The sequence below is a fragment of the Dipodomys spectabilis genome, unplaced genomic scaffold (assembly GCF_019054845.1).
Source record: "Dipodomys spectabilis isolate Male_0828 unplaced genomic scaffold, ASM1905484v1 ptg000092l, whole genome shotgun sequence".
NCBI classification, from domain to species: domain Eukaryota; kingdom Metazoa; phylum Chordata; class Mammalia; order Rodentia; family Heteromyidae; genus Dipodomys; species Dipodomys spectabilis.
In genome coordinates this window covers 5705391-6282106 of record NW_024870769.1, presented here as the reverse complement: position 1 = coordinate 6282106, position 576716 = coordinate 5705391, and the positions used below count along the sequence as shown (strand labels likewise).

At 40.1% G+C, this 576716-nt stretch overlaps 2 protein-coding genes, 2 non-coding genes and 1 pseudogene across 8 annotated transcripts; 3 read left to right on the top strand and 2 right to left on the bottom strand.

Annotated features, from left to right (window-relative positions):
* The first annotated feature begins 53929 nt into the window (after positions 1 to 53929).
* On the top strand, positions 53930 to 54032 carry LOC122112248. Its single transcript, XR_006148143.1, has one exon. It is a non-coding gene; the product is annotated as a U6 spliceosomal RNA (small nuclear RNA).
* A 50864-nt stretch (positions 54033 to 104896) lies between these two features.
* Positions 104897 to 429118, top strand: Jazf1 (JAZF zinc finger 1). 3 transcript variants are annotated; one of them, XM_042685064.1, is made up of 5 exons: positions 104897 to 105082; positions 287161 to 287233; positions 375067 to 375263; positions 416412 to 416581; positions 426535 to 429118. In XM_042685064.1, the coding sequence occupies exons 1-5, from the start codon at positions 104968 to 104970 to the stop codon at positions 426709 to 426711; spliced, it is 732 nt and encodes a 243-aa protein (XP_042540998.1). In that variant the 5' UTR covers positions 104897 to 104967; the 3' UTR covers positions 426712 to 429118. The 3 variants fall into 3 exon arrangements, with proteins under 3 accessions (XP_042540998.1, XP_042541001.1, XP_042541000.1); XM_042685067.1 differs by lacking the exon at positions 104897 to 105082 and adding an exon at positions 212985 to 213055; XM_042685066.1 differs by lacking the exon at positions 104897 to 105082 and adding an exon at positions 246953 to 247021.
* LOC122112249 lies at positions 163366 to 163470 on the top strand. Its single transcript, XR_006148144.1, has one exon. It is a non-coding gene; the product is annotated as a U6 spliceosomal RNA (small nuclear RNA).
* On the bottom strand, positions 347616 to 370843 carry LOC122112226 (annotated as a pseudogene).
* A 709-nt stretch (positions 429119 to 429827) lies between the features above and the next one.
* On the bottom strand, positions 429828 to 501279 carry Tax1bp1 (Tax1 binding protein 1). Of its 3 annotated transcripts, XM_042684929.1 has the most exons (18): positions 501143 to 501279; positions 487898 to 488066; positions 485157 to 485259; positions 473491 to 473678; positions 468953 to 469111; positions 465409 to 465557; positions 465239 to 465329; positions 463002 to 463187; positions 459626 to 459850; positions 458771 to 458917; positions 455456 to 455585; positions 453635 to 453738; positions 450356 to 450481; positions 447694 to 447765; positions 441253 to 441427; positions 440518 to 440660; positions 432410 to 432486; positions 429828 to 430908 (listed from the first exon to the last, which is right to left on the bottom strand). In XM_042684929.1, the coding sequence occupies exons 2-18, from the start codon at positions 488057 to 488059 to the stop codon at positions 430707 to 430709; spliced, it is 2439 nt and encodes an 812-aa protein (XP_042540863.1). In that variant the 5' UTR covers positions 488060 to 488066; positions 501143 to 501279; the 3' UTR covers positions 429828 to 430706. The 3 variants fall into 3 exon arrangements, with proteins under 3 accessions (XP_042540863.1, XP_042540862.1, XP_042540864.1); XM_042684928.1 differs by lacking the exon at positions 501143 to 501279 and having other exon boundaries at positions 453635 to 453735; XM_042684930.1 differs by lacking the exons at positions 453635 to 453738; positions 455456 to 455585; positions 501143 to 501279.
* Between the last annotated feature and the right edge of the window lie 75437 nt (positions 501280 to 576716).

Sequence of the window (576716 nt, the reverse complement as noted above, 5' to 3'; positions counted from 1 at the left end):
TTACATTACAAGAAATCTTATATGAAGGTGTTGGATGAGTTTTTGCCTTTGATTAAGAGTTTTTAAAAATAAAACATTTAGAGATCCAGAAACATTTGGTAACATCATTTTCTAAGGATTTAAAAACACTTCAACATAAAATTAAATGCAGATGTATAATTTGAGAGTTGATGAATCATCAGTTTATGTACATTTATAATTATACTAAGCATAAGTATTCCAAAAGCCACATTAGTCTCTGGCTATTGTAGTTAATCCTCTGGTAAGGAATTTGAATGATATTCTAGTTCCATCATCTCTGTATCCATAGGGGATTGATATATGCTCAAGTCTCTTAGATTAAATGGTGGAGTATTTGCATATAACCTATGAACATCCTTCTGAATACTTTAAATTATTTCTAGATTACTTACAATACCTAAGACAATGCCAATGCTATGCAAATAGTTGTTACACTGCATTACTCAGGGAATAATGGCAAGGGGAAAAAATAGAGGGATCTCAATAGAGATACAGGGTTGTTGGTTTTTTTCCCAAATATTTTCCATCTGTGGTTGACAGATCTGCAGACAGGGAACCCAGAGAGATGGAAGACCAATTGTGTCTCATTTACTTAAAATACACTGTTACACAGCAAGGTGTCTGACTTGCAGATTTTATTTTCCAATTTAGAATTTCCACTCATGGACCAGGGTGGGAGGGGGGGGTTTATCAATGTGAAATACAGGTAAGTTCCTTACAAATGTGGACAAGTGAAACAGCAAACAACTGTAACAACTGAAAATAATCTACAGCATTGGTTATCATTTTATTTATTTATTTTTTGGTCCGGTTATGGGGCCTGAACTCTGGGCCTGGGCGCTGTCCCTCAGCTCTTCAGCTCAAGGCTAGCACTCTACCACTTGAGCCACAGTGCCACTTCTGGCTTTTTTCTTATGTGGTGCTGAGGAATTGAACCCAGGGCCTTGAGCATGCAAGGCAAGTGCTCTACCACTGAGCCACCTTCCCAGCCCTGGTTATCATTTTAACATTAGCAGATGGCACACCTCTGGTCACCATGACTTAAGAAGGCCACCTTGAACTCAGTTTGGCAGAGAATCTTCCTGAAGCTCAAGATCTTAAAGAATGTAACTCCCGGGGACAATTTAAAATGACAGAGGCTGCAAATCTCCTCTGAAACAAATGTAGAGAACACAGGCAGGAAAATAAGGAAATAGCATGACTTTGACATTGGCCCAGTTGGCATGGGTTGACATTTTTGTTGCAGCTCTAGCAGAAAGACAAAATCTGAAGAAACAGAGGAAATCTTTAAAGGAGACTTAGGGAGCCATGGTTTTGTGCACTCAGATCTGTATTAGCTACATAACAAAGATTCCCTCAGGATTTCCAAGTCCTCTTCACAAGAGCTCTGCTTCAGGTTCTTCAGTGTTCATTCCAGAGGCTGTTCTCAGGAAGCTCTGGGAATGAGGCAAGGTGTTTCTTGACACACCTACTGTGTGTCCTTGGTGGACACACCTACTCACTGCCCTACAGACTTGGGCAGATCACAAAGGCTGGTCAGGACTGAAAGAAAATTAAAGCCTTCCCACAGAACTCCTCAGATCCTTTAAATCACCAAGATCAGTAGAAGAAGGAGATTTTGGTCTGATATGACTCATGCCAATTCTGAGTTTAGGTGACATAGTGAGAATCCCATGAGCCAAACATGACCATTATGGTTCTGCCTCTCTAGATTTATTTCATGGGTATGAATCAAACCAAGCTTGAATTAACAATCTTTGAAAAAAAATTACATCTATATTGAAAATATACAGATCTTTTTCTTTTCCATGATTCCCTAAATGCATGATTTACATAGCATTTGTGTTGTGCTAGGTAGTATAAGTAACCTAGAGATGATTTAAAGTATACAAGAAAATGTAGTCAAGTTAGATGCCATTTTTTTATGATAGATTTGGGCATAAAGGAGTTAGGCATTTTCAGTAATCAATCCTCTGCAGATCCCAAGGGCTAACTAAATTGTAAGAGACAAAAGCAAGGAAGAGGAGCTTCCCCAGTACTCGGTTCTGTAGACCTTGCACACTTGTCTTTCCTGGCACTCATCTTAAAGCCTACGAGTTTGTTTATGCATTCCTCTGTTTTCATCAAACAAAAACCTTATCTCAAGTGTGTTTTTATTCTTCACACTTAAGGCAGTCCCAAGAAAGTAATCAATAAATTCTTCTGAGCTGAACTCTGGTGATTCACCCCTGTAATCCTAGCTATACAGGAAGCAGAGATATGAGGATTGCAGTTAAAGTCAGCCCAGGAGAAAAGTCTGTAAGACTCATGCTTCCAATTAAGCACCAAAAAGCTGAAAGTAGAAAATGGCTCAAGTGGTAGAGTACTACCCTTGAGCAAAAAACTCAGGACAGCACACAGGCCCTGAGTTCAAGCCTCAGGAATGGCATAAATAAATAAATAAATAAATAAATAAATAAATAAATGTATGTTTCAGCAATGCATTAAATATGAAATAAAACCCTGTCATCTGTATTTTTAAATAGTAGCAACCATTAAAAAGCTTTTCTTAGGTTATGTTTTTCTTTCAAAAGATATTGAGAGTAATTTATTAAAAGTATAAAACCATCAGAATTTTGTGTCTACATAGAAATATAGCTGTAATAATCTAAAGATGCTGAGGTATTTGAATCAGAGAAAATAATTCAACTATAAACGAGAATCACGAAAACAAAATTCACTATCTAGCACAAAAGAAAGGAAGATGGAAGAGAGAGAAGGAAGACAAGGAGAAAGAAAAATCGCATTTATACACTTCATTTTTCTTAAAATCTTGAATATAATATTAGTGAACACTTTAAAAGAATTAAGCCAGATCTCATAGGGGTTATTTGAGAATTACACAGCTGATTTGATGTTAGATGATCTATTAACTCAATTTACCACATTTTAATTTATCACATTTAAACTCAAATGATCCTTTCTGTAGAAGCACAAAATTTGATAAAACTCAATGTCCATTTCTTTTTATTGTGATAAAATATCATCACTGAGCCTTATGTCACTCAACCACACCCATCCCCTTAAACTATTTCATGTGTGTGTGTGTGTGTGTGTGTGTGTGTGTGTGTGTGTGTGTGTGTTTCTCTGCTAGGGCTTAAGCTCAGGGCATGGGCACTGTCCCTTAGCTTTTGCACTCAAGGCTGGTCCTCTACCATTTGAATCACAGCTCCATTTCCAGCTTTTTTAGTGGCTAATTAGAGATTAAAAAAAGACCCATGGACTTTCCTTCCCAACTGCTTTTCAATCATGATCCTCAGATCTCAACCTCCTGAGTAGCTAGGATTACAAGTATGAACCACCACCAACCAGTACCCAGATTGAACCATTTTTAAATACAGAGTTCAGTGACATTAAATACATTTACATTGTTGTCTCTTCCATCACCATCACCCAGCTCCAGAACTTTATTTTCCAAAACTGAAGGTCTGTACCCACTAAACAGTATCTCCCTGCTCCTCTCCATCTCTAGCAGTTACCATGCTACCTTCTGTCTCGTTCAGTACTCTAATATCTCACATAAGTGAAATCATGTAATATATGTTCTTCTCACTTAGTGTAAAGTCTTCAAGACCCATCTACATTGTAGTGTACATCAGAATATCCTTCCTATTTATGAGTGAATAATATTCTATCCCATGTATATACTATGCTTGTATCTCTTCATCAAGTTGTGGACAGTTGGATTACTTCTAATTTTTAGTATAATGCTGCTATGAATATGAGTATATTAATGTCTTTCTGTTAGTGCTTTGGTGAGTATACCCAGAAGCAGAACTAACAGATCATTTAGTAATTCTACATCTAATTGTTTATCAAGAATCAAATATCCACTCTTGGTTTTATTTTTAATGGTTATAGATACAGTAGCTTTAACATAAAGAGCCATAACTTAAAAGAATACAAGTACAAAGTATAATACAAGTACAAAATACAAGTACAAAATATAAAGAAAATAAAAATGGAAACCATTTTAAACATCTTTATTCTAAAAAATATGTAAATTGAAACATTAGCCAGTCCACCTATATCCAATTGTCTTTAACATCTATCCATGCATCCACTTCTCCGTTTATCCAGTAAGCACAGTTGTATGTTCACCGTGTGCTATTTGTATAGCCTACATGAGCATCTACAGAGAATGGCTTTAGACTGGAAGATAGGAGATGTATCTTCAACTCTTGCTCTGATCATACCCACTCCCCCACATTTCCCGGAAATCAGGCTGGCAAAAGTCAAAAAGATTTATATAATTCATTCTATGTTATGGTGATTATGGCTAACAGAGATTCTCCCACATTACTGGAGAAAAAGTAAGTTTACACAGAGCTACTTGTCAGCTTTTATCAAAATTTAAGTTTTATCTAACTTTGACTCAGTGAATCCTATTTTTATAATCATCCTTGTCAGTTTAACAGCATACAAGAAAGATGACATTTATGTAGAGTTTCCCATTGTACAATGTTTGTAGAACCCAAGGAAGGAAACAAATCTAACAATGGAAAATTCATAAAATAAATAAATTATGGTACACCCAGAGGATCACTAGGGGGGGTCATTAAAAAGCAAGGAGGGTATTTCTCCTTGCACTCATGGGCAAGACTGTCCAAGATATGTGTAAAACTACTCAGAAAAATGGATCTGATGTACCATTATTTATATCAAAAAGAGAGTGCATGTCTTTGCTTTCCTATTTATATACATGTCTTTGCTTTCCTATTTCATTTAATCTCTCTGAAAACACATAAAGACAGTGGACACTTTTAGGGACAAGAGTGGGATTATAACAATTTACTTGGCTCCCCTTATGCCTTTCTGAGTTTTTTTGTTTTTTTTTTGTCAGTCGTGGGGCTTGAACTCTGGGCCTGGGCACTGTCCCTTTGTTCTTCAACTCAAGGATAGCACTCTACCACTTGAGCCACAGCACCACTTTCGGTTTTCTGAGTGATTTATTGGAGATAAGAGTCTCACAGATTTTTCCTGCCAGGGCTGGCTTTGAACCACGATCCTCATATCTTAGCCTCCTGCGTAGCTAGAATTAGAGGCGTGAGCCACAGCATTATGTGAGAGTGTGTATGTGTGTGTGTGTGTGTGTGTGTGTGTGTGTGTGTGTGTGTGTGTGTGATATGCATGCTAGGGATCAAAGCTAAGTCCTTGCACATCACAGACAAGTGTTCTACCATTGAACTACATTGCCAGCCCTATGTTTTCTAAATTTTTCCTCTTCAAAAGAGGTACTTGCCCAGATACTGCCTAAATTCCAAAGAATACTTACAACCATAGTCAATTGCTAAGGCTACACTTTTGGATTAAATACATTCTTCTGCATTTTCCAAACTGTTGTCAAGACAACCTTCCCTGTGTCCACAACACTGAGCAAACTAGGTGTCAACCTGGCATAGAGACAGACATTGCTGGTGAATTCTAAACATGAGTGGGTAAGAAAGGCCGTGAAGTTATAGTTCTTGCAGGTTCAAGTAACACCCTGTAAAGAACTTCTTCCCAGTGATCGTAATAAACACTGCTGACACATCTGTCACAGAGAAAACAGCATTAACTCCCAAGGTCTCACCAAATCAGTTAATCAGAAAATCACTTTTATTTTCCTTGTCATGGAAAAAATATTTCTGCTAAGTCAAGAAAAAAAAATGTGGGGATAATTATATTGTATCAAGTCTTCCAATGGAAAGTCAGGGGTTAAAATGGTACACATAGAACAGATGCAAATCAATTTGCTTTACAGTACAGTTAGTTAGTGTGCTGGACACACTTGACCACAGATGAAAGTCATGCTTACTATTTGAAGACTATAGGATCACTTTGCAATGCTTATTATTCAAAGTCCCACATTATATCGCTTTAAAAAAAAATCCAGTACAATTTCAGGGCCAACATTTGGGATTAAGGTCACTAGCTCCCTTGAATAATTGCAAACTTTTACCCTTCCCTCTGTACTTCATGTCTTACGGTCCTAAGACCATGATTGTACCACATATTAATCTATGACCCAACCACCAAATGGATTTTATTGAAGCTGCTGTAATTCCACCACCAGAAAAAAAATGACAAATAGCCAACATATCACTGAAGATTTATGTTTGGTTTTGAAACCCATTATCTTTTAGGAAATATTGCATAGTATGATTCACTGATGGCAGCAGGCTCATATAACCCAAGGTTTTTCTGTATTGATTTCATAGAGAGTCAGTATAACAAATCTGAATGTGTGTTTTGCTAGGCTCACATGATTAAAACCAAAATCAGCTTCAAGGATCATTAGCAAGAAATAAATGTATACTACCATACTAAGACTCTCAGGCTGAGCATCTCCATGCTGGGAGTAACACAGCCCACATTTCTCTGTTTGCAGAAGCCAATTCAAGAAGGGGAAATGTGTTGTGTGGAGTATAATGATTGAAGATCTGGTAGAAGTGCTGTTTCTCCCTGCTGGCAAATGCAGTGGAATCACTTCAATCTACACATTAGTTTCTCAGGGTCCTTAAAGGTCCCACTCCCCATCTCTCATTTGACATTAACTGAGGCTTATAAGGAGAAATGACTGCCTCTCCACTGTGTCTAACAGCTCTATTCACACCCACTGTGTTCTCAGAAGGACATAAAAGGGAGGAGGCTCAGAACGGCCCTTGTAGCTCATACCCATAATCCTAGCTACTCAAGAGGCTGAAACAGAGAACATCATTCAAAGCCAGTCTAGGCTGAACAGTCTACCAAACTCCAATTAATCAGCAAAATGACGGGCTAGAGGCATGGCTCACAGGGTGAAGCACCAGCCATGATCAAGAAAGTGAGCAAAAGTGCAAAACCCTTGAGTTTAGATGCTAGAATTTGCAAACATACACACACAAAGGAAGCCCAAGCCATTCCTGGACAAGATGTCCTAGCCTCTTGTTCATGTCTCACATTTTCTGAGTTTTGCAATCTCTACTCCCCATCTCTACTCTCATTTTATTTATTAAGACCCAACTGACTAGTTTCTCCCCTCTACTTCCTTGATCTTGATGTCTACATTTTCCTACTCTCCACTGGGCAGTTCATTCCAAGTCAGAATTCCTCTCCTCTCGCATCTGCTTCTCCACTTAATCTGTTCATAGGTATCTTATACTAACATTTCCATAACAGGACTCATTTATCTTCTGCCATCACAGTTTTTTTCTAATTAAGTTTTTTTATTGTGAAAATACTGCACAGAGGGGTTACAATTACATGGGCAAGGTAATGAGTACATTTCTTATTCAGCATTGTTGCCTCCTCCTTTGCTTTTCCCCTACCATCCCATCCCTCCCACTTCTTCAACCACACCCACCCACCCCCTACTCCCAATCACAGTTTTTAATCCCTGCCTGAACCTTCCCCAGTAAGAATACCTAAAGAAACTAAGAACTAAATGCCCAAACATGTCTCATTCCTGACCAAATGGGAGGAAGAGATGAGAAGCCCCCCAGCTCGGCAGCCCACAATGGGATGAAGGCTTTGATTCCTCAGGGAGTCCTCTTTGACCTTTCCAAGACATGGAACATTCTGCAACATCTACTATTGGCTGAGTGTGGCACATTTGTAACACAAACTCAACCCAGCCTGATGTGGATCAAGAAATTGTTCCAAACTGTGTAGCATAAGAACTCCCAACACTAAGAAATTGAGCCAAGAATCTGTTTCTTAGTCAATGGATGCTTCCTTCCAGAAAAACCAGTGGGAGAATAGAGAAAAGCCTTATTGAAGAAATGCTATCAGCAAAAAAGAATGCTCAGTGTTTTCCAGGGTTGTGGTTGTAAGTGAGCATAGGAATTTGTGCACAGCAAACATATCAAGAGTCAGCAAGCGCAGAGGAAGAAGAGACAAGGACAGAGTTGTGGTGAGCTCAGGACCATGTGTGTTCTACTTATGTTAAACCTTATTTCCTAACATGAATTACAATACTTTTCACTACCAGTGTTACCTTTTCCTTCCTTCATTCTTTCCTTTCTTCTTTCTTCATTTTCTTTCCTACTTTCCTCCCTTTTTCCTTCCTTTCTTTTTTCTTTCCTTCCTTCCATTCCTCTTTTCCTTGTTTCTGTCCTTCCTTCCTTCTTTCCTCCCTTCCTTTCTTGTATGTGGTGTCAGGAATTGAACCCAGGCTTTGTGCCTACTAAGTAAATATTACCTTTTTGTTTTATTTTGTTTGAGAGTCTCATTAACTTTTGTCCAAAATGACTTTGGATCAAGATCCTCCTGCTTCTACCTCTCAAGTAGTTGGACCATCACCATTCTTATACTTAGAAATAACCATGCCGAAAATATTGCTAGTCCAGGCTTTGTCAAACTCAGTAGTATTGCATTTTGGAGAGTCATCTCTCTTTGGAGGAGGCTGTTCTGTGCATCCTTTGATACTTAGCAGCATCCCTGGCCTCTACCCCATAGATGTCTGTGATATCCTCCCCTTGGTCCACCCTACTTGTCACACACACACACAAATGTTTCTAGATGTTACCAAATGTCCTCACACACACATACCATCACCACCAACAACCCCACTGCTTTGGGGTTCCTGAAGCTCTCAGGCGACTCTAGAGACATAGGTTGGTCCATTCCCTATGTAGGAGACTATTTGAGAGGCACCAGTACTTACAGCGTATCTGACTCCATTTTTTAAGGTGTCTAATTTAAATGGATTTTCTTGTCACAGATTAGGTGATGAGAAAAGGCTCAGGGAAGAGACTTGGTAAGTTAGCTACTCAGTGGTCTAAATTCTGCTATGACTCATCCTCTGTCCCCCACCTCTATTCTCTTAGCATGGCTGTCAGTGGCTTCTAGACCCTAATCCAGTGAGTCCATGCTCAACTTCCAGTGAGCCATGAAGACTTATCCTCGTGGAAAAGCCTTTCTCAAAATAGATTGGATTTGCTAAGTTGATTGGACCTGCTCTTTACCACTGACTTGATGTTTAGAGACGTAGTACCACTTTCATCTATTTGTTTCTATAGTACCTAAAATGAAATAAATATCCTACGAAACTAGAACAGTGTGTAGAAATGTTTACTTTTTGGCTTTGCTCTCTACTAACAGCATACATTGTGCAGTGGAAAGAAAGCATAGAGAAGTACTTTGTTTGAGGATACACCAACCAGGTAACTGAGCAAGAAATAGAAAACAGGCCAATCCATTATGAGCCTGGATGTCTCAGCATCCTCGCTGCACAATGAAGGCAAAACACCTGACTTTTGCTTGAGGTTAAAATTTACAAAGAGTTTTCTTATTATTGTTTATGGCAAAATACATGTGATTGAGAGAACAGTTAACAGAACTGTGTTAGACCAAAAGTATTTCTCTTTTTTCTTCCCCTTCTCTCTCTCAGTGTTGTTGTGTATTTAAAAAATACTTTTATTATACAACAGAGTTGCCATTCAACAAAGCAGTTAAGAATATAATGTATCTTGATCAATGTCCACCCCTTTAATCATTTTCACCCATCCCTCTCCATCACCCCTCCCCTCAATATTTTTTCATTTTGTAGGGTATGCATTGAATTTGTTCCTGTATTTTTCCTTCCCCCCCCCCATCTCTTTATTTGCCTACCACCTTGTCCGTGATCTCATCCCGCCCCTTTCAAGTACATGTTTCCCAGGGTTTATCTTGTTGAAATATGGTTTTCCCTTCCCAAGTAACTGTTTGAGTTCTCCCCTACATCTACCGTATTTCAATTAGTACATTTATGTGTACTAGCATACTACTGAACATATTTACTTATGAGTTTGTAAGCTAAATCTAGCTTCCACATATAAGAGGAAACATGCATCTTTTGTGTCCCTGGGTCTGACTAACTTCACATAATTTTTCCAGGTCCTTCCATTACTTTGCAATTAACATAATATTATTCTTTCTAATAGATGAGTAAAATTCCATTGTGTATATATGCCACATTTGTTTTATCCATTTGCCCATTGAGGAGGCATCTGGGCTGATTCCATACAGTGGCTCTGGTGTTACAATAAGCATGGTTGTGCCGGGGCATTACTGTATCCTGATTTGTAATCTTTTAGATAAATGTCCAGTGGTGGAATTGCTGTATCATAGGACAGTTCTATGTTCAGTTTTTTGAGGAACCTCCACAGTGCTTTCCAGAATAGTTGAGCATGTTTATATTCCCACTAGCAGTGTATCAGAGTTTCCTTTGGGCCACATCCCTGACAGCATCTGTTATAGTTTGTTTTCTTAATAATGGTCATTCTAACTGGGATGAAGTGAAATCTCAATGTTACTTTGATTTACATTTTCTTTATGGCTAGAGATATTGAGCATTTCAGGATCACTTATGTAGCCCAGGGTGCCCTTGAACTCCTAATCTCTTGCCTTAGCCCCCACCCCATCCTGAAGGTGGCATTATATACATGCACAGTGCCAGAAACTATTCCAATGAATAAAAAGAGAAAGGGACTGGCACAACTTTCAACCTCAACAATGTGAATGCTATTCCTACAAACAACAGAAATACAGAACAACAGAGAGAGAGAGAGAGAGCAATTAAATATTTATTGAGTGCATATTATTCCAGGTATTGTTCAAATCACCTTTAAGATGTCAGCCAATTTAACATAGTCTATAACTTGCCCTGAAATAAATTGAGATTACTGTTAGTTTCTAGACAATTTTTTAGGGTATTTTAGAAAATAAAATCTAAGATTAGAAAGAATCTTGTTAAAAAAAAAAAAAAAAAGAAAAGAAAAGAAAAAAAGAATCATGTTCCTGAGGTTTTTTTCAGGTGATAAAACTCTATCATGTGTTTGCATAAATTTGGCCCAAAGCCCATTTTTCTTTTTCCTTTTTTATAATTTTACTGTAAAGATGCTGTACAGAGGGTTACAGTTACGTGAGTAAGGTAATGAGTACATTTCTTGTCGAACATTGTTCCCCCCTCTTTTGTTTTTCTCCTACTACCCCTTCCCTCCCTTCCCTCCCCATTCCCCTCCCCCGCAAAGTTGTAAAGTTCATTTGCACCATAGCACATTGTAAGTCTCATTATTGCAATGGGTCATCCTGTGTCCTTGTTTCAGCATTTTGTTATTCCCCTTCCCTTTCCCAAATTAGATAAATGTATATACAAGATGCAAGGTACCAAAATCAAATACAGTGACAACAGGGATTTACCATAGGAGGAAGAACATACATAAGAAACAAAAAAAAAATCTCTACAGTAGGGGATGTTGTTTGTCCTTAACAAAATACTCAGTCAATGGGAGAAGTTGAAGATTCATGCTTTCCATTCTTATCCAGATCCAAAGATGGAAAATAAATAGAAAACTTCTTGTATAAAAAGAAAGAGTCCAGCTGAGTTCCGGTGGCTCACTCCTGTAATTTTAGCTATACATGAAGCTACTATCTAGAGGATTGCAGTTCCAAGCCAGCCAGAGCAGAAAAGTCATGAAACTCTTATCTCCAAATAATCAGAAAAAATCAGGCATGTGAAACATGGTTCAAGTGGTAGAGTGTTGGCCAAACAAGCAAGCCCATCAATATAAGGCCCTGAGTTCAACCAAAGAAAGAAGGAAGGAAGGAAGGAAGGAAGGGAGGGAGGAAGGAAGGAAGGAAGAAAGGAGGGAGGGAGGGAAGAAGGGAAGGAGGAAGAAAAGAAGGGAGGAAGGAGGGAAGGAAGAGAGAGGGGGGAGGGAAAAAGAGAGAGGGGGAGATAGAGAGAGGGAGGGGGAAGGGACAGGGAAGGGACAGAGAAGGGACAGGGAAGGGAGGGAGGGAGGGAGGCCTCATCCGAACTAAGCATGGCAGCACACACCTAAGACCTTGTCTCCAATGAACTGAAAAAAAGTTATCCAATAAGAGATATAGAGTAACTTTCAAGCACAGAAAACAGTGATGGCCTAGGGATTAACTACAGATAAAGCTTCTTATATGCAAGTGTCTGACAGTGTCTGAGACCTAAATATCTTCAATACTGTCCTTCTGATGGTAACAGTAACTTTCATTTTTTTTGTAGGAATGAAAGCCTGAAATTCAAACTAAACATCCAAGCTGATACTTATTTCATAAACAGTTGGATTACTTTTATTCTATTTGCACCAGAAATGTCTTATTATAGAATTTTTTAAAATACATACATGTGTCAATCTATATATTTTGTAAAAATACTAGAGCTGTTTTTAATGTACTTATAATGTACTATGTGATTACTTTTGTTTCTTTTGTATCTTCTTCCCTATTGGTTTTCACTATATTTGATTCCAGTGCCCTACATCTTGTATATACAATTTTTTTGGCTTGGGGAGGGGAAGGAAAATAACAAAACTCTGAAACAAGGCTACAGGCTGACCCATTGTAACAATGAGATGTGCAAGACATTATTTTAAAAATGAATTCTACAACTCAGGGTGCAAGGGAAGGGATGGCTGAGGAAAAACAAGGGAGGGAGTAACAGTGCTCAAGAGGAAATGTACTCATTACCTTACTCATGTAACTGTAACCCCTCTGTACAGTATCTTTACAATAATATATATAAACAAAAAATAAAGATAGTAGAGGTGTAACTCAGTGATAGAGCAGCTACCTGCCTAACATGTGCAAGGCCCTAGGTTTCATCTCCAGCACTGTAAGAAAAAAAAATTCAGAAAAATTAAAACATTTTGGTACATAGTTTTCCAGTATTCTTCCAAGCATTACAAAAAAGTATAAAAAATATATAATAAAAAGAAGTAAAACTAAAATATATAACAAGTTTCTTTTTTCTTTCTTTCTTTTTTTTGCCAGTCCTGGGATTTGAACTCAGGGTTTAGGCACTGACTCTGAGCTTTTGTGCTCAAGGCTAATGCTCTACCACTTGAGCCCAAAGTTCACTTCCAGAATTTTTGGTATTTTGTAATTAACGGAGATTAGACTCTCAAAAGTTTTCCTGCCCAGGCTGGCTTTGAATTGTGATCCTCAAACAACATATATATGATCATTATATGAGCAACATATATATGATCACTAAAAATTATAAATCAGTGATTATATTTCTACACCATTTTGAATATCTACATACTATTACTTTGATTGTACAAACCATAGTTCATTATACTGGTCTGTATTTTTTACATTCAGTTCTGTTCTCAATAATATGCTGCTGTCACTTATTTTGTTGTTATTTTAGCTACAGTGTGACTAGACAAAACATATCTATAATCATTACTTTAATATATGTCTGGAAGTAGGATTGCTGATTTAAATAGGTAGGTAGGTAGGTGGGTAGGCAGACAGACAGACAGATATGTATTTCTTGTATCTTTGGCCTATTTTTTCAAGTTAATAATTCCCATGTATTCAGTTAGCAAATCCACACTGATTAAGTTCTATGTGTTTTGGTCTCTATTTGATCTGGGTTGCAGTGAGGAACAACACATAGATACAATTCTTGCCTTTACAGAAACAGAGAAAATGTAATAGGCAAACAATGAAGGAAAGGAACTGAGTTGCACCAGAAAACACAACAAAGGGATCATGGGTCAAAGACAGCCCAGGCAGAAAAGTCTGTGAGACTCATATCTCCAATTAAGCGGTAAAGAAAAAAAAAACGGAAGTGGAGCTGTGGCTTAAGTGGTAGAGCAACAGCCTTGAGCAAAAATGCTAAGGAACAGTGCCCAGTCCTTAAGTTCAGGCCCCAGTACCAACACACACACCACACACACACACACACACACACACACACACACACACACACACACACAGAACCTGGGCTGGAGCTCAGTGACTGTGAGAGACAGAGCTTGACAGGGCCAACCAAATTGCAGTGAGAACTGTGGTCAAATAGGTGTTAGCAGACAACTCGCATGGTCTGCCATAGACTTCTTAAGATTCCCTCTGACTGCAATAAGCAGGATAAGTACAAGACCACATAAATTGATTCAGTTCTTCAAAGGGTCAATTTGGAAGGCCATTCCAGACACCTGGACAGTACCAAAAGCATTTAACATACATTCAAGGACCAAATCAACAGTGAGTGGTGGTCCAAGCACCAGAAGGGGTAAGTTATCCTGAACTCTCACACTATGAATTGCTTCTAATTTAAAATAGCAAGGTGGCCAGGCACAGGTGGCTCATGCCTATTATAATCCTTGCTACCCAGGAGACTGAGATCTGAGGATCACAATTCCAAGAGCACCCAAGAAGAAAAATCCTTGAGATTCCAGAGGCATGGCTCATTTGATACAGTGTCCACCCTGAGTTCAAGTCCTAATACTGACCTACACTCACAAAAATATCAAGTAGAATAATAACATAGTAATATACAATGTTGCTTCCACTTGTCTTGCTTTAGGAGACCTTGAATATTCCTTCCCAAGCAACTTGCACTTCCTCTTTTCTACACTACTTATTGGCCTTTTTGTCCTTTCTGCTACTAAATAATTCTTTATGCTTGTGTATCAGCCACCTAAGGGTGTTTAACAGAATAACCACAACTAGGTGGCTTAATATTACAGAAGTTCTGAGAGGAAAATTTCAAAATGGAGACATCAAATATAAGCATAGGACAGGGGGGCTGCAGCACCCCTGCCATTTCTGGCATCCCAAGGCTGTGGCTGTATCTCCACAGTCTCTGCTCCATCCACACTTGAGACTCTCCTGTGATGTCTCCACCTGCAATTCCAGCTCCTTTCATCCAAAGCTGGCGAGAGAGAGCTGGGTTTCTCATCCTGCGTGTCCCAAACCTGAGAGGCAGACATACGAACAAATATTAGCATGATGCCCACAAAGGTAAAGATTTGAACTATGTAAACATGGCAAAACATGAATTCATGTGCAGCTAGATTGGGCGATTCCACAAAGGAACTCCCTGGCTTAAATGTCACTAAGGAGCTTAAATGTCACTAATTATGTCCTTCTGCGTATTTCTGGGCTGGCTGGACATAAAGCAGGGTACTCAAAGTGTGGTCCATGGACAGCAGCATTTGTATTTTTTTCTTTTTAAAAATTGTTATTCTTATGAAGGTGATTTGCAGAGAGGGCCTACAGTTACACACGTCAGGTAATGAATACATTTCTTTTTGGACAATGTTACCTTGCTCGCTCCCAGTTTTTCCCTCCCATTACCACCTACGAGTTTTACATTTTCAACATGTCTAGTAAGTTCTTCTGCTGCATTTGTCCACCCTTCTTCCCTCCATTTTTGTGCCCCTTTACCCTCCCAAAGACAGACAAATGAACAAACAAAAGGAAAAGAAAATGAAAACAGCAAAGAACAAACAAAAGGAAAAGAAAATGAAAACAGCAACAAAGAAAATACCTCTTGTTTCCATTTTCTGGAGTTCATTTTGATAAATATTATTTTATATGATCAGATGCACATAGCCATTGTACCTTTGTGTTCCTCTCCTAAGAATATCCTCCTTTGGTCTAATTGTGTGTGAATGCCTAGACTCCTGTATAATTTACCATATCCTGGTATATATTAGAACTAGCTTCCACATATGAGAGAAAACATGAACCATTTATCTCTCTTAGCTTGGCTTACCTGACCCAACATGATTTTTCTAGGTCCATCCATTTCCCTGCAAATGACATCTTCTTTCTAATGACTGTATAAAATTCCATTGTACCACATTGTTTGGATCCACTCATCTATTGTAGGGCATCTGGACTGGGCCACGGCATTCTTATCACCTGAAAAACTTGTGAGAAATGCAGAATCCCTGGCCCTGCCAGATCTACTGAGTCATGTCTACATTTCAATAGCATCCCAGGAGCCCTGTGTACACAGAAAGCACTACTGAAGATGACTGACTATTCTACGGAAGTCCTTTTCCAGGTTTACCATCACCATCATCAGTCTGTGATTATAAGGACATCATTAGAGAGTATCCAAGCATCTTTGTGGTATATTGCAAACTTCAAAACTCTTCTCATTTATTATATGAAGATGCTGACAAGCACATCAAATAAGCAACCTTTACCAAAATATCTTCATAATCCATGAGGAACAAGATCCATTTGCAATTTCAGGGTAAGCTCAGTGCAAGTCAAAGGGACATTTGCTCCAGGGATGAACCTGGCACCACCCTGTGATTCAGACAGAAGATAAGCCTCTAAATCCAAGCTCCAATCAGCTGTTCCACAGGGATTTGTCTCTTGGTTATAATTGGTCTCCTGTGTCTATACTGAGCAGGTGTTCAGGCCAAAGGGAAGCTTTGCTTTATTTGTGTAAGCAGCTGAATGAAGGATGTATCTTCTTGGGAAAGGAGTTGGGAAGAGGTTCTGGTGTGGTAATTGGCTAGAGTAAGTTGGAGAGGGTGAAAAAAGAGAGAAAGAAGAGAAGAAAGAGATGAGGAGAGAAATAGAAGGAAGAAATGTCTGTAACAGCTGTCTCATGACTTATTTCTAAGCCAAGCTCAGCTCTGTGAACATGAAGGAACCCAATGTACAGGCAGAATGTGCATGAGGAGGGATAACTAAAGACAGAGATTGAACACCACCACCTCCAAATAGAAAATTGGTCCTAGGCAATGTTGCCACATTGGCATGAGCATGGTGGTGCCCTGCAGAACACACTCAAACAACTTGTACTTCCTTTCCATGAGTTAAATCAGCTATGGATTTCAGTAGAATGAAGACAATGTCCATCTTACTGTAAGTTGAAAGAATATAACACAGATATTGATTGCAAACATTAACATGGATCAGTATTTATAGCCTACCTCATCTACTTCCTGCCCACTGAAAATCTTTCACTGATCTTAGATGGGATTAGGGAAATGCATTTCAATTCAATACTTATTTAAACATCAAGACTTGCTGCCTGAAATTTGCTGGTCAGGGCTGCCATGAGTGGTTGAGCCTCAGGTAGCCTTTATAACTGGGCATGACTCATTGCACAGAAGCATACACCAGAGTCCTGGATATGGGGGACAAAGATGATTAAGACAATCCTGTGTTCAAGAACTTTCAATAAGTAGCTCAGAAAACACATTTTGGAAAACCCCACAAATTTCTTACAACCTTTGAAAATGGGAACTCGAAATTCATTCATCTTTATATAATGTGTACAGAAGTTATTTTGAGGTTTATAGGCCATTGTTAAATATGTTTTCAGTTGCACACTTCAGAATTTGGTTATTTTTGAGTTGCTTGTTTAGTTTTTTTGCATAAATGAAAGATTTTTAAGGCAACACACACACAGAGAATAATCAAGAATAAAAGAAATGGAATACTGTCTTGCAAATTTCTGTGGCAGTCTGAAAGTTCTAGCATCAGATCTTCTTATAAGGACAAAAGCTCACGTTTTATAGTTTCCTTTGTCTAGTTCAATCTAATGATTGTGAATTTAAATATCTAGTCTACAGGCAAACAAACTTGAAAGTAAGAGATTTTAGGAGTTTGAAAACTGTCAGTTAATTGTAATGATAAACTTATTTCTTAAAGTGTTTAAATTCATTTTTAAAAATAGCATATGCCTTTACCTAAAGACAAATAAAATAAAAAAAACTAACTCAACATGAATCATATATATATATATATTAATTTTAAACTAGAAGAAAAATAAGTATAAATCTTTATAACTTGGATTAAAATGATGGTTTCTTAGAAAAGACCCAAAAGCACAAGTAAAGAAGAAATGTTAATAAATTAACTGAACTCCACTAGAATTAAAACTTTCATATATACGTAAACAAAGTGATTGAAGGATCGTATACTTAGGGGAAAAGTCCAAAGTTGTGACTCCTCTGAACAAGTAATGTACCGTTTATCAAAGTGAAAACCGGGAAAGGTGAACATATTTTGTGGGGGAGCACAGGAATGGAGGGAGGAAGGGTAAGCAAATGCAGGCATTATATTTAACATTATGTTAAAAATGGAACTGCGTAACTGGAGGGTAGGGATGGGAGGGGAAAAAATAAGGGAAAATGACGGAAGGGCTAACATTGATCAAAATGTGCTGTACTCATAACCTGACTTACGGAATTGTAACCTCTTTGTACAACTACTTAATAAGATTTGTTTTCACTTTTATGATTCAAAGGACATCAAGAAAATGAGAAGACAGCCTACAGAATGGGATAACACACTTCAAATTGTATTTGTTATAAGGGAACTTCTTCCAATTTTGTGTGGGCACTAGGGCTTGAACTCTCAACTCACTTAACATTTTTGCTCAAGGATGGTGCTCTATCACTTGACCCATACCTCTACTTCCAGCTTTTTGCTGGTTAATGAAAGATAAGGTCTTATATTTGTCCATCTGGGCTGGCTCTGAGCCATGATTCTCAGCGGGCCACCAGCACCTGGCCCTTATATGTGGATTCTATCTAGACTATACAAAGAATTTAAACTCAACAACAGAAGGACAAGTGACCCACCATTCCCCACCAAAATGGCCAAGACACTTCTTAACAGTATCCAAACAGCCAATAATCAAAGGGAAAAGCCAATATCAATATGGAAATACAAATCCATTCTATAGTAAAACTTAACCTGCATCAGGGTGGCTATAAATAAAAGGTGGACAACACTCTTAGTGTGTATTTGGAAAGACAATAGAACTCAGCTAATGAGAGTGTAAAATATTACAGCCACATGGGAACATAGCCAAGTGGTTACTCCAAAGTGTCCCTCAGGAGATTAAACGGAGTTACCACATGCCTTTACATTGCTAGATACAGGTATGTTTGTGCATATAGATACAAGCACATACAAAAACATCTGTTCACAAACTGTTCTCAGCAACATTATTTATAATATTCATATTGTGATGTAAATAGTATTTGTAATTATCCATATTATGATTCATAACCAAGATGTGAAACAGTCCTGTAATACAGCCCCTATAGCCAGAAGAACGCAATCTGAAGTGCTGACTCATGCTTCAACTGAATGAGTCTGTAACCATTATGTGAAGTGAAAAAAAGCGAGACATGAAAAGCAACATATGATTCCAGGCCTATCTGCGAAGTGTCAAACACAGGAAAATCTATAAAACTAAAGATGGAAGGAAAAGTCGGGTGCCACTAGGAAGAGAAATGGGAAAGACTAGTAGCGTGTGTAATCATTTTGGAGGGATGAAACGTTCTGTAAGATGGTAATGGTAACAAGTAGGTAATGGGACAGTTATGCAATGTATAAATACGCTAAAAACCATCTCAAAAGAATGAGTGTTATGTGACTTGTAGCTCAATAAAGATGTTGGTTTAAATGTTTATGTCCATTTCAATAAAAGAAGACTGGAAACGCTCATCCCAAATGCCAACATTCAAAAATTTCTCTGTAAATATTTTCTGTTCAAAGGAATTTTATCAATAGCTCAAAAACAACCTAGTAACTTCACAAACAAGAAATTCTGTGTGGAAATGGTGTTGCATGTAGCAGTCTGAAGGTTCTCAGGTGAGAATCTAGTGCAGTTTAAAATGAAGACACATATACCCCTAACTCACCCAAAAGTGCATTTACACACTGAAAGTTTCAGAGTTAAGAACCATGGTTATCCATAAATTATTCTCAAATTCTTCATCAGTAATAACAAAAGATATGAGGGTAAATAGAAAGTGTTAACATGGTGGCTCACGCCTGTAATCCTAGCTACTCAGGAGGCTGAGATCTGAGGATCGCAGTTCAAAGCCAGCCAGGGCAGGAGAGACCGTGAGACTCCTATCTCCAATAAACCACCAGAAAACCGGAAGTGGCGCTGTAGCTCAAGTGGTAGAGTGCTTGCCATGAGCTGAAGAGCTGAGGGACAGCGCCAAGGCCCAGAGTTCAAGCCCCAGGACCGACAAAAAAAAAAAAAAAAAAGGAAGTGTTAACAAAATAACAGTAGTTGGTCATTATGCTATATCTGCAATTTTTCTCTAAACTACCATGGCTTTTTATTTCTTGCCACTACAAGGCTTGAGCTCAAGTAAAATAAAATTATGCAGTCTCTGTCATTTTGATTAAAAATATGTTACCAAAAATATAGAAATTAAGTAAATATAGAAAATATTGGTAATTATTGAATCTAAGTGATGAGCATATGGCAGTACTATATCTGTATATTTGTAGAAATGTGTATATATATATATTTCAATTTTTCAATATTTCTTCACATCCAGGGCCTCTCATTTGGTAGATAAGTCCTTCACTACTGACCCACATTTCTAACTCTATAAAAAAATTTAATGACTATTGGAAAAAATAACATTGTTAAGATCAGGAGAAAAAAGTTCCATCCACCAAACTATATGAACAAATCATTTAACAAAATGAATACTAGGCAGCTGAAATAGGTTCTGCGAAGAAGGGAAAAGAGAGAGGGACACAAAAATGGAGGAAGGAAGGGTGAGCAAATACAATCACATTCAAAGTATATTATATACAAATTGAATTGTGTAACTTGAGGGTAGGAATGGGAAGGGGAATGGGCGGAACAAAGGGAAGGGTGACATTGATCAATATGCCTATCCTTATAACCTGACTTATGAAACTGTAACTTCTTTGTACAACAATTTACTAAAAATAAATGTTAAAACCATATGAACAGTAATTTATTTTTTGTCATATTTTTTAGAAATATTTAAGGTTATTAGAAGCTATTTACTCTACATCAAGGATTGGAAAAGTTTTTCAGTAAATGGGAAGCAGTAACTCTTTTAGGTTTTATAACCCCACAGTTTCTGCCAGAGCTACTTAATTCTACCATTGTGTGTCTTATGTGTACACATGTACAAATGAATATATATAACTGTGTATCAATAAAATCTCACTGATAGACAATGAAATTTGAATTTCATATATAATTTTACATATTATAAGCGTTAGTCTTTTTATTTTTTCCCCTTCTATTTGAAAATGTAAAACTGTGAGCTAGATTAGGTCCACAGGTCCTACCAGGCCATTCTCTGTTCTATACTATTCAAAAATCCTTACTTCATTATGAGCATAATGCAAAAGTGTATATAATACTTCCATTTATCAAAAAATACTAAGGGAAGTTGCCAAAAATGTGGCTTTCTCGGGGTGATGGAGTTATGGGTGACTTGTATTTTCTCCATCAATTTTTATGTTTCAAATGCCTTACAATTCCCATGTAATTTTAATAGCTCATATTTTTAAAGGATCGTTTTATTCTCCTTCAGGGGAGTGAAAGGAAAGTAGAACACAGAGACGAAGGCCCAGGCCATCTGCCCTGGATGGCTTGCACCATCCAGATTGGATTAAATGAGGATTTCCTTCCTGTTCTGTGATTCTGCCTCCTCACGCAATCAAATGTCTGTAACATAATTCCCTTCAATTTGGAAAGCAATTCTCTCGCTTCACTCTGAAAGAAAATTACCAAAATAAGCTCTGCAGATTTGGTGAGGGGGCCCTTCCACGTCTAAAGCTCAGCAAATGTGATTAGCAATCCTGTCTGGTGTCAGGGAGCCGCCAGGCAACCTCAGGCTTTTAAATCAGTTTCAAAATGCTCAGGACAATATTAAAGAAAAATGAATAAACAACAAAAAGCACACCTCCAGGAGCGCCACAAGGGGGCAGAAAACCTGCAACTCAAAGAAAATGCCGTTTGGCCCCAGATAGAACATACTTTTTTGAAAATTGTCCAATTATCTAAATCCCTTTCAGACACTTAATTAAGCTTTCTATAAAGGCTTCATTTTGTTCACATAAAGTGGCAATTCACAAAATTGGCCATGCCTTTTTCTTAGAGCCTAGATCGCTTGAGTCTTTCAAAAAGATCCAAACAATATATATATTTTTTTCTTTGCATGGTCTAAGGTTCAGCAAAACTTGCCTATTCTCCTTTGAAAAGAGAAAGATATTTTATTCTAGTTTATAAGCAACTGTTGCTTTACAAAAAATAGTTTGCTTTTTCACATATAACAAACACAACCAAGTAAAATTTAAAGAGGGAAATTCAGATTATTTCAACACCTCTGTATCATATTGAGGAATCAAAAAGATTCTCCATTGTCTAACCAGCTCTGATTATGCTAATGAAGTCACTTAACACCTTTTCCTAAGCATTTCACAAATGTGACAGTAATATAAAATTTTAACTTTTGCCTTTTCAAAGTAGCAAACAATGACTAATAACAGGGGCTGGGAAGGTGGCTCAGTGGTAGAGCGCTTGCCATGCATGCATGAGGCCCTGGGTTTGATTCCTCAGCACCACATAAAGAAAAAAGCCGGAAGTGGCTCAAGTGGTAGAGCCCTCGCCTTGAGCTGAAGAGCTGAGGGACAGTGCCCAGGCCCAGAGTTCAGGCCCCACGCTGAACCCAAAAAAAAAAAAGTTAAAAAAATAACTAATAACAGTACCTAATATTTTTCAGCACTAAATATCAAAGAAAATGCTTCTCATGTAATTAAAAGTAATCATTCTTAATGCAAATATGGGTAATATTATGTTTTGACATTATTATTCCATTTTTATAGATGTAAAACCTCATCTGCTTAATGATTTGTTACCTGGATATTCCTAGCTCAGTCCTACTGAGTGTGTACCTTACTCTCTGCCACTCTTCCCACTGAAAGAGAGGACAGATGTAATCGCTCTTGTATTAATAAAAATCAAACTAAGATCCCTAGAACAGACATTCAGGGCCTCACATCTACACCCATTCTTCTCTTTTCTTCTTGGAAAAATTCCTTCAGCTGTTCCAGACTCTAACTACACTGTCTTTCCCTCATTCTTTTGTCTAAACTTTTTGAATTTTAATTTGATAAACATAGAATTTGCCACCATAATCACTTAAAGTGAATCAATCATTCTTCAGTGTCAACTAAATTTATATTCCAATGCGGCCAATCTCCGGAACTTTTTCTTCTTGCAAAAGAGAATTCTTGACTGTTGTTATGATTATTACTATCTTTAAGTAGTTGTACAAAGTGTTTCAATTCAACATGTCAGTTGCATGAGTACAGTGCTTTTTGAACAATGTCACTCCTTCCCTTCTCATATATCTCTGGCAAAAGGGAATTTTCACCCATTAAGGAAGGTCACGTTCCAACTTTTGGCAACCAAAGTTCTTTTTGCTTTGTTTTGCTTTTGTTTTTGGTTGGCTGATTTGTCTTGTGTTGACATTTTAACTCAGGGCCTCACTTTTGCTAGGCTGGCGTTTTACCATTTGAACCAGGCCTTCAGCTCTGTTTTCAAGATAGGTTATCTCAGATTTTTCTGCCTTGGCTACCCTTAAAACTTCAATCCTCCACTCTCAGCCTTCAAAGTGCTAGGATGACAGGCATGAACCACTAGCACCTGGCACTAATTTTGTTCTTATGAATTGATTAGTTACTTTATATGCATAGCATCATGTCTTTTTTGTAATTGTTTGAACTGGCTTAATTCATGTAACATAATGTCAAGTTTTATCTATGTTATAGGATACATCCAAAGTTTTTCCTTTGGCAAGCCTGAATAATATTCCATTGTAGGTTTATGCTGTATTTGCTTCCCATAGACTTGGGTTATTCCTACCTTTTAACTAATCTAATCCTGAAAATTCTCCTGGTTCTATCATATATGTGTGTGTATGTGTGTGTGTGTTATATGCATGTATGTATATATGTGTATATATAGAGAAAGATATAAATTTGGTGATTTATTACTATTCTCAATGTTACTACCATGTCCCAAACCAACTTATGTCCTGTCTTTCCAATCAGCTTCTGATTCCACATACAAGCACTTTCCTTTAGTCTGAGTGATTCTTTTAAAGCATAAGGGAAAGAGTCTGAGGCTATAGCTCAGTGGGAGAGCTCATGTTTACCAGCTCATTCAGAATAATTGCCAAAGGTCTTACTGTGAGGGTCTGTGTAGTCTGGTCTTCAATATGATTCTGACCATATTTCCTAATTTGTTCACCATATCTCACCATCATGTCCACACTCAGCCCCTCAACTCTGCCCCAACCTGGTTGTCAAGAGCTTGCCTTGGAGATTTTTCACTTATTCTTTTCTCCACCCAAAATATGCTCTGGGTGATCTGCCTATCCAGATTCCTAACTTGAGATGGTTACTCAGTTCATCTTCTAGTTCATCTTCATTTTCCTAGCAACATTCCAAGCAAAAAAAAAAAAAAAAAAAAAAAAAAACCGTAAACCAGCACTTCAAGCTTCATATCTCATTTCTTGCTTTATGTTTATAATTTGTTGATATCTCACTCAATACATATTTAACACACATTCTCTCTTTATCTCTCCCTTCTCCCTCTCTGAACTCTAGGAAGGAGATTTTATATACAATACTTACATAATTCCTAGAGATATCACTCATTTTCTATTTGTTGAATCTATTGATTCAACAAAGGAAATATGAATTCATAATAAAAAAAACTAGCACACCTAGGAAGTCTCTATGAGTGAGAGAGTCCACAGCAGCTACAGAAAACATGTTTAGAATCATTCCCCAAGAGACTCATGATATTGGAGAAACAAAATATACCTATATAGTAAGACTTTTTAAATACAAAAACAGAATACTTACATATAGCAAATGCTAACAAAATTACCAGGCCAATTCAGAAAAAATCAAATTAAAATTTTCACAAATAAAAAACATATTCTTAGCCAGGCACTCATGGCTCATGCCTCTACTCCTAGTTTCTCAGGAAGCTAGGATCAAAGCCAGGTCAGGCAGACAAACCCAAGGGATTTTTTTTTTTTTTTGGTCCAGTCGTGGGGCCTGAACTCTGGGCCTGGGTGCTGTCCCTCAGCTCTTCAGCTCAAGGCTAGCGCTCTACCACTTGAGCCACAGCGCCACTTCTGGCTTTTTTTCATTTTGCTTATGTGGTGCTGAGGAATCGAACCCAGGGCCTCATGCATGCAAGGCAAGCGCTCTACCACTGAGCTACCTTCCCAGCCCCAATCCAAGGGTTTTTTATCCCCGTTTATACAGCAAAGCTGTAGATTCAACAGAAAAAGAAAAGCTAAACAAGAGTACAAGGCCCTGAGTTCAAGTTTCCATGCTAGCACATAGAAATATCGCTTTTTAAATTAAAAACATATGGCAGAGGGGTTACAGAAATTAAACATAGCTGAAGAGATGAGGTAACTTACACCATAAACAAAAATAACTCAAATGTATCACAGACCAATATATAAACACTAAAATAAAAATTCTCAGCAGAAAATCGAGACAAATTTTCACAATATTGTATTTGTCAATAATTTCTTTGGTATGGGATCAAAAGCACAGGCAACAAAAGAAAAGATAGGTAATTTAAACTATATTAAACTTTAAAACTGTGCATCAAAGAACACAACAAAGTAAAAGGCAAGGAGAAAAAGATTTGCAGATCATATGTTTGATAAGAGGTTAATAATATCCAGACTATCTAGAGAAATCCTACAATAATAAAAAAATAGAGTTTGATCTTGAAGTAGGCAAAGAAGTTAAATAAACATTTCTCCAAAGATCTATAAATAGTCAATATGTACAGGAAGATCAAAATGACAAGGTACTACCTCCTATGAATTAGAATGGCTGATGAAAAATTCCGAAAATATGATGTACAGAAATGGAACTTTTGTGCTGGTAGAAATACAAAAATGGTACAGTCACTGTAGAAAATGGTATGGCAATTAATTCCTCAAAAAATTGAAAATGGAATTACCATACAATGCAGTAATTCTACATCTGGATATATGCCCAAATTCAAAAGAATAAAAAGTAGATACATCAAAGAAATACTTACACATTATGCTTATAGAAGCATTATTCACAGTAACCGAAAGTAAAAGAAATAATAGACAAATGGATAAACAAAATGTGGTATACACCTACAACTGAATAGCATTCAGCTCAAATTAAAGAAAGAAATTCTGACCCATCAACAGAGTAGACATTTTGCTATGTGGAATAAACTAGCCACAAAATTACAAATAAGGTTACAATTCCACTCAGATAAGATATATATATAAATATTTATTTATTTATTTATTTATTGGCATGAATCAAGTATATATGTGTATATAAGTATCAAATTTACAGATACTGAAGACCAGTGAATTTAAATAAGATTATAATATAATATCTGTGGTTTTGATTCATATAAGTAATCTAAGTAATATAAGTAATATAGGAGATGCAGGAGAGAATGACAGTTATTGTTTAATAGGTATAAGCATTTCAGTTTTGCAAGATAAAAGAGTTCTGAAGGTTGTTTACATAACAATGTGAATTGTAACACACCCGCACTACATAATTAAAAATCATTAGGATTGCAGTTTATGCTCTACACATTTCACCTCAATTTAAAAGCAAAACTAGGGTTTTTCTTTTAAGCCATCTATGTAGTTTTACAGTATCTCTAAGCATTTGAAATGCTTTGCAAAGATTATTTGTCCCCTGGGGAAGCACAATCATTGACAGAAATTTCTAGTTGGTTGAGATTGCACACAGTAAAGCAGGCAGTGATACAATCTGGAGCCAGAAATGCTGGTAAAGCCTGCATTTTGCAAATGCTCATGGCATCTTGTGTCTGATTTCCTAGTAGTTTGCTTTGGTTGTCATCGTATTGGTTTTGCCTATGTCAAACTAAACTAACTTTTGCCTGAGACTCTAGATCTGGAGTCCCTACATTACAAACTATAACCTAAGTAAATAAATAAACTCATCTCCTCTGCTCTCCCTTATTTTTTCCCCTAAAACTCTGTAGTCTCTATAGCTACCCTCTCATTGCTACTGATCTACCTCTGTTGCTTGCTTCTTTACCTACTTTTCTTTATATTATCTTCTCTTCAGGTTACCAGTTCCACCAGCTATTCTAATGATAAAGATCAGAAGTAAGTAATAAGAGACAACTTGAAAGAAGCCTTTTGCTGGTCTTAATGTTGCAAAGGAGCAGCAAAAGAAGCTGTCTCTCAGTTAACAACAACAATGAGCCAACAACCTGAATACTTAGCCAGAAAGGGGGTATGGTGAGTGTGTTTGCACCAGTTAAAGCAGACCTTCATACAAATAAAGGATTGTGTTTCCACCAATCACAGCACAGTTCCTTGTGCAAATAAAGAATACTATTTGTCCCAATCACAAGTTTTCTGCTGGGCAAATAGGGAAAAGTTCCCCCTTCTGACCTGAGTGATAACAGCTGCAGGGTTAACATGGTTGTCTAGAGTTTGCCAAAGCTTGTAATGGCCAGTGTCTGATGCAAGTTGTTTTAAATAGTCACAGGTAAGATGGACTGTCATATGAAGTCAAATCACCCCATCCCCTAACATCTTAACTTACTTTAAGGAAAATAAATGTTAAGAAAGTTACTTACAATAAAGGCTTATCATTAACTGATTTAATGGTATTCAACAGTATTCAACAATGCTCAACACTTAATTCAATTTCCTGAGAAGAGAGATTCACACAGGATGAATGTGTAAGCTAGAATGTAAGAGGAAATGCTTAGTGCTACCAGTTTGCTACCATTTTATTGAATGTTCTGTATAGTCTCATTATAAAAGAGAGGTTCACATATATAATTTTCTCTGCAAGTTTACATTTCTCTAAGTTCTCATTCTCATAGGAAGCTTCCTGCCCAAAGTAAATTTTTAAAATGTTTTACCACAATACTAATGACAACTGTATTAGGCTCTTTTGTTTTACATTAAAAGGCAGTCTGAGGAGAGTTGTTTAGAATTATAGTGTATCTACTGCAAAGATGCATTTTTGTGGACTATAATCTTATGATACTCAGTGCTGCTGGAAAGACAAATGTTTACACATTAAAAGAACCAATTTAATGATATCAGGCAAAAATGATACTGACGTTTCTCCCCAACAATCCTCACTTTTGACAAAGGTAAGTTACAGTGCATGAGAACTTCTACCAAATTATGTAATTCTCTGATATGTAGTTTGGAAAATATATGCCCCAAAGAAATAAATTAATTGTAAGAGAAAGCACTACATTCACAACACAAAAAAATATGAACATGATTCAGAGTTTCCTCACCTAGAGGTTATACATAAACAGTACTGAAAGAAGATAAGAGGAAGGCAGCAAAATTCCCCCCAATAATAGACTGGTAAACCCTTGAAAAATTATTCTAGTCCTTTCAGGTTGAAACAAGTCAGAATATTCTAGTAAGTTAATTCAGGTGTGATATTATTGGGTACTGAAGTGGAAAATAACTGCTTACTTGGTTCCTTGATCTGATAAAAATTAAAATGCACCTCACTCCCTTTCATGTATTTAAAAGAAAAAAATCATTTTTTAATTACTTTGCATTTTTTAAAAGTCACCATGACCTGTAATGAGCCATCTGACAAGTGAGAACTCTTGATCAGGGCCCGTGATAGGACCTATAATGTCACTGTCCAGGGTAAGGGCATTGGGGTAGGTCAGATAAGAGAGGCCCAAGAAGGGAGTTAGTGGGTACAGATCCCAGCAGCAGCTCTATTCCCCAATTTCTTATCTTTTGATTATATCTTCTTGCCTGTTTTCATGGGACCTGAAACAACTTCCTACTTGGCTGAAGGATGTTTTCCTTAAGAATATCTGTACATGATATGAATCAGAGCTTCTTTATGATTCTGCAAGTCTTGACATAAACACATTCCAGCAGATTGAAAGCCATTTTATTGATAATTCTTTATTTATAGATAAAAAAGGATAAGGTTTCAATATGAAGCCCCTTCAAAGGGCTCATGCATTGGAGGCTTGGTGGCCAATTAGTATTATTTGGGGGAACACATTTGCATTTTAAATCTGGGTCTCTGTTTCATGCTTTGTTTACTGAATACTAAGAGTTCACATTTGTTAGATAATTGCTCTGGGCTAGGTACTACACTAAGGAAGTTACTGGACATCATTTTATTCAACTCTCCAAACATGGAAGGGGCAATGAACACTTCTTTGAAAGCCAGCCTGGGCAGGAAAGTCTGTGAGACTCTTCTCTCTAATTAGTCAGCATAAGCCTCAAAGTGGAGCTGTGGTTCAAGTGGTAGAGTACTAGCCCTGGGCAAAAAAGCTCAGGGAAAGCACCTAGACCCTGAGTTCAAGCCCCCAAGACTAGCACAAAAGAAAAGAAAGAAGGAGGAAGGAAGGAAGGAAGGAAGGAAGGAAGGAAGGAAGGAAGGAAGGAAGGAAGGAAGGAAGGAAGGAAGGAAGGAAGGAAGGAAGGAAGGAAAGAAGGAAGGAGGGAGGGAGGGAGGGAGGGAGGAAGGAAGGAAGGAAGGAGGAAGGAGGAAGGAAGGAAGGAGAGAGAAAGAAAGAAAGAGAGAGAGAGGGGGGAGGGAGGGAGGGAGAGAGGGAAGGAGAGGGGGAGGGAAAAACCACCAGTTCTGTGGGCCAGAGATATAGGGATCAAGATGTTTGTAAAGACCACTACAGTTTTAAGGAAATCATAGGACTGTTTCTCTGAGAAAAATAAATGAGGGAAAGAGAGGCAATATCTTTCCTCCATGGAGTTCCTGTGAGCTCCCCAGATGAGTGGAGCAGTAGCTCTGAAATTGTAGTCCATGGAACACCAGAGAAGCAGCAGGGAAGAGCGCTTGCTATAAAGAAAATCCTAAGCCCTCCCCATACTGCTAACTTAGTCTCAGAATGCAGCCAGCAGCCTGCATCTTACCAAGCTCTCCAGATGACTCTCGTGGACATTTGGGTTCAAGAGCTATACTCAAGTTCAATAAATACCATGTTAGGGTTTGTTTCACCAAAAACTGATTAATATATCTTATTCCAAACAGTATTTGTACATCTAAATATTGGATCTGCTTCCACTGAACATTCATACTAACAGATTTAAGAATATTAATCCAATTCATTTCAGAGGTTTACCTACTGCTTTGATACTCCAGGTTGAAAGCAAAAATAGTATTCTTTTGATTATATGTACTAGGCTGGGTACCAGTGGCTCGTGCCTGGAATCCAACCCACTCAGGAAGCTGAGATCTGAGATTGGGATTCGAAGCCCACATGGTTAGGAAAGTCCATGAGACTCTAACCTTCAAATATCCATGAAAAAAAGCCAAAAGTAAATCTGCAGCTCATGTAATAGAGGGCCAGCCTTGAGTACAAGCCCCAGTTTTGGCACAAAAATACATTAACTAATTAATTATCAGGGCCCATTCTAAGAGTTTTACATTAATTCATCTTCATAACAACCTATGAAATATGATCTATCTTTATCTTCATTTTATAAATGATGAAACTGAGCCTGAGAGAGGTAAAGTAACTTGTCTGGTCACAGAGTAAATCAATGACAGTAGGGATTTCCAGAGTCCCTGTTCTTAACAGCTAGAAAAACTCAGGAATAGGGCTGAGAAGGTGGCTCAGTGGTAGAGCGCTTGCCTTGCATACATGAGGCCCTTGGTTTGATTCCTCAGCACCACATAAGAAAAAAGCTGGAAGTGGCATTGTGGCTCAAGTGGTAGAGCGCTAGCCTTGAGCTAAAGAGCTGAGGGACAGTGCCCAGGCCCAGAGTTCAGGCCCCTGACCGGACCAAAAAAAAACAAACTCAGGAACCCAAACTTTTATATATATATATTATATATATAGTAAAGATACTATACAGTGGGGTTACAGTTACATGAGTAAGGTAATGAGTACATTTGCTATTGAGCATTGTTACCCCTTCTTTGTTTTTCCCCTACCATCCCTTCTCTCCCCACCTCCCCAACTCCTCCCCCACCCCAAGTTGTAAAGTTCATTTTCAGCATAGTGTCTTGTACGTCTCATTGTTACAATGGGCCAACCTGTATCCTTGTTTCAGCATTTTGTTATTTCCTTTCCCCTCCCCAAATTAGAAAAATGTATATTCAAGATGCAGGGCACCAGAATCAAATACAGTGACAACAGGGGTTATACCATAGGGCAAGAACATACAAAAGAAACAAAAAGAAATCACATAGTACATTAAAAACAACAGCAACTAAGATCAAACCTCTTGTGTCCCTATCTTGTGGTTCATTTTGCTTCACATCATCTTATATGTGTACATATATGTACATAGCTTTTGAGATTTTCTGCTTGTCCTAGACATATACTAATTATTGCAAAGAAAGGAAACCATGGGACTTATGTTTCTTTGGGTCTGGCTTACTTCATATAATTTTTTCCAAGTCTTTGCATTTCCTAACAAACAGGGTGGTGTCATTCTTTCTGATGGAGGAAGGCAATCCCACTGTATAAATATACCACATTTTCTTGATCCATTCATCTACTGAGGGACATCTGGATTGGTTCCATAGCTTAGCTATGGTGAATAATGCTGTGATACACATAGTTGTGCTGGTAGCTTTAGTATGGCCTTGTTTGTGATCCTTTGGATAAATGCCCAAAAGTGGAATTCCTGGGTCATAGGAGAGCAATATGTGTAGTCTTTTGAGGAACCTCCATACTGCTTTCCAGAGTGGTTGAACAAGTTTACACTCCCACCAACAATGCAGTAGGGAGGAACCCAAACTTTAAAAAAAAATACAAAAATAAAAATTTATTTAAGATCTGGTGGCTCACAGCTGTAATCCTAGCTAATCAGGAGGCTGAGATCTAAGGATTATGATTGGAAGCTAGCCAATGACAGGAAAGTCTGTGAGATTCTTATCTCCAATTAGCCACCAGAAAATCAGAAATGGCACTATGGCTCAACGTGGTAGACCACTAGCCTTAAGTAGAAAAAAAAAAGCTCAGGGTCTGTGAAACCCTTATCTACAATGATCTTTAAGAAAAAAGAAAGAAGGAGAGAGAGAGAAAGAGAAAGAAAGAAAGAAAGAAAGAGAGAGAGAGAGAGGGAGGGAGAGAGGGAGGGAAAGAAGGAAGGAAGGGAGGAAGGAAGGAAGGAAGGAAGGAAGGAAGGAAGGAAGGAAGGAAGGAAGGAAGGAAGGAAGGAAGGAAGGAAGGAAGGAAGGAAGGAAGGAAAAAAAAGCCAGAAGTGGAGCTGAGGCTCAAGCAGGAGAGCGCTAGACTTGAGCAACAGAAGCTCAGGCCTTGCATTCAAGCCCCAGGACCATTGCCCAAAGAAAGAAAAGAAAATTATCAAAGAAATTTGAATTTTGAAGAATTTTTCATCATACTTGTCAAACCAGCAATAATCACATTCCTCCTAAATACATTTTCATAACCTGTACAGAGCTTTCAGAAACATGTTAGTTTCTTGGGAAACTTCAAGAAATGTAAAGCTTAAATGGTTATATGGGTCCACTGACTTTAGGGCTCTTCTATTTCCCAATTACACCATGAAATTCACCTGACAGCAGTGTGCTTATCTCTCAAAAACCATATAGAAGAAAACCATCCTAACCTATGAAATAGCGACTCCATTTCCTTGTCTTGTGCCGAGACAAGGAGCACAAGTTGAGAGAAAGACTTAACTGCAAGCTCCACCATTTCTATTGTTAACATTAATTATTGGTGTTGCAGACCCGTTGTGATTCTCTGGTTTATTAGCTCTATATCAATATTTGTTGTTGCTTAATGGACATAAATGTAAATTAATCAATCAAAATGGGAAATGAGCCGGGTATGGTGGCTTGCACCAGTAATCCTAGCTACTTAGGAGACTGAGATCTGAGGAACATAGTTCAAAGCCAGCCCTGGCAGGAAAGTCCAATTTATCTCCAATTAACTACCAAAAAACTGGAAATGGCACTGTGACTCAAGTGGTAGAGTGCTAGCCTTGAGCTGAAGAGCTGAGGGACAGCGCCCAGACCCAGAGTTCAAGCCCCATGACCAAAAAATTTTTTAAAAAGTGAAATGAGAGGGTTGTAAAAAGCTCTGCTACTACTCCCTGCCTCTTGCATTGAATTTTGCAGCTCTCCTAGTTTGAGAGTCAAGGCTTTACCTGATATTTTGGCCCTATAGGCACTCTAAATTAGTGGTTCTTGATATAGGTAGGTAGTTCCACACCATGAACATTTCCTGGAAACTTGTAAGAGGAAATACACACACACACACACACATACACACACACACACACATTTATTAGGAAGTTTTTATCACTGAAACCTGGAAAGTTTTCATTGCTGTGACTCTGAAAAATAGGTCAGTTTTTTATTTTATGATATTTTTGTTTTTTGTTTTTGTGACTGGGACAAGAAAAGGCTGGGAAAGAAGGTCAATGCCAAGAGGAATGCTGCCCAGGCAGTCCCAGGACAAAAGTCTAGCCACATCAAAAAAGACAAGGGTAGGCCTGTAATTATAGCAACTTGGGAGACTGAGATCTAAGGATCACAGTTCAAAGACCGTGGGGCTAGCACATCCATCAGACCCTTATCTCCAAAAATTACTCAGAAAAAGCCATAAGTGGTTCTTGGCTCAAGTGATGGAAGAGGAGGAGGGGGAAGAGGGAGAGGAAGGGGAGAAGGGGGGAGGGGGGAGGAGGAGGGGAAGGGGAGGGGGAGGGGACAAGCATGCAAAACTGAGACAGAGACAAGATTGTTGTTTGAGAATCAGAAGGAAGATGGATGTGGCTAACAGTGCTATCCATCCGCAGTAAGGGAAGGAATGTGGGCCAGAACATTTCACTCCTTTTCCACAAGAAAGCCTTGCTAAAAAAAATCAGCTGATCTGTACAATTTACTACTGAGTTATATAATTGATGCTTTTAGGTAGATATTCTTTTGAAGGGGTGGAGGCTTAAAGAATATTAAAGCAGTTTAGAATTATATAAATTTGGCATAGTTCTTGTGGTTTAGTTATCCAACATGTCTTAAATTACCAAATCGAGTGTCTTATTAAAAAGAAAGCACTGATAAAATAATATGTAAAAACTCTTTTTATGATCTATCACCACTATATTTTTATTTACTTATTTTTTTTTGCCAGTCCTGGGACTTGAACTCAGGACCTAGGTGCTGTCCCTGAGCCTCTCTGTGCTCAAGGCTAGCTCTCTACCACTAGAGGCACAGCACCACTTTTTCTGAGTAGCTTATTGAAGATAAGAGTCTCACAGACAGGCTGGGAAGGTAGCTCAGCGGTAGAGTGCATGCCTTGCAAGCATGAGGCCCTGGGTTCGATTCCTCAGCACCACATAAACAGAAAAAGCCGGAAGTGGCGCTGTGGCTCCAGTGGTAGAGCGCTAGCCTTGAGCTGAAGAGCTGAGGGACAGCACCCAGACCCAGAGTTCAGGCCCCATGACAGGCAAAAAAAAAAAAAGAGTCTCACAGACTTTCCTGCCTGAGGCTGGCTGTGTACCACAACCCTCAGATCTCGAGTAGCTAGGATTACAGGTGTGAGCCACCTGTGCCCAGTTTATATTTTATTTTAAAAGGGTTATATTTTTATTTAAATAACATTCCATTTTTTGTTTCTGTGCAAATATATCCTTAAGTAAGTTCAATCATATTGTATACATATTATAACTTTATTAGTAACAAGTTATACATATTTTATATAGCTATAAATAGAAATAGTAAATTGGTCAGTATGCCTATTAGATTTTTTAAACAATCGATTTAAACTCATATTTAGTAAGAATTTTATTTCTTTTTTTCTATTTAAAAAAATCATAGGAAATATACTCTATAGGAAATGTACTCATTGCCTTTCTTATGTCACTAACCCCTCTGTATAGTACCTTTACAATAAAAAATATTTTTAAAAAAATCTTACTGAGAAAATTTAAGTACATACTTCCTTTTCTTCATTTAAATGCTCTGAAGTTGAATTACTATATAAAAATATTCTTAAACATTTAACATTTTATCCACAAGTCTTCTTTTTGCAATGCCAGATCATCAGTGCCTGTTCAGCTTTTCCTTTAGGGTTTTTATTTCTGAATCTTAGAACTGAATTCTCAGTTCATTGACATTTATCAAGAAACTTACATTTTAATTAATTTATTTTATTATCTTTAAGTAGTTGTACATAGGGATTTCAATTCAACTTGCCACTTTCTGTACAATGCGTCTTGATAAATGTCACCGTCTCTAATATTCTCCCCATAATTCCCAACTCTACCTATCCCCTCAATTTTTCCAATTCCATTTTCACATACACTGAATATTATGATTTACACAAAGTATTTTTTTGGGGGGGTCCGGTCGTGGGGCCTGAACTCTGGACCTGGGCGCTGTCCTTCAGCTCTTCAGCTCAAGGCTAGCACTCTACCACTTGAGCCACAGCGCCACTTCCGTCTTTTTTCTTTTTTTTTTTTTTTTGCTTATGTGGTGCTGAGGAATCGAACTCAGGGCCTCATGCATGCAAGGCAAGTGCTCTACCACTGAGCCACCTTCCCAGCCCCACAAAGGATTTTATTATATGCGTATACTTTCCTACAATTCAGTTAAAACAATAACTATAATTTTCAGTTGAGACAATTTCTGAGATACGGAATTAGCAGCTGAAAATTTAAGAATAAAAAAGAGTAGATAGAATCATTTATAGTCATTGGTCCTTGTGGAGCCTTTCTGTCACTGAGCCACTTAAAGATATCCAATTCCACATGCCAGTTATCAAGGTGACCTCAGGTTAAGAACCACCTTCATACTGCACCAAGAGGACAGGCTTGTACTTACTGACCTTGAAACTGGAAAACTAGTTAATAAATGACCCAGGGGTAAATATTCCCAGGAGTAAACCATCACCAAATTTTAAAAGGAGAGGCATTTATTCAGTCCCATCTAGCTTTTGTTAAAAATAACTAGTACTGAGACTTGTACTCAAAAATCTAAGCTCAGTCCTTAATTGTTTTGCTCAATACTGGTGCTCTACCACATGAGCCATACCTCCACTTCCAACTTTTTGATGGTGAATTGGAGATGTGAGTCTTGTGAACTTTCCAGTCCAGGCTGACTTTCGATCAAAATCCTCAGATTTCAGTCTCCTGAAGGTGTAAGCCACTGGCTTTCAAAAAGGAACAATAATTATTAATAAATTATCCATATTTCAGTTATTCACAGAGCTAAGTATAAAAAGTCTGCTTTTCCTATTTAGTTTTTCAAAGACATTAAGATTCTAGCCATTCTTGCATTGGCACTGCTAACATGAATTTCAGAGTGAGACTTTTCTTTCTGTTCTTTTTTTTTTTGTTTTAATTTTATTTTATTTTATTTGAGAACATACTGTACAGAGTGGTTACAATTACATGGGCAGGATAATGCATACATTTCTTACCAAGCATTGCAGCCTCCTCCTTTGTTTACCCTTCACCGTCACTCATGGTTGTGGTAGACGCACAAAGGCAGAAGCAAGAGATATCAGTGACTCATGTATTGGTCCATGTCCTCTGTGACTTTAAGAAAAAGACATGGTTTAAGGGGAGCCCAAAGCCAACATGTGACTGTATTGGGTTGACTTTGCATCTGCTTCCAGCCCATTTTGACTTTATCAATCCAGAAAAGGGTAATTATTTGTTCTATTTAGAAGTTGACTTTTAAAGATTAAAATGTTGAGTATTTAGTCACATACTTTCCTCTGCTTTCTGTGTAACTCACCCTGTTTATTAAATGCATTGATTAAATCCAATATGCAGAAGGTGAAAAATACTACTTTTCCATCAAAATGATTACTTGTGAGCTTTCTCTAATGTTTATACCCCTCACCACCTGTAAGGGTGAGCATTTCAAAGCAGCAAACTTTTAGGGGATAAAGCTGACCTGAAAGAACTAATCTTTAGCAGTAGTAAACAGAGTTGCTATTTGTGGACAAACGCTTCAGGCCAGTGGTTAAGTGCATAGGGGCAGCTCAGAACACTCAGGGACCCTTAGAAGGCAGATTTTACCTTGCTAATCAAAGTGAGGCTCTCCATCAAGAGAAAGTAGAAGATCCTTTGTTTCCATTAGTCTCTTCAGACCTTACCATAGAACGAATTGCAGGAAGATTGTGCCAAAAAGAGAAACTGCTTTCAAAACTTGTAAGAAAAAGCGTCTTACAAAATTATCTCACTGGAGGCATTGTTTTTTTTAATTAATTTATTGTGTTTGTGTAGGTCCTGGGGCTGGAACTTAGGGATTAGGCACTGTCCCTGAGCTTTTTGCTCAAGGCTACTATTCTGCTGTACCACAAGCCACACCTCTAGTTCTGGCTTTTTTTTTTTTTTTTTTGGTAGTTTATTGGAGATGAGAAGAATCTCATGGACTTTTTTTTCTACCTGGGCTGGCTCTGAACCTTGATCCTAATATCTCAGCCTCCTGAGTAACTAGGATTACACTCATGAGCAACCAGTGCCTGGCTTGGGGGCTTAATTTTTTTTTTAATACATTCATTGACTAAGCAGGAAGTTTTAGAAAAGGAAATTAGAAAAGTAATCTTTCCATTGAAATATGTAAAACGTAGTCTTCCTTGTTAGATTTTTTTTTTCTTTTTGGTGAGGTCTGTATCGACAACTCATTAACATTAGTGTTTTTATATTTAGAATTTCCACACTTGGAAATACCCTATTCGATCATTTGCATGCCACCAAGGAAACTGGCCAATAGGTAGATTGCTTGATTTGAACTGTGGCATCCAAGTCAAAAAATGAATTTTGAAAAAAAGTCAGGAAAAATATGTCCATATTCTGTCATATAAGAAGACAAACATTATATGATCTCACTTATCTGTGGAATATAAAAAAACAGAATTCATGAAAGCAGAGTGGAATGGTGGCTACCAGAGCCTGGAGGGCTAAGAAGATGGAGCGTGATTCAAAGGGAACAGAGTTCCAAGTGGATGGAGGAGTGAGTTTTAAAGGTCTGAACTCGGGCTCTCACACTACATGGGCTTCCTTGTTCCTCTGGTGTTCTGCCACACCTCCAACCCAGCTTTTTGCTCATTATTTTAGAGATGGAGTTTTTGGCATTTCTCTGCTCAGGCTGGCTTCAACCCTGCATGGGTAGATCTCAGCTATCTGAGTAGCTAAGATTACTTGGCCTAGAGGAGTAGATTTTTAAACAATTTCATCACCAAAAATATTGAGATTAGTTGAAGGATATGAAAAGTAGATTGATTTAATCTCTCTACATATATACAGATGTTATCATTGAAAAATTAAAAAAATACTGGGTTGGATCAGCACTACAAAGATTAAAGAAAATAAATTTTTAAAAAACACAGGAACAAAAGTTTAAGTAGCTGAGATAGATCCTACATAACTATCAGTAGGAAGCTTCAAAATGGAATATTTTATTGCTAAAAAATTATTTAATTGCCAGGTGCCAGTGGCTCATGCCTATAATCCTTGGTACTGAGGAGACTAAGATCTGAGGATTGAGGTTCAAAGCCAGCCCAAGCAGGAATGTCCATGAGATTTTTAGGTCCAATTAATCACCCAAAAGGCAGAACCAGAGCTGTCACTCAAGTGCTAGAACACCAGTCTTGTTCAAAAAAGCTCAGGGAGGGGCAAGGAAGGTGGCTCAGTGGTAGAGTGCTTGCCTTGCATGCATGAGGTCCTCGGTTCGATTCCTCAGCACCACATAAGCAGAAAAAGCCGCAAGTGGGGCTGAGGCTCAAGTGGTAGAGCGCTAGTCTACAGCTCGGACTGTCAGCAAAACAAAACAAAACAAAAAAGACTACTTACTATATAGAAACGTTGTATGAATTATAGGCCAAAAATAAGTATAAATCTTTGTGAACTTGGGTCGGATTGGGCAAAGAATTCTTAGAGAAGACATACTAAACACAATCCATTTAAGAAAAGGTATTTCATCAAATGAGAAATACCTGTTCTCAAGTAATATTATCATGAAAATGAAAAGGTAACATGAACTTGAAAATGAGCTGGAAAATATGTGTGAACCACTCTCTCATAAAGTACTTTTATTAAAAATATACAAACCAGGTACTGGTGGCTCTTGCTTGTAATCCTACATACTCAGGAGTCTGAGACATAGAGAATCAGTTCAAAGTCAGCCTAGTCAGAAAAGTTTAGGAGATTACATCTCCAATTAACCAGCTAAAAGCAAGGCTGGATATGTTACTTAAGAGGTAGAGCACCAGCCATGAATGAAAAAGTCAAGTGAGAACTCAAGGGACTGAGTTCAAGTTCTAATACTGGTATGTACAGAGAGAGAGAGAGAGAGAGAGAGAGAGAGAGAGAGAGAATGTGCAAAAATCAGTCAAGTAGTAGACCATGCCTATAATCCTAGCTACTTGGGAGATAGAGATCAGGAGAATCTTAGTTCAAGGCCAGCTTAGGGAGAAAAAATTCAAGAAATTCAATCAGAAATTTAACCAGATATAAATTATGCCTCAAAAAATTAGATTCCTATTACATGGAAAAATAAAAATCAACTGAAGACATATTATACATTAAAATACAAAATGAAAAATGAAATATTTGATAATGAAACATGGTTTAAAATCTTAGAAGAGGCAAGAATTTCTTAATACTCAACATGGGAAAAGATTCTGTTATTTCTGCTCATCTCCACACCAAATGATATTACAATGAAAGCAAAAAGTCAAACCACAAATGAAAAGAAGAAATTTACAATACAAATAATTGTCAAAACATTCATGTGCAGAGCATCAAACTCCTACAAAAGAACAAAATAATCAGATATAAAAGAGGGGGGATGCTAGAGTTCGCTGTCTTTAACTATGCTTGCACACATCTGAATGCTAGGAAATAAGGGCACATTTCCTTGTCACCTGAATGTTGCTGGTTACACCAGGAAGAAACAAACCAGTGAACTGAGAATAGTAGACTTTCTACAAGGTGGTTAGCATGGTGTCTCCAAAAACTGTCACATCACAGGTGAAAATCCAAAGAGAAACTACAGACTACATACCAAACACAGCAAATAAAGTTTCATCTACTCCTGGTTCCCAAAAGTAAAATATCTATAAGGGAGTGAAGCCATTAGGGAAATTTAAATAGCAAGGGCTATTCAATCATGTTATGAAATTCTTAAAGTCTCATAGCATTAATAACAATATTAGGATGTGCAGAATTCTGTGTATGAGAATGCTGGAATTCAAACTCAAAGACTTTTCACTTCTGCTTGGCTTTTTCACTCAAAGCTAGTACTCTACTACTTGAGCTACATGCCGGCTTGTGGATTTCTGCTGGTTAATTGGAGATAAGAGTCTCATAAACTCTGCCCTGCCTGGCTTTGAATTGTGATCTTCAGATCTCAGCCTCCAGAGTAGCTCGGTTTACAGGTGTGAGCCATCACCACCTGACTTAGAGAATGTTTTAAGAAAAGCATGCTGAACTCTTTAAGAATAACATGTTATGATGTCGACAAGTTGCAAATAGCTCAGCAAAGTATGTTTTTAAACTAAGAACTTGGTAAACAGCCATACTGTGGTAAACAAGTAGTCCTTCATAATTACTGGAAGTATAAATTGATAAGGCATGTGGGGCAAACAATTTAGTAATATCAACTCTGCAAATCCACAAGTCTTCTAAATCAAAAATTCCACCACTAGAAATTTATTCTTTAGATTGCTGGGACATATAAAATATTGTTTGTGTCCATCAGTAGGGAAATGATAAACTCAGTTTGCGTTCATGCATGCAATGAAGCATTATTCAGGAAAAAAAAAATGGAAGGTTTAAAGGCAGATATGTCAGATATGGAAGCATATCTGACATTTACTACTGAGTGAAAAACAAAGCACTGAGCGGTATTATCATATGCTTCTATTTATTTGATTCAAAGAGGAGATTTGCTTCTGCATGAACTTTTTGTTTTCTTTGCCAGTCTTGGGATTTGAACTCAGGACCTGGGCATTATCCCTGAGTTTTTGGTGCACAAGGCTACCACTTTACCACTTTAATGACAGCTTTTTGTAGGTTAATTCTTCCTGACCCCTGACTGGGCTGACTTCAAACCCCAATCCTCAGATCTAATCCTCCTGAATAGCTAGATTATAGGTGTGAACTACTGGCACCAGCATAAACTCTTTTTGGCAAGATGCAGGGGAAGTTACACATATGGATGCATTGAGGTACCTGAAGTCTAGGATCAGAGGGCAGCTTTTCCCTCCTCACTTTTTGTATACCTTTTGACTTTTCAACATGTCAATAAATCATTTATTCAAAGCAACCTTAAAAGCATCCATAAAATGAAATGCTAAATAACATAAATGTTGAATGCGTAATAATATGTAAGTAAATATATAAATAAATGTGTAATATATCAAGAATGTATAGACCAATAGGAAAAGTGAAGGGACTGTGGACAAGGGAGGTGTCAGCCCTGGTTGTGATGGGTAGGGAGTGTCTTATAATCGATATCTAGAATCCTGGTGCAGAGAGTTAGTGGGTTTCATTTTCTCATTTTAAGTTGGCCATATCCAATATATTCTCACAATGGACTGCTTCCATTGTCCTCACCATAGTGTCGTACTGTCCCAAGAGAATGCTGGTGAAACATTGTAAGTAGACAATTCATACACAGAAAGCAGGTATGGGGAAGAAAAGGCCAAGTCCAAATGCATTCAATTTCATTATTCATCTTTGAAATAAAAATTAAAACAGCTGAGGCATAGCTTAGTAGTAAAACTCTTGCCTGGCATACGTAAGTCCTGGGTTTGATCCCCAGTACTGGAAAATATCCAACCAAACAAATAATCCTACATCTAGACATGGGTGGATCATAGCCATAGTCCTGGCTATGCAGGAAGCAGATACCAGGAGACTGAACTTTGAAACCAGCCTGAAATAACCAGCAGAAAGCTAGGCTAGAGGTGTAAATAGTAACTCTCCATTTTCTCCTTTCCTCATTCTCAAGAAACTGTCATTCGGCTTTCTGTTTCTATAAACTTGACTGCCAAAGGCATCTTATACAAGTGGAATTATAGGATAGTCTTCTATTTTTGTGACTAGCTTTTCTGCACATGCAATCATGTCTCTAAATTTATACCATATGTCAGAATTCCGTTCATCTTTAAGGCTGAATAATATTCCATTGTAGAGATATATCACATCTATTTGTCCACTTATCCTTCAATAAATACTTGGGTGGCTTCCACTTTTTGGCATTGGTATGAACATTACTATGAATAAGGCTGTCCAAATATTTCTTCCAGTTTTTAATTTCAATTCTTTTGGATATATACCACAAGTGGGGTTTCTGAATTGTGTAACAATTTTATTTTTAATTTTTTTGAGGAATCACCATGCTGTTTTTTATAGTAGGTGGCATCATTTTCTGTTCCTATCAAGAGTGTACAAGAGTCTTATCCTCAGGGCTGGGAAGGTGGCTCAGTGGTAGAGCTCTTGCCTTGCATGCATGAGGCCCTGGGTTCGATTCCTCAGCACCACATAAGCAGAAAAAAAAACCAGAAGTGGCGCTGTGGCTCAAGTGGTAGAGCGCTAGCCTTGAGCTGAAGAGCTGAGGGACAGCGCCCAGGCCCAGAGTTCAGGCCCACGACGGGACCCTCCCCCCAACCCAAAAAAGAGTCTTATCCTCTACAAACTCTCCAACAACTGTTACTTCATTTTTCTAAATAACAGCATCCTAATGCATGTGAAGTATCTTATTTTGGATTTTAATTACTCTAGTAATGAATAATGTTGAACAGTCTTCCATGTGTTTACTAGAAATAAACCATTTGTAACAGAAACAAATTATTACAAAGAGAGGAAAAATCAAAGTATAAATATTAAATTATTTGGTATGTTGACTGTCACTTAACATCAAGCAATTTTAAATGCAATTAATAACCTATAGCCATTTATATTTGCCCTTCAGAGGTTTTCTATATCTTTCTTTTGATGCAAAAATAGTGTTTTTGACATAAGATTTTGACTTCTGATTATTATTAACCATTAGGCTCTTCTTTTTTAATTCAAAGTATTAAAGTATCTAAGTCTATTAAGTATCTAAGCCTAAAGAGATTTTTTGTGTTGAAATATTATTCAGTAAATGTTGACTTCTCCTCTCTTCTTGTATCACCAAGGAAGGTGGATTTCTCCATGTACCTTGTTTTGGCTGATGGAACATGGCAGGCATGACCTCAGCCTTAAAAGATGTGACCTGTTTCCACTCATTGTCTGAACAGAGCAGACATGTTCCTTGTAACTACTGAACCCAAGCACCAACAAACCTAAAATTGATCTGCAGCCTTAGGCAGAACTTCCTGAGCCCATCCATGGAACTCTAAGAAAGAAATCACTGCTCACTCTTATGGACCACTGAGCTTCTTTAGGCCATTTTTAAAAATTTTATTTTCTTGTAACGATGCTGTACAGAGAGGTTACAGTTACATCAGTAAGGTAATGAGTACATTTCTTGTAAGGAATTGTTACCCCTCTCCTTTGTTTTTCTCCCAGCATCCCTTCCCTCCTCCACTTCCCCACTCCCCCCACAAAGTTAATTTCCAACATATTGTTTTGTGAGTATCATTGTTGCCAGGGTCATCCTGTGTCCTTGTTTTAGCATTTTGTTATTCCCCTTCTCCTCCCCAAATTAGATAAATGTATATACAAGATTCAAGATATCAAAATCAAATACAGTGGCAACAGGGATATACCATAGGAGGAAGAACATACAAAAGAAACAAAGAAAAAAATCACATACTACATTAAAAACAGCAAACACAAAGAATAACCTCTTGTGACCGTATCTTGGGGTTCATTTCTCTTAGCATCATCTCATATGGTCATGTGTACATAGATTTTTAGCTTTTCATCTGATAAGATTATCCTAGACATATTCTAATTATTGCAAATAAGGGAAATCAGAGGACCTATTCTTTGTGTCTGGTTTACTTCACTTAATATGATTTTTTCCAAGTCTTTCTATTTCCTTACAAATGGGGCAGTTTCATTCTGATGGAAGCATAGAATTCCTATTTATACATACATATATATATATATATATATATCACATATATATCACATTTTCTTGATCCATTCATCTACTGAGGGGCATCTGGGTTAGTTCCATATCTTAGTTATGGTGAATAATGCTGTTACAAACACAGTTGTGCTGGTAGCTTTAGTATGGCCTTTTTTGTGATTATTTGGGTAAATTCCCAAAAGTGGGATTGCTGGGTCATAGGGGAGCTCTATGTGTAGTCTTTTGAGGAACCTCTATACTGCTTTCCAAAGTGGTTGAACAAGTTTACACTCCTACCAACAATGCAGTAGGGTTCCCTTTTGGCCACATCCCCTCCAGCATCTGTTGTTATTAATTTTTCTTAATTATAGCCATTCTAACTGTGGTGAGGTGGAATCTCAATGTTGTTTTGACTTGCATTTGTTATGGATAGTGAGATTACAGATTATATTCTCACCTCTTTTGTGCTCTTTAGTACCTTCTAGATTTTCTACATAAGTATTTATTATTAAAAAGATTATAAAAATAACCTAAATGTCCTAGCAAAATATTAATAGCATGTTTCCTGTTATAAATTATATATCTTTTTTTTTTTGGTTGGTTTTGGGACCTGAACTCCGGGTCTGGGTGCTGTCCCTCAGATCTTCAGCTGAAGGCTAGCACTCTTACCACCTGAGCGTCAGTCCTACTTCAGGCTTTTTCTGCTTATGTGGTGCTGAAGAATTGAACCCAGGGCCTCAAGCATGCAAGGCAAACACTATTACTGAGCCACCTTCCCAGCCCCAAATTATATATCTTTTTAAAGTACTTTCCTTGAAATCTGCTTCCAAATGAGTATATCTTACTTTCCTAACCAAGGAAAAACAAGGGATTTCCTTCCTTCCCCTATTCCCTCCTTTCTTCCCTTCTTTACTCTCTCTTTCATTCTTCTCTCTTCCTTTGTTCCTTTCTCCTTCCCTCCTCTCTTCCTTCCTCCTTTTTTCTCTTTATCAGTCTTTTTTCTCTCTCTCTATTTCTCTCTCTCATTCCCACATCCCTCCTTCTCTCTCTCTTTCTTTTTTTCTTTCTTGGAATAGTGGCTATACAAAAATCCCAAAAGATACCAGAATAAAAAATGGAGACAACAGGGGTTATACCATGGGGGATGAACATACAAAAGAAACAAAAATACCACATAGTACATTATAAATACATTAAAAAGAACAGCAAGAAAGATAAAATCTCTTGTGTCCCTATCTTGGGGTTCATTTCGCTTAGTATCAGCTTATATGGTCATTTGTACAAAGCTTTTGACCTTTTCTGCTTGTCCTAGACATATACTAGTTTTTGCAGATAAGGGAAACCATGGGACTTTTGTTTCTTTAGGCCTGGCTTGCTTCACTTAATATAATTTTTTTCCAGGTCTTTCCATTTCCTAACAAATGGGACGGTGTCATTCTAAAAAAATCCCAAAAGAAACTTCAAAAAGTAGTTATAAAAGTAAGAAGAGACATATCTTTTTTAGAGCTAGGAGTATAGATAAAAAGTGACTACAAATGGATACTAAGTAACTTTGGAGGGTATTAAAATGTTGTGATACAGGATTATAATTATGGTTATATAGTTCTGTAATGTGCTAAAAGTCATTTACTTAAAATGGGTGGATTTTGTATTATATAAATTACACCACAACAAATATTTTAGAAAAAAAATTCCCGTACATGATAACTTAAAAACATAGACTTCAGTTTCAATAAGTAGAGCTAGAGATAACTCTGCCAAAAAGACACAATTGTAAGCAATATTTTTTAAAAGATAAGCATGCAAATGCTAATTAAGAAGGTAGAATCAGGGAGTATGGTTCCAGTGGTAAAGCCAACCAAGAAAGAAACCCTGAGTTAAAGGAGGAGTAAGAGGAGGAGGAAAAGGTGAATCAATCAAAGACAAATGTGATGAAGTAAAAATTTTAGATGTGAAAAATAAAAGGCTGCAACCCCCAATTTAACAGGAATTTAATCAGCACACTTCTTTACTTTGAGCAAATTAGTATTTGCAAATCACATTCCTCTACACAGTGGTCCCAGCAGTTTGTAAGAGACATACTTGGGGTCAGAGGGTTAGTAATAAAATGGACCAGGGCTTTGGAATCCTGCCAACAGGACAATGGGTTCGGAAGTACGTCAAGTAAAAACAGTTTGTTAACAATGGCAGTGTACAGACAACTTTCATTCTTTCCATGCCAATTATAGGTTAATTCGTCAGCTACTGGTTGAAATTGGCAGAATGTAAATGAATCAACTGAATGTTTCCCTGTAGGACCTGCGATGTAACCAAAGACTCCATGTTCTGTTCAGAAGTTAGCTTATTTATATCAAAATGATTTGCAAATTATATAACCTAATTTAGAGTACAGTAAAAACCTTGTACCCAGGTCCAAATATCCTAAACCAGGTCCTCTGTCTGGAAGTCATCTACTTGTCAAATTCTAGGCTAACCTCGAGCTCTTACAATAAGGAAGTTGCTATGACAACTGAGGAGAAAGTTTTGGGCAACATAATATAATCCAAAACTTTTTCTGAAAGAAAAACAACCATTTGAGTAGCTTCTCTAAGCCAAAAAGCCAATAATATATACCCCAAAAGAGAAATATATCCCAATTATAAAGCCTGAGACTCAAAGGTCAAGAAACAGAAAACTAGATGGCATAATCAAATCAACAGAGCCAGAAACATGGCAGGCCCACCCATTTGTCTTTGTCCTGAGCTTCTCTTCACTCATGAGATCCAAATTCTTATTTCATGTCCCAAAGATGGATGAGCTTGTGCTATTTGAGCTAAGACCCAAATATACCATATGATACAGATCTCCAGAAACCCCAGTAATGAATTGATTGAGCTTTCATTGTTATGCTTCTCTCAATCTTCCTTGAGTTCCTATTTGGCTTGACATATGTTCAAGGAAAAACTGATGCCTTTGCAAAAATTAAATCTAATGAAGACAAGATAGAAACAAAACCTTTTGAAGTAACTGATCTTCGAAGTATATTTCAGGGGAAGTAGTTTCTCCACTCATAATGAGAATTTTCTTTTTTTTCTATGTATTTTTGTTCTCTCTTTGTTCTTTATCTTTCTCTTTCCATTCTTACATGACTGCTTCAGTTTTAGCTGTGTAATTTGGGAAGCTGGTGGCATCCCAAATTTCAGAAGGAAGCTATGACTATACCTGACCAATTAGAAGCTTTATACTTCCCTGGCTGCAAAATTGGTTCAGAGGTGTAAACAAGATCCAATCAAAAATAATTGGATTAATATGGACCATTCATTGAAGGAACTGAGTCATTAGAATACCATCATGACTATCTCTGGTGTTGGAAAATACTATGACATACCGCATATACATTCCACCAATGGAGAGAAGATGTATTTTAAAATTTGGCCCTGATTCCTAAAGTTGTGTGACCTTGAACAAATTATTTAATGTCCTGGGCCTCATTCTCTTTACCTTCAAAATTCTTTGGGATCTTCTGTAAAGACTATATATAGGTTGCATATTTGAAGGTACCTCATAAATTATGTAAGGTCTTGCCTTTTGCCATTTGAAGCCTGGACAATGGGTTAGGAAGTATGTGGAACAAATACAGTTTGTTAACAACTCTAGTGTACAGACAACCCAGAAAGGAAGGTCCAAGAGAATCTTATCTCCAATTACCCACCCAAAACTGCCATGTGCTGAAGTGGTAGAGCACTAGCCTTAAACAAAAAAGCAAAGGAACAGTGCCCAGGCCCAAAGTTCAAGCCCCACTACTGGTACACACACAAAACAAAGAAAAGCTTCAGAGCCGAAAAATACTGCTGAGCCATGTGTCTGAAATGCTTAGTGGATTGCTATGGGGATTTTCTTTCTTTCCTTTTTTTAAAAATTTTCCGTTAGTGAGAATCACTCATGCCAAGCAATTATCTGCCAAATGGTGACTTCATTTATGATGCTGGCAATGTGATGTTGAACAGCGGATGACTTAGAGAAGAATCTGTCCCTTAGCTTATATAGCAAAGGAAGTGTAACAAAAATTTGGAGATGCTCATGTCATGTTCAAGAATTTTGTTCAGATTAAATTTATTGTAAAATGAATCACATCAGTTCACTATTTTTAAAGATTATAAGAATAAAAATGCCTAGCACTTACCAGACACAGAGAGCAGTTTATGTTACATTACATAGCTTAGTCCTTCCAACAACTCATAAGGAAGGTGCTTTTATAATCCACAAATCTGAAATGAGGCCCAGAGATGTTGACTAAATTTCCCAAAGCCTCAGAGTGCATTAGCAGCTGAGTTGGAATTTGAATGTGCAGAGCTTGGCTCTATCATCGAACTTGTGCAGCCACTGGGCCTTTCTGAACTTCTGATCATCTCAAGCATAGAATTCCATAGATTTTCTTTAACAAGTAACTTGTGTGCAAAATTCTAATATTTGGGATCTCTAAGTTTATCTTTCTCAAACACTGTTGTTTGAACTGTTATGACCTTCAGCAAGTTCCCAAGACTCCATACCTTGGTTTCTTCATCAGTCAAATAGTGATAATAAGGGGGCTGGGAAGGTGGCTCAGTGGTAGAGTGCTTGCCTTGCAGGGATGAGGCCCTGAATTCAATTCCTCAGCACCACATAAGCAGAAAAAACCTGAAGTGGTGCTATGGCTCAAGTGGTAGAGCACTAGCCTTGAGCTGAAGAGCTGAGGGACAGTGCCCAGGCCCAGAGTTCAGGCCCCACACTGCACCCAAAAAATAAATAAATAAATAAATGGTGATAATAATGGCATCTAATTCCTTGAGTGTTTGCTGGGGTAAAGGGAGAGAGTTCGTGTAAAGTATATAAAATCATGCCTGACACAAAGGATAGCTAAATAAATATCATTCATTGTCATGATCATTATCAACACCAATTTCACCCTGTGTATCAGACACCATTTCACATCTGCTCTTGCTCCTCTCAGTTTTTCCTATCCCTTAATGAAGACACCCTCTCCTCCTCATCTCTTACTCCCTGAAGTCCACTATTGCACATTTTCTCACACCTGTCCCCCATGAGGGCCTCACTTAGGCCAAGCTATGCATGTGCCACATCCTGAACTGGGGTATCTGATGATCCCCATGCATAAGATCTCTAAACACCCAAGGATATGCAGCTCAGAGTGCTGAGCAGTGCTGAGCAGAATCAAAACAAGCAATGCTTGGTAAGAAATGTACGCATTATCCTGCCCATGTAATTGTAACCCCTCTGTACAGTATGTTCACAAATTAAATTAAATTAAAAAAAAAAAAAGAAAGTAAAAAAAAAAAAGAATCAAAACGAGGAGTCTTAGTTGGGTGTCCGTGGCTCAAGTTTGTAATCCTAGCTGCTCAGGAGGCTGATATCAGTTCAAGACTAGCTGGTGCAGAACAATCTGTGAGAGTCCATCTCCAAAATAACCAGCAAAAAGCTGGACTGGAGTGGCTCAAGTGGTAGACCACGCTGAAGAAGCAAGCCAAGCCAACATGTGGCCTTGAATTCAAATACCGGTTACAGAAATAAAACAAAGCACTGCTTTTTCTTCTCTCATATCAAAGAGCATATTACTTTGCTTAAGTTGCTACAACAAAGTAACACAGACTGGGATCTTGGACTTAAACAGAGATTAATTTTCTCACAATTCTCATGGTTGTAAGGAGACTTTTTTGTTTCCTCCTGAGACTTCTCCTGACTTACAGATGGCTGTTTTCCTGCTGCTTTCTCCCTTAGCCTTTTATCTGTGCACATGAATCCCTGTTGTCTTCTTGTATGTACAAATGTCCTGTCTTTCTAAGGGCACTCATCATATTAGATTAAGGCCACCCCAACAGATCCTATCTCCAAATACATTCTGGGGTATAGGAGGCTAGGCCTTCAAATGTTGAAGCATTTGGAGGCTGTTAGACACATAATGTATAAAATTACATACTTTATATATTAAATTATAAATTTTACACATAGTTTATACATAAAATTATCTATTTTGTATATTATATATCCTAACGTTGTATAGCTAAGATCTATTTATATATTTTATACATAAAATATATACTACACAACATAGTACCTAATATATAACATACTCACGCCCAAAGAGACCCAGTTCAGATTATAACTGAGTGTCCCATGGATATTTCGCTAGGATTTTTCTTTAAGGTCTTATGGGATACAGCAACAGATTGACCTTCGTCATGAACTTTCTTTCCTGATTTTCATGCCCTCTCTGTTTGGAACTGTACTCACTGATAATGTCTTTGCACATCTTAGTCTCAGGCCATCTTTCTCAAGATTTGTGACTGACATGTTTAACGGAAGTTGTGAATGAGCTCCTACTTTGGGGACAACCACAGATGGGGTTTTGGCCATCCCTGGGCTGAACTAGCCCCTCAGTATGTGTCCTGGCCATACCAGATGCTTTCATGACCCAGGCTCCTCATCTTTAAGTAACGGGGCTAGGTTTCCTCCTCCCCTGAAATTACATCAGACATCCTTTCTGTGAGTGACCTTTTTAATTCTTTTGTAGCTGAATGCTTATTTCCATAAAATTATAAATAAGCAAATATTCTGGATAAATTGGGCAAGAAAAATCCCAGATTTGCCCAAAAAGGAAAACAAAATTACATGATACTTCAAAAAGTTTCTAAATTAATGCTCAAGTATTATATATAATTATATGTGAGAAAGTTAACATATATACAACTTGTCTGTCCAAGATTTTAATTTTCCTGGCCACAACATGTATGGCAGTTAAGGCAAAAGACAGAAGTAGATTAATTCACATAAACTTGATATGTATATCACGTATACATACACAATGCAAACCTCATTCTTTTGTCTTATAACTATGTGGAAGCAGCTAGGTGTGGATGCAAATACATTTTTCATGCATTTCTCTTGGCATTATCGTCATATTTAATGTAACATCCAGCAAAGCAGAAATTTTAATTACATTTATGGCTTAACCATCTGTATTTGTTTGGAATTTCTGACTCTTCAAAGCAAAATTATGAACCTGGCTTTAGGTCTGGAAATGTCTCAGACTACAGCCAAATGCATTATCAACAAACTGTGTGACTGTGGTCCAAATATAAAATAAGATGAGAAGAAGCTGAAATTCATTGTCAAAATACCAAAGTACCTGGATTTTTTATATAGTCACAGATTTATACTGATACACTTCAAGGAAGCTAACAGGGAGATTTCACATATTTTCAAGGGAAGAAAATGCCTCAGCATCAATAGACTGCCAAATCATTATATGTGTGTGCATGTATATGTGTGTGTATGAATAAAATATGTGTGTATTTTGAGGTTTTGGACTTTTTTATTATCATGGAGTATTTGCATAAACATAATGAGATGGTTTGAGATTGAGCCCAAGTCCAAACAGAATGTTCTTTTCTATTTGATATATACATATTTATGTGTGTGTGTGTATATATATATGTGTGTGTGTGTATATATCTAATGTATACAGCCTGAAGGTGATCCTATACTGTTCTTAGTGTATTTATACTTTGATTGTGACCCATCACATGAGGTCAAGTATGGAATTTTCCACTGTAGAATCATGTCGGTCCTCAAAACACTTTCCCACCAGGTGCCACCAGTGGCTCATACTTGCAATCCTAGCTACTCAGTAGGCTGATATCTGATGTCTCAAAGTCAGGGCAAGAAAGTCCTTGAGACTCTTATCTCCAATTAACCACCAGAAAACTGGAGGTGGAGCTGTGGCTCAAAGTGGAAGAACTCTAGCCCTGAGCAAAAAAAGCTCAGGGTCAGCTCCCAGGTCCTGAGTTCAAGCCCTACAATCAACAACAATAAATAAATAAATAAATAAATCTTTCTTTCAGATTTGGGGACATTTCCAATTTAGAATTCTCACACTGTGATGTTCAATTTGTCGAGGAAGACAACAGTAAGCCATTCTCAATTTGTGTCAGCTCCCAAAAGTGAAACATTCTTCTATCCTACCTGAGGCTATCTAGATATTCAGATGAGCAAGATTTAGATGACAAGGAAGGAATCCAAAAAGATGACATTGCAACTAAAAAAAGAGGAGTCCTCAGGGACTCAAGTTTGGGGCCTGAGCTCAAGAGCTCCCCAGTAGGGCCATGAGTGGGCACAAAGCCTGGCCCACACTTCCCTCAGCATGGCCTCTGCTAGGGCTCTGCTCTCCACTTTCAGTGCCAGGAAATGGGCTTGTTGAGCCACATCCTTCAACTCTAAGTTCAGAGGAAATCTTCTGCATGTTTAATGACTACTTAAAACAGTAACGAATAGTGCTGTCTTCCAGCACTTGCTATTAATAGTGACAGCCATCTTGCCCACACAAAAGCAGAATGACATAATGCAACATAATGACCCTTTCTTCTGTCATGAAATATGAATGATACTTTGCTACACCTTTAAGTTATACTGAGAGTCCTGAGTCATTGAGGCTTAACTGGGAAAGATTACACACACACTAAGTAACACATCTATCTGTCACTCAGCTTGTGCGCATGTTCTTGTGTTAACCAAACTTTAACCCAGCTTGTGTGCAATTATGAAAGAAGAAAGGGACATGAAAGAGAAAGAAAATTATGGGGAAAAACTCTCTGGAGGATAAATTTCAACTGATATTTTTCTTATACCATATATGTAGCAGATATTTTAAGCATACTTTAAGAAACCAGCTTAGGCAATTTTATGTATATCATATAATTGCAATGATGTAAAAATGAATACATAGCCCAATCTGTATTTAGCTATTTAGAAATCATAAGGTCAGGGGCTGGGAAGGTGGCTCAGTGGTAGAGCGCTTGCCTTGCATGCATGAGGCCCTGGGTTCGATTCCTCAGCACCACAGAAGCAAAAAGAAAAAAGCCGGAAGTGGCGCTGTGGCTCAAGTGGTAGAGCACTAGCCTTAAGCTGAGAGCTGAGGGACAGTGCCCAGGCCCAGAGTTCAGGCCCCATGACCGGACCCAAAAAGAAAGAAAGAAAAGAAATCATAAGGTCAGCAAAAATCAAAACTCTATCTAAAATGTAAATTAAAAGCAAAAAAAGTGGTGGATATTTAGCTTAGATGGTAAAGTGCCAGCCCAATATGGCCCTGAATACCACTTTCCCCACCTCCCTCAAAAATGAATTCCTTATAAAGAGGAAAATATATCACACTTGTATTTGTGAGACTATCAATATATTATTCCTTTCTCTTTTACTTTTATTTTCTAAGTTTTTCAATAGGCATATGTATTGCATCAGTAATGTAATACAGATGCAATAAATTTTTCTTAAATTAAAATAAGATGTTGAGAGATGTGAGCTTGCTTAAAGAGGGCAAAAAGATAGGTATGTGGATGCCAAAAAAGTAATTGCTAATTATAAACATTTCTCATTTTCATCAAAATTAATCAGGCAGTTTCTACTTATTCTTCCAGTAGAAGTCCATGTTTGTAGCTGCAAAGACCTGAATTTCTTTTGTAAGACTTTAAAGTTCAAACTGCACATATAACTTCTCTAAGGAAAAACACACACACACAAAAATAATTTCTCTGGGGTATTAATAAAAGTGCATACTGAGCAAGCCTAAATTAAAAAGGTTTTTCTTATAGGGGAAAGGTAACAGACTATCAGTTGTGATTTCAAGATGGATTAAAAACACAGGTCCTTCTAGAGTCAAATATATCCCACCAGGTGCTAAGAAGGAGTACAGACCTCCCTTCACGCACCTGCCCCCCTTCATTTCCTGGCTCAGGACTGAACTCAGGGACTCTTGCTTGTGAGGGAAATATTCTACCACTTTAGCCACACAATCTCTACTTTTTGCTTTTAGTTTGTTTTTCAGATATAGAGTTTTGCTCAGGCTAGCCTTGAGTCAAGATTCTCCTTCCTCCTCCCAAACAGCTGTGATCACAGGTGTGTACCATCATGCCCAACTTAAGTTCAGACCTTCTGTGAACGGCCCAGATTCCACTACACAATGAAGATTGGCTTTTATTTTGCCAATCAAATTTGCTGTTCATTGTCTTAGATCCTTCTACTCTGAAAGGAGTTTTGCTTTTCTTTAACATTAACAAATGGTCTATTAAAGAGGTTTTCCCAAACAGGGGTCTATGAAAATGAAAATCAAAGCATATTCCCTCTCAAAGTTTACCAACAGCTGCTGGGTCTCAGAATGACCTAGAGAGCTTTTGAAAAACACAGTCCTGAGGATCTGCCAGAGATCTGAATCAGAATTACTTAGGATTGTAGCCTCCACTTTACATCTCAAAATAAGCTTCCTGTGCCAGTTTGGCTGTATGTAGGCTAAGACTGGAATGCTTCACAGATTAGTAAGGCCTCTGAGCAAGGATGACACTCAAATTCAGGAAGTTTACCATATTTTCTGTGCTTTCCCTGAATTGTGTTGCTTTTCTTTCTTTTCCAACTTAATAAAGTCGAGAAAATTCATAAATAAATGAGTCAATAATACAAAGCACACTTCCTAGGGAAACTATGTATGGTTTAGAACATGTTTGCAGTTCATAAATGATGAATGGGTGCACATAGAAAGAGAGAGGAGTTTCTTGAATGATTCTAACATAAAGAACTCAAGATTTAAGCTGGGCTCACAAGTATAATCCTAGCTACTCAGGAAGTTGAGATCTGAGGATTGCAGTTTGAAGCCAGTCAGGGCAAGAAAGTCTATGAGACTCTTAACTAACCACCAAAAAAAGCAGCAATTGTGGCTCAGTGGTAGAATACTAGCTTTAAGGAAAAAAAAAGCTTGGGGTCAGTGTCCAGGCCCTGAGTTCAAGCTCATGAAACAAAGAATCCATGGTTTTAAAGAAAAATAGGGTATTTTAAAATTAATTACTTTGTTCTTCCCTCCTTCATTTTCCCTTCCATGTTATTCCATTCGTGTACTAAATTAGGAGAGCTCAGACTCAGCTAAATATCTTGCTTAATCTAATTTCATTGATTTGGAATGCATTCATATGCAAAATTTCCAAGGTCTTATGCCACCCTATCATTGCCAATATTGACTGACCACTTAATATAGTTCTTGTGCTTTACATCATTGTTATATTTAATTCTCATGAGGTATAAACTCTTGAGCTAGATGTCATCTTATAAAATAGATATCATCATTCCTGTTTTATAATTGAAGAAACTGAGACTTGGAAAATGTTTGAGCCAAGGTGCATTAATTTTCGTCTTAAATGTCCCCTAAAGGGCTTTCTCCTGCCCTGATTTCTCCCTCTCTTTCTCTCCCTCTCTCCCTCTCTCATTCTCCTTCTCTTTTGGTATTGTTGGAGTTTGAACTCAAGATCTCACAATTGCTAGATCAATACTGTACCACTGACCCAGACATCCAGCCTTTTTTTGAAATTGCTATTTTTGAGAAAGAGTTTTTCTTCCTGCCTGGACATACCTAGTCTACGATTTAGATGGCAGCTATAAAAAAACACAGCTTATCACTTGTATACGTCATTACTCTCAGTACCACTAGATCTCTCTCTAAAAAGCTTTTGATAAGGGAAATGTGTCCAGAGTGTGAAATGGTAGCTGCATCTCAGGACATCAGGAAGAGAGCCTCTGGGATTGGCAGTTCTACCCAGAGACACTGGGTACAACTGCCACTTCTGATGTTCATGTGACATCTTAGGATCATGATCACTGAACGTCCTGTTATACTAAGCTTTTCAAAGGAATTCTATAAAATTGAGAAACGTTCACCAACTTCAGAAAAAAACTAAAAAATACAGGATATTGGTCAGCTTTCTGACTCTAGAATAAAATACTGGAAATGATCAACTTGAGAAAGTGATAATAAAGACAAAGTTCTGTTTGGACTGTCATTTTTGGAGGTTCAAGTCCAAGATCAGCCAACTCATCTTTTGAGCCACTCATGGGTGTGTTAGGTGGCAATGGCAGGAAGTATGCTGTGTTTATCACCAGGAATTCAAAAAGAAAACGTACTCTTAGGGAACACACAAGGACTTCCTGCCAGGCTCACTCTCTAAGATTTCTGCTACGTCTACAGTATCACTGTGGGAATTGAGCCTTTAACACTTGGACCTTGAGTATGGGGGGAAAAAACATTCAACAAACAAATTGTAGCAATGGTTGACGTTAATTAAAATAAGTATGTTATTCATGCTACTTCTTTATTGTTTCCTGCTATAAAAATGAGATACATTTGGATTATGACTCAACTTGACAAATCAATTTTATGAGCTTTTCCTTAAAGTTAGGTCAATTCCAGTCCCCTCATTGTTCAGAAAGGAAATGACACAATGACGTTAACTTGTGAGAAGGCAACAGAAGACTAGAAGTCAGAAGGAACTTTGGGCATTTGCTTTTAATTTCTATCAGAGTATAATTTTTCATTTTAAGTTCTATGGGAATGGAGTCTGACTCACTAATTATCTCTGAATCCTGATACCACAACTAGAAGAGAGAAGAAGGTCAGTCAACTTCGGTGACGAATGTTGAACTTGAAGCCTTCAGAAATACTAGCAATACGTTAGGAACTCTATGGGGCTTTCTTACAGTTAGCATGTATTTTTTCTTACGGAGCAATAGAGTTGAATGTCCTCTCAATGTTTTATATTCTGAGCACAATGTTAGATTTCACACATTTTTTTGTTACTAAATATCTGCCCAGAAAAATGGGGTAAATCAAAGTAAGATAGATTGGAACAGTGTGGAAGAATCAAATAATCCTAACTTCAAAAATATCACCATACTTTTTGCTATTTTTCTCTTTCCTTTTGTTCTGGAATTATTTGTTTTGCCCCAGGAACAAATCATTTTTCATCTGCATTATACTCTCTTTCAAACAAAATAGCTATATAGGATAGATTTATTGGGCCTAAGGACATGTGAGGACAATATACTTAAGGCTAGTGATTAGTGACAGTTATAGCAATGTCTTACATTTTAAATCTAAAATCAAATTATCAATCTTTAGGGTACAAGTTTGTTCCTATGTATTGCAGATATGGGGGAATGTGTTATTTCTTTGTATAGAGTAATTAAAGAAAAATAGTGTATCCTACTCATGGTTATTGATCTAGAGTCATAATAAACTTATCTACTTATTCATTGAAGTTTTTGCCAATCCATTAAGAATTATTGATACTACTCTATTAGATGGCTAAATTACAGAATAAAAAAGGAGCTTTTTTTAATATCATAATTTCTAGTTTATATTATTATAGGCTAATCAATATGTCTATAATAAAAGTATTAAAATATGCACATTTCTGGCAGTAATTCCACTTCAAGGAATATACCAAAGATGTATAAAAAGGAGTATGTGCAAACATTTATATCATAGTCTTATTTAGAGAAGCCCAGAATTGACAATAGCCCACATGTGCTAACATTAGTGAGATTAATACATAGTAAATCCATTGCTATATGGAAAATATTCACCATTTCTTGTCAGGTAACAATGAAAGAAGTTGAGAAGGAGAAAGTAGATGGTTGGTATGATACTGCTTTCATAAGTTCAAAACTGACCGTGTGTGTGTGTGTGTGTGTGTGTGTGTGTGTGTGTGTGTGTAGGTACACATTCAAAACTAAACATTAGAATACTTGGATTTGATACCTGCTGGGCCTGTGGCTTCACACCAGCTCTTTTACTTCAATAATTGCTATGGAAACCAGATTCACAGATGTACTCTGTAACTCTGTCCTCGCTGAGAGGTTTTATTAGTCCTGTGGGTTGTCTGTAGAATTCCCTTCATCTTCTAATGTCTTTGCAGGTTCAGAAGACAAAGGTGTGAGGGGATTCCCTTCTTCATAAGTTGGCCCTTAACTATAAAGAATGGAAACAGGAAAAAAAAATATTGCAGGTGATATGTTCACAACTAGTGTCACTCTGACATAAATACGTCTGACTTGTAATATTCACTAATTACTGTCGTTGTATTGGCTTTCAAATTACTCACCTGATGTTACTGAACATCAGAAAGGTAGTCAGAAAAGGGTGCAATCGACTGTGCCAAGCTGGGCCACAGAGCTCCAACACCCAGCTGATTTCCTCCATGTCTTAAAAAAAAATCATCTGAAATAGATTCCACACATTCTGCTCTGGGGGGGGCCCAGTCATATCGTAGTCTCATTGCTCTGAGAGGTGAGCAGCTGGATAAGACTTTGGTCAAATGGCCTTTCCTCGCTTTCCTGCTGCCCTTTCTCTGTCTGTCCATTCTCACTTCCCAGAAGAAACAGCTGCAATTAAGCAACTAAGGCTTCAGCAGTTTCTTAGAAAACTCAAGGAAGACAAGTTTCATGGAGCAGAACCACTCTGGGTAATTTGGACTTTTTAAAGTTCTTCAGTTCTTGCATTATATATGTCACTTAATGTAATTAAAAGGAAATAAGCAACATTTAAAGTTGTGGTAAACTGGGAATAGGATATATGTCTATAGTCCCAGCTATTTGTGAGGTAGAGGAAAGATCACTCAAGCCCAGAAATTTAGGGCCAACCCGGGCAATACATTTTACTTTATAAAATAAAATAAAATAACATTATGAGTGAATTCCATATATTATAGTAGAGTCCCTTGAAAATTAAAAAAAAGACACTGTATGATTTAGGAAAAAGGAACTGATTCTTGGGACACACATTTGTTGTTCTACATATCTGTAGTTCTATGATTCCTTATTCCTTATTGTTTATGAGACTGGAGAAGAAGGAAGTACGGATGAAAACAGGGAAGCGAGGATTAAAGGGAAATACAAATTTGTCCTATTTTATTTTAATTGCTGTTGTTTGATCGTTTTTGCCTTTAGCCTTGCCAAGGGTTGCATAAAGATATCCAGTAGAGGATAATGAAAACAATAGCTACAGATGACAAGGCTGATTCACCAAGTTTATGAGCAAAAAGGAATTTTAGCATATCATTCATAGTCACACACTCAGTTACTATACGTAACTGAGTTTTTAAAATTTGTCAGCTAACGAAGAGATAATATTATCATCACTATCTTTAGGAAATATTTTATTCTGCAAAAGCTGCTATACAGAGAAAAAGCTTCCAACTAGAATTTAGTTAAGTACTGAACTACAAATATGTAGAAATTTAAAATGGTCCAGAAAGGGAAAGGGGTGTAACTCGCTGGCAGAGCACTTGCCTAGCAAGCGTGAGGCCCTGGGTTCCATTCCCAGGACCACAAAAATAAATAAATAAAATTAAAGAAGAAATGGTCCAGGCAAATGTAATAAAGTAAATATTTATTCACAATATTTTCAAAATAACATATAAAAAGTTAACTCCAGGGTGGGGTCATAGTTCAAGTGGTTAGAGTGCTTGCTAGGCAAACAAAAGGCCCTGGCACCATCAAAGATAAATCATTTTTTAAAAAGAGTTAACTTTAATAAGCAATGTATGGAACTCATGTGTAGAAAAATTATAAAATTTTTTTAGTATAAGAAAGATAATGAAAAGTCCCTAACCTAATTTCCTTTAAATTGAATAGATAGGGCCAAAGAAGCTCCATTCAACTCCTACAGTTATAGGATTCAAAAAATCTTTTCAGATTACCTGTTTTTCTTTTATTTCATCTGATGTGTATTTGTCTGTCTAATTTTCTCTTTCTCTGTATCCATATAGATATATAAATACAGATGTAAGTAGATATAGATATAAATACAAATATATACATATATATATATATATATATATAAAAGCACATACTTACAAACTTAAACAGTCATGAGTTACTTAATGCTTATAGTCCAAGAAATACAGCATTAGGCAATTTTATCATTGTAGTCTCATATGAAGTAAGATAACTACATCATTAGATTATATCATTATTGTTGTGTATGTGATCTATCATTGACCAACTCCTCACTCTGTAGTAAATGACAGGGCCCCAATACATATAATTTAAAATGAAATTTCTTCAAAATTTATATTTTTTCATGAGGCTTATTCCAAATATATATTTTTGGGGGGGTCGGGTGTGGGGCTTGAACTCTTGACCTGTACACTATCCCTCAGCTCTTCAGCTCAAGGCTAGTACTCTACCACCTGAGCTACAGCACCCTTTCCAGTTTTCTGAGTGTTTTATTGGAGATAGTCTCATGGACTTTCCTGTCCAGGCTGGCTTTGAACCACGATCCTCAGATCTCAGACTCCAAGTAGCTAGGATTATAGGCGTGAGTCAAGAGTGTCCAGCATACATATATTTTTATAGCATGAGAATACACTCCTGGGACCAGCTTTACTAATCCAGCCCACTTCCATGGCAGTACTTGTCACAAGGCAGCAACCATGGCGCTGAAATAAAATTGATGGGAGGGGTGGGGTTGTGAGAGAATGATGAACAGGTGATATTGGGCAAGATGCATTGTACTCTCAAACTGACATGTTGAATTTAAACCCTTGGCACACTAAATAAAGTTATACACAAAATACAATAGCAAAAACACTTTTTAACCATAAATGATGTTACTGTCATGTTTCCAAAAGTCCAAACATTTCAAGCGCAACTAAGATATAACATAGGCCATAAAAGTGAGATCTAGACCGATCCTCCACATGAAGCAAAAACACTTTTAATTATTTTGCTAAACCAAAGGGTAGACAGTATCTTTTTCTCCACACCCTAGGCAGCCCATTAAGGACTACTAGATAGAGAGCAGAGGCTAGATACTAAAGCCTCATTTACATGTGTTTGCCACGTGTTCACTACTGGGAGAACCAGTGCCTACTTGAGCTCTTTAGTGGGTCAAGTCTTCCTTCGTACTTCATAGATGAATGTAGAGGAAGTAGCAATGCAAATATGATACTTGTAGAGATTTCTGAAGAGCTAATTTTATAATTGTGCGTATGCCATGGTACATAAGCTTTCTTTTCTGCGCATAGGAAGTGGCAGAGGTAGAGTCCTTTCAAAATCTCACCATTTCTACTTTATACATACTACAGGCTCACTTGTCCAGATGATGCCTCAGATATTAGAGTTAATTCTGGTTTGAGCCTGCCATCCCTGCCTGGACCAGCCACTCTCCCACCACTCAAGATTCTGGGCATAAACACATTCCAAAAGCTGAACAGAGATATCCAGCTATAGACGATTTATAACCTTGATTTTTATAAAAGGCACAAAGCCTTGGGTGAAAGTAAGAAGAAATCAGGAACAAAGAGGGAAACAGGCCTGTGACTTTCAAACTTGCAGTTTTAACATCTCAAAGAACATCTCCAATAGTGTTTTAATTGCAAAACAAAATATGGGGGGGGGGGGCAAACTCCCAAATCTTGCCCAAGGAAATTTGACTTCCAAACAATTCTACCTTCAAGCCCACATTTGTCATCCATATATTACCCAATAATTAATGAATGCATTTAATCTTTATGGATTTTTTTTCATGTACTGATTACTTTGCTCATTCTTTTATGAACTTTCTAATTGCCTTCTCAGAGTAATGCTATGAAGTTGCTATTGTGTTCATTCTCATATTCTAGATGACAAAAACCGAGAGTCAGAGGAGACATTACTTTTTAATTCCATGTATTCCTTAATAGCAGAGCCAAGAGTCCAGGCAGAATGAGTCTTATGCCAAACCTGTGCTCTTAACCATAATATTCTCCTTTCTCTCTACTATATTCCTTCCATCTCAAAATCTGCACCAACCATTTCAAAATACTACTTAACAATTCCCCAGCTCTTTCTAGGCAATAACTCCATATTATATGTATTCTTACAGTGAAAATATCTATCATCACTGTCTTCTACATTATCAATGTCTTAAGTTATGATCTCATTGTGCCTCACCTAGACTGGAGTCTCCTGGCTGATCTTTCAGCAGACTCCTGTCTTTGCAAAAATAATGTTTTGATAAATAAATCTTAGATTCTAATGCCAGACTAACTTGAATTAAAATTTCACTTTCACCATTAAAAAAAAAATAAGGACTACTAGATAGGACTGGTGCTTTGTAGGTGACCAGACACTTGTCTCCCAGACTCAGCTCTACTCCACAAACTGCTTGGTGTCATGTGATCAGGCTGTCACCCTGCACTAACAGGGAAGGTTGTATGCTGTGGCTGACAGGAATTAGAGACACAGTTGCTGTAGGATGAGGGTTATGCTGCAGGAATCATTACTAGATCTTAAGTGAGGATGAAGGGGCAAACTACAAGGCTGGACAGAACAAGAGTGTTGGAAAGGCCAATATCACACATGAAACAAAGCACAATGCCAGTGGAATAGAGGGAAGGCAGGTCAGCCCAGAGATGGCCTCCAGGAGTATATACTGAATCAGGTAAGCCTCCACCATATGCCCCAGGGTTGTGCTCTTCAGTACGTTTTCCCTGACTTAAGGTCTAGAGGAGGCCCAAAGGGATGTTGTGACTACCTCATGGTATTCACTGCCATGCACCTGAGTAGAAATACCCTTTCTCAGTATAAGGCAATGTTATAAAACAACAAATACAGACTCAAGATCAAATAAGCAAGAGATCACAGCTTATAAAAAGTACCTTGGCTGCCAAATGCTGGTGGTTCATGCCTGTAATTCTAGCTACTCAGGAGGCTGAAATCTGAGGGTGGCAGTTCAAAGATAGCCTAGGCATGAAGTCTATGAGACTTCCAACTCCAATTAATCACCAAAAAGCTGGATGTGGATCTGTGGGCCAAAATGTTAGAATATTAGCTTTGAGCGATAAAAGCTCAGGGACAGCAATCAAGCTTTGAATTCAAGCCCCAGGACCAGCGCGCATGCGCACACACACAGACACACACACACAGACACACACACACACACACACACACACACACACACACACTTGGTTGCATTCATCATACAGGTTGCCACTGCATAAGCAACAGCCTCAGAGAAAGTGGTGTTAGGGCCTGGCCTGCAGCTTTCAGGCTTTGCTCTGAGATTGAGGTAACTGGATTGAGCCTATGGGTCTCCAGTGTGGGACTACTGTCACTGGAAGGCCCCAGAATCACTGCTTCTCTCCAGGATGATTCCATGTAAGGACCAAGCATCCTGTGTGCAGCACCCTCACCCATTCTCCCCATGCTCCAGCTACTCAGTCCTTGCCTTGAGTCATTGAAACTCCTACAGTATCCCCCAACTACTATTGACACGGCCAACTGAATAGCAGAAATGTTTGATCCAACATAAATATTCAACTATTTGGAACTGAGACAAACAGTTTCTTAAATAAATATTATGATGATGTAAAAAATGTGGAAATGAAAATATGTAGCCAGTTGCTGGTGGCTCAGGCCTGTAATCCTAACTACACAGGAGGTTGAGATCTGAGGATCCCAGTTCAAAGCTGGCCCAGGCAGGAAAGTCCATGAGACCCTTATTTTCAATTAACCACCACTAAAATAGAAGTGGAGCAGTGGCTCAAAGTAGTAAAGAGCTAGCCTTGAGCAAAAGAATTCAGGGACAGTGCCCAGGTGCGAGTTCAAGCCTCATGACCAACAAAAACAACAAAAAAAGGAAATACATAATAGCATAAAAATTAGTTAAATATCAATGCTTTGTTATATGTTAAGTGTATATAGTTACAATATACCTAGAAAGTTATTTGACTTAATAAACTTTATTAAATAATATATAACATCAGAAAAAAGTACAAAAGAATTGCAGCTAAGTTTGAAGCAGAGTATTAATTGTATCTTCTGATCAAGACTGGTGGAAAAAAATAAATGATCATTGCTAATGATCATTTTCTTGAGTGCTTAAGTTCAAACTTGGGGGTAGACAGAAACTTTCAAAGGTTATAATGCTCCCAAAATGTGTTAAACCATAAATTATTCATGAACAGATCTAATAATAATTTGAGAAAATTTCAAGATAACTTATCACCTTCTGAAAACCTTCAGACAATTTTGCTTACAGTTTTCCTAGTGTCAGTCTTATCTTGGCTTTGACATCACTAAGTTGTTTTCCATTATTTCATTTGCTTAGGTTGCTTATTCTTTAATGTAAGTCATAGTTCTATGTTTTTGGCAAAAATAATCGTTTCTATAGCAACCAACAGGGATATCTCAAAGAGAGGATTAAGATGTTAGAAAAGAAATAAATAACAGAAGCATATGAGAAATGGAAATAACCATTCTTATTCCCATAAGAATAAAATATTAGGATGCCAGGGTTTACTATGGGCCTTTCAGAATTATGTTGTTCTTCAAATAAAATACTTCACCTTTCCTGAAAAAATCATGGAGATTAGTTGAGGAAAAGGTAAGTCATTTGAAGAATTGATTTAAATTAAGCAAGAACTAGTATATAGAACACTTTTCTTACTGGAAAATATTCTGGATAAACAGAAATCCAGAAGACTACCAAAAGAATTTGCTGTGTTGTCTATATTTTAGCACAAGTATGATAATAATAAAATGGTGAATATGGTGGCACTTCAATTTTAGCAATTTTTATGTTGACCTTCTGGCTTTATGCTAGCCATCTCTGTGGTTAGTTATCTCAGACAGCTGACCATTATGAGCTTAGACAATTCCAAGGAAAGACAACTCAATGGAAGATCAGAGAATGATTTGAATATTTGAATTGAGGTATATATAACTTACATATGGAAAACACACATCTGAAAGGAGCAATTCTAGGAGCTTTGACAAAAATCAAATGTATATATTCATGCAGCCAAAAGCCAAATCAAGATCGCTGACATTTTCATTGTCCCAGATGATTCTCTCACACTTCATTCTTTCCCACTCAGCCTTCACCAAGACAACCACTGTTTAGATTGCTTTATCTTACATGAACTGTAACTGTGTGAAAGCATCATATAGGTAGAATCATAGTATATTCTTTTATGTGTGTCTGTATTCAGTTCAACAATTGTTGAGATTCATCCATGTTGTTACCTAGATCAGTAATTCCATCCTTCCTTTCTATTGTTAAATAGTATTGCATTATATGAATAGACCACTGTAGTTTCCACCTTCTGATGGTTCATTGGCAGTTAATCTATATGATATAGATTGTATCTCAAGTTATCATCCCTATTAAACTTACACAAAGCCTTTCTTATTTGATTATCAACAATTTTTTTTGCAGTGTGTGTGTGTGTGTGTGTGTGTGTGTGTGTGTGTGTGTGTGCTGATCCTGGGGCTTGAACTTAAAGCAAAGATGCTGTCTCTGAGCTTTCTTTGTGCAAGGATAGCACTCTTACCAGTTGAGCCACAACTCTACTTCTGTCTTTTTGGTGGTTAATTGGATGAGTGTAACAGCCTTTCTTGACCAGGCTGGCAGGAAAGATCTCAGCCTCCTTAGTAGCTAAGATTACATGTGTGAGCTACTAGTGCCCAGCACCATAGAGTTTTTTGTGTTGTTTTTTTTTAAGAAGAAAGTGCTGGGGCTGGGAAGGTGGCTCAGTGGTAGAGTGCTTGCCTTGTATGCATGAGGCCCTGGGTTCGATTCCTCAACACCCACATAAGCAGAAAACGCTGGAAGTGGGGTTGACGCTCAAGTGGTAGAGTGCTGAAGAGCTGAAGGACACTACTCAGGCCCAGAGTTCAGGCCCCACGACCAACAAAAAAAAAAAAAAAAGAAGAAAGTGCTTTGTAGATTTATAGCCACCTGTGCCTGGTTAATTTTTTGCATTTTTAAGCATTCAAATGAAGTAAAAACTACATACTTTAGACTGATAGAAAAGCCAAAATAAAGCCTAGCACCATGGCTAATGCCTGTAAAACCAAGTATTTGAGAGGCAGAGATAAAAGAGATCATGGTTCAAGGCTAATCTGGGAAAGAAGTAAGTTTCAGCCTCAAAGAACAAGCAAAACATGCCTGTTATGTTGAAGACAGAAGAAGGAGGATGACATAGTATAAAGCCAGCCATGGCCTGGGCCAGGTGGAGCTGGGGGGGGGCGGAGGAGGGGAAGGGCAGGGAAGTGAGAGACACTATAAATATACAAACAACATAAAAAGTCGGGTGCCAGGACTGGGAAGGTGGCTCAGTGGTAGAGCGCTTGCCTTGCATGCATGAGGCCCTGAGTTCGATTCCTCAGCACCACATAAGTAAAAAGAAAAAAGCCGGAAGTGGCGCTGTGGCTCAAGTGGTAGAGTGCTAGCCTTGAGCTGAAGAGCTGAGGGACAGCACCCAGGCCCAGAGTTCAGGCCCCACAACCGGGCCCCAAAAAAAAAAAAAAAAAAAGTCGGGTGCCAGTGGCTCATGCCTATAATAATATCTACTCAGGAGTCTGAGACTGTGGATCAAGGTAGTCATAGCTAGTACAGCCAGGAAAGTTCATGCAATTTTTATCTCCAATTGACCATCAAGAAGTCCGAAGTACAGTTGTGGCTCAAGTGGTAGAGCTGAGCAATAAAAAGCTAGCCTTGAGCAATAAAAGCTCTGAAACAGTACCAAGACCATGAATTTAAGCCCAGTACTGCCACAGAAACAAACAAATAGCAAAAAAGTTGGGGTTATGGCTCAAGCGGTAGAAAGCTTGCTTAGAAAGTACAAGACCTTGAGTTCAATTACCAGCTCCACATACACAAGAGGAAGAAGAAAATGAAGAGAAATAAACAAAATGAGATTTTTTTTTAATCAAAGCAACATGATTCATTATTTCCATTGGAATTACTAGTCAACCTTAATTAGAAGCAGTGATTTTTTTTCTTGATTGTCTTAATAAGTCTATGAGGACTTTAATTAGGAAGTCAGTTGTTTCAATTATTTCGCAGAGCAGATAAACTCTGACTTGGAAGCCCTTCTATTTCTGCCCCTTTTCTTCTCAGGGCCCTATTCAGGATAGCTACCCTAACTCCAATTTCACATTGACTATGTAAGATGGAAATGGTCTAATAAGGTAATTCTAGGGGACAAATAATGAAAGGTTTTCTTCTGTAAATTCCTAGGAGAATTTACACTTTAATTTATTCTCTTGTAGAAGATAATAAGTATCATCTCCATTCCCTTGAAGAACCAAAATTATGAACCTTCAAAAGTAAATTAATCTGAGTGCTAGTGGCTCACATCTGTAGTCTTAGTTAATCAGGAGGCTGAGATCTGAGGACTAAGGATAGAAGTCAGCCCAGACAGGAAAGACTCCTATCTCTGACTAACCACCACAAAGCCAGAAGCAGAGCTGTGGTTCAAGTGGTAGAGTTGCTAAGACTTGTGCAGAAAAAGATAAGAGACAGAGCCCAGGCCCCCTAAATTTAAGCTTCTGGCCCAGAGTTCACACGCATGTGCACACACACACAGGCACACACACACGCGCACACACACACAATTGAAATCAGATATTAAGAAGTGTATTTTCAGAACTGGAGGGACTTCTCAGCATTCACTGAAGTCTTATGAACTCCATTTACAAGGTCATGAGAAACTGCCACCATCCATCTTGCTACAGAATGAAGACAAGCAGAAGAGCAGACTAAGACATACACAGGCTAGGAATTGCCCCCAACTCCCTTCAGACGCCTTTTGGACTTTTCTGGCCCAGGCTTTGCTTCCAGCTATGTACAGTCCATCACAAATGGAAAAGAATAGAATTTTGAAATAGTAACACATGCTTCTCCCCCGCCGCCCCCCCCCACCAGTACCTAAAGCTATCTCAAACATATTACACACTGAGTAATTTATAAGTAATAATGTATTTCTTACAATTCTGGAGTTTGGGAAGTCTAAGTTCAAGATGTCAGTATTGAGTGTTTGGTGAGTACCTTCTTGCTGTGTCTTTATATGGTAGAAAGGACAGAAAGGTAGTAAGGGGTCTAAGCACCTTTTCTGCTGCCCTTTTAAGGCACTAATCCATATTATAAAGGTAGAGTCTTCAGGACTTGGATTTAATCATTTCCCCAAAAGTCTTACCTCTTAACACTACCATCAGTGGGATTAAGCTTCCACACTTGAATTTTGGGAAACATTTTTAGATCATAGCAGTGTTTCAAAATATGCTTTCCTTTACTATAACAAATAACTGGAACAATCAATTTATGAAGCGAGGTTTATTTATTTATTTTTACATGTTTTGCCTGTCCTAGGGCTTGAACTCAGGGCCTGGATGCTGTCCCTGAGCTTCTTCTGCTCAAGGCTAGTGTTCCACAGTTCTGCTTCTGGACTTTTCTGAATAATTTATTAGAAATGAGTGTCTCCCAGACATTCCTGACAGGGCTGGTTTCTAACCTCCTGAGTAGCTAGGATTACAGGCATGAACCAATGGTGCCCAGCTTGAGAAGGTTTATTTTGGCTAACAGTTCTGGAGGTTTTATTAATTGACCCAGTTGTTTTGGGGACTGTGGCAAGCCAGCACATTATGATATAGAATGAATGATGAAACTAAGCTATTCACACCATGGCCTGAAATGAAAGAGATAGAAAGAGGAAGAGACTCCCAATCACCTTCGGGGAGTGCCCTCAATGCCATACAATCTCCCATTAGGCTTCACCTCACAAACTTTCCCCAGAGTGCCACAGGCTAGGAACTGAGCCATTAATACACAAGCATAGTCCAAACCCAATCTATAACAAGACTTGTAATACTAGAGACTATATTTTGAGATGAATTGTTTGTAAGTCTTCAAAGTCTAGATTATCAGAATCAAATCCAAGGTTTTTAAGGATTAGAAGTATGAGCTAAATGCTATTATTTACAGATTCTGGAGTAGACTTGCTTCCTCAAAGAGATACCTGCCAAGGAAGAAGGAGGAAGGACACTATTAAGTCATTCACAAATGTTTAAAGGAGCTACATCTGTCCCTGGCCAAGTCTGACTAGATGGAACCACCTGATAAATTCAGGGATATGAACATAATGCAGGATAGCTTCTCTCCTTAGCTGAGGATCCCTGAAGTGTCACATTTTGCTGCATCTTTCATACCAACTGGAAGATCAGCAGAAAGAGACTTAGATGGCTTTACCCTGGCCACTTAAGAGAATATTGGAAATGGGATCTCTATCCAAGTCACAAAGGAAATGATCTTCCTGCCACAATAGCCTCTATAATTTGGCACACTGCCAGGAAAGCTATGCCATAGGTGCTGGATCAAAAGGGCTCAGAAATTAGCCAGGGGTCTGTGGCTCACACCTATAATCCTAGCTGTTTGGGAGGCTGAGATTAGGAAGGTCTCGGATCAAAGCCAGTCTGTGCAAAAAAAGTTTGTGAGGCCTCTTCTCAAGCCATAGCTGGCCACCTTTAGGAAAATGCTTTTTATCCCAAGGCACAAGGGAGGACAAATTGAGAAGATTGTATGAGGCCAGCCCTAGCAGAAAAGTATGTGAGACCCTATCTCCACAGAGGGAAGCTGAACTCAATGATATGCCTGTTATCCCTGCAAGAAAGAGAAACAGAGAAGTAGATGGATTGCTGCTCATGTATGTTCCTAAGTTGGAAGCTATACCCTATCTCAAAAATAACTAGTCACAGCAGGACTGGAGGCATGGCCTCAAGTGGAGACCATACTAGCAAGTGCTATGCCCTGAATCCAAACCTCAGCTCAAGAAAGGGCCCAGAATGACCACATATTTTCCTCTCCCTCGAAGCTAGATTGGTCATGTGATTGAGTTTTGACCAATGAGTTGAAAGTGGAAGTCCCATGCAAATTTCTGAGAACCATTCCCAAAAGGCAGAGGTTATGCTTTATTTTAGCCTTCCTTTTATCCTGCTCCCTCAAGCTAGAACATGATCTAGAGCTCTAGCAGCTACTTGGATAGTGAGAAAAAAGAAATCAAAAGCTAGAAGCTGTCCTGGCCCTGAAGAGCAAGGAATTCCATACCATTTTTTACAGGAAAGCTAAGTACACATTTAATTCTTAAGTCATTGTTTTTGGAACTTTAATTACTTAGAGATTCGTTTTTATTGATTTATGAAAATCTATACTCTTTCCATCATAGCGCAAGATTTAAGGCACAAGGGCTGGGAAGGTGGCTCAGTGGTATAGCGCTTGCCTTGCATGCCTGAGGCTCTGGGTTCAATTCCTCAGCACCACATAAGCAAAAACCAAAAGCTGGAAGTGGCACTATGGCTCAAGTGGTAGAGCGCTAGCCTTGAGCTGAAGAGCTGAGGGACAGTGCCCAGGCCCAGAGTTCAGGCCCCACAACTGGACCCCAAAAAAAAAAAAAAAAAAGATTTAAGCCACAAAAATGCCTTCTGACATTGTTGGATTATACTCTTTGTCATTACCTGTTGGGCATACTGTGGACACAGTCAATACCAAAGTTTTTCAGTTTTGTAGAGTAGCATTGATTCATTGAAAACTAATGCAATCTGGAGTGAGTCAGTCTTATAGTCCATTCTGTCTCTATCTCTTAATAAACCGTGATGATCCCCAACATCTTTCATCTAAGAGTCATCCTAACACTCTACTAGGAAGAGGAAATGTGTGTGACACTAACAGAGATATGACTGGCACATAACAAGTAAATCTTTCTTACTGCAAGTTTGAGGACTCTTTTGAGTGCACCTGTCAGAAATGAATTAATTTGTGACATACTTGGTTATTTCACAGAATCTATAGAAACCTTAAGTTATCCTGACTTAGAAGCATTTGATCCTGATTATAAATCCCATGAGGGCAGAGACTTCTTTATTACTACTGTGTTCCTTAATGTCTTGAAACAGTAAGAACTCAAGAGGATATTAGCATCATAAGTACTATCTGCCAAATGCTTCATTATCAACAGCCCCAAATGGAATCCAGACCAAGCATAGACCATTACTGGCCTGATAAGTCTCTTCCAAGGCCAGTGTCAGACTAACCTCCAAAAACATTCCCAATAGACATTTCAGGTCCTTTAACTGGAACCTTAAAATAAAAAAAAATAAAAATAAAAATGACTTTAGCTAGGCACTGATGACTTAACATCTGTAAGTGTAATCCTAGCTACTGAATAGGCTGAAATTCAGAACATCATTGTTCAAAGTCAGGCCAGGCCAAAAAATCCCCAAGACATCATCTCCAAAACAACTAGCAAATATGCAGGTCTAGAGATATGTCTTAAGTGGTAGGGAGATCATCAGCCAAGCAAGCCAAGTGAGAGTGAAGCCTTATTCAAACCCAGTACAAGGAAGAAAGGAAGGAAGGAAAAAGAAAGAAAGAAAGGAAGGAAGGAAGAAAGGAAGGAAGGAAGAAAGAAAGAAAGAAAGAAAGAAAGAAAGAAAGAAAGAAAGAAAGAAAGAAAGAAAGAAAGAAAGAAAGAAAGAAAGAAAGAAAGAAAGAAGGAAAGAAATGAGGAAGGGAGGGAGGGAGGGAAGGAGGAAGGAAGGAAGGAAGGAAGGAAGGAAGGAGAGAGAGAAAGGGAGGGAGAGAGAGAAAAGGAGAAAGAAGGAAAGAGAGAAAAAAGTAAGTGTGAGGGTAAAACTTTATGCTCAGCCATCACTAGCAAGCAGTCAATGAGATGAATGGAAAGTTGCAACATAGCAAAATAGAAACAATCTGCATAAAATCAACCTTTATCCCAGATGCCCAGGGAAGATTCAACTTCCATCTCCCTTTTGTTCTTGCTTTGTAGAAAATATGACTATTTGCTAAATTCTGTGCCCATGCACTGATTTACATGGTCTGCTAAGGAAAAGAGGTCTTCCCTCCCTGTCCCAGAGCTCTCATGAGATAATTACTGAAAATTGCTATGAGATACTTTACAAAATGTAATATCCCTCTAGTGATTCTAGTTGATGCCGTGGGAGAGAAGCAGCGTTCCCTCTCCTGAGTATTTTTGTGTTTTAAAAGGTTTAACTGAAGCAGAATTTCCCCCTGGGACTTCCCAAAGTCTGTGAAATAACAAAAGAAGGATGAGTGTCCTCCAAATGCAGATATCCATTTTGAGAACCAGATGCAGGAGCTGCTTTCTGCAATGAATACACACTCATCCACTGACGATTTCAAAAAGCTAACTGTGCAGAGGTCAGTTAAGATATGTGTAAAAATATTTGGAGTAGTGGCAGTGGCTCATGCTACACAAGAGGCTGAGATCTGAGGATTGAGTTTTCAAGCCAGCCTAGACAGAAAAGTCTGTGAGACTCTTATCTCCAATTACTTACCCAAAAGCTGGAAGTGAAGCTGTAGCTCAGGTAGTAGAGTACAAGCCTTGAGAGAAAAAGCTAGGGGACAATGTGAAAGCCTGAGTTAAAGCCCCAGTACCACCAGCACACACACAAACACACACATACACACATATTTGGAGTGCCAACTATAAGATGGTATGAAAGAAGCGAAAAGCATATGGTACCCATTTCCCACTGATCAGGTCCTCCTGTCAGGAAAATGAGGTTCAGGTTACTTTCACATCATGGCACCCAAATGCATACCTTTCTTTATCTTGCCTTCTCATCTTCCTGTTCTTCTGTTGATCTTCAAGGCTCTTTGGCTGATGGGTGAAGGATTGATAAATGCAGTAACACAGATAAAGCTTGACAACACCATGCTGAGTGAAAAACTGGATACAAAAGGTATCTTATTGAATGATCCCATTTATGCAAAATTTCTAGAACAGGAGTCTACAGAGACAGACCATGGATGGTTACTTAGGGATGAGGTGGGGGAATAAAAACAGGAGGGTTAATAATAGATAAAGGGGATAAGGTATTGTTCTGATGTGATGAAAACACTCTAGGATTGACTATGGTGATTTTTCACAACTCCAAAGATGCTAAAAACCATGGAGTTGAACACTTGAGCTTGTGGTATAAGAGTTACCTTAATGAAACTGTTACAAAACCCATTATGATTACTTTTAAATGACATTAGGCTTTATGAAAATGTTTACATAATTCTTATTGAAGCTGTATTTCCGTAGGGACACTAGGTAAAGTGGGGAAATGAATATATTTAATTAATATGTTTCCCAACAGCTATTCCAGATGATGGTTTTTATCAATTAGTAACCATTTAAAAAAAGTTTCCGCAGTCAAGGAAATTTGAAAGTTTCAGAATTAATGAAAACAACAATTTTACCATTGGAGGGCTCTTTGAGCCCTCCCTTACCAGGCAGGCATGCATTGTGAATCTATGCAGGCAGGCATGCATTGTGAATCTATGCAGGCAGGCATGCATTGTGAATCTATGAGGCTGAAAGAACATAATGCGTGGGTTACCAAACCGTGTTTATCTTAAAGCCTTTCTGTCACAAAACATCCTGCAGAATCAGCCTTTCGTGACACATGTGCTGGTAAATGCTGGTATCCATCTCTCATCACTACAGAAATCATGCAAAACTTAATATAGGTTCCTACTCAGCTGAAGTATTTTCCTATTTGCATCCATTTTCCATTAAAGTTCCCTTGATCCATGCAAGTTCCGTTGAAGTTTTATCCAAGTTTATGACAACCACTGTTATTGCTTTCTAACTTCTTTTCATTCTCTGTTTCATGTTTACAAATTGTAAAGGGTATGGTTTAGAGTGCAAACTCTCTACTAAGTAACAAGACCTTCTGTGGCATAACTCTGTCTGCTTCTGTGACATAGAATTTGTGTGATTTTCCTCCTGAAATAGGAAGATATTCTAGGAGCATATCACTACCTCAGTAATCCTTCTGTCTCTGTCTCATGGATCAATTTCTTCTCCCAGAATCCCCACTTTCTGCATATCTCAGCAAAGATGAATTGACAAATTAATCTGGAAAGGTTTCAAGTTGTTCAAACTTTTATTAATTTTACAAAATCTGCTTTGAAGTGCTGCAATTAATAATTCAGAGTAAATAGCACATTTGAAATTAGGGAGCAAATGCTTGGGGCCATTATTCTTCCTTATTCCTATATTTTCTACCAGTAGCATAACAAGAATACAGACAGCACAGCAGCCATCACTTTTACCACTGCCTTGCTGCTGGAATTCCAATGTCCATACTTACTTTGTTAAATTAATATACTGACAATTATTTATTCAAAAATATTAGTCACTCAATGGTGGCGCACACCTGTAACCTTAGCCACTCAGGAGCCTGAGATCTAAGGATCACAGTTCTAAGCAAAAAGGTCTGTGAGACTCTTGTCTGCAATTAACCTCCCAAAAGCCAAAATCAGAGTGGTGGTTCAAATAGTAGAGCACCTGCCTTGAGCAAAATAGCCAAGGAACAGATCCCAGACTCTGAGTTCAAGTCCTAGTACCAGTTAGGAAATATCACAAAGATTAGGACATTTGTTCATTTGTAATCTTTGTCAACAACTGTTATGACTTCGTTTAAAAGGATCCTGGCTTATGAGCATTTGTAATACTGGGTAAAAACAGTAAGTCAAAACATGGAAGCATTGCACAAGTAGTACAACAATCTAGAGTAAAAAAGCCAATCAAGAGTTCAAGGTGCGGGGCTGGGAAGGTGGCTCAGTGGTAGAGCGCTTGCCTTGCATGCTCGAGGCCCTGGGTTCAATTCCTCAGCACCACATAGGCAAAAAGAAAAAAGCCGGAAGTGGCGCTGTGGCTCAAGTGGTAGTGCGCTAGCCTTGAGCTGAAGAGCTGAGGGACAGCGCCCAGGCCCAGAGTTCAGGCCCCACTATCGGACCCAAAAAAAAAAAAAAAAGAGTTCAAGGTGCTAAGTTCAAGTCCCAGTATGGGCGGGCACACACATACACACACACATACACACACATACAATAGCACACACACACACATACAATAGTAAGGCAAATATTTGATACCATTGTGATTATTTGAACACATTTGTGGTCAAGACATATTGGGAACTTAGGAGAACCAGAAAAGGCTAATTCTTTCAAAGCATACTATACCTGTCTTTAGATAGGAGGAGGAGAAACAGGAGGAGGAAGAAGGGAAGAAGGAGGAAGAAAGACTAATAAATATGTAATAACCTCAAAGATACAATTTGAGGAAATTCTTTGTCTAAGCTGTGGAGAGAATTGAAGCAGAAAACCACTTGGTACTTACCTTGATTCAACATCTGTCAGTAGCTGTTTGTTAATTAATAATAAATTTTTGCATAGGGCTTTCCAGTTTACCCAGCACTGTCATATGCAGTATCTTACTTCAGCACAACCATGAGAGGTGTTTTGTGTTTCCCCATTGTACACATAGCAAAATTGGGGCCCAGAGAAATTAAGAAATGGGCCCAAGATTCTCAGGTAGAATATTGTGAAATAGCAATTGACCTGGAGACTTCTGAATTCTTCTACTTCTTTCTACTCCTATGCAACTACTGGAAAGGAAGGCTGGGGGAAAAAAAAACATGAATATTCTTAACTCAGGGAAGTTCTACTTTTCCTAAAGACAGGTATAGTATGTTTTGAATGAATTAATATTTTCTGATTCTCTTAAGAAAAGTTCTCAATATGTCTAGTCCTCAAATAAGTGCAAATAATCATGAGTGCATCACAATTTTTGACTTATTATATACTTTTTGTATGCCAGTATTGGGCCTTGAACTTAGAGACTCCCATACTTACTTCTCTTTTTTTCTTTCTTTTTCTTTTTCGGTCATGGGGCCTGAACTCTGGGCCTGGGTGCTGTCCCTCAGCTCTTCAGCTCAAGGCTAGCACGCTACCACTTGACCCAGCACCACCTCTGGCTTTTTCTATTTATATGGTGCTGAGGAATAGAACCCAGGGCCTCATGCATGCAAGGCAAGCGCTCTACCACGGAGTCACCTTCCCAGCCCCAAGTCTTGCATTCTTGCTTGGCTTTTTCACTGTAGACTGGTTTTCTACCACTTGAGCCACACCTGCATGTTTTGGCTTCTTATTTTTATCCATTCTTACAAAGGCTCTTAAGCCAGGATCCTTTTAAAGGAAGTCATAGCAGCTATTCACAAAGATTACAAACAAACAAATTTCCTGGGGCTGGGAAGTTGGCTCAGTGCTATAGCGCTTGCCGTGCATGCCTGAGGCCCTGGGTTCGATTCCTCAGCACCACATAAGAAAAAAAAAAGCCAGAAGTGGCCCTGTGGCTCAAGTGGTAGAGCGCTAGCCTTGAGCTGAAGAGCTGAGGGACAGCACCCAAGCCCAGAGTTCAGGCCCCACGACCAGACCCAAAAAAAAACAAAAAACAAATTTCCTTCCTTTTTGTACATCTTAACTTAATATTTGTATTTCTTAACTCTATTTCACCTTGCAAGCTTTACACCGACTAAAGAATGTACTATGTGATTTTTTTAGTTTCTTTTGTGTGTTCTTCCCTCCCGTGGTATAATCCTGTTGTCACTGTATTTTATTCCAGGGCCCTGCATCTTGTATATACATTTTCCTAACTTGGGGAGGGGAAGGGAAATAACAAAATGCTGAAATAAGGATACAGGTTGACCCATTGTAACAATGGGATGTAGAAGACACTGTTGAAAATGAACTTTACAACTTGGGAGGAGGGGAGGGAGGAGTTGGGGAAGTGGGGAAGGAAGAGATGGTAGGGGAAAAACAAAGGAGGGGGTAACTGCTTGATAGATAATGTACTCACTACCCTACTCATGTAACTGTAACCCCTCTGTATAGTATTTTTATAATAAAAAAATATTTTAATGCATTTCTAAGTCCAATACTTTGTATTCATTTTCTAATGTAGTCAACATACTTTAAGTATCTATTACATATTAGGTTTATACCAAGGGCCTGACTTTTAATACATGAAGGAACACTCTGTCTCTTTGTTTATAGAGCTTACAGGTCACTACAACAAAGCATCCAGGCAGATGTATTACAGTGTAATAAGGGATGAGATGGGAAAAGAACAGGGAACTGGGGCATGTCTCCAAGACAATTGATGAAACCTGAATGTGGTTTCTGAGTAATGAAGATATAGAATACTTTGAACTGTTCTTACAACTTTTTGGTCATTTTGAAACTTTCAAATACTAACAGAAAACACTATTATTGCAATTTGTATTACTTGTGTAGACTTCTACCCCTTTTAGAGACTTTAGATTTGAGTTTGCACTGTAAACTGAAAAGATTAGAATGTTTTAAAGGACTCTCAAGTCATATAATATCAGCTATTGTGTGATTTGGTTATTTGTTTTAATTTTTTGAGTCTCACTATGTAGCCTACAGTGGCCTTGAACTTGAGATCTTCCTACTTCAGTTTCCTAAGGCTGAGTTAATGGATCAGCACTAATATTTATCTGTACTAAAATTTGTCTTTTAAATAAGCTTTCACAATCACATAATGCTGCCAGGACAGTGATGGACTCCAGGGAAAAATGAATATAGCAATTAGGCAGTGTACAATAGGAGCGGTTTATCAAGAAAGTATTTTCACTTGGTCTTTAGTAATTTAAAATGGATATCCAGACCATATGCCAACAGAATATGACTCAGAAGTCATTAAATTCAAAATATAAAAGGCAAAGAGGCCCCAGGCACTGAGTTTTTTTCTCATGTTTATCACAAGTAAATTCTTTAGCCAGAATACCCAAAGAAGTATTTTCAAAATTTACAAAATATTCTGTTTCTTATCATGAACAGCCTGTAAAAGAGACAATAGAAAATGTTATCAAAGGAAAGTTAATTTTCTATCTCAAGGAAAAAAAAAAAGAAAACATGTATCAACAGCTTGCGAACTGTGTCCCAAAGTGCAGTGCTTTAGCTTGCTAGTAAACAGATGTCCTGTGACATCCCCTTCAGGGCCAGATTCCACCCTCAGCTACAGAAAGATATAGAGTGCAAAGTTCAAAACTCTGGCTGAAAAAAGTCTCCAGGCCAGTGTGAAGTGAACCTTTAGAGAAAAACAAAATGGGGCTTTCAGATCCCTCTCCTCATCTGAAGCAATCTTTAACCTAAGGATACTGAGCCATCCAAACCAAACATCTATGTGTACCCATGACTGAAGGCCATTCTGGACTCTACTTTCTATGCTGGAGGAACAGAGTATGCAGAAAAGTAGAAATTCTGCTGTCATCTAACATCAAGTCATACTGAATAACTCTAGTTATCAATGTATCCCTCATTCCATTGAAATCATACTGGCTTCAGAAATAGCAAGGTTAAAGAAGAATCACAGTTTTAAGACCAAAAATAGAAGACATAAATAGAACAGAAAAAGGCAAGTAAATCATCAACCAAGTTTTTATTCACTGTTTGCTTTATAGCCATTCTCCTATGTCTGCAGATATCTGTCTTCTCCTCCCTCAATCTTCACATGGTTTTCCTCTGTTTATTTCCATGTCATAATTCCTTCTAATATGGACCACAGTCACATTGTTAGAACTCATTCTAATAAACTCAAGTAACCTTAATTATCCTTGCTTGCTACATTCAAACACAATCATGTTTAGAAATACAGGGGTTGAGATCCATAAATTAGAGAGGAGATATATCAAACTCAGACCCTAGCACTAGATATTGCTTAAGAATTTTTCTTGCTGCCTGAATTAGAATTTTGCAATTTCTAGTGATAAGGCAAGACAGCACGCAAAACATGGCTTTAGGGATTGCCTTCCCAGTCAGGTCTAGTGGCTCATGCCTATAATCTAATCTATGTGGGAGGCAGAAATCAGGAAGATCATGATTCAAGCTACTTGTGCACCTATATGATCTTGTAGCTATGCAGAAGGCTATAGGTTAGAGGATCACAGGATCACAGACAGATCCAGGCAAAAAGTGAGAAATCCTATCTTAACAATTTCTAAAGTGAAAAAGGCTGGGCAAGCATCTTAACTGGTAGAGTCCCTGCCTAGCAAGCACAAGGTCCTAAGTTTAGAACCTAGTATCAACAAACAACAACAAACAAACATCTTGCTTTTCCCCAAATCAAACATGTTATAAAGGAAGATTATATTTAAATAATACCCTGAAAGTACCCTGGAGTGCAACTTCACTTCTCAAATTCACACACACAAATTGTAATACAGTTTGATCCTGAAAACTACTTCTGCATACTTATTGTACTGTACAGAAAAATGTAAGTAGTCCCCTATTGTATGTATAGATAAATGGATGTAGACTTAGTTCATTACAATATTTCTTTTTTTATTTTTTATTTTTGGATCCGGTCATGGGGCCTGAACTCTGGGCCTGGGTGTTGTCCCTCAGCTCTTCAGCTCAAGGCTAGCACTCTACCACTTGAGCCACAGCATCACTTCTGGCTTTTTTCTTTTTGCTTATGTGGTGCTGAGGAATCAAACCCAGGGCCTCAGGCATGCAAGGCAAGCGCTCTACCACTGAGCCACCTTCCCAGCCCCACAATATTTCTTATAATACATAAAAAAATTGAATGTCATCATAATAGAATGGTTAGATAAAACTTCCATTAGTTGCTGATGTATGCAGCTGATAAAAATAATTATATTGGTATTTTGGGAATGACAATTACCAATCCTTCCACTAAAAGAAACTGAAAATTCTACATAAAAGATGTGAGAAGGGCTGAGAAGGTGGCTCAGTGGTAGAGTGCTTGCCTTGCATGCATGAGGCCCTGGGTTCGGTTCCTCAGCACCACATAAGCAAAAAGAAAAAAAAAAAAGCCGGAAGTGGCGCTGTGGCTCAAGTGGTAGAGCGCTAGCCTTGAGCTGAAGAGCTGAGGGACTGAGGGACAGTGCCCAGGCCCAGAGTTCAGGCCCCACAACTGGACCCAAAACAAAAAAAGATGTGAGAAATACATCTATACATATATATAATATCCAAAAAAGATCTTACAAATGCACAAACCAGGAGCCCAGGGAGATAATAACAGAATTCATTCAGCAGCCATTTCCATCCTGAGATTATTTGTCAGAACCAACCACATTAAAGTTCTGTTTCTAAGTGTAAAAGGAAAGAAACCCACACTAGGTGGAGAACACAATAAAAACCCTCACAATAACTTCAAGGTACCCCAGGATAAGCAAACCGGAAAGAAAACCAACATGATACCAACCTTAGGAAAATACAAAGGAAGTTGTCTTCATGCTGATTGTTGTTTTTAAACACAAATTAATCCTCACAGAGATTTTTTTACCTCAAATTCATATCATGGGGGTGGGCACATGGAACTTTCATGCCATGAGTTTTAGCTTAAAGTGATCAGAGGATGAGCACAACTTTTAATGTATTTTTTAATTTAATGAATTTTTTTGCTTATTTAATGTCTTGATTAGTTGCATTTGCAAAGACAAAAACCTCTGTAAATGTCACTTAGCCATTGTCTGTAAGGCACCCTAAAGGTAGTTTTTCAGACAGTGAGGAAAAAGCTAGTCAAAAACATCCTGTTCTTGCTGAGAACCAACAGAATTTAGAAATGAATCCACAAATAAATGATAGTGGAATTATTAGATAGTTTTTTAACATAAAAAGATACAAAAAGTAAACATATTAAAAGCATACTTGGAAACAGACATATTTGATATCTAAAAATGATACCAATAACTCAAACTAAAACTCAATAGAAGAGTTTAACAATAGACTTAGGCAAAGAACACAATATCCACAACACAGTATGAAAAAATAAAAGGAAAAGAATTAAGAATGGGCTAAAGAATGATAAACACTGACATGAATATAATAAAACTATTTTTTCAATGTATTGGAAGAAGGAAACTGTAGAAATTCATATATTGCTTAGCGATAACTTTCACAAATTAAAGCAATAAAGACCATTATATATATGTATATATAATATTATATATATTATATAATATACATATAATATATTATATAATTACATATATAATTATATATAATATGTATTATATATATATATATAGTCACAGGACCCGTGAAAGAAAATTCTAAAGAAACAGTCAGGATATAAGTAAATATAAGAATATAAGTAAATATAAGTAAACTCAGCTAAACTGACAGAGAGAGACAAAGATAGAATGGGAGGGAGAGAAAGGAGGGAAAGGGGGAGGAGGAGGAGGAAGAGAAGGAATGGAAAGAAGGAAGAATGGAAGTAAAGGACGCTAGTATGGCAAGTGGAAGGAAATGAGAGTAATGGCATAAGAGGAGGGAAATAGGACAAGATTGAAGTTAACATTTGTATGAATGCAGCCTAAAACCTACAACATCTTCTGAACACACCATTTCCAGAGCAAGATTCGTAGGTGTCTATATTAAGTATTTGTCTTAATAACACTAAAAACCACCAGTTAGAAATGTTAGGTCCTAATTCCTAAGGCACTGGTTGTGAAAGATTTTACACAAACAGAAATTGAAGCAGAAGCAATATATTTCTTTGTTGTTTGTTGGTGGTAGTGGTGGTTGTGGTGATGGTGGTAGTCATAAGGCTTGAACTCAGAGTCTGAGCACTGTTCCTACACTCTTATGCTCAAGGCTAGTGTTCTACCACTTGAGCCACAGCACCACTTCTGCTTTTCTGGTGGTTAATTGGAGATGAGAGCCTCAGGGACTCTCCTGCGGGGACTGGCTTTGAACTTTGATCCTCAGATCTCAACTTCCTGAGTAGCTAGGATTATAGACATCAGCCACCTGGACTTAGCTAATTTATTCCCTTTTCATAAGAGGAAAGAAGCCAGATAGGAAAGATAGTATCATCCCTGAGTAAGGTTAGAGCTGGAGTTTGTAGAGGATTGCACTATAGTTTTAGCTTAGCTAACTGTTACAAGAAGCTGTTTTTTCAATTGGCATAATCATTTTCAGGAATGTTTTGACAGAACAGAATGCAGTTACTGTTCTGCTTGAGTCTGGTTGTAGTGTAAGAGAGGAAATTTTGATTATGAGTCCCTGAGAAATGCAGAATCCTCTTCATTTAAGATGGCAGTGTGGAAATGGAGGACATGATATGTATACTTTTAGTTAGTATAAATATTTTGTTTCTTTGATTGTCCTAATTGTAGGTTTCAGATGAGTTACTGGGAGAAGGTATTGGGTGGAAAGGGAAAACTTTCTATGACCTCTATAGTAGATGCTATTGTGTACCTGAAAGTCTCTTGCCAATAAACACAAAGCTCTTGCCATCTATAAACCAAATATAGTCCCAGTCAGAGAGAAGACTGTCTAATAAGTCGGATCTTATCACTGTAGAGTTCAGGATTTATACAAAGGAGTGCTTAAGAGGTAAGGGATAGGGTGCTGGTGGCGGACACCTGTAATCCTAGCTACTCAGGAGACTGAGATAGGAGAATTGAAATTAGAAGCCAGCTTGGAAAGGAAATCAATGACACTGTTATCTCCCAATAACCACCAAAACCCTGGAAGTGGAGCAATGAGTCAAAAAAAACACTAAGTAGCCTTGAGCACAAAAGCTCAGGGACAGTGCCCAAACCCTGAGCTCAAGCCCGGGTTCTAACACAATAAATAAACAAACAAAAGCAAGCAAACAAGGGGCTGGGAAGGTGGCTCAGTGGTAGAGCGCTTGCCTTGCATGCCTGAGGCCCTGGGTTTGACTCCTTAGCACCACATAAACAGGAAAAAAAAAAAAAAAAAGCCAGAAGTGGTGTTGTGGCTCTAGTGGTAGAGTGCTAGCCTTGAGCTGAAGAGCTGAGAGACAGCGCCCAGGACCAGAGTTAAGGCCCGCAACCGGGCCCAAAACAAACAAACAAGGTAAGGGATGAGGCTGGATTTAGGACTGAGCAGGTGAGAGACTGAGGGATGATTGATTGTCTATGAGAAGAATTCTGTAGTGCATGGTGTGGCTAATAGAGAGAGAGGAACCTCATTGTTTAGAGTATTTATTACCTGATGAAAGTTACTACATAGATAGATAGTCCATCATAGTTCTCTGTCTTCTGAAACCAGGAGAGCAATGGCTGCAAGAGTTCTGAGGCAGGGACTCTAGTAAGGGCTTTTGTTTTTGGTTCAGGCCCATTTTCTTCCCGTTTTTGAGGAGAGAGGCCAAAGGAGAGCCATTAGATGGGGCTGATTGAGTTCTGCCTGCAATAATGACTACAAGAAAGGAAAGAGACCAAATTTGGGGAGAACAGCTACTTTGGGCACAGAGTTCAGGGAAAGCATCCTAAAGCAACTTCTTAACTTTTGCATTTCAAATGTGTGAAGAGATTTCCAAATGAAGAAGTCTGACTGATCCCTCTGACAGATTTTACCTAAGGGATGCAGAGTCAATGTTGGGGTTTTAGGTCCTACGTTAGGGAAACTACCTCCCCAAAATATCGCAAGAAATATCTTTTCTAAAAAGCAAAAAGGAAAATAAGACTCACTGAATCTTGGGGAGGTTTGGTCTATGGAAGAATTAGCTATGTAATGAGGGAAGGATTTTTTCCTCATCCAGGCCATCACAATCGTTAGGTTTTTGTTTGTGAGGCTGGTTCACAGGGCGTGACAGCTTTTGCAGAAACAGAAAATGAAGTAGAAGTAAAATTGTATTCAGTTTTCAAGAGAGGAAAGAAACCAATTACTAAAAGGTAGTATTGGCCCTGAGTGAGGTTAGGGCTGGGATGTATAAATGCAGAAGATGGAGAAGGAATGTATGAATTGATATTTTATAGTTTTAATTTATCTAGCTGTTACAAGAATCCTCTGGGGTGGTACCATTTTTAATGTTTTTATCTAAGTGGTTGTTTGTTAGCTTTTACAATATGTCATCCAAACAGGTTGCAGGTAGAATTCTGCTTGAGTTTAGAAGAACAGCTTAGATAAAGCAAAGTAAAGTAGCTTTCTTATCAGACCAAGTGAAATCTTTACAAAATGGAATAAAGTAGTCTAATTTGAGTTGGGGTTTTATAAGAAACAGATAGGTTTGAATACATACATCTTCCCTAAGATTTACACATAGGCTTAAGCTGGTGGAGGCGCATTATAGAAGGGGTACTTGGACAATGCCAGGATTTTCTCAATGTGCACAGCATTGGATGGTGTGCTAGGGATTCTAACTACTCTTTTTTCAGGATTTGAATTTATGTTTCAATTCTAAGCTTGCCAGATAGGAGCTCCACCACTGACCCCATAAGCCTAGTGGCCCCCCACCTTTTTTTTTTTTTTTTTTTTGTCTGTTAAGGCCTGGGTACTATCCCTAAGCTTTTACACTTAAGGCTAATGCTTTACCACTTTGAGCCACAGCACCACTTCCTGTTAATTGGAGATGAGAGCCTCACAGACTTTCCAGCCCAGGCTGGCTTTGAACTTTGATCCTCAGATGTCAGCCTCCTGTAGCTCCGTAGTAGCTCTCTGGCTTCTGAAGCCAGGAGAGCAATGGCAGGGAGAGGTATGAGGCAGGACTCAGACTCACGATGGTGTGAGCCACCGGTACCCCACTAAGTCGTTTCTTATTTAAGTGTTCCTATCATGTCTGCTTCACCACAGGTCCAAAAGCAATAAGCCAACCAATGATGAACTGAAATCTCAAAACTGTGAGCTAAAGTAAACCTTTCCTCTTTATCAGCTGATTATCTTAGGTATTTGTCCCCGTGGCAGAAAGTGGACTAACACTAACCATCTCATAATGGTGAGGTAATAAGTAATGTGTAAAACTCACAAAAAGAAAAAAAAAGGGGGGGGTGGCATTGAGCCACTAGAGTGCAAAGTTCACATGGGTGGGAATTTGGGTCTTTTTGTTTGCTCTTGTATACCTAGTTCCTAGACCAGTGAATGACATTGTTTTTTTTTTCTCTTTTAAACGCGCACAACAAAGACTATGTGAAATCTAATGTAATTAACTGAGAAAAGCTCACAGGAAGTGGAGTGAAGCAGATAACAAATGGGAAATACAGTTTTAACATGAGTGAACCATAAAGACTGTGCACTGGTGCTCTGGCACTTGATGGATGGTACTTTGCAAGCAAGCTTACTTTGGGGCCTAAAGATTTTATCTGTGATTCCCTTCTCTCTTAACATTATTTTTCATCAGACTAACCCAGAATTCAAAGTGTGAAGAGTTGGAGGATCCTGGCTGTGCCACTGTCTGTGATCAGCTGGGTGAACCTCTTATCACAAAATGAAAAGTATTTTACCAGTCCTCAACAAGACAAGCTAGTTTGTAGTTTTCTATAACTTAGGCCCTCTCTGACGAACTTTCTTATAACAATCTTATTTCTCTTAAGGATTGACTTTAAGTAGCCTTTTTACTTTTTTTTCCTTAGCATATCTTCAAGTTCATTTATATAATGGTATATATCAGTAATGTATTTTTTATTGATGGATAATATTGTTAGTATATTGTGTTAATCCATTCATCAGTTGATGGTCATTTGAGTTGTTTTCTTTTTTTTCTATCATGAATAACATTGTTGTAAAATATATGACCATGTTGTCTGGATATATAACTTCAATTCTGATTCATATTTACTCTGCTCTGTAGATGAGTGAACTAGGAATTAAACAGCTGATCCATTGTAACTCTTGGTTAACATTCTGGCAACTGCTGAAATATTTTCCAGAGTCTTGGCACCATTTTACATCCCTTCTTATGTTTGGACTCCAATTTTTCCATGCCCTTGCCAACAATTATTAGTCTCCATTTTTGTTTTTGTTTTTAATAGCCATCACAGTGGGTAGAAAGTAGTATCACCTTATAGTTTTTGACAGTGAATTTTGGGCATCTTTTTGTGAGCTTGTTGGATATTTTATATCATTTCAGAGATATGTCTACTCAAATGTTTTGCATTTTTTAAAAAAATTTGGGTTGGTTGACTATTGTTGAGTTCTAAAACACTTTTATGTCTTCTGGATACAAGCCCTTTACCAGACATATAATTTACAAATATATATGTTTACTCATTTTTTTAAGATTGCCTTTTCATGTTTTTGATGAAGTGCTTTCAAATACAAAAATATTAGTTTTGATGATGTCCTATTTACCTACATTTTTAAATTTTACCTACTTATTTGTTTGTTCTTTTGAGATGAAAGCTAAGAAACTACTGCCTAAGTCAATATCATAAAAATTTACTTCTATGTAATCATTTATGATTGTTATGCATTTACTTTCTTACATTTAGGGGTTTGGTACCTTTTGTTCATTATTTTGCCTATGACAGGAGGTAGATTTCAACTTCAATATTTTGTATGTGACTAGTTATCTCAGTATCACTTGTGAAAAGATTTCTTTTATTTAATTATCTTGGTACCCCAACGAAAATGGCTTGCCCATCAATATGGACTCTCAGTTTTTATCTCCTTGATCTTTATGCTTGTCATTTATCAGTTCCACACTAGCTTGCTTACCATAACTGAAGGGGTAAGTTCTCCAACTTTATTCTTTTGCAAGATGATTTTGATTATTCTGGTTCCCTTTGATATCTGTATAAATTTTAGAATCTATCAATTTCTGTTTAAAAAACATAGCTGGAATCCTGATATTTTGGGAGGGAAAATTGCTGCAGGTCAACTTGAAAAATACTGTTACCTAACAATAGTAAGTTTTCAAATATAATTCCTTTTTCTTTACTTAAGTCTTCTTTAATTTCTTTCAACAATTTTTTTTAGGTTTGAATCCTATGCTGTTTTTCTTAATTTTATTCCTACATAATTTATTCTTTTTAATACTATTCCAAATGCACTTGCTTTCTTACTCAATTTTCAATTACCCCTTGCTGGTAGATTTTTATATTGATCTAATGTCCTGCTACCTTTCTAAACTCCTTTATTATTACTAATAGCTGTATAAATGCATTTCTTACGATTTTTCCCTGTGTAAGATTATGTCATCTGTAAATAAGCAATTAAATGTGTGTGTGTATGTGTGCGTGTGTGTATGTGTATAAGTCTTGGGCACTATCCTTGAACTTTTTTGCTTTAGCACGCTACCACTTGAGCCACTGATCCACTTTTAGCAATTTTGTGATTAATTGGAGACTAAAGTCTCACAATTTTGGCCTGATCTGGCTTCAAACTGCAATTCAGCTCAGCCTCCTGAGTAGCTAGAACTACAGGCATAAGCCACCAGCATCAGGGTAGCAATTCATGTTGAATTTGTCAGTCAAAAGTTCTCTCTGCCTTAGAAAGAGTGGTAGAAGTATTGCCTAACAGCAACATGATGCTCATTTTGAGTATTTTGTTATTTAGAAGAAAGGTTCTATTTTAGGGTATTTGCTGGAGTTTTGTATTAAATTGGGTCTTGCAAAGAGTGTGCTCGGACATTTGGCAATATCTGAAGATGCTTGTAGTTGTTATAATTTGAGGAATACAGCAAGGCAATTCTAACACTTACTATGTAGAAGCCATGGCTGCTGTTCAATATCTTACAGTATGCAGAGGATTTCTTCCCCCCTAAATAATTATCTACCCAAAATATCAATAAAGCTGTATTTGAGAAACTCTGGATTAAGAAAGTTACCCAAAAATTTCCTCCTCTTACTGGCACTGGAGCCTGTCTTCTCTAAGGATTCTGAAAAGATGTGTAAGTAAATTCAGAGGCTTATTTCTCAGCCCATAGTGGCTGTTTAATGAAGGTAGAGATGATGTCCAAGACCTTACACCAGCAGCTCCATAAACAATTGGATCAAGTAGCTTCAGCTCTTCAGTACAGCAGAGATAAACACTTGAAACAGAAAAAGCATTCCTCTACTCCTCTCTGCATTTGTTCCTGGTGCCAAGGACCCTGCCTGATAAGTACTATGGCACTCACAGAAAATAGTAGATTTGTGGAACTTCATGCTTACACTTATATCCAATGGTATGAGCTTTGTATTGGGAAGGGGATGGGGAAAGAAGCAAGGCTGGGAATGTAGCCTAGTGGTATGGGCCCTGGTTTTGATCCCCAGAACCCTAAAATTATTATTATTATTATTATTATTAATAAATAACAAGTAAAAAACAAATAACAATAATCAAGTATAGCATTACACACAAGGTCTTGGTTGGAACTTGTCATTAGCTGTAGGGTCTTCCTTGAAGAACACTTTGACTCATTTGCATTAGGAAAATATAAGCAGCAAGGTGTGGTTTACTTCTCCAGTGAAAACAATCGACAGTTCTGTAGATTGGCTTTAAAATGAAAGTGGACATTTGTACAGAGACAGACAATGTTTGGAAATATACTTTATAAAGCAACTGGCCCTTTTAGGCATGTGCTTTATAATGTATTATTTGCAAAGATTACAGGCTGAATCTAGTAGATAAGAGGCAGGCTTTGCATACACAAATAAGTCCTGTAATTCACATTGCAAAATAGAAGAATGAAAGATATATTTTTACAGCTGGACACACTATCACATATAAGTAGGCTTTGTTTCTGCTGAGTGTTTTCCAACCTTTAATCTGCTGTTGATCTGGTACCAGAGAGGTACCAGCTAGGTAGGCATCATTTGAAAGGTGAGAGAAAGAAGCAAAGTCTACCAAAAGCATCCAAAGGATGGACTCAGAGAAGTAAAAATATTGTAGAAATTCAAGGGGAAATGTGACTGAAATGGCTGCAAATGTGGCCCTCACATAAACCTGGTTTCCTAGGCTATTCTTGTGCAGAGATATCTTTTGGAATGTGAGCGGGAGAATGTCAGAATCAATAAAGGGCTTCCGTCACACTCAGAAATACACACATGGAATGTGACCAAGTTTACAAATGACTGGCCATATCTAGCTACTGGGAGAATGAAAATTTCCCTCAGCAACTGTCTAGCAGAGAGGAAACCTTGGTCCTCAGCATGCAAATTTCCAGTGCGCCGAGTACAGAGAGAGCAGTCTGTGGACATGAGGCAGGATGTTCAGGCAATGTCACATCTGTCTCAACAACTTGTCAGCCCCAAGTGAATGCTGAGAACCGTTGAACTCCATTGCCAAATTCAGAACCCACTGAGACGTTCTGGCTTTCTGGATGGCTGGAGTTACTTATAATGAGAAAATCATAGTGGCCAGCAGTGAGCACTCACTAAGTGCCAGACCCTATCCTAAGTATTTGCAGACAGATCTCATTTATTCATTACTATACCTGTGAGCTAAGTCCTTAATTCACAGATGAGAAGACTAGAGCTGTTAAGTAGTTTGCTCAAGGTTGTGAAGCCAGTAACAAGTAAAATCTGGATTTCAATCCTGTGCATTGTGGCTCTAGGCTTTATTGTAATTGCTTGTCTCTTAAGTACCTTAAGAGCCTTTCAAATGTTTTCTCGCTGTATTATTGACATGAAATACCAACGAACATCTCAAGAATTCAATAGCATTATGGACAGTGAGGAAGCCATCTTTAATGATGAAAGACTAACTTCTGTATTTTTGTCTCTGGAATACTTACACACGATCTGTACTTCTTCGGTTCCCCCAAATTACTCTGGAATTTTTGTACTTGTTATGTGGTAAGTTACACTTATTTGACCTTCCTGGATCAAGTCTGGGAAACACTCTTGTCTTATGCCATTAATTTGTGACCTACTCAGGAGAGGAAGCTTAAAAAAAAAATTATCCCTGTATCGCCTGCAAGGCATGTAACACAACGCCATAGCACAGGTAGACAATGAATAAAAGTTCACTGAATTAATGGTATCTTCATCCGCTCAGACTGCTTTAGCAGCCTGAATGGCTTACAAAAAGACAGTAGTTTATTCCTCACAGTTTTGGAGGCTAGAAGTCCAATGTCAAGTCACCAGCAGGTTTGGTGCCTAGTGAAGCCTGCTTCCTGGCACGCACACACACACACATACATACATATACCCCTTTGTACAGTTGTTCTACATTGGAAGGGACAAGGGAGCTGTTTGAGGTCTGTTTAATAAAGTAATTAATCCCTACTTAAAGGTCTCCCTTCCTGAGCTAATCGTCTCCAAAGACCCATCTCAAAATACCAACACATTGATTAGGCTTCAACAAGTAGATTTCAGGGAGGGAAAAAACATTCAGTCTATGGCTAATAAAATTGAGCTAAATACAGTTCAGGCAATCTATCGGTTCTAATTTGATAGATGATCAAATAATCATACTGTAGTAACACTGCCCACTGGCACAGTTTGCAATAAGCAGTTTTCCTATATAGTAGCCCCAGGTATATGTGGCTTCTGGTCAATAGAAATGTAGCAACTGTGACAGAGGAACTCAATGTTTATGGTTATTTAATGCTGTTCAACTGAAATTTAAATTGAAGGTCATAGCTTCCTAGTACTGGATTTTTTATCCAAATATGTTCACTAAAGTCTATGATTCTAAAACCTTAGGCCTAGAGATTTTATGTTAAAGAGCCATTTCTAACAATCATACATAAAAGGCAAAAGAGTAAAATTATGTAAAGTTTTTAACTTCTGAGTGTTTTTAAAAATAATATTGGTACACTCAAAATTCCTCAAACAAAATGGAAAATATTTAATTGCTATGGCTAAGGAATCAAACTTTAAAAAGCATATGCTCTTTGAACTTGCAATTCACTGTCTAGGAATGTCTTTTATTCTGATCCACACCATAGGACACAGTTACAAAGACAGTCATTGAAGCATTGCAGACTAAGTCTGCAGGCAGGGAGCCGATTAAATAAACTGTGAGACTATCTTAGGCAGAATAATGGCCTCTAAAGATGTCCATACTCTAAGGTGTCTGAATTTACTTTATAGGGGAAAAGGCTCTTTCCAGATGTTTTGTAGTTAAAGATTCTGAGATGGGGCAAATTATCCTGGATTATCAATGTAATCACAAAACAAGTGTATGGGTGAGAGAGAATGAGATGTGATGACAGACACAAATTCAGAGTAAAATGACTGCTGGCCAGGACATAAGCCAAGAAAGGTGGATGGTGGGAAAAGGGATATAGAAGATATATTACTATTATATTATAATTTGAATAATCATTATTATATTATAATATTATATTATAATTATAATAATATTATATTACAATTTGAGGTAACTGTGAATATTATGATATTCTGGGGGTCATAAAGAATATAGACACTGGTCTGTGTAATTCTAGAAAGCAAAACAAAAAATTGGTATAAGTTGAGCACCCTTAATCAGGAAAATAAAAAACTCAAAATGCTCCAAAAATTTTTTTACATGCTGACATAATAGGACAATTCCACTCCTGATTTTGTCTGACTAGACAATGTTAAAACACAGGAGCATTAAAAATATGACATTACCTTTAGGCCATTTGTATACATAAGACACAAAGAAACCTTGTGATTAAGGTCAGAGGCCATCCCCAAGATATCTCCCTGTGTGTATACAAATGTTCCAGAAAATCTGAACTTTGTAACAATTGTGGACCTAAGCATTTCAAATGAGGTCACCTCATCCTGTAATCAGGAGCCTCTGGGAAAAGACTCGCTATGTCAGTGTTCCTTCTCAAAATGATAATAGTTTTACAGAATTATCAGTGGATTGAAAATCATTTGTACACCAAATTCTTTGGGGGGCAAGACAAAGAAAGCATATTAATCCTGACTGGCATTTTGCAAGTGTATTGCTCTGAACTTCTGGGAAGGGTAGATAAATAACATTCCCTGGTACAAGCAATGGGCTGCCACCTATGAAAACTACCAATACATGCTCCAGAGCAGCCACCCTTGAAGGTCAGATGGAAACAAAGTGAAAAAACTCAAGGTCATTGTAAACTGGACAATGACTCCTTGTCTAGAATTAGACTGTTTAGAAAAAAGAGACCACACCATCTCCAAAGTACAGCTAGAAGACATGTCCGGAAACCATTTTAATTTTGTGAGCAAAAAGCCTAGAACAGGAAACAAGAGGGGAGTAAAGCAATATCTAGTATGTGTGAGATGCAGAAGAAAGCAAGCAGTCCTCATCTACTCCTGCAAATGGATGGAGTTATGGTTCAGGGCCAACACCTGTCGGCCCAGGCCTGTCATCAGGGACTGTGCCCTTTCTCTGCAGAGAGTAACAGATGCTTGCAGAAAGAACTTGACCTGATGTAGCCCTGAAGACAGAGGAGCCTGATTGTGGGGAAATGTGTAGAATTAGCCTTGGAAAAAGATGAAGGAATATAATCTCATTATAAATTTGAGTGATGGAGAAAGAACTTGTGATGACAGGACATGGATTTGGGAAGCATGGGTGATGTGTTCATCAGCTTTCTGTGCTGTGACAAAAGCTGAAAAAATTCTGCTAAAAGGAGAAAAATTTAGCTTGTCTTATGGGTTCCAAGGTTTCAGATTATAGTAGCTTAGCTATGTTGCTTGAGCTTGTGGAGAGACATTGCAAGGAGCAAGGGGTAGGAGAGAGATAGTTATCTGGGAAACAAAGAGAAAGAGGAAAGGAGTGGGGTCCTAATATCCCCTTCCAAGCGATGTTCCCAATGACCTAATGCCTAAAGACTCTATCACCTCCCCATAGCACCGTCATCTTGTGGTCCAGCCTTCATGGTCTGTGGGCAGCATTTAAGATCCAAACCATAACAGGAGGTAGATCCTGATCCACAGAATGTAATGTCTCTCAAAGCAAAAGGGAAAAGGGGTGGGGGAGAAACCTCTGGGTCCTCAAAAGCACAGATGCTTCATGTCTCAAGCCCTCAATCTTTTTTTTTTTTTTTTTTTTGGCTGTGGGTCTTGAACTCTGGGCCTTGCGCTCTTCAGCTCAAAGCTAGTGCTCTATCACTTGGGCCACACCGCCACTTCTGGTTTTCTGGTGGTTAATTGGAGACAAGAGTCTCACAGGCGTTCCTGCTCAGGCTGGCTTTGAACTGAGATCCTCAGATCTCAGCCTCCTGAGTAGCTAGGATTATAGGCCTGAGCCACCGGCGCCCAGCACTCTCCATCATTTTAAAACTCAGTTTACTTAGCTGTAAGGTGGAAGCAGAAGAAATGGACCTGCCTCTATGGTGAGACTCAGAGTCTGTCTCCTTGCGCCAGAGATTCACTACCTTTTCTTTTTTCTTTCAAACATCAATTATAGGACAGGGGATGAAGAGAGGGAGATATCATTGTGGCATTTCCCCACATGCTTACAGTGTATTATAATCAATCCCCCCAATTACCCTCATTCCCCTACTCCTGCACTTCCTGAAACAATTCAGCAAGTTTTCTGGTTCTATTTTGATACATGCAAACAATCTACTTCAACAATTTTCATCCTCTTTCATCCTTAACATTCACTATCATATTTGTGAACTTCTTTAAGTGTTGTGACCCTAATTCTCTAGCCACTTCCCTCTACGGTAGGCTTCTTTTTTGTGGGGGGAGGGGAAGTCCCTCAGCTCTTCAGCTCAAGGCTAGTATGCTACCATTTGAGCCATAGCACCACTTCCGGCTTTTTTTTTCTGTTTATGTGGTGCTGAGGAATTGAACCCACGGCCTCATGCATGCAAGGCAAGCGCTCTACCACTGAGCCACCTTCCCAGCCCCATACGGTAGGCTTCTTATTGTCCCCATTTTATGGATGGAGAAACTGAGGTACAGAGCACTCATGAAGCTTGCCGTGATTATCCAGGAATTTGCAAGCAGGCCAGACTTCAGGCAACAGGGCATGAAAGGTTGTGTCCTTAGACATTAGGTAAGTGGGATAGAGGTAGTTGTGGTTATGAGGATTTAATGACTGCCATGTAGAAATACCATTTCTAATTCCCATGTTACAGACAAATAAACGAGGTTTAGGAGGCTCAAATGGTTGAAATGCTAAGTAACTACTTTCATGTAAAGGATCCAGAAAAATGTCTCCTCTAAGAGCACTTGTGTGATCCAGAGAAAAGGTGCCACCTGAACATGTCCAGAGAAACAACAGATCCAGCAAGCAGCCTGGGGGTCTCTGCTTCTGTGAACTACCCCTCCCCCATGTTCCCAGAGGGGAGGTGGCCAAGTGTGTCTTATATGGCTCAAGGACAGCGTCAGAACCCAGCATAGCTGTGATGGCATGGAGACCCTGGAAGAACCCCTAGCCTTTCCAGTTAGGACTGCCTGGGATAACTACTCAGACTTCAGGGATGGAATGCTGCTGTAGTCCTCTGCCTTGTTGAGATGAGAAGGAGGGACCCCGAGTGCACACTTCATTCTTCATCCCATCGTGAGCTCACACTTAAGCTCCAGCAGGAGTGCTCATTGAAGCCTGTGACCTGACCCACTATACAAGTTCACAAGTTGCCTCCAGCTCAGCTTAAGAGACCACATAAGAGTGAAAAGCTTTTAAGTTGTGCCATAATAGGAATGATAAGAGTTTTAAGGGTATAACTCACAAAAGATTCCTTTAAAAATATGTCTATTTATTTGCTGAGTAGGTAAGTTTAACCTGCTTAGGTGTGAACTTAATTCTTTCTTCTTGCTTTTTTTTTTCTTTCTTTTTTGTGCACCACCATAATGCTGAGTTTGTCTTAGTTTTTGTGTGTCTATAAATTGCTTTGGGATAGTTGTACTTTATAAAAATATTCTAGTATGCAGTTGATTGTTTTGCTTTCCACAAATATTTCTACCGATATTTTTATTCATCTAGTGATTTGTGGGAGAATAAGAAAAAAAGAGGAGAGAGTGACGGTGGGGAAATGATGTCAGCTACTGGGAGCTCTTTTCTTGCGGCTTTCATAAAGGCAGTGGTATTTCCCACTGGTCATGGTGTTAGGCAAGTAGGGAGCTGGACCATCCTTAGTTCAAGACAGATGGAAAAAGCAAGCAGTGAGAAGTTGTCCATTAGTTGATTACAAATAACTTTTTACCTGCCAGTAGATCTTGGCATCATATTCTGGGTCTTAGTTAACTCAAAAGGTGGACCTGCACAATTGCAGTGTGAAAGGTAGAAGGAAGTCTGATATGGGTTCCAAGATATTGTGATGGATCTCTCTTTCTTGCTATAATAACAGGTGAGAGCTCTATTCTGATGATCTTTAAGCCTTAGCCTTTGATTTCACCCTGTGGACTTCACAACATGATGCTGGAGGAGAAGAATTTGTCTGGCCATCCAGCCCTAGGTTCCACAGTGGTTAATTCATCTTGTTAAAGTCTCTAAAGCTGAGTGATTCATGGCACACATCTCTACTGCATGAGCTTCTGTTCAAAGACAATTGTGAAGCATAGAACATAACAACTGGAGGCTTATACTCAATGAATAGTTCGAATACCAGAATTGCATTCAACTATAAGTAATAGAAACTTAAGCAGCAGTGGTTTAAATAAACAGGAATTTATTTTTCTCTCCTAGAATGAAAACTCCAGAGGCAGCCACTCCAGGGCTGATATGGCAATTCAAGGATATCATCCTACAGTAATCCTAATTTGCATGTTCATATATTAGCTATTGTAGTTCCAGCCATTACAGAAGCAGGAAGAATGAAGGATCAAGTGAAAATAGTACCTAGAATTTGAGTCAGTATGTTTTTAGAGATTCTTTTCAAAGAGCCACCTATAACAAGTTTTGCTTGTATTTCAGTAATCAGAATTTAATTGTATTTCTATAAGGAAGGATGGGAAAAGTTGGATTTCATTTGGACAAGTTTCCCCTGGCAAATTTCTGTTATTAAAGAGAAGACTACAAATAAGTATTGCTACATGTCTGTGAATGAGTTACTGAATGTGAACAAGTTTAACGTGGCAGGAAGGAGGCCATAGAAGTAGCCATGGAAGATACTCAGAAGATCCCAAAGGCTGGCTGATGACATTGACTGCAACAACATCACAGATTCCTGTGCAAGGTAGCACAGGAATAGATTAGGCAGGCACAAGTTGAAGAAGCATGCATTTATATATGTATAAATGAGAATATTATGTCATGTAACTTTCTTATCTGTTCTCTGGTATTTTCAAGTAAATCAAACAAGCAGGGACTACTGGTTAACTACTAAGCCCACCAGAAGGAGTTGTTTAGTGGGGGACACAAGGGTTCAAACCTAGGGCTTCATGCTCTACCACTTCAGCTCTATATTCAGCCCAGGAATTCTTTAGATAACCAAATCACTCTTTTAAACCACAATGAACAAAATTTATTTTGTAATAGTGGAAATTATACTAAACCTTACTGTTTGTTTCATGGCAACATATTAAGAAGTTTCACATAGCAGACTGCCCTTGGTTTCTACGTGTGTCACAAACAAGCTTTCTTACCATCTACCACTTTCTTAACATTTTCCATACACATACCCCACCTTTTCTTCATTCCTGTTCTAGTAGAGTTGAAATCAGGATCTGAGCACCATCCTTTAGTTAGTTCACTCAAGGCTAGTGTTCTACCACTTGAGCCACAGCTTCATTTTTGGCTTTTCTTAGTGGTTAGTTGGAGATAAAGTGTCTCACAGATTTTTCTGCCTGGGCTGGCCTCAAACCACAATCTTCAGATCTCAGCCTCCACTGGGTAGGTTAGATTATAGGTGTTAGCCATCTCAGCTATGATAAGATTATAGGTGTAAGCCACCAAACCTATTATAGGATTATAGGTATGAGTTCAGCTCCTCACCTTACTATTATCTAAAGAAGGAAAATTTTGATGGAGTACTTAGGTATCCTCGTGACACAGAGGACAGCTTAGAGCCAACAGGTACTTAGGCACTTGGGTTATAGTTGCATTTAAAAAAAGAACTAAAGACAATTTAAATGTGCTTGTTTAAATGTGCTTATTTCCGAATCAGTATTGCTTAACTTTACATTTTGCAAAGTCAGCGTAATCATCAGGGAGAAGTCCTCCTGATCTGAAGATGTCTGCCAGCATCCTCCTTGAGCAAGTGAGAAAAAGAGAATAAGCTTTGATCCAGATAGTTGTGGAGCAAAAGCTTTGAGCTGAACTCTGGTCTAAAACTTTTGGCCACATGTCCACCTTTGAACCAATCATTTGGCAAGAAGAATTCATCTGCCTGAAGTCCAAATCCTAGTCAAACAAAACCAAACCAAGCAAACAGACATCAGATACACTCCTGAGCACTTCTCCCAGAATAATGGGTTACATACATACACAAACATACTCACATACTATACAGAATATATAATATACACCACAGATATCTATCACATATCATATATTATATACAATATACACATATGTACGTATGTATATATGTGTATGTGTGTATTTCTATGCATACACACATCCATTGCAAAGCCCTGCTTCAGAACAAAAAATAAATATGTTCTTACAGTGGTCTCATATCTCATGATGTCTTAAAAACAGCAGTGAGTAGCTATTTTAAATGCATTTTCCTCCTAACACAGAGTTCTACTCCACTGCTAGTTCTCACTATGTAGCCACCTCATTCTCCAAGAAATCTAAGAAACTGGGGTAGCAGAGATGACCCCGTGCTGTGTGTAGCATGAGTAGCACTGAATTCAGAGATATGATGACAAAGCCTCATCTTTGTCCAGCAGTTTCCAGTGTATTGATTCAAAAGCAACATCTCATTTCATCCCTAGGAGCTGGGTAGGAGTTGTACTGTTATATCCACTTTGTCATAAAAGGATCTCAGAGATTGAGTGATTTTGGTACCCAGGGAGAGAAGATAGGAAAGATCCTTTCAATCTTTGCTACTGCTCCCCCTTCCATTTTTTTTTGTTTTGTTCCCCAATTTCCTTTTTCCTGTTTCTTTCTCAAATGCTCTACTCTGGTGGAACTTTCTGAAATGCAATATTGAACATTTTCTGTACATAGCCCCTTTCAATAAAAGTACCTTCAGAGAGATGGAGGGATAGTGGGCAGGGAGGGGAAGAAGAGCTCACATAGAATTGAGGCTGGGAGAGCATGAGGATGTAGAAGGAAAAGAGGAAGAAACTGTAATCATGTTAACTCTCACACCAAAGATTAACTGCAATTTATAAGTGTTATATAACTACATACATTTAAAAAAATATATATGTTGTTTTCCAGATAAAGTGCTTATATTGAAAACGTACCAGACCTTCAAAAGTTGTTTTTGCTAGATGCCAATGGCTCATACATATAATCCTAGCTACTCAGGATCTGAGGATCATGAGAGAGGATCTGAGAGAGAGAGAGAGAGAGAGAATGTTAGAGCATAACTCAACATTGTAATAAGTCGGTTGACTTGATTTCAATTTTCAGTGCTCAAGCAATTTGTTGTTGTTATTCTGGATCAATGAAAAATAGTCTACAGCCATCTTGTAGCTTGAATAGATAAGACAGTTATTTCTTTTTATGATCACAGCCCAAACTTTAGCAAAAGTTCTTTTAGGGTCACCATGTTACACTCATAAGAGTCATTTGTTTTGAATGTGCTATTTTTCTAGTCTCTGCTGAAGCAGACAAAGTCACTGGACTGGACAGAGGTAACCAGGAAAGCATTCAGCCATAACATGAGATCTGACATCAGCTTCCCTGGTATACACTGACTAGGATAGCTTTGCCTTTCACAGATACTGAAACTCACTATAATTAACAATTGCCTAATTATTATACATTAAGGACTGACTATTATGTCAGACATTAGTTCCTAGCTCCTGGCATTAGATGCCTTCACATAGAGGGGGACAAATATGGTATGTTCAAATTATGGATGAGAGAAAATAAGAACCAGGGAAATACAGGAAGTTGCTTAGATTCTTAAAGCTAGTGATTGCTAGAACTAAGATTTGAACTCTGTTCTGTCTGACTCCAGAGCCTGGCTTTTAAGTTACTACTCATACTTGATTTTGTGGATTGTAGAACACGTTCCTTCTCTTCTCTTGAATCTGTGGAGGAATTGAGTTCTTTGCATAAGCAATACCATGCCTATTTACATCACATCAAATGACAATTATCAAATGGCAATTGAAGCTACAAAGGGTCAGAATGGGATATTGACCATGGAGAGGAACTTGGATCTTGCTTGTCATTTTTCCTCTCCTGCATTGGGATGTGCTTTCACTACAGGAAGCCTGTTTCCTGGCCTTAAATATGTCTGTAATTTGAATCTTGAATGTACTCCACTGCCAAAAAAAAGAGAGGTCTGGGTGCTGAAGGCTTGGCTCTCCAATCTGTGGCACTATTGGATGATGCTAGGACAGTGAGAAGGTGGGGCCTAGAAGAAGAAAGTAGGGTCACTGGGGGTATGCCCTTGAGGATGATAGGAACCTGGCCTCTCTTTTCCTCTCTTTGCTTTACCACTAGGGAAGCAGCTATGAGTTCCCACCCTGATGTGCTGCCTAACTGACCACAGACACAAGACTAACAGCCCAAACCATGGACTGAAACTTGTAAGGCTACAAGCTTAACCTAAGCCTTTCCTCTTTATAAGCTGATTATCTCAGGTATCTCAAGGAATAGAACACTAATTAGCAAATACTTTCCTTTAAAAGTAAACTTTACAGCAAAGAAAGTTTTTTCAAAGATATCCTTATTTTGCTTTTCAGCTGGTTCTTGACCTAATCATCATTCGGTGTCTCAGTACACGTTTTAGGGTGAAGTGGAAAACACAGGCATACTTATCATAGGGAAAGATTTGACCCAGTTTGCTATTTTCCATTCTTTGTCATTACCTCCTGTCCTGCGATGATTGCAATTTATGCTACTTTTCAGCTAGTTGTTTGGCATACTCACATTTTCTGTTGCAATTTTAGTTCTCAGAGTAACAAACCCTACCATGAATGTTATCTCAAAGGGCTCTGCAATTCCACCTCTTCTTTCCAGAATTAAGCCTATGTAGGCTGCCTTTCAGAAAACAGGCCCAGCTTCCAGTAATTTCTACAAAAAGGACTTTACTTCTTGGTTTTCTTATAAATTTGCCTTTTTGTAATTTTTATCCCATCCTCTCTCCTTTTCTCCCTCCTTCCCTCCCTCCGTCCCTCCCTCCGTCCCTCCCTTCTTACTTCCCTTCCTTTCTCCCTTCCTCTCTCCCTCCCTCTCTTCCTTCCTTCCTTCCTTCCTTCCTTTCTTCCTCTCTCCCTTCTTCCTCCTCTTCTTTTTCCTTTTTTTTTGTCTTTTAAAACATTGTTTTGTTTTGTTTGCATGTCCGTGGTGGGGCTTATGCTGAAGGCCCATACACTATCTCTGAGCTTCTCTGCTCAAGACTAGTGTTCTATCACTTGAGCCAGAGCTTCACTTCTAGCTTTTTGGAGAGAAGAGGCTAATGGACTTCCTGCCCAGGCTGGCTTTAAACCTAATCATCAGATCTCAGCCTCCTGATTAGGATTACAGGTGTGAGTCAGGGGTACTTGGCTCATTGTTTTATTAATTTTTTTGAGGCAAAGTTTTTCCATAAAACCCAGGCTGGCCTGGGGCTTACTATGGCCTGAAACTTGTTACATAATCCAAGAACTTGTGATCCTTCTACCTCTACCTTCTGAGTGTTGGAATGACAGATATGAAATACCACATCACATGCAATTTTTCTTAAGACATTGAAAGGCAAACATGTATCACTTGCCACCCACATTTGTCCTGTGAGCTCACCAGCTTTTTCTATTTTTCCTTCGGTGCCACAGTGCAAAACACTCTCATTGTCACAATAGCCCAAGAGTATCTGCATCATTTCTAAGGTTCTCATCATAATGGGATTAGATACAATGTCCATCTTGGCACAAATAATTCAGAAAGGCCTTTGCCCCATAAGTATATCTCCATGGTACTCAAGGGGAGGAAATAATGGGGAAAGATGATTTTGCAAGCTCTAATTCTTTTGGTTCTCAGTAGCTTTCCATAGTTCCCAATGCAGATTAGAGATGTAAGAAAATTAATTTTCACCCATCTGAATATATAAGTGATCCAAATTTACCTAAAAGGAATATTGTATGTTATAGTGCTTAAACAGTTTTCATCCGTACTTAAAAATAGTTAATAAATTAATTGTTTAGTTGATAGGTTTGGGCTTTTCAGTCTGAGATTTCCCACTGGGTCAATAGTCCAAAGTCACATTACCTTGAAAGGCACCTGAAGAGATGGGTTTATGAAGCTTATTCTGGGAGTAAAGGTTACTGCTGAAGGACACAAGTAAGGTAGATGACACAGTAGGCTGCCCAACTTGGTTCTTTAGCCCAAGGCTTCACTGACACCTGTCTGAATCCCAGAGGGAACAAATCATAATTGTGGACGCTGTTGAAACTTTGAAATGCCAGGATAGAAATGGTACTGGAGGGCTGGGAAGGTGGCTCAGTGGTAGAGCACTTGCCTTGCATGCATGAGGCCCTGGGTTCGATTCCTCAGCACCACATAAGCAAAAAAGAAAAAAGCTGGAAGTGGCGCTGTGGCTCAAGTGGTAGAGCGCTAGCCTTGAGCTGAAGAGCTGAGGGACAGCGCCCAGGCCCAGAGTTCAGGCCCCACGACTGTACCCAAAAAAAAAAAAAAAAAAAAAAGAAATGGTACTGGAAATCTTTGAAGGGAAAGGAATTCTTATTGCTACACATTGCTGGATGAACATCAATAACACTTCCAGACATACCTTTGAACAAAGAGATTTGTCTTTGATAAGCATTGGTGTCTTGCTTTGTCCATTATAGTCAAGAACAACAGGAAACATTATTTGGGTAGGGCAAAACTGGAAAAGGGAAAATAGCAAGTACCACAGCAGCCAGGGTAACAGGACTAATCAACCTCAGCAGGCTCCTGGGAGCAGTTCAAGAGGGCCTTGAAAAGCACCTGCTCATTCATGTGAGGAAAGGATGTGCTTGTCTTACTCAAATTATAACGTTCATCCTTTTCCCAGTATATGAAGACTGCAGGGTGCACCAATCCCGGAGTCACCCTTCAAGCCCATTGGGCAATAGGAGCCTGCAATAGGTTCAATAAAGAATTAATCAGGAAAGAACAGATAAAGCTGACTTATTTTTGAGCTGGAATAAGATCAGTACAAAACACTTAAGGAATTGGTTGTATAAATATTAAACAAGTAATTCTGGGAGAGACATTATCCTCTTTAGAAGAATGGAGGGCCTAAAGAAAAAGCTCATGGAGGTTGCTAATGATAGTTCGACCTTAGTTTTCAAGAACTTGGAAGTAGCCATGTGCCAGTGGCTCCTGCTCATAATCCTTGCTACTCAGGAAGCTGAGATCTAAGGGTCACATAGTTCAGAGTCCCTCAAGCAGGCAAATTCTTGAGACTCTTAGTGTGTGTGTGTGGTGTAGGTACACATACACATACCAGTACTGGTATTTGAACTCAGAACCCCCTGCTCTAGTTTAGCTTTTTTGCTCAAGCCTGATACTACTGCTTGAGCCATATCTCTACTTCCAAATTCTTGAGACTCTTTTATTTTCAAATAATCAACCCAAAGCTAGAAGTAGAGTCATGGTTCAAATGACAGAGCACCAACCATGAGCCATAAAGTTGAGTGAGAGTATAAGGCTTTAAATTCAAGCCACAGTAAAAATAAAAACAACTGAGATCCATCACTTTGTTATATGTGACCACTGATCTGCATGAGTTGAAGAAATAAACAAAACAAAAAAAAACCCCACCTCTTTCTATAGAATTAGCAGTAAAAGAAATACCCCGTACCAGTTGGGAGCCTGTTTATAACGAGTAAACCTGAAAAGCACCTACAGAAAGGAGCTCTAAAGCTAAAGAAAGCTAGCATTGAAGGATGTATATAGACAGATTCAATATAGAATACAATGTCATTCAGATTCTCTTGTATCATGACATGCTTGGTTTTGATTATCAAAGTATCTTGAAATTAAGGGAACCCTGAATGTGGAGCCCATATACCAATATGAAGCAAGATTCTTCAGATTAATGGAATCCTGCATGTGGAGACCACACACCAACATGAAGTAGGGTTTTTTGGTGGCTTCTGTTGGTTCCACTGAACCACTAGATTTGTACCTTTCTGGCTGCTGCCCTATCCTGAGGCCACTGGCCATGCTGTGATTTGGGAAACTGCTCCTGGATCACCTGTAATACTAAATGCCATTCTACAGGACCACCACACATCCATTTTTATGTCTGCCTACACACTGGGAGGCATTGTGCTCCAGTGAGATGCTAATGGTTCCTAAGAAAAAGGGTCTTATGGTCTTATACCCAGGGATTACTTCTAGTCCCCAGCAACTAATCTACCTTTCTTACTTCTCAGTTCTCTTAGTAAACTTTACTTTGAGGGAATTCTACAGATCTATCTATCTATCTATCTATCTGGCCCCAAATGTAGAGATATGTCACTTATCATATTCTCTAGTGATTGTTTTTTTTAAATATTTTATAGACTAGAATTGATCTTATGTAAAGGGCCACCTTTGAAACAAATATGAAAGGAAACACGTAAAGCAATTTTTTTCAAAGTTTGCTTCTTGAATGCACTGTGAGTACAGATAGAAAACTGGTTGTGTGCATCTGGGAAGGACTTGATGATACCTCTGGTCTCAGTTTACCAAACCTACAAAAATCAGTGGGCCTGAGAGCAGAATATCTTCCAGAGTTAAAAAAATCTTAATCATGTATCCATTAAAAGGCCAAATTTCAACACTAATGTTGAAATTACAAAAGAAAGAAAGACAAAGAAAAGAGAGAAAGAAAAAAGAAAGAAGGAAGGAAGGAAGGAAAGAAGGAAGGAAGGCAATGTGAACAGAATGCTATATAAGCAAAGATTCAGTTTGTATATGAGAGGGAGTAGAGTGAGTTCATCATACAAACAAACTGATTCTTTACACTCTCATGACTGTCCAACATACAAACAATAATTTGTCTTAAAAATCAATTTCATTTTCTAAGTTATTTTGGCTCCTTCATTAAACACGTATATTTGTTCTGTTCGGTTTTCCAAGTGTTTCCGACCTTGTTTTAGGAGGTAGTAGAGAGTGAAGGCAGAGGAGAGCTGTGCATTAGTAAGGCCCATTCCCTTCCTTCGTCTTCCACCTGTACACTTCCCATCTCTTGAGTCTTGTTGGGGTCACCTCAGAGCCTCTCCATGTTCTTACTGAAGTTGAGAACTCTGCACAGGCAGTTATTCCCCCTAAATCAGTTACACTTCTTTAAAGCTCAAGTGTTCCCCAACCACTGCAGAATGGAGATGCCTAACACTTACCTCTAGGAAGGCTTTTCTGGCATTATGTTTTGGCTGAATTTTTTGTAATGCATTTCCATGTCACTCAGTATGGTGTGTTTCTGCCAGATATTCTGCCTGTTCTCTGCTGAAGGCTTTCCCAGGCTGGGCAGCTGAATGCACTACACAACTGCCAAATTCTAATTCAACATTTAGAATTCTAACTTTTGCTCTTTAGGCCCTTGTCTGGCCTTGGCCTCAGTCTTCAGCCAAGCAGGTCCTTGGCTCCTTATCAGCTCTATCCCTACCTCCCATTTGGGCCCAGGAAACCATTCTTGGCATCAAACTGAACCTTAATGATACACACACATTGCCCCCAACCCCACCCAGCACATCTCTCAAGTTTGTCAAGACAGAAGTGGCAGACCAGAAGATAAAGTGTCATGGGTGAGGAGACCAATTGCTGTGATGGGGAAATGCAGAAATACTGTATGTACTGGTATTTATATTTACATGAAAAGCCTTCACAATTCTATTATTAGAAACAGCACTAGAGATACATATACTATTTTCTATGTATCTGCACAAAAAGGGAAGAGAAATTTGCCCTAAGAAAAATGCTAAATTTAGCATGCATGTATTAACAAAATTGTATTCTTGGATATTAATGTATAACGTTCTTTAGGCAACTGGAAAAGTGCTACTGGAGAATATACACCTGCGATAAAAATGTGACTGTAACTAGGGGTGGGACTAGGGCCCAGAAAGGAATCTTTAGCAAAATGCCGGTTTTGAGAGGAAATTGCAACACTCAAGGACATAGCTGGTTATCATTATGGTATAAATAATCAGGGGACAGGATGCTCTTCATTGACAGAAGAAATCTTCACTTGTAAGTAAAGCAAACTAAGTCTCTTGACTCAGTTTCCACTCCTAGCCAAATCAACGTGCTATGCTTTGTGCTGTGTCAGAAACACACAGATGAGTTAATTACGCGGCTTGGGCTTTGGCAGTGGGGTACTCTAATGAAACTTGGGGTAATGAAATTATTTGAGGTTTTGTTTTCCCAAAAGGGGTAGAGAGTTGAACAATAAACATGATACATATGTAAAACACAGACAAATGCACTTGACAACCAAGCACTCTATTTTGAAATTTAAATAAAGCTAAGGTTTTCGTTGGGCCTAGAGGGAAGCTTCATTAAAATCAATTAGTTAGTACAAATCTCCAGAGACTATAGGCTTTTATTAAGGGAAGGTTTAAAGAGTAAGGTGCACACAATTACCTTTCTTGGGTCTCCTGTGGATGTCAGTGACACTTAGACAGGTGGCCAAGTGGCCAGGGACGGCCCTGGGAGGGGCTGGGTGAACTCCCAGAGGGCTCACGGCAGGGAAGTATGTGTAATTAATAGATGTCTATCTGTCTATGAAGAATGCAAGAGGGCTCCAAACAGATCGTGTGCCTGGCAAACTGCAGAGCAGGCCTAGGGAAGATAAAGTTGGTGGCAAGCTCTGCCAGGTGAGGCCTGGGTCCGAGGCGAGCCGAGGCTGGGGCCGCACAACTGTGGCGCGCGCCTGGTCCCTCCTCCCAGCTGCGGCGGCCGCCCCCGCCCCCACCCTCCCCCCCCCCCCCGCGCTCCCGCCGCCGCCGCCGCCGCCGCCGCCGCCTCCCCTCTGCCTCCCGGTGGCTCCGCGCTCTCCTGCCATCTCTCTGGCCCCCTCTCCCTCCGTCCCGTCCTCTCCGCTCCCCTCACCCCGCCTCTGCCCCCCCCTCCCCAGCCCCTCCTCTCCTCACCCCACCCCACCCGGCCTCCCTCCCTTCCCTCCGCTCGCCCGGCGCTCGCAGAGCCGACACCAGGGGGGCTCTCGATGTAGCACCATGACAGGCATCGCCGCCGCCTCCTTCTTCTCCAATACCTGCCGGTTCGGGGGCTGCGGACTCCACTTCCCCACCCTGGCCGACCTCATCGAGCACATCGAGGACAACCACATCGGTAAATGGCCCGGGGGTGGGCGGGGGTGCGGGGCGCGCGGAAACTCCTGCCGCGGCCACCAAGCCCCAGGATGGCCAGGGGTGGCCGGGAGGGAGGAGGCAGCGGCGGCGGCCGGGCGTGCAGCCCCGCGGCTAGGGCTGGGGGGCTGCGGGGGCTGCGGAGGCGCGGGGTGCAGGGGGAGGGGTGGGGAGCCGGGCAGGCTGGGGGAGGGGGCGGGCGCCCCGAGGTGCGGCGGCGGCGGCGGGCCGGGGAGCGGGGGTGGGGGGGACCCCGAGGGGCGTGCACGCGGGCTGCGAAGTGTTGGCAGTGCGGGTGCACCGCGGCGGGGCGGCGGGGATGCGGCGGTCGGCCGTGCGCCGGGGTGGCGGAGGGCGCGGAGGGCGGGCGGGCGGCGCTGGTGGAGGGGCGCGGAGTTAGTTGGTCCGGGTGGTCCGAGCGGCCCGGGGCGCCGGGGGTGGGCGGGCGCTGCAGCCCGCCCGCTGTTTCCGCCCCGGCGGGAGCTGTCAGGGCTCGGCGGCGGCTGCAGCGGCTGGGCGGTGGGGGGGCGGGGGTGGCTCCACCGCGGCAGCCATTCCGCTTCCTCCTCCCACCGCCGCCGCCACTGCGTCCTGTCAGCGCCGGTTGCTAGGTGTGGTGCGTCGGGAGGGGGCCGGGGCCGGCGGCGGCGGCGGCGGGCGGCGGAGGACGCCGCCGCCGCGGTGCCTTCTCCTCGGGAGGTTGGCACAGCCGGCCTTGGGGACTCGAGACTCGAGCCCTGGGCTCCCGCCCTTGCCCTGGCCTCGCGCGGACGCCGGGCGCTGCGGGGCTGGAGGTTCCGGGTGCGCCCGTGGGCCGCGCCCAACACGCCGAGCCGGGGAGCCCCGGAGGCCCTGGGGCTGCGTCCGATGGAGAGCAGCCTCCTCCTCCTCCCCCGGCCCTCGCCCGACGTTCCGGTGCGCCCCGGCTCCAGCAACTTTGCGATTTGCCTTTGGAATGGTGCTAGGCCCGAGGTGCGCGGGCTGCGCCCAGGGATCGCGGCGGCCTGCAACCAGCCCCGGCGCGGGGACGCGGGGGAGGGGCGTCCCGCAGGGCGGCCAGTTTCCCTTTACGCCCAGGGCCCGGGCACCTTTCAGTAAGTCCCATGGTTCACAGAAGTCCTTGCACACATTTGCACACTTTTATTCCGAGTCCCTGCGAAGGGAGGTGGTCGGTTCTTTTGACTCAGGCGACCCAACCACCTGCAGAAGGTGTGGCTGGCGTGCACAAGTTGCCCTGTGGGCAGGAAGGCCAAGGGGCCACGTGTTGCCCCAATGAGGCTGGCTAATCCAGAGAACCTAGAAATTAGCTTAGGAAGTCCAAATGCATGTCATGCATTCAGCCATGTGGATGCAGCTCACGTTTCTACAAAGTTGAGAGAATAAATCACAACTGCTGTGTATTTATGCAGGAATAAAATGAGACAGAGCCTTATGCTCCTTTGCTTCTTGTAATGCACTCTCTTTGCAGGCAGTATGTGCTTAATAAGTATTGTACGTCTCTTTTGGATGGGATTTGATTCACTATCCAGAATGGAAAATAATCATGAAAAATGCCTGCAGACTGTCCTTGAAAAGATAATGCTGATGAGTAATTGTCCTGGCTTTTAAATTTTCAGAGTTTTAGAATCTCTGTGTAGTAGCTTCTCTCATCTCTTCTGATAAAAGTATGTCAGAAGAGCTGGGCTTTCAAGTTTTGGTGGTCTTATAAAGCAGTTGAATGGAGTCACAAATTTGCTGATTCATATCATGATTGGGTACACATAAGTCAAAGTGCTCTAGTGTATGAATCAGGTTTCTCAAGAGGCTTGGTTTAAAATACAGCTAAAATCCCAGTTTGTTCATGTACCAACCCTTACTTCCAAAACTAAATGGAAAATAATATAAATAAGTAATGTCTCCAGACCCATGGAAAGCTGTCATTGCATATACCAACCATCAGCAGTTATAGCATGATAAACCATTTGAGTAAGCTGAGTAAGAATTTTATCTAAATGCTTCCCTACTTGGACTACTTACTGGTTAAAAGAAAATATAAATTATACTTAAATGTCTTGAAGACATTTAATCCCTCCAAATTAAGTCCTTCTTGGGGATTTAATTTGTCCTTAGGTGATTTAAAGTTAACTGTTGGGAGGTGAGGTCTGGAGATATGGGTAGACAATGGAGACAGGAAGGGTGGCAGAATGCAGTCATAATATTCAGTGTACATATGTGGAAATGGAACAGGGCACATTGAAGGGATAGGTGATATTGGGAGAGATGGGGGAGAATGATGAAGAGGGTGACATTGATCAAGATACATTGTACTCATAAAGTGACGTGTTGAATTGAAACCCTTTTGTACAACTACTTAATAATAAAAATTAACTGTTAGTAAATCATAAATTTTTCTTAGGTTTGAAGAAAAATATTGTACAACATATTTTAAGAGGGCGAATGGTGCATACATTTTCTAACTCAACCTTTAAGTGTTAGTATTATTCACAAAGGACCAGTGTCTTTCTTTTAGTGGTGAACATATTGAAAATTTAGTTTATAACAATAACAGTGACTTATCCAAATTATGTGGCAGGGCTAATAATTACTATACTTTCAAAATAGTCTGAACCAGTGAGCTTTATGAAAAGTAAAAGTTAATATGAACAAACTCTTAAAATCCCCAGTTTGAAGAAGTTCACTTAAGCTACTTTGTACCTCAGCTGAGAAGAGGCCCCTTCACTTTCACTTTATCTAGAAGGAAATGAGATTCATCTCATGAAAAATAAAAACATCTTGATTAGTAGGGAGTTTCAGGCACCTATACTTATGAAGAGACAAGAGAGAAAGTATCTTGGACAGTGCCATTGAGGAAAAGTTCTGTATTTGATTTTTTTTATTGTGATTCAGCTAAAAACCTTTAGAGATGATAGCTATTTTTAAAGGTTAGTGATTTCATATCTTTGTCACTCAGTGGCTACAGTAAAAAAAAAAAAAGATTTATGAAGAAACTACCTACTTATTTGGCTCTTATTCAATGTCTTCTCATTTAGCTGAAGAGATGAGGTGTGCTTAGGTAATGGTTCCATCTTTCTGAATTTCCTTCACTTCCAAAAATCTAGGGCCTTTAATATGCTAAGTAAGTGCTCTCATTGATCAATGTCCCCTTGCTTCTTTCTGGATTATCAAAATCATTATGCAGTGATGAAACCCAGGTTTATGGGGGAATTTGGTGTGTGTGTGTGTTTGCAGATTTTGTTTTCATTCTAATTGTAATATGTTCAGTTCAAATTAATTAAAGACATTAAGTCATGAGTAGTGGTCTTTGTCATCATATATGTGTACATTTAACTCTTCTGGTGGTTTTGGAAACTGGACCCGGGGCCTTGCACATGAAAAGCACACACTGTACCCCTGAGCTTCATCCCCAGTTCATAGTTCTTGATTTTAACTATCCTCCTTGTTCATAAGGAACAAGATTTGGAGCTTAAAAGAAAATGGAAGTATGCTTTTCACCATTCCATCTTTGCCAGTTTCCCTCCTCTTAGAAGAGTGCTGTACCAATGTTCCTATTTGTGTTTATGTTTCATGTCATGTTGGTTTAGCTCTGGATCACCAGTCTCCATAAACAACTTTTTTTTTGGGGGGGGGGGTGGTTCCGGTCGTGGGTCCTGAACTCTGGGCCTAGGCACTGTCCCTCAGCTCTTCAGCTCAAGGCTAGCACTCTACCACTTGAGCCACAGCACCACTTCCGGCTTTTTTCTTTTTGCTTATGTGGTACTGAGCAATCGAACCCAGGGCCTCAGGCATGCAAGGCAAGCACTCTACGACTAAGCCACCTTCCCAGCCCCTCCATGAACAACTTTGAACCCTCTCCCACCCCCGCTTAAATTGCATAGAAATCCCAGTCTTGCAACTGTGAAGTGTTTGTCTACTAGCTCTGCTGTCACTTCATTCATAGCCCTGGTGCTATTTCCTGAAGACAGGCAAGCTAGTCATATTTCTTAGCAGTCTCTCATTATGAGTAGACAGTTAAGTTTGTAGAGACACTTTTGGAATGAACATTGTAGATAGGTAATCAGGAATCCTAGAAGCACCAAGAGCACTAAATTTAGCCCTGAAGGTCATAACCCAGACTGTAAAATGAATTCCTATACCCCAGTGCTATAAAATATTTTGGCTTTACATTTTGGAAACCAACTGTGGAATCATTCCTAGTTGAGAGGTTCTTTTGGTGCCTTTGTAAAAGTACCTCTCTGTTTTTTGAATTCATCCATGTAATAATGTATACTGAATATATTAGACTGTGCCTGACACAGTCTAAGCCCTTGATATATTTATTTTTGGTCAAAGAAACAAAGACCCTGTCAGGTATTTTAAATTCTACTAGAAGTAAATAGACAAATAATTCAAGTAAATTCTCTAGTTATGTTGAAAGGTGGTTCATGATATTAAAAAAAAAGCTAGAGAAAGTTACAATGGACTAGGAGCAATAATTGTTGGAATTTTAAATAGGTTGGCTGAAGCTGGGCACCAGTGGCTCACACCTGTAATCCCAACTATGGAGGGGCTGAGATCTAAGGATCAACATTTGAAGCCAGCTCTAGCAGGAAAATTTGTGAGACACTTAGCTCCAGTTAGCCACCAAAAAGCCAGAACTGACCTGTGGCTCAAGTGGTAACCTTGAGGGAAAGCTGAGGAACAAGGCTCTGGCCTTCAGGTCAACCCCCAGTATGGCACAAACAAACAGGATGTCATGGAAAGGCCACTGAAAGCTGATATGGGAGTCGGAACCTTGAAAGAGATGAGAGGGGCATGAGTACAAGAGCAGCAAGGTCCGGATAGGGGGAACACAGTGCAAAGGTCCCAAGGCAGAACTTTGTTTCTCCAGTAGAAATGCAGGCATCTGACTTGGTTCAGTTCTTGTGAAGGCAAGTCACTTAAAACTTTGCTCATGTGGTAGGCACTTCAACTTTGCTATTGTCGGTGCAGACTTTCCAGCAGCAACTCAGTAGGGAACCATGACCCATTCACTGGGAGTAGCACTACTAGCAAGGACTGATTGGTTCTTGACCCTGAATATTACTAGGCTTTTTTTGTCTGTCTTGTAAATTTCCTCATCTTTAGAGTCCAGGTAATAAAATCCATGGGGTTTCATCTCATTGAGTGTGGTTATAAATCATCTAATTAATGAAGGTCAGAGTTTCTGGAAAGAAGCCCAAATACAGTTACTATCAGCAATGTAGAATTGAGGTCCCAAAATGGTTTAGTAAATATCTGTACTTTCAAAGAAGCACTGTATAGCAAACAGATTGTGCAATATATAGTAGGCCCTTTCTACCCCACATATACAGGAGAGCAAAGTGAGACACAGAAAGGTTCCTTTTTTGTTGTTGTTGCTTTGTTTTCAGAACTGGTAAGCCCAGATTTGAATTTCAGACAGGTATATGCTGAGTTAGGCCTGTGCCAAAGAAGTAGAGGGTTTGACAGAAACCTCCTGGAGTCCTTTTCAGATCTAGTTGGTCTGTTTCCTCCTATAGGAACTAACTCTGAACTTGAGATGTGGCTATTTGAGAAGCACATAGTAAACCTGGCCTGCTTGGGATTGAACATATTCCTCTATTGCCTGTCCCAACTCCACACAAACTATACTTAGCATGCTGCTCCTCTTCATTATATGAAAATCATTGTAGTATGTACCTCATAGTGTGGTTAATAAGGACTAATTAAATGAGATTAAATGTAAACTTCTTGTCTACACCTTAAGTTATATACATTCAGTTTTAGCCTTATGTGTATTTACTAAATAAATTATTTTAATTCTATGAACATACATATATAAAGAAGAGGACGTAGTAGGGGTTGTGTTTGCCTATTTATCGTGCTGTTTGGGGCAGTTTACAACCAGGTGCCATTCTCAGCCACCTGGAAAAGACTGAGAATGGGAAACTTATCCCTTCTCAATTTGTTTGGCATTGTAGCCTCTAGCTACTTTTCTATGTGGCCAGAGGCACTTTGGATGCTGGCAAAGGCCTTTGCCTCTGTGGAATGGGAAAGTGGTGTTAAGGCCAGCAGCTTCCAACATGGTTTTACCTTGTGGCCTAAATTTATTTGAAAACACCCAGGACTAGAAATAGGCACTCTGCCTAGGCCTGTGGCCTCAATCCCCCTAAGGACCTTTTCTGTGGAGGGAGTGACTGAATGAATGAAAGGCTTGTTGCTACCTGCCCTGTTCTCCATCTGTACCCTGTGGCTTGGCATCCTCTTTACACCCTCCCTGATTCCCAAGAAGGCCCAGGTACAGAGCCAGGAAGGTTTGAAATGTGTATGCCTGCATGCATGCACGTGCATGCTCACGTGCGTATGCGCGTGCATGCTCACGCGCACGCGCGCGCGCACACACACACACACACACACACACACACACACTAAGGGAACCCTAAGTTTAAAACTTCACTGTAGTCTCAAAACATTGTCCTCTGTATTTTCACATTTGCTTATTTCTCTTTGGTCAACAGTCAAATCACCCTTGGTTCACGAAGTATTGTACTTATAACCTGGCTTACAGAATTATAACCCCTTTGTATAACCACACAAAAAACAATTAAAGTTTTTTTTAAAACATAACCATTCCTTTTGCACATTTTGTTAAAGTTCACAAACTTCTGATTGTTTGTTTCTGACATCTAACAAGAGTATAATATAACTCCAAATTGCTTACGACTGAAGAGGGTAGACATAGGCCTCCATGTTCTTTGGAAAATGGTTTCCTCTAGAGTTCCTCCATTCTGGAGATGTCTCCTACCTTGACAGAACTAGGGAAGCATACTGACAGTTGTTTTTAGAGAACCTGCTTCTTCTGATGAATGACAGTGAGGAAGTCCCAAGGCTGGAGCAGGCTGCTAGCACTCTGTGAGAGGTTTTCCTAGCACATTGGAAACTGGAGGCTTTCTGCTTTAGGCTCAAGTCTGGGAGATAGGAGACAATGCTACTGAATCCTTTAAAAATCCTTCCTTTCTAATTTTTGCTCCATATCCTCTATTTCCTTATATTTCCCAGCCCCCCATCCTTGCTTCTGTCCGAACATTTTGAAACTGTAGCTCTGTCCTGGGTACCAAAGAAATGTTTACTAGGTTGCACATATGCATTTTATTTCATGATAATCTAATAAGTAATAGATTTGTCACCTACTAACTTGGTTAAAATGTTGAATCTCAAATGGTTATTTGGATCCTGAAAATTAGCAATGACCAATATCAGAGACTTATTCCAAATATGTTTTTCAAAATGCCTTTCATTTCATATGCTAAATCAGAATAAAACTGCATTTCCCAATACAATAAACATTGGACTGTTGCAATAGTTTTTTTATTATCATTTTTTAAGGCTAGCTGATGTAGGGACCAGACTAGTAGATATTCATTTTTAAGAATAAAATCTTTATACAATAATTCTCTCTGCACTTTAGCAAGAGTCAAAGGCACTCTTCTTGGGTCACTAACTGTAAACCTTCTGCTCAGCACCAGTGAACACTGACAGTCTCCTCATGGCCACTTTCCCCTTCATAGCTCACCAGTGTCCTCAGAAAGGCAACACTCTTCATGGTCTGCCAGGCTACGATAGTGACCTCCCGATATGGACCTTTGGATGAGAGGAATCCTGGATGCCACATAATTAGTTTGAAACATTCACTATTTCTTTGATTATATAAATGTATATATAATATACATATATGTATATAAATATAGACACATATACATGCATATATTCTGTATTATATACATATAATTTATAAGGGACAAAATATATGTAAATGTGTATGCAGATTACAATATATTATGCCTATATGTATAATATATGTGTATGTATAATGCCTATATAAATAGCATATGTAGTGGGAGATACATTCTAAAATCCCCAGTGGATGGCTCCAATCATATATAATAATCTCTCCCTTCCCTCTCCTTCCCTCTCTCCTTCCTTTCCTCTTTCTTTCTGAGACTTTCTAACACACACACACACACACACACACACACACACACACACACACACATTTTTTCCCATACATTGCCATCTGTGAGAACATGTTTTTTCTTTATGTCTGCCATGTACAAATTTAACACCTTATCTGTCTTAAGCATTCTTATTATGCACTGTAGCTATGAACTTTTGTAGTTTCATATCTTACAGTAAAACTAGTATGCATTTTTTTTTACCATTTCTTAGTTATCTCAGCATTTGATATTTTTCTTTTCTTACTGTTTTTACTTAGAAGTATCTCTGTATGTCCTCTCTTTGGCATATTTGAATTTCCAGTATCACTACTCTTGGACTTTAGGGGCAAATATTAAGGAAAATAAGTGAACTCTTCACAATTGGCCTGGCTACTAAGTGACTAGTGGGTGGGTAGTGTACACAGAATAGATTCCCTGGATAAAGGGGGGTGGTTCATATTCCCAGAGACACAGAAAAGTAAAGCACAGGATTTCATTACACTACCCAGAAGACTTTGTAATTTCAAACTTTTGAATTGCTTGTATTTACAATATTTCCATCTTACATTTTCAAACTACAGTTGGCTCAGGGTAGGAGCCAATCATGGAAAGTAAAATTCCAGATGAGGGGAACTACTGTATCTATCTATCTATCTATCTATCTATCTATCTATCTATCTATCTATCTATCAGTCTGTCTGTCTATCTATCGGTATATATTCTGCATATGTATACACACATATTATTGTGTATGCATTCATATATATTACATATGTGTATATCTTATATGCTATATCTAGTTAAGTTCTCTCACATATACACATCCATATGACTCACCCCTTTGCCTAATGTATTTACTATGTATATCTACACATATGTAGGCACATATATCCATATAGCCATACACATATACTTGTATGTATATATATATAGCCACGTTTATATTTTTCTCTCATAATTACCATGCACAGTGAGAACCACCTACAGTTTTGGGCATTTAATATATGTTAGTACTTAATTTTTTTAGGAGTAGAAATTTATTTGGAAAGAGACCAAATCTGTACAAACAAGATAGATGGTGAATAATACTGGAAGCATAGATGTGAATTAATTGTGAAGCTAATGAAGCTCAAGCCTCAGCCTAGCACTTTTCAAGACCCCCCTGGATAAGTCCTAATGTTATATGTATATTTACAGTCATAACTTGTAAAACTTGAAAAAGATTTTAACATCAGTCACTTAATATTTGCCTTCACTGTGAACTGTCACTATCACATTCTTCATGAGCTCAATGACATTGGAGTTGAGAATGCTTTTCAGGTACAACAAAGGTTTGGCGGGCTGTATTGGTGCAGTTCATATGTATATTCATGTTATCCCCAACCACCCTAGGGTAGAAAGTGCTTTCTAAGAACACTTTTCACTGTGCCAACTTGTCTGCTGTCCTTACACAAAGGCTGAGGAAGAAGATAGCATTGAAGTATGAATGTGAACCAGGACATCTGCATTGGGAATCACTTTGAAATGTGTGGAGCCAGGTACTCATCTGTGGGTATATAATATAAATTCAAAGTAGGGGGGCTAATTGTTAACTAAGTGTAGTCAGTTTGGAAGGTTTCTTCTATTAGGAATATACTCAGTGAAGCAAATGTTCAACATAAGTACATTCTTTTTTCTTTTGCCAGTCCTGTGGCTTACACTCAGAGCCCGGGCACTGTCCCTGAGCCTCTTAGTACTCAATGCTAGTGCTTGAGTGACAGCACCACTTATGGCTTTTTATGAGTAGTTTGTTGGAGATAATAGTTCACAGACTTACCTGCCTGGGCTGGCTTTGAACAGTGATCCTCATCTCTCAGCCTCCTGAGTAACTAGGGTTACAGTTGTGAGCCACTAATACCAGAAAAGTACATCATTTTTAAAAGGTATTTATTTCTGTGTTTAAATGTCTTGCTCATTTGACATAAATGTATATCTTCAAAAAAATAGTGACAATAAACTGGTTAATAAGTACAATCAATGCAAAGGATGTTTAAAGTTAGTATCTTCATAAGAAAATTTCAATTATTTTGAGTTCTTGTGTCTCATATTAAAGAAAATTGAGGTGTTTACAAATTTGACATCAATCCTAAAAATTTATATGACATTACCAAGATACATGAGGATGAGTGATATTTTCTGCATTATCAATAAAATAAAATTTATCATCCATGCTTGAGGCAAGACTGATTTGTTTGCTCACAATCTAGAAAGTAATATTAATTCAAATGATTGTCTTATGAAAATTCATCAGAGGATACAGCCCAAAGAGGTATTTACCAATTTACTTGAGTGTAAGGCAGGTAATCAACATACAAATAAGTTCCTGTTCCTGGATTTGACTTAGAGGTGTTTTGGTATTGCCATCTTATAAAATTTTGTGTTTTGTTGTGATTTATTAATCTAAATAATCACTTTTCAAAGAGTTTTATATTTGAAATGCCTTTTTCCCCCTACAATGAGCATCTAAAGCCATAGACTCCACAAAAGTTGAATCTATTTTCTGCATTCCAGATAGAGTACATCATTACTTGTACTGGAGAGTGTGCTAAACAGTTTTCATACAGTATTTAGTTTACTTTCTGCCACCAATAAAGTAGACATGGTGCTCAAACTAGAAATGCTACCTCCCAATTTGGAGTTAAGTATGGTACCTTCTAGTTAAACTCCATGTTTAGGGAAATATAAACTATATGCTCATTGTGGTAAGTTTATAAAGCACATTATTTTCCTTCAGGAAAGAACCCTTCTCCAGTCTCAAGAAATACCACCTTCTAGTAGTGCTTGCCCAAGGCCACACGAGAGAGAGGATTCATCCCATATGATGTGCTGTGCTTCTCTCAAGAACTTGGCCCATTACAGAAGGCTGGGTCTTATCTTCTTGACTCCTTTCTCAAGTAATGTTTCCTGAAATGGAATAAAAAGAAAAATTAGCAGTTCTTATTCTGTGAGAAGAATAAGTTTGGAGCTAGTTTCTGGGAGATTAAGAGAAATAATATATATTTGGATTTGTGTGCTTATACAAAAATACACAAGTATCAGTCATGTAATTAGTCTGGTGTGGTTTATATTAAGGGTATTTGTAAAGGATCTTTTTTTTCTAAATGGAGATTTACAAAGGAAATTGACTTTCTTTTTAAATTTGAAAAAAAAAATGTGTGGCTTTCCAAGTTGAGGCTATTAGGGACAGTTGAATTATTTCTTGCCTGTTATACAATTGAATTATTTCTTGCCTGACATGTGGTGGGGCCTATACAATCTGAACAGTGCTAAACAAAATTGTGCTTTCTTCCTCCTGCATCTTCCTCACCAGAATGTTTGGCATAAGGGGGGCAGGGACTGGGGGAAGAAACTTGAGTAGAAGTATACCAAGTGGATTTGAAATCCTAAGCCTACCACTGTAAAGCTTTTCAAACTTGGGCATCCCTGAGCATCTACTTTCTGTAAGATAAAATGACAGATATTATTTATTAAGGGCCTACTGGACCATTGCTTCAATGTGTACTGTGGAATAGTGGTTCTATTTGACTCAGAAGGCAACCAGGTTATAAATTAAGTAACTAGCCCCAATTACAGGCCTATTTCTGGTGAGAAAGGGGGAAGTGTACCCCTGCATATTTAATACTTGTTCTTCACAGCCTAAGTTGTGATCTTTTCAAACTGATTGCATTTATTTTTTATGTTTTATTTTTGGCCCATTCTGGGGCTTGAACTCTGGGTCTAGGCTCTGTACTAAGCTTCTTTTGCTCATGGCTAGTGCTCTACCACTTAAGCCACAGCGCCACTTCCGGCTTTTTCAGAGTAGTTTACTGTCGATAAGAGTCTTGTGGACACACTTTTCTGCACCAGCTGTCTTCGAACCATAATCCTCAGATCTCAATGTCCTGAGTAACTAGGATCACAGATGTGAGCCACCACAGCTGCCTGGCTGTTTGCATTATTTTTAAGATAACAGTCTTCCTATGCTACCTAGACTGGTTCCAAATTCTTGGGTGCAATTTATCCTTATAACAGTTTCCTAAGTAGCTGGGACTACAGGGGCATGCACCAAATTGCTTGGCTGATGTTTGCATTTTAACAGATATTTCCACACCTAAAAGTCTTTCATAGGGCAAGACTGAATTTGCAGTGGGAACAGCTTAATTGGGAAATAGTTTGATGCTACTGGCTGATTGGAATGGACAGTTTCCACAGTGTTGAACTTTTGAAGAAAACCTTAAAAAAAACCCAGGAGCATGTCATCATCACAATAACATTGAAAGTCATAATTTGTCAATTTTAAAATGATTAAAATTATTATACAAAGGTGCTAGTTTTCACTCCATTATTCGGGAATAAGGGTCTCTTGACAAACATAATACCTCATGCCAGCTATACACATCAGCGTTTCTTTTGCCTTGCATCTTCCAAATTAAAGTCATAATATTTGAAAAATTTGTTTGAAAAAATTTATTTGAAAAATTTGTTTAGACCAATGATACATACCAGCATTCAGCTGTAAACATTGTGGAGAAAAGAAAACTCCAGGTGCTTTGGCCAGTATTTTTGTTTTCTTTTGTTTTTGTTAAAACATACTTGCAAGGAAGGTAGTCTATCACTTGAGCCATACCCTCAGTCCTTTTTTGCTTTAATTATTTTTCAGACAGAGTCTTGTGGTTTTGCCTATCTGGCTATGATCCTCCTACCTATGCGCCCCTCATACCTGAGATTACAGGTGTGAGTTTTCATGCCCAGCCTCTCTTGCCATATGTTAAAACCGCCTCTCTAGCCATATGTTAAAACCCTCTCTTCTGTACACTTCCTTGGAGCCATCCACAGAGAAAACAAAACTTTGGATCTTGTCATTCTGTCACTTGACCTTACACATTTGGGCTTAAAAAAAGCACCTTAGCCATGAACCTATGGCTCATGCCTATTATCTTGGCTACTGTAATTCTGACTATTCAGGAGGCTGATATCTACCAGTCATGGTTCAAAGCCAGCCCAGGCAGGAAAAGCCATGAGACGCAAAACTCCAATCAGTCACCAAAAAAAGCCAGATGTGGAGCTGTGGCTCAAGTGGTAGAGCACTAGCCTTGAACACAAAAGCTCAGGGACAATCCCTAGGCCCTGAGTTTGAGCCCTAGGACTGGCATACAAACATATATACACATATACAACTGAAGCACCTTTGTTCCACTTAATTAGCATCTTGAATGCTAATTTAGCTACATGATTCTCCATATATGGCAGGATGATATAGGAGTAATGGTAAAAGTAGGGGAATCTGTAGAGACATGTTTATGCAGTTCAAGTAGACTGAAGACTGTGGTAGTAAGCATAAGTAAGTATAAGTAATGCCTTCGTTTTCTAAGGTACTAGACATCAAGTGAAGGAGATAATGTTCCTAAAATTTCTGTGTAAACTCAAACCAAATACAGAAAGCTTGGCCTCAGCAACCCCAGATGAGTGTGTTCTGGGCCTCTGATTTCCTTCTCCACTTAATCTCACTGTGTTTGAGAAACTGGGCTAAAACTCAACTTCAGCACACAGGTGTTTCTTAGACAACATACAACCTGTTAATGGATTCAATTTTAGGGATATGCTAACTACATCTTTAATAGGATCTTCTGACACTGGACATCTGGTGTCTGGCACCAACTCAACCAAATAGTTGACAACATGTGGTTTAAACTAATATTCTTCCCTGATTGAAAACTCTCTTTTCTTTATTGGATTCAGTTCATGACTCTCAGAGACCCAAAGGAAAATATTTACTATCAGAATATACAAATAGTACATAAGAATTTTGGTCAAAATATTAAGTTATCTATATACTTCCTTTGAAAGGTTAGAATAAAGGTATCATACTTTGTCAACCCCTAGAAGATAATGGCTTTTTTTAGTGTTAATCTGATATATTTTGTGAAGTAATGAGTGATTCTCATTGGTGGCATGTAGAAATTATAGAAATTAGGATTACTGATTCATATCTACTAAATAGGTCAGTGGAATTTACACCAATGGCTTTCAGCACAGGTAGCCATCAGAATCACTGCGGGAACCTAGGGAAATAAGAATCTCTGTCTTGGCTTGGAGTGGTCTGTGTTGAACATTTGATTTTAACACTTAAAAGTTGATGCTAATACATGTTGCCAGAGTTGGAGCTCACTGGTTTATACTAGTAAGTTAACAAACATCTTAAGGATTATGGCATTTTTCAAGAGAAATCAAACTTTTAGAGGGGTGTGACCTATGGGGTTTTAGTTCTATTGATCCTAGTTTTCTTGAAGGCAAGAATTTGATTTACAGCAACTTTGAAGTTACGATCCTATCTCAGCTATGCAGTCAACCTGGAAATGCTCAAGCTTGGGGGCCTTGAACTCAAGGTCTCTAGGACACAATAGATGTGTCACCTGGCCATGTTCAAAGTAATTGACTCTGGCAAACTGGAGAGCCCTTCCATGCCTTAAAGAGGCAGATGGTAGCTTGGCTTAGCTGAGTTTTGCCATGTTGGAGGGTGAGTGCGTTGTTTGATAGGTAGTTTTTGTTACTATTATTTGAGAGAGACAAGCTAGGATTGCTGTTTTTATGTGAACTCTGTCTTTAAATGTTGGCAACTAGTACTGGTTGCATTAAAAACACTGTGCAAAACTATGCCAGGCCACCTAATCAATGCATTGAATAAGAGATACAAATGATAGGCCATATGTTTTAAGGAAGTTCCTAAAAATGTTGTATATGACATTGGCAAAAATATTTAGTCCCCCATGCCTTAACTTCTGTCAGACTGGGATGGGAGTAGTACTTAGATCAGAATGTTGTTGTAAGGATTAAGTAAAAGCATGTGCCTGAAGGGCCCAGCATCCCATAAATGCTAATACCAATATGATTGTACCTCCATTTGCCATGATCCCAGTGATGCTCCCCGTCTCACAGTCTCTTCTATCATCTTCATGCTTCCATGACCTATGAGAAAACCAATCTTACACATTTCTACTTGGGGTAAAGCATTTTGTACTTGAAAGGCTTTGGTAGACTTCAGTTTCCCTTGTAGAGCTATAGTTTGTGTTTGTGTATGTCATTCTGGGTGGTCCTAAGGATTCATGGGCTGTTAAAATATCACACACACAAATTCGGTTGTTTCAAAATATATTATCAGTCTCAATTTACTATTACTTATGTAGATTTGTTGTAGAGTTCGAAGAACAGCATATACAACTAACAAAGCCAGGTCCTTCTCTTTGAGTGCTATGTACCTCCAATAGACTTTGAAATGTCACATACTGAGATGTTGGAAGCTTATTAGGAAAACCCCAGGATAGGCCTCAGACAGTAATATCTGAGATGTTTCTTTAAGCCGGATGCTAGAGCTCATACCTGTAATCCTAGCTACTCAGGAGGCTGAGATCTGAGGATGAGGGTTCAAAGCCAGCCCCAACAGGAAAGTCAGTGAGATACTATCTTGTTAACCACCAGAAAACTGGAAAAAAAAAAGTGGTAGAGTGCTAACCTTGAGCAAAAAAGCTAGGGACAATATCTAGTTCCTGAGTTCAAGTCCCATGATCAACAAAAGAAACAATTAAAATATTTAATTATTTAGTATCAAAGTACATTGTGTTGATAAGAAATGTACTCATTACCTCACTCATGTAAGTGTAACCCCTCTGTACAGTATTTACACAATAAAAAACTTATTAAAAAACAAAAAAACCAAAAAAGTACATTGTGCCTATATACAAAGATAATATAATGAAACTCACTAAAAGCTGTTTAAAATAGGCACAAAAAGATACGGTAAAGAAAGCTCAATAGAGGGGGTTATTCTGATCAAAGCAATATATGCATGTATGGAAATACTTTGTACTTAATATGCAGTAATAAAAATAAAATACTTTAATCCTAAATGCTACTTGACAGTCTCATTTGAAATCATTTTCATTCTCACAGGATATATGCCACTGGTGTTTTCCTTTAAATGGGATCCATAGGTAGGCTGCCGGTCCATGCTTGACTGGCTTAGTGGTAGATGAAGAAGAAAATTAATTTCCAATCTTTTGGTTCCCAAGAGCCCTTTAGTTATTTACAGTCTCACTCCCCATAGGTTCTATGCTTTGAAAGATTTTTCTCTAGCAAGTAATCAGTTAATTTGATAACTAATTAAGTGCTTTATTTTTTCTGTTTTCCATGTAGCAACATGTGTACTTCCTATTTATGTATTTTTTAAACACTGAATACCAACTATACAGATCTTGACAAGGATCTGGGGATATAGCAGTTAATTACATAACTAAGGACCCCATGCTTATGGGAGAAGCATAGAAAACACAGTTTTAAAGATAATTTTGAACAGTGATATATACTATAAGGAAAGTTGGGTGCCAGACATCTGTAGCTCATGCTTGTAATTATAGCTATCTAAGAGGCACAGATCTGAGAATTTCAGTTCAAAGCCAGCCTGGGAAAGATAGTCTGTGAGACACTTAATGTGGAAATTCAAACTCTAGTGGTAGAGCACCAGCCTTGAGTGAAAAAGCTGAGAGACAGCACCCATGCCCTGAGTTCAAGCCCCAGAACTGGCGCGCGCGCGCACACACACACACACACACACACACACACACACACACACACACACACACACACACACACACACACACGAAGAGGAGGAGGTGGAAAATTTGGAGAGACAATGATTGAGAGACTTGTTTGATGGCCACTTCAGAGGAAGACATCTCTGAGGGAGCCTGAATGGAATAGAGAAGCAAATGAGCCATTTGTAGATGGGGGGCGGGGGACTAGTTGTAAGTAATTAGAACAGAAGTAGTGAGGAGGTGTTCATATAGGAGAGCAAGAAGGTAGACAGGGCCTGCACATGTATGCACCTCTATGTCAGATAGTACCATCACATGAAGAGAAAATAATTCCAGCTCTACTCAAGGATGTGGGGCATCCAGTGACTTCATTATGGTTAGTTTCCTTTAAACTTTTTGGTAGCATTCAAATAGTTCAAAGACTCATAATTACCTTCAGAGCCCTGGCAGGATCTGGGAAAACTCTAATTGGTACTCTAGTCTTCTTAAAATCTAGTTTGCTTGTTTTTTAACTTCAGAATTACTGTTTAGTTTTTGAAATCTATGCTGAAATAAAAAATTTGACTAATACAGTTTACTTGACTAATGTAAGTCACTTAGTGTTTGCTATTTGGCTTTGAAGCAGGGATAGAAAATAAGAATTAAACTATAATCATGATGCATTTAAAACAATGCTGGGTACATTTTCCAAACTTTGGGGACCTGTACATTTCTTTAAATTTTTCTTCTGTAGCTCTGTGAAATCCTACATGGATTTTCCTGTTTATGTATATTGCACAAATATGATGGGTTGTGGAAAAATGAAGACAAGAAAACAGAATGGTCTTGAAAGCAGTAACTTAAAACACTAACAGGATACGTAAATAATAGAGGGCTTATGCAGACCCTGAGCCAGCAGGAATTTCTTTGCCATCATGGTACCTTATCACATTCTAGAAGGTAGTATTTAGAGCTAAAGGCTTCTTCATGAAAACTAATTACCATGTTTTCTCCCACCTTTGCATTTTATGGGGAAATGTAAGCATAAACAATTTACTGTCAAATGAGACATTGTTTTATTGAGGGTCTATGAACCTACTCTCTGCAATTTCACTTGTTAACACAAGTATTTGAGAACTATGTTTGGGTAAAGGATGCCCATGTGGCAGTGAAATTCTAGGGAAAGATTAAAATGTGTGAGATACTTGTATCTGTGCCTATAATTTAGTTTTCTCAATTAATATAAAATAATGATACATCAGCTAGCTATTGTCATAAGAATACAGCACCATAAGCTATCTCGAAACTCAATGATGTGTTAGATAACTCTACATTACAATGGCAAAGACATGAAATAAGTCATTAGAGCTTTTGGGGGGCCCTCAATTTCAGAGGTTTTGGTCCATGTTTACTTGACCCTCTTATCTTGAGTCTGTGGTAGCATAGTATATGGCCAGAATCGTGATGGAGGAGATCTGTTCATTCATAGAGGTGAAGCAGAGAGAGGAGGGGCTCAGGGTCTTCTTACCTCCTCCAAGGAAACACCTCCAACAATCCATCTTTCTTCCACTAAGTCCCATCTCCCAAAGGTTCTGTCATTTCCCAACAGTACCATAGACAGGCAACCAGTTCCCCAACCCATGGGGTTTTGGGAGACATTGCATTATCTAAATTATAGCAGTGGCTTTCAATAATAATTGTGTCCATTCTGTAGTGAGCTGTAGCTTGGTTGATTGAGGGATCTGGGTCAGCTGCGGGGAAGGGCTCTGCTTTGGGCTGTTGTTCCACTGATCAGCTATAGGATGGGTTCAAAGTCTTCATGAATATGTCATTTGGTGACTGGGTTGAAGCTACTACTAGGGTCAAGCTTTCCTCATTGTGCACTGCCAGACACAAGTGGCACGTCAAGACACAGAAATTTATTTAAATCCTGTAGTTAAAGTCATGCCTGTGACATTCAAGACAAACACATGGCCAAATTCAGAGTTGACAGGGCAAAGTGGTGTATTTCTTTCCAAAGGAAAGAGGGAGAGATGTGAATGAAAATCCTCCCATCTTTTACTGGTGGTTTTTTAAAATCAAAATGGAAAAAAAAAAACATCTAAAAGAATATTGCTACTTAGTACGGAGATAAAAATTTTTCCTAAAATAATCATAATTCACAACATCCCAGAGAGATTAGAAGGCATGTATTTTTACTATCCAGGGAAAAATGAATAAACATGACAGTCAGCAAACCCAGACTTAGAAGGGGGAGGGGAGCAGTTAAATAATTTCTACTCAGGTACGAAGAATAGAGGAACCTGATTCTTTGGTTAGGAGCGACACTTTAGTCTCAGAACACTTTCGTCTAAGAATCCAAAAGCTTTAATTTGTGTTGCCCAGTGTTTTGAGCTTATATTCCAAATTCCTGAGCTGCTTGGTAAGGCTCAGAAGATTGGGGACCTTTCTGATGATGTCCTCTCCCAAGAAAGAGCTCCAGAAAAACGGAGCTGCTTGACTACTGGGTCCAGAGCACCCTTTGCTTACCCCATTTTAAGTCAGTGTGAGAGAATGGTAAAGGGCAGACCAGCCAGTCCTTTCCCCATTCTCCCATTCTCATGTGACTGACTGAGAGAGCTGTCATGGGTCTAGACTACTGTGTAACCCTAGCAAATCTACTAATGTATATTCTTCTCATGTGCAAAATGAGAAATAGGATATCTACCATATAGATCTGTGGTGGGGGTTAGGAAAGTTACCACATAGGAAAGCCTAGTCGTGTCTGGCATATGTTAAACTTATAATAACTGAGCTGATAATGCTTTTATTATTAACCATTGTAATACTTATAGCAGATAGTATTCACTTTTGCTATTCTAATAATTTCTGTTTTCCTCACTAGATTGTAAACCTTCAAAAAAGGTTCATGGTTCTATGTATGTCTCATCATTGTGTCCCCACTCTGCAATAGTAGTAAGTTTGTGATGTAGGCACTTAAACTGATACCACTGAATTGTATTCACATATGTGTTTTCTACCAGGAACCCTTCAGCTCCAAGGACTGGATTACATGGCTCCATTCTTTCTCACTTCTACATTTTCTATCTGAAGTAAGGACTTAAAGGAATGTAAAAGGTCTGAGTTAGTTTTATGTCCTCCATGTGTGTATGTATGTATGTGGGTATGTATTTTTGTGGTACTGTGATTTGAACTCAGGACCGTGTGCTTGCTGATCAAGCATTCTACCACTGGAGCTATTTCACCAGACTCTTTTTACATGAGTTGTTTTCAAATTTTTCACTATATGTCTGTCAGCTTTAAGTCTGAACTGTAATCCTCCTATTTGTGCTTCCGTGTGTTACTGTAAGCCATTGTGTTTCCCATGTAGCTTGGGGATGATAGGCACATATTTCCATGCATGGCCACTGGTCAAAATGAGACTTCCTTCCCCTCTCCCACTCTAGGCTGGCTCTAAACTACAATTGCCTTATTTCTGGCTCCTTCTATATTCCTTTTAAACAGTCTCCTTGACATACTTAAGCAAGTCCTGGCTTCTCTATGTTATATTGGAAGAGTTGGAAAGACTCTAGAGGCCAATTTTTATGGTGAGGCTAAAGTAAAGCTGAAGAGTTACTTACAGGATATTTTGCTCTAATGGTTTTTTAACTTCTGTTCTGAGTTGTTTCTCAGGTTGTGGCTCTGATCTTATCATTTAAGTTGTTCAGATATGTAAATTTTCAGCTAAGTCATGGTTCCAAGAGTGGTCACTGCAGCATACATGTCAACTGTTACAACAAATAAGCCCGCCCTTACATGGATTAAATGTTTGGGAAGTTGATTTCTCTTGTATAAAGATTGGTCCAGGGTAGGAAAGGGGAGGCTCCATGTGGTCATTGGGATCTTTAGGTTCTTTCCATTTTCTTTCTCTGCTCTTCAGCCTGCATGCACTCCTCTTTATACTAGAGGATAGATTCCCAGGGGTCTTTTCCTGGAGATGTACCTTCATATTCATCTTAGGGGTAAGAAAAAGAGGATGGGCTCAGATACAAGGTATTTTGGGCCAGGCTTCCAGTGAATTTCTATTCATTTTCCTTTAGTGGTAACTGAATCACATGGTTATATAAACTATAAAGGTGCTAACACATGTAGCCCCCAGCTGGGTCTACCACAATTCTATTACTATAGGAGAAGGGAAAGCCTGATTTAGGTGGACACCTAGTGAGTCCCTGTCTTGCACCAATCAATGTCTGCTTTTATCAAATAACTATAGTAGGTGCTTATAATCATTCATAACAGTTACAATTTATTGAACTAAAACTAGATGCTAGGAACTGTTAAGCATAATTGAATGCATTGTCTCACTTGACCCTCTTAGAAAAGTTGCAAGAAAGGTACTATTATCCTCATATTTTGTGCTAAGACAGCCTTTTGGAGGGGTAGGTAATTTCCTCAAGGTCAAACAGCCAGGCCAGCTTGACTCCAAAGCCTCCACTATACCCTACCCTGGAACAGAGACAAGGACTAGGGAGTAAGAACAGATTATTACTTCTGATTCTGGCTTTTGTAACCAGTCAGCAGCAAAGGCTATGGGGACTTGCAGTAGACTTTCTGTAAAGTTATGAAGAGTCCTTGTGACTGTCAAGGATACCACACACAAGGACTTCCTGCTTTGTACTATGGATGATGACCTCTGTGATTCTCTGTGAGGGTCACAGATGCTGGATGTCAATCTTGACCCCTCATTCTTGTGACAGCAGGAGAACCCCACAGGCAGACACATACTTAACTTTCTTGATAATAGGCAGCACCTGCTCACAGGGCTCAAGAGGCCTAGAGTTCTCAGTGACCTTGAGTGGCCCCTTAAACCTGGAGCCTTCATCTTTTAGGGAATAACATTAATAAATAAATTAGGTGTAATTACTAGTTTTCCAGTAATGTTCTTGGAGCTCTATATAACTGGTAATTTTTATCCCCTGTGTATAGGATTTTAAATTCTTCTTTAAAGATCTTTTATAGATCCTTAAAAGAGAAGTGTGTAAAAACCAAATGGCTGATTATAGTGATGATGACTAGTTTGCCAGGCATCACCATTGTTCTAACAGCTTTTCATGAATTAGTTTGCCTTTATTTTTATTCTATAGTTTGCCTTTTGTGTATTATTCCCAGTTTACAGACCAGGAAACTGAGCTGTACCAGGGATTAACTTCTTTTCCTGTTTCCATTCAGTAGAAAATAGCCAAAATTCAAACTTGGACTTTAGAATTCACAGCTACCTTCTTGCAAGAATGGATGATTTCTACTTTTTTTCCCCCAGATCTAAAAAATGCTGCATTTCTATACCTGTTGCTGCACAAACCAAACCAAAACAATACTTTAACTCACTGCCTCTCTGCCAATTCACTGCCTCTCTGCCAACAATTGGCAGCTGAGTGTGAGTAGATATATATCTCCCTGAGGATTTTGGAAAGTCTGTGATTTTCCCTGTCACCTGATGCAGCTCTAAGCTTGGGTACTCTGAAATGTCTGATGGTGCTGCTTTGATAAAAACATCCAAGTCTTCCTAAAACACAGCTGGTCCTGGGGCTGGGGTCAAAAGCAGGGAACTACCTCCTGATGAGATGCTTTTGGTATGCAAGGAATGGCCTCCTGGGATGGATCTCAATCAGTACTTTGTAGCTATCAGTGTTTTAAGGGCTACTTAGAACCTCAAAGTTTTACAGCAGAAGAAACTTTTGAGGACGATCTAACTGAGTAGTCTTTTATATCACAAGCCTCAGTCTTTGCCATGTACTGTTATGACTGTTAGGAATCCAGTCATAAACAAGCTGTTATGGAGTAAACAAATGTTCTGGATGGGAGCAGAATAAGCAATAAAAGCTAGATGACATGTAAGGTAGGGTAGGTGCTAAGAAGAAAAGGAAAACAGTGAGAGAATAGAAAGAGGCATGGGTCTGGGAAGGTGGCTCAGTGGTAGAGCGCTTGCCTTGCATGCATGAGGCCCTGGGTTTGATTCCTTAGCACCACATAAGCAGAAAAAAAGCCAGAAGTGGTGCTATGGCTCAAGTGGTAGCGTGCTAGCCTTGAGCTGAAGAGCTAAGGGACAGTGCACAGGCCCAGAGTTCAGGCCCCATGACCGACCAAAAAAAAAGAAAAGAGGCATGAGGCTCTCTGTCTTGAAAGTAGTTATTAAAGAATCAGCATTGTCAGACACTTTGGTGTACTAACTACTTGAGAATCACAGTTTGTGGCCAGCCTGGGCAAAAAAATTTGTGAGATTCTATCTCAACCAATAGGTGGATATGGTGTTGATTGCCTGTTATCCCAGCTACACAAGAAGTACAATTGGGCTTCCAGCCAAATTGGAACCCAAAAGTAAAATAACTAATGCAAAAAGAAGCTAGACATGTGACTTAAGAAGTAGAGAACCTGCCCAGCAAATCTGAGGCCCTGAATTCTAGATCTAGCACCACTTAAAAAAAAAAAAAACAGTTTATGGGACTGAGGTCTCTGCACTTTGTCTGAATGGTTGGTCCTAAGAGCTCTAGTTATTACTTCCGCAAGCAAGGGCAGGAAGGCCCAAAGAGCTTTCTGAGAAGCCCTGCCATATTGTTTATAATCCATTGGCCACCTCTGAATGAGGTTCATTGGCCACCTCTGAATGAGGTTCCTTTTGAGATATTTTTGGAGTAAGGCCTAGGCAGAATTTGGAAGTGTGTGTGTGTGTGTGTGTGTGTGTGTGTGTGTGCGCGCGTGTATGTGTGCGCCTAATGTGGCCTTCTCTTTCCCTAGGCCTACGGTGCCTGCTTTCAAGGAAGCCTCCCCTTAGGAGGAAGTACATTTCTAAGGATCCATGGTCTAGGCCTCTGCCATAAAGGAGTAAGGGGACAGTACATATAGGATAAACTCAAGTAGCAGCCAAGATGGGTGTTGGTTCCTCTTATTCTTGCCAGTGAAAGGGCTATGAGGCAACTGCATGGAGTTACAGCTCATTTATATAAGGGACTTTTTTTTAAGATGACCCTTCATTTTCTTGATGCTTTTGTTCAATTTGAACAGTCCTAATAACCCAGATTGTCTGACTAAAATGTGATTTTGTATACATAGATGCATGGGTCACAGTTAGCACACTCTTTATTTATGGAACCCTTTAAGAGAATTGTTTAAGAACCTAGAAATTCTTCTTTGTCACCAGTGGAAGTAGACTATTGTTCAAGGTGAGTGGGTCTTCTACTCTGCAAAGCTTTTAAGGACAAGATCCTTTCATGTTTCTTTATTATCTAGGGTAAGGATTGGCAAAGTACATCCTGTGGACCAAATTTGGCCTGACCTCTGTTTTAGTATGGTTCATATTCTAAAACACATATACAATCACAAAGGGTAGGAATATTTTTTTTCAAAAATGTGAAAATTCTGTGAATCTTAAATTTCATATCCATAAATAAAGTTTTATTGGAACACAGTTACACATTTGTTTTCATATTGTTTATGGCCTTTTTTGTACTACAATGAGAGAGTTAAATAGTTACGATACAGATGACATGGCCTGCAAAGTCAAAGATACTTGCTGGCTGCAGCTCTTTCACCTTGTCTGCCTGTCCATCTTTGATGAGAGGGAATTGTTAGTGGGCACATACAGATGCGGAGTAGTGGGAGCAACAGAGATTGTGGCTGAGCAGCCATTTTCCTGGATTAAGACTATAGGTTTTATTGATAAAAGAAGAAGGCAAGCATGAGTGTTAATGTTTAGCAGAACACCTTAAGGGTGTGTGTTTGTGTGTGTGTACAGTTGCATGCATATACTATAACCTTCTTATATATATATATATAATATATATACATATATTTATATATATAAAACAAAACCCATTGTGGTGGACTGAAGGATATTGGAAGCTATCTTGGTTTCTACATAATATATAAAATATAACATAAAAGATGAGAAATGGGGAATTGAGTGAAGGGCACTTACTTATCTATTTATTCATTTATTCATTCAGTCAACAAATGTCTAATGACCTCTTCTGTGCTTGATGGCATGCTGGAACTTTCTTACTCCTCTTATAAGACCGGAGGTTCTCAAAGATGATTCCCAGACCAGTACATTAGCACCTCCTGAGGCTGGATTAGAAATATAGATGCTCAGCATGGTGTCCTCCTGCCCTAGATCTAGAAAATAAGACACTATGAGGATGAGTCCAAGCTTTTTGTATTTTAAGAGGCTCCCAGCCAATTCTGATGCACAGTTAAGCGCCACCACTGTAGAAGATATAACATTAATTCATTCCTATCATGAGCAAAGGGTTCCTTCCCCACACTGAATGAACATTTTGTGCTTTCAGGTAAATTAACAAACATTTACTCTTCTTACCTCAACACCTTATCAATAGTCTCTTACACTCAGAAAATGTATACGTCAAAATAGACGAATTGTATTTTGGCTCCAGATTTATTTTAGCAGACAGCAGCAGACTCTGCCAAAGCCACATAGTGACTCCCATGAATTTGGCAAGGTGACCACCACAGCCACACAGAGTTCTCAGTACTTGACTGAATCCTCTGTGTGAAAAGGGACCTCAATAACTTTGACCCAGTGACTCTCAGATCCTGAGGAAAACAGACACTTGATGCCTGTCCAAAGTAAGCAAGAGGACATTTCACAAGTTGGTTAAGGACCAATGCTTCTAGCCAAACAATTTAGGTGATTTGGTATTTAAGTATATCATTACATAGCTCTTGGCAGCCATTAAACACTAAGCAGAAAAGAAAAACCACCAATAAACTGTATTTTGAATTAAATGAATATTGTATCTTTCAAGAATATATCTGTATATACTAGGTACTGAGCTTTGGGCATAACTTGTATTCAGCTGCATAACATTCTCATCTTATCATGAAGTCAGTATCCTTAATACCATTTTATATGTCAAAACTCTGAGGCATTATATGGGGTGAATTTTTCCCAAGTCTTCTACTCAGGAAGAGGTAATGCTTGAGTTTGAATCTGAGTAGTTGTTTGTATTCCTATGCTTACACATGCATATATGCACAAACACATATTCTGGGCTGTCACAATCTACATGTGATTTTTCTCTTAGTTTTCTTTGCATGGGTCATTTGTTAGTGCAATAATTCATAATTTAGACAGAGTTTCTATCTGCTGCCAAGCCCTCTGTCTATGTTTAGCACCTTTGCTGAAGAACTGTGAAAGGGGAAGAAAGCATTACTTACCACAGGCCAGAGAGCTCTTAAACGTTCCCATAATACTCGTTTCCCTTGTAAGTTCTCTTCTTGACTCAAAAGTTAAAACATATTTTGCAGGAGAAAAATGAAGCTATATGGTAGCACACTTAGGTAAATAATGGACTTGGGTCATTCATCTCAATGCTTCTTTAGGCCTACAAAATGAGTTAAGCCCAGAGTGAGTTATTTGGTCTAACTGATATCTCTATGTAATTGAAGACAGTTTATGATGGGTCAAGTTTTAATCTTCTCTCAAAATGAGTTTTCCTCCTATTTTGCCCAATTTCCAGTCCCTTTAATGGCCTGCAATTGAGTAAAATAAAAAGGTGGTAAAGTAGTTGGAAGAAGGTGACACCTCTTTTTCATTTTATATTCCAGAAAATGTATGGTAGATTTTACTGTGGCCTCCTCTCTGTCCCTCCTCCCAATCATTTTAATTAGTGACTGATGTGATTTCGGAATGATTGGTGGGTAGTAAAGCACTTGTAACCAAACTTAGTAAACCATAGAACAATTTTGTTTTTAGTCAGCAAGGGCAGATAGCAGTTCCAAATTGATTACTATATTTTCTTCTAAGCTTTTTCTCTTTTATGCTTTTTGACTCTTGATTTCCCTAATATATTTTGTCTATTTAGAATATTATAGGTTTTCTTGTTTTGTTTTTGTTTGTCAGTTGTTGAGCTTGAACTCTGAGCCTGGGCACTGCCTCTCAGCTCTTCAGCTCAAGGCTAGCACTGCACCACTTGAACCACAGTGCCACTTCCAGTCTTCTGGTGGTTTATTGGCATTAAGAGTCTCATGGACTTTCCTACCCGGGCTGGCGATTCTCCGATCTCAGCCTCCTGAGTAGCTAGAATTACTGGCATGTGCTACCCATGCCCGGCTGAATATTATAGTTTTGAAGAGAACTACTATAGCAATATCATATCTACCATGGCAATATCAGTCTTTCATAATGTAGAATTCAATTTACTTAGAAATTAAATGTTTAGAGTCACTGATGTTATGAAATTTCAAAGCTGGGAAATTATCATAATAAATAATAGGTATAAGGATTAATAAATAATGGCTTAATAGTAATTGTCAACAACATCCTCAAGTTGTTTAGTGATAGATTAATCAGATACAGGTGGAGTAGTAGAGAAAGCAGTTGGCTAGAGAGTATGAATGGGTTCACTTTTCCCTTGCCCAGCACAGTGATAGGCTTTTTTTTTTTTTTTTTAGTAAATATCATTTGGTTCCATATTGAATGAGTGATGGGGATTGTACCCTCACTCAGTCTGTGTGCTAGAATATTGGAATAGAATATTGGAAATGAGGTCAAGTCTGCCCAGAGGATCTTGAAAGGCTGATATAATGATCATATTTTCAATACTGGAATGTTATTGGTAGACTGAAATCCACCTACCCTTCCCACTGAGACTTCTTCTGTAGGGGCCCTGATAGGTGGTTCTCCACCATGTTTAAATGTTGTGATGACTAAGGACATTAACTCTTTTTAAGTCTATTCTGGCCTGGTTATTGTTGGACAGCTTTGATTGTAGGGTTAGTTTGTAAGACTGTAGCTAAAGATCTTCCATGCTTTGCAGATTCTTCCTCATACAGGTTCTTCTCCTGGCAGTGAAGAAGGTGGGGCTGGTTCAGGGAGATAACAATCTTAAAAATCTTGGGGAGGCTGTATGAGGGTCTGTCATTCTTACACTTCCTTTATCCCATTATAAAAGGACCCAGAGAGTGAGAATTCTGAGCATTTCCAATGTTCTTCACTCACTTTCTCATACTGAAGTTTCAGCGGGGACCTCTTAGAATTGTTTAATTGTTCTAGGGTAGAGATAGGGGAAGTAGGTAGAGGGCAGGAGAGAATATGTGCAAAAAATGCTCTGGGCTTCCTCACACACTCAGTGTGGGCCTACATTGTTGCAGGCCACCAGAAGCTTCCTTTTGGTGGAATAGGGTCGCGGGTACAAGAAGTGGTGGACCCATCATGGACATTGTTGATCATATCACTACTGATTGTCACATATGATGAGAAAGGGTTCTGGAAACCTGAATGGGGAGAAAAAGTGAGACTGGCAGTGTATAGTTCTAGAAGTGTAGTATGAGAAGGCCTGTTGAAGAGAAGGGAGTATGTTTAGTTAGTGTGGCTGCAGAAAGTGAAGGCAGGGTAAAAGTGGAAATGACAGTAGCCAGCTTAGCCTCAAAATGCTCTGGTGTCTTCATTTAGAATGCCTCTTTTGTTTTGTTGTTGTTCTTTTATTCTAACTGGAGAGGAGAAAGCTACAAACTGGTTGTTAATCATGAAAATTTACCCAATTCAAAGTTGCTCATTTTTAAAATTATCACCTAAATACTTTATGAAAAGGAAGTTTATAAGACATCTTTACTACTTGTTAATGTAAAAGTGATGTTTTTCATTGTTTGCAAAAGAAGTAGATGCTTTCCATTTAATTAACTAGATACTTTCCATTTAATTAAGGCTAAGTCAAGAGGTACACATGAAAGGTAGGAACATGGATGAAAGGTAGTAGAATGCCAAAAGGGTGTAGGAACGAGAATATAGTCAGAAGATGGAGAAAGGACAGGCTAGCCTTGACTTCCAACATGGCACTGCATGAGGGTCTGGGCATGCAGACAGGAAGTGCATAGACCCACAGATAAGTACGTGAGAGAAAAGGTAGATTTCTTCTCTTTCGTTATGTGGGGTGCTAGAGACTCAAACAAAGATTTATAAATCTGAACATTCTACCTAGAAACTAAGACTATATAATTCTGGCTGTGACTGTTGTGAAAGTACAATGCAGACTGAAAAAACTTAAGTCATCATAATTAATTTTTTTTAAAAAAAGCATTCACATGTTTCTCTGTGTATTGGTATCTCTATTTATCTATGTATCCTTCTTGTCATTTTCCTCACTGTCTTTTTTTTTCTGTATCTATAACCCTTCCTTCAATGACTCCTCCCCCATCTGCTGTTCTTTGTTAACTTGATGCATTTACTCTAATTTTCCTTACATTTTTGGAGTAGAGTTTAGAATTTTTATCCTTATTTTTTTTAACAAAGGCACAGTAAATTAAGGTTTACTTATGTATGGCCTTTTACTTTCCACCTTTCTAGAAGAAGCCAATGCAATGTCTTATAGACAAGAAGCATCTACTCAGTACCAGAAGAATAGGGTGAGGCTTAGAAGAAATTATTACACTAGCCAGTGATTAGTGTAGTAGAGAAGCTGTGGTTGGGGTTTCAGTGGGTCAGAGGACAAACTTATTGATACCGGGAACTAGACTCCACAACTGATTGGTCAAATATTTGGTTCATACTTCAAGAACTTTTAGGTATTCTGAAATATTTTTGTGAAATTGTTGGAGAGATTAAATATGGAAAGATCCTATTTGCAAAAGGTTTAGCAATCCTTTCATTAGACCATCAAACCCAATAACCCACTTTTAAACATGTGTGTAGCTTTTTTCTTTCTTTAAAGTATAAAAGAACTTCTGATTTCATCAACAGATCTAGATAAATCTTACTTTTATATGATGAACCAACGAAATCAGATTTTGACTCCCACCGCCATGTCAGAAAAAAACTGAATAAAGTCATGAACTTTCTGGTTTGTGTTGGATAATCTATAAATAAAAATGATAATGTGATAAACTAAAGCAGAAAGAAAAAAATTAGTGGCATCAAGGTGAGCCATAATGCCTTTTTTAAAAGAGTACTATTGCACTATTGTACTATTGCACTTTTAGAATTTGCCACTCAAATTCTAAAAATAAAAGATTTTATCCTCTGGTTTTAAAAGTATTGCAGAAAACATGAAAATAAGTAATAAAATAATTTAGAAGACATACACATAAAGGAAGTACATTCAGCCGAAGTCTGGTGGCTCATGCCTGTAATCCTAGCTACTCAAGAGGCTAAGATCTGATGATCGCAGTTCAAAGCCAGCCTGAACAGGAAAGTCTGTGAGACTCTTATCTCCAATAAACCGTCAGAAAACTGGAAGTGGTGCTGTGGTTCAAGTGGTAGAGCACTTACCTTGAGCTGAAGATCTGAGGGACGATGCCCAGGTCCAGAATTCAGACCTCATGACTGACCAAAAAATAAAAAGTACATTCATAAGTCCCTCATCTGAGGACTAGATGATGCTGTTAATGTTTGGGCATATTTTTTATTTATATAGTTTTGTTTACATTATCTACTAGATTATTATTTGGTATTTATATTATACTTTTTCCATGAGCCTCATAATTATTTTTACTTCTAGTATAAATTCTTCACGTGTGAAAATTTTATGGCTCTCTTATATTGAACTTTACACGTTAGCTTAAAATAATTTGAGTGTACTTCACATGCAGCCTACCTTCATCTAAAGAATGGGTGGAATTTTGGATCTCAAGACCCAGTCTGCTTTGGATGACAATCCATTGTGGGAAGCCTGGAGGCCAAGTAGCCTCTGGTATCCGTGTATGTGAGCCTTGCAGCCAAACAGGCATGCTGAGCACTTCCCAATTTCTTCTCACTGTGAGCGTGGGACAAATTGTTTGGCATCTAAGAGACCTGTGCGGTACAGTTATCAGGTCCAGAAAGACAGCGCAGTGAGTCAGAATATGGCATCATTCCTCTGGTCGGCAGCAAAATGAGAAAAAAACAAACACTGTTGTAGTTTCTTGAAGTTAGACATATCATTTCCTTCCGTTAGTCTGAGAAAATACCTTTTTGGAGTATGTGTGTGATAAACCATTTTTAATGTTATGAATTTTCTGATAGCAGCCATTGGACTTCCTTGAGGGAATTTTTTGTCTTTCACCTCCAAAAGTCCAAGAACTTTTTGGCAAGCCAGCTGTGACAAATTATCGGCTGCTCCCAGTTGTCCCCAGAATAATTTTGTTTACCCTATTTTCTCTTCCTAGGATGGCTGTCCCCAGTTTTTGAGAGAATTACAGACTCTGACAAGAGTCATCCCCTAAGCATCATCCCCTAAGCTTTTATCCTTTCCACCAAGTTGGATGATCATTTTCCTTTTGGGAAAATGCTCTTTTCACTTATCTGATTCCCTGACTACCTCTTCTTATGGACCCAGAAGGTTCCTTGACAAGTGGAGTGTCTAAAGAGGACCTTTCCTCAGAGGAGACAAGGAGTACTTCTCAAGATTCCTTGGCAACAGCATGCAGAAAGACAAAGCCTCCTAGTGTTAGTTGTATCTGTGAGACCATTTGCTTTACCAACATGTGAGATTGCTACTAAAAGGGACTTTTCTGATCAATATTTTCTAATCAATGTTTTACAAAAAGTATGTTTATTTTATCAAGGCAAGAAAATGTAGAAAAGACAATGGAAAAAGAATATGAACAATGAGAAGAAAATGAGATAACAATGTTAAGAATGAATGAACTGTCCTGTGTTTCTTGGCTCTTTGCCATGTCATAAGTTTTCATAGATCCAATTATTTTGGCTCAAACATAAGTGAATAACCCCCTGCTCCATGGTTCAAATAGAAAAAAAAGTGTAGCTAGTCACCAGTGGTTCACACCTATAATCCCACCTACTCAGAAGACTGAGATCTAAGATTGTGGTTCAAAGCCAGTGTGGGCAGGAAAGTCCATAAGACTCTCATCTCCAGTAAACTACTCAGAAAAGTCTGAAAGTGGCCCTGTGGCTCAAGTGGTAGAGTGCTAGCTTTGAGCAGAACAAGCTCAGGGGCAGTACCCAGGCCCTGAGTTCAAGCCCCAGGATGAGGGGGGAGAGGGAAGTGTGCTTGCATGGGAATTTATTTGAACCCATAAATTTATGCTGTCTAGATTCTTCTTCTATTTTACACTAAGGAATTCACTAATGAAGAGGCATGTCAAGGAGGAAATAGAAGGCCTCATGTGTCTAACTGACTTGAAGTAGGGACCTGGGAATTTAACCTCGATTTTTCTGCTTGCCTGACTTTGCCTGGCTGTTTGTATTTTGATTTTCAGGAGAAACTTTAAGAAAGTTGAACTGTTGACTTTTCCTTCTCCATGGACATTTCTGTTGATATTGCTGTCATACTTCTTTAGCATTTTTGCCAGTTGGATGAACACTAAGACAAAAGAGAGGCTTTTATGTATTTGTTAACCGAGCATGGAAAGGGAGATAATTGTCTGGTTCACTTGCTTAAATGTGAGAAATTGGGCTGTGTAAGGGGAGATGGCTAGGAATAAGTTATGCAACGCAGCTGGTACATGACAGCTCTCCTGGTACCCCAAGAAAAGATATCTATCATCCTTGATTCCTCACTGAAAATGATATTATGAGACCTTAATGCTGGGAAAGAAAAACTTCCAATTTGTTCTACTTTAGGAGAAAAGATCTGGGTACCATCTCTTTGTGAATGTGAGAGCAAAATAGTAGGTAGATGAAGCCAATAAAATTGTGCAAGATAGAGCCAGGAGCCAATGGCTCCCGCCTGTAATCCTAGCTACTGATATCTGAGGATCACAGTTGAAAGCCAGCCTGGGCAGGAAAGTCCATGAGACTCTTATCTCCAATAAACCACTACAACACAGGAAGTGGCACTGTGGCTCAAGTGGTAGAGCGCTGTCCTTGAGCTGAAGAGCTTAGGGACAGTGCCCAAGCTGAGTTCAAGCCCCATGCCCGACAAAGAAGAAAAAAAAATTGTGCAAGACAAACTTTCCTTGCCTGTTAGTAAAGATGACTCCTTTGGCCACTTTCCTTGCCTGTTAGTAAAGATGACTCCTTTGGCCACATCAGACTCTGTGTGCCCCAAAGAGGTTGCTCCCTACAGACTGAGCTGCCCATCACAGAGTTCCTTGGCTTAGCAGTGACCATGGCTTAGCCATAATCAGTGAAGTAGTGATCTAAGCTGGCTAGTCTAAGTCATCACAGCTAGCTTGCCGAAGATTTCCTCTTAGACTTTTGAATTTCATAAAGTAGGCTGTGAGAGAAAAGTAATGTGCCAAAGAAGAGTGCAGAAGAAAAATGTCTGCTGTCAGAAACATCATTTCATAGGATAAACAATTGTTAGTTGGCACCAGTGGCTCATACCTGTCATCCTAGCTAATCAGGAGGCTGAGATCTGAGGATCATAGTTCAAAGCCAGCCCAGGCAAGAAAGTTCATGAGACTCTTATCTCCAATAAACAACTCAGAAAACCAGAAGTGGTGCTGTAGCTGAAGTGGTAGAGCACTAGCCTTGACCTGAAGAGCTGAGGGACAGCACCCATACCCAGAGTTCAAGCCCCACGACTGACAAAACACACACACACACACACACACACACACACACACACACAATTGTTTATCACACACATTCACTGGTCTTTGCTGTTTTCTTGGCTACTTCCATTACAGCAGCTTTTCTTTTCAGCTAGTTGTTAAGCTTATTGAAAGAAACAAAACACAAAGGCTACCTGAAGTAATTTTACTTATATGAAATATTAGAAAAGGCAAGATTATAGGAACAGAAATCAATTAGAGGTTGTCGGGATGGGAGAGTAGGTTTGGGTATAGGGGATCACTAGGGAACTTTTGGGGGTGATACAAAGTTCTTTTTTTATTGTAGTGGTTACACACCTATTTTTATTTTCCATGATTCATCAAACTGTATATGAAAAAGAAAATAAGTTTCAATTTATGTAGGTTATTTTTTAGTAAAGCTAAATCAACATGTGAACAGCTTCTAGTCACTTTTTTCTCCCTTGAATATGAATTATTTCCAAACCATTTTCAGTCTTGTTATTATTTGTTGGATGTCTATAAGAAACCACTGTGTTAAATGTTTACCTATGTATGAATGGAAATATCACAATGAAACTCCTTTGTACAATCAATATATGCTAAGAAGAAAATGTTTCTCTTGACATTTTTATTTATGATTAAATTAAGTAATTGATGATTAAGCCACACAGCATAAATTATCTGTTATCTTCTTCCTTGGATTTTCTCTCTCTCTCTCTCTCTCTCTCTCTTTTTTTGTTGGTTATGGGGCTTGAACTCTGGGCTTGGGCTCTGTCCTTGCGCTTTTCAGCTCAAGGCGAGTGCTGTACTGCTTGAGCCACAGAACCACTTCCGGTTTTCTAGTGTTTATTGGAGATAAGAGTCTCAAAGACTTTCCTGCCCAGGCTCCCTTTGAACCCTGATCCTCAGATCTCAGCCTCCTGAATAGCTAGGATCACAGGCATGAGCCACCTGTACCAGCTTTCTTTGGATTTTCTTCATCTCCATTTCGATGTGGGCTCAGGTGTGTTTTTATATTTGCCTTTAGTATTTTGGAATGCATGAACTCCTAATAGTAACTGGAAAAGCAAAGATTAAACATGTGAGTCTCATATCACAGATCTTTTGGAGCCCAGGACATTTTAGTTACATGCTAAAAATGTGGATCAGGCTTGGAGGCGAACTCACTTGAATCCTTTATTCCCTCCCCTCTTTCCCACCCCCCGCCCCCAATATAGCAATGAAATTTCACTGTGACCTCTGTCTTCCTAGAAGTATTGAATTGTGTTTTGATGTTTTAGTGGAAAATAATTTTTAGAGCAGGAGGCAGGAGAGTGATCTCATTTTCCTAAGTAAGTAAAAGGTAAATTGAAAAAGACCAACCAGAATTAATTTCTGAGTTTCATCAACATTTATGTTTTATTCTTTCTTCTTGGAGTCTGAGTAATAATGCTAGGAAACCAACTGTCATTTTCCAGCAAATTTAATTTTTATTTAAAAAGCATGAAATCAAAACATTAGGACTCTTTATATGTTCATATTCCTTCACTTCAAAAAATTTAATCTCATTTGCAATATAAATGAGCATATTTCTACTAGATTATTATAATATGGCTAAACTGTAATGTATATATATATGTGTGTCTGTTTATATTTTTTGTGTCAGCCTATTACTTATTTGATTTAATTCTAATTAAGTTTAATACCCTCTCTTCTTTCTCGTCCAACAGTTCTTTCTGTAAAGATTCTTCAGGATCTTGGCTTTCAGAAACCTTGGCCTCCTGATGACAGGCTGGTGTCATTGCTGATTGGAGCCAGACTGCAGCTCCCATTGTTTCCTGCAAATGTCTTCCTCTCAGGGCCAAAGAAATTGATGACTGAATAATACAGTGTACACACACAGAAAGCTTACCATTCCAGCTAGAACAGGCTGTTTCTCTTTTGATGCAGTCTGCTGTGAATATGTACACAGCTTTTTTTGTTTTACTTTCTCTAGTTTTTCAACCTTTTAGAAATCAGCAGTAGCTTTAATCTCTTTACTGGCAAGAAGAAAATACAAATTTGAAACTTATTTGCTGGGTGATCTTGAGTTTTTTTAATCTCCTTAGTTTAACTTTGGGAGGATGGTAGTACTGAGGGTCTGTGATTCAGAAAAAGCTGATTAATAATTATAAAGTGATTTATAGGCATACTTGCCAACTTAGAGCCTGTTCTAAGTTCCATCTCTTCTCTTAACCCCCACCCAACAACTACCCCACCCAAGCTACTTCATTTATTTCCTCACTTAATAACATTTTCTCAGAGCACCTGGTAGAATCTAGGTACTGTTTTATGTCCTTGGCATTCAGCAGTGAATCGAATTCACTCTGGCCTCCTGGAGCATAAGCTCCAGGTTGAAGGTTGAAGAGACAGATGATAAAGCAATCAGCATAACCTCCCTTATGTTTTATAAGTTCATTCTGGATGACAATATGCCATGAATTCTTTTTATAGAAAGTAGCATTTTTCTCTTACACTAAATATCTCTTCTGTAGTTCTGAAGGTTGGGCACATATGTCTCTTCTTCTTAGTACAATGTAACATAGTAACTGCTGGAACAGTCTACCTCTTATTAATTCCTTCAGTGAATTCTGAGTGTATTGTGTAACAGTACTGCATTGTCAGCAGAGCTTCTTTTATAAAGGTTTGTGGTAGCTACATGTTGTAGAGATATAGACATAGGGCCCCAAACTACCCCTCAGTAGATAAAACCTGCACTAAGAGGGTATATGTGTGTTCAAGGGGTGGTGGTTAGAATCAGGTCTTGAGGGACCCAGGGAAAGCTTCCTAGGAACTAGGAGCCTTGAACCAAAATTTGAAGGCAACAAGATGCATAGGTGTTAGGAGAAGCTTTCCAAAGAGAGACAGCACTACAAGCAAGGCCTGTGATATCACAGAGAAAGTATGAGAAGTCCTGCAAATAGTAGTGTTTCAGTTGTCTGAGGTACTGAGAAGGAGCAGAGCTGTGAGGATGGAGCTAGACACAGAGGGTGCTCCAAAACTTCATCCTGTCTCTCAGGGACCACAGACTGTTCCTTGGGTGAAAATGCTGGGAGGTGCTGTTGGGGTTGAAATCCAGCCAGCTTTCTACTCAATTTCATTCTTCTTTATCTTCAAGAAGATAAAGTCCCTCCTCTGACCTTACAAAGAGCTATATGGGGCAAGCAGGGACCTGCCAGAGGTGGGGGTGGGGTAGTGGGCATGAGTGCTGAGATGTTGCCTGGCTTGGAGGGGCAAATGCAGCAAGCAACTTCATTTGAGCACAAGGACATTCTTTCTACACCCAGCTCCACACCAAAGTGCCTTCTGTGGTGTTTGTAGCTAAAAATGGTGACATATTATGAAAAGGTACCCACAGTGGGAACACCTGGAGAATTTGGGAAGTATTTGTGGGTAGAGTAATTACCTCTACTGCCTTTAAAACTTATTCCTGACGTTAGGAGGTGTTTAGTATTGCCTGCATACTTACTTTCCACGGAGTCCCTTCAGTGAACTAAGGGAGTATGTGCCTGTTCACCTGCCTCTGAAGACTCATAGGTATCGCTGTGATGATTGCAGCTGTGGTCCAGAACCTATCACCAATGTTGTAGACATGGTTCCCAAAGTGTGGTTTTCCCACCACCTGTATTGGAATCCTATTTAATCCTTAGCACTGAGGAGGGTGGGAAGGAATGGAAGAAAGGAGACAAGGAGGAAGGGAAGGAGAGGAGGAGGGAGGGAAAAAGAATGTTTGTATAACTTTTTTTTGGTTTTATACATGTAGGTATGCTGGTTGAAATAATAAAAAAATATTTCCTACTTAAAAAGTTGTGGTCAAAAGTCTAAATGCCATAGATTAAAATAATTATAATGTATCAATATCAGACTCTCTTGTTGTCTAAGGATGAAATCATAGTAGCTGAATTTCCATTGTATGAAAAAAACTCAGGTTTTATTTTATTTTTCAGTCTGCCTTATAAAAATTCCCAGTTTTAAAAACGTACTTTATTGAAAAGGCCTAGTTTAAGCTTGTGACTATAGATAATATAGTAGCATAAAAGTTGAACTGACAGTCTTGCTGGAATTAAGTTGCCCTTACTCTAAATTCAGCCTTTTTTACTGAGGAAACTGGCTTGGTTTGAGTCTTATTGGCGTCTTACCAGCACTGTACAGGAATTTTCCAGTATTTCATTACTGTGTACCTACAGAACCTAGCTAGAGCAAGTTCTTAGGCTTTACCTCCACAGCTAAGAAAGCTGAGCCTTTGAAAATCCTTTTTGTAAACTTTCTCTTCAGGCTGCCAGGCTTTCCACGTAGGGGCTGCTTGTTCACTTTGTTTATGAACTTAAACTTTCTATAAGTCACATGTCTCTGAGTTGTGTCAAGATCAACTTTCTATTTAACATTTGGCGTGGGATTTCACTGTAACAGGATACAGGCTGTGGCTGCATCTTTTGAGCCTCTGAATTTTTACTCTACCCCAAATGAAAAGGTGGGATATTATAACATAACTGAGAGCTCCATAACTGTGGGATGCAAATGAGTTTAACATATGCCATCGGATATTCATGGCTGTCCATTTAATTCTGTGTTAAAACATTGACTATTTCTTACAACCATTCAAAAAGTGTAGGCAGTTCAAAGTGTCATCTCTATGGCTTCCTCTGTGGACTTCTTCAATTCAGTGATTTAAAGAGTTGTATTTGGAATATTTAAAAACATTGTCACTAGCTTCTGGGCTTAGACAATGTAACTTAAGCAGCAACCAGTGTTCCCCTTGAGTGTATGGCACTGTCCACATCTCCCCTTCATAAGGACACAAGGGATATTGGGCTAGGAGTCTGCCCTAGTGATCTTGTCTTAGTATCTGCAGTGATCCTGTTTCCAAATAAAGTTCATTCTATGATAATATGGCTTAGGACTTCCCTATACTCACTCTTGGGGTGGGGGAATAGTTTAACTTATGCCCTCACTATTCCCTGGCCTTCTGATGGTGAAGAGAAAAAAAAGAGCTAGCCTTGCTATCGGCTTCCTTGAGTCTTTTCCCTGAAACATTTGGTCACTTCTTGGACTGGGTAGGTCAGTGGCTTTCATGGCCTTGGAAATTGACAGGGACATACAAAATCAGTGTTCTGTGGCAGAACATAACCAGTATCAGGTGTTACTATAGCCAGTTAGGAAACTGGTCTCTAGTAGTGAAGCAAGAAGATTAAGAGAGTTGATTAGAGCTCGAATCAGGGAAGTAACTCAGTCTTTACTTCAGGGCTACCTTAACCTAATTAGTCAGGTAACTGATTCACTCGCCTTGGTGTGCTGTTACAGTTTTCAAATAGAACTAAGTTATTCAGAACTAAGTTACTGTCTCACTTGATTCTCCAACTAATCCTGAAGAGGCATCTTACACATCTAGACTTAGGACAAATTCCCACAGCTCACAGCCTGAAGTCTAGGACCTGGTCTCAGTCTCTGGAGTTTCATTGTTCAGTTCCCTTCTGGGACTGGTGTCTTTGCAAGATATATACATGGGACAGCAATGAGACCCACAAGCCTTCAGAAAAGACAGGAGGCTAGGTTTGGATCTGAGGCCTACTAGGATTTACAAAATCAAATATTTCTTGTTCTCTTTGAAAATTGTCATTAATATAATCTGAAAAGCTTGTCGTGCCTATCAGAAGAAGCTGGAGACAGGTGCACAGCAAATCAGTCTAAGAATAACAATAAAGGTGTTCTTAAAAAAATTCAGGAAGGAAGGCATAGCAACTTAATAATTACTGTTGAAACAGTCACAGCAATGCTGAAGTGTCTCCATAATTTAACTTAATATGAACTGCCTTCTCCCTTGTGGCAATACATAAATTAATTAATAGCAGGTTGGATTTGGGGCTCTGTCTTTATAGTTAGGCCATTATTAACTTGCTTCTGCCTTCCTTACTTGCCTGATTCTCTTAATCGAGTCCTAGCAATGAGGGATGTTTCTGGCTCCTTTTTCCATTAATGACTTCTGTCAGCATCAGAATTCTGAAAACATGGGTTGACCCTGTTGTTTTGTGCCTGTGGCAACACAGTCTATCATGGTGCGAGTGCATGGCAGAAGATACCTTTTCACCTCATGGGCAGCTGAAAATTAAAGAGAAAGAGGCTGAGGCCTCAGTATTTCTTCAAGGGCTCACCACCAGTGACCTCACTTCCTTCCAATAGGATTCACCTACCAAAATGCACCACCTCCCAATAGCACCATGGTCTGGGGACCAAGCTGTGAGGACATGGGCCCTTGATGGACATTCAGGATCCAAACAGTTAAAAGAGGTAATATGTGGAAAGTTCTTAGAAAAGAGTCAAATAATAAGTTACAAATAAATGTGTAAAATGGATGGTAGAATCCCCTCGGGCTCTTGGTGAGTCTTCATTCCAAGATACTGAAAAAATATTTTCTTGCTTGTGGCCAAGATACTACCACCTACCAAGTAAACTCAAGGGATCCAGGTTGGAGGAGGAGCACATGGAGGAACCAATAGAGAAACATCTCAAGGTTCTAGCTACACTTCAGACACCACTCATGCAGAGACGATTGAGAAGAGGCTTCAGTGGAAAGGGGTAGGCACTTGTTAGGAAAGCGTTGTCACCTGGGAATTAACACAAATGGGCTATGCACAGTCAAGAGCTCCCCATTAGTGGGCAAGAAAACTCAGTGTCTGTTACAACTATTTGTCAGGAGACTGGAAGTGCACTAGGGAAGGGTGTTCTGGTTCACTGCAGATTACTTTTCCCAAAAGATCTTAGCCATCTTGTTGGGAATGCCACAGGCCTGTGAAGGGTAGTGGGCAGTAGGAGAAAAGTCCGGCTTCAGAGAAGCTGGGTTGCAGCCATCAGTTAACTCCTAGCCTCCAGCCCCAGCCTTCCTCTTACTTGACATACAACTCCAAGTTCAGCATTCTAAGACAAATTGAATTGTTTCGGCTTCAACTCATTTATGTATTGCTCCTTACCACATCCATGAAGCTATAGGCTGGGACCTTGGCGTGGGATGTTCTGAGTCTCAAGCCCAGCCTCCCCCACCCCTCCCACCACTGAGCAACTTTATGTTTGTCACTACCTTTCCAAGCATCAGGAAGCCTGATTTGTGGAGTGCTGGTAAGTGTTTTTTTGTACAGTTCTGGCATGGGATAAGCACTTAACATTAGCAGTTGCTATTTTCTGGCCCCTCTGTCTTAACCCTGCAGACTTCCTGTCCTCAAGCCCTCTACTTACCTGCTCATCATCCTTGCCAGCTCCCATGTGGCTTCTCAGGGAATCTTTCCTGTATTCCTTCTGTCTTTCTCATGTTAGGATTAATCTATACACATCTCCTGAGCCCCAGCAATCACTACTTGTCAGTATTTTTATTGCTATTGTTCTTTCTCCCTAACCCAAATCAGACTTCTTGAGAATGTGGACTTTGTTATTTATTTATCTTCAGAATTCTAGCATGATTTGAAGGGTGAGCATACAGCAAGTGCTCAGTAAACATGGATGTGTTTGAGCTGTGCCATGCACCTTAATCCAGCCCCAATTCAACTAAGGTATGGTTTCTGCTAAATTCTAATTCTCTGCTGATTCTAGACTCATCCTTGCTGTGGCAGGGTCATAGGCCATGTCCCTGTTTGGAGCCAGGTGGTTTCTATCTTGTCCTCGAGGGGAGGTTGACTTCCTATTTAAGAGATCATAAGAGCAGGAAGAAGTTTGATGTGGTAGATGAGGGTTTGGGGTTAGAAAAATGGTTTGAGTTCCAAGGCTGCTAGTTATCTTTCACTGTTACTACCTCAAACAAGTAACCTAAACTCTCTGTGTTCCAATTCCTCCATCTGGAAAATAGGGAAGAAATGCATTCTTTCTGGAGTTATAAAGGTTATAGGAGATCATGTGCACAAAATGCTCAGCACAACACCTGATGCAAAGTAAGCATCCTGGAATTAGGACCTGCTATAATTAATCACCTTCAGTGCTGTTTTTGGTTTCCTTAGCTGCATTGTAGACTGCAATACTATTCATACATTTAGGAAGTATGAGATTTTCTTTTTCTGGAGGTAAAAACAGGGAGAATGGAAAAAGTATTTGTACAGTTGCCAATCTCAGCAGCTTGCAGAAACTTCATACAGAGTTGCGTAAAATGAGAACCAGTACAATAGCACAAAATGTTAATACAGGAAGAGGACTAGAGATGAGTTGGGTGATAACCTCTCCTACCTAGATACATAGATACGAATGGTTTTATGCTGGTGCCACCTACTTAGTCAGAATACCACCAACTTGTTTATCTGGGTTTTGTTCTTAGTGTTGCTGTAAATGTCACTTTACCTTACTCTGAAATGAGTTTTTAAGAGTCATTTTATAGTTCATGTTCTTTGCCATTGATCAGACTTTAAAAGTAATTGCTTCTTTTGAAGCTGTCTTTTGCCCTTGAAAACATCTCCTCCCTAGTCTTGCAAAACAATGCCTCAAAATACCATCCCCAGATGTCTATGTGTGGAGGGGGTGCTTATCAGATAAGATTTTGGCAGAAAGTTCCAAGTAAAGTTATTTTGCTATAAACCCAGGCCAGTTCTTATTAAAATAGCCGAAGAACATGTGGTTGTGAGCATGTGATGCTTGCTATTTGCTCTTATTAGCAATTAGCTGACATAAGAACAATTGTAGAACTTGTAAAACTTGTATCATGCAGCAATTCCTTCATGTTAAACAATCTTTATTTTCCTGCAGGGTGAACGCTCTTACAACTGCCTTTTAGTTCTGTTGTTACGTTTGTATCCTGTTGAAAAGAAAATACCTTAAAGTTTAAGGGATGGAATATAACTTTTGAGAGTAGACTTTTCCAAATTTGAATTTTCAGATTTGGCTTGCACTCAGACCTCTATCTCTGAGTGTATGCAGTGTAACATATGTGTGTTTATGCTTAAAGTACTCCATAATTCTCAACAGTAGTTTAAAATGTTACTATATAAGGAGAATGTTGCCTCTTCCAAGTTACAGGATAATTCATAGCTTGAGTCAGTTAAAAAAAATAGTGGGAGTATCATTTGCACATTCACTTAAAGTTTATTGAGTACTTGAATTTATAAAGCCCAGTGCAAGGCATTTAGGAAATTGGAGTAATCTCAGACATGAATCCAACCTCCCAAGTAATTTACAATCCAAGAGAGAAAATACACACACACACATATATATATATATATATATATATATATATACATATACACACACATATGTAGTATGGTATATATATCATACGTACATATATGTATTAGATATACTATTTATTATATGTAATCATAATACAAATAACAGTATAATAAAGGATTGAACAACCAGGTATTAATGGTTCATGCCTTTAATCCTTACTTGAGAGGCTGAGATTAGGAGGGTAGTGGTTTGAGGCCAGCTCAGGTAGAAAAGTTTGCATGACCCCTTCTGAACTGAGAGCTAAACCTGACAGGATAGCATGCTTTATTATCTTAGCTATGACAAGAAGCCAAACAGACAGATCACATCCAGGCATGCAAATGAACAGAAGGGAGACCTTAATTTAACTTATTAATAAAAACCAACCAAACAAAAATAACCAACAAGAACTGGGCAGATGGCTCAGTGGTAGAGTGCTTGCCTTGCATGCATGAGGCCCTGGGGTCTATTCCTCAGCATCACATAAGCAGAAAAAGCCGGAAGTGGCACTGTGGCTCAAGTGATAGAGCACTAGCCTTGAGCTGAAGATCTGAGGGACAGTGCCCAGGCCCAGAGTTCAGGCCTCATGACTTAAAAAAAAAAAAGAACTGGAGGTGTAGCTCACTGCCTAACAAGCATGGGGCCCTGAGTTCAAATGTCAGTACTGACAAAAGATTTTTTTTTAAGGATTGAACCATGTACCATAGACTTTTCAAAACATATATTCACATTTCCAACCTACCATAAAACGTGTATAGGTTTGTTTTTTAGATAACTAAAATGAGCTCATTTTGGTCATTAAAAAAAAGGGGGAGGGCTGGGAAGGTGGCTCAGTGGTAGAGCGCTTGCCTTGCAAGCATGAGGCCCTGAGTTCGATTCCTCAGCACCACATAAGCAAAAAGAAAAAAAGCCAGAAGTGGCGCTGTGGCTCAAGTGGTAGAGCGCTAGCCTTGAGCTGAAGAGCTGAGGGACAGTGTCCAGGCCCAGAGTTCAGGCTCCACGACCGGAAAAATAAATAAATAAATAAAAATAAAAAAAGGGGAAAAAGTCACTTAGATTGGATTCTCCTTGATACTCCTCAGGAACTAGGTTCCTATTTTATTTAATGAAAAATAAAAATGTTGATAAATTTAATGATAAAGACAAAAGTTGGATATTGGAACCATAAATACCTAGAGATTTTTATTGGCTGTGCTTTTGGTGCTGATTGTAATAGAGAAGTCACTAAGCTTAGAAAGAGGTAATGTTCTGCATGGTGGTTCATATTCTTTTTTTGAACAACAAAAAAGCTCTCCATGGAGAGCTCAGGACCCACCAGGGTAGACAGCAGCAATGAGGAGTCTGAACCCTGCTTCCCTGACCTTTGGGTTTTTATTGTGGAAGATATATGATGTACAAGTAACTTTAATGGATGACATTACTGTTTCTGATGGGTCTTTTAAGTGCTAAGAAAGAAGCAAAATAGGTAATGAGATCTATAGACACAGGCACTTATGTGTGAGTTTTTGGAGAAGGTAGGACAACATTGTTGAAGGTCAAAGAAGGCCTATATGAAGAAGTGAAATTTATTCTGAGAGCAGAGAGATATGAGGAATTCTAGAAGACCACTGTTCTTAGCAGAGGAAACAGCAGGCAAAATCATTCAAGTAAGGAAGAGTTAGGCTGCTGGAAGAGCATAGGCAGACCTGACTGAGTCTCGTTGAGGCTGGAGGGGGAGCTGCATCCTGCTGGGTCACAATGAGGAGTTAGTAAGCAGATAGGTTCCTACGTTTGCACAACACACAATTATGTCAAGTTGAAGCACAACTCTCAGACTGATATTAGATTGAATTCTGGATCCTAAAAGCATACAGGTACTAAGAAGACAGAGCAGGAAAAGAAATTTTGTTTTCCTTCTGGGTACTCCTGACATATACTGAAAAGTAAACACAGATTGTATCATTATATCTCTTTATACCCCCTTATTTAGGCAGCAGAAATACTTAGGATTTTTTTTTCCTCACTCCTTTGTGGTGCAGCTTCGCTGTCATATACCTGGACTAGCCTATTTTGTAAATTTTGTTTACTCCTCCCCCCCCCTTTTAATCATTCTCAATTGAAACTCTCATTCCTAAAAGGTAGCCATTAAAACTGGTGGTTGTAAAGTAAAACTAATTCACAGTGTGAATAACGGATGATCTGGTTCTCATCGAAAATGATTTGTATTTTAAGAGCACTATTTGTTGAGCCAAATGAATATTTAATGAATAAGGTGGTAAAATAATACAATAAATCATTTGAGTGGTTAGGGAAGGGAAGAGCTAACCATGCTCGCTTGGTAGCCTGCCTCTGTGGTCAAAGCAATGTCTGTGTCCTTTCTTCCAGTCACAGGTTCCCTCAAAAACCCAACTCTTCTGTTGTTACTGCCACAACTACAAGGAGTTACTTCATAGTTGGGGCATTGGTAGGGCCTGAGATGGGAGACAGTGGTGGCCTCCAAATGTATCAATTGTTCATAAAGTGGATGCCTATAAATTAAAGTTTAACTCTATTTGGGTATTTGGGAAATTTCACCTGCGGTTAGAGGATTTAAAAATGATTACAGTGCTCTTTCTTCCACGTCTATGTGTAATTCCACTGTTTATGTATATGGATGCTTGGTGGTTCTGAATAGTGGTAATGATGAAGGGTCATTGCTGCACAGATCATTCTGTGCTCCTAATTAAAATTAGAGTTGGAAATTGGTTCCTTATGTGTAGCTCCACTTGCCTTTTCACTAATTTCACTTTATAACTTGTAGTTAATCCTCTCTTTGCCACCCTTAACAAACCTTCCCTGTCCTTGAAGTTGACTCCTTTGAAATCCTTATGAACAGTCCTGTTTTCCCCTAAGCTATGGGTATTCTGATACTTTGTTCCCACAAGTCTTTAAGCTTCTAAGCAAAACTGTCTTTGTTTCCTTTCTCCAGTTGCACTTTTAATGAGTTCTGGTTCTGGAACCTGACTTGATTTCATGTTGCAGTCAATATAAATTAGCTGAGCCTTGCCTCCTCCTCCCTAATGAATTCATTGCTAACTGTCCTTTTAGCAAAGATCACCACATACTACTTACCCTAATTAGTATTCCCAAATGCTAATCAAGTAACTGATAACTCATGTTTTCCAGATCTGCACATTCCATTTCATCAGCTATAGTAGGAAAATGACATACAATATTATTCTTTGTAGGCTTCCAAGTAAGAAATGTTTTAGCCAAGAAACTTCTGATCATAGAGACTGTGTGATCAAAGAGCTGTTTTGGTAACCAATACTTCTATGTGATTAGTCTCTGTCCCATGTGTTCCAGATTTGATAGCTTAATACAATCAATTGGAAGACTTATATATTGATGTTTTTCTGTTCCATCCAATGTCAAGATCACATCTAACAGTACGTTGAAGCCTGTTCTGTTGTCTTTCCTACAGCAAAGGAAAACTTTTCAGAATACCATTGCAAAGTGATGATAGCTATTTTCCAACCCAGAGGTTGGAAGATCAGGCAACTGAACTCTATGGAAACTGTAGGATATTTCTCTGGGATAGGCCCTGAAGCATTGTGGTGGTATCAAGAAATGCTTTTTCGGTTATTTGTTGAATGAATCAAAGAATGTCATGTGTAGAACTTTGTCATATGTTCAAAGACCAGATTGTAGCATTGAATATCTGTTTTGCTGTTGCACACAGAAAAAGAAGAAGAGTTGGTACGTGTGATCATGAAGGTATTTTTTAAGGTTATAATTATCCAGTGCATACTGTGGAGAGTAGGGTGTGGTAAAATAAGTGTTTTGAGAAGGATGGTGATCTTTTGTTTCCCCAAACTTAAGATTCATTGTATATACCCAAGTTGACTCCTTTAAAGTGTTTCTGCTGAAATGATGTACAGCATTTAAATGTCTCTATGAGTACATATATACATATATATACATATATATATATATATATATATGTATTTGTATATATGTATGTATAACACTGGTATCCAGCTCAGTCATGTTGTACTGAAGGTTGGAAGTTTTTGGCATTCAGAATAATTTGAGCAAGAAACTACTACAGGTTGAGGGCCTAGCAAATATTTTATATAATTTGAAATTTAAAACTTAACCAAACTCTTCACCAGAATGTAATCAGAGTTATGGAGTGTTTGTATGTAAAAAGCTCAACAGGCAAGTGTGATGCTGAGATTAGTTTGGGACCATGCCCTGTCACTTTTGGTGAATTGTCATTCACACAGAATTCACACTTGACTATTCCTACTAGTGAAGGAACTGATAATGTGGGTCAAATTCAGTTGTAAAACAGTTCACAGGCCAGACAATAAATGGTACTTTATTCTTTGGCAAGCAGTACATAAATAATACATACATACAAATATACAACATACATTTAGTATTCGATCCATTCTTTTGCATTCACGAAATTGAGAGATATGATGGTAGGCCGATGAAAGAGTGGTAAGTGAGTTCTCTTTATAGAGTGAGATACCAGATAAACTCCTGATAACATTGTATATTGCTTTAGAGCATTCCTGGGACTTTATGTCCTACCACATTTGGCCCTTAGGAAATTATTAGTAAATGAACAGTGTTTTATTTATTTGCATCTTCATTTTCCAGATGAAGGAACTGGAACTTAGAAGAATTAAGCAACTTGCTTCTGTTCTCATAATGGCAATGTGTTGAGAGCACTGCAAGGTTTCCCATATAGTCTTGCTGGGGAGGGTGGATGTGGGTAGACACCCAAACACACATTCTTTGGGCCTCATTTGTAAATGTACAAGAATTCAGCTCTCAGTTCTCATGGGTGTATTCTATGAAATGCACTTTATTAGTATTTTTGTTTTACCACATTCTGGCTGAAAGAATTAGTTTATAAACTTTCAGGGTATGTTAAAAAAAGTTTCATTCCAATGCTCTTTTGGTTCCCTTTGGAATGAATTTAAAAAAACCTTAATCTAGTAAATTTTATTAATGTGAATACTAGTATAATGTATACATGTTTATAGAGGACTCAAGTAATGAGTATGCATTCACTAAAATGAGCCAATGAAATAGCAAAAGTTAGTAACATGGTGCCGAGGGGGGGAGAGGAGTGGGGGGGGAGGATGGGAAGGGATGTGAAGGGTAAACAAAGGAGGAGGCTGCAATGCTTGGTAAGAAATGTACTCATTATCCTGCCCATGTAATTGTAACCCCTCTGTACAGTATGTTCACAAAAAATTAAAATTAAAAAAAATTAGTAACAAACTGCATCATGCTAAATTATTTTAATATATGCAATAAGATTTTTAGCAGACTCAAACAAATGACACAAATATTTGTACTTAATATATTGACCACATTAATGAAATTTTAATTCCTGATTTTATTTGTACTTGGGTCTGTACTCAAGTCTTCACACTTGTATGGTTTGTGCTTTAGATCTTGAGCCAGGCCTCCAGTCTGGAACTTTACTAGTTACTTGGAGATAGAATCTCTCAGACTTTTCTGACCAGGTTGATTTCAAGTCATGACCCTTAAGCCATGATAAGAAGGTCTCAGCCTCCTGAGTAGTTGAATTACAGAAGTGAGCCATCTGAACCTGGCTAGGACTATGGTTTGAACTCAGAGCCTCATGCTTGCGTGGCAGGAACTCTCCACTTAGGTTACACCCCAGGCCTTCTTTGTTTTAGTTATTTTTCAGATAGGGTCTTTATTCTTGCCCATAGCTAGCCTCAGATTGTTTTCCATCCACTTATGTTTACAGTCCTGCCACCATGCCCAACTTGCACCATCTGTACCCAGCAAATATTCGTAATAATGTCTGGTTTAACTATCTTCCCTGGATGTGTTTGAAGACTATTTACAAAGTATTCCATACGAATATGACCGCCTTCCATCCATCCCTAGAGAGTTCCTGCTCTTTAGGATGGAGCCTGGCCACTGTGGAAACAAAAAGGGTCATAGAAGAAGGCCTGTTACAATACAGATCTTTCTCTAAAAACTTCTTTTAGATGACTACCTCAAACCTGAGTTTGCTAAAAAAAAAAAAAAAATCACTTAAAAAAAAAAATTTCTCCCCTAACTGGAATGATCCATTATCTTAAGAAATCAGTACCTTGTATTCTAAATGGTTCCAATCTTTTGAAATAGTCAGGGAATTCATACAATGTGAATGTTTGAGTGTACACTATAATGCAGAAGGTATAGTCCAGCTTTCCTTGATTTCTTGTTGATTGAAATAATTTGCAGCAAGATGGTCTAAGTATAAACAGTTAAGTACAGACTCAGAGACATACCATCTTGCAGAGTTGGCTGAGAATGGCAACTCTCAAATATAGCAGAAGCACCTGGAGGGCTTGTTAAAACACAGATTACTAGGTCTTTTGCCAGATTTCTAATTCACTAAGGTAGCAAGTAGGCCTTGTGAATATGTATTTCTAACAAGTCCCAGATATTACAGATGCTGCTGGTATAGGGATCCCATTTTGAAAATCACTGGCCTATAAGAATCTATTTATTTATTATTTAGTCAGCTATGGGGCTTGAACTCTGGGCCTGGGTGCTGCCCCTCAGCTCACAGCTAGTGCTCTACCACTTGAGCCACAGTGCCACTTCTGGTTTTCTGGTGGTTTCCTGGAGATATCACAGACTTTCCTGCCCCAGCTGGCTTTGAACCATGATCCTCAGATCTCAGCCTCCTTAGTAGCTAGGATTACAGACATGAACCACTGGCACCTGGCTGAGCATTTTTAACTCAAAACTTAAGAGAACCTCCTGGAAGTCTAATTAGATGCTACTCATAGAAGTTTTACCTTTTCTTAATAGAGCAGCAATCCAAGTTTTCTTTCTTTTTTTTCTTTTTGTGCCAGACCTGGGGCTTGAACTCACAGCCTGGTCACACCCTGAGCTTCTTTTGTTCAGAGTTAGTGCTCTACCACTTGAGCCACAGCTCCACTTCCAGCTTTTTTTTCCTTTTGTAGTTGGGTGGAGATAAGAGACTCACCAACTTTTCCGCTTGGTTTGGCTTCAATCCACAATCCTCACATCTCAGCCTCCCAAGTAGCTAGGATTATGGGTATGAGTCACTGTTGTCTGGCTTATGATTTCTTTCTTTTGGATATTTCCAACTTGATAAAATTAAATTCTGGTGTACATTTTGATGAAATTAAACCTTGGAGCTATTTTTTAAAACCTCAGGATAAATGAAACTGCAGGTGTTTCTTAGTGTTTTTCACTAAGAAGTTAAGGGTTTTGTGAGGCTAGTGAGATATTTGCCTGCAGAGAGTCCTGAATCACAGGGCTTAAATGACATGCTTAGGGAGAAGACGGTATCCATTTGCCAAGGTTAGTAACAAAAGTTAGCAACAAACTGCATCATGCTAAATTATTTTAATATAATTATTATAATATAAGATTTTCAGCAGACTCACATAAATGACACAAATATTTGTATCAATATACTGGCCACATTAATGAGATTTTAATACCTGATTTTTGTGGTACTTGGGCCTGCATTCAGAACTGAGAACTTATGGCCTGATATATAGCTGTGAATTCTTCATTCTATAAAAGCTTTAGAATTTTTTGGGTCTACAGGCCACTTCCTGTGATACCTTACAGTTTTAATTTAGTGTCATGAACAATCTGTTTATTAATTTTCTCAACCTTTGGAAGATCATAGGCAGAGGGTTTTGGTCAGAAAAGCTTACCTACCTCCTTCAGGAGAGATCAGTTCAAGAATACACTTTCCAACTGGCTTGGAAGCTTTTTAGGGGCTTTGACTTAGAGAGGAAAGGATCTTCAGAGTGCAAGTGTTTTGACCCCTCTTCTTTCTTCTCTCCTATGGCAACCTTTTGCTCATCCTGTAGTCCTGCAGTATACACCTAAGATGGCTGTGGATCTCCACTGTATTGTCCCTGAAATACCTCAAGCAGGGGCATTCAAGTGTGATCTTGTTGAAGTGTTCTAGAAACTAATCTCAAAGTCACTCCTTTCACTCCTCTTCTTCATCCTCTTCTTCCTCATCCTGGGCCCTTCTAGCCTCTGTGTTAGTATAGGCTTTCTTGTCTTGAGGTGTAACTTGTTCCCCCGCCAACCCCAGGAATCTATGCCAGGCTTCCTCTACATTTATGTCTATCTGGAAGGTACCCTTATCTATTATAACCACAGCCCTACCCACTCTTCTGTCTTCCTTAGCTGTTTTTTTTTCCTTCCTAACACATCACCTAAATATTACTATTTGTCTGTGTACCTTTCACTCCTGCTCAGGAAGAGGGATGAGAATAGGGACTGTTCACTTAAGTGTCCTAGCACCTAGACCATTGCCTGGCAAATAGTAAGTGTGCAATATATATTTGTTGCATGAATGAGTGGAAGTGTGGCAACAACACTGCTTTTTATTAAGGAAGATTTGGACATTATAGTGGTCATGAGTGAACTACTTCTATTACTGAGCCTAGATCCTAGCCATTCACTGTTCAAAAAGACCAATGACTTGAGGACAAATTGTTGGTATAAGAAAGAAATATTTAGAGAGCTAAAAAACTAAAGAGGAAGGGAGTTTATATCCAACAAAGAACTTTTTAGAGTGTTCAGGTATGTGAAAGGCTTTACAGGGAGGCAGGGTAGAGAAAGAATGTTTGGAAACTCCTATCTTCAGCCTTGAATAGAGTGAAGGAGATTAAGTTTAGGTTAACCTTGTATTATGGTTCTGGAAAAAATATTGCTTAAATGATTAATATGTCTTCATGCAGAGTTGAACAAAAATCTGACCCAAAGGTTAAGGCAGCAAAGATTGATTCGATACGCCAAACTTGGGCATCCTGTTTTAGTCACCCACTGAACATCTGAAAGTCCATATACAGTCAGTGCTTTCAGTAGAAATGGCCTTCAAGTCACTGAAAAGTAAGTAACCTAGGCAACTATTATCATCAGAACCCACATGTCTGAGGTGTTATCTACAGCAAAGTGAGAGAAACTAATTATCTATTGCTTCAGCTGTGTGACCTCCACAATTATTATTATTATCCTCAGATACTCCCAGCCTTTATCTTCTTCTTGGGGATTAGAATATAGCTGAAGACTATTTGCTAGACTTGAAAGGAATTAAACTGCTTGGTTCCCCCTCTGATGGAGTTACCTGGAGGTCGGGTACTACCAGCAAAATTACACTGAGAGTAACCTCCGTCTTGGTATTATTAGATTGATTGCAAAGGTGAAAGCCCCGTTCATCTGTCCTGTAGCACTAGTGAGAAGTCAGCAAGGTTCAGCTATATCATTTGGTTCACCAACTCTAATGCTTGCCCTGAAGTGAGGACAGTTAAAGAATGATGACAGACAAGACTAGGCAGCTTGATATTGAGGATATTCCTAAAGAATATCCTCAACTTTGGGGCTGTGAACACCAGAAATGATGTTAATCAGGGGATTTTTTTGTGTGTCAGCATTGTCAACATTTACATTCACTTTACACATTGGATTTGCATCTGAAAAGATCAACTATAATCAACATTTAAAGGATAACACTCAAATTTGCATCTGATTGAACAGACATATTAAGTAATTTTAGCCTGGCTGTTGCTAAGAAACCAATTAATAATGCTCCACATTTCATTAAAAACTGGGTTCTATCTTTGCTTTCATTTAACTTCACAATTCAGCTGCTTGTGCTGTACTTTTTCTCACTCAGTAAATTGTGACAGATAAATTATCGTTTTACTAAATGTATTTCTGTGATTACAATTGTTAGTCATATCTGTCAATACAACTTCAAAGTCTCTCTTTTTTCAGTGCTTTAAGATAGAAAATGGATTTTTTTTCCTTTATAGCTTATGTGGACCTAAATTACATTTTTGTGAAGGCCTTCCAAATTGTAGGTTTGCAAAAAAAGAATTTAAAGCAATCTTCCATGATCCATAATTGCCCCATCTCAGTATAGTTACTAATAATTAGAATATTAGGCACTATTCAAAAAGTGATAGACAGCTGATTAAGCATTCAGCTGCATTTTATTTCTCTTGGCCTTTGCATGGTTTGTAGACTAGACTGGGTTCTGTCCTTTATGCAATGCAATTAAAATTTTTATGACTTTATTTTACATAATCAGCTCTTGCTCTTTGCAAGAGAAAAAATAATTTTTAGACAACTGGGCAGTTGCATTTAATAAGAATAGTATAATTCAGTTTAGCATTTAATAGTATTGATCTGGCTGAAATAACCCTGAAAAGCAAAATCAGTTCCTACCTGCATCTGTTCCACAGCATTTCAATCACTTTGAGTGTTGCATACAAATGCATCTGGTTCTTCAACTAAGTGAACATGCTAATCTCACTCATGTTTAAGGACTTTAAATAGAACCTGCTTTTTGTACTTTATGGTTTATAACTTTGGTCTTTTGGTTCTGAAGATAAAAGTACAAGTAACAAAGAATTTGGAAACCAATATTTCTGGTATAAGATTCTAGCGCAGGCCCATGTGTACTCTGTACCTCAATGTCCTTATTTATCAAATAAAGAAATAACTGTACTAAGGAGCCACCCACATCTAGGGATTTTCTTTCCCCTCAAGAACAAACAGCTGGGGCTGGGAAGGTGGCTCAGTGGTAGAGCGCTTGCCTTGCATGATCGAGGCCCTGGGTTTGATTCCTCAGCACCATGTAAGCAAAAAGAAAAAAGCCAGAAGTGGTGCTGTGGCTCAAGTCATAGAGTGCTAGCCTTGAGCTGAAGAGCTGAGTGACAGTGCCCAGACCCAGAGTTCAGGCCCCACAACCGGACCCAAAAAAAAAAAAAAAAAAAAAAGAACATACAGCTTTGGGGTTGCATTAGTCTGCTAGGGCTTTCCTCACAAGTATCTCTGACTGCTTGGTTTAAACAATCAAAACTGATTGTCTTCAGATGCAGGCAATGTTAGTGTCCTCTGAGCCCTATCTCCGTGGCTTCTCACTGCATTCTCATGGGGTCTGGCCTTTGTACATGCACAAGTCTGAGGTCTTTCTGAGTCCTAGTCTTTTCTAGCTACAAATCAGGTTGAATTAGGGACCACAATAATAGTCTTATTGTCATCCAATTTCTTAAGGTCCATCTCTAAATAGATTTATATTATTTGGAGGTACTATACAGGACCGAAACAAATTGAATTCTTGGAGAGCACAATCAGACCATAACAGGCATATCACACATTGTTGAGTCCAGTTCACTCTGTTTGGTTTTTACTCAGTTGGCAAAACAACTGAAACATCACCTGGGAGAGAGATAAATGTGGTTATTCAGTTATGACTTTTCTAGTTGGGTCAGAGTTGATCATAAGCACTTGATATTATGTTCCCCAATTTTTGGTTATTATTTCGATCTTTCTAGACATGCTAAGGTCATCCTTTCCTGACCTTAGTGATGCATGAAGGCCATCAAACTTAGGATCTTTATTTTTTTAAGATCTTTATTTTAGATATTTATTTTTAGAATCAATCATTTCTAGATGTGGATATATAAGATACAGTTGGTAAGGATAAGGATAACTGTCAAATTTCTCTTTTGAGATGAACTTTCAAAATGTGTTTGCTCTGATATACCTTCAGAAGTCAGGCTTTGGAGCCAGTCTCCAAATGGACAACATGAATAGTTACATAAAACACTATAGAAAAAGTCCATCATTTGTTCCTTGAATAACTTCCGGAGTGTCTACTCTGTGCTATTGGTCTAATCACTTTATGGCCTTACCATCCAAGAGAAAAATAAACCCTATCAAACAATATGTTCTATTGTGTGGCATGTAGAAAAACTTTTTAGTGCTAAGGAAGAATAATAGTGGAGACCAGAAGAGGTTGTAGTAAGATAGGAGTGGGGCAGCACATTAAGACCTCCAAGAAAAGGTGAGCCACTAAGGTGGTGGTGCTAGGGGTGCTCATGAGTTGGAATATGGGCAGGGGGATTTCACAAGAGTTGAGTGCATGTGCCAAAATCTTGACATGCTAAAGAACTTAATATGAAAGGAGCTGAGAAAAGAACAGTCTGGTGAGGAGAGAATGAGGGCAGGTCTGGAGGGAGCTACAGCTGGAAGGTCTTCTGGGAAGACTCGAGCAGTTGGAAAGGCTTCCCAGTGAGTGACATCTTTGTTTTGTTTCGTTTTTGTTTTCTTCTGGTAGAGGATGGAGAAGGACATTTTTTGGCAGAGAGAATACTAGTAACTAGGTATGCTTAGGAAATAATGAAGAAATAATGAGAAGTTCATTGTGGCTGAAATATCACTGATGAAAGAACTCATAGTTCCAGGAGGAATTCTAGCCTACTTGTTTCCTAAGGTTTGCCATGTAGAGATACAGATGCTTACATCTACACAAGGGTTCATGACATAAAGCATGAGTGATAAACAAATGAATGTTGTTACTTCATAAGTGTTGCTTAAAGATGACCTATCCTGAGCTGCAGTGGTGTGTTAGGGTTTTATCTCCAGCCTCACCGTTCCCCCAGCTGTTTCCTCCACCTCCTTTGTGTATCTGAGAAGGAATCTCTAAATCCTGCTCCCTGACCCAGTCTCATACTAGTTGTTTGAACCAACACCAGATTGCAGCAGGAGTGTTCCTAAGGACTCTAGCCCTTGGATCACAGTAGCCAAGGTCTGGTAAGCAGGGTTCATATATTTGCATAAGTTGCATTGTGGAGCAAGTTCCTACATAGTGGGGCTGCTTGAATGAATGGAAGTTGTCCCATCCACAGGGGAAGAGAATCTGGACCTGGGTGTTGCGAGCACATTCTGGAACACTCTGGAAGCTGTGCACACCATGAAGACCTCACCTACAATTTAGTCTGGGCTCAGGCATTCTTTATTTCTTTCTTAGCAAAGCTAAAGTCAGAAAAAGTTTTAAAATCAGAGCTTGGAGTGTTTCTGCTGCCCCTCGCTTCTAACAGTTTATTTAATTAAACAGAAATCATGCCACTTGCTGAAGGCTGCTGATAGATAAGGAGTCTCTATATTTCAAAGATTTTCACAAACACAAAATTTTTCTTTATACTGATGAGTTTTCTTTCCATATGAATATTAACACCAACCTATCCTATAAATCTTAAGCTACCTTGGGAGAGAAGGTTAGACACCTTCCAAATGGAGGGGACTTCACTATGCCAAAAGACTACAACATAGAAGGGTTGTGGAGAAAACAAATTTATTGTGAAGAACAGCTTCCTAAATGGTCTCTAGGGTATACCTGAAGAGTCTCTAACGTGATAAATTTGAGCCTCATAATCTTTTCCTACTAGTGTTAGCAGTTCATTGGACTCCACAGAAAATGGACTGATGCGAGATATCCTTATCTATATTGGCCACATGTGTACAGCTATCTATCTGTTAATTTGTACTTTTGTCACCTCAAGCAAAGGATAAACCACCCTATCACTTCTAGGAGATTCAGGAAGCAATATTGATTGCCCAAGGTTTTTGGGAGGCCTTGGCAGGAAGATCATGAGTTTGATGCCAGTCCAGGCAACACAGGGAGACACTGCCTGAAAAAAAGGGAAAGAATACCAGTTACCATTTCAGTGAGCATAAGAGGGTGGAGGAATGAAGATGTGGTCACCTATTTCCCCCTTTGAGCTTCAGGTGAATGGCAAGGAGGAAGTGAATACAGAAATGTAGTTCCTGCTAAAAATTTAACATTGATCCATCATGATACAGCTCATAGCTCTGTCGATGTCATCTGGAGTCTATCTACCACCCTGTTCGAATTATACTCTCATTAAGTTTTTTTTTCTTTCTTTGTTCTTGTAGATTTTTAAAAATTGCATTTCCATTTTATCTGTTCCTGGGTACACTCACTACTTCTTTCAGGGAGTTGTGTACCTTCTTCCAGGGGCAGCTTACCAGCCAGAGCAGGGGTGAGGGATGCCCTGAATTCTATGATGTGGGGAGTAACATGAGTAGGGCAGTCTGGCATCTGGACAGTGTATGGGCTTAGCATCTAGCTTGCTGGCACCACTGAGTTCTCAGACAACTGCATGAAGTGGGGGTTGGAGAGAGGGCAGCAGGTACAGCCAGACAAATCCACCACTTGGTTTGACTTTCCAGGCTTAAGCCTCATCTAGGCAGGATCTATGAGGAATTCATGGAACAGCTTGTGATCACAAACATGAATTCCAGAGGAAAGAACTGCATATAACTGTTGACTCAGACACCTTTGCTTCAAGGGACAAAGGGAAGAATGTTTGCTAGTCTGCCGTTCATAGTCTTATTTTCTTTTTAGCACCAGCTATTCTTACGCTCCCACAACTCAAATTCCTCAGGTAGGAATGTAGATGAAATATATTGATATGTATTGATACATATATTGATATGTAGGTTTGATATATTGATGGTCAGAGGTTTCCGTTGGTTCTGTAGTTATAGAATTCTAGGGAATGCAAAGGAGAGAACAAGAACTCTCTAATTGCAGCGTTTCATTAAACCCAAAAGCATAAAAATCAAAGAGAATCCATAGGTGCTTAGATAAATGCTGTAAGACAAGGGATTGACAGTACCTACCCTGGGCTTGGTACTGGGAGAATCTTTGCAGAAGCTGGAGGGTTTGGACACCATCTTCACCATGACTGAGTTTAGAGGGGACAGGAAAGGAGAAGTTATGAGTGGGAAAGTGAGGGAAGGTCAGGGATAGGGTAGACAACAAAAAGGCTACATCTGTCTTGCTCATTACTGGATCCAAAATATCATAAGGGCTTGTTAGGCATCATTGAATATGTAAATATACCAGAATAAAGCTGCTGATGTAAAGTGTGTAAAGATAATGCTCAAAATTGTATCAGGGATTACTAGAGTATGGGACGAGAAAAGAAAATACAGTTTAAAACAAAATTTAACAGGTTTTGTCTATTCCATGGATTTATCTCCCAAAGACCTGGAAAAGTATCTAGCCCATAGTAGGAATTTAGGAGATATATTTTGAACAAATGAAATTATTAGTGATCTAATTTTAGTCTATTACATAAGCAATGGGTAACCATTGAAGATTTTTGAGGGAGTACCATTTAGGAAAAGGACATGTAGAATGGATTGTAAAAGGAGGAATGAAGAAACAGGAAAATAGGTAAGAGATGATGAGTTAGGCCCAGGAGCATGAGGAGGGCCCGAAATAGATGAGTGGTACTGGGAACAAAAGTGGGAGGACTAGATAGGAGTATTACATCAGAGAACTAAGTAAGAGGTCATCGGTTATAATAGGATGTCAAAAGAAGGATTAAGTGAGAAATTCCCAAATCTAAGATGTTAAGGAATCCAGGCAAGTTGGAAAATTACCATATTATTGTCCTGGATAGGGACAGCAAGCTAAGGCTCTGTTGGGAGGGAGGAGTATTGTGCACTAGTAGTTAGTTGTAGATACTTAACTGTGATACTTGAGTGAACTACCCCCACTAAGCACTAGCTTGTTGAAGTCATAGTTGGGCCGGAGAGCAGTTTTCTGAACAATTTCCTGCAGGTGGTCTTTAGAAGCAGCTTCCTAGGGGGTGGGAGTAGGCCAGGAACAGTGGCCGCAGTATATGTAGCATGGCTACGGTCTCTTAGTTCACAGGGCCTTTGGCCTTCTGCTCCATTTCTGTTTCTTTGAGAAACCTCACAGATGTCTTGGAAGCTATTCTTTATTTGTTTCGGGAGCATCTACCTGGAATTCTCCTGGTCTTCTCCCACATTTCCATTATTTCCTATCTGGGGTCACTGTGTTGTTACTGTTACTTAGCTGATAGTAGTATACCCTACTGTGTATCCTTCATGTATGACTACTGTAGGAACTGATCCTGGAGGTTATACTGCTCTTGACTTTGTGTGTGTGTGTGTGTGTATGTATGTATGTAAATCCCTCTTAGAAACTGATCTATTATAACTCATTTTATAACCTTAAATGACAGGGTAACATGTAGAATATGGATTGAATAAAATGAAGAAAGATAAGATAGAAGATAAGAATTAGTATTGAAATGCAAAAGCACTTACCACAAAACAATACATACTTACCTTTTTAATTGAAAATTTCCAGCTTCTGAGAAACTTTGGAATAGTATAATTAATAATACCAAATCTCTGTTTAAGAAATACCATAATAAGTACTTGGTATGCAGTATATATACTATAATTAGCCAAGACAAAAAAGATTAACATGACACTTGTGCAAGAATAACTTGTGAATTCATGAAATATTCCATCTTTTTTTTCTTGCTTAACTCCAAAGCTCCAGGCTTGCTCAGTTTGCTTGCTCACTCCTGGTGTTCTGTTACTCAGGCCACACCTTCAGCACAGTTTTTTGCTGGTTAATTGGAGATGGAATATTGCAGACTTCCCTTCTTGGGCTGGCTTTGAAATAAATCCTACAGGTCTCTGTTTCCTGAGTATAGCTAGGTTTATAGGTATAAGCTACTGATGCCCAGATTCATGTTCTCAAAAGGGCTAGGCGTCTGTAGCTCACGCCTGTAATCCTATCTACTCAGATCTGAGGATCACAGTTCAAAGCCAGCTGGAGCATGAAAGTCCATGAGACTCTTATCTCCAATAAACCACTAGCAAACCGGAAGTGGTGCTGTGGCTCAAGTGGTAGAGCGCTGGCCTTGAGCTGAAAACGCAGGAACAGGGCCCAACCCCAGAGTTCAAGCTCCACGATCAACAAAAACAACAAAAAACAAACAAAAAAAACTCAAAAGAAAATCATTTTTTACTTTGACATTGGAGATGGACCATTTTCAGATTCAAATTGCTGTTTTTTCTCTCCTTTCTTTCTTTGACATAGTTCTTTTTAATAATCAGACTGATGATCATATGAAATGAACTTGAATAAACCAGAATTCTGTCATCAATGAAAGTTTTTGTCAGACTGAAATTGTCCTTATCTCTGCAATGTCTGGACTAGAACATTAGAACCAATTTACAGAAATTCAGGTTGCTATTTATACAAATAGGTAGTGACTTTAAAAATTTTCATTTCTGCCAATACTGGTATTCAGCTCAGAGCCTGGGCACTGCCCCGTCACATTTTCTCTCAGGTTTAATGCTCTAACGCTGGAGTCACAGTTCCACTGCTGGCTATTTGGTGGTTAATTGGAGATAGAGTCTCATGTCTTTTCTGAATGGGCTGGCTTTGAACTGAGATTCTCAGATCTCAGTGTCCTAAGTTGCTAGATTATAGATCTGAGCGACCAGTACCTAGCTAAAATAGTATTTGAGAAGTTGCATTTCTATTTTTGAAGTGGGATAATGATGGATATTTTGGGTTAAGGAAGAACCTATTTGAAGAAAGGAGGGTTCCATTTCTCATGACACTTATATAACTCCAACTTGATCAATTAACTTTATGTGAATATTACAGTGGTAGTCAAAAGAGTTGTGGCAAAGTTAAAAAGAAGAAGGAATTAGGAAATTTACATAATGCATAGTGTACTTATTTTTTAAGTAAAAATGGATTATGTGTTTGTTTATATGTTACTTAGGATCAAACTAGAGCCCTACACATGCTAGGCATGCACTGTACCACTGACCTACACTTCTTGCCCAGAAAACTGATCATCTGAACAAGAATTTAAAAATGGTACTGTATTTGCATCTACTTAAACTCACAAAGGGGCTATGAGAAAACATACATACAATTTTCATAACCTTGAAGTAGGAAGAGCTTTTAAACTATGACTCAGAATCTAAAAGCCATAAAAGGAGAAAAAAATTGAATGAATTCCAATGTAACATTTTATTTGGTAAAAATACAGTAAAGAGATAAACACACAAATGATCTATCTTGAATACAAAACATGCTGTTTTTCTATGTCAACCAGTAGAGAAATAGTCAAGGACAGGAAAAGTGTATTCACAGGAAAAAAAATAAAGCTTTGTCTTTAAGCCCAAAAAAGACACCAGTGGCTCACACTTATAATCCTAGCTACTCAGGAGGCTGAGATCTCAGGATAGTAATTCAAAGCCAGACTGGACAGGAAAGTCAATGAGATTTTTATGTTCCATTAAACCAACAAAAGGCCAGAAGTGGAGCTGTGGCTCAAATGGTAGAGCACTAGTCTTGTACAAAAAATCTCAAGGACAGTGCTCAGGCCCTGAGTTAAAGCCCCAGGACCAACACACACACACACACACACACACACACTTGATTTCACACAGAATACAAGAAATGAAAATTGAAATGATGCCGAAGTAGTAATTTTCATCTGATCAGATTAGTAAAAATAATGCTAAAGTGTGACAATTATACTTTGTTAACCAAGAGTAGGAAAATTGGTACTATCCTGCTTATGAGAGAACAAAGGAGAGGCCTTGTGAAGGCCAGGTTGACTGTCACTAGCTGTCAAGATTAAAATATAATTACTGTTTGACTTAGCAATTTGACACTGGCATGTTTTCCTGCAGATATATCTGAAAACATAGAAAACTATGCACATAGGAGCTTTTCCATTAGACCATTGTTTATAATAGAAAAGATAGGAAACAATTTCCATATCCATTAGAAGAAGACTGGCTGAATAAACTAGGATCCATTCTTGTAATGATGGAACACTGTAGCATTTTGAAGAAAACATGGAAACTGTTTATACAAGATATGGAGAATTCCAAGATATGTTACTAAAGGAAAACAGCAAGGCATAAAACAGGATGCCTAGTATATTTTCTTTGAGTGTATTTACATCTGCTTGTAAATTCATGAAGAAACTCTGAAAGGCATTCTTGGTATAGGTAGCCACTTTAATTGAGATTCAAACAGGGGGATCTCAGTAAAGTGGTCCCTCTAGTGGGTGGGTGGGGGTTGGCATGGACAAGGGAGAGGTGAACAAGAGTAGGATGGAAGCTATACTGTCCATTATACTGTGTTGTATTTTTATTTTTATACCATGTAAATTATTATCTATTCAAAACAAATTTCTAATGTTGCATGTTCTCAAAATTGCATTTTAGTAGTTTAACATATGTTCAGTGGCCAGGAAGACCCGCACAGAGCATAATTGTCTACTTAAACTATGGGCTACAGTGTTCTAACTGGATTGTGTATTTGGTTTAACCAGAGCTGTTTTATTCAGAGTAGTAACCGCTGGCCACATTTGGCTTTGGAGAACTTGAAAAGCGGCTAGTCCAAAGGAAGATGTGAAAGCATGCCTGATTTAGAAGACTTGGCATGAAAAGAATGTAGATTCATTCATAATTTTAAAAACATTCAAAAAAATAATAATTTTAAAAACATTCAATATAGACTGAATGATAATTGTTTGGACTTAAGGGCTGAAGATGTATTATTAAATTAATTTTATTTGTTTTTTTCCTACTTTAACTGTGGCTACTAGAAAATTTAAAATTATATATGTGGCTTGGCTCCATGGCTCACATTTTATTTCCTTTGCATAGCACTGATGTAGACTCCTGCTCTACATGTCTGCCAGAATTACTTAAAATACATCCTAAATAAATGTTACTGCCATGCTTTAAATCTCTCATGACTCCTAGGTGTTTAGAGACCTCTGTAATAGTCTGCAACTCCCCTCTTTACTCATCTCCATCTCCACCACCACCCCATACATCCTGCTTTCTCTTTATTCCTTGAACTGCACGATTGCTTCATATATTTGAGTCTTTCAGAATGCTGTCCCTTCTATCCAGAATGTCACTTCACCACCATTTGATTGCCTAGAAAATTTCTGCTCATCCTGTAAATCCACTTCATGTGGCCCCATCTTTGATGGAGAAGCCCTCCTCACCTCTACTGTACCCTTCCCTTTCTTACTCTCCCCTCCCCTTCCCACCTCCCTTTCCCTTCTTTTTCCCTTTCCCCCTTTCCTCTTTGCAGTACTGGGGGGTTAACTTGCTAGGGAAGCATTCTACCATTGAGCTGTCCCCTCACCCCAGTTCCATTTTTTCATAGCCTTGTGACCTGTTTTTGTTCATACCACCTAATACCACCGTTACCTTTTGAAGAATATTGTCTCCCACTCCAGACTTGAGCTCCTTAAGGGCAGAATAGGTGTCATATTCATTTTTGTATTTTCAGATCCTGAAATTTCCCATAAGTCATCTCCAAAATGTCACTAGGAAAATGAAATTGGTCTTACTTTGCCCAGTTTCCCTGGCTGGTGCTTCTGTTTATCTGGTATGTATATTGAGGAAGTCAGGCTGGAACCCATAGGTCTTCCTGGTTTCGGACACACCTCTTTGGAATGTTCAGGCTTTACACAGGCAGCCTTCCTGCTAGCAGAAGATGACAGAACCGCAGTGGGTTCTGGTTTTCAACGCCGTGTTCACACTGGAAGAGAAGAGGTATTTGTGTTCAGTTCAGAGAGCAGATTTCTCCAGGCTGGCTGGGTGCCTGTGCTTCCAGAAGGTGAAGTTAGCAGGTGGTTGCCAGAAGGTGAAAGCATAGATGGAGAATGGCCAGTTACAGGAAGGCCGGGAGCTGCAAAAAACAAGTTCTCCATGGTCTCGTAGGTGGCCTCTTGCTTCAGTGACCTCTATGAGGAGAGTTGTTTCTGCTCCCTATCCTTCCCTCAGCCTCCTCTTCTGCTTCTGGGAATTTAAGCTTTTGATTGAAAGAATAGTAAACAGAATATTCAACATCTGTGGAACGAAGATTTACACACACACACACACACACACACAAGAAAATTTTACTCATCCATCAGGAAAAATGAGGGAAATGGATGGACCTGGGAAAATCATGTTAAATGAAGTAAGTCAGGCTCAGACATATATGGAAGTTAGATCTAAATTTTATATATGAACATATTCAGAGTCATATGCATATACACACGTATTAACTAAAGTATGGTATATTCAGCAGAGGATTCAGTGGTTTAACTTCTTATTTATTTTTCTTTTTTTTGCTGGTCTTGGAGCTTGAACTCAGGGCCTGGGGACTGTCCCAGAGTGTTTTGCTCAAAGCTAGCACTCTGTTGAATCACAGGGCCACTTCCAACTATTTTGTGGTATTTAATTGGAGATAAGTGTCTCATGGACTTTTCTGTTTGAGTCTGTAACCATGATCCTCAGATCTCAGCCTCCTGGGTAGTGAAGATTATAGGTGTAAGCCACTGGTATCTACCTGACTTTTTATTGCTATATAATAGTACAGTTATTTTCATCAGGCTGTGAATGCTACTTGTGAGGCATTCTTGATGAGCTGAATAAGCAACTCTTTAGCAAACTTTTCAGAGTTAGTAGTGTATTGGGAGGGATAGGTGAAGATGTTGAAAGAAGTCACATAGACCAGATGCATTGTATTCATAAACTGCTTTGTTGAATGGTGTCTGCTTCGTACAACTACTCAAAGATAATAAAAAGATATGTTTTTCAATTTAATAGTATAGTAGAAAGAGCTTGAAAAATGGCCTGAACCTGAGCTACTGCTGAGCTAGTGTATGACCTTAAGGAAGTCCCTTCACTCCATATGCCTCATGAGTCTGTAAAATAGGGTTATAGAAGCATCTCCTGCCTTAGAAGCATCATGAGAGGTAAATAGACACAAAGGCCTAACACGGTGCCTAGCCCACAGCACATTTGGGAAACTGAATTTATAGCTTCGATATGAGTATAAAGTTTCTTTTGCAGCTGTCTGGTGTTGAACTACCAGAAGGGTGCATTCAAGGCCAGAACGGAGCTTAGCCTCATATGAAGGCAATAGACTGCCATGATTGCTCTTTAGTGGTCTTTGATGATGATTCCTCAGAGCTTCCTGACAGGGCAAAGAAGAAATGGGAGGAAAGGAGTCAGGACATACGGGTTGGAGAACTGGTTTTGCCATTAGTTGTTTCCATGAGGATTCACTTTTCTTCCTTGGTCCAGTTTGTGAAATGAAGGTGGCACTAGGCTGTAGTCCCACTCCATAAGGCAGAAGACATGGCTAGCAATCCCATGCCACTGTATGTAGGAGGGCAGTTCATAAGTGTGGGACTCAGAGCACCTGGTTCTGTCAACAACATGCTCTGTCACTTCAGCCAGAGGAGGGGTCGGTCCCCTTTCCCTTTACAGTTGTGTTCAGAGGCCAAAATCATCTTATTTGGGTTTTGTTTCTTGAGCTCTGCTTACACATCCACCTCAGACCAACCTGGCTTCATTTCTTATTAGATATTTCACTTTTCTAGGGAGTCAAGATTCGCTTTTTGTCATTCCTGTAATATGAGAGAGAAGGGGGATGGGGACATGCAGACAGAGACAGAAACTGAGAGACAAAGATGGAGAAAGATTAACAGCAGGCTTGTTTTTTTCAAAGTGAGTTTTTTGCTTGATACTGGAGTCTGTGTGGTCTGCTTCATTTCTTCCCTGCTCCCTTCTTATCTGACTGCCAACCTAGAGGAGCCAAGCTTTCATGCCTGCGGGAGATGGATGAACATAGCACTTCATGTCCTTATGGTCAGATCGTTGGAGCTGACAGTAATCAAGACTTGAGGCTAATTATCATTAGAAGGTAATTTCATTGCTGCCTATAATTGACCTTATCTTAAATTCACTCTACCATTTCTTCTGTCTCATGATTTAAAAAGGAATAAGAAAATGCTTTTGGCAATAAACTTAAAAGTACGTTTTCTGTATTCAATTCTTTGTCATACTAACTATAAAACTTCAGGTGCTTCTTTATTAATGTGGTAATTTTCCTGCTTTATAGTACTGTATATTCAAAATAAAATTGAAATAGTTCTTCACTGAAGCAGATGTTACAAAATCAGCATCTGGTTTGAATAATGAGGGTTTTATGGGTGAGTGGGGTTTGGCCAAGTTTTGCTTCAGTAGATGAAGTTAATGAAATTGTCCTTGATTGTTCTCTCAATGGCTTCCCTTTCTAACTGATGCTTCTTTTCCCTTGCAATTGTGCAAGGCCACTAAGCTTTCTCTCACACAGAGTAGATCTCCCTCATCCAGTATACCACTGACAGGAGGCAGATTTATCTAGGGATATTTTGATACTCAGATTTTATCAACACAAAATAGGCCAAGATGGACTGAATTCCTTATGTCTCTTCAAGTAGATCTGAGCCACTTCAATAGAATCCTCAGAACAATAGGCCAGAAAGTTGGAGTAGTAGTTCATCTTCTAGCCCAGATTTCAAGCACTCCAGTCACCTCAGTTTTGTTATCTATTGCTATCTTTACAAGAGTAAGAGGGGAAAATTTTTTTTTTAAGATTTTTGGATATAATTGAATGATTATCTCAGACAAAGCTCAGGAGTTAAGAGTGCAATTTCAGGTGACTGAGGTAGCATGGAACTCTGACCTAGCTACACGGGCAAGTTACCACATCTCCACCTCTTGGGATATTAGGGCAGAAGTCATCTCTTCTCACTCTGTTAACTGAACATCAGTGCTAACTAACCATTTTAGAATCTTGGAATATTTCTGCTCTCATTTTCTTTTCTTTTTTGGCTATGCTGGGAATTAACAACGGACTTCCAATTTATTAATAGTGTTCCACTATTTGAACTATACATCATGCCTTATTTACTGTGAGAGCACAATGCAACTAGATCATTGTCATCAGTGTCCCACATCTTTCCCAGTCCCACCCATACCCTCAAATTATGTAGTACCATTTTTACATAGGTATTGTATTGGCTATATGTATTGTATTGTATTGGTTATTTTTGAGGTAGAGTATCACTTTACTTGGGCTGGCCTGGGCTGGCTTGGGCTGTGATCCTCCTGTTTTTTCTTCCCCATATGGCTGATGATGGTATGCATACCCCAAGCCTGACCAGACATTAGTGGAGATGGTCTTGCAAACTTCTCTTTGCCTGGGATGGCCTTGAATCACAATTCCTCAACTCCGCCTCCCAAGTAGCTAAGATTGCAAGATTGAGTCATGGCATCTGTTTTCCTTCATTTTTTAAAAAGACATTTAGTTATAGTTTTTTGTTTTTGTTTTTCTTTGTTGGTTGTGGGAGCTTGAATCCTGGGCCTGGGCACTGTTGCTCAGCTCTTCAGCTCAAGGCTAGTGCACTACCACTTGAGCCACAGCGCCACTTCCGGTTTTCTGGTGATAAGAGTCTCATAGACTTTCCTGCCTGGGCTGGCTTTGAATGGTGATCCTCAGATCTCAGCCTCCTGAGTAGCTAAGATTATGGGCATGATCCACCAGTGCCGCACTGTAGTTCTTTTTAATTGAAATTTTTGAAAGTTGGACTTTTTAATATTTTTATTCTTTAAGTGGTGCAACAACAGAGTTGCCATTCAACAAGGCAGTTAATATTCTAACTTTTAAGGAGACAATGAACATATGTTTTCCTTTTCATCAATTAATACACATGATGTGGGAGCATTTCTTAATATAGTATGTAATTTAATAAAAACAGATTCTTTCCTGGAAACTTCTCTTTAGATATGCTTATACATTTACTTAGGCTGTTAAGATTCCAGGCCTTAAATTCCTGCCCCTTTGCTAGGCAAAAGAGTACATGTTTTCAAATACAGTGACAACAGGGGATATACCACCACAGGGGGAAGAACACACAAAAGAAACAAGAATTATATATTCATTTATCTGAATTAGGGAAGGGAAGGGGAGCAACAGAATGGTGAGACACAGGACAAAGGGGGAACCAGCACAACAGCAATATTCACAAGACACTATGTTGGAAATGATCCGTACAACTTGGGGGAGTTGAGGAAGGGAAAGTAGGAGAAAAATGAGGGAGGGGACAACAAGTTCAACAGAGAAAATGTACTTATTACCTTACTTATGTAATTTTAACCCCTCTGTATATCACCTTGACAATAATAATAAAAAAAAAAAGAGTACATGTTATCCTTGCCCCAAGAGGTGTCTGGGGAAGATGCTGTATCTCTGCCTTTATTTTATTAATCTTTTTAGTTTACTTTTCAGGCCAGTGTAAGTTTAATAAATCATAACTGTGAAAATATTTTAGTTTCATCTAAGGACATTCTTTGACAAGAAACCAAGGTAGAGGTGAATATTCTATAAGGGTAATGGTGATGTTGTTTATTCTTCCCTTTGAACCACTGTAGACTGACATTTTGTACTGATAAGGTTGTAACCTATGAGGTCATCATGTCCTTGGGCTGATTGCATTTTCCCTAACCTGCTAGCCAGCAGGCTAAGTCTGCTGCAGGGTAATTTTTGGCTTGAGAGTTCAACTGAGACACTAGATCCCTGTCTTCCTGGCTGTTTCGTGCTGTACCTCCTGAAACACATCTCTAGGTTTCATGCATTTGGAAGAAGCACAGTGATTAAGATACCACATTCTTGGCCATCCACCACGCTCTTAGGGTCATATGACACCACCACCAGGACTATCTCTGGTTGTGTTCTCTACAGGTGACTTGGTTGGCTGCCGAAAGGTTTAACATTTGCACAGCATGTTCCCGATTTTAAAAATACACAAAAGTGCTGCAAGAGACTGGTTGTAAAACTGCATATGATGAAAAAAATGCCTTAAGACGCTTCTCAAAACGTACTAGAAACTTGCTTTAGTGGGAGGTTTGTAAGTTGTTTGGTATTTGGGGGACCAATTAAAAAGATTTAGGTGACTGGTTCATTTTATGTTTACAGCTTGAGCCATTTAAAACTGCTCAGAATTCAGATGCTTCTACAGCAATTACAATTTTGTAGTCATTTCTGTTCCCTCTTCCAGGGATAAAGCAACTGAGGTATAATTTAAATAAACGTATGAAACTTGGAACTGTCAGGATCTAAGGAAGTCCTGCAAGCTCTTAAGTTCCTTCAGACCCAGCTTTATGTGCATGCACTAGACCGTGGGCCTGTGTAGAAAATTAAAATATAAACAGAGGAACCTGTGTTTCCCTGGTCAGTAGAGTTTGTGAGTCTTGCTCCTGTATTGCCTAGTATTGCATGTTAGAGTATATGATTTTCAGAGCTAAAAAGAGTATTATTCTTACTTCTTGTACTGCCATCTCAATTTAATGTAAGAGGAGCAAGCAAGGCTTGGTACATTGCTAACAGTAAAATCTTACAAGTAAGCTGATTACATTTTTAATTAGTCGGTTTTCCAACTTTGATGTTAGGATCGTTAATAGGATATAACTTTATAATTACTTCTCTCTAAAGGAGCCTGAGGGTCTGAGAAAGGAAAGCCACTTATGAAACCAAAAAGTGGGCTCTACAAGCCCGCCTCACTGTCAACTCTGTGCATTCATTCCCTCCTCAGACCAGGCCATTCTGCTGTGCTCAGGGCTCCACCATACGGGTGTTTTTCCATTTAAAATCCTTATGTATCCAGCTCAATTAGTGTAATTACTTGTTCACCAGAACTCACACTGTTTTGCAGTTTATCTACATGTCAGTTTTGCAAGTAGCAGGTACTGTTGTTGGCCTTTCCCATGAAAAGGAATTTTACAAACAACCATTTCTAACAAAGATAAAATATGAGGTAGCAAATATGTCTTCAAGGGGCTGGGAAGGTGACTCAGTGGTAGAGTGTTTGCCTTGCATGCATGAGGCCCTGGGTACGATTCCTCAGCAGCACATAAGCAAAATATATATATATATATGTCTTCACTGTTCTCCTGACTCTGAGACTTCTGCATTGAAAAGAGTTCTTGTGTGTCTTCTGATGCTATATCATTTGTTTGATGTAATTTTAGTTCAGTAGTTCTGAGGGGGTGTCACAGTATAGTACACCATTTTCTGCAGCTCTTGCAGTAGTTGTATATTTCCTAATCCTTTTGGCTCCAAGACAGAAGTCACTATTGGGGTCTATTGAGAGATTACATAGAAATCTGCTCTAATGAGATGTGCTTATATCATCATGGCCAGACAAATGTGACCTTGGGTTGAAGCCCCATTTCTGATGCACAATAGAGGAAGATCAGGAACTCCTTGTACTCTTAAGTGACAATGTAACAATTTAATGTAATCTTTTAATTTTCCCTTCCCCTTTTCTTTACCCTTCTCCTTGGTGAGACAAAAACCCTCAACTTTTTATTAAGGAAATTATTTATAAGGTTAGATATTGAATCTAGTATATGTATGAGTCAAGCGGAAAAGGTCAGATAATGTGATGTTAGGAAAATGAACCCTTAAATATGTATTTTAATGTTTTTTTTTCTTTTTTTCATGCATGTGTTTCTAACGCATTTATAAGATTATTTCTTTGTTGCTTTGTATGTCCCTCCCCCACATTGTAACCCCCGCTTTCACTATATTTGATGTCAGTATAACTTGTGGAGGAGATGGGGACAAACAAGTCGTTTAAGGATTCAGGTGGACCTGTTGCAACAATGAGAAATACAAGTTGTCATGTCCAAAATGAGCTTTACAATGTCGGTGGGGGGGGGGGGGGGAAGGATTGGGTGGGGGGGAGGGGGGAGGCTGGGAAGGGAGGTGAAGGGTAAACAAAGGAGGAGGCTGCAATGCTTGGTAAGAAATGTATGCATTATCCTGCCCATGTAATTGTAACCCCTCTGTACAGTATGTTCTCAAATAAAATAAAATTAAATTAAAAAAAAAAAGGTTAGATATTGAGTGAGTCTGCCTGAATCCTTTAGAGTCCTAGTGTTGTAGGAATTCTTCATCACCAACTTTTGTCCCGAGATAGTTATAGAGGGAGGTAGAGTATCATAATTCAACTGTGACTAATTCATGCCCCATCTGGCAGAACTGGAACACATTTTCAATATAATAAGAATAGCCACACTAAGCACATTTTCATCTAAGTGTCAAATTATTGGGTAGTTACTTTCACATTACTTATTTCATGGAATATATGGAAATACCCTAGATAACTATGAGAGAGTTAAGAGCATGTCTTTAAATCTTATTGGCTTATTCAGTAAATGCTTTTTTTTCTCCTTTACTGTCTGTCAGACCCTTTTCCAGGTACTAGGACTAGTTGAGAATAAAATAATCAACATTTCCTGCTTTGTGTAATTCATGTATTAGATTTAAGGAGACAGATCACAAACAAGTGAGGCAAATGAAATGCAGCTTATTCTAGGAAGTGAAACTGCCATGGAGGAAAATTAGACAAGGACGGGGCAAGGAGGTGGGGAGAGTATTACATTACTAATGAGGGTAATCACGAGTCTTGCCTAGGCAGGCACCAGTGGCTCATGCCTATAATAATCCTAGCTATTCAGGTTGAGATCTGAGGATTGTGGTTCAAAGCCAGCCTGGGAAGGAAAGTCTGTGAGACTCTTATCTCTAAATAACCAACAGAAAATTGGAAGTGGTGCTGTGGCTCAAGTGGTAGAGCGCTCACCTTGAGCTGAAGAGCTGAGGAACAGTGTTCAGGCCCAAAGTTCAGGCCCCATGACTGACCAAAAAAAAAGTCTTGCCTAAGTAGAAAAGGATTTGAATAATGACCTAAGGGTGCTACAAGGGTGGCTGTCTGCAAAAACAGCATTCCAGATGGAACAAATGACTAGGACAGAAGCCCAGATAATGATCTGCTTAATGTACCAGAGGGACCACAATGAGTCTTTGGGCTGGAGTTAAGAAGGCAAAGGGTAGTGGGATATAAGTGGGTATGTGTGCACATGTCAGCAAGCATAAAGCTTAGTCATTTCCTCCATGGGGGCTACTGAAGATTTAGATAGAAAAGTGATGTATCACACTGGCTGTCGAGGAGAACAAAGCTGGAAGCAAGGAAACTGATTTGGAGGGCATTTCAGTAATCTGGTGGTGGTGGTGGAATTCCAGGTATATCTTACAGATAAAGTAAATAGGTTTTTGAGATTGGGACATAAGAGAAAGATGAAAATCAAGAATGACTAGAGCATTAGGCCAGATATACTGGAAGAATTTGATTATCTGGTAACAGGGACTGACTGGAGGAAATGGGTAGACTTCTAAGTAGTTATCTCCAGCGGGCAGTTGTTAGCATTCAAGACTGGAGTTCAGGACACAGGTCAGGATTGAAGATAGGCACTTAGAAATGGTGAGGGTATCGGTGGCACTAAAATGGCAGGTTGAATGAATTCTAGGAACCAATAAAAGGAGACTGAGAAGATACCACTGTAGTATGCAGTGGGAGGAATAGGAAGGGTTAAATCAAAATACTCCAAGAGAGAGGGAGAGATTATCTCTGTCAAATGTCACAGCAGATCACACATGGTTATGTCAAATGGTCATAAGCTGAGGCCCAAGATAAGTGACACATCAAAGCCTATAACTGAGAAATAACTAAGTTAAGGTTCAAAGTCAAGCTTGCTTGCTTTCTGTCCAGAAAGCTCTGTGGCCGTGCTTGGCCACTGCTTACCATTTTCTATATTATCATGTGCTCCTTGCATTGGATGTAATGATGTAAACGTACTAGTTCTGGAATTTCAGCAGCTGGTGTCTGTGCTTTTGTTTTTTAGTTTATGTGACACTTAATTCTCACAACAGTGCTCTGGAAGTGTTACTATGTGTGTGTTTGCAGTTGATACCCTAAAAGAAGAAGACACTACCAGAAAATGACATAGTAACTATTGAAGCTGGATGGATTCAGACCCAGACAGTCCCACTCCAGGGCCCACAGTATTCTCCATTGCCTACCTCCACTGTATGTGAACTCAGATGGAACTGTCTCATCAGCCTTATGCCTCTGTATTGATTTCACTAGCACTGGGCATGCAGAGTCGTGGCACATGCTGCAGTCTGGGCCATTGACGCCCTGCTTCCCAGCCAGTGGGCACCAACTGATGAGGTGCCATTTAATCATTGATGGTTCATCAAACCACTTGTAAAACAATTAGGTTCCTAGTTAGGTTCCTGGAACCTTCTAGTTCCTCTGGATTTACTCTCCTCAAACAAAAAGTTTTACATCTAAAAAAGATTCCTTATTAGATTGCTGTCTTTGGGAGATAAGGGGAAAAAATTGACATTTTCCCCAAGTTGTCACTTAATACTTGTTTTTTGTGGGTTTTGTTGTATTTTTTTATTGTAAAAATACTGTACAGGGGGGTTACAAGTTACATGAGTAAGGTAATGAGTACATTTCCTATGGAGCATTGTTGCCTCCTCTGTTTTTCCCCTACCATCCCTTCCCTCCCACCCCCACAACTACTCCCCCCCCCCACCCCGTACCCACACCCGCTTCTGAAGTTGTAAAGTTCATTTTCACCATAGTGTCTTGTACATTTCATTGTTACAATGAGTCAACCTGTATCCCTATTTAAGCATTTTGGCTTTTTCCTTCCCCTCCCCAAATTAGAGAGGTATTTATACAAGATGCAGGGTACCAGAATCAAATATAGTGAAAACAGGGGTTATACTGTGAGGGAGGAACATACAAAGAAACAAAAATACCACATAGTACATTATAAATACATTAGAAACAACAGCAAGAAAGAAAAAAAATATTTCTGTTCCTGTCTTGGGGTTCTTTTCACTTAACATCATCTTATATGGTTATATATACATAGCTTTTGACCTTTTCTGCTTGTCCTAGACATGTACTAGTTATTGCAAATAAGGGAAACCATGGGGCCTATGTTTCTTGGGGCCTGGCTTACTTCACTCAATATAATTTTTTCCAAGTCTTTCCATTTCCTAACAAATGGGGCGATGCCATTCTTTCTGATGGAGGCCATTGTGTATAATACCACATTTTCTTGATCCATTCATCTACTGAGGGGCATCTGGGTTGGTTCTATATCTTAGCTATGGTAAATAATGCTGTGATAAACATAGTTGTCCTGGTAGCTTTAGTATGGCCTTGTTTGTGATCATTGGGGTAAATGCCCAAAAGTGGGATTGCTGGGTCATAGGGGAGCTCTATGTGAAGTCTTGAGAAATCTCCATACTACTTTGCAAAGTGGTTGAACAAGTTTACACTCCCACCAACAATGCAGTAGGGTTCCCTCCTGGCCACATCCCCTTCCAGCATCTGTTTTTTTGTTTTTGTTTTTGTTTTTGGCTGTCGTGGGGCTTGAACTCTGGGCCTGGGCGCTGTCCCTCAGCTCTTCAGCTCAAGGCTAGTGCTCTACCACTTGAGCCACAGCATCACTTCCAGTTTTCTGGTGGTTTATTGGAGATAGAGTCTCACAGACTTTCCTGCCCAGCCTGGCTTTGAACCGCGATCCTCAGATCTCAACCTCCTGAGTAACTAGTATTACAGGCATGAGCCACCAATGCCCAACTTGTTTTGGTTTGTTAAAATAGATATTTTAATTCACTGGGAAATTCTTGAAATCACTTAAGCTTTTCTTGTGTCAAGATCTTTTGTAATCCCTTCATAAATTTCTGTGCATGTTAACCTTGTTAGATATTCTTGTTATATAGCATATGATATGTAAATAGATAACATGGTATGACATATAACTGTGTGTCAGTGACTGTCCTTATAAGTACAGTATATAGCACAGTTAAAAGGTTGAAAAGCTTCAGTGGCAGAGATATTAGATTCATTGTGCTTGAAATCATACTTGTGATGTAGTTTGCAAGATTTGTCAGAGTGAGGATAAAATAGGAGCTCTATTCAGGTTCCAGTAGCACATACCTATAATCCTAGCTCATCAGGAGGCTGAGATCTGAGGACTACTGTTCGAAGCCAGCCCAGAAAGAAAAGTCCTTGAGACTCTTATCTCCAAATAAGCACAAAAAGTGGAACTCAAGTAGAGTACTAACCTTGAGCAAAAAAAGCTCAGGGACAGCACCCAGGCCTTGAGTTCAAGTCCCAGGACAGGCATAAAAAAGAAAAGAAAAAAAAAACGAGCTCCTATATTTCAGATGCCCTTTAAAGTTGAAGAAACTGTACTTATTAAGTCTCTCAAACGTCATGCTTCAAAGTAATACTGAAAATGCAAACCTCTCTCTATATATATCACTTTGGTATTATGATCCTTTCAGGAGCTTAGATCGCATCATCTAATACAACACCAGTTCTGCCAGCTCACTATGAGATTATTATTTTTTGAGGGGGGGGTCTGGTCATGGGGTCTGAACTCTGGGCCTGGGCACTGTCCCTCAGCTCTTCAGCTCAAGGCTAGTGCTCTACCACTTGAGCCACAGTGCCACTTCTGGTTTTTTTTCTTTTTTGCTTATGTGGTGCTGAGGAATCGAACCCAGGGCCTCATGCATGCAAGGCAAGTGCTCTACCCCTGAGCCACCTTCCCAGCCCAAGATTAAGATGTTTTAATCCAACACAAAACCTAGTACTTCCTGAAAACTACCTGAGAGCTGTTCTAGGTGGACCAATGACCACTTCTCACAAACCTGGTCTAGCTGTTCCATTTCCCTTCTTGAAGACAGACGTTTGCTTTATAGGATGTTGTTAGGAGACTTTAAAGTGGTACATGTCTGTGGCGATCTTGTGATTCTTGTTTTCTATTCTCACACTTTCCTAGGTTTATGTCTAGACTGAGTAGATTTAGAAAGCACTTACAAGTGAGTTTATTTGGCTAAACTGACACTAATCATTCTGATCAAAGAGTCCTGATACACATGACACTAAACTTGTAGAATAATTCTTAGCATTCAGCTGTTGTCTGAGACCCACATTCCATTCATTTGAAAGTCCCATTCCTGCCTGAAAGGGGAAACCTTTCCATTCAATAAGAATCATGCCTTCTTGATTATGTGTACATAAGTTTTCCCTAAATAATCAAGACATCTGGAAATAAAATATTTTTCAATTATTTCACTAAGCTTTAGGCAAGCTCAGAAATGCTATTCTAAAACCTGAGTTGGGAGCTAGGTCTATCTGCCTCAGTGGTAGAGCACGTGCCTCACTAACATGCATGAGGTCCTGGATTTCATCCCAAGCACTGAAAAAAATATATATAAACACAGATAAAACCCAGCATTCATATAAGGATTATATTTTACAAAAATGCCATTACATTATTGCTAGAAATCTTGGTTTATCATTTATTTTGAACTTGATTTATGAGCAAAATTACTACTCTCATTACTTATTAAAGCTGGTAAGTTTCTCTGCTTGTCCTGTCTTTAGAACTTGCCCTTTTTTCCTTTTAATAAGTTAGGAGTATGGAACATGCTGTCCATTTCTCTTCCTTCCAACATTGAATTTCAGACTAATTAACAGAATAAAGCAGGCATCTTTCAAAAACTTGACTTTTAAATACTTGGATGTATATCATCACAACTATTAAAAAGAACACGATGTTTAGTACAGCTCTCTTCTTAGGGAAAAAATAAAACACAAAAGCTTTCCTTGGCTGTTCCCAAGATCAAGATCAAGGCTGGCCAAATACAGCTCTGAACACTGAAACTTGGACACTTGAAGGCCATATAGCTTTATTGGAAAGTGAGGGCCTCTGCTTGTTCCTCAGCTCTGTCACTGGGTATGTTAAAAAGCTGTTCCATTCTGAGATGGAACATCTCCCCCAGTTTGGTGAGTTACCAGAGTTTAGAAGGTTTAACATTTCTAAACTGGAATTTATTAGCTAGAAAATAATAATAATGTATTTCAGGCTAGCTGCAAAGTTGTGAATAGACTGTGAAATTTTTGTATAATTTTAGTCATTTCAAATACAAGTTTTTAAAAGGGCCACAAGTTCTTTAACAATGATATTTGAAGTTGTGGATATGACAGACAATGCAAGAAAAAAACAAGATATTGGACGTTTGTTCAAAGTTCACTATACTCCTTGAAAGAAGAGGAAATTTTCCATCCCATGATGCAAATTACTCCCCCAGTATTCTAAGTAATGTTGGGCAAAATGGCAACAATAACAGAAAGTCCAGAGAAAGTGGGCTGGCAGCCTTTAGTACTCATCCCAACTTCAGTTCCTTATCCCAGCTTTGCTCTTTTGCTTATTAGGAGAAGATATAGCAGCTCACGAATGCCTATAATGGCCCCTAGAGAGAAAAGACACTTAGGGAAGAACAGTCTGCTTTGTTTTGTGAAGAACTTCAGGGAAAGAGTATGGCCTGCCTGCTGGACTTTCCCTTGAGGACTTTTCTGTTTCACTGAAGAACAATGGTACCTTCCTTCAAGTTTTGTTTTCTAATGATTAGATGAAGTGCTATGTGAAACATGCTTAGCACAGTGCCTGATATGCTATTGGTCTCCAAGAAGTGTTAGCTGATGCCATCATCATCATAATTGGCTATCTGCTCCATCATATGCTTATGACTCTAGTATCTCATAATGAGACCCATTATGAGGTATCCCAATGTTCAAAGGACCTAGAAGCTAGGTATAGATTAGTGTATTTATGACAGAATGCTTGGAAATAAAAGCTAATACTGTTCCATTATAAAACAGATTTCATATTTTATAAGAGATTATGTTAGTAAATAATTATGGTGCTTTCGTAGGTGAAGATATAGTAAGCCAATTTATTTCTAGATTTAGTACATGAATTTTTGATCATGTGCACGGAAGGAAGGAAGGAAGGAAGGAAGGCAGGCAAGCAGGCAGGCTTCAAAGAAAAACAAATTTTAAGTCAGTTGTGATAGCTTATACCTATTATCCTAGCTACTCAGGTGGTTAACTCAGGAGGATGTAGTGCAGGCTAGCCTGGGTAAAAAGTTGGCGAGACTCTATCTTAATCAATAGCTGAATGAAGTTGCATATATATGTTATATCTCAGCTACATGGAAGGCAAGAACAGAGAGACTACAGTTCCAGAGTAGCCAATCAAAATGCTAGAACTTATATATGTCATAAAAAAGCAGAACAATAAAAAAGAAATGCAAGTCAAAACAGCATTGAGATTACACCTCACCCACCCCAGTTAGAATGGCTGTAATCAAGAAATCTAATAACAACAGATGCTAGAGGGGATGTGGCCAAAAGGGAACCCTACTGCACTGTTGGTGGGATTGTAAACTTGTTCAACCACTTTGGAAAGCAGTGTGGAGGTTCCTTAAAAAACTACACATATTGCTCCCCTTATGACCCAGCAATCCCACTTCTGAGCATTTAACCCAAATGATCACAAACAAGTCCATGCTAAAGCTACCAGCACAACTATGTTTATTGCAGCATTATTTATCATAGCTAGGATATGGAACCAACACACATGCCCTCAATAGATGAATGAATCAAGATAATGTGGTGTGTATATATATATATATTATATGTAATGGAATTCTATGCGTCCATCAGAAAGAATGACACTGCCCCTTTTGTTAGGAAATGGAAAGACTTGGAAAAACTCACATTAAATGAAGTTAGTCAGACCCAGAGAAATACTGGTCCCATGATTTCCCTTATTTGCAATAATTAGTATATGTCTAGGATAATCTTAAAGCTCAAAAGCTACGTACATATGACCATATAAGATGATGCTAAGTGAAATGAACCCCAAGTTAGTGACACAAGAGGTTTTATCTTTCTTGCTGTTGTTTTTAATGTATTTATAATGTACTATGTGTTTTTTTTTTTTATGTTCTTCCCCCATGGTATAACCCCTGTTGTCACTGTATTTGATTCTGGTGTCTCCGTCTTGTTTATACATTTTTCTAATTTGGGGAGGGGAAGGGAAATAACAAAATGCTTAAATAGGGATACAGGTTGACCCATTGTAACAATGAGATGTACAAGACAGTATATTGAAAAATGAACTTTACAACTTGAGGGGGGCATAGTTGTAGAGGTGGAAGGGAAGGGATGGTAGGGGAAAAACAAAGGAGGAGGTAACAATGCTCGATAGGAAATGTACTCATTATCTTACTCATGTAACTGTAACCTCTCTGTACAGTACCTTTTAAAAAATACATAATAAAAAAGCTAAGAGAAATGAACCCCAAGATATGGACACAAGAGGTTTTTCTTTTTTGTTGCTGTTTTTAATGTACTGTGTGATTTGTTTCTTTTGTATGTTCTTCCCCCTATGGTATATCCCCTGTTGTCACTGTACTTGATTTTAGAACCCTGCATCTTGTATATACACTTATCTAATTTGGGGAGGGGAAAGGGAATAATAAAATGCTGAAACAAGGACATAGGATGACCCATTGCAGCAATGTTGGAAATGAACTTTATAACTTTGGGGGGGGGGGGCAGAGAAGAGTGGGGAAGGTGGGGGAGGGAAGGGATAGTAGGAAAAAAAGGAGTGGGTAACAGTGTTGGACAAGAAATGTACTCATTACCTTACTCGTGTAACTGTAACCCCTCTGTATAGCATCTTTACAATAAATATTTTTTTAAAAGATGGGCAAGGTGGTACAAAGCTATCATCCCAGCTATGGTAGAAACATAAAGAAGAAGATTACAGTCCAGGCAGACCCAGGCCAAAAGCAAGACTATTATCTTAGAGCAGAGCCAGATGCCAGTGGCTCGCACCTGTAATGCTAACTACTCAGGAGGCTGAGGTCTGAAAATCACAGTTCAAAGCCAGCTCACACAGTAAAGTCCACAAGACTCATATCTCCAATTAACCACCAAAGAAAAGCCAGAAGTGGAGCTGTGGCTCAAGATGTAGACCACTCCACTAGTCTTGAGTGCCCAGACCGAGTTCAAGCCCCCAGGATGCTTTCTCTCTCTCTCTCTCTCTCTCTCTCTCCCCCCCCTCCCTCTCTTTCTCACACACACACACACACACACACACACACACACACACACACACACACACAAATTAACTAGAGCAAAAAGAAAAGACTAGTGGAGGTATAGTCCATGTGGTAGAGGCTCCGTCTAGCAAGTATGAGGCCGAGTTCAAACCCCACTACTGCTATAAAACACACACACACACACACACACACACAACTTCCACAAGCCAGTTGATGTGAAGAAACTTCTAGTCAGTCCCATGCTGTTATCAGTTGTGGTTAAATCATTGTGTGAGCTGCTGAGTTTTCCTGCACTTCATTTCTTGAAAATGTGCCTCCCCCCTAAAAAAGCAAATAGTTCCTACAAAGCAAAGAAAAGGTTAATGTGCTTAATTTGTGAAATAAATGGAAAATTTTATGTCCGTTGAAGGCAGCATGGCTTTAGCAGAAATTGGTGACATTAGGAGAAGAAAAAAAAAATCCAGCCTCTGTAGAGCCAAGCTCCATGCATCCTAAGCACAGAGATCTCAGGAGAGAAGTTGGAACCACACACCGGCAGATACCAAGGATCTGCGGAAGAGAGAAGTGGAAGACAATTCTGGCCCCTGATCATGAGTGCCATGATACAGGCCACTACAACAAAATGCCACAGCCTGGACCGCTTTCACAACACACATTCTCAAAGTTCTGGATGCTAGCAAGTCTGAGGTTGAGTTGCCAGAACATTCAGTTCCTAATGAGCGCCTGCTTCCCCTCTGTGGCCACAGAGAGGGAGGAGGGCTTAGTGAAGATGGCAATCCATTACATTAGCTCTATCCTCATGACCTGCTCCCGAAGGTTTTACCTGTACATATCCCCAAACATTGGCAGTGATGGCTTTACTGTGAATGATGGAGGGACAGAGCTATTCAGACCATAGCAGGGAGTTTCAGTTTTCCTATAGCTACAGCTGGGAGCTCATGGGAGGCCGGAGCTGGGAGATGAGGAACTGGGAGCAAAGCCCTATCCCCATGGCTCCACATGAATTGTATAGCTTTAAACAAGCAAATGGATTGATCACAGTTTCAAATGCTTCCTACAAGGTGCAGTGCTTGCATTGGGTTTTTTTCTTTCTAGTTCTCTAGTTCCAAGATTCCTTAATTGGGGCTGGAGATATATCTAACTCAATGATAGAGCACTTGCTCAGCATCCACAGGCCTAGGGTTCAATCTCTAGCACTGGAAAGAAAAAAAGATTTCTTAATTCACGAGTATATTGGGGAAATAAAGTGTGTAGAAACAAATGGTTTCTCTAAATGTGACCCTTCCAAGTATGCTTTCTTCTGATATTTTTTCTAGTTAAAAACTTTCAAGTTTCACATTCAACTTTCAGAAGTAAACAGGTATTGGTTGGTGACACTGCCATTTATTTTATACTCAAGTGCCAAGTGTAACGACAAAATCACATTGATGCATGGCTCATTTTCAGGCAGCATACAACCACGATTCACTGTTCAATCATCTGGAAAAGTAAAAATGTTGGACCCTATATCTAACTATTAATAAGCTCAGTTTTTACCGCATGTTGCTGATGGGACTTGTTCATAGGACTGGCTTCCATGTTGGTTTTCTCATGTTCCAGCATGGGAGAGACACTTTTGCTGTGCAACTCTTCTAACAACTTCAGCACTCAGCCTCTCTCTTCTTGCCAGTTCATTTCCCTCAGATCTGGGGCTTCCATTTGTTTAAAAGTCATAGAAAGATTTTATCTTCAAGACACAGACATCTCCTTTTTTTTTTTCTTCTTTTGTTGGTCGTGGGACTTGAACTCTGGGCCTGAGTGCTGTCCCTCAGCTCTTCATCTCAAGGCAAGTGCTCTACCACTTGAGCCACAGCACCACTTCTGCTTTTCTGAGTGGTTTACTGGAGATAAGAGTCTCAGAGACTTTTCTTCCCGGGCTGGCATTGAACCATGACCTCAGATCTCAGCCTCCTGAGTAGCTAGGATTACAGCCATGTGCCACCAGTGCCCGGTGGAGATTTCTTCTTGACCTGCACATCTTTCTCTCCGAGCCTCTAGACTGTGTGTGTTTGCAGTCTTGCAGGCTTGTCATCAGTGTCACTCTTCTCTATGTCATACACACATGTGTTTCCCAACTACATGGGGAGGTGCTGCTTACTGAGAGCTCTGGGATGAAGGCTGTGCATGAGTTAGCAGGTTTGGGTGGCTCAAGGCAGAGCCATTAATACAACCTGAAAAACAGCTCGGCATATGGCTGATCTTGGGAGTGGGCCATTGTGTACCATTGTGATGGCTTGTCCTGTATTTCCCTTTCTCTCTCCTTGGCACACAGTAGGAGCAGAATTTCAAGTGTGTTGGCTGTGGTCTGTTCATATGATTAGTTCAACAGTTGACTGTGTGAAGGAGCTGGGTCCATGTAATTGGTTCTGGCCAGTGAATTGCTAAGTGATAATAAAGCCCAGAGCCCTTGCTCCCCCGCACACCCTTCAGTGAGCAGATAATGTGGACAAATACTAAAGCGGGGACAGCAGTTTCCTTGAGACTAAGCCTATCCCAGATGGGATGTACCGTGTGAGAATCTGCCCATGTGGGAATTCTGAGGGGCATTGGTGGTATAGTGGTGAAAAGCCCAGACTTAGAAACACATTCCTGGCTTTGTCACTTACTAGTTGTATGATCTTGGGCAATGTGGCCACTTCTGATTCCTCATAGGCAAAACTGGGAATTTAATAATAGCACCTACCTAACAGGAATGGTTTTAAGAATTTAATGAACTATTTTGTAAAGAGGTTGGGATATGGGGGCTGGGAAGGTGGCTCAGTGGTAGAGCGCTTGCCTTGCATGCCTGAGGCCCTGGGTTTGATTCCTCAGCACCACATAAGCAAAAAGAAAAAAGCCGGAAGTGGCTCAAGTGGTAGAGCGCTAGCCTTGAGCTGAAGAGCTGAGGGACAGTGCCCAGGCCCAGCGTTCAGGCCCCACGGCCGGACCCATCCCCCCCCCAAAAAAGAGGTTGGGATATAATTAAGTGGCTGTTGAATAAAATAAGTTAAGTGCACCAGAAAGATGTGAGGCTTTGCCATCTACAGGCAACACACCTGTGAAGTGGTCCCCTGGCCAAGGCCACTGGGGACTGAGAGCTGGCAGCCCACCAGCATCTCTGAACCGTTTCCACCACTTCTTTCTCCGGACAGCTAGGGTCTATCCAGGCCTGCCGGCACAGAAACACAAAGTGCCCTGCATAGGCAGTAAGTTCTCTGAGATAACACTGTTTCATAGCAATGCCCCAATTCCACATGCACATGGCATTCTGGACTCCAGCAAGGCCTGGGGCTACATGCCTGGTGCCTGATTCCCAACCTCCCCTCATTCAGCTCTGAGTCCCACCCCATCCCACAGCCATTGGTGTCTGGGTATTAGTCCCACCCTTCATAAACATCTCCCTCAGAGAATTGTCTCGTTTATTTTTGCCTCAGGATACAATGTGGGTACACTCACCCACGTTGATACACCTGTGTTGTTCCATTGTGTCAATGTGCATTACTTCATTTATTTTAGAAAATAAGCTCTTGAGGCTGGAATTTGGCTTAACTCATTTATACAGGGCTTACTAGAATGCTCTTCAGAATTAGGGACACCTAATAAATGCTTTAAACTTTAGAATGATGCTGTAATCATTTGTATGAGGCTAACATTGTGTGTGTTTAAACAAATGGCATGTTTTCCAGCAACATTCTGGCAAATTAGCAGCTTCTAAATTAAAAAAAGGTCTATGCTTAGAAAACAAATTGTGTAAATTGTAGGAACATGCAATTATTTATTGCTGAGCTGACTTAAGCAGAGGCCAAATGCAATGGTGGAAGCCAAGAGTGAGTGTTTGCTCTACTGGTTGGCTTTCTGAAAAGTAAGTTGGCATGACACAAGTTGGGTGTGTAAGGGGGGAATTTAAAGGTGTTATTGTGGATTTAATGCATATTTTACAGAGTTGCTAGAGAGAGAGAGAGAGAGAGAGAGAGAGAGAGAAGAAAAACCCTATGTATTAGGTTAGCAGATGTGATTTGGCACCACTTCTTCCCAAACATGTGCCCTTTTCATTAGTAATGTGTGCCTGATGTGGTGCAGATGGTATTTAGGCTGCTTGCTAATATTTTCCACAACCTGTTTTTAGTAATTAGTCTCGAATTTGCTAGTTCAAAAACACTGGACTCTTGGCAAATTTGTAAACTAAAGAACTTGAAATGTGTACAATGTACCAGCAGAGGGCAGTGTAAGCCAGTGGTTCATTCTTAGTTTCATATTGCAGTGTTTTCTACTGAGATCTAGAATGGGCTCATCGGTTTTAGTGTGGTTTGAGAGAGTTTTTTGTTGTTATTCCTGTTCTTGTTGTTCTTCTTACTATTGTTTGTGATACTGAGGCTTAACCCCAGGACCTTGTACACATCAGGCGGAGCTAACACTCAAGCCATACCTCTAGTTCTTTTGTTTTAATTTTGTTTTTGAGATAGGTTTGGTACTATCTTTTTTCCTCTGGACTGGCCTCAAACTCATGATGATCTTTAGCTTTCAAAAGAATTGAAAATGACAAAGTTTTAAAATAGTCTTATTAATCATTTTCTAGTAAGAAAATAAGTTATCCAGAACAGATTTGAGGTTTTATTTTTATGAATTTTTTTTCTTAAAATTTTCCATCAACAAACATATGCAACTATATAAAAGTGTAAATATTTCTAAATCATTTTATCCATACACCTAAAAATTATAATGTGTAATTTGATGTTCTTTCTTAGCTCAGTAGTGGACAGTTGTTTTATTATGTCACTTCTGAGGTACACAGTCCACTCAGGTGCTTGTGACCTTCAAAGACAACACTGAAGGGTAGTCTTTTGATACAGCTGCTGTGGTTCACAACTGGCAATGATGCATTATGTACAGTTTTCTCACAGATTCTCCTGGCTGCTGCCCATAACCAGCTCCTCTCACTCATTCCTATTTTCTCCAAAGCCAAAAACACACCAGGCCTGCCTTCCCATTCCTTCTTTAGAGCTGCCTCCCTGTACATTCTGCTGACCTCCTCCTCCACTTCATATGTCTATCTTATGTCTCGCTGGCATTAGTTAGCTCTGTTATGGACTAAATGTTTGGATCCAGCCCCGATTAATAGATTGAATGCCTGGAGTTGGAGTTATGAAGTGGTAGAGATTAAATGAGGTTAGCCATTCTGTTTCTGTCCTGACTGTAAGAGTTGGAGGCTGGCAAACTTGGCTTCCAATCTAGGTGAACATCAGGAATCTGTATTGATGAAAAAGGAGAAGGAAGAGTATCGGGTAAGCATGAAATAGGTTTTATTTTCCATATATGTTTTTTATTGTAAAAATACTGTACAGAGGGGTTACAGTTACATGAATAAGGTAATGAGTACATTTCCTATCAAGCATTGTTACCTCCTCCTTTGTTTTTCCCCTATCATCCCTTCCCTCCCAACCTCCCCATCTACTCCTCCTCCCCCTCAATTGTATAGTTCGTTTGCAGTTTGCATATCTCACTGTTACAATGGGTCGAACTGTAGCCTTATTTAAGCATTTTGTTATTTCCCTTCCCCTCCCCAAATTATAAAAATATATATACAAGATGCAGGACACTGGAATCAAATACAGTGAAAACAGGTTATACCGTGGGGGAAGAACATAACAAAAGAAACAAAAGAATCACATAGTGCATTATAAGTACGTTAAAAACAATAACAAGAAAACTTGTGTCCCTATCTTTGTGTTCATTTCACATAACATCATCTTATATGGTCATATGTACATAGCTTTTGACCTTTTTGCTTGTCCTAGACATGAACTAGTTTTTGCAAATAAGAGAAACCATGGGACCTATGTTTCTTTGGGCCTGACTTACTTCACTTAATATAATTTTTTCCAAGTCTTTCCATTTCTTAACAAATGGGGTGATGTCATTCTTCCTGATATATATATCACATTTTCTTAATGACTTGCTTTTGCTTTCTCTTTTGTTGATTAGAAAAAATGCAAATGCTTGTGGCCATAGAGGAGATAGAACTTTGACTTCTGTGTTACAGGACTTAGCCACCGATTTCTATCTATTACTATATATTGTAATCTTAACACATTTTGAACACTTAAGCTTCTTTCTAGCTCTAAAACCTAGCAACATTTTCACTTATATTTTTGTGTGTTCATGATTATTGTTTTCCTTTTGTTTTTGCCACACAAAATATAAATTCAATAGGGCCAGCACCCCATGGGTATCTACAGGTTTACGATGTGTATAACAATGCATCGTTTTTGTGAATGAATGTATGGGAAATTAAAGAGTTTTACTGAGTAGTGAATCTATTCCTCTGCCCTGGCTACTGCAGCCCAATCCCTTACGTTAGTGTTGATAATTGGTTTGAAAGGACAACCATGTTACAAGTGTACCACCGGGGTGCGCTATAGCATTTAACAAGTGGGCAGGCATTGGGTGTACTCTCAGGCTCAAAGGGAAGAAACACTCTTTTTCCTCTAAAGAGGTGGTGCCCTGCTGTTTTAGTGACATTGCAGAAAAACAACCCACTGAACTCACTGTCAGGTAGACTAGGCTGGATTTTAGGTACATGACATGGTCATATATTTGAATAAATTATTAGCAACTTGAACAGGAAGTATCTAAATTGTGATTAATCAAGAATCAGATTTTTCCTAATATTAAATCTGAAATTATTCATTTGGTAATTTTGAAGCAATTTTGATTTGCACTACCAAATCTGATTGATCTACTGATGGGAAGTAGAGAGTGATAAATTAGAAGGAAGTATTGAAAGGTCAACATTAAAGATACTTTAAAAAATATGTACTTTTATGTTTTTTAATAAGTTTTTTTTATTGTGAAAATACTGTACAGAAGGGTTACAATCACATGAGCAAGGTAATGAGTACATTTCTCATCAAGCATTGTTGCCTCCTCCTTTGTTTTTCCCCTACCATCCCTTCCCTCCCATCTCCACAACTACATCCCCACCCCACCCCCCACCCCGCCCCCACATCCCCACCCCTCACCCACCCCCCTGCCTAAATTGTAAAGTTCATTTTTCAACATAGTGTCTTGTATATCTCATTGTTGCCATGGGTCCACCTGTATCCCTATTTAAAAATCTGTTTTTTCCCTTCCGCTCTCCAAATTATACCAACATCAAAAACAGTGAAAACAGGGGTTATACCATGGGGGAGGGACATACAAAGCAACAAAAAAAAAAATCACATGGTACCTTATAAATACGTTAGAAACAATAGCAAGAAAAGAAAAAAAAAAACTTGTGTCCTTATCTTGGGGTTCAATTTCGCAAGTCTTTCCATTTCCTAACAAATGGGAGATGTCATTCTTTCTGATGGAGGCATAGAATTCCATTGTGTATATATACCGCATTTTCTTGATCCATTCATCTACTGAGTGGCATCTGGGTTGGTTCTATACCTTAGCTATGGTAAATAATGCTGCAATAAACATAGTTGTGCTGGTACCCTACTGCATTGTTGGTAGGAGTGTAAACTTGTTCAACCACTTTGGAAAGTAGTATGGAGGTTCCTCAAAAGACTCCACATACCCTATGACCCAGAAATCCCACTTTTGGCATTTACCCAAATGATCACAAACAAGATCATACTTTTATGTTTTTCAAATGCACATTACTCATACAAGAACAACAACCGATAGAAATCCTTTAAGGGTCATGAATAAAGAAATTAAAATTACATGATCAGCATATTTGCCTATGAACAGAAATTTCTATTAGCAGTTCTGTGGAGTAGTTTAGGTTTTCTTTGGCATTTTGAATAGACAATATAATAATAACCATAAACAACATAATCACAATCCTGTGCATTTTAACTAAGTGGAAGCCAAAATGAGGAGATGTCATTTCTATTTTTTTTTTTTTTTGGTCCGGTCGTGGGGCCTGAACTCTGGGCCTGGGCGCTGTCCCTCGGCTCTTCAGCTCAAGGCTAGCACTCTACCACTTGAGCCACAGCGCCACTTCTGGCTTTTTTCTTATGTGGTGCTGAGGAATCGAACCCAGGGCCTCATGCATGCAAGACAAGTGCTCTACCACTGAGCCACCTTCCCAGCCCTGAGATGTCATTTCTAAAACTGAGATCCTTTTATTTCCTCCTTCTCCGACTTGAACACTGGTTGGAATGATTCTTTATCTTCTTCTCCTAAAAAGGGATATTAGAATTTTGTGTTGCTAGTTTTTAAGTGATTTAAAATTAAAGCTGATCATTTAAGTGTTAATTCTTATCCATCAAGTGCCTTTTGTCAACATTAAAACACAACACTTACATATACATGAGGTCATATCTAATACCTCAAATGTGTCCTCAATAACAAGGCAAAAAGGACATATCAAAGAGACCCTGTAACTCTTAACCTCTTCCAGCTGGAAGCCGAGTTTGTTTGTTCTATAATTAAGCCAGTACAGAAAAAAATAAAAAACTTCCAGTAAACCACTGGATTTCATACAATGTTATTGTTGATTTTCTAAAGTTTTGACTAATCAGTATGGTAATATAAATCCTGTCATCTAAGTTTCATCAAAGGGATGCAAGAACTCATGAATTTAAAAAAAATTAGAGACTATTTTCTGTGTATTTTCATAATGTAGTCTGGTAGATCTGGTTATTGATGTATATTGATAAATTTTAAAGCCCTAAATTAGTACACAAAATTTATATTACAAATTCTCTTTGAGCCACGTACCAGTGACTCATCCCTGTAATCCTAGCTTCTCAGGAGGTGGTGATCTGAGGGTTGTGGTTCAACACCAACCCTGGCAGGAAGGTCCATAAGACTTTTATCTCTAATTAACTACCAGAAAAACAGAAGTGGAGCTGTGGCTGAAAGTGGTAGAGTACTAGCCTTGAGTGAGTGAAAAAGCTCAAGGACAGCGCTCAGTTCCTGGGTTCAAATTCCACAACCGACAAAAAAAAAATCTCACTAGTCTTATTTTATGTATATTTAAGCTTACATTGAGATCTTTATTCTGGCCTTTTTTTCAGGCTATTGTTAAGTTGACTTTCACAACATACAAGAAAGTAAAATTTTTTTTACTTTCTCTAAAATCGATTTAGTGGGAGTAATACCTAAATAAAAAAACAAAACTATTTTAAGAATGTTCTTCATAGTGAAAATTGTTATCACAGCACATTGAAAGCAAGGGGAAATGATTCATAAATACCTCATTTACCAACTGTAGCTTTTAATAATCATAAAAAATAACATGACTGTTAGAGTAAAACATTAAATATTCATGAAAATATAGGTTTCTGTGATGCCGAAGATATAATGAAAATTGAAGTTTTTTTTGGGGGGGGGAGGTCTGGTCATGGGGTCTGAACTCTGGGCCTGGGTGGTGTCCCTCAGCTCTTCAGCTCAAGGCTAGCGCTCTACCACTTGAGCCACAGTGCCACTTCCGGCTTTTTTCTGCTTATGTGGTGCTGAGGAATCAAACCCAGGGCCTCATGCCTGCAAGACAAGCACTCTACCACTGAGCCACCTTCCCAGCCCCGAAAATTGAAGTTTTATGTAATAATGTACAACCTTAAAAGCATGTAAAAAATGAGACTAATGATATTTCACTTATAAAATTAGAAAATAGCACTAACGTTCAAATCAAACAAAATTATTATGAAATAGAAAAAAATAAGGGCTTGATTAGGAAAAGAGGAAGACAAGGGATTAGTCATGGTTAAAAGTCAGGTAACTTGGCTTCAGTCTGGATTCCATCAGTCATTTGCCTGTGGCCTTGAGTTAATTAAACAACTAAGCCTCCCTCTTTCTCTTCTACGATATGGGATGATACCTCTTATGGAGAAAACTGTGAAGCTCAGATGAGATGATTGCAACTCAAAGCGAATTATTATACTTCTGCTAAACCCAATAGGAAAATGTTAAATACTAATTTAAATCTCAATACTCTTCCTTTGGCATCTGATTGTCCCAGAATGTATATTGAAAGTTAACTGTAAGCTGTGTGCAGGCAGCTCAAGCCTAAGTGAAAAAATCAAGTGAGAGCACAAGGCCCAGAGTGAAAGCCGTGGTACCTGCTAAAAAAAAAGGGTGGGAAGGGGCTGGGAAGGTGGCTCAGTGGTAGAGCGCTTGCCTTGCATGCATGAGGCCCTGGGTTTGATTCCTCACAGCAGAAAAAGCCGGAAGTGGCTCTGTGACTCAGGTGATAGAGCACTAGCCTTGAGCCGAAGAGCTGAAGGACAGCGCCCAGGCCCAGAGTTCAGGCCTCACAACCACCAAAAACAAAAACAAACAAGCAAAAAAGGTGGGAAAGTGTTAATAGGGAGAAAAAAGGAGGAAGGAATGAAATTAAGTAAATGGAAAATTCTAGAAGTAAATATTCATAAATTAATCAAAGAAAGGTAACTCTAGATTCTTACGCCTTGATTTGGTAACGTGTAAGGTTATGAGAAATAAGACCCAAGAATGGACAAGTTAAATAGTTACTGAGCAAATTAGGGAGAAACTAAATTAAAAAAATTATTTTAAATAGATACCCATGTATTGATGAACAGAGAAGTTAGTCCGTAAAGGAGGAGGAGGAAAAAGTTGTTGGTGATGGTGATGATGATGATGATGACGACAATTTACATTAAGCCTGGAAGGAGTGCTAGGTTTTATGGTGCTATATAGGGAGTGTCTTATCTAATCTGCACAGCCTGATGAGATTAGATTCAGTTAATAACTGACTTTGAAGTTGAGGAAACTGTGGTTTCGAGGTTAATAACTTGCCAGTATTCACAGTTGTTGTAAGGTAAATCATCCCAGAAGCCACATTTTAAAATATAGAATATTGGAGTCTTTATTATACAGTTAACAGGCTGCAGGCCACCAGTTGTTACAAAGGCCTACAGCATACAAATACACATAACACTGCTAGGATATATGCGAAAGAGGAAAGAAATAACAAAAACAATACCAACATATAATTTAGCCAAGTTTTTGCCACTTCATGTTTGCCTTTTCCATTGTGCAATAATAGGTTCTTTAATTCTAAGATCTCTCATCAAAATGAGATCCTTTTATATGATCAGATGCACATAGGTATTGCACCTTTGTGTTCTCCTAAGAAGATTCTCCTTTCACCTCACTGTGTGTGAATACTTAAGAGACCTGTATATAATTTATCCCAGTGTATTTTTCTTTAACCATCAATGTGTTTGCTTGTAGATTTATTGACACATTCTACCTATCACAAATGAGGGAAACCATGCAGCCTATGTTTCTCTGGTTCTGGCTTACTTTGTTTAATATAATCAAGTCTTTTTTTCCTTACAAATGGTACAATATCATTCTTTTTGATTTATGAGTAGAATTCCATTGTGTACATATGCCACATTTTCTTGATCCATTCATCACTGAAGGGCACCTGGGCTGATTCCATATCTTGGCTATGGTAAATAATGTTGCAAAATTTATGGAAATGGCCCAGGAAATGGAGGCAAGAAGTTTTTTCTTTGTTGCTGTTTTGTTTTCTTTTCCTTTTGTCATGTTTGTTCATCTGTCTGTCTTTGGGAGGGCATGGGAGGGTAAGGAGGGAGCGCAGAAATGGTGAGACACAGGATGAACGAATACAGCAGTGGTACTCACTAGACCCTGTTGAAAATGAACTAAATAACTTGTCGGTGGAGATGGGAGGGGAAAACTGGGAGAGGAAAGAGGTGACACTGTCCAAAAGAAATGTACTCTTTTTGCTGTTGTTGTTGTTGGTTGTGGGGCCTGAACTCTGGGCCTGGGCACTGTCCCTCAGCTCTTCAGCTCAAGGCTAGCGCTCTACCACTTGAGTCACAGTGCCACTTCCAGCTCTTTCTGCTTATATGGTGCTAAAGGATCAAACCCAGGCCTCATGCATGTGAAGCAAGCACTCTACCACTGAGCCACCTTCCCAACCCCAGAAATGTACTCTTTATCTAACTTATGTAACTAACCCCTCTGTACATCATCTTTATAATAACAATGCATGAAAAAATAAAAGGGGTAACATTGAAAAAAAATGAAATGAGATCATTTGCCAGACACCAGTGGCTCATATCTGCAATCCTAGGTACTTAGTAAGTTGAGATCTGAGGATCCCAGTTCAAAGCTGTCCTAGGCAAAAAAGTCCATGAAACTGTTGTCTCCAATTAACCACCAAAAAGCCAAAGAAGAGCTGTGGCTCAAGTGATAGAGCACTAGCTCTTAGTACAAAAGCCCAGGGACAGTGCCCAGGCCCTGAAGTCAAGCCCCATCATGTGTACACACATGTGCACATGCATGCACACACACACACACGCAAAGACTATTTGTTTATTGCTAATATTTTTATCAATATTCTGTAGAGTGTATTCTGTATTCTCTTAAGAAGGTAGAAGCTTTCTATATATCTCTTCTCTTTTCTTTCTGAGCCCTTACCAGAAGCATTCTCCAAAGTCTCTTTGCAACAGTACCAGCATTTTTTAGCATGCAGTTCTTAGCCCCTACCTGTTGGCCAGCTTCAACGTTATTCCCTATTGGTATTAGTTGAACAGCACCCCACTTGTCAGTATCAATTTGTGTCTCAGTTCAGGTTGCTTATAGTCAAGGCCCAAGGGGACTTGAGGTGATCTTGTTATTTACTTATGATTTAAAGCTGTGGAGGATAGAAGTCTGAAATCAAGTTTGCAAAAGTAGTGTGTTCTGTTGAGAGCATTTTTGGTTTGCAGATGGCAGTGTTTTTGCGGGGTCCTTACATGAAGGGAAGAGAGAGAGAGGAAGGAAGGTTTCTTACCTCTATTCTATGATCTACTTCTACTAATCTCAATATGAGTAAGGCCTCTACTCTTGTGACCTCAAAACCTCCCCAAAGCCTACTCACAAATGGCATTGCTGTTCATGGAGCTATCAGCATTTTAAAGAGATTCAAATGTTTAGTTCATGGAGTCTCACCACCACCACTACTATTACTATTACTGTTACTATTATTTCTTCTTCTTCTTCTTCTTCTTCCTTCTTCTTCTTCTTCCTTCTTCTTCTTCCTCCTCCTCCTCCTCTTCCTCCTCCTCCTCTTCCTCCTCCTCCTCTTCTTCCATAGGCATAGAAGAAGCTATTACTGCTGACATTAGTCCAAGTTTCCTTAAATATCCAATGCTATTATTCTTTTATTCTCAGTTTTTATTATTATTCTCTATTGCTCACTGGAATGTAATTTGATAACTGGAGACAGCTAAATGGGAGACTACATCATATGTAGCATTTTGAAAACTGATGGTTAGTGAAAATATGATGAATACAGACAATTCTAATAGTGTGGTGAATGTCCTGGTTTGGATATGTTGATAAAATCAAATTACCTACCAGAAAGGAATTGACATAATAAAACCTCTGATTAGTGTTAAGAATAAACCTATCTTGAGAAAAACTATAGTCTCACATAAACAAAAACTGAATGAATGAATGTGTGAATGAATAAATGGAAAGAAAACTCGTGAGACAACAAAATGTGAAGATATGTGTACAATACTGATTCTTTGGCAAGTGGAGACAGCAACATCCATCAGAGAAGGACTAGACTTCAAGAACAAGAGACCAGCTCTCTTCCTCTTGAGGGATGACAGGACAAGGTTTGTAAGTAGAAGAAAAAGAAGATAGTCCTTCAACACACCTCTGACTTTGATCACAGTGGCAGGAAGCACTATCATATATATGTTCAGCGGTGGAGGCTTTGAGCCTAATTGCCTATAACCTAGTTGCATCTCAATGGCAAGAAAGGATGCATGAGAAATTGCATTAATTGTATTAATGTATTGCGGAATCTCTTAATCAAATCTAGAAAGGGAGCCAGTAGAGAAGCTACCTTTTAATAGGAAAAATAACTCAGAACCAAAGGGATTAAGCAATGTGGAAGAGAGATCTGTAGAAAGTAGAAGTTGGAGTTTAAAAAGTGATTAAGTTTGGAACCTGATGCCAGTGGCAGCTCCTGTCAGCTACACATCCTGCATTATTGCCCCTTTCACAGCAAATTATAGCCATACAGATGTTAACCCTGCATGGCTGTTAAGCTCCATTAAAAGACGTATTTCTCAGACCACCCTTGGTTTCCAAGGATCTGTTCATTAACATAGGGCATAATCCTTATGTCAGAGCTACAGGTATAATTCAAAATCTTATAGGGAGATAGCCAGTGAGAGGCAAAAACTTGTCTGGGTAATTACTTGAAAGAAATAGACACTTTCTTAAACCCCCTCTTTACCTCTGTTATTTCCACAAGGAAAAGAAAGAGAAGATGGGTGGTGACTATGTTTCCCCCTTTAAAATTGGCATCTAAAAGCCAGAAGGATAGTTACAGTGAAAACAAAGGACAGGAAATACGAAAAGGCAAGAAGGCTCCGTTTTCCTGCTGTGTTTCATATCAACAAATGGCCTCTTCTCGGAGTACTTCCTGGTTAGTGACTTGAAAATACATGTGTCAAATTATCTTTTGAAGTGTACTGTCCTCAATTAAACAAGTCCTCAATTAGTTTTGCTCTACTTAGAAGGCAGATGCGATATTTAGAGGAAAAAATAGAGGGGAGACATGATTAACTTGTGCAGAGGGTTCTTTTTTTATATTATATTTCCTCAGAAAATGGAAATGAAGGTTGTTAGTATAAACTAGCAGTGCATTTCTGAACCATAATGTTTTCTGAAGTGGTATTGCATTACTCTCCTTTTCAATTTCTATTCTGGTAAATGTGTATTTTCCTCAAAAATTAAAGCAAAGAAGTTAAGCACCGGTGGTTCACACTTATAATCCTAACTTCTCAGGAGACTAAGGATAGGAGGATTACAGTGGAGGCTAGTCAAGGCAGAAAAGTCCCTTTCAACCTATATCTGTGTACAGTGGGGCATGACTGTCATCCTAGCAATGATAAAAAGCCAGTCTCTGTATACATCCTAGGCAAGAAGCAAGAACTTATTTCAAAAATAACCTGTGTAAGGAAAAAAAAAGAAGGGGAGCTACAAATATGACTCAGCAGTAGCAAGCTTGCTAACAAGCTAGTGCCAAAATAAAATTAAAAAGTAAAAGAAATGGAAATAAAAGCAAACGGAAAAAATACAGCAAAGAAAACTAAGGATCACCTTTGAGGACTGTTCTTAAGATCCCATCATATATGTTTTGTCTCTTGAAGTGAAATGAAATGTGATTTTTTTTTTTACACTTCTGAGTGGATCTGTGGGCAAAGTCACCCCTCCATCTTTACTTCCTGTGATAGTTCTGGTAAGTGTGTTCTAGGATCCTGAGCTTGTTGCACTTCCAATAACATGAGTTATCCATCTTTTATAGAGGGCCCTTGGACTGACAGCTGCTGCATGAACACCTTTATTTGATCATTAAGATGTAGACTATCCATATAAGTTATTGAAAAACAAAACATAAACCTCATTAAATCTGTCATTTGGTATCACAGAACTAATTGTTTATCACATTCAACTTTCTACTAAAAAACTGAATTAATTCAAGTTGGTTAATATTAATTATAGAGCAAAACCACAAACAGCTGAATGGCTGCCCAAGGCCCATCACCCTTCCAGTCCTACTGTGGGGAAGTTGTTAACTCTTTTTAAAATTCTGCTTCTCAGGATATTTGTCATCATCAGGGCTAACCTTTTCTCTTGCTTTAGATGTGTTAAGTCTTTACACTTATTAATTCTTTTACGTAGTGTTTGTAGTTTGTAGAAGGAAATTGATTTTCTTGTAATGGGGAAATCATCGCTCCTATTATGACATAAAACTTTAATTTGATGTCTCCTTCACTGACCCAAACTAATTACAACAAAAACATGTTAACAAAGTGAGTAGTTTTTTTTTTCTTTCATACATCAATTTTACTACTCAGGGCTGCCCCTAGAAAGTCCGTTACTCTGGCACTCGTGTGTGTGTGTGTGTGTGTGTGTGGTGTCAGTAGTGGCCATCATGACAGGCTGTGATATATATATTCTCATGGTGAAACTTGAACTCCTCAGATCATCAGCTTCTAAGGAGCAAAGAAATATTAAAGGGGTTTATCAGTAATGGCCAAACAACTAAAAGCATGGTCATAGCTTCCTCTTTAATTTGGGCAGATTGGAATGCACCTCCCCAAATCAGACGGAAATAGTAAAATTTAAAAACTTTTATGAGTACCCAGCTCAGCTGCACCTGGCTTCCCTAATTGCCTTCAACCAAGTCATTACTGGGGAGGCAAGATGTTTAGCCACCAACAGCCCTTATTAATGTATAATAGGAATTTACTTGTAAAACAGAATTATTGGGATGGCATGATGTCATAAAGACAGAGTGCTGACATTTTAGATGGGTTTATAAGGGAATGTTGAATTATAATTTAGGAGCAGAATATTCTTTTGGTAATTAATCACAATTTGGTACAACCTCAGTGTGGACTATGTGTCTGGATACATAAAAGTTATTATTGTAATGCTTCTCTATTAAAGTCTATGTTGGTGTAAATGCATGTAATTCTCATGAATTATCTAGTAGTTTGCAGATGTGCAAAAGGGTCCACAGCAGGTATAAATAAATGACATGCTTCAGCAAGGCAGTTTCCCTGATTTCTGTAAAAATGCTGAAGACTTAAAATCCTTAAAAAAAGAGCTGCAAATTTTGCTCTTGGTAGCAATGCTTCAAGAAATGGGATACATTTAGTTTTATTGGATCTCAAACTTAGAATCTGTCAATATGGCTATGTGATTAATGGGTGCAGACTTTTACCTGCCTCATAAATATAATGGGCTTTGATTACTAGGCTCAGTTTGCAGAGCAATAGTTAACATGATGTCAACACTTCCATTGTAAACCCACTTTTTGGAGGGGTTTATAACTTGCTCATAAAAAATCACTCGGGATGACACTTTGATATGAGGCCTTAGTCTGGGGGAACAAAGACATTTTAAGGAATAGATTTAAGTATTCCATTTACCTATTTCTAAGTTTATGAATATCTAAGCTGCATATAAAAAGTCAAGTTTTATATGCTTCATAAAAATTTTAAATAATAAATGATTCTTATCACTCTGTTTACCTTTCTAAGGACATTCTCTACAGTTAGATGTTATATCATTCACTTTAAACCAGAAGGGGACATTTTTAAATGCAATTATGTTACAGATCAGGAGACAATTAAAAGAATCATTCAGCATTAAAATCTTTGGAATTTTATTCCAAGTAACTGTGTAAAGTGCTATGGTTTAGTCCCAATCAATAAGAATTTCAGAACACACAGAGCACAGTAGTGTGTACCTGTGGGTCCCCATATTCTGGAGGCTGAGGCTGGAGGGTCACTTGAGCCCAGGAGCTTGAAGTTAAACAATACAGAATGATATCTCAACTCTTTCAAAAAAAATAGAAGTTGAGGGCCAAGGACTGGTACTTTATACCTATAATCCTAGCTATTCAGGAGGCTGACATCTGTAAATCTAGGTTAAAAGCCAGCTGGAGCAGAGAGATCCTCCAGACTTTTATCTCCAGTTAACCAGCATAAGCCAAAAATGGAAGTATGACTAAAGTGGGAAAGCACCAGCCTTGGGCAAAAAGAATGTGAGGCCTTGAATTCAAGCCCTAATACCACACCTACCTCCCACCCCCAACACACACACACACACACACACACACACACACACTACAAAGATTAATACATTCTCAAGTCTTGGGAAGTATCATAATACAAAGTGGGCCAACTTGGGTATATTCTGATTTAGATTATATATTGCCTCTTGTTTTCAAAGCAGAGAAAAGTCTGCAGAAACCTGCTTCATGCCAGCTCCTGGTCATCTTCCAAGGCATTGCAGTTGCAGGACGATGCTACTTAGCATAGGGCATGTTCTTCAAAACTTTAGGCTTTTCTGTATATCCTTCCTATGTCAGGAAGTTACTTCTTCAAATTTATGAGAGCAAAGAGCTAGGATTTGCTGTTGGATTTGAAGGAGAATGAATGAGAAGCTGTAGTTGGAACCTAGATGTTTGAAGTGGGTATCCAACTTCCATAATTTTCTGGACCTGTTGGGCAGCTGAAGAGCTTTAAAGTCATCTCACTGTATGCTTTGTAATGGTTCCAAGGCTGCTAGTTGGCCTGATTAAAAAGAGGTGGTGGCCTGGGAAGGTGGCTCAGTGGTAGAGTGCTTGCCTTGCATGCATAAGGCCCTGGGTTCGATTCCTTAACACCACATAAGCAGAAAAAGCTAGAAGTGGTACTGTGGCTCAAGTGCAAGAGTGCTTGCCTGAGCTTAAGAGCTGAGGGTCAGTGTCCAAGCCCAGAGTTCAGGCCCATGACCACAAAAAAACAACAAAAAGAGGTGGTGTTTTCATTTGTTTGCTAATTGGTTTTATCTTTCAGGGGACATGACATCTTTTTACCTGGTCTTCACTGATTTTTTTTTTCTTTTTTCTTTCTTTCTTTTTTTTTTTTTTTGTTGTTGTTGGTCATAGGACTTAAACTCAAGACCTGGGCAAGGTCCCTGAGCTTTTTTGCTGAAGGCTAGGGCTCTACCACTTTGAGCAACAGCCCTACTTCTTGTTTTCCAGTGGTTAATTGAAGATAAGTCTCATGGACTCCCCTGGCCTGGTTGGCTTTGAATTGAGATCCTCAGATGTCAGCCTCCTGAGTAGTTAAGATTACAGGTGTGAGCCATTGGTTCCTAGCTTACTAACGTGTTTTTTTTCAGATTTGAATGACCTTGGATTACTGAATTTTTTTTAACCATAAAAAAAGGAAAGCAAGACTTTGTTTTTTCATTGTTGCATTGTAGTTTGTTGTCTCTGGTGACTGGATTTTTTCTGTTTCTTTTTTCCTTTGTTTTGGAGCCTATTCTGGCCTCAAACTCAAGATCCACTTGCCACAATCTTTTCGGTTCTAGAATTGCAGGTGTGCACCTGTACACCATTCAAATCCATGAAGAAACTGGCCAGTTTTAGTTTTTCCTCTTCCCCACCCTTCTTTTCCTCTCTACTTCCTTTTAAAAAAAAAATTACCTTTAATCCAGCAGTCACAAACTGTTTAAAAGGAAAAATAACTTTTGGCATCCCCAGTAAGGGGGTTCTAGAATCTTTCAAAGATAGCAGAAAGTGTACAGTGTGGGTACAAGGCTGACATGCATTTCAGACTAATGCCAGAAATATTTACTGATATATGCCTGTATCTGTTTCTTGCCAATTTTGTTCAATAACCCTGGAAAGGAACAAACTATTAGACTTAGTAGGATAAAAAAAAATGTGGGATTCATGCCTGTAATCTTTAGGCTGACAAGCACTGAACAGGCTTGGTCAAGGGCCAGGCTTTACATCTTTGAATAACTGCCCATTTAAAGAACCTCAGAAATGTATCAAGTAGCCTGAAGATTAAGGCAACAGTAGCATTAATTCATACAGTGATTCACTGTTTTTGTGGCACTAAACTTTGAAAAATACAAAAAAATAACCCAGTGCACTGGCACTTCATACATCAAATATTTTAGAGTTCAGAACAATCCTATGAAGTAATCAGTTTGTGTTTGGGGAAGCTTTGGAAAGCCAACTGTAGAAAATTTTTTCGTCTATTCTGTAGAAGATCTCATAGCTTGTGGGCTCTAGGGCTTGCAGGGGTGCCTTCTCATTTGCAAAAATGATAGTGTTCCCATGTTATATCAGCCGCTCAAAGGGCAAGTACTCGTTAGTAAAAGATTTACAATTATTATATAACTCATTCAGAATTTATCAAGCACCTGTCATCTGATGCAGATTGGGGTTTATAATATGCATGGACAGTCTTAATGGATTTATGAATGAGGTAGAGGACTAGGAAATAACTGAAAATTACTGTCTAGCGTGAGGATGCTACTGAGAGACATAAAGAGAGCCAAGGGGAGCCATAGAAAGAACAACTGATTTAGATTCAAGGTTTCACTCAAAACTTTCCAGGAAGGGCCTCAAGACAGGTAGGTAGAGGGGACTGGAGTTGGGTAGATAAGAGAAAGCACTTTAATTTGCAGTCCAACCAATGCCAAGTAAATGAGAAAAAGGTATGTAAGTCATGAGCACTCATTAGGTGTTGGTTGAAACCTTTGAAGGGCCTTGATCACCAAATTTGAGGAATTCTAACTTCTTAGACCTGGGAAGCAAGAGGGCTTGAGCTTAGGCCCATAGCATCATATTTGCATTTGAAATACAGGTCTTGGCTGTAGGTGGAGTATGTGACAGCAATGGGGCACACTGGACGCAAAGGAGTCCCTGCATGCTGTGGTTAGGTTTGGGAATGAACTCCTCCATGTTCCAAATGTGGGTTCCTAATCCTTGGCAATTTGTGAGATGTGACGTATAAGGCCCTAAGGGGGAGCCAGGAACTAAGGATGACAGATGGGCAGATACATGCCTCTCACCCTGAAAAAGGATCAGGGAAGGGGACTAGATGCCAGAGAGCTCTGAACATTCTGGAGCCTTGGAGCTATCAGTTCTGTAAGTCCTTGAACAAGCCCTTGGAGCTGGAGGAAGAGATTTGTGAGTCATCACTAGACCCATCAAAAAGAGAAGAATGTGTGCAGAAGAATACACAGGAAAAACTGTAGGACATAGACCCTAGTAAGTTGGACAGCAGAAAAGGTACTGGCACAGGCAAGTGGGTCAGACCAGCATGATGCTGCAGAAGATTCAGGTATACGAGGAGTGCAGTGGTGAATGACAACCATTCCCTCCTTCACCGTGTACATGCACACATGTGTATAGATGCATGTACATGCCTCTGTGTTGAAGAAGGTGATCCTGTGACATGATCTATGTGGGGGGTAAAAATCTACCTATCTTATGATCTGTCAGAGGGGAATTGTCTAAGGAATGCTTTAGTACTCTTAAAAGTTTGAAACTTACATATACATTCTCATAATCAAACATACTGTATTATAAAATAGCCAAGGGACATTTAAATATTAAATTTACTTCAGTCTTGTGAAGCAGCCTGGATGAGTGTTACTTGGCTCACTGGTGCTGGTCATAACTAGACCTTTGAAAAGGCTCTGGGACATTGCATTTTCCCCTCTTACTCATCCTCTGCAGGTGGAGACCCCTGCTGGAACTCCTCTAAGCTAGAGCTCATTCCTCCGAGCGGGAAGCACAGTCATCCTTCCACTTTCTGCCTATCTTCTTTTCCTGTCACAATGTGCTTACCATGAGAGATCATGCCAGGCTTCCTTGGGATACTCTACTTTATCTGTCCCCAAACTGTAACTCAAAGGGCCACCTCCCATCTATATTCCTGCTGTCTTTCTGAGGTCAGAACAATGCAAAGCCCCTGCACCACTGCCAGCCTCTTCTCCCAGCTTCTTCCACTTATTCCATTTCTTTTAAGCATCCTTGCTGTCTTCCCCTTCTAAATAGACTGTCTCTTTGATCCATGTTCTGGTTGAACAATGAGCAGGGCGTGCTGCACTCAATGAAAGAAGCATATTGGTTTTCATGATTAAAGGAACAATGCATTCAAAACAGCAAGTATAGTTAAGCATGCTTAATTAAATATTTTAGAGAAGAGCCAAGTTCTTGAGTTCTTAATCCATCAACAGGCATTCATTGGTTGCTTGTTGTCATTGTCTCTGCTATTTTGTATTCTTATTTGCTGATTGTTATTATAAAGGTGATATACAGAGGGATTACAGTTACATAAGTCAGATAATGAGTACATTTCTTTTTGGACAGTCACCCTTTCCCTCATTTGTTATTCTTTTTTTTAAATTTATTATCCTTAAAGTAGTTGTACAGGGCTGGGAAGATGGCTCAGTGGTAGAGTGCTTGCCTTATGCAAAAAGAAAAAAGCCGGAAGTGGTGCTGTGGCTCAAGTGGTAGAGCGCTAGCCTTGAGCTGAAGAGCTGAGAGACAGCGCCCAGGCCCAGAGTTCAGGCCCCCTGACCAAAAAAAAAAGTAGTTGTACAAAGGAATTTCAATTCAGCATTGTCAGTTTGTGAGTACAATGCATCGTGTTCAACATCATCTTTTTCATTATGCTCCCCAGTCTCTCCCTTCGTTATTAATATTTTCTAACCAGTGGGTAACTTCTCAATCTTTTTCTGGTCACTTGTACTTTTATAATTTCTCCCAACAAATTTCAAGGGATAATATCAATGTTTGGTTTTGTTATCCATTACTGTTTCAGTATTTTCCGGTATTTCTTATTGTTCTATCTTCTTTATTCCTAAGATAAATAAAAATGAAGATGTATTTTGAGCAGTGGGCTAAGAGTGATGAAAGCAGAAGCAGAAGGCAACTTGGTGTTATATGGAAGGAGAAGACAATGTGTGTGCTGGCACAGGATTGCCTGGTCCCAGGAGCTTAGATTTCTTACCTATAAGGGAGTTGGAACTGGATGTCTGGGGTCCTCATCAGTTCTGAAGATCTCTTATTCTAGCCAAGTACTCTACCACTAAACCACATGACCTCTATTCTAATTTTAGCATATGGAGACATTTTTTTAAAGTGGTTTCTGTCTTCTAAAACTCACAAACAATCTCACTGGCTTGAATATCCTATATTCAAAGTAAGGGACATGGTGGGAACTTCCTACCAGCACTCAACAGGTCTCCTACTTCTCTTCTTTCTTACTTCCAGTTTTTATTTTTATCATTACCTTAGTCATGCAAGACAATGAGCATGAATAAGTATAGTGTCTGGATTTACTGTTATAAATTAAGATTTTTTTCCTTGAACTTACTTTCTGTTCCCAGAAATACAAGCTCTGGTATGCCATTAAAAAAGAATCCCTACCAAATATTTTGCATTGTACATTTCATTGCTGCGTCTTTATCATCCTGACAATTGAGTTGCTTATATGAAAATAAACTGGCAGAAGACAATCATTTAGTCACAATTTTTTTTGGTGTGTGTACACATGTGTGTGCATGACGCATGCCTGTCCTTGGGCTTGAACTCAGGGCCTGGTCACTGACCCTGAACTTCTTTTGCTCAGGTATAGCACTGTATCACTTGAGCCACAGCTCCACTTTTGGCTTTTATTTGGTAGTCTATGGGAGATCCACGTCTCACAGACTTTCCTGCCTCCGCTGTCTTTGACCCACGGTTGGATCTCATCCTCCTGAGTAGCTAGGATTAAAGGCATGAGCCACCAGCACCCAGTTTTTGTTGTCTTTTGAGTAACATTGTTGCTTCCATACCACAAGAGGGCAGCACAAGTGATTATGTGAAGAAGATGGCTTCTGCCACAGTAAAGAGAATGCTTATGACACTAGTTTCCAGCTTTCAACACGTCTTCACGTGCATATGTAATGGTCACAAGGATTCTCTGTGAAAGGTAAAGCAAGCATGATCATTCTCATTTAGCACACAGATAACAACCTTAGAGTGGCTTAAAGATGATTTGCATACAGTTACACAGCTAGTAAATGATATCCAAGACAAATCCCGGTCTCTTTCCTGACCATAAAGAGTGTGACCATCATCCTAGTGAACTCCTAAAGCAGATTGAGGGTAAGAGGAGGTCTGTACAGACCCAGAAAAAAATGTATTTTCTATGGCAGCAGTGCATTGTTTGTGTTTCTTGGCATAGCATCTTGTGTCCTTTGTGCTCTCTTCTGTTCCAGAAAGATAGGAAAGGCTAGGAATCACTTTCCTCAAATACCACCATGCAAGCCTTCCTGGCAGTCCCAGTTGTTTGGAGTTAGGTTACATAGTAGACTGTCTTAAACAGTTAAGAGATGGGGAGGATAAGAAGAAAGAGATAGCAGGACCCAGATCTACAAAATCCAAATGTCCATTTCCCCAGTTTCCATAGTGAACTTGGAAATTCCCTATGGGCTGTCAGAGCCCCAGCTACTTAGTTTCAAAGGAGCTAGGAGAATATTGTAAGGGCACAAACAAGACTCAATTGGAACTATACAAAACACTATGTTATTAAATACCCACATGAAGATTTTTCTAAGCCCTCTAACTCCAAAATCTGTGATGCTAGGTGACCTATAGGCAGGCAGACAAGTGATCACTTTGCCAGGTAATTTACATACAAAATTTATCCCAACAGGAATTGACCAGTTTTTTTTTTTTTTATCAATAAGGTGATTCTATCATGTGATTAATTTCAATAGCTTTTTTCCCCATTTTTTTGAAGGAAAGACAAAAAGGTTCAAGTAGCAACCTGTGTTCAAACTAACTGCCTCACAATTCAGGAATTCAGATTTGGAACTAGAATAAGTACACTCAATATGTAAAAAATAGATGCTGTTGAATTGCCTTTTTAAATCAGCAAAATAATTAAAGCCTTTGTAGTTTGGCCAATTAATGTATTGCACATCTATATGGGCAGCTTAATAAGTAAAATGCTTGAGAAAGGTAAAATTCCAAGACCAAAAGCAACTAATAGCAGAGAATATGTCCAAGTGGTGATTAATAGTCTCTCTCTTTTTCTCTTAAGAGACTAAACATTTACTAAATCCCCTGAGTCTGTAGCTCCAATTCAGTCAGCATTCCCATTGTAAACTGCCAGTGTTAGAATTTTTCATTCATCATTTTCTTAAATTCCAAAGTAAGTGTCATTGTCGTGTTTAGTGACAGAATACAAATATTTATTTTAAATGTTTCTCTAAACCAAGTCCTAGTGGAGGGTAGAGCCCTCTAATGCTCTACATCTGGGTTTCAGGGCTTTAAAATTGGTTGTCGTCTGCATACCAAGTCCTCTGCAAATACTCAGCCACAGAGAGCAAAATCCCACTTGACAAGAAGTCTCTAGATATGGATTTATGTCATAGGATGTAATGTTTACTTTAGACCTGCTGTGATCTATTTGGAAAATTTTCAGTTCTAATAAACATTATTTGTACAACATTTTTATGGAATCAGCTTTATAAAGGTTTGTTAATTTATTTCTGGAAGGTAATTGTTAAATAGGAGAAAGATAGCAATCAGTCATCAAACCAGAGGAAAAAATTGGAACAGAAGATATCTAGAATTCTCTGAATTCTGCTTGAATATTCTTTCATTCTATTTTGGAGAAATGAAAATGAACACAATTGTTCATCTAACCTGCATTTAGAGCCTGAATCATATACTGATATTCTTAAGCATTTCTGGAATTTTCATCCATGTTTTTAGTGAACTCTGCCATGGGAAGAGTGAGGTATTGGCTTTTCTCTCCTTTCTCTTTCGGTTTAGTCTACATCGAACCTTTGGCTTTACCACAAGTGTATGGGTGGTATATGTTTCTAAGTTGATATATTAATGTTGAATTTTTATTGTCACAGTTTCTGTTCATGCTCCTTTCAAACCTTTCATTTATTTGTTTCTGAACCTTGGATATCTCATAAAAATGTCACCATTGTGGTTGAACATTAAGCACCTTCCCATTTTGCTCTGGGCCATTGAAATAAATTTGGACCAGGTGCTCTGCTCATAATGGAGCTCCTTGAAGTGCTCTGATAATGAGCCAGGAGCGGAAGCTGTCAGCCTTCAGCTGGCCTGAAGAATGCAATTAGAGCAGTTTTAATACTGCTGAGGGACCCCATCCAATCAAGGCCATTTGACTTAAACCAAGTCTAGGATCTTAAACATGTACTTTAAGTATGTAAGCTTTGTCTCTGCACTGAGGATGGGGAGATGCATTTCTGTTACAACAGATCCACTTTGAGTCCCAGAGAAAATGATGTTCTGCACGCCAGTGGAGTTCTCTTTCATCTCTCCTGCTATGATGTTACAATGACCACATCTATGATCTGATGTCACTGTGATCAAAATAACCAGTGCCAAGTTAAGTTTCAGATCAATGTGACACAGCCCATTTCCGGGTAGTTACCCCATAGAAATAGTAGCACAACTATCTTTTTAATGGCAAAAACTTAGATTTGTCTAAACATTCACCACAGGAAACACTATGCAGCCACTAAAAAGAATAGTACTGCCTACTTGATGTTGTTGAGTTAAGCAAGTCATTTACAAAACAGTTTGTATAGTGTGATGTGTGTCTTGGGTTAAGAGTCTGCATTCTCAGGGTGGGTTCATTTGCCATCAAGCAAATGACTCGTTGGTATTCTGTGAGGAGTAACAGCTTTCTGTAGTTCTGTTGGTGAGAGAGATGCGGAGCACAGTGGCAGGGATTAATATTGAATGGCAGCTTACATTCATCATTTCCTTTGTATACTTGTAGTATACAAAGTGTTTACTCTATTCCTGAAGATACACTGGTTTGGAGAGCTCCATTAACTTGCCGGGCACAAAGCTTGAAGTAGAGTATTAGGATGTGAACCCAAGTCAGCATGTTCCCCAAAGGCCTTCTCTTTGTCCCTGCTAGTTCTCTAAAAACAGATATTATTTCCAGGGCCACATAGCATTTCAGGCCTAATCCCTTTACAAAACATGAGGGCATAACTCAGGAATTGTTGTTAGTGTTTTTGCACACATTTCTTATGAATGCTTGGAGCCATCATTAAGAAGCCTCACTCTGAGGCTGTGGGATTCACTGCCGTTTCTCCAGTGAGTAAAAATGTTTTTTCCTTAAATGAGACCATGTACAAGGATGTTAATTCAACATAATTTGCAATATAATTGAAAACTAAGTGATTTTACATAACAGATAAGGCAGGGATGAGAAATTAATGAGAAAGGAATGTGAAATTAATTTTGATTAATTTGATTACATAAATTAAACTTGATGAATGAGAAATATGCAAACTTTAAAGACCAAAATAATTATAGAAGTATTATTTTATAAACTCCCAAATGCCAAACAGTAGTTTATTTAAATAGTTTATTTTAACATGGTTTGCTGTGGGTTTTTTGTTGTTGTTTTAGTTTTGGTTTTTCAGATCTTCTTTACTTTGGATCTCTGCCTCATCTAGGATACTGCTATCCTGTTGGCCTATTAAGATATTATACACAATTACTAAAATCCTATTTCAAGTTTTGGCACTGTTTCACAACTCAAATTTTAGAATTATTCCTGTGAATGAAATGATAGCTAATTTTAGCCACAAATAAGTCCCCTCCAGTAACCTAAACAAACATTTCATGGCCTGTCTCCTGACATTGTAACATGGACTTAAGCTATATTGGGCAAAGCAATAGATTTACATCGATTAGAATTGGAAACATTGCAACACATAGGTAAACATGAGGCATTTTGAAAATTTTGCAATAGCTGTCATGTAAGACTGTGAGCTTGTTTTGTTTTGGTGCCAGTCCTGAGGCTTGAGTCAGGAACTTAGACCTGTCTCTAAATTTTTGTGCTCATTGCTAGCCCTCTACCACTTAACTGGCTTTTGGGTGGTTTATTGTAGATAAGAGAATCATGTACTTTCCTACCCAGGCTGACTTTGAACTGCAAACCTTAAATCTCAGCCTCCTGAGTAGCTAGGATTGCAGGCATGGGTCACTAGTACCCAGCTATATTTTTTAAATAAAGAATGAAAAAGCAGTGAACTATACTAGAAGAAGAAAGCCTCATTCCTTGATGCTTTTAACAAAAGTCACTTGTTTCTTTTTAATCTTTAGCTCCAATTTCAACTATCAAGTTTACTTGGCATTTGGATTAGTTATTCATACACAACTTTATTCTCATTCTGATTTTTAAAATTTCCATTGTTTTGCTTTTTATTAACACTTTGACCATATAATCATGATCTTTTTCTACCTTTGCTGAAAAGAAGAATCCAGAATTCCAGGGACTTCTACATTTAGAAACCAGCCAAAACAGAGGGGCTTTCCCCCCTGAAGCTGACAGCCAGAGGGAGTGGCTGAAGTCATCAACATGAACAGGTATATTCAGTATGATAAGGCTGAAGGCCTCCCCTGTTCATCTATAGGGAGTATGTTTCGGTGGCTTTAAGTGTGCCTTGTGAAATTGTCCAAGGAGAGACCATTTTATGCCAAATCGTCTAAAGACTGGGGCTTGACAAACTGCTTTGATTTAAAGTAAAGATAAAGAAGCAAAGGTTCACATCTGGAGAATCAGGTTGGGGAGTTAAGGTGGTCCTGACTAGTTGGTAAACCTTGGGTTCTTTCTCTCTTGAGAGAAAGGAGTGGAAAAGGCAGCATAATACCACCACACTCTGCTCTGGGAATAGCTTAGGACTGACCCTGTGTCAGAAGGGCAAGGTAGCTAGAAGGAATCAGAACGACAGCCAGCTAATAGGATAGGTGGGCTAAGTCCCAAGACTAGGCTGCAGCATTGCTTGCTAGGCTGACCCAGGCTCAGTGTATTCTCTCTGGATGCCTATTTAAAGACACCAGATGTGGCACAGGGTCCTTGTCCATCTCACCAGTGAAATCTAGCAAACAGTAGTAGTTGTAAACTGAGTAGGAGAAAGGCTTGCCCACTGCTCTCACCTCCAGTCACCTGCCTTTACATTGATGGAAAAGGAGAGAAGGGGAGCAGGGGAACAAGGCGAGAGGACATTTTGTATTTTTCTATCATTTTCACAATGTAATCACAATTACAGTTTCAAACAAAAAACTATGTGCCAAATCCTGGTATTGGTTACTCACACCTGTAATTCTAACTACTCAGGATTCTGTGGTTTAGAGGATCTCAATTTGAAGCCGGCCCTGGGCAAAAACATCTATGAGATTCCATTTCCCAAATAACTGCAAAAAACAACCTCTAGGGCCAGAGGTGTGGTTCAAGTGGCAGAACACCAGCCAGAGGCTCTGAGTTCAAAACCTGGTATTAGAAAAAAAATGTGTCAAGAATAAAGTCTTGATGGGGTGTGTGTTCATATAATCTGGTTTATTTATAAAGAAAATTGAAATGGGGGTTGGAGGCATGGCTCAGTTGGTAGATCGCCAGCCAATGAACAAAGTGTCATAATTTATGTGTGATTAATAAAATTTAAGTAGTGCAAAGAAAGGTAAATTTTCCTCCCTTATTCTTCTAAACCCATCCCAACTTCTTGAAACTTCTATTTACATCTTTACTCTTAGAATGTCAAAACTATAGAGTTTTTGGAGGGTAGAAGGGAGCTGAATTATGGGTGGTTTATATTTTTTCTTTTTTGTATATTTTATTTTTTCTGATTATTTAAAAAAGTTTTACACAACTATGTCTAGGGCTATTTATCTCAATGGCAACTTAAAGAGCTGACTTAAAATTGTTATATGCATTGAATCATGGAGTAGCATATAATCATAATCCATAAGCAAATGTGGTAACAATTACTTTTAAATGAACTTTATTCTTCAGCTTGAACAGATTAAACTATCATGGGCACATGCCGTTTCTTTAATTACATTAATTATTTATTACACACTGCCCTTTGGTACAGTTCAATGGGTGTGGAGGAAGTTGATTATAGCAGTTCGTTTCAAGTCAGTTTTACACCCGGGATCGACAACATCATCACACTTTCTCACTGAAATGAAAGAACTGTAGTGTTGCTGCGGGCAGTGGGAGCAAATGCAGGTGAGAGCAGTTGCAAGTTGTATTTGAAGTTATCCCCCCCTCTCCCCCCCGCCCCATATGGGAAATGTAACTCAATTTATGCAAGCATTGCATGTTCCTCTATTGGTTTAGGAATTCTTTACTTTGGTAGATTTTAGAACAAGAAGATGTATGTGTGCAATTCAGAAGTTTTAGATAGACCTCAGACTGTGAGGTTCAATTTACAAGCATCAGGAAATTTTTTGTCTTCTGACAAAAAAAAAAAAAAAAACTCTTCTAAAAAAGATGTTAAAATCAGCTCCTTTTATTGTTAGTGGGTTTATCCAATATTTTTGGTATCAGAACCACCAAGAGCATGGTAAGTCTGCGGTCCTCGGACCACTGAGCCATGCAAACCTACAGAATCATGCCCTTTGCTGCTGCTGAAACCAGGCAGAAATAACAAATCGAAAGCAGCTTCCTCCCCTATGTGCTTGCAGGTTTTCTGATCTCAGATGTGCCCTTCTAGTCCGTGTTTCCTGTTTTTGTAAACGAGGCATATTTTTGTCATCACCTCCGGCCTTTTAATCAGCTCTGTGTGCCATCCCAGGATGGAAGGTCCGTGCGTGGGTCTGTGTGGGTGGTAGTGAGTAGAAGGTTCCCCTGATGTCTTGGCAGCTTTAGAGCTAGGTTCGAAATGCTTCCATAAAAAGTATTAACTTTTATGTGTTAATATATTTATTTAAAAAAAAACACCAAAACATTTCCAAATGGTTCCATGAGAGAGAGAAAAAAAATGGGAATTTAATGGTAAAAGTTTGGGAAGAGGATTAAAGATATTTTTAAGAGGCAGTTGAGACAGGATTTTCAGAATTTGAATTTAGCCCTAACTGTTGCCATTAAATGGTTAGTGGAGGAGTAGCCACTAAAGTGATCATTATGTCTTCATCCTGGTGGGTAAAAGTAGATATGTCCATTGTAGACTGAACTCCTTGCTGGCACATTCATAATGCTCTGTAGTATGTATTTGGGTGCCACTCTGCCATGCAGTATGCTCACAGTGGTGCCTTGCATGGATCCCCACATCACACCACACTGCTGGCTGACATGTATTGTTGCACCACACACAGGGATGCAGACTCAAGACCTATGTCCATATTAGGCAGCTGTGTTTGCCAGGCAGGAGCTCTCTGTTTATCTTGCTTTTTACCTGGCAACCACTTGCAGTTAAGATGCCTGCCGGTCATGGCCCAGTTCCCATGGAGGTATTGGGAGCTTTCATTCCAGTCAATCAAATTTATGGAGTGTCTGCTGTGTGTGTGCAGTGTGCCAGTACTAGGCTGCAAAGATGAATAAAAGCCTGGTCTGTGCCCTCGAGGAGCTTGCATTTTAATAGGGGATTTTTGGACAACTTTTATGCCTTAGGATATAGTAAGAAATAAGCCTTCTAGTTGTAAAATGGCAGGCTTTGTGGATGCATGTTACGGAAGGAATTTGGTCTCTTCATGCTGCTTTTGCACTGCGGGAATACCAGAACCTCCTCTTACTAATCTTGCTCCCAAGGCCCTCTATCGACCCTGGGACATGGTATGAGGGTATGAGATAGGGGCTTCTTCCAAAGTGTTAGAGGGTTTGATGATTTCAGTAACTTTCCTCAGACCAATTGACAATGACAGCCTGTGCTGGAGCTGGACAAGAGACAGAGGTGACTGCATGGTGGAAAATTCTGCAAAAACATCTGTTCTATTTGGATGGTCCAAATATCTTCATAAAACGTTTTTGTAGCCAAAGCTCATATTTCATAAAGCCTTCGCAAATATCTAGAAGGTTTTTTTTTTCTTCTTTTCCATGTGGACATGAAAGTGAAGGATGGGAAAATGTGGCCACATGTATGTTTTCAACTTCTTCTTTCCAAGTATTTGGCTTTTTTGGGCATGAAAACCAATCAGGTCGTTTTCCTGGAGTATATGATGTCTCTAGAAGGTTCTCTGTCTTTCAGATAGAAAGATGAAGTCTTAAAGAAGGTAAAGAATCTTCTAAACACAATGTGCAGAGATTACAATAATGATATCAGGCTATAATTTTAATTGCTTAAAAATAAACTAAGGAAAAGGTTCACAGCTGTTTGAGAGTGAGGATCAATCAAGGGCAGAGCAACAAAAACAAAAAACTCCCCTTTGCTGGGAGTGCTGCCAGGGTGCCTCTTTCATGTCTCAAGAGACTTTTTTTCTTAAGTGTACTTTGCAGTGAGCAGGGAGAGAGGATGTTGGCACTCGCAAGGAGAAGACTTGGTTCTGGCCTTGTTCCAGGCTCAAGGCCTCAAGGTCAGGTGTATGGAGCCCGTTGCCAGACAGACTGAGATAATAGGAACTCTCAGGTCAGTGTGTATGTGTGAAACTTGAGGGATGAGTGGGGGGAATGAGGTTTTGAGAAAACAAGTTCAGTGAGCTTCCTTAACTGAGTGTAGAGTGGCTCAGGAGAAAAATGGGCCCAGAATCTAGTACTGGAAATTCCTGCACTTCATTGTCTTCTGCACATGATTGTCTAAACAGTGGAGTTGAAAAGAAGTTTATTTTGTCCCTGGTGGTGTCATTGACATGTGCTACAAAAGATGAAAACAATTACTGGGGAAAAGGACCTGATATTTAAGTTAGAAATTAACCATAAGAGTATTGTGACTTTGGATCCCACTGACTGGGTTAAATCTAGAGGTAATCCAGGTGCTCAGAGCTTTGCTGTCCCACTCCCCATGACTGGGCCATTTGGGAAGTGGGTGAAACCGTGATGTGTATAGTCTATTACAGAATCCATGAACTGAGGACCTAATGTCTAGGACCCCGCAGCATCTTAGAAATGGAATGGATTCTGGAGGTTTCTCGATAGAAGAGTTAATCACGTTTTGTCCTATATTCATTTCATGTGCATACCTGATATCAGGCAGCACTTTGAAACTATACACAGAAATGACTAATGTCACTGGCTTGGGCCACCAATCTTCACTCTCCAAACCAAAGTTTCTACAGTTTCAGGGCAATTATTGATACCCCAAAAGACTTTGTATGATTTAAACAAAGCTACCAATATATTGTTTATGACTATGCTTTCTCTTTTTCTCCTTTGTCTCCACCTCCTCACTTTCAACTACATTTTCTAGCCCTGTACTTCTATGTTGTCTATGTGGAGAGATATTCAAAATTTTTAACTGCTACATTTTCTGTACTTATCCTGCTCATGAGATTGTCATCTGCCCTGATTAAAAATGTAATTTGCCAATACAGTCAAATCTTATTAATAGCATTCCAAAAGGTGGACACTGGGAACGATTAGTGGCAAAGTCTATGGGGAAATTTGCCTTTGCATAATCTAGATTGGATTTTAATTAGATGAGTGGTGTAATTATAATGATAAAGGGAATGTTCAACCTCTCCCTAGACAGCGCTCATGCGGGGAGGAAAACAGTTTCTGTGAGATTGTATTTATCCTAATTTAGTTTTGTTCAAACCCAATCTTTCCTACCTTCATCTTTCCTGGACCTGGAACAGAAATTATAAGCTCTGCAGGGTTTGTGGCATGGACACAGATGCTGGCATTTTTTTTTTCACTTGTTATCCAGGTGTTTCTTAGCTGAAGATGGATAGCAACAGCTTAGCAGAGACCTGTTCAAAGGTGAAGCAAGAATACAAGGTCACCTGGCTGATGCCTGGTGCAATGATCCCTTAGGTACCTCCTAGTTGTCTTTGCTTTTTGTTGAGCCCATGCCAGCTTTGGATGGATTTTGTAGGGTTTTTCTGAAATAATTTCTTTAAGAGAAAAATTGGTTTGACTTCATCTCATTACTTCAATTAAAGTGTTAAAAACAATAGTAACAACAAAATCAGCCACATTACCTAGCTTCTGAAAAGTGTGTATTATATGTGTTGTTAGATACTTATGGTGAGCCAGAAATAAGTCCAAGTACTTCTGTGGGTATCAGAGATGCTTCAGTACTTTACCATTTTTGGTTGATGTGTTTGTTCCACAGCCTTGACCTGCCTGTGTCATAGCCTTTCCAGTGTTCTTTATACAAAGCACCTGATAAGTTTTGAAATACTTCTGGTGAACCTCTGAAGCTTTAAGAGATTTCTATAACTGTTAGAGTTCAGTGCATGTAAGATGTTAACCTATGGGTAATTCAGTGGAGACTGGATCTGCCCTGGGATGATTTTTTTAGACTTTCTAAACTCTTGGTTCCAAGTAAAAATAAAACCAAAAAGAGAGAGAAGAACTAGCAAGTTCCCTGATTATATTAGTAGTCCTCCTACAAACGGTTGTCTGTTCTTGGCCCCTATATTTTGGTACAAATAAAAATTTGTTTGCTGGAGCTCAACTTTCCTCATTCTACTACCTCAGTTCCCCTTCTGTCAGATCTAAAAGGAAGTTGTTGGGAAAGGAATAATAGCCCCAGGCTCTATAGCCAATGCACAAATAAAACATGTTATAGCTTTATTTTATCTGCCTCTTCCCATTTAATAAGGATAAATGTAAGACCCATATAACTTACAATTGTTTAGAAAGTAAAAGAGGCATGAGATGGTTTGGTGATTTTTTTTTAATCTGTTCGATTAACCCTTGTGATTTTACTGCCAAGCTGACAAGATTTTCAGCAGAATTAAATATGCTTGGAAGCTTTTAGAATCATTGCAGAATTTCCCGGGAATCCTATACCAACTCAATACATATTGGAATAGGGTAATGATGTTGATAACCTGACTGACAAAGAAGATCTGTGCAAAAAAGCATCACTTCTGTTCCCTCGCCTAACCTTCCAGAATGTTCTCTGAAGGCTCTCTGACCTTACCCCCTACTCCCATCCCCTCACCTTTTCATCTATTCAAACTACTATTCTGCTTTTTTGTCAAGCATTCCAAGCCATGTCTCTTACCAAGTCTGGCTACCTTTGGACTCTCCTCCTATTCAAAACTTCTTCCTCCCCCAAAATTCCATATCTGAACCCAGGGAGAAAATCATATGGAGTCATGTTTACCAGCACATTTGTTTTGTGGGTTGTTGTCTATCAGGATTTTGAGGGTGTAGAAGTAAAGGGGAATAAACATTTCCCTAAAAGAAGACAACCTACATGTAATTTCTACATGTTTCTTGAATGAGTTTGAACACTGATCTATAAATGCCCTTCCAACTTTAAAATTCTTAAATGCAGTGCATTATTTAATAGGACTAATCCTGAATGGTGGAATTTTTTAGGCTGGTCAACAAAACCTAGAGGCAGTCTAATCTCCTAGTCCTAAAATGGTACCTTGTTAATTCTTGCCCAAAAGATTGGTAACAGGGCAATTTTGAAAGGAATATGAACCTTCTAGATGGTCCTGAAGTCTTAATCTGTAAAAGGAGACTGAGTTGAATCATTATATTCGTCTTGAACCCACATTCATAACATTTTGTTTGGCAAATTCAAAGTATGAGCAGTTCTGTTTGACTGAGTGTGGAGGTTTGTTTCACAACTGTCATTGTACTAGATTGAAAGTTTTGGACTTTCTTTATAGCCACATTTTAGAGTGTAGTTCTTAGTATTTTAGTGTTAATACTACTATACTGCTGAGTGGGCAATGAATAGGTCTGCATCTCTTTCTTTTCTTCTAGCTCATCATCAGTTTCCAAAAATATTTTCTAGGCACTGGCAGGAAAAGAATTGAAAAAGCATTTGCTTATATAAGATTTTTACATAGTTTCCTTCTTTTAAATTTCACATTGGTTTCCTGCTGGCTGCTTAACATAAAAAATGCTGAGGTTTGAAATATATTTCTATGTTTTATGGGAAATTAGCGTACTTAAAATTAAAAGATGGAAATAAGGGAATATATGGCCATATTTTTCTCATCATTGAAGGGCATTAGTTCCATATCTTTGATTTTTCTTGATACACATAAATTTTGCCTACCTCAGTCATTTGTATTTTGAAAGAATTATAAGATGACTAATTTTTTTAGACTCTTGACAGTTACTTATCATAAGAGTGGTTTGACCTTTTAACATGTTTTGGGGGAGGAAAACTAGAGCATTTCTTATAGTCCTGTTGAAACTCTACTTAAATGTAATATGTACCTCATTACATTCAAAATCTCATCATGGTTACTTTGAAATGGTGGCATTTCCTATGGCCTCTCTGGTGTCAGAGACACACTGTAAATTGGAAACGATTTACTCAGGGATTCTCAAATGTTACGGAAAATATAGTTGTAAAATGTCAAATTATTTGCATGCTGTTGAATCAGATGTCCTAAAAGATTTGTAATCTATGATACTTGTTTTGATTACCAGTGAATGTAAGAAAACATTTGAAACAACACACCTTGCATATTTTTCGTTTCCTTCAATTCTTTTGGTATGGTAGAAGATATGGGATTAGTGATTTTCTTGGAATTTTTTGTTTTATTTTGCTGAATTGCTTCTACTTTTAAGAAATTAAGTCCAAATGCATGTGATAAGAAACTTGTTTTTATTTGGAGATATTTGTTTGTTTTTCTCCCTAAATGTGTGACTTCTATACTGAAAAGAGGTGTTTAATAATGGTAATCAGTGATTACAAGGCATTGTCCCTCTTCCCCCATCTTCTTGTATTCTGGTCCTATTCCAATTTGTGGAAGGAAAATGTTTCCTTTATATCTTTATGCCACATTTCCTAGTCTAGGATTTATCTCATACTCAATCCTGAAGGATCATTAAATACATAGACAATAATCCATATTTGTGCATCAGTTTTAGTATTGTAGTTTTGAGTTGTTACTCTGGAAATAATTAAAATTTGCAAATTCCTATGAAAATAAAATGATTTAGAATAAGGCATGGTGAATAATTCTATTGTTTTGAATTAGGAACTAAAGACCAACCCTTCTTTGTGGAAGGAATTAAATTAATACAAGGTGTGAAAAGACTATGAAGTAATTAAATTTACTTTAAATCCTTGGGGAAGTGACATACCAGCCTCCAGTTCATTCATGTGATATAAGAAAAAATTAAATAAGCATGGATAATACACCCTGGCATCATTTAAAATTTTGCAAAGCATGCAAGGAACCTGGCAGTTGGCCAGTGTTTCTGCTGAAATACACAGGAAAATACTGCATGTTTTAATTGCCCAAGTAAATTGCATGTGGTGAATCCTAGGAACTGAGGAATGAAGTTATCCACTGTATCGGTCTGGATCAAGCCAGAAGATGGAAACCATACTAGAATTTAAATAAGAGAGATTTAGTACAAAGCATTTTGGCTGAATATTCCTTATTTTTAAAAAAAATGCTTGGAACCATTCATTTAAAAATATTTTGGGTTTCAAGTTTTTTGGCAATTTGGGAATAAGATATCTAGGAAATGGGACCCAAGTCTAAACACAAAATTTATACTTATATTTTATCTACACAAATTGAAAGCTAATTTTAATATATTTTTAGTTATTTGAACATGAAACAAAATTTATGGTTTGGAATTTTCCACTGGTAGTGAGTGTCCTGTTGGTATTGAAACAGTATCAGATTTTGGAGCTTTGTGGGTGAGAGGTGATCAATCTATATTAAGCTAAGACAGGACAGTAATTATAAAGAAGTCAAGAAAACTAACTCTAAAAGATATTCTGGGGCTGAAGAATTCCCAAGGGATGACAGACATGCAAAGTATCCTCCCCCAAGGATGAGCTTTGGATTACTTTGGAAAGAGTGTGGATGGAGCATATTGGAGATGGCTAGGAAGTTTTCTGGATTACCTGTGTCACAATTTTTCACAGTTCTTAGACAAGCAGAAAGCAACGCTTTGGGGTATAGGCTGTCTATAGCTGCTGAGCATTTGGGAGTACAACTGTGGACACAAGGTTTATAGCATTCAGGGTAGACGAGGAAAGGTGGTTATGGGGCTCTGACTTGGCTGCTACTAAGGGACTGAGTGAATGTACTGGATGTATTACCAGAGCAGAACATATTAAAGACATGCTTGCACACATGGACTATGGAGAGACCCTGTAGTATTTTTAAGATCATGTGAAACAGTAGTACCTGCTAACCACTGCTATGTCCCTGCCGCGCCCTCTACTGGCAATGTCTAAACATAAGCTCAGGCACAAACCAATGGTTTTTAGTCCAGTCCATTATCACAAAGCTACTATAAAAGTGAATTTGCACTTGAGCAATCATAAGCCAATAACTAGCACAAGCCTAAATACCACTTGTGCCAAGGAAGTTCCTTTTTGTTGTTGTTAAGGAGAATTTTAAGCAGATCAACAAGAGCTCATTTTCTTGTAAGGCTTATTTTCTCTACCTTCTAAGTGAAGAATCCATTAACACTGACAGTATGTAGTGAACACTCAATTAAAAACTGACTTCACTGTGGTAAGATTATGTAGATATTTAATTTTTTGTCCATCGTGGGGGCTGAACTCTGGGCCTGGGCGCTGTCCCTCAGCTCTTCAGCCCAAGGCTAACACCCTACCACTCGAGCCACAGTACCATCCAGTTTTTTTTCCTGCTTATGTGGTGCTGAGGAGTCGAACTCAGGGCCTCATTGCATGTGAGGCAAGCTCTCTACCACTGAGCCAACCCGATATTAAATTTTTTAATGTGACAGATTTTAGAATTTAAAAAAATTTTCTTACTAAAGTTTTCTGTCACAAATTACATGCTGAGTACATATCTTTTTTTCATTATAGGATATTGTCTTTTTGCCTCTCTAACACTATCACTCTGAGCCTAAAAATTCTTATACCTCTTGTTTATTTTTGTCTCATATGCCTGAGTGAGAACAAAAGACAGTGATAGGTGACAGACCCTGTAACACACCATACAGTTGCTTACTTTCATAGTTGAGGACAGCAGCTTACTCTCTACTAAAAATGGCTATTACTTTTTTCTTTTTTTATTGTGCAAATACGAAATGCACTCATTACCTTGCCCATGTAGGTTACAATTACATGGGCAAGGTAATGAGTGCATTTCTTATCAAGCATTGTTTCCTCCTCCTTACTTTTTTTCTTGTACCAGTACTGGGACTTGAACTCAGAGCTTCAGACTCCCACTTAGCTCTTGTGCTCCAGGCTGTCATTCTATCACTTACACAGTGCCTCCACGTCCAGCTTTTTAATGGTTAAATGAATACAGGAGTCTCAGATTTTTCTGATCTAGTTAACTTTGAATTATGCTCCTCAGATCTCAGCCTCCTGGTAGCTAATATTACAGGCTTGAACCACCAGTGCCTGGCCACTCTGTTACTTTGAATTGTATCTTTTAATCTCATTGTGCCCTTCCTGCTCTTAAATTATGAGCAAGTTAAGAGTATGTGGTAGAGCATGTCTGTCATTCATCATTACACATATAATTATGGGCTTGTGTACTTTCTTAAATACAAGAAAGTTGTAATTGTAAGGTCTTATGACAGCACAATAATCTAACAGTAATAGTAATGATAATGTTTACAAAGCCTTACATATATTAGCTGATTTAATTCTCTGATTTAATTAGCTTATTTAATTAATAGATGAGACAAGTGCTATTCCAATTCTATTTTTCAGGTAAAATAGTGAAGCAGGGTTTAAATTACTTCCAAGACCATGGGTAGGGATTTGAACCCAGGCAGTTTGGTTTCAAATCCTACATGCAGAATCACATTCAACCACACTGCCTGTAGGACCGTAGTCCTTTCTTGGTACAGTCATCTGACAAGACCATGAGAAATACTCAGATGCTACATACCAGAGAGAGAAGCTGAAGGCTAGAGGCTGCTTTTCACCCTAAACTCGGTCTTCTGTTTTTACAATCTCCAGAGCCATAGAAGGCCAGAACCATAGGCCCACCCAAGTTGGACTATATAATTCAAAAATTGTTACCATGGAACTGGTACTTCGAAGCTATACTCCCTTGGTAATGGCAAGCTGAGGCGGGGGGGGGGGGGGGGGGGAGGGCAAAAACAAAACAAAACTTAAGGCTCGTCTGTGGAAAAATTTCTGGTTCAAAGCTTAACATTGTGTGGAGGAGCAAATAATAAAACTCTTCAGAAATCTTATAATCTCAGAACAGCTCATGGATTTACAACTAGAATTCATACTGGCTGAGTGATCAGAAAAATATTCATCTAAGAATATTGGCAGAAGCAAATAAAGACTCTTTAGGGAGAAGCTCCTTAATTTGGCTATAAAGAATCACACGGAATTTCTCAAATTAACTTCCACTCAAAAATCTTAAGACGTAAGAAAACAAGTCATTGTGAAAGAGTTTCTAAGGTATCAGATCCTGGATTTGTCAGGCATAGCACATATTTGCATCAAAATAGATCTAGAGATCAACAGAGTAGAATAGAAAATCTAGAAATGAAACTACGCAACTACAGCTATCTAGTCTTTGACAAAGACACAAAAAGTAATACACTGGAGAAAAGACAGCCTCTTCAACAAATGGTGCTAGAGAACTGGTTATCTATTAGTAGGAGACTTAAACTTGACCCCTATCTTGTACAGAATTCAACTTGGAATGTTTCAAAGAACTCAAACTGAAACTCTTCACCTACTCTGGAAAAACTCTAGAAGTTACAGGCATAGGTAATTATTTTGTGAATGTGACTTAAATTACTCAGAAAACAAGAACAAGAAGTGAGTTAGAGACTTCACATTTAAAAGTTTCTGCACAACAGAAGGAACAATTACCAGAGTCAAGAGACAACTCACGGAATGAGAGGAAATCTTCATCAGCTCTTCAGCAGTACAGGATAAGAAGGCATGTAAATAAATATATAAGAAAAGTATATATTTATGTTTATATTTATTGCAGTTCCCAGTAGCAAAACTGTGGAACCAGCTGAGGTACTCAAAGATAGCTCAATAAAGATGCTGTACTATATGCCACGAAATATTATACAGCAATATAAATGTAATGCCATTTACAAAGAAGTGGGATTGGAAAGCATGTTTTTTCTCTCAGCTATGGAAGTTAGGCCAAAAGACATACATATTCATGGACATTAACATATACGTATATATAATATACATATCCACATAAGCACATATGATTTAGAAGAAGAGGAGGAAGGAGAAAAGCAGAAAGAAGCACAATATGATTTAGAAGGAGAAGGAGGAAAGAAGCAAAAAGAAAGAAGGTGAATAATTTCAAATATATTGCAACCATTTATGAAGATCAATGAAAGCTGTTGATAATGTAGGGGTGGTAGGAAGAGAGAAAGCAATAGAGTTATTTTTTTATTAAACTGTAAAATGTTCAATCTGGAATACCATAGTGAAACCCATTGGTACAATTAACACACACTAAAAACCGTGAATAAGAAGGAAGTAAAACAGGTTCTGTTAGGGGTGGGTAGGTACCAACAGGAGGAAGAAGATGAATAGAAGAGGGTAAATAAAGATAAAATTGTAGAAGTAGTTTATCTGCATTTATGAAAACAGAACAGTGAAACTTAGTGACTTTGTCAGCAAGGAAGAGGTAGTAAAAGAGTGAAGCCATGACCTATATCCTTGAAATGATGTGGGGCTAAGACACTGATGAACAGTGAAAAACAGGTGCTATGGTTCTGACCTGCCTTCATTTTACCCTCTCAGCATAGTGTTCCTTTTACTCCCTTGGCAGAACACCCTAGATTCTTTGCTGTGGATCTAGAGCAGCTTTCTATACAGCTGCCTCTTAAGGCCCCTTTGTAAGCCCACTTAGGTGCTATGTGATGAACTTTTCATCTGAACTCCCTGCCTGCAAACTGAGCTAATTCTCTGTGCTGGGGTTCCAAGAGGGCTGACGAGTGACCCCACATGGCAGCATTTCTGCTCTCACCCCTTCTTTCCCACAAATGAGGCCCCTGGAAGTCTTCTCTTATATTCTTTCTCACTGGCTTCTCTTCCTTGACTGACAAGAGTCCAGCCTTTATTGAATGAGAACCATGTAATAAACCTCAGAGACAGAAGGAAATGATGAGGACCCAAATGAAGGCAGAAATTTTAATTTTCTTCACTATAGGATTTTTTTTACACTATAGGATCAAGAAAGCCAGAAGACTAGTCAAGGAGACAGAGAGCAAAGGAGAGAGAGCCCAAAGAATGTTAATAAAGAAAAACCTGTGGCTCATTAAAGCCACCAGCACAACTATGTTCATTGCAGCATTATTCATCATAGCTGAGATAATGGAACCAACCCAGGTGCCCCTCGGTAGACAAATGAATTGAGAAAATGTGTTATATATACACAGTGGAATTCTATGCTTCCATCAGAAAGAATGACTCCACCCCATTTGTAAGGAAATGGAAAGACTTGGAAAAAATACTAAGTGAAGTAAGCCAGACCCAAAGAAACATAGGCTCCATGTTTTCCCTCGTTTGCAATAATTAGTATATGTCAAGATAGTCCTAGCAGAGGGTAACAATAGCTCAATAGCTATGTACATATGACCATATAAAATGATGCTAATTGAAATGAACTACAAGGGGATTTTTGTAAGTAGTGGGGCTTGAACACTGGGCCTGGGCGCTGTCCCTCAGCTCTTCAGCTCAAGGCTAGTGCTCTACTACTTGAGCCACAGCACCACTTCTGGTTTTTCGAGTGGTTTATTGAAGATAAGAGTCTCACAGTTAGAAAACTGGTGTGACTTTTTTTTTTTTTTTTTGCAATAGAGTGATTGGGAAAGAGGATCTTTTAGGCTATTAATGTGCAGTCTACCATGGTCTGAGATCTTGATCTCTTCCACATGATCCAGATTGTAAAAAAGTCTTGTTTTAATGCTGCAGGTCTTCCTTCTGCCAACATATGTAAAAATAAAATCTGATTTATTTCTCCATTGGTATGTAGAGAGCAATCAGATAAAAGTCTGTACTACCCATCATTATTTGTCATATTAAATTATTTTAAATCCCCAAAAAAAAAAGAGTCTCACAGATTTTTCCTACCTGGGCTGGCTTAGAACCGTGATCCTCAGATCTCAGCCTCCTGAGTAGGATTACAGGTGTGAGCCACCAGCACCTAGCTTAGTTTTTGTTGTTAAATGCACTGTGCGAAGTTTCTTTTTTCTTTTATTTTTTCCTTTTGGTTTATCCCTGTAGTCATTGTTTTTGGTACCTATGTCTTGTATATGTGTTTATCTGATTTGGGGAAGGGAAGGGAAATGACTAAATGGTGAGACAAAGGACAAGGGTGAACCAATGTAACAGCAATACTCACAGACAGTATGTTGGAAATGAACTTTACAACTTGGCAGGGAGGGGAGTCAGGAGAGGGGAAGTGGAAGAAAAGTGAGGGAGGGGGTAAAATGTTTGACAAGAAATATACTCACTACCTTATTTATGTAACTGTAATCCCTCTGACATCACTCTTACAACAAAATTAAATTTTAAAAAGAACCTGTGGCAAATGATGGAAAAAGTGATATTGCTCAAGATGCATTGTAACTTAAAAACTCATAATAAAGGAATACCATTGATCAAGATGTGTTATATTCATAGACTGTTTGGTTAAATGGCAACCCTTGTACAACTACATAAAGATAATAACAAAAACATAAAATAGAACCAAATCCAAAGAGTAAAAAGATGATAAAAATAAAAAATTTTAAAGCCTTGTATATTTGCCAGTAAGATGGAGTTGTAAATCTAATCAGAGGGAATTTTTAATTTTAAGAACCATCTTATCTGGGCGCCTGATAATACAGGCTCACTCCTGTAATCCTAGCTACTCAGGAGACAGATCTGAGGATCGAGGTTCAAAGCCAGCTTGGGCAAGGAAAGTCTGTGAGACTCTTATCTCCAATTAACCACCAGAAAACCGGAAGTGGCACTGTGGTTCAAGTGGTAGAGCACTTGCCTTGAGCTGAAAAGCTTAGGGACAGTGCCCAGGCCCAGAGTTCAAGCCCTACAACTGACCAAAAAAAATCTTAGATGAAATATTAAATCTTAGATGAAATGAAGAAATTTTCTACTTAATCAAGGTTAAGAAGCTATCCGAGACTTGGGTAGCCTAAAGCCACTAAAAACAGTCATCAGAAATACTGTTTCAGAGAAAGCACCAGGCCCAATGCTTTTGCCACATCAGGTGGTTCAGGATGAAATGAGATGATATGTATAAATGATGAGATTGTGCTAGGCATGGTAGTAAGTGCTCAGTAAATGTTAGCTGCTGTCATTGTTATCAAGCTGTGAGCTCAGCCTACATTGAAGTCTAAAGGTAGCATTCAAAGAGGAGGAAAATACTCTACAAACATAGCAGTGGTGTACACATAGATTAGGCTTGTGAAATATGTTGATGTGCTTTTACAGTAAGCAGGCTGCGGTCTTCCTTACACTACCAATTTCTCTAAAAAATTGTTTATCTAGACAGATCAAAAGTATAATTCAGCCTACCTCTGTCAGATGGCCCCTTATTCTTATACATATTGTACATATAGTGCACATATTGCTGGACCTTACATAACTCATGATGTCTTGGTAGGATCTTGTTCTCATCTTACTTTCTCTTCTTGAGAAATGGTGGAGAATAGCCAAATTAGCTTCATTTTCACATAAATTTAATAATAGAATAAATTTAGTGCATTAACATTAAGCTCTAGAATATCAGCTCAAAATCTAAACCCCTTCAAGGCACAGATACCTTAACATATATGTATATATTCAAAAAGAATAGTAGAGGTAGTTCCTAACTTAGAGATAGGATATTTGGAAATGTCACTTGATATGAATGAGTTCCTGAGTCACTGGGCTTGGAATCGGGTTTCAGGAACACGAGTAGTTAAGGTCAGAGAGACACAGAGTAGGACTGATCTCAGCCACTTGGATCCTGGTAAATCATAATTTGAGCTTTGTCCAAGAAGAAAAGTTAGAAACCTCTCCTACTTGGTGTGAGGTGTATATTCATAATTGAACCCATTATTTAAGCACTTGTGGAATGCAGAATGATCCTTAGAAAGGAAAATGTTCACAATGACTTCCATGAGATTTCATGCTCACAGATAATACAGTCTTTTTTTTTCCTTTTTCCAAATAATTCAGGCAATAAAAGTTGCCTTTAGTGTAGTGTTGCCCTTTGAGTCTTGCAGTTAATTTTTATATGTTAAAGACCTGCACTCCCAGGAGCCCCATTTGACACCAGGCTATTCGTTGCTGTCATGTTCATGTGGTGGGAACTGCTTCCTTTTACTAATTAACCTGCTTCTCTTATTAATTAGTGCTTATTTATGCTTTCGTTTATTGTATGCTCCAAGTTTTCATTTTGAAGATATACTGTCTAAATCATATACCCCTGTCCCTTTATTGCCTACCCTTTAGTGACTCATGGGGGTATTTATGGAACCTCAACTTATGAAGCTCTGACTGGAGGCTTTTTCCCCATCACAGTGAGGAAAACCTTTCTCTGTCCACAAAGAGCAGAAACTAGATGAAGGGACAGGTTTGCAAATCACCACAGTATTTCTGTAGTAGAAAATAAGCTGCAACAAGCAGAAAAGGTCATATAAGATGATGTTAAGCAAAATGAACCCCAAGATAGGGACACAAGTGGTTTTATTCTTCCTTGCTATTGTTTCTAACGCATTTATAAGGTACCACGTGATTTTTTGTTGTTGTTGCTTTGTATGTCCCTCCCCCACGGTATAACCCCTGTTTTCACTATATTGGATGTTGGTATAATTTGGAGAGGGGAAGAGGAAAAAACAAATTGTTTAAATAGGGATACAGATTGACCCATTGCAACAATGGGGGGGGGGGTAGCTGAGGAGGTGGGAGGAAAGGGATGATAGGGGAAAAACAAAGGAAGAGGCAACAATGCTGGATAAGAAATACACTCATTACCTTGCTCATGTAACTGTAACCCCTTTGTACAGTATTTTCACAATAAAAAAAATTTTTTTAAAGCTGCAAGCTAGTGGACATTTGCTGAGACTTCAGAGAAGAAGGAGATTGAATACTGACCTTCCTTAGTGGTAAAGCCTTAAACACTTTATTTCACATTTCTGAACTCTGGTTTCCTGAGGTTGGGCTTCTCTGATAACTATTGCTGTGACAGTTTCAATTGTAGAAATGACTTGTAGGGATTGTTGTATTAAGAGGCAAGCTCTTATCCAGGAAAGTTGTCATGGAGTCAGTAATTGTTGTGGGTCTTCTTTGTGCTGGGTACATCAGTAAAAAAGAAAGCCTTGCTTCTGTGGGGCTTACATTCTACATAATAAATGGTATCAAGACATCATTAATTAACAAACTCAAAATAAACAAGTATCTAATGATAGTAGTCCACTTGAAGGAATCTGGAAGTGGAGAATGAGGATTTAACAGTCTGAGGTGGAAATTCAGGCCTAGGTAGAGCACAGAGAGATTGCTGGAGGGAGGTCTTCATAGGGTGGCCCTGACAGTGGTTGTCAGGGATATGTTGGGCCCATGAGCAACCACTGACCCTATAGGGATCTAAGTACCAGCCTAGAAATTTAGGGACATAGCAACTAGAAAGCCATGGGGGCGTCTTCACCAGGAAAAGGACTTTAAGGATGTCAGTGCTAGTGGTGCAAAGCAGGAATAGGAGGAACTTGACTCAAAGTCAGGTCATTGCCAAAGATACACAAAACTCCAAAGGGAATAAACTGAAGCCACCCTTTGTGATTTATTAAGTCTATATTAGGAACGTGCAATAGTTTTTCTAAGTCTTACTAACATAAGACCCTCAAATTCTAAGTGTAATCAGTGGATTTTTTTTAAAATAGTGTATTTTATGTTTACCCTAGGGTAAACACCATATACAACATTCCTAGCCCTAATGTTAGGAACTTTAAACAAAATGCGATTTAAAAAATTCATTTACTTAGAGAAGGATGATGCCCAAGCCCATGGGTAAATCTGCCCAGTGCCAGATCCTTCCACTCTGGCCATTTCCCTCCCCTTCCTCCAGGCAGCCAGCTGCTACATTAACCAGACACAGGAAGAAAGGCAGACTGTGTCTAGAGTCTGCATCCCTTCCTGCTCCCTTCTTAAGTGGGATGCTCAGAGCATGTTTAGCCAAATGGTCTCAAGCATGAGAGAATCCTATTTTACGCTAAGACTGGCTTCCCAAAGGGAAATATTTACAAGTAGCTTTAGTATGAGTACAACATACCCAAACAAACTGCAGGGAGAGAGAGGGAAGGAAAGAGAGAGAGAGAAAGAAGAGCTTCCCGAGTCTCAGGTGCCAGCAGGTAGTAGGGGTCCTGATGGCAGTGCACTTGCCATTTCGCAACTTTTTATGTACAAAGAGACTGCTCTCTTTGCACATAGAAGGAATGTCTTTGTTCCTTTGCTGATAATTACATTGCCCTACAGGTCTTTAAATAATTAAATAAATAATCTGTGTATCAGTTATTAAAGACACCTGGGATCAGTCACATTTAATTCTTTCAGTTGTATTACTTCAACTTATGCAATTACTGTGGGGTCAGTTTCATAGCACAACAAGCAAGAAAGTCATTCTAGATTAATGGTATTGATTGAGCAACTCTGGAGAGTGAAAGTAGCATTCTGTATATGTAAATACATAGAGGCATATGTACTCTGGAAAATAATACAAAATTTGTTTCTGTTTGATAGTTAGGGTATGGTGTGCATACTTTTGCTTTTGTGCCAAGCCTGAGCTTAGACTCAGGGCCTGGGCACTATCCCTGAGCTTTTTTGTTCAAGGTTATCACTCTACCGCTTAGGCCAAGCTTCTCTTCCTGCTTTTTGCTGGTGAACTGGAGATAAGAGTCTCAAAGACTTTCCTACCTGTGAACTGTGAACTGTAATCCTCAAATCTCAGCCTCCTGAAGAGCTAGGATTACAGGCATGTGCCACCAGTGCCCAAAATGAATGTGTATCTTTTAAAATGAAAATGGAGACAAGGCACTGGGGGACATACCTACAAATTCTGAGAAATAGACAGAGCACTGCACTGGTTCCTGCCCTAATGAAGCATCTAAGCTTTTGTTGTTATTTTGGCAAGCACTTCCTTGGCAAGCATTATTGCCCAGACATGCCCCAGGCCCAAGAAAGTGAATTTTAACCCTAGGAAGAGCTTAAAGGTTCTGATAACAAGAATATAAAATGCAAAGAACTTGAACACAGTTGGGTCGAAATCTCTTGTATAACTACTTAGGTATAACATTTTTTAATGATTATTTTTGGATAGGAAAAGAAATTAGTAAAGAACTTAGACAATTCTCTAAAGAATTTAAATGTTCAACAAGAAAGTTAAAAGATATTCATCACAATTAATCATAAAAAATGCAAGTCAAAGATAGGGCATCAGTGGCTCATACCTATAATTCTAGCTATACAGGAAAATGGAGGTTTGAAGCCAGCCTAGGCAAGAAAGTCCTCCAATTAACTACCTCAAAAGCTGGACGTCACATCTGGAGCTATGCTAGAGCGCTAGCCTTGAGCAAAAAAGGCTAGGAACAGTGCTCAGGTTCTGAGTTCAAGTCATTCACACACACACACACACACACACACACAGGAGCGTGCGCACACACGCGCGTGCAAGCAAAATACTATCAGATACTGGATGTGATGGTGCACACCTGTAAATTGAAATTGTAATTCTATTGATGCAGCAGTCCATGTTAGGACTTACACCTGAATTGGACAAATGGGACTGCATAAAGTTGCAGAGCTTCTGTAGGTCAAATGGCATAGCTAGCAAGATCAATAGAAAGCCCACGGATTGGGAGAAGATCTTTACTAGCCATACAACGGACAAGGGTCTCATATCTAAAATATACTTGGAACTCAAAAAATTAAACCCCCCAACAACAAATCCTCAAAGAAACAACTGCCCGATAAATAAGTGGGCGAAAGACTTAAAGAGAAACTTCTCTGAAGAAGAAAGAAGGATGGCCAATAGACACATGAAAAAATGTTCAACATCCCTAGCCATAAAAGAAATGCAAATCAAAACAACATTGAGATATCACCTCACTCCAGTTAGAACGGCAAAAATCAAGAACTCTAACAACAACAGATGCTGGAGGGGCTGTGGACAGAAAGGAACCTTACTACATTGTTGGTGGGAATGTAAACTTGTTCAACCACTTTGGAAAGCAGTATGGAGGTTCCTCAAAAGACTTCACATAGAACTCCCCTATGACCCAGCAATCCCACTTTTGGGCATTTACCCTAATGTTTACAAACAAGACCACACTAAAGCTACCAGCACAACTATGTTTATTGCAGCATTATTTACCATAGCTAAGATATGGAACCAACCCAGATGCCCCTCAGTAGATGAATGGATCAAGAAAATGTGGTATATATACACAATGGAATTCTATGCCTCCATCAGAAAGAATGACATTTCCCCATTTGTTAGGAAATGGAAAGGCTTGGAAAAAATTATATTAAGTGAAGTAAGCCAGGCCCAAAGAAACATAGGTCCCATGGTTTCCCTTATATGCAATATCTAGTATATGTATGAGTCAAGCGGAAAAGGTCAGATAATGTGATGTTAGGAAAACGATCCCTTAAATATGTATTTTAATGTTTTTTTTTCTTTCATGCATGTGTTTCTAACGCATTTATAAGATTATTTCTTTGTTGCTTTGTATGTCCCTCCCCCACAGTGTAACCCCCGCTCTCACTATATTTGATGTCAGTATAACTTGTGGAGGAGATGGGGACAAACAAGTCGTTTAAGGATTCAGGTGGACCTGTTGCAACAATGAGAAGTACAAAATGTCATGTCAAAAACGAGCTTTACAATGTCGGTGTGAGGGGGAGAGGGGGGAAGGATTGGGTGGGGGGGAGGGGGGAGGCTGGGAAGGGAGGTGAAGGGTAAACAAAGGAGGAGGCTGCAATGCTTGGTAAGAAATGTATGCATTTTCCTGCCCATGTAATTGTAACCCCTCTGTACAGTATGTTCTCAAATAAAATAAAATTAAATTAAAAAAAAAAGACTTACACCTGAAGAATTCAAAACAAGATCTTCAATACTTGTACCTATATTTTTGTAGCAGTGTTTACAATAGCCAAGGGATAGAAATAAATCAGATGCCCCTGAGTAGATGATTAATAACATGTTGAACATAAATAGAATAGAGTGCAGTCATTAAGAAAGAAGTCCTGCCATGGGCTACAACGTTGTTAAATTTTAAGGACAGTATGTTAAATGAAATAGAGGGGTCACAGGCCGATACATCAAGTGCCAAGCTAGTCTAAACTGAAAGCAGAATTGTGGTTTTCCAGGACAGCAGGAAGGGAGAATTAGTATCTACTGGGAACAGTGTTTCAGTTTTGCAAGATAGAAAATTCTACGATATAGTATACAACAACATGAATATATGTAACATTGCTGAATTTTATACCGTAAAAATGGTTAAGATCATAAGTTGTAGGTTGAATGCTACATTTTATTTCGACTGTAATTAAGCCTAAAGAGCCAGTTGCCATCCTTGGCACTGCTTCTTTGGATGAAAAGTGATTTCTCATCTTTTTAAGTATTCTACACTGTAAAACTAGGTTTGATTTTTTTTTTTTTTTTTTTTTTTTTTTGCGATTTTAGACTAGAAATGTCTTTCTTTTCAAGGTTTGATTTTGAACATCTTGGCTGGAGATCATATCCAGAATCTCGAGAAACACAAAAATACATGTTGCTTTGCTCTGATTGTGAAAGTGGAGAGATTGGAAGTTTTTTGTTTATTTGTTCTCATTTGTTAGACACCTTTATTTGTCTTTCTAGTAGCTTCGCCTTTTCCATTGGTGGCAGGAGAAGCCTGTCCAGGTGAGGACTCCAAACATGCCCATCTCCTCTGTGCTCATCTACACTGAGAGGGTCAATAGGATTACTTTCTTCCAGAAGTTGTTGGTTTAAAAAAAAAAAACATAGCATATATTAACTATATCTTCTAGAAGTTTTATAGTAGGCTTTTTATGCCTGTACATCAGTTATCACATTATCAAACTGACTCTAGAATATCAAATAAAATGCAAATGAAGCTGGGATGCAAAGACATGTAGTTTCCTTGGTGCTGTTCAACCTAAAAGCAGGAGCACCCAATTTTTAATACGAGCAGTTTACAACCACTCATGGCTAAATGGTTTATAGGATTCTTTGTAACAAAAGGTGGTCCAATTACCAAGAGGAGAGAATAATATAGCCAAGTTATTTACAATGTGTGACTAACTTAAATTATGATCCTGTTAACCATACAAAAATGACAGAAAGCAGAAACATCAGAGCAAATTAAACATGTTGGCTTTTCATTAATGATCTTGGATATAGAAGGTGTGCACAAGGTTATTTTCTTTTCTTTTAAACATCACATGAGCACTGCCCTCAGGGTGAACCTGCAGTTTCAAAGATTCAGTACATGTACTTCTAAATAGCACTAAAAATGTTTTTATTTTCTTTTGTACTAGGTCACACTAGAGTGTTTAGTTCCTGTCAGTAAATCACATGGTAAGGTTTCTAATGCTCATCTAAATCAATTTTAGGTGTGATTTCTTTCCTTGTGATTTTTTTTGTTTGAGTTACTAGTTGATTTTAATTGTTCTTATTTGCAGGCCTTAAATATTGATGGACTATGTCATTTGCAGCATTCGTTGGTGGCACTGACCTTTGTTTGCATGTGAACCCAGCACATTTGGTGGGGAGGGGAGGCTTCTTGGTGATATACATTGTTGTAAGGGAAGCAGATGAAGACCATGTTAAAGGAAGCAGAGAAAAGAAGTTTCAGAAGCCAGTTTACAGGAGAAATGCAGCATTTTAGTAGGCAAGAAACATAATAAGGAAATATAAGTATAGTTTGTCCTGGTAGACCTTACATACTTCTCAAAGAAATGGACAAGAGAATCCATAATAAAAGCAAACAGAAAATTGATAATTCCGCCAACAAGCATGACTTTTTATGATTGGCAGATTTTATTATTTATGTTTTATATGGAGGTTTAGTATAACTGTAGCAAAGAAAAAAATCACGTGTACAATGGGATTTACCAGTATTCAGTTTCTTGTTGGCAATACTGGGGATTGAACTCAGGGCATTATGTTTTCTAGGCAGGCACGACTACCCCTCAGCCCTTTTTGCTTTAGTTTTAATTTCAATTATTTTTTATTGTAGTTGTATAAAGGAGTTGTCATTCAACAAAGCGATATATTCACATTTGAATTTTGCTTATCCATTATAACGATATTGCATCATTTGGGAAGAAATGGAAACCTGGTAGAAATTGTGTTGAGTGAAGTAAGTCAAGCCCAAAGAGACAAAAGATGCATGTTTTCTCTCATATGCAGGCACTAGAACTAATTTATAAGTGTGTAAGTAAACACTGGGTGGGAGGAATGCAAGTGTACTCATAACCGAAATATAGTATATTCAGGGGAAAAATTCAAGTACAAATGGAGTAACAACCTTTCTAAGGAATTATACAACAATATAACACTAGATAATTGGTACTCAAAAGGTGAGAGGTGGGATTCATGGGAGGGGAGTAGAGGAAAGAAGAGGAAGTGAAGAGAATGCATATCCTACAAAATTAAGAAAGTTGAGGGGAGGGCTGGAGGATGAAGGAGAATGATGAATTGTTTCCATAAACAAATGTGACTTTTAATCCGAATATTTGAAATTCTTTTTTTCTAACCCAATAATGAGAGAACACATACTCTTTTCAAGTACTCATTTGACATTTTCAGACATCAACTATGTATATACATTTTTCTAATTTGGGGAGGGGAAGGGAAATAAAATGCTGAAATAAGGAAACAGGATGACCCATTGTAACAATGAGATGTACAAGAAACTATGTGGAAAATGAACTTTACAACTTTGTAGGGGGGGAGGGGAGAAAGGAGAAAAATAAAGGAGGTTGTAACAATGCTCCATAGAAAATGGGCTCATTACTTTGCTCATGCAACTGTAACCCCTCTGTACAGTATCTTTACAATAAAAAAATATATTAAGAAAAAGAAATCAACTTTGGGCCACGCCTCAAAAGAAAATCTCTGCATGTTTCAAAAATACTACCCCACAGGTGGTTCATTTCTCCAAACAAGACACAGTATCAGTAGATGGCAGTAACAAAGAGTTTTAATCAAGTCCAGTAACTTCAAAACTTACATAATCTTCTTTATGACTGTTGTGTCTTGAAGAACATCAGCAGCAATTATGTAATGAAATTCATCCACCGAGAGTATAAAACTTTGTGGTTTATAGTATATTTGCAAATTTGTGCAGACATCAACATCTAATTTCAGACATATCCATCACCCCCACAAGAAACTTCATGCCTATCAGCATCCCTCTCCATTCTTTTGCCCCCTAGCCCTGCAGATATTAACCTATTTTATGTCTCTATGGGTTTACCGTGTGTGTGTGTGTGTGTGTGTGTGTGTGTGTGTGTGTGTGTGTTTCTGTTCAGTAGTCACTTTGTATCTAAGGGTATATATGACTCCAAGGAGACCCTTACTGAGGAAAATGCTCAGGATTCAGAGTTCAGTGCTGTACTGTAGTTGCTTGATTTTCTTCCCCACGGTGCCATCAACTCATTAAAGAGCTGCTACCTTTACATGGATCTAAAATTTTCATCACTTAACGCTTCTTAACTTTTGTGTGTAGTACAGGGCTTCATACTGGCTTGGCATGCTTGTTCAACTGGAATGGTATAATGCCTCCAACCCTGTCTTTTTATTTTTTAAGAAGTAAGAGTCTCACAAACTTCTCAGACTCTTTGCTCTGTCCTGGCTAGCTTCAAACCACTATCCTCATTATCAGCCTTCTGAATAGCTAGGCTAATAAGTGTGAGCTACTGGAATCCAATAGCATGTTACATTTTACTTTGCTTTGTATGTGCCATTTGCTTTCTTCTATTATGATGATGACGATAATACTAGAAAATGAATTCAGAACCTCATACTTGCAAATCAGGTGCTCTAATTGACCCACAACTCCAGCTTGAATAGGGTCTTGCATTTATGCCCGAGACAGCCTAAACTGTGATCCTATTTATGCCTCCCTGGTAGCTGGTATGACAAATACATGCCTTCGTGCCCAGTTTTTTATTGGTTGAAAAAGGGATTCTTCAGAACATTTTTCCTGAGCTAGCCTTGAACCACTGTCCTTCTGATCTCTGCCTCTGGAGCAGCCAGAACATAGATGTGGGCCATCAGGCAGAGCTAGAACTCATATGTATGTGTGTGTGCATACATATGCGTGTAAGCGCATGTGTATATATACCATTTCTGAGGCTTGAACTCTGGGAAACTCCATACTCTCACTTAACTTTTTCATTTGTAACTGGTACTCTTACCACTTGAGCCATACCTCTACTGATTAATTGAAGATAAGAGTCTTGTAAACGTATATGCCTGGGCTGGCTTCACACCACGATTCTCAAATCTCAGCCTTTTGAGCAGCTAGGATTATAGAAATGAGCCACTGGTACTTGGCTAACTAGAAATCTTTTTAAGAAAAGAAATAATTAGGTGATATTTGCCTTACTAGATTTTAAAACATGGAGAATTCGTAAGTAGATCCATGTGCACATGTGAATTTAATATATATGATAAAGGTAACTTTCAGATCAGTAGGAAAGGATGAGTTATGTAATATATAGTGTTGAGTCAACTGGCAATCTCTTAGGGAAAATATACGTTTAGATCCCTAATTCATACCACACGCTACATTTCAATTCTATAAAATCCTGGAAGAAAATAAAGCAATATATTTTTATAGCCATGGAAGAAGGCCTTTAAAAGCCCTGAACTCTTCAAATGTTCGACAAATTCAGTTTCATGAACTTATGGAGAAAGAAACTATAAACAAAATTAAAGTCTGGATGGCCAACTGGGAGAAAATATATGAAACATGTGTAGTAGGTGAAGGGTTAATACTCACAATCCATGCAGTGCTCCTACAGATCAGTAAGGAAAAGACAATGCAATAGAAATATGGAGTGGATATAAACTATCACAGAAGAAATGCAAATGTCTAATAAATATATCAGAATACTTTCAACTTCAATTATGATCAGGGAAAACAACTACTGGGTTCAGTTTCCATCCTATCAGATTGTCAGAAATGAAAGTGATTGATAATGCTAGCTAGGGAGGGTGTGGTATCCAGAACATTGTTAGCTAGACTTGCTGGAAGTTTAGATTTGGCCATTTGGGAGGACAGCACTGTCCTAATTGAAATCATACTGCTTTTGACCTAACAATTCATGGAAAGGAATGAGCTGATTTTTCCACCGTTTGACAAAAATGAATGCCATAGGTAAGCATAATCTATAAACAGCCCAGGTCTGGAACCAGGCTTGTCATGTACATGCTAGGTGACCTTGCACAAATTAGTTAGTTCTTTAAGCCTCAGTTTGCCCATGTGTGAACAATGGAGCCTTGATACATAGTATTTACCCCTCAGGGGGTTGTGGGGTGATACTATACTTAATCTTTGGACAAAAGGCCAAGAAGCAATTTGTTGTAAGAATTAAACAGGCTAATTCCAGCTTCAGGCTGGCCACAATAGGAAGCACACAAGAAGCGGATACAAAGCAGCTCCACATTTGCTTGTGCTTTTAGAAAGTTCCGGCAGAACAAAGAAGTACTTAAGGGAGGTCACTTTTTAACTTGACACCTTTGTTGAATCATTTACTGTTTCTACACTTCTGAAAAATTAGCAATTTTTACATTTTAACCTAATTTTAACAATTAGGTGTTGCCTTGTAAGTTTTAAAGTTAATAAATGCTTCTTCTTAAAGCAAAAACAAACACCTACTGTGGAGTGCTTCAGAAAGCATCTATCCTGCTATCCACTGTCCCTGCCCATCTCCTGCACCTGGACTTCTTTGAAGAAGCAAAGCAAATGACTTTCATTTATGTCTCCTTAATTTTAACCTTCCTCCCAGCTTTTCCCCTTCCTTCCTGCCCCGCAAGCTAGCCCTGCTCTCACCTCATTCCAGGCCCACGCCCTTGTGACTCTGGTGTCAAAATATCATTTCCTTAGGGTCCAGCTCTTCCCCATTAAAGAAAAAAATCTGAGAATTGATCAGAGTATCTGACTCCAAATAGATTTCGAAGTTGGGCCGGTCCTTAGCTCCAGTGTGGCTATAATGTCTGCTAATCTGTGTGCTCCCCCTCCCCCAGCAATTAAGTGGTATGTTGAGACCTCAGAATTCTACAATGATTATAACCTTTTTCATTGTTCTGTCACACTGTTAGTATCACCAGTAAATGACATCGGTTTTTATTACTATTGCTGCCTCCAGCCATAGATTTAGAAAGGTCAATTTTAATTAAAAACTAAAGAAAAATACGTTTTGTGGGCTTTTTCCCCCTCTCAAAGAGTAGGTTATTAGCTTCCTGTGTAACTCCTGATATCTTGCTGAACTTTCAGAGAACAAGGACAGGCTAATTAAAATCCTCAGGAAAGATAGGAGGGATTGCTCATCCCTGACCCTGCTCTCTGCTGTGGGGTGTCCTGTCCACAGGACCCACAGTACCCCAATAATTATCCATCTTCTTGGGAATCTCATTTGCCAAAGAGATCAAGGATTAGAGAGTTCTTTGGGCCAACTGGAGCAAGCTGGAAAGGGGAGTGAGGAGAAGAGTACTGGAGAAGAGGGATGATGATGACACGATATTTGTACATCCCAGAAGGCTAAGCAGGTTCATTAATTCTGGAAAATGTATCTTTACCGAGGTAAAATTCACACTACAAAAAAAATGAGCATTTTCACCATTTAACTTAAAAGTATGTAATCCAGTGGCCTTTAGTATGTTCATAATCCTGTGGAATCAATCACACTTTGTAATTCCTGAACATTTTCAAAACCACTGAAGTACTGGGCACTGGTGGCTCATGCCTATAATCCTAACTAGTCAGGAGGCTGAGATCTGAGGATAATGGTTCGAAGCCAGCCTGGGCAGGAAAGTCACTTTTAATTAACTACCAAGAAAAGCCAGAAGTGGACCTGTGGGCACAAGTGGTAAAGTGCTAGTCTTGAACAAAAAAACAAAAACAAAAAAACCCCTCAGGAACAGCCCCCAGTTCAAGCCCTAGGACTGACATGCTTGCTTGTGCTTTTAGAAAGCAACCCCCCCCCAAAAAACTCTACTCTCCATTAAATTATCTTTCTATATACACCATCCCCAGACCCAGCAGTCATCCATCTCTGTAATGTGCTTATTCTGGATTTTCATATAAGTGGAATCATGCTATATTTGGCATTTTGTGTCATGTCTTTCATTTAACATTATGTTTTCAAGATTCATCCACGCTGGACCATCCCTCATTACTTTGGGAATTTATGTGGTTGAATATTCCATTTTATGAACATATTGTTTATCTGTATTGTTTATCCGCATTTTGGTTATCCATTCACCAGATGATGGACACCTGGGTTCTTTCCATTCTATCACAGGTGATGATGCTTTGACCATTTGTGTACAAGTCTTTGTTTGAACAACTGTTTTCAATTCTCTTGGGTATACATCTAGAAGTAGAATTGCCAGATGTATAGTAATTACATGTTTAACTCTGAGGATCTGCCAGACTGTTTTCCACAAGGTCTGTAAAATTTTTAAAGCAACTCATAATGCTTCTTAAATACCAAGATATATACCAGGTAGTTGGTTGGGCTATGAGAACACAAAGATGAATAAAAAGCAGGCTCCATGAATGGACAAAGAAGTGTTGGGGCTGGATGTAGATTTGAGAGGTGCAGGGCAGAAGGATGGGCAGGTCATGTTGTGACCCTCAAGGGAGCTGGCACTTAGCCCCTGTGTAAGTCACACAGAAGAGACAGTCTCCCAACAACCAGGCTTCTTGCATCCAAGAATTAATATTCTGGGCTGATGAGGGCTCATGGTCTGATGGCCAAACAGCTATCTTTGCAGGATGGCCTATCTATCCTGCTGGCCAGTCTATTAGAGTCCTAGTTGTACTACCCATTCCCTTCCTTGCTTAGTTTCACCTCCTGCCCAGGTAGCAGTTTGAAGGGTGGTTGTTATTTTGTTTGGTTAACAGAAATTAGTTACTTTATCTTTCTACTTTGGCCTGAAAGAGGCCAACACAATAACCAACCAATCTCAACTTTCCCAATCTTAATCCCAATTACTGCTCCAACTCCTTTCATTTACAGTGCTCTTTCTAAAATGCAGATTTGACCCTGCAGGAACTCCGCCATTCCCACATACCTTTCAGACACAAAATTTTTCTGTGATGCTCTATGTCCTCCTTGTCACATTCCTTGGCAAGAACCCTACAGCCCTTCTGAATGGAGTTTAATGTCTCCCTTCTGGTCCCTCTATCATATACTGTAAGCAGATGGAGACACTTATCTTACAGACAATACACTCAGCCTTGTCTTTTATACCACACAGTTGGCCTCTTTTACTCTGAAATGCTGTCTCCATCTCTTAGGTCACATACCTACTATTTATCCTTTAAAACTCATCCTGTATGTTCTTAGCACATTGTTCCTGTTGATTACAATTATTCACTTCCTTGCTTTTCCACAGGGATTGTCTTTTGGATACCCAGACCTTTAAGCTCTTGCTTTTACCATATCCAAAATCAGGACTTCATAGGTTGGTCTCAATGCCTGGTGCCCAGTTAGAGACTCTGTTCCTTCCATAAGATTAGAGATAAGCCATTCCTTGGCAGTCAAACAGTTGTTGACTCCTTACCAGTTTCTCAGAGAAGAGTCTGTAGTATCATTTTTATGGGTATTTTAAGAGCAATGTTCAGGAGATATTCAAGATGAGCTTTGAGGCCAGATCTGTTAGCAGATAGCTATCTTACAGGGGAATTCTCTCCTCTGAATCTCAATTACTAAGGAGTAAAGCAGCCTTTTTCTAAATGCCAGCCAGGAGACATGGTCTCAAAACTCTTGACCCCAGTGTGTACTAAAGTCATAGTTTGCAAATTCAAATCATCTGAAGTATGTAGGTCTTTTGCCCCAGGCCAAAGTTCAGACACAAAAAATTTCTTGGAAAGTGAAGAGGCACAAGAAGCACTGGTATTTTATGGGCTTCGGGAAGGCTGCATCTTGTGGAGGAGATGTGGCTGGAATCTGTGCTGCCTCACAATTTCGTGCTTCAGTACCATGTCTAGTTTCATTTTTCCCACATCTGCGTCACCTTTTTAAAAATAGTTTATTCCAGATCCATCTAAATTCAAGCTCAAAGAATCCCAAGTAAGGAAGCACAATCGTTTGGAGCAGTCTAAGTTGGAAAGAAGGTATTCTTCCCCTCTCCCACTATCAGCCAACATCAACTCTCACAAGTCCACACCCACAAGTATGCCCAGATACACACTGACATTTACCGGACACATAATTTCTCTTTGTGTTGTGAACCACCACTGAAAGTCTTTTGCTTTTAACTTCCCAAATCACCCTTGTTACACATTTTAACTTTTAAAATTTTCCACGACATATGTCTAAGGCATCCATTTATTTTTGTTGTATGAAGAAATTCATGCATTTGAGAACACAGTGTTAGCTGTAATATAGAAGTGGTCTGTGTGTAGATTCTGGAAGGATTTTCTTGCTTAATAGAGTGCCTTAAATGATTATGTTGAATTTGGGACATGTTAAACATACCTGTCTAACAGTGATGCATGGAATCAAGCTTGTTGGAGAACTACTCAATATTTATTCCCGATTCCATTCTGAACTCCCTATAAATTTAATTCCTATAGCTTACTGCTTTATCAAACCATTTTTAAGTGGCTTTAAAAAAATCCACATGTCCAAAATACAACACTCGGTCTGCCAAATGCCCATGTTTTACCCACAAGCACACCCCACCCTCCCAGACTTCCCTGCCTCAGCAAACCACCTACCACATGGCTCAGATTCTGTAGCTTTCTTTCTGCTAAAATCTACTGAACCCTTTCTTGGCCTGGCATCATTTCATGATGGACTCTACCTATCTGAGATGTCTTAATATTCTATCCTCCCATCTCTGGTGACCAAGTCCGTATTATTTCCGACTTGACCTAAGTTCTCCCTTCTCCCAGAGGTCTTCCTGACCACACAATCATGTCACTCTTGGTTTCCTTATGCGTTTCTCTGTGTTTTCTTTTTTGTTTTGGCTGGTCATGGGGCCTGAACTCTGGGCCTGGGCGCTGTCCCTCACCTCTTCAGCTCAAGGCTGGTACTGTACCACTAGCGCCGTAGTGCCACTTCTGGCTTTTTCTGCTTATGTGGTGCTGAGGAATCCAACCCAGGGCCTCATGCATGCAAGGCAAGCGCTCTACCACAGAGCCACCTTCCCAGCCCTCTCTGTATTTTCTTGTTGGTTTGTTGTGTGTCATTTTCTCCTGTAGACTTAAGCTGCACAAGAACTGGACCTGCTAAGAGCAGACCCTGGCATGTAGTTGGCACTCAGTAGATAGTAGAACAAATGAATAAATGAAGAAAAACTGGTTCTGAATGATGTTTTAAGGTAGAGTATGAAAGCCATCCAAACAGTTAAATTTATTTCTAATGAAATTAAAGTTTTCCTTTCATGTGTAAAGAGTACCCTTTAGTAATACTTTTTAAATCTGCATTATCTGAATTCTCAGCATTTTTTAATGTGGCGGAGTCTTCAGTTCGAGGACTTTCTGAAAGGCTAACTTTAATAACATCAGACCTGCCATTTCCACAGGGCTTAGAATAGATTCCAAAATGCCAGAGAAAATGAAATGCAAAAAAGGCTCCAGTTAATTAATGTTTCAGAATAAATTAATGCTTTTAAGTCTGACTTTAACTGACAAGGATAGTGAATTTCAGTGTTAAAACTGCCACCCTTTTCCCATGTCTATATTTTATGCTATATTCAGTCATTCCTTTTATTTATCTGTGTGGGGAAGGGAGGGAGAAAAGAACACATGTACACATAGAATGTTAAAACACAACTGCAGTGGTTATGCTTAGGAGAATAGGTTTTAGAACTCCTTATAATCCTTTATATTATGGGCAAATACCAAATTTTTACATTGTAAACCAGTCCTAAGTATCTGTCCTAGATATGTAGGGAAAAAAGGAAGTTAATATGAATGTAGTTCCAGGAACTACATTGGCCTACGGTGTGTGCATATATATATATATATATATACACATATATATTATATTTTATATGTATTGTATATATCAGTAAATCAGCTCCTTAATATTGGTGTGTGCTTTGGTATCCTCTCTGATCATTTTATTTCTCTTTAATCTTCAACCCTAGAAAAGGATTTGGAGAGAAAAAAAAAAACTTGGCATTTCTTTTTCACTTCTTCCATAATTTTTCTGAGCTTCCATTTCCCCAGTTAGGAGATTAATATGTCTGTCTCAGAGGACAACTGTGATAGGAAATGAGTGTATATGTGATGATCCCAGTAGAGTACCTGATACCAATGCAGTTTTTTTTAAACTCTAGAATGTTCCTAGAGGATTCCTGCAACCAAGGAGGACTAGATCTAAAATAAGAAATATTCTTTTAAAGCATAATATTCTTCATGAGCTTGTGACTGGAGTATGTAGCTCAGTGGTAGCACATGTTCAATCCCCAGCACCACAAAAAGAAAAAAAATCTGTGATACTGTATTATGTTGCATATTCTAAACTCAGCTATTTTCATATTTAGATTTTTTTGCCTCCATAGAACCATAATTTTTAACATAAGTTTAATCACTATGCTGTGTGAGTAGAGTTACAGAGACAAAAGTACTATCTGTGTATTGTTTTGTTTAACAAGTAGGAATAGTCAAATCCTCTAATCACAAACATTTTTTGGGTTTTGTTTTTGCTTGTTTTTTCTATCCTCCTTTAAGTGTACCAAATATAGACAATTGTGCTGAATGTATACAGAGCTATAGACATGTTCACCAAGTCTTTGGCTTTAAATACATTTTTAGGTTTGTTTGCTTTTGCTTTTTGTAGTTTTTCTACTTTCTTATAAAAATAATGTAGGAAAGACAATCTCCAGGTAGTCTAGAACTCTGGTTGAGTTTTGGCTTGCAGTTAATTGTGGATTAACTGGAGTTATGGGGTGTGTACATGTTTCTTTCCTCTTTTTTTGGTATTTCAGTTATGTGAAATGTGCGAATTCTTGTGAAAGGGTTTCAAACACAGTGTTCTTAAGCAATAACAACACTATAAAAAGTTGTTAAGTAGTCTGGGTTTAAGAAAGATTATTGATATTTATAAATACCTAGAACAACAAACTCAACAATAGAAATTTAATCCTTTACTTTCTCCCTTTATTACATAATTATGTAGACATTATGTGAGTCACTTGTTTAACAAGTTGATGTCTATGCTAGATGTATAGTGTCAGAATCACAAAGCCCTGAAAAATGAGCATCTATTAATTGTATTAATACAAGCACATAAGAAGCTGTTTATTAAGGCATTGTATAGCTAAGGTTTTTTATCTTAGGGCTTTTTACCTTGGTAAGAACTGCTGCACTCTTCTCTTTCTTTCCTAGCTCTCTCTTTCCCACCTTTGCCAGACGTTCTCTTTTCTAGCTTTCTTTTCTAGCTCTTTTCTCCCTCTTTTCCAGCTTTCTCTCTTTCCCAACTCTCCCAGCTCTCTTTCCCAGGCCTTTCCCCACTGCGTGGAGGACCAAGATGGCCTGGTGCCAGCCGTAATGATGAATAAACCTACCCCTTACCTGAAAGAAAAAAAAAAAGAACTGCAGCAAAATTCTTTGGTGAGCCTTTTTAGGGTTAAATGAAACGTGGACACAAACAATAATTGTATTGAAAGAAAATATGCTACATATAAACTTGAGGGAATGGTGATTGTGGTCTTCAGCTATATAAGTTCATAATGTCACTGCATGGAAAAGTCATTCTCCCCTGTTCTTTGATGTTACCTTGGATGTCGGAGTTTGTTTTCCTTCTCTTGCAATCTCTGCCCTTATCACAAAAGTCCAGAATCTTCTTGAAATGCCCTGGGCCGCTGAACCTGTGTCCATTAGAGAATTGGAACATAGATGCTGAGAGTATGTTGGCTTCTGCTGTACCTAAAGGGAGCTTGTTCTTTAGCTACAAATGCTGTGTGTCAGGATTACTGTCTGCTGTCTGGTTGTATATATTCTCCAGGTGTTTCTATCCCTAACCACACATTCCTCTCTTCAACTCTACCCAAGCATCCCATAGCACAGATTACTGGGGCAGGGAATCTTTAGGCATCTAATAAAGGTTGGCAAATACTCCTGAACAACCTCAGTGAGGAAGCTTCCTTTCCTTCCCTGTGTTTGCCGCGGGTGTGGGCTTACTTGGAACAGGCCCCAGAATACCCTGTGGACCAGAAGGAAACCCCAGTGCCCTCCAGACATGATACCCACTCCTTTAAATGGTGTTGGCACTTTTGTGTCCAAAGCATCTGCAGAGTGGTCTGGGTTGGTCGGTCTCTGGGATTTTCATGCTAGTTGTTCTCACAGATGAATGGGGACTGTGTGTGGTACCAGATGAAGAATGAGCAGGAAACAGAACTTTATGCTGCTGGTATGCCTGATGAATAGGGACGTCACTAATAGGAAAGCCTAAGAGAAAACTCACCGCACAAAGCAAATGAGCTTTAGTTTGTTACCTGTCAGTTTAGGAAGTCCTTATCCAGCCAAGTCTAACCTGCACCTTATTCCAAGCACAGTAGAGCAAGGCAGGGCTGCCACTCCAGCAGACTTTACCACGTTGTGGAATTAGAATTGTTGCAAAGAGCCACATGTTAAAATGACTAATTGGGGGGAAGGTGTTGCTTAGTTCTGTTTTCCTCAAGACCAAAATTTTAACTATTATAATTTAATGAGAACAGTTATAAGGGTCCTTGGTGGTCCTCCCGTGCATTTATGTACAAGGGTTTTGCTTTTATGTATTCTGCATTGTCAGGAGAAAAGATAGCATTCCTGCTAAATTGTCACCTTTGCTAGTTCCAGATGCGATGTGTGACAGCTGAGTTTACTTTTTCTTCCTCAGTTTATTTCCATGTGTTGATTGCTGTGATGTCCTCCATCTATTCTCAGGTTTCAGTTGCTGTTGCCTTAAGAATTCAAAGTGAACATTGTTCAGGATGAGAGTTGAAAGCTTTGGTGGGTTTTGAAATCTGAGAAGGAAACTACCAGATATAAACTTTCCAATTTATTTTTTTCTTTCTATGTGCTCACCAATCAGTACGTGTTAATTTCTAACCATGTTGCAGTTTCTGTGTACTTTATTCTCCAATCTAACCCCTGATGCTCTGCCATATATTTCCTGCAATCAATTAGGAAAAGTTTTATACCTTCATTGAATGGTTCTTTTGTCTTTATGAGTTTTTTATTTTCTCGAAAATATCTTTGAGGTTACTTTTGATGGTACTTAAAACCTTCATATTACATAGTTTCTCAGTGTTGTTTTGATTTGCACTTCCTTTTTGGCAAGGGATATTAAGCATTTTTCATGTGTTTGTTTTGTACTTCTTTCAAGAATTGTTTGTTCAGTTCATTTGCACATTTATTAATTGGGGTTGATTCTTTGGGAGTTTTATCCTTTGAGCTCCCTGTTTATTCTGTCAGCTGTATAACTGGCAAAGATTTTATCCTATTCTGTAGCTTCTCACTCCAGTCAGAATGCAAAAACAACAAATGCTGGCAAGAAAAACAATCCTTAGTACACTGTTGGCAGAAATGTAAATTAGTGTAACCATCATGGAAATCAGCATGGAGGTTCCTCAAAACACTAAACATAGAACTACTATAAGACTCAATGATACCACTCTTGGGCATTTATCCAAACAATGGAAGACATGGCATAGTAGAGGTACTTGTACTGTTCAAGTGCAGCACTGCAGAATGTTTATTACAGCACTGTTTACAATAGCTAAGCTACAGAAGAGCCCAGGTGCCCTATAACTGATGAATGGATTAAGAAAATATTATATATAGAGAGAAAATTATATAGCTATAAAGAAGAGTAAAGTTGTTTTTAGTGACAGTTATGAAATTTAAGATGGTGTTGATCTAAGCTAAATTCAGAAGGTCAAAAGTCACTTTTTGTCTTGTGTGGATATAGACCTAAAACATGCACTCAACACATTACGTATATATTTACGCATGTGTGTATAGGAGAGAGGTTAAGGGAAAAAACATTTGTAATTGTGAGATTGTTTGTGGGGACTGGGTGGTAGAAAAAACAGAATGCTCTAGGGTAAACAACAAAATATGAAATACATGACAGATGTGAATGAAGCTGGCAAAATGAAACTTACTTAAAGCTCTTGAATAATAAAGGGTAGAAGAGATGGAGAAAGTGCCCATTTGACTACAGTATTGTATGTGAATGTGTGAAATACCATGTGAAACCCCATTGAACAGTTAGCATACACTAAAAAATAAGCATGACAGGCACGTAAAACAGGTTCTGTTCAGTACTAATAGAATGGGGAGAGTAAAGGAGGGTGAATACGGTCAAAATACTTTATGTAGATGTGTAAAAATAGAACAGTGACGCTTAATGAGATTAGGAAGTGAGGAGTGGGGAGGAGGGAGAGTAATGGAGGGAGGGATCCTGATGCAAATATGGGCATGTCAAAAATTTCACCCTCTTATACAAATAATTGATATTAATAGAAAATGTGGGAGAAATCCTAAATCTTCTCATTTGTTCCCTGCTGTTTCACTTCCTTGAGATTAATGCCTTCCTTATTTCTTTCACCCCTTCAGCAGATAAATTGGGTCTCTTTGTGTATGTATGTATAACATTGCAGGGAAAGACAATGATGTTTCCGCCTCCTTCACCATCTAGCCACACCCTTTGAAGGAGCCGTGGAGTGTTTATTCTTCATGTAGTAACATCCAAGTAAGACAGGTTTTTTTCTCTTTTGACATTTCATCCAGTTCCACATTTTTGTGAAGGAAGGTAATGGCACAGTTTGTGCATTTTCTAGAAAGATAATGACAACTGAATGGGTTCAGATTCCAAGTCTCACACTTGTAAGTGTGGTGAAGTCACTCACATAGTTTGATCTGTGTTTTCCCATCTGTGAGCTAAAGACAAGTCAGTCTCCTGCAGGATTCCCAAATTCTTTTTGGAAGGAGACAAAATTAAGTACAATGAGAACATTTTCCACACAAGGTTGTTGAGAATGTGATGTTGTGACTATTGAATGCTATACTATATAAATAAACTGTGTGTGTGTATATATATATATATATATATACACACACACACGCTATCTGCTTCCAAACATCATATTTCATTTATAACTATAACCACCTCAGAACCTGCCAACTAGCCAATAAGTCATAGTATTTGCTTACTCAGTCACAACAAAACAAAGTTTATCTTTGTGTTTCAGAATGTTCAGAGTGATGCCAAAAGGAGGAAAACCTAACCCAACCTTGTGGGTTCTCAAGTTCGTTCAATGCAGTCACTGTATAAACCTCATGTGCATACATACCAGCTTATGTAAGTCTATGTTGCCTAGGAGCCACACATAAAAGAATTTTACATGTATATTGTGGTGGTATATTTCAGATAGTTAAGAGAGAATCTCTTTTAGAGCAGTATTGGTGTTCTATACCTTTAAGATGAGCCAATTTGAGAAAAATTAAAAGGACACAGAGTGCCCCAGTTTTAAGTTCAGAAATCAGAGCTCTTTCAAAAACAGGAGCAAAGGAGGACATTATTTTAGTATTTCATCTAAAAGAGTCCGTGCCACTCCCACAAGACAGCATTGAGAGAGACAGTCAGGTGCTTAAGCTTTCATCAGCTAGGCAGGGCCTTGCCGTATGACAGTAATTCCTCATATCCCAAGTCCTGAGCTTGAGGTGCTCATTAGCAAGCAGTCTTCTCTCCATTTCCCAAGTCCTGCAGAGTCTGGCCATGCCTACAGAGACAGCCCCAGTGTCTCTAGGGCCCAACCAGTTTGGGCTCATGTATGAGAGCCAGCCCTTCTGCCATTATCTTCAGCCATTTTGTTAGTCCCCTATTATATACCAGGCCCACATTGCTGGACTTTTGTACCTTTTGTAAATGTTTTCATTTTTGTAAACTTTTGATGCCTTAGACCGTCCATGCCAGTGGCCACACAGTCCCCTCCTGTTTGTGTGAGCTGGAATTTTATTAGCTACGTATCAAGCCCTGTGCTCTGTTCGCCAAAAGAGACTTAAGTGACGCAGTCCCTACTTTGTTAAATGCAACTTGCAAGGTGCTGTACTAACATCTGGAAAAATAAAAATGAAGGAATCAAGAGCCAAGCAGAAATGCTGGAGCTCCACATGCTGGTGAGGCGCTGAGGCAAGAACAGGACCTGTGGTAGGAGAACAGAAACATACAAAAGGGAGAGCAAAGAGAATATTTATTTGATGCATGTTTAGATGGAAGGTCAGAACTTTTAAGACAATGCTGCCTCCATGCCAGTCCTGACCTCTGCCTGGTCACGGCTTCTCAGCCCAGCCATGCTTATTCCAACTCCAGCATAGGAAGCTGCCAGTCCTCTTGTGTGACTCCCACCCCAGCTTGAAAGGCACAAAGGACAAAGACCATTACATTAGGCTGCTTTGGGGATAGCCCTGCCCATATTCTAAACATGTTGGATAAATTCTTGTTAAAGTGAAGCTAAAGTTTCTTGTCTCACAAGCACCAGAGGCAACCTGATCCAGTGAGTGAGGTGGTATGCCCGACTCTCTTAAGCTGTTACTCCCTGCAGAAGAGTGAAATATGCTGTTTACTGAGAGCCAGGGCAGGGCAGGCCTCCAGTGAGGAGGCCTAGTGAGGCTTCACCGTCCCTTTAATTTCAAACTTAAGATATATGGATCTATGATTCTTGAAGAATGCCTAGGAGCTTTTTATACTAACTACTGAACTACAAGAGTGTTTATTGTGTTCTTGATCTCATTCTTTCGGAGAAAACATTTTCTTTCTTTTGTTTGTGTCTAAAACAGATCCTATACTTTTTCTTACAGAGAATTCACAGTACCCATTCGCAAGTTAAAAAAAAAAAAGGCAAAGGAGAAGGAAAATATGAAAGCAAGGAGAAATCATATTGTAACTATTCTACTTTATGTGTACTATTTTTACATATATCCTGGCCATACAACTCCTAAAACTTACATTTGTTGTAAAGATCACAAAGAGAACCAGCGCATCTTCCACTCTTGATTGTGATAGGCCCTTCTCGTGTTTTTAGAAAAGCAGAGGCTCCCACATGCAGAAAGAACAGAGTCATCCATTGCAAGTTCCAAACTGACAGGGCTGAGATGTCCGCCCTTCCTCAGACAATGGAAATAGCCACTGATGACCCCTGCTCACCCCTACTTTCCTTGTATCCACTTCTAAGGCTCTTCTTGCCCGAAGTCTGAGAAGACCTAAGGTGACTTCTCTCAGGATGTGAGGTGGAAGGGAGATGGGTAGAGGGGAAGGGGAGTTGTCTCAATAGTCTTGGAGGACCCAGTCTTCCACCCACTGCAGAGGTTTAAAGAAAAGTTGCTTTGCCAAAAATAGATAGTAGATAGTTTGGGTAATTGATGAGGTGCCTGTGAACTCTGGTTTCTTTTAATGACAACTGTGCCCTTGCTGGTATGAATCATAACACAAGAATGAAAATGATGGATATATTCATCTGCATAGATCATGAGAAGGTTTGTATTTTCTTCATCCTGGGGCAGCTAGGTCAGGCTTGACAATCTCCTTAGTAAATTGTTTATGAAATACTTTTGGTGGAGACCAAAATAGAAATCAAAACTTTTATGATCCTTTCCCCCTAAACCAAAAGACAGAGGGAAATTATTTAAAGTTTAGGTTTTTAAACTAACACAAAGATAAATAAAAACTATTTTAAAGTCAAGATGGTAAGTGACGACCTGTATTTTACATTATAAATACTAGAAAGGTTCATAGTAACTCATACACTTTTTTTTTAGTGGTGCAAGTCTCAGTATGACAAATAGATAAAGGAAAGTTTACAAGATCTTTTCTACTCCCTTGCAAAGGTAGTGAGGCCAGACCTTGAAAGACTCATAGCCCACACTTGTGCAGACTTACCTGTAACCAGTTACACTTACCTTGCTGGTTTACCTGCATAGGGCCTCCCTCGTTACTTTTCTCAGTAAGGCACTGTTGAATCTTGCATGATTTTAGAAAGCTCTATAATTGGAATAGCCAGCCCAAAACTTTCCAAGTCTCCCCTTTTGGCAGTGAACCTGGCTGCAGAAACAGTTGAGTGGAACAAGACATTTAAAACTGTTTATCTCTTACTCCTGTCCACATTGATTTGTTTGTATTCCATGCCTGCCTTCCACAAGCCTGTAAAACTTGACTGCCCTAGTCAGGGCTGAGGCTGCCTGCTGCATCTGCACATTTGAACGGAATACTCCTTTTTAGTTCTTTAAAACCATGCCCCACCCTGAACCAGCCCCTCTAAGGGTTCCTGTTCTTTCTGGTTTGCTGAGAGCTACAGCTAGAGGCGCACACCCTGCAGAGCTCTGTGCTTTTTCTTTGAATCTCATGTAAAGGCTCACATGTTTTTACACTCATGTAATGAAATCAAGATGTATCATTAACTCTTCTAATCGCTTTGGACTTTGAAAGCAAAGATGTTTTTAGCTCATATTCCTGTGGCCTGTGCTTCTTCCTGAAAGTGCTCCACAACTGCCTAACTTTCAATAAATATGTAACACTTATATTCTTTTCCATCACTTACATTACCCTAGAAATGAGCTACCAATGTGACTTGAGTGCCTTTTGTTTGTCGGTCATGGGGGCTGAACTCTGGGCCTGGTACTGTCCCTCAGCTCTTGCAAGTCTAGTGCACTACCACTTGAGCCACAGCACCACTTCCGGCTTTTTTCTGGTTATGTGGTGCTGAGGAATCGAATCCAGGGCCTCATACATGGGAAGCAAACACTCTACCACTGAGCCAACTTCCCAGCCCATGCCTGTTTGTTCCTCATACTAGCAAACATGGCTCTGATTATTTCAAATGAAAATAAGCCAGAGATGGTGGGTCTTTCACACCTATAATCCCAGCACTAGGAAGGCCAAGTCAGAAAGACACTGCCTCAAAAAAAACAAAAAAAAAACCCCACAACTCAAGGAAAATAAGAATAACACTTCTCTTTTTAAAAAATCTAAACACTTGGAAATATATATATATTTATACATAAATATATATATATATATATATATATATACTAGTTGCTTCAAATATTTAAACTAGTTTTCACTTTGTGTAGTACACCATTTCCTAAGAATGCCATAGATTTCCTCACTGTCGCCTTTCATTCTTTTTGGATCTCTGTGTTCTGCAATCATTTTTACCCACTATACATCTGTTTAGGATAAGGAAATTTAGCAGTCGCCTTTGTAGTAACTTCCCATATGATTCCAGTATGTTCTACTGCATGTGTTTGATAGCTGATTATTCAAAAGGGAAGTTTTAGAGGGTTTTTCATCTGTTAGTAATTCCTTACTACAAACGAAGTGTGATGTATCAGATACTTGCTCTTGATTGCATTGTCTCATCCGGCTTTTTCGGCTTCATTCCTAAGATAGTTCCTAAGTTTCAACCAGAATTTTCTCAGTAAAACATTGCCATATTATTTAATGGCCCCTCATAAAAGTACATTGTTGGTTTTTTTAAGGAAGTTTGTTGGAAATTGTTTTCTTTTTGTTATTGTTTTTTTAACTTGGCAGAGCATTGAAAGAGAAAATCCTGTGCTGGGAACCATTTTCCTCCCTGGGGTCATCCTCTATGAAGGACTTGGCACAGTTCCTGAATCACTCCAGCCCTTGGAAGTGATTAAAGAAAAATGTAAGGAAGATATGTTAGGAATGTGACTATTAATAAAAGATGCATGTTTTAAGTTAGATAAAAAAATTTTTGCAAAATAATTTTTTCCTATTATGAAGAAATAAAAAATTTAGGAAATTTATATAAGGTTTCTATCCAAATGGAAATTATTCATTTTAAATGTAAAATTTCCATTTCAATTTTAATAAGGAAATCTTTTATTACCAGTCTTCCCAACTAGAAGGAAATGTCCATAATTGTGAGGACTAACCAGTATTTTTAATTCATCACTCTGAACAATGACACCTAATAGAAACTCAGTCCCTATTTGTTGAATGAATGAAACATTGTCTATTACCATTCACCAATAGCTAATAGAGTTGTTAAGGCAAAGGAGACATTCCCAATATGCCAAATCTGGTCATTAATTCCAGTTAAACATACAAATCTGAGTTTTTTTAAACTTATTTGCATACATTAATTAATATATGCCTTGAGTAAATCACTTGCTTTGTGTCCAGGAGCCAAAATAGGCAGAATAGACAGGTGGTAAAGAATTCTGCAATATCTTTAAATATTAATTAACTGAATATATTACAGTCCAGATTTAGTGTTAAGTGTTAATATGGCCATACTGTGGTAAGTGCCATTTTGGAAAGTAGCAACATGCTTAATAATATTCAAGTAATAGCCCTTTAGTAAATAATATTTTTTCCTAGCCCAGCAAAGTTTTTATTTCTTTACTGTTTGAGAAGCAGTCTGAGTACCTTAGTATCATGTATGTTTGATATATTAAATAAAGGAAAATAGTAACAATAAAATGAAATGTGTAACAAGAATAAAACAATAAAGACAATATGTTGAAATGGTCTGGGGGAAGAATGGGGGAAGGGAGAGAGAGAAAAAAGAGAGGGAGTAACAAGTTAGACAAGAAATGTATTACCTTATTTATGTAACTGTAACCCCCTGGTACATCACCTTGACAATAAAATTAAAATTTTTAAAAGAACAAAGTAAAATATATAAGAAAAATTAAAATCACTGTGAAATCTTATTCAAGATAACCACAGAAATACTAATGATAAAACATTTAAAAGTAATAATCACAGAAAATACATGGAGATTTTTTTTCTAGGGGTGTGTGTGTGGTGTAGCAGTACCAGGGCTTGACCTCACACCTCCAGTCTAGTCCAATATTTTGCTGATAATTTTGGAGATGGATTCTTCAGAAGCTTTTCAGCCTGAGCAGAAAAGTCTGATCTCAGAGTTCTGAATAGCTAGATTCACAAGCATGAGCTGGTATTTATATTTTTCAAAGTCTTCACACTTGAAGGCTTTGATAGTTTTAATGAAACACTACTTTAGCCTAACCTGTTTTTGAGGTGGCACTAAGCAACAGAATACCCAAAATTCTTGAGTAAAAGGTAGGTTAGTACTTGAGTATTTTAAATTTGGTTGAATTACATTGCTTTTCAGCAATATTATTTTTATGAAATTATAATCCTGTTTTCATGAGGACAATTCTAGAAACCTTGTAAGTTCAGAGACCAAATTTTCAAATACCACGATTAAACTGGAGGGGAAGTTCTATTGTGATCGTTCAGAGAAAGGTAGAGATGCCTGTCTCCTCACTTCTATTACAGACAGGGAAAAGAAAGAGGTAAGGAGCTGAAGACCAGCCTCCCACTCACTGTGTGTTACCTGGACTGAATCCTTTGCATCACTGCACCCCTATTTTATTAGCTGTCTTTGCAGGGTAGTTATGAGGTTTAACTAAGATGATTAAATACAGAGCCTGGCACAGACTGAGTGCTGAAGACATCTTTGTTGCCTCACACTTTACTTACTAATTTAGTGTTTATGTCATACCAGTGGATTGGTGTCTCCGATGATGAGTGTGCTTTTCTCACACTTCCAGCCTACATTCTCCTCTCAGCTCTTCAGAAGCCCTGGTAAGAAGTTTAAGGAATCCCTTCCCAGATGCTGGCATTTCACAAGACAGTAAAATTTTTGCCAAAAACACAACACAACCAAAAACCTTTATCAACAAACTCGTCATTTTTATTTTGCCAATTTTTAAAGACTTAAAAAAAAGCCACCTCCGGTCAAAAATCAAAAGGACTGTTATTTTAATAGCCACAAGAGAACATAGCAAATAGAGGGCCTTCCTTATCTGGTGTTTAATCTCCTGTCAGAGATCAAAAACATTGAGGAATTATTCTTTCCTAACAGCAGACACAAAGGTATTTCCTTCTCAGTGGACTCAACAACTGCCCTGCCCCCAAGGGAGCCCCTTCCTTTGCTTTCAGGTAGCCCGCAAGACAGTCATGGGGCTGGGGCCTGGGCTCACCTCTCCTGACAAACTAGCTCAGCTGTTACCATTTAGGGGCCTAGTCTGTGGTGAAGCTAGAGCTCCGAGTCCTAAATGCCCATAAATTAAAGAGTCTGTTTTTAAACATGGGTAATGGAAAAAGACTCACTGGCGAATAGGAGGGAAGGTGTGAAGCCCACTCAGGGTAGCAAATCAAATCAGTTTCTGACCCGATGTGGGGGAAAACTAAGGTAAGGGGCTAGTAAGTTGTAAGCAACTCTGTGGCCCTTCCTTTTAACCACTCCCCACCCAGCATACAGCTAGTTAGCTTCTATCTCCAGGCTTGATGGCTTCAAGAATCCTTAATTTGGTTCTATTCAATTGAAAGTGACTAATGGGTGTAACAGAGCTCTGGGTTAGGAGCTAAGTTTGGGGTCTGTAAACTCTGGCTAGTCTTCATGAGAATTACTCTTTACAAAACCAAAAGCTGCAAAGATCATTTATGTTTGTAAACTTGAAAAAGGAGCATTTTCCTGGTCCTTTAAATAGTTACACTGGTAGTATCCACACTGTTTACCAGACTCCCCACACTTGGGAAAGTCTCATGATAAGAATGTCATCAGGAGGAATATGGTTGTATTCAGTATACACCTTGTTCACATGTTCTCACAGGAGAGTTCCCTTCATAGGAAAAAAGAGCTGACACAGGTTGCAAAACAGGATATTCATCCACCAGTGCCATGGACTGCCTCTTTTGTGTCTAAACAGCACAGTGTTCTTATGTCCTCTCTATACTACATTCTCTTTTTATATTCCTCTTTGTGGAGGATATTCTCTAGGCCTAAAGTACGAAGGAAAACCAAAATATTGCTGACTACTCATTCCACAGTTAGAGCAGGTGGTTTGGACCAGCTCCACAACTTAGATTTTTCCTTAGATTTGTCTTTAGAAGCCACTTTTTTGTTATCAACACCAGGATGAGGTTGTAAACTAGGAGGCAAATACCCTCTCTCCATATGCTGTGATCTAAGACTCAAGCTAGAGGGCAAGGTGGCTCTATGACTGGCTGACCATAAGTTCTAATTTGTCCTGGCTCAGCCTGGTCTGCACATTTTTCTTGGTACAATTAATTGCACACTTTTTTTTACTCTTAAGAGGTATCCCAATGATTTGGACAATAAATCATATGTTTACCCTACTTAATCACTTGCATATAACCCACCATAACTTAGTGAAGTTTGGTGCCAAGCCCCAGAATACAAACAATGCATATGACTAGAGTAACCCAGCCCTGCCCCATTGCTTATAGACCTGTGACCAACACAGAAGGCTGATCTAGATATTAGGGCCTCAGTAACCTGGCAGAGATCTATCCATTTCCCAATAGCCCAACATCTGGTGGTATATAGTATAGGGCATACTGACATCACATAGCCAAGCCAAAAATTAAGGGTTAGGAGTTGATGGTGTAAGTACAAAGTATATATTCTCCCAGACAAATGATGCAGAATATATCTTTTTTCATGACTCTAAAGCTGACCAGGAGCCTGCAGATCATTACAGGATTAGGCCATATGTCCCTAGCCCAGGAAAAGATTACATTCAAAATTCAAGGTACAGTTTCTACTCAATGCTTCTTGATTTCATACCTTCCTAAAGTCAAACTATTGTAAGTCAGAGACTATCTGTAAAATTGTAAAGCCATGATTGATCTCCTCATCTCCCCTAGCCCTCAGTGAACACATGACCTTCCAACTTAAGTATATTTTAAGTGGTCTGTTTTATTTTAATTCTTAATAATTGGGGCTGAAGCATAGCCATGTAGGGCAAAGCAAGTCAATTAACCTTCAGTGTTTTCATCTGTTTTATGAGAACAAGCATATTCCCTCCCACCCATGTTGGTTCTTGTAAAGATTTAGTTTTTCTGTCCAGAACCCATTAGATACACTGGAAGTTTGATTTAATTAAGGAAAAGGGAATAAAGCATTAAATGGCTTAAGAATGAGAACTAATATCTTTTAGAAAGTGTCTTTGGTAAGTAGCATTTCTTCAGCAAAGAGATAAAGTAGATAATCTCCAAGAGGTAAGGAATGAGATCAAGAGCAACCTGTGAAAGTTGCAATATCATGTGGATACCATTGGTGGGAGATGAGGTCCAGATAGTGCTAATCCTGAGTGTGGCAATCTCAGAAAAGTGCTGGGGATGTAGCTGTGGCTATTGTTTCCTTGTATCCAAGGCTTTCTTTTCCTGGAAAAATCTTGTTCATTATGCAAGGGAATAACCCTATCTCATGCTACAGCTGACATGGTGCTTTTGGATGTAGTTAGCCTATGGAATCTTGGCCAAACACTGCAGAATCTTCATGATGCTCTTGGTTAGATTATAGATTCATTCATTCATTAGGACAAAGGTTCTAGCTTGTATATCACATGAGCTCTCAAATTGCAGGCTCAGAGCCTGACATGTAAGGGGAGGGAAGAAGGGGAAAAATAATTATTTTCCCTAGGACGCTTAATGACTATTTAATCACCCCCAACAGACTCACTGAAATCTACTCTGGGCCTTTCCACAGCATCTCTACTCTGCAACAACAGTGTTTTTCCAGCCATACAAAATTCATCATCTGTTCAGGATCCTTAGCTACTTATTGTTAATCATCAGATAGTACTCTCTCATGCCTCAATTTTCTCCTCTGTAAAATGAAGTTGATACTGGTTATTTTGAGGTCTAAATGAATGTCTGAGTGTGTGTGTGTGTCCCTGTGTTTGTATATGCATATCAAGACTCCTCACCAAAATTGTTTCTGTATTCTCACCCAACCATTATTGTCTCTGCAATTCCTTTGTTCCCGACTCTAGAACTTCTGACACACGATTCCCTCTTACTAGACATTTTTTCCTGTCTTGTCCAACTATTTTCTTTCTTCAACTTACATACCATCACTTCTGAGAAGCCTTTACTAATTCTCCAAGTGTAGGTTAATATAATGCCCTTTCTGGAGCTCATTTCTTTCACAAAGCATTTATCCATAGTGTCTGTGGGTCTTAATTTGTCCAAAGCATTTATCATACTGGATAGTAGTTGTCTGCTACTTGTCAGCCCTTTTCCTGCTAAATTGTCTGCCCCACCATGCAAGAACACAGGCCATATAGTTCACTTCACCTAGACTATTAACACACATCCCAAATACTTATCCATAGTTCTTGAATGAATGAGTAGATGAATACAGGGTGTTTTCTGGTGCTTTTACAAAATACCTGAGGCTGCTACTTCTTAAAGAAAAGAGTTTATTTACCTCATAGTTTTGGGGACTTTAAGCCCAAGAATTGGACAGCTTTATGTATTCAACCCCTGCCAACAGCCCCCTTGGCTATATCATAAATGTGGCAGAGAAACAGGAAGAGAAGCATACGGAAGAGACCCAAATTGTGAGATGACCTTACTTTGTAACAGCCTACTCTCCTATAGGTACTGTGAGAACTACATTAATCTCTTCAGAGGGTGATCCCTCATGATCTAATTACCTCCAACTAGATCCTGCCTTTTAAAGGGATTGCCACCTTATACATCACCACACTGAGGACCAAGCTTTCACACATGCATCTTAGGGGACAAACCACATCCAAACCATAGCCCAGGCTAAACAAGAAGTCCTTTCTCTAGGATTAAGCCTAGTTGATAAGTGCTTCCAACTGCCAAGGTCCTATGTGGAATAGACCCTTTCTAATCCTCACATTAGGTGATTGTTTGACCCCAGGAAACTGGAATTATAAAAAGTTAACTGAAGAAATAGAAGTGAATTCTATTTTCACACCCAGCCCCACTTTTCCTCATGAATTAAAATGTAATTAGAATGTTGAAAGGGGTGACATTGATCAAGACTCATTCATAGACTGTTAAATGTACTGTGTACACTACTTAAAGATAAAAACATATTTAAAATGTAATTGGAAAACAGCTTTGAATTACTTTTGGGTTCATTTATGATATTTTGAAAACTTTTTGTCAGTGGCCTAGTTTGATCCATTAGAAAAGATACAGTGACTTCAGTGAGTCCACCATTCTGTATGTTGGGAGAGACTAAATTAGAAGAACCATTCGCACTTCAAAAATATCTAGAATCATAGTGCTGTGTGATTGGACTCCCATCTTTTATCATTTGCGAAATTCTCTCAAGACCATTCTAAGCCATGGTTTGAAGCTGCTGGAGACATTTTTGCCAGTACTAATCCTGTCTTTGCTGAAAACACATATCAAACATGAGTATATAGCAGTAATCAAAGTCCCAGGCTTTCATCTCATATGTCTTTTAAGTCCTCTTAATGTCAAGCATAGTGTTATATACTAAATGGGCACTCCATAATGTCTCAAGATTATAATTAATGACATTATTAGACTGGTCCCATATATATACACATGCACACACATGACAAGAAAGCAGCATAGACAAGTTGAACCCTTTGGATGATTCTGGGCACCTTGTTTTCTAGAATTTTTTTAGATTTTCTACTTTCCCTATAACCATCTGTTATTTTTAATCAACAAAAAATTAAATGTTTTTGTTTTACACAGATGGGGTTTTGCCCTGTTGGCATTATAAACCACACACCACACTACCACGCCCTTTTTGGTAGGCAGCAGTGGACCTTGGTCTAATCCATTTCATAGCAGCAATTCTTTGATTCATTGGGATGTTCAGGGTGTTCTGGTGCCAAGTGAGGAGTTCTTATGGTGGAAATTTGGAAAGATTTTGTCTGGAAAAATCAGGTAAAGGCAGTACTATGTTTTGTCAGATTCTTAAGATAGATGACTTAATGTTGATGTAAATGTCTCCACATGTATCATTGTTTGCCCCAAACTACTTATATTGAAAGAGCAAATGCTGACCTCCCCTGGGAGGCTTTTCTGGTATCTCCCCCACCAGCATTTCCCTAACTGAGTTTCTCCATTTTGGTGCTTTATGGTGACCAGGCCCTGTCCTGTTCCGTTGGCAGGAGCTCTCGGGTGCAACAGTACCCTCAAAGTGATTTGAATGCACTAGCTTTGATACCACATAAGAGTCTAAAAGTGGAAGATTGCTGGCCTACATCCATTACTGGGTAGCTCCAGGGTATGTTGTGAAGAGAAATTTAATTTCGAAATTCCATAGACTTGAGTTATTTTTCTATTTCCTTCTTTCCTCTCTTAGAATTCATGAGGCAGGGGGGTGGGGGGCAGTTTGGTTAGTATTGAAAGCTCCAGCTGCAATTTTCATTTCACTTTTAAAACAACCAATAAGTTTTAGTAACTCTCCTGCCCAAGTCTCAAGTGCCAGATAAGAAATACTCAGCCAAGAGCTCCAAACACTTAGAAAGAGTGGCACTTATTAGAGGCACCAGCACTGAGGCAGTTGAAATGTAAATGCCAGGGCCCCATTAAGCAGCAGGTACCTCCCCTCACGCCTGTGTTCATGGTATGAATTTGTGGTTGAGAAAATACTTGTCATTTTTTAAATCCTGTAAAATTTAAGAGACAGTAGAAATATTCTTACCAGTTTCTGCTTAGAGCTGTCCATGTGTCATGAACCATATAACCACAAGATGTCAGTATGGTATCAGTCCTGTATAACACAGAATGAAAATTGTGCCTCCCTCAGTTTCTAAACTGTAAGAGGGAGACTCCTGGGGTTGCTGACTGGCCCTGCCCATTTCCTTTTGTGGAGTATCTCCCTACCAACTGCCCTTCTAATGATTTTCCCTGTCTACTTTTCCATTTGCTCACAGCTCATCAGAAAGCTATTCTTGGTTCCTTCTACATAGTTTCCTAACTCCTACTTATGTCCCAAATAACTTTAGAAATTCCCTCTTTTTGGTGTTATCCCCATGTTCTACTTTTAAAAATTACCAAAAGATTTAAATTATAGCTTAGTTTTATCTCTTATCAAAGGAAAGTTTTTATAGTTCAAGACAAAAAAATGGTAAATACTAGAGCTTGTTTGTTCTTCTAAATTATAAAAACTTAGACAATGGCGGGGAGGGGGGCGGGCAGGGGGGAGATGGAGCTCAAAGTCATAGCAACCAAGCAAAGCAAGATGGGGGTAGTAATGCTCTGGGAAGCATGTGTACACTAAGCCTCCATGTACAACGTGCATGTACTCTTTCAGCTTTGGAGAGAGGTAGGTATGTAGCAATTTTTCTTTTTTTGTCAGTTTATTGGAGATGAAATCTCAAAAGACTTTCTGCCTAGGCTGGCTTCGAACCAGATCCTTCAGGTCACAGTCTGTTTAGCAGCTAGGATTACAGGTACAGGCCACCAGCACTTGGATTCTAATTTGGTGGTAGATACAGATGAACTGGCTTCCCATAGTTAGCTAACAAACTAGTGGCAGAATCTGCATTGAGTTGGTTTTCCCTAGAGCCCATAACCAGCTAAAGTCTAGTAGTATTGCTTGTATGTTTGCATCATAAAACAAATGAAAGAGAAGCCTTAAGAACTCATTCAGGCATTTGTTCTACAAATACCTCCCCAGAGTTCTGGTTACACAGTATGTACCATCTTATGAATAGTGCAGTGGTCTATTAAATATATTCACTGGCCTCAAGAAGCTAAATAAAATTAAAGGTTTTTTTTAAAAAGACATATGCATATAGGTCAATATAGACAGAAGAGGCAATACCACTTCTTGGAATGGATGGAGAGGTCAAGCGTAGAAGGGCTCTGATGTAGGTGGATCTTTCTGAGGGCTATCCATTAGATCAACCTTCAATAAATCTACTAAATGAGAGTATTGCCAAGGTCACTTCTACCCTGACACTCTGATTCTGAGGTGGAATGTGAGAAGGAGGTATAATCCAAGCCGACAGAGGTTGCCACCTCTACGTGCCTGAGAACCCAGACATGGTAGGATTGTGTGTAATCCTCTCTATAGGTGGTCTGGGCTGAAAAGGACAGGTGGGAGCAAGACAAGAGGTATGGCATGATTTGTCAGGGCTGTTTCCAGTTTCCCAGTCCCTGGCTTTGACACAGAGCACAGATCTGAAGCTTTTGGAAAGATTCAATGGGAAGCATTTCAGAGGGCTTCTGGAATATAACTTGAGAAGTACTGGGCTGGTATAAGGAGAACTTGGCGGAGTGCAGCTGGAGAGCCACAAGGATGACTGCACATTTGAAAAACAAGACCTGAGAGGCGAGGTTAGGGAAACAGTTGTTACATAACCTGGAGCTCTTCCGAGGACTGTGGCAAGCTTCTGAGAAGAACACATACTTGGTATCTAAATACCTGAAGCAATGACTGGCCCTTTTTGTTCATATCAAGTAAGGGTAGATTCCAACTGAACTATGAAAATGAAAATTTTAGACTTAATCTGTAAAAACAACAACCAAAAAACCACTTTTCCCTACAGCAGCTGTAAAAATGGAATGTATTGTGAAGTATATAGAATTTTGTCTTAAAAGAATACATTGAGCCGGGCACCGGGCGCTCACTCCTGTAATCCTAGCTACTCAGGAGGCGGAGATCTGAGGATTTCGGTTCAAAGCCAGCCTGGGCAGGAAACTCTTTGAGACTCTTATCTCCAATTAAAAAAAAAAAAAACACTAGAAAACGAAGTGGCGCTGTGGCTTAAGCAGTACAGCACTTGCCTTGAGCTGAAGAGCTGAGGGACAGCACCCAAGCCCAGAGTTCAAGCTCCACAACTGACCAAAAAAAAAAAAAAGAATACATTGGGAGCCAGGCACCGGTGGCTCATGCCTATAATCCTAGCTACTCAGGAGGCTGAGATCGTAGTTTGAAATCAGCCTAGGGAGGAAAGTTTGTGAGACTCTTATTTCCAATTAACCACCAGAAAACCAGAAGTGGCGCTGTAGCTCAAGTGGTAGAGCGCTAGCCTTGAGCTGAAGAGCTCAGGGACAGTGCCCACGCCCAGAATTCAAGCCCCACAACCGAAAAGTAAAAAAAGAATACAGTGGAACTTTTCTATATTAGGATGCTAGAGGACAGGCTTAATTGTACACTATAGGATAGGTAGAATCTAGTTTCTGATGTATTTGGTTTGGGGGACATGATTGGTCCAGAGAATATTAGTTTGCAAGAACAGTGATTCATAATGGTCATAATAATAGATTCTGAACAGTATGATTCTGGAACATGAAATGGGGTGCCATTGCTACTTTTACCAGGCCACAGGTATAAAATGGCATTGTTTCTGTCTAATTAGGATGCATGATCATCCTGATTCTGGAGCTGCTTTGTTACAGCAGTCTTCTTAAAATATAAATCTCATTTTCTCTCTGCTTAGAAATGTCTGTGTCACACCCAGCAATGGCCTGAGTAGCATCATTGAGAACCAGTTTTGGAGCCCCTCTCAACTTCATCAGTCTGTGCTGATTTGGCTCCTTGCACACACTAGCACCTTCTCACCCCTCTAGTCTGCCTTACAGTCTCCTGTATCAGAAACCTCACTTTCATGGACTCAGCACACTCCTTTCTTGCCCTTTGCCTGGCTGGCTCCTCATGTTTCCAATCATAGCTGAAACATCATCTCAGAAAGGCCTTTCTGGAATAATCTTCTTGTTATTTTCCTTTTTAGTTTTCCTTCTTGATTCTATCATGGAAACAATCATAAATCATGTCTATATCATGAGGACAGGATTTCAATGGTTCTACTAAACTGCTTTGTGTTGCTATAATAAAATACCAGGAGACAACTAACTTTATAAAGGATGACTTTTATTTAGGTCTTTCTGGAGGTTCAAGTGAATGGTGCAGCCATCAGTTCAGCTCTAACAAGAATGTGTAAGGGAGAAAGAGATTGCATCTCAAGATTGAGTTTTGTGTGAGCCTGAATTGTTCTTTCTTAAGAACTGACTTAAGGTCCCATAAGAAGTGCCTTAATTTCTTCAGAGGACAGCACCACAATGACCTAAGAACATTCCACTAGGCCCCCTCTTTTCCAAGTCTACACCACCTTCCAACATCACACTGATGACCAAACACCCAAAATAGAAACACTCAGAGGACACACAAGCATCTCACCCATGTTGTACCCAGTGCCCAGAACACAGCTGTGTGATAAATAGGTATAGAATGCATTTACTATCTATGGATATCTCAATGTAGACTAATCTGTCTCCTGACTTCCCTTCTATCCGAAGATCTAAGGTTCTAAAATGTGAACTCAGCTACATTTGACAAATTCATTCTTCAGCAGAACTGGTTGAACATCTATCATGTGCATAATCCTATGCTAAAGGTAGTCTAAAATCCCTGACCTTCAAGAATAGAGAGTGTCTAGCAGAAGCGGCAACATGAAACTGTAACTGAATCAAATCACTATTTGACTGTGTCCTGTGCTAAGGAACCAGACAGCTGTTACTCTACCTTCCCTTTCTCAGTTCTGTCTCCCTGTTTTGGGGGGAAGGAGGTGCTGAACTCAGGGCCTGGGACTGTCCCTTTTTGCTCGAGGCTACTGCTCTACCACTTGAGCCACAGCTCCACTTTTGGCTTTTTGCTGGCTTGTTGGAGAGAAGAGTCTCATAGACTTCCCTGCCTAGGCTGGCTTCCAACTATAATCCTTAGATCTCAACTAGGATTACAGGTGTGAGCCACCAGCATCCTTCCTTTCTGGTTACTTATATCCTTATTAATCCTTCCCCAGAATGTAAATCTTATGGAAGAGATTTTTCTCCTTTTCTTCACTGCTGTATTTCTACCTGGGACATAGTGAGTATCCAAGAAATATTTGTTCAATAAAAGAAGAAATGATGCAGAAGAAGGCAGAGACTCCCAAACCCAGGCTTCCTGTAGGAGTTTAATACCCTGCTTATGGAAGTGTTCTGTTTGATTTCTACTAAGGGTGGAGAAAGGACAGTAGATAGTAGGTAATGGTATGGTCATAGGCAAGAGAAACCAGCAGGAATGTGATACTGGCATGTTTGGTCTAGAAGACAAACCAGTGAGCTTTCAGTTTTGTTTCTTGAACTTGAAAATGATGTCTCTCTGCCCCTTTGGTCTGGCTAATAGCCAAGGTGAAGGTGTTGGGCGAAGGCTGGCTGCCATGAACATTCCTCAGTGCTGGCAATGAGGGAAGCAGTGTAAAAATAGCAAGTGGGAACATGTGAACAGCCAAAGCAGCCCCACTGGCTGAAAGATTTAAATTCAGTTTATGAGTTGTCCAGGTTTCTTAGCCCTCTTTCCTATGAATTCCTATTCTGGGGATTTCAAACATTCCTCAAAGGTTAGAAAATGTAAGCATTAAGTCAATGAGTTGATAGGTCATCGATAGCTCTAGGCTAGCCTTAGAAGCACTGTTTGATTCAAGAGGCTGCTGGGGCTGGGTTTTATCTCTAACAAAGGCAATCCACTCATTAAAATACAGTTGGTGTCTAAAGGGCAGCAATTGACCCCGAGTCACCATTTGAAGAGAATTCACTGAAATACAGGACCTGTGGAAACGAATCTACCTAAGGCAAAATGTCCGGGCCTATGAGGACTGTTGGGAGAGACCAACCTAGGTGCCTGGGGAAGAGGGCCCAAGTTATTTGCCACATGATTCTCCTTCGGGGAGCAGATAACCTTCCACTGAACGAATCCATAGCAATAGTTAGACAAGGTAAGTTTCAGGCTTGCTATGAACATAGCATCCTTATCTATACTGCCCCTTTTCTAGTGGCATGGGAGGGGGAGAAATGAATGTGTATAATTTTTGTAGCTTTGAAATTTTTTTTGTACCAGTCCTGGGGCTTGAAGTTAGGACCTGGGCACTGTCCCTGAGCTTTTGTGCTAGTAAGCTAGTGCTCTATTTCTTGAACCACAGCTCCACTTCTGGCTTTTGGGAGGGTAATTAATTGGAGATAAGAGTCTTATGGACTTTCCTGACCAGCTAGTTTTGAACCACAATCCTCAGATCTCAGCCTTTTGAATAGCTAGAATTAGAGGTGTAAGCCACCAATACTTGGCCAAAATATTTTTAATTACAAAAATTTACAATGTATTTAAAGATACATAATAATGCATCTGTATATTCACCCTTCTACTTTCAATGTCTCTGAACATCAGTTAATTTTTAGCAGCCTTATTTTAGAAAATTAGAACAGTTCCTATGTATTCTGTTTTTTTTTTCATCCTCTATCTTGAATTAGTATTGTCACAATGAATCAAACTGGTATATTACCAACTACTTTATTCAGATCACTGCAGTTTTTACCTGATGTCATTTTTCTGTTCCAGGACCATATTATATTTAGCTATTTTTTTCTCCTTAGGCTTCTTGGCTGTCTCTGCCAAATTCCCTTATTTTTAAAACAAAATGATACTCTTTCTCATGTGGCTGGCAGAATTGCCCAAGAAAAGCTGTGCCATGGTTCTTTGAAGTCTGTGGAGATCTCTGTCAGTAACGGTCAAACTTCAACTGTATCAGTATTTTAAACATGGAACTTACTAAAATGCTAAATTGCAGTCTTCCCTCTCCACCATCCCTTACCCCTACAGTTTGTACTTTTGAACACTCTGGATTGGGGAAGGGGCTGAGGATTTCACACTGCCTGCACACAGGTGAGGTTTGCCATTGTCCTGGGGGAGAGCTTGACATCTTCATGCCACTCTCTCAAGTAACAGAATCTTTTTAGAGGCCATTATTTCCTTTTTACTTCTGCTCCACAAACTCTTCAAAGATTAATTGTCACACAACCAAAAGTATTCAACTTTCTGACATGAAGATTTATCACTACTGGCTCAAGTCCACAGAGTAGGTCACCAGCAATGGAGAAAGAGGTTCTGCCTGGGTTACATCATGACTGTATCTGTGTCACTGGTCAGTGGCTTGTGTGGTTAAAGAGTGACTGGGGACTAGTAAAAAGTGCCCTTTTGGGAAAAGCAAATGTACTTGGCCACTTCCTTACTCCCTTCATCTCTTAGGAAAAGAATCTCTTAAACTGGTACTAGTTGAGGAAAAGTACAAAACTGGTACTAGTTGAGGAAAAGTATAATTTTCCCCAAGTAATTTTAGTTTAATATCTATTTGGGTGGCTGTTAGAAACTTGGATTTAAACCACTGTATTTTTACAGCTGCAGAATCTAGTGCTTGAGTTGATTTAATAAGCAGCCATGAGTTTGTTTTCTGGCCCACATATGCTAGTGGTTGCTTTTGGAAAAAAATTTTTTTTAAACTAATCTTGGGCCTATTTCTAGGAAATTGTGCTGATTTATTTACATATTTGTGGCAGTCTGTTATATTGGCTAGCCACACCTTAATTCTGAACAGTAGCAGACACATTATGAATGATTCACACACTTAAGCCACATAAATTAAAGACTGCAGGTTGAACTGGAGTCAAAGTCCACTGGCTCTGGTCTTTCTGTGGCAAGCAGACAAATAGAATTGAAGATTTGTGTGATCAGTTCTTCCTTTGATGTTTCTGATAGTGTTACTGTCCTTGGCCACCCAGAAAAGTTTGTCATATGTTATATGTGTCACCTAATAATCATTTTCAATTTAGTCAGAGGGGCTGGGACTGTGCTAAGATATATAAGGTCCGCTGGGTTGAGAATCAGAACCACTGGCTTCCAGGGAGAGAATGGCATTGGAGAGGAGAGACTTTCAGCAATGTGATAAATATGAACACGTGACAACCAGGGAAGCCGTGGGAGAGTCACTACCCAGGCTTGGGTTGGTGTTGAAGGAGAGGGAGCACTTCTCAGTTTCATCTGCTGAATAATCACAACAGATGAAAAGTTTGGATTCACAAGTGATTGCTAATAGATGGGGAAATCTTCAGATTAAGCTTTCTTCTACAATGCAGTATTATATGAATCTGAACTCTCAATGCCAGTCAGTAGCAAAGGGCCAGATGAGGTCATACCTGGGTAGCTGGCATACCCTCTGACTCCATAGTCCTCCGCTGGAAATGCCTATTTGAGTTTTATCCTGAGGATCACCAAGACTCCTCAGGCTCCACTTCCCTTCTATCTGAATGGAAACAGCTCAAGAGTCCACCCACACCTGCTGTAGCTACCTTAACCAATTTTCTTGCCAAGAATTTTGGGTCTTTTCCTCCATGCTTTGGCTAAGAGAGCCTTTGTTTTAAGAAAAAATTGTTTACATAACAAATAATACTGTATTCACAAGTCTCCCCTTTGACTCAGAAGGTCAGGTGGGGAGGATTTAATGTGAAATATTAGCTGTCTTTGTCAATTGCTATACCTTGTTACCGTACTCTAAGTCAGAAATAGAAGCAACTTGTTTTCAATGACAGATCAAAATTTAGTGCTGTGTTGATGGTCCAGAATGAAGATTTTTTGACACAGTGAATGAAATACATACCAGTTCTTTCTGGTTGTGATTTAGCTGACCAAGTAGTTTGGATATAATTATATTATTTTTACTCCTGGAGATCATTACTCTGAATAAAAAAAAAAAGCCTCAGCATCCAGACTGTTAAGATGTGGATGGTGAACAGTATTTCAAACAAAATTATTATTTTTGTGGACTGTGAAACAGCTTTATGGGCAGGTAGAGGCTAGAATATGGCTGTTAGCATTTCAAATTAAATGAAATCATGGAAATGTTTATTTTAGTTTTAAAAAATTGTCACTTCTTATAGGCTGCCTGTAGGACCCATCTCCTGTCTCTTAATTCCCTTATACTATACAAGCAGGAGGGCATGTGAAATAAATATATAATTGACATAAATCTGAGGTCATGAATATTATAAAATGGCATTTTGCAGAAGCAGTATAGGATTAACCAAAGGGGGTTATCCTTTATGAAGGGCAATTTTCTTTAGGGCTGAAATATCTTAAGAGTAGGTGGATTGATCTGATATTTGGAGCACTGTATTGTGGATATTTTCCTGGATTCTTGATTATCAAGGTGTGGTGAACATCCTACCCTGAAAAGGGGAAAAGATGATGGAAGCATGCATCAGGCTGAAGCCATTTTTCTTCCTTCCTAATACGAGAGAGCAGAGGCAGACATGTATAGCACTCAAATCTTGGAGTGAAGCAGCATTGTAAAGACATCAACTATGAGATCAATATTGCCTTCTCATGATCACTATCTTTTTAATGCAATGAAATTAATTAAATAATCCTATTGTGAAATTTTATTTTTTCATTGAAAAGGTGTTGAGCTGGGGGGTTACAGTTACATAGGTAAAGCAATAAGTACTTTTTGTTCTTAAAAACTTTTAACCCAAGACTTAATTAATAGGGATTAGACTGAATTCAAAATGTAAACTTTTGGGGGGGGAGGGGGGAGGGAGGATCGAGTGGGGGGGAGGATGGGAAGGAATGGGAAGGGGAAACAAAGAGGAGGCAACAATGCCTGATAAGAAATGAACTCGTTATCTTGCTCATGTAATTGTAACTCCTCTGTATGGTTTTTTCACAAAAAATTAAAAAAAAACAAAATGTAAACTGTCCAGAGATTGTAATTGAATAGTTTTAACCTATAGTTATGAAAAGGCAAAATCTCTGGGTGATTATCTTTTTTTCCTCTTCTCTAAGGACCTTTTTCCTAAACTCTGCAGGTCTTTTGTCTGTTGACTTGATTAATGAATATTTTGCCCACTAAAATTGGTCATTAATTATTTCCTTGGGTTGCAGCAATAATTATATCTTTCAAGTAAAATCTAATTAGCATAATAAGCAGAAAACACCCTGCCAGGTGATGTGGGATTATGGGGAAGTAGTTAGTTACCAAAGAGATTGCTGGTTCACCACGCCATCAGCAGCACTTGTCTCCAGCTGGATCCCAACAGCTTTGTTTCTAGAAAATAAACTAGATGACCTCAAATGGGTTCTAAAGGAAGTAGCTTTAAGGATATTATTCTTCAAACTACTACCTAATGGCATTTAATTAGAATGCCATTTAATAATTAAGACTCCTATTACTATTCTTTCAGTTATTGGTTCTTTCTGTGCTCAGAATTACTTTGTCACCTCTGTGCTACTTGCTCAGGATAGAAGAGAAATAGGGTAATTGCTTTGGAAATCTCTGGGGAAAGAAGGCACTTTAAAATGTAATTCATCTTTTTACCAGATGAGTTTACTAAGACAGAGTCCACTCTGTAGGCTCATGGAATGTCCTGGAGAAGTAGTAACATTTGCAATGGCCTTTGGAGGATAAATCCAAAGATGCCCACAGAAAAGTGAGTGAGGAGAAGGTGTCCTAGTAGTAGGAACCCAACAGCACATAATTAAATAGGGAGGCTACTTGTGGGATTGTGAAAAGGTAAAATAGCCTGAGGCACCCAGGATCTGACAGCAGGAGGATGCTGAGGGGAGATGAACTGTTATGAACCTGAAGAGAATGAAAGTGTAAGAGATGGCTACTGGAGCTGTAGCTTAAATTGGGACATTGCAGCCACTCACCAAACCGCACCTGGATGGGAAGAGTAGGATATGGCTACCCTTTCAACTCTGTTGATATCCTCTCGGTGTTTCCCATGAGTAGTACAGTCAGAAATCAGTAGCAAGAGAGTTCCACTGGAACATTGCTTGCCCAGTTCAGGACAGGACAGAGAAAGACAGACTGCTAATCACAACAAGAGGTACAAGCAAGGTGTACACGGAGAACAAGAGGAAAGAATTGCTGACTGGTCTGTAGGAGCCAGGAAGAGAACTATTGAAAGATGAGTGATTAAATTTAGTTTTGATGGAGCCTAATTATAAATGATCATCTTTTGTACTTTTAAAAACGTGCAATAAACAGCTGTATGTGGATGTGGGCTTGGTGGATAGCATTATTGATATTTCATTTAGTAATCTTTTCACTTTTTAAAAATCAACAGTTGGGCTGGGTGTTCATGCCCATAATCTTAGCTACTCAGGAGGCTGAGATCTGAGGACCTCAGTTCAAAGCCAGACCAGGCAGGATAGTATGTGAGACTCATCTCCAATGAACTTCCAAAAAGTCAAAAATGGAACTGTGATTCAAGTGTTAGAACGCTAGTCTTGAGTAAAAAAAGCTCAGAGACAGTGCCCAAGCCCTGGGTTCAAACCTCAGGACTAACACACAACACATACACACACACACACATATACACACACACATACACTAGCAGTTGGGACTCATTAGTAGATTATAAAATCAACTTTAGTGGGTTATCTCTATGTATTTTAATAAGGTGATATTGTAATGTGTATTGTATGTACTGAAGTTGAATATTTTCTAAAACTCATTTGTGACTGTAGGGAGCAGTCTACTTGTTTACAGTTTAAAATATATTATCTATGAGTTTCAGTGAAAACACTGACATCATTGTCTCTGCCAATCCATCTTCATTCTTCAGCCAATGATGGTACAGCAGTGTTAGACAGCAATGAACATATTTTTATCTCTGCATTCATGTTTAAAGCCAAGCCCAAGATGATTCAATATCTTTATGATGTTGAGTCCATGTCTGAAGTATTTAACTTCATCTCAACTAAGCTGAGAAAATCCATTTGAGTTTCTGTGTTCTGTTTTCTCAAACTCAACTGATAATAATGTTTACCAAATCTCCAAACTCTCCTGAACCCCTCTGAAGAATCTGAGGTCATGTGATCACTTTGATAACACCTACTTTACTTAAAAATTAGAGTTGTGCATTTGTTTTGAACACATGATAAAATTGTTTCAGTGTGCCTTGATTTATAAAATGAAAGGCTTTCCTTTATGTGGAAAGCAAGTTAGTTGACAGTTTCTCCTGACTCAGAATGGCTTTTAACAAACTTAACTGAACACTAGTCAGAAAGTTTTATCTCTCCACTGTGGAAGCACTTCTGGGGAACTCTTCTAGTGAAGGCCTGTGCTCTTCCAAGAGGAATGTCAATCCACACATACTCCACAAGCTTCAGGGATGCAACGGACAATAAATCCAAATTCTTTACACAAATAATTCTGAGATCTCTTATTTTCAGAGATCATTGACAAGAATGAGTGAATAGACACCTGTATAGGGTTCTTCCTGGTGGAAAATCATAAGCTAGAGGCCATCTTAGTAGTTGGAGGTGGGGAGTTGTGCAGTGATTCTTACTTCCCTCCTGTGAGGGGAGATGGTATGCCACTCTCTCTCTTTCACAGGTAAGGAAAATGACTTGCTAAGATCTATAAGCCAGAAATAGCACTAGAATCACAGGTGTTTAAGCTTGGTGACTCAAAGGACAGACTTAGGAGACTATGTTCAAGTGTCTGTCACAGGTTCTGACTCTCATCCATATTTGTTTTTGTGTTTTATATCATTTCTTCCCAAGCACGCCAGTGCTTTACCGATCAAACACTTTTTTAGTAAGAAAACTAAAGTCTAGTGAGGACTATCCATAGTGACTATGTACGTGGGGGTAGAGAAGAGGGATGCAGGTGTCTCTGCACCTTCCTTTCAACTTTGCTGTGAACCTAAACCTGCTCTTAAACAAGAACTCCTGAAAGGATTGCTGCATATATGGACATATCATAATGAAGCTCCTTTGTATGATGAATACATGCTAATAAATCTTAAAAAATTTAAGAAATGATTCACTTTGATACATTTCCCTATCCAGATGGTCACCTGATCTTACCTATGCTGATTCCTGACATCATCCAGTCTCAAGAACCTCAGAATCTCGAGTTATTTTTTGTTTATGTAGGCTTTCTCAATTGTCAGTGTTGGAAAGATTAGCAAAATCATATTCTGTAGGAAAACCATTCTCTTTACTACTTCTAATGCCATAAGGCTGCTTAGTTTCATTGTTATGGTTGGATAGCCCTCAAAGAATGGCAGGTGTAAAAAGCAGGAATACCTGCAAGACACAGTGTGCTTTTGTGATATGTAAGATGGTGTCAAACCATATGATAACACTTTTTACTTGTGAATTGTTAGGTATTTAATTTTGCTATAAAAATGCATGTGCATTCATGAAAAAGATATAATAAAAACGCTTGCCCATTTAATTCTAGAGTGTTGGTAGCAATATTCTAACCATTCATGCTGCAATGTAAGCTATTTCTATATTTCTATTCAGAGAGATAGCAAGCGTGGCCAAATAGCATGTACTTGGAAGATAACCCTAGATTTGAGGCCTTATCTACTAGTTATAAGATTTGAGTCTTGTATTTTTCTTTGGGAAAGGATAGGAAGTACAGGATATTCTTTGTGGGCTGTAGTTTGGTATGTCTCTTTTGTAGGATGTTCAATTGCACATACAAAGCAACGCATTCTGAATCGACTTGGTGTAGGCACTCAGTGATGTAATAATACCCTTATTGTCAGTGGTTACTACTATTTTAAGAATGATTGATTGTTCACAAACATAATCCTACAATGTAAGCATTGAATGCCTGAAATAATAGTAATAGCTGGGCTTTATTAGGCATTTACCTTGTACCAGCCCCTACACCGTGCTATATATGACTTCTCTCTCTTAATCCCCTTAACAACATCATAATGTGCAGGAGCTATAAGTTACTGTCTTCCATATCTGGAAATTCTGGTTAAGAAATTCTTAAGTCACATGTTTAGAAAGCAGAAGACCACATCAGTATCTATCGCATAATGTGGTGTCTGTAAAGGAAATTAACTTTTGTGTTTTTGTAAATAAAAAAAAATATCATCCCAGCACTGCTTCCCGAAGCCCTTCTACAGAAGCCAAGACTGCCAAGAGCCATCTGCCAGGTGCTAGATAACAGAGAGCCAGGGGCCTCCGGACACCCAAATTCACACCATCAGCGAGATCGCCGAGTTACAGCTCAGCATGCACCCCTGCTCATTAGCAAACAGAAAGAACACAACCTGCACAGAATCTGGAGCCATAAATCCCCAAATAGTATGTAGCCTCTGAGGTCCATGAGCCTGACACTAGGCTCCTCACCGCCATCTGGGCGCAGAGATAGCGTGTGGGATCCATAAGCAGGTAAGCAGAAGTCCTCAGACACAACTCAGACCCTAGTAAGCTATAACCAGTGAGCATTAGGTCTGATGATGCACATGTAACCCTGCATCCAAAATGTCCAGCTCTTTCTCTCAGTGGCTTTTTTTCTAAAGCAATGAATTTGTTTCCCTGAGAGTTGGGAATTAATGAAGGCAATTCTACTTGCCAAATACTAAATGAAGCTGGCTTCCAAACTGCAAAAGTAATATTCTTGGTTATGGCCTGATTTGTTAAGAGAGGTAACTAATAACAACACGGGAATACCACATTAGTTCAGGCCAATCTTTCAGAAAATTCTAAGTAATGCAAGCTTATTAATTATAGGAACATGCCATGAAGAAAAAAATGATAAAAAAATTATACTAATAAATAATTCCCACCCAGTCACAGGTCCTGTCAGATGCTCCTCCTAAATAGATTTAAGATTGCTTCCGATTAAAAGTTTGCTTGTGAGTTGGTTTTAAAAATAAATGAAGACACTAACTTGTCTACATGATGACTGAGCTTAGGATGTTCTGTATAGTAAATGAAAGGGGAGGAAAATAACTAGAGCTCCAAACTAAACCCTAATTTAAGATTTCACTAGATGTTAGATTTATCTATAAAGTCTTTAAAGCACTTTCATAGTTTGTCTCCACTTCACAAATGCTTTCTTAGTTTGAAGAGGAAAATGCAAACTGGTTGAATAATTCTTCCAGCTAGTTCTCTTTCCTTTGTGGTTTCTAAGTCCTCTTAGTAATTGTCAACTGGTCACACAATCTCTAGAGCTTTCAAATCTTTCCTACTTACCCAGGTGACACCAAAAGGCAGTTCTAATTGAGAATCACTGAATGCTCAGCACTTTGTGTAGAAATGGCTGAAACCAATGGAGACAAGTTTGCTGGTAAGATCCCCAGGTATGAAGTGTAAGGCCAGTAGAACCGCAGTGTCTTTCCAGTTTGGGAGGTCTATTCCAACTGGCTCATCAGGCAGCAGTTTCTGTGGTTATCCTTGATGTTTCTCTGATTTTTTTTAGCTATTGAAATAATATACGTATAGTGAGAAATTTCTACACATTAGTATTTTATACTAGCTCACTGTGATTTCAGATCATTATGTCACATCCCCTAGAACTGAGATGGCAAGTGTGTATGTACTTCAATCTCTAACACATAATACTTGACATATATATTTGACCTCCTGCAAACATCAGTTTATTATTCATCTTGATTATTTGGTCTATCTGTAATTAAGATTTACTTCTTTGTCAGCTTTCTAGAATCCAAGCTTGTCATCAATTTATATTTTTGTCAAGGGAAAGGGAAATTTCTTTTGATATAGATAGGATATCACAGCATATGTAGGTCTCAAATAAATGTGATTCCTAGTGTCAGAACTGCCCTTTAAAGAAAAAAAATTGGCAGTTGGAGGAAAATTTGGTACAATCAAAGAAGAGGAACAAATGTGAACAGATCTGCATTAATAAATATTCAGACTAAGTCTGTTCCAGTGTCAGTGTTTGTAGGTAGTGTTGCTACATGTAGATTTGTGTGATGGAAGTTGTGTGCATGTTCTCATTTTTCACTTTAATTGCCTGCCTGAAAAGATCCTGACAGCTTCAAAGGTTACTGCTGGTTGCATTGCTCATAACTCTGAGCAATATGCATGTGCGATTTGCTTCATTATTGCTCACTAATAACCAGTTCTGGAGAAAGTCTTGAAGCTACCAAAGAAGCCATAATTTGACATGATGGTTTTCTTTTTTTCTCCCATTTTAATCTATGCTACATATGGTTCTTTAACCAGTTTATAACACATACTAGGATAATGTGGGTGTGATTTTACTCTTTTCATGCTATGCGCTTAGAATGATAAATTCTTACACAATTCTTTTTAATCTATAAAACAAAGCCAAATATAATACTTGCATATTATTAAATATTTGGGTTTGGATTAGGCTTATGTTTGGGTTCATGTAACTAAGAATTCCTTAAATAACAATGTATTTAGAGAAAAAGAATTTATTCCTCCCACTTTCCAAAAGTTTGGAGGTGGTCAGGCTAGGAACAATATGAAGCTTCACATGGTCAGCAGTTCAGATTCCTTTGTATTACTCTACCATGGATGACTTCCATTCCCAAAGTAAATGCAGGAATGCCAATTATTCTTTTAGTCACACTAATGTAAAACCACCACAAAGACAGACATGTCCTTAAGGAGTCTTTTCCTTTGAAGCCCTGTATCTTACTGGCCAGGATGTAGTCACATAGATGTACCTGGTTCAATGAATACTGAGAAATATAGTCTGTCAAGACATCCATGTTCCTAAGCATTATAAAGGAAAATGACTACTGGACATGCCTGTCACACTTATTTGGGTGCTGAGTTTTTAGATTTTCTATTTTGGGGGAGTAGGAGGGGTGGTTTTTAGGACTGAACTTAAAATCTGCCTTGCTTTTGGTAGACAAGTGATCTATCATTGAACCTGCTCTCACTTACCTTTCCTCTAGCTTGTTTTTCAGATATAATCTTGAACTTTTGTCTTATCTGGCCTTGAACTGCTATTCTCCTACCTCTACCTCATGACTAGCTAGTATTTTACTGCTTCATACCACCACCTTTGACTTATTTTTGAGATAAGATCTTAATTACTTTCACCCAACCTTGCCTCAAACCCTGAGCTTCCTGCTTCTACCTCCCAAAAAGCTGGAGTTACTTGGAAGATATGTATCATCATTCCTGCTGAGATTTTAGATTTTCTATGCACCATTATGACACTGACTATAAAATAGGGATAATCCACAATATAACAGATCTTAATTCCAAAAACTTTATGGGCAAAAAAACAAACAAACAATGAGCAGTTACCTACCTATTCAAAACACATTACTGGTTTAGCATTCATTTCCAACCTAGAGTGAAAAATACTGTCCTTATCAACATTTTTAAGGTTAAAAAAAAACAAACTTTCAAGGCTTAAAGAAGTATTGGACTGTGAGACAGGCCAACTTAGGTGGAATGGCGTTGAGCCAGGGTAAGAGTGAGAAGTAGGAACAAGGATTCCAGTGAGAGGGTAGTGACCCTAATGAGCCTTGGGGACTCATGTACTAAGTCACCTAAAATACCACATTTAGCACCCACTTTGACTCAGTTCCTCCCCCAACTCCAACTTTTTACACTCACTTTCTTGTGAAAAAGTTATCAGCCACTGTTTCACATGAAGTACGGCTTCTTCCTTATCACTGTTGAGCCTAGTAGGTTCTCAGTAGATAGTTTGGCTGTGTTACATGATAACCAAGACTTTAATCAGGATGGGGATTTTACTGTGTATCATTGTTTGTCTTGAGGGCCATGTTCTGGGACAGTTGTCTAGTGGAATGTGTGGTGCTAGGGTGGGATTCTTCAGTGCTTCCATCCTATCTGCATCACAAGTCCCTTATCTCTCCTTTCTCTAAGGCTCCAGCTTCTTGGTTCTGCACAATGTCTTGCTACGCATTAGAAACAGACCTCTTTCTTGTCTATGAAACCCTTTTCACTTTTCAGTTCTTTTTCTTTTAGACTCATAGCCATAGTATAAAGTTTTATTTCCCTTTCTATTTTCAACAAATCTTTAATTCTGTAGCCAAACTTTTTTCCAGCCTCCATACCACTACTAGTTATTTTCTGAAACATGGGTGTCTCTGTTTTTGCCTTCAGTGACTCTACCATTTCCTCCAGAATTAATGCTGAATTTACAGAGAGCAATTCATTCTTTCCACGAGGAGTCCCATTGTGTCCTTCAGGCCTCTTGCAGAGAAATATTGGTCTTCTTTCCAGTCCCTACTCTTTTTCTGCTCACCTGCTCAGAGCATTTTTTTTTTCTGTTCACACTCACCATTTCTTCACCTTTACCTCAAGTCTTGTGGTTTTTCTTTCAAAAAATTTTCCTGATTCTCAGAGAATCATGTTTTGTTTCTAGAGTAGTTAGTATATTTCTGAATGATACACATCATAGTCTGTCTTAAATTATTATAAATTAGGAATTGCACTGGGCTCCAGTGGCTCACACCTGTAATACTATCTACTCAAGGGACTGAGATCTGAGGATCACCATTCAAAGCTGGCCCAGGCAGGAGACTCTTATCTCCAGTTAACCACCCCCAAAAATGCCAGAAATAAAGTTGTGGCTCAAGTACTAGAGTGTTAGCCTTGAGCTGAGAGCGCAGGGATGGTGCCCAGGCCCTCAGTTCAAGTCCCAGGACCAGTATAAAAAAAAAAAAATCCTAGTAATTCCATTCATCTTCCTTGCTCAGTTGTGAACCTACTGATAATTCCCCTAAACAATTCTTCTGAAAAGACATTCTAAATGTCTTTTTGCCCGTAGCTTAGAAACACTACTCTAAAACATGTCTAGAAATGTTCTAGAACTAATGTATATTGGTTCTTCAACCCTCCACAGTACCTACCCCTGAGCTTATGGCCTCAAATATAATGCCACACTTGGGTTTCCCACCTTCACTTCTGAATGATTCATTTTCCCCACTCCCTTCAAAACCTACCTCAGGCCCTATTCACCAGTAAAACCTTCTCATGTTGGCCTTATCTGCCCTCCTTTCCCCAATATTCTGAATTTCCCACCATTTTGTAACACTTCCTGAACAAACATCTGTGCTAGATTATCATGTTTTAATGTGAGTTTATAGATATATCAGTGTGTACATAAATGTGTGTATCACACACACCGATACAGTCACATACATGAATACTTGTTTTCCTCTCCATCTGACTCTTCAAGCTATCTGAGCTGGATGACTTATCTTTGTCCCAAGTCACTTCTGTATACAGAGCCTCCATTTAGTTCATTATCCGTAATAGTGGGCATTTTATTAGTGTCAAGCACTAGACTTATATTTGTGGCTTTTAACGCCAAATTCCTGAAGAAGCTACCATTTTAGTGGAATTAAGACAGATTCACCAAACCATGTAGGACAAGATATCAGAAATGTAATATAGAGGCCAAATTCGTAGAGGCTAGGTAGAATTTCCTTGGGCAAATAATGCTAAGCAGAAGAAAATCTTCTTTCCATAAGCTGATACTTTTTCAGCCTTGGAAAGTAATTCCAGAGTCTGTTCTGCCTTTTATTCTGTTTCTCAGTCTCAATCACCAGCAGCTATCTTTTCTTATACTGCTTCTTCTCTTACACTTCTTTTACCTGCTTAGAGGCTGTGTCCAGGGGCAGAGGTAACAGAAGACATTTCTTTCTGGTATTTGGTATTGCATGCTGCTTGCTCCATCGTCAGGCTTATTTCTGAGGAAAACAGGCTGATATGCTTGCTATGTGTGCTGCACATGCATGGTCCCAAATGCGTGGAGAATTCGATGGAGCTGAGATTTGGCCATATTATAAGTGGAGAGAATTTTGATGTTTTCTCGTCCCAGCACACCAGTCTGCAGGGCTGCTGTATGCAAATGCAAATGCATAGGCTGTGGACTTGACAAGCACACCTAGAAGTTATAATGCTTTCTGGAAACCTCCATTATCACAGGTAACAAGGTGAGAGCTAGGTGGATCAGTAACACTTCGTCAACACTGAGGAGAATGGACTGATGTCATCTTTTCATAAGTGTTCTTTATCCTAGGGAAAAAATTAAGCAGTCATCAGTGCCCATAGGAGTTTGATGGCTTGATAAAGAGTTAGAAAGAATCCTAGTCAAAACTGTCTTTTGCTGAGAACCTTAACCCTCTGCCCTGCCAGAAATAGTCTGCCCTAAGGCAGCAATTGCTGTTTGTTTATATGCCAGTCCCTTGAAGCATTATCCCAACAGTTCTTGGTTGAATCATGTTTATTCGTTCACTTGTGGTAGGAAAACTCAGGCTATAAATGTGAACATGAATGCTTTTTTTAATAGCTTGTGTTATTGTGTTGCACAGTTGTCCCTGACTTTTAGATTTTTAACTCATAAAGTTTACAGCAACACTTAACTGCATCTGGATTTTACATTGATTTGGAAAGGCAGGAATCTCACTGTAATTTGCACTGACTTCCCTGTAATGGAAATTATGGCTTGGGAAAAGTTTCAAATGACGTGTCTATAAACTAAGGAAAAGTTGATCCATTCAAAAGCTGGTTACATGCAATTGTAGGTTTTTTTTAAAAGACCATTGCCAACAAGAAATATTTATTTCAGCAACTAAACTAGTCATGAATTAAGGTTGGTATTTGTAAATTATTGGTTCAACAAAAAGTGAAAGCTGCAGCAACTATGCTGAGTTTTTAAGAAAGCTGTAACAATTGCATGGAGTCCATTGGTACAGCCAGACAGCTGTAGTGAGCTAATTTCATAGGGTGAACTGCCTTTTTGGTAGTTAGAATACTGGCGCAGTAGGGCTTAGAACTCAGGTCTTCTGGACCTAGACCTGCCAGTCCTGGGTTTGTGTGAGGAGGCATGGTGTATAACCTAGGTCTCCATGTGTTTGCTGTTTCACTCATGTCTAACTGCCTTTCTCCCTCCCTCTTCCCTACCTCATTTTCCTCTCTCCCTTGTTGCCCTTCCCATTTGTTTTGATGTCTCTCATTCATGTTCAATGTTTGGTGATCATTCCTTAAGTGTTCTTGGCTCATCTTTAATGCCATAATAAAAAGTGGATAGGAAACTGAGTGCAGGCACAATGGAGTTTGTTAATCATAGACTTAAGTATAAGAAGAGCATTTAAAGAATTGCCAGATGTCAGCATCTGCTGGTCTTTTCTCTACACTACTTAATGGAACCAGAGAAGACTCCTCCTGACCAGCAGTCAGTGTTCTTAGTAGCAGTGGAACAGGAATATTTCCACCATATTCCTGTGTCCCTAAACCCTGTACTCTCCTCTTTCCTGTCCACTGACCTTAGATGAGGAACGTCTTCAATAGTCCTCCCTAATCATCTTTTTACCTTTTGTTATAGCTGGTACCTCCCAGGTCCAGGGCCTCTTGAGCTTCTTTCTACAGAGGTTCAGCTGCTGGGTGTTCTCCAACTGCAGTCCCTTGTTATTTCATCCACACTCCAGGCCTCTTTCTGTTCCCGTATGGCTTTTCCATATCCCCCCAAAAATAGGACAAAATAGTTAGCTATGTCACTTCTCCCTTTTTTCTATCCTTTATAATTTTTTTTATTCCTTTCTTTCTATATTAGTTTAAGCCATGTTTAACCCAAACTCTTCAAGGCTCTTATCATAAAATTGAGTGGCATATCCATGCAGCAATTATGTTGCATCTACAGTTTCAGACATTGGAGATCCAAAGCTGGAGTGTTGGAGAGATAAGTCAAACAGTTTGGGAGAGAAAAAGCACATTTTCAGGCAATATCCCTTCCATCAGTGGTGGTACAAGGAAGGAAGTGGAGTGAGCAAGAGGAGGGTGTGACAGACCCTGCCCAGGATGCAGTGGGAGGCCCTTCTGAAGTTTTACAAGTTCAACAGCTGGAGGAAAGCTGAGAAAAGACTGCACCCATTAATTAGTACTGGAATCACTGAGTAATCCCAAAATAAAGTGTTGAAGCTAGCCCTCCTGGTCAAAATCACTCTGGCTGAGTGGGTGTTTGCCTTTCCAGGTTCTTCCAGAGGCCCTGCAATTCCCGATGCCTTCCCTCCTATATCCTCTCAGGCCACCCACAGTTGCCATACATACGTAGACAAGATCCAGAAATTGAAGAAGGCTACTCAAGGGAGATGGCCGCACATCTTCCTCACACTGCTACCTCCCAGCCTGCAGATACCAGGATCTTGTTAGTTTTACACAGATGGTTTTTTTGACCTTCTTAAATAGGTAGTTCCAAACATATAAAATCCCACCAAGACAGACTAGAGCATAGCCAAAGCCCATTAATTAGCTCATTAATTAGTGGTGGTTGGCCCAGCAAACAATGGATAGAATTCTCAAGTAGGCTTAAAGACAGCAGTACAGAGGAAGATTTGTCAGAAATGTCATAAATCCAGACTTTGGTTTCCAGTACCGGAGACAGCAAAGCAGATAAACATAGGCCTTACTGATTGAACAAGATGGACTTGATGTAGGCCCAACCTCAGTTCCACTGTACTTCCAATCTCTACTGAAAAGGGTCTGAAGTTTCCTCTCCTAGTTCCTTACAGTTTTGCTGTTTGTTTCTACTACTTGAGAAGCAATGGGAGCTAGTGCTATGGCAATGAGCCCTTTGCAATTCAGTTGCTTCACTAGAACTATGAATTGCTAAGATCACATGACTATGGAAAGCTCCATGTTGTAGCTGGATCTGATGTTAAATACTTTGTTATAGAGCAGTCTGCACAAAATATTGCCCCAAGATAATGACAGAAGATACACATTGCCAGGCACTTCTGAGAATGCTTTTAGAAACCTTGAAGTATTCTGATAGGTTTTTATTGCTTGAGTACTTTAAAAATATTTTAATATTTGATTTGAATTCTGTATGTGCAAAGGAGAGTACATGCAGAGAGGAGGCAGAAATGGTATCATAATCTTTATCAGTACAGTGTTTGGTTCTGCTTTGCCCTTCTAGAAAAGTTGGGTTTATTTTCCTGTCAATTCTGAGTGATATAAAAGTTTCAGAGTGCTGTTGTGTGTGGCTGTTGATGGTCACATTATAGAAACTGCCAAATTTCCAGCTTTAAGTAGTATCATGAGGCTATGAAAAATTCAAGTGTTTCTACCCACAGACCATTACTGAAGCAGATTATATCTCTGGGCAATTTTATAGCCAATGTTCCAGTTTCATATTTTATTGACACTATAAACAACCCAGAGAAATATCTAGGAGATGGTATGCTATAGCCATTTCATTTCTTATTACATTCATTAGTGTAGGAACTTCTATACACAAATATGTCTGAATAATGTGGCACATAGAATAAGGTTTTCCTTGAATTCAGCCATATCTTATGGACAATGAGACTCCACCAGTTCAAAGTGATCATGTTCCTTCTGTCTTTATAATCCTTGAGGAGAGTATCACTATGAAGTACCTAAGGAAACCATCCTGCTGGGAAAAATCCAGTCTCTCGTCTCTAAAGTATTTTCCCATATCATGGGACAGTCATGGTTCTGTCGGAGAGGGAGAAATAATAAAGACAGCTATTATACTTTTACTCAATGTGAAGTGCTTGGCAGCATAATTAAATCCATAAAATGGTGAGTCATGATCACCACACAGCAGCCAGCCAAGAAGCAAAGGATGGAACCAATGTTTACTTGGGACCAGTTGGTGCAGTTCCTCCATAGCACTTGTGGAGGCTGCTCCTGATTTGTGGCCACCAAGTGCCTCATTTTAAGAACTCAAAGCTTTGATGGGTGTTCTGAAGGTTGTCGAAGGAAATGTTTAATCTGAAAAGAGGGCTTATGCCTGGGAGATGTCTATCCAGAAGTTTGGCAATCAGGGTCTGTCTTGTAGTAAAAGAGAATCTTGCCTAAGGCACTCCCAGATGATCTTTTTAGTCATGGAGCAGATGGTATTTGAAAGCTTTTCGAAGTCTGCTTTCCCCTTATACTTTCAGGATATTTGAGTATATGAGCACAGGTTATGAAATGTGACAAAGAACATTTTCAAAATCTTGCTTTGCAGATAGAATGCTAAACGTTTGATTTTTTTGCAAATCAAAATTATGATGTAGTTTGTGTGAATGTCAGGAAAACACTGAGCATTTAAGTATAGAATTTTATATAAGATATAGCCTTCCCCTTCTCCAAAGAGATACTAGAGCTTTTTCAGCAAGAAGCAGCTTTCCACTACTGTAAGAAAATAGTTGAGATTAACTTATAACGAACAAAGGTTTGTTTTGGCTCACATTTTCAGAGGCTTAAATCCATGACTGGTAAGTTCCATTGCTTCCAGGCCTGTGGGAAGGCAGAGTATCATGGCTGGGAGCAGGTGGTGAAAACACCTGGTACCCAGGAAGCAAAGAGGAGAGGAAAAGGCCAGATCCCAGCATCTCTTTAAGGACATCTCCAATTACCTAACCTCCACTAGGCACCGCCTCCTAAAGGTTTTTCCATCGTCCAGTAGTACCAGACTGAGGATTAAGTCTTCAACACGAAGGCCTTTGGAGGACATTTGAGATCCAAACCATAATAAGCTTGAAGTAGAAAAGAATATGGTATATATGCTTGTACACACACAGACACACTAATAAAAAGAAAAAAGGATAGCCTGGAAGATAATTTAAAATATTTTAGAATTTTATAATTTGGGAAGAAGAGAAAGCCTTACCAAGGTAGTTTGGGAAAATTTTAGGTTGGAAACTAGTTATAAGAACAAAGACAAAAATGAAAGATACTGTAAAAATGTTTTCTGGCTTCGTAGCTCTTACAAGCTTATGCACTTCTTACCCCTTAATACACAAATTTTAGACTCAGAATGGTGTTTTCTTCAAAATTATCTGAGTAATCATGCAACCTTTTCAATCATTCACCCTTAGGTAACCATGTCCCTTTCAATGAATGGCTTTTAATGAATCAAACTCAGGCCCCTAGCTCAAAATCTAAGCTCCTATCAATACCTAAACTTGAACTGGAATTGTTTTGTGAGCATTTAAGACATTTTCTACAACAACATTTGCAATCATTGCCTTATTCTTTCCTATCTTTCTCCTTAATTCTCATTTTCTTGCCTTTCATCTCAAGTCTCTTGTTTCTTACCTCATTAAGCACTTTGAAAGGTCCTACAGGATTGGCATGTCAGTCAGTATTTGCACCTGTGTCCAGCCCAGCATGCCAATGCGCTGTTTCTGAACTCACACTTTGTCCTGTTAAACATGGTTGGGAGGATGCACGTCCAGTGAGCACGTGCCTCAAAAAGAAGATTTATATTGGGATTACACCAAATTTAGATGAGTGTTAAGAGTTGTTTGAGAACTAAGTTCCCCTTCGAAGAATAGTTTCTTTGTGTTTAGAGAACTATTCACTTTATCTCTAGACAAGCATTCCAAGAGTAGCCTTATTGCATAAGGAATCATGGTTGGAAAGAGAGGAAATGCTAAGTTACTGATCTGTTCTTATCTGTACTGCCAAAACCTTGTGACCCAGCACCATGGTACCTTTCAACGAATCTTTTTCTTTTCAGAATTCAGCTTTCACAGACTTATAATGGCAAAGACCCAAGGAAGTAGAATTTCTGAATAGTATGTCCCTGGAATTCTTGGCATAGGAAAATGACAAAGTGAACATGAGAGTCTTGATTTTAACATTAAGAATAAACTGGCTCTGCTGTCCAGTCTTAGTCTGGAAGTCAAAAGCATTGTGAATGCATTTTTATGCTATCATTTTTGCCATTCATGGTCTCTGCCACTGTGTCTACTTCCTGCTCCTGTCACCTGTTAATGCACATTGGAGTTTAGTGTGTGTATCTCACATCTACCATGTGCAGTAAACACTTCCTGTGCAAAGGTGCTTGAAACAACATCTGTCATGACATCAAAGGAGGTGTTACCGCCAAGTGCAGCTGGAAGGCTTCTAATAATGCAATCGTTTAGACGAGGTTAGAAGGAAAAGAAATCTGTGAAATATCTGAACCTTTTCCCAAGAAAACAGCATGGAGTCACTTTCCTCCCTTTATGTTATTATAATAAACATTTTGCATGTATTCATGCAATAGTATCTCCATATGAGAAGCTTCAGAATGTTACTGGTTGTGAGAAGCATGCTTTTTTTAATGTGCTGGAGAAGCGCCATTATGGAGTGTTGCTATGGTGTTGAATTCTGCCTCTTTAAGAGGAAAGGCCCTCTTTGAATGTGCTGTTTGTTAACTGAACCAGTAGGCCAATTTCTGATTGAAAGTCTAGAAAGTTGTAATAAACTCATTACACATTTAAAAAGAAGAAGAGTTCCCCTCCAGAATATGAATCCAAATGCAGAAATGTGTTCAGTGAACAAGAACAATACTCAGTAGATTTTCAAATTGATGGAGCTTTCTAATAGAAACTAATTTGTTCCAGCATTGAAGTGAGCATAATTAACAGAGACTTTCTTTCTTAGGCCGATTAAATACTGAAAACCATGCCAACATTGTAACTGTAAGCAGTGAAAACCAATATTTATGAGGGGGATTGTGCAAGAGTTTGTGTGACAGATGGGCATTTTATCACTGTTGATGTTTGGAATTCCCTTGAAAAGTAATGCAATATCTTGTTATTTATGAATGAATGAACAAATGATTTGCATTGCTGACTGAGTTTTATTTAAGAAGATCTATTCTAAATGAATCTCTTTCTCCATTTGGCCTCTGGTACCATGTTAGGTAACCTCGTATGTTCTGATGCAAAGCCTGAAAATTTATAATTTTTTTTATTACAGATACAGATCCACGTGTTTTAGAAAAGCAAGAATTACAGCAGCCAACCTATGTTGCCCTCAGTTACATTAATAGGTAAGCCATTTTCAGAAATACAGCAATTCTCTATTTTTAAGCATTTGTTTTTAACAAAATAGTTTTAAAAAACAATGCTTTCAGTCTTGCAATATTTGCATGAGATTATTTTCAAGCAACCTCTATGTGGAATTTGCTTGTTTCCTTGTTGAGAAGATATTGAATGTAGTCCTCTGTTCATATGTCTGAAAACATGACTGATTTATATGCTCATTCTGGAAGTGTTTTGTATGTAGAGTTGGAGTATGCTCTTGGCTTCATAAGGCAGTGTGTGAGATTAATAGATTTATGTTGAGCGAACCCTTTAAATCCTAGGGTAAAGAGGTATTTTATGAATTCAAAACATGGTTGGAATATCAGAATATATCAGACTATAACAAATTGAAGTGATTTAATTTCAAAAAGTTATTTAGTAACAGCCCATCTTTTAGTAAAAACATTCTTGGCAACTGACCCCATCTGTGTAAAATAACTCAAGTTTTTACTTAAACAGAATGTGTGAGCCCAATGTTAGAGGACTGTTTTGAACTTGATATATCAGTCTAAAAGAAGACAGTGTTACAGCCAACTCAAATAATTAGGGAGACAATTTTTTTGGAGAGAACTTAAAAATCACCTTAAGAAAACATTCTCCTAATGCAAAAAAGACAAAGTAGAAGAAAATTGGGATTTTTTTATTCTCTGCTCATAATTCAGTGAATGAATTTCTATTGACTATCCCTTTTATGAAAGGTGAAGTGTTTCTTGTTCCTTAGTATAATTAATTCCCAGCTTTCCACTCCAGACACTGAGCCTCAACTCTGATACTGTTTCATTGTAGTACCTTTTTAGGAAGCTTAATTCTTGCCTAGATAGAGCTGTCAATCAACCTATGTTGAGCTTCAAGTCCATGATGAAACCTTTTTCAATACATCTATGTATTTCCTATTTACTGATCTTCCCAAGAAGTGAGATAGGATATCTACAGTTTTTTATTTCACATAATTTTTTAATGGTATTGGAGTATGAACTTAGGACTTTGTGTTTGCTAGGCAGGTGATCTGCTGCTTAAGCCAGGCCTTCAGCTCTATTTTGCTTTAGCTGTTTTTGAGATAGGATCTTGCTTTTTGCCCAAGCTGACCGGGACCAATTCTCTTAATTATGCTAGCACAGCCAAGTTTTTCTTTTGTGATAGGATCTTGACCACTTTTTTTTTTGGCTTGGGCCTAGCCTTGAACCATGATCACAATTTCAGCCACCTAAGTAGGTAGGCTTATGGGCATGAGCCACTGTTCCTAGCTCATTTCCTATAGCTCTGACATGTTGGTAGAATACCCTCAAATCACATTAGATACCAACAAAAATATCTGTGATTACGTAGTCTTTCATAGAACCTGTGCAGTTTTCAGTAACTACCAAGTAATTTGAAAACTCTTTAGTTATATATGTATTCATATAACTTAGTGTATTAACTAAACTATATTAGAGGATAAATAGACCTATAGATTAATTGTGGCATTGCATAGGACTTTTAATAGGATATTCTGATTTGGGTAAAAAAAAAATCACCTCTATATACAAATTAGTATAATACTAAGCCATACTACTTTAAACATATGTATATATAGTTGTATTTTTTTTTTTGTACTGGAACTGGGGCTTGACCATAGATACTGGGCTCTGTCCCTTAGTTTTTTCACTCCAAGGTAGCACTTTTACCACTTGAGCCACAGCTCTACTTTGGGTTTTTTGCTGGTTAATTGGAGGGTCTCACAGACTTTTCTGCCTGGCTGGCTTTGAACTATGATCCTCAGATCTCAGTTTCCTTTATAGCTAAGATTATAGACATGAGCCACTGGTACCTGATGAAATATTTTTTTCCTAGGCCAGTATGTGATCCCTAACATCACATTGGACCTGAGTGTTTTGTCCTGCAAGTGTCTTTTTCTTTGGCAGTACTAATGTTTGAACTCTGGGTCTCACTCTTGCGAGGCTGACACTCTAAACACTAGAGACATGATTCTAGCCCTTTTTGCTAATTATTTTGGAGATAGAATCTTGTGAACTTTGCTGCTCAGTTTAGCCTTGAACTGTGCTTCTCCAGCTTAGCTTTCCAAGTGCCTAGAATCAGAGGTGTGAGCCATGGTGCTTGGTTCAAATGTCTTTTTTAATCTGTCATAGACTTCTGATGGAAAGTGATCTGTAGAAGAAATGGGCCAGTTGTGTCACTCAATGCTTTCAGCCTTCAGATTTTCTTTTGTTTCACTGAGGCGCTCTATTTTCTCTGTTTGCAGTAACAGACATAAAGCCTGGAGAAAATGGGTCTTGAACTGTTTAAAGGCTTGAGAAAATAATTTCCCAGATCATGTTATGGCTGTTAGTGAAGTAGAATCTGTAGTAGACCAGTAATTTTACTAATGGTCTTTCTGAAGAGAAGGACTGTGTAAAAAGTTACCAGGAGATTCACCCTTCACATACCCTTCTGGAGATGGTGCCACACTGAGGGCTTCATAGTTAGTACACAGTGGGCACTCTGGATATTTGCTCCCATCAGGGTAAGTAAAAGCTTGAACAAAAGAGAGGGCTAAGGGGCTGGGAAGGTGGCTCAGTGGTAGAGCGCTCGCCTTGCATGCATGAGGCCCTGGGCTCGATTCCTCAGCACCACATTAGCAGAAAAAGCCAGAAGTGGCTCTGGCTCAAGTGGTAGAACGCTAGCTTTGAGCTGAAGAGCTGAGGGACAGCACCCAAGCCCAGAGTTCAGGCCCCACGACCGACAAAAAGAGAGGGGGGAGAAAGAGAGAGAGAGAGAGAGAGAGAGAGAGAGAGAGAGAGAGAGAGAGAGAGAGGGCCAAGTAACTGACCATAGTGAAAAGATGTGAGAAAAGTCGAAAAGTCTTAGGATCCTTTGAGAATCAAAAATAAATCAATTGAAACCAGTTCAGATTCAGGAAGAGAACATTAATGGTTAGATGATGCGAAAGGTGAAAAAAAGCCAGGTTGACAGGAATATTCTGTACAGCAAAATAATAATTTAAAAAATAAAGCTAACAAATAGGTTTCTTTTTCTTATACCTTAGAAGGAAATTGTACTGCACCATGGAGACAGAAAAAAAGGATTTCCCTGTTCATGTATGTGTTAATACATGAACCCAACAAACATTTAGACATCTCAAAATTGTGAAGCTTTCTTTGGCAATAACATTGACTAATCAACCAATAGAGTGTTAAGGTCCTTAACATGGAGTTTGTTTTTTAGACTTTTAAAGAATAAAGTAATCAAGTATAAGTCATTGCCTTTAGTCTATATTTTTGATAGCGATATTCTTTTTTTTTGTCATGGGGCTTGAACTCTGGGCCTGGGTGCTGTCCCCAGCCCTTCAGCTCAAGGCTAGCACTCTACCACTTGAGCCACAGCTCCACTTTTGGGTTTTCTGGTGGTTTATTGGAGATAAGAGTATCACTGACTTTCCTGCCTGGACTGGCTTTGAACCACGATCCTCAGATCTCAGCCTCCTGAGTAGCTAGGATTACAGGCGTGAGCCACCAGCACCTGGCTTGATAGCTATACTCTTAACACAATGTATTGAGCATAATTGATACTTACAAGTATATAAAGAAAAGGTCTTGTTGGGCACCAGTGGCTCACACCTGTAATCCTAGCTATTCAAGAGGCTGAGATCTTAGGATCACGGTTCAAAGTCAGCCGGGGCAGGAAAGTCCATCAGATTCATTTCTAATTAACCAGCAAAAAGCCAGAAATGAAGCTATGTCTCAAGTAGTAGAACATCAGTCTTGAGCAAAAAAACTAAAGGACAGTGCTCAAGCCCTGAATTCAAGCCCCAGTACATGAAGAAAGAGAATGGGGAAAGAGGAGAGAAGAAAGAGGAAAGAATTGAGGAGCGAGGAGAGGTTCAGTTTTCCTGTCACTCACAGGCCCTAGGTTTGATCTCCAACACTCATGAGTACACATGTGGGTAAGGTGGATGAGTATCAATAACAAAACTTTATGGAAATTAGCTGGATTTTACATTTTGCATTCAGCCTGCTCCAATATTGTGTCATAATCCCTAGAAAATCTCACTGTATGATTGTGGGAAAGGAGGTATGATAGAGGTATTTGTTTCAAACCTGCACAGATAGATCCCCTTCCAAATCTAACCACTGCAAAGCAAGGCTTACTTCAGAGAGTTAGTACTTAAGAAAAACAAAAGGAGAATTTGGAATACTAATATTGGAAAAACAAAATCATACAGCTGAACAGAGGAATCAAAGACATACAAAATAATTTAGAATAATTGTCAGGCTCTACATAATTGGCGGCTAGTCACCCCCAGTAAGATGAAACCCTAGGATACTACAAAAGCTGAATACACTGGCAGAGAGGTGACCAGGAATTCCTATATAATGTATTGCTACCATCGAATTGGTTGGAGTGCAAAGTGAATCCCAGCACTGCAGTTATCAGATGTGCTGGGGAGGCCACCCTAGCCATCCATAGTCAGTAGGAAAGCACATAGGAGACCATACTCCACCATGAAGTAAAGAAGAGCTGCTGGGTACAGTCAAATGAGCCCCCATCAAAAGCTTGCTGAGAAGCATGGGCTGCCCCTGCCTCCAGTTTCCTTTAGGTTATTTTCCAAGTAGTTCAGGTATCTGCATTAAGTGGCATGGTAGCTTACTGGATACTTTACACCTCCCCCGAGACAGATGATTGAAATAGCCTGAAGACATAACAACATATTATGGCAAACATTCTTAATTATACTGTATTCTCTATGAAACATTCAAGATTAAAATAACATTCAGAATTTCCAAAAATCTTTAAAAATATAGCATTTGTTGTAAGGCATAAAAATGATCATGTGTAGGCTCAAATTTGTGTTTTCTTATCCTCACTCCTTATTTACTACTTTGTAAAATTTTAATATTTTCTTGGAACTGTACTCCAGCTAGTCTCTTACAATGCTTGGTATATTGGTTTTTAGTTAGCCTGTAGGTTTGACTCCCACAAATGTTTTTTAGTTAGCTTAACATTGGCTGTGAAAGTTAAACAGCAAACTTTATAATGCTTCACAGAACAGCAGTTCCGAGAGATGCAACTGTTCTCTACCACCTCCACACACAACACATTTACTTACAGTAAGATGCAGTAATTAAGGCTGGGAATCTGAAGTAAAATAGGTTTCTAAGCTAGGCACAGAAAGAAGGCACATGCCTGTAATCCCAGCTACCTGAAAGACAGGAGAATCGTGAGTCCAAGACCAGACTGGTCAAAGTTTAGCAAGACCGGCCAGGCCCAGAGTTCAAGCCCCACAACCAACAAAAAAAAATTTTTTTAAAGACCTCTATCCCAATTTTTAAAACATACTCATATTATAGGATATATTATACCCACCTCCCCTTGTGCTTGCAATTCATTTGAAGTCTCTACAATGGATAATATAATCCACACATACACCTGATCCTAGCCCACTTTTTCTTGACATACTTATTGGGATGAATGTTCTGATAAAACTGGTTGCTGAACTATCTCCTCCACCTCTCTTCACCTTTTCTCAAGGAACTTACAAGCCATTTTTGTAGAATAGCTTTCTGTTTGATTTGAAATGCAGAATACTTCCCTTTTTCTCATATGCTTAACTGGGGGAAAGGAAGAAAATATTGTGCCCAAATGTGCTAACTCAGTCACTTCTTGTCCCTCTATGAATGATGGTCTCTCCTCTTCTCAGAAGCTGCTCAAAACATTATTAAAGCTTTTATTATTTTTTGCTCAGAAATGTATCATTTATTTCTCCATCCTCCGGATATATTCCTCTCTTCTTTGAGATGTAGAATGATGATGTGGTTAAGAATATAGGAGTAGAGTCCAACTGTTTAGCTGTCTGCTGTTCATAAGTCACATGATAGAGTTGCCAAGTCTCTGCTTCTGTTTCCTCATCTCTAATAATACCTTCTTTATTGTGAGTATTAAATCAATTAATGTTTATTACATGGTACATATACCAACTCCTAGGACACACCAAGTGCTATATAAGTAAGAGATCTGTGTATGTATCTAAGTCAATAATTAGAAGAACAATTTCCACCAGAAATCTACTCTACAATGCAGGGACAATTTTTTTCAATCTCTCGCAACTGTGTTCCCAGACTGAAGAACAGTATCTGGCACATTGTAAACTCTCAATAAATATTTATTAAAGGAACAAACAAAATTGTTTATAAAATAATGAGACTGGTTTTTTTTAACTGTAGAGTCTCCTCTTAGAGCAATCAGGAGCCTATCTTGTCTATACATGTAGAAAGCCCTATGGGTAAACATGACATGTATAACTTTACTCAGCACTAATCTGGCTTGCAGCATAAAAAATATACCAAGTATGGCTAAGCCCCATTGTCCCACCATGAATACCTAGACAAACCTATGACATATCGGTTTTCATAAGTCAGTAGGAAGTACAAGATTACAATCACTGAGACAAAGGAAACTTGGGAGGTAAGCTCCATGATCACCTGGCTCTCTAGAGTCTAAGTGGAACACAACAGCCCCACTGAGCTAAAGGAGAAAGAATTCACAACCAAAGTGAGAACAGCTGCTCTGTCTCTGTATGTATGTATTGGAATGGCAGAGAGGATGACTAAAGATGAGAGCGCTGAGCTGTATGGATTTTTCAAGTCTACATAATGTTCTCCCATGAATGCATGGCTGAAGGTGAGCTGCACATGGCCAGGGTAAGACAGTCTCATCTATGAACAGCTGCTAATGTAGGAGAATTCAGAGATTATATGGTCCAGCTTAGTATGATCCTTAGGTATCAAAAAAAAAGACTTTAGATTAGAAGGACTTTGGCTTTAGTCACTGTTGGGGTAACTCTAGAACAGACTTCCATAAAAGCTCCGTAGAGAAACAAAGGTTAGAAGTAAGTCCTGACAAGTTAGAGGGTTTGGGGAAACATTCTGAATTTCCAGAGATTTGGCCTAATAAAGTATAAATCTAGACCTACCCAAGTTCAGTGTGATCCAATTAAAATTGAACTGCTTACTATAAACAAAATATTCTTCATAGTAATAAATACCATGTCTAATATACAGTTAAAAATTACTAAACATGAAGAAACAGGGAAATTTTCCCTTTGACATGAAAAGCAAAGTGGTCAATAGAGACCTTCCTTGACATGGCCTAGATTTAGAAAACAAATATTTTATTTAAAAGCAGCCACTATACATAGGCTCAAGGATTTAAAGTAAAAATATTGAATAAGAGGTTGTTGAATAAAAATAAAATCAGTCTGAATTTTTTTTAATCTCTCCTCACCAGAATGAACTGTTTGATGAAAGCTTTCTTCCTCTTCTCCCCTTTTATTCCCACTCCAAAACCTTACCTAATTCTCTCAAACTCTCATTCTTACTGTTTCATTTGGACTCATTTTTGCCATATATAGTCAGCTATAGCCTCATAAAAAATGCTGTAATTAGCTGAGTTTGCACTGGGATTTTATTTATTTTATACAAACAAGCCCAAAGCATTTTTTTAAAATCTAAAGGCAGTGATCTTTTTTTTCACAAAACCACCTGTTTATGGTCTTCTAAGAGCAATCATTTATTACAGTACAAAACATGCTTTCCTATATTCCTCTTTTGTCTACCAGATCTGAAGTTCTTCTGTGTGCAGGCCCCAGACTGAAGTTTGGGGCCTAATGCATGCCATAAACATGCTGCATGCTGTTAGGTCTCAAATACCAGACATCATGCTACCATTTTCTTAGCCTGTTTTTATGGACATCAGCAGAAACAAAACTGAGATGGCTGCCTGCCAGATTTTCCTTGGAATATCTCTGACCTGCTTTGGACTGCTAATTGTGCTCTGCAAAGACCATATACTCTTGAGGGACACCAGGAAGCTGAAAAGAGAACCGTTATGTGACATTTTGCTTTCCCCCACAGAATTAGGTTGCATTACTGGCAGAAAACACATGGTAGAGAGGTAAGTCTAGGAAGACCTGGGTGATATGATTCACTCAGTAGGCACTGGGACCTAGAGGTCTTTATTGTCTATTTCTGGGGCAATCAGTATTTTAGACAGGTTACTCCAACTCAAATCCTATCAAGCCACTTTATTTGTGGTCTTCATGTTCACTCATCTATGATTGAGTTCACTTATCTGTAATTGATCTCGTGCTGCATCTTTGAGCCAGTTCAAAGCTACATTGTAGATTTTAGAATGAACTTACAGCATTTAGTGATGCGGATTTTAAAAAATCATCTAGAAATAGATTTCATTTTTTTCCTTTGTGGAACCTCATTTTCTGGACTGGTCATGAGAACTGCTGTGCGTTCTTACCTTAAGTTATGAGATTTCCCAGTTGGCCAGTCCTTCCAGTGCTCCCCCTTCTTGTGTTGTCTCCCTGGTGTGGCATGGGCCTAGGGAATCTTTGGTCTCTTAGCCTTGCTTTGACTTGTCCCTACACTCAAACTGGCTGCTGAATAGCAACTTTGAATTACCAGCTAGAGTCATTCTTACCCTCATCATCTTCAGTCCTCAGCCTCTGATTTAAACACACACATACTTCACCCTGCAGCTGCCAGGAGCTCCTCAAGAAAAGCATGGCAGTGTGTTCCATCCCAGTGCTTACTCTCCTCTGGACTTTCAAGATTGTTCCATAATCCTTTTCCTCTCAAGCTGAAACTTGTTAAACTTACCGCAGTTCAGTTTCAAGTATTTCCCACAGTCCTCAAGTTCCCAAAGGAATTCCTCATCCCTTCAACAGCAGACACTCTCATCCCTGAACTAAGAACACAGGCTATTTCTGTGTTTGGTCTCAGCTTCCTTCTTTTTGTGTACAAATTCATCTGGTCTTTTCTTCATGTTCTTTGCATTCTTCTTTGTTGAAACCCATCACCATAGCCTGTATACTATATCTATCTCTCATCTCTGCCTTTAACTTTCCCCTTCCTCTATCCACCCCCCTCTCGCCACTCTATAGTCTAATGTCCTATCTGTTCTAAGAATTACCTTGTTTCTATTTTCTTCTAATGGATAGTTGTGTTGTCTTCCTTAAGGCCTTGGACTACCTGCATTTATGTGATCAGATACTTTTTTTATTTTTTTTCCAGTCGTGGGGCCCGAACTCTGGGCCTGGGCGCTGTCCCGCAGCTCTTCAGCTTAAGGCTAGCTCTTTACCACTTGAGCCACAGCGCCACTTCTGGCTTTTTTATTTTTGCTTATGTGGTGCTGAGGAATCGAACCCAGGGCCTCATGCATGCAAGGCAAGCGCTGACCTACCTTCCCAGCCCTGATCAGACACTTTCTGAAAAACCTTTCCTCCCTTGTGCCCGTTAACATACCCTATCCTGAGTCTCCTTCCTCTTGATCCCCACAAATAGCAGTACAGGCTAGATTCATTTTGTACCAGCCCATTATTTCACATCCCTCAGTTTTTTTTTTTTTTTGCTTCATGATGCATAATGGTACCTATTCATTAATCTAGAAAGCTTGAAGTTAATTATCTTCCAACTATATCTTTCTCTTACACCCATTGCTATGTATTCAGGCACCAAATCTTCAGCAACTAAATCTCCTATATGCTTTCTCTGCTGTTATTTGAGGCTCCTATTTTGGATTGTTTCAAGAGTTTCCTAATCTCCCTTCCTACCTCCATTCTATCCACTGTAATCTGTCCGTTCGTTGTCAAAAAAAAAAAAACCTACCAAACCAAGCACTAGTGGCTCATATCTATAATTCTAACTACTAGGTGGTAGGGGGTTGGTGAAAATGAGAGCATCATGATTCAAGGAAAGCCCCCAAGGAAAAAAAAGCCCATGAGACTCCATTTTAACTGAAGGAATACCTGTCATCCTTGATCATTGAGATTGACATTAATACACCATGTTTGCTTGCAGTTGTGTTGTTCATAAAACAATTATAATTAATTAAAATTTATCATTATCTATTCCAACCTCTAGGAATTATCTAAATTTTTGGTTAAGTTCCTTTTCTAAAATCAGAGCTTTAATTTGCTACAACCAGTAATAGCAATTGTAACTATGTACAGTGAGAACATTGAAGATCACTAGCTTTTCTCCCAAACCCATAACAAGCTTCTTATACCAAAGTTTATAGATGTTAACACCATAGTGGTCTCCAGGCATATTCTTCTCCATGGGTCAACATGCGTATAGGGACTGACATTTGCATTTATAAAATGAAGCCTGACATAAACACTATCCATAACACACACACACATCTCCTTTAACATTTTTTCAGGTCATCATAGATTGACTTAAAAAGAATTATAAGTTCAAATAATTTCCACTGTTGATTATTAGATGTTCAGGTTGATTCCAGATTTGTTTGCTTATGATTGTGTTCTTTGTGCAAGGAGAGATGAATTCTTATTCTAAGACCAGTATAGCTTTGCTTGTATTCCTATGGCAATCTTCTTTTGCCACTAATAGTTTCCTATCACAATTTCAATAAGATCAAAAGGCCTTACCACAGCCAACAGGGCCTTTGTTATTAGATGTCCTCTCCCCCACCTCTCCAGCCTGACTTCTTGCTGCTGGCCCCAGCAAAAGCACCAGCTGCCACTCCTGAGCACAGCAGCTCATGCCTATACCATGCTTCTAGTCCTTGTAGTTCCCTCTGCTAGTTCTTGCTTCACCCAGACCTCTTCTGGGCAACTCTTTCCTCCTTTTGATATCTGGCCAACTTTCTTCTGCACAGCAAGCCTGCCTTGATTTAAAAGTGTCCTGCTTCACCACTGTGCACTCTTAATCTGCTTTTTTATTTCTCATTGCACTTATCATTGCCTAAACTCACACATTAGCTAATGAGTCTGTGGTTGAGTACTTGTCTCTCCCTTAACTTGTGAGTTCCTTAGGGACAGACTTTGTCCATTCTGGTCATCACTATGTCTTGCAGCTCCTTCAACCTGTCTATTACATGGTGGGTGTTCAATAGCTATATTTTGACTAAATGCTTGCAATTATAGCTCTGTGTGTGTGTGTGTGTGTGCATCCTGTTCCCTTTTCATTATGTGTTTTACTCATTTTCTATTTCCTGTCTTTTTACACCTGGCTGAGTAGCAAATACTTTGCACATGGTATAAAATTAAATCACAAAATGGTGAATTATAATATGAGATGACCTTGGAGATCTCCCTCTACCTCCTCCATACACATTTACAAAATGACTCAAGGCACTACACCTCTCTTATTTCATTTGGAAATTCAGATCGCTGGCAGTAATCTACTTGATTTATTGTTTTCCCCTTATGTGCAGCACCTTGGAGTTAATTAAGAAGACCATGAATCTTCTCTCTGTAGCTGTAGTACATTCCCCTTTGCAGAATCCTCTCATATTGCTGAGATTGTTGATCTGGGACTCAAGTTGAGGCATTACTTAATTTTCTCACATTGAGCTTCATTATGCTGAGCCTGAAGACTAGTTCTGCCTTTGAAGGCTCTCTGATTGGCAAACTATAAAATACCTCCGTGTTTCTAGTTTCTGAATAACTTCTCATTTCCTCCTTCATGGCCAAGACCTTGGTCACTGGCTCAGAGCAATGTAGCCAAGCCAGCCACCTATCCCCTGAAAAACACAGTGCAAGCACTTTCCCAAAGCATCTCACCTGTGGCCTGTGCACAGGTGGCTTCCAGCAATAGCAGTCTGGACTAAGGAAGGACATCCTCAGACATGTTGCTCCAGATATCAGAGGCATCCACAGATGAAGACAGACAAGTCATAAGACAACATTAAACTAACCTCCTGGAAAGACAAGTTTTATTATTGTTTTATTGAAGTTGTCCTGTAAAAGAGGATGAAGTTCATGCAGAAAAAAAAAATCACGGGGCTGGGAAGGTGGCTCAGTGGTAGAGCGCTTACCTTGCATGCCTGAGGCCCTGGGTTCGATTCCTCAGCACCACATAAGCAAAATGAAAAAAGCCGGAAGTGGCGCTATGGCTCAAGTGGTAGAGCGCTAGCCTTGAGCTGAAGAGCTGAGGGACAGCGCCCAGGCCCAGAGTTCAGGCCCCATGACCAGACCCAAAAAAAAAAAAAAAAAAAAATCACTCCTTGGTCTCGTTTTTAGCTGATGGTTAGTTGAGCCCCCACTATCTACAGAGAACGAGGCAATGCACTTTACTATGTCTTTCATCCTCAGAATGACCTTTTGCAGGTCTTTTCTCTTTACACCTAAGGAAATATCTTCCCAGGTAGGTTGTGGGAACTCAGGTTTTTTATGCTTTGAACTCCTTTAGCAAGCTGGTCATGTTTGAACTACTTCCCAAAATAATATTTTTAAACTCATGAACTAAAATATATAGGATTACAGAGAAAACCAATTCATTAAAATGCAGTTGTCAAAATATTAAAATGACAAATTCATGATATGGTAACACATGTGCTTTTTGACTAAAATCTTAACTGAGAAAACTCAGATATGGAGTTAATAGCTTTCATAATTTCTCATTAACAATGAATATGAATACTTTGAGATCGTTGCTACCAATACACTGTGGTACCAAAGTGTCTGACTTGTACATATGCAAAATAGATGTTTGGAAAATGTTGTGATTAGCTTCATTTTTGACAAACTGGAGGAAATCAAATGCTGTATTTCAGTTAGAGGTTAAAATGCTGGTGCTACAGTTTAAGTGGTCATGCCTTTAGACTTCAGCATCTTTGTTTTTTATAGCATGAGCTAGTGCCTCCCAAAACAACATCTCATTCTCAATAGGATTTTCCACTTGACATATACTGCCATGTGAAGTAGGTCATAGAAGAAATAAAATTAAACATCTAAAAGTATATAATCCTGTCTTCTTAAACTTTTGTTATTAGGTGAGGACTGGTGGCTCACGGCTGTAACCCTAGCTACTCAGGAAGCTGAGATCTGAGAATCATGGTTTAAAGCCAGCCGGGCATGAGACTCGTTTCCTCCTATTAATCACCAGAAAACTCGTAGTGGAGCTGTGGCTCAAAGTGGCAGAGCACTAACCTTGAGCAAAGGAGCTCAAGAACAGTGCCAAGGTCCTGAGTTCAAGCCCCATAACAAAAACAAAAAAAACTTATTAGCATATCGTGATAATTCCATAGATGTGTACAGTGTAGTTTGTACAAGTTTATGCCCTCTATTATATTCCTTCCTTTCTCTCTCCAGTTTGATTGGGTCATGCGCATGCTTGTGCATGTGTGTGCATGTGTAAGTTCATACATCTATGCATATACATAATATGTAACATGCCAGTCCTCTTCACCTTCCCAGTGCTTTTTTGTCAGTCATGGGGCTTGAACTCTGGGCCTGAACACTGTCCCTCAGCTCTTCAGCTCAAGGCTAGCACTCTACCACTTGAGCCACTTCTGGTTTTCTGAGTGGTTTATTGGATATAAGACTCTCATGGACTTTCCTGCCTGGATTGGCTTTAAACCGCAACCCTCAGATCTCAGCCTCCTGAGTAGCTAGGATTACAAGCGTGAGCCACGGGCGCCTGGCCAGTACTTTCTATTTTACAAAGTGCTTTTACAGGTGCATCTAGGTATCTTATTTCCTCTCACATTTTCTCAAGTGAGTTATGAATCTACTTTTAAAGACTGTCCTTGCCTAATTTTTTTTAGTGCCAGCCCTGGGGCTTGAAGTCAGAGCCCGGGTATTGTCTGAGGTGTTTGGCTCCAGTTGTAGAGCACTTTGCCTTGAGCACGCTCCACTTCTGGCTTTTTTGATTATTAATTGGAGCTCAGAGTCTCAGACTTTTCTGCCTGGGCTGGTTTGAACTGCGGTTCTCAGATCTCAGACTTCTGAATAGCTAAGATTACAATGAGGCCCCAGCACCTGGCCTTGCCCCATTTTTTTTTTAAACAAGGATCAGAGAAATTCAGTGAAATTCAAAGCCAGTTCACATAGCTAGTAGGCGACAGACTTGGGAACTTAAACACCCAAATCTTCCATGTCCATGTCCTTATCAGTATCCTGAATTGCCCAGGGACTCGGGTGCTTTCTCTCAATCTAGTGCTAAATGGAGGCATGACCAAGATAAGGCTGGGGTTTCTTGGTCTCCAGGGCCATTGTCTTGCCTCCAAAATCCTATAGCTCAGAATTTACGCATGCACACACAGATGTTTTGTAGGACTTGCAGCCCATGTGGAATTACCAGACTTAAGTACAAGGTTGTATTTTACATCATTATCTCCAGTTGCTGATAGAACCAAATGCATAAGGTGGATTTTTTATTATACTCCAACTCTGGTCATGGCACTCCTTTCAGTCCAGTCCCCAGGGCTTTTTCCCTTGCTTCAGCTAGTACATTTTTCTTGACAATCAATTCACTCTGCACTTGGCATGCTGAGGCCATAAACATGCAGTTCAACAAGCAGGATTCACAGAAGCCTTTCCCCTTCGAAATCACTGAATTTTCCCTGCAGATTTAGGTGACAATGTGACTCACAGATGGTGGAGCCAGCATACAACCAGTTCTTGCCAACTCCCTCTTATCTTTTAATGAGATATGTTTAGCAGGCCCAGACCAGAAATGGATCTGGCTTTGAGAGCTGGCTCTGCCTCTTTGGGCAATATCTGTGTTCCATCTTTCCTTGACCACTTTGAAGGATTGAGTCTTCAAAGTGACACAGTTTAGCAGTGACCAATGTTGTTCCTCTCAGGAAACAGTATCACTGGGGAAGTTGCATGCGTTTCCTCTCTGTATCAAATGAGATCCAAGTTTGCCTTTTGCCCAAGTCATGTCATCCTCTCCTTTTTCAGAGACAGAGTGCTGTGGCCTGTGGGGGATTGGGGAAGATTTGTTGTCGATACACACTAGATTGTGTTTTCACGATTAGAATAAATGCTTTTGGAGCAAAATGGCTGAGAAGTTGCTTAGGTTTGTTCTTCACTGTGCTCATACGAACATTCCTGCTTTTATTGCCCATTTTATCATTAGGTTTGGCACCAACCAGATTTACTGACATGCAGTTCTCTTGAGCCAAATAAGTATGATGAAAGGCTGGTTTCTATATTGCATTAATTTTTGTTAGGCAGCAGACAGAATGCTTTAAATAATATAGGCACATTATGCTGTTAGCTCATTTACCTTTTTTAAAAAAAGAAAAGCTCTTTCTGATCTCTCAAGATTTTTCTTCAGGACTAAGGCATCAAGGTCTTATTTTCTTGAATTTTAACAGGAACTTACACATATTTGTGTATAATATAAAAGTCAAATCTTAAATTGAGAAAAGTTTACCATAAACCCTGAAATCTCTAATTCCCTAGGCACAACATGATTTTGTAACTACTAGAAAAGTGTGGCATACCACTGCATCAAATTCTGGTTCTGATTTGCCTGTGCCAGCTCTTATTTTCCATCTCAAAAGAACAGTGCCTCACTCATTGCTGCCACTTTACCCATTGTTAATAATATGAAACCAATCCTATTTTGTATAGAATTCCAATCATGGCAAAGTAAAAAATGTAGAATTTAAGATGATCTGGTACTTAGTTCCCACATGTGTCTAATGTTTTGTTCAACATATTTTAGAACGTAACATTTTATGCATTTTTATTGTTATTGCAGAGGTGATATACAGAGAGGTTAGTTGTGTCAGATAAAGAGGCCATTTCTTTTTGGACAATGTCACCCCTTCCCTCTCACTCTCTCCCAGTTTTTCCCTCCTATCCCCACCCACAAGTGGTATTTGTTCATTTTCAACAGTGTCTAGTGAGTACCACTGCTGCATTTGTTCACCTTTGGTCCCTCCGTTTCTGTGCTCCCCCTTACTGTCCCCAAAACAGATAAAATTACAAGAAGAAAAAGAAAAGTAAACAAAAACAGCAACAGAGAACCTCATTTCCATTTCCTGGAGTTCATTTCCATAAATATTTTATGTGATCAGATGAATATAGGTATTGTACCTTTATGTTCTTCTCCCAAGAATATACTTCTTTGGTCTCACTGAGTGTGAATGCCTAAAGAGAATGCTCAGAGATCTGTATAATTTATCATGCCAATGTGGTTCTTTTTTTGACCATCCATGTTCATTGAAGCATTGGTTACCATAGCCAAGATATGGAATCGGCCCAGATGCCCCTTAGTGGATGAATGGATCAAGAAAATGTGGTTTATGTACACAATGGAATTCTAATCATCCATCAGAAAGAATATTGTAACAACCATAAGGAAATGAAAGACTTGGAAAAAAAACTATTAAGTGAAGCAAGCCAGAGAAACACAGCTTGCATGGTTTGCCTCATTTGTGGTAGCTAGAATGTACCTATAAATCTACAAGGAAACACACTGGATGGAATAACCTGTAATATTTATAATTTGAACAAATACTAATTATATAAGTTGATGAGATTCATTGTGATATTTCCATATGTGCATACATGTTGATCATGTCTGTCTGTACTCTACCTTCCCTTTCTCCCTGCAGCACCCTTTCCAATCCCTAGTAATCTCTCCAATAACTCATTCAGAAAACCAGAAATGGTGCTGTGGCTCAAGTGGTAGAGCACTAGCCTTGAGCTGAAGAGCTCAAGGACAGCACCTAGACCAGAGTTCAAGACCCACGACCGACAAAAAAAAAAAAAAAAAAAAAAAAGTACAGACTGAAATAAGTATAGAACTAATATAGTAATGGAAAAATGTATATCAATCAGCTTAAAACTACAGAGCCAGATGGAAATTTCATCCTGTTTCCAATTATTTTGTTGTTGGACGAAAAAAAGACCATGGGATAAAAAACTGTAAAATTCAGAGTTACGGTTTTCCCTAGGGGTCCAATTTTTACATGGGAAGGAAGACAATGGCTTTACCTGGATTGAATACATTGTTTAAGCTGATCCTGAGTTACCAGTTTGTTATGTTTTTTTGAAACTTTTGAATGCAGCAAAGATGCATTCTTGTTACTGATGATTCCTATGTCAATGAAGCATATAAAAGAAAAATGAGCTGGTTTCTGGTGGGCTCAAGTCTGAAATTTTAGCTACTTGGCAGACTGAGATCTGAGGATCGAGGTTCGAAGCCAATCTGTGTACAAAAGTCAGTGAGAGGGGCTGGGAAAGTAGCTCAGTGGTAGAGCGTTTGCCTTGATGCATGAAGCCCTGGGTTCGATTCCTCAGCACCACATAAGCAAATAGAAAAAAAGCCGGAAGTGGCGCTGTGGCTCAAGTGGTAGAGTGCTAGCCTTGAGCTGAAGAGCTGAGGGACAGCGCCCAGGCCCAGAGTTCAGGCCCCACGACCAGACCCAAAAAAAAAAAACAAAAGTCAGTGAGACTCTTACCTCCAATTAACCACCCAAAAGCTAGAAGTGGAGGTGTGCCTCAAATGACAGAGTACTGGCCTTGAGTGAAAAAGCTAAAGGATAATGCAAGTCCCTGAATTCAAGTCCCAGGACCAGAACCACTAAAAAAAAAAAAAAAGCACTTGTCTTTCCAACTTTACCTGCAGTTAACCAGCGTTAATATTTCTGGATATTTCCTTCTGAGATTTTTTTTTTCTTCCTATGTATATGGTTCCCACAAAAGCAGGGCCATAGTCTGGCAGAATTTTGTTATCTGCTTTTCTCAACTTTACTGTAAGCATTTTTAATCTCTTAAGTTTTTAAACAATTGTCAACATTTATGCATATCATGTACTTAATCATATTCTGTTGTTTCATTGGATCATTTTCTTTTTATTATAAATTATGCTGCATGAGATTCTTCTAGAAGTAGAATTCAAGGGTATGAATGCCTTTTTTTGCAGGGGTGGGGGAGGGAGTCCAGTCGTGGGGCCTGAACTCTGGGCCTGGGCGCTGTCCCTCAGCTCTTCAGCTCAAGGCTAGCGCTCTACCACTTGAGCCACAGCGCCACTTCCGGCTTTTTTCTTTTGCTTATGTGGTGCTGCTGAATCAAACCCAGGACCTCAGGCATGCAAGGCAAGCGCTCTACCACTGAGCCACCTTCCCAGCAGGTATGAATACTTTTAACACCACTTATACTGATAATTATTTCCATAAAGGGTATTTTTTTTTCTAACCAGTGGTGAATAAAAACAGTATTCTCCCTTTTCTTGATGGTATTGAGTATTGTCATTTAAAACATTTTGGCCAATGTAGTGATCAAATTGTAGCGTCTTTTGTTTGAAACTGAATGATTAGGTAAATATGTATATGATGTGTTAAAGAATGAAAATAATGGGCTGGAAAGGTGACTCAGTGGTAGAGTGCTTGCCTTGCATGCATGAGGCCCTGGGTTCAATTCCTCAGTACCACATAAGCAGAAAAAGCCAGAAGTGGCGCTGTGGCTCAAGGGGTAGAGCGCTAGCCTTGAGCTGAAGAGCTGAGGGACAGCGCCCAGGCCCAGAGTTCAGGCCCTGTGCCAAAAAAAAAAAAAAATTAACTGTTCAGATCTGGTCCTTCTATCTCACTTTGGTCTGTCTATGAAAATGCAAAGGCCCTAGAATAATATGGAGGCAGATATAAGAAGGTGCAAAGAGAAAAGCATGCAAGCCGATTTCTGTTCCCTTGTCTTTCCCTTCCCATTTCCCTTCCATCCTCCCAAACAAGCAGAAGTCTGAGGTGAAGGACTGTATTATGAATGGTAGCTGAGCCAGGCACCAGTGGCTCACACATGCAATCCTAGCTACTCAGGAGGCTGAGATCTGAGGATCTCTGTTCAAAGTCAGCCCAGGCAGAAACATCCGTGAGCTTTTTATCTCCAATTAACCACCAGAAAACAGGAAGTGGCACTATGGCTCAAGTGGTAGAGAGCTAGCTTATTGCTGAAAAGCCCAGGGACGGTGCCCAGGTCCAGAGTTCAAGCCCCACAACCGACCAAAAAAAAAAAAAAAGTATGGTAGCTGAGCCTTTTCAGATCTCTAGCATTAGAACTGACATAGACCCAGGCTAGCCCGGTTCCTCAGACCTGTGAGAACTGCACTGTCTTGACCTAGATTCTCCACTCCATTCTCTTGTCTTAGCTTACACAGGTGGGAAGTTAAGCCACTGCCTCATCTTTGTCTCTTATACTGCTTCTTTACAAGTTCTCAAATCAGAATCCCAGATCTCTAAAGGAATTAAGAAATTAGAACTTTCCAGGCAGGGGACCTTGGGACAGTCAGGTAGCATCATCTGTTGAGAATTTCCTAAGAATTTTGTGTGTGCAAAAACTTCAACTAATATAAAAACCTGAAAATAAGCCTGCCTTTCCCACCAGAGAAATTTACCCACCAGTTACAGTCACTGCACTGGTAACCTGCCTCTTCTCTCCTCCACATTTACAGAGACTTAGAGAGGAAAGCAGTTTAGGGATTTCATGTTTTGTTTGGCTTGGCCACATACACGGTCCATGATCTTCTCTTGCAGGAGAACCTGTGATCAAGTCAACCTTGAATTGTATTTTTCTCATTTGCATGTCAGTCTCATCTCCATCTATTGTCAAGCCTACCAGTTCCTTCATTGCTGCTTGAGTCTGAAAAAAAATGAGATTTCATCACTGTATTTGTAATTAAAAAAAAAAAAACAGACTATGAATCATGTAAGGCTGGTGTTAGGATAAAAGAAAAACCTAGCATCTGTGTAGGGTGTGTCTCAGGAGAACTTGGTGTTGAGTCTTGCCCCCTTCATCAGAATAGTTGAATGTATTGTGGAGTGTTAATGTGTTGAATGTGTCTTCCTTTTAGCAAATCTAGAATTGAAGAGTTCATAGGCATTAGCTTGGCCTTGTTACATTGCCATGTTGTGCAGGCTCAGGGGAAGGATTCAGTAGCTTTCTGCTTGAACATCCATGACAAAACACAGAAACATGTGTATCCAAGTGACATGTCACTTGGCAGTTAATATTTTCCTGTCTCGTTGCATTTTTGTATGTGCAGTGGCTGCATTGCTCATGTGTTTTTATTCACATACTCATATCTCTACATCCAGCAGCCTGACTTGTTCTAGAGATGGAACAAGACAAAGTTCATAAGTTAAATTCAAACAAGATGTGCAGGAATGAAGTTCTTTCAGGGATAAGAGAGGAATGCCTCTGGTCAGGAAGGATTTATGATTTTTGGCTTTGTTTTTTCTCTTTTATTTTTCATTAGTCTTAAGCTTTCCAAAAATCTACTGTGCTATACAATGATAAAAATACAAGGATCTTCTATTTCTCATCAGGTATAAAAAGCAAAGTTAATCTGGTCTTTACTGAACATACTGATATGCATTTCAAAAAGATGTGCTGCACAGAAGTAGACACTTTCAACCATTTTCTTAATGTAGTCAAATTTGGAGGAAATTAGGAACATGGGGGAATCCATACCCATTTTCCACCTCCAAGAACAGCTTAGGGAATCAGTAGGTATGATAGACATTTGTGTACATTAATATTAGCTATAAGAAACATGTGTCTGTGCTTGGTAAGACAGCTTGACTAAAATAAACATGTTGGATCTTCCTCTAATATTTGATACCAGTTCTACTCTTGCACTTCACATAGAAAATAAATGCATTTTTATGAGATGCTTGTGTTTGTTCATCTATGTTATTAAAAAAAATCAAGGAACAAAGTATAAAATAAGAAATGTAACATTTTGATGCTGTCAAGAGTTAGGTCTGCCTAGATTTCATGCAGAAGAATAATATGTACATATTTTAACCTTTGTGTCTGCTGTGTGCTGAAACACGCAATGTGTCTATAAATGAAGCCCTGTAGCTGTCGCAGCTGTCTGAACTTCTGAAAAATCTACAGTGCCTTTCTAGTCTTTCTCATGCTGATAATGTTAGAAAAAACAAAAACATGTGAATGCACTCATACACTCAGGGACAAAGATCCTGCGATAGATTCCAGACCACAAGACAAGGCCTACTGGGAATGCTGCTCCCTTGCTTACTTACTTTTTAAATGACTTCTGGAGATTAGATTGGCCAGTATTCTAAAGAACTAACTGATTCATGAGTGACCTACCCAACCTTCTCTAAGATTCATGACTGGGGCTGGGATTGTGGATTAGTGGTAAAGTGCTTACCTAGCATGCCTGAAAGCTCAGGGTTCGATTCCTCAGTACCACATACACAGAAAAAACTGGAAGTGGTACTTTGGCTCAAGTGGTTGGGCCTGCACACTGTCCCTGAGCTCTTCAGCTCAAGGTGACCGACAAAAAAAAAAAGATTCATGACTGTTAGAAAATAGGTTGGTTCCTTTTTGAGTTCTTAATCATTCGTTTGACTCGTTATGCAGGTGCTTAATTTGTAGGGCATTTAAAGGCCATTTCTATAGTTTTAGAGAAATAGTAAAATTTTTAAATAGTACTATGTATGTGGAAATCGTTCTATTGCCCAATTTCTTCTGTGTTCCCAATTGTTTTCTGTTCTAATTTTGTAAGCATCTATGTAAGGTTACAATAGGGACACACACTTTTAACTGCCACTTCATGTGCATATTCCATGTTTTTCATCTTCAAAATCACTTTGTCAGTCATGGGGCTTGAACTCAGGGCCTGGGCAATGTCCCTGAGCTTCTTTTGCTCAAGGCTAGTGCTCTACTACTTGAGCCACAGCTCCACTTCTGGTTTTTGAGTGGTTATATGGAGATGAGTCTCATGGGTCTCTTCTGCTCAGGCTAGCTTCAAAATGTGATCCTCAGATCTCAGCCTCCTGAGATTAGGGGGAAAAAAAGACATGTGAATATACTCATACACTCGGACATAGATCCTGGGAAAAATTCCAGACCACAAGACAAGACCTACTAGGAATGCTGAGATTACAGGTGTGAGTCAACCCGTGCCTGGCTCAAAAATCACTATTTTTTAATGGACATACAGTGTCCTATAAGGTAGAGGTCACTGGAATATGTCCTTTACCCCATCATGATATTGTAACTGATAATGAGAAAGCTGTGAGCAGATGAGACAAATATCTTTTGTTGGACCAGTAGTTTAATCCACTTGGATTATTTTTAAATAATCTAAGGCCTTTTCTCAGAAGTACTTTGACTGGAAAAAGAATATCGACATTTTAGTGCCATTTCCTGTCAATCTTCAATTTTTTTCTGCATCATGTGCATTTTGGAATTTGTAAAGAGCATTATCCAAGGGAAAACAGATTTCTACTAGGTCACAAATCACTGGAGTGATGCAGTATAGGTCAGGTATAGGTGAAGACTGGGAAAATCCACAGTTGCTCTTACTGCTTTCCATCAGCAACCCACTCAGGATTTGGCATGGCCCAATTCTGTTAAAAGTGCTGCTCAGTGGACAGATATTGTTTCTACCTTCTCCATGTGTGAGTATCTATGATGTAACAATAGTGCATAGGACCCCAAAAGTGAATCTCCTCTCCCCATCCCCCACCACCACTACACACATTTTCACTTGAGAATAACCCCAGGACACAAGCATAAACAATTCAGAATTTGGAACAAAATAAGTAACAAGGATTTTCTCATCCAAAATTTAACTTTGTTCCTCTTTAACAAGTAGAAATAAGCCTGAAAGTTAAATTTCAATTAGTGCTAAATCAGAAGCAATGTAACTATGGTTTCCAGGAAGAGGATTATTAACAGACCTCTACAATTGCCACTGACTTTAGTAGGATGAGTGTATTGAATATTGTGTGCCAAACTCTTTATAGTACATGGAACATATTTCACAAAAAATTCTCAGTCCTACTGTCCTTGTTCACCTTCATTCACAGAAAATCAGTGCAAACAATTCCCCTTTACTGTGCAACATAATTTGGAATTTGGCTTCACCAATTCTGAAGACTCAGGGCATTCAGTTTGCCACTTCAATGAAGTGGTGAATGCTAACCCCATAAAACAAGTTTGCCAAGGAGTGATGGTAGACGCCCTCATTTCTGTTAACCTTGAAAGCTTCAGCCTTTTGATTAAAAAGAGAAGAGAAAATGGATCTGCAGTTTATTTTAGATCATCATATATCTGATCATTCCTCAGCGAGGCCAAAGTTCACATTCCCTGGGATTGGAGTCAGGAGAAACTGTCCTCAATATGATACTGTTTTTAAAACAGCTGCCTGTCTGGCTGATTACAAGTTGATTTTAACTCTAGTGCTAAATACCAAAATGAAAGCCACAGATAGGAAGCTTTTGCTGTCCACTTGCTTTTACCCAAAGCCTGCCCATTAAAGGTAATTAATTTATGGCCTGTAAAGTCTGCTGCTTTCCTTCTATGGATTTGTTAACTCTGAGTTTGATATAGGATTCCAAATAGAACTTGGATCCACCATTTATGAAATACAAGGGTCTAATCCTATTGGTTTCCCTGGTCTTCAGAGATCCAAGGATTAGTGTAAAAGTTTCTGTTTTTAGAAAAACAAATCCTGGCTCTGTGGATTGGGCAGAATGAACTGCCAGTTATCAAAGCGAGAGGTTAAAGTTTACCTAAGTGATGAATATGAATTGTGGGCTTGGTCTTTCTAACCCTTAACTGTAGAACTTAGAGTCATTTCCAGATTTTACTGATCACTTTTGTCCTTCTCTAATGTAAGGTCAACAAAAACACATATATAACTAGAAATGTTTGGGAAAAAAAGATTTGCCAACTACATAATACAACCCACATATTATTTTCCATCTTATATCTGATCATTCTCAGTTCTGTGCATGAAATCTTCCACTTTGTGGTAAATTGTCTCATTACCATGGTGATCATCAGGATTCAGGTCTACGAGAAGATCTACAGGAAGAAAGAGGATGCTTCATAATGATTGCCAAGTAAACTGACACTATGGCTGAGATGACTCCTCCAGTTGATAGATCATAGATGCTCATCAGCTGGGATTTGAACTTGAGTCTGAAGTTCCAAAGCACTGGACCAGAACAGTAGCTGGCACCAGGAGGGGACAGTGAGCCTTTGACATTGTGATGAGTCCAGTGTTGAGTCCATTAGAGTCCAGGAGGTCTCACATGGCATGATGTAGGTACTGTGTACAATTTGCCCTTAAAAATGCAGTTTCTGCAGGCAGCTGTGGTTCATGCTTTTAATCTTAGCTACTCAGGAGGCTGAGAATTAAAGATCATGGTTTGAAGCCTGCCTGGGCAGGAAAGTCTAAGATTGTTATTTCTAATTAATCAGCAAAAAGCTCAAAGTGTTGCTATGACTTAAGTGGTAGAGTGCTAGTCTTGAGCACAAAGCTTGGAGATAGGGTTTCAAATCAGGGCCTGGTCACTAAGACTAGAAAAAATAGTAGTTTCCCTGGCTGGGGTATCTACTGGAACTGTTTAATGAGAATATTTCCTTGCTAGATACAGAATATCTAGTATGCAAGTTCAGCTAGCATCAGAGTTGGAATTCCATTCTTTAAATTTGTCTAAAACCTGAATTATATAATCTGGCAAAACCTATTACTTTTTCCTTCTTTCTTGCCATCACATGCTCTAGTGGTCACTTTACTTGAGAATATTTTCCTAAAAAAATACTTTAATGTCTTCACCAGACATATGCAGGCACCAATGTGGTAACAAATAAGTTTCTCCTGATTACACTATGGTCTGGGGCAATCAGCACACCTTCATACACTGGCCTTAGGCAGCTATTTGAACTAAAAATTCTGCTTTTAGCAATTGCATGTTGTATACAGGTTGTACATCAGGCATCTGTGGGCAATAGTACAGTGTAATAGCGAAAAACAGACTATTCAAGTTCAAATTTCATGTGCCCTGCCTATGTGCTCATGTCTATTAGTTTTTTGTTGTTGTTTTTGCCATTCCGGGGCCTTGAACTCTGGTCTGCCAACTGTCCCTGAGCTTTTGTGCTCAAGGCATTAAGGCTGTCACTTGAACCACAGCTCCACTTCGGCTTTTTGTGATTAATTGGAGATGATTGCTCAGATTTTCCTTTCCTGGGCTGGCTTTGAACTACAGTTCTCATAATTTAGCCTCCTTAGTATCAAGGATTACAGGTGTGAAGCACTACCATCTGGCTTAACCTGCCTCATAGTTTCTCTCATAGAAACCTTCATTGGTAGCTAGCTAGGCGCTGGTGGCTTACGCCTGTAATCTTAGCTATGCAGGAGGCCAAGATTTGATGATTGTGGTTCAAAGCCAACCCAGGCAAGAAACTCTGAGACTCGTACCTCCAATTAACCACCAGAAAACTGGAAGTGGCACTGTGGCTTAAAGTGGTAGAGTACTAGCCTTGAGCAAAAAGAGCTCAGGGACAGTGCCCAGGCCCTGAGCTCAAGCCTTATGACCAACAACAACAAAAAAGCCTTTACTTGATGACCTGAATGAGCACATTTTGAGCATTTTCTTACACAACACTCTGAGCATCAAAGCATCCTTCAAGAGCAGGAAAATATGTTAAAATATACAGCATTGGTAAGTCTTGTAACATCTCCAAAACACTCCTTTAATGGCATTACAGAGAGATGAATCAGGATGTGCGGGTGTAATAAATGTAGGAATAAATTAATAAAGATGATCCTGTGCCTTGCATCTGATCTGTGTGATAAATAATTCTCCATTCTCACTCCTGATATATTAGGCCATGTTCAAGGTCTCCACGGGCTGACCTATTCCCTCATTCTTAAGTCGATTACCAAGGTCTCCCATTGCTAGCTGCCGAGAACTGGTCTGGTAGGCATGTTAGTGATATGTTTTATTGCTGTTTCTGGAGGCCTGGTATATTTTACATGCTATTCTTAGAATTTTCTATTAGCTGATTTTAATTAACTAATTGAAGCTTCTTATTAAGAAGCTTTTATGATTTGTCAGTAGTCTAGCTGTGTGTGCACTCTGTTCTATTAAGAAGCCATTAAATCCTTGAAACTGCCTGAAAATTTATTAATCTTACTGTGTAACTGCAGAAGTGTGGGCACAGAGCATGGCATTTGTAAGATAGCATCTTAAATTGTGAGGGTCTTCCAGATACTAGAAGGTGGAGCTGGGAGGAAACTAGACCATCCAGATCACACAAGAACCCCATTTGGATTTTGTTTTAACATATCTAGTGTCATGGAAATATGCTGTATACCAGCTTCATCTCTTGAAATACTTGCAGATAGGTTCAGGAGTATAGCTCAGTGGTGCAGTACTTGCCTATGATATGGGCCTTACCCCCAGCCCTATCTGCAGGATTTCAGGGATAAATATACTGTGGGCAACATTCCCTAAAGGTCACAGAGGAGGCATGCCATGTGAATTTAAATATAAGTCCCCTTGCTGGGCACCAGTGGCTCACCTGTAATCCTAGCTACTCAGGAGCTGAGATCTAAGGATCGTGGTTCAAAGCCAGCCTGGGCAAGAAAGTCTGAAGAGTCTCACAGTTAACCACCAGAAAACCGAAGTGGTTTTCTGGCTCAAGTGGTTGAATGTTAGCCTTGAGCTGAACAGCACAGCAACAGCGCCCAGGCCCACAGTTCAAGACCCACAACTGATAAAAATAAATAAATAAAAATAAAGAAGTCCCCTTCCTTGGGGGAAAAAAAAAAAGCCAAATCAATGTCAGGCCTAAATAGACCTGTCACTATGAGAAAGGAGACATCCAGATTCAAAACAAAACAGACCTGAATCAACAGCACAAGCTTTCCATCATCCATACATGGCTTTAGTAGGTAACACTGAACTTTTCTATTAAAACCCCAAAGCGAGAATTGTCATTCTTGCTCAGGCTTTCCTCAGTTTGATCACAGATGAACAGATCCTTTCCTTAGCCCCAAAACAGCATGATAACATTCAGGGCGTTCACCATCTCCAAGTGTTCACTCCAGCCCCGTATGACCATTGTGTGATTGTCCTGGTGTTTTCTGGCCTTGAACTGTTATCCTTTCATATAGGTTCTCTCACCAGAAGCATTTTGTGAAGAGAAAAGAGCTTCTTCCTCAACCATTTTGAGAAGTCTAGTCCAAGGGTGAAGATGGGATACATAAGTTCCCATTTAGGGGCTCATGATCCCAGTATTTTTGAAATCCTGCAGATAAGGCTCAGTGGGAGCTGCAGGTGTAATGTAGCTCAGTGGTGGAGCATGTGCTTAGCATATACAAGGTCCTATCTGTTTTGAATGTCTGGCTCACCTCCCCCAAGCAAGTCATTTCTGAAGGGTTCTTTGGCCACGTGGTGAAACCAGTAAGGGAAAGGATTGAGGTGGAGGACTCCTGGCTGATATGGCTATGCCTAGATGGTCACTTGCTCTCAGGGAAGCAAGGAAGGTAAAGGGTAGATCCAAAGTCCTAGGGTCCTCAAGTCACACCCCACTTTATTCTCCTAAGAGTTATCACAGAGGTGGACAAGTAGCTTCAAGAGCTTTCTTGGCCCTTTGCTACTATGTCAATGCCACACAGCTCACCCCCATCAGAACACAAGGCTTCTGCTTTTCCCCAGGTGCTCTGAAAGTTCAAGTGAAAGCTAGTTCAAAATTTCTATCCCATGAAAGATGCCCTCCCTCCAGAGAAGGTTTGATGGTTAGGTTGGTGTGGGAAATGCTCTGTCACATAGGAATCTATTAGTATCGTTCACAATGCAAATTCACATCTGAGAATTTTTCTCCACTAAAAATAATCTGGTAAACCTCTTTTAGCTTTGAGTTCTCCCCCTGATTTGACCAATGAACACGTGCTACCATTAGATCAAAGTTATGCCTATTTGTGGCCTCATATTCTTACCACTTACTACCATCAGCTGACATTTCTGTGAAGAAGCAGGCCTTTACTGAAAGTCAGTTGTGAAATTAAAATACAGTATATTCTGTCATTGGGTTTGGGGACTGGGCAGAGGGGTCTACATGGCATCTGGTTTCATAAAACTCCAGATTGGTCTTGACCACATAGATCCTGGAACTTGAAGTTCTCTGGAACTTTTTTAGAAAACAGGAAATATGGACTGGGAAGGTGGCTCCGTGGGAGAGTGCTTGCTTTGCATGCCTGAGGCCCTGGGTTCGATTCCTCAGCACCACATAAGCAAAAAGAAAAAAGCCAGAAGTGGCACTGTGGTTCAAGTGGTAGAGCGCTAGCTTGAGCTGAAGAGCTGAGGGACAGCGCCCAGGCCCAGAGTTCAGGTCCCATGACCGGACCCAAAAAGAAAAAAAGAAAACAGGAAATATAGAGGACTTTAGGGAGGTAGCATCCATCAGGAAAGCCATCTCTAAAAAACTAATTAAAAGGCTTTGAATACAGAAAGTATTTCAGAGAAATAAATCATCACAATGTAATCAGAAAGGCCCCTGTCGAAAACAGCCAAGAGCATTAACAGCACCGTTATAAATGAAACTACATAAACTACTCTTCCTAAACACACAGAGTTCATGCAATGCATATTGGCATCATTTTCGTATGACTTACAAAAGGTGCTTTACTTGTGACTACTTTTTTCTATTACTTCAGAAATCTGGCAGAAATGAATGGTGCGTAGGTTAAAAAAACTTTTTTTCAGAAGTGTATGTAGGTCAAACCACAGGAATTAGCCAGGCTCCTTAACTGTTCATTAAGTTAGAAGTCAGTTAGGACACAGTCCAGCTAAAAATCTAGTGTGATACTTAGATAGTAGTCTTGTTCATACATTGTGGGGAGGCTGTCTTGACCTCCCCCACAAACCTCATTCTCATACATTGGATTGTTACAGAGCAGTCGCCTTTATTGGCCACATTGCCAGTCAATCTTGTCACTTTTGATTTGCTGAATTTGACCTTCCTGGATGGGCTGACCCATTATAATATGGGAAAATTGCCCAAGTACAGTGCTAGGCTTCAGGGGGAGGAAGGATGGAACACAGGGCTAAACAATGCTGTGAAACCAGGAGGCCCCACTAAAGCTACCCTCCTCCACTAGTGTTCACAAACTTAACAGCCATAACCTACTGCCTACCATGGCCTGTCCCATAGACAGTGCCCTCTTCAAGGGTAGGCAGCAGCACCAATCTTCCCGAGGGCCACCTTTGTCACCACAGTGTACCAAGGAGGGCCTTGACTGGACTGAGTAGTTTGAGCAAGGATATAATACAGTCCAGAAGATCAAGAGAAAACTTGTAGCCGCTGAATACCTACTATAGGAGCTGGAATGGGTGGGTCCCCAAGATGATAACCCCAGAACCTCAGGCCATCTGCACCTAACATTGTAGACAGTGTTTCCTAGAGAGACTGACTGGGAATGCTATGGAGAGATCAGTGTATAAGGGAGCCAGGAAGTGCTGGGGGCCCTGTGCATGGCTGATCACCATATGCAGCTTCAATGTGTGCTCTTGATTCATGACGCTCTGCGGTGGAATGAAGCAAAATGGCTTCCACATGAAACCTCCCGTGAGTAACTGTGCTGGGATTGACCAGGATAGACAGCTGGCCTCTGCCCCGTCCTGAGGGAGCAGCACTTTACCTTCCATGGGCTCAGCCTTCCACTCCTTAATTCCCTTCGAGTTAAGATCAGGGAGTATTTCACACTTTGTTTTTTGTCTGTCAGAAGGGATTAAGTATTACTTCCAATCCACTTATTTTCCAGTTCAACTGGTAGGCATTTTTTCTTCCATTTCTCCCCCACTACCCAAAGAATATGGGTATGTACCTGCCACCTGATTGGATCTCTATTTAGAGCCTCCTAAGGATCCAGACGTTTCTGACCATGTGGATTCTGAGGTTAGGCACTCTAGCCAAACTACAGTGCCTCTGAAAGCTTTTCCCCTCCTCCACTCTAGAAATTGAGCTATTGCAATAAACTACAGGCACTTCAGGTGAGTGTGATGCCAGAGCTGGATTTGCCATTTGTCAGCATGAGTGAAATGGCACATTTGGGGTAAAGTCTGAAGTTTTTAAATCCTTTCTATACACATGAATTTAATCTCCAGATGTCACCTCCCAAATGGCTGCTTGAATTTAGACACTTTGTACCCTTTGGCTGTATTTATCAAAGGGCCTATACCTTAAAACGATGTCCTGGCTTATTATCTAGTGATGGGTAAGGTTAGAGCAGCTTTAATACTTACCTGCTGGCTGAGCATTTTTTTAAAGTTCATGGGGCACTAAAGCCTTATATGACTTTTCAGCCTGTGGTTTGCCAGCTGGAAAAACTTGAGTTTGGTGAAATTTGAAGTATCATCAAATATTTCTTCCATGCTTTTAAAATAAAGCTCAGGTTATGCTAATACTGTAATTAAATATTCCATGTTACTGCCATTAGAGCTACCAGAGGAAACTGCTCTTTTCTCTGTTTAAAGATGAGTTTAATATTATGAAGCTCTTTGTTGATCAGGATGTGGTTCCATTTGGTAATATTTAAGAGATCAAGTAGGTAAGACTTTTTCTATTGAATATTGATAGCAGGTGCCTTCAAATCCCTGCCATGCTTATAAGAATAAAAATATCTTAATGTGTTTTTTCCTGAACATGTTTCAAACATGTTTTAAATGCATTTCTGTGTCTTTGCTTATAAAGAGACTAAAACAGACTGCAGTTAATAACATCTGATTTTAATAGAAAAGGAACATGCATGTTTAGTTTTCCTGGCCCTGTAGCTAGTTCCAGTTTTCCCTAGTCCCTTTTCCCTCAGTGATTCATGGCCCAGAGAAACTACTCTACTCCCAGCTAAAGCTCCATCACTTTGGGAAGGCCTAACGGGATTTGCCTTCTTTCAACCAATCTGTGTTTTAGCTGTTGGTGTATTTGTGGAACCAATGAAAGAATGCAAGAGAGAACTGGTGGCTTTGAATGTTATTTTGTGCCTGTGGGCTATGTCTGCATTGGCAGAGGTCTCATAGGAAGTGAAGAGGACCCCTCTTGGGATGAGTAACACAGTTGAAGAATAGGAACCACAGAGAAAGGATAGAATCCCTTTTCCTAACTGATCAACTGCAGTTGACCCTTCAAAACCTACCTCTTCCCAAAAGACTTCTCTCACCCTCACACACTTTCTCAGTCACTTTATCTCCCAAGCTAAGTGCTGCCTCCACTTTCTCTTTAGTTCCTAGGATATGAGCAAAAAACCAGCTTCTTCCTTTATGGGGTAAGATAGTCTGCAGATTCTGAGAATCCTAAGAACTTTGCACAAACTCACCATGATACTTGAATTGCCAGTGACAAGTGTGTTGAGATCTGTCCATTTGCCTAGGTTTACCAGTTTTTCTTCTATGTGTACTTGAGATATCTGTGTCAGACAAGTAATCTGATACGTTGAATCCGTTCCCTAAAGATATGGTTTTGTAGTTGTCTAAAGGAGGGAAGGGAGTGAACAAGGAAGGAGACAGAACCTTCAACCCAGCTCAGTAGCTCAAGATACCAACAGCAGGTGGGAGGAGGGCAGGGACTATCAAGAGGTATATCACAAACCATCTTTGTCAGAGCTCTTTCCTTTCTACTAATTCCAAAACTAGGAAATTCCTGGCAATACTGTGTAAACAACTTCATTCTTGATTGGTTCTCTATCCTTTGGAAGAATTGCCATTGTGGGTAGCAACATCAGGACCTAAGTACGTGAATAAACTTGTAAAAGGATTCAGAATCCTAAATGCTTATTGTGAACCATTTTTATGGTCATACCTAGGTCTTAATATCAAGAAAGTGTGATTGCCCAAGAAAGATGACCAGTATTAGAAAACTAAGCATAAGCTATTGATCTAACTAAAATGCATGTTTTCTAATATATATATAGGTATATATATTATGGTAGCAAACAGAGTTTACTATTAGCTTAATAAAGTGTTAAGTCTAACAGTGATACTACATCAAGGAATGCCCGAATACAGATTATTCACCAAAGGGACCCAGTATGAGCTAATTCAGTGTTCCATCAGATGACAAGGAAGAGCATTTTTAAATAGGAGAGATAGACTTAATAAAATTAACCTTGTTTATTGAGCCCTTATTTTATGTGCCTGAGTAAGATGGGATAGAATTAAATCCAGTTCAGGTGGCTTTATTGTCATAAAGACTGGAAAAGGTTATAGAAAATATACCAATATTTAAATGCCACTTAAAATATGTAGTTACCTCTTTTTATATTTGCAAAAAGTTAGAGAAAGGGTTAATCTTGTATAAGAGGATTATTCTCTTGTCACTAAAATTCATACCATAAGCCCTCAGTACATTTCTATGTCTAAAACTAATTTGTGATTATTTTGTGCCTTCTATTGGCCCTTCAGAAAACCATAAATCCACAAATGCTGTGACTAGCTAGTGTTTAGGAAGCACAGTCCAGGAAAATTATTGGATTTAATAAAACATCTAGTTCAGTGATACAGAATTCATGTTTTGTTAACCAAGTTTGATTCAAGGTTATAATAGTACCATAAATACCAGCCCAGTGAGTGTATTATAGGGTAAAGATTGGCACCAGAGAATATTTGCGTACACAAATTCAATGAAGTGCTGCCCTATGGGTAATATAGTGGCTCTTTATGCAGAGTCTTCCATAGATGTGTTTTCAGCATACCAGCTCGGGTGGTTCCAGCCCCTTAGAAGATGGGTGGCAAAGAGATGGCTCCAGAAATGCCTCAGGCAGGACATTATACCATCTTGAAGATGAAGCAGTATTGCATATTTAGCCCTTCACAGGGGCTAAATATGTCAACTATCTATGGTGGCAGCTGAGGGTCCCAAGAAGCATCAGACTGTAGAGAGATTAAACAGCTCTGAAAAGGTAAGTCCCACACTAGAGATGATTGAATAGGGAACTGCTTTTATGGTACTCTATAGATTACAAGACATATTGCCATACTAATCTCATTTGCTACACTCACAACAGTACTATGAAGGCTTGATCCTTGGAAATGGTAACAGATACAGAGCTCTACTGGCACATCTGTCTAACAAATTGGGGTGGAGCAGGTCAAATAATTGTGAACAAGGAAAATCCTCTTTGTCAAGGTCTAAAGCTTGGAATCCAGTATAGAGGGGGAAATTCTGAGATAAGGAATCAGAAGTATCTAAGTAGAAACTGAGAAAACAATGGCTTAAGAATTTTAACCCTAGTCGGAGGAACAGTGGAATTCCTGACTACATTCTGTGAAGCTTGGCAGAGTTGTAGGAGACAGCTTATTTGGTGTTGGTGTTTCAGTATTAGGGCTTGAATTCAAGATTTTGAGCCCATACTATTAGATGTGCACTGAAGACAAACAGTGTAACCTCGGCTGTATAAAAAGAAAAGCACTGAGCAAACAGATGGACGTGGCCACACAAAGGATCTTGGAAATCAAATGCAAACAGCCAGCATACTCCTGACAGGACTCACCTCACATCACAAGCCCAACTCTACCTTTCTCCCCAAATGTCTTAGTCTCCTAAAAATCCAGGTGTGGAGTTACATTGTTCTGCAAAACCTATCTGAATGCCTATTGAACTAAAGCATTCCAGAAAATAGCATCTATGTGGAAATTCAAAAGAGAAATCCCCCTCTGTATAATTATTTTTTATTGTTGGCCCTGGGGCTTGAACTCAGGCCTGGACACTGTCCCTGAGCTCCTTTCACTCAAGGCTAGTGCTCTACCACTTGAGCCACAGCTCCACTTCTGGCTCTTTTGGTAAGTTATTGGAGAAAAGTCTCACCAACTTTCCTGCCTGGGCTGGCTTCGAACTGTAATCCTCAGATCTTAGCCTTCTGAGTACCTAGGATTACAGATATGAGCCATAGGTGCCTGGTGATAACTTAAAAAATAGCATCTAGATAGTGACACGAAGAGCATGATAGATGAAGTAAGCAGCTTTTTTAGGATATGTGTAACTGATAATGGAGCCTCTGAATGTGGCCTCGCAGGCAGACTTGTAAGTTTGTGAGTGGCCATTTTAATATGTCAAGACTTGCTAGGGATTCAGAGAGTGAGTGTCTTTTAAGGGCCAGTAAAACTCCAATGTAATTGTACTATAGGTTTGAGTAAGAAAGCTCAAGTACTCTGTAGCATTTTAAACCCAAGACCCCCCGTTTCCTTTTAATCACTGAAAAGGTTGAGTGGAAATCTATCTACAAGCCCTTCAACATAGAGACTGACACCATTATCCATTCTGTACCCCTTGTCTGTAAAGGACCCATGTGCCTCCAGGTGGTTTTCAGCCAGGTGGACTGGGGATATCACAACTGCTTCTAAATATAGAGTGTACAAATACTAAGTCATCACTGGCATGGTAATGAGAGACTACTAGGGTTTTGAATGTGGTTTGTTGTTTTTAGACAGGGTCTTATTAGGTAACCCAGGCATGCCTCAGACTCACCATTGATCTGCCTTAGCCTTTTTTTCCCTTCTTGGGACTTGAACTCTGGACCTGGGGGTTGTCCCTGAGCTTTTGTGTTCTAGGCTAGTACTCTTAATCCATAGCTCCAGTACCAGCTTATGTGTTGCTAATTGGAGTCTCATGGACTTTCCTGCCTAGGCTGGCTTTGAACTGCAATCCTCAGATCTCAGCCTCTTGAGTAGCTAGGATTACAGGTATGAGCCATTGGCCCCTGACTGCCTTACCTTTTGAGTGCTGGGATTATATGTATATACTACCACACCCAGCTAATTTTTTTTTCATAAGCATTGTGTAGGAAAAGTATAGGGAAAAACACTTCTTCTGAACCTTAAATTCTATAGTATTTGACAGATTCATTTGATTAGATGAGACTTAGGTGTGGGAGGGGTGTAAAACAGCTGCTCCTATATAAATTTTACCAAATAGCGTGTGTAGTTTTTATTTGACCATCTTTGTGGCATAAACTGGAGAGCATTGGTATGAAGCAGTCAGGAAAATGCTCAGAACTCTGCACAGATGTAAACACCCCTGAGTCCTATAAATCTCCTCAAGACATTTTCTACTCAGCCACTGCTTCAGCCTCCCTCCCTTCCCTGACCCACAGACTTCCAGCAGCACTGTCCACCATTCTGGTGCCACACACTGGCCATCTGCAGCCACACCTCCTGATGCACACACACACACACGCATGCACATGCGTGAGCACACACATCTCCTGGGTTTTCTAATATCCTTGACAGCCTCTTACATAAAGGAAACCAAAGACCCAGGGAAGATGAGAAAAGATAAGGCCAATGGAGGCTGCCAGCAGAATTGTCTGGAGGAGACAACCAGCTGTTAGTGATCATGTCCATCTCCGTGGCCAAGGGGACTGAGCAGCGAGGTGGGAATTGGTGGGCAGAGTCTAATAAATTTTCATTCGGCATTCCAAGGCTTTGATCCACAGTGAGGAGTGGATGGTGATGCCAATTTATTACCATATGTCACTAAGGACGTAAATAACCAAACAGAAGTGGGGGTAGTAAACACATTTAGAATTTTGAAGTTTTTGTTTGGTAGGTTTGCAGAGCATAGATGAAAGGGAAGAAATTTAAGGAGTGTTGACTAAATTACATGAAATGACAATATAAAAACAGATTCATTTGAAAGGAATTACAGAGCTGTCATAAGGCACAAATGCCAAAAATAAAGCAGAATGACTATGAGGGGTACGTTGTGATTAAACTAATTATATCTGTTATATTGTCTTTATGGATGGCTACTGCTATGCAGTGGTTATAAATCCATGGAAGTACATCCAGACATGAAATGAAATTTAACTGTCAACACAGAACAAACTAACTCAAGACAGTTATTTTTATCTTGGAAGCTTTTGAAAGTATGTGAAACTATTTTGCAAGTACGTGAGATGAGCAATCTTTACAGTGTATTGTAACCTACTACAAAGCAGATTCTTTGATTCTGCCTTCAAGGTATTGAGTTAATGGATATATCAAGAGTTTATTAAACATCTAAGCACAATCTCAAGGATACAGCAGAATCCTTTGCTTATGGATTGAGTGTCATACTTCATCTAAACCTGTGTGTAAATCTGTGTAATTGAGGCTAAATAGCAAGGACAGAGCTGAAGCCACCTTTGGAACCACTGCAGTGGCCTAGGATAATGGATCTTATTTATGGCCCTTTTACAGAGTCACATAATCAAGTAGATATGTGGCGATATCTACTTCTAAACTTTCAACTTGGCTTTTGGAAGCCATTCACAACCCTGTGAATATCAAGGCTGAAGCTTGCAATAAACGACTCTTTGCTGTTTGCATTAATCATGGTCTCTGGTGGTCTGTAAGGGGGCGTCCGAAACTGGGCACTTCAACCTTAAGGACTCCAGTGGTGTTGGGAGAACATGGAGATTCTTAGGATTCTTTTTTCAGTAGACTTCAGGCAAAACAGACTGTCATCCCATGCTCATTACTTGATGCTAACCAACCATGAGTCTTTCCAAGATATAGAAATATCTCCTAGGGAGGTTCCAACTGTGAGAGCCTAGTTGAGTGGTTTGAGGCATGCTGAAGACTTCCTCAAAATTCCTAGATCACTCATGACCTCTCAGAAATTGCTTTAAAATAAAGGGCTCCCAGTTTCAACCAATGCTTCTCAAGCTTCAGGTGCAGAAAGATCTGGGTTGGAATCCCAGTATCCAGTCCTACTGAGTGCTGGCAGCACTGTGCTAAGAGTCTCTAGCATGTGTTCTGTAAACCAGATCCCCTGGTGTATTATTAGCCTAGAGGGAATTGAATAACCATAAAATATTGACAGGGGTAACCAGACATAGGTAGGGAAGTAATCTCTCAGGACAAAAAGATTGGACTTTCAGCTGCTGGTCTACCTAGAGGGCTAAAGGCCACAGGTGCTGGTAAGTCACAGAAGATGGTCAGATATGCTCTTCACAGAACAGAAAATGAGTGCTGGACATAGCTCACCCCACAGAGCTTCATTTGATATCTTATATACTCGCACTGCCATAATTATGTATGAAGCTGACATTACTCAGTGCTGTTAGAAAACAAAGTAAAAACTAGACAATGTGATTTCAAAACAAGGTACCTAGCTATCGAGTGTTTAAGCTATAGCCCTGAAACAAAGACTTTTTAAATGCCTTTTTTCCCCCAGAGACATCAAGTGGGTTCTTACTCTTCCAAAGATCTCAGATTAGAGGACCGTTTTCCTGTCGGTTTTGTTATATATTTTTTGGGGGGGTCCGATCGTGGGGCCTGAACTCTGGGCCTGGGTGCTGTCCCTCAGCTCTTCAGCTCAAGGCTAGCGCTCTACCACTTGAGCCACAGCACCACTTCCAGCTTTTTTCGTTTTGCTTATGTGGTGCTGAGGAATCGAACCCAGGGCCTCAGGCATGCAAGGCAAGCGCTCTACCACTGAGCCACCTTCCCAGCCCGATTTTGTTATAATCTTAAAGTGAGACTACACAAGGTCGGGGGATGGGAGTGGAGGGAGTTCAAGATTTTTCAATGTAATAATACTGTAGCTGATGATAGGCTTCCAGAAAGGGTGTGGTTTAGAGAAATTGAAATTAGGCAAGGGATTTCCTGCAGGCCCAAATGACCCAAATTCTTTTTCTGCCCCTTGGAAGGGCAGCAAGGCCCCAAAATAGAAGTGAAGCTCCCCAGGGCTGGCTTTACTCACTGTTGGAGTGCTAACTGCTGACATGTGTTTTCAGGAATAACGTTGCTAATGGAAACAGCTTCAGGCAAGTGGCAGCGCCCAAGATTCTCATGTGACCCTTGCACGATTTTTTGGAAGAACGTGACTTTACCAAAAGTCGTCCATATGTTTCAGTTGAGTTCAAGGAATTATTTTGTTGGCCCGAGACCAAAACTGTGAAATAAATAGCAGGCATTAATTAATGTTTAAGATGTGGTCAACAGTATAAAGTTTTTAAAAAGTAGATAATAGCTGCTCAAATCTGGCAGCCACATACAAACAAATTATAGTCCCCCACTTAAATTAAATCTGCAATACAAACGGTAACTTTTCAGTAGAAATGTGTCGCCAGGCATCATCTTCAAAATAAGAAGCCAATTGGCAAATGGTTCACTAACCAGAAAATTAAGGGATTGGGTCTAGTCTGCAAACAAGCAAAGACCTGTTAAACCCCTATGTGCTGCAGGCAAAGTCTTTAAGCCTCACTTTTTGTTGGACTCATGCTTAGGACAATTTGCAATACAAGGAATGTAAGTATGACTAACAGTACACTGGGCACACGTAGTGCGTTCCTTATTGCTAAAGCGCTTGGGAAGATTTGGTCTCCTTTGTTGTGTTCAGAGGGAGTTAAATAGGATCAGGCCAGTGGGCTCTGCTCAGTGGGGCAGTAACTTTCATGCTAAAGTTGTCTGAGGAGGTTGTGTTTCCATAGTTCCCGTGAAACCTTATATGGAATTTGAGTGCATGTTTTTAAGGACATGCCAAGGGGGATGTAGTACATAGTAATTTCCACATCAACTTTGAGTTGTGTCATAAGAATCAAAGGAAGTGTGAAAATCAAGGGAGATTTCAGCCCAAAAAGTTTTATTCCCAGCTAAAAGCTGGGTTTACCCAGAACAAGGCCAAGAAACACTTCAGATTGCCTCAAAAGAACCCCAAATATCTCTGTGGAACACATTAACTCAGCAAATACCCTAGGGAAACAACTTTGCAGCTCACCCCAAAAGACAATTAGCAACACTCACTGAAGAGTGTGCAGGCACATTTACTTTATGGGAAACCAATGAACGCTCACAAGTGGGAGCTGACTGGAGAACCACTAGAAAGAAAATTAGCCCACAGTGTTTATGATTTATCTCTCCTGGCACTCATTTGGCATCATAGCCAGGAAAAGATTGGCTTCCTAATTTGAGATCATATGTGGAGGAAGTCATGAAGTAGGCTCGAGGTGTCAGGGAAGAGGCGGCACATTATTTCAGAGGAAATGATCACGTTCCTTTCTTACGTCTCCCCGGATCTGTTGGGGGAACCACATCTGGGCTTCATTAGCCATCAGCCACACAGCCTCCAGCTATAGCTGAGGCCTGTACACCAATTGTTTCCCACAATCTGAATCCTTTCTGAGAGTCATCAGGGTGTGGCCACAGGGGAAATGCCATTTGGCCCCTCACAGAGCAGTTTGATTCTCTGTCCGTCCAGGAAAGGCTAGGCTATCCAGATGTAAGGGTGGAACATCTGTATTTTAATAGGAGTTCACTTGAGACAGTGCCTTTCTAATGGAAATTCAGAATGTATCTGAGAGGGCTGCCTCATGAAATGCTAGGAACTGCTGCTCTGCTGTAGACTTGACATTTGGGCCTAAGACCTGCAGGCCAGTGAAGCAAGATAGTGCAACACAACCAAGTTAAGCAGCAACAACCTCTCAACTTGAAAAGCAAAGCTTTGTGGTATTTTAAGAGCCACAAGACTTTGGTAGCTTAAAATTTTACTATGGGAAGCTGAAAGCATGAGCTCATGTGGTCAACTGTGTCTGTCTTCACTCCTGCACCATTGCCCCCATGAAAAGGTCAAGACTTGTGTTTCCAGCTTGCTCCCTACCCTGCTACTTTGTGGCTTATTATAGCACAAAGGCAAAAATGCACATATTATTGTTGCTTATAATTGGAATGCTCCATAATCATGTGTCAATACTGTGAGGCCACCTGACCTTCCTTTCTACTAAAAGCATGTATGAGGCAAATTACTCGGGTGTACTATTTAAGGAAGTGAATTCTGGCCTTCAGCTCAAGCCTTAGCTGTGACACTAGATGTGGATTTTGGGAAGTCATTTAACTTCGCCTAACCTGTTTGCTCCTCTCCAGGAGAGGTGATGAGAGTAGCCACTTCATAGGATGCTGTGTGTATCAAACTTAGTACAAAGCTCTGCCTGTAGTGACTGGCACACAGAAAATGCTGTTCTTGTCATGTTATTAACAACGTTGTAAGCTGTTCAACAGCTTCTCTTGGAGAAGAGTCCTTCTGCTGTTGAGTAGTTTAGAGGATTTGTACCTACAAACAGGAGACGGCAGAGTGATCTTTGTGGAGAAGCTCTCAACTCACCTCCACACTTCCATTCTGACCAAAGACGACATAGGTGAGTGTTTCATAAATGGTACTCGTAGCTATTATCATTTGTTATCTCAATCCTTGCTAACAAAAGGGACCAACAAAGTATTCAGCATCTGTGACAGCACCATGCCAGATGTCTACTATGATTAGGATATCGAGTTGAGTGAGGACCTTACATGAGATCTATGGTATTGACTGATGAAATGATTGATTCAAAGTCAGAGCAAGGAGGTTATTCAGCAGAAATTTGAACTCAGATCTGATTTTATATTCCTTGTAAAACAAGATATGTGCGATTGCTTGCCTCTTGTTTCTCAAGGACCCCCCCCACACACACCATACACACACACCTTCCAGTAGGGTCTCTCCTGTGGGCCATGCTTAAGCTGGCATAAATTGGCATAAATTTCAAAAAAAGCTAATTCTTCCTGCTCCTGGGCAGGCCATAAGTAAGATGCATCATAATTAGCCATGTCTGATTGCCCTCCTGTTGTTCTAAGCTGTAGCTCTTAATTGTATGGTGGTGGGGGTTTTGCTATGGCTAGTTTTATCATTTTGACAGTTTGCTAATAAAAGGTCACCACAGGTACAGAGTGCTCTGATTTACATATGGCAAGTAAAAGGGCATTATGGGAAGTCAGCATCTAAGGTAGGCCTGTGCATTTGTTGCTATTGACATGCATGCTGAGATTCCATAATTGACAAGAAATGCTATTATTAAGCAGGTCTGTTGAGATAATTAGCACTCAGGGTTGCATTTTTAATCGGACTTGAGTCAGATAATTTATCACAGCAATAGCAAGCTGTCAGGGTCACACAATAAATACTCATTAAGGCTGAATAAAGATTAACTGTGGGCTGAAAGAAAATTAGGCCAAGTAGTAACATTTGATTTCAATATTTACAGTGCTAATTTGGACTGATATTGGCAAAAAGATCAGATCCCCAAATGGAGCTCATTTATGAAGAAAAAAGGGGGATGCTATGTTGATATGCCTGAGTGGGAATCATTTTAAACCTTAAAATCTTATTAATTGATTGCCAAAAGTATTAATTGTGAAAGGCTCATTTGGTGCTGCTGTTCTATGAATCCTGGCATTTCTGCATTAATACGATGACAACTGCAAACAGAGAAATTTTGCATCTTGAAGTCGTGCCTAATTTGTTAACATTAGTCAGATACTGCTCTTTTAATTTAATGTAACTCACTTGTCTTTGGTTCATACATGGGCAGTTTATGGCACTTCAAGTTAATTAAAAACACCTACCATTAAAACATGCAACATCCTTAAAGGAGAAAGGAAGTCATTTCAGGCCACTATATTACCAGGCCAAGACATTTATGTACTTGCTTATAATTTACAGTACACTAAAGATAGGGAACCAAATGAGAACATTAGTATTTATGAATACAGTAAATTTTGTTGACAAAAACCAGTGTAAAAGGTCAGATACAGAATCCACAGTCAATGTGCAGTTTGTTTATCAGACTGAGAGGCTTAGATTTTAATAGAAAATTAATTTCAAGGGCTGCTGCGTTGGTATAAAACCCTTTTGAAAACCCAGAACCTGATGTTGCCTCTGGCCAAGCACTCCCACCCTAAGAACCTGGCTTTTGTGGACTATTTGTTTGTCCCATCACATTGCTTTGGTCAGACTTAGATTTCAATCCAATCATCCAAGAACTTTTGTTGGAAGGCTAATTTCACTGTAGTCCTTTCTCTATACAAATATTGTTAAACGAGGGCTTTTCTTTTTCTCCGGCCCCTCTTTCCATGCCTGTGTGCACACTCAAGCATGTACACAGGCATGCTTACAGGAAATGCCTGCTTTAGAGATCAAATGAGTGACAGAGGCAGAGGCTATGTAAAGGCGTGACAGGCTGGGCTGAGTGTATAGTAGATGAGAAGTCAGAAAAGTGATGGGGAGCCAGAAGCAAGGTGGAGAGAGCACCCTCTAGCCCGATGACGGATATGAGAGCATTCTGTAGCCACAGCCAAAAGGTGTGTTTGCTTTTTCCATCAGCCTTTCCAAGAGACTAAAAGATCATAAAGAGGCCTTTATGTTCTAGGCTGACTTAGAAAGGCACAGCAGGGCTGGTGCACCATACTGTAGGGAGTAGGTGAGAGAAAGACAGGTGGCAGGAACTAGGTTCTCTTAGGAACAGGAGGCAGCCATTGCCAGCTCAGGGCTTCTGGTCTGACCTCGCCAGCCACAACAGTGATGGAATTGCTTGCAACTGCAGTTAGGAAGCTTCAGGTTTAGTTACATGCAAATAGGGGGAAAAAAAGTTGCCAATGTGCATTTACCCACCAAGATACTTGTGATAGCAGTCAAAGAACAGATTGATGAGTACACAGTAATCAGTCTCCCAGTGGTGAGTGCAGGATGTTAGAGCAGGTCACGGTTGCTGATGGCACGATGGCATCTGACCTGGGCCCTGCACGTGGGTATTCCATTTTTTGGTTGTTTGGTCATAGGGCATGAACTCAGGGCCTGGGCATCATCCCTGAGCTCTTTTACTCAAGACTAGCTCTCATGGACTTTCCTCCGCAGGCTGGCTTCGAACTGTGATCTCAGATCTCAGCCTCCTCAGTAGCTAGGATTACAGGCCTGCTTCATTCCACCTTTAAGAGGCCTGGGATACTTGCCTAAACCTGCTCAGGGCTTCAGTTACCCAGAGTTGTGGGAGAAGTAAGCAGAGACTATGGCAGACATCTGAGACAGGCCCAAGGCCATCTCACTGAGGGCCATCTCCCTTTCTCTCCAGGCCCAGAGGTCTCACCTTGGCTTGGTGCCCTGAGTCCTTAAAGGTTGAGAGGTTCCATAAGGTACCATAAGTATAAGGGACTGGGCGCCCATGACTCACATCTGTAATCCTAGCTACTCAGGAGGCTAAGATCTGAGGATAAAGTTCGAAGCCAGCCCAGGGAAGAAAGCTCATCAAGACTCATCTCCAGAAAAACAGAAGTGGCACTGTGGCTCAAAGTGGTAGAGCTTTAACCCTGAGTGCTTCAAAAGCTTAGGGACAGTGCCCAGGCCCTGAGTTCAAGCCCTGTGACCAAATATAAAAAGTATAAGGGGCTTTTCTCTCTTCCTACCCCATGGTATTTCTCACCCTGGAACTTACTCCTCTCCCCAGTCCATGCAGTTATTTCCACCTCTTCTTGTTAAGCTCTTGGTCAGCTCTTACCTTTGCTAAGCTGTAAACCAGTAACTCAAGGTTTCCTTCCTTCCAGAAGTCTTGATGCTGTAAGCAATGAATTCCTGATAATCAAGCAGCTCTTATGGCCCTGGGGTAATGAATCTCTAACTGTAGTGTTCTTTTAGTATATTTTAGAGCAGAAACGTCTGCTCTGCCCTTCCCCTAACTCCCCCAAATGTGGCCAGCTGCTACTTGGCTCTCTAACATAGGAATGTCTGAGAGACATGGCCCAAGCTCCTGGCTTCTAACTGAACAGAAGTGGCAAAGAAGCAGAGTGCAGTTAAGGAAGCAAAGAGAACCACTCTCCGTGTACAAAGCAGAGATCGGCAGTTTCAGGCCCTTAGAAAAAAATTCTTAAAAGCAACCATGTAACTATTAAGTACTATTTGAATATTTGCAAGTGCCAGGCCCAGTTTGAAGCATTTTGTATTATGCCAATTCATGTAGACCCACTTTACAGATGGGGTAACTGAATTCAGAGATAGGGCCCTCTGGGTTGTAACACTGGTAAATAGTGACACTGAGATTGTTAGGCTGTGGACCATCAAGGAAACTGGAGCAGACCAAGGAGAAGGCCAGAACAAACAGGCTTTAAGAGGATTTTAACTTCATTGTTTCCTGATCAGTGTTGGAAACTTAAAAATGGTCTTCTATAGAACAATCTATTCTTGATAAAAAGACAAACCAAGTATGGATGTTGCAATTTACTCCCATAAGATAATGATGACACTTGGGACTTCTCTTAAATGTCTAGAGACTAAGTCACATTGTGCAGCTGCTAAGAATTTGGGCTGAAAATGTTTTGATAGGAAAAAAATGGAAATAACCAAAATGTTTGAGACTGGCTTATTTAAATATACACATCCTGTTTAAGACCATGATATAGAGTTCTGTATAGTGGTCTGAAAGATGTCCACAATACATTGCCAAGTGTACAAAGGGGGGAGAATATAAATTGGTAAGGAAATGCACAGAAATGCAAACCAGACTTTTCCAAAAACTGACAGTCATTGAGATGGGATTGCAAGAACTTTCCACTTTTACATAAATAAATCTAGGATGTTTTGACTTTATAGAAAGATCTGTTGCTTTCAAATTTCAAATGAGGAAAAGTTTTAGTGGATAGTGTTATTTAGTCAGGTATATGAGATATCCTAATGGGATATAAAGCTTTTTCATGGTGTATTGGTTCTCTGGTTATACATCCATAAAAGAGAACAGTTATTGCTTATTTTTCCCCTTGTTTATAAGCAACAAACCTACTCTACAGATTTGTTTTCTAGTCAGTGGGGTTTTGTTTTTCCCCAATTAGTACATGTGCTCTTGGAGGAAACAGAGCATATTTTGGTTACATTTGAGCAAACTAGAATAAAGAGATGTCATGGGAAAATCCTAAAGGCAAAAATCCAACAATAATTGCTTTATTGAGGTGCTGCTATGCACTTCCTTTAACCCTCACAATCATCTCAAGGGGAAGGTATATTGCACAGGCTTTCAGTTATGGAAAACAAGCAGAGCCTAGAACACGTACAAAGTGAGTAAGTAGAAGTTTCAAACCTTTCTGATTAGTCTGAATTAGTCTTGTGGAGCCCCAATTCACCATTGAGCTTACTTCTGTCTCCTTGAGAGCAAATGGCATGGACATGTGTACATTAGGAAGGAAGCTCTCATCTGTTTAGTCTCTGGTTGGTGAACCCAGGAAGTCAGGTTGGCAGGGCTTCGACAATTCTAGTTGACATCAAGCAATATAATGCATGATGACAGCCCAAGGCTGTTGGCACAATCCCATGAAAATCTGGGCATGAGTAAAATGCTTGTCTCAGGAACAAATAGAGCAAAACTAATGACAGAGCTATAAAGGAATGCCTATTTAACTTGATAGGTAATGGGACACTTCAACTTGGAGTTAGCTGGCATGTCAGTGATTTCAAATACGTGGCTATGATTAAAGCAGCAAACAGTATGGAAATACATGAAGCTTATTCTGGAGGGGATAATAAACAGGGGATCTTTGACAACAGCAAATAAATCAGAACATGTAAATAGGAAGACTGTCCTGATGAGCCATTTTACACCATCCATGGGCAGGATAGTTAATCAGGGAAACGTGTTTTAATCTAGAATCACTATCATCTTTTGCCAGAATCATAGAACCAGTGAACAAAATAAAGCTAGAAGCTTATGCATGCTTTCATGAAGACTTTGCCGGTTTTCTATCCAGCGCACAACCTCAGCACAAGGGTATATACCGAGTGTACTTTAGACCATAGTGTTGTACAGTGGAAAACATTGTTGAGTGGCAATTAGGTTTACATTTTTACTGCAACAGTTACATTATGACCTGTGCCCGAAAGACTCACCCACTGACACATACAGGTGACATTCTGTGAAAGACTATACGAAGATGAAAAAGCGAGCAGTGTCCTCACTTCCCATTACCAGAGAAATGCATCCTCCTGACAAACATGTCATGTTTCTCCAAGGTTTCCCTCCAAGCTCAGACTAACCTCTTTGGGTCATTTCCCTTTTCCTCCAAAAAAATAAATAAAAAACCAAAAAACTAAGTTTTCTTTAATGACACCTTTAGGAAAAGGCAAACGAATGGTTAACGGTTTAACAAATGTATTTCCTAGTCACAGATGTCCTGACCTTCCCCAGGAGGGTTATGTGGAAAGAGCCAGGAGTAGGACCAATACCTGGCCAGCCAGGCCCAAAGAGCACCTCCATCCGACCTCATCAGTCCTCTGCTCACCTGGCTCAAGTCATGGCTCTCCCTGCAGCTTGGTGACCAGGACCTGATCCTACTCTGCAACTATGCACCCTTACCAGGCCATGCCTGCTTCCCCTTAGGAATATGCTAGACACATTTGGAAACCACTGGAGCACGTGGGGAGAGCACAGCAATTGAATGTCCAACTGAATGTTTTGTTGCTGGTATTTTGATTTGAACTTACACTTGTTCAGCTTGCTTGCACAGCATGATTGCTTAAATAAGCCCTCTAGTATTCGAGACATGCTTCCAGCTTGACCTGTGTGCACGCATGTTCTGGAGTTTGAACTCAGGGCCTGGTCATTTTCCCTGCACTTACCTACTCAAGGTTAGGGCTCTAACCACCAGAAAGCCAGCAGTAGAGATAAGAGTGTCCTGGACTTCCCTTCAATCTTCAGATCTCAGCTTCCTGAGTAGTTACGGTTACAGGTGTGACCCACTAGGACTGGGAGATTGTTTTTAGAGAAAAAAGTCTCAAAAGACTTTTGTGCCCAAGCTAGCTTCAGATGGTAGTGTCTGCCACTTCTGCTTCCTATGATTATAGACATCAGCCACCAGCACCAAGTTTCAACTAAACTTTCAACAGCTTTACTAAGATATAACTCATATACATTTTACTTATTTAAAGAAATTAATGGTTTTAGTATATTCAGAGCTGTTTGGCCATCATCAAAATCTGAGTCTCTTCATTTCTCAAACTGTGTACATTAGTGGATACTCCTTTCTTCTCCACTTTTCCCAACTCCTGACAACCATTAGTCTATTCTGTATAGATTTGCCTCTGCTGGATATTTCACGTAAATGTAATTGTAACTGACATTTTTGGGTTCACTGTTTGCACTTATGATGTTTCCAAGTATCTATGCCATAGCCAGTATCAGTACTTCATTGCCAAATAATGTTCCAGTGTATGAATGTACCATTTTGTTTATCCATGCATTTGTTGAGGTACATACAGTTCCATTGAGAATCTGCCAAATTGTTTTCCAAAACAGCTGCACCATTTTCCATTCTCATTAATAGTATGAGGATTTAATTCATCCACATCTTCACCATAGTTATTGTCTGATTAAAGTCCTCCAAGTGGGTTTAAAGCAAAAGCATGTGGTTATTTGCATTTCCCTGATAGCTAAGGATGTTGAACACCTTTTCAAACAATTAGCCATTCCTCTTATTGAAATAAATACCTTTTCAAATCTTTTGCTGTTTATCTTTTTGCTTTTTGTAAAATGTAAAATCAGAAACAAAAAAATAAAATTGGGGCCAAATATTAAAGGCAGAACCTCTGTAGAGAGAAACTCCAGGTCAAATGGCCAGTAGTCAGCCTAAGCCTTTTCCATCCCTGCTAAAACTCAAAACAGCATCTCTCTCCCTCACTCAAGCTTACCAAGCTGGCAGCTTTGCAGTTTACCACAAACTGTGCTGAAGGCAAACCTCGAGGCTTATCATCAGCTCTATTAGTTGCTGTATTAGTCAGGAGCTTATCATAATTATTTCTGTAAAATAAGACTACGCCCACCCTCGGTTGTATTTTGATGTTTGTAATCCCGGATATGTTTTTGACTTTGTAATCAAGTATCAATAGCATTGACCGTATCAGTCATGCTGATCAAGATTATGTTTTGCCTACGCTCTTGTGATTTGCTATGTTTTGCTTCTCTAAGCTTGCTTGGGCAAACATCACCTACGTGAAACCCCTTCCTATAAAAATTCCTCCTGCAAAGCAAATGGGGCTGTTCTGATACTCTGTGAGCTGGAGACAGTCACCACGTGGCTAATAAAAGGCTTCCAGCCAGTTTGACTGAGTGCTGCTGACTCCTTTCGCTGATCATGAGTTCGAGTCCCACCGGCTCCAGGAAGTTGGAATACTTCACTTTTAAGTTGTCAAAGTTCTTTGGGTACAAAGTCCCTTAACTGATACCTGGTCTATAATTTTTCCCCGTCTGTCTTCACTGATGGTATTGTTTGCATTGAGAGGTTTGGTCTTGAGGTGGTTAGATGATCATTTTTTCTTTACTTTTAGTGTAATAGCTGAACAGTTTTATGGTTTTTCTTATTCATTCTAGAGTTTTATAGTCTCTAGTGTTAAGTCTGATCACCTTGGTGTTGGAGCTTATTCAACTGGATTCAAGTTTTAAAAAGTGATCTTTTCTGTACAATGGATTTCTTTTTCAGATGGTCACAGTGTACCATCTGGTTGAACTTTTTCTAACAATCCAATAAATTGTTATAGTTTGTGTATATGGGGTGTGTGTCCAAATGAAAAGGCCCGGTTAACCTTTAAAATTTTGCTGTTATGAAATGCCCTTTAGATGGCACTATTGCATTTTTTTCTTCAGCTTTAAAAATGAGAGGATTTACGTCTTGTTTTGGTAAACCAAATAATTTACTGAGGAAATCATGACACCAAAGTCAAAAACCCAAAACACCCTAAACATTTGCCTGATAGGCTTTTCTAGTACCAACTTGCAACCCTTCAAACCATGACACAGTAAATAAATGCATTTTTGCAACTGGTGATTTGGACTATGTGCCTTACTATCAACTGAGCATGCCAGCTTCTGAGAGCCCGCTGCTTACTGGGGAGAGCTCCATGTGGAATTAATGATGGTCTTCCGCATGTGCTCTTTCAACTTGCATGTAGCTAATTAAAAAGTAAAACTTTCAAGTGGTTGGCTTCCTAAAGAGAAATGCATTCTTTATGTCGGCTGTTTACAAAATGCCTCTTCTATAAGGGAACCTGTGTACAGTTTTTACATCTCATTTCCTGGATTATCTTTCTCATGCCAATTCACAGTGTGGGACATTAGGAAATGGTATGTCTTTTTTTCAGCCACTTAAAAAAATTCCCAGGAAGGATTTTTTCCACTCCAGCGGCCTTCCCAGTATGTTCTGCAGTCTGCCAAGCTGCCAGAACCCAGCAGGTAGCCCACATGGTATGCGTGTCTGTGTGAGAAAGCTCCCTGATGTGGACAAGATGTTGGTTGTAAAATGAAGCCAACATCTTGTCCACAAGTGTGCAAAAACAGTATATCCACAAGCACCAAGTCCATAAAGAATATTTAGCCAAATATAGCATGCTAAAGTGACTCTTGTAAATGTGACTCAAAACTCCTAAATCTGTAACCAGACTTGTTTTTACTTCTTCAAAACACAGAATATTTGTTGGTGTAACGTAGATTGGTGAACGAGTGGGTAGAGACACAAACACTGACTGGAGAAAACCTAAGGAGGGCTCAAGGTTTTTGCTTCCCTAGGGCTTAACATTTGTCAGTTCTTTCCTTCTCAGTTCTTGGGGTATTATTTTGGCATACTGTCTGTTTTGTAGTTGTTGGTCTCTACAGTGTTCACAAGTATTTTCACAGCTCGGAGTGGGGATGTAGCCCCAATGGTAGAGCACTTGTCAAGGCCCTGGGTTTCAACATAGAAAAATATTTGTTACCTGTCTGTTTGCACTATAGAGTTTGAAAGTTACCTAAGTAGTTGTACAAAGGTATTTCATTTAACAAAGCAGTTTGCTAATTATATCTTGATCAGTCACCCCTTTCAACATCCTTACCCATCCATCCCCTATTTCCCCTTTCCTCATTCTTAATTTTGTAGGATATACATTGGATTTAGTTCTCCCTTTTCATTTGTCTACCTCTTTGAAAGTTATCTTTATTTCATTCTCTAATCACCGATTTGAGTATTTCAAAACATTTAATCCTTTTTGACCTGCTCTTACCAGGAACATTTGACTATATATAAATTGTAAGTAATAATCTGAATACATGCAAGGAAATTTGAAGTTTCAAAGTGGAATGTTTGAAGGAGCATTTAATAATGTTACAAAAGGTTTGCCTTGACATAAACATATTCAGTCTGTGTGGATCTCCCCTTCCTTTACCCACCCTGAGGTGAGAGACTCCCTTTGGTTTGATATCTCACCTAAAACCTCTTAGCTCCAACCCCTGTAGGTACTCGGTCACGTTTGTGGGATTGTTCTCATTCTTTATGGAATCGAATCCAAAACCAGGAACAAACCAGGAAAGACTAGGATGAGTTTTTATTTAATACATTACTTAGGAGCATATGTAGTATGCATTTTTTCCACTGAAGCTCTTCAGATTCAAGAGTTGACTTTGGAATTTTAACAGACAGCTGCCACCACCCAGTCAAAATTCAGGGGTGATGTGAAAAGGGGAGGGTTAAGGGATGTTCTGCTTCTGCACTCCTGCCTTTTACCAACTTAAAATGAAGTGTGGATTTCTCCTTACCTAGTTGCTGTGCCTAAATCTTTCCTCTTAGCCTGTAAATACACTTACTGGCCCTGTTCCCCAGCACGAAGGAGCCCTTCATTAGTGCATAGGAGCTATACCATGAGTGCATGGCTAGGTTGCAAGTGGGTTTGTGCACCATCTTTGAATGGTATAACCCCAGAATGCTAAGCCAATCAAAAATGTCATCTACTTTTTGCACTTCTAACTTGTAGCTGGGCTGGGTTCCAAAAGTTTATAAATAAGTTCACTCTCCATAAAAACCATGTTGCATATCATTACCAGTTCATCTGAAAACATTTTAATTAGAAATGATAGGAAAGTCAGAGGAAAATTCTATTTTTTTTGAAACTGTAGAAGTACTTAGGGAAGAAAACGAGAGGTTCTGAATAGTCCAAAATGAGAAGTGAGGAAAAGCAGAGCCCAGGCAGATCAATCCAAACATGGAGAAAAAAAGACTCAGCAAGTCTTCGGAGCTGAAAAGTAGGACAAGCATTTGCTGGCACTAAGTGAATGAGAATATTTCTTCCTAAAATTTTAAAGCCTCACCCCCAGTGCTTTTTTCTTCCTATGCTAATTTATCCTTGTACCAGAAATGGGTGAGAATTTTTGTTTCTGCTGTGTAGAGTGCAGATGTTGGTGCATGAAATGAGTTTCTGCTCAACTCAGCCATGACCGCTCAGGGAAGACTCTTTGGGTTTGGGGAGATAGATTTTTAAAGAATTACTTCATAATTTGGAGCTTGGTTCTTCTAAGGACTGGCAGACTATGACTTCTGTGCCAACTCTGGCCCTCCATCTGCTTTTGTAAATAAAGTTTTATTGGAACAAATTTATGCCCATTTGTTTGTAAATTTATCTATGGCTGCTTTTATACTATCACAGAATAGTCATTTGCAATAGAGACTATTTGGGCTACAAAGTCTAAAATATTGACTGTGACCCTTTTACAGAAAAAGTTTGCCAACTCTTGCTTGTACATCTAATTTCACTGTAATAGCCTTCCAGATGTACTTCTCTACAAAATTCTCCTTTGCCATGGAGTTATATAAGGGACTCAGACCCATCCTTTATGCTCCTTAGATCTAGTTTCACATTCTTATAAAGATGTACTTTTTACCACCTGCTTTATTTTTCTGAGAACAAAACAGAATAACTCCTAAATATTGTTTATATACTATTTGAAGAATCTTAAGATGCCGAGGTTAGATATAAGGCCATTACTCTGGTTCTGTGAGCATACTTAATATACACTTTTTCAACCCTTACCTTCAGGATTTTTTCTGCCCATTTGCAGGGGAAAATTGGAATTTTTGTGTTGTGGTGACACACTATGAATACCTGGTCTTAAGGGAAAAGTATAGAAGAGTGTATGAACATTTACTGGGTGGTAAAGCAAATTTCTACAATTTTGTAATTCTTAGGAAGCATCTGAAAATATTTAAACCATTTTTCACAAAGAAAACTTTGATCTTCCTTTTATGTTTTTAAGTAGTTATGAAAAGTTGCCATTCAACAAAGCAGTTTATGAATACAATGAGGCTTGATCAATGTCACCTCTTTCAACATTCCTAACTCACCACCGCCTCCCCCCCCCCCTTGCCCTGCTTCCCAATTTTGTAGGATGTGTACTGATTTTTTTTTCTAGTCCTGGGGCTGAAATCTGGACCTGGGCATTGTCCCTTACCTTTTGTACTGAAGGCTGGTACTCTATCACTTGAGCCACAGCTAGCTGTTCGTTTTAGGGGGAGGAGTTTAACTGATGATAAAGAATCTCAGGCTTTCTTGCCCAGCTGGCTTCAAGTCATAACCCTCAGATCTCAGCCTCCTGAGTAGGATTACGGGGTGGGCCTGAGCCACTGGCACCAGGCTGCATTAAATTTTGACTGCATTTTCTCCACCTTTGCTTTCATTTAGCTCCGCTCCCCTGGGCCCCATCCCTTTCAAGTACCCATTTCCTAATGTTTATGTTGACCTTTAATTTAGCTTTTCTAGCAAATCCCTTTCTCTTTAAACATCTCAAAGCCAACAGAACTATCAAAACACAGCTTATAAGCTAGGCTCACTCCTGTATAATCCTAGCTGCTCAAGAGGCTGAGACCTTGAAGGATCTCAGTTCAAAGCATTAAAGTCTGAGATTCCAGCTCTGCTTAAGCAAAATGCCAGACTGGAAGCATGGTCCAAGTGGTATAGTGTGAGTATGAGCAAGGAAGCCAAGCAAGAGCTTGAGGCCTTGAGGTTAAGCCCCCATACCTGCACCGAAAATAAGAACATTGTGTTGACATTCTTGTATAGCTATAAATATGCCTTTTTACATTTGTGTATTATGTGTTCGGCATTACCATTTGCTACTCGAGAGAGAAAAAGGATAATGTTAAGAGTATTCCAGAGATCCTGCCAAGAAGACAGTGATCAGCATTGCAGGGTCTTCTCATCTTGTTCCTATAACCATTCTCTATATATTTTCATGGTTTTGGTCAGAAAAGTTGAAGTGTTAAGATATCACTCTAGAAAATGCAAAAAATATATACAATATAGAAAATGAAGAGGAAAATCTCCTATAGTCAGATTATCACTGTTGATATTGTGTTATGTTTCCAAGCTTTTTTCACATATTCTATATATTTTTAAAATTCTTGTACCATCTTAGAAGCTTCTATTTAGTTTGACTGTGCACTTTACCAATGGTTTATATGCTGATAAGTGTTTATCTATGACAAATAAGACGCCATAGGTCAAGTTACTTACCCAAACTCCTCCATAGCACACTCATTGGCCCTAGTCTCTCCTATCTACCAACTTTTAGTCATTTGCATGCAGTCAACCCCTTAGCTTCATAGATAGAAGGGAAAAAGTGGTCTATTTGCAGCGTAGCCCATGGTGAATGTTTTCACTGAAGATTCCAGATTGACCCTCACTTCCTACTGGGGCCTGAATCTTCTGCACAGGCCACTGAATGCACTCCATGGCCTGCCCACCACGGGTATCTGCCACTTCAGCTCCCTCCCTACGCTGCCCACAGCACACAATGTGCTGACTGTGTCACAGTCCTCTGGGTAAGGCCTGGCTGCTCCCTGGAGCCATCCTACCCTAAACCACAGGGAAAAATTTTAACCGCTAAATAAATCACAAACCCACATGTGGTAGCTCCTCTGACAGAGTTGCTCCTGGAAGCCTGCTTTATTGGTCAGTTTGGAAGCAGAGTCCAAAGGCATAGGCTGCTTAGAACTCTATAGTAAGGAAACAGTTGCCAGTTTAAATCCAATCTCAACCACAGCTTCTCACCCTGCTTACAAGAGCAAGTGATTGTGGTCCTCATTCTGAAAAATTCCCTGTGCTTGATTGAAAGACCAGGGAGACACAGGAAAAGAGTGTCGTTCTAAGCATGCACAATTAGAATGTAAGCAAAGCAAGCTTTTCAGAATTGTTTGCTTCTGGGTTACAAAGGAAATCAGATTGGCCCAGATGTTCTGAAATGAGTCATGAAGAACCTTGCCCACAACTGGCTTTCCATGGGGAAGCCTAATAAAAATTTGTTAATGTAATGTGATTCAAAATTACTATGAAAAAATAACACTGAAACTAAATAAAGTACCATTAAATGTGTTTATATCTGCATTATACTCAAGCGGTCCTGGCAAAAGTTTTTACTTCTTATTGTTCAACAGTTTCAAGTGTACCAGAAAGTGCCTAACTGAAAGCAGATAGGGTCAGACTTCCAAAAGCTATGCAAGAGAAATAAATCCCTCCATTCAAAATAATCTGAACATTTTAAGTATAGTAATCATGCACCATTTGGCACAATTTAGTATGAATCTACGTTGCTTTTCAGTCAATACATAAATACAAATGAACTATTCAGACAATAAACATGTCAAGGAGGTACGTGACCTTGGGGTTCTGTGTGGGCCTCAGATCTCAATTATTATTTCATTTTATAAAGACATGGAGCCTGAGTTTTTCTTGTAGAATCCCTGACAATTGATTTAGGGGAAGAAAAATCTGACTTCCAAAATGGAATCTGACCTTCTTACAGAGTGCTAATTAGCATTCGGAGTGATTTAAAGGGTGCCGAGAACCCCTTACCCAAACAGTATTTCCAGTCTCGCTATGAATTACTGTTTTGTAATGTCTCATCTTGTCTACAGAGAGCTTGTAGTTTGCTTAAACAGGAAAGACATTAAAATTTCACTACTTGTAGGAGGCTCTACGTGGTACAACAGTAATGAACCTTCGTTGAGTACTAATGTTAGCACTGAAGACACTGTTTTAAGTACTTTGTTACCATTTAATGCTCAGAATAATCCTATGAAGAGGAAAGCATTACTGTATACTAAAATTCAGATGTTAAGAAACTTGTTCATGGTCACACAATAGATGGTCTCCCTAGGATTTGAAACAAAGGATTCTGTAATTCTAGAGTACATTCTTTTAAACATGTCTCCAAGGGCCTTCAGTAGTGTTATAAATAGTTCGAGAGAAATGATGACAGAGTTCCACAGGGGATTCTCAGCTAAGCAGGAGAGAGGCAGCTGCTGCCCCTAGTTCTCTTGGAAAACTCTGGAGAGGGTGCATCCTATGTATCTTAGGCTATTTTCGAGACACTCAGACCTCGGGATGTGGAGAACAAGACTTTTAGCTGCTCTCTTCCTCCTTCCTCCCTCAGCTTGTGGAAGAGGGAGCATCCTATGTATCTTAGGCTATTTTCGAGAGACTCAGACCTGGGGCTGTAGAGGAACAAGACTTAGCTGTTCCCTCTCTCAGCTTGTGGAAGCCATAACCTAAATTAGAGTATGGCAGAAAATTTTACCACATCTCTGCCCCTGAAGATATCATGAAGATGAAAGGAGAGGAGCATTATCTATTACAAAGAATCCTTAATGCTATGGTCTAGCTGTCAAGAGTGCAAAGCTGTTGTTCCTAGAGACATGATGGCAATATCTATTCATGTCTCCTGCCACCACACCTGGACATGGGCAAATTGCCAATCCCCAGGAGTTGACTGGAGTGTGGGGCGGGGGGAGACAAAAACACCCAGCCACAAAGATTCTTGAACTTGTCCCAAGAGCAGTCTTTCAGGTTACAGTATTCTGGTCTATAAAATGGTCTGGTGATATTCGCTTACTGGTCATTTTGTGAACAGCAAGATCTTCCATTGATAAATAGAATGTCAGTATTTATGGAGGTGTACAGGGGAATGAGAGGTGACAATAGATTGATTGAGATACCATTATGGTCACATCTCCTAGTTTTTTAAATTTATGGAACTTCTACCTATTCTTAGCAGAAAGTCCTAACATCTCCTTCTTGACATACACAAATTAACCATGACCCAGTAGTTGCTCAGGCCAAAGGTTCCCCTCTCTTTCTGTATGTCAAGAGCAGGCCAGGATGAGAGGTTTTCCTTCTTATACCTTGGCTGCTTTTAAGTGTATGTCCTGCCCACCAGAGAGTTTGATGCTATTAGAGTGAGCTTGTTTGTGGGAGACAAGATCCTGATCACAGCTGTATTTCTCAATCATGTTTTCAACCATCATTCCCTAAAATCCAAATGTAGTATCAAAGAGGCTGAGCACAAAGGAGTTTCTATCAATCCTATACTGTCTCTAAGCTAGCTTTCCTCCCCATCTTGAGCCTGGGTCACATGTCTATACCCTTTCTGCCCTACTGGTAATCTCAACCTCCTCTGTGGGACCCTAATAACATATGCAGAATGTTCCCTTTGTTTCTAGCATTTAGCTCCTCCTGCTACTACCATAATGAAGTTTCCACCCTTGTTAGTGTACCTTTCTCCTTGCCCGAGGTGTCATTCAAGTGTCTGCCCAGAAGAAAGATGTTCTTTATCTGTGCTCTCAACAGATACCTAGAAGTGGGAGTTACCAAGATTTTTATAAGCCTCTGTTGGGCATTTTGCCCACTGTCCACAAGACTTAATATAGACAGATACCAGAATATAGACATCCAGTGAATATCACCCCGAGGAGCGTCAAAGTAGATGTCTTGGGTATATTTTAATGATTCTACCATTGTTAATGTTTCCAGCTGCTCTTGAAGTTGTTTTCAGTGGCAATTTCTATCCCACATGGATTGAAACTGATGTCTCAATAAGCTAACATTATTGGTAGAGTTTGGTAAAATGTGACCCTTAAGTGATTGAAGTTAAATTACCCCCTCCACATTCTATAAACTTGGTCCTTGACTCCTCAGTGTTACTTTAATGTCCAGGTATGGAGGTACAATCCTGTAATCCGGTTCCTTGGGAGGAAAGAGGACTTAAAAGTTCAAGCTAGTCAGAGCAAAGTTACTCTCTTAAAAACAAAAGTGCTGGGAACACGACTTAAGCAATAGAGCACTTGCCTAGCATGTCATGATTTCCTGGGTTCAATCCTCAGTACTGCCGGAAATAATTTTTACCTTCCGCCTTAGTGACAGCCCAGAGAGTTATAAGCATTTCCCAAATGCCCTTGTATTTGAATCTAAAATTGAGTAATAAGCTGGCTTAATGGTAAATATATCCAGACACCTCAGAGGGTGGCATTAAAGACAGCCCTACTTTTAAATATATATTCTGGCACTTGTCATTCATTTTAGTTTGATTAGCATTAGACATCCTGTGTGATGAAGCCCTACGTTTGCTATCGATGCCATCATTGTTTATATACCAAGTAATTCTAGGCTTGTGCTTAGACAGGAATTCATTGAGAGTGGTGACACTGACCCAGACACATCGTATTCACAAAATGCTTTGCTGAAAATAGCTCATGAGATTTGTCAAGGAAAGGTACCCAGTAAATTATAGCATTCATGAACATTTCATAGTATCCATTTTTTAGGTACCTTTCTATAATAGCAAATGGAAGTTACCTCCCTTCTCACTTGCTTCAAATTAAGTCTTCTAAAAAAAAATCATCTCTTGCCAAAGGAAGACATTTAAGATGACCAAGTATTGTACAAATGCCAATTCATTCTATACTCTTAACTTTTGTGTACATTTTGAAAATGCACTCATGCTCTAACTGTAGCGAGAGGAAAATCTATAAAATGTTATTTCTGAAACAACCCGTTGTCAATTTCTGAATCAGGTCACTGTGAGTGAGGCCTTTCTGCTGCTACGACAGCTCTCGGGAGAGGAGACGTGTGGTCTCCCCACTGCCCGCTGTACCCAGCAAGAATGAGAGGCCAAGAACGTGCCCAACTATAAGGCTGTTCATGGCTTGTGGGTAAATTACGAACATTTTATACCCAAACAGATTCATTTGTGGGTTTTTTGCCAGTACTGGGGCTTGAACTCAGGTCCTGGACACTGTCCCTGAGCCTCTTTGTGCTCAAGGCTAACACTACCACTTGAGTCACAGAGCCACTTCCAGCTTTTTCTGTGTATGTGGTACTGAAGAATCGAACTCAGGGCTTCATGCATACAAGGCAGATTCATTTCTTTCATTAACCCTGGACTAGCCCATCCCTTCCAGATGAGTCACATTTTACACTTCTCTTGGTCTCCTGGTGCTTAAAATTGGTCTAGGACTTTCTCAAGTTTAGGCTTAGCTGCTAAATCCTGTTACTGTGGTGTTAATTTCCTTCCCCTCCATGAGGATATGCAAATGTGTTTGGCTTAATCCTCATCACCTGTCTCTCCTGAGGCCAGGGCCGGGGGGGGGGGGGGGGGGGGGGGGGGGGGGGGGGGGGGGGCAGGGGTAGCTCCAGTGTGAGGAATGACGGTAAACCTGGTGGCGCCAGGCCAGGCCCAGTGGGTGGCGCTCCCACTCCTGCATTGGCAGCCCCACATCTGCTGGGAAGGGAACCCTTCCCTCCAGGCGGCCTTAGCCTCCCAGTGGGAGATAAGCTGAGGGAAGGGGGGCCCAGTCTGGCAGCCGGATTCCAGGTCTGGTAGAATGATGTCTGAAGGTTTGGATGAGCTGTATGGAGACAAGTGAGCAGCAGCCAGCAGCTGCCCCATTTTAACTTGGGCTGATGACAGTTCATGCTGAGAGCACTTGTTGAGCTTCCAGATTTGTTGATTTCAGAAACATTTTGATTTTAAGATTTCATTTGGGAGAGTCATTTTCCTGGAACCAAAACCTTTGCAGGCCATTACCTAGAGCAATGAACAGGACTAGGGAAATCTCCTGTGCTGGAGGCTGTCCTTGGGAAAACAGCAGTCAGATATGCCAGACAACCTCAGTGAAGTGTGAGGATGAACTGCAGATCTCCAGGGAGTCACTGAGAATCCTGTAGAGATGACTTGTCTTGCTTCTCACTCCTAGACCAGTGCCTCAGCTGTAATCCCTACTGATCTCTAAAGAGATCTTGTGAAATGATCACAATGCATGGAAGGACATTTCAACATACACAGTAGCAGATTCCTTTCCATCATCACATCTCTTTCCATTTGCTCCAGGCAAGTGTTGGCCATTAAGATTTTTCTACCAGGGTGCAGGAATTTGAGCTGGCTCCCTACTTTGGTGTCTTGTTAGAAGCTTTATCTTGTGGGTACTCAGATTTATAAATTACCTGGCACAGACTAACCACAATAAGAGGAAATATTTAACTAAAATATGTCCTCCTTGAACAGAATTATTTTCATGAAGTATGAACAAAAAGTCACCCATATTAAGTTGTTAGTAATGTGAAAAATTCCTGTATGTTCCTGACTTTAAGTGGCTTTTATAACAAAATGATTTGAAGAGCACTGTCCAAAAGACTTGTTTTTATCTTTGCCACATTTTCCCATTTTTATCTTTATACATGGGTTTCTTTCAGTAATTTATATTCATTCCACAAAAATAGTTTAAAATATAAAATGCTCTGTAAAAATTTACACTCATTCCCAATACGTGAGAAATTCATTTGCGTTTTACCAGGCACATATATATTAGAAAAGTTGGCTGAGGGAATCATGGAAATGTCTGTATGATCGCATGTTTCCCCCATATCCAGGCAGAGTAGGAGCTACATTTAAGGAAGACATTTAGAGCCCTGTATGCTTCATGAATAAATTTAAGAATGAGGATTTATGATGAAAATGTTCTTTACTGTTGCCCTGTGGTATGAAAACTTCCCAGGGGTCTACAGAACGCTTGTTACCAAGGCAACAGGTCCTAAACCATTCTCTAGAGGGTCTTCTGGAAGAGTCCATGTTAAGACTTTCATTAATACAAGCATTTTTCCAGTGAGCTTTGATTTGTGCAGGTGTTTTGTTTTGGTGCTTGTCCTAGGGTTGTAGGAACTATCTCTGAGCTTTGTACTCTACCACTTGAACCACAATTCCACTTACAGTAATTGTTTTTTGTTTTGGCTAATTGAGATTTCAGGACTTCTCTAGACCTGAGATCCTCAGATCTCAGCCTTTTGAGTATCTAAGAATACAGGCTTGAGCCACCAGCTCACTGTTCTTGTAAAATTTTGAGAATCATGGTGTTTTTCCCCCTTCTCTACTGCCACTGAGCATTGTTCATGTGACAACCAAACTTCTGGTCTGCAGAGGGCGCAGTAACACCGGGTTTTCTGAGACAACACTTGGAAAAAGCAAAAACAGAGCCTGCTGGAAGGGGGGAAGGGGAAACCAGAGACTTCATAATGCTTCCAGCAGTCAGTCTGCTAGCAGTCTGGTAAACAGACTGGGAATTGTGGGCAAAAGCCTTTTCCTTGAGTTTTGCACCAAGCATGAGATCAGATGACTCTGTCTGGACTCATTACTTTCATAGCCTAGAGCTAGTTCACACAGCAGCAGGAGTCCACCAAAAAGGCATTTAATTATTGAAACCGAAACTGGTGCTTGTAACTGCCAACTAGTAGTTGTCAGATTTTTCAGTATTTCAAGTAATTCATAAAGCACTTAGACAAATAGAAATTTTAAATGCTGATGTTCCATAAAAAAACACAATCTATTTTTCTGAATATAGACTTAATTAAGTGGCATGATTTCATGTCACAAATTTAAAAGGGGCAAGTGAGACTTGCCAACATTACTACAGCTGTGTTTTACATTAGGAAATTAAAATGGTCATTCGCTTTCCCACCCCCCTCCCCTTTCTGTATTACACCATATATTTTCCTCTCAATCATTATGGCAATTTATCTTAGCAGGTGATATCAAGTCTGTTGGAAGAGGGAAACTTTAGCGAGATGGAAAAAGTTGTCCTGTACTCCCTGAGATGGGTCAAACTTAGCTGAAGGCACTTCCTGCTGGCTGGGAATGAAGGCGTTGCTTTGCATTTATTCACATCCCTCTCCCAAATTTTAACAATGTTTCCCATGAACAGTTTTTTCCTGGTAGGAAGTAGCAGAAAACAAAACGTGATATGTTATTAGATTTAACTTCTGCGAGTTTTTTTACATTTCAATTTGTTTTCTTTAAAAGGAGTTGTGTAGGGGGGTGTTAAATGTTTTATAGACAAGAAAAAAAAACTGCTAGAACCAACTTACTCATCATCATCCTCTTATCTTCCTCCTTGTTCTTTTCAGCCTTCACAACTCCTTTTTGCTGCCTCGGGTTTTCCTTTAGCTCAGTAGGCAGCAATATCCTTATTGTATTTTTCCTTCAGCTTTTTCACAAGGCTGCTTGTCATCTGCAGCAGTGTTGTGCCACATCTTTTTTTTTTTTGCAATATCACTAACAGAGGCCAGAATGTTCCCCTTCAATTTTAGGGCAATACTCAGAACGAGAAGGCTAAAGGAGGCCTCTTGGGTGCACTGGGATCCTTGAACTTGTTTCGCCTTTAGAAGGGATATAGGTTTTCACTTCTCTTTCATAATGCACCTTGTCTGCCTTGGCCATGTCTTCAAATTTCGCTTTCTCTTAAGCAGCCTTTCACCTCTGAGCACTTCTTAGAAAACGGAGAAGTTGACCAAAGCATCTGGGTGCTTCTTGAGTTCCTCCCAGGAAGTTTACCCAAAGAATGCATATGACGACATTTTGCCCCTGGGCTTCTTAGGGATCTCCTTTGCTCGTGTTTTTTCCTCCGCAAGACAGAGTTGCACAGTGCCCGTCTGGCTTCACTTGCCCCTGTGCTGTCTCTAAGGAGCTCAATGGACTGCAAGGGCCCAGAGAGCGAGAGCCAGATGCAGCCTCTCTTATGTGAGATTTCTGAAGCTGACCTGCTTACAGAGTTTGGCTATGGAATGTGCAAGTAAAAACATGCCAAGTTCATAGCTGATCTGAAGTTTGCTATACAAATAGTGTCCTGATTTTACATATCACTTTTATGTAGCTGTATAGCAACTCCCTTGAGATTATCAAGAACAAATTGATCAATACCTATTTACTGCAGTTATTTATGTTAACAGTTATTGTAAAATTATTACTTGAAGCCCGGCGCCGGTGGCTCACGCCTGTAATCCTAGCTACTCAGGAGGCTGAGATTTGAGGATCGGGGTTCAAAGCCAGCCCGGGCAGGAAAGTTCCTGAGACTCTTATCTCCAATAAACCACTAGAGAAAACGAAGTGGTGCTGTGGCTCAAGCGGTAGAGCGCTCGCCTTGAGCTGAAGAGCACAAGGACAGCGCCCAAGCCCAGAGTTCAAGCCCCACGACCGAAAAAATAAAATTATTACTTGAAGTTTTAACATAACTTTGTTCCCATCAGTTGCCAAACAAGGCTGAAGTTTTGAAAAGGAAATAGCTCAGTTTGCCATGTATAAAATGTCACTGTCCCATCTTTCTATTGGATATAATTTATAATAATGGGGATCAGCAGTATGGATTCAGGCTGGGGGTATTTTTGGTTCCTCTAGTACCAAAACTTTATTTCCCTGAAGGCATTCACCTCTGAGATCCCATTGCTCAGATGTTAAGGATAGCAGTAGAGGATTCCAAGGTGCAAGTAGTGTTACAAGTGCATTCAAGCTGGGATGAACCTTCCTCCCCCCAGACTTCACTAACCACTTACTGCAAACAAGAATTTTCCATAGGAACCTTGTTCTTGATGACATTTTGAAAAGTTAAAGAATTTCCATCTGCTTTTGCTTCAAGTTATTAGTACTGTAATAAGCAGCATAGATAAAACTGGGCATCTCCAACACTCTTGCAATCAAAACAGTACCACACTGAACCCATTCTTTTGTAGCCTTAAGTGATGTCTTTCCTGCAGTTACCTATGTGTGAGAGGTCTTCCCAGCCTTCAGACTCTCATTATGAAGCTATTATTTTATTTACGAAATGTGTCCTCATAGTTGCTGTTCTCCGAGTTACCTTTACATGACAAGTATGCCAGTAGAAGCTTTATGGCATTGACATGATTATATTTCCAAATAGCTTTAAAGATTTGATAGAATTTTAACTTTAAAACTCCTATAGGTTTGAACATGAATGGTTTCTGAGACTTTATGCCCCCTCCCCTTGAGCTTATTGTGCCATATTTTCTCATTTTAGTTCCTATTTACAGTTGGGGCCACACCAAGACTTTCTCTCTAGATAGCTCAAAAGTTATAATTCATCAGGCACAGTGGCTCACTTTTGTCATCCCAGAAGCTTGAAGTAGAGATAGGAAAGGAGGAACCTGGTTTAAACACAGCCTCACAAAAGAAAGATTAGAAAGACCTCCGTGGGTATAATGGCGAGCACCTGCCATCTCAGCTATGCAGGAAACAAGGGGATCAAGATCCAGGCAAATCAAGCAGAAAAGGCCAGTTAAGTTGATGTTAGGGAAAGGAACCCTAAGATATGGATTCAAATGGTTTTTTCTTTCATGCGGTTGTTTCTAACATATTTATAAGATTTCTTTATTGCTTTGTATGTCCCTCCCCCATGGTATAGCCCCTGCTTTCACTGTATTTGATGTTATAATTTGTGGAGGGGAAGGGAAAAAAATCGTTTAAATAGGGATACAGTGGACCCATTGCAACAATGAGATGTACAAGTCGTTATGTCGAAAACGAACTTTACAACTTTGGTGGGGGAGGGGAGGACTGTTGGGGGGGTGGGGGAAAGATGGGATAGGAAGGGGAAACAAAGGAGGAAGCTACAATGCTTGATAAGAAATGTACTCATCTTGCCCATGTAATTGTAACCCCTCTGTATAGTATTTTCACAATTAAAAAAAAGAGCTTGGAAAAAAAAAGAGATCCAGGCAGAAGTGTAAGATGGAAGCCAAGATGGCTAGGTATGTGGCTCCTGGGGCAGAGTACCAGCCCAGCATGCATAAGGTTCCGAGTTCAAACTTAGATACCACCAAAAATAAATTGTAATTCTACAAAATGTATTTTATAACCTGTTCCAGTGAGGTAGTCCCCTTGTTTATGTGGAGTACTTAAAGTTTTCTTACTGGAAGCTGTGTTTCAGTGCTACTGCCTCTCACTGAGCAAGTGTCCTACTGAGCTCTGCTACTTTCTATAAATTTCAACACTGGTTGATGACAAAAATCTATTCATGGGGCCAAGTCAGACAACCTGACAAAGACCCATGTTCAGACTAACGAAACAGGCCTAAGCATTCCCTCCTAGCCATCGGTCATTTCCCACATTCAACCATAAATGGTACCAAATTTCACTTTAAAATCCCCAGTGGTTGATTCCCACCCCCCATGTTATTGCTACTGTTTTTCCTTCTCTTTTGTTCATTTTAGAAAGATACAGTACATAGGCTATATAGTCCAATTGTTCAAAAGAATTTTGTAAGCAGTAAAAATCACCACGGGCCCAGTCAATGGAGCAACCACCTAACTACAAGTCTGCTTTCAGATTTTCAGGATGGCTCTGTGCAGGCAGTATCTATGCAATACTTGGCTAGTTGTAAACACATGAAAAAGTTCTAACACTGCAACAGATTGAAAATTCCATGCTGTTATAAGCTCCCAATTCCCCCATTTTGCTGATGTGAACTACAGCAAGATCCCTGCCCTCTAATTCTCTCATCTAATCAGTGACATGATATGAATGTATACAGGCAATTATAAAATAATCAAGTACGAAATTGTAAATAAGTGTTCTAGTACTAGAGCTTAAACTCAGGACCTGGGAACTATCCCTTAGAGTTTTTCACTCAAGGCTAGTGTTCAACCCCTTGAGCCACAGCTTTACATCAAGCTTTTTTTAGAGGTTAATTGGAGATAGGAGTTTTGAACAGGCTTTTCTGTCTCAGGCTGGCTTTGAACTGCAATCCTCATATCTTAGCCTACTGAATAGTAAAGCAGTTCAGGCATGAGCCACTAGTACTTGGTTAAAATCTATTTTATAGTCAGACTCGGTATAGAGATAAATGTTAGCTGGAGTGATAAAGACCTATTTATGGTGAGTCAGAACTTTGAAGATCAGTGGGACTTTAAGCATTTTAAGCAGAAGTTTTAAGAAGTATTTTTTAAAATGTGACTGGTTGTTATACTACAGCAACAATCTGAAAATGTCAGTGACCAAACAAGAATTTGCTTTTACTCTTTATATTCACTGTGAGATCAGTAGAAATTCCCTCCTTGTGATAGTTACCTTGTCTGAGAGGCTTTATTTTGACCCAGGTTGCAGAATTGTTACATAAGGAGGAAGCACCACGGTGCATCACTGCCAAATGTTATTGGCCAAATCAAGTCATATGTAGCTCTAACCAAGAGGACAGAAGTGCATTCCTATGCCAAAAGTGGAAAGCCAGAAATACTTGGATTTCTTGGGAACAGTAGTCAATCACTGCCACATTTTTCAGTGCAGTCTTTAGAAAAGATAAAATGCTTTGTATATCCAGAAAATGATTCTATTTTATGCTGCAGTGATCATGACTTGAAAGTCTTAAACTATTTTATAATCTCATTCCTTTTCTGAATGGAAATTCAGAAATATATTGCAAGCCTTCTTAGCATTCCCCACCTACAAGGGCCCTCACCAGTGTCTTTTTTTTGGTAGGTATTGGGGCCTGAACGCTATCCCTCAGCTCTTCATCTCAAGGCTAGCATTCTACCACTTGAGCCACAGCACCACCTCCAGCTTTTTCTGTTTATGTGGTACTGACGAATCACATCCAAGGCTTCATGCATGTGAGGCAAGCACTACCACTGAGCCACCTTCCCAGCCCCTGACCAGTGTCTCAAAAGACAGCATAACGTCTGTAAGGACCTGATGTGATAGAAACTAGCAAAGGAACTGTTCACAAATTCATTTTCTGGAAGGGCTATAAAAGATCAGTGGATTTAGGTAGTAAATCTTTGAGGTTTTTTTGTCAGCCACAGAGCTTGAACTCTTGGCCTGGGCACTGCCTCTGAGCTTTTCAGTTCAAGGCTAGCACACTACCACTTAAACCATAACACCACTTCTAGATTTTTGTTTCCGTGGTGCTGAGGAATCGAACCCAGAGCCTCATGTATGTGAAGCAAAAGCACTACCACTGAGCCACCTCCCCAACCCCAGCATACCAATTTTCAAACCAGTAATATCAGCACCATTCTCAGGCCAACATTTACATTTAGTAATAAGTCTGTACAAATGTTTCCAGCAAAAAAAAAAAAAAAACACACCCTTTGGAACAAAGTTCTGCTCTTCTGCTTTGCCACAGTTCTCAAAGGAAGCATTGTCCACTTCTGAGGTAGAGAATACCATCTTTACAGCTAGTTTATTCTACTCCAAGACCACCTTTCTCTTAGCTCATTGATTTCCCAGCTGTGAAGCAACTTAGATCAAAACCTTTCCTCTTCTGTACTCTCCACACTCACCTCTACATTAAAGAGCTCCAGATACAAAATACTTTACAGGCTCAGGTTTATTGTCAGGGCTCCACTGTCTCCATGCCAGGGCATCAAGTCACGTCTCTGCTGCCAACCTTCCTCATGTCAGAACATGTCAATACAGTTTGGTTCTCATTCTGTTAGCAACTGAAATCTGGAACAATGAGACCCCTTTGTGGGTAACTATACTTATGGTGCAAGAAACAGATGACTACTGGTTTGGGGTTTTTTTGCCAGTCCTAGGACTTGAACTCACGGCCTGGGTACTGTCCCTGAGTTTCATTTGCTCAAGGCTAACAGTCTACCACTTGAGCCACAGCACAACTTCTGGCTTTTTCTGTATATGTGGTACTGAGGAATCAAACCCAGGGCTTCATGCATGCTAGGCAAGCACCCTACTACTAGGCCACATTCCCAGCCCCAAGACAGATGACTTTAAAGGATCAGTTTAACCATTCAAAACTCACTAGGGATATTAGTATATTTTAAAATAAGGCATGTGGCAAAGCAAAGATCCCTTTTCTGTCCAACCTGAAACTAGCAATTAGGAGAACTTCCCCCAAGTGAGTTACTGCTACCTACCTAAGCAAACAGAGCTCATAATCAATGCATCCTAAGAACACATCAGCCCCCACACACTTCACTTCCTGATTGTTCAACTTCTGTATGGCAGAATATATCATCCTTTACCAATCTCCATCTTAATTTTTAAAACCTCATCCCTTCCCCCCCCCCCCTCGTTGAAAGGTGCTCAGCAATTTGTTGATTTGGCTTTTCCGTCTATTTCAAATTTTTCAGATTGGACCCAGGGCCTATTTGACTACTTTTAGAAAGCAAGACTGGCATACATAGGTTGCTAATAGTAAACAGTGTCAGGCAAAAGTTAAACAAGTGGACTGGGAAGAGACTGTGGCCCTTTGATAGGGCCAAGATTGTTGTTTCCAGGTCACTGTGGTTGTGTAGCAATTTGGGGCCAGTGATAACACAACTGCTCATCTCCAATAACATGGAAGTCTGGATTGTTACACAGCATATGACATTCTTGAGTCAGCACTCTGTGGGTCATCTGTGATCTCTGGCCCAGCTCCTATGTAGCCACTAAATTTTTACATGAATTGCAAATTTCCTAAGTAGAAATGTTACATGGTTTCTCAAGGATATGTTTATGAATATCCTTCCTGTGAAGGGAACAGGCAAGAAATCTCTATCACAAGTATTACTGTGGATTTGGAGCTAGAGTGTGATTAAACAAATTCATAGTTACTCAACACCTCAAGCTAAATGAAGTCTTTCTCCAAATATGCAAATAAAATGTTGAAACACTTACTGAAATATCCTCCAAATGTCTTACTGGAAACTTCAGTTACTACTGCAATTCTTCTAGAATTTTAGGCTTTACTAAATGAACATATGTATGTTCTGACCCTTCTCATTAAGGGCCTGTAAGACTGAGATTACCTTCTAAGTGAAAAGAGCAACAGGAATATACATGGGTGATAAATCATAAGAGCCAGTAATAGTCTTGAGTGTACCTTCTCACAGAAGCGTACATGTAATCCCAGAATTCCATGCAGCATTTTCTCAGCTGTCACTTCCTGCTGACTTCAAAAGCAGGCAAGACCCTGCCTTTTCCCATTAGCTCTCCTACCAACAACTGCCCTTTTCACAGGCTATTTAGGAGGTGTGGGTTGTTGTTTTTTTGTATCTTTGTGCTTTTTATTTCCTTTACAAAGTACCTTCCAAGCATAGTACTGAAGCACTATCTAGTGCATTTTCTTTTGTCTTGAATAAGACATTTAGTTTTTTTGTCCAAGGCTGACATTACCTCTTGGACCATAGCTCCACTTCCAATTGTTTACTGGTTAATTGGAGTAAGTGTCAGATTTTCCTACTGGGCTGGCTTCCAGCCATGATCCTTCTGTCTCAGCCTCCTGAGTAGCAAGAATCACAGATATGAGACACCAGGCTTCTGTTTAGTGTCTTTAAGCAGAAGACTGTCACTCCTTAGAGAAAATAGGATATAAGTCTCAGGAAAAGTTAGTAACTAAGATTTCAGTTGAATTCTAGTTTGCAGAATCAAATAGTCTCTTGTCCAAGAACCATACTATTTACTGAATAGTATGGCATAATCTTGAATTAAGTCAGTATATTTTGCTGTGTTTCAAATAACCAAAATTGAGTATTAATAATAAAGTCAACATATTTACTGCCCCCTCAGTGGGATGATTTTCATTATTCATTACTCAATTACTTTTGCAGTAAAAAGAAATTGGTTATGATTTGTTTTGGATGAACATGTTAAATTAATGGCTTGTTTTAAGCATTTTAGCCTAAGTGTTGTAGTTGAAAAGCATCAGTAAAAGTTTGTACTTTATCCAGAAAAAAAAAAACCTGTTCTAACCAAAACATCAAAACTCCACTTTCATTTACTATAATACCATCCTATATACCTGGAATATGAATAAAAAGCAGCAGTGATCAAATTATTCACCTCAATTAATTAGGCAGTAATCCATGAAAGATCTATTGTTACCAGTGAAGACCAGTTTGCCATTTAATGACCCAAGCAGAAGCTAGGCTGAGCTAAGCTGAAAGATACTCCGTTAACCACAGAGGGGATGAACTGAGAATTATAATTACCATATTAATCGGAATTGGGTTTATTACAGCCCCCATTATAAAGAATTCCTCTGCCTTCAGCAAGGCAGGAAGCTTGATGTCCTCCCCTGTTTATTTTATAATCACTCAATAAAATCTGAATGAAGTTAGTTGTTACTAGTAATTAATGACCAGTTTAATTAAAAGAGGGGGAGTCTAGCAGATGGTGATTTTTTTTTAATGAGGCCTGCATGAAGGAATCTTCCTGATAGTAAACTTTTTTTTTTTAATTGTGAAAATACTGTACAAGGGGTTACAATTACATGGGCAAGATAATGAGTACATTTCTTATCAAGCATTGTAGCCTCCTCCTTTGTTTCCCCTTCCCATCCCATCCTCTCCCTAACCCCTACCCAACCCTCCCCCCCAAGTTGTAAAGTTAGTTTTCGACATAATGACTTGTACATCTCATTGTTGCAGTGGGTCCACCTGTATCCCAATTTCAACGATTTGTTTTTCCCCTTCCCCTCCACAAATTATACCGACATCAAATACAGTGAAAGCAGGGGTTATACTGTGGGGGACCGATAGTAAACTCTTAAGCATTAATTTGTAACAATTGATTGGCATTTGCCTTCTTACTAGTTACTAAGGCTAGGCTAGGTTTGCTTAAAGCTGGGTCCCTTTTCTGCTCTTGCCAGGATGAACTATTGAGACAGTTCACAGAGGGCTCGTCACTTGTGTTATTTTATTGTACTTTACCCTATAGAGCCATCTTAAAGTCTTTCTGAATGAGTAAACATGAGTGATCATATGAATAAACTCCCCCATTCTGATAAAACTGAAGCCCAGAGAGACAAACACTTGAGCCACAGGTGCATGTAATGGGCACATGGTAGAGCTGGACACAGGTGTTCCTGGCTCTCAGGTCCTGCTGTTTCATTTCCACCTCATCTAGAGTGAATGAAAGGAGCATTCGATCGTGGAGAGAAGGGCAGGTAATAAAATGGCCCGAGGGTGTTTTTGCTTGAGTATAAGGAAGAGGAAGCACCTGGAATGTTTCCACAAGCAAGCTGAAGTTCTGGAGGTTTTTGTTTTTATTTTGTCGGTCATGGGGCTTGAACTCTGGGCCTGGGCACTGTCCCTCAGCTCTTCAGCTAGCGCTAGCTCTCTACCACTTGAACCACAGCTGCACGTCTGGCTTTTTGTTTATGTGGTGTAGAAGAATCAAACCCAGGGCCTTGTGCATGCGAAGCAAGCACTCTACCACTGAGCCACCTTCCAGCCTAGTTCTGGAGGTTTTAACCCAACAGGAGATGCGGGGAAGAATGAATTTGAGTTGAGCTCTGACTCAAGTTGACCAGAACAAAGTTTCTGTCCTAGTGCAGATTAAGTGCCAGCCAGCCCCTCAGTGCCTCTCAAAAGTAAGAAGGGCCCAGCCATTATGCTCTGTTCACACTGGGGTCTCCCACCCCCCTTTGCCTAATAGAGCAGAAAAGCCAGACCTTGGAAAAGCTCACTGTATAGCCCTTTCTCCTCACTCTGCTCCAAAGTATAGCCTTCTCTAGTATTTGAGGTTTTTCCCTTCGACACTTCATGAGTGGAGAAAGTATTTTTTTTAACTCCCAAGCTGCTCTATAACACTCTTCCATCAGACCCATTAGGCCTTGAAGAGGCAGATTCTCAGGCCCAAGAGACGAGTTAACTCTTTGAAAGACTCGAGTTCTATTTGGTGAATTACTCACTAAATGCCCCCCCCCCATATCCTGAAAGATATCACTCTACAAATGGCTCCCCATATCCTGAAAGATATGACTCCACAAATGGCTCATGTTCTCCCAGGGAGTGATGCAGGCTTGAGAAAGGGTGGCTAATTGCATAAAGGAGGCCAAAGCTTGCTGTATACTTGAGGAGCTTGATTGTAAACACTGCCTGTGCCTACCGAGCACTCCACAGCCCTCCCCAGATTTTTAATAGGCAACACTGGTATTCTTTCGCGCGTTTTCTGCATTTCAGTTCCCAGAATTCCTCTTTGCTAAAACTTGCTTTCTGTCTACTCATGCTGTGAGTAGCCACCAAAGCCCCATTGTAAGCTATGATGTTGGGGAGGAGGGCCAGCGGATGTCTTAGTTGAGTCTAAATTTTGTTTCCACTTTCGCCTTGATTTTAGCAGCCCATCTAGTGCCTTGCTGATTTTCTCACTGCTTCATCTTCCTCTTCCCATTTACCTTCCTCCCACTCCTCCAACACCACCCACTCCCAGTTACCCACCTCCCAACCAAGAAAAGAGCCTCCAGCCCTCCCATAAGCTGGGGGGGACAGAAGCTAGCCTGAAATTTTTCTCAATCTCTAATAGAATTCAAGAGGCTGACTCAGGAAAACGCAGTGAGATTTTTTTTTCCCTCCCACTCCCAACAAAGGACTTTTTCTGTTGCTTTGGTTTTACTGCAAGAAGTATAGAATCAGCAAGCTCCGTGAAGAAAAGAATACCCCAGGCTGACACTTGTCTATGGCTCCGGTTCCTTTCCCCCAAGAGCAAAGAATGAAAAAAGCGTTCAAGGCTGACAGAGCAGGTTCACTTGCGAGCAAACGAGCAAAGACCCGATCTGAGAGAAGGCTGTAGGCTGTGGCTCACAGAGCCCACTAGATATAGGATCTCCTGTGCCCCCGCCCCTAGGGGCGCTGGTCTGATTGGTGGAGGGGTGGACATGCGCGTGGCAAGTCTTCTGATTGGTTCCCCCGTGGAGAGGCGGAGTGCGGAAAAATAAAAAATTATCTTAATTGCTAGGATCTGTGTTAGTTTCACTTTCAACAAATGGGGGGGGGGGGGGAACCTGTGTTGGTTTCACTTTCAACAAATGGGGGGGGAACCTGTGTTGGTTTCACTTTCAACAAATGGCTGGGGGGAATCTGTGTTGGTTTCACTTTCCACAAATGGTTGGGATTACGTTGTGGGGGTTTGTAAACAGTTTGAAGAATTGGAACTACTACTCCCAACTTGTTGCATCAAAAGCCACATGATGCAATGTCCTATATGAACATTTTTCTGCACCCAGTGGTGAATTCTGAGCTGGAAAATATATGGCCTGTGCCTTTAAGAAAACATCTTTACACAAAACAGCTGAGTGAATAATGACTGGTTATGGAGCTGGTACATAGGCCATTCCTGGTTATAGAATTAGGTTAGTTTCCTTGGTCTAAGGTCAGGTCTTAGGCCTAGAGGTTTGAGATTAGCCAATAAGCAACTCAGAGGAGTATGTGGGTCCTGTTTGGAATTTTGGCTTCCCATGGTGCCCAGGCAGCCCCAGGTAAAACTAAGGCTACAGAAGGCGTCCCTGTCTTAGCCAAAGAGTTACCAAATAAAACGAAGGTGACAGAGAAGACCAGGCCTCCCTAGATGGTTCTCAGCACCTAGAGCAAAGGCCTGAGGGAGACTCCGAAACGATCTCATGTTTTTACTGAAACGGAAAGGAAGGAGCCGAGTTCCGGGAGAGCAAGCCAGGACATCCAAACCGAATGTGGTGGATGCTCAGAAGGCTGAGCTGAGGTCCTGGGAGAGAAAGAGAGGTACAGGGAGAGAGAGGCAGAGGTAGAGATAGAGGCCTTGGCTGGGCTCACACAGATAACCAATAACACCCCAAGCCACAGGATACGCTTACTGAGGCAAAGCCCACGAGGTTGGTTCTGGTGGCTGTTTAGCCCAAAGTAAGCTCAAGGGGCTCTGTGCTCCCGATGGAGGAGGACTCTGGAAGGGAGAAAGGGAGGAGAGAGTCGGAGAAGGGGAAATGCCCGTCAGTAGGCCTAGAGCAAAGAGAAGCACTACCATCTTCCCGGGTTCAGCACCAGATGTAAGGATTTAGGCGAGGAAAGAACACGCAGGAGGAGGAAAAGGTGAAGAAAGGAAAGTGTATTGGGGTACGCTCCCGGGTGAACTCCCTGGTCAGGATCAGAGAAGTCGTACAGAGTCCGGCGGTAGCAGGGTTTATATGGCCAGGGTCAGCAGGAACTTTTAGCACAGTAACTTGTTTTGTGAGTTTGAACAGTTTCGGGCTAGAGAAGAAGGATTGGGACAGGTGGTGTATAAGGAAGTGGGCTTTTCTTAGCTGCCTCTGCCCTCCAGCAGCCAGTCAAGTAAACGAGTGTATTTTCTCAACACAAAAGGCAGATCTAATCTTTGAGCCTAAGAGGAAAAATAAGATATTAATTATGGGAGAGATTTAAATAAAAATAACTAATTGGCCTCAACCTCACAGTTCTGCCATAGTCCCCCCAAGTGGTAGGATTAAGGATGTACATTATCTGCCTGGCTTTTTTTAAGGAAAGGTTACTGTTTGTTTGATTTTTGGTGCTGGGGGATGGAACCCAGGGCCTTTAGCATGCTAGACAAATGTCTATCACTGAGCTATCTCTTCAAGTTTCTCTTCTCAACCCTTACCTCCCCTTCCCTGTTTGTTCTCCTTGGTTTCCTCTGGGTGACTCCAAAAATCTATATTACTGATCTGTTTATGTTCTTGGAGGCTCACCACCATTTCAAACTTGGCACATTCATTTGAACTTTTAGTGTCAGCTAAGATAGAACTGCCAAAGGAACTTTCCGTAAAGATGGAAATGTTCTGTTTCTGTGGCATGCAGTATAGGAACTGTTAGCAACATGTGGCTATTAAATTTTAAATGAATTAAATTTAGAAATTCAGTTTGTTAGTGACACTAGGAAGTTTCAAGTAATCATGTAGTCTCATGTGACTAACAGTTACATATTGAACAGCACAGACCTTTAGCATTTTTGTTTTAATTTATCCTGTGGCACCTTATTACTAGTGGGTCCTTGGGCAAACTAATGTATCTGAGGCTGTTTTCTAATTTGTACTACTAGTAGCAAACCTGTTAGGAAAACTAAGGACTAGTTACTAAATATCTAGCTCAATGTATGAATACTACAAGGCTTTTTTAAAAATCCTAAATCCTTCATTCTGTAATATTAACTTCCATATATCCAAATGAAATGTAGATAATGTTAACACTCCCTAGAGCCATTTAAAAAATAAGTCAATTAGTACATAGTGGGGAGTACCTAAGAAAACTGGATTTAAACTGCAGGCCTTGGTTATTGGAAAAGGTCAGGATATTCTCTGCAGGAGGATTAATACAAAACTGCAGCATCTAACAAGATTCTCCTAGGTTGCTTGGAATGAAGTTCTTTAGGCCGCCTGGTTTAGCCAAGGCACAATGACAGGAGGCGGGCAAATACCCCTCAAGGTTAGCGTCTGTTGAAATATTGAGAATTGTTCTTTGCTAATACCCCTGGCTTCAGTGGACTTCTAAGGGGTTAGGGTGGGCAGCTTGATTTGCTGGTGGGATCTAAGTGGAAGAGGCTCCCTGTCACCAGAAATGGCTTGGTCCTTGGGTGTAGATGTCCAAAGCTTTTAGTCATTTATGAAGCCCTTGTTGGCCTGGCTCATTTCTGCACACTCAACCAGCAATGGGTTTTAAAGGTTTGCAAGGTTTATATCCCGGCTGCAATTCATTAAAGCTTTAATTACACTAATTAGGGATTTGGGATAATCAGGTTGGCCCCATACTTGCTGTGAAGAAAAGCTTTGCTAAATAAACCAGCGGGATGAACAGGATTGCACAGCACAGACATTTCTGGAAACCAGCTGAAGCTGAGGATTAGTTCTGCCTTTGGCATGCAAATGAAGGCTGCTTGTTGTAAATAGCCAAAAAGCTGGAGCCTCCACCAAGAAATACTTCATTAGCAGTTAAGTACAAGGACATTCTTGGAAAGTTTAAACAGACTGATTATTTTTCTTCCAAATAACCCATAAATTGTGGGGGCTGTGCATGGGGTGTGCATGTGGGAGTAAGGTGGCTAGGGAGCTTGTGAAATGCCAGTTTATTTCAAAGCATTACCAAAGAGTTAGTCTTTGCCTTTTTGTTTCCCAACTTAAAAGGCAGCAAAAATACCATTGTGCAATGCAGAGCCACACAACATTCGACCTTATAGTTCAGGGTCCCTAGGCCTAAAAGAGTTGAGAACCATTCACTCAGGCCTTCCTCATTAATAAGCTGTCAGTGGCATCCAATAGTATATATTTGGTGTAACAGTGCTCCAGTTTTACAAATGTTTTAACTTAGTTCTGTGTGTGTTAATGTCCACTGGGATACTACAAAACATCTCATTCAGTTTTGACTCTGTGTTGTTTTCCAGTGACTATGTTGAAAATGATTCCCTTCTTCCTCCTCTGTTGATTTATCCCTACATATAATTTTTCTTTTTTTCTTTCTTTTTTGAGGGCAGAGAAAGGAGATTTGTTATGTGGCAGCCATGGGAAGATGGCATTTTTAACGATCTTCCAGGTATAGACATTTACTTTAGACTAAATAGAATTGGAGGCGAGTGTTGAGAAGGTATGTTTAGGTTAAACAGTGCCAAGTCACAGATGTGTTAAAAGGTGGTCAGAGGACTATCAGGTGGAAGAGAACCAGCGGGGGGGGGGGGGGGGGGGGGGGGAGGAGGTGAGGGGGGTGGTGGTGAGGGACTTCAGGAGAGAATTAGTCCTACATATTTTCAAGTGGTTATATGAACACTGGATGAAAAATATACGAATGATCACTAATTGTAGCCTACTAAAGGAGAGGGGAGAAAGTAAACAAGATAACAGAATGTTAATAGTTTGTAATCATACTGAGCTCCTGTTGTATATTTTTGAAGTTATCATTGATTAAATGTTTAAATTTATCACCATTATCGACGTACTCATGCTCTCCATGTCCAACATTTACACATAGTTTGTAGTTTATCAATGTACCAATTGTAGCACAAAATGTTAAGTCTGCCCAGGAGAACAGCCCCTCCCCACTTCCTCTTCACTAGTCTGAAATCAGTAATCACTTATCAGTCACCTGACTGTGAGTCAGTAAAGGATCCCAGGCTCTGAGGCCACTTCCTCATCTGCCGAGGTCATTTTCCTGAACAGCCCTGGTCACACCTCTCTGGACAGTGAGAGGTTCCCCAGGCTCTGAGATCATATCCCCATCTGCTGTGGTCCCGCCTCCCACCTTTCCCTATATAATTCAACTCCACAGAGTCCCCTTCCTCTCTTCTCCCTTTCTTTCCCCTCTGTCTCTGTGTGCCTCCATCTTGCGCGAGCAGGCAGTTTGCTCTCCCCCAATAAACTCTTTTCTGTCTGGGGGTTTCCTTACAACAAATTCTTACAACAAACTCTTCTGGTCAACATCTTAGCAAGAACAGGAGATGGTGATAGTCACATTTCCTGGTTTCACATTTCTTCATGCTCTTTACTTGAGAAGCAATTTAACCGAACTCCTGGTGACAAAAGGTATAAAAAGTCAGTTGGATTAAAAGCCCACGAAGCTGGAGGCTTTAGAGGCCCACATATGTATACAGCACTTTGTCTAGGGACAGTGCCTGATATGTGCTGAATATCCTAGCCTAACTTTAGAGACAGCTCTAGTCTTGGGCATAATCAGCTTTTTCTCTTAAATACTGAGTTTCTAGTCTACTTTAGTGTCTGATTCTCTGAGAGCGGGCTAATGTTACATTATGCATCCCTAGGCTGAGAGTCAGTAGAACTATCAGGAGGTCAAGGGGAAAAAATGTAGGTCAGATATGGCACTATCTTTCAACTGTGTGTTCCCACAATTGGTGTGTTAGCATTGTGCTAGGGAACATTCTAAGGAAGATCCCCAAAGTGGCCCAGGCCAGGGTGCTGTGGTGCACTAATTCTGCATCTCTCAAGCAGAGTGCTTTGTAAGTGACAGAGCCATCAACTGTACATCAGACAGAAACAAAAAAACCTCTCCATCTGAAACCTCCTTGTATATTGAGGGTCCCCTCCATCTAATTTGCTTTCCCCCTCCTTCCTCAACCATGTTCCACTAATAAGAAACCTCTGATGTACTCATTTCCCTGATTATAAATTCACAGGAAACCCTGGTTCTTAGATGAGTGAATGACACCCAGCTCACTTCATCAGAAGGTCAGGTCACACACCATCACAGAAGTACTTCTCTTTGGAAATGGAAAGACACTTTAGGTCTCATCACTAAATATTTATCTCACCCTTTCTGCGAACAACGTAGCATTTCCGAGAATTGACCTCTTCTATAGGAATTCCCCAGTCAGATGGCTGCTACATTTATAGTTTCTCTTAAGTCCTAGATGAGGGTCGGGGACATAGAGCTGATATCCATAGACGCCAAAAGTAAATGACCGCTTAATGCATGTTATGTTGGGCCAAGTGCTTTTGATGCACTTATAAGGTCTAATTCCATGAGGTGTAGGATTACTTGTCTGTTACTATGAAAGCCCCTCATCTAAAAAGGGTGTACAGTGTACCCAAGTGAGAACACCTAGTAAATCAAATCAGGAGTCTGTCTCCAGAACCTAGATTTTTCAACCACTAGACATTGTTCCCAGCCTTATACTAAAACTAACACTTGGAGACCCCCAACTCCAAACTTTTCTTCTTTTGAAACTCCTTCCAGTTTAGGGGGAGAATTATGCATCAGCTCATTAGCCATTTACACTGAAACCTCAGTAAATCACATAATTTACTTTCAGAGGAGGCAAAAGGAAAAACTCAAAAGCTATTTGTAGTTTCATACCACAAGCCCTCATAAAATGCAGCTTCTTTGTTTTGTTCATTGGTTTCTTGCACAGATGTCAAATTAGCAATGAAAACCACTTGTAAGAAGCAGCCATAGTTATTTGCAGTTCTATGAAAGCAAGAAAGGAACAAAAGAATGATACCATCACCAGAAGGGGATCTGGCTTCAAAACCAAGGGCTGAAGTGTCGTTTTCAGAAGTACTTTTTGTTTTTTAGCATCAGCAATGAAAGAGAAAGACTATTTGAATTAAAGTAAATAAAAAAGACGTCATTGATAATTCATGTTAATCCATCGTTTGAAAGCGGAGTGGCTGAACCCAAATCTACAGATACAGAAGAAAAACCCCAGTAGTGACTGGGAATAAAGAAAAAAATGGAATGCTGTTATTTCAGTTACTCAGCTGTAGTGTGTGGATTTAATTTGACTTCTTTGTTTTTGAGTGTGGGTTTGTTTTAAAGTGGTCCTAGTTCCTTCTGCAGAACAGCTGAGCTATTCATGAGGGTGTATCCATTGGCCTGCAGCCAGAGGTGGCCAAGGAACAGGGACATCCTACACCCACTGCCCTCCATGTTTTGGGGTGCGGATTGCAGGACCCCAGGCTGTTGCTCACCCTCCTCCGTCTCTTGGAAAGCTACTGGAGCTGAGTGTACTTGTATTTGTCATCTTGTATTTGCCCAGGATGTTATAATTGATTCCACATAATATAAAGATTCCCTATGGTCAGCATTCCTTAAAAATGAATGTTTAAGAACCACAGGCAATTAAGATGGATGTTCTTAATACCTTGTATCTAGCAAGTAATTATAAGTGATATGCTTTTATAAATGATATATATATGATGTACATGACAAAATTATGAAATAATGGTAAAAATGAAAATGTATATTACAATTCCTCTGTGCCAAAAAGTTAAATGAATTTTTCATATATTCTATTGTTATCTCAGAATAAAGAAGAACAAGAAAGAATCTTTTAGGGACTGAGGCTCTAGATCAGTGGTAGAAAATGTGAGGCACTGAGTTTGATACTCAGCATCACATAAACTGGAAAGAAAGAAAATATGATTCTCAAGACAGTAGACAAGAGAAGATTATATTTTACCTTGTCTTTTTATCCTATTCGCCTTGCTCTGTCTTGAAAATATAAATGGCACATTTACAAGCAAAATTAGCTCCAAGGTATGTGATGAAATTGGCTTGCCATCTACTTGACAATTCTCAAAGACCAGGAGTATGTGTTACATATAAACTCAGTAAAAGACAAGTACAGGGCTGGGAAGGTGGCTCAGTGGTAGAGCACTTGCCTTGCATGCCTGAGGCCCTGGGTTGGATTCCTCAGCACCACATAAGCAAAAAGAAAAAAGCCGGAAGTGGCGCTGTGGCTCAAGTGGTAGAGCACTAGCCTTGAGCTGAAGAGCTGAGGGACAGCGCTCAGGCCCAGAGTTCAGGCCCCACGACTGGACCCAAAAACAAATTAAAAAAAAAAAAAAAAAAAAGTACAGGGAAAACATAGTGCCTCTTATGGAGGCAGCCTATTGCCTTTGGTGTGCTCTCCAGGAACAGAGCCTGACCTGCTGGTGGGTTGGTCCTTCAGCTGTGTGTGGGTAAAAATCACACATGCACAAAATGGCTCACGAGTGCCATACTGATCTGATCAGATGGAGAGTCTTTTCCCTGGTGCTGCTCTTAGTTTTATTGTTTTGCCTTAACATTTTTATAGAAGCATATTAAAAGGGGCTCCAAGTGTAGGTGATAGGGCAGAATGTTTTATGAAGCTTCAAAATTCATCCCATGGACCTCAGCTTGTCAAGTCAAAAGTAGCAGGATGAGAAGTGAAACATTGCTAGAAACTTTCTGAAATCACATTAATTTGGTAGTTTGAGTTTTTTTGTCTATTGAAAAGAACACTTATAAAAAGGCACCATCTTGATGAAGAAGGCACTCACAAATGATTCCTTCACTTGCTGGTTGGTTTTAAGTACAGGTTTCACTGGCCAGCTGTTTTCACCCAATACTCCTTTAATGGCACTCCGGATTCAAGTTGCTGCTAAAACAAGAAGACCCACCCATGAACTTATTGGCAGATGTGTGTTCTGAAAACCATCATTACATGGAGATGTGAAGCAGCCAGATCTTTGGCATGTGGGCCACACATGATCTCATGTTGAAATGTGCCTATCATTCCATAGCCATTTTGCACAGCCTCAGTCCAATGTTCCATGGATGCTTTTGTGGACTCCTGATTGGCACATAGTCAGAGGAAAGTCCAGAATGTCCAGGTTGGACCATACTGGAGGGTTAGATGGTATCCTTGCAAGCCAGAAATTTCATCTACGGATGAATTCCCCAAATTTGGGAATACTTGGAATCTCATGATCTGTCTTGCCAGTTCCTTGCAACTTTTCTCAGAGATTTTTCTGGGTTTCACTAACTTGCTTTTCTTGAAAAATGGCAAATCAAAGGTCCACTGAAAAGGTGAAATGAAGCTTTGGAACCTCAAAGGATACGTAGTTGGTGCTTTTTGCAGCGGGTTTGGAAGCTGAGTACACAGAGCCTTGAGCAACTGTGACCCTTCATTGCAAAGGACAGCACCCCCACGGGATTGAGAAGTTACTCTCTTGCCACTTGCTGCTGGACACACCCTTGAAACTAGTTCTTCCCAAACTAAGGGAGGGAAATGAAGAAGAGGGAATGAAGAAAGAAAATTGATACATACATATATACTATATATGGAGAGAGAGAGAGAGAGACTAACATTCAGCCTTAAAGAAAAATGTAATTGTCATTTGCCCGAAACATGGATGAAACTGAACATCATGTTAAAGAAAATAAGCCAAACAAGAAAAACAAATATTAAATATTCTCTCCTGTATGCAGAAGTGGCATGAATATAAAATGAGGACTATTTGGGAGCAGGAACAAGCAAAAGAGGGGAGGGCCAAAGGAGAGGTAAAGTGGGGGGTGAAGTACTTCGTATGCATGTATGAAAGTAGAATAATGAAGCCTATTGTTTAAAGAGTGGGGAGAAGGAAGATAAGAAAGAGTAACTGGGGAGAGTGAATTAGATCAATTATTCATGTATGGGAAAAAATGAGTGGCACTTCTTTGTATAATTGATATATGCTAATAAAGAAAAAGAGTTGCATTTACAAATGTTACTACCATCATCTCTAGTGAGAGATGTCTAGATTCCAGGTACTGTACCAGCAGCCATTTTTAATCCTTCTGACGTTGTGGTGAGAGTCATTCGGGTAGCTCCTTATCTTAGCACTCAGCTCAGAAGTAGCCAGATTGCTGGTACAGATGTTAGAGATGAAAGATTGGAGTTCAGAATCCTGTTGTAAACCAGGAACCTGATACTTGTCAGGCACAATGTCAGGCCCTGTTTCAAGTGCTATGTATATGCTAACTCATCTTATCCTCATACCACCCCTGAGGAGAGGCCCTGTTATTGTCACCATTCACATGTCAGAAAATTGAGACACAGAAAGTTAGGGAACTTGTCCAGGATCATACTGCTAGAAAGCCTACATCATGGATTAAAGTCTAGAGTCCACCTCCAAAGCTGGCCTTTTAACTACTGCCATACTAACATGACCTGTTGGAACAACAAGAAATCATTGTAGTGGTCATGACCAGCATATTTTATTAAAAGGAAATAGGACACAGAAAATCAAAGCATATCCTCTGTAGCAAGGATTGTTTAATGAAATTTCTGTCTTGAAAGTAAAATTTCTTAACCATGACTCCAGATAATGTTTTGTAATTCAGTTTTTTCAGATTTCATAAAGGTGATACAATACAAGTAGAAGTACAACAAATTATATGACCCTCCCAAGGGTCTGACGCATCATCAGATTATCAAACACATTAGTATTTATACTGTGAAGCAGATGAGTACTTAAACAAAATAAGGTAAATTATGCAAGCAACCTGTCAGCAGTTTAGGTCAGGGTTTGTCTTCCAATAAGTTTTGGTACCAGATGTATTCAAAAGTTTATTCTCAGAGCTTTGGAGATTACAGAATTGCAAGTCATGGACCTATTTATACAGATGTGTGTAGCAAATTGAGTCACAGTGTGTGATAGATTTTTGATTACAGATTGCATCAAAAACCACATATGAAGAACTTGCACTGTGCGATGCCTGGAATCCTTCACAACAGAAGCGAGGGCTTAAAGGTCATAGCAACCATGTAGTCTGTGTGCCTCAAACCAAGAGTCCTCACTTGTAACAAGTAGAAACCCTAGCACCAGAGTGAAGTGTGCTATGACTTCCTGAGCAAGCTTCCAGAGCCTCTAATAGCTCAGCCATACCATGTATTTTTGGAATGTGGATTCCTTTAGTTTTCCAAGAGACACTAAGTTTTCACATGGTCCTTTCCATTTCTAGATCCTTGAGTGCCACTGAAAGCCAAGTGTGTTTTTCTCTGAGAAAAACATACATGTCTCAGGTGTTTGGGCCATAGACTGAGTTGGCCATAGAAGTACCGTAAATTTCCCACATTTAACTGTATTGAAACTGGTCTCCCTGGACCAGCAGCTGACATTTCCCCCCTGGTGGTGTCACATTCGTGTTTCCATGTTTAACATGTCAGACTGAATGAACATTGTGGTCTAAGGATTTAAAAGATTTATAATGGAGACTTGAAAATTTACTTAAGGAATATGTACTTCCCCTAGCAATAACAAATATTACTACAAATGACCATATTAAATTAAAGTCACTTAAGGCATTTCTGATTTGTAGGAAAGTTAAAATTAATCTTACAGCAGTTTCAGTTTCAAAATGAAAACATTGCTTTGCCTGACCACAGATTTCCAGGCTGTTAGTCAACAGTGAATGAAATCTCCTATGACTGTTTTTTTTTCCTTTATGAATTTACTCCATGTGTAGAAAAATACTGTGCGAAGGAAAAATCTTGAAAAAAATCAACCATAGCTACGTATGCATAGGTAACATTTCTCTTAGGTGGGTAAAAGCTTTCCCGCAAGCTTTAAGGGCTAGCATGGTGTCACATGCCTGTAATCCCTGAGAGGTGGGGTCAGAAGGATCTCTGTTCAAGGCCAGCCAGGGAAAAAAACATGAGACCTTATTTTTAAGAAACAACTAGGGCTGAGAAGGTGGCTTAGTGGTAGAGCACTTGCCTTGCATGCCAGAGGTCCTGGGTTCGATTCCTCAGCACCACATAAACAAAAGAAAAAAGCCGGAAGTGGCGCTGTGGCTCAAGTGGTAGAGCGCTAGCCTTGAGCTAAAGAGCTGAGGGACAGCGCCCAGGCCCAGAGTTCAGGCCCCACGACCGGATTAAAAAAAAAAAAAAAAAAGAAACAACTAAAGCAAAGAAGGGCTGAGGAAGGGAGGGAATAAGTCAAGTGATAGAACACCTGCATGGCAAGTATGAGGTCATGAGTTCAAACCCCAGTACTACCCTCCCCCCCAAATAAAAGGACAGTTTGAAAGTTCTGGTAATACTAGGTACCTAGGTATATGGATTATAATTTTAATTTTATTCTTTAAGCTGTGTGTAAATACTTATAACTCATCTGCATTTATATCCAATAATAAATTCTAAACATTCACAAATCCATAGAAAAATTTCCATAAGTGCCCTTTTGATTTTAAAAAGGAAAAGAAGGGCCAGACATGGTAACATATCTGTAATCCTAGCACTTGGGAGGTAGAAACAGGAGGATCAAAAATTCAAGGCCAGTCTGGGTACTCAGCAAGACTCGGTCTTAAAAGCAAGTAAACAAAGCAAAACAAGCCTTTCTTATCTAATTGTCTTTTCCCTGATTAGCTCCTCTAGTGAATCAGCAAAGATATAATTCAAATGCCCCCTCCCTAAAAAATAGTAACTACACCACAAGGTGTACTGGCCAATATTTGACACTAAGTTTTGGAGAGGATTGAAGTCCTGATTTGTAATATTTTTAATATTTGCCAGTTTCTGTGGCCAGTTCCAAGCTGGCAACAATGTGTCCCCAAGCACAGAATATACACCATAACACAGTCATTCTACCCAACAGATAGAAAATTAGTGTAAATAACCTTAAGAACATAGTTTGTAATAAAATAATTTAAAAGTAATGAGCTTTGAGCTAAATACCTCTGTTTCTAATTGATTTAATGCTAAACATAAATTATTTAAGTTTTAATAATGGCTATGTATGACTTATGTGATCATCTCTCAAGCCAATGAAAGCAGATCCAGCCCAGCAGCCTGCTGCTGCCAGATCAAAGAAGCAATGCAAAGCTAAGAGATCGGAGAAAGAGCACAGTCAGCCTTTCCCAGAATGCACCCCGCTGATATGGCAGGGCCTGGCTGCCATTTGGAAGGGCCAGTCTTCTGCATTCCCTACCTTGTGCCCTGTGCACTCATGCACTTATGCCTGCAACTTCCAGGGATTCTCCTTGTACTCCTGAGTGCCTAAAGTCTTCCAACTTTGAGATTCTGCCCAGGGCTCCTCTTTGAAGCCTTTGATTTACAGTTCTGACGGTATTGGGTTCTTGCCAGCAGTTTCTATGAAAAACTAAGGAGTAATGTGAGTGAGACCACTTAGCCAGGGTCTGAATCCCCATGTCCCTTGTGAATACTGGAGTTGTCTCAGAGAAAATCATTGCTCCTAGCCAAATCCCCTGCAGACACTTCCAGACCAGAGGCACAGACATGGCTTCCTAAGCCTGAACTACCATTGGCCATAGGAATACAGGGGACAATTACAGCTTGTTGGTGGAAAGGCTGGGGCTGTGGGCCTCTGAGTCTGCATGCGGCTGTTTAGGGGCTGGAAGGTACCTTTGCCTGGTCGCTGCTCAGAACCATGTTAACTGAGTCAAGCCCTTGGCTGAAATCACAGCTTTGCCTTCCCTGCAAATTCAAGTTCCTGCGAGATCTGTCTACCTTTGGGCCAACAGGCATATTGATGGAGCATAGCTTTAAAATTTTATAGAGTTTAATATTAAAGTCTCAATAAATAAACTCAGGAGGTGGAGGCAGCAGGATGGCAAGTTTGTGGCCAGCTTGAGAAACAGCTGACAATGGTCAATAAAGACAGCAGAAAAGAAAGTGGGGCAGACTACAGGGGAGACAAGAGCTCACTTTGACCCCAGCATCCACTCGTGTGTGTGTGTGTGTGTGTGTGTGTGTGTGTGTGTGTGTGTGTGTGTGTGTGTGTGTGTGTGTGTGTAAGAGAGATCTAAGATATGGGGTTTTTATGGTTTAGAACCTAACTTCATCATCACTAAGAGAGGAAGCAAGAGGGGTGAAAGATGGAGGGGTTGATAGCAGTGCTTTAAGAATTGTTTTATGTTTGACACTAACATGGTGCTGTCCTCTCACTTCTAGAAAGCTCTTAGATGTAAACCAACCAGAGACTGCCATCTGTAGCCAAGCCAATCCATTTGCAGGTGAAAAGGGCAAGAATGTTCTGCAGTTGTTTACAGTTGCTTTGTATCTGATCTGTAGGAGGGTAGTTATTTTAAAATGAGCCCCATGAGTTATCAATACTTTTTAACTCAAGATGTGGAGAAGCCTGTTTTTCAAGTTTCTGACACTAGGCTCACAGCTATAATACCAACTACTCCAGAGGAGGACATTGTGAGGGTTGAAACCACCTTGGAAAAAGTTAATGAGATCGGGTCTCAGTCTAAAGATTGGCGTGATAGGAGCACAAACCTGCCACTCCCCCAGCCACATGGGAGACATAAGTAGGAGGATTACTGTCTGGGGTAACTCCTGACAAACACTTGAAATCCTATTGGAAACATAGTTAAAAATGGGCAAATGCCTTGGCTCAAAGGGTAGAGCACCCACATAGCAAGTGCAAGGCCATGAATTCAAACTGCAGTAACACACACACTCACACATACACACACACACAGCACTGTCATACTTCATCAATGAGCAATCGTCATCTTGGGCCATGAACATTCAGATTCAAGAGATGGCCAATGGCTCCTTAAGGCCCTGGGTCCATTGGAAGGTCAGAGGAAAGAGACATTGCTTGCCCTTGCCAGGAGGGCAGCCTTAGCTGCTCCAGTGTGGAGAGTTGGAAGGAATCCTGGCATAAGGCCCTGCCTGAGAGGAGTCAAAGCTCTTGTAACACTCCAAGGGGACAAGAGGCATGCCAAGCTACAAGGCCCAAACCAGATACATACAGACAGTATGCAGTTCCTCCAAACCCGGGCTGGAGTTAGTGTTATGCCAAAATTAACCGAAGATCAAATTCTCATGCAGGAAAAAAAGATGTTTGTTCATTCGTTCATTCCCTTACCTAGGCTTATACACCCCAAATCCAAATGCTAATCCAAGGTTACAATTTAAACTTTAGATTTTTCAGGGACAGCAAAGGTTAAAACCAATGCAAATATTCCAAAAGCTGGCAAACTCTGAAATCTGAAACACTTCTTATCCCAAGCACTTTGCTTAAGTGATGCTCAATGTATAAATAAAACAGGCTTAGAAAGGTTTGTCAACTTGTCTCAAATCACATAGAAAGTACCTCAGTCAGGGTTTAAACCCCAACCGATCTGATGCCAAATACCAGGCTCCTAACTGAAATGCAAGATGGAAATTTTTTCTATTCTATAGCCTATCTGTGATTCTTTTACTATCTGAATTATATGCCATCAAGAACCATTGGTTTTCCTGGCAGAAGCTGCGGGTTTGTTTGTAGTTTTGCCCATTTCTTGGCACATACCCCAAGTTGAGCAGTTCGACACTATGCTAGTTAGTAGTACACTTGGAGTAATAAAAGAAAGCACAAGTTACTTGCTTTTTTTCCTAAGTATATTTTCAGTAGGGGTTTATGAGAAGGGGAAGAAATTTAAGAGCAGCAGAACCAATTTTGCGTCAGAATAAAAGAGTACCTGGATCCCAGGTGCAAACAATCCTTATTTGTATCAACTGTTCCTTTCTTCTTTCACCATCTTGTAGCACAAAAGCTCAGAGCTCAAGGCAAAGCATGTAGCTTTATTGCAGTTCAGTTCACATATAAAACTCAGTTTATGTATCTGGTTTGTGTTGCAAGAAGGGTGCCATCCAAGTCCCAAGTATAAAAGTAGGAATTTAAAGACACTGTAATAATATTGCTGTTGTTTCATTAGGTGTTTAATCAGCTCTAAGCTTTCACCAGACATAAGAGCTATCTACTGACTTCCAAAACGTCAGAGTGTAGTGAAGAAATATGTTAAGGAATTTTGTAGGCAGAACGTAAATTCAGCCGGGTAAAATACTATGATTGGTACTAGTTAACGATGAATTTTATTGAAGTAATCAGAATTCAAATGGATAGGCGAGAGGCACAGACAACACCTAAGGTATGGTAATGTTTTGCCTCTCAGCTGAGGTAGACACATGTAGTATTTCTTTTTCTTTTCTTTCTTTCTTTTTTTTTTTTTTTTTTTTTGCCAGTCCTGGGGCTTGAACTCAGGGCCTAGGCACTATCCCTGAGTCTCATTGTCCTCAAGGCTAGCTCTCTACCACTTGAGCCACAATGCCACTTCTGGCTTTTTCTGAGTAGTTTATTGGAGATAAGAGTCTCATGGGCTTTCCTGCCCAGGCTGGCTTTGAGCCACAATCCTCAGATCTCAGCTCAAGTAGCTAGAATTACAGGCATGAACCACCAACACCCAGCCAAGAGAGGCTGTTTTTTTGTTATTTTTTTTTATTGGCTGAATACTTTCATATATACTGTTCATGGTGTTCTCCGTCCAGTGTTCAAAAATGAAGATGGCAAAATCATCAAGGATTTATGCTTCTTAAGAAAGAGGTAGCATTTCACAGATTCTTTTTCATCTCATATTACATGAATTTATGAACTGTTTGATTATACAGGAAGCAAAGGACAAACTGTGACTATTACTAGCACAAGAGAAGTATTAGAAGGATAACCTTGGGTTAATGGGTGTGTGTCTGTATATGTGTATGAATGTGTGTGTATAATATATATATATATTTTTGAGACAGTCTCTCTGTACAACCCAGGCTGACTTCCCTAGTGCTGGGACGACAGGCATGAGCCACCACATCCAGCCTGGAAGAATAACTCCAAGGTTTCCAAAGTGAAACTAGCAGGAAATGTAGCCTTTCCTCATCTAAAAAAAATTTTTTTAATCAGAAAGTAAACAGATCTTTGGTGATGACCTTCCTCTTTAACTTGTTTGATAATCTTCTCTGTCTCCTTGTATTGCTTTCATCCCAGCCTCTTGGCTCTGTGTGGGCAAATGTTCTGCATGTGTATTGCAAGGTGGGCTTGGCCACATGCAAGGCAATACCTTAAGTAGCCAAGAAAATACCTAAAATCCAAACCATAATATGAAATCTGGAGAAATTCAAGAATCACAGTGTTCTTGAGGTTGTATATGTTAAGTGTCAGTTAAGTGATTCAACCACTAAGGACTCTAAGCTGCGGAGAAAGGGACGCCCCTCAGGAGTGGCAAAGGCCTTGAGAATGGGTGAGCAAGAGGACTTTGCAAGGGTTCTTGGAAACAAAAGGCTTTGAAATGTGGAAAGACCTATTGTTATTCTGTGTGTAGAGGTTTTTCCAAGAGGAAGATTTATTTGTCTAAGGAAGAAATAGGCCCAACTTTGGGGAATCTTAAAAATAAACCAAGCTGGGCACTGCTAGCTCACACCTGTAATGCTAGCTACTCAGATGGCTAAGATCTGAGGATGGCAGTTTGATCCCATCCCAGGCAGGAAAATCTGTAAGACTTTTATCTCCAATTAACATCCAGAAAATCAAAAGGTCCACTGAGGCTAAAAGTGGTAGAACACTAGCCTTGAATGAAAGAACTCAGAAATAGTACTCAGGCCCGGAGTCCAAGCCCCACAACCACGAAAGAAAAAGAAAGAAAGAAAAGAAGAAAGGAAGGAAGGAAGGAAGGGAAGGAAGGAAAGGAAGGAAAGGAAATGGTCAGGAAAGAAAGCAAGCCAGCAGTTGCCTAGGGCAGCTGTCAGGAGATTTCAGATGTGTATCAGGTGTTCCCAGGGCACCACAGACTGTGGAAATGGTCCAGGCTGCTAACCTGCGATTGTCATTTCAGATTCATGACAGATGCTGCCCGCCGAGAGCAGGAGTCTCTGAAGAAGAAGATTCAGCCAAAGCTCTCACTGACCCTGTCCAGCTCCGTGTCTCGAGGGAATGTGTCCACTCCACCACGCCATAGCAGTGGAAGCCTTACGCCCCCTGTGACCCCACCCATCACCCCCTCCTCTTCATTCCGCAGCAGCACTCCAACAGGTGAGTGGGAGGTAGAGAGGTGCTGGGGACAGAGGACAACAGCCTGGACCCTCCGCTGATCTCTGAAAAGTGTGTTGATCAGTTCACATATTCATTATTGAGGAACTAGTTAAAGATGATCAGTGTGTTCGTGCTGATTGTATGGCTATCTGGAGGCCTTCCCATTATGCATGGATGAAGTGGCTGGTATGTTGGGCTTGCCCCATCAGACGAAGGAGCTTATAAAACAAGACTGCCATGTGATGGTTATTGTTGAAGCCGAGTGGTGCCACATGGAGTCTATTCTCCCTAATTCTCCTTAGTTTACATCGTGAAATGATTAAGAACAAAACCACATTTGGAACGTCTCCGGGGCGCCAGACAACAGAGCTGTGGGAGTGGACGGGGGCCTGGGCTCTCTCTGTCCTGTACTTGCTGGAAGCAATGGGAATCAGAACTGAAAAATCAAAATATCAACTCAGTTACTCTAGAAAGTGCACTGGGCTTGTTACTGGGGCTTCTCTGAATTCAAGCTACTCCCTATACTGATTCTCTAAGGTCACCCCAGTGTGGGAACAAACCAGAGTGAACAGAACACACTCTGTGCTTTACATCAAGCATGTAAAAATGTGAAGCATCTTCTTGGTCCTGTCTGAGAAGCAGAGAATGGATTTTCCTTCCCCTTAGTAAGAGTATAGGCATTTGTCCAATAAATACACAAATGAACTTAGCATTGCTGTCATGACTGTGTAGAGAGGAACTCAGTGACAGGAGCACTCCAGGGAGATACTGCCCTGGGTAGAAAAGCTTCCTTGGGGGGCTGGGAAGGTGGCTCAGTGGTAGAGCACTTGCCTTGCATGCCTAAGGCCCTGGGTTCGATTCCTCAGCACCACATAAACAAAAAAGAAAAAAGCCGGAAGTGGTGCTGTGGCTCAAGTGGCAGAGTGCTAGCCTTGAGCTGAAGAGCTGAGGGACAGTGCCCAGGCCCAGAATTCAGGCGCCACGACCGGACCCAAAAACAAAACAAAAAAAAAAAAAAAGAAAAGCTTCCTTGGGAAGATGGAGAAGAGTCAGTAAGTAAAGGGAGAAGGAGGAGCAGCAGTGCAGTTGGAAAGAGGAAAAGAGGCATGCTCCAGCCAAGAGCACATGGCAAGGGGGCCGGTGTAAAAACTGCAGGTCGTAGAGCAGAACAAATGGTCAGGATGCTAGAGGAGGCAGCAGAAGTACAGGGCCTAGGGAATCATGGCCTTCATTAGTGATTTAGGTCAATTCCAAGAGTGAAGAGAAGCCACTTACCATCACAGCAGCATCTTCTGAGTATCCATCACCTCACCAACTGGAAGTAAAGCTGTCTTTCTCTTACAGCCTATGAATGTCTTTTTTAACCATCTCCCATCAGAGATGACCACTGTAGCATTTCTCAAAAAAATATGTTTCAGGGGGTGGGAAGGTGGCTCAGTGGTAGAGTGCTTGCCTTGCATGCATGAGGCCCTGGGTTCGTCCTTAGCACCACATAAGCAAAAAGAAAAAATCCAGAAGTGGCACTGTGGCTCAAGTGGTAGAGCACTAGCCTTGAGCTGAAGGGCTGAGGGACAGCATCCAAGCCCAGAGGTCAGGCCCCATGACCGGACCCAAAAAAAACAAAACAAAAAACAATATGTTTCAGAATATTACTGTTAACAGTCAGGGTTATGGCACAAGTGGTAGAACACCTGCCTGGCTAGCAAGTGCAAGGCTCTTGTTCAACCTCAATATCATCCAAAACAAACAACAACAAGAAAAAGCAGAGCTTTAATTTCAAAGGTGTGTATTAGGGTAAACATCTTCCTAATGAGTCCAGAATAGCCAGAATTCCCACCCGAGCTACTTTCTTTATTGGTGATGTCACCTTGAGCAAATCACTAATGCTCAAGGCACATGTGTAAAACGCTATCTTAGCTCTGGGGAAGTGGTGGGAGAGAAGGGAGCTTTTAGGTTACAGCTTTTAGTTCCCCGATAGAGGATGGGACCAGTCTCTTGCTCTTTTCTCTTTGGTGTCCTGGTCATGAGGTGAGCAGTTTTGCTATGCCATGCTCTCCATGATGTACCATTCCACCACCAGAGGCGTAAAAGCAGTTGGTCCACCCATTCATGAAACCATGGACCAAAATAAACCTTTTATCTTTATAAAATAATTATCTCACATATTTGTTCCAATCACAGAAGGTTAACTTGTGCATCAATACTATCTCTGCAGACTTTTGTGTAAGCATTAAATATCATAGCATAGTATGGTTTTCAACTCATTCTTTAGCAACAGATCAAGATCATTCTTCTAGAATACAAACTTCTGTATTGGTCCCTTAGCCATCTTTATATTTTATTTCCTGAAGACTGGCTTTCTAACATCTTTATGTGTAACATTTATTACAGAAATCTAAGGAATAAAAGAGAGCAAAACTTTGGGTGTGTAGTATAATGTTGCTATCCTCTTTTCTGGCTGTTTGTATAATATTTATTTACATGGAATATGAATCGTGGGGACAGTCTCCAATGAGGTGTGTTTCATACGTGAGGTAATATGACTCATTGATGTCCAACAGCAAATCAATAAGAACCAATTAGTAATGAATGCCTAAGAACTCTGTGAAAATCAGGACAGTTTAAAGTGAGAGTTTATTATTTTTCATGTAAGACTATTTGGAAGAAATGGAATCATTTCCTTTGCTTCAGACATAAAGAAATCTTTATGACACCTTGTTCATTTTAGCAATTTCCCACTGAAGGAATTAATTTATGTTGTGGCAAAGATGTATCATTTTCAGTCTGTCAGGGTCATTGATAAATTATTTGCTGCTTGAAGAACATTCCATGTAAACATCAAAAATTAGCAAGGGAAATGGTTTCTTAAGCCCCTAGCCTGAACAGTTCTGATTGTGTGCATTTTTCAGTGTTTGGAATGTTATTTTACCTGTAGTTAGAGAGATCAATTTACAGGACTGGACTAGTGCGGTTCTAGTCACTCTTTGTCAGGTTATAAATAATACTCACATCCGTGCTCCCTACATTCAGTCTTCGAGGTTCCATATTCAAATGCATTCCTTAGTCAGAAGTAACAGTAACCTTGTACAAAAATTCATTTATAAAATATTCTTTAAGCTACATGTGCTCCAGGTACTGGTGGTTCACACCTGTAATCATAGCTGTGTAGGAGGCTGATATCTGAGGATCACAGTTGAAAGCAGCCTGTGCAAGAACGCCTGTGAGACTCTTATCTACAATTGACCACCAAAAAGCAGGAAATGGAGCTATGGCTCAAATGGTAGAGCACTAGCCTTGAGCACAAAAGCTCAAGACATCACTTAATATAATTTTTTCCAAGTCTTTCCATTTCCTAACAAATGGGACAATGTCATTTTTTTCTGATGGAGGCATAGAATTCCATTGTGTATATATACCACATTTTCTTGATCCATTCATCTACTGAGGGGCATCTGGGTTGGTTCCATATTTTAGCTATGGTAAATAATGCTGCAATAAACATAGTTGTGCTGGTAGCTTTAGTATATGGGCTTGTTTGTGAACATTTGGGTAAATGCCCAAAAGTGGGATTGCTGGGTCATAGTGGAGCTCTATGTGTAGTCTTTTGAGGAACCTCCATACTACTTTCCAAAGTGGTTGAACAAGTTTACACTCCCACCAACAATGCAGTAGGGTTCTCTTCTGTCCACATCCCCTCCAGCATCTGTTGTTATTAGAGTTCTTGATTATAGCGTTCTAACTGGGGTGAGGTGTTATCTCATACATATTTATAAGATGATTTCTTTGTTGCTTTGTATGTCCCTCCCCCATGGTATAACCCCTGTTGTCACTGTATTTGATGTTGGTATACTTTGTAGAAGGGAAGGGAAAAAACAAATTGTTCAAATAGGGATGCAGGTGGACCCATTGCAACAATGTACAAGACATTATGTGGAAAAACCAACTTTGGCAGAGGCAGGGGTGGGGGTAGGGGGGGAGGGAGGGGCAAATGGGAAGGGGAAACAAAGGAGGAGGCAACAATGCTTGATAAGAAATATACTCATTACTTTCTCCATGTAATTGTAACCCCTCTGTAGGTATTTTGAACAACAACAACAAAAAAAAAGCTCAAGGAGAGTGCCCAGACACTGAGTTCAAACCCCAAGACCAGCACCAATTTTTTTTAAAGGATATACTTGAAGAATAGACACATTTGGAGTCAGCTCTTAGAGTTTCAAGTAGACCTTTTATGTGGGAGGGGGAGGGTGGGGAGGGGCGGTAAACTAGAATTTTAACTCAGGTCTCACACTTGATTGGCTTACTTGATCACAGCTGGTTCTCAACCACTTGAACCATGTCTCCAGCCCTGCATTTTGCTGGTTAATTGGAAATGGAGTCTTATGAATTCATGAACTGCCTGGGCAGGCTTCAAATTGTGATTCTTCATATATCTACCTCCTGAGTACGAGTGAGCCACCACTGCCTGATTCAATTATTTCATTCTTGGAATCAACACTTGTTTTTCAATTTCTAGGGATCTACATTTCTTTTCTTTTTTTTTTCTTACCACTCTTGTTTTCTTTTGATATAGTAAAGAGAAAATAAAGAATATGTTTACTTTTTAAAGGCTTGGAATGATTAAGCAAACCTTTCTGTAAAGGACCAGATAATTCATATTCAGTCTCTGCAGCCTATGAGATCTCTGTTTGGCTTTGCCTTTGTGGAATGAACACAGCCATAGCCACGCATGAACAGATAAGTGTAAGGTGCTCCATCATAAGGAAAAATTTTTGTTGGACTTTATTTACAAACCAGGCTAATGTGTCCCACAGTTTCATAGAGTTGTAGGATTTAAAGAAAAACATGGCCAGCGGATCTGAAAATAAAGTGTTAGAACAATACCTACTGTATTATTTATGTTTTTATTTTTTTTGGTGATATTAGGGTTTGAATTCAAGGCTTTGAGCTGTGCCACACCTTCAGCCCTTTTGTTCTGACATGTGTGTGCGCATGTGTGCGTGCGTGCAGGTCCTGGGGCTTGAACTTGGGGCCTAGGCACCATCTCTGTACTTTTCTGGTCAAGACTAGTGCTCTACCACTTAAGCCCCAGCTATACTTCCAGCTTTTTGTTTTTTTGTTGGTTAATTGGAAAAATATTCTCACAGACTTTCCTGCTTGGACTGGCTTAAAACCGCAATCCTCAGATCTCAGCCTCGTACCCAGCTCTTTGCTCTGATTTTTTTTTTTTTTTTGTCATGGGGCTTGAACTCTGGACCTGGGAGTTGTCCCTGTGCTCTTCAGCTAAGGTGAGCGCTCTACCACTTGAGCTACAGCACCACTTCCAGCTCTGACTATTTTTGAGAGAGGGTCTTATATTGATGCTGAGGCTGGTCTGGACCATGATACTCATACTTTCACTTCCCACCATAACTGAAATGACAGACACTATTTACTGCCTTTTTTGTTGAAATGGATTCTCACAAACTCTGGCCTGGAACCATAATTTTTGTAATGTCCAACTAGCTTATATTACAGGCATGAGCTGTGGACACCCATCTCATTTATGTATTGTAATGTTGTGTTTGACTTTTATACCAGCCCCACAGAGATAACATCGTTATCCTCACGCATACACAAAGGTGTGGCTCGTTGGTAAAGTCATGTCAGTCTTTTCAAAGAATGTGGTCGTCCCAGTGTGCTAACTCTGAGTTCATTATTACCACATTAATGTCTAAAATTCTGAATTAAACCTTCCACAGACTAGCTGCCCCAATGACTGATTAAAGTGGTGCCTCTAAATTCAAAAAACAAATAGGTGAGAAAGTACTGAAACTGTCTTGTTGTTCACCTTCATTCACAGGAGCCCCTCCTCCCACTCCACCATTCCCACAGCTGTCATAACGGAAGAGCGTACCAGGCTGTTTTCTCTAACAGTAAACGGACTCCAGAAAGCCAGCAGTTCACTATTCTTGTTTGCAAGCCAGTACTTCAATATTCTTGTTAAGTCGCTATCTTGAAATTGGCAGCGACAGGAGCATTTACAGTAATGAAATTGGCAAGCCTGAACTTCTCTGCTTCATTCTACCATTGTTTTCAGTATTTGTCAGCTTAATCTTAGTTTGCAGTTCAATGGTTCATGGTCTGAGTCCAGGAATAAACCTAAAGTAACATAAACCTGTAAGTAAACAATAACCATTTCAAACAGTGGAGTACCTGGCAGCAGCCCACAGCAGTGCCATGGGTCAGTACATAGAGGCGTGTATTGTATTGTATTGTTCAGTGAAAACATCAGGTTGCAACAAAGTATGCATAATCTGATCTCAATTTTAATCTTCATTTGAAACTCCCAAAAGTTAACCGTGGTTACCTTAATATGTCAAGCAGTGAAAGCTATGTTCTCCTTTCTCTTTTTTTCATAATTTCTAAAGTAAGTCTTTATTACAGTTTAAAAATCACAACAATTTGGCTTCATATATGTAATGTGAAGATATACAGTTGCTGGCATAAAAGAATTGAATGGGTATCTTTGCTTCCCATTAATTTAATTGACCTTTCTCGGGAGAGGGCTGAGGTCATCCATCATGAAAGCAGGTTCTCTTAGTTATCAATGCCTTTAGCTTAAAGTAATTTCTTTTCTCCCTGCTTTATTTTCCAATTGAACTAGTAACTTTAAATCAAGCTGAATATTAAAATCACATGGAAAAAATTTAAACTCTTTTTGCCTGGGCTTCTCCCCAAGACTTATTCAGTTAGAAGATAAGAATTAGGTACTGGGAACTTTTCAGAACACTCTCCTGTAGTGATTCAAATCTATAATCAGGAAAGAAACCATTGTTTGAAAATGTGACCCAGGGGCTGGGAAGTTGGCTCAGTGGTAGAGCGCTTGCCTTGCATGCATGAGGCCCTGGGTTCGATTCCTCAGCACCACATAAGCAAAAAGGAAAAAGCCGAAGTGGCGCTGTGGCTCAAGTGGTTGAGCGCTAGCCTTGAGCTGAAGAGCTGAGGGACAGCGCCCAGGCCCAGAGTTCAGGCCCCACGACCAGACCGCCCCCCCCCCAAAAAAAAAAAAAGAAAATGTGACCCAGCTAGCCAAGTACAGGTGGTTCACACCTGTAGGCTAATTCATGGGAGGATCATGGTTCAAGGCCAGTCCAGGCAGAAAATTTCGTGAAATGCACCTTCTCAACCTGTAGCAAGGCACAATGGCATACACCTGTTGTTCCAAACAACTCGGAAGGCACAGATTAGAAAAATGGAGGTTCCAGGCTAGCCCAGACAGAAAAGTTCATGAAACTCCATCTCAGTGGAGGGAAGCTAGGTGTTATGGTACACTACTGTTAGCTCAGCAAGGATGGGAAACCTAAAATAGAGCAAGACCCTATCTCAAAAATAATCAGTGAAAAACAGGGCTGGAGCTGTGGCTCAGAGGTAGATCGCCTGCTTAACAAGTATGAGGTCCTGAATTCAAACCTCAGTACCACACATACAAGTGACTCATCTACTTGATGTACGGGTGTTTCTAGCTTGGGTAAATATATTTACAGTGGGTGGAGAAAGGTTACTTGGACTCCAGACATGAGCCCAGGGGGAATTGAACTAATGCTCACATGTGTCTCAATGGGATAGCCATAGAGAGTACGGGCAGTGTTGTTCATTAGAATAGCATCATATACTCACTCCTGGAAAATCATTATGTTATATATTTTGGCACACTTGTGGGGAAAAATCCAAATGTTTAACCAGAGAAAAGCACCCAAGGAAATCAAACCTTTTTGTATATGTTTTCTTATTTAGACTATTCATATGTTTTAGTTTCTCTACTGTTTTCTTTTACTTCTTGTTCCTTATAGTGGGCTTTTTCACATTTATTTGTGGCTTCTCCAGTAAGGTCAAATTTATAAAGACTTTTAAAAATTTTCAGGAGTTAGTGATATCCAACAAGTCATTTTTCAAAGGAATGTGTGAAGTATGGAATAACCACAGACTTAGAGAACATTGTGCATTTACAAGGTGGATCTGACTGCAACTTCAGTGGACTTTCCCTCCCCCATGCCTTTACTTTTACAATGCAAAATAAAATGAAGCCAAAGAAGGGTAGACAACCACTGAGAATGGGGAGGCAGGGGAACACAAGCTTAAACTATTATACCTTCCCACACCCACCCCAGATAAGCAGATGCAATAAGAAGGCAGAGAAGGCCTGTCCTATTGAACTGTGGAAAATGAGCAAAGTGAACTCTTTCCATCTGACTGAACCTTGTCATCTACCTTCATATTCCTGAGGCTGTAGTTTTTCTAATAGGTCTCCTGTCTACAAGGTGCCTAAGAAACAGCCTGTTACAGAAGCAGACTTTTTCAAATGTTCCCCCTTGTAGCTGGAGAAAGAGAAAACATGCTCCAGTCTCACTTGCATTGAATTCTAGGCCACTGAAAACCTTTCCTGGCCAAGGAGTCCATCTGCTCCATGTTCTTACACTACTTCATTCTAATCTTTGTTCTTTCATTTGCTGCTGTTTGATTTGCTGGTAAAAAAAAAAAAAAAAATAACTTTAGCTGGGCACTGGTGGCTCACACCTTTAATCTTAGCTATTCAGGAGGCTGAGACCTGAGGATTGTAGTTTGAAGCCAGCCCACAGGGAAAGTCCATGAGACTCTTATCTCCAATTAATCCCAGAAAAAGCTGGAAGTAGAGTTGTGATTCAGGTGGTAGAGAGCTAGCTTTGAGCAAAAGACATTTAGGGACAGCGCCCAGACCCTGAGTTCAAGCCCCAAGACTGGTGCAGAAAGAAAAACAAACAAATATATATATATTTTTTTTTGCCTGAGACACATGGTCTAGTCTTATAGCTAATTCTGCTTCTCCAACATCTGTAGCTTTTTTTTTTTTTGGTGGGGGGGATGGTGGGGAGGTGTAATTGTAGAATATCAGCTTAGGGAATTGGTGCTACATTGACAAAAAGTAGTATGTGAAGCTAGAGTTTTCTGGGTGACCTCTGACACTGGGATCATGGAATTCATGGGGTGAGAGCCCTGACATCAGAGGAACCTATATATACATCTTGATTCTGCTACTTGGGAGACAGACAGTTTAAAACCATTTAAAGCTCCAGTTTCTCCGCTCTATTGTGGCAGCAATGCCTACATCACTGAGGACAAGGGATTGAGGTCCAGGCCAGGAACTACTGTGTATGTTAATATTCTTTGTACTTATAGGACATTACCTTAGACAGGGCCTGCTCTGCTCCCAGATACCAGGCACTAGTAAACAAGCTTTCGGGTTCAGGAACCTCTGGCTGTCAGTGGCAGGCATGGTTGTTCTTGTCAGACTGGTTAGGGCTATATAGCACTTTCAAAACAAAGAGGACCTTTTTTTGCCTGTAACTGAATCCTGCCCTTTTGGGCAGACAGTATTTTACCAGCACTAGTTGTGTTTACTTTTGGTCTGCACAAACCTCAGAAAGGGCTTGATTCCAGGAATGTGCAGTACAGGTGGCTTCTGCTAATGACCTGCTCTGGCATGGGCCCATTTTCATGTGAAGGAGGACTACACTATTTTCTTGTCAGAATGAATATAAATTCTATATCTAAAGAGTCTGTGAGACCAGGAAAATGTATACAAATTGAACTTTACCAAAATGAAGTAGGTTTGTATCCTTTCAAGGACAGTTGCCAACAAATTGAAAATGTGGGCAACTGAATAAGAGAAAGGGTTTGCAAACTATATGTCTCAGAAAGCTCTTATAACTATAGTATAGAAAGAATTCTTACAGCCCAAAGATGAAAAGACAACTCAATTTTAAAATGGGGGGAATGACACTTTATTATTATTATTATTACTATTATTACTATATTATTATTATAGGGGTATTTAAGATAGCCCATTTTATAATGGGATGATAGAAGTAAAGATTTAGCAGGTTTGCAAATGTTTACATCCTGTCATGTTGCCTTAGTAAAGGTCGCAGTGTCCCTTAATTGTGGGACACTGAGTTTTCTATGAGACATGCATGTGCACAGGCTGCGGTCCCCTCTCTTGTTAAAGTATGTGCTTTCATAGACCAGTCAGAAGAGGAGGTTGCTTTGCCTCACTCACTTTGAGGTCCTTTTCTATTTGAGATTTCCCTTAAGATGTGGCACAACAGATATCACTGATAGGATTTATGTTGAGGTTAGAAAACCAAGATACGAGGCTGGGAAGGTGGCTGAGTGGTAGAGAGATTGCCTTGCATGCCTAAGGCCCTGGGTTCAATTCTTCAGCACCACATAAGCAAAAAGAAAAAAGCCAAAAGTGGCGTTGTAGCTCAAGTGGTAGAGTGCTAGCCTTGAGCTGAAGAGCTGAGAGACAGCGCCCAGGCCCAGAGTTCAGGCCCCACAACCGGACCTCCGCCCCCCCCCCCCAAAAGAAAACCAAGATACCGCGTCTGAAGGTGCTAGGATCATGTGAGTTCTTTTTATGCTTATGTTTTTGTTTTTGTGTCAGTCCTGGGGCTTGAACTTAGTTAGGGTCTGGGAGCTTTCTCTGAGGTTTTTTTGGGTTGTTTTTTTTGTTGTTGTTGTTCAGGCTAGTGCCCTAGCACTTGAGCCACACCTCCACTACCAGCTTCTTGGCTCATTACTTGGCGGTAAAAGTCTCATGGAATTTCTCTCCCAGGCCCTGGTTTCCAACCATGATCCTCAGATCTCAGCCTTCTGAGTAGCTAGGATTACAGACACCAGCTCTTGATCTCCATGTGAGTTTCTGACCACAGCAGCTCTGAAGTCTCCTGTCCTAACTGGAAAGAGAAGAAGACATCCTCAAAGCTGCTGCAGAGGAGAGGGATCAGCAGGTGTCTTTGTCCCTCTTCCTACTGGAGGACATAAAGCTTCTGAGCAGTTCCACAACTTACTTACCTACAAGGAATGAAAACAAAGTACTGAGAAAAGTAGACACAGTACATATGAAGTTCAAGTATAGGGAAACGCATGTATGGTGATAGGGTGATAGAAATCAAATCAGAAGTTGACTTGGGTAGAAACCATAGACAAGAGAACTTTCTGGAGTGATAATTGTAGTCTGTCTTGATTGGGATGTTGGCTAACCAAATGTATACATTTGTCAGCCTTACCAAATTATATACTTAAGAGATATGCAGGGCTGGGAAGGTGGCTCAGTGGTAGAGCACTTGTCTTGCATGCATGAGGCCCTGGGTTCGATTCCTCAGCACCACATAAGCAGGAAAAAAAAAAAGTCGGAAGTGGCGCTGTGCTCAAGTGGTAGAGCGCTAGCCTTGAGCTGAAGAGCTGAGGGACAGCGCCCAGGCCCAGAGTTCAGGCCCCATGACTGGACTCATCCCCCCCCCCCCAAAAAGAGCTATGCATTTCACCATAGATAAATTTTACTCAAAAATATAAATAGTTGAAAATGAACTATACAATTTATGGGCGGGGATAGGAGGGAAAAATTGAGAGTTCAGGGAAAGGGTAACATTGTGCAAAAATAAATGTGCTATTTACGTGTCTTATATAACTGTAGCCCCTCTGTACATCATCTTGATAATAACAATAAAAAATTATATATATATATATATATAGGTGGTAGCTCAGGCAGAAATGAGGAATAAGAGCCCCCAACTTCCACTGGCTTCTTGAATATAACATTTCCTTTGCCATACACAGTCAATTTAGGAACAAAGGAACTAAATGTATGCAGTAGTTTGAGTGGTAAAATCTGTGGAATTTCCTCTCCATTGAAGACACTGTAAGCAGAATACATTATCATTGTTCTCATAGGAACATGAAGGAAGCAGTTAGCATGGACAAATAAAGCCATTGCAAAACCTTTTACATAAGGAGAGAGAAAGAGGAACATCGAAAAGATAAAAGCTAATTCCCAAACTCTGGCTTATGATCCAGTTAAGACTAAGTGAGTGACTGAAAGTGTTTCATAGGATATTAAAGCACTAGACCTTGCAATATCCAAAATATTTTTCTTCCTGTAAGATAACGAGCACTTTGTTATGTTGAGGATTTTACCAGAAAGAGAACTAAAGCTGCCAGTTTCAGCCCGCGTCCGGCACATGCTCTGAACCAAGTGAGCGCAAGTTCCCCGGATGGCTGCCACAGCATAGGCTTATCCTCAGGATTAGTGCGCAGTTACAGAAGGTGTCAATAATTTAAATTGTCATAAAAGTTTCTTGAGGCCTAACATTTTAACAGTGCTTTTCTGTGTTTTGTAATATTCATGCAAAGTGATGCTCCCATACTTAACAGTGTATGTTTTTTTTTATAAACTTAAATTTCATCTCTACTGTGAACTGTGCTCTTGTTTAAACAAACCCAATAAAAATAATATGCCCACTGTTAAGAATTCCCACTAGAAATCCCGGAGGTCTTTACAGGCACATTTCACCTAGGGCTGGAAACACAGTCAGAGCTTTGGCGCTAGATCCTGGTTGCTTTTTCTTATCTCAGCAGGGTTCTGTGCACTGGCCAGAAAAAAAGAAAAATGGCCAGAAAGACCAGAAGATAAAGTTGTTTTAAAGGGCGCTTGCTGCACACACCCCATCCCACCAAAAGAATGTGATCTCACGGGTGCCAGCTTCCATCCATGCACACTTCCCAGTGAGTTTCCTCTGGAAGCAAGTACCAGCACTGAACAGGGAGTTAGAGAGCCAGCACAGTGGAATCTGGGGAAATAGTGTGGAGTCTACTGAAAATACAAATAAACAAGCAGACACTTGGTGCTCCCACACCTCCTTCCTGTATGGCGGGGATGTGGACTTAACACCTGATGGGTTGATTCACAGATCTGCCAGACATCTTTCCAAAGAACCCCTTTTTCCTTCCTACACACCCCAACTGTCTAAAGCACAGCACATTAAAAATCAGGAAAGCCCTTTCATCTTTGTGGGTATCAAGGCAGCAAACCTATTTTAATGTCTTTTCCATGTGTGGCTTGAGTTTTAACAATAAAATGATCCCCAGGCACACCCAGCTGCACAGCATTAAAGAAAGAATTGATGGGGTGGGGGGTGAGGGAGGGAGCTTAGCTAATTTTGTGTTGCTAAAAAGACAATTAAGGCACAGAATCTTGCTGCTCCTGTCTCAGGACTTTATTCAGACTCCTTGGAAATGCACTGAAAAGGAAGTGGATTTGCCAAGAAAGGGGCAACTTGGGTGCCTGGAATTATTCAGTGACAGCACTTTTAGCACCTTACAGAGTTCCTTCTTAGACAATTGGGGACTGGTATTAATTTATGCTCTTCACTTATAAGTTGGGTTGATCTTATCAGATCCAAGAAGTACATTGTACTCCACTCTGCTCAGTGCATTTCATGTATAAGTTTAAAGCAAGCCCATTCTGGTTCTATTTGCAATGAAAATACACATGTAAAATCAATGGAGGAAACCGAAATTGCTTGGAGGGTCAACTATATGAACTTGACATTTGCTAATGCCATGATATACTGTGTTTTCTGCCTTTGTACCCCAACTATGGAGTTTCTATTTAAGGCAGCCAATCTGTGCCAAATGGTTCTAGGCCCTAGAACAAGTCTCTCTTCAGGGACACTGAACAATTTTCAATACAGTAAATAGTTGTTCCCTGCCATTGTCTACCAAGACATCTTTAGCCTAGAAGACTTGTATGTTTTTAAATTGATATATATTTCAACATTACCAAATTTTCAAATAACAAGAAAAATAAAAGTACAGCCTAGAGCTAGTGGCTCATGACTATAATCCTAGCTACTCAGGAGGCTGAGATCTGAGGATCATGGTTCAAAGTCTGTAGCAGAAAAGTCTGTAAGACTCTTATCTCTAATTAACCACCAGAAAACCAAAAGTGGAGTTGTAGCACAAAGTGGTAAAGTGTTAGCTTGAGCAAAAATGCTCAGGAACAGTACCCAGGCCCTGAATTCAAGCCTCATGACCCCTGGCTAACAACAACAACAACAAAATGCATGGTGAAAATGGTGTTTTACATGTAAAAGAGCCCAAACTCACACAAAAAAAGCCCCGTGACCAACAAAAAAAATTACAAAATGAACCTGCTTATATTATTAATGTTCCTTAAAAAATTAAAAAAGAAAAGATTTTCCTCTGAATGTTCAACTTGAAAGCTTATGCAGAATCGTGTGTGTGTGTGTGTGTGTGTGTGTGTGTGTGTGTGAGTTGTGAGGCTTGAACTCAGGGCCTGGTCACTGTCCTTGAGCTCTTTCACTCAAGGATAGCTCTCTATCACTTTGAGCCTCAATTCCACTTCCAGTTCTCTGGTGGTTAATTGGAGATAAGAATCTCATTGAAACTTTTCTGCCTGGGCTGGCTTTGAATCGAAATCCTCAGATCTTAGCCTCCTGAGTAGCTAGGATTACAGGTGTGAACCACCAGCACCCAGCTTACATAGAATCTTAAATTCAGGGTGTATAGCTGTGGAAGTGGTGCTGTGGCTCAAGTGGTAGAGCCCCACCCAGCCTGAGTTGAAGAGCTCAGGGACAGCGCCCAGGCCCAGAGTTCAAGCCCCACAACTGACAAAAAAAAAAGAGTCTCACAGTGTGTATAGCCCTGGACATGCCTGTATGCTGGCTCCTCCTTGGGTCCTTTCTCCCAGGCAGAATTGTCTTCCAGTATTACCTGAGCTGAACACCAGTGCCCTAGTAGTTACAAGGACTGAGGCTGGGGAGGTAATTTAGAATGATGTTTTCAAGGTGCAGTTGTGATTCTACATCTTGAAGAGCTATCTTATTATATGGTCACTTTCTAATATTCCATCAAGATGTAAACATTGTTGTCTTGAAAGTCTCCCTGAAATCCACCTCAATGAAGCTAGTTTGGGTGGGCAATGCATTTCACTGCCACACAGAGGAAATAGTCTTTGGGAAAAGAAAAGAATTTAAGCCATTTGGTTTTTAGCACATCAGTATATAGAGCTTATGCTATGTGTTAGTTTACTGACAGGCTCATGCCTATAATCCTAACTACTTGGGAGGGTGAGATTTTAGTATCTGCCTGACCAGGCAGAAATGATCATGAGACTCTTAATCTCCAGTTAACCAGCAAAAAGCTGGAAGTAGAGGTGTGGCTCAAGTGGGCACAAAAAAGCGAAGCAAAGACCATAAAGCCCTGAGTTAAAGCCAGTACCAGATGGTGGCTTCCTCCACCACCTGAGGGCAGCTGTACGCCATCCAGAGGATTGGTTTTTCTTTCTTTCTTTTTTTTTTTTTAACCAGTCCTGAGCTTGAACTCTGGGCCTGGGCACTGTCCCTCAGCTCTTCAGTTCAAGGCTAACACTTTATCATTTGAGCCACATCACCACTTCTGGCTTTTTCTGCGTATGTGGTGCTGAGGAATCAAACCCAGGGCCTCATACATGCAAGGCAGGCACTCTACCACTAAGCCAACTTCCCAGCCCAAGAGGATTGGTTTTTCTTGGAGGGCATAAGCCCTTTTTGAACATTAAAATCGTAGCATTAAAATTATAATGTAATTACAAATGTAAATAATTCCATTTGTAATCAAAGTAAAATGAAATAATTTCTAGAATAACTATATAATAAATACATTCTCCAGAAATATAAGTTCATCTTTAGTCACTAATACTACAGGGTACTTGGCAAGTAATCGGTAAATTAAAAGCTTAGTAGAATGTAGTTAACACATACAAAAACAGTCAAGCCTCCATATCCAGATCATGAGTTCCTCATCCATGTAGTAAACTAATCTTGGATTGAAAATCTTCAGGGAAAAAGACGCATCTGTACTGAACGCTCTTTTTTTTTCTTGACACTATCCTGGAATTTACATTGTATTGGTTATTACAGATCATCCAGAGATGATTCAATTTCACAGAGGAGGTGCAAAGACTCTGTAGGTAGTATTGTTTCTAAAGGACTTGGGCATCTGCAGATTTTAGTACCTAAGGAGGGGAGATGTTCTGAAACCAATCCTCTGTAGACACTGAGGGAGGATTGTAATCTGTAGAGCCTTGTTTTCTAGAATGAGTAATAAATATTCTAAAACAGATTTTTTTCCTTCCTGTTTTACATTTCAACAAAGATCTATTACTTGGCATCATCAAAAGAAGAAGATATGCCAAGACTAGGAAGCTCGTCCTTTCCTACGTAGGAGACCTTTAGCTAATGTTATAAACGTAGCAGACTGATGACATTGTCATCTGAATTCTGTCAAGCAAATCAGGAAAACTGAAATGTGAGTTATGCTATATATAAACTTGAAAGTAGCTCCATCTTCATGGTAACAGTGCCTCTTAAAAATAGCCTGTGTCCTACTAGCATTTGTTTACTTTGTGTTTTCTGTTATGAACTAGTGTATTTTGGGAAAATGACAGAGATGAGAAGCAAATAGATTTTTCTTGGTCTATTTTGCCTCTTTTGTCCTCTTCCAGAAGGTGTAGCTTCTTCAGTGTAGACATTAAGTTCTTACCTGAAAAGTATTAGTTTATAATAAACCATAATGTGATTTAGATGCCCAATTAGTATTTGCCATTGATTGTTTTTCTTTACAGATCTTGAGAGTAAGCAGAATCAGAGCTGTGCACTGTTTCTCTGCAGTCCTATAATAAAGGCCTGTCGCGGTATTTATCATCTGGCACTCTATGATGCAAAGTTAACTCAGGTGACCAGAGCATGGTGCTAAACTTAGGTCATGAGTTTCATTCTCATGTGGGCCAGTTATCTTGGCTCCAACTTGGGGCCTGAACGATGCCCTGGATGCTAGTAAATGCCTTAACAAGTAGTACAACAACCTCTCGAAATGTCTTAGCAACAGGATGATGCCTGATGAGGTAAAGACATAATGAACAGGGGCTGGGAAGGTGGCTCAGTGGTAGAGCACTTACCTTGCATGCATGAGGCCCTGGGTTCAATTCCTCAGCACCACATAAGCAAAAAAGAAAAAGCTGAAGTGGCGCTGGGCTCAAATGGTAGAGCGCTAGCCTTGAGCTGAAGAGCTGAGAGACAGCGCCCAGGCCCAGAGTTCAGGCCCCATGACCGGACCCGCCCCCCCCAAAAAAGACATAATGAACATACCCAAAGAAAATCGGGTTCTCCAAGACTGGCCTACCCTCTGGCTGGGCTTTAAGGGGATCACAGTCATTGTGAAAATACCAGGGGTTTAAAGAAAATGAAGTAGGCTTTGGACGAAAAAAGAATTGCAGGCTTCAGGGCCTTGTGAGTGCTTGTCTGTTAAGTAGTATGAATGACTTCAATGTATTCAATAACAAAGCAACTGTATTGCTGCAACATACAGTCAATTTCCTGGTTTTCTTTTGTGTTTATTACAAAGTAGCCTGAGAATAGTCAAAAGAATAGAATACTAGCCAGGTACCTGTGGCTCATATTTGTAATCTTAGCTACTAAGGAGGCTGGGACCTGAAGGCTTATGATTCGATGCCAGCCCAGGCAGAAATCTGAGGATTCTATCTCCAATTAGCCAGCAAAATGCTAAACTGGAGACATGGCTCAAATGTTAAAGCACTAGACATGAACAAGAAAGCTAAGAAGAGAGCGCACAGGCCCTGATTTCAAGCCCCAATACCAACATACACACACACACATACACACACACACAGAAGAAAGACTGACACAAACATTGATTTAAAAAATTAAAGTCTTGCCAGGTGCCAGTGGCTCTCTATAATCCTAGCTACTCAGGAGGCTGAAATCTGAGGATCACAGTTCAAAGCCAGCCTGGGCAGGAAAGTCTGTGAGACGCTTATCTCCAATTAACCACCAGAAAACCAGAAGTGGCGCTGTGGCTCAAGTGGTAGAGTGCTTGCCTTGAGCTAAAGCCAGGCCCAGAGTTCAAGCCCCACGATTCACCAAAATAAATAAATAAATAAAGTCTTAAAACTGAGGAGGATGTTTAGGAGGATGAAGGGAAGGGGATAGAGAAAAGGAAAGATAGAGGTGATCATTTTTAAGCATCAGATGAAGACAGAATAGGGAATCTCAATGAAAGCTATTGGACAAAAGGGGGCTGGGAGTGAGGAAAGAGAAAGCGATAGAGAGGGTTATTCTGAGCAAGGTGTAATATAATATCTGCATGTGTGAAAGACAATGGTGAATTTCCTTGGTGCAGTTAATACTTTAAAATGACAGGAGAGTAAAACAGGCTGTGTAAGGGAGGTAGGAATGAGCAGGTGGGGGTTGGTTAACTTAGAAGCAGAGGTGAGTGATTGAGGAAAACAACGAAGACAGTGGGTTATTTGAGGAACCTGCTAAACCTGCTGAGCCTTCTACCAAAAGGAAGATGGGTTTTCTGAATAGCATATTGTGTGCTTTCTGGAGTCATGATCCACTTGCACACGCCACTGTTGAGATGCAAACATTAGTGTGTGTATAGTACTATATAGTTATGCTGGATAAAAAAAAAATCTATAATATCCACTCAAAATTATATCCTGCCAGGCACTGGTCGCTCACACCTGTAATCCTGGCTACTTAGGAGTATGAAATCTGAGGATCACAGTTCAAAGCCAGACTAGGCAAGAAAGTCCATGAGACTCTTACCTCCAGTTCACCACCAAGGAGTCAGAAGCGAGCTATGGCTCAAGTGGTAGAGTGCTCTCCTTGAGCAAAAAAAGCTTAGGGACAGCATCTGAGCCCTGAGTTCAAGTCATAGGAATGACACAAAATAAAATAATACATAAATGAACAAACAAGTAAACTAGGAGGCTTCTTGTTGCTTAGAAAGGCCTGGGATGACAGTATCTTGGATAGAAGGAGCCATTTCCACTACTGTTGTCCTCTTTAAGCAAGGTCAGAGAGATCAAAGGGCAGATCCTTTAGTCATAACAATTGTTCGAAGAATTGCAGGTGATTTGGTAGCTTTGCGATATATGTCATCATTCCTTAACACCCCTGAACTAATACGCACATTCTTGCCCTCAAACTCTACCTGGTATGAACAAGCAAAGAAGATGAAACAGTATGACATAATTTAGCATCTGATCTTTACACATGCAGAATTTTAGGATTGAAAATCTGGCTGAGAAGCCAGTATGGGGCAGGTATGGCCTTCAGGATGTCTTGGAGCAGGTGATCTGCTAGCAGAATTTTCTCTGCTGGACTTGGAAGTCCAGACCTTCATTCTTCTTCCAGTGGCCATTAGTTGGGTGATCAGAATCCAAGGTTTTCTAGACAGGGATTTTCTCACTGCACGGGCCTAGGGTAGGTTAAAAAATGTCTTCAAGTACTAAAGGAATTCATGCCTACCTGTGCCTTGTAAAGCTGAGGGGGAAAATACTTGTAGGATCCTTTGGGTTTTCACTTTGAGGTGTTCTAACATTTGGGGGAATGATTTCCTCGTCCCCAGTTCAGACCATGGTACTGGAAGTTGCTGAGATCAGAGAGCTGAGGCATGTTATGTAGAAATGGTTGGCACTTCCCTGTTTCTTCAAGTCCCAGACCTCAGTCCGAGCCAAGAGCAGCCTTCAGTTCCTGTTCTCCCTCTTACCTGCACTTGGTTCTACTCACTTGAGCTCTACCCTTCCTTACTCCAGCCTTGTTTGGACAGGGCAAAAAGTAAACGCAGCTGGTGATAAAGCTGGCTGGCAGCACTGGCTCTTGACCGCAGCCCAAGTCCGGCCCTTCGGAGTGGTAATTAGTGGGATGGGAATTTTTGAAGGAAGCTCCCCAGGGAGCCATTTCACCAGAGTAACCCTCTTGTCTAGACTGTACAAACCGTAAAGTCATCGCTCCCTCGCTGGGATTTCCACATGACAAAGCAGCCATAGAAACTGCGGCCTAGGGTCCTGAAAGGCCTGGAGTACAGAGCTCACATTGTAGAGGCCCGCCTGCTGCGCTCCCCACTGCAAACCTCTCTCTGGGAGAGAATGGAAACTCTCCCTGCAGAATCCGCATCCAGGATACATACCCTGTTCATGACTTCTCTATGGAAATCTAAACAGCCTCACCATCTCCTTGCCTTTTAACCCTAGCCTCCTCTCGCTGGGATTTTATTCTTACAATTAAGTTTTACCTTTCACTTTCTTGCTAGCCAAAGCTATTAGTTAATGTGATAAAAAAGCAGTTTAATACTTGACATTATAAGAACGTAGGCTGGCAAAAACTTAACCTACAGAGCGATGAAAAAGATTCAGGCTTTTAACCCAGTGTTCCTTCCACTGTACATATTTAGCAGAATCCTGGCCGTTGTCATGACAATAGCATTAATGGGTCTGGAACATGGGAATATGTGCCCTGTGGAGGGCAAAGGGCAAGAAGGGAGGATGTGGCCCTCCCGGCCCAGGTCAGGTGCTGTCCTGAGAAGAGGTACAGAATCACATCTCCAGGCCAGAGTCCATAAATGGAGCTGACTTTTCAGAAGTGATGGTACAAACTGAGATGGACCCACAGAGGACAAACAAAAACCAAGAATTAGGAGTTCTTGAATAAAGCAGTCATGAACTCAGGTCAAAAGCAAGACCCTCTGGCCCTTCTACCCATCATGGCATTCACCAGCAACCCACTGCAGGTAAGAACAATGGTAGCTATACTGTGAGGCTCTCAGAATGTGTGAGGCACTTTGCTGAGCACATTACATCCCATTTTATATAAAACAAGAGGTTGAAAGATGAGTTCTCTCGATTCTTGACCCCCACATCACATTGCCAGGATGCTGGTGACATGTGCCTGACTAGCCGGCAGCTCCTGGTGCTCTCCTCTTGTGCCTCTAAGAACTCAGAAGGCCCAGCAGAGTGAGTCATCCGCATGTCCTTCTACAGTACTAGCAAGTTCTGTACTCCTGCAACCATTGTCAGCTTTCCCAGTACAACCAGGAAAGGGTCGTACACTAAACAGACATTTGATTGCCTATTCTGTGACTAACATATGTACAGAGAATGGTAAAACTCAAACCCAGTAGCCCAGAGATTGGAGGAGACTGATAGCAAAATCTAGGCAGGAGGCTGAGTTCTCTGATAAAGATCAGCTCCATGGACATGTAGAAGAAAGAGATACTTACCAGACTCAGGGTGAGGAGTCATAGCACACTGCATGGAGTAAAGTAATATCCAAAGTGGGTTTTTAATAATGAACATATCTTAGATGAAGAGAAAGAAGAAGGTAGCCAGGCACCGGTGGCTCATGCCTGTAATACTAGCTACACAAGAGGCTAAGATCTGAGGATCGCAGTTTAAAGCCAGTCCTGGTAGGAAAGCCTGTGCAGGAAGTGGCGCTGTGGCTCAAGTGGCAGAGGACTCGCCTTGAGCTGAAGAGCTCAGGGACAGCGCCCAGGCCCAGAGTTCAAGCCCCACAACCACCACCAACAACAAAAAAGAAAAACAGAAAGAAGGTATGTCTGGTGTAGGTGGGAAAGTGCCCAGATAGTATCAACAAGAGTTAGTGTCATTTTTAAGTGATGGAAAACTGTTGGAGGATTTTAGACAAAATGTATTAGTTTGCTTTGCATTTTTTAAACATTATTCTGGGGCTGGGAAGGTGGCTCAGCGGTAGAGCGCTTGCCTTGCATGCATGAGGCCCTGGGTTCCATTCCTCAGCACCACATAAGCAAAAAGAAAAAAGCGGGAAGTGGCGCTGTGGCTCAAGTGGTAGAGCGCTAGCCTTGAGCTGAAGAGCTGAGGGACAGCGCCCAGGCCCAGAGTTCAGGTCCCACAACCGGACCCCCCCCCAAAAAAAGATTATTCTGGCTCAAGCCTTTCATCCTAGCTATTCAGAGATGTGGAGATCAGAAAATGATGGTTCAAGGCCAACCAGAACATAACAGTTTGTGAGTCTCCACCTCAAACAATGGCTGGGCATGGATGGCAAGTGCCTGATCTCCCAGCCATGGCGGAAGCACAGTGAGTGGGTGCAGAGGCAAACACCTGTCATCCCCAGCAACACAGAAGCACAAGAGCTATCACAGTCCAGGCTGATCTGGGCAATAAAGTGAAACGGTACCACAAAAATAATGCAAAAATGGACTAGATGTGTGGCTCACGTGTTAGAGCACCTACCTAGCAAGTACAAAGCCCTGAGTTCAATACCCAATACCACCAAATTAAAGATAATACTGACCAGTGAATGAATGTTGGGTGAGAGATGATATGAATCCCTAAAAGTGGGATCTGCTACAGTCTAGGGGAGAGATGAGATTGATGAGACTCCGGAAGCAGGATGGAGGGAGTAAAGAGATAAGTGGACACAAATGATGTGGGCAGAGCCTGCAAGAGCTGGCTGAAGCTGGAGAGCCAGAGGGGAGGATGTTACTAGGTTCTTTACTGGATGGCTTTGCCATTTCATGAACATGGGAAAATGGAGCACAGATTCTCAGGGACTTAGAATCAAAAGACAGTCTTAGATTACTGAGCACCTCTGCCATGTGTAGACTTTACTAGTTTCCAGACTCTAGTAACCTAGGAAAATCTGAAAATTATGGCAATTATGAAAATTATGGAACCCTACCCCCAGATCTAGTGGTTCAAATCCAAAGGAAGAGCTTGGGAGTTAGGTCTTCCAGTGGTACCTGGTGCCCAGCAATGCTGCTAGGCCGTGGTAGTGCTTACTAGCTCTGGCTGCTTTGGGTTTTTGAGGTTGGTCTTGGTGGCCTAAATGCTGTTGGACCAATATTCTTATCCAGGTGCAGAGCCAGCACCACACCAAGCCATCTTCCCATTTCTCACTGCTTAGAAGCAGCTGGTGGTGTTCTGAAATATTCACACAAAATTAATAAGGTTTTGCCTAGGTGGGTGCAGGCCAGGCTTCTCTGCTAATTTTCCCTGGATGGCCAGCATGTCCTCTGAAGCAGGGAATCTTGAAAGAAGGGCATTTCCCTAAGTGAAGGATGCACTGCCATAAATCAGAGTTCTTCAGGAGGACTGAAGGCTCAGATGTCTGTTTGGATGGTCTGAGCCTCATAAATCTGCAGGTCGATTCTGGAAATCCCATGAGTCTGGACTTTCTGGAGAGATTTATGGTACTTCCCACTCACATTGAAGCCAGGAACAACACTGCCACTCCCTCAGCCCTCAGGATTTTTGTTCCTGTGGGGGTAGAAAGGGAGGGAGAGCTGTGTTGAACCAATACCACTTTTGAAAGAAAACTAGCCAGAATTATTTTCCAAAACCTCAGAAAAAAAGCCTTATGTTCTGTTAAGGGTATAATGGTTTTCTGTCCTTTGCCCATCTCTCCCTGGGGAGTTTCCCAGGCTCAGCTACTTCACCCTGGTGGATTCTGTGGTGCTGGGAACAGGTCCAGAGCTGGCAGGAGCTCATAGGCCATTCCAAGGTAGACCCAGCCTCAAGCAACTGGTACTGAACTCAGAGGAGTTCATTAACACTATGTAGTGAGATTTCTCCAAAACTTAATGAGCGACAAACTAATTCCCTCTTGGAAATTGGAGATTAATTAATGGTAGGCATTCCAGTTAGAATCCATGCCTGGCAAATCTATTTGACCAAATATTATAAATTTATAATACATGGATGAAAGTGAATTTGATTGGTTTTAGTCTTTATAATAATTGTATCCAAGTATCTGAATCCACCTTACAATCCATCAAACAAGAGTCTGAAAATGTTATACTACGTCTCTGGAAGGGAGAGAAAAGCAAGCAACTGACTAAATAAAAGATGTGTGCTCAGAGTTGTAGTGTAGAGATGTGCACAAAAGAATATGACAGGAGGGAATGTGACTGGAGAGGAAAAGTGTGTGTGTGTGCGCGCGCGCGCGTGCGTGCGTGCACATGCACGCACACATGAGCATGTGTGCACAAATCCCCAGAAAACAGTGTAAGAGTACCAATGCTATCAGGGTCAAAAGGAGATGCAATCACATCTACTGTGGAATTATTCCTTTAGCAATTACCTGGGGAAAGTAGTATTTGAGAGATGTTTTTAAGGATGAGCACAGGGAAAGGAAGACAGGATGGGCATTGATTCCAAACCACAAAATCTAGCCACACAACACAAACATGGCCAACATCCAGTGATGGTGGATGTGTGTGTGTTAGATTCATGAAGCACACAGAGATATAAGCTCTTATGTGCCACATGAAGGAATTTGAATTTAATGGAGTTGACAGAGGGAAGCCATTATTAATACAAGAAGTCACAAATGCAATCAGAGAAGAACAATATTAGAGAGGCTGAAGCCGTTGGGAAGTGGAAGAAGGATGGGTGGGGGACAGTGAGTCTAAAGCCTGGTTTATCATTAGGTTATTTAGAGAGCCAGGGAGAAGACCTGGTAGGAAACAGATCTGAGTCTCTTGATGAGGTTCTCTGTATTTGGGGCAGGAAATGACTTGAGGTGGAAGGTTTTGTTTTTTTTTTTCCCCTGTGCTGTTATTTGTAACACACACATCCCTGCCAGTTGATAGAAGCTGCCTGGTCACTCAATATAAGTGAGACTTCTAGACTTTGGAATGTTTATATTTGGCCTAAAATGGCTCTGTTTTTTCTTTAAATTTTACACAGCAGTAAAGTGTATTTAACTCTCAAATAGAAAGCACTTCTTGACTACTGTTTCATAGCTTCATAAAACAAGGCTCCATTGCCTAGGTCCTTCTTGTTGTCATCCCCTATCTTTGTATGCAAACCTGTTTCCTGATATTGTTATTCCAGCAGAAAATAATCGAACCCACTGTAAACTGTCTTCTTTTTTTTTTTTTTTACAAGCAGCCATAAGAAGAAAGCCCCAAAGACAATAAGGAGCCTCCGTGTTTATATTTTTAACCCAAGATTACAGATCTAACTAGCAGGAAAGCAAAATTGCCTTAATTATGAATGTTTTTCATTGTGGTGGTGAGTGTAAGTCAGTAACAGATGTTCATTTTCCCCAGCTCAACTGTTTTTAATTCTTTCTCAAACATGGAGAGAGAAATCTTTAAACATTTGCCAAGGTTCAATTAGCATCCCCTGACTGAAGGTGGAAAATACCCTGCTTTGTTTTTTCCCGGCCATATACCTGCTCTGGCTGCCCATCCACGGAGCACGGGGAAAGGCTCCAGCTGGCACAGGTTTTATGACTGCAAAGTTAATTTGCAGAGAAAGCCTTTGGCGGGAGGGGTCTGTTCACCGTTTTATATATTTACTTATTTACTTTTTTTCAGTTATAAATAAAATTGCACTATAAAACATTGCAGCTTAATTGCAGGAAACTCAATGCATTTTAGGGGGTCGTTGTTCTGCAAGTGGTTAATAGCTTGTTTTGGGGGTATACGGAGTTGTAGAAATCATGTTGTAAGAATATGTTTACAGCTGAGGCTGTGTGTGACTTGGTTTATCATGTTTTTCCTGTGCCGAGTGGAACAGACGACTGTTCGTCATTAAAAGGCCCTTTTCTGTGGAGAACAGGATTCTGGGAGGGGAAAGAGTTGATGGAAGGGTACCTGATGACTTCCAGGGGCTATAGGCTCTCTCTGGCTATAAAGCCTTTCCAGCTCCATGGACAGCGGCCTTAGCACCTCAGATATCTTAGTTGCCTTTGCTGAGTTGAGGCCTGCTGCTCAGAGCATGTGTAGGAAATGGGTAACTCTAGTTCACCAAGGCAGAAAAATAATGCTGCCTACCCCAACCACACCCTCCTCACACACTTCTAATTCCGAAACCCTTCCCCTAAAGGTTGAGGCCATCCTATAATTTATATCTGGGCTTGGTGTTCCAAACTACCACTTTTGAGAAAAACATAATCCATGAAAACATTTCTGTTGGATGCCCAGACTTGCAAATAATGCCCCTGAGATAACAGGAAGTGGCTGTTTGCAAACACCTACAATGCACTGCTGTGCCCTGTGAGAATGGATGCTGTCCATTCATTCCCAAGATCTTCTGTGTCTCTGTAAGACTGGTTGAATGTCTGCGTTTTGAGTAGGTCACTGGAAAAACACCTCCTTTATAGTCTGTGGCACACAAGCTGTTCTACAGGAGATCTGTGGCTGACTTAGGATTTATGGGACTCAAAAAGGGTATTGACTTATCTTGAAATTAAAAAAAAAAAAGAATGAAACAAAGCAAGGACAGCATAGGGACTCAGCTAACCAATGGAAGGTTGGCTAAGGACTGTGATGTTACCATACAGCTGTCACAGTCCCGAAATTTAATCCACATTGCTCTGGGCCAAGACCAAATGAACTGTCTGGATTTAGCACTGGTCACAAATCAAACCCTTAAGCTAGAGTTGAGAAGAAAGATCAAGCAGTACTCAGCTGTGCAATGATGTGAGCATTTAGAATTGGAAAGTTTTGCCTTTATTTTCCTTGAGATTCAACTTCTATTTTCCCATTAAAGGATAGTTCCCCAAAAGTATTGAAACTTTCATTTGTGTGTGTGTGTGTGCGGAGATACTCATGGAGTTCCACTGGCATGCACATAAACTTGGCCAAAGCTGCCTACAAAGCTGGCTAGCTCTACAATTTCCAAAAGGAATTACATCTGATCCTCATATTCAGAAAAATAAGTAGGCAGCCATTTGCATAGATGGCATCCTAGATGACTGGTTGAGTTTTGAACAGCTCATGAGAAGCCTCTTTATAGAGAGAGCATGCCACCTGACTTGTGAATGCTGCTTTCCCATTTATATGACCTGGGCAGCCACTGGCAGGACATTATATAACCTGGTGCCAAGCTTCCACCCCTGCCTGGACCTTGGTTCAGACAGGTCACCTCCCCAGGTCTGTCTTGTCCTCTGTAAGAGGGGAGGTTGGTACAGAAGACCTGAGGCCCTTTTGGGCTTTGAAATGTTATCTCTGTGACCCAGTGATAACTCCTTCTAGAATCAAGCATAGGTGTCCGTGTGTGTGTGCGCGCGCGCATGCGCGTGCACACGCGCGCGCATGGGCGCCATTCCTGGGGTTTGAACTCCAGACCTAGGTGCTGTCTTAAGCTTTTATGCCCAAGACTAATGCTCTACTGCTTGAGCCACAGTTCCACTTCAGGCTTTTCTTGCTAGTTAAAGTTGAGTCTCACAGACTTTCATGCTTGTGCTAGTTTTGAGACAGAATCCTCAGATCTCAGCTTCCTAGCTTCTCTAGCTAAGATTGCAGGCATGAGCCACCAGCGCTCACCAAGCATAATTGTCTTTAAGTCAAGCAGACTGGATGTGCTGATTGGCTCTTGGCATCATGGGTGTAGGAGAAAAGTGGGCAACAGACACCAAGCCATAATAGAACTTTAACCTGGCCTACAAGATATATATGGTTTGGGGCCAGTGTAGAAGTAGCAAAACAGGAATATATCCAAGGCTTGGGCTAGAGGGAGGGTACAGAACAGGGAGGCCATGGCCAACAAGGTCCCAGTGGAGAGCACTGCTGGAGGGGTGTGGAAAATGTGGTTAGCAGGGTGTAAAGCTAGGTTGCAAAAGATCTAGAAAAGTGGACCCCAAAGTCTAAGACAAAATTTCCCTTCACTTTGCCATGGAGAGTCACACGTGGTAGAAGCACCGCTTCCTGACCCTAGAGGGAGAAAATAAACGGCAGGACAGTGAGGTGAGCCCTTTGTTGCTCTGTTTCTATTTCTGTTCCCCTCCCCCACCCGAACAAAACCAGCTTCCTCACATAGGCTGCACGCAGTGGGTGGGTCTTCTTCCTGGCCTGCCCTCTCCTTGTGTGATTACAGGTCTTAAGTACCCCCTTGGGTCTTCTGTGGGATTGCCAATGGGGAAATGACCCACACAGAGGGCCCTGCACAGCCCGATGTGAGGACCTGTAAACAAGGGGAGGAAGAAGGGGAGAGCTCTGCCCTGGATGTTTGCAATATAACTTGGTGCCAGTGTGGCCAGCTGTCTACCATCACCCAAGTATCTGGTCTCTCCATTGTGATTAAAAACAAAACAACGACAACAAAAACAAAACCTACCATCCAAACTGGCCACAGCTAGTTCTCTTTTTTGTTAGGTGTTGGGGGGAGAACAGAATTTTGACAGTGGATGATACTGAAGTCCTACTTATTAATATGTCATCTATCACATTTCCACATAAGCCTTTGGATGGTGATGGGTCTTCCTTTATTTTTATTGTTACTTGCTTGGGAACTGATAGGTGTGGTTTATTAGGCCATGACGGTTCCTATTTTCAGCCTTTAATAGATGTCTAATAATAAAACACTCCGTCTTGTTGTTAAACCATGGGAAACCTTGCTTATCACTGTGTGGCATTTATGTGCCGTTCTCTGACGAGAGGCCGTGTAAATAGAAGTCAGTGGCCTGTGAAAGCAGTATTTGCAAAATTAACAGTGCACATGCCCCGAGCACCCCTGAAGTGAAGAAGAGTGGAGGGAGGGGAAACACTTCTATTCTGAAAAAGAAGGAAAGATGTTAGACGGGCATGGTCCACCAGCCCAGGCCTGCACTGAGTGTCTTCCTCTCTCTGTCAGGCTCTGAGAAAGACTTTTCTTCATATTAGTTCTGTTCTGACAACATCTAGCCACTGTGAAGCTCACACTGACAGGTGTGCTGACTGGGACTTGAAAGAAAATAGTTCATCCCAAAGACCCACTAGCAGGCTCAACTCTGGTTCAAGGTCACTGCTCTGACCTTGAAGCCACCTCACTGCTACAGGTGATGCTTTTAAGTCACCACAACAGGGGCATCTCAGAGCCTCTTTGAAATCACCTAGGTCCAATATAAAGAAGACTCTAGTTGTCTAAGGATGTGGCATCATGTCTTCACCAGAACAGATGCTAGAGTGGATGGAGTTCATGAGGACAGAGCGTGCAGCTCCATGGTGAGCTTGCTCAGGGAGGTCAGTAAGCAGCAGTGAGGCGGTGAAGCTAGAATAGCACAGTGGCAGGGCTGGGTACAGCACAACCTGGCTAACTCATGCCAGCCCCATGTGGGATACAGACGTGTGGCCCCAGAGCTGTGGAGAATACTTGGACACCTCAGCCCATGATAGTGGACAGGGCAAGGTGGCCAACTGTGTCCACCCCACTGGGCTGCTGACATTGACCCCCAATATTGAAACAGCCACTGAACAGAATCCATCACCCTTCTGATTTAGTGTGACCATGACCCTGGGACACTTGGTGACAAGGCTCACAGACAGTGTGGACTATGTGGCAGGCACAGGACTGTGTACCCAGGTGTATATTCACTCATTTGGCCTTTGGATGGGGATCTGTACAGTAAGAGAAGAAAGTGGGATATATCCAAGATCATCACGTGAGTCATTGAAGGAGCAGTTTTGGAACCCAGGCAGTCAGGCCCAAACAGGTGCTTTTGTTCTAGAAGTCTGAGATCCTGCCAGAGACACAGAAATGCAAAGGAAAGCAGCAGCAAGATCACTGAGCTCTCATACTAAGGCACTGACTTTCTAGCACCCATGTGTGGGAGACACCTACTTGTGCATCATAAGTACACGCATAAGCACATGTATGTATATGAGCAGATCGCATTGTCAGCCTTCCGCTTAGCTGAAGAAGTCTGGCTCACTCGTATAATACACTTAAAACAATCTCTTTGGTGAGTTCTTGCCCTGTAGTGTCTCCCACTTTGGCCAAAATTGGTTACCCACCTACATTTGGCCACATTCAAATGTAGCCCTGTAATTGTGAAACCTTCCTAGTTATGTTCAATATGTGAAAACAACAACATTGCTTGTGTTTTTAGGAAGCTGCCTGTTACAAAGCCAAATAGCCTTCTTAAAAGTCGGAAGTACACTCATAAAACTTGGTTTTTATGCAACCCGGGTTGTAGTTTCCACATGGGACAAAGTATGAAACTTGTCTCTTATGCCAGATTGCCAAGATCCCTGTGACCTTTCAGTGACTCTCAACATTATTCCCCAGAGAAGCAACTTACTTTCTGCTGAGGCCCAAGTTCATGTCGCACAATGTGTCTGAGAAGACATAGTCATATCAAAAACTGGTGTTGCTGGCAGACCCAAATTATTTCTCATTATAGCCATTGCCACACTTTCTAGATGTCTGTCTCCTCCCTTACTAACCCTGCTTTTGATCTTTCTCTCAGCATAAAATGCTTACCTTGTCTGGAAACATAACTTCTATAAATGCAGCAGTTTTTGTTCTATAATTAGGAAGAGAAACACCATTCTAATAACAAGCCCTGGCAAGTGCTTTGATTACAGAATAAAGATCCAGAACTCTGACCAAGAGGCACATGCTCTGCCTTCATTGGCTCAGATCTGTTTTCATTAGAAGCAAACATTCTCCCCTCAGCTCCGTTCTCACCATTGTGACAGCAAACTGTCTGGACACCCTGCTCTACAGGCTAGAGACATGGTATGTCTTGTTCATCCCCAGGTCTCCAGTATTGTGAATTAACCAAGCTAAGTTTGATAATATAATCCTAAACACACATCTTATTTTCCAGCAGCATTTGGAATCAGGATCTTAATCTGCTGTTTTAGAAATCTAAAACTTCATGTTAGGCATTTTATTTCCTTCCCTTTTTGCCAAAAAACCCCAAAATCTAACCAAATTCTTTGTTGTTGTTTTTATCTTGAGGATGGGGGTTACTGGGTCAAACCTGGAGCCTCACATATTAGGCAAGTGTTTTACCACTGAACTATACCCCAGCCTCCTAACCAGGTCCTTTCTTGTTAGAGTTTGTGGATCTTTGGTCATTTCTTTCAAGCTCAGAAAATGTTTAAATATTGATTAAAATAATAATACCAACAAATGCTAATAGACTAGATAACTATGTGCCAGAAATCTATCATAAAACACATCATACTTACAACACATTCATACTTGCCACATGGTAGCAGTGAGCTTCCGTATGATTTCTACTTTAGGATGAGGAAGCAGAGGGCTAAGAGGTAGAGTAACTGGCCCATGGCTGCCACATGGAACAGAGCCAGGAGCTAAGAGCCTCACCCGGAAGCCCTTCCCAGGCCTTTTTTTCAGTTCCCTTACTGTGTGGCCTTGGGAATAGTTGGTTTTTGCAGTTCTGCATCATAGAAGAACACAAGGTTCCAAATCGGCCAAGACAGGAAAGTTAATGAGACTCTTCTCTTCAATTAACCACCAAAAATACAGAAATGGGCAGTGTACCAGTGGCCCACACCTGTAATCCTAGCTACTCAGGAGGTTGAGATCTGAGAATTACCATTCCAACCATCATTGGCAGGAAAGTCTGTGAGAATCTTATCTCCACTTAACCACCATAAAACCAGAAGTGGAGCTTTGGCTTAGGTGCTTCCTTGAATTCACTCCAAACTCTCCAGTGGAACTCAGAGCCTCCTCTTTATAGGTTTAAATCTGTATCGCTTCTCTTCCCTCCTTCCTTCTCCTGTTTGTCCCTCAGTTTCAAGTGCTCAGGTCTAGAGTATTGGGTGCTAGGAGTTCTATGCCATGCGACTCCCTGAAAAAGCTTAGCAGTGTCTCTTCTTCCTATCCATCTTGCCACATAGTTCTGGGACTCATTCACCTGTAGCTTATGCCCTCTATTCTGGAAAGTTTCTTGGAATTAGAAAACAATCATTTCCTTTCTGCCAGGCGTTGATGGCTCATGCTTGTAATCCAACTCAGGAGACTGAGATCTGAGGATTAGTTTGAAGCCATCCCAGGCAGGAAAGCCTATGAGACTCATCTCCAATTAACCACCAGAAAACCACAAGTGAAGCTGTGGCTTACAGTGATAGAGTGCTAGCCTTGAGCAAAAAGAGCTCAGGGACAGCCCCCAGGCCCTGAGTTCAAGCCCTATGACTGGCAAAAGAAAAAGAAAAAACAAAGTCATGGGAATACTGAGAGGGCAAAGAAGAGCAGAAGGGGCTCCCTGGCCAGGCTGTGGAATCATGCGTCCAAGAGCAGGGGAGTGGTTGGAACTGACTAGCTATTAACTGACTCTGGAAAGAGCAGTCAAAAAGGATACTGGGAGTGCGAAAATGAATAGTGCACATGTGCACACCTAGAACATCAGTCAGTGAAAAATATTGCTACTTAGGGAGCATTGGCATGAATGGAGGCATTCTGAAAACGGAGTTTCTCTTCTGAAAACTTAGGCATTTGTTTCTCCTCTCCCTTAGATTGACAGAGAACTGTGTGTGAGCCACATCATTCCAGTTACAGAGGGGATGGGGGCCATCTACAGCTGCTGCTCCTGGGGAGAGAGAACCCAGAGGGGTTGCAGCATGGAGGTGTGGCCATAATCTGAAGAACCTGGCCATGCTGAGGGCATCTTGTCCCCTGGAAGTGCTACCTCAAAATGACACCTGTAACCATACTGAAGGCCCCAATATGGCAAAATGATAAAGGCTTTATTTAAAAGTCCTGTTTAAGAAGAGTGTCATGGAAGCTGACACCTGTAATCCTAGGCTGAGATCTGAGGATCAAGTTTCAAAGGCAGCTTGGCTAGGAAAGTCCATGAGATGCTTATCTCCCATTAACCACCAAAAAGATGAAGTAGAGCTGTAGCTTAAATGGTAAAGTGCTAGTTTTGAGCAAAAAAGCTCAGGGACAGAGCCTAGCCCTGAGTTCAAGCCCTAGGTCCTGCAGAAAGAAAAGAAAAGAAAGGGGAGGAAGGAAGAAAGGGAAGGAAGGAAGAAAGGAAAGGAAAGGAAAAGGAAGGAAGGAAAAGAAAGGAAGGAAGGAAGAGGAAAGGAAGGAAGAAAAGAAAAGGAAGGAAGAAAAAAGGAAGAAAAGGAAGGAAGAAGAGGGAGAGAGGAAAGGAAAGGGGAGAAAGAAAGAAAAAGAGAAAGAGAAAGCAAGCAAGCAAAAGAGGAAGAAAGAAAGGTGCACATCTATAATGCCAGCACTCACGAGACTAGGGCAGAATTGTGAGTTCAAAACCAGTTTGATCTACATAAATAAAATAAAATAAAATTTCTGTTTATGAAACTAGCAGATCTTGACAAAAATACTCTAAGGATCCAGCCCAGAAAATAAAGGCTCCCCTCTGACTCATTTTATTTGGACCATCCTAAGAAAGAAAACCTCTATTTTCTTCTTTCTTGAGTTATTCTCTCTTTAAAAATCACTCATTTGCTAGGCGCCGGTAGCTCATGCCTACCTACTCATGTGTACTTACTCAGGAGGCTGAGATTTGAGGATCACAGTTCAAAGCCAGCCCATGCAGAAAAGTCTTCATGAGACTCTTATCTCCAATTACCTACTCAAAAACCCGAAGTGGCGCTATGGCTCAAGTGGTAGAGCACTAGCCTTAAGCACAAAGAGGCTCAGGTATAGCACCCAAGCCCAGAATTTAGGCCCCATAACTGACAAAAAAAATCATTCATTCCTTTAGTTTGTTTGTTTTTGCCCTTGACACAAGGTCTCCTGCATTTCCCAAATTGTCCTAAAACTGAGCCTTTCCTGCAAGAGGGAGTACTGAGATTACAGATGCAAACCACAATTCCCAGCTTTATCTCAGTCTTCATTCCATTCCAGTCTTGCCAGACTCTTATAATCCCAGGAGGGTCAATGCTAAGTTCAGAAATAATGAAAAAAAAATCGGATTACTAGACGTGGTTTGTATACTAAGGTGAGGTTGTGTAGTCATAATTATTTGTCTGTCCTCAGATATCTCGATGCTTAACCACGAAAGCAGTAAAGTTGTATGATTTTGTTGAAATGTGTAGAATTTAACTGTTTGTAATCAACATTTAAATGTGTATGCATTTTGCTCTAAGAATTATATTTTAATTCAATATTCTAGATACTTAAAAATATTTGTTAAATAACTACGTAGGTAAAAAATTCAACATAAACCAAGTACAGACAGTTCTTAAGGTTTGCCTGGGGTAGGAAGGGAGGTTCTGGGGCTTGAACTCAAGGCCTGAGCACTATTCTTCAGCTTTTTTTGCTAGAACTCTACCACTTGAACCACGCGTCACCTTTGTTTTTTTGGTTTTTTGGTTTTTTTTGGGTCCGGTAGTGGGGCCTGAACTCTGGGCCTGGGCGCTGTCCCTCAGCTCTTCAGCTCAAGGCTAGCGCTCTACCACTTGAGCCACAGCGCCACTTCCGGCTTTTTTCTTTTTGCTTATGTGGTGCTAAGGAATCGAACCCAGGGCCTGGAGCATGCAAGGCAAGTGCTCTACCACTGAGCCACCTTCCCAGCCCTGCCTTTGTTTTTTTGATAGTTAATTGGAAATAAGGATCTCTCCTGTCTGGACTGGCTTCAAACCTTGATCTCCAGATCTTAGCCTCCTGACTAACTAGGGTTACAGGCATGTAATTCTTCAGATATTAAAGCTCAAGGAAAGGTGTTGGATTGTTATGGAAACTCACTAGAGGTTTTAGGCAGACAAGGAATATCATGTTTTAAACATTGCATGCAGATGCTGGCTTCTCAGAAGGCTGAGATGTGAGGATCAAGATTTAAACCCAGGCAGTCTTGAGGCAGACAAAGCCTCAAGACTTGTATCTAATTAGCTAGCACGAAGTCTGAACATGAGGCATGGTTCAAGTGGCAGAGTAGCAGCCTGAATACAAAAGCCAAGCAGCCCGAAGTTCAGGCCCAAATACTGAACACACGCACACACAAAGGAAAAGAAAATAATCATAGAGGGATCAAGAGTAATCTTGGGTCCCTTTCCATTTCTAAACATACTAACTCTTCCATTCATCCAACAATCACACTGCCCCGGCACTGAGAGCTAATCAAATAGAATCACCAAAAGTCTTCAAATACTAAAAACATAGGATTCAGTAGTTATTACAAAGTATAAAATATTATAGAGAGCTTGATGGGGAAAAAGAGTGACATTCCAGGAATGAGCCAAGGCCCAGGAACAAGAAAGAGAAGAATTTTCCAGCCATGGTTTATGGTCCGTGGAGCTACCATTAATGTGTCTTTTGTCATGATCATCCTCTGCCAATTCATTTACATGAGTGTTACTTCAGTTCTGATAAGGTTGGCTGGTACCAATAACGCTAATTTATAACGAGCAATCTATAAAGCAGAAAGGCAATTCTTTACTGATGTATTTATCAGAATTTGACATCCAGGAATTTTTATGTGCTGCTGGTGCAGTGGTCATTTTTGCATGAATAGTAATGATAGGAATTATGTGTCATATTGGGTTTCTGGAAGGGGTTGACTTCCAGGAACTGGAAGCTGTGCCATCTGCAGAGAAGAAGGGGTCAGCAAAGGGAAAATGTGGACAAAGACAGGAGGAGACAGGCTAAGACTTGAAATCATGTTTGTGTTACGTAAGGACAAGAGGCAGAAACAGCTGGCAGGGATGTGGGCAGTGATGTGGCCCCGCCCAGGTGGGTAGCACGTACAAGTGTGTGATGGGTCAGGATTCCATACTGCCGTGGTGCTGATTTCCTCTTCATACTTCTTTTGTCAACAACCAATAGAAGTGTCTTGGCCACCCGTGGAGTGTAATCCCAGAGACCAAACTACTAGTTCTGAACATTTCCCAAACTGAAATTCTGAAGTGAACAACAAAGTCAGCTCACCTCAGTGGGTATTGTGAAATGTGGGGCAGAAAAGGAGAAAACTCAACCTCAAGAAAGATTAGTGGCTGCTAGTTGTGTGTGTGTGTGTGTGTGTGTGTGTGGTGTGTCAGGCCAAATTAATCTGTTATTCTTGTAGAAACTCTATGATTAGTAAATGCCATTCTCAAATCAATTCATTGTCTATAAAGAAAGGTGAGCCTTTTAGAAATACCACCTGTGCTGGGTGCTGGTGGCTTATGCCTATTACCCTAGATACTCAAGAGAATGAGATCTGAGGATCAAGGTTCAAAGCCAACGCAGGACAGGAAAGTCCATGAGACTCTTATTTCTAATTAGTCATCAAAAAAGCTTGAAGTGGAGCTGTGGCTCAAGTGGTAGAGAGCTAGCCTTGAGGAAAAAAGCTCAGGGACAGTGCCCAGGCACTGTTTAAGCCCCAGAACTGGCACACACACACACACACACACACCAACCCACTCACACCTCCCCCCCCCACACACACACACAAAGGAAAGAAAAACACCGTGCTCCTCTTAGGAAGACCAGACTGCAGCCCCCAGAGTAGAGGGTCCCACTGTCCCACGATGCCACGCGCTAGCTGCTTCTCCAGGGCTTGCATCCTCTGTCATGACATCTGTGTCCCCACCAGGAATGTGCACTTTGGAAATAAATCAAAAGAACTCAAATTTGGAACCGAAGACCCAAGAACTTGGCCTGAGTGAGGAGCCCCTGCATCCCAGCTTTCTGCTGATAAATGGGGACAAACGAAGGCTTCCCAGAACCAGGTTCACATAGGACACCCCAGAGCTGAATGTCAAGTATTTCACAAAGTTTTCCTACTCTTAGCTACAGCTACATATAAGTCTAAAGACAAGTGCCAAAATTTAAGGAGCAAATACATGGCTTAAAAAAAAAAGATTAAAAAGTTTTAAAGGTGTTTTGGCTATCATGTCATGTACCCATGCCTAAAATCTTGACATTCCACCTGGTTATGCACTAAAATCTATCAGGGTATACGGGAAAACTAAGGTTACTCACCATGAAACTAATCAGAGCTTTCAGCAAACTTTAATGATCTTCCTAGTAAAAGTGATACTTTGGCTGAATCTCCACAGGTCTGACATGGCCTCATTTCAACTGGATGACCTCAAAGCTAACTGAGGTGTCCCGTTTGTCCCTGTGGCTAGCTGGGGAAACTGTGGACTCAAAGTAAGGTAGAGGAAGGAGATAGCAAAGCCTTACATTAACTTATCCAAACTTAACATCATTGACACAAGCTGGGAGTGGTAGCCCCTACCTGTATCCCAGCACTTGGGAGGCTGAAATAGGCAGATTATGAGTGTCTAGCCAGCCTGGGATACAGTGTGAAACCAGCAGCTGCGGATGTGTGTCAGTGGTAGAAAGTACTTGAAGACACTCAATGCCCAACAGAGAAACAAAAATATGCATATATTGTATTTATCCTCTCCTTTTTACATTGCATATGTATATTATATGGTACTACACAAATACATGCGTGTGTGGCATTTATGATGAATATGCACATAGACTCAGATGGGAGAGTTTATTTTCTCTTTTGGAGAAACATGAGATTTCGACTCTGTCTAAGCTCTGGGGTGGTTTTTTGGTTCCCATGTCTGGTGCAGGACCACGGTGGATGCTGGTGCAGGCATCCCAGGCGGACCTGCAGGGGGCAACAGCATCGGAGTTGTGTGGGACTCAGGAGCCATGGCGGCCCATCTGCTGCCTGCAGTAGGCCCTCTAGCTGCCCAAAGGAGAAACGGCCAGCCACTTCAGCTTATGGACGGTTCTGTTTGGGTAGAGAAGAGGAGATAGTCCGCAGTTTCCTTTGTTTTTAAAAAACGGTGCTGTTTTTAAGAGCTACTTTTAGCAAGCCAAGGAACAGTGATAGGGTAAACTCTCACATGCCCATCCTATGTCAACCTTTGTTCTAAGTACTTCTAAAAACAGGAGCTCACTCCTCACAATGCCAGTAAGGGGTGGCTTCATTGCTGCATTTCACACGGGAGTCCGAAGCTCAGAGATGAGGTGTCACTGCCTAGCTCACACAACTCCTCACTAGCCACACCAGGGCTCCCACTGGCACGCAGGCCCCAGCCCATGTCCCTAGCCTGGTCTCTGCAGGGTCACTGGAGATGGAGGAGGGGAGATGCGTTGCTCTGCCTGCAGGGAAGAGTCAAAGCTGATGAGACCCGTCTTCACATGCAGTCTCCCTCCTGTATAATTTTTTTTTTGGTAGTAAAGATTCCAAACCTTTTTACAACTTTTTTAAAAAGTTTTATTGTTTGTTGGGGTTTTTTGTTTGTTTTTGTTTTGTTTTGTTTTGTTTTTGGTCAGTCATGGGGCTTGAACTCTGGGCCTGGGCGCTGTCCCTCAACTCTGCAGCTCAAGGCTAGTGCTCTACCACTTGAGCCACAGCACCACTTCTGGCTTTCTCTGCTTATGTGGTGCTGAGGAATGGAACTCAGGGCCTCGTGCATGCAAGGCAAGCGCTCTACCACTGAGCCACCTTCCCAGACCCCTTGTTAAAATTTTAGAACAGTTTTTTCTAAAAATATTATTTTAAGGCCAGGTACAGGGGCATACTCCTGTAATCTCAGATAATCAGGAGGTAAAGCTCAGAAGGACTGCTGTCTGAGGATGAAATAAAAAATCAAATCTGCAAAATCAAAATAAAAAGTACTGGAGGGGCAGGGCACTGTGACTCAAGTACATTGTGAGACAAATACAAGTTCAAACCCCAGGACCACCAACCCTGCATTCTTTTGTCTGTGATATGATTGTGTTACATGATTACAAGAATGATTCTCTTACACTTTGTTTCCTGAGCACTTACTATATGCCAGTCCTCCTTTGCTACATGCCCTCTAGACATGACTTCTAATCCTTGAACCACCTGCAAGTAAGATCTCTGCACCCATTTCCTGGAAGAGGAAATAAAAAGCAAGGAGCCTGTCCCTTCAGCTTATGAATGTCAGCACATGAGCCCCAGACTGTGGCTAGTCTTCTTTGTTCTAGGACAGAATTAAGTAGAAACGGGTCCGTCTTGAGCTCCATTCAAGGGAGGCAATTAGTTTCATGAAAGGCTTTGTGGTGTGCAGTGACTAGGGCGGGAAGGGGCGGGGGGGGGGGGGGGGACATCTCAGTTCACCTAGGACAGTGCCGATTTGTGCCTGCTATGAGCACAAAAACTCCCTGCTTTGGACAGTGAGTTACGAGTTCCTGCCTGCCGAGATGAAGCCATGTGTTTCCAGGCAACTCTGTGCTCCACATCAGCCCTCAGGGTCTGGTGCCTTTTGATCCAGTGAAGTTTTGAAGTTTTATCTTCTTCTGGGCTTCATTAAGCTTCCGTTGGGTGGAGAGTTCCCTGCCTCCTCTCTGCTTGTAAATGCTGCACTCCGGTATTTTACATAAACAAATCAGCCCAATTAGATAGGCAAATGAGTCATTGTAACTTACTCAAGTCCCAAGTGGACATTCTAGTGGAAGAGTTTTGCAAAACAGCATTGATGGTTTTCTAGCTAGCCACTTAAAGGTTGCCAGTATGTGGCACTGGTATAAAAGTCCAAATGTCTTAAATGCTCTGTACAGAAGCAGACTCAAGATTTCCTCACAAGCAAACGCTATTGCTATAGCAGAGTTAGGCCCTGGGTCACTGGATGCAAGCTTTTCCAGGAGCTTTGTGCTCTACTAAAACCCACTTTTTATTCTAAGGCCTCAATTTTGATAAATTATTTTGGCACCTTCCCAACACTCTTGCCCCCAAGAATTTCTAACAGGTTTCAAAACAGACTGAATTCTATTGAGTGGCAAGTGGTGAGGAGCCAGCAGCTTGAAGGCAGTGAAGAAAGAGGACCCAGAGGTAGAGAAGGCTGGGGGCTTTTGGTGTGAGGAGTGACAGCCCTCAATAACTAACTGAAGATGTGCAAGTGTTCTCACCTCACTGGGATTCAATTCCCTTATGTGTAATAAAAGTGATAGTAGCTAGGCACCCGTGAGTCACACTTGTATTCCTGGCTGATCAGGAGGCTGAGATCTGAGGATTGTGTTTGGAAGCCAGCCTGTGCAGGAAAGTCCATGAGACTCTTATCTCCTATTAACTACCCAAAGAGAATCAGAAATGGAACTGTGGCTCAAGTAGTAGAGCACTAGCCTTTAGCAAAAAAAAAAAAAAAAAGTTCAGGGACAAGTCCTGAGTTCAAGCTATAGGACTGGCATCAAAAAAAAAAATCCTTACTACTCCAAGGGCTACTGTGGGATTAAATGAGACAATGTATATATCCAGCCTGCCTGCAATGTAACAGGCCCTTCCTGCTTTCCTATATCCTTCCAGTGTTAGCCTCACATGGCCGGGTCCTGTTCCAGGCCCAAATGCTCTCCAAACAATCTTATTAATGCCTATTAAGATGAAACCCAATAAAAGTGCCAATATTTGGTGTTGAAATAATTGATGTAGCAGAGTGAGCCCATGAAGCACCCAGGCAGGCCCCTGGTGCAATTGAACCTTCCACCCGGGGGATGAAATTCACAACCGTAATTGCTACCATATAATTCTTATTAATGTTGTGCCATAATTCCTATTTATTCCACGGGGCTTGTAAATGCATTAGGACTTGTCAACATATTATTTTACACTGTTTATGATCTGTAGAATTATGTCCTTCAGGGTTGCATTGTGCAAATGCCCAGAATAAATGGCTTTAGGCCTCATTAAAAAGAGCAAAAAGGCGGCTGCTTGTGGAAGTGGCTCTCCATCACTGGTCTGCCGGTCAGAAGTCAGGAAAGTGATTTGAAATGAAATGTGGAGCCAAGCCCTTCATTTTTTACTTGTGGAAAGGAATCTCCCTTCCTGCCTGAGCTGTCAGCCATGGCTCTGCCCTGCCAGGAAGTGTGAGAACCTAGGATGTAAATGACGCATAGGTGTGTGCACGAGCCAGCCCTGCATGCGGATGCTGAGCTGGGCTTCGGAGCCCCAAGGGTTTCTGCTCGCTGTTTCTTGGGGTAGCACTTTTCAATTCCAAAGTGTCCAATATTTATCCCCACTTCAGTGTAAATATCTAAAAAGTACAAACATGGCCCCTCGCAGAGCTCTGTGCATGTCTGAGCCAGGACAATGTAGAAGGGAGAGGAGAGTCGATGTGCTAGCCTGTGCACTGTGCGTATGGAGAGAGGGATCTGAACTCACTGGATTTTTGTGTTTGGCCTTGCAGCCTACCCAGTACCTTTGCAGCCATAGGCTTCCTTGCCATAGACTTAAAACCTTGGCTCTCTTTGCCTGACTTCTATAACTGTACCCTCTGTTTTTAGCATTTTCAAATAAAAAAATTAAAAACAAACAAAAACCTTTCCTTTAGTGGGGTGCTGGTGCCTGTAATCCTAGCTATGCAACCTGAGGATTGTGGTTTGAAGCTAGCCCAGGCAGGAAAATCCAAGAGACTCTTATTTCCAATTAATCACCAAAAAAAGCCAGAAGTGGGACTGTGGCTCAAGGAGTAGAGTGCTAGGTCTTGAGCACAAAAGCTAAGGGACAGAATCCAGGCCCTGAGTTCAAGGCCCAGGAAAACACACACACACACACACACACACACACACACACACACACGCGCACACACGCACACACACACACACACACACACCTTTGCTTAGTCATTTCCCGGGCCTGAGTCACTGGGAAGCCTTTAACCTAGTCATAGAGCTGTCTAGAGAGGAGTTGCAGTCCCCCAGAACCACAGACAACCAGAGCTCTCCTGTCACTGTTGCTCCCCTCGAGCTGGGGCAGTAGGGCCAACTGGGGTGGACTCGTGGAGAGGTGGCCACTCTGACCGATCTCATGTTTCTCTCTGCTCCCACAGGCAGTGAATACGATGAGGAGGAGGTGGACTACGAGGAGTCAGACAGCGATGAGTCCTGGACCACAGAGAGTGCCATCAGCTCTGAAGCCATCCTCAGCTCCATGTGCATGAATGGAGGGGAAGAGAAGCCTTTTGCCTGCCCGGTTCCTGGATGTAAAAAGAGATACAAGGTGAAAAAAAAAAAAAAAGCGCCATTTTGCTTCATGCAACCCCTGGAAAAAAGGCAGTTCTCTTGTAAGACAGACATCCCTCCTTAATTCTAAAGAGAGCTCATGGGCTAGGGAGGGATTCACTTCTGTATTCTGAATACTCCAAGATTCATCCTCTTCCATACTCTGTCTTCTGGGCACTAGGCCAGCACCCCCACAACCTGCATCCCACATGCCTGGTGCAACTTGCCGGTGCAGATTGGCTGGGGTTCTGGGTGTTTTCTCCTTTGTGGGAAATGGGAGTCACAGAGATCTTTTGTTGGAGGACCATGTCTATGATAGTCTGTAAATTCATGTCACTTCAGAGCCCCAACAAAATAGCAAACTATGGGGCTAGACATGGAGCTCAGTGGCAGAGCCTACATTTAGCACGCACAAGGTCAATTCCCAGAACCACATACAATCAGATATGTGAGCCTATTTCTTTGCTAGATACCTTCCCCAGTGGACAACTTGACCCAGTGGCTCACAGGCCACATTAAAGTTATAAAAGCCCCAGACAGCTCACAGAGCCCTTCTGGAATCCATGGGCAGGCACTGATCTTCCAAACTGCCTTTCCCACTTGCATGAAAGTGGATCAGGGAAAAAAAAAATGCTCAGACATGTTTGGCTTCTACTCTGCCCATCATGTCCGTCTCTGCAGGCGTAGCTTGAGGGTCCTGGCAGCGGGGCATGTTTCTATTAAGAAAGCATCTAAGGACAATAGCATAAGAAACACCCACAAATTTTGAAGTGGGGTCCAAAGGGCATTTTAAGAGCCAGAATTGCAGCTGTCCCCCAAGGTGTTAGCAGCTCTTTAAAATCCAGCCATTCAACAAAAATATAAACATCACAAACATACCCACCCAATGACATATGAGCTCACCCAGGCTCAGTGGACTACTTTTTAAAAGCTTGGATATGGAATAACATGTTGTTATTCTTTTTGGTGCTGGTCCTGGGGCTGGAATTTGGGGTCTGGGCATTATCCCCGAGTTCTTTCACCCAAAGCTAGCACTCTACCACTTGAGCCACAGCTTTTACTTCCTGGTTTTTGATGGTTCATTGGAGATAATAGTCTCATGGACTTTCCTGCCTAGAGCTGGCTTTGAACCCTGATCCCCAGATCTTAGCCCCCTGATAGGATTACAGTATGAGCCACCAGTGCCTGTCTTACCAGACGCATTTCTTACAGTGCTCCTATTCTGTCTGGTCACTATAAAATTGGTTTCAGAAGTTTTTTTAATCCCTGCTACTGATAGAAAAGAAGTAGGCATAGATGCATTGCAAAGGTTAGTGATCCAGGGCCACCCAAACTGTGCACCATTAGAGTTTTTATACAGGCGACTCTTTGTTTAAACTAAAATGCAAACCTCTGGACAGAGCTATGAGAACCCTCTCTGGGATTCCTGAAGCTTTGCGTCCAGGATGTGCACAGCTCATCTTAGAAGTCTCTGAGGTGGCAGAGGAGGTGGCAAGGCTACCAGGCACACTCCAGAGGCCAGCTCTACCCTGCAGATAAACATTTATGCCTGCCTTTGTTCTGTCTCCCATTGAAGAAACTAGACAGAGAGCTGCAACTGCACTCTGCCAGCTATGGATGGATGCCTGTTCTCTCCCAGAAGCTCTACCTCCCTCCGGTGTCTGGCCTCCTCCTGAGTGACAAAACACTGTTTAAGCAAGTTCTTGCACATAAGCTATGTTAAACAAAGGAGCAAAGTAGGACAGGCTACTTAGGAGGCTGAGAGATCTAAGAATCAATGTTCAAAGCCAGCCCAGGCAGGAAATTCTATGAGACTCTTATCTCCAATTAACTTCCAAAAAACATTGTAAGTGGAGCTGTGGCTCAAGTAGTAGAACTCTACCCTTGAACCAAAAAAGCTCAGGGATCATGCCCGGGACCCGAGTTTAAGCTTCAGGACTAAGGGGAGAAGAAGACACAAAGTAATGGCTTATACTAAGGCTGACACTCCCTCATACAAAGAAAAAAAAAGCTACATCCTTTATCCCAATCCAAGAGGACAAGGCATTCTCCCGCCTCTACTTCTAGCTTCATTTTCTTTACTTCCAAATCATTTCCCACAGTCATTTCTTTTCTTTTTTTTTTTTTCTCTCTTGTTCACTGTCATTTCTTTTCTTGTCATTATTCTTTTTGCTATCATTTTCTTGCGTTTCTAGCAATTTCCTCTTTGTTTGTTTGTGCCTGGGATGACGGTGGTTGGATGTGCTGTCCCTTTAAGGCCAAGAGAAAATTTAACTTTGGGTTAAATTTGGCTTTGGGTTCCACTGACTGACAGAAGAAGTTAGTGCTCCTGCTCCCTGGAAGGGAAGGGCATGTTTCCACTTCCAGGTCAGAATGCCAAGTAATGATACACACGACAGAGAGGTACGTAATGACTTCACTTAACTGAACACCGAAGATACACATCACAATTTCTACAGCTTCATTCTGGCTATGTGGCAGAGCTGTTCTCTAATGTAGGTGTTGTTGCTGGTGTGTGTGTGTGTGTGTGTGTGTGTGTGTTGGCTTTGAACCCTGATCCTCCAGATAGCCTCCTTAGTAGCTTGAATTATAAGCCTGAGCCATGGTACCCAGCTTCTAATATAAATATTGGTTTATCTCATTTGCGGCATGCTTGCTGGCTTCAGTATTGGTGAGAAGGGGTGGTGTTAGCTGCCATATTATGGAAAGGAGCAAAATCCAGAAGTGCCTCTGTGTATTTTCCCCCAGAATAAGTCAGACTTTTATTTCCTGCCCCTTGTTGGCAGGGAATACCCCATCAGTTAGTTTCTTGGGCACCGATTCAGGACTGGTTCTTATCATTTTGCTGACATTTTGCACAGCTGAGAGAAGGTGAGTTATCTAACTTCCCAGACTTCATTTTGAGTAGGGCCCTAGCCAATGTCTTTGCATTTTCCTCCACATTCTTGCCTTTGGTTTTTTTTGGGTCCAGTCATGGGGCCTGAACTCTGGGCCTGGGCGCTGTCCCTCAGCTCTTCAGCTCAAGGCCAGCGCTCTACCACTTGAGCCACAGCGCCACTTCCGGCTTTTTTATTTTTTCTGCTTATATGGTGCTGAGGAATCGAACCCAGGGCCTCATGTATGCAAGGCAAGCGCTCTACCACTGAGCCACCTTCCCACCCCGCATGTTTTTTTGGGGGAGAGGGGGTCTGGTCGTGGGGCCTGAACTCTGGGCCTGGGTGCTATCCCTCAGCTCAAGGCTAGTGCTCTACCTCTTGAGCCACATCGCCACTACATTCTTGCCTTTGGAAGGGAAGAAAAATACCTTTCCTCAACCCCCATCCCCTACGTTCTTGCTTTTACAGGAGTAGTAGCCCTTGTAACAAAAGCCACATTAACAAGAGAAAAAGAAACAGAAGCTTATTACAATTTATGTTACATACCTGCACAGGAAACACCCAAGGAAAGAATCAGTAGTTTTCTGAAAGAGATGGCTTTCAGTTCCAACTATAGCATCTTCAACTAAGAACAGTGAATTTTTAGAGAAGGGACAAAACAAAGGAAAAGGGTTTAAAGTCTCGGGGGTCACAACTGTGGCAAGGCAGATAAATGGCTGATAAAGGCTAGTTGGAAGAGCTGATTAATACAGATCCCTCTGTCCCATCTCCAGCCAGAGTGGAACTGGAGTCCACAGTAGTTGCCCTTTGACCTTCCTGGAAGAGAGGGAAGGCCAAGTATCTTTTGTCTTGTGAATTTTGTCTCTGGGGACAAATAGTGGGATAGCAGCTTCCCACCCAGCAGTGCACATGGCAGAGGCGTGCTTCAGGCATTTTCTGCTCTTCCATGCCTTCCTCTCATCATTAGCACCTCTTATTGAGTTCCACTCTGTACTTGAGGCACAGCCCAAATGCAGCCTCCTCTGAGAGTACAGGATGCTTGTCTACAGCATCGGACCTTGACCTTGACATTACACACACACACACACACACTCTCTGTAGCTGCTGCTGGCCAGCTGTCCTCCAGACTCCTCCCCAGTATCTAGCACAGCCCCACGTGTGCGGATAACCTGAGGACAGGACTTAAAAGGGCAATCGCGGCTCCCTGCTGACCACTGGCACTCTGAAGTGGCAGCAGATTACAACTTTAACCAGGTTGCTCCAGCCCCAGGGTGGGTGTTGCAGCCCAGGATGGGTACTCCAGGCCCCAGAGTGGGTGCTCACCCACCCCTCACACACACTGGAACCAGACAACTCACATCCCACATCAAAGAGAGAACAAGGAGACATAAAAGACAGTCCAAGTGCTTTAAGGGTTTGGATAATTTTTATGCTCTAGTTGTGAGGACTGTTTTGTAGCTTTAAGAAATGCGAAACAGAATGAATCTCCCCCCCCCCCAAAGATTTTATTGAAAGTGTCCTGTGTCCACAACAGGCCTTTGCTACCTAAGTCCTGTAGCTTGGACTTTTGCCACTGAGGGAAGCTTCCACACTTCCTGCCCTCCCACAGGAAGCCAGATCCCCAAGGACTCCTTGAGAAGCCCTGTTGGGCTTAACCCACCCCAACTTTTTAGATATAGACTTGATAGTAATGGAAGCTTCAACTGTATTCGCTAATCCTCCTTTTAAAAGTTTACCCTGGACTGGGAATGTGGTTCAGTAGTAGGGCAGTTTCCTAATATGTGCAAGGCCCTGGGTTCAATATCCAGCACCAGGAAAAATTTTCCTAAACGTATCAGTAAGACTGATGCAAGCCGGGTGTCAGTGGCTCACTCCTGTAATCCTAGCTACTCGGGAGGTTGAGATCTGAGGATTGTGATTCAAAACCAGCCCAGGCAGGAAAGTCCATGAGACTCTTCGTTTGTTATTTATTTTTGTCAGTCATGGGGCCTGAACTCTGGGCCTGAACACTGTCCCTCAGCTCTTCAGCTCAAGGCTAATACTCTATCACTTGAGCCATAGTGCCACTTCTGGCTTTTTCTGCTTAGGTGGTACTGAGGAACCTACCACGGAGCCGCCTTCCCCGCCCTCCGTGAGACTTTTATCTCCAATAAACCACTCAGAAAATCAGAAGTGGCGCTGTGGCTCAAGTGGTAGAGCACTAGCCTTGAGCTGAAGAGCCGAGGGACAGCGCCCAGGCCCAGAGTTCAAGCCCCACAACCGACAAAATAAATAATTTTTCTTTTTAAAGATGCACAAGGAGTCATCACCTAAAGTGAGCACACAAACTCAAGAATAGTGCTATCAATAGGGGAACAGAATTCTGCCATAAAAATACTATGGGCAAAATATTGCTGGGCATTGTTTGCTCATGACTGTAAGCCTAGCTACTCAAGGGACTGAGATCTGAGGATCAAGTTTTGAAGCCAGGCTGACAGAGAAGCCAGACCTTTGAGAAACTCTTATCTCCAGTTAACCAGCAAAAGGCTGTAGTTCAAGTGATAGAACCTTGAGCAAAGAAGCTAAACAAGGACATAAAGCCCTGAGTTCAAGCCCTGGTATGGGCACACACATGAACTAATGATAAAGGAGTGCTCACAAAGTAATACTAAATGGAAAAAGAGGTTTTCTATGTATCCACATACACTGAGAAAACACTGAACCAACTCCACTGTGCATGATCGGTATAAGTGCCCCACTTTCTTCTGTGTTTCCTCCAGTTCCACATCTATGCTGAACACATTAACAAAAGGTGGCTCTAGTGATTGTTCTTTTCATAAAGATCCTCTCTTGCCCTCCACCTGCTGTTGCATGTGCAGCCCTATGTGCAGCCTAGTGTCCTGCTTCTTGGAGCTAGGAGAGTGTGGCCACATTGCAGCAAGTGTTTGTACCCTCCCCTCCCCAGCTTCTAGTTTTGCTCCTTCCTTACCAAATCTCCACACCACTTCAGCACTTCATCATCTCCCTCTTGTAGCACAGCAAGTGCTCAGGAAACCAGTTTTTTCTTGTCTCATACTGTACATACTCAAGCCCGAATACTGAACAAAGATCAAATGCAGAGAAGGAAGAACAAGGGGCCTGGCTTAGCATCCGGAGTTCACCTTTTATGATCTGCTTATAGTAGGATTTTGAGAATAACTCCCAAATTGTTTGTTGTCCACTGACTGGCTTAGTTCCATGGTAGCGGTATATGGCTCCTGATGGTCAGACCCCCCCATCTGAGTACTTCCTGCCTTACCTTCTTCTTTCACATGCTAGCCTAATATCACACCACCAGGGCAATGAAGACTCTCTACTTCAGACTACCTGCCCTTCTTCACAGCTGGGGAGATGTTTCAAAGGCTACCAGGTGGTCCCCGGAGTTGAGTAGCAGTGTAGGAGGCTCAGGGAATATTTATCTCTGGTCCCCATGGCCATTCCATCACATAGTAGATGTGTGATCTTGGGCAAGTCACTCATCTTCTCTGGGTATCAGTGTCTTTATCAGTTGACATCAAGTATTCAGCACAAGTAAACACTTTTTAGTGACCTTCCTTGCTTTTTCAGCTTCATTTCCTTGTTTTTTTCAAAGACCAGAGGATTTGAGGGATTAAGCATGGTGGTTTAAGCTTGTAATTTCAGCTACCTGAGAGGCAGAAATAAGATTCAAGCTTCAAGCCAGCCCAGGCTGTTAACTAAAACTATCCCAAAAGCAAAATCCAAAGCCAGTAGCCAGTGGCTCACACCTATAATCCTAACTATTCAGGAGGCTAATATTGGGAGGATATCAGTTCAAGGCCAGCCCAGGTGGAAAAGCTTAAGGGATCTCTTTCTCAACTGAAAGCTGGGCCATTTTATCCTAGCTATGACAAACAGAATTTGAGCGTTGAGTTTTTTACATTGTTTGCCTTTGCAATTGGTATTTCTGAAGGTCTAACTCATTTTTTGATCTAATTACAAACCTTTAGAGCTCCTCTTGCCTTCACATTATCTGCATGTGAATGGGTAGATGAGGATGTCTTTCCACCAACCAAGTCCACTTTGACCTTGTATGAACTTTTGTGATCAAGAAGCCCCAGTGACCCTGTGACGCGTTGTCACAGTAACAAACAGGAGTGGACTCCAGAAAATAATATTTCCAAGGGCAACTGGCTTCCCGACTTCCAGAGTGCTAAAGCTGACATAGCCATTGCTGTTCCCTCCTCAGCCTCTCAGACGCAGAACAGTGTTTATATTCAAGCCATCAAAGGCCAGACTCTGCTGGGCTCCCGCTGCTTCCAGCTTGTTCCATACCTGGTGCTCTCAGATTCTAAGTTCACATTGGCTTGGTTTTACCAATGTCTGTTTTCAAACCTTCCCTGGGAGCGAATTGCATACAAAAGCTCAGGCCTTGGATGTGAGGGCGATCTGGCTGTGGTATCTGTCACTCCACTGATCGCCAGGGTTGATTGGGCTGATCCAGCTGGCTAGGCGGGTGTCCCCTTCCTCCCTCACTACTCCATGTGCGTCCCTCCCGAAGCTGCACACTGGGTCAGTCAAAACGGACGACCATCTCCGATAGAGGAGGACCGGTCTTCGGTCAAGGGTATATGAGTAGCTGCGCTCCCCTGCTAGAACCTCCAAACAAAAGCTCAGGCCTGGAGTTCTACAAGCCCCCGTATTGTTGCACTCTCTTCTTGGTAAAGTGCTTATTTGGTTTTCTCTATTTTGCCTGGTTCAAGGGTAGCTGGATTTGCCCTGGTTCACCTTGCAACTAGGCCCCTATGAAAACAAGGACATGAAATGTTGAGCAACCTTCAGCCACAGATAAGGACTGTACCAGGTACTAGGTGAAGATTCAGTGAGGAAGCACATTTCTACTTTGAGCCAGGAGACGACCTTCTACCACATTGAAGTTGGGGAGAGAATTTGTTAGCACAGTATCTCCCCATATTTGCCTTGCTATTTGGGAAGAAGCTGAGAGGCTTGTTATTCAGAACATGGGTTTGGTGGTTTTCCCTGTTACATTTTCCTCTTGGAGACTGGCAATGCAAATCTATGGTAAAGAGCCCCAGTGGGCTTTGTTGGATCTAGGCTTGCCAGATGGCTGAGCTCAGTCTCAAAAGTTGTCGAGTATGCTGAAGCAAACAGCCTCTGCCTGGAGAGCCTGGCTTTGGGCCAGCTGCCCCCTCATCCCTGTTCTCCCTGCTTGTATCTTGGTTCACAGAAAGGACGCTCCTCATGTCTCGCTACACGGCATGTTCGGAGAGCAGAGGTGGCAGGGCAGAACCAGACAGATCCTCCAAAGTGGTAGACTGGTAGAGGCTGCCCTTGCAGCCAGGTGAGAACTACCTAAACTTGGCCAATCGACTCAGAAAACTGTGAAGAAAATTGTTGCAAGCTGTGTATAGGATTTTTTGGAGGGGGGAGCGGAGGAAGAAAGGGCAGGAAGAGAGAGTGACAGTTTCATGAGCATTAGATCAAAAAACTCCCCAACTGCTGGGAAGGTGGCTCAGTGGTAGAGTTCTTGCCTTGTAAGCATGAGGAGCTGGGTTCGATTCCTCAGCACCACATAAGTAGAAAAAGCCGGAAGTGGTGCTGTGGTTCAAGTGGTAGAGCGCTAACCTTGAGCTGAATAGCTGAGGGACAGCGCCTGAGCCCAGAGTTCAGGCCCCATGACCAACAAAAAAAAAAAACCTCTCCAACTTCAATGTGGTAGAAGGTCGTCTCCTGGCTCAAAGTAGAAATGTGCATTTGGCTTCCTCACTGAATCTTCACCTAGTACCTGGTACAGTCCTTATCTGTGGCTGAAGGTTGCTCAACATTTCATGTCCTTGTTTTCATAGGGGCCTAGTTGCAAGGTGAACCAGCCATTGTGCTAGGTATCAAACAGCAATAGTATAGATGTCCATTTCTAGGAATCCATTCAGAACAGCTGTGAAGTAGGAAGACTTGGGATTGGGCACAATAGGAGTGGATTTAGTAACAATTTAGGCAATAATAATAATAATCTGTGCTTAAGTTTTAAACTCTTATTTCTAATTTGACAATTACTGACTTGGAGATTAAGACATGCTCATATATCACCTGTTTTGTTTTTTTTTTAGTCTATCAGTTAAAGCCCTGCGTCTATTTCCTCATATTAGGATGAATAATATTAACTGTTTAATTCATTAAATCTGTATAAAGGATAAATCTAGGAAGATATTAGTGAACTAGTGAAAACAATACAAATCTAGAAAAAGACTGGGTATGATGGCACATGCCTATAGTTCCAGTACTCAGAATCAGGTAGGAGGCTGTGAGTTCAAGCCTCGTCTGGCAGGCAAGACCCTGCCTCAAAACAGAAAATCCACAGAAAATCCAAAACCAGAAAATATGTAATTTCTGGGTTTTTAGCATCAAGATGCTAAGATATAGTCAGTATTTTGTTACTCAAACTGTTTTATAAATAACTTAAAATAAGTATACTCTATGTTTGGAATGTCGTACCTTAAGTAAAGGTAAGGACTGATTTGTCCATAGGTTCTTATTTTAACAGGAACAAGACAGGACAGGCAGGATTGGTCAGTAAGCAGCTCCTACACTGGCATCAGAGACTGATAGAGCAAAAAAAATGACAGAAATTCAGTGTAAAATGTGGAGGGAACTAGGACTGTTTGCAAACTGACTGTTGGCTATTTCCAGGTCCTAGACTTAGAAGTCTTCAATTAAGATGTCTCTTTATCCTTTTGAAAGGTATATTGCTGGTCATCCTGAATGTTTTATAGATTCATGGTAAAGCCAAGTGCCAGGCTAGAACTTTTAACTTTTCTTATTGACAGTCTGAACCTGAAAAATGTTATGCAAAGACATACTGGAAATTTCCTTGTGCTGCTAGTTTACAACCCAGTGTATACAGTCCACAATTGACACACTAGACTGTCTGTGAGAGGTGTCACTGACTGGAATCCAATGCAAAGCCTTTCTCTATAATTGATGCCATCTAGATGTCTAACTGCAGTCTGAATTCTGATGGCCTTTGCTCAAGCTAATATTTATGACTCCATCTAATAGGTTTACCTTGTCTTCTCCACAGAATGTGAATGGCATAAAGTACCATGCCAAGAATGGTCATCGAACACAGATTCGAGTCCGCAAACCATTCAAGTGTCGGTGTGGGAAGAGTTATAAGACAGCTCAGGGCCTGCGGCACCACACAATCAACTTTCACCCCCCGGTGTCGGCCGAGATTATCAGGAAGATGCAGCAATAACATGCTGGTCATAACTGTGCCAAGAAACCCTCACCAGCAGTTGCTGATTTTGAAAACAGCCACCTTTTTTCAGGGGAAGCATTCAGCAACCCTTTAAAGAATTAAATGCATGCTTTAAATTTTTCTGTAATTTTGGAATGACGTAACTTTGTAGAGGTTAATGATTTTGTACATTTGCACATGTAATCATCATACCCATTTTCATTACGTTGATATAAGGTGCTAAACAAACAAAAAAGCTCTAGGTTCTTCAGCACATTTCCCCCAAAACAAAATAAAACTGAGGGCATGTTGCATTTTGTTTAGTTGTATTGCAGTGATATCAATGGGGGTGGGGGGTGGCACTGAGATGTTTTCAAGATTGTAATGTGATTGAAGTTTTTTCAACACATCAACTCACTTATGTTCAAAACCAAAAGAATACCTTCATTATCAAACTGGTTATCATGCCTTACATAATGGAGTTAGTATTTGTGAGTAGAAAGACTTTAGGTAATGGAAATATAAATAAGAATGTTTAACATAATATGCTAAAAATATTTTCATATTTAAATAACATGTTGAAGGTGTGCTCTTTGTGTTTTATTATCTTGCAAATCCTTTTGCCCTCTAAAAAGCTGAAAATCTTGCCATCTAACTCACCAATCATTTCAGTGTTATAAATGACATTTTTTTAAAAAAAATTCTATTCATTCATTCATTTAAACAATTTATTCAGTGCCTGCTGGGTGCAAGGGATTCACTTTGTAACTATTATTTGTGGACCAAGATACAGTTTAGTGAAATACATCCTTGGAATCTGTCAAAAAAAGTTTTGAAATACTTAAGTGCAAATTCTGTGTGTGTGAAATTTAGTTATAGCTTCATCCTCAGATGAGGTTTTCAAGCACTTTGTAGTTCTCTATTGCCAACGACATTTGTGTTGCCAATTCCTGCAACCACACTGCCCTAACATACCTGTGGGTTGCAAATCCAAATTAAAATTCTAAGCATGTTTCAAAGAGGAACATTTTTGTGAAGACTCATATTGCCTCTTCACACTCAATAGTGTTTTGAGACTTCCTTTAAAGGCACTTTTCCCATCACAGTGTAGATGTCTGCACTATCACTGGAAATGTTTGTTTAGCTTTATAAAACATTTTGCCGAAAATAAGAAAATGAGCCTTACTGACAAGTGCTTCTTGAAGCAGGTGGTCAAAGAAAAGAGACTAGACCATTACGTGTGACCTACATCTGGACCATTCCTAAGTACCATCTCCAACAGTACCATCATGCCTTGAGTGTTCGTTTCTCCCAAGTGCTATTCCTTAAACACGAGTTTACCAGTTGCCTAATTATGCAATAAAAATCCCTTTGAGACAGCTAACTGCCCACAGTACAAAATGGTGAAAAGTCAACTGGAATTCCCTATAAAGTAACTTTCTTCCTACGTTCCCATTTGATAAAAAGTCTTACACATGGCTAAGAAGCCTCAATTTTTCAGACATTTTGAAAAAATGACAATTCTGTTAGATGGGTGAGTTGTAAATCCCTCATAAATAAAGAGATTTAAAAGTATGTATAAAGATACGGCCCATTGAAGCTTTCCTCAGATCTCTGAAGAGTAGTCTTGGTCCTGAATATACAGTGTTCTATGTTTAAAAAGGTGATCCATACATGAGAATCAACTAGTTGGTGCATAAGAACGCCCTACTTGGCTATTTCCTATCTACCTACAACTGACCAAAAAAATAAAAAAAATAGGTTTTAAGCCAGCAATTATTATTTAGCTTTGCTCCTTCTAGTGCAAGAAAGTGCAGGCTGGATCAGTAGTTCAACAGCTAGACAGTCATAAAATAGTCATTGTGCATGTTAAATTTCTTTCAATGATAAAACAAATTCCAATTTCTATTTGCTTATTCATTGTGACAGTATTACTAAACAGGTATGGATGGGAATATTTTGTTATACCGTGTATAGTGAATGTATTGTACTGTGTCTGTGAAAACTGTGCTTTAAATTATATTTTCATATGTTTTGTTGGGAACAGAGCACATTAAGTTTGAAAGCAACAGAGGTTTTAGAAATGAAGGCAACTTAATCAAAATTCCTGTCAAGAAAAGCTGCTTAAATAAATGTAAATGAAATCACATTTAAAATAAACTGCCTCTGGCCCAAAATAAACGTGACTATTTTCATTAATGCTCATTAAAAAAAAAAAAAAACAACTCAAAAACCAGCATCAAGTTTACCATGGAAACTAATATATCCATTCAGCATCTGGTTCTACCTTGGGCTCCATGTTACTTTGCAGAATTCAGATGATGCATACAGATTTTTTTCCCCTTAATGTTTTGCTTAGATTAGAACATATAATTTTTCTACCACTAATAAATTACCTATCACAAGCTTAGACCCAAACATTATTATTTATTTTGTTGGTTGTGGGGGCTGAACTCTGGTCCTGGACACTGTTCCTCGGGCTCTTCAGCTCTACCACTTGAGCCACAGAACCACTTCTGGCTTTTTTCTGCTTTATGTGGTGCTGAGGAATTGAACCCAGGGCCTCATGTTTGCGAGGCAAGCTCTCTACCACTGAGCCACCTTCCCAGCCCCATCAAACACTGTTTTAAAATAATTTAGAGAGTACTTTTAGTGAGGGTAATCTATAATTAACTGCATCAAAAAAATGTTCACAGGGAGGGCTGAACAATTTTTCCTGAGTATATCCTATTTGTTATATAAACTTACCCAAAAGTCAAAACAGGAAGTCAACTCTGCTGCCTTCCAGTACTGCCACAAGCTAACCAAGAGCTGGCACCTGAATGCCTAACACTGGTATGCCCTAAGCCCAAAAACCTCTTCAAAGGATTTCAGTAACAGAAAAATCCAAGTGACAGGATATGCTCACAATTCACACTGTTACACTGAGAATGCTATCGCGTCTAAATATCAGGTTAACATCTTAAAAAGTTGGTTTGCTCAGAATAAGTCTTAACTTTTTGGTAACTACCACAGAAGCAAATCAAAAGTACTTTAAATTTTTAGTTCATATTATAAGAATTTAAGGTCTAAACCAAAAGATCCCCAGCATGCTAACAGAAAATCTACTGAAAATAAATGCGACAACAATGAAATTACACACCTCGAAGTATGCATCCTCTTTAATGTTAATTCTACATGGCACAGACATAACTCAAGAAATACATTATGTGATTTGGGTTTATGCATTACATTTTTAATTACCAAGAATGTTATTTCAAATTTATATTCTCCCATGAAAATGATATTCTGTGATTTTTATACCACAAACACAAGTTACGAGTTCATTTAATAGGAAACAAACTGTACTGACCTATCTTGTTCCAATTCTCATTGTAAATACAAATTCAATATAGTTTAAAAATAATCCATCCTAAAATTTTTATCATAAAATTAGCAAAATAGGCATTCTAGTATTTCCTAATGCCAGTGTTTCATATACAAAAAGAATATTTGCAAGCATGTGATCTCATTCTATATGTAACTCACTTCTAAATAAGACTAAAGCCCCAACATTTCATGGGCAAAATTACAGACCTTTATTTAAAGAATTCGCAGAACTGTTATGATCAATGCTTTTTATTACATAATATTCAGTAGTCATGCTAAATCAACAAGGTCAACAGTAAATATTCTGCTAAGTAATGTAGTACACTATTATGGATATATTTTTTAGTGCAGTAACGTTAAAATAATTCCTGTATCCTTTTTTCCATACAATTTTGCAAATTAGGAAATAAATAAAGATATAAACACACAAGAACTTCTTTTCTTACAGCAGGTTAAGATTAAGAGGTTAAAATTGTATTTATTGAGAAGTTATAGGCTGACCCTAACCTTAATTAACACCAAACTAAAAGTAGTTTGTGGACAGAAGAATGTGCAAAAGAGTGTGCAGGAAAAACCTGTGGTCTCCTTAGTGGTCTACTTAAGATGATTTTTTTTAAACTGTATTAACTCATAATAAAAAGTAACTAATCAAAGTTTAGAACATTTTGATCAAAATGGGTCTGAACATGCCTTTCAAACCCCTGCTGGTCGTAGTCAGGAGGGAACTGCTCACTGCACATTGGGCACACCTTCCAGTGACTTTCAACATGCTCTTCAAATTTGCCCTGATCGTAGTTGGGCGGGAACATTAATTCACAGAGGGGACACTTCTTGTGAACATCAAAGCTTAAACAAAGAGGAAAATGAAACAATTACATATTTCTAATAAATTTGTAACAATAATTGTCAATATACCATAATGTTACATTTAAATCTAATTAGCTGATATTCATACCAAACTATCCTGAAAGTCTTAAGTTACTTCAGAAAATTCTTTTTCTGTTTCTAAATGGTTGGTACAGTTGGGTATGACTGCCTTTTCATATAGCATTTTAGTTCTATCATTAGATTTATAAAGAAATTCTCCTTAATAAAAATCACAAAATCTAGTATTAAATAAAATGAGGCTAGGGCTGGGAAGATGGCTCAGTGGTTGAGCGCTTGCCTTGCATGCCTGAGGCCCTGGGTTCGGTTCCTCAGCACCACATAAGCAAAAAGAAAAAAGCCGGAAGTGGCGTTGTGGCTCAAGTGGTAGAGTGCTAGCCTTGAGCTGAAGAGCTGAGGGACAGCACCCAAGCCCAGAGTTCAGGCCCCACTACCGGACCCCCAAAAAAAATGAGGCTTATTACTAAAAAGTTTTTCCTTTTGTATGCTGGTCCTGAGACTTGAACTCAAGGCCTAGATTCTGTCTCTGAGCCTTTACAAGCTCAAGGCTAGCATTCTACCACTTGAGCCACAGTTTCACCTGCAGTGGTTAATTAGAGTTAAGAGTCTCATGGACAGGGCTGGGTAGGTGGCTCAGTGGTAGAGTGCTTGCCTTGCATGCATGAGGCCCTGGGTTCAATTCCTTAGCACCACATAAGCAGAAAAAGCTGGAAGTGGTGCTGTGGCTCAAGTGGTAGAGCACTAGCCTTGAGCTGAAGAGCTGAGGGACAGTGCCCAGGCCCAGAGTTCAGGCACTATGACTGGCAAAAAAAAAAAAAAAAGAGTCTCATGGACTTTCTTGCCTAGGCTGACTTTGAACCATGTATGACTCTCGGATCTCAGCCTTCTGAGAAGCTAGGATTATAGTTGTAAGCCACCAGCATATGACCGGTTCTTCCATTTTTAACTAATGGGAAATCCCTTTCTTTTTTTGGGAAGCTAGTCCTGGGACTCAAACTCAGGGCCTGAGCACTGTCTCTGGGGTTTTTTGCTCAAAGCTAGCACTCTACCACTTGAGCCACAGCTCTACTTCCGTTCTGGTAATTGGAGGTAAGAGTCTCATGGGCTTTTCTGCTTAGGCTGGCTTCAAACCCACGAGTAGCTATGATTACAAGTTACAAGGTGTCCAGAAGAAAATGCTTTCTTTAAAAAAAAAAAAAAAACAACTGCAAAGATGAATACAACTCATAACTTCCTAACAGTTTATTCAATTTAGTATCTAGGAAATTTTATGGCACAGTTTCTGAAAATCAGTCACACAGACAACAAGTTACAACTCAAATTACTAGGTCCTATACCTAGAGTTTCTGGGTCAGTAGTTCAGACCCTAAGCGCTCAAGATCTCTAACAAGTTCCCAGGAACCACATTTTGAGAAAAATTACAAAAACTATGCAGTTCTACAAAGGAAAAGACAAATTTTACCTGGAGTCAAAGCAAAAGCCATGCCCATGTAAATGCTGAGTTGGTGGATTGGGAGCAGTGGACACATTTTCATCTTCCTAGGCCAAAAAAAAAAAAAAGTGAACATTTGAGAAAAGTGAAAACAAATATAAATTACATCATTTAATAAAGCACAGAGAATGTATAAAGGAAGTAAAATTACCCAATTAAATTTTACTTCTACTATATTTTAATAAGACTTTCACATAAACATGTTTCAAAGTAAATTTTATAAAGCATTTTGCTATTATAAACACTACCGAGTGAATGAATACAATGGGTGTACAGGGTAGCTGTGTCTCATATGAGATTTCAACACACCATTTAAAATGACAATGCAATTTAAAAACTCACAAAATGTTTATTTCTAGAATTTCCCATTTAACGTTTTTAGATTATAGTTGATTATGCGTAACTAAAGCCACAGAAAGAAAAGGCACTGATGGGAGACTGATGAGGGGAATGTGCTCCTATAAAAAGCTGTACCCAGTGAAATGGAGACATACTGCACCTGCACATGTGCATGAAGTCAAAGCAGGAAAACTACTTACATGTAGTCCATTTTACTACTTTTTTATTTTTCTATAGATGGGGCAAAGGGGGTGGCCACTTTCATAAGCATATCAACACTGCATTAAACTGTTAACTTTCAAGTCTTGACAGAATTATACATAAATCTAATGCACAATATACAGATATCATAAATACAGGAATAAAATATGTGCATTTACATAGGTGTACACACTGGGAGATCCAACTGAAAAACACATGTTAAAGCAAAGCAACGTGATGCACCAAACCAAAAACCTCAATACTACTATAGAAAAATAAAATTCAAATTTTGAAGTTAACAAGTGAAACTTCTAAAAACCTGATTTCAAATTGCAAAGAATGCTCATTTGTAATTCTATGCCTGCAACTCAGTGCTGTTATTAAACATCTGTGCATGCTGTATCAACAGCCAGAACACGAAAGCAGTGCCTTTTTTCTTCCCCTCAGCAACTATGAGCTGCTCGTGTGTCGTGACCTAACAGCCTGTGAGCAGGTGTAGGCACGGCTGAGCATTATTTATGTTACTGGGCAGTTATGCTTGCCTTAGAGCTATTAACAAACTAGTCACACGTGTCACAGAAGGAGGTACCAAAAAGGCGTAAGTGGTGTGAAAATGCACTTTAAATGAACAAACAAAAAACAAATTGTTTCATGGTGGGTACTTGGCTATTATTCTGACAATCTTTCCTTCAAAGTTGAGTTTTTTTTTTTCTTTATAGAAATTGCTTTTGTATACATAATTGCTATAGGATGTAACTGGGTAAAAATAAAATGGACAGATAATGAAAGACAGAGAAATCTGGATAAAACACAAGTATTTTTAAAGATAAAAAAAATCAGATGTTCAAATAAGTACAATTAAGGAAGCTTTTAAGTTTGTTCTGTACAAAGAAGTGAGATACTAGTTGAATCAGCTATGTTTATTATATACGACAGTAAATGTTGATTCTGAGCCAAGTTACCCTCAAGCTTCCAAGGATAAAATACTGATACTGCTTATTTTAAACAGAAAAGTGATAATGAATGAAAATTTCAGATTCCTCTTGAAAGAGAAAAAAAAAATTCAAAAATTTGAAACACTGAAGAAACTAGGAAACCAATTTTGTTATTAGGTAGTACTGGTTAACATTCATCTTTTTTTTTTTTTTTTTTGGGTCCAGTCATGGGGCCTGAACTCTGGGCCTGGGCGCTGTCCCTCAGCTCTTCAGCTCAAGGCTAGCGCTCTACCACTTGAGCCGCAGTGCCACTTCCAGCTTTTTTCTTTTTGCTTATGTGGTACTGAGGAATCAAACCCAGGGCCTCATGCATGCAAGGAAAGCGCTCTACCACTGAGCCACCTTCCTAGCCCCTAACATTCATCTTTTTATGGGATTTTATTGTTAAGCTTTATCAAACACTCATTTCCCATACTTTGTCAGTTGATATAAGAACACAGAACTTTACAATTTATATACATTTAAAAATTAAGAAAAACAAGTTCTGTACTAAATAACTGCCATATCTGTGGATTTATTACACACAGTAAATAATAGGAACTTCTAAAAAAAATTTAAAGACCACTGAATTATCTGCTTTATTTTTTATTTAGGTTGGTGGTACTGAAGAACTCAGGACCTAAACCTTACAAGGCAGATGTTCTTATCATCTAAGCCATGCCACTAGCCCCTGAACTATGTATTTTTCACATAAACTCTGTCAATAAACCTGTCATCAAATATTACTTTCCTAAGGTAATCTTAAATAGTTTAGAAGGCAAAATAAATCAATAAAAAGGCACATTTCTTTAACTAAACTTAGCAATAAATACTTAACTAGTTCTCAAGATATGAATGACATCACCTGGTCATAAAAGGAGAGAAATTCAGCATTAAGACATACCAACCAGTAGAGCTGGAAATACAGCTCAGTGGCAGTTGTATTGTTGAACATGCCATCAGACAACTGCACACATGCTAAGTACATGCGTGAATGCTAAGTTCATGCATCCATGCATGACTGGTTCAATCTCCAGCACATACACATGGAAACAAAAAATTTGAAAAGCCACCATATATAGAATACAAAGAGAAAATAACTATATATTAAAAAACTGATTAAAAGAAAAAAACAATCTTTTTATAATGTCCTATTATTTTTTAGTGTCACTATAAAACAAACCATTGCCTAATACCATATAACCAAAGAAAACATAGAAATAAGTCTTTGAGTTAACTTTTCACATTTAGACCCAATTTATACAGATTGAGGTAAGGATATTGAATGTTCCTAGAAACCATTTGTTGCAAAGATTATTCTTTTCCCATTAATCTGTTATTTTAAAAAATGAATTGACTGTAATTATATACTACTTCTATAAACAGAAAACAAAGTAAAAAATTTTAAATAAGACCATGAAAAATGGCAAAAATTGAGGGGGGGGGGGAAACTTGCACAATGACAAATAGAAGGCTTTGATTTTTCATTAAAGCAATTTTAGAGTCACAGATCCTTTAGAGCCACAGTCCTTCATGAGAATAATCGCTAAGAATGTGTCATGAAGATATGTGTATCAATAAAACCTGTCGGCAGTTTAGGAGTCCCCTGAGAAGATTTCATATGGAAAGCAATCAACAGGAAAGCTATCAACATATTAAAAAGAATATGTGAACCTCATTCGTCTTTCAGAAAGACAGGAAAGGAATGAAGGAAAATGGGAAACAATCCATAAAAGAATGAAAACAAGTGGAAAGTAAACTGTGCATTAACAAATGGAAAATAAGCCAGGCTCTGGTGGCTCAGGCCTGTATTCCTAGTTACTCAGGAGGCTGAGATCTGAGGAATGCAGTTCAAAAGCCTGGGCAGGAAAGTCCACGAGACTCTAATAAACTATTCAAAAAAGGACACAAGTGGCTCTGTGGCTCAAATGGTAGAATACTATCCTCAAGCACCAGAGTTTAGGTACAGGACCCAAGCCCTGAGTTCAAGCCCCAGGACCAGTTAAAAAAAGAAAAGAAAAGAAAAAAAGGGAAAATACCTAACCCTGACTAATGGAGAAAGAAGTTCTGACCAGTATATTCTTAACTTTACCAAATATATGACCATTTAAGAATTTTGTTAAGTGCTCTCTAATTTATGGTAGATTTGGAGTAGAAAAAGAGATTCTACATTTTTAGCAATATTTTTGGCAATACTACTTCCTTTCCTCCATCCTATACAAACAACACTGAGCAAGGATTTAGACTTCTGTCTCCAAATGAGAATCAAAGTGCTTAGTGCAAATTCAGGTATTCTGTGGGTTTTAAATTTTAAGAGCTATTATTATATGCAAGAAAACAAATCTTTAGTACTTGTCAGATATCACATAAATAACCAGTTTAGGACTACATCAACTTTAGTTAGTGCTACTACATTCCTCTCAGTGACATCCTAGTTTTGAGAAGCTGAGTCTTTAGTAGTTGTAGTGAAAGAAAGCAATGCTATTCCTGTAATGCTAGCCTAGCTACGGAGAAATCTGAGACCCAGACTGATAGAGGTTCACAGCCACACCTGAGGGCTGGGAATGAAGCTTAGTGGTAGAGTGTTTGTCTAGCATGCATGAAGCCCTGGTTTTATTCTTCAGTACTACATAAACAGAAAAAGCCAGAAGGGGAACCGTGGCTTAATGGTAGTGTGCTAGCCTTCAGTAAAAGAAGCTCAGAGACAGTGCCCAGGCTGGGCCAAAACAAAAACAAAACAACAACAACAACAACAAAAGCTGAGTGTGAGAGCAAGATCAAGCCCCATATTGGCAACCAAAAGGGGAGGAACAAAGAAAAGAAAGTAAACAACCAAAGCCAGCCCAGAAAGAAAAGTCTGATAGACTCCACCTCCAAAATTACTCAGCAAAACACAGGGCTGGGGAGGACAGGCTCATGCCATAGAGGGCCAGCCAAACAAACAAGCCAAGTTAAGTGTAAGGCTGAGTTCCAAATCTAGTATCCACCCCCACAAAACTCAACAGGAAATGAAGACAGCTTGCCCAATAGAATAATAAAGATTGAGAAATTAACTGCACAATGGCCAAAATAACACACAACCCTTAGTAACTGTAGTTACTTAAAGAAAATAAAAATATCTATGTTAATAGTTACTAAAGTTGTTAGAAAATAAATACTTATTCATTATTTCTTTTGACCTAGGTAGTGCTATGAAATCTAAAACCAGGGGCTGGGAAGGTGGCTCAGTGGTAGAGCGCTTGCCTTGCATGCCTGAGGCCCTGGGTTCCATTCCTCAGCACCACATAAGCAAAAAAAAAAAAGCCAGAAGTGGCGCTGTGGCTCAAGTGGTAGAGTGCTAGCCTTGAGCTAAAGAGCTGAGGGACAGCGCCCAGGCCCAGAGTTCAGGCCCCACGACTGGACCCAAAAATAAAATTAAAAAAAAAAAAAAATCTAAAACCAAAGTAAACAACAAATAAAACCCTACTGAAATGCTAACAAAAAGTGCCATGAACTGAGAAAGAATGGAAACCTTTCGTGGGGCCTTACCTGATAGATGGTTAAGCCTACAACAGCCTCTACAGCCAAACTGACAAATCCTGCCTATTTATCAACTCTCTTGATTTGAGGCTAGCAATTTAATCTGTTTCTCACTTTTTTCCACTATAAATTAGCAATAGTTGGGGCTGGGAAGGTGGCTCAGTGGTAGAGTGCTTGCCTTGCATGCACGAGGCCCTGGGTTTGATTCCTGAGCACCACATAAGCAAAAAGAAAAAAGCCAGAAGTGGCGCTGTGGCTCAAGTGGTAGAGTGCTAGCCTTGAGCTGAAGAGTTGAGGGACAGCGCCCAGACCCAGAGTTCAGGCCCCAAGACCGGACCCCCCAAAAAAACCCAAAAAACAAAAAAAAAAAATAAATAAATAAATTAGCAATAGTTAAAACTCACACTCCTTAGTACTGCTAAGAAGAACAAATGAGGTACTTTAAGAAACTTAGCATTAGCAAACAGATATATAGAAATATTTACTGTCATGACCATCACGACAATTATGATGTAACCATAATTGCAATTATTAGACAAATGGGAGTTTTTTAAATGGGTTTTAAACTCTGACCATTTTCTGAGATAGGCTAAAGGAGTAGGCTGACTCAAAGTTGGCTACCGGTGCCTGTGGCTGTTAATCATTCCAGGGCAAAGAAACAGAAAGAACAGGGCTGGGAAGGTGGCTCAGTGGTAGAGCACTTGCCTTGCATGCCTGAGGCCCTGGGTTTGATTCCTCAGCACCACATAAGCAAAAAGAAAAAAGCCGGAAGTGGCGCTGTGGCTCAAGTGGTAGAGCACTAGCCTTGAGCTGACAAGCTGAGGGACAGCGCCCAGGCCCAGAGTTCAGGCCCACTACTGGACCCAAAAAAAAAAAAAAAAAAACAGAAAGAACAGGTTAATTCAAATTTGTTTTCCACTTCTTACAAAAATAATTCATTTAAAAGTCATCTTTGCTGCAATAAAAAGAACTTAAAAGGTTTTAAATATGCATAAAAACTGTTTTCTAAGTGAAAAATCGTCTGATTACAAAACACAATTATTCCAGGTATGCATATTCATCTCATTACCAAATCTAAGCATGTCAGCAAATGAGCACAAGATTCTAACACTGCTTCTCAAGGGTTTGCAGGAGGGCAAAGCACACAGATCAGAAAGAACATTCTGCTAATTAAACGGAAGCAGATGACTATGGAAGAGAAGGGCTTGTCACATGTAACAACCGTGTCAAGAGTGATCAGATTAAATATGCAAAATGTAAAGTAAAAGGTATAAAAAGAACCAGTCAGATAATTCTCTAGACCTTAAATAGGCTACAAAAGTTCTGACAGTTTTCCTAATTATTCTCAGTAATGGACATACAAGGCCAAAAGGCAGGAGAGAGAAATACATTTTTATCCATTACGGGTGTTGAACACTAAGGCTAAAATCATGCCTGTCTGAACACTGATCAGTTTCTGCAAAGGTTAATAGCAATTAAATGCAGCAAACTACTTTAAATGAGAAACAGGTCACGATACCAGTGTACTTATAAAGAGCACAATAAAGCATTTCTTTTAAATTTATCTTAATGCACAAGAAACCCAAAAAGAGCTGTTATGAATTAAAAAAAACACCTATATTTCAACAGTTGCACTGAGGAAATGAACCCATTAAGCAGTGGAAAAATCTCTTAAATGAAAGTGTTTTGAAATAAAAGTCTACATAAACAAATTCAACTATCATCAGTATTGCTTTGCCGCCACAGAATAAGAAATGCTACATAAACCATTATTGAGGTATCTAAGGAGCTGGGCGCCAGTGGCTCACGCCTATAATGCTAGCCGCTCAGGAGGCTGAGATCTGAGGATCACAGTTTGAAGCCAGCCCGGGCAGAGAAGTCTGTGAGACTCTTATCTCTAATAAATTACCAGGAAACTGGAAGTGGTACTATGGCTCAAGTAGCAGAGCATTTGCCTTGAGCTGAAAAGATCAGGGACAACACCCAGGCCCAGAATTCAAGCCCCACGACTGACCTTCCCCCGTACCTCTCCCCCCCCCCCCAAAAAAAAAGGTATCTAAGGGCCTGGGAATATGGCTTAGTGGTAGAGTGGTTCCCTAGCATGCATTAAGCCTGGGTTCAATTCCTCTCAGTACCACATAAGCAGAAAATGCCAGAAATGGCACTGTGGCTCAAGTGATAAGAGTGCTAGCCTTGAGCAAAAGAAGCTCATGGACAGTGCCTAAGCCTAAGCCTAAACCCTGAATTCAAGCCCCAGGACTGGCCACCAAAAAAAAAAAAAAAAAGGTATCTAAAAGAATGTTCAACAAGAAATGTATTCACTACCTTACTCATGAAAACTGTAACCCCGTTGACATCATCTTTACAATAGAATAAAATTTTAAAAAAGGTTATTTCTCCCAAAAGATACTATAATAATGAAGATAATAGAGTTCACCTTAACTTTTACAGTTAAGGTATAAATATTAAATAAAAATGGCAATATTATGGTTCAGTATGCAGTGCTTTTTCCATCCTAGAGCATTTACAATCAAATGGATGTAATGAAGTAGTGATGATTAAGATTATATTGTGATGATTAAGATTATATTAACTGATGCCTACAACATTCCAAAATTCTCTGCACTTTGTGTTACTAGTATATAAATCCTGAAGCATAATGAGTTGGGTTTTTTGTTGTTGTTGTTTTTTTGTCGGTCATGGGGTCTGAACTCTGGACCTGGGCACTGTCCCTCAGCTCTTCAGCTCAAGGCTAGCGCTCTACCACTTGAACTACAGCACCATTTCTGGCTTTTTCTGCCTATGTGGAGCTGAGGAATCGAAGCCAGGGCCTCGTGCACATGAGGCAAGCATTCTACCACTGAGCCACCTTCCCAGCCATGAGTTGTTTTCAAACTAAAATACAAGCAAGTTTCTTTTTTCAAAACTCAAGTAGAGGTGATTATATAAAAACACAAGTGTACATTCTTTCTACATACCTATATGCCTTCAACTTTAAGTCAGGAAATAAAAGGGACAGGTTCAGACCACAGAAATTCAACTTACTTTGCTATCCTCAGGGTCTTCTAAACCATCAGGCCGACTAAGATTTCTAGCAGGCTGACTGCAGACAACATTGTCTTCCCAAGAAGGGACTCTCACAGGTGGCCTTTGGATTTCATCTGGATAAAAAGCACCATCTGCTCCATCTGTAATAAAATTTCAGAAGAAATGGGGAGGGGTTAGACAGGTAGGGTCAACCCAGTTACTAAAATTTACATTCCTATATACTAAGTAATAGTACTAATACTATGAACAGTAAGCAACCCATTAGGGGATGGGAGTGTGGATCTGTAGTAGACCAACTGCCTATCATCTGAAAGCTCTGGGTTCAGTAACTAGCACTGAAAAATAAACCAAAACAAAAAAATCATTGGGGACAAAGAAAGAAGGGTGAGGAAGAGGAAAGACAGTAAAGCCAATTAGGCACTGTGGCATAAGCCTATAATCTCAACACTCAGAAGGCTAAGGCAAAAGGATCCAGACAGAAATACACAGATTCCATCTCAAAGAAAAAAAAAATTATTGTTAAACCTAATGGTGCAAGACAACTGAACAATAAGTAATAAACAAATGGACTACACATTTATGGTTATCATGATGCCACCAACGTTAAACATTAAAACTGAAAACAAAAAACAGAATGCTTCTATTCCAGTTCTCTAATCCAATGACAATCTAAGAAAAAACAAAAAAATCTCCAAATTCAGTTAAGCCCAAAGCCAAAAACACTTCAATGACCTCTTATTTCCTGGGTTGTGTAAGGGTTACCATACTGCAGAACTGGCTGAGCATTCAGGAGAACAGGAACATGTCCATTATGCTCCGAGCATGCGCTGAGACATTGTGAGATTTGCTGGGGGCTCTGACCTTCCGTGCTCCTTTCTATTTGATTTTCTAAACTCCTTTTGAGCTCCTAAAATTAACAACAAAAAGAAAGATGAAGTAAGGAAGCCTCCAAGGGCAACATTAAACATCTAACATAGAATAAAGAGAAAAACTCATATAATCATTTTAATAAATACAGATATAACATTTTAGAAATCCAACAGTCACTCATATGTTTTTAAATGTTTGCCAGGTAGAATAAAAAAGAACTTTCTCAACTTTAACTTAATAAAGCCTGTAGAAAACCTAAATGCTGAAAAACTAAATAATACTATTTAAGAACAAATAGTTCTTCTGCTCTATCCTGTTCAAAATAAACAGTGAATTAACTCAGGATTAAGGTTTAAAAAATAAATAAGGTAGACAGACTAAAAAGAAGTTCTCTTTATTCACAGATATTGTTACATATGAAGAAAATTCCTATGGTATCTAAAAAAGTAGAATGAGTCAATTTAAGCAAGGCCGTAGTATATAAAGTTAATATTCAAATGAGTTATATTTTTCTATACATAAGAAACAATGGCCAGGTGCTGGTGGCTCATGCCTATAATCCTAGCTACTCAGGCAGCTAAGAAATGAAGATTGTGCTTCAAAGTCAGACAAAGCAGAAAAGTCTGAGACTCTTATCTCTAATTAAGAGTTAGAACACTGGAAGTGGTGCTGTGGCTTGTAGTGGTAGTATGACAGCCTTGAGCATAAAGAGCTCAGGGACAGAGCCCTGGCCCCAAGTTCAAGCCCACAACCACCACAACAAAACAAAGAAAAAGAAAGAAGAAACAAACAAAAGATGAGAATCTTAACTCTATTAGCTCAGGAAAGATTTAAAAAAAAATATTCACTAGAAAGTGGTGTTTGGGCTCAGAAAGTGGCTCAGTGGTAGAGCGCTTGCCTTGCATGCATGAGGCCCTAGGTTTGATTCCTCAGCACCACATAAGCAGAAAAAGCCAAAAGTTGCGCTGTGGCTCAAATGGTAGAGTGCTAGCCTTGAGCTAAAGAGCTGAGGAACAGCACCCAGGCCCAGAGTTCAGGCCCAACAACCACCACCAATAACAACAGTGATTATTTGAGCTGGGCCCTGGAGGGTCACACCTATAATCCTACCTACTCAGGAGGCTGAGCTCTCCAGCCCCCTGACAGACCTTGTCTGAAATCCTGACTCTGGAATGGGTACTAGAATCTGTCTTAACAAGTGATACAGGTAATGTCAGATCCACTTTGAAAATCCACTAATCTATATTCTACATTTCAGAATATGAAATTGGGTCTGAAGATGCAACAAGATAGACAAGTAGAGGCCACATTATATAAAATATCACAAGCTATGTTAGGACTTTTGCATATTACCTCAAGTGAATAGAAGGCCCATTGGAGAGAGAGAAAAGGTGAGGTAGAGGAGGAGGTGCGTGTATGTGTGCATGCACACATGCTGGTCCTGGTGCTTGAACACAGGTCCTGGGTGCTGTTCTTAAGTTTAGTGCACTCAAGGCTAGCATACTTTACCACTTGAGCCCTAGCTCCACTTCCTGCTTTTTTGGCTAATGAGAAATGAGGCTCTTGGACTTTTCTGTCCAGGCTGGGCTTTAAATCACAATCCTCAGATCTCAGCCTCCTAAGTAGCTAGGATTATAGGTATGAGCCACAGGCACCTAGCCTGTGGCTATTTTAAAAGATCACACTGCCTACAATTTAAACAAATAGGTTTTTACCTGAATCGAAGAAGAAGAAGAAAAAAAGCTGGGCGCTAGTGGCTCACACCTGTAATCCTAGCTACTTAGGAGGCTGAGATCTGAGGATCATGGTTCAAAAGCCAGCCCGGGCAGGAAAGTCCGTGAGACTCTTATCTCCAATAGACCACTAGAAAACCCAAAGTGGTGCTGTGGCTCAAGTGGTAGAGCACTAGTCTTGAGCTGAAGAGCTGAGGGATAGCGCCTGAGCCCAGAGTACAAGCCCCACAACCGACAAAAAAAAAAAAAAAGAGGCTAAAGGAGTGTTTTAAGTGCAAAGAGCAAATTCCCCAAATTCACTAAGTTCAAACATACATACATACAAACACACATAAGTGGGAAAGAGGAAAAAAGGGAAAGGAGAAGGAAAGCAGAAGTATGCCCCTCAGTCCAATAACCCTCAAGAAAATGAATACTGCAACAAATTCTAGAGTAATCATAAAGGTACATCTATACTTTCTGACACTAAAGCCGACCTAGCACCTTCCCTCCAGTACTTTAAGACATCCAGAGTCAGAGGACCAGCTTGTCATAATTGGATTCCTATCTCACAGAAAAACCACAGAACTTAACTATAATGATACATCAGTATTTACTCGCAGAAGTTTGTTTGTTTTTTTTTTTTTTTTTGGCAGGGGAAGGGAATGGCAGGGATATTTGATTTTAAATGGACAAAGACAAAGACACAAATGCACATCAAAGTCTTAAGAAGTAATGAAGGTGCACCAAATGCATAAGGATTTTGGTTTCTAAAGTCTATGCTCCAGTAAAAGGAACAGTGTTCCTAGGAGAAAAGATTGGGGCAGGAAAATTACAAGGTGAACCTGGACTGCCTTTTTGTACTACAAATGTTAGGGCTCAAGAATAATGAAGGCTGTATTAAAAGGCCACAACAGCTAGTTTGAAATGGAATGTTATTAGTTAAAAGATAATGTGATCTGAGTAGCAAACTGGTTGTGATGGATTACAATCTACTGAATAAATTAGGAATCTCTGAATCTACACTACAAAAATCAATGAACAAATAAAGGAAAATGGAAAGATAACTCATTCTTGCAGAAAAATTCCAAATAGTCAATGCAGAAAGAATGATGGAGTTAGAAGATCATTAATAAATGCTAAAAAATACTAGGTGAAAAGTCTGATGAGGAACAAAATACTGAGCCTCAAAATATCTGCTTCCAAATTACTAATAACAAAGGAAAAGTTTTCAACTATACATTAGCACAATCTGGCAACTGTTTCAAGAAAAACCAAAGGGAAATAAAAACCATGTACTTACTGTGAAAAAAACAAGAGAACTTAAACTCTATCAGGGTAATATGGAATTTAACTAGCATGGGAAACTTATATTTCTGGGAATACATTCTATATAATTTAGGCTTTGGGAAAATACAGGAATGTACTGCACACTGGAATAATAAACAATAACCAAGTATAGGGGTAACGTGTCTGAAACTGAATCCAATCAGAAACAAGTGTACTCCAAATGGGAAATGTCAGGAGGAGAGAAGGAAAGCACATACAACAGATCTGTTAACAATCGGGGCAAAAGGATTGAACATTATCTTCTACTCTCTTCTACATATCCTTGTCATAGCAATATTGATTAGTAATTCTGAAAGTGTGTTTTTGTTATGTTTAGTAAAACAAAAAGAAGTGTGGTATTACAGAGAAGCTCACTGTGGAAGGGGTACACAAATAGAAAAGAGGAATATAAGGAAGAATGCTGTAAGCTTGGACCAGAACTTGGGGTACCTAAAATAGAAATGTTCCTAGCTTTACCCACTGAAAAGATCTAAAAGCAATAAGTATCAGAAATAATGAGAAAAAATTATAGGCTATTACTTTGGCATCTAAATATTATTCCCCACTTGTACAGAAGGAAAACTCCTTGGAGTCAACTGATTCTAGGGTAGGAAGAGAGCTGCTTTCTCACCAAAATGGCTGATTTCACAGATAGGATTTAAAAACAAAATACTAGATGAGCTTAGATCTTTAAGTTCTAGAAAGAAAATAAATGTTCAAAAACAACAATGTTTAATGCCTGCCATATTAGGAACTGCTAGAAGGTATACCCATGACCCAAAGGTATTATATGAACATAAAGTTAGTGAAGTCAATAAATTATTACCTAGTGACTAAGAGTATCTCATATTGATGATTATCAGATAGGAAAAAAGATGACTGGTAGGAAGTAAAATAATAGATACTATAGAGATAGGACATAATGGATGGATAGACTAACATAAAAATAAACTTTAAGGGCTGGGAAGGTGGCTCAGTGGTAGAGCACTTGCCTTGCATGCATGAGGCCCTGGGTTCGATTCCTCAGCACCACATAAGCAAAAATAAAAAAGCCGGAAGTGGCGCTGAGGCTCAAATGGTAGAGCGCTAGCCTTGAACTGAAGAGCTGAGGGACAGCACCCAGGCCCAGAGTTCAGGCCCCACGACTGGACCCAAAAAAATAAAAAATAAATAAACTTTAAAACAAACAGTGGTATAAATAATTCTGTGTGTTAGGAGCTGGGAATGTGGCTTGATAGAGTGCTTGCCTTAGCATGCATGAGGCCCTGGGTTCAATTCCTCAGCACCACATACATAGAAAAGGCCAGAAGTGATACTGTGGCCCAAGTGGTAGAGTGCTGGTCTTGAGTTCAAACCTCAGGACTGGCATTAATAATAATAATAATAATAAAAGTAATAACAACAACAACAACTGTGTGTGTCTGTGTGTGTGTGTTTGATCTTTAACCTGGTTCTTGACAAGGCTTCTCAAACCTTGGAATTTCCAGAACTAGGATACCTATGCTTATGTTTATGAGGTAACAGAGTAAGCTCTCAGATAGTTTCAAGAGGTGGGGGGGGGGGGGGGGGGGGCGGGGGGGGGGTAGTCACTGGAAGGAATAAAAGGACACAACATGGTTAGAAGGTTGAAAATGTCAGGACATTCTCCCACTCATCCTGGTGGCCACCTCCAACCTGTAAAGGTGGTGGCTGAATATAGTTAAATCACTTACATAATGCTTTAGCCAAGCTAAATCAATCCATCTCAGGCAAAAATTCTGAAAGGACCAAGCTTAGGTAACTTCCCAGCTAGATGATATACTTGTAAAGAGCAAAAAGGTTCTGCCTCACAACCTTGTCCTATGTACTTCTTCCAATTGGGTGTTTCTTAGTTGTACCAATTATGATAAAACTTCAATAATAACCATGAATGTTTCTCTGGGTTATTCTAACAAAACATTTTATGGGCCGGTCGCCGGTGGCTCACGCCTGTAATCCTAGCTACTCAGGAGGCTGAGATCTGAGGATTGCGGTTCAAAGCCAGCCCAAGCAGGAAACTCCATGAGACTCTTATCTCCAATAAAAAAAAAAAACCCACTAGAAAACCAGAAGTGGCACTGTGGCTCAAGCAGTAGAGTGCTCTCCTTGAGCTGAAGAGCGTAAGGATAGTGCCCAGGCCCAGAGTTCAAGCCTCATGACCAACAAAAAAAAAATTTATGGTAGGTATTGTGAGAACCTTAAATTTGCATTCAGCTGCAAAGTGTAGGCAGCTCACTTGTAGCTGGCAATTCAAGTGGGAACCTTTTACCTGTGGGGACCACACAAACTTGCAGTAGCTGGAATCAGAATTTAATTACAGGACACTGATGTCAGAAAATCGCTGCTGACACACCAAATGAAGATTAAATGAGGTTCTTCTTTATAATAGGCAGAGGAAAAACGTGGAAGATGAGGTGGAGTTGAAAAATAAGGATTTTGCACCACAGTAACCCCATCCAACCTTGAGGTTTATCTTGTACTTTTACCAAGTATAACTATTTCTGGTGATTTGGAAATTCCTGGTTCATTGAGTTAGATATATTTTTGTTGTGTAATTAATTATAGCCAGTCTCATTAGATAAAACTTTGTAAACATTAGTAGGCACCAAGTTCAAATGGAAGACACAAGTTTTCTAAGTTTTAATATTTGATTGAAGGAAAACATCCAAAAAATACTGGACTATGTTTATGATATGCTTTATCTTCACAGATCCTAAAAAGGGATTGGGGATGCACCAAAAGTACTACAAACCACCACTCAGAAACGTGGCACTACAGCATCTTTACATCACAAATGTACTCTGTGGTACTATAAGTCACTTTACAGCTAGCTTCCTACTTCATTTAAAGTTGAAATAGCTCATACATAATTTTTTAAATTAACTAGACTCTTAAATTTCAGCATTATAAAAAGTTGTTAGATATAAAATATTCAAATACCAAACTAGTCATCTTTAACTTAAGCATTCTTTTTATAGGCTAATTTTTTTTTTTTTTAGGTCAGTCACAGGGCCTGAACTCTGGGCCTGAGCTGTTCCTCAGCTCTTCAGCTCAAGGCTAGCGCTCTACCACTTGAGCCACATCGCCATTTCTGGCCTTTTCTGCTTATGTGGTGCTGAGGAATCGAACCCAGGGCCTCATGCATGCAAGGCAAGCACTCCACCACTGAGCCAACTTCCCAGCCCTAGGAGAAATATTTAAAAGCCATTCAACATTGTTTTTCTTACAGTACACTGTTCAATACCTTCTCTCGGGAGAGGTTTTCCAAATATGAAGTCAGATTGTTTATTTCTTTGTCTTTCTCTGCCAACTGAAGCTGAAAGTAAAGAAATTATCATTATTGTTTTGTTTTGTTGTGTTTGTTGGGGAGTGGAGAGTGCAAAACTGGGGTTTGAACTCAGAACCTCCAACTGGTTTGGCTTGTGGGCTGGCTGACAATGATCAAACCTGGGTTTTTTTTTTGCTGATTAATTTGGAAAGTCTCATCTTTTCTGCCCAGTGAGTTTCAAATTGAAATCATCTGGATCTACACATCTTAAGTTGATTATAGTTGTAAACTATTGGTACCAAGCTTGGTTGATTTTTCAAACAGGATTTTTCTATGTAGACCAAGCTGACCTCAAACTCACATTCTCCCTACTTCTACTTCCCCAGTACTGGAATTACAGACATGCAATTACCACTATGCCTAAGTAAATTTTCTCTATTATCTAATTTCTCCTCATACTTCAGATTCATTTTATATTGTTATATCAAAACAATTCACTTACCTACATATCCCAGGCTGACGTCAAACTCAAAATCATCTTGCTTCCACTTCCCAAGTGTTGTAATTACAGGTATATCCTACCATGCGTAATTCAATTTTTTCCATTATCTGTTTTGTCCTTATACTTGAGATTTTATACCATCCTATCAAAGTAATACCTATTGCCAAATCCATGCATTTTCCTCAGTTTTTGGTATTTGGTTTCTAACTTGTCATTATTGACTAATCTCTGTAGTATTAGATTTACTCCTGCTGGGCACTGGTGGTTTATATCCTAACTACTCAGAACATTGAGAACTGAAGATCAAGGTTCAAAGCCAGCCCAAGTAGGAAAGTTCATGATACTCTTATCTCTAATTGAGCACCAAAATGAGCCAGAAGTGGAGCTGTGGCTCAAGGGCTATAGTAGTAGTTAGCCTTGACAAGCAAAAGCTCAAGAACAGTGCCTAAGCTCTAAATTCAAGACCTTGAGTACAAGCCCAAGGACTGAACAACAACAACAAAAATCTTTGGAGCTGGATACCTGTCCAGTCTATCACAAAACAAACTATTCCTTTGGCTTATGTGAAACAGCATTCCCTCTCCTTTTCTTAGAGCTATTACTTCTTCCCAACCACATTCCCCTCCTTTTCTTAGAGCTATTACTTCTTCCCAACCACAAATAGGAGTACTTTACCATGTTTCTTCTCTCTGAAAGTTTTCTTCACATTTCCAACTATCAAACCCATGGAAATAAACCACAGACATTAACTTATGACCATGCTCTTTCCCAAGTTCCAAATTTGCACTTTTAGTTGAGATGTAAAATGTCCCAAGTCTACTTTTTCTAAGTTGGTTTTTATGAATATTTTCTTCTGTAAATAAACTATGCTATGTATTTATAGTTAAACTGATTATAATTCATTTATTAAAAACTGAAAAATCAATATCCATATACATTAGTATTGTGGCTTTAAATGTATGGATGTGATGGCTAATTATAATCTATCTTTTGTGCATATATGAGGAAGCTGTTCTGGGGTTTGAATTCAGGGTCTTGCGCTTACTAGGTAAGCACTGTACCACTAAAGCCATGCTTCCAGCCCAAATTTTATCATTTAATTTTGCTTCTATCTTTTATCTCTTCTTTTTTTGGTGCTGGTACTGGGGCTTGAACTAAGCACCTCATACTCTTGTTTGGCTTTCACTGAAGGTTGACGCTCTACTACTTCACTTGAGCCACATTTCCACTTCTGGGGGGTTTTTTTGGCTGGTAATTTGAAATGAAAGGCTCACAGAGTTGTCTGCCCAGCTGAAGGCTGACGCTCTACTACTTCACTTGAGCCACATTTCCACTTCTTTTTTTTTTTTTTTTTGCTGGTAATTGGAAATGAAAGGCTCACAGAGTTGTCTACCCAGCTGGTTTCAAATCAGGATCCTTGGGTCTCATACACCTAACTGGCTGAGAATTCAGATGTGAGCCACTAAAGCCAGCAAGTTTGCTTGTTGTTAAAGATGAAAAGTGATCATTTCATTATCCCCGTCTTTTTCTAATAAGATTTTCATAAAAATGTTAAATTACCTTGAGATGTTGACATTTTTGAAGTGTAATAAGGTCATAAGCAATTTAAAGAAATTATTCCGTACTTGAGCCAGGTATTGGTGGTGCATGCCTACAATTCTAGCATTTAGAGGTGAGTGGGCTACTGAATCAAGACTGAGTTCAATGCTAACCTAGGCTACATAACCCAAATATTTATTATTAAAATATTAACACTTTAATATTAAAAGTTTGACTAAAAAGAACCTTCAAAATGTACAATAAATGCTGGGCACCAGTGGCTCACACCTTAATCCTTAGCTACTCAAAGGACTGAGATCTGAGGATTGTGATTTGAAGCCAGCCCAAGCAGTAAAGTCCATGAGACAATAACTACCCCAAAAGACATAAGTGGAACTATAGTTCAAGTGGGAGAGCACTAGCCTTGAGCAAAAAAGATTAGGAATAGCACTCAGACCCTGAATTCAAGCTCCAGGACCAATACCAAAAAAGAAGACATATACATTATATTGGTTAAAAAAAAGGTAACATGTCTTTAAAATTATCAGGTACAGCTAAGTATTATGCCTCACGTTTGCAAACAATGGAGAAACTTACTTTATAATTATCCTCTACTTCAGTTAGTTCAAGTTTTACATTTTCAGCAACTTTCACTTGTTCTTTCCATTTCAGCTCCATTACTGCAAGTTCATCAGCATATTTACTGCATTTGGTTTTCTCATCCTAAACAAAATTAGTATAATTACAAAAAGATTTAAAATCCATACAAAACATACATCCATAAAACATACCTAGATACATGCTAAATGTTTATTAGAATATTAATAGTATAAAAATTGACAGGCTGGTAATGTGGCCTACTAGTAAAGTGCTTACCTAGCATGCATGAAGCCCTGGGTTCAATTCCTCGGTACCACATAACCAAAACAAACAAACAAGAAAAGCTGAATGTAGAACTGTGGCTCAAATGGTAGAGTGCTATCTTTGAGCAAAAAGAAAGTCAGGGACAATGCTCAGGCCCTGAGTTCAAGCCCCAGGACTGGCCAAAAAAAAGAAAAGAAAAAAGGAAATGGCCAAACATTTATCGGCTCAAGAATGGATACATCATTCAATAAGTAATAGCGTATTATTCACTTAAAGAAAACAAGGTACAGCAGAGAGCTGGTTGTTCACGCCTATAATCCTATTCAGGAAGATGAGATCTGAGGATTGTATTCAAAGTAGCATGGGCAGGAAAGTCCATGAAATTTGGATCACCAATAAACTACCTCTCTACCCATGCCAAAAAAAAAAGCCAGAAGTGGGGCTGTGGCTCAAGTGGTAGAATACTAGCTTTTAGCATAAAAGTTAAGGGACAGTGCCCAATTCCTGAGTTTAAGATCTAGGACTGGCGCACGCACACACACGTAGATGTATAAATTGATAGGGAAAAATGATACTACATTAATTCAAAATATAACTGAAAATAGCATGTGGCAAAAACCAAATATGTAGCATAATCCTATTTTTTAGTAGTTGTTTTATATAATTACATACAATGTATATGTGTTTACAGAAAAATATAAAACAAATTATATTAGGTGATTAGGAACACTTAAGTACTATGTATCATCACTATTCTTTGTATCTGTAATGTCATAAAGTTTCACAGTAAGTATATATTAATTTTTGCAAAAGGAGGAAATCAAAATAATTTATAATGGCTGCTTTTGCTTTTTGGGGGGGGGGGGGAGTGGGGGAGAGTCCGGTCCTGAGGCCTGAACTCTGGGCCTGGGCGCTGTCCCTCAGCTCTTCAGCTCAAGGCTAGCGCTGTACCACTTGAGCCACAGCGCCACTTCTGGCTTTTTTTTTTTTTTTTGCTTATGTGGTGCTGAGGAATCGAACCCAGGGCCTCATGCATGCAAGGCAAGCACTCTACCACTGAGCCACCTTCCCAGCCCCTGGCTGCTTTTTCTTATAACCCAAACATCATAAAATTACAAATCATGACAAATAGGCTAATTACATTTTGAATTTATTTTTTCATGGTGAAGTTCAAAAATGTACTTAGAGCAATTCAGTGGAGAAAGAAAATATCTTTGAAGTGATCATTCAAGATCAGCTCCATGCCATATACTCTGTATCTCACACCACAGACAAAAGCTAACTCAAGAGGGTTCAAAGACCTAAATGTAAAGCCTTAAAGTGTAGCTCACTGGTATAGCTTTTCCCTAGTGTGTGTGATACGCTCTTTGTCTAGCACCACAAAAAAAAAAAAAACAAAATGAAAATCTCCCAGAAGACATTACATGAGAAAGCTTTATCACTTTAGAATATGTGAAAATATATTCTATTTAGTTTTTTGTTTTTGCCAGTCATGGGGCCTGGGCACTGTCCCTCAGTTCTTCAGCTCAAGGCTAGCACTTTACCACTTGAGCTACAGTGCACTTCCAGCTTTTTCTGCTTATAGTGGTACCGAGGAATCGAACCCAGGGCCTCATGCATGCAAGGCAAGCACTCCACTGAGCTACCTTCCCTGAAAATATATTCTAAAGGGCAAAAATATTTAAGAATTGATATACTATCAAAATTTAATTTTAATTTCCTAAAAACACCATTAAGGAATAAAAAAATCAAGCTACACACAAAAAGAAAATAAGCATATATATTAATTAGAGAAAGGAACTGTCTCTAGAATATACAACAATTATATAATTTTTAAATAGCAAAAGACTTGAACACACACACACACACACACACACACACACATAAAAGAAAGGACTTGACAAGCATAGAAAAAGAAGTTCAGCATCAAGTGGAAATAGAAATTAAAACCATGCTGACATATTCATTACATATTCATTGCACTGACTACAAAACAAAAAATGGTATAATATTACTATGCAAAACAATTTTCTTTAGAACATTCACCTACTACCAAATCAACTAGTTATTTCACTCCCAGATACTAAGACAAACAAAAGCTGTTAGGTCCAATCAACTTGTACAGAAATATTCATAGCAAGTTTATTTGTAACCATCAAAAACAACCCCAAATGCCCATCCACTGGTGAATAAACAAATTATATCAGTCATATAACAGGCTATAATACCAGTAATAAAGAGGAATGAACAATATAAAGAACTTGGAATATTCTCAAAATAATTATGCTGCAAGGGGGAAGGAAAAAAAGAGTGTTTCATTTTATATAATTTTACCAAAGTGAACCTATTACACTGTCAGTACTAATCACCTCTTTTGCAAAAGCTTCTTCCCAAGTAATAAAGAAAAACAGTTCAAAATTCAATTGAAAGATACTATTTTTAAGTACCAAAGATATTTTAAATTACTATAGTAACAGTGAGCTATAAATTTCATTCTGTAGACCTAAAAAAGCATTCTTACCACATGCAAACAAACACAAAAATCTAGTTAAACCAAAGTCACACAAAGTAACTTTCCTCTCTACTATAAATAGTGACTTTCAGGAATGTATGTTATCAAGAAGGCTACAAAACTGAACAGTATGTATGAATAAAGCTTCATGTCTGGGGATTTTGTTTTGTTTTTGAGGCAGTCTTGCTATATAACTTGGGCTAACCTTAAATTCCTCTAATTCAGTTTCTCTACTTCTGAGGTTATAATCTCAATTAACTGTTCTTTATCCAAACAAGGACATTTCACTATGTTAACAGAAAATATTGACTACAGAATCATGATTTTATGCCACAGACTTGTAGCTACAGGGCCCAAAACTCTAAAAGTAAAAGTAGATATAAGTAAAGACAGGAATGGAGAATGGAACATCCCTAGGATACAGTTCAACAGAGGCAACAGTTAGACTAAGACATTGATATTTGATAAACCCACATTCACTTAAGAAGGAGGTAACTGACCTGCAATAGTTGTTTACATTTATTATACTTTTCTGTTTTGTCAGCAATTTCTTTGGTCATTTCACAGACTTGACCCTTTGTTAGCATGTCAAAATCTTTCTCTGCTATAACAAGGTATAAAATTAAGAGTTTGTTAAAAAGTATTTGCCCTTTATATTATCCTGTTCAGAAATACTTAAGAGCTAGTGTACATATATATATATATATTGTTCATATATTAGTATAATATACATTATATATATTACATAGTATTATATGTTATATTTCAAATATGTTATAAAATGTAACAAACGAAATACTGAAAGATCTGTCTCATAAATATCATTTTTACATGACAACTTTTAAATAATTTAGGATGGAACCAAGGCCACATCTAATAATGAAAAAGCCACTGTATTTTATAATTTGCTAAAAATAGTTCCAAAATGTTCAAATATTGTTCTCCTTATATAATTTAATAAAAAGAGTAAGAAACCTATCTTCTTGAGAATATATGTTAAATCATTCTTCTAATACTTCATTATCATTCACAAAGTTTACTGAGTACTCTGCAACATTTCTGGTTAAACATCACTAATTCTAAAATATGAAATTCAACTTTCACTGAAAAAAATGCTCTAAAACTAGAAATATTTTAAACACTATTGTAATACTGAAAATAGCATTTCAGAGTTCAGATTTTCAGAACAGAAACAATCAACCAGTTTAAAAATATAAGCAAATATCCTAACATATAAAAAAACTGAAATCTGAAAACAATTCTGATCCTGAACATTTCAGAAAAGTGAAACTCATGAAGAGGACACAAAAATGGAAGGCCAGAGTCTGTCCTATGGAAACCAAAATTCTTTAATACTTAATGGTCTAGGATATTTATGTTCAAAAAGAGTATAGTATCAATTAGCCCCACACTGAGCAAAGAAATGTGCTTTCTTTAGTACTGGCTTTCCTACTGTCAAATCTCTGATTTATGTAAAAGAGGGTGGTAAAAAAAATCAAGAAAAGGCAAGCTGGGCATTCATGGCTCATGCCTAGCTAGTAATCCTAGCTACTCAGAAGGCTAAGATCTGAGGATCATGGTTCAAAGCCAGCTGGGCAGGAAAGACCGTGCGGTGAGATTCCTATCTCCAATAAAAACCACCAGAAAACTGGAAATGGCGCTGTAGCTCAAGTGGTAGAACGCTGCCTTGAGATGAAGAGCTGAGGGACAGCGCCCAGGCCCAGAGTTCAAGCCCGTGACTGACAAAAAAAGAAAGAAAAGAAAAAAAGGGAAAACCTAGAGTTAATTCAAGTTTTCCTATCAATCACATGGTTTATTATGTTCCTAATTTATACTATAGTATTTGTATAATTAAAAATGTAACTCACCAGCCAACAGGTACACTAATGAAAAAAGTACTCTAATGCTCCCCAAAGCAACCCCCAAAATCAAACCCTAGGGGGCGTGAAAAGGGGGAGAGAAAAAAATGTAAGAACAAATAATAAATATTTGCTCTACAGAATTATAAAATTAAAGGATTACAAATAAAGTTCTTCAAAATTTCATAGATTTAGAGTATAAAGTAAAAATTCAATTTTAGTGTTAGGAAATCTTCAGTGTCATTATATGGGCTACTCAATTAGTAATCAAAGCATCAATATGAACATTAGTTCACACTCATGTTTTGTATGTTCACATTCAAACATATTACTATACTTACACCAGTTTTCCCTTTTTTCCATTCCCTCACAAATAGGATTTTAACAAGCACCCTGATAGTCTCATATGGAAGAGCCAGTGTAAGTTAGCATACTTTCCAACAGCAAAAGTAGACTTTTTACCTGCAGAATGTAGTGGTTGCTTTACATCTGTAGCAGATGAAGATGTGGCTGGGTCGGTGTTTATTGAAGCATCATTCACTTTCTGCTGATTACCAATCTTCTTCATGAAGACAGTATTGTTATTATTGGCCTATTCAAAATGAATTCATTGTAAACAATTGCAAAATCTCCACAAATTTAGTCATAATACTTTCCTTCAGTGAATATGTAAACAATCACAAAAGGGAAGTCTGAAAGTCTGCACAGCTACTGTTTTTTTTGTTGTTGTTGCTGATTTTGTTACTGATTTTTTTTTGTTGCTGTCGGGTTTTGTTTTTTTTTTTTTTTTTGTTGGTTGTGGGTCTTGAACTCTGGACCTGGGTGCTGTCCCTCTTCAGCCCAAGTCTTGCACTCTACCACTTGAGCCACAGAGCCACTTCGGGTTTTCTAGTGGTTTATTGAAGATAAGAGTCTCATGGACTTTCCTGCCCCAGCTGGCTTTGAACCAGGATCCTCAGATCTCAGCCTCCTGTGTAGCTAGGATTACAGGCGTGAGCCACCAACACCCAGCTCCAGCCAAGTTTTTATTGGCTTTTAAAACAACAGTAGGGCTGGGAGCCGGTGGCTCATGCCTTGTGATCCTAGCTACTCAGGAGGCTGAGATCTGAGGATCACAGTGCAAAGCCAGCCCATGCAGGAATGTCTATGAGACTCTTTTATCTCCAATGAACCACCAGAAAACCGAAGTGGTGCTGTGGCTCAAGTGGTAGAGCACTTGCCTTGAACTAAAGAGCTGAGAGTTGAAGACCCACAACTGACCAAAAAAACCATGGCTGGAGGCATAGCTCAAGTGGTAGAGCAACTGCTTAGGAAGTATACTGTCCCAAACTCAAACCCCAGCACTAACAAAACATTAAAAATAAAGTCAAAAGAGTCAAAAGACTAAAGTCACACCTCCATCAATTTAAATGCAAAAGAAAACATTTTCAGTCTGGGAAGGTAGCTTAGTGGCAGAAGGCTTGCGTACGTAGTAGCATGCATGAAACCCTGGGTTCTATTCCTCAGTACCACATACACAGAAAAGGCTGGAAGTGGTGCTGTGGTTCAAGTGGTAGAGTGCTATCCTTGAGCAAATACAGCTCAGAGATAGTGCCCAGGCCCTGAGTTCAGGCCCCATGACTGACAGAGAAAGAGAAAGAAAGAGAGAGAAAGAAAGAGAAAGAGAAAAAGAGGAAGAGAGAAAGGGAGGGGGGCAGGGAAGGTGGCTCAGTGGTGAAGTGCTTGCCTTGCATGCATGAGGCCCTGGGTTCGATTCCTCAGCACCACATAGCAGAAAAAGCTGCAAGTGGCGCTGTGGCTCAAGTGGTAGAGCGCTGGCCTTGAGCTGAAGAGCTGAGGGACAGTGCCCAGGCCCAGAGTTCAGGTCCCACAACAGGCAAAAAAAAAAAAAAGAAACCCATGTGAGAGAAAGGGAGGGGGAGAGGGAGAGGGAGATGGAAAGGTGGAGGGGGAGAGGGAGAGAGGGAGAGGCAGAGGGAGAGGGAGAGGGAGAGGGAGAAAAGGAGAGGGAGGAGGAGGGAGAGAGAGAGAAAGAAAGAGAGAGAAAGAAAAGAAAGGAGAGAGAGAAAACATTTTCTAGTGACAAAGAAGAGGCATTCATAGATATCTCGCAATCTCAAGTTTTCCTTAAATCGGCCACCAAAATCTTTCCATACAACTCATAAATTATGTTGTTCACAAAAGCCTTCCCACTAAACTACATACTCCCTTTGTCTGCTTTGATTAATAGTTAAGACCAGAAAAATAGCATTATGTACCACATATTCTAAGACAATGATGGTCTACTTTCAATTCCAGATTTTAAATGTGTTTTTTCTACACTCCCAAGAGTCCTTCACATATCTCATATCACATATCTCATATTTACATATTATTTAGATCCATAAATATACAAATCCAAATAATTTTCTGTGCTTTACTACAAATCTGCCTACCTATTCTCAAATGAAATACAGAAAACTAAGCTAGCACTGCTTAATTTTTCTTTATCTGCTGGGTATGAATAGAAGAACTCACTAAAGACAATGAAAAAAACAGTGATATCTAAACCATAGAGATGGATCAATGGTGAATCCCAACAAAGACAAATAACTTTATCCTAAGAGATTCAATAATATAGAGAGAGTTTTAAGTGATAAAGATATTAATCAAGAACTTAAGGGCTGGGATGTAGCTCAGTGGCAAAGTACTTGCCTAGCAAGTGCAACATCCTGGGTTCAATCCCCAGTACCAAAAAAGGAAAAAACAAAAGAAAAAAAGAACTTAAAAGGATAATCATCTAAGAAGAGAATGGTTTCTCTTGTTTGTTCTTGCTGAAGCTTGTGCTACATTTACTGGTTCTTCAGTTAGAAAAACAAACAAAACAAAACAAAACAAAAAAAAACCTCCTGATTTGAAAAGAAAAAACAATTGTTATACATCTTGCAGATAGCAAGATAAGCTGGTAAACCAAAACCTGGACAATGAAATGGGGGCAGTGAGCTAGGGAGAGAGGGAGGGAGGGAGGGAGGGAAGGAAGGAAGGAAGGAAGGAAGGAAGGAAGGAAGGAAGGAAGGAAGGAAGGAAGGAAGGAAGGGAGGGAGGGAGGGAGGAAGGGAAGGAAGGAAGGAAGGGAGGGAGGGAGGGAGGGAGGGAGGGGAGGGAGGGAGGGAAGGAGGGGAGGGAGGGAGGGGAGGGAGGGAGGGAGGGAGGGAAGGTAGGTAAGAAGGATAAAAGAATGAGGAAATAAAGAACAGGACACTAGGTGCCACAACTATATAGGAAACAAAAAGGAGACCCATGCAATCAAAAAGCCATTTTCAGGGACTCCAATTTCATGTAACAAGGAAGATGGGAAACGATGTCCAAGATGAGCTGAAGTACTGTCTTCCCCATGGCTTATCTATGGCATGTACTGTCTTGTTCTTTGCTATACTTCCTTTCTAATAAACTTCCCTGTTATCTCTACTATGCTTGTATGTTGCCTGAATTTTTCTCTTGCTGGACAGAAGAACCAAGGTCAACTTGACTGCCCTAAATTTCCCATAATGAATTTTGGTACATTGAGAACCAAGGGATTAAGTGTATCATTTTCTGATTAGTAGTAATAAAAGGTAACATATTTTGGAGCCATGACTCATATGTGGATGGCTGTTTTGAAAGTAACACTATTAAAACAAGGGCTTGAAATCAAAAGACAACTTATTTATAATACTCATATATGTATTATTATATATGTTATTTATAAACAAAAAGTAGATGAGGAAAATTACTATGCAGGTATCCAGTGATACTTACTGACTGATCTGAAAGTCTGTTTATATGTTTCTGGAGCCTCTGGCATTCCTTAAATTTTTCTTTATAATGATCTGCAGCCATTTGAAGACGGAGTTTCAGATCTTCAACTTCTCTTCGTAGTTCATGTTCCAGTGTACCATTTCTCTCCTAAAAAAGAAAAAGAAAAAAAGAGCCCTCACACCTCATAATGTAATAGTAAATCTCAACTTCATTTTCACATTTTTCTTCTGGCTTTTAATTTTTATTGTTTTGGCTACAGAGCCACACTAATTCTCCTAATAAATCCAGCTTTATATTCTTAAACTAAGATTCCTTTAAAAACTAGAGGAAAATAATCTACCTCCTGAGGAGCAATTATTACTCTTGTAAATAACCATAATATCATTTTATATAGCTAGTAAACAAGAAGTTCCAAACAAGGCAATATATACCTGACATCAAACATATTTAATGGAGTTTTTACTAGCCTTAGGAATTGTGCTGACAGAAGTTTTTCTTGAGGCTTAATTTAAAGCCAAAGGGTCATAATGATTAAGCAAAATGAATGGAAAAATGTAAAACTCTGATAAGGAATGTGACCTGACTTGGGACTTCACAGTGGTTTATGGATCAACTGAGTAATTCAAAGGTAACTTTTGTTTTGTTTTGGATGGTCGTGGGGCCTGAACTCTGGGCCTGGGCACTGTTCCTCAGCTCTTCAGCTAAAGGCTAGTACTCTATCACTTGAACTACAGCGCCACTTCTGGCCTTTTCTGCTTATGAGGTGCTCAGGAATCGTACCCACAGCCTCATGCATGCAAGGCAAGCCCTCTACCACTGAGCCCCCTTCCCAGCCTCAAAGGTAACTTATTTTACCTGTTCTTTCTTCACAGCACTTAGTTTAAGTTCTGCTAGTGCATCAGCTAATTGCTTTTTCACTTTCTCATTTTCCAGGCGCGCAGTGTGTAAATCTGCCATTGTTTTATCTCGCACATTTACAGCATCACTAAGTTCTTTAGAAAGAAAGACAACTTCTTGTCGAGTTGCCTGAACCTGTTCCTCTGCTTTGCGAAGTTGCTCCTTTAAAACAAATGCATCTTCCTAAAGAGAAAAGAAAAATATAGCTATAAGTCACTCAAATAAATAAAAAAGCAGCAGAAATTAGCTTTAAAAATATTTTTGATCAGAAGTTTTAAATAATGCTTCTTTTATGTATAAGATGTTATAAAAAACTTAAGACTTTTTTTCATTCACATGTATCTACCCTACAAAGGATAAATTGCCACTAATTTATTCATGAAGAATTGCAGTACAAGACGTTAGATCACACAGCAGAGCTTAAAGTCTTGGCTGAAAGAAGGCTCCAAAATGCAAAGAATGAGATCCTTCCAAACTCTGCAGCTAAAATTAACCCTCATTTTTTGTAATTATCATAAAACAATTTCAAAACTCTTTTTTGTGTATGTGCCAGTCCTGGGGTTTGAACTCAGGGTTTGGGCACTTCACTGAGTTTTTTTGTTCATGGCTAGAGTTCTACCACTTGAGCTACACCTCCACTTCTGACTTTTTGGTGGTCAAGAGTATCACAAACTTTCCTGCCAAGGCTAGCCTTGAATGATAATCCTCCAATCTCAGCCTCCTGAGTAGTTAGGATTAGGCATCAGCCACCAGTGCCTGGCTCAAAATTTTTGGTTTAAAGATTTTTTTTTCACACATACCTATAGTCCTAGTAATTCAGTAGGCTGAGATCTGAGAGTCATGTTTTGAAGACAGCCATGTCACACAAATCCAAAAGACTTCTTATATCCAAATTTCTGGCAAAAGCCAGAAATGAAGTCAAAGCTTAAAGTGATAGTAGCATGCATAAGCAAAAAAAAAAAAAAAAAAGTCAAGCAAGAGTTTGAGGCCCTGAGTTCAAGCCCCAGTTAGTGGCAAAAATTAAAACTGAATAAATAGGGCTAGGAAGGTGGCTCAATGGTAAAGTAATTGCCTCACATGCATGAGGTCCTGGGTTCGATTCTCAGCACCACGTAAGCAGAAAAGGCCAGAAGTGGTGCTGTGGCTCTAGTGGTAGAACACTAGCCTTGAGCTGAAGAGCTGAGGGACAGCACCCAGGCCCAGAGTTCAGGCCCCATGTCCAATAAAAACAAACAAACAAATATCTGACAATCTGAATTGAAACCTCCTTGTACTACTTAAAAGTAATTTTAAAAAATGTTTTTAAAGATTTTTCCATTGTGGTACACAGCTATAATCAACACTACTGAGGAGTCAGAGGTAAGAATATCACAGCCTGAGACCAGCCCTGGACAAAATTTCAGAACTCTATCTTAATGAAAAACAAAATAAAACAAAAAAACTGACCACATTGCTCAAGTAGTAGAGTGTTTGCCTAGAAAACACAAGTTTCCTACTCCCTAACTAAAAAGGGACATCTAGTACAGTATTAATCTACAGTTCTACATTATAAAAACACAAAACAGAATTTACATTAAAAGGTGGGGTTTTTTTGGTATTTATTTTAGGGGGTTTTTTTTTGGTCAGTCATGGGACTTGAACTCTGGGTGCTGTCCCTTAGTTCTTCAGCTCAAAGCAAGCACTCTACTACTTGAGCCACAGTGCCACTTTGGGTTTTCTGGTGGTTAATTGGAGTTAAGAGTCTCACAGACTTTCCTGCTCAGGCTGGCTTTGAACCAGGATTCTCAGATCTCAGCCTCCTGATTCGATAGGATTACAAGTGTGAGCCACCAGCAGCACCCAGCTACATTAAAAGTTTTAAACCCAAAATCCTGTTTTATAACTAGTAAAAGATAGTACTGGTAAAATAAATGTCCTCCCACCAACTGAGTAAAGAACAGGATGTTTAAATGATCTCCAAGTATTATTCAAAGATTTCTTAATAATCAAAAACAGAAAAAGAAAAAGCTTATCTACAATAACAAGCAAATCTAACTTAAAAAAAAAAAAATTACCAGGCGCTGGTAGCTCATGCCTATCATCCTAGTTACTCAGTAGGCTGAGATCTGAGGATTGAGGTTCAAAGCCAGCCCATTCAGGAAATTCCGTTAGACTCTTATCTCCAATAAACCACCAAAAAACTGGAAATGGCACTGTGGCTCAAGTGGTAGAACACTCACCTTGAGCTGAAGAGCTGAGGGACAGTGCTCAGGCCCAGAGTTCAAGCCCTATGATCTACCAAAAAAAAAAAAAAAGATTACCAAACCTAATAAGAATGGAACAAATTAAGCCAGGTACCCAGTAGCTCGTGCCTGCAATCCTAGTTACTCAGGAACGTAAAGACCTTGGTTCAAAGCCAAGCTAGGCAACAAAGTCCCTGAGAATCTATCTCCAAAATAAGTAACAAAAAGCAAGACTGGAAATGCATACCAGTAGCTCACATCTATAATCATACCTACTCAGGAGGCTGAGATCTGAGGATCAAGGTCCAAAGTCTGGCCAGGTAGGCAAGTCCATGAGACTTTTATCTCCAAATAACTGCCAAAAAGCTAGAAGCAGAGCTGTAGCTTAAGCTGCAGAGTACTAGTCTTGAGCACAAAACTCAGAAACAACACCCAGGCACTGAGTTCAAGCTCCAATACTGACACAATTAAAAAATAAAATAAGGGGAGCTGGGAAGGTGGCTCAGTGGTAGAGCACTTGCCTTGCATGCATGAGGCCCTGGGTTCGATTCCTCAGCACCATATAAGCAAAAAGAAAAAAGTTGGAAGTGGCGCTGTGGCTCAGGTGGTAGAGCGCTAGCCTTGAGCTGAAGAACTGAGGGACAGCACCCAGGCCCAGAGTTCAGGCCCCACAACCGGACCCAAAAAATAAAAATAAAATAAGCTAACAAGAGCCCATCTCAATCAAGGTAGGCATGGTGCATACCTGTGATCCCAAATACATGGGAGGCCATACATAAAAGGATCACAGTCTGAGACCAGCTAGGCAAAAACTAGATATCCTAGCTGAAAAGTGAAGCAAGGGCTGGGGGCATGGCTTAAGCAATAGAGTGGCTAAGCAGCAAGCACAAAGTCCTGAATTTAAAATTTAGTACTTCCAACAAAGAAAACAAAAAAAGAATGGCAAAATAACTATTCACTCTTCTGCTCTTTCAACTTTTAGTTTTCAACTTTTTCAAAATAAATAAATGGGTAAACTTTAAAAACAAGTGAAAATGTAATAAAAGCAATCAAATTACACACATTTAATAGAGACGTTTAAAATCTCCATATCCACCAAAGAAAGTACTTACTTTATTTGAGGTTGTAAGCAAGAAAGCCCTTTGCAGATTTTCCTTTTCAGCCAAACACGACTGCAGTCTTCCAACCTCTTCCTTGAAATGAGTAATCATGCTTTCTTTGTTTCCATCTAAATTCTTTAAAGTCTGAACCTCTGACACAAGCTTTGTATTTTCTATTTCTGTATTCTTCAAGTGCACCTGTAACAGCATTTGGAAATTTGGGCTGGGAATATGTCTTAGTGGTAGACCGCTTGCCTAGCATGCATGAAGACCTGGGTTCTATTCCTTAGTACCACATAAACAGAAAATGTCAGAAGTGGCATTGTGGCTCAAGTGGTACAGTACTAGCCTTGAGCAAAAGAAGCTCAGAGACAGTACCCAAGCCCTGTGTTTAAGCCCCAGGACTGGCAAAAAAAAAAGAAAAGAAAAGAATATTCTTTCTAATGCCATAACCTAAGTTAGAGATGAATAGTGGCATTATATTTATGTCTAATAGAAAAAATTTCCCTACTTCAAAACAGTTCTAATTAAAAAAAAAAAAAAAAAAAAAAGAACTGGGTATGCCTGAAAATCCCAGTACCTGAAAGCCTGGAACAGGAAGATCTCAATTTTGAAGCTAACCCGAGCTACATTGCAAGTTCTAGGCTAGTACAGCCTAGCTAGCCTGTACAGTAAGACTTGCCACAGAAAAATAAAAAATGGAAAATGGAAAAGCAACATAAAGTCAAATAACATAAAATAGATTATTCAAATATAAGGACATGGACAGAGTCTGGAAAACTAGAAAGAAAACATTAAAAAGCATCTCAATTCAATTTTTTGCATGTGAAGAGCACTATGTTGTCCTTATGCCTAAATACACATTTGTTGATGAACCAACCCAAATGATTGATTTTTCAATGAGCTTCAGGTGCTGTTGATTTGCTCATAAGAGATAAATCAAATGCAGTACTTGATGTCAAGTACTGGTGTCGATGAGTTCACTAACAAGGGCATCTTGTTCTAAGAGTATGAGAGAACACTAATTACTTCTGTTAGTTTACTTTTTTTTTTTTTTTAGGGGGGGGAATCCGGTCGTGGGACCTGAACTCTGGGCCTGGGCGCTGTCTCTCAGCTCTTCAGCTCAAGGCTAGCACTCTACACTTGAGCCACAGCACCACTTCTGGCTTTTTTCTTTTTGATTATGTGGTGCCGAGGAATCAAACCCAGGGCCTCAAGCATGCAAGGCAAGCGCTCTACCACTAAGCCACCTTCCCTGCCCCTAGTTTACTTTTTAAATGAAGAAAAAGCTGAAGAACTAATTCCAGTTCCTAAGTACAGAATGTTAAGTGATTCTCTGAAACTGCCAGTGGCCAACACCTTTACAATAATCAGTTTTAAAGTCACAAAAGTGGCTTGATATGAAGCTTGAAATTCCTCATCTAGAAAAGCCTATAGGAAATGCCTATTAGCTATTAAATTCTCCCACCTACATCACTGACAATTAAGCTAACTTACTATTCTTCTGCAGGAATGCTTTTCACCTTTTGAAGTCTCAAAAAGTGAAATTCATTTGCACTGGGGATATTTTGTAAAATTAGACTTAAAGATTATTCCAAAGGAAAAACTGTAAAATATGATCACCAGCTGGGCTCTGGTGGCTCAAGCCTGTGTAATCCTAGCTACTCAGGAGGCTGAGATCTGAGGATCACAGTTCAAAGCCAATATGGGGCAGGAAAATCAGAGAGACTCTTATCTCCAATTAACCACCAGAAAACCAGATGTGGCACTGTGGCTCAAGTGGTACAGCGTTCGCTTTGAGCAGCTCAAGAATAGTGCCCAGGCCCAGAGTTCAAGCCCCCCAACCGACCAAAAACAAAAAATCTTAAAAGGTTCAAACACTTAAGTTTTGTAAATCAGATAAGCAAGTCATTATCCTCTTGCCATTAATTACTATAATACAGGAAACTATTACAAGTTAATTCCCTAAAAATTTATAGGGGCAACACATATTGTCACTGTGACTTCTCTTGGATTACATGCCCTGTGGAATATTGAGGTCATTCAAATAGGTAGGGAGAAGCTTCTGCAAGTCAAGTGAATAGATTCCTTATGAAGCAGCTTCCCCAGTTCCAGGCAAGCCTTTAGCTAACCGCATCCTGACTGCAATAATACAAGAGACCAGGAGTTCAGCTAAATTGTTCTCAAATTCCTGGCCCCCAGCTGCACCAGAATAATCTCCTTCAAAAAACAGTAATAGAAAGAATTACCTTATATAGTTCCTTCTCATCCTTTTCTGTCTTCAACTGACCTTCAAGTTGCTCTCTTTCATATTGTGCCTTCCTGAGTTTGTCCTTTAAACTGTTAAGATTAATATGAATGAATACAACTGAAAACTTTCTTAAATCATTAGTTATTTCTTTAAAATCATCAGAAATACCTGTCTAATTCAGTTTCCTTTTCAATTGCTTTATGTGTGACTGACATAATATCTTCTTCAAGCTGGAGTGCTTTAGATGTAGCATCACTGTATCTCTTCTTAAACTCTTCATTTTCCATTTTTAAGCTTTGTGATTCTTCAATAAGACCCTTAGAAACAAGGCATTTTCATAAACATAACCAGTAAATAAAATTCATTTAAAAAAACCTCTCTGTGTTTGGTTTTGTTGTTTAAAGACATAATGGTCTCTCTGTGTTGCCCAGGCTGTGTTGCCCAAACTCCTATGCTCAAGTGATATTCCTGCCTTAGTTTCCTAAATACTGAGAATACAGGCTACTACCTACCGCCAACTTCGTATGCTTATAATTTTAATCCCACAATTATCTCATTGCTACCCCAGTGGCAATTCAGGTTCTCACAAGGTACTATCGAGGTAAACACCCAATTCTAGTATAGATCACAAAGTGCATATCAAAGCACTACAATATATCCCTACATCATTGTTTCTAATGCTGCCAATGTGCCACAGAAGCCTATGCAAATATTCCAAGATAACTGAACAAATGGAAAAGAAGTAAATTAAATGACTATTTAAACATGATCCATTTATCAATTAAGACAATTAAAGAACTCAGAAACTGAACAAGCTACTCTTCTATAGCTAAGATCTCTTTTTGCATGGTTTATGAAATTTTGCTGGGTCTGGGATCTAGGCAATGTCTTTTTTTTTTTTGGTTGGTTGTGGATGCTGTCCCTCAGCTCTTTAGCTCAAGGCTAGTGCTCTACCACTTGAGCCACAGCGCCACTTCCAGCTTTTTCTGCTTATGTGGTACTGAGGAATCGAACAGGGGCCTCATGCATGCAAGGCAAGCACTCTACTACTGAGTGCCATCTTCCCAGCTCTGTGCTAGTTCTTTTTATCCCCCCTCTGGCTTGTAATAGAGCAAAGATTGGCTTTCTAAGGAATTACACTATTTGAGATCTTGGGTACTCAAATAGGGTAGGGTGGGGTCAAGTGAAAAGGAGTAGACAAATGAAGAGAGGAAATATGCAGACAAGAATTCAATGTATGCCCTACAAAATTAGGTGAGAATGTTGAAAGGGATGACTGTGATCAAGATATACTGTATCCGTAAACTGCATTGTTAAATGGCAACTTCTTTGTACAACTACTTAGATAACAAAAACTTAAAAATAAAACAGGTAAAGAAAAGCAGCTATTTTTCTATGATTATGTTTTTAGAATTTATAGTAGTATATATAATACTTTCTGGATTTGTAGGGATATCTTAACTTTATGAACACTAAATGTAAATACAAAACATGAACATAAAGATATGTGATTCCAAATATATTGTCCATATAATGTAACATTTGGCTTAGTGTCTCACAATATTTAGAATTAAATGATTTGATTCATTTGCTAATTAAAAAAAACCTGGGATTCCATTTTGGAAAACTGCTAAATCTAAGTTTTACTAATCTCTCACTGTAATAATTATAAAATAATAAAGGAGCAAGGAAAGATGGGAAATGGCTATAAATCCAGTTCAGATTGCCAGTGAAACCAACATAGGGTATATAGTGAGTTCAAGGCCAACTTGGGATACATAGTAAGACTGTCTCTAAAAACATCACAAAGTCAGCTCATTTCTATAATCTTAGCTACACAAGGCTAAGGAAGACCAAGGTTCAATGCAAGGCTAGACAAAAAGTTTGCAAGATCCTACCACAATAGAAAAAGCTGAGCATGGTAAAGCACCCTCCTCATCCCAAGTGTGGCAAGAAGGGTGAACAGCAGGGATGTGGTCCAGTAGGGCTGTGGGCACAAAATAAGACATCTCAAAAATAACCAAATAAAAAAAGAGCTGAAGGCATAGCTCAATTGGCAGAACACCTAATTAACCAAGTATAAAGCTCTGAGTTCCAACCCAGTACTACCAAGCAGAAAAAAGAAAATAATAGGGGCTGGGAAGGTGGCTCAGTGGTAGAGCGCTTGCCTTGCATGCATGAGGCCCTGGGTTCAATTCCTCAGCACCACATAAGCAAAAAGAAAAAAAGCCAGAAGTGGTGCTGTGGCTCAAGTGTAGAGTGCTAGCCTTGAGCTTAAGAGCTGAGGGACAGTGCCCAGGCCCAGAGTTCAACCGGACCCCCCCCCCCCAAAAAAAAGAATATCAGCAAGAAAGTTACAAGAAATATATTAAAAACTGAGTTAAATGTCCTAGAACTAAAGGTAAGCATGTATTATTCTACTTTACTATATTTCTGTATTTAGTACACTGGCTTTAAAAGTTCAAAAATGAGCAGAATGTTGGCACACACATCTGAAAAATGACCTATTTACAGGGTGCTGAGATCTGGAGGATCTCTGTCTGAGCAGAAAAAACTGAAAGACTATATTTCCAATTAATTAGCAAAATACTGGACAAGAGGCATGGCTCAACTGGTAGATTGCCAACCATGAGCAAAAAAAAGCCAAGTGAAAGCTCAAAGTCCCAGGTTTAAGCCCCAGTACAAGCATTAAAAAAAATCAAAAATGAAAGAAGACGCTCCATAACCAACTAGAAATCCTTACTTTCTAGTCTATTTTGTGTCACCAAGAGTAAAATGCAGGATAACCTTTTTAACTGAAAAGGTTGTTAGAAAAATAGAGAACTTTATAGACACTATAAAGAAATGTAGATGAGTGCTGGTAGCTCACGCCTGTACTCAGGAGGCTGAGATCTGAAGATTTTCCAGCCCATGCAGTCCGTGAGACTCTTCTCTCCAATAAACCACCAAAAAACTGGAAGTGGTGCTATGGCTCAAGTGGTAGAGCACTCACCTTGAGTTGAAGAGCTGAGGGACAGTGCCCAGGCCCAGAGTTCAAGGCCCACACCAACAAAAAAAAAAAAAAAAGAAAGAAAAAGAAATGTAAAGACAAATTTGAGGATTATCTCTAATTTAATCAGCAGAAGTCCAGAAGCAGAGGCAGGGCACAAGCAATAGAGCACCAACCATGAGCAAAAAAGCAAGTGAGAAAACAAGAGGTCCTGAGTTCCAGCACCAGAGCTAGCATAACAATAACCACACACACACACACACACACACACACACACACACACACAAAAATAGTACTTTCAAAGTTTTATCTCTAGCATTATATCTTAATTCACTGGATTCTTATTTTGAAAAGCAATTTTTGTTTATTCACCTATGTTCCCTTTATTCAGTGTTTATGGTTTCTGATTTATTTCCAATGCCCTTTCTCCAAGTCTATCAACTATTCTAGAATTAGATGTAAAACATCTGGAAATAGTTGTCAAAGACTACTTCTCAAGTCTAGTAACAAGAGTCTAAAACTATTTTAACTATCTTAAAACACAAAAGCAGCTGTAGCAAAAGGTTAATAGAAACTGACCTATTCTTGTATAATGTCTCTTTAAATGGTACTTTTTTCCAGTACCTGGTCTTCACAGACTTTTAATTGGTTCCGTTCTTTGACAAGGTGGGTTTCTGGCAACCATACTATCAACTCCAATCAGTTCCATAAGACACAACTAACCTTTTGCTCCGCTTGCAGATGCTCACATCTTTCTTTCTCTTGGTTAAGCTCTTGTTCCATTCTTCCAACTTGTTCTCGAAGTTGTGTTGTATCTTTTTCCAGAACAGCAATTAATTTTAATAATTCCTCCTTTTCTTTCAGGGTTTTCTCAATTTTCAACTATAGATCAAAACAAAAAGTCTCAATTTTTCCTTAATTGTAAAATATTACTATAAGTTTACGTTTCAATTTCAAAAAATAAAATTCATAGAAAAAATTATGATCTACCTAATTCATTATCAATCAGCTTGTTAGCTTTCAGTTACAAAAATTAATAAATTAGGGCTGGGGGTGTGGATAAAACACTAAAAGAAATCACAAAATGAGTAAAATATATTATGAAGTTGCCTGCTAATCACTTTTCAGATCAATAGTGAAAATAAGGCATATTAAATTTTTAAGTGGTGTAATTACCAATCTCTCATCCAAAATAACAATCAAAAACACTGATAGGAAAATCGTTCCTCTTGTGTCTATGTTTTACTGGGGCTTGAACTCATGGTCAGGGAGCTCTCCCTGAACTTTTTCAATCAAGGCTTGCTGCTCTACCACTTAAGTCACATCTCCACTTCTGTTTTGTTTTGTTTTTTTGGTGGTTAATTGGAGATAAGAGTTCTCTTGTGAACCAGTGGCTCATACTTGTAATCCTAGCTACTCAGGAGACTGAGATCTGAGTATCACAATTTGATGCCAGCCCAGACAGAATAGTCTCTCTAAGACTCTTTACCTCCAACTAATCACTTCAAAAATGGGAAGTAGAGCTCTGGCTCAAAGGTGTACTGCAGTAGCCTTGAGCTTTAAAGTTGAGCTAGGCCGAGTTCAAGTCCCACGACTGACAAAATACATACATTCACACATTAAAAAAAAAAAAAATTTCACATGAGGATCACGGTTCAAGGCCAGCCCGGGCAGAAAAGTCTGGGAGACTTATTTCCAATAAACTCAGAAAAAGTAAGAAGTGGTGCTGTGGCTCCTGGGCCTGTCCTGGGTGCTGTCCCTCAGCTCTTTAGCTCAGGCAAGTGCTCCACCACTTGAACCACAGCACCACTTCTGGTTTTCTGGTGGTTTATTGGAGATAAGAGTCTCACGGATTTTCCAGGATTACAGGCATGAGCCACCGGCACCTAGCTCTATTGGTGATAGAGCGCCAGGCTTGAGCTGAAGAGCTAAGGGACAGTGCCCAGGCCCAGAGTTCAAGCCCCATGAATGACAAAATAAAAAAAATGTTTTTCCTAATACATACTAAAATAAGTTTTTCAGTGTTGAACTGGAGATATGGCTCAATGACAGAATGCCTGCTTAGCATGCAGAAGGACCTGTTTCATCCCAAGCACCACACAAAGCAGAAGACTCTGTGATTCATCCCCCGCACACATACAAAAAAAGTTTCGAGTCCTTGAATCATAGATCAAAAAGATTAAATTCTAAAAAGGCTCTTATGAAAGCTGAATAGCTGAAAACTTTCAGAATGATCTATCTGTCTATACCAACAGAGCTAATGAAAATGCCAGGAGAAATACTCTCAAAAGGAAAAAGTTTATTTACTTAAGCATTAAACTACTTTTATGCCTTAATTATTTAACAATGATTTATGGTAGATTACAATAAATGACATTCAATAAATTCAACAGAAAATCAAGACCAAGCAAGGAGATTATCCTGAGGTTAACAGCATTATTAATTTAGCATTAAATCTGACTCAAAACTTTCTAGCAGATTTAAAATGAAGATGAGTCTTGACCTAGTATAACAGAAACAATACAAAAAAACTTTTTTTCCCAATGACTTATGTAATTCACAATACAGTGCTTGATAAAATGTTACTATAAAAGCTGGGCACTGGTGGCTGATGCTTGTAATCCTAGCTACTCAGGAGGCAGATAGGAGGATCAAGGTTCAAAGCCAGCCTGGGACAGAAAAGCCCATGACACTTACTTCCAATTAACTACCAAAAAGCCAGAAGTAGAGTACTAGCCTCACGTGATAAGAGTGCTAGCCTGGAGCAAAAAATGCATAGGGACAGTGCTGGGGCCCTGACTGAGTTCAAGCCTGACACAAAGGGGAAACAAAGTTACAAAAGTGTAAGCAGAAAAATGTTTAAAGAATTTAAGTTACCTAAAAACGTATATAAGGACTGGGAATGTGGCATAGTGGGAGAGTGCTTGCCTAGAATCCATGAAGCCCTGGGTTCATTTCCTCAGCACCACATAAGTAGAAAAGGCCCGAAGTGGCACTGTGGCTCAAGTGGTAGAGTGCTAGCCTTGAATAAAAAGAAACTCTGGGACAGTGCCCAGGCCCTGAGTTCAAGCCCATGACTGGCAAAAAAAAAAAAAAAAATGTGTGTGCATATAAATCTAATTTGTGCCCTAAAGCTGTATTCTGAAATATTTCAAGTATACAAAATAATTAAAATGCTATTCAATTTACTACTACTAATAATTTCCATGTTTGTTTCATCTTTTATATACTTGTTTATGAATTTCATTGTTTTGCTAAACCATTTTAAACAAACTGCAGTAATTCACTCTTATGTACTTCAGAGCAAGCATTTCTAGCAGTCACTTTTTTCAAAACTGCTATTATCATACCTAAGAAAATACACCATAGTCAAACATCTCTTACTAGGCCCTAAATGCCTTTCTAAAAATATATCTATTATCTAATCCAAGTTTATTGCAGGATTTCTCAATCACTTTTAATGACAACAGAAAACCAGATAATGACCAGAAGAAGTTATATTTATTTTATATAGTATTAGATAAAATCATTGAATAGTATGAAAATTTTAAAGATTTTTCAAAAAAAAAAAGGATTTTAGGTCATTTATTTCCATAGGGACAGCAATTTAAGAATCAGTTATATCTTTTGTATAGAAGGAAGAAGTTAAATAGATTTGTACTAATTTCCAGCTTATTTGGAGAAAAAGCACTACAGAGATGCAGGTACCAAAATGTCCATAGTTATTCTGTTGGAATGACTGAAATGAGGGTGGTCTAACAAGTATTCAAAGTTACAATATAAATGTTAACTTCTTAAGATCAGGGCTTGTTTTAGCATCTTTGACTAGGACTCAAACACCAGGCTAAAAACCTTATCACCAGGCAACTGTCACTACCAAATGTTTTAGTCACCCCATAAAAGTTACATTTCTTTATTTAAGATAAGAGAGGAATTTTTGAAAAGAGGAAGAAAAGATATAAGAGAATCAACCAGAAAAAAGATTGGTTCCTTCTAACTTTCTAGTTTGATGCTCTTGTGAAAGTAATATAGTATAACCTTTCATCTTTTGTTCCCTAGTGTCAGTTCTTAAAGATACATTAATGAAAACCAAAGGCATTAAAATATTTACAAGTTTAAGAAGATCCATCTGACTATTATGAGTGAGCAATAACCTTCATCAAATAAAATATGAGTGTAAATTCACAAAAAAATATACAGTGAACTAACCTAAAAAGCCATTTTTTCTGATTATTACTGTAAAGGAAGTAAATGCAATTATATTTAAAATACACCATTGTGCTTTATTCAGGTATAGGGTAAAAATATTAGACAATGTGATCTTAAAATGGGGGGTGGGGGGGGAGGAGTTTCATTTTCTCTTTCATGACTCCTACAATTGAAACATAAGGCATTAGACGACCAGCCAATGACTCCAAGTATTTTATTTCAAAAACATAGTAATAGATCTTTCTTTTTAAATTATGGTTAATCTAGGCTTATTCATTTGATCAGATAAACAAGGAAAACAATCGCTCTAAAAATGTTCCACCTAAGAAACTAAGGATACTTCCTTAACTCACTGTCATATACTAAGAAAGAGTACACTTACCATATATAAAACAATGTTCACATCCAACTATAGTGAGATACTGACTGGCTCATGCCTTTCACCCAATCAGCTTCATCTTTTCAATGTGTATTATTCAACAATCAACAGATTAGGCCATCGCGAAAAAAGAACCATTAGGGTAGGGAAAGGTAATAAGCTTTAGGTCTAAATTCTGTCCATAGTTATTCACTGTATCATCCACTGTGTAAAAAATATTTTTAGGACCTGGGAACAGTCTCTTCCACAAAAGAACCAAGAAAGTAATTCTGACTTGATTAAGGCAGTGCCTACTGCATTTCTTCATTGTAAAATTAGCATCCTTCCCTTAAAATTTTTGAATTTTGTTTTTTGTTTTGTTTTGTTTTTTGGGTCCGGTCATGGGGCCTGAACTCTGGGCTTGGGCGCTGTCCCTCAGCTCTTAAGGCTAGCACTCTACCACTTGAGCCACAGCACCACTTCCGGCTTTTTTCTTTTTGCTTATGTGGTGCTGAGGAATCGAACCCAGGGCCTCAGGCATGCAAGGCAAGCGCTCTACCACTTCCCAGCCCCTTTAGGTATGTGTTTAAAGACACTTAGGTTCACTAAAAGCAATGGATTTTGATAGTCATGCATAACCTGAAAAACTTTTAAATGCCAGCACCATGAGCTTTAGTTCTCTGTTGGTACCAACCTCAAGAAGGCCAGCTTTTGTGGTCACCACCAACATGTCAGAATTTCCTTCATCTTCCATAGTAAGCAGTTCTTCAACTGGAGAAGAAGCTCGAAATTGGAATGGTGTACTAGCTCCACGAATTTCACCCTTATGGGTAACATAACAGAACTGATAAAATTCTCCATCATCATTTGGAAGATAATATCCTAAAAGTGGTAAACAAAATTATTAAACTTGTCATTATACAATGTTGTCAGACACCTTGTATTCATATACTGTTTTCTAGAATGGGAACTTCTTTGTGCAACTACTTAAAGATAATAATAATAAATGTTTAAAAAACATGTCATTATAAAATGTCATTCAATTTAACAATATTTTCTACCTTGAATGAATTTCCTACTAGGGTTCACAATTTTATCTTTCAAAATTAGTCTTCATCCTGCTCATACTACTCACACTTGGGCCCTGTGTGCTTAAATTACTAAGTTTGTGCTCTTTCACCTACATCAATTCAAATAACATCAATACAAATAACCATGAATAAATATAAAAACTAACCACCAGCGACTTCAGGTCCAGCATCCTTACAACTGCTTACAAGTCCCCTGTGTTCTCCCTGAATCTCTGCCAGCTGTCATCGACTCCCTCCTCACCCACATTCAGCAAGAAGTAGCCACAACAAAACGCAGGCTGCCCCCGTCCCCACAGCAGTCAGGGAAAACTCAGAGGGGGAAAAATGAAGGAACACATCAGCCAACCAATCCAGGCCAGTGAGTCCCAACCCCAAACAGTAGCCACCACCCAGGGTGGGGTGTTGAGTGCTGCCAAAAACCAGGCAAGTCCTCCTATAGAAGCCACCACCCACTTGAGGATCTTGTTTCCAACAAATCAATCACCCTCTAACAAACTGCCAAAAGAGAGGGGAAAAAGGTGGGGAGAGACAATACAAAATATCCAATCCCTCAACACATGGTGGACAACCAGTTTCTGGGTCCTTTTGCTCACTCAAATTGACTTTTACTTTCTCTTTCCTAAACTCTTTAAAACTGTTTTAAAAAAACAAAAAACAAACAAACGAAAGACCTCATCTGGTATGTACTTCATAATGATAATGAGGCTGGAAGAGAAACAATGATTCAATATAAAAACATAAAAAATATAAGGAGAAGCCAGGCCCGGGTGGCTCACACCCATAATCCTACCTACTCAGGAGGTTGAGATCTGAGGATCTCAGTTCAGAGCCAGCCCGGGCAGGAAGATCCATGGAATTCTTATCTCCAATAAACCACCAGAAAACCAGAAATGGTGCTATAGCTCAAGTGGTATAGCACTGGCCTTGAGCTGAAGGGCAGAGGGACAGCACCCAGGCCCAGAGTTCAAGCCCCACAACTGACAAAAATATATAATTATATATTATAATATATATGGAGAGTGGGGTATAGAAATACCATTTAAATGAAATTTAGCATTTAGTACACATAAAAACAAAATATTAACTACAAGAATATGTTTTACATATTGAAAAGAAGAGAAGGCTCATACAGATATATTCTGGAATTCTAACTGTATTTAAACATGTCTCTGACTCACAGGTTCTTGTCTTTATGTATGCATGTATGTGACAGAAACATTTATCTCAGAGTTCCTAAGTGTCCACAGATAATATATGCAAGACATTTAGTCCCATCTGACAAATGCTTTGTTTAATATTTGCTTTCTTCTTTCTTCAATTGTTACTCATAAATTTTGCTGAACTGTCCTAACTCAAAATTAATCTTTACCTGCACAAGTAGTTTTTTCCTATGTCTCCACATGCAAAATTATACTTCTCTAGAAAGACTTGGGTTCGCTCCTTTATTTATTCTCTTTAATTTTTGCCAGTCCTGAGGCTTGAACTCAGGGCTTGGGCACTGTCCTTGAGCCTCTTTGTGTTCAAGGCTTGCACTTAACCACTTGAGCCACAGCGCCACTTCCAGCTTTTTCTGAATAGTTTATTGGAGATAACAGTCTCATGGACTTGCTTGGCCTGGCTGGCTTCAAACCTTGATCCTAAGATCTCAGTCTCTTGAGTAGCTAGGATTACAGGTGAGATACACTAGTCCTGGCTATTTTTTATTATTTTTTAAATAGTTGTACAAAAGGATTTCAATTCAATATGTCAATGTCTGACTACATTTTTTGGTTTTTTGAGTTTTGGAGTTTTGTTGTTTTTTTGGTGCCATTACAGGGCTTGAACTCAGGGTCTAGAAACTGTCACAGAGTTTTGTGCTCCAGGCTACCGCTCTATCACTTGAACCACAGCTCTACTTTTGACTTTTTGGTAAAATAGTGTCATGGACTTTCCTGCCTGGGCCGGCTTCAAACTGTGGCCCTCTAAGATCAGCCTCCTGAGTTAGCTATGATAACAAGTGTGGGCCACCAACATGTGGCTCACATAATATTTTTCACACACAAAGAAACAGGGAAAGGAGGAAGGGAGAGAGAGAAGGAAGAAAAGAGAAACAAAGATACATGCAAAGTATACTTTGCATTAATTCACTATGTATATGCTTGGGGAGAAAGGTTCTAAGAATTGAACTCAGGACCTCAAACATGCCAGGTAGTACTCTAACAATTAATTATATCCCCAACCCTTTTACTTCTTACTTTTGAGACAAGGCCTCATAAAATTGCCCAAGCTGACCTCAAACTTAATCCTCTCACACTGGAATGTGCCATCACATTGAGTTTTGTACATGCTTTATATCCTAAATCATATTTTAAAACCACTTAGGTCAAACAGAAACACACACTTGAGAGTTGATATTTGTGTGTATACACACATTTACATATATATGAATAAATTCTAGAATCACCTCAAATCATTAGTTAAAAAGAAGCATTCAGGGGCTGGGAAGGTGGCTCAGTGGTAAAGCGCTTGCCTTGCATGCTCAAGGCCCTGGGTTTGATTCCTCAGCCCCACATAAGCAAAAAGAAAAAAAGCCGGAAGTGGTGCTGTGGCTCAAGTGGTAGAGTGCTAGCCTTGAGCTGAAGAGCTGAAGGACAGTGCCCAGGCCCAGAGTTCAGGCCCCACGACCGGACCCAAAAAAAAAAAAAGAAGCATTCAATAATTGTGCATATGCAAAGATAAAGACATTTAGCTGATATCAACACAAAAATCTAATAACTATGCCCATTCTTTCATGCCATAAAATTTTCTTTTTTTTATTTTTATTTTTTGTGAACATTCTGTACAGAGGGGTTACAATTACATGGGCAAGATAATGAGTACATTTCTTATCAAGCATTGCAGCCTCCTCCTTTATTTACCCTTCACATCCCTTCCCAGCCTCCCCCTCCCTCCCGGCACCAAAGTTGTAAAGTTCGTTTTCGACATGACAACTTGTACTTCTGTCATGCCATAAAATTTTCACCCACATTATTATACCTACTTTCTTTACCTTGTTTCATTCTTTTAAGAAATTGTTGGGCCAGGCACCAGGCATCACGCCTGTAATCCTAGCTACTCAAGAGGCTGAGATCTGAGGATAACAGTTCAAAGCAAAGCCAGGGCAGGAAAGTCTGTGAGACTCTTATCTCCAATTAACCACCAGAAAATGAGCAGTGGCGCTGTGGCTCAAGTGATAGAGCTCTTGCCTTGAGCTGAAGAGCTAAGGGACAGCAGCCAGGCCCAGAGTTCAAGCACCACGAAGGACAGGGGAAAAAAAAGGCTGGGAAGTTGGCTCAGTGGTACACTGCTTGCCTTGCATGCACGAGGCCCTGGGTTTGATTCCTCAGTACCACATAAGCAGAAAAGGCCAGAAGTGGCACTGTGGCTCAAGTGGGAGAGCGCTAGCCTTGAGCTGAAGAGCTGAGGGACAGCACCCAAGAGTTCAGGCCCTATAACCAACCAAAAAAAAAAAAAAGAAAAAAAAAACAACTATTGGGTTTTTCTCTTTTGAAACAGAAAGGAGGAGCAGAGGATATACAAAATAGACAGAAACTTCTTAGGGTGCTGAAAAGCAAGGAGTAAGTCTTCAAAAATAAGTTTGAAGAGCAGAGGGAAGCATATCAGAAAATACCAGAACCTACCTGAGGAGCTCCTAATGGACAAAGTCAGAATTTGAGCAACAAATGACAGTATTCATAAAAGAGAATGAATTCATGGAGAAAAGAACAACTCCTATAACACAGTAATTTCAATTAATATAAATTTTATGAGAATTGTTAAGCAAACACTGTAGCTGTACATTAATGCATTCAAAGATCATAAAATTTGTGGGGTAAAAATATGAAGAGAAAAAAGGTATTTCTATAGTTTCAAAGTAGACTCCATATAATGTTCATTATAAAGGGAAAACTACTAACAAGGTGAAGCAATTCAGATGATAACTAAAGATTAAAATTCCAACAGTAACAAGACACAGGAACAAGTACAATGCACTGAGAATGGATTACTTCTCTTTTTTTTTTTTTTTTGGCCAATCCTGGGGCTTGAACTCAGGGCCTGAGCACTGTGTCCCCTGAGCTGCTTTTGCTCAAGACTAGCACTCTACAACTTAAGCCACAGCACCACTTCCACGTGCTCAGCCTTTGGCATATTACTTCTATGGCAGTCTTTCCTAAGGCTTTACACATGCACTAGCACTGAACTACATCTAAAACCCTAAAACATCTGAGTGTTCATACTGCAATACAAATATTTATTCTCTGAGTATTACTGGAACAAAATAGAAGGAAATGTTTCTTAACTACGTGAAAATTACATATAATCATATTGTCAATGTTCACATCAAACATTCAAAAACTCAGAAAAGTGTATTTTGTTGGTTTTTTCGCCAGTCCTGGGGCTTGAACTCAGGGCTTGGGCACTGTTCCTCAGCTTCTTTTGTTCAAGGCTAGCACTCTACCACTTGAGCCACAGCACCACTTCCAGCTGTTTCTGTTTATGTGCTACTGAGGAACCGAACCCAGTATGCATGCTAGGCAAGCACTCTATCACTAAGCCACATTCCCCAGCCCATACCAAAGGCAACTAAAATGTGATACAGTGACAACACCAAACACTACTGAGGATATGGAGCCACAAAAACTCTCATTCATTGCTGATGGGAATACAAAATAGTAAAACCACTATGGAAGGAAATTAGTATACTTTACCACAAAATCTAGCTATCATATCCCTTGATATTGAAATCTGCATAGCAGATCCATATAGCAGCTTCATTCATAACAACCACAACTTTGGAAGCAGCCTAAATGTCATTCAAAAGATGAATAGATAAACAAACTAGAACATCAGTGTTTTTATAAAAGGACCTATCAAGGTAAAAACAGGGGGTAACTTTAAGTGTACATTGATAAGAAAAAGAAGCCAATGTGAAAAGACTACATACTATGGTTCCAATTACCTAATACTTTGAAAAAGGCAAAAGTATCGAAGCAATAAAATTGAGTTTCTAGCAGTTTAGTGAGAGGAAAAGACAGACCAATAGGTGGAACCAAAGGGTTGAAGAGCAATGAACTGTTTTCTGTATGACCCTGCAGCAGCAAGTATGCCTACACAGTCTTCAAAACCCATAAAATGGACATCACTAAGGAAAGCCTTAAACTATGAACACTCAGGTTTTTTTTGTTGTTGTCATTTAAGACAGGGTCTCCCTATACAACCAGGCCCAGAGTTCAAGCCCCAAGATCAACAAAAATTAAAAATAAAAAATAAAAAATTAGGGGCTGGGAAGGTGGCTCACTGGTAGAGTGCTTGCCTTGCATGCATGAGACCCTGGGCTCAATATCCCAGCACCACATAAGCAAAAAGAAAAAAAGCCAGAAGTGGCGTTGTGGCTCAAGCTGAAGAGCTGAGGGACAGCACCCAAGCCCAGAGTTCAGGCCCCACGACCGGACCCAAAAAAAATAAAATAAAAAATTATACAGCTCATTGTTGAGTAAGTTTACATTGTTGTGCAATCACTGCCAACATCCATTTTCACCTTGCAAAATGAAATCTCTCATTGTATTAAATAATAATTCCATATTTCTCTTTCCCTAGGCCCTTGCAACCACCATTTTACTTTTTATTAGTTGACTTTTGGGGTTTTTTTGGTCATGGGGCTTCAACTCTGGGCCTGAACACTGTCCCTCAGCTCTTCAGCTCAAGGCTAGCACTCTACCACTTGAGCAACTGCACCACTTCCAGTTTTCTGAGTAGTTTATTGGAGATAAGAGTTTCATGGACTTTTCTGCCCTGGCTGGCTTAGATCCGAGATCCTCAGATCTCAGCCTCCTGAGTAGCTAGGATTACAGGTGTGAGCCACCAGCACCCAGCCTTTATTAGTTTTCTCTACTCTAAGTACTTTATATTAATAGAATCATACCATATTTATCCTTCTGGGGGCTGGCTGTTTTGACTAAGCATAAAGTCCTCAAGATTAATCCATGGTGTGGCATATGACAAAAATCACTTTACTGAAAGTACCTTTTAAAATATGTAGATAGGGCTGGGAAGGTGGCTCAGTGGTAGAGCGCTTGCCTTGCATGGCTGAGGCCCTGGGTTCGATTCCTCAGCACCACATAAGCAAAAAGAAAAAAGCTGGAAGTGGTGCTGTGGCTCAAGCAGAGCACTAGCCTTGAGCTGAGGAGCTGAGGGACAGTGCCCTGGCCCAGATTACAGGCCCCACGACCGGACCCAAAAAATAAAATAAAATAAAATATGTAGGTAGCCAAGTGCAAGTGGTTCATAACTTAATTCTACCAATTTAGGAGGCTGAGATAGAGAAGACATGTTTTAAGATCTATCCATAAAGTTCACAAGACCCTTCTCAACCCACAGCTGGACACAGTGGCATGCATCTCATCTACATCAGAGCCTGAGATTAGGAGGGTCATGGTTCCAGGCCTGCCCAGAAAAAAATGTCTTCAAGATTCAGTCTTTCGCTTCCATTTGCTTTGTATGGAGCAAGAAGTTATTTCTCACTTTTTCATTTCTCCTTACTTTAACCCTGTTACACACACACACACACACACACACACACACACACACACACACACACACACACACACACACACACACACACACACACACACACACACACACACACACACACACACACACACACACACACACACCCTTGTGAAAACTCTTTGTTTCACATGAAGATCTCAAGGATGTACAGTTTTGTATGATAGCTAAGCGGAGCTTTATCTATTCATCATTGACAAAAAATAGTGAGCCTGAGCCAGAAACTGAATTTCACAAGGTACAAAAAGTGTGTTTTTCTTGGGAATCTTTCTGTCTCTAAATCTTAGCCATAATGGAAGCTTTCTGTCTCCTCTCCCACTGGCCACCCAAGAAAGGACAAAAGAGGCAGGGATGAACAAGGAAAAGTAGAAAAGGAAAAGTTCTGCTCTGCATATTCCATGGCACAAGTTAGTTTTCTTTTTTCTTTTTTTGTTCTGCTGTGAGGTTTGAACTCTGGGCCTGGATGCCGTTCCTGAGCTCTTCAGCTCAAGACTAGCACTCTACCTCTTGAGCCACAGCGCCACTTCTGGTTTTCTAGTGCTTTATTGCAGGTAAGAGTCTCACCAACTTTCTTGCCCGGGATGACTTTGAACTGTGATCTTCAGATCTCAACCTCCCCAGTAGCTAGGATTACAGGCATGAACCACCAGCTCCTGGCTAAGTCAGTACTTTTTTTTTTTTGGGGGGGGGGGGAGGGGTCCAGTCGTGAGGCCTGAACTCTGGGCCTGGACGCTGTCCCTCAGCTCTTCAGCTCAAGGGTAGCGCTCTACCACTTGAGCCACAGTGCCACTTCCGGCTTTTTTCTTTTTGCTCATGTGGTGCTGAGGAATGGAACCCAGGGCCTCAGGCATGCAAGGCAAGCGCTCTACCCCTGAGCCACCTTCCCAGCCCTAAGTCAGTTTTCTGAAGTAACTGAAGTAACTCAAAATAGGGCCCTAGGACCCTATGTGGTCAGTCAATTAATTGGTACTTTGAATGACTGATTGTTACAGGTACTTCTCTGGCCTGACTTTCCTGGATTTGTTCTACCTAATGCCAATCTCTAAGTTTGCTTTAACACTTTATTAACAATGTTCCCCATTAAGTCTTGCTTCTTTGAAGATGGGTCATTTTTCTCTCATGGACATGTGAAGACTATGGGAAAAAAACAGAGCTGTGTTCAAGGTTGCTGTGGGCAGTAGCCCAGGACCAGCCCGTCTTCCCTCAGTCTGTCCCACAAAATTGAGCTCACTGGTTCCAAGGGAGTCAGATGTTAAGGCATGTGCCTGAACAGCAGTGTGCTGATAGGAGGGAACTGAAAGAAAATTGGAATTTTTGTGTCTAAATTCCTTCCTATCTCCTACAAATGCCGATCTACTTAACATTGGTATTCTTTTCTTTTTTTTTCCTGGTTGGCAGCTTGAACTCTGGGCCTGCGCACTGTCCTTGCGCTCTACAACTTGAGCCACAGCTCTACTTCCGATTTTCAGGTGGCTAATTGGAAATAAGAGTCTCAGGGACTTTCCTGCCTAGGCTGACTTTGAACCATGATCCTCAGATCTCAGCCTCCTGAGTAGCTAGGATTACAGGCATGAGCCACAGGGCTCAACACTGGTATTGTATATGGTATGTCATTAGCAAAGACACAGAAGGGCATACAACTCTTTTGAGTTTACTAAAGCACTGTGTGTGTGTGTGTGTGTGTGAGAGAGAGAGAGAGAGAGGGGGGGGGAAAGGGAAAGGGAGAGAGGGAAAGGAGAGAGACAGACAGACAGACACACTATGAAATGCTCTTTTCCTGCCTGACAAGCATGCTGATCTCAGAAATCAGGATCATCAAGTTAATTTACTAAGTTTAAAGAGGTCATTTACTAAAAATTGAGATACTGTTTCCAGGAGTCTTTGTTTCAAAGGTGATATATAACTGACTCTCAGCCTGCCTCAGAAGGTCCCATCAATAAAAGGGCTGGGAAGCGGGGCATGGTGGATCACACCTGTAATCCTAGCTACTAGGAGACTGAGATCTGAGGATTGTGGTTCAAAGCCAGCCAGCCTCCAGCAGCAAAGGCCCTGAGATGCTTACCTCCAATAAACCACTCAAAAAACCATAAGTGGCACTGTGGCTCAAGTGGTATCACCAACCAAAAACAAAAAAGGCTGGGAAGATGCAATGATAAAGAGTAGAACACCCCCTCTATAGGCTCACATGTTTATCAATTTTTATATCTTAAAGTATAAAGAGACTCTGCCTTTAAGCCAACTAACCTAAGTGTTCATATTAAAGTAACTCGGAAGAGGTAATTTCCTCAGTCCTCCACCCCAAAGAATCATAGCAACTATGCATCCTTTTATTTCTTTGTTTTTATCCGTTGTCTTTCTCTTTTTTGGGGGGGAGAGGCGGGGGGCCCAGTCGTGGGTCCTGAACTCCGGGCCTGGGCGCTGTCCCTCAGCTCTTCAGCTCAAGGCTAGCACTCTACCACTTGAGCCACAGCGCCACTTCCAGCTTTTTACTTTTTGCTTATGTGGTGCTGAGGAATCGAATCCAGGGCCTCAGGCATGCAAGGCAAGTGCTCTACCACTGAGCTGCCTTCCCAGCCCCCTTTGTCTTTCTTTTGAGGTACAAAGAAAACTAAATTGGGAACTGTTGTTACTATTTGTAGCAATTTGTTACTTTAAAGAACTCAGAATTGAAACTTGGCAGGTTGCTCAGTCTTAGAATGCTTGCCTTGCACACAAGAGGCCCTGGGTTTGATTCCTCAGCACAACATAAGCAGAAAAAGACAGAAGTGGTGCTGTGGCTCAAGTGGTAGAGTGATAGCCTTTAGCTGAAGGACAATGCCCAGGCCCAGAGTTCAGGCCCCATGAAGAACTCAGAATTTCAAGTACAGGAATTAGGAAAAAGGAAATTTATTATTATAGTACAATATGGCCTCAATGTAAGTTGGGTAACAGAAAACTTGGCCTGCAAATGAGAGTTAATACTATTCAGTTACATTTTATAAAATTCACTCTTCAGCTTTTTCTGATGACAGAAATGTCACACTGAAAACAATACAACAACAACAAAAACTCTGATGCTTTTCCAAGGACTCTGGGGTTCTTTTTCTCTTTTTTCTTTTTCTTTTTTGTCCCTGAGCTCTTCAGCTCAAGCCAAGCGCTCTACCACTTGAGCCACAGGGCCACTTCTGGCTTTCTGGTGTTTTCTTAGAGATAAGAGTCTCACAGACTTTCCTGCTTTGAACCAGGATCCTCAGATCTCAGCCTACTGAGTAGCTAGGATTATAGGCGTGAGCCCACTGGCGCCCTGCTCCCCAGGAAATTTTGGGGGGTCCGGTTGTGGGGCTGAACTCTGGGCCTGGGCACTGTCCCTCAGCTCTTCAGCTCAAGGCTAGCACTCTACCAACTTGAGCCACAGCGCCACTTCCGGCTTTTTTTTTTCTTTTTGCTTATGTGGTGCTGAGGAATCGAACCCAGGGCCTCGAGCATGCAAGGCAAGCGCTCTACCACTGAGCCACCTTCCTAGCCCCACATTTTCTTTTCTTAAAAGAAAATCCATTTCTCAGTAAAATTTATTTAATGATTACATAAAAACACAAAAACTATATATATTAATAGGTACATAAGATGTAGTGAAACTAGCATCTACTGCGTAATCAGATTAAACGTATCTTCTCAAAATTCATCACTTCTTTGTCTAAAATATTGAAAATCCTTTTTCTAGCTTTGAGACACACAACAGTCAATTGTGATCTATTGTCACCCGATTACACCATATTAGTATTTTTTTTTTTTTTGGTTGGTCGTGGGGCTTGAACTCTGGGCCTGGGCGTTGTCCCTCAGCTCTTCAGCTCAAGGTGAGCGCTCTACCACTTGAGCTACAGCGCCACTTCCAGTTTTCTGGTGGTTTATTGGAGATAGGAGTCTCACGGTCTCTCCTGCCCGGGCTGGCTTTGGACCGCGATCCTCAGATCTCAGCCTCCTGAGTAGCTAGGATTACAGGCATGAGCCACCAGCGCCTGGCTACCATATTAGTATTATACCTAACTTGAACTTATTACCCACTGATTAACCTTTTCCCATCTGTCCCCCTTCTGATACTAGTATTATTTTCTCATTTGAAAAAATAAGTCACCAAAAGTAAGGATACAGAAAGAAACACACTCTCTCTTTAATGAAAGTTAACAAGTTCTACATGTCTGTTAAAATGTCATGTGGTCCTACAGTTAATATTTACATTCTTAAGACTTTTCCTCAATAAGAACACTAAGTTTTTCACACACAAAAAAAAAATTAAATTAAAAAAAAATTATGAGAAAAAAAAGGAACACTCACTAAGTTTCATGTATGATTTGCCTAAACATATCAGCGTATCAACATATCATTGTGATTGGGTGAGCATTTTTTTTTTTTCGGTCATGGGGCTTGAACTCTGTGGGCCTGGGTGCTGTCCCTCAGCTCTTCAGCTCCAGGTAAGTACTCTACCACTTGAGCCACAGCACCACTTCCAGTTTTTCAGGTGATTAATTGGAAATAAGAGTCTTATAGACTTTCCTGCCCCGGCTGGCTGTGAACTGCGATCCTCAGATCTCAGCCTCCTGAGTAGCTAGGATTATGGGAATGAGCCACCAGTGCCTGGTTAGGGTGAGCACTTTAATGGCAATAAGAGAATTAATTTTATCAAGGTTCTGCAGTTTTCCACCTTTACCTTGAAATGCTAGTACACAATTGACTGTAGATCCTTCTACATAATTTTCAGGCATAGGAGACCATAAAAATGTGTAATAATCACGAGCAGTACTCCATCCAACCTACAAAAGAATAACAACAAAAACAGGGAATAAGCCAGGTATAGTAGTTCTTAGTTTATATAAAGTTAACTGTCAGAGCTGAGCGCCAGTGGCTCACACCTATAATCCTAACTACTCAGGAAGCTGAGATCTGAAGATCACAGTTAGAAGCCAGCCTGGGCAGTAAAGTCCATGAGACTCATCTCCAATTAACCACCAGAAAACTGGAAGTGGCTCAAAGTGGTAGAGTGCTAGTGTTGAGCAAAAAAGAGCTTAGGGACAGCACCCAGGCCCCAAATTCAAGCCCTAGGAACCACAAAATAAAAACCACTATATTCTTCAGGGATAAGGGCATGGTTCAAGCAGTAGCACACCTACCTAATAAGTTTGAAGCCCTGAGTACAAACACCAGTATAAGTAAGTGCTAGCACAAGTGCTAGGACATTGCTTCAATCCCAGGACCAAAAAATAATAATAAAAATCCCTAACAACAACAAACAAACTACTGTTCCTCAGCAATGTAATGTAATTAAGGTATCCACAATGTGATCTAACTTTTTTTTTTTTTGGGTCCGGTCTTGGGGCTTGAACTCTGGGCCTGGGTGCTGTCCCTCAGCTCTTCAGCTCAAGGCTAGTGCTCTACCACTTGAGCCACAGCGCCACTTCCGGCTTTTTTCTTTTTGCTTATGTGGTGCTAAGGAATCGAACCCAGGGCCTCAGGCTTGCAAGGCTCTACCACTGAGCCACCTTCCCAGCCCCTAAACTAACTTTTTATACTCATTTTCAAATACTATCTGACCCCAGGCAAGTTAAAATCCTAACACTTTCTCAAGCATATTACCCATTTTCCCATATTCAGTCCTTCTCCTATGCAGCTACTTTCTCCTATGCAGCTACTATCTGGATGCTGTATGTCTGCCTATCAATAGGATATTCTTACAAAATCATTCTATAGAACAATCAGCAATATACTAGTGCTAAAAAAACAAACAATGTGGGGCTGGGAAGGTGGCTCAGTGGTAGAGTGCTTGCCTTGCATGCAAGAGGCCCTGGACTTGATTCCTCAGCACCACATAAGCATAAAGAAAAAAGCCGGAAGTGGCGCTGTGCTCGAGTGGTAGAGCTCTAGCCTTGAGCTGAAGAGCTGAGAGACAGCACCCAGGCCCAGAGTTCAAGCCCCACGACAGGACCCCCCCCCCCCCCAAAAAAAAAAAAGTGGCTTAGTGGTATAATGCTTGCCTAGCATGCATGAAGTTCTAGGTTCAATTCCTCAGTACCACATACACAGAAAAGGATGGAAGTACTGTGGCTCAAGTGGTAGAGTGGTAGTCTTGAGCAAAAGAAGCCCAAGACTGTCAGGCCTTGAGTTCAAGCCCCATGACCAACAAAAAAATATTAAATAAACAACAATGCCATAAACATGTCAATCCCACTTCCAAAAACTGTCCCTACAACATTAAAAATACACAGCTTTCTTGCGATTGTTTCTAACATATTTGTAAGATGATTTCTTTGTTGCTTTGTATGTCTCTCCCGCAAGGTATAACCCCTACTTTCACTGTATTTGATGTTGGTATAATTAGTGGAGGGGAAGGGAAAAAAACAAATTGTTTAAATAGGGATACAGGTGGACCCATTGCAACAATGAGATGTACGGTGGACCCAATGCAACAATGAGATGTACAAGACATTATGTCGAAAAAAGAACATTACAACTTTTTTTTTGGTCATGGGGCTTGAACTCTGGACCTTGGCACTATCCCTCAGATCTTCAGCTTAAGGCTAGCACTCTATCACTTGAGCCACAGTGCCACTTCTGGTTTTCTGAGTGGTTTATTAGAGATAAGAGTCTCCCAGACTTTCCTGCCTGGGCTGGCTTTGAACTGCTATCCTCAGATCTCAGCCTCCTGCGTAGCTAGAATTACAGGCATGAGCCACCAGCGCCTGGCTCAAAATATGCAGTTTTACTCATTTTCGTGAATATTCTCACTTCTATACTTTTGCTTATACCACTTTCCAGCTAAAAATGTGTCCCTTTCCCTCAATTGCACTTTTTTCCTCATCTAATTCATCCTGCAGAAAACACCAGTCAGTCCTCCAGGAGTGTCAGTCAGTCCTCCATCAATATTGGAAACTTGATACTCATATCTCGTATGTCATATAAAATCAAAATTAATACTGGTTCCACACAATGCATACAATGACTATGATCATTTTGGAATTTGAAATCCTAAAAAAGATACAAAAAGTAAATGTTTATCTATTCATGAACATTAAAGAATGAAATACTAGGCTGGGAAGGTGGCTCAGTGGTAGAGTGCTTGCCTCACATGCGTGAGGCCCTGAGTTCGATTCCTCAGCATCACATAAGCAGAAAAAGCTGGAACTGGCACTGTAGCTCAAGTGGTAGAGCACTAGCCTTGAGCTGAAGAGCTGAAGGACAGTGCCCAGGCCCAGAGTTCAGGTCCCACAACTGACAAAAAAAAAAAAAAAGAAATGAAGGTCCCAACATTTGTTTTATACTACTGTGTACTGTTACATTATTCCCTAGTGAGGGAAAGTAAACCTTACTGCAGAATTAGGACAAAGCTAGTACAAGCTACTTGCTAAAGTATTTAAAGATAAAATAAAAAGAACACATTGGAGAAAGCTTTCTTACCTTGAATATACCAACCCAGTCTTTCGGATGTGGATAGATGTAAGGAGTTAAGGTGTAATGACATTCTAAGTGTGCATTAGGAAGATAACTCTTGGCCACATTTTGAAAGATGACATGGGCAAAGTTGGAAGTCTGCAGTGGAACTTCTTGAAATGATGTCATTGTGAATCTAAAACAATTCATACAAGGTAAATTATACTAGCTATGAATAAATTTGTCTTAAAAAATAAAGAACTTTGAATGCAACTTTCATGGATATATTTTATTTACATGTCATAATTGAAGAGATACACTTTTTAAATACTGGAACTTCTCCTTAAAAATAAATATAAGGGGGGGGGAGGCTGGGAAGGGATGTGAAGGGTAAACAAAGGAGGAGGCTGCAATGCTTGATAAGAAATGTACTCATTATCTTGCCCATGTAATTGTAACCCCTCTGTACAGTATGTTCACAAAAAAAAATAAATTAAAATAAAAAAAATAAATAAATATAAAAACACCAATTGAGAAATACCAGTATGGCTCAGAAAACTACACAGAAGTTTAAAAGCCAAAAACAAATCTGGGTATAGTGGTACTCACCTGTAATCCCAGTACCTAGAAGGTTAAAGTGAAAGCATCTGAGTTTAAGACTAGACTGGGCTACAAAGCAAGATCATGTCTAAAAAAAATAAATAAAACTCTCAATTCTCTTACAAAGCCTAGTCTTTTGCTTTGTCCCAGCCAAAAGTAAATGAACAGTATACATGCTGCTAATAGAAGCCTGCTGGCCTCTAACAGAAGACACCTTAAGAAACTGAAATTCCAGCCAAGCACCAGTGGCTCACACCTACTCAGGAGGCTGATATTTGAGGATCCTGGTTCACAGCCGGCCCAGGCAAGAAAGTCCATGAGACTCTTATCTCCAGTAAATCTCTAGAAAACTGGAAGTGGTACTGTGACTCAAGAGGTAGAGCACTAGCCTTGAGCTGAGGTAGCGTCCAGGCCAAGAGTTCAAAGTCCACAACCGACCCCCCCCCCCCCCAAAAAAAAAAAAAAACAGGAAGAAACTGAAATTTGGTAAAATATCAAACTTTTTTTTTTGTTTGTTTTGTTTTTTTTTTTTAAAGCACATTTCATGCAACTATTTCACAGATATATTTATTTATGTGTTTTGGTTAGTTTTCTAATATTGGTCAATTAACTTTTCCTTTCTACACAATCCTTGAAGTTCATCATTACCATCCCAAGCTATCTTCTCTCCCTAGGTTCTAGGCTGTTATAGCTGAGAACCTGATCTCTGCCTACGTTTTCAACCCATGTTGTAAACACCTGGATCAACACGTTTCAATCCTGGCTTCTCATTATAAACATCAGAGGGCTTTTAAAAGAAAAAATATGATGACTTTCTGGGAGTGGACCTGGGCATACACACGTGTCTGTGGCAATGGGTATAGTTCTATTTCCTTCACCTGTGCTTCTCCAAATAATCTTAATCCTATATTCTGTCAAGATCCAGAACCATTACTTAGCCTATAATCCAACTCAACAACCTAAATCTGTACTACCACCTCTCATTCAATTCTACAAATCCTAGCCTGTCTTCTTGGGTGTTGAAGTTTGTTCAAATCTCTTAAACTACATAAACTCTCAGCTGATCTACTTTAGTCTTTTAGAGGGGTTTTCTGGTTTTGTTTTGTTGGCAGGCACTTGTGAGGCACGGTGCTCTATCACTTAAGTCATGATCCACTCCAAACAGCATTACCTAGCTGGCTCCTCTCTACGCATATCAATTTTACCCTCTTGTCCTGGGCTAATGATCCTAATAATTTCTGTTGTTCATGTATCCTGCCCATATATGTATGTATTCAAAATGCATGATAGTAAAATAAAAGTATAGTGTTAATGAAATACATATTGTTGAAAATCTATTAGGAATTCAGTGAATGTTCACTTGTTGAGTAAACCATAAGTATTTATCCGACAGATTGTACAAACAAGATCTAAATAGACTATCCAAAATATTCCTATTTTGTGCTCTACTTTTAAGAAAAAAGAAACATCTGGGGATTTATTCAAAAAAGCATTCTACAGAATATGTCTAGAATCAGTGCATTCGCTGGTTACACAAGCAATCAGCCTTATGGCACTTGTTTCTGAACCACTAAAACAAGAATTCCTGTACTAATGGAGGGAACCAGGACACTATATTTCTCCTAACCAAATTAAATCTAATTTAGTTCACAGATCAATGAGGTTTCTATAGATCAAGCACAACCATACTCTACTTACATTTTAGACATTAAGAAGCGTTACTGCTAGCTATATGTTGTGGCACACAACTGTGAACCCAGCAATCAAGAAGCTAAAGCAGGGAAATCCTGAGTTTGAGAACAGCTTGAGCAATAGCAATTCCCTGAGCATAATGGCACACATATGTAATAATACTAGGTACTCCCAAAGCATGGGAAAAATCAAGATATGAGGCAAGCTTTAACAAAAAAGTTATAAACTCTTCCCAAATAGTAAATAAGCCCAGCTAGGCATCAGTGGCTCAAGGCTAAGATCTTAGCAACTCAAGAGGCTGAGATCCAGAGGATGGTGATTCAAGCCCAACCCACGCAGAAAAAAAAAGTCTAATAGGTCCAGCAAAAACAGGACTGGAGAAGCATGGCAAGTGTGCTAGCCAAACAAGAAAACCAAACAAGCAAGCTGAGCAAACACAAGCTCTCACCACCCCACCCCACCCCCACCCCCACCACAAAAAGAAAAAGAAGACTTAGCATGATGTTGAAAATAAACTATATAATTTGTGAGTAGGGACAAGAGGGAAAACTGGGAGGGTGAGGAAAGGGGTGACACTGTCCAGAAAGAAATGTACATATTACCTGACTTGTAAGCCCTCTTGTATTTTCATTCACCTTTATAATTACAATTAAAAACTATACATAATTTTCTAAAAAGCTCAGCATAGTGATGCATGCCTGGAACCCCAACTACATAAGGGGCAAAAGTATAAGGTCAACCTAGTGAAAACTTAAACAAAGCAAGAAGGACTAGGATTGCTGCTCAAGTGATAGAGCTTCTGTCTAGAAAGCTATTAGGTCCTGAGTAAAAATCTTGTACCACCAAAACAATAAAGAAAAAAAATAGCCAGTCATAATTGGATCATACCTATAATCCTAGCTATCTAGCAAGTTGAGATCTGAGGATCACAGAGCTAAGCCAGCCTAGGCAGAAAGACCCACGAGACTCCAACTCCAATTAACCAGCAAAAAAAGCCAGACACTGTTGAGTAGCTAAAGTGACAGAAAGCCAAACTACAGCACAATATCTCAACTTTAAGCCCCTATCCCTAGGAAGCACCGAAGAGAATTTGCTGTTTGTTGTTGTTGCTGTTGTTGACCTGTTTGAATACTAAAGCAAATGCTTTAAAAACTTTGATATAACACGCACTTTATTATTCTGAGTCAAGAGTCTGGTTAAACAGCTCCAGGCTGACTTAGGGAGGAACTGGAGTTCCTGGTGCCTCAGACTTCAGAGTGGTAGGACTATACAGGGTATAACCACCAGACTATTTGAAATAATAAACACTTCAGAAAGGTACTTTTTTCTAGTGTCCATCTGCTTCCATTACAGTCAAAGTACTACTTTTGACTATATATTTACAATATATCGGCCATCTCACACAAAGACTTAGCCAGGCACTCACACCTGTAATCCTTTGCTACTTAGGAGGCTGAGATCAGAGGATCCAAACAAAGCCAGCCAGAGCAGGGAAGTCCAGGAGACTCTTATCGTCAATTAACCAATAAAAAAACAGAAGTGGGGCTGCAGCTCAGAGTGGTAGAGTGCTAGCCTTGAGCCAAAGAAGCTCAGGGACTATGCCCAGGACTAACAACAACAAAAAAAAAGTGGACTTTTAACTTAACTCAATTTATTGTTTGAATTTTTCTTTTTTTTTTTTTTTTTGGGGGGGGTCAGTCAGGGACTTGAACTCTGGGCCTGGGCACTGTCCCTAAAGTCTTTAGCTTAAGGCTAGAGCTCTACCACTTGAGCCAGAGGCACAAGTTTATTGCCTAGTTTGTCTTCACTGGCTCTGCTGGCTCATTTTAATTTTTTTAAAATACAGTTTTCTTAGCCAGAAGCTGGTGGCTCACACCTGTAATCCTAGCTACTCAGGAGGCTAAAATGTGAGGACTACAGTTCAAAGCCAGCCCAGGCAGGAAAGTCCCTGAGACTCTTACTTACAATTAACCACCAGAAAACCAGAAGAGGTGCTATGGCTCAAGTGGCAGAGCACTTACCTTGAGCTGAAGAGCTTAGGGATAGCGCCCAGGACCATAGTTCAAGCCCTACAACTTGCATTAAAAAAATGAAAATTGAAATTAAAAACAACACAAAACAGATGTTAGGCACTGGTGGCTAATACCTGTAATCCTAGCTACTCAGGACTCCGAGAGAAGCCAGCCCAGGCAAGAAATTCTATGAGACTCATGTCCACCACCAAAAAGGCCAAAAGTGGAGCTGTAGCTCAAGTGGTAGAATAGTAGCCTTGAGCAAATAGTTCAGGGACAGTACCCAGGTTCTGAGCTGAGGGCCCAGGACAGGCACCAACAAATAAAATAAAATTTAAAACCATGGGAAAAAAATTGTCACACTAATAAAACAGGCTATATTGGGGTTAGGTAATCAGCAGGAATGAGGAGAGCTAATAGAGTGAAGGAGAGTGAATATGGTCAAAGTATTTTAAATGTGTTTGAAATTTAACAATGAAACCTGTTAAAACTGTTTTAAGAGAGAGAGAATAAGGGAGAAAGAGTAGGTGAAGATGGATGGATGGAAATGACACTGGACTGAAGTGAAGCCCCCTTGTACAATTAATGTATACTAATAAAAAAACTTAAAAAGTAAATGAAGGTAAGGACAGGAGAGAGAAAAATTAAATTGAATTAATTTTTAAAGTAAAAGAAACAAAATACTAAGCAAAAAGAATGTATATTATCATCCAATTTGTAAAAAAAATAGTTTTATTATTAAAGGTCATAGAGTTCATAAGCAATATAAATTAAGATAATGAAGACTATCATTGTGAAGATTAAAAGGTGTTTATGACTTTAAAAAAATAAATAAAAAATGTAAAAGAAGCAAAATAAAACCTGTTAAAATTGTTTTAATGAAGGAATGAGGGAGAGAGATGGTGGAGATTAGTCTGATTGATGTATGTTGTACACATGTATGGAAAAGAATCACAAGAGTGGGGGCCGGTGGCTCACCCTGTAATCCTAGCTACTCAGGAGGCTGAGATCTGAGGATCGTGGTTCAAAGTCAGCCCAGGCAGGAAAGTCCATGAGACTCTTTTTTGTTTTGTTTTGTTTTGTTTTGTTTTTTTTTTGGGGGGGGGTCCGGTCATGGGGTCTGAACTCTGGGCCTGGGCGCTGACCCTCAGCTCTTCAGTTCAAGGCTAGCGCTCCACCACTTGAGCCACAGCGCCACTTCCAGCTTTTTTCTTTTTGCTTATGTGGTGCTGAGGAATCGAACCCAGGGCCTCTGGCATGCAAGGCATGCGCTCTACCACTGAGCCACCTTCCCAGCCCCTCCATGAGACTCTTATCTCCAATTAACCACCAGAAAACCAGATGGTATTATGGCTCAAGTGGTAGAGCACTAGCCTTGAGCTGAAGAGCTAAGGAGCAGACAGAGCTTAGGCCCAGAGTTCAAGCCCCAAGACCAACCAAAAAATCCCCTTTCTGTAATCTATACAATTAAAAAAAAACTTTTTAAAATGTTAACATGAATCAATCTGAAAGTAACATCATGAATCAACCTACTCTGATAAAATTTCTAATTCTCACTCAGCTCCTCTGCTTCAATTCTCCCAAAGATATGAAATGAGCAAAATGATAGAAAGGCTTATAAAAATGATTAAATTCACTGATAGGGCCAAAGCTGTAATGCATATGGCCAGTGAAGAAGTAATATGCAAAGTCACTGCATCACCTTGTGGTAATGATTGGGAATTGTAGCTTCACTAACATCCTGAAAAAAATAACTGTTCTATCTGTTGGAAAAGAAAATATAGCTCTTCACCCAAAGGGAAGTGAAAGCAAGCAACCTCATCATACCAAATTCTATTTACTATTCTCTGAAGTCCATCTCCAGAAACAAGAGTATAAGTTAGCCAAAGTAAGAATTTTCCAGCCAACAATTAAGACTAGACACAATTGTCTGCAAACATTATCTAAAATAAATATACATACGGATAGCTGCTCCTTCTTACAGGCTTCCTACATACAACATTCTCTTAATTCATTTATATGTATCCTTCTTTAGATCACACATTATGAAGTCCTAGACCTAAAATCCAATTCTATTATTTTGGAGATTTATTAATATTTAAAGGATATATGAAGGGAGTAACCCACATGTGCAAACAAAAGGGGAAAGCATATTACATACAATGTTACTTTTTCTTCTTAAGATTTTTTAAAGCTCAAATCATACTTTCTGTGGTACTTTTTTTTTTCCTAGTGGCTCACGATATCTGCTATATTTAACTGAAAAATGTAAGCCTTAGTATCCTTAACAAATAGACCATAAAAAGAAGATAAATAAATGAAGACAATACAATGAAGCTAAACTTTTTTTGGCCAATACTGGGGCCTGAACTCAGGGCCTGGGCCCTGTCCCTGAGCTTCTTTTGCTCAAGGCTAGCACTCTATTCACTTGAGCCACAGCGCCACTTCCTGCCTTTTCTGTTCATGTGGTACTGAGGAATTGAACCTGGGACTTCATGCAACTAGGTAAGCACTCTACCATTGAGCCACATTTCCAACCCAAAGATAATTTGTTTTAATATAAATACCTTTAAGATATTGGGCTGGGGCCAGGTGCCGGTGGCTCACGCCTGTAATTCTAGCTACTTAGGAGGCTGATATATGAGGATTGTGGTTCAAAGCCAGCCAGGACAGGAAAGTAGTCCATGAGACTCTGATCTCCAATTAACCACCAGAAAACCAGAAGTGGCACTGTAGTTCAAGTGGTAGAGCACTAGCCTTGAGCTAAAGAGCTCAGAGACAATGCCCAGGCCCAGAGTCCAAGCCCCACAAACGACACAGACATAGATAGAGATACACAGATACAGAGATACAGACACACAGACACACACACACACACACAATTCCCAGGGTCCTTGGAAAAGCATCAGAGTTTTGGTTTTTGGGTTGTTTTTTTTTGTCTGTTTTCAATGTGACATTTCTGTCATTAGAAAAAGCTGAAGGGCAAATTTTAAAAAGTGTAGCTGAAGAATAGTATTAACTCTCATATACAGGCCACAACTGACACACACAAAAAAAAAGATACTTGGCTGAGAATGTGGCTTAGTCAGCCAGGCCCAAAGAAACATAGGTCCCATGGTTTCCCTTATTTGCAATATCTAGTATATGTCTGAGTCAAGCAGAAAAGGTCAGATAAGGTGATGTTAGGGAAATGAACCCTAAAATATGTATTCTAATGTTTTTTTTTCTTTTATGCGATTGTTTCTAACACATTTATAAGATTATTTCTTTGTTGCTTTGTATGTCCCTTCCCCACAATATAACCCCTGCTTTCACTGTATTTGATGTGGGTATAATTTGTGGAGGGGAAGGGGAAAAACAAATCATTTAAATAGGGATACAGGTGGACCCATTGCAACAATGAGATGTACAAGTCGTTATGTCGAAAACGAACTTTACAACTTTGGTGGGGGAGGAGGGACGGGGAGGATTGGGGGGGCAGGGGGGAAGATGGGAAGGGGAAACAAAGAAGGAGGCTACAATGCTTGGTAAGAAATGCGCTGGTAGGGAGGGAAGGGATGGTAGGGGGAAAACAATGGAGGGTGTAACAATGCTCAATAGGAAGTGTACTCATTACCTTGCTCATGTAACTGTAACCCTCTGTATAGTATCTTTACAATAAAAAATTTTTAAAAAAAGAAAATAAATGGGCTGGAAAGGTGGCTCAGTGGCAGAGCACTTGCCTTGCATGCCTGATGCCCTGGGTTCGATTCCTCAGCACCACATAAGTAGAAGAAAAAAAAAGCCAGAAGTGGTGCTATGGTTCAAGTGGGAGAGCCCTAGAGGGGCAGTGCCCACGCCCAGAGTTCAGGCCCCACGACTTGGACCCCCCCAAAAAAAGAAGAAAAAAAATGTACTCATTATCTTGCCCATGTAATTGTAATCCCTCTGTACAGTATTTTCACAATAAAAAAAAAAAAACCAACATCAAAAAAATAATAATTGGTTCCTAAATTTAGTTAGATATCTGTAACAGCCTACTTATCGTGGTCTCCAGCTCCCAGTTAATAGTAATTCAATATGAAAAAAAAAAAAAAAAAAAAAGAATGTGGCTTAGTCATAGAGTGTTTACCTAGCATGCATGAAGCTGGGTTCAATTCCTCAATACTACATAAACAGAAAAGGCCAGAAGTGGCGCTGTGGTTCAGGTGGTACAGTGCTATCCTTGAGCAAAAAAAGCAGCTCAGGGACAGTGCCCAGGTCCTGAGTTCAAACCCCAGGGAAGAAAGGAAGGAAAGAAGGGAGGGAGGGAAGGAGGGAGGGAGGGAGGAAGGGAGGGAGGGGAAAGAAAAAGAAAGAAAGAAAGAAAGAAAGAAAGAAAGAAAGAAAGAAAGAAAGAAAGAAAGAAAGAAAGAAAGAAGAAAGAGAAGGAGAGAGGGAGAAGGAGGGAGGGAGGGAGGGAGGGAACAAGAGAAAGAACAAAAGACATTTTCTAGTCATAGCAAACAGAATTTAAGAAGAAAAAAATCATTTCTTAAAATTTTTAGGCACCTATCAGTAAAAGATACTAACGATACCAAAATGTACTTATGAGATTTGCTTTTGAAAACAGGGGGACAGGGGTGGGTAGAGCACCCTGCAATGTGTTGGAAGAGGTAAAGAAACAACATTGACAACTTTGAAAACTTCACTGTGCCATTTCCTTTTATGTATGTCTGAAAATTTCCACAATATTCATAAGCCCAAAGCAAATAAAGTTGTAGACTAGCAATAAAAATTCTGTTTCACCTACTGCAACAGAAACACATTAAGATTCTGTTTGGTTTGTTAGTGGGGCATGAACTCAGGGCCTTGGCCACTGTCCCCAAGGTTTTTTTGCTCAAGGGTAGCTTTCTATCACTTGAGCCACAACTCCCCTTTTGGCCCTTCGGTGACTAAATGGAAGAGTCTCAAGGACTTTCCTACATACTATCTTTAGATCTCAGCATCCTGAGTAGCTAGGATTATAGGTGTGAGCCACCAGCACACAGACTCACACTTCAGTTTCTGAATATGAACACTTTTGTTTTCTTAGAAGTGTAAATTAGGTACTGGTTAACAGAAAGTGTTAAAAAAAAAATCTTCAGTTAATAAAAACAAGAAGGGGGGCTGGGAAGGTGGCTCAGTGGTACAGTGCTTGCCTTGCATGCCTGAGGCCCTGGGTTCGATTCCTCAGCACCACACAGGCAAAAAGAAAAAAAGCCGGAAGTGGCGCTGTGGCTCAAGTGGTAGAGCGCTAGCCTTGAGCTGAAGAGCTGAGGGACAGCACCCAGGTCCAGAGTTCAGGCCCCACGACCGGACCCCAAAAAAAAAGAAAAAGAAAAAATAAAAACAAGAAGGGCTTGGGAAGGTGGCTCAGTGGTAGAGCGCTTGCCTTGCATGCCTGAGGCCCTGGGTTTGATTCCTCAGTACCACATAAGCAAACAGAAAAAAGCTGGAAGTGGCACTGTGGCTCAAGTGGTAGAGTGCTAGCCTTGAGTTGAGGGTCAGCGCCCAGGCCCAGAATTCAGGCCTCACAACCGGACCCAACAAAAAACAAGAAGCAGCCAGGCATCAGTGGCCCTTGCCTGTAATCCTAGCTACTCAGGAGGCTGAAATCGAGGATCACGGTTCAGTGCCAGCCCAGAAAAGACAGAAAAGTCCATGAAACTCTTATCTCCAATTAACCACTCAGAAAACTGGAAGTGGTACTGTGGCTCAAGTGGTAGAGCACTAGCCTTGAGCTGAAGAGCTTAGGGACAGCTCCCAGGCCCAGAGTGCAAGCCCCAGGATGGACAAAAAACAAACAACAAAAAATAACTTAAGTGCCTTTAAAAATTGTCTTCAGCTGGGCACCAGTGGCTCACACCTGTAATCCTAGCTACTCAGGAGGATGTGAGGATTGGGGTTCAAAGCCAGACTGGGCAGGAAAGTCTGTGAGACTCTTATCTCCAATAAACCACTCAGAAAACGGAAGTGGTGCAGTGGCTCAAGTGGTAGAGCGCTCGTCTTGAGCTGAAGAGCTGATGGACAGTGCTCACACCCACAGTCCAAGCCCCATGACATACAAAAAAAAAAAAAAAAAATTGTCTTCAGGGGTGGGAATGTGGCTCAGTGGTAGAGTGCTTGCCTTGCATGCATGAGGCCCTGGATTTGATTCCTCAGCACCACATAAGCAGAAAAAGCCAGAAGTGGTGCTGTGGCTCAAATGGTAGAGCGCTAGCCTTGAGCTGAAGAGCTGAGGGACAGCGCCCAGGCCCAGAGCCCAGGCCCCTACAGGACACAAATATCTGAAGAAAAAAAAGTCTAATAAATAGTTTCAGTTACTCATATTTAAGCTCAAAGTACTTCACTGTTTAAAGATTTCTATTCTGCCAGGCACTGGTGGCTTATGCCTGTAATCCTAGCTACTCAATATGCTGAAATTGAGACTCATTTCCAGTTAACTACCAGGAAACCAGATGGTGCTGTGGCTCAAGTGGTAGAGTACTAGCCTTGACCGACCCACCAAAAAAAAAAAAAAAAAAAAAAAAAGCCTATAAAAAGCTCTAAGTACAAAACATTTTAGAACAATAATAACCCCAAGTCTTATAGTAATATCCATTCCCAAAAAATACAATCTAATAAACTTTACATGTGACAGAGGTTTAGAGTTCATAATCCTTAAAAACTTCTGTCATGGAAAACGCATTTACTGGTTAAACTTCATATACATGGCTGCAAGCAAGTGTGAAATACATGTACAGCTTAAGAATGCGGTGGCTAGAGCCAAGAGCACTGGTGGCACACACCAACTACTTGAGAGGGTATAACAGGGAGGATCATGGTTGAAGGCTAGCCCAAGCAAAATGTTCTCAAGACCCCTCTTTCGACAAGAGCTGGTCATTCTAGCTTCCTGGGAAGTAGAAATGGGTGAAAGTGGCCCCAGAGTCCCAGGCAGTTAGCCAAACCCTATCTCAAAAATAACCAATGCAAAAAAAGGGCTCAAGGCTTGACTCAGCACAGAGTACTTGTCTGCAGAGTGAAAGCCCCCATTAGCACCACACACACACAGAGAAAATGCTGGGGGGAGAATGTGGTGACTAGAAACAAATTCTACAATAAAAACAATTTCAAAATTACACATTTTTAAAAAGAAATCCTACTGTAATCAAATTAATTCTTCAAGAAGTCAACTTTGTCCAAAGTGGTGGCCTACTGCAGCAGATTTTTGAGTCTTAAAAAATAAAATCAAGCCGGGCCTAGGGTGGCTCACACCTGTAATCCTAGCTACTAAGGAGGCTGAGATCTGAGGATCATGGTTAAAAGGCAGCTGGGAAAGTAAAGTACTTGAGATTCTTATCTCCAATAAACCACCAGAAAAGCAGAAGTGGTGCTGTGGCTCAAGTGAAAGAGGGCTAGCCTTGAGCTGAAGAGCTGAGGGACAGTGCCCAGGCCCAGAGTTTAAGCTCCAGGACAGATAAATCGATCAATCAATCAGGTCTGGGAATGTGGCCTAGTGGTACAGGGTTTGCTTCGCATGCATGAAGCCCTGGGTTCGATTCCTCAGCACTACATAAACAGAAAAAGGCGGAAGTGGAAAGCGGTGCTGCGAATCAAGTGGTAGAGTGCTAGCCTAGAGCTGAGGGGACAGCGCCCAGGCCTAGAGTTCAAGCCCCACGACCGACAAAAAAAAAAAAAAAAGAAAGAAAGAAAAGAAAAAGTAACCCAGGAAATATGAACAAGTTTTTTAATAAAATTAAGTTTATCCTTAAGTACGGAATGAAGACAGTTTTGGCTCAGCCCTCCTCTACACCTAAGGATAATCAACTTGAGGATAGTCTACTTTAAATGTTAAAATGATCTCTTTAAAACTGAACACCAAACTATAATTAGTCATTGTTTGTGGGAACAGCAGAACGCAGAGATTTTTTTTTTAAAAAAAAAGCGTCTCTTGGGAGCGAGGGAAGGAGTGACATTGTCCAAAAATAAATGTACTCTTTACCTAACTTATGTAACTGTAACCCCTCTGTACATCACTGTTATGATAACAATAAAAAAAGTTTGACGCCAAAATGGAAAAAAAAAAAAAACCTGTTCTCACCTAAATTGTAACTACTTTGTAAGACCTAAAGCGTATGACAGTGAAAAGCCACAAACGTCTTCCAATCAAACTACTCGTAAAGTACAATCTGTAAACGCGCCGGGCACCCCAGCTCAGCTCTAACTGAACCTTCTTCCTGCTGCGGCCGCCGCGAGTGGGGACGTGCGCACCACCCGTGGACTTGTCCAAACAACTCCGGGGTGGAGGGGTGGGGAGGAGGGCCCACGCTGGCGCCGGGGCGGAATCCACACAGGTTGGCCAGATCACGGGGCGGGGAGGAAGGACAGCACAAAGCCACGAACTCGCCCTTCCAGCACCACGGTTCGGAAAGCCCTTTCCCAAGAGACGAAGACCTCGCTAATCGCTTAAGCCCCGCGGACCGAGGCCCGCGTCCCCCCCCCCCCCCCCAACGAGGACGACGGCGCCCGCGGCTCCGCCTCCGGCGGCTCAGACCCAAACACCGGGGTTTGTCTGGCCCGGCCCAGCCTACCCGTCCGACTCGGCCGACACCCCGCCGGAGCCGGACCTCGGGCCCGAGTGGCCTCGTCCTGGGCCCCGGGCCCCGCGAGCCTCCCCAGCGCCGCCGCCGAGGCCCGGCCCGCGGCCTCCCGCACCGGGGAGCCGCCCGTCACCGCCGGCTTCCCGGCCTCCGCGGCGGACCCGCGTCGCTGGCGCCCCGTCCGTCACCACGGCAGGCAGCGGGGCAGGTTCGCCCTTGGGAAGGGGTGCATTGTCACCCCGCCGCCGTGTCGCCCGGAGACCCGGCCCCAGCCCCGCCAGCTCCCCCCGGCTCTCCGCGCTGGGGGCGCAGCACGAGCCCCCGAGTTCCGGCTCGGGGCTGGGGGCTCGCCCGCCCCGGGGACCGGGAAGACCGGAGCGGCAGCTTACCCAGTGAGGGACGAGAGGGACGTCAAACAACTTTCCAATCCGGAGCCGCCATCGGCCGCCGAACCTCTTCCGCCACCACCACCACCACCGCCTCCCTCCACCGTCCGGCAACACCTACCCTCACAGCAGCGCCGGCGCCACGTCACTTCCGCCCCCCAGGGGCGGTCACTTCCGCTGCCGCGCCGGTTCGGCCCCCCCCCCCCCCCCCCCCCCGGGCCAGGGGATTTCCTCGGTGCTTGAGACCTTTGCCCCGGGTTTTGAAGGGTGTGTGGCATTCGATCCTCGGTAGCAATCCCGGAGCACCTTTACCAATGGTTTAGTCCCAGCCTTCTGATTCCACAGATGAAGAACGTACTTATCGACATGGTCTCCGGCGTTCCTGGCAGCAACCTAATAATAAAAACAACAGCTAAAAGCGTGGGCCGGGCGCCGGTGGCTCACGCCTGTAATCCCAGCTACTCCGGAGGCTGGGATCTGAGGATCGCGGTTCAAAGCCAGCCCGGGCAGCAAAGTCCAGGAAACTCTCCAGTTAACCACCAGAAGACAGGAAGTGGCACTGTGGCTCAAATGTAGAGCGCTAGCCTCTTTTTTGTTTGTTTGTTTGGTTGGTCGTGGGGCCTGAACTCTGGGCCTGGGCGCTGTCCCTCAGCTCTTCAGCTCAAGGCTAGCGCTCTACCACTTGAGCCATTGCACCACTTTCCGTTTTCTGAGTGGTCATTGGAGAGAAGAGTCTCAAGGCCGAGTTGGCTTTGAACTGCAATCCTCAGATCTCAACATCCTGAGTGGCTAGGATTAAAGGTGTGAGCCACCACGCGTGGCAGAGAGCTAGCCTTGAGCTGAAGAACTGAGGGACAGTGCTCAGCCCCAGAGTTCAAGCCCCAAAACCGACAAAAAAAAAAAAAAATAGAGAAAGCCAGAAGTGGTGCTGTGGATCAGGTGGTAGAGTGCTACCCCGGAGCAAAAGAAGCTGAGGGACAGCACCCAGGCCCTGAATTCAAGCCCCAGGACCGGCAAAAAAAAAAAAAAGAGTAAATATACTGAAAGTGGAAAAAAAGGAGGGGGTAAATAGAGCAGTGAGCTTTAGAAACACTTAAGATTTCATTCTTGGGTTGGGAAGGTGGCTCAGTGGTAGAGCACTTGCCTTGCATGCCTGAGGCCCTGGGTTCCATTCCTCAGCACCACATAAGCAAAATGAAAAAAGCCGGAAGTGGCACTGTGGCTCAAGTGGTAAAGCTCTAGCCTTGAGCTGAAGAGCTGAGGGACAGCGCCCAGGCCCAGAGTTCAGGCCCCACAACCGGACCCCCCCCCCCAAAAAAAGATTTTATTCTTTGTATTAGGACACTTATTTATGGGTAATAAATTTCAAATTGCAGTAGCTTCAATTAATGGAATAAAAAACAATAGAAACCATAATAGAGAAAAATATGCAGATATTTTTTATTTTGGTTTTGGTTTTTTTGGAGATTTTTGCACATTCTTTTATTTTGGCAGTACTAGAGTTTGAACTCAGTGTCACGCACTTGCTAACTCAGGAACTCATCACACCTCCAGCCCTATGTTTCATTTTTTGTTTGTTGTCAATCCTGGGGCTTGGACTCAAGGCCTGGACACTGTCCCTGAGGTTCTCTTGCTCAAGGCTAGCTCTCTACCTCTTGAGCCACAGGGCCACTTCCAGCTTTTTCTGTTCACGTGGTACTGAGCAAGCCTGCTAAGGTTAGTGTTCTACCACTAAGCCACATTCCCAGACTACCTATGTTATTCTGAGTAATTTCTTGAATTTTAAGCCAGGTGCTGGTGGCTCACCCACCTGTAAGCCTAGCTACTGGGAGGCTGAGATCTGAGGATCTCGGTTCAAAGCCAGCCCAGGCAGGAAAGTCCATGAGATTCTTATCTCCAATTAACCACCAGAAAACCGCAAGTGGCGCTGTGACTCCAGTGGTAGAGCACTCGCCTTGAGCTGAAGAGCTGAGGGACAGCGCCCATCCAGCTTTCAAGCCCATGACGGACCAAAATAATAATAATAATAATAGTTTCTTGAATTTTTAGACATGTTTCCCCGAAAGGTCTTTTTTTTCCCTGTATTCCTTTATTCCTTTTAATAGTGGTTCCTTGAGTTAGAGTATGCTTCTCTTCGGAAAAAAAATATTATTTCAGTATTTCATTGCATTTTTCAAAATTCACTTACATTTGCAGCAATGAGGTATGAACTCACAAGTCTTTGCATGAGGCCTTTCTGATAGATTAATTTCAAAATTCAGCTTCTTCCAATTTTTTGAGAGGTGCACTTTTCATCCTATGCGGTCTGCAGCAGCACTATGTAATCAAGTTAACATTCAGGAAAAAAAATGAATTATCAGACTAACATAAATGAAACATATAGTCTTACTTCAATTCAAATCAGGTTTTGCTATCTGCCACCACGGATTTCGTTGAATTGAAATTGTAATAGCAAATGACTCCTGTCAGGACAGATTTTACCAAATCTAAAAATGAATAAAAATTAGCCGGCACTGATGGCTCACTCCTGTAATCCAGCTACTCAGGAGGCTGAGACCTGAGGATCACGGTTCAAAGCCAGACCAGGCAGGAAAGTCTGTGAGACTCCAATAAACACTCAGGAAACCAGAAGTGGCACTGTGGTAGAGCACTAGCCTTGAGCTGAAGAACTCAGCGACAGCACCCAGGCCTAGAGTTCAAGCCCCATGACAGACAAAAAAAAAGAATAAAAATTAGTGCTTTTTGGATTTCAAAATGGTGAATAAGGAATTGCAGACCTATTCAAAGAATTATTGGACTAAGCAACCCACACAATCTTTGGAGCAATTATACCTTCTAGCAACCTCTGACCAGTTATCTTGACCTACATATTACTATTCTTCTGTTATTATTGGAAAATTCATTAACTTTATCTAAAAGACATGCCTTTATATCAGGAAGAAAAAAAAATTAGCCATGAGAATTTAGGTGACTGAAACATAAAATGAATAGTAAGATACTCAAAGATTGGAGAAGTCAGTATAAACATATTAATAGTATACTTTTAAGGAAACTGACATATTAATAGTATACTTTTAAGGAAACTGGCAGACCTACACTGTTATGGTAGGATTGTAATGAGAAATTAGAGAAAGTGATTTTCCCAGTCAGAATGTAAAAGCTTAGGCAAAGGAGTTAGGAAGAAGATCAGTAATTACAGAAATAATAATTCCCATTTATGTAATACTGCAGGCTTTCCATACATGTGCTATTTAATAGTCCACGCCACTCCTCACAGCAGCTCTCTTATAAGTTAAAAATATTCCCATTTTATTGAGAAATAGGGATTCAGAAAAGGTGAATCCTTTGTAAGTGATCACAGGGGGGGAAAAAACAGAAACAAAAACAAAAACAAAACAGAATTAGACCTAAAAGCAAGTCTAATTCCAAAGTTCATATATTTCCTGTCATGTCTTGTTGCTTCTTGTTAAATGATTTTTGTTGTTTTTTGTTTTGGGTTGTTTTTTTTTCGTTGGTCGTGGGGCTTGAACTCTGGGCCTGGACGCTGTCTCTTAGCTCTTCAGCTCTTCAGCTCAAGATGAGCGCTCTACTGCTTGAGCTACAATGTCACTTCCTGTTTTCTAGTGGTTTTTATTGTAGATAAGAGTCTCACAGACTTTCCTGCCCTAGCTGGCTTTGAACCGTAATCCTCAGATCTCAGCCTCCTGAGTAGCTAGGATTACAGGTGTGAGCCACCAGCACCCAGCTTTGATTTTTGGTATTATACTATGGGAAAACACATTTTGTAGTCAGGATGACTCTCTATTAAGTACTGGCATTCCAGCTAAAAAGAAAGCTTTTCAAAATGGAGTTTGGATAATAATAGGTAGAGAAAGAAAATATTTCAACTACTTCAAAAAAAGGTTTTTTTCTCATATCCTAGCTCTTAGATGTTTTTACCACTTCTTGCTTTTTCTGTTTATGTGGTAAACCCAGGGCTTCATGAATGCTAGGCAAGCACTCTACCACTAAGCCATATTCCCAGCCCCTCTGAAATCTTTAAATTGGTGCTTTGAGTTACATGCCATTAGGTTATTTCCCCCTCTTCCATCCAAACAGATGTCATCAGATCTCCAAGTGCTCTTCCTCTCTCACTGGGTACTGTCCTACTGAACTCTCTTCTGTGTAGCAGCATCTTCAGTTCCTACTTGGATGAGATTAAACTTACAAGGACTACATCCTAGCCTTATCATTTCTTGAATCCCTCATCTCCCATGTTTTCTTCAATAAGTACCTAATTCTGTGATTATACCTTTGATCTTGTCATAACCTTTCAAAACCAAGCATCCTATCTTTTGGCCATAGCTTCCTTTTCTTCTAACTTGCTTATTCAAATATGCCCACTAAAGCTTTTTTTTCCAAACACATCAAGGGTATCTAATCCATTTTTCCTCAAATGTCTCCCTCAATGAATGTAAAGTCCATGGGCTGTCTTTTTTTTTTTTTTTTTTTTTTGGGTCCAGTCGTGGGGCCTGAACTCTGGGCCTAGGTGTTGTCCCTCAGCTCTTCAGCTCAAGGCTAGCGCTCTACCACTTGAGCCACAGCGCCACTTCCGGCTTTTTTTTTTCTTTTTGCTTATGTGGTGCTGAGGAACTGAACCCAGGGCCTCATGCATGCAAGGCAAGCGCTCTACCACTGAGCCACCTCCCCAGCCCCAGGCTGTCATTTCTTTACCCACATCCTATCCCATTCCCATACTCATATACATTTGTTTCACTTCCAGTACCCAAATTATCTCTCCTTCTGATCTTGCACATTCAGTATAGTTTTGAAAATAAACGTTGTATAGATTCTGATTATCATGTGTTTTGCCACTACAGACTATTTCTGTGCCAGTACTGGGAACTGTCCCTCAGCTTTTGTGTTTGAAGTTAGTGCTCTACTACTTGGGCCACATCTCTACTTTTTTTTTTTTAATCTTTTTGGTAAATTAATTGGAGATAACAGTCTCACAAACATTTCTGCCTGGGCTGGCTTTGAACTGTGATCCTCAGATCTTAACATCTAAGTAGCTAAGATTACCAATGAGAGCCACTGGCACCAAGTGAGGCATTTTTTTTTTTAAGTTAAAAGTGGAGGGCTGGGAATGTGGCTTAGTGGTAGAGTGCTTGCCTAGCATGCATGAAGTCCTGGTTTGATTCCTCAGTACCACATAAACAGAAAAAGCTGGAAGTGATGCTGTGGCTCAAATGGTAGAGTACTAGCCTTGAACAAATGAAGCTCAGGGACAGTGCCCAGGCCCTGAGTTCAAGAATAGGCAAAAACAAAAAAACAAAGAGATGCCTAATAAATACATTTCAGGAAGGAAAAAGGACAGAATTACTTATGCCAGGCGCTGGTGGCACACCTGTAATCCTAGCTACTCAGGAGGCTGAAATCTGAGGATCACAGTTCAAAGCTAGCCCAGGCAGGAAAGTCGATGAGACTCTTATCTCCAATTAACCACCAAATAACCAGATGTGGCACTGTGGCTCAAGTGGTAGTGTGCTCACCTTGAGCTGAAGAGGAACAGCACCTAGGCCCAGAGTTCAAGCCTCATGACTGACAAATAAAAACAATTGAGTGCTTTGTGAAGTTTCTTGAACTATCAAGGAGAGAAACTATGATTTATGAAGAACCAGAGCCTGCAGAAAGAGGTTTAAACTTGAGTAAACCATTGCCCACCTGGCTCCTCAGAATATTCTTTGTTCCTTGTGCAACTAAGAGGTCGCTGGGATGTAAACATTCCCAAACTTGTCTTCTTTATCTTACTGAGAAGAGTAAAGGCCAATGTACTACTTTGCATTCTTATGGGTTTTATGTAAACAAGCTTCTACCCAGGCAGTGTTTCTTTTTATTAAATTTCTTTATTTTATGAATCATTTGCATATTGATGTTAATAACAGTTATTTTAAGAAGCTGTTATTCAGACAATTTTCTCAAAATTGGCTTTTTAAAAGGCCCTATCAAAGTTTTTAGTTGAAATGAGTTATTATTTCCATAGATCCCACTCTCTTCCCCTTTTTAGGGTCTCTTTTTTCATATTCCAATCCTTCATCTCTCCACTGGATCTATCCCTTTGTCTTTTTAATGTCCTAAGGTCTTTTTAATTTATTTTGTTTGTTTAGGGGTTTCTTTTTCAACTGTATTTTTTTTGTCTTTTGTTTTTTGGTCCTGGGGATTGAACCTAGGATGTTGCACTTGCTAGGCAAGCTCTTTGCCACTAAGCTATATCCTATCTCCTTTTCATTTATTTTAAAGATAGATAGATAGATAAATAGACAGATAGATAGATAAACAGACAGATAGATAACAAAACCTCTGGCTGGGAATGTGGCTTAGTGTAGAGTGCTTGCCTAGCATGTATGAAGCCCTGGGTTCAATTCCTCAATACCTCATCAACAGAAAAAGCCAGAAATGGTGCTGTGGCTCAAGTGATAGAATGCTAGCCTTGAGCAAATGAAGCTCAGGAACAGTGTCCAGGCCCTGAGTTCAAGTTTCAGGATTGGTAAAACAAAAAACAAACAAAATAAAACAACCCTCCCTCACTGCACTTCTTCCCAGCAATCTCAGGAGAGCAATCTTCCTCTTCTACTTCACTTTCACAAACCTCTCATTTCATTCCACTTCAGTCTAAATGTCATTCCATCAAGCCAAAACAGCTTGTATTAAAGTCAACATGTGCAAAATGTGCTCCAGACAATCCATGTTCCTACCCATGCACATCCCATGGATGCTAAGCCAAGGTGCTATCATGGCTCATCACTTCTCTAGTATGCAAAAATTTTAACCATGATTGAAAAGTCCACTTACCTATTTCATAAAAACATGAAAGCATTCTAGGGGAGCCTAAAACTGGAGGAAGAGCCTCAAATTGAAGGATGAGTATCATGCCAAATATCAATGCAATGGCTACCACTTCTAAATTCGTCTTATTTTGCCTATTCTGTGAAAGTACACTTGAGTCTTTTAAATCCTTTCCTTGGCCAGCTGGCACAACGCTAAGTTTTGTCAGTGAGAGACATGACAAGAGGAAAGGATGTGCTTCCTAGTTCCTATGTATTCATTCAATATTCCTTTTGCACATCTGGTTTCTCCAGTGTGCATATCCTATACCCATTCAGCTTTTCCAGTATCCAGCACATTCAGTGCTAGAGACGTAGGTATGATCACTTAGTCAATCAGCACTCAGCATCCAATACTCAGTACCCAGCAACTCAATTGGTTCCTCTCTCCCAATGCCCCATGTTCCCCTCTAGACAGTTTTTGGAGGAACACCTCCAGTGAAATACTGTGCGGGAAATAGCTTTCCCAGAAACACAGCGTGCATATTTTCAGCAAGTTTCAGATGATGCAGAGGGCAAATTTCCAACACAGTGCTGCAGGAAGATTTCCAGCAAATTCCAGATGGTGGCTATCTGGCAAAAATTCCAGATGGTGGATTTCTGGCAAGTCCACCAGCACAGTGGCATAAGAATTTCTCTGAGGCATTTCTTCATTCATTGTCCTTGAGTGATGCCCTTTCTAAGACTTAGGTCTGAGCTCTAGAAGGTATTCTTCTTTGGACGTTCTCTCTCAGCCCTGGAAGTAGTGTCTGCTCCTTTTAACTGTTATTATTACATTCCTCTGAGTCACCTTTATTCCTATTAGTCTAAGCCTGATGTGGTTAATTCTCTTTTTTGTGGTTAATTTTTTATATTAAAATTTCCCTGTTCAAATCACTGTGTGGTTTCTCTCCATGACTGGACTCAGATTGATACAATACTTCCTTTTGCTTCACAGGTAGAATTTGTCTTAATTATTTTTTCTTTTTTCCTCTTAAACTCAGTAAATTAATATAGTTCTGACCACCTAGAGTTAGTGACATGTAGACCTTTGTTGTACTGCAATTTTGTACTGTTACTTGATGTTAATTATGATGCATGGGGGCTAGAATTTCTTGACTAATGTAGTTGAGGTTTTAGAATTCAATGAGCAATGATTTATTACCATTTAGCATTGCATATACTAGATGAAAGAAATGTCTTTATTCCCATAAGACATCATGGGAAGCAAATATTGCCACAAGGACAAAAGGAAATACAAAATAATTATTAAGTGCTTAAGCTGTGTTCTTTTGTATTGCCAGTCCTGGGGCTTGAGCTCAGGGTCTGGGCAGTATCCTGAACCTCTTTATGCTCAAGACTAGCGCTCTACCATTTGAGCCACAGTGCAACTTCCAGCTTTTTCTGAGTAGTTTCATTGAAGGTAAGAGTCTCACAGGGGGCCAGAATGTAGCTTAGTGGTAGAGTGCTTACCTAGCATTCATGAAGCCCTGGGTTCCATTCCTCAGTACCACACATACAGAAAAAGCTGGAAGTGACACTGTGGCTCAAGTGATAGAGTACTAGCCTTGAGCAAAGGAAGCTCAGGGACAGTGCCCAGGCCCTGAGTTCAAGCCCCAGGACCAGAAGCTAATATACTGAGCTTCCCCTGGTGGTAGCATTTTATTTAACTAAAGTATAATATCAAGGAAGGAAATTGACCTAAGTACACTGCTGTTGCTAGACTACAGGCCCTTTCTGATATCACCAAGGATTGAGGTTCGAAGTATGCAGAAGTATACACATAAGCAATGTTTCTCTCTCTCTCTCTCGTTATATATAAATATGTGGTGCAGGGGATTGAACTGGAACCTCATTAGTGCTAGAAAACCCATGTACCCCAGAACTACCCTCATCCTTCCACTGCGTTTTTATTTATTTATTTATTTATTAAAGTTTCTTACAATTCAGCTTTTATAAAGTTGACCATCAATGACACACATTTTTATAGGAAAAACACTCTTAAATCAAGAACAATTCTTAACTGTGTTAGAGATGGGGAAGAATGATAAAAGGGGTGATATTGATCAAGATGTAGGACTCTAGGGCCAGGTGCCGGTGGCTCATGCCTTCAGTCCTAGCTACTCAGGAGGCTGAGGTCTGAAGATCACAGTTCAAAGCCAGCCCTGGCAAGAAAGCCCTTGAGATTCTTATCTCCAATTAACCACCAGAAAAACAGAAGTGGTGCTGTGGTTCAAGTGGTAGAGTGCTTGCCTTGAGCTGAAGAGCACAAGGACAGCGCAGGCCCAGAGTTCAAGCCCCACAACCACCACCATCACCAACAAAAAGATGTATGGCACTCACAAACTGGCATGTTAAATCAAAAGTCTCACAGACTTTCCTCTCCAGGCTGGCTTGGAACCGTGATCTTCAGATCTCAGCTTCCTGAATAGCTAGGATTACAGGTGTGAGCCACTGGCGCTGGCTACTATTACTTTCAAATGGCTAATTTTATATACCTGGCATTCCTTGTATCAAATATCAGTTCCTCAAAAAAGTCAATCCTCCCTCTTTATACTCTTGACATCATATTTTGTTTTTGGGTCCGGTAGTGGGGCCTGAACTCTGGGCCTGGTCGCTGTCCCTCAGCTCTTCAGCTCAAGGCTAGCGCTCTACCACTTGAGCCACAGCGCCACTTCCGGCTTATGTGGTGCTGAGGAATCGAACCTAGGGCCTCGAGCATGCAAGGCAAGCGCTCTACCACTGAGCCACCTTCCCAGCCCGACATCATATATTTTTATTTACACTTTATATATTAATTTTCGGAGGATTTTATCATTATATTTCTCCACCATTAGACAGAAGTTTCCAGGAGGTACAAGGTCATATTTGGTTTCATCTACCATCATGGCCCCAGCACTTAGCAAAGTGAATGAATAAATAGATGGGTATATATCATCTTGGCTACAAAAGAAAAAGTCCCACAAGACTTACTAGATCCTTAGGCAGCACAATGACACATATATGTCATACTAGGTATGATGTTCCAGCTTTTTTCTGTTTATGTAGTGCTGAGGAATTGAACCCAGGCCTCATGCATATGAGGCAAACACTCTACCACTGAACCACCTTCCCAGCCCCTGATATTTCATTCTTCAATGCTAATCATGATTTTAAAAATCTACTTATGAATTAATCTAACAAAAAACCCACAACATTTTAACAAGTCTGTTTTATAAACCCACTGCTACATGTTCTAAGACTAATAGGCAGTATTTAAAAAATATATTTCCCCTATATGCACTGTATGAATATGTGTCATGGGACACAGACAGCTTTCTTTAATTGCTTTTTTAAAGGTAATTTTTGAGCGGGAGCCAGTGGCTCATGCCTGTAATCTTAGCTACTCAGAAGGCTGAGATCTGAGGGTCACAGTTTAAAGCCAGCTGGGGCAGGAAAGTAGACCATGAGACTCTTATCTCCAATTAAGCACCAGAAAACCAGAAATGGCACTGTGGCTCAAATGGTAGAGCGTTAACCTTGAGCTGAAGAGCTCAGGGCAGCTTCCAGGCCCAGAGTTCAAGACCCATGACAGACAAAAGAAAAAGTTACTTTTTGGGAAGGCATGGTGGTACAACTTTGTAATCCCAGCTATTTGGGAGACAAAATGAAGGAGGATTGTGGTCCAAGACTAGACCAGCACAAACTTGAGACCCTATCTAGGTAAAATAAATAAATAAATAAAGGACTGAGACCATGGCTCAAATGGTATGAGGTCCTGCCTGAGTTTAAGTCCTAGTACTTCAAGCAAACAAATAAAACTTATTGTTTAACTTGCAAGAAAATCAACTTGTACTCTGGATTAAGCTGAGGGAAGATTTTACTTTCTAGAAATTATCTTATTCGTGTGATTAAAAAAAATTCAGTTTTCAGGGCTGGGAATGTGGCTTAGTGGTAGAGTGCTTGTCTTGCATGCATGACGCCCTGGGTTCAATTCCTCATACCACATAAACAGGAAAAGCCGGAAGTGGTGCTGTGGCTCAGGTGGTAGAGTGCTTACCTTGAGCACAGAGAGGCTCAAGGACAGATCAGGCCCTGAGTTCAAGCCTCTGAACCAGAAAAAAAAAAATCAGTTTTTAAAACTAAGGTTGTGGGCTGAGAAGGTGGCTCAGTGGTAGAGCGCTTGCCTTGCATGCCTGAGGCCCTGGGTTTGATTCCTCAGCACCACATAAGCAAAAAAAGAAAAAACCCAGAAGTGGCTCTGTGGCTCAAGTGGTAGAGCGCTAGCCTTTTGCTGAAGAGCTGAGGGACAACACCCAGGCCCAGAGTTCAGGCCCCATGACTGGACCAAAAAAACAAAACAAAACAAAATAATAAAACTAAGGTTGTCAAAATTAGCAGTTTATTTCCATTAATTATATCTTCTGAATTATTTATAAATCCTCAACTTCATTGTTGTGAGAGCAAGCATAGATTTTTATTGCCTAAAACATAAAAAGCCAGACATTCATAGCTCATGCCTATCATTCTACCTAGTTGGGAATGACAGAATCACAGTTTCAGGCCAGCTCAGGCAGACCCCCTCTCAGCAGAAGAAGCTGAACCTGATGGCACATGCCTGTCATTCCAGCTCCATAGGAAGCCTAAAATGGTCGGATCATGGTCTAGGCACTGCCTAGACAGGAAGTAAGACCTCTCAAACATAACCAGTGCAAAATAGAGCCTGAGGTATGGTTCAATTATAGAGCTTCTGCTTAGCAAGCACAAAGGTTCTGCATTCAAACTCTAGCCCAGAAAAAAAAAAAAGAAAACTCTTATTAAAAAATAACGAGAAGCCTTTTTTCAGAATTCTTTTAATGTGCTCCAAAACATTCTGACACCTTAGACTCCAGCACAAGTACCGTCTCTGGCACACAGTTAAGATCAGATGTTACTAATATTCCTTATTATGAAAAAGCTTAACATTCCTTGCACATTCTTGATGTTCATTTCTGAATTAACTAGAATTAATTAAATCACCCATGTACAGATGGCAAGAGCTGTTCAGAGATCCTGAAACTGAAGCAGTAAGATTAATGAAATCTGTGTCTTGGAAATTTGCACATGAAGTTGAGTGAAATCAGACACTTTAATTTTACATACGTACTTGAGAATGTGAGTCTCCAGGTCTGTGTGAAGGAAGCTAAGTGAACCTAAGGTGTGATCTTTGGCAGTTTTATGCAGTCTGATGGACATGTAGGAAAATGTTTATAAAAGGACACATTTGAATCCCTGCTTGCTCTCAGTGGGATCACTGTGCTGTCAAACTGTAAAGGAATGTTTAAATACAAATAAATTATGCTCTCCCTGAATGGAGTATACTCTCTAGTGCATAATTACTGGATGTGTACTTGGGGGTTCCACGTTTGAGTGAGTGTTTCATTTCTCACTTATGGGAGTCAGCTCACCTCTTGGCACCCACGATATAGTAAACAACAGCTTCCAGATGCCAAAATACTCCTGCCAGCAGCCAGCAGATGGCTGCATGAATGGCAGAGGCAGGGCCTTCACACATAGCTCCATCTTGGCTGTCTTGTTTACTTGATGTCTGATACATTTTTAAAAAAAGTCACATAATTGTGTGTGTGTGTGTGTGTGTATGTGTTGGTCATGTGTCTTGAACTCTGGGCCTAGGCACTGTCCCTGAGCTCTTCAGCTCAAGGCTAATGGTCTACCACTTTAACCACATCACCACTTCTGGTTTTCTGGTGGTCAATTGGACATAAAGAGTCTCACAGACGTTCCTACTGGGCTTGGCTTTGAACCTCCATCCTCAGGTCTTGGCCCCCTAAGTAGCTAGGATTACATGTGTGAGCCAGTGGTGCCAGGCAAAAGTCACATAATTTATATCTGATCTTCGGAGTGTTAAATCACCACAAGCCTATTACTCAAACATCAGGAGAGGTTGAACACCATTAATATTTTTCATCTACTTGCTCCTATCTGATTTACCTCTTCTTCAGCAGTAACTGCTACCTTCAATTTTTGTTGCTTCAAATTTTCTGTTTCTGTTTTTATTTGATTCCAGGACTTTCACAGAGTCCTGAGCTACATCCCTAAGCCTTGGGTTTTTTTTGTTTTTTAAAATTTGTTTTTGTTTCTGTTGTTGTTGTTCCTTTGTGCCAGTGTTGAGGCTTGAACCAAGCTGGCTGTTGTCTCTTGGCTTTTTAGCTCAAGGCTAGGGTTGTATCACTGAGTCACAGCTTTACTTCCAGCTTTTGGGTAGTTAACTGAAGATAAGAATCTTCGAAACTTTCCTACCTGGGCTGGCTTCAAATCTAAATCTTTAGTTCTCAGTCTTCTGAGTAGTTAGGATGACAAGTATGAGTCATAGTACCCAGTTTCCACCCCCCCCCCTTTTTTTTTGGTCAGTTGTGGGGCTTGAACTCTGGACCTGGGTGCTATCCCTCAGTTCTTCAGCTCCAGGCCAGGCTCTACCACTTGAACCACAGCACCATTTCTGGTTTTCTGAGTGGTTTATTGGAGATAAGAGTCTTATGGAGTTTCCTGCCCGGGCTAGCTTTGAACTGAGATCCTCAGATCTCAGTCTCCTGAGTAGCTAGGATTACAGGCATGAGCCATTGGTGCCCAGCTTATTTCTGTGTATGTTATAAAAATTAAAACAATGCAAATATGCTGCCTCATGCCTGGAATGTTATTTTTTCCTACTCAAATGTTACCTCCTAAGTCAGGATAACATTCTCTGAATGTCTTGTGCTCAACAGCATCTCTCCTACCCTGCTTTACTTTACAAAACTTTTAATTTTTATTTTTCATACAAGGTAGATTTTTTTTTTCTACAGGAGCTTGCTATATAACTCATGCTGGAGGAAGTGGCGCTGTAGCTCAAGTGGTAGAGCGCTCGCCTTGAGCTGAAGAGCTGAGGGACAGCGCCCAGGCCCAGAGTTCAAGCCCCGTGACCAACAAAAAAAAAAAAAAAAAAAAAATTTAAGCTTTAACGAAGTGGAGCTGTGGGTCAAGTGGTAGAGTGCTAGCTTTGAGCACAAAAGCTCAAGTACAGTGCCCAGGACCACAGTTCAAGCCCCAGGACTGGCAAAAGAAATAAAAAAATTTGTTTTAAAAAAAATAAAATAACTCATGCTGGACTAGAAATCAATACAGGGCTGATCTTGAACTCAAGATCCTTCTAAGCTGGGTGCCAGTGGCTTATGCCTTTAATCCTAGCTACTTAGCAGGCTGAGATCTAAAGAGTCTCTGAGACTCTTATCTTCAATTAACCATCAGCTACTAAGCCAAAGGCCTGGAAGCCATCGGTTCCACACACAATGCCTACAAAACCTCTCTGTTGTCTTTTATGAAGCCACAGATTTTGCGTTTATTTGAGGATTTCGCTTTTGGCCTGTTTTACTTTGGAAAAATAAACATACTTTGCCAATATGATATGAATGATCCCATTGGAATCATTGCATAGCAGATATACATTATACCCCAAACCTATATCCAGGGTGGAATGTTACACAGTTAATAGTGTATAAAACTTTAGAGAACAGAGTTTTAACAGGAGAAACTGTTCATCGTGCTAAAGTTTGTGTAAACAGTGCTAGATAAGCATCTTAGGAGAATTTACTTTAACATTTGCCTTCAAAGCAGTTTTCTCATTTGCTTTGAGAAGAGACCAAACAGAGTCATGATTGGTTTCCCACATCTTGTAAAGGTTGACCGATGTGGACTCTAGCCCTTTTTTACTTATAAACTTTTTATAGAGAAGAGCCTTGGATTCTGGGAAGGCCACTCCCACGTAATAACGATGCCAAACTTTCAATACTGCCTATGAGAAAGGAAGCAGATAACAACAGAAAAATGCAAATAGTACAACTGACTTCTGCTCCTTTCTTTCTTTCTTTTTTTTTTGGGGGGGGGTAGGGGGGTCCGGTCGTGGGGCCTGAACTCTGGGCCTGGGCGCTGTCCCTCAGCTCTTCAGCTCAAGGCTAGCACTCTGTCACTTGAGCCACAATGCCACTTCCGGCTTTTTGCTTTTTTTTGCTTATGTGGTGCTGAGGAATCGAACCCAGGGCCTCAGGCATGCAAGGCAAGCACTCTACCATTGAGCCACCTTCCCAGCCCCACTTCTGCTCCTTTCAATGTAAGACTAGAAGGAGACACACAAGCACTGAGGGGAGTGGGCAGAAAGAATTAACCATAATGGGTCTTATGGGGAGGCCAGGAGTTACTCCTATAAATACAATGTCATACTTCATGTTAAAATGAGATAATTGAACATGGGACTTTGTGGAAAAGCCTTGCCCTTTGTCTAAAAAAATTAATTCCTGCAATTTTGAACATGAGAGACAATGACTAAGAAACATTGGAAAACTTTATGGGAGAATGGCTGGTTTCAGTCAGTTCATCTTGTTGGGTGCTGGTTCACACCTGTAATCCTAGCTACTTGGAGGATTGTGGTTTGAAGCCAGCCTGGGCAGGAAAGTCCAAAAGACATTTATCTCTAATTAAACAGGAAAAAAGCTGGAAGTGGACCTGTGGCTTAAGTGGTAGAGCTAGTTTTAAGCAAAAAATAAGCTCAGGGACTGAGCACTCAAGCTCTGAGACCAAGCCCCTAGGCCAACACAAAAAGAAAACAAAAATCAAACAAATAAAAAACAGTTCGTCGTTATCAAGATATATGAAATAAGCTGTGTGTGGTGGCTCCTAGCTACCTAGGAAATTGGGATATCATAGTTCAAAGCCAGATTTGTCCATCTCAACCAATGGCTGAGCGGTGGTGTGGTACGTGCCTGTTAGTCCGGCTAAAGGGAATGAGCATTGTCATCTCCAGCAAAATGGGGAAGTAGATGTAAGAGACTCACAGCCCAGGCCTGTCCTGGCATGAAGCAAGACTCTATAACCAATACAAAAAGGGACTGGAGCCGGGCGCTGGTGGCTCACGCCTGTAATTCTAGCTACTCAGGAGGCTGAGATCTGAGGATCGCGGTTCAAAGCCAGCCCGGGCAGGAGAGACCGTGAGACTCCTATCTCCAATAAACCACCAGAAAACCGGAAGTGGCGCTGTAGCTCAAGTGGTAGAGCGCTTGCCTTGAGCTGAAGAGCTGAGGGACAGCTCCCAGGCTCAGAGTTCAAGCCCCACGACCGACAAAAAAAAAGGGACTGGAGCCATGGGTCAAGTGGTAAAGCTCCTGCCTAACAAATGGGAGGTCTTAAGTTCTCTCTTCAGTATTGCCACAAAAAATATATATAAATTAGAAGTGTATTTTGAGCTTCATTTGCTCCTGCCTAGATGGACTCATGGAAAATATGTGTGAATATTTAATTTATCATGAAATATTTCAGGCATTCAAAGAAGTATAAAGGATACAAAATACAAGGAACTCTTAATCCATTATAAAGAATAAATCCTCATCAACACAGTTGGGGGCATCTGCACCCCACAGAGATTGCATACCCCTCCACACAGGGGTAACTACTATTCTGAATTGACTGTTAATCATCTAGTGTATTTCTTGGGAGTTGTGATTCATGCCAACTCTGTGGAAGTTATGAACATACTCTTTCAATTTTAAAGCTGTAGGGCACTCTTTAAATTGTGCTAAAAATATCTCTGCTATTGCTCTAATAAGTTAATATTAAAAATATTTTAGCATAACATGAAGCTTTCTACAGTACATTATTTTAAATGAGTCAACTAATTGGTAGTAAATATCCCAAGTTAAATAATAATTGCAAGTAATCAGGGGACTCTGTGGATTGAATTAATAGTTTTTATACTACCCTTTTTTTAAACTGAAAAGAAAAAAAAAAAGCAGCCATTCAAAAGTAGAAAGAACCCTTGACTACCTGGAGGTATGCCAATGTTCATGGCATCTATAATCACCTATCAGTGACCAGAATAAAACACTTCTAGGGGGCTAATGACTAAGAAATGTATTCTATATTCTTCAAGGTGGGCAAAATTCCCAATGAATCACCTTGTGCCTGACCTCCCCTAGTTATGATTTAGGCATATTTGAGAGTTGTATGTAGAGCTTATTAATAGCAGAGCAGCATTTAATAAATCTCTGTTCTGTTACAGTCATCCAAGAGTCCTTGTCTACTAGACACCACCAACTATTTTGTGCCAGAATGTTAGAACAATAGATGTACTTAGACAGAGCATTGCTTTAGCTGGCTCAGGAAAATATGAATGGGTCAAATGGAGCACAGTTTATTTTGTAGAGTGCCAGAGCAATGGTGCATTGAAAGTGACCCGCAGTGCTAATGTCTATAGTCGAGTAACTTAGCTCTTTTTTTTTTTAATTTAAATTTAAATTTAAATTTTTGGGTCCGGTCGTGGGGCCTGAACTCTGGGCCTGGGCACTGTCCCTCAGCTCTTCAGCTCAAGGCTAGCGCTCCACCACTTGAGCCACAGAGCCACTTCCGGCCTTTTTCTTTTTGCTTATGTGGTGCTGAGGACTCGAACCCAGGGCCTCAGGCATGCAAGGCAAGCGCTCTACCACTGAGCCACCTTCCCAGCCCCCACTTGGTTCTTTTATTTCTGGTATCTAGTATTTTTCCTGAAATTCTGAAAACCAAACAATTCTGGATATTGACAACTTGTTCACAATTCATTTCCAAAGCTTGTGTTTCTCTAAAGCTATTTGATAGCAAATCATCACCTGGACCAACATTAGATCACCAAAACCACTTACAGTGCACTGTAGGTATTCATGCATTTAATTATCAGGTTTTGTTTGGGGCTCCCAGGGAGAATTGCTACAAAATGAATAGGCTCATCATTTTAAAATCTATATCCTTCTGAAAGTTGAAGATTTTTGCTGTCACCTCTGAGTTGGGAAAATCTCCAAGCTAAGAGCATTAGCTGCCATAATTGAGAGAAATAACAGTTGTAATTCCCATTGTCAATTCCCTATAAAACCTCAAGGTATGTGCTAAATTCTCTACCTTAACTATCCCATCATCGCTTCTTACATTAAAAAAAAAAGTTCTAAAAGAAATATTAAGCTTGTGACCTCCCACAAAAAATTCTAAAAGAAACATTAAGCCTTTGCACTCCTACTTTTCACCATGCTGTTATTCTGATTTCCCATCTCTGTCCTCAACCCAAGCTAAGCAAAGAGAACTCTTAAGACAACTACTGGTAAGTTGTTATTTGGCGGCAAGGCACCAGTGGTTCACACCTGTAGTCCCAGGTACTTAGAAGTTGAAGATTGAGGGGCTTATGATTCCAGGCTAGCCTGAGGAGAAAAGGGGAAACTAATGAGACCTTAACTTAACAGAAAAAGCTTGGCATGTTGGTATGTACCTGTCACTCCAGCTATGGAAGAAAGTGTAAATGGGAGGATTATGGTTCACGAGAGAGCCTGGTTAAAAAGCAAAACCCTTGAGCTGAAGAGCTGAGGGACAGCACTCAGGCCCAGAGTTCAAGCCCCACGACCGACCGAAAAAAAAAAGCAAAACCCATCTCAAAATCTCAGCAGAGCACAAGCTGAGGGCCAGTAACTCACACCTAAAATCCTAGCGATTCGGGAGGCTGAGATCTGAGGATCGTGGTTCAAACTCAGCCCAGGCAGAAAAGTCTGTTATGACTAACTTCCAATTAACCACCAAATATACAGAAATGGAGAAGTGGTTTAGGTGGTAGAGTGCTAGCCTTGAGCAAAAAGCTCAGGGACATCTCCTAGGCCTGACTTTAAAACTCAGGACCACCACCACCACCATCATCTTCATCATCATCATCATCAATAATAGATAATAATAATAATCAGAGCACAGAGACCTAGAGGCATGGCTCAAGTGGTATATACCTGCCTAACAATTTTGAGGCCCTGAGTTTTTTGTTTTTTTTTTTTTTTTTTTTTTTTGGGGTCCGGTCGTGGGGTCTGAACTCTGGGCCTGGGCGCTGTCCCTCAGCTCTTCAGCTCAAGGCTAGCGCTCTACCACTTGAGCCACAGCGCCACTTCCGGCTTTTTTCTTTTTGCTTATGTGGTGCTGAGGAATCGAACCGAGGGCCTCATGCATGCAAGGCAAACACTCTACCACTGAGCCATCTTCCCAGCCCCTTTGTTGTTGTTTTGTTTTGTTTTTATCAGTTGTGAGACTTGAACTCAGGGCCTGGGTGTAGTCCTTGAGCTTTTTTGTTCAAGGTTAGCACTCTACTTTGATCCACAGCTTCTAGTTTTCTAGTGGTTAATTAGAGATAAGAGTCTCAGCCAGCACCGTGGCTCGCTCCTGTAATCCTAGCTACTCTGGTGGCTGAAATCTGAGGATGGCGGTTCAAAGCTAGCCCAAGCAGCAAACTCCATGAGACTCTCATTTCCAATAAACCACTCAGAAAACTGGAAGTGGTACTGTGGCTCAAGAGGTAGAGCGTTTGCCTTGAGCTGAAGAGCTGAGGGACAGCACCCAGGCCCAGAGTTCAAGCCCCATAACCAGAACAACAACAAAAAAGAGTTTCATGGACTTTCCTGCTTGGGTTGGCTGGCTTTGAACAGCAATCCTCAGATATCAGCCTCCTGAGTAGCTAGAATTGCAGGAGTAAGCCACCAGTGCTGGGCTTGAAACTGAGTTAAAATCCCAATACCACTTTTAAAAAAATAAAAAGGAGAAAGCAAAGTATTTAGGAGAATCTGTCTGTTTTTATAGAGTCATTCCTCGGATGAACTTATAATTATGCCCTGAAATGGCTGATTTATCCCCTGTGCCCATTGGAGTAGAGGGGAAAGGAATTGGAGGTGATGGAATTAGGAGAGAACAAAAAGTCAAGCAGCTGCCTGCTCCTTTCTCCTAACCCTAATCCTAACCCAAGCCTAGTGGAAGAGTTGAGGCTCTAGGAGATGACACTGTTTAGGCTTACCAGCTAAAAGACAAATGGGTCTATTTAAAGTGATGCGTTTTCTGTTTCTGTTTTTGTTTTTTGCTTGTGTAATTGGCAGATTATTGCTGAGCAGAGCAAGAATAAGAGAGTGTCTTTATGGACAAGTGGGCACTGAGAAAGAGAGATAGGCTATAGCCAGGTTGGGGTATTCTACCCCCAATCACTTCCTGGAAGGCAAGAGGAGCCAAGATCAGAGGCAGCAGGTTGAGTTGGTGGATTTAACAAGCTACTTTCTCTCTCGTCAGAGAAATAAACAATGGAGAGATCCACAACAAGAACGCACAAAGAACACCCATATGCTCCTTCAAAAGCCTGCTTCATTGAGGGCATCTACAGCCAGAGAGGATGACAACAGGGATCTCCTAAAAAGATGTTCATCCCTTTATCTTGCCTTCCCCTTTGAAACAAGCTGTGGTAGAGCAAAGGCCTTGAGAATGCATTGATACATAAGGGCCAGCCTACTTGGGCTCTCTTTCTGATATCCACTCTCCCCATCCTCAAGCATGCCTAACCCATCTTTTCTTCCACCCTTGACAAGAAATCATTGTTCCTCTGGCTCACGCAGGAACAAAAGAACATTGTAGCCCCTTCCATAGCAAAGCAAGTGGGCTTTTCCATAAGGACTGGATTGAAAGAGATGTACACAAAGAAAACATGAACTTCATAACACCAGTGATGCCAGCCCAGGATAGGTTTCCAATTCTACAATGGTTAAGTAACACTAGGCTCTCTTAGGATTTGGGCCAGGGAGCTAGGAATGTGGCTTAGTAGTAGAGTGTTTGCCTAGCATGCACGAAGCCCTGGGTTCAATTCCTCAGTACACAGCAAAGGCTGGAAGTGACACTGTGGCTCAAGTGGTAGGGTGCAGCCTTGAGCAAATGAAGTTCAAGAACAGTGCCCAGGCCCTGAGTTCAAGCCCCCAGGGCTGGGAGAGAAAGAAAGAAAGAAAGAAAGAAAGAAAGAAAGAAAGAAAGAAAGAAAGAAAGAAAGAAAGAAAGAAAGAAAGAAAGAAAGAAAGAAAAAAAGAAAGAAAGAAAGGAAGAAAGAAAGGAAGGAAGGAAGGAAAGAAAGAAGAAAAGGAAGAAAAGAAAGAAAGAAAGAAAGACAAAAGGATTTGGGCCAGTAACATACATAGCTCTTCACACCTCCTGGGTTTTATGCCTTCTTAAAAGACAATGGGTGGACTATAAGTGACACAAATAAAAATAGAGTGCAGTTTTAGCTTGCAAGTCCAACTGAACTGAGTGACCTTATGAAAGTTGGATGAGTCTCAGTTTTTTTCTATCTATAACATATTTATTTGTAGTTATGAAATACATATGAGTACATATGGTGACTTAAAAATGGCTTGCCAACAGGGGGAGGCTGGGAAGGGATGTGAAGGGTAAACAAAGGAGGAGGCTGCAATGCTTGATAAGAAATGCACTCATTATCTTGCCCATGTAATTGTAACCCCTCTGTACAGTATGTTCACAAAAAATAAAAATAAAAAAAATGGCTTGCCAACTCTAACAGACTAAATGTATCCCTTGAAAATCCATATATTAGAATCCTATCTCCAATGTATGGTATTAAGAGGTGAAATCTTTGGGAGCTAATAGGTCAGGAAGATGAAGCACTCATATATAAGAGTAGTACCTTTAAGAAAGCCAGACGCTGATGGCTCACGCCTGTAATCCTAGCTACTTAGGAGGCTGAGATCTGAGGATCATGGTTCAAAGCCAGCCCAGGCAGGAAAGTCCATGAGACTCCAATTAACCACCAGAAAAGTGCAAGTGGCACTGTGGCTCAAGTGGCAGAGTGCTCACCTTGAGCTGAAGAGCTGAGGGACAGTGCCCAGGCCCAGAGTTCAAGCCTCACAATGCGGGGTGAGGGGGAAGAAACAAAGAAAAAAAGAAAACATTCTAGAGAATGTCTTTCTGTCATGTGACACTCAGTACATCAAGAAGTTTAGCAGAGTGTATCTTAGAGGAGGGTTTTCACCAGAATAAACCTCACTAGCACCCTGATCTTGAACTTTTTTTTTGAGGGGCGGTGCCAATACTGGGTCTTGAATTCAGAGCCTGGGTGCTGTCCCTAAGCTTTTATGCTCAAGGCTAGCACTCTACCTCTTGAACCATAGCTTCACTTCCAGCTTTTATTTTTGGTGATTAATTGGAAATAAGAGTCTGATGGACTTTCCTGTTTGGGGTGGCTTTGAGCTGTGATCATCAGATCTCAGCCACCTGAGGAGCTAGGATTATGGGTATGAACCACTAGCAATCAGAAATTTTTATTCTTTTGAAATAAACAGGATTAAAAATATAGAACTTCAAGTCCCACAATTGACAAAAATGCTTGCTAAAACTGTAGAACTTTAGAAAATAATTTTCTTTTTTTTGGGGGGGGGTCTGGTCGTGGGGCCTGAACTCTGGATCTGGGTACTGTCCCTCAGCTCTTCAGCTCAAGGCTAGCACTCTACCACTTGAGCCACAGCGCCACTTCGGGTTTTTTTCTTATGTGGTGCTGAGGAATCGAACCCAGGGCCTTGAGCATGCAAGGCAAGCACTCTACCACTGAGCCACCTTCCCAGCCCTAGAAAATAATTTTCTATGGTTCAAAAATTATATCTTGTGAGAGCAGTGTGAGCTGATTATGATGCTGTCATTATCATCATTGTTGTTACTGACATCATTGAAGAATGAAAGAGCCATCTTCTCTAGATATTTATACAGCTTCCCAATTTTCCCACATTCCTCCTACCCCAGCAAGTAGGTAAAGGTTATTTCACATGCCTGGATTATCTAAAAACTTGGTCTATTGATTTAAGTAAACTGTATCTTAGGTTTGTTGAAATTAACCATATGAAACTCATCAGTCCACTTGTTAGTGAAGCTTGACTTCCTTACATAACATTCTAACCTGGTGAATCCCAGTTACTCAGGAGGTAGAGATCAGAAAGATGGCAGTTTAAGGTTAGCTGAGGCAAAAGATTAGAAAGACTCCATCTCAGCCAACAAGCTGAGTATGGTAGGCACATATCTGTAATTCCAACTACTGGAAAACATAGGTATGAGGATTAAGGTTTGAGGCCAGCCAAAGGTCAAACTAAAAGGTCCTATATTAAAAAAAAAGTAAAGCAGGGATGGGGTACATGGGGTCCTTAGTTCCATAACTACTATGACATTGTCTTTCATGCCAGGACTAGCTAAACATTTCTGTTTTTTGTTTGTTTGTTTGCTTGCTTGTTTTTGTCAGTCATGGGGCTTGAACTCTGGACCTGGTTGCTGTCCCTGAGCTCTTCAGCTCAGGGCTAGCACTCACCATTTGAACCACAGTGCCACTTCTGGTTTTCTGGTGGTTAATTGGAGATAAGAATCACATAGACTTTCCTGCCAAGGATGGTTTTGTTTTTCCATATTATTATTATTTTTTTTTTTGTCAGTCCTGGGGCTTGAACTCAGGGCCTGGGCAGTGTCCCTGAGCTTCTTTTGCTCAAGGATAGCACTGTACCACTTGAGCCACAGTGCTACTTCTGGCTTTTTCTGTTTATGTGATACTGAGGAATGGAATCCAGGGCTTCATGCATGCAAGGCAAGCACTCTACCACTAAGCCATATTCCTAGCCCTGGTTTTGAACCACAATCCTCAGAGCTCAGCCTTCTGAGTAGCTAGGATTGCAGACATAAACCACAGGCATCCAGCTGTATTTCTGGTTTTTGTTTCATCTCTGACTGACATCTTTACTTCTGAAAGCTAGGAGTTGGACCTGTTATAAGCCAGCCATTTACCTACTTTCCCCAATCCCTCAATTTATTCGAGATAAGAGAGCTCCACTTTCCAGCCCAATCCAGAAATCAGACCAGTCCACATACCTTGGCAGAAAACACAATTACTTAATCTTAGGTAATTACTTAAGATTTAACCTTCCAAGACTCAGTTCACACTTGTGAAAGGAGGATTAGGATCTCATTCTAGTCTTTATGAAGGCTAAATGAGAATGTGAACACCTAGCATATAATGCAGAGAGGCCCACAGGACCTTGGGCACAATAAATGGTGAGCAACATCAGAAGTACAGGTTTGTAAGATCTCACAAACAGTCAAATAGACAATTTATCTCAAAAGAAAACAAGATTTACATAGTCTCTCACCCACGTAGAACCTACTCAATCAACCAGTGTTTCTCAACCTTGACAAACGAGTTACCTATTTACCTCTGAATCTAGATAAATGTCCTATTCACTTATGATAGAAGAACAAACAACCCGTTACAACAATGAGAAGTACAAGTTGTCATATCGAAAACGAACTTTACAGCTTTGGAGAGGGGGGGAGGATTGGGTGGAGGGACAGGGGCGGGGGGGAGAGGGGGGAGAGAGAGGCTGGGAAGGGATGGGAAGGAGAAACAAAGGAGGAGGCTACAATGCTTGATAAGAAATGTACTCATTATCTTGCCCATGTAATTGTAACCCCTCTGTACAGTATTTTCACAATAAAAAATTTTAAAAAAAGACTGTAAAAAAAAAAGAAGAACAAACAACACATTTATAGACCTGAGTATTGTTGATTTCCTAACCATGGCCCATCTTTATTGCTGACTCCAATAGTATAGTTCCATACAGAGTTCCTTTGTGTTTATCATTCCTGTAAGCTTGTTGGTTAAAGGCAGAGGTTTAGATTGGCTACTTAACATGCTTAGTTTTCACATTCACATTTAGTGGTTAAGGCTGTTTTCCACTCTATCCAAATTCCCTCCTGCAAAGTGTGGCCATTTCTATTTCATTGCAGGAGCTAAAATGTTCATTAAATAAATGAACCCAGAGAATGGATTCATTTTAGGCAGAAAATGACTAAAAGCCTTTGGGAGTTCAATCTTGGATAACTAATGAGTGAAGTTCATGGCTAGGAGACATAGCATATTTCTTTTCACTGTTGTTTTTCTTTTGGCAGTACTGGGGAACCTATAGACTTGTGCCTGATAAACAAGAGCTCTACAATTGAGCCATATCTCTTACCCTCTCTCTTTAAAGTATCTTGTTGGGATGCAGTACAGTGAGCTTTGGCATTTGGTACTCTGCGATAGTAGAAAGATCAATTAACCCACTGAGCTTCTGTGAAAATGAACATAATGACAATGCCTACTTCTTGGATGGCTGGAGGTTTGAACAAATTAATCAATGAAATGTGCGCAACTTTTAAGGGATGTGTGCCAACCACATATCTTTTCTTAGGGTTGTTTTGTTCTCTTTTTCTTACTTGCATTCCTCTTCCAGTTTCTGACTAGGGATCTGCCTTGGTCTGATGGTATCTAGATAATCTTGTTGACTTCTAGACATTTAAACAGGCCTAGAATAGGGTTAAAAAAGCCAGAAAATGGCCATATTAGATGTGAAGAAACTGTAATGTAAGCAAAAGGAAAAACTAGATGTAGAATGTGTGTGAACTCTCTGCAATATGCCTGCTCTTTCCCCATAAATTGAATAGCATTGTAAAAGACAGTGGTTTTCTGTTAGGTGGCTTTTCATCACTGGGGCAAACTTAAAGTGGGGAATAGGTTTATTTTGCTCACAGTTTCAAAGATTTCAGTCCATGATCATTTGTCATGGAGGTAACACATGGGTCTGAGGAGGCTGTTTTTCTGCATGGAAATTGGGAGAGAGAGAGAGAAAAGCACACTCTGGTGGATCAATCACAATCAGTGAGCACATGTTACATAGATAAAGGGGTCTGGGTCTAAATATTCTCTTCAAGTATGTGTCCCAATGACCTAACTTCCTCCCACTTGGTCCCACCTCTTAAAAGTTCACCCAATAGTGCCACAGGTTGTTGGTTAAGCATGCAGCATGCACTTTGCAGAGCATTTCTAAACTGTAGTGGTGGTTTGTTTACTGTTGAAAAAACAGCATCAATCTTAGCTACTCAAGAGGTTGAGATCTGAGAATCACAGTTCAAAGCCAGCCTGGGCAGGAAAGTCTATGAAACTCCTATCTTCGATAAACTACCAGAAAACTGGAAGTGGCACTGTTGTTCAAGTGGTAGAGCTCTAGCCTTGAGCTGAAGAGCTGAGGGACAGCATCCAGGCCCAGAGTTTGACCCATGACTGACAAAAAAAAAACAAACCCCAAAACAAAAACAACTTGCACTCAGAGGTCTCTTCACAATTGATTGCAATGGTGTCATCAAGTGTCTGAGTGTCAATGACCTGCCAGTGAGCCAGAGTGTGGAAGAGACCCTCTGCTTGGTGAAGGCGTTCCAGTTTGTGAAACCCATGGAGAAGTCTGCCCAGCAAAGTGGACTCTAGATTTTCCTACAATCAAGCCAAGTCCAACGGCTTCCAAAGAATACTTTGAAAAGGTCCATCAGTAGATGATCTGTGCACCTGAAGCTTCACTACAGAAAAGAACCTCAGTTGATGCCTGTAAGGTATATTAAATAGGCAGGTTTCATTAGGTAGCCAATGAAGAGATCACCACATGGTATTCAGGCAGGAAAAGAAGTTCTTTTTGTTTTTTGGGTCCAGTCATGGGGCCTGAACTCTGGGCCTGTGTGCTGTCCCTCAGATCTTCAGCTCAAGGGTAGTACTCTACCACTTGAGCCACAGTGCCACTTCCTGCTTTTTTTTTCTGCTTATGTGGTGCTGAGGAATCAAACCCAGGGCCTCATGCATGCAAGGCAAGTGCTCTACCACTGAGCCATCTTCCCAGCCCCGGAAAAGAAGTTTTTTAACTAAACTGCAGCCCCTGCCAAGCACGGTGGAGAGGCAAGGCCAAAAAGGGGCGGCCCACCCCAGGCCAGGACTTATCTAGGCCAGGGACAAGAAGAGGTCCTGCCAGGTGGGGAAAAGGTGTGGCCACACTGGATCTGGATGTGACCTCAGGGCCTAGGACCTTCCAAAAGTCAGATCAGAGGTGTGACCAGGGTGGCCCAGGATGTGACCTAGGAAACACAGATACTGGATGGAAACTTAGTCTAGTGGTAGGGAGGTGTCCTCACAGAGCCTGCATGGCCCAGGGCAGACCTTACAGTGCCCTTTTAGCATTTCAAAGAATATTTCTTGAAGGAAAAACCCCAACATACTTGTATTTATAAGTGTTACTCTATTTGTTTGTTTGTTTGTTTATTACCAATCCTTGTGCTTGAACTCAGGGCCTGAGCTGTCACTGAGCTGCTTTTTTTGCTTAAGACTAGCACTCTACCACTTGAACCACAGTGCCTCTTCTGTATTTTTCTGTTTATGTGCTGCTGAGGAATAGAACCCAGGGCTGCATGCACGCTAGGCAGCACTCTACCGCTAAGCCACATTCCCAGTCCCTCTTTATTTTTATTTTTATTTTTTTTAAACAAAACACTCTTGTTTCCATTTCCTGGAGAGATATTACTCTTAATGTTTTCTTTTTTTGTAACACTGGCTAAAACTTTGCCCACATAGTTAGAGCTAAAGTAAGAAGTTCTTTATTGGCAATGTTGTTACTGATCATGTCTTCAATGAGCAAAAGAAACCCTTCCTCCTTAGCCTTCCACACCTTTGCAGCATCAAAGTAACACAATCACAAAATGCTTCTAATTAAGAGTCCTGATTTTTCTTCTTGAAGTTCTTTGTATTATGTGAGAGCCCCAAAAGTCAAGCTGTTAGACCCAAAAAGCTAGGGAACTTGGATTGCCTTCTCCCAACATACTCTCAGAATACTGAGAGTTTCCGGGAAAGATCAATCAGTTCTGGCTTGACAGGAATTCAGATCTATCCTGGGTGTGGGTTAATTCCACCCTACACAGTGAGGGAAACTGGGGGTAGATTAAGGTTTCTGCAAGTTGTACACTGTTTACTGTTCAGCTCTAGTTCCCAAGATGAGAAAGTAATCTACCCTTTATATACAAAATATTGTCACCTGCTGATGTTTATACCTTACTTTCTGCACATACTTCCTTGTATGAAACCAGTAAGGAGTGTAAACTTGTTCAAACCACTTTGGAAAGCAGTATGGAGGTTCCTTAAAAGACTCCACATAGAGCTCCCCTATGACCCAGCAATCCCACTTTTGGGCATTTACCCAAATGCTTACAAACAAGACCACACTAAAGCTACCAACACGACTATGTTTATTGCAGCATTATTTACTATAGCTAAGATATGGAACCAGCCCAGATGCCCCTTAGTAGATGAATGGATCAAGAAAATGTGGTATATATACACAATGGAATTCTATCAGAAAGAATGACATTGCCCCATTTGTTAGGAAATGGAAAGGCTTGGAAAAAATTATATTAAGTGAAGTAAGCCAGGCCCAAAGAAACATAGGTCCCAAGGTTTCCCTTATTTGCAATATCTAGTATATGTCTGAGTCAAGAAGAAAAGGTCAGATAAGGTGATGTTAGGGAAATGAACCCTAAGATATGTATTCAAATGGTTTTTTTTCTTTCATGTGATTGTTTCTAATACATTTATAAGATCATTTCTTTGTTGCTTTGTATGTCCCTCCCCCACAGTATAACCCCTGCTTTCACTGTATTTGATGTAGGTATAATTTGTGGAGGGGAAGGGGAAAAACAAATTGTTTAAATAGGGATACAGGTGGACCCACTGAACAATGAGATGTACAAGTTGTTATGTCGAAAACGAACTTTACAACTTTGGTGCGGGGGTGGGGGAGGTGAGGGGGGTGGGGGAGTGCCAAGGGGGGGCCGGGGAGGGGGGGGGAGGATAGGAAGGGATGAGAAGGGGAAACAAAGAAGGAGACAACAATGTTTGATAAGAAATGTACTCATTATCTTGCCCATGTAATTGTAACCCCTCTGTACAGTATTTTCACAATTAAAAAAAAAAAAAAATAAGAAACCAGTGAAAACCTTGGTGAATGGAACCTTGGGATCTGAAGCTGGGAGAAGGCTACAGGTACCCTGGGACTTCGAACCTCAGTTCCACAGTCAGGTATCAATTACTGCCTTGCTCCTGGTGGCATTGGGTTAAGGGGCATGAGGCAGGTTGCAATAGTATTAAATTAAATTTCCTTTTTTGGGGGGCCAGTCCTGGGACTTGAACTCAGGGCCTGAGCACTATCACTGAGCTTCTTTTGTTCAAGACTAGCACTCTACCATTTGAACCACAGCACCACTTCCAGCCTTTTCTGTTTATGTGGTACTGAGGAATTGAACCCAGGCCTTTATGCATGCTAGGCAAGCACTCTACCACTAAGCCACATTCCCAGCCCCTGAATGCAACATTGTATGTTGTTATGCTCTGCTGTCTAAGCTAATCAAATGTGAATTGAGACTGAAACACAGTGACTACGTGACTTAATTGATCATGCATGGCCTTGCCCCTGGAGTTTTACAGTTACTTATTTTATTCATTAGCTGACTTAGTTCAGTATTTTCAGAAAACGATTTGATGTAATTATAAAGGAGGTATTTTTGTTGTTGGTGGTGGTGGTAGTGGTCGTGGGCCTGAACTCTGGGCCTGGGCGCTGTTCCTGAGCTTTTCAGCTCAGAGCTAGTGCTCTATCACTTAAGCCACAGTATCACTTCCAGCCTTTTCTGCTTATGTGGTACTGAGGAATTGAAACCGGGGCCTCATGCATGCAAGGCAAGCAAGCACTCTACCACTGAGCCACCTTCCAGCTCCTAAAGGATGTATATTAAATCTAGAGATTGGATTTTGATTCAAGTGGTTGATGTAAAATATATCATAAAAATAGTCATACCTAACAGCTTACACTAAGCAAAAAGAAAGAAATGTGCATATCACCTGATTTGGAAGAAATAGTTGTATTGTCAAAGTTTGTAGAGTTCATAAGTTGCTTTTTGTTGTTGTTGGTGATGGTGGTCATGGGGTTGAACTCTGGTACCTGGACACTGTCCCTGAGCTCTTTAGCTCAAGGCTAGTGCTCTACCACTTGAGCCACAGCTCCATTTCTGGTTTTCTGGTAGTTTATTGGAGATAAGCGTTTCATGGACTTTCCTGCTCAGGTTGGCTTAGAACCTCAATCCTCAGTTCTTAGCGTCCTGAGAAGCTGGGATTACAGGTGTGAGCCACTGGCACGGGCGAGTTCATAAGCTTTATAGATCATGATAATGACAATTTGCCTTGTGACGATTAAAATGTGTTTGTGACTTTAGCTAAGTATCACTATCCCACAATACTGTGAAATTTATGCAATCACTTAATCTCAATAAAGGAACTTTTTTTTTTTTTTTTTTTTTTTTTTTTATTGTAAAGCTACTATACAGAGGGTCACAGTTACATGAGTGAGGTTATGAGTACACTTCCTCTTGAACATTGTTACCCCCTCCATTGTTTTCCCCCTACCATCCCCTCCCTCCCTCCCTTCCCCGAGGTTCTTTTTTTTTTTTTTTTTTTTTTGATTGTGATTAAATGATTACATAATTTCAAAGTCACAAGTTCATTCTAACTTCCCTGGAGCAAATTGTCTACCACAGTCTGTAATATATAACAGTGTTCACATGTTATATACCATATTTGTGATCAGCAGCATGAGGATATTTAGTAGTGGTTCAACCAGATGAGCGGGAGTTCTTTGTTTCTTAAGTCCTGTTAGTTTTGTCGTATCACTAACCTTTTGGATTTAGCATCCACTTATGAGGGAGACCATGTACCGTTTGTCTCTTCGTTCTTGGCTTACCTCGCTCAACATGATTCCTTCTAGCTCCATCCATTTCCCTGCAAATGCCATTATTTTGTCATTTCTAATGGCTGCATAATATTCCATTGTGTATAGATACCACAATTTTTGGATCCATTCATCTGTGGTGGGGCACCTAGGTTGTTTCCATATCCTAGCTATTGCGAACAGTGCTGCAATAAACATGGAGGTGCACGTGTCCTTGTATATTGGTTCCTGTTGTTCAGGGTAGATGCCTAGAAGTGGTATGACTGGGTCGTAAGGGAGGTCAATCTTTAGCTTTCTAAGGACCCTCCAGACTGCTTTCCAAAGTGGTTGTATAAGTGTACATTCCCACCAGCAGTGTAATAGGGTTCCTCTTTCTCCACATCCCCTCCAGCATTTGTCGTTGGCTGATTTGTGGATGTGGGACATTCTGACTGGGGTAAGGTGGTATCTCAGGGTTGTCTTTATTTGCATTTCCTTCACCACCAGGGATGATGAACATTTCCTCATGTGTTTCTTTGCCATTTTTATTTCTTCATTTGAGAAGTCCCTCTTTAGTTCCCTTGCCCATTTAGTAATTGGTTTGTTAGGTTTGGGAGGGATTAGTTTCTTGAGTTCCCTGTATATACAGGATGTTAACCCCTTGTCTGATATATTGCTGGTAAATATTTTTTCCCAATTAGTTGGTTGTCTTTCTAGCTTAGTTGCGATAGATTTAGCTGTGCAGAAGCTTTTTATTTTAAGGTAGTCCCATTTGTCGAGTCTCTCTCCAACTTGTTGTGACCCTGGGACTCTGTTCAGGAAGTTCCTTCCTGTGCCTATTAGTTCAAGTGTCTCTCCTACTCTGTCCTGCAGTAGTTTCAGAGATTCAGGTTTAATGTTAAGGTCTTTAATCCATTTTGAGTTGATGTTGGTGCATGGTGATAGGCTGGGGTCCACTTTTAGTTTTCTGCATGTGGCTGCCCAGTTTTCCCAGCACCAGCGGTTGAAGAGGCTGTGTTTCTTCCATTGTATGTCTTTGGCTCCTTTGTCGAATATCAGCTGGCTGTAGGCCTGTGGATTTATATCTGGATCTTCTATTCTGTTCCATTGGTCTTCGGGTCTGTTTTTGTGCCAGTACCATGCTGTCTTTGTGATTATAGCTCTGTAGTAGAGTTTGAAGTTCGGCATGGATAGCCCTCCCATATTGTCTTTATCCCCTAGAATTGTTTTGGCTATTCTAGGTCTTTTGTTGTTCCATATAAATTTTTGGACTGTTTTCTGTATTTCAGTGATGTACGTCATTGGGATTTTAATAGGAATTGCATTGAATTTGTATATTAATTTTGGAAGTATCACCATCTTTACTATATTAAGTCGGCCTATCCAGGAGCATGGGAGGTCTTTCCATTTCCTAGTGTCTTCTGCAATTTCTTTCTTTAACTTTTTATAGTTCTCATTAAATAGTTCTTTTACATCTTTGGTTAGGTTAATTCCTAAATATTTTATTTTTTGGGAGGTTATTGTGAATGGGGTTGCTCCCTTTATTTCCCTCTCTTCCTGTGCGTTATCAGTGTATAGGAAGGCAACTGATTTTTGTGGGTTTATTTTGTATCCTGCTATTTTGCCGAAGTGACTTATGATTTCTAAAAGTTTGGGGATGGAGTTTTTGGGATCGTGGAGGTATAGTATCATGTCGTCTGCAAAAAGGGATAGTTTCACTTCTTCTTTCCCTATGCGGATCCCTTTAATGTCTTTTTCTTGCCTTATTGCCCTGGCTAAGGGTTCTAGGACTATGTTGAAGAGGAGTGGAGACAGTGGACATCCTTGCCTTGTTCCTGTTTTTAGGAGGATTGGTTGTAGCTTTTCCCCATTAAGTATAATATTGGCTATTGGTCTGTCATAAATGGCTTTTATTGTTTTTAGAAATGTTCCTTCTATTCCTATTTTCTCCAGAGCTTTTAGCATGAATGAATGTTGAATTTTATCAAAGGCCTTTTCTGCATCTGTGGCGATAATCATGTGATTCTTGACCTTGGCTCTGTTGATATGCTGGATTACATTTATTGACTTACGTATGTTAAACCATCCCTGTGTCTCTGGGATGAAGCCTACCTGATCATAGTGTATTATTTTTTTTATGTGTTTCTGGATTCTGTTAGCTAGAATCTTGTTAAGGATCTTTGCATCTGTGTTCATCAAGGAGATTGGCCTGTAATTCTCCTTTTTGGTTGGGTCTTTGCCTGGTTTGGGGATGAGTGTGATATTGGCTTCGTAGAATGAGTTTGGGATAGCTCCCTCCTTCTCTGTTTCTCTGAAGAGCTTGAGGAGTATGGGTATTAGTTCTTCTTTAAAGGTCTTATAGAATTCTGCTGTGAATCCATCTGGTCCTGGGCTTTTTTTTGTTGGAAGACTTTTGATAGCTTCCTGTATCTCATTATAGGATATTGGCTTATTTAATTGGTTAACTTCTTCTTTGCTCAGTTTGGGTAACTTGTATTTCTCTAAAAATGCATCCATTTCCGCCAGATTTTCTTCCTTTAGAGAGTATAGCTTTTGAAAGTAGTCTGTTAGAATTGTTTGGATATCTTGGGTACGTGTTGTGATGTTTCCCGTGGCATCCCTAATCCTATTAATATGGGTTTCCTCTCTTCTTTTTTTAATTAATCTTGCCAACGGGCCATCAATTTTGTTTATTTTTTCAAAGAACCAGCTTTTTGTTTGGTTTATTTTGGTTATGGTTTTCTGATTTTCTAATTGGTTAATCTCTGCTCTCAATTTGGTTATCTGGCTTCGTCTAGTAGCTTTAGGTCCCATTTTTTCTTGTTTTTCTAGCTGTTTTAGTTGCAACATGAGATTATTTACTTGGTCTGTCTCCATTCTCTTGATGTGGGCACTGAGGGCAATAAATTTGCCCCTCAGGACTGCTTTTGCTGTGTCCCACAAGTTTCTTTGTGAGGTGTTTTCATTTTCATTGAGTTCTAGGAAATGCTTTATTTCTTCTCTGATCTCTTCTGTTACCCAGGCCTTGTTAAGGAGTGTGCTGTTCAATTTCCATGTATTAGAGAAATTTCTGCGGTATGCTTTGTTATTGAGAGCTAGCTTGATTCCACTGTGGTCAGATAGGATACAGGGGATTATGTCGATCCCTTTGTATTTGCTTAAGTTCCTTGAATGAACTATGATATGGTCTATTTTGGAGAAAGTTCCATGAGCTGCTGAGAAGAATGTGTACTGTGTTGTTTTAGGGTGAAATACTCGGTAGATGTCAGTTAATTCCGCTTGAAGTATGGCCTCACTTAATTCGGTAGCTTCTTTGCCAATCCTCTGGTTGGTAGACCTGTCCTTTGGTGAGAGTGGCGTGTTAAAGTCTCCTAGTATTATCGTATTGGGATCTATTTTATTCTGTAAGTTTGAGAGCATTTGTTTAACATATCTGGGTGCACCGATATTTGGGGCATATAAGTTGATGATGGTTATATCCTCCTCTTGGATTGTTCCCTTTATTAATATGTAATGTCCGTCCTTGTCTTTCTGTACTGATTTTAATGAAAAGTTTATTTTGTCAGATATCAGGATAGCTACACCTGCTTTCTTATTGGGGGAATTTGATTGGTAGATCCTTTTCCACCCCTTCACTCTGAGTTTGTTTGTATGTTTGGCTGAGAGGTGGGTCTCCTGAAGGCAACAGATGGATGGGTCTTGTTTTCTGATCCAGTCCTCAGTTCGTTTTCTTTTAATTGGCGAATTCAGCCCATTTATATTAAGAGAAAGTATAGAGAGATGCATTGTTGTCCCTGCCATTCCGTTTTCCTAAGTTTTTCTTCTTTCCTTTCCTCCTGTGCTTGCTCAGTTAGACTTTGAGTAATGCCTGTTTGGGGCAGGTCCCAGTTCCTGGTTGCTTTCTTCAGGTTGTGTCCCCCCTCTTAGAATTCTTTGTAATGCTGGCTTAATGTTTATGTATTCATTTAGTTTTTCTTTGCTATTAAAAGTTTTCAGTTCTCCATCGAATGTGAATGCTAGCTTTGCCGGGTATATCAGTCTGGGTTGGCAGTTATTGGCTCTCAGGGCTCGTATGGTGCTTTCCCAGGCTTTTCTTGCATTCATTGTTTGTGTGGAGAGATCTGCAGTGATTCTAATTTTTTTCCCGTTGTAGTATAGCTCCTTCTTCATTTTTGCTGCATGCAGGATTGTTTCCTTATTATTCAGATCCATCATTGTTACTATTATGTGCCTAGAAGTGTTTCTCCTGGGATCTTGCTTGTTGGGTGTTCGATAAGCTTTTGTGATGTAGTTAAGATGGTCGTTTTTGAGGTGGGGAAAATTTTCATTGACTATCTTGTTAAATAGGTGTTGCATTCCCTTGCTCTGGAATTCCTCACCTTCGTCCACTCCGATTATGCGAAGGTTAAATTTTTTAGCATTATCTGCTTGCTCTTGAATTTCCCTTTGGTTTAATTTGAGTGATTTTTCCATATCTGTCACTTTTTGGTCCAGTTGGTGTATTCTGTCTTCTGTATCTGACACTCTACCTTCCATTTCATTCACTCTGTTGACCGTGGCTTCTATTGTGGTTTGCATGATGGAAATGGATCCCTTTATGGATTCAATGTTGGTTCTCAGAGTACTGATCTCACCTCTCAATGAGGTGATATCAGTATGCATTACCTCTAATTTGGCGTTTATCTCACTTCTTACTGAGGTTTGTGCAGCTTCTATTTTTGCATCCAATTTTTGTTTGATATCCTGTATATCTTTTGATAGTTCATCCTTGTGCTCTTTCAATTTCTGATCCATTTCTCGCTTTATTTCTTGAGTCATTGCCTCCAGCAACCCTTGGATGTAGTTTTTGTCTTCCATTCCTGCTTTGCTCCCACTGGAGCTCTCCCCTGCGTGGCTGCTGGCTTTTGAGGTGAGCTTGCTGTCCTGGGTAGTGGTAAACCTTGTGATTTTTCTCTGTGATTTTCGCATGGGGGTTCAGGAGACTGCTCTTCAATCTTGTTTTGGTGTGTCTGTCTTTGCTTGGTTGCTGATTCTCTATTGGTAGAGAGAGTCTGTGTCTGATCTGGATTCTGTTGGGAGCCTATTTCCAGCTGCTATTCACTTAGGATTCTCAGCTCTCTGCTGTAGCAATTCCCGCCTTTGGAAGGGTTGAGCAGCCTAGACTGCTTGTGTTTGCTCCTGCGGGTGCTCTTGGGAAGATCAGATGCTCTGGATGCACTCTCCCAAATACTGGAGTCTGCTATGGGCTCCTGATGTGTTTTTGTTTGTTTTGGGCTGGTTGTGGGCTTGAACTCTAGGTTTGGGTGCTGTCCCTCAGCTCTTCAGCTCAGGGCTGGCACCCTACCATTTGAGCCACAGCCCCACTTCTGACCCTTTTTGCTTTGTTCAGGCGCCGGTCCCCTGGCCTGGTTCCGGCCCCAGCCTGGAGCGCGCTCGTTAGGCCTGTGCTAATGTGTATACCACCTTGGTTATGCAGCCTGGAGGACACAGTTCAAATTTCTTCTACTGTTGGTAGTCTTGACCCAGGGGCACTGTTCCTGGCTTGAGCATTTAAGCTCCCTTCCCGGGGCGCTCTTGCTCTGGCCTGGCCAGCAGAGTGTGCTCCACCGGCTGGTGGGGCTCTCGAACAGTTCCCAGTTTTAGTGGGTCCTGTGGTCCGGGTGTTGGGGTAGGGAGTCTAGGTCAGGGTCTGGGGATTCCCTCCAGCTCTGGTCTCCCTTGATGGATTCCCTGTCCCCTGATGGGTACTCACCCTGTAGGTCGTCAGTTGTTGTTGCAGTCCGTCAGTTGTTGTTGCAGTCCGAGTTCAGTTGGGGTGGTTGCGGGCTGGGTTGGGCGGCCCCCCGCCGGGTCGTTGCGATCGCGACAGGTCCCTTTGTGGCGCTGCTGGTGCCGGGCGGCTTTGGCGGGATGGAGCCTCTCCGCTCCGGTGGAGAGTGATGGGTGGGGTGGGATCCTCCTGGAGACTCCCGGCTGGTAGGTTTCTCTGTTCCTGGCGATCCGCTGTTCTGCAATCCGGTACCTGGTGATCTGCAAGCAGCCCCCTGTGTCTCTGTGGCTCCGGCAGCCCCTGCCGGGCCGGCTGGCCGGCGGCTTGGCGCACTGCCGCGCGGCCAGTAAAGGTTGGGGGAGGGGTCTTCGCTCTTCTCTGTTCTGAAATTCTTCTTTTCCTCTCTTTCTTTTTTTGTTATTTTCCACCTCTGGTTTTTCTCTGAGTGTTCGTCTTTTTGTTGTTGTCGGTCTCTTGGGGAGATTAAAGGTTGGAACTCGAACTCTCTTTTTGGTTGGAGAGAGCTGTGGCGTTTCCCTACTGCCCCGTCGCCATCTTGAGAACTCCCTCAATAAAGGAACTTTTTAACAAATACAATAAACATACCTTAAATTTTTTTCAAAGTTCAAAACCAGCCACCGGTGGCTCATACCTGTAATCCTAGCTACTCAGGAGGCTGAGATCTGAGGATTATGGTTCAAAGCCAGCCAAGGCAGGAAAGGCCTTGAGACTCTTAGCTCCAATAAACCACTTAGAAAAACCTAGAAAACTGGAAGTGGTGCTGTGGCTCAAGTGGTAGAGTGCTAGCCTTGAGCTGAAGAGCTGAGGGACAGCGACCAGGCCCAGAGTTCAAGCCCCGTGACTGGAAAAAAAAAAGTTCAGATCTCTGTTACATGGAAGAAAATTATATATACTATAGTAGCCAAGCATGGTGGCACATGCACATGTTTGTAAACCCAACACTTTGGGGGCTGGAACAGGAGATTTGTAAATTCAGGGTCAGCCTGAGCTACATGGAAAGGTCTAGTATAGCCTGGGCTAGATGGCAAGGTTCTCTTTACAAATAAAAAAACCAAAAGATATGTAGTATAATATATAATACATAGGATATTGTTATATTATATATATTATAATCCCCTAAGAAGAAACAATGAAATTACCTAAGAGTTATACTTTAGGTAATTTAAGTACATTGATAGGCACAAAATGGATACATTATTCAGTAGCATAAGACCTCTTTCAAAGTCATCCATGGAGAAGACAGATAACTCCCTTGGGAGATGTTGCAAGAGTGGCTAGGAAGTTTCACTTGATAGAATTGTGTGGCTTTGACTGTCTAATCCTATGTCCACTGACCTTGCCTTGCCCTTCTCTACTTCCTTTAATTTGGTGTGTTAAGTTTTGCATTTGGGAAGGATTTCAGAGACTAGCTAGCTCTTATTTGGTATATAACCTTCCTGCAATCTTCTTGGCCTCTAGTTTTATAAGGAAGCACGTCACCAGGAACCCCATTTGTCAGAATGAATGAATAGTCTTTGTTCTTACTGGCACTGGCTCAGGAACCTTATCTCAAGCTCTCTCTGCTGCTCTGACACCCAGTTTGGACATACTTCTTCAGCTCAGATAGTTGAATGTGTCAAATTTGATCTTAACCTCCTGCCACACAACTCAAGCTGTGGCTGTATCTGCTGTCCACATACCTGCATGGTAGCAATTCACAGAAAAACATCTGCAATGGCACACTGCCCTCACCCTAGGGCTCATATCCCCTCCTAGTAAGTATTTTCATGAAACACAACTTAGATCATGGCTTTTCATGCCCTTATACATTTGCACAAATAGATCCTGGAAATGAGACAATGCAACTTGAAAATGCATCAGGATTCACAAAACAGATAAACTACACCAAAGCATAGTGTGCCATAAACACTAAGATGAAACTGATTTCCCCCATCTCCTTGAGATTTATATCTTCCAAGTGAAAACATAGATAAACCATCTTACTATGTGTACACTCATGCGTCCTACAGATAGGACCACTGACTCTCTTAATAGCACTTCATGTCTGAATTCTGACCAACCCCAGCACAGAACACACTTTTTTGTTTTGTTTTGTTTGTTTTGGTCAGTTGTGGGGCCTGACCTCTGGGCCTGGGTGCTGTCCCTGAGCTCTTCAGCTCAAGGCGAGCACTCTACTACTGGGGTGAGCCACAGCACCACTTCAGGCATTTTCTGTTTATGTAGTGCAGAGAAATCGAACTCAGGGCCTCATGTATGCAAGGCAAGCACTCTGCCACTCAGTCACCTTTCCAGCCCCAGAGTACACTTTTTTTTTTTCCTTTGGGTCCAGTCATGGGGCCTGAACTCTGGGACTGGGCCCTGTCCCTCAGCTCTTCAGCTCAAGGCTAGCGCTCTACCACTTGAGTCACAGCGCCACTTCCAGCTTTTTTCTTTTTGCTTACGTGGTGCTGAGGAACCGAACCCAGGGCCTCAGGCATGCAAGGCAAGCGTTCTGCCACTGAGCCATCTTCCCAGCCCCCAGAACACACTTTTTAACTGCCATCTAAATCAGCTGATTAACTGCAGCCCCTCCCTAAGGAAAAATTTCCAGCTCTTCCCTTCTGAAACATTGTTGAAATCGCACTTTCTTGCTCATCCAAAACTGTAGCCTCATGGCCTTGAGCAGTCACACATGAAGACCCTTGGCATCATCTTGGCACATTGACCAGAGAAAACTTACATGTAAATAACAGACTGATTATACCCCAAGGGTATGTATCAGAATGAGCACGCAGTCAGGCGGACCGTAGACTCATGAAGAGCTAATGCGGGATGCATGGAGCCTCTGAGTTGGTCTGGGGACTGATATGGCTCATGGGCTGTGTAATCATCTCCAGAGTCACACAGCTTTCTCCTAGACACCTTTTATTAACCCCTGGCACAATCCACTCCAGGTGGTACCCTTCCTTGGCACCTCTCCTTAACAGGAGCTCTTCTTATCTTTTTCTTCAGCAAATCATTGTTGTTTTACTTCTTCCAATGTGCCTGTGGATTCCTGAACATTGAGCAAAGGATCCCATCCAAGTGCTGCAGTTTTCACATATCAAAAATAAATGAGTGGAAGTGGTGCTGTAGCTCAAGTGGTAGAGCACTAGCCTTGAGCTGAAGAGCTGAGGGACAGCGCTCAGGCCCAGAGTTCAAGCCCCATGCCCGACAAAAAAAAAAAAAAAAAGAGTGTTTTTAATATATTAGTATTTTATATGCAAAGCTTATGCAAAGCTTTGCTATTAAGAAGGGCTAAGGACATTCGCCAATACTTAAATTTACATTGAGCTTATATACCAAACAGTACTGTCTTCTGTCTATGAATACAATGCATGGAAATAATCTTGAATGATATATATGGGCAATTGAAAACAGTAAAGGCCTTTGGAGGAGTAATGATGGAACCAGAATAGAGGCTATATTTTAAGATCCGTTACTAGATCTTAAATTCATGTCCTAATAATTAAAATAATTTTTTAAATGAAAATCCTTAATAGGATTGATTTTCCTCTTTATAAGAGAAAATTGAAAACAGTAGTTGGCATGCTCATCTCTTGGGTTCTTGTAGGCCTTGTTACTCTTGGCTAGCCAGGGCATACTTACATAGATTCTTCTCATCACAGTAAGATTTGCACTACCTGAGGCTCTTACACACATATATGATGGCTCAGAATTAAATTTTATTTAATTAACTAGATTCAATTAATTAAATTAGAATTAAAATTTTAATTAATTAGAATAATTAACATATGTATCTAGTAAGGTTCTGTTTGTTGTTTTGTTATGAAAACCAATCTAAATTTAATTAACATTTATTCAGTACCTATACTGTGTCCAGGACCAAGGTAAACACTGGACATGCAAAGATGCTTAGAAGTAATCCTAATCTTAAGGAAAAGTGAGGGAGTAGACAGACATAAATAAAAGAATATGCAGGGTACCAGGTCAGACTTGGGATCTGGACCTCGTCCTGTGTGCTCCTTGCTCTTGGGGGGAGGGAAGAAGATGAAGGGGGGAAAGAAAAGGGGGAGGGCAGGAGCAAAGTGGAACACCTCTGGTGCTGTCAATCAGCAGCCCATTTCTGGACCCTTCAGGATAGATCAACTCCTACATCCACAGTGATGCCCTTCTATCCCCACATCTTCTCTTTTTGACCACTTTTCACCAGATAAATTATAAAATGGCTCCACTTAGTTTCTCAGTTAACTCTCACAACAACCCTGCTGGCCATAATTTATTTTAGTTTTCTATAGTTTTCTTTTTTGGAGACAGTATCACACTGGCCTTGAACTCACAATTCTCCTGCCTCAGTTTCTGGAGGGATATACCACCACACCTGTTTTATGACTACAGATGGATCGTATTTGTTTTGCTTGTTTTGGGTTTTGTATTTTTGTTTTGGTGCTAGAGATGCTAAATGCTCATTCAACTTCCTTATTATCTCCGTTTATTCAGGAGCCCTGTTGAAGGCCTGTGGCAGACTTTGGCTGTCCCTACATTGTGTATTTTCCTCTTGCTCAGTAGCAGGAAGTCTGCAGTGTCCCAGCCAGGTGACTAATTCTGTCTAATGAGATGTAAATTGAAAATATTCAGTGGTCACCTGTACCCTTCTGGTTTTTTTTTTGGTCGGTCGTGGGGCTTGAACTCTGGGCTTGGGAGCTGTCCCTGCACTCTTCAGCTCAAGGTAAGCACTCTACCGCTTGAGCCACAGCGCCACTTCCAGTTTTCTAGTGGTTTATTGGAGACAAGAGTTTCACAGACTTTCCTGCCCTGGCTGGCTTTGAACCGTGATCCTCAGCTCTCAGTCTCCTGAGTAGCTAGGATTACAGGCATGAGCCACAGCGCCCAGCTACCTGTACCCTTTAACCCCCAATCCTGCTTCCTGTCTGGAAAATAGGCATGATGGTTTGAGTATGTGCAAGACCAATGTGATCTTTAAGCATAGTCAGTAGCAGAGTGGACAAACTAGAAGAAAATAGGTAAGATATATATCTATATATCTATACATATAATTTTTATATTTTTGCCAGTTCTGGGGCTTAAACTCAGGGACTGGGCACTGTCCCTGAGCTGCTTTTGCTCAAAGATAGCACTCTACCACTTGAGCCACAGGGCCATTTCTGGCTTTTTCTGTTTATGTGGTACTAAGGAATCGAACCCAGGGCTTCATGCCTGCTAGGCAAGCACTCTACCACTAAGGCACATTCCCAGCCCATATTTTTTCATGCCAATACTGGGTCTGAACTCAGGGCCTTGCACTCTCAGTTGGTTTTTTTGCTTGAGGCTGATGCTCTACCACGTGAGCCACAACTCTACTTTCTACTTTTGCTGTTTAATTGGAGAGAAGAGTCTCATAGGCCCTTCTTCCCTAGCTTGCTTTGAACCTTGATCCTCAGATCTCAGCCTCCTGAGTAACTAGATTACAGCTACCAGCACACAGCAAGATTTTTTTTTTTTTTGTCGGTCGTGGGGCTTGAACTCTGGGCCTGGGTGCTGTCCCTCAGCTCTTCAGCTCAAGGCAAGTGCTCTACCACTTGAGCTACAGCGCCACTTCCGGTTTTCTGGTGGTTTATTGGAGATAGGAGTCTCACAGTCTCTCCTGCCCGGGCTGGCTTTGAACCGCGATCCTCAGATCTCAGCCTCCTGAGTAGCTAGGATTACAGGCGTGAGCCACCAGCGCCCGGCAGCAAGATTTTTTAAAATAACCTCTTGATGTGGATATAACTTTAATGTTTTAGTTTTTTATTTAAATTTTATTGTAAAGGTGATGTACAGAGGGGTTACAGTTACATGTCAGGTAATGAGAACATTTCTTTTTGAACAGTGTCACTCTGATGAGAGTGCTGTTTACCCATGGTAGCCAGCAATCAAAAGGAAGAAGAGACTAAGGTCATAATACCCCTTTAAGGGGACACATCCAATGACCTAACTTATGTCCATTAGGCTCTGGGTCCCAAAGGTTTTATTGTCTCCTAATAGTACCACAAGTTGTGGATCCTACTTTAAAGACACATACCTTTGGGGAATGTTCAAGATCCAAACTCTAGTTAAATTAGATCAATGTTTGCCAGTCCCCAGGGAAAAAGGGCAGCGAAGAATAACAGGTACAAAGTCTTCTTCTTGGGTGATGTAAACATTCTGCAGTTAATGATTATGGTCACAAAACACTGTGAGTGTCACTGATAGGCAGAAATGCACTTTTTTTGTGTGTGCATGTGCTGGACCTGGGGCTTGAACTCAGGGCCTGGGCACTGTCCCTGAGCTTTTGTGTTCAAGGCTAGTGCTTTACCATTTGAGCCACAGCTCTACTTACGGTTTTTTGATGGTTAGTGGGAGATAAGAGTCTTATGGGGGCTTTTCAGCTGGCTTTGAACTACGATCCTCAAATCTCAGCCTCCTGAGTAGCTAGGATAGCAGATGTGAGCCACTGGTGCCTGGCTTCAGAACTGTATACTTTTTAAATTTTTATTTTGTCAAGATGAGGTTCTAATATGTTACCCAAGCTGGCCTTGAACTCCTACGTTCAACTAATTCTGTTGCCTTAGGTTACTAATTAGTTGGAGCTAGAGATGTATGTTACCCTGCCTGGCTTGAATCATCCATTTTATTTATTTATTTATTTATTTTTTTGTCAGTCATGGGTCTTGAACTCTGGGCCTGGGCGCTGTCCCTCAGCTCTTCAGCTCAAGGCAAGCACTCTACCACTTGAGCTACAGTGCCACTTCCGGTTTTCTGGTGGTTTATTGGAGATAGGAGTCTCACGGTCTCTCCTGCCCGGTCTGGCTTTGAACCGCGATCCTCAGATCTCAGCCTCCTGAGTAGCTAGGATTACAGGCGTGAACCACCAGTGCCCGGCTTGAATCATCCATTTTAAAGTGTTTTAAAAACATAAAATAAGTTGGGTACAAAAATAAGTTGGAAATAAGAGTTTTATTTCCAATTAACCTCCAGAAAAACCACAAGTGGAGCTTGACACAAGTAGTAGATTACTAGCTTTATGCACAAAAGCTCACAGATACTACCCAAGCACTGAGTTCAAGCCCCAGGACTGGTACACAGAAAAAGTAAATAAAGGGCTGGGAAGATGGCTCAGTGGTAGAGTGCTTGCCTTGCATGCATGAGGCCCTTGGTTCGATTCCTCAACACCACATAAGCAAAAAGAAAAAAGCTGGAAGTGGTGCTGTGGCTCAAGTGGTAGAGCACTAGCATTGAACTGAAGAGCTGAGGGACAGTGCCCAGGCCCAGAGTTCAGGCCCCATGACCAGACCAAAAAAATTATAAATAAATAAATAGATAAATAGGCTGGGAAGGTGGTTCAGTGGTAGAGTGCTCACCTTGCTTGCATGAAACCCTGGGTTCAATTCCTCAGCACCACATAAGCAGAAAATGCCAGAAGTGGTGCTGTGGCTCAAGTGGTAGAGCACTGGCCTTGAGCTGAAGAGCCGAGGGACAGCACTCAGGCCCTGAGTTTAAATCCTACAATTGACAAAAAAAAAGTAAATAAATAAAATAAGATAATTAAAATGATTAATTTTATCTTACATGAATTTACCACAACAAAAGAAAAATTCCCATACCTTTCAGCCAGAGTGTCTTTTTATTAGCTAGCCAAGGTCCAAACTTTAAAACTAATAAATCAATGTTGGAACAACACTGTAAACTAAAGATTTCTTTTTTCTTTTTTTTTTTTTTTTAGCTTTTAAAAAATTTTATTGTAAAGATACTGTACAGAGGGGTTACAGTTACCTGAGTAAGGTAATAAGTACATTTCCTATCAAGCATTGTTACCCCCTCTTTTGTTTTTCCCCAACTAGAGCAATATGACAGCATTTATTTTCTTCTAAAGATTTCTTTGACTGTACCACTTTTACCTTCTCTTTTCTGAAAAGCTGCTTTGATTGCAATGACCCTGACCGTTCCTCTCTAATATTATGGTTAGGGTGGATGGGAACAAATAACTTGTTCTTTACTCTTTAAGACTACAGAGGGCCATTCCCATATGTGATGTTCAGGCCTACCTGCATCTGGAGGCCTTGGAATTTTGCTGGCTACAATAACTGGAAGGTCTTGAGGAAGGAGTGAGTATCTTCTGTATCCTGGAAGAAAAGTGCTTAGAAACTGGCTCAAAGCAGGAACAGGCTGCCAGAGACCACTAGCTGTGTACCCACTCTCCATGTTTACTCCTTTCCAGATGACAGGACCACAATTTAATTACAGATGTCTATGTGTGTAATTAAAGGTCTCCATTTCCTGTATTCCCCCAGGTAGATGTGGCCATTTTACAAAGTTCTAGCCAATAGGATGTAAGTCGATATCGCAAGAGAGGCTCATTCCCATGGGCACTAGGGGCAAATACTGTGACCTGTGCCCTTCCCCACCCTCTCCTCTTCATTGTTCTTGCTGTAATGCAGACATACCAGCCAAAATATGAAAAGACAGTTGTGCACCAAGAATAGCAGTGCTTGGGTCCCCAAGCTTTAGCTAGTCTGATGTCTGTAGTTATTTTATAAGGAATAAGCAGTATGTATAAGCCACAATACTTCCACCAGTGGAGCCTCCTATTCCTAACTGACATAAAGTTATAGTTTGCTTAGGGTTAATCTCAAGAGTGTATTGGAACATTTTCCAGACTTGCAGGGGAGATTCAGATATTGTCAGATGACTTTCATCTAATAAGATAGGCTATAAACGGAGAGGTGATGAGTTAATATTTTGTTTTTGAATTCCAATGAATTCAGGAATAACCTCAGGGTAGACAGATTTGATTCTGAAGTCAATTCCCAAATATATTTAATATTTTTCCATATTTCCTATGTTGTTTTGGCAATACTGGTGTTTACACTCAGAAATACCCTTACCATTGAGCCATAACTTCAGCCCCAATTTTTTTCACCAGTCCTGGGGATTGAACTCAGGGCCTGAGCACTGTCCTAGAGCTCCTTTTGCTCAGGGCTAGCATTCTACCACTTGAGCCACATGCGGAATTGAACCCAAGGCTTCATGCATGCTAGGCAAGCACTTTACCACTAAGGCACATTCCCCATTCCTTCAGCCCCAATTTTGCTGGTTAAGTGTGTGATATGGTCTTGCTTCCTACCTAGGCAAAGGTTGGCAGCTGCCATCCACCTATGTTGGGTTTCTTGTAGTAACTAAGATAATGGGTATGAGCTACCATGTCCAGCTCTCCATTGAGAAGAGTCTCACAAACTTTTCTGCTCGGAAAGAGCTTGAACATCAATCTTCCAAACTCAGCCTCCCAAGTAGGTAGGATTATAGTATTGTAGACATGAGCCAGGGTGCCCAATATTTTTTAAAATTCATATCACTGGGCTGGGAATGTGGCATAGTGGTAGAGTGCCTAGCATGCATGAAGCCCTGCGTTCAGTTCCTCAGTACCACATAAGCAGAAAAAGCAGGAAGTGGTGCTATGGCTCAAGTGGTAGAGCACTAGCCTGAGGAAAAGAAGCTCAGGGTCAGTGCCCAGGCCCTGAGTTCAAGCTCCAGGACTGGCCAAATAAATAAACAAGTTCATATCACTGATTTGGCTCTAAATAATTGTGATGCTCAGTTTCCATGTCTTATGCTACACAAACATTTATTTACAAAGTTGCTTTTTTTTTTTTTTTGCTGGGGGTCCTGGGGTTTGAACTCAGAGCCTTTCACTTACTAAGCAAGTGCTCAATTGCTTGAGCCACATCCCCAGCCCCTTATCACTTACTGGCCCCTATCAACAAGGAAGTGTGGTGACTAGGGGTAACAAATGACTTTAAGAAGAAATGAACATAGTCATTGCATTAGACTTGAACATTTCCTACACCAGTGAGCTAAAATATGAAGGGAGAGAATGTCACCCAAGAAAGGAAGAAGATGGGCTGGGAAGGTGGCTCAGTGGTAGAGCGCTTGCCTTGCATGCCTGAGGCCCTGGGTTTGATTCCTCAGTACCACATAAGCAAAAATTTTAAAAAAAGCCGGAAGTGGCGCTGTGGCTCAAGTGGTAGAGTGCTAGCCTTGAGCTGAAGAGCTGAGGGACAGCACCCAGGCCCAGAGTTCAGGCCCCACAACCGGACCCCCCCAAAAAAAAAGAAAGGAAGAAGAGAAGATTGAACCTATAACTGGTAAGAGTCAGAAAATTGTAAGCTGTCTCTAATCTACAAAGCTATTCAAGTCAGTAGAAGCTGGGGGACAAGCAGCTAAATGTGGAACATCAAATACTTTTGAGTTCTTTGGAAATTATCCACGGATCTTTCTCCATAGTGAGGTTTCACAAGGGTTGAAAGTGGTTTCCATATTGGGATTTTCCCTCTTCATGGTTTGGGTAGAAGTTTAAATGACATTATTGTTATTCAAGAGCTTTTTTTTGACGTTTTTCATTGTTCATTAGAGATAAGAGTCTCAGGAACTTTCCTGCCTGGTTAGTTTCAAACACAATCATCATCTCTCGGCCTCCTGAGTAGCTAGGATTGGAAGTGTGATTCATAGACCCCCAGCTTTAAGAGTTTTTTCCCATTGCCCTAGAATCAGGGTTAATGGGTAGTGAGGAATTTACGGCTGGAAATCCAGAAGCCAATGGGCAGAGCATTGTTTACTCCGCTCTCTCCTTTGCATTTATTAATGAGGGCACACCACCTCCTTGTACAGAAACCAAGCAAGCACTCATGCCAGACTTTGGCTTCATTCAATACAATTCTTCCTCAGCAGCCTCTCAAGAACTACCCTCAGCATCTCCTTCAGAACAAAACTTAATGCAAAGCAAAGCAAGAGGGGGTTGACTGGTCTTTGTATGTTGTAAGGTGTAGACAAACACCTTTTGTTTTACTGTTGCTTTAATCAAAAAAAAACATGATAATGGATATTTTAATGAAATTTAGAAGGGAGTTATTTGAATATTTTTAATTAGAAGAACCAATGCATAGTGCCACATTTAGTCAGATCTAGAGTTCCCACTTCAGGCTTAAATCATAAATGTGAGCATTATTGACTTTTACAATACACCATTGATAGAGCACCAACTTTAAAGCCAATTAAAGGTTGGCAATCTTCCTACCATTGGCAAAGTAACACTTGTTAACAGTTCCCCTTGTGACACGTTTCAACATAATCACTGATTTCTGGAAACCTTATTTAGCACTTACGGATATTTTGAAATCTCTAATGAATTTCTTTTTATAGACATTTTTACGTTTTACTCTAATTTTTTAAAGGTGTTCAGGTAGTTTAATTTTATGCACTCAGATGGTGCATGTACCCAGATATTTATATGTAAAGGACAAAACGTTGGAGTATGTAGAACTATACTCCATAAATAAGAAATAGTTTGCTCATACTACTCAAAATTTCTGAATCCTAACTGTGCCCAAATTCATTCAGAAAAATCTCATGCTGGAATCTGAAGATGAAGATGCTATTCTGTTCAATAAATTACAAAGGATGTTGTAATTTAAAAGCTAGTTAGAAAAAGAAAAACTTAGCTAGAATAAATAAATTCCTTCACAGTTATTTACTTCCAATAAAAATGGTTTGGAGGCTAACAAAGTATTTTTTGTTTCATATGGAAATAATTTGATAAGCTTGGCAAAGATGTAAGAAACATAAAAAGGAGCTTAGAACATTTAAGTTATTTTGGTCCTGAATTACTAACACCAGAGAACTAGTTTCCACCAATTAAAAACATAGCTTGATTGTATGCTATGCAAAATGCAGAAACGAACAATACATAGCTAGTTCTCATTTCAAGTTTGTTTTCTAGCATGCATCAAGTAGATTATATTAATTCAAGTTGAGACAACATCTTCAGATACTCAATATTAGAAACTATATAACATTAAATGAAGATCATAGGAGGCATCAGATAGGTATCAGACACAGATAATAAAGATAGTTGAACGTATTCAGATACTGACAGTAGATTGATGCATGTATATGCATCAATTAGCAACCCTTCCAAAGCTTCCAAGTCCTTGAAGACTAGTGGAGCTTCCCAGCTTCATGGGCACATGGGCTCAGCTCAGCATCTAATGCCTTGTTGTTATTATCTTGAAATTCTGAATACTCTTATTCTCAATTTTTTGTTGTTGTTGTTGGTCATAGGGCTTGAACTCTGGGCCTGGGCACTGCTCCTGTGCTCTTCAGCTCAAGGTGAGTGCTCCACCACTTGGGGCAAAGCGCCACTTCAGGTTTTCTAGTGGTTTTTATTGGAGATAAGAGTCTCATGGACTTTCCTGCCTGGGCTGGCTTTGAACTGCGATCCTCAGATCTCAGCCTCCTGAATAGCTAGCATTACAGGCGTGAGCCACCAGCCCCCGGATCAAAATGTTTTTTTTTTTGTCAGTCGTGGGGCTTGAACTCTGGGCCTGGGCACTGTCCCTCAGCTCTTCAGCTCAAAGCGAGCGCTCTACCACTTGAGCTACAGCGCCACTTCTGGTTTTGTGGTGGTTTATTGGAGATAGGAGTCTCACGGTCTCTCCTGCCCGGGCTGGCTTTGAACCACGATCCTCAGATCTCAGTCTCCTGAGTAGCTAGGATTACAGGCATGAGCCACCAGCGCCTGGCAAAATGTTTGTTTTTAAATAAATAAATAAATAAAATCTGACAGAATGTAGCAGGTAATCAGCTAACTGTCCCATTTGCAGATAGCTCCGTGAGTTCCAAATGAGTCATACTGAGTTCAATATGATGTAAAAGCAAGTATAAGGAGAATATGCTACATTTTCATCTCAGTAACCTGTGTGGTGACAGTCCTCAGAGGACATGATTTCAACCTGAGCTAGAACTTGCTATACAGAAAGAAGGTGATAAAATTGGCACGGGTAGCTCATGCTTGTAATAGTCAGAGTAGAAAAGTCTGAAATTCTTATCTCTAATTAACTAGCAAAATTGTGCACTTGTAGGTATACCTAGAGTGACCACAGCCCAGCTGTGATAAAAAAAACAAAAAGTCCAGGGAGAGCTCAAAGGTCTGAGTTCAAGTCCTGGTAATGGCTCTCTCAAAAAAGAAAGCATTGGTTGGGTGCCAGTGGCTCATGCCTGTAATACTAGCTGCTAAGGAGACTGAGATCTGAGGATCGCAGCTCAAAGCCAGCCTGGGCAGGAAAGACTGTGAGACTCTTATCTCCAAGAAATATCAGAAAATCAGAAGTGGCACTGTGTGTGGCTCAAGTGGTAGACTAATAGCCTTGAGCTAAAGAGCTCAGGGACAGTGCCCAGACCCAGAGTTCAAGCCCCATGACTGACAAAAACAAACAAACAAACAAACAAACAAAGCATGACTGGAATATGTCAAATTATACAGGATTCTAGATACTCACACACAGTGAGGCCAAAAGGGATACTCTTAGGAGAGAATCACAAAGACACAATGCCTAAGTACCTGTTCATATTTGTACAAAAATATACATACTGAAGTGAACTCCAACATATGGAACAAAAAGACTAGAATTTTTTTTTTTTAGGTTTTAGTTTTTGATGATTCTTTCTTCTTTACCTTATGCATGGTGTATTCACATGCATATCTTCGGGAGGGTGGCAGAAGGGCACAGAACTCTAGGGAAAAAGGAGAAAAAAGTGCAGCAATGAACAGGTGCCCGTGGCTCCCGTTGTAATCATAGCTACTTAGGAGGTTGAGATCTGAAGATCCCGGTTCAAAGCCAGCCCTGGCCGGAAAGCCCTTGAGATTCTTATGTCCAATCAACTGCCAGAAAACTGGAAGTGGCACTGTGGCTCAAGAGGTAGAGCGCTCACCTAGAGCTGAAGATAGCAGGGACAGTACCCAGGCCCAGAGTTCAAGCCCCACAACCGACCAAAAAAAAAAAAAAAAGTGCAGCAATGAAGATCACTGGACATTGATGAAAGTGAGTTATACAGGGGAGGATTTAGTGGGGGAAGGGGAGGAGTATGGGAAGGGATGGGAAGGGGAAACAATGAGGAGGCAACAATGCTTGATAAGAAATGTATTCGTTATCTTGCCCATGTAATTGTAACTCCTCTGTATGGTATTCTTACAATAAAAAGAAAGAAAGAAAGAAAGTGAGTTATACAACTCCTGGGTAGAGACAGGAGGGAGGAGGGACTGGGAGAGAGTGAGGGAATAGAAGACATTGTACTAAAGGAAATGTACCTTACTCATGTAATTGTAATCCCTCTGTACATCACCTCTATAAGAAAGAAGACATTGACAGTTCCAGATATACAAGCCACTCACAATGTCTCTAATAATATTTCTTCCTGAAATATTTCTTTCTTGCCTTGAGTATAATAGCTTAGAAGGAAAAGGCGAGAGACTCCTTCAGACCTCTTTACTCATTAGTAGGCCAGAGGTGAAGAATGTGGATAGAAGGTACGAATCATGAAATGAAATTGAAACAGTTGGCTTCACTTATGGAGCATTTTCATTGTTTTGATAAGAACAAAGTACAAATATGCATGATATGAAATACTAATTATGTGATAATGTATCACTAATTTTAGTGATACTGTGCATGTTAAATATTCTTTTTTTTCCTGTCCAGTCTTGGGGCTTGAACTCAGGGCTTGGGCAGTGTTCCTGAGCTTCTTTTGCTCAAAGATAGCACTCTACCACTTGAGCCAAAGCACCACTTTTGGCTTTGTTTATGTGGTATTGAGGAATCGAACTCAAGGCTTCATGCCTGCTAGGCAAGTACTCTACCACTAAGCCACATTCCCAGCCTCATGTTAAATGTTCTTACATTTAACTAGGTTAAAAGAAACAGCTATCTTTAATACTTTTAGTGGCTATATTTTCTTACTTTCATAACAGTTTGCACTAGGCACCACAATCATTGCCAACCTGGATTTCAAGGAGCAACTATACCCTTTATGAAGTGACTATTTTTTTTATTTTTTTTTATCTTTGGGTCCGGTTGTGGGGCCTGGAACTCTGGGCCTGGGCGCTGTCCCTCAGCTCTTCAGCTCAAGGCTAGTGCTCTACCACTTGAGCCACAGCGCCACTTCCAGCTTTTTCCTTTTTTGCTTATGTGGTGCTGAGGAATCGAACCCAGGGCCTCAGGCATGCAAGGCAAGTGCTCTACCACTGAGCCACCTTCCCAGCCCCTGAAGTGACTATTTTTATGTTTATTTACTTACTTATTTTGATATTGAAAATTGGACCCAGGGGAATCTGCACCTTAAACAACTGCTCTATCACATGGGCCTCTCTCCAACCCCTATTTTCTTTTCTTTTCTTCAAATTCTTTATTGTGATTAAGTGGTTACATAATTCCCCAAATTTCACAGTATTGTGGGATAGTGATGCTTAGTTAAAGTCACAAACACATTCTAACTTTCATGGGGCAAAATGTCTATCATGGTCTATAACATTTATGAGTTCTATGAGCTTTGCAATACAGTTATTTCTTCCACATTGGGTGATAAGCACATTTCTTTTGTTTTGCACAGCATCAGCTGTTCCCTCTTTCCCACTCATTCCCTCCCTCCCATCGCTGCCATTGAGTTGCTTAGTTCATTTTGGTCAATGTCCAAGTGCAGCTGATGGGTCCCGTTGTTGTATGTTTCCCCCTAATTCCCTCTAGTTCTGTGTAGTCCTCCTGGTTTCCCTCTGGTGTCCACATACATACTATATATGTAATCAGCAGCATGTGGTTATTTAGTAGTGATTCGACCAGATGAGTTCTTTGTTTCTTTTCTTTTTTTTGTCGGTCATGGGCCCTGAACTCTGGGCCTGGGCGCTGTCCCTCAGCTCTTCAGTTCAAGGCGAGCATTCTACCACTTGAGCCACAGCGCCACTTCCAATTTTCTGTTGGTTTATTGGAGATAAGAGTCTCACGGACTTTTCCTGCCCAGGCTGGCATTGAACCGTGATCCTCAGATCTCAGCCTCCTGAGTAGCTAGGATTACAGGCAGGAGCCACTGGCGCCGGGCTTGCAGTTTACTTGCAATTTATACCTCATTCACTTTCTCTCAAGGGAATAGATTTGATGTGTTGAACTTTAGAAGGCTAGGGAAAATAGGAACCTGTTTGTGCCACAGCTTCTCAGATCTCAGCCTCTCAAGTAGCTAGGATTACATCATGAGTCACCTGGCATAGGCATCTTTATTAGGCTGCAAACATGATCAAGTAGGGCTGGGATGTAATTCAGTAAATATATATATATATATATATATATATGATGCAGTATACCAGAATCAAATACAGTGACAACAGGGGTTATACCATAGGGAGAAGAGCAAACAAAAGAAACAAAAAAAAAATCACATAGTACATTATAAGTACATTAAAAACAACAGCAAGAAAGATAAAACCTCTTGTGTCCCTCTCTTGGGGTTTATTTCACTTAGCATCATCTTATATAGTCATCTGTACATAGCTTTTGACCTTTTCTGCTTGTCTGGTAGGATTATCCTAGATGTATACTAGTTATTGCGCATAAGGGAAACCATGGGACCTCCCAATCCAGGAGCTTGGGAGGTTTTTCCACTTCCTTAGTTCTGCTTTAATTTCCTTTTTCAATTTTTTGAAGTTTTCATCATAGAGGTCCTTCTGCTCTTTAGTTAACTTCTAGGTATTTTATTTTTTGTGGGCCTATTACAAAAGGAGGTGCTTTCCTGATTTCAGCTGCACGCTTCTCATTATTTGCATACAGAAAAGCTATTGATTTTTGAGGGTTAATTTTATACCCAGCTTGAGTAACTTGGGAGTGGAGTCCATGGGGTTCTTTAAGTATAAGATCATGTTATCTGCAAAGAGGAAGAGTTTTACTTCATCTTTCCCTATTTGGATCCCCTTTATGTTTGCATCTTGTCTTATTGCTGTAGCTAGGCATTCTAATACTAAATTGAAGAGAAGTGGAGAGAGTGGACATCCTTGCCTCATTCCTGAATTTAGAGGAAATAGCTTTAGCTTTTCACCATTAAGTATAATGCTAGCTGTAGGTTTGTTATACACAGCCTTTATTATATTGAGGAATGTTCCATGGATTCCTTGTTTCTCCAGAGCTTTCATCATAAAGGGGTGTTGGACCTTGTCAAATGATTTTTTTGAGTCTATTGAGATAATCAAGTGGTTCTTATCCTTACTCTTGTTGATGTGATGATTTACATTAACTGATTTGCGTATATTGTTTTGGGTCCGGTCGTGGGGCCTGAACTCTGGGCCTGGGCACTGACCCTCAGCTCTTCAGCTCAAGGCTGGCGCTCTACCACCTGAGCCACAGCGCCACTTCTGGCTTTTTTTCTTTTTGCTTATGTGGTGCTGAGGAATCGAACCCAGGGCCTCAGGCATGCAAGGCAAGCACTCTACCACTGAGCCACCTTCCCAGCCCCTGATTTGCGTATATTGAACCAGCTTTACATCCCTGAAATGAATCCTGTTTGATTGTGGTGTATGATTTTTTTGATGAGTCGTTGAAGTTGATTGGCCAAAATTTTGTTGAGAAGTTTTGCATCGACGTTCATCAAAGAAATGGGTCTATAGTTCTCTTTCTTTGAAGAGGCTCTGTCTAGTTTTGGGATTAGGGTTATGATGGCTTCATAGAAAGAGTTTGGTAGTACTTTCAATTTCATTGAAGAGTTGGAGAAGTATTGGTGTGAGTTTTACTTTGAAGGCTTTATAGAATTCAGCTGTAAATCCATCTGGTCCTGGGCTTTTCTTGGGTGGGAGGTGTCTTATTGCTGTTTCTATTTTGATGCTTGATATGGGTCTGTGAAGTTGGTTTTAATCATCTTGGTTTAGTCTAGGCATGTCAATATTTGCTAGAAATTTGTCCATTTCTTGCAGATTCTCAAACTTATTAGAATAAAGGTTTGAGAAGTGTTCCCTTATAATGTTCTGAATCTTGGTTTTTTTTGTTGTTGTTGTTGTTTTCTCCTATGGTGATGTTTCCATTCTCATCTCTGATTTTGTTTATTTGGGTGTGTTCTCTTCTTTTTCTGATAAGATTTGCTAAAGGTCTGTCAATTGTGTTAATTTTTTCAAAGAACCAACTCTTTGTTTTGTTGATTCTTTCTATGGATTCTTTTTGGAGTCTAATTTATTTAGTTCTGATTTAATTTTAGTTATTTGTTTCCATCTACTGGATTGGGGTTTGGCTTGTTCTTTTTCAAGGAGCTTCAGGTATCTCAGTAAATTGTTGATTTCAGATCTCTCCAATTTGTTGATGTAGGAACTCAGAGCTATAAACTTGACTGCCTTTGCTGTGTCCCAGAGGAGCTGGTAATTTATGTGTTCATTTTTGTTAAATATCATGAACATTTAAATTTCCTTTCTAATCTCTCCCATCCACTGGTGGTTCAACTGTTGTTCAGCCTCCATGTGTTACAGGATTTTCTTTAGTGGCTTTTGGTGTTGAATTCTACTTTTATTCCCTTGTGGTCTGAGAGAATGTGGGGCATAATTTCAATGTTTCTGAATTTGGACAAATTTGCTTTGTGACCTAAAACTTGGTCTATTTTGGAGAATGTTCCATGTGCTGCTGAGAAGAATGTGTATTCTGATGCTACTGGGTGAAATATTCTTTAACTGTCTGTTAAGTCTAATTGATCTATGCAGTTGTTTAGATCCGAGGTTTCTCTGTTCAGTTTTTGCCAGGTTGATCTATCCAGTGGGGATAGTGGTGTGTTAAAGTCCCCAACAATTAATGTCTTTGGTTCTATGTGAGATTTTAGGGAAAGTAGTGTTTCTTGGATAAATTTTGGTGCTCTGTTATTTGGTGAATAGATATTTAGAATTGTAATATCCTCCTGAAGGAGAGAACCCTTTATTATTAATGTAACATCCTTCTTTATCTTTTCTCACTAATTTTAATTTGAAGTCTATTTTATCTGATATTAGGATTGCAACTCCCACCTGTTTATGGGGGCCATTTGCTTGGTAGATTTTATTCCAGCCTTTCACTTTTAGAATATGTTTGTTTTTGTGATCAAGGTGTGTCTCTTGAAGACAGAAGATAGAAGGATCTTGCTTTTTGATCCAACTAGACAATCTGTGTCACTTAATTAGAGGGTTAAGTCCATTAATATTGAGAGTTAGAACTGAGAAGTGTTTGGTAGTTCCTGCCACATTATTCACCTTCTTAGAGGCTGTACCATTTGGGTTCTTCCTATAATTCTGGAACTCTCTGTTTGGGAGCCGTTTCTTGACCTTTATCATGCTCTTGTTGGTTTTCTATGTGTGGGTCATATTTAAGTATCTTTTGGGGGCTTGGAAGGTAGCTCAGTGGTAGAGCGTTTGCCTTGCATGTCTGAGACCCTGGGTTCAATTCCTCAGCACCACATAAGCAAAAAGAAAAAAGCTGAAAGTGGCGCTGTGGCTCAAATGGCAGAGCACTAGCCTTGAGCTGAAGAGCTGAGGAACAGCGCCCAGGCCCAGAGTTCAGGCCCCACGACTGGACCCAAAAAAAAAAAAAAAGTATCTTTTGAAGGGCTGGTTTGATGTAGATATATTGTTTCAATTTTTCTTTGCTGTGGAGATTGTCCTTCCATTATGAAGGAGAGTTTGGCTGGGCTATAGATGGATTATAATTAGATTATAGTTGTTTGTCTTTAGGGGTCTTTGGGGTGTGGCTCTTCTTGCTTTCATAGTCTGTACTGAGAAATCTCCCTGACAGCTTTAGGGATCCTTTCTTTGGTCTCTATTGATCCTGTGTGGATTACAATGTGATGGTGGGATGTCCTTTTCAGGTCTGGTCTATTTGTGGTACTAAAGGCTTCTTGGATCAGAATGGGCCTACTTTTTTTTGCATGTTTGGATGTTCTCTGCTAGAAAGTTTGGATTCTTTAAAAAAATAAACCAAAAAACAGGCTGGGCACTGGTGGCTCATGCCTGTAATCCTAGCTACTCAGGAGACTTAGATCTGAGGATCACAGTTCAAAGCCAGCCTGGGCAGGAAAGCCCATGAGACTCTTATCTCCAATTAATCACCAGAAAACAGAGAGTGGCACTGTGGTTCAAGTGGTAGAGTACTTGCCTTGAGCTGAAGAGTTGAGGGACAGTGCCCAGGCCCAGAGTTCAAGCCCCATGACTGACACAAGAAACCAACAGCAACAACAGTTTTTAGTGTAGCTTTCACTCCCCAAACATATCAATAGAAGAATCTTTGCAGGATACAGATAAAACAGCCATTACATTGAAAATTGAAAATATCCTACAACTAGAATCTCTTTTTGAAATTTCATGTTTGTAACAATAGGTATAATTGAGCCAAATTCGTTATCTTAAGAGCTTTGCTAAAATTGCAGATAGAAAACAAAAATTAAACATGTAAATCTAAAGCAAACTAGCCCTACTTCCATACACATGCGCATGCATGTGCACGCACGTGCGCACACACACACACACACACAAAAATATCAAGAAATTAGTTGGTCATCAGTGGCCCACACTTGTAATCCTATCTATTTTGGATGCTAAAATTTGAGGATCATAGTTCAAAGCCATCCTGAGCAGAAATGTCTATGAGACTCTATCTCTAATTAGGTAGCAAAACCTTGGACTAAGGCATGGTTCGAGTGGTAGAACACCAACTAGCCTAGAATGTAGGGTTCTGAATTCAAGCTCCAGTATAGGCAAAAATTAAGAAGAAAGAAAGAAAATAATTACTATTACTGTCCTTTTCTAAGCCAAAGTCATCTTAGGCTAATCTCATCCTCATGGCTGGACCTAGCCAGAGGGAAGCTTGTGAAATAGAAAGATTTTCCTAGTGTACAGTGTTACAAATAACAGCCTTTCCCCATTGTTGTCACCTCTCCTCCTCCTTCCTTCCAGCCCTCAGGGGTCTTCCTGTGCCTGGCTAAATTTTGCTCTCAGCTGGCAACTAATTATTGAGTAAGAGGGTACTATTGGTGGAGAAAATTGTGCTGCTAAGTATTTACAATGTCTTTATATGTTTTGACATTTTTTCAGTTATTAGAAACAGGGAGGAAAATTCTGGTAGTAGAAAAAGAAGTTGGCTCAAAGTCAGTAAACCCATCTGGCAATTTAATATAATCAAATCTCAGTAATTAATTTTGGACTGTATTGTGTGAAGTGACCCCAAGGTATCTAAGTAGTAGAGGAAGACAAGGGAATATAAAAGGTCACTCTATGTTTTTCTTCTTTGATATTTAGCAGAGGGGAAAAAATTACCTCCAGAACTGTAATCAGAAAATTTTGCTGTATTTGAATCTTCCCGTGGGGTTCAAATATAGGCTTTACAGGCTTACTTACTGGCAAAATAGAGTTTGAGGACTAACCACTTCCCATCTACAGCATAAACAAATGAGCTGAAAGGTAGTGAAAATGAAGCTTTCACTATGTCCTCCAGCCAAAGACTATTAACAGGGAGAACCCTACATCTGATTAGATTCCAGTAAAATAATAAATAAACATAAGAAATACATGGCTAAGTCTACATTTTTACCGAGATAATGTTCTTTAAAACAATTCATTGTTTTATATATAGCTGTGAGTTATATAGATACATTTTCTTAATGAAGAGTTTAAATTGTTTAAGGTGGTTTCCTGGTTCTTTAGAGCATAGTTATTCAAAGTTTTTTGCATGTGTAATCCTATAAGACTTTTGAAAGGCATAAGGTCCCTGAAATAAAGTTGTTGTATCTTAAGTTAAAATCATTGCAAAAAAACTTATTTTCTGGTTAATTATTATTTGAATATACATTTAACTTTATATCAAATCCTTGGAACTGCCAAGTGCTGATGAATCTGTTGTAATCCTAGCTACTCAGGAAACTGAGACCTGGAGGATTGGGTTTTGAAGCCAATACAGGTAGAAAAGGCCAAAAGACTCTAGACATGATCTCCAAAACAACCAGCAAAATTCTAGATTGGAAGTTTGACTCTGGTGGCAGAGCATCACATATGAGCAAACAAGTCCAGTGAGAGTTCAAAGTCCTGAGTTCAAGCCCTTATACTAGCATAAAAACTAATTCCTCAGAGCTGTAGGAGCACTCTACCACTGAGCCACCTTCCCAGCCCCAGCTGGCTTCAAATTTTAAACAAATGAGATTATATCTCTGCAATTCTAATTCAACATTGTCTAGAAAAAGTGAGGCCTTGGTTTGTGTTGAGGTGTTTTTTGGTCTGTTTTAAGGGAGGAGTGGGGAAAAAAACCCAGTTGGAAGCAACACATTTAAACTTACTCCCTTACACGTTGTCCCTATAATGTGTGTGAATGTGTGTGTGTGTGTGTGTGTGTGTGTGTGTGTGTGTGTATTCTGGTCTTGGGACTTGAACTCAGGGCCTAGGCACTGTCCTTGATTTTTTTTAAAATTCAAAGCTTTTGGATGTTTATTTAGAGGTAAGGGTCTCTCTCTTTCTTTCCTCTCCTCCTCCTCCTCCTCCTCCTCCTCCTCCTCCTCCTCTCCCTCCTCCTCCCCCTTCTTCTCTCCCTCCTCCCCCCCTCTCCTCCCTCCCTTCTCCTCCCCTCCTCCTCCTCCTCCTCCTCCTCCTCCTCCTCCTCCTCCTCCTCCTCCTCCTCCTCCTCCTCCTCCTCCTCCTCCTCCTCCTCCTCTTCTTCTTCTTCTTCTTCTTCTTCTTCTTCTTCTTCTTCTTCTTCGTCCTGGGGCTTGAACTCTGGGTCTGGGCACTGCCCCTCAGCTCTTCAGCTCAAGGCTAGCACTCTACCACTTGAGCCACAGCACCACTTCTGGGTTTCTGGTGGTTAATTGGACATAAGAGTATGGACTTTTCTGCCCAGGGCTTTGAACGATCCTCACATCTTAGTCTCCTGAGTAGCTAGGATTACAGGTGTGAGCTACTGGTACCCAGTTTGTCCCTGTGATTTTTATTCCCGTAGCAATGTAGCAAGGTCAAATTCAGGTTAGATGATGGAAAGACACATATTTTGCGGGATGGAAGAATGGAGATACTGAAGTCCTCAGGGAGACAGGCCCTCAGGAGTCAATCCTTAGAAACAGAGAATCTGCTTAAAGATAATAAAATAATAATAATAAAAATAAAAATAAAAATAAAAAAGAAACAGAATCTGGAAACTGATTTCATTAAAACTGCCTTCAGGTACCTGGTAAGTATGAGTATTCAGCTTTAAGTCTGCTTTTCTAAAGCTATTTACAAAAGAAGTGAATGTTCTATAAAAATAGAAGATACAAGATAGCCTTCCAGTGGCCAGGCATGCGAACAACAGCAGATATTGCAGAAAATCAGGGCAAAGGGGATCCCTTTGTCAATGCTTTCCACTGCAGAGCAGCTCACATTCGGAGACCTAATTCTTTCCTATATTTCAATCTAAGCATATTGAATTTAAAAAAAATGAGAACGCTTAACAGACCAGCACCTCATACCTGTAATCCTAGCTACTCAGGAGGCTGAGATCTGAGGACTGGGTTCAAAATCAGCCCAGGCAGGGAAGTCCATAAAATTCTTTTCTCTAGTTACCCACCAGAAATGGTGCTGTGGCTCAAGTAGGAGAGAGCTAGCCTTGAGCTGAAAAGCTCAGGGATAGTGCCCAGGCCCAGAGTTCAAGCCCCACAATTGACAAAAAAAAAAGAAAGAAAGACAGAAAAGAAAAGAAAGAAACTTATCAGACACAGAAATATAAACCTAAATACCTAGGAGTTAACTAAAGAAGTGAAAGACCTCTATGATGAAAACTTTAAAAACCTGAAGAAGGAAATTAAACAGAACAAAGAAAGTAGAAAAACCTCCCAGGCTCCTGGTTTGGGAGGATTAACATCCTGAAAATGGCAATACTGTCAAAGACTATCTACAAACTCAAGGTGATACCCGTAGATAGCCTAACCTCATTCTTCAATGAAATAGAAGAAGCAATCCAAAAATTCACATGGAACAATAAAAGACCCCAAATGGCAAAAACAATCCTTAGCAGGAAGGACAGTGCTGGAGGAATATCAATACCAAATTTCAAACTCTACTACAAAGTCATATAATCAAAACAGCTTGGTACTGGCACAAGAACAGACCTGAGGACTAATAGAATAGAACTGAAGGCCCAGAAATGAACCCACAGACCTATGGATACCTAATTTTCACTAAGGGAGTCAAAAAATAAAATGGAAGAAAGACAGCCTCTTCAGTAAATGGTGCTGGTAAATTGGTTAAACACATAGAAAACTAAAGCTAGATCCTTATCTATCACCATGCATCAGAATCAACTCCAAATGGACCAAAGACCTCAAAGTCAAAGCAGACACCCTGAAAACATTACAGGAATGAATAGGAGAAACTCTAGGACTCCTTGGCACAGGCCGAAATTAATAAAGACCTAGAAACTCAACAAATCAAAGGAAGGTTGTACAAATAGGATTGCGTGAAACTACAGAGCATGGGAAAGGTCATGGCTAGCAAGATCAATAGAAAGCCACAGATTGGGAGAAGATCTTCACTAGCCATACAACAGACAAGGGCCTCATAGCTAAAATATATGTAGAACTCAAAAAATTAAATCCTCCAAAAACAAATCCTCAAAGAAACAACCGCCCGATCAATAAGTGGGCGAAAGACTTAAAGAGAGACTTCTCTGAAGAGGAAATAAAAATGGCCAATAGATGGGCTGGGAAGGTAGCTCAGTGGTAGAGCGCTTGCCTTGCATGCCTGAGGCCCTGGGTTCGATTCCTCAGCACCACATAAGCAAAAAGAAAAAAGCTGGAAGTGGCACTGTGGCTCAAGTGGTAGAGTGCTAGCCTTGAGCTGAAGAGCTGAGAGACAGTGTCCAAGCCCAGAGTTCAGGCCCCACGAACCGAACCCTCCCCACCCCCACCCCTCGCCAAAAAAAAAAAAAAAAGAATGGCCAATAGACACATGAAGAAATGTTCAACTTCTCTAGCCATAAAAGAAATGCAAATCAAGCCGGTCGCTGGTGGCTCACACCTGTAATCCTAGCTACTCAGGAGGCTGAGATCTAAGAATCACGGTTCAAAGCCCGGGCAGGAAAGTCTGTGACTCATCTCCAATAAAACACTAGAAAATAGGAAGTAGTGCTGTGGCTCAAGCTGTAGAGCGCTCACCTTGAGCTGAAGAGCTCAGGGACAGCGCCCAGGCCCAGAGTTCAAGCCCCACAACCGACAAAAATAAGCAAATCAAAACAACATTGAGATTCCACCTCACCCCAGTTAGAATGGCTATAATCAAGAAGTCTAATAACAACAGATACTGGAGGGCTGGGGCCCAAAGGGAACCTTACCACATTGTTGCTTCAACCACTCTGGAAAGCATTATGGAGGGTCTTCAAAAGACCACATATAGGGTTGGGAAGGTGGCTCAGTGGTAGAGTACTTGCCTTGCATGCATGAGGCCCTGGGTTCGATTCCTCAGCACCACTTAAACAGGAAAAACTGGAAGTGGGGCTCAAGTGGTAGAGTGCTAGTCTACAGCTGAAGAGCTGAGGGACAGCGCCCAGGCCCAGAGTTCAGGGCCCGTGACTGACAAAAAAACACACACACACACATAGAGCTCTCCTTTGACCTAGCAATCCCACTTTGGGGCATTTACCCAAAGGATGACAAACAAGGCTATACTAAAGCTACCAGCACAAATATATTTATTGCAGAATTATTCACCATAGCTAAGATATGGAACTAACCCAGATGCCCCTTAGTGGAACTAACCCAATTGCCCCTTAGTAGATGAATGGATAAAGAAAATGTGATATATACACACATATATATATACACATGCACACACACACACATATGGAATTCTATGCCTCCATTAGAAAGAATGACACTGCCCCATTTGTTAGGAGATAGAAAGACTTGGAAAAAATTATATTAAGTGAAGTAAGCCAGGCCCAAAGAAACATAGGTCCCATGGTTTCCCTTATTGGCAATAACTAGTATATGTCTAGGACAAGCAGAAAAGCTATGTACATATGACCATATAAGATAATGCTAAGTAAAATGAACCCCAAGAGAGGGACACAACAGGTTTTATCTTTCTTGCTGTTGTTTTTAATGTACTTACAATGTACTATGTGATTTTTTTGTTTCTTTTGTGTGTTCTTCCTCCATGGTATAACCCCTGTTTTCACTGTATTTGATTCCAGTGTCCTGCATCTTGTATATTCATTTTTCTAATTTGGAGAGGGGAAGTGAAATAACAAAATACTGAAATAAGGATACAGGTTGATCCATTGTAGCAATGAGATGTACAAGACACTATGTTGACAATGAACTTTACAATTTCGGGGAGGTGGAGGAAGGAAGGAGGAGTTGGGGAGGCTGGGAGGGAAAGGATGGTAGGGGAAAAACAAGGGGGTAACAATGTTCAACAGGAAATGTACTCATTACCTTACTCATGTAACTGTAACCCCTCTGAACAGTATCTTTATAATAAAAAAATTTAATTAAAAATTTAAACCTAAAATAGTAGGATAAATAACAAAGGGACAATCTTGCATTTTTGGCTCTACTCATGTGGTATAAAATGTCTCTGATAAAATGTTTCAGAAAGTACTTAATAACAACACCATAGCTCACAGAGTTCAAAAGCTTGCAAAACTTGTGTTCCTGCTTTGAGAATGCAATTTATGCAATATAAACAATTTTGTGATGCAACAAAGTGGCATTCACTTGTGGCATCATGTCAGTACCCTCAAATTGTGAATTTTAGAGCATTTTGGATTTCAGACTAGAGATTCTCAAACTATTGCAAAAGAATACTTCAAGGGACATCGTTTAATATTGTATTATTTTATATTCAATATGTTTTAACTTTAATTTACTTTCCCACAAAGCACATAGTTCCTGTTTTTTCCATAAATTGAGGAGGAAAGAGAAGTGTCTAATCTTTGCCTGTAGCAGGCATTTGTTGATCCCCCCCACCCCTGCCCAGTATCTTTTATTTCTGTCTCCCATGTTCTGGTAATATATTTCTACTTCCTTTGGGGGTATTTCTCTTCTTTTACTCCATGCATTTCCAGGCTGCCATTCATACTTCTAGCATAGAAGTTGACATGTGGGACAGGCCTAATGTGTGTGTGTGTGTGTGTGTGTGTGAATGAAAGAGACAGAGACAGAGAGAACACATGCTTGCGTGCCAGTACTAGGTCTTGAACTCAAGGCATAGATACTGCTCCTTAAAGTTTTTGCTTAAGGCTGGGACTCTACCATTCAGCCACAGTTCCATGTCTTGATTTTTGATGGCTAATTGGAGAAAAGAGTCTCCTAGACTTTTTTGCTTTACTGGTTTTGAACCATGATCCTCAGATCTCAGCTTCCTAAGTAGCTAATATTACAGCCACTGGTACCCAGATAGCCTAATCATTTTTAGTATCCAGATCCATTGGACATCAGAAGTGCGCATATGACCCAAACTTTTGGGATATTTATATGGGATTGAGAGCATTTCAATTTGCCAAAAAAAAAAAAAAAGCTGCATTTTCTTGGATTTTTCTCTTCCTTCCTTCCTTCCTTCCTTCCTTCCTTCCTTCCTTCCTTCCTTCCTTCCTTCCTTCCTTCCTTCCTTCTTACCTCCTTCCTTTCTTCCTTCCTTCCTTCCTTCTTTCTTCCTTCCCTTTTCTTTTTTATTTTGCCAGTCCTGGAGTTTGAACTCAGGGCTTGGGCACTGTCCCTGAGCTTCTTTTGCTCAAGAACAGCACTCTACCATTTGAGCCACACCACTTCTGGTTTTTTTTCTGTTTATGTGGTACTGAGGAATCGAACCCAGGGCTTCATGAATGCTAGGTAAGCACTCTACCACTAAGCCACATTCCTAGTCTATTGCTTTATTTCCTATGGAAGATGATAAGTAATAGCATTTCCTTATTGGGGTCTAATGTGAAGCAGAGCCTAGAAGGCAGTGTAGACAGTAAAAGATGGAAAGAACCAGATAATGACATATCAATTATAAGAAGGGCTTGAACATCTCTTGGTCCTGATTGGATACTCAGAAAAAGATTTATGTACATTCCTGAAAGTTAGAGAGGCTTCTGGTGGTATGTGTGATAGTGTCTAAAATCAAACTTTCAAAGCTAGAAGTTGAAAGTAGTAGAGCTGTGGCTCAAGTGGTAAAGCACCAGCTTTGAGGGAAAAAGCCGAGTGTGAGTGTGAAGCCCTGAGTTCAAGCCTCAGTATCAGCATTTTTAAAAAAGTTAGAAGTTATCAGAACAACAACAGGAAGAATCTGTTTATATTATTTACAGACATGGAGAACACCCAGAGGATTTGTTTTTGTTTTTTTTTTGGTCGTGGGGTCTGAACTCTGGGCCTGGGCTCTGCCCCTCAACTCTTCAGCTCAAGGCTAGCTAGCACTCTACCACTTGAGCCACAGCACCACTACTGGCTTTTTCTGCTTATGTGGTACTGAGGAATCAAACCCAGGGCCTCATGCATACAAGGCAAGCACTCTACCACTGAACCACCTTCCCAGTCCCCCGGAGGCTTTTTGAACTAATGGCATTTCCTGCACTCAGAGGAACTGTGTATAAAGGGATAGAGGGAAATTAGGCCTTTGTAGAAGATGAAAGGTGTTCACTGCAGAGCTTTGCAGGACAGTGGACAAGACCTGTTCCCTGTGGGAATTTGGGGGAGATTGTGCTGGTGGCAGAGGGGTACTGAGGCAGCTGTAATACCCATGCTTCAATAGTGCCACCATGTGGCTCTGTCACCTGCGACACCTTTGCCCTTGTCCAAAGTGCCATTTTGGTTGACTAAGTTGAATTTCTGGGTTTTTTTTTCTCTACTGAAAATGATAATATGCAGAGGTGACCACTGAGTCCTTGAAGATTTTCTGAATTTCTTGGAGGAGGACATGAGAGAATGATTAGGGAGAGGGTTAGAGAGAGAAGATCACATAGAAGAAAAAGATGTTCATGAAGCTGGATGCCAGTGGCTTAACTTGTAATCCTAGCTACTCAAGAGGCTGAGATCTCATGATCACAGTATAAAGCCAGCTCAAGCAGGAAAGTCTAGGACACTCTTTGCTTATGTGGTGCTGAGGAATCAAACCTAGGGCCTCAGGCATGCAAGACAAGCGCTCTACCACTGAGCCACCTTCCCAGCCCCAAGGACACTCTTATCTCCAATTGACCACCAAAAGGCTGGAAGTAAAGCTGTGGCTCAAGAGGTAGAGTGCCAGCCATGAGCAAAAAAGCTAAGGGACAGCACCCACATTCTGAGTTCAAACCCAGTCTGACATGCAATCACACACACACATACACACAGATATTCCTGGCAGCAGACAAGTATGATTTTCTTTTTATTTATTTGTTTATTTATTTATTTACTTATTTATTTTTGTTTGTTTGTATAGGCTCTTGCACTCAGGGCCTCATGTTCTCTCAACATTTTTTGCTCATGACTGGCACTTGAACCATGCCTCTAACCCCAGCTTTTGGCTAGTTAGTTTTTTTTTTTAATTGTGAAAATACTGTACAGAGAGGTTACAATTACATGGGCAAGATAATGAGTCATTTCTTATCAAGCATTGTAGCCTCCTCCTTTGTTTCCCCTTCCCATCCCTTCCCATCCTCCCCCCGCCCCCCCACCCATTCCTCCCCCTCCCTGTACCCCCGCCCCCCCCGCACCAAAGTTGTAAAGTTTGTTTCGACATAATGACTTGTACATTTCCATGTTGCAATGGGTCCACGATTTGTTTTTCCCCTTCCCCTCCACAAATTATACTGACATCAAATACAGTGAAAGCAGGGGTTATACTGTGGGGGAGGGACATACAAAACAATAAAGAAATAATCTTATGAAAGTATGATTTTCATACGAAAAATAGGCAAGTATTCATTTTGCCCTCCTGATTTGAAGAATAGAGTTTGTAAGTAATAGGATGCTAGAGTTAGCTTGTACCAGTTTGTGCAAGCTGGTCATGAATTTTCAGGCATTTTGTAGTCTAGTTGTTGAACAAAACCATGGGGAAAAATAAAATACACATGTCATATTTAATGACAATAGATTTATTGGAAAAAGTTAGTGGACTGGGATGCAACTCCATTTGTCAGATCACTGTTCAATTGCAACCATGTGTTGGCCACAGAAACAAAGTTTGGCAAAAGTCAACAAACACATTCTGTAAGAATTCATTGGCTATATGGTTGTTATAATAAAAGTATTGTGTATGTTATGATTATTTATATATTGAATGTAACACATACTTCACATTGTAAAAGTTCTAACAAACTTAATCTATAAATACATACAAATAGATGAATATATATATATATAAATATATATATACACGTTTCTTCCCTGGAGAGTTCATTGTTAAATATTTACTAGCAGAATACTATGTCTAGATTATTATATACTTATTATGATTGCTAAGAAGATCAAAACATGAGTAATAATCATGTTATCCACTGACACTCAAATCCTAACTCATACTCCATCAATGCTGCGAAAATATTCAAGCTGAGGATTGACATGTGGTGGACTGGACTCAAGGAAACTGAGGCAGGAAGATTTCAACTTTGAAGCCCACCTGGGCTATATAATGAGACCCGGACTCAAATTATACCTTCTTCCTAAAACAAATTAAACTATTACCATTGTTCTATGCAATTATTTTCTTAAATGCTTTGGAGACAAATCATCAAGTGAACTCCTATGAGGTTTCTAGTGATACTTTAAAATCATCCTGAAATGCTACATTTCTAATATTTCTAGAAGGTAGCATTTCGTTTTTATCATGTTGTTCAACTTTACATAATAGTTTAGGGTGTTAGATCTCATTGTAAACTTTTTTATGGAAAAAGTAGGCAGGTGGATTCTTATTCATAATGACAGAAAATGAACACAACCTTCTGAGATTCAAAAAGTAAGAATGAGAGAGAAATTTCGATTTTAATAGCACACTGAATAAAGCTACTTAACCTAGGCACCATTAAAATGGTCATAAGGAACAAAAGTCAAAAAGAAAATTAAAATCACAAAAATGATGAGACTGAAGTAAGAATTACCAACAGACGATAGGAAGTCACAGCTCAGATACAATCAGGAGAATTTGTACTAACAACAGGAGTAAACCTACCCAGTACAACTTCAGAGAAGTTCTGAGGTTGGAAAATTTGAAATCAAGCCATCAAACAAGAACAAGATAGCAAAAGTAGAAAACTCAAGCCATCCTTTTCTTACAAATATTTTTGACATGCTTAAGAAAAAAAGGAGGGCTGAGAAGGTGGCTCAGTGGTAGAGCGCTTGCCTTGCATGCATGAGGCCCTGGGTTCGATTCCTCAGCACCACATAAGCAAAAAAAAAAAAAAAAAAAGCCGGAAGTGGCGCTGTGGCTCAAGTGGTAGAGCGCTGGCCTTGAGCTGAAGAGCTGAGGGACAGCGCCCAGGCCCAGAGTTCAGGCCCCATGACCGGACCCAAAAACAAAACAAAAACAAGAAAAAAAGGAAGAGGGCAGGAAATGACAAAGAAAATGACCTAGAATACAGAAAATAGGAAACTTAACTAGGGGTCCAATGGAAAGAATTCTAAATGTCTGCTAGTGATGCAGGCCTAAAAAAATTCTTTCCAAATTAGAACAAGAATTCAAGGGGGCAAAAAAAAGAATGTCTTCAGTAAGGAAAGGAATAAATGTCATGTTGCAGGTAAAATAAATATTAGTGAAATGAGTCCCTTTCCATAGCTTAGTCCTCTCCTTCCCTTCTCCACAGCTTAGCATGTTCCCTTCCTAGGCAACACTAGGCCCATGTAGTAAAGGCAGTAAATAATCAGCCTCCAACCCCCTTTACCTTGGGATGGCACTTCTCTGGGGCAGCTACCACCATATAAGGCAACAAGAGCCCCTTAGAGTGACCTTCAGGTCTGAACAGCTACAGGACCCGTTATCTACTATTTGGACAGCAGCCATAAATCTTAGTCCACTAGGATGAAACTCCTGGTCCACATGTCCACACACCAAGGTCTTTGCCTCCTAGCCCCTCCTAGCCCCTCCTAAACTTCCTAGGTTATATAGGTCACCTCAGACAACAGCCAGTTCTTCTTCTCACTTCTCCCTTGTGAAAGGTGTTTTGCCGGCCCCTTTCCCCGGTAATAAACCTTTCCTCGTTCTCTGTACCTGGATGTCTGCGTGGTTCTCTGTTAAAGTCTAATAATCTAGCAATAAAAAAAGTGTTGGAAGGTATTTTCATATAGCTGATTAAGCATGTTTTTTTTCTTATAGGGGATTTAAAAAAAAGGCAATTAGAAGCTCCAAGAAAACAAAAAAAGCTGAAACACATAAAGCTGTGTCCCATATTAATCAGTTTTACTCTAAGAAATTATATTGTATTTAAAATGTAAGAAAACAGTATATTACAAGGTAGACTAGAAGGAAAACTGCAAGGTCTGCCCTGGGAAGGTGGAATAGACTCCTCTCTCCTCTTGGCTAAGTCTCTGTCCAGTACCTTTGTCACCTAGTGCCCCTGGAGGCAGTCACTTTCCCCTCTCCCTGAGGTCACATCCACATCTGGTGTGGCCACTCATTCTCCCACCCCTGGCCTTGATAAGTCCTGGTCTGATGGTGGTTCAACCCTTTTTATCCCCGCTGCATGGGCTTCCAACTTGACCAGAGGTGGCCTGTAGCTCGAAAATAAACCTTTCTCCTGCCTGAATACCAAGTGTTGCTCTCTCTTTCCTTGGCTGCCTATTTAATTTGCCTAACAAAAACAATCTACTTGACTAGGGTTTCAGAAACCCTATATGTAGTATATTGGACCTATAGTGAATCTCTACTGAAAAAACATTTAAAACAAGCAAACCTGTTGGCTCTATGTTAAATGATTCTTCCATAGTTTGAATAACAGATACTATTAATTATGATACAACTTTTAAAATCAATTTACACATAAACATTGAAATTAAATTATTGTCATAGAACAGAATATAAAGTCACTCCTGGGAACACCAAAGAAAAAAATTGGTAAGTGAAACTTGAAGAAAAGATATAAGAAGCGTAGGATTGCCGTTATCCTCTTCACATAAGGAGAATCAAAATAATCTTTTTTGGGGGGGGCGGGTCTGGTCGTGGGGCCTGAACTCTAGGCCTGGGCACTGTCCCTCAGCTCTTCAGCTCAAGGCTAGCGCTCTACCACTTGAGCAACAGTGCCACTTCCGGGTTTTTTCTTTTTTGCTTATGTGGTGCTGAGGAATCGAACGCAGGGGCTCATGCATTCAAGGCAAGCGCTCTACCACTGAGCCTCCTTCCCAGCCCCTCAAAATATATCTTAGCTAAAGAAACAAAACATAATAATTCAAACGTAAGAAGTTTAAGAAATGACCATAATGCTAGCTACTGAGGAGGTTGAAATCTGAGGATTATGGTTCAAAAGCCAGGCCAGGCAGAACAGTCTTATTGATTCCAACTAACCAGGGGGGAAAAAGCCTGCTCTGCAGGTATGGCTGAAGTGGTAAAGTACCAGTATGAGCAAAAAAGGCCCTGAATTCAAGTTCTGGTACTTATACACATACATACATCCACACACATATTCAAGCCTTGAGCACATACAAGATACATATAGCTGGGCTGGGAAGGTGGCTTAGTGGTAGAGTGCTTGCCTAGCATGCATGAAGCCCTGGGTTCCATTCCTCAGTACCACATAAACAGAAAAAGCCAGAAGTTGCACTGTGGCTCAAGTGGTAGAATACTATCCTTGATCAAAAGCAGCTCAGACAGTGCCCTGGGCCTGAGTTCAAGCCCCAGGACTGGCAAAAATGAAGAAGAAGAAGAAGAAAGAAGAAGAAGAAGAGAGGAGGAGGAGGAGGAGGAGGAGGAGGAGGGAGGAGGAGGAGGAGGAGGAGGAGGAGGAGGAGGAGGAGGAGGAGGAGGAGGAGGAGGAGGAGGAGGAGGAGGAAGAAGAAGAAGAAGAAGAAGAAGAAGAAGAAGAAGAAGAAGAAGAAGAAGAAGAAGAAGAAGAAGAAGAAGAAGAAGAAGAAGAAGAAGAAGAAGAAGAAAGAAGGGGAAGGGGAAGGGGAAGGGGAAGGGGAAGGGGAAGGGGAAGGGGAAGGGGAAGGGGAAGGGGAAGGGGAAGGGGAAGAGAGGAGGAGGAGGAGGAGGAGGAGGAGGAGGAGGAAGAGGAAGAGGAAGAGGAAGAGGAAGAAGAAGAGGAAGAAGAGGAAGAAGAGGAAGGATTGTAATGCTTATTTTTTTTTCTTTTCTTTTTTTCACAGTGCTGAGGATTGGACCCAGGGCCTTGCATATGCAACAGGAGTGTTCTCCTATTCAGCTATAATCACTTCTACAAGATAAAGTTGAGCTGAGAGTATAGCTCCATGGTAGAGTGTTTGCCTAGTATGCATGGTTTTAAGTTCAATCATCAATATGGGGAAAAAGGATATTAGCTATGTGTGTACATGCCTTTATATGGATTGTAAATAAAATAATGATATAGCTGGGTACTAGTGGCTCATGCCAGTGATATGGTAGAGGAAGTAATGATGGAATATAATATTTGACTTGGATTGTAAAATGGATAATGAATGATTTTAAGATATAAATGTAAATGTGCTTTCTGTGGATAAGACTTCCCCGTAACTAACTAGGTATTTTAGCTAGTAACTGTAATTGTAACTTTGTAACCTTGTAACTCTGTATCTCTGCTTCTGCTATTTTCTGAACAATGGGGGCCCTAACCCAGCTCAGCCATCACCACCCTTTGTTCTATCCCCCGTTTCCCACCAGCAAAACCTTGGGGAAAATTTAAACTTAAGGTACGAATTTCTTGTAACAATCATTGGCTAAAACCAACACCCAACCTCCGCCTTCCCCCCATCCCCCCCTTCCCCCCACCTTGCACTAGCACAAAATGCTTAAAAACTGATGTGGGCTGGCACTTGGGGCCAGTCTGGGATCCCTACTCCAGGTGCAGTCCTGGCAAGTCAGCACTTTTCACTCAATAAAATCTTTTACATTTTCACTGCAGACTGCGTAGTCTCACTGCACCTCCCCACTACACCAGTAATGCTAGTAGCTACTTAGTAGGTTGAAATCTGAGGGGTTCAAAGCCAGCCTGGGCAGGAAAGTCTGTGAGATTCTTATCACCAATTAGGTAGCATAAACAATCCTCCCCAAACAAAAAAGGTAGAGGGGCAGCTGTGGCTCAAGTGGTAGGGTGATAGCCTTGAGCAAAAAAAAAAGACTGGCTCAAAAGAGGGAGAGAGAAAGAGAGAGATGGAGAGAGAGAGAGAGAGAGAGAGAGAGAGAGAGAGAGAGAGGGAGAGAGAGGGAGAGAGAGAGAAAGGGAGGGAGAGAGGGAGAGAGGGAGAGAGGGAGAGAGAGATGTTTTGCTGGGCCTAGGTGATACACTCCTATAACCCTAGCTACTCAGGAAGCTGAGATCTGTGGATTGAAGTTTGAACCAGACCAGGCAGGGAATTTTCTGAGACTCTTATCTCCAACGCACCAAAACAAACAAACAAAAACAAAAGAAAACCTGGAAATGGAGCTGTGGCTCAAGTGGTAGAACACTAGCTTTGAACAAAACAAAAACACGAGTGGGGGGGGAGGGGGGAGGCTGGGAAGGGAGGTGAAGGGTAAACAAAGGAGGAGGCTGCAATGCTGGGTAAGAAATGTATGCATTATCTTGCTCATGTAATTGTAACCCCTCTGTACAGTATGTTCACAAATAAAATAAAATTTAAAAAAAAATCTGAAAAAAAAAAAACCAAAAACACAAGCACAGTACCCAGATTGAGGTCAAGCCCCAAGACTAGCACAACAAAAGAAAAAGAAAATGAAGTAATATAGCATACCACAGATTTGTTGAGCTGTGAAAGTCAGTTTGTATAGGTTAAGGCTCAGCCCTACCACTTACTGTGTGCTGAGTATGTTATTTACTCCCTTTGTTCCTTATTATCAGCATGACCTTGAGCATATTACAAGTCCCTTTGTGCCTTATGTGGCTGAATATCAGGAGAGCCAATTTATGTTAAATGCATAGCAAATACATAGAATAAATATAGTAAATGCCCATAGTGCCATATAATTTTGAAATAGATAGCAAGGATTTAGTTTTAGTTTTAGTGTTTTTTTTTCAGTACTGGATTTAAACTCAGGGTCTCATTCTTGCTCAGCAGGCCCTCTACTACTGAGTTACATCTTCAGCAAACCAAGGTTTTTTAAATCTGTCAAAGTATATAGAGTCTGTCCTTCCTCCCTCCTTCTCTTTCTCCCTTCTTCCCTCATTTCCTTCCTTCTTATCCTTTTTTAGTTGGTAGGGTCTTGTTACGTAGCCCAGGCTGGCCTCCTGCCTCCTACTCCAAAGTACTGGGATTACAGATATGTGTCACCACATCTCCTTTTCAAATGTTGAATAATAGCTCAATGATAATCAGAAAGAGAATCAGAGGGAGAGACGGACAGACAGACAGACAGACAGACAGACAGACAGAGAGCATGATCCTTACTATGGGACTTTAGGGGAATGTGGAGAAGGGGAGAAGACAAAAGAAAGATGGAGGATGAACAATTTTGAAATGCATTGCATTATATATGATGACGGTGTGAGGAAATCCAGTGAAAGCTGTGATCAATAGGGTGTTGGAGATAGACAAAGGGAAGCAATAGAGTGGGGTATTCTGATCAAAATATAATATGTACATAACTGAAAGACCATGCAGAAAACCCTTGGTACAGTTAGCATATAGATAGACAGACAGACAGACAGACAGACAGACACACACACACACACACACAAACACACACACAATAAAATGTCAGGGAAGTAAAACAATCTGTCCTGAAGTAAAACAATATCTCCAGGAGGAGAAGGGAGAGCTAAGGAAGATGGTGGATGAGGATTATCAAGGTAGTCATTTGCACGTATGAAAATACAATAAAACATGTTAAAATCATTTTAAGAAAGGGGAAGTGAGCTAAGGGAGAGTGTTAGAGGGGATGTTATTGATCAGGATACATTATATTCATGTATGGAAATGTCCAGATGAAATTCTATCTTGTATAACTAATGGATGCTAATAAAGAAAATTATGGGGTAGGGAGGTTGGGGAAAGAAACAGCAATAGAGGGGTTAATCTGATTAATGTATAACATATGCACATGTGAAATACTACAGTAAAAGCTCTTTGGCCAATTAATATACATTTAAAAAAGAAGGACAGGATATAAAACAGGCCCTGTTTTGGTTGAGAGTAAGTGGGAAGAGAGAAAGTAAACAGAAATAGTGAAGGAGGGTGAATATGGTTGTATGTATGAAAACAACAACCAACCTACAGAAGTTTAAGAAGGGTTAAAGGGAGAATGAGAGAGTGATGGAGGGGGGTGAATTAGATCAAGGTACATTGTGTATAGGTACAGAAATATCATAACATCTCCTTGGACAAGCCAGGTGCCAGTGGCTCACGCCTGTAATCCTAGCTACTCAGGAGGCTGAGATTTGAGGATCGAGGTTCAAAACCATCCCATGCAGGAATGTGTGTGAGACTCTTATCTCCAATTAACCACCAGAAAACCAAAGTGGCACTGTGGCTCAAGTGGTCGAGTGCTAGCCTTAAGCTGAAGAGCTCACGGACAGCCCCTAGGCCCAGAGTTCAAGCCCCACGACCAACAAAAACAAAACAACAACAACAAAAGCTCCTTGGACAAATAATAACAATTTCTTAGGGTAAAGTTTACATTATTAAGGGCAACAGTCTTGCTGAGATGATGCTCTAAGCTGGGCATGGTGGCTCACAACTATAATCCTAGCTACTGAGGAAGATCAAATTCAAGGCCAGTCTGGGCAAAGAGTCTGCAAGAGCTCATCTCAACCAATGAAAGATGGGCATGGTGGCATCCCCATGTCATCCCAACTTAAGAAAAGGATCAAGGACTGGGCCATCTCAGGTATAAATGTGAGGGTCTACTAAAAAAATAAAGTAAAAGGGGCTAGGGGCATGGGTCAAGTGGTAGAATACTGCAAACCCCTGACAAGCACCTGAGTTCAAACTCCAGTGCTCTTCTAAGAAAAGAAGAAAGAGAAAGAGGAAGAGGAAGAACAAGATAATAAAAATGTCCTAAATCTGAAGTATTTTAGTACTTGGTTTATGGAATATATATATATATATATATATATATATATATATGCTGGTACTGGAGCTTGAATTCAAGATCTAGGTGCTGTCCCTGAGCTTTTTTGCTCAAGGTTGATGCTCTACCACTTGAGCCACAGCTTCACTTCTGGCTTTTTTGGTGAATAATTGAAGATAAGAATCTCAAAGAGGGGCTGGGAAGGTGGCTCAGTGGTAGAGCGCTTGCCTTGAATGCATGAGGCCCTAGGTTCGATTCCTCAGCACCACATAAGCTGAAAAAGCCAGAAGTGGTGCTGCGGCTCAAGTGGTAGAGCATTAGATTGAGCTGAAGAGCTGAGGGTCAGTGCCCAGGCCCAGAGGTCAGGCCCCAGGACCGACAAAAAAAAAAAAAGAATCTCAAAGACTTTCCTGCCTTGTCTGGCTTCAAACCATGATCCTCAGATCTCAGTCTCCTGGGTAGTTAGGATTACAGGCATGAGCTACTGGTGCCCAACCTTATTTTTGTAATTTTGCTAGGTATCTTAGGCTGGTCTCCAACTCATGATCTTCCTGCTTCTCCCAAGTGATGGAATAATATATATTTGCTTTCATGGATTTTTTTGGGGGGGCCTTTGATTTGGTTTTGCTTTTAGACAAGGCCTTGCTATATGTACATGTTTGTGCATGTGAGTGTGTGAGTGTCTGAGTGTGTTTACTGGTACTGCAGCTTGAACTCAAGGCCTGCCCCCTTGCTCACCTTTCTTGTTTACTCCCTGCAAACTCCTGATTCTCCTACTTAAGCCTTTTCTAAACCATGAGTTTAGGGGTGACGGAAAGTAGAGTTGGAGCTGGATTTGAAATGTCTTATGAGTACAAGTATGCTTCCCTTGACTCACATAAGAATAGATTTGAAGGTCAATACTGTTCTACTATAACTTGTAGGTATATGGTTGAGTGTCTTGTGTTAAATATGGTTAAACAAAAATAATAAATACCTTTCATTTTTTTGGGGGGGGAGTCCGGTCGTGGGGTCTGAACTCTGGGCTTGGGCACTGTCCCTCAGCTCTTCAGCTTAAGGCTAATGCCTTTCCACTTGAGCCACAGTGTCACTTCTGGCTTTTTTCTTTTTTTGCTTATGTAGTGCTGAGGAATCGAACCCAGGGCCTCATGCATGCAAGGCAAGTGCTCTACCACTGAGCCACCTTCCCAGCCCCATAAATACCTTTCTTAATAGTCTTATCAGGCCAGGCACCAGAGGCTCATGCTTGTAATCCTAGCTACTCAGGAGGCTGAGATCTGAGGATCTCGGTTCAAAGCCAGCCTGAGCAGGAAAGTCCGTGAGACTCTTATCTCCAATAAAACAAACAAACAAACAACCCCCCCCCCCCAAAACACTAGAAAACCGGAAGTGACGCTGTGGCTCAAGCAATAGAACGCTCACCTTGAGCTGAAGAGCACAGGGACAGTGCCCAAGCCCAGAGTTCAAGCCCCACAAACAAACAAACAAACAAAAAAACAGTCTTATCACCCCTGAGATAGACACAGAGAAATATGAGAACATTTATGATTAAATTGAGTAACATTGT

Coding starts and splice junctions, on each gene's coding strand:
- Jazf1 (XM_042685064.1), top strand. CDS start 104,968: ATGACAGGCATCGCCGCCGCCTCCTTCTTCTCCAATACCTGCCGGTTC. Junction 375,264..416,411: donor CCGCAGCAGCACTCCAACAG/GTGAGTGGGAGG, acceptor CTGCTCCCACAG/GCAGTGAATACGATGAGGAG. Junction 416,582..426,534: donor GATGTAAAAAGAGATACAAG/GTGAAAAAAAAA, acceptor TCTTCTCCACAG/AATGTGAATGGCATAAAGTA.
- Tax1bp1 (XM_042684929.1), bottom strand. CDS start 488,059: ATGACATCATTTCAAGAAGTTCCACTGCAGACTTCCAACTTTGCCCAT. Junction 465,558..468,952: donor ATCTGCAAGCGGAGCAAAAG/GTTAGTTGTGTC, acceptor CTTGTTTCTAAG/GGTCTTATTGAAGAATCACA. Junction 459,851..463,001: donor TGCTTACAACCTCAAATAAA/GTAAGTACTTTC, acceptor TTTTCTCTTTAG/GAAGATGCATTTGTTTTAAA.